Below are 575,000 nucleotides of genomic sequence, written 5' to 3'. Positions count from 1 at the left end.
AATTGTTATTTAATGTATTCATTTTTCGCTGTTCATGTAACTAAAGGTGTGGCAGCGTGTGTTGTTTGCCTACCTACTTTGTGCTATAAGATGTGCCTTTCTGCCCTTTTGGAAATTTGGTATGCATGCAATCTACATTGCAGCTATAAATATCAGTTGTTGCCAGTGATAAAATAGTATGGCTGATTTAAAGCCTAATTCCAGAATTTTTTATTTTACTTTTGTATCGAGTAGGGAAGAGTTGAAATCTGTTGTTTTTTTATTATTGTTGTCTGTGATCCCATTAAGGTGATTTTTTTTTACTCACTGTAATGGCCAAACAAGAAATGGGAAATGCTGTCTACACTAAAACAGTGAGACAAAGACAAAAAAAGCCACTGTCATAAGTTATAAACCTTCTTTACCCTATTAAAAATGTATCTTTGTTTTTGTCTGCCTCCTCACTAGAGAAGTTTTCCATCACTTCCTGTCCTGACAAGATGTTAGGGGAAATGTCTCCACTGGTGAAACAGAAAAGAAGCAGTGACCCTTCTCTACCCTATTCATAACTAAGCAAAACATTTTAATTGGAATTGGGCAATAAAGGGACTGATAATTAAAATAAGTGTACCTTATGCCTTTGGTCATATCACTATGTTGACTGCACTTCAACAATCAACTGTGTACATGCTGTATTGTGTTTGGACTATATGCTGACTATGTACTAAATTGAGACAGTGATACACTCACTTTCATATTAGCAAAATTATGTTTTATGCTTAAGCCTAAAAAAATCAGCGGCTGCCAGTACATAGTTACATAGTTAGTCTGGCTGTAAAAAAACAAGTCCATCTAGTTCAGCAAATAGACGGAATTCAACCAATAGATGGAAAAAAAAAATAATTTTATATATATATATATATATATATATATATATATATATATATATATATATATATACACATACATACATATACATATATACACACACACACACATACAATCCTATATACAGTATATATACAATCCTTTACCCACAGTTGATCCAGAGGGAGGCAAAAAACAGGACAATAAAGCATAATCCAATTTGCTCCAGCAGGGGAGAAATTCCTTCTTGATCCCCCAGGAGGCAATTGGATATTCCCTGGATCAACTAAAAAAATCAAGCCTAAAACATCTGCTGCCAGTAGTAACATAATAAAAATGAATTAAATGGAGGGCTTCTCTTTTTGTTAAAGAATCTCAAGAAATATACCTGGTCTAAATACTTTTAATATAATGGACGATATCCAGTTAACATTAACAAACCATATTAATTATTAATATAGAACCACAGAGAACAAACGGAACTGGTTTGAACCTATAGTACATCTGTAATAGAAAATAGGATCTGGCTTGAACAGTCTTGTTTGAAGTTAAAGTGGGAGTCCGGCGACCAATCTTTTTTTTTTTTTTAGGTCACTGAGAGACTTTGCTAACCCCAAAATAATACTCACAGTTTGGGTGTAATATTTCCGCTTCTGTCTGTTTTCGTACTGAAGAATAACTTAAAAAATATGATGCTGGCTGTTTCCATCTTGCTTGTGGGCATGTGAAGCCCACAAGCATGGATTTCCTGGATGCGGTGAATGCTGTTCATTCACAGCTTGTTCACACGCATGATCATTGTTCCCGCACTGAATCTTGGGAAGCCTGACACTAAGCTCCCAGGAGACAGTGCGGCACCGGGGAAAGGCAGTAAACACACCTACTCCCATGGGAGGAGAGACAGGAAGTGCCACAATAAAGTACAATATAAAGGTAATTACAGCGATAAAAATTTTTTTCATGTGGCATTTGAACATCTATGCAATTAACTGAAGAGGGTAAAATTAAGTTAAAAATTTGAGTGGAACCCCGCTTTAAAAAGCCTCATATATGCTCCAGGCTGTGGGGCCCAGTAATGGCTATTAGCAAGTAACAGAGCTGACTGAAGGCAAGCTGTAGATTACATGGGTTTATTCATACTGTCACCACATGGAGCCATAACAAGTAATTTTAGAGGAAGATATTTAGTAAAAGATATCACCTACAGAGGAGCAGATCACCCTGTTTACATAAACATTATACATATTGTATGACATAAATGATCTTCCTAAAATGATCCTGAACTTTGCAATACTAGGCTTCAGTTGATCACATGGACCAGAAAGAGTTAAAACGCACCCTACCTGCACTGACATAAGCTCAATGCACCCCTGCAACTCAAAAACCTTGTGCTTCAGGGGTACAATAATACAAGGCACTAACCCTGCTTCCCAAAAGTTTGTCCTTGGTGCCAGAGTGGTAAGGATGAGCTGAACTGACCTTCATTCAGCAAAGGTTCCGAAAACATTACTGAAGTTCGGATGCCAAATCCAAATACTATTGAAGTCACTGGGAGCCAAATGCTAAAAAACAGTAATTTCTATTTTCTAATCTAATGGACAAGGTATTGTCAAACAAATGGCAGGAGGGCCTGGACACAGTCCTGGGAAACATTTACAAATAGCAGAAACATTTTTTTAAATTCTGTTTGGCAGAGTACAGTAATTTTAGCAATGATTTAAGGTCAGCATTAAAAAATGTGAAATTCCTTTAACCCCTTCATGACAAGGGTAAAACAAATCCTAACACCTGAACACAGTTTTTGCAACTTTGACATGTGTTAGTATAACTGTACATATCAGCACACCTGCTTAGTATAACCAGGTGAATTATAACTTGCTTTCAGGACAATTGGGCTTTCATTTGGTGGTAAATGGTAATGGATACTTCCTGGTTTTTTTTATTATCTAAGGAATGCTGGCATACAAAAAAAAAAAAATGTCTGTATGCTTCTTCTCCATAGCCTAGCAGCAATACCATATATTTGTATGTTATTTGTTGTTTATACCTGTAGTGGTACCTAAAATACAATGATCCTGACCTTTGACCTAAACCATACCCCAACACCACTAACTGATTCTTCTACTGGCACACCCTATTCTAAGCAAGTGCAGATTGATGAGGAGTCATGAAAAATATAGTTTGGACAGGCTTCCTGGAGAGTGAGAGAAAGTGCTGGATAACCCCAACCACTATTCAGTTTAGCTGAGGGTAGAGGGAGCATGGATCACAACTCTTGGATGGTTTTTGCAGATTTTTCAAGGTGATCCACATACAGTATATCAGATCTACTGTAATTACACAATTCTGACAGGTTACAACATTTTAGCAGGGACACCACAAGCCTTAGGCCCTTTTCACACGTACTTTCCAACCGGCCCCCCTGTCACTTTTTCAGGCAGACCCGACTGGACGGTCCATGGAGCCTACTGGCAGATGTAAATATACTTGTGTCCATTTACACCTGCCTACCTCCAGGCTGACCAGATCTGTTTTTGCAGACTGGATTGGAGAAAGTCTGATCTTAACGGACAGTGGAGTCCATTTATACACAGTTGCCCATAGAGCTCAGCAGAGTCCACTCTGCAGAAATGGAATGGACTCAGATTTGACATCTGTCCCGTTTGGCTCTGATGAGCAGGGGGTCTGCTCACAGAGGAGCTTTAGTTGTACTTTAACACCTTCTGGTACATGCGGATAAGTAAAACTGTCACTTTGCCTAGCCCGAGCAAAGTAGAAGTTCACTTTACACAACAAAGAACTTGAAATAAAAAATATATAAATCCAGTAAATTGTATGTACTGAGTGCTACCGTGAAAGAGCTCAGGCGATGCAGTGGCTAGTGGATTTGAAGTCTAGTAAGAGAGACTGGGAGCTCGTTGAGTGAAGACCCACAGTGAGTGAGTGTGGGGTAAAGAGAACTGTTCGTATTGCAGAAAGTTGAATACCTTTATCGTTAGTTATCGATACAAGATTATTACCATGGGAGACAGTGGTCCTACCTATACAGAAGTGGTGTCCGGTTAGAGGCCTTCACCTGTATAGCTGTCTACCTATAGAAGTCTCAGAGTCTGCCAATTAACATTGCATCTACCTAAGGGTGTCCTGGCCCTAATCCTCTCTCTCACTGTTCTGTTTAGGAGACAATAAATCTCTTTGCATTCAAAAAGTGTCTGGCGCCCACCTGTGCATCTTGCATTACACCCACACTGGCCTCGTAACCCCTTCTACACTGAAGGATGTCAGCTGCCCTTAACTCTGGAGGTCACCATTGGGCTTCAGGGGCCCCGGGACATTGCTACATGTATGTAGTAGTGGTTGATCCCATTTAACTGGGCCTGTTCTGCAATGTTGTGACAGGTTTTGACATTCACCCAAGTAAATTCTTCAGTAAAGCTACTTGGATAGGTAGCAATCTTCAAGATTACAGAACACCTACAGTTGAATGTGACTGGCTGCTACTAGGTAGGTTCTGGGATAAATGACAACATTCACAGACAAAGTAAACTGTATAATTTTCAAAAAAATAGCATATCCTCATGTAGAATTATAGATAGGTGCGGTGGTAAAACATAAAGCAAGCAAATATATATAAATTAGAACATATACTATATATTTATTTATTTACAAACCTGTTCAGCAACTCCAGCCTCATTCATAGTGGATCCAACATCAATCACTACATCAGTTCTTAGATTCTGTAGAGAAATCATAGTCATTTAAGAGGTCAGCTGAGGACATGAAGAGGCACCAAAGACTATAGTTATGTACTATAACACTTGTACAGAAGCACAAGGCTTCAATTAGAAGAGGTGCTATGGCAGCAGTGTTTGTCTTAACCTACTACCTACTTACTATCTAGAATACTAGAAAGATACATTGTCATTTCATAACTTACCCCAAGCATTCAGGGATTGGCAGCAGAATGTTGTACAATAAGCTCTTTTGACGGGTTAATGATAGGAGAATGATGGAATATTGGAATAAAATTTCTCTATCCTCTATTTTTAATAAAATATGTTTTCTTATATTTTAATATAAAATGTGTGTATTCCTGAAAAGGTTGAAATGTGGGGAATGTATATATATATATATATATATATATATATATATATATATATATATATATATATATATATATGTAGGGGGCACCTACTTTTAAGTATGTGACCTTTTTGCTAGGTTAAAGCTTCAGGTAAATTTAGGCAGGCTTGTACCATTACAACAGGCCTGTTTGTTCATTTGGGATTTGAGTGGCAGGTGGTTTGTATGCGAGTCTATGCCAATCATTAATTTGTTTGACAACTCCCCGGGACTCTCTTATAAAAGCCTGGTCACATGGTCAGTCAGGGAGTTTCCTGTTTGATCTTGGAGAAGCCAGCCTGGTTCCCGGAGGGTAGACGTTCCCCCTCCGGGGAGCCAACGGAGCCCCCCCTGCGAGGAGGGGGGGAACCGGCATCCATAGAGGAGTAGATGGCACCGTACAGCATGTAGTCGCTGGTGTCACTGGCCGCCCTTGCGGGGAAGGAAGCGTGCCAGAAGAGAAGGAAAGGGAACAAAGAATCGATGCGGAAGAAGTAGCAACAAAGCGGAAGTAAACTGGGCGATCGATCGTTTATGAGTGGCACATGGACTATTGATCACGTGTGTGAAAGCCCAAGGGAAGGGTACTGCCAGAGGCTGAGGGATGTTGGTACGCAAGTCAGTGAGACAAGCGGTGATGGCCTGTGACTTTGGGTTCAGCAATGCCCCAGGGATTCCAATAAGTCAAGCGGGAGAAGTTATTCAGAGTGACTTTTCTTTAGCTCAACTTGGAAGTACCATGCAGATGGGAAGTAGTGGTAAAAAGGTAGCGGTAAAGCTGCAAGCAGACATATAGAGATACAGACTGTTCTTGAAAAGTTCTGCAGATGAAGAAGTTATTCAGAGTGACTCTTTATCGATTATTCTCTATCAAATCTACTTCCATCTTCCCTGATTGAAGAAATCGCACAACGTGATTTCATATTATCCGAAATGATTCTAGGTCCTTGTATGAGAGGCAGTGAAAAGATGATAAGCAACAAAAGAGCATCTCAAAAGAAACCCTTCTCCTATCCCAGTTCATGTTACTTAATAAAGCAAGAGAAAAATGCAATATGGACTGTTTTTGGATTTTATGGTCTGCGATGGGTCAGGTGGTAAACGTGAATTACGGATATAATAATTAATCAGCCGCTCCTTCGGGGGTAAGCGCTACATATAAATATAAAAATTATAATTATTTAAAAACCTCTGGAAAGCGCAACTTTTGTAGAGATATGCACCAGTGCCATGTTGGGGGGCATGCAAGTGGTGTAAGAAAATAAATTTCCACGCAGACATAATCATTGTTTTAGTGCCAAAAATCAAGTTTTTCCCACTCATACCTAGTACGCATACTTCAGTAAAGGACAAATAAAAGCCCCAAGCACCATTAAGGCCTCATTCACACCTCAGCTAGCATCTTTGGTAATTTTTCAGGTGTTCTTTGAGTGTATAGTTGCTTTCGAGGATTTTTGTATGCCTTTCAGGCTTGAGCTTTTTTTTTTTAAATTTTCAACCAATAGAATTCTAGTGACCAGACAAGAAAATAGGCAAAACACATGTTTTCATGCACTCCCATTCACGTTTATTGGGGCCAAAACGAGTGACTTTGCCCCAAAAGGGGTGAACAGGTCCAAATGCTGCAAAGATTTTTACCTTGTGGTTTCCTGTACGGCAATCTAACTCCACTTCAGAGCATGCTGCTCCAAATATAAAATCTGGACTTTGTGTACCTGTCTTCAGTTCCCAATCAGAAACTTGGTCAGGGGTCCTGTAAAGAAAAACTCAGTCACAAGATAACAAAATAACAGAGGGGCCAACAAAATTTTGACTTGCATCATCTTTATAGGATCTATAGTGCCTCTTGTATGGCAAACACATACAAGGTGTAAACAGTAAAATAAATTTCCTAATTCATGTTTCTCAGTACTGGGTGAGTTCCATAAATCTACAATGACAAATGTGTACACTGCTGTAAACTTTTTTGTTATAATTTATCAGAAAATCTGCTATTCTATGGAAGATATTTAAAGATAAGCTCCATTGCTGTGCAGATCTGGGGTCCAAAAATTGTCATATTGCTCAGCACTAGCTACAAAAACTGAGCATAGATTGTTATATGTGTTTATTTAATGTATTTGTTGACTGACTTAATTTTGTAGCACTAGCTAGTGTGCTAGATGTAAATAAGTTCAGCTGTTAGTGTAGGTTAATGGATTTGGCTGAGAGCCATGCCTGGGTTGTGAATTTGGGTCAGGGTTGAATGACTCAGGGAGGCTGGATGACTCAGCAAGCAGATTTTTTGGTGCCTCCCCTTGCCTTCTGGAACCTTGGAGAAGTTTCCAGATATAGTGGGCAGAAGCTAGGAGGAGCTGCTTGGCATATTTATGAGGGCCCTAGCCAATTCCCAACAAAAGGGCTGGCAGGGCCCTTCATAAATAGGCATGAGTCAGGTGGAAGATGGAGACGGAGTGCTAAGGAGGCTGTCGTGGCCCTTGAGGGTGCCCCCTAGTCTGGGGGGGGGGGTGCTGGAGGGACTCACTACAACACACTGAGGAATTCTTCCTGAAGGCACGGAGAGGAAGGAGATGGAGAGGATAGCGGAAGCAGGCCAGCACATCTAGGTGGTCTCCTGAGAAGTCAGCTGGGTGGGCTGGTGAGTGATCAGTCTGGGAGGACTGGAGAGAGAGAGCGTCAGTCTCCGAGGACTGTGAAGGATTAGCCAGGAGGGCTAGTAAAAGGGGCCGCTGCAGCAAGGTGGGCTGGCGGTGCCTGAAAAGTGGTGCTGGGATCAATAGCCACATGAGGAATGTAAGCTGGATACTGGAATTTGCTACACAACCAAGTGGCCTGGGGTCCCTGCCTGTAAAGGGCGTTTGCTTTGATCTGGCTGAGTGTCTGGTCAGATTCACTAAAAGTGTTCCAGTTGACTTTTTCTGCAAGCAAGTATGCTGGAGGAAGTGAGGAGTGTATATAGACTGTATATAGGAGAAGTTGTCCCTGAAGTTGTTTAAAGTCAAGTGGGCACCCCATATTACCCCTATCCCCATCCAAGTTCTAATCCCTCAATAAAATAACAAAACAAAGTACTGGACTGTTTTCTGACTCTGGGAGACTGTGACAAATTGGTGTGCCTTGTATAAATAAAATAGGTGATACGGCGCCAGCTAATACAATTCAGTATGCCAGTGCTGCTCCTAAATTAGTGTATACTAATAAATCATGAAAAATATATATAAAAGGGCGCTAACTAGACAGTGAAATAGTGGACCTAAAATAATTAAGTGGATAAATGAATAGTAAGTAAAATAATTACATGAATTAATAAATCAAAAAGTAAATTAAACAAATTGTTATGTGATCAAATATATACAATTAAATTGTGCACAATAATCAAATATATAATAAAAAAATCATAAAAGTTCATGAATTTTTGTGTTTCATCAATCCTCAATTAATTTTCCAACACCGTGATCTTGAAATTATAAGTATTCCAATGGTTCAAACCAACAGTGCTCCACCCGAAGTGAATTTTGAATGCGCTCACCAGATTTACTCGGCCAGAAAGTGACCATTAAGCATGAATATCAGAAATGCCACTCCGCTCAATTTATAGGTCAATCTCCATCATCATCAGATTCACCATCTGCCTCTCTCCTCCATATATGAATGGAGAGGCTTCAAAGAGAGGCTTGACACGCAAACAGACAAGAGCCCTTCACTTCCGCTGGGTCGCTAGAACGCATGCTGCACAGCACTAGTCACACAGCGGTGCAGGAATGATTCTACATACCCTTGAGCTGCTATTGTGCCGATTTTGACTGTATTGGACATATGTAAGTGCAGCTTTTTTTAATAAGTACAATACTACACTATACCTGCCTTCTGTGGCTCTTTTTGGGGGAGCCAATTTCACAGTCTTGTGATGGGAGAAGGAGACAGATGCTGAATACTGTGGAGGATACAGGATATTGGAGATCTTTTGTTTTATATACCCCTGCTTTTCTGATTGTGGTCATACACATTTATATATGGAGGAGAGAGACAGATGGTGAATCTGATGATGATGGAGATTGATCTATTAATTGAGCGGAGTGGCATTTCTGATATTAATGCTTAATGGTCACATGCTGGTCGGGTAAATCTGGTGAGCGCATTCAAAATTCACTTTGGGTGGAGCACTGTTGGTTTGAAGCATTGGAGCACTTATAATTTCAGGATCACAGTGTTGGAGAATTAATTGAGGATTGATTCGGTGTGCCTGGCTGTGCAGGGTGGGGGATCCCATTTTATCTGTGGCTCCTTAGGGGTGCGCTACAATTTAATTAAAACTTAGGGAGGCAGTTATAAAGAGAAGGGGAATCCAGTCATATTTCAATTCCATGGCTAGGAAAGTAGGAAATAATCAGCAAATTTTGGTGAGATTGTGGTGAAAAAGAGAATGTTCACATGTTTTGATGCAGAACTAAAAGCACAAGCATGGGATGTACAATAAGGTGCTTGCTTTTTGCAATGCTTTAAAAAAGAATACATTTAAGCAAATCTGCACTTTTCTCAAACTAGGAAAAGCACTATATTTTCTGGATATCAGACATGGTAAAGAGCCTATATTTAGCTGCCAAATGCCCACAGGTGCCCCCCCCCCCACATCACTGTGTAAATCAATATCAAATTTTCTCCCACAATCAAACTTGGTGGTGAAGTATATGGCTGGTATGCTCAGGTTCCTTAACAAACATTGATTCAGTAGACTCTCCCTTTAATATTTGCGTGCAGAGCAGTTTACAATAGGAAAAGCAGCAGATGCCCATAGCTCCCAACTATCCCTCATCTGGAAGGACTGCAACTGTTTTGAGGCCAAATCCCTTTTTCCCTTGTGCAGCCTCAGTAGTCTCTTTTTGGCCTGATGTATACATCTCTATACACAATTTACTACTTTTCTACCAAAAGTGTTATGCTTTTTATCTGACCTCTTTACTACTGCAGTTGTTATTTTGAAAGCCAATATAAAGGAAAAATAGAGGTCAAAAAGTTGTTCAGCCAATCATTTTCTGCATATTAGATCTTTGTGGTCCCTGTAATGAAGGCCATGGCAGGAATGTGTCCTTTGCCTATATATTGTGTGCTAAAAGGTATCCTTCTTTATCACTTTAGAAAGGTGGGGGTATGGATGTCTTGAAGTTTAGTGTTTCTGTTTCTCTCACTTCCTGTCTGGTGTACTCGTTGTCATCAAACAGCAAGTGAAGGAAAATCTTTCTAATGGAGCCCCAGATAGCTGTAAAAAAAGATAGCAGTAAAAAACCCAACTGGGAAACCCAATCCTTCCCCACTTTATCCATAACTTAAAAGGGCTGTAAAGGCTAAAGGTTTTTTTTTTTTTTTTTTTTTTACCTTAATGCATTCTGTGCATTAGGGTATAAAAACCTTTAAGGTACAGCTCCCCTGCCCTCCCTAAATACTTACCTGAGTCAGATCTCAAACCAGCGCTGTGCCTGAGAGCAGCAGCACTGCTTTCTCTCTCCCTCCCTCACTGGACTCATTGAGCGCAGCAAGAGCCATTGGCAAGAGAGCAGGGAGAGGGGCCGAGTCGCGCTGTGTGTGTCAATAGATGTACACAGTGCAGCTTGGAATCGAGCCCGCACTAGTGCACCCCTAACAATCTAGGGGTGTACTTGGAAGGCAGGAGGAGCCAAGAGCACCGGCGGAGGGCCCCTGAAGAGGTGGATTGGGGCTGCTCTGTGCAAAACCATTGCACAGAGCAAGCAAGTATAACATGTTTGTTATTTTATGATCCTTTATAATCAATGTAAAAAACTCTGAGATATCACTGTGTGTCAAGAGGTGCTTGGCAGTCATTTCTTAGTAAATTAGTTTATTTATTAGTAAATTAGTTTGTATACCAGGGACGTGCAGTCAGGGGAGGCAGAGCCTCACCTGCCACTAACATAACAAATAAATAGAAAATAATTAAAACAAAAAAAAAACAAAAAAATGATTGCGTTTCGAGGGTCGTAGCTCGGCGACCTGGTTCCAGAGATATGAGACTCCTTGCGCTGCCTGTCAGAAGTTACATACAGAGCGGCCAGTTTAAATACAAGCTGGCACGCTCTGTTTGCAGAAGACTGAGAGGTTGAGCTCACAGTGCCTCTCCTCACTTCTTGTCAGAGGCACTGAGCTCGATGGACAGCTTGGAGCCTTGGGCTAATGGTAAAGCACTATTAATCCAAGCTGTCTAGTAAAAATGCTGCAGTGAAGGCTGTCCTCTCACTGCAGTGTCATAGAAGGGGCATGTGTATAAAAGACACATGCTCCTTTCCAGCCCAGCCCTCTTAACTACAAGAAAAAACATGGGTTGATGGGTATAAGATTTACCCACAATCCCATGTTTTTCTCACACAGTTAAGACGGAGAATGAGAATCTGTAGCTGCTGAAAATGTACTGTTTTAATCAAGCTAAATTACATATTATTATGCTATATGTTATAACATAATAATGTATTATTTATCTGTTTGCTGTGAAATTACTGGTTGAAAGTTATAACTTCAAACTGCAGTAATTTGTCCGTTATGCCACCTGCTTGAGTACAGTTTTTGAAAATATAGTAAATTACCTTAAAAACAATATATAATGATTATTTGTATATTATTTAGTTATGGTAATTAACCACTTGCCACCCAGGCCAATTCTGACACTTCTCTCCTACATGTAAAAATCATATTTTTTTTTTGCTAGAAAGTTATTCAGAACCCTCAAACATATATTTGTTTTTAACAGACACCCTAGGAAATAAAATGGTGGTCGTTGCAACTTTTTATGTCACATGGTATTAGCGCAGCAATTTTTTAAACACATTTTTTTTTTGAAAGAAACTGTTTCATGAATAAAAAAAAACAAAACAAAACACTAAAGTTTGCCTGATTTTTTTTTTGTATAATGTGAAAGATGATGTTACACAAGTAAATAGATACCTAACATGTCATGCTTTAAAATTGCGCACACTTGTGGAATGGCTGTAATTTTTTTACAGATTACATGTTTAGAGTTACAAAGGAGGCCTAGTGCAAGAATTATTGCTCTCGCTCTTACGTTTGCGGCGTATGTAACCTGTGTGTATCTGGCTCTGATACTAGCCAGTGCCTCACCAGCCACTGACCTCACCACACGTCCCTGTTGTATACATTGACATTTTTGGCCTGGATTTCAGCTGAGAATGTGTACTAAAATGTGTCAAATCCACTCGCCAATCAGAATGCCATAGAAAAAAAATGAAAAGGTTCAGTCATTCAGTTCATCTATATCTATTCCAAAGGAAGATGTAATTACCTGTAGTGAGCAGCTGCTGAGAGACAAATTTTGAGCCGGAAAGCTTCTTGGATCTTCGAGAAGTAAAAAACAGAGAAATCATGACCGAGGACATATTCAGAATGAGTTTATTCATCTCCCTCACCATCACAGCTCCATCATCTTAAATATATAACACTTACACATTCCTTCCAAGTGGCATTTGGATGCAGACAGATGATTGGTTGCAGACGCTTCAGAAGGGTGTGACATGCTTCCTGCCAGGGGTGCACAAGAAAAATATTCATCATTATCAGAAAAGTGTTAGGTAGAAAGCTAAAGAGGAAATACAGCTTGATGGATTTATTTATATTTTAAAATATTTCCAAAGAACAGCCATGCCGGTGTAGTAAACATTTATACTATGCAAAACTGAGGCTCTGGGCTCAAATTGCAAAAAGATTCTATCTGCATGGAGTTTGTCTTTTTTTTTCTCCATGATTGTGCCTGTGTCCTCCAGTTAGGAGATCTGTTAGGGTACTTTATATACAAATATTTGTTCTGGTTCAATGATGCTTGTCAGCAATGGGAGCTCCCGTGTTTGTGTCCTGAACCTTTTACATAGCGCTCCCAACTGTCCCTGATTTCGAGGGACTGTCCCTGATTTCGAGGGACTGTCCCTGATTTGGAGCAATGTCCCTCTGTCCCTCTTTCCCCCTCATTTGTCCCTCATTTTGGTCTGATCCATATAGTTGTATGTAAAATGCACTTTCTATCTTTCAAAAAGTGTTTCCCAGTGCTAAACCTTTCATCTGATTTCTAAATTGCTGCATTTGTACATTTTAAAAGCCAATATAAAGGAATAGTAGTGGCAAAAAAAAGCCCTTGTGGATTTAATTCACTTTTTTTTGGTTAATTTTCCTTTAAGGGGTGTGGCAGGGGGGTGTCCTATGCCTACATATGTTTCTTAGTAGGTGTCCCTCATTCCTATCTCAAAATGTTGGGAGGTATGCTTTTATATAAAATTGTCAGAGACAGCCAAATGATATACAGATAAGGATGTCTAACTTATGCTGGCTTTCTTTATCTGCATACCTGTTCCAGGTTAAGTCCAAAAGTATTAAAGATAATAGGTCAGCTTAACAGCTAGACACCTGCCATTTTTAATTAGGAAAACATTAGTGCCAGCCCGCGTGTTCCTTGCATTTCTGATTTACTTAAAAATTAATATATTGTGATTTTGTACATTTAACTAAATTATATTTTTAGTATTAACCAGAATAAATACAAAAAGTTTATTTTATGTCAGGTACATATGAAATTTTGCATAATAATATATTTTTTCCCTTTTGAGCCAGCGGTTACAATTTTAAACTCTTTTTTAACGTGTTTATCTATTTTCACCCTGCTATTGATAAAAGCCTTTTTATAGAAATCTGTATCTCAGATGACTGATTCATGGCAATGACCCATCCTTTATCAGACAGATAGGTTTGGGTCTCAGTCCTAGTCCTAGGTTTCAGTGAGAGACAGCATGTGTGAAAGGAGATTATTATTGCTTTGCTGTCTTTTCAGCTAACCTGAAGTGCTCCTATGTCATGAATTATATCAAAAATGATATAAATATAGTCAAAACAGATATACAACAACAGTCTACAAATATAAAATTAAATTAAAAATAAAAATGAACCAAAAACATTATAAATACACTTTAAGAAATAAAGAATTTTAGTTTCCCAGTAAGCAATTGAACTATGTCCTGTATTGCATCTCTGAAGTGCCCTCTATTGGTTGTATGTGTTAATACAAAATAAATAAAAAACAAAACAAAACTCAGGTGATTTACTGTTGTGTACATACAGTAAAGCCCAGTACACACTAGTAGTGTTTTTTTTTTTTTTGTTTAACCCAGCAGGGCTGAAAAAAAACAAAAAAAACTGACAGCTCCGGAGGAGCCCCTGTACTAACCATGCAATGTTAATACAGTGATCTCCCCTGCAATTGTGTTCTGAAAGGAGGTGCCCCCCCCCCCCCCCCGCCAGAGCACTCTGGTCAGCACTCTCAGCCATGGACTAAGAGCACTGATCAGGGGCCAATTGGCAGACCTTTTTTGGTCACGCCCCATCGACAGAAGCCAGCTGAATGGCCAGCTTCTGTCTGACCGGCTGCAGTACACACAGGCTGAATGTCAGCTGGTTTCTATTGAAATGGCCGATGCCGCCCGACATTCTGCCTGTGTGTACTAGGCTTAAGCATATAACATAATTGTTAGGTTCTAGGTTGGTTATTCTAATTAGCCTACTCCTAAAAACCAAATCTGATTAATTATACCTAGATTTCTTAGTTATATGTTAAAGGCAATGATGTATTGAGTGAAATATGTACAGTATATATGGATGTTTAGGATATTGTTATCAATAGTATAAGGACTACCTGTACTGCCATTAGGTGAACTTGAACATTATATGGTGACAGTTGGACATCTTTTTCTGTTGCTAAGGATACACTGTTTTCACCGATGCGGATGCAAGACATTGAGACTCGGAACTCTCTACTCACAACCTGCAAATGTAAAACAGAGTTGCTAAATGATATCTTCTTTCCTATATGATTCATTCTGCATTAAAATGCCATACAGCAAAACAATCCATGCATGTTGCAGGGTGTTCGGCCACTTTAGTTAAAGCAGTTGTAAATGCTTACATATATCCAGTGAAGTTACTGGCCTCAGATGATATACAGAGATGAAACAAATCCTCCTACATAAGTTGTACCTGTTTATGTGCAAACTTTTCTTCATTCAAACTCCAGAATTTATACAGCCTGTCTGAAAGCAGGGGGCAGGGAGCTGACGTTACACTGAGAGCTGATTGTAGGGAAGGGACCCCCCCCCCCCCTCTTTAAACAGCATGCGGACAAGGCTGTCATTTACAGGCTGTGTGCTGGAGCTCCCTCCCCTGTCACTTTTTACCTCTTGGTGTCAGGAAAACCTGTCAGAAATAAGTTATGCAGATAGCAGAGGAACAAGGCAGCGGACAGAATAGAGTGTTCTGGACTGAGACAAGTACACACCATAGAGGGATATGCTTTGTTTATATTTCATGTCATAGGATTACAGAGTGCAGAGTATTTAATACCACATTTTTAGCCTAAAGCAATTTGATGAAACATTTTAGTAGTACTAGCATAGTAGTTTTGGTATGATACTACTTTTTTAATTGTGATAATATTCTTTCCTCCCCATCTTCACATACTTTCTCTTTAACTTTGCCCTGCATGGACACAGACAAACACTTCTTCAGGGCCACAGCAGTATTTACATTCTTCAAAACCATGTGATATAGTCATGCATACAGAATAATGGCAAATCTAGGTACATGTATCAAACTGGGTTTAGAGACTTCAATTGTCCTTTAGGGGGGTCTGGCACATATGCAACTGATTCACACATGCTGAAGGTGATTTTGCTTTGGAAGTAAACTTTCAGCACATCTGAGATAAGGACAAATACTGTGAAATTTGATGATGAGATGAGAGGGAGGGTGGTCGATGTGGTTTTTGCTAAAAAGTGAAGTTATTTGTTTTCTTAAAAGAGTCACCTGCATTATTTTGGTCAGTGTCTCTTCTGTCAAGTCACTTCCCGAAGGTGTCACCAGTACCCATCCATCTGCACATATATGAACCAGTACAGAAGCCTAAAAAGAAAAGGTATAATAATTATAGTAGAAGGCTGCCTTCATTTTAGACAGATTGCTATCTTGATATATCATATATTATACCAGTGGTCTCCAAACTGTGGCCCTGGGGTCAGATGCGGCCCTTTCCTTGCCTTTATCTGGCCCTTGAGGCATTCCTGCCACTGACACCAACAATGGGGCAGTATTCCATCCACTGACACCAACATGGGGCATAATTCCTTTCACCGACAATCAAAATGCGTCACTATTCCTCCCAACAACTCCAACTATTTCTTTCCCTGATACCCAAGATCGGGCATTGTTTACTCCCACTGGGCACAATCCAGCCCCCCTAAAGTCTGAAGGACAGTAAACTACCCCTTTCTTTAGAAAGTTTGGAGACCCCTATTAGGCCCTAAGCTGAATTATGCAATTCCATATCCTTCCTTTAGTTTCTGTCTCAGATTATTTGACTAATTTCATAATGAGAGGAGCCCTTTGATGTATTGTTTTGTCACAGCTCAGGTATGACTGGTGTAGGTTGACTAAGCCTTTTTATATTTTTACTGCAATAAGCATGTTTATCTATGATTTGTTGCAGTGGCTCCAAAAATGATTTGATTAAAAGATGGGTAAATGGATTTTTGCTGTTTTTGTTTGCAACTTTTTAAAGCTAGCTAAACTTTTTAGTAAAGTTTATTAGTTGTTTTTAGTTTTGGACAGAGTGCGGAAACTTTTGCCACATTTTTATTGCTGGTATATGAGTAACCAAAATGCTGGATTCAGCTTCTTGATGGATCGTGACTGGAGAAGATCAAGTTTATATGTGGCGCAATGAACAGGTAAGGCTACCTTTAAATACAAACAGGTTGTCTCTATAAATGAGGGAACTCAAGTTTGGAAACTACATATACAAAGTCCAAAGAAAGAGCAAAAAATAAGAGCTGCCCAATGAGCTGAGAGTCCAAAAACATTTAATATTATTGTTTGTTTACCAAGATAATATAAAATAGCCAGCGCCTTTCGGGGTTCAAAAGAACCCCACCTTCCTGAGGGCTAAGATATTGCATGAACTTGGAAAAACTCAATATAGCTGATGCACCACAATTAATTGTTTGAAAGAAAGTGACAATTCTCCGGGAACAAAATAGCAGCTACAATTATGCTCCTAGGTACTTTCTTTCCAAGTTTATGCAAGCCCTGAAGATAGGGGATACCTTTGAACACCCAACACACGATGGCTGTTTTATATTCACTTGCTAAACAAATACCAATATTAGAAGTGTTTGAACTCTCTGTGTATTAGTCTGGTTTGGACTTTGCATACAAACATTTATTACTTTATTGTTTATAGTAAACATTGTCGCCCAGACTGAAATATCCGAAATGTTGAATTGTCAGCCTAAAGCTTAGTTCACACTCATGGTTGTGGGCGGTAAAAATAGGAGGTTGAACTGCATTCTTTAACCCCCCCTTTAAGCTGCAAAAGTAGTACTGCAGTGGAGCGCAACCCATTCAAGTCAACTGGGCCACGCCAAATGCTTGGATTGCAGTATTCCCATTGAAAAAAGTAATTCAGCTGAAAAAAAAAAACAGGTATTCAGGAGGTGGCAGTATCACCTCCTGAATGCTTGTCAGTTGCATCTGCTCCACTCTGTGAAAAGTGATCCACCGCAGATCATTTTTCATAGATTGACACAGGTGTAAACAAGCCTGAACAGTAATGAGGAAACTCTTCCCATGGTACTTGTTCAGGTGAGAACTGTCTAGGAGAGGAATTCCCCTCACTTTGCAGATATTTCCCATTGCTTCCTGCTACAAGTCATTTCTATCCTTCCTTGACAATGAAATGGAACAAGCATATTTGTTAGGCACCTTAATTCCATACCGGTTACAGGTTAGTGGCTCAAAAAATACTGAAGACAGAGGATCGGTATTACAGCCTTATTTATTTATATACGTGCCAGTTCCTTAGAGGCAATAGCCATTTTAAGAAAGTAGCTCAGCAGGTCTGAATTCTGTTTTAGTTACAATTTAGATAAAACAGGTAGGAACCTTTACTGACTTTTATGGGATTCACCTTTTCTGTAGTCACATTAATTATTTGTAACTAAGCAGTAGGGATGAGCTTCGAGTTCGAGTCGAACTCATGTTGACTCGAACATTGACTCGAACACAAGAGAAGAAGATGAAGAAGAAGATGGAGAAGAGAAGAAGATTAAGAGAAGAGCGGGAGCCTCCCCCCATGCCATGGGTGCGGAGCGGCCCGAGGAGAAGAAGATAGAAGACTCCGCGGAGGAGATGCTGGATGAGAACACCGGAGGAAGAACCAGAAGAGCCAGAAGAACCAGAAGAAGAAGATGAAGGAAGATAGAAGAAAGAAGAAAGAAGAAGCATTTAAATAAAGGAATTGTCAAAAACTGTCTCTTGTCATTTTTAACATTTTTGACAGTTTTTTAGTGAAATGGTAGGGGTACTTTTGTACCCCCTTACCATTTCACACAGGGGGGAGCGGGATCTGGGGGTCCCCTTGTTAAAGGAGGCTTCCAGATTCCAATAAGCCCCCCGCCCGCAGACCCCCACAACCACCGGCCAGGGTTGTGGTGATGAGGCCCTTGTCCTCATCAATATGGGGACAAGGTGTTTTGGGGGGCTACCCCAAAGCACCCTCCCAATGTTGAGGGCATGTGGCCTGGTACGGTTCAGGAGGGGGGGGCGCTCTCTTGTCCCCCCTCTTTTCTGCAGCCTGCCAGGTTGCGTGCTCGGATAAGGTCTGGTATGGATTTTTATGGAATTTAGGGGGACCCCCACTTAATTTTTTTTTTTAATTTTGGTTCGGGGAATTCCCATGCCGTTTTTATCAATGAACTTTTATGTGTATTGTCGGACCGGCAATGCAATAGCCGCGAGTAGTTTTAAATGACTTTTTTCCTTTGAAATGTCATTTTGCTGTCAGACTGTTCTAAACACGGGAAACATGTGCCCCTTTACAGGCATACTATAGACACCCCCAGCTATGAAATTTAAAGGGATATTACACTTTTATTGTTTGACTTTAAGCATTATTAAAATCACTGCTCCTGAAAAAACGGCCGTTTTTTAAAACTTTTTTTTGCATTGATCCGTGTCCCCTGGGGCAGGACCCAGGTCCCCAAACACTTTTTATGACAATAACTTGCATATAAGCCTTTACAATTAGCACTTTTGATTATTCATGTTCATGTCCCATAGACTTTAACGGTGTTCGCGTGTTCAAACGAACTTTTTTCCTGTTCGCATGTTCTGGTGCGAACCGAACAGGGGGTGTTCGGCTCATCCCTACTAAGCAGTATGCTAAAAGTCTACCATTTGACATGAATCTTTCCTAAAAAATAGTGATTTGTTTGCTAAGGTAAATGTGCATAGACACTCCTGTTTCTGTAGCCTTGCAGTTGCTTATCTGCAGTGTGAGATCATCTAAGGTACATCCCACCCCTTTTCCTTCTGATGACTGCTATTCTTATGAGATTTGGAGTGAGTTTTACTAAAGTCTGTACTGTGCTTCTTATTCATCTGAGGTCCTGCTAGAGAATAAGCTGTGCCTGAGGACCTACAGTGCACAGATCTCCCTGCTTCTCCTACAAATATTCTGTGATCTATGCTTTCTTACATAGTTACATAGGTTGAAAAAAGGCACACGTCCATCTATTTCAACCAATTAAAAAAAAAATAAGAAAAATCATACAATCCCATATTCACAATTGTATACCCACAGTACCTGTCTCCTCAACCTCCTGCTGATTCTTGATGGTTATCTTAACAGGCCATCGTTAGTTCTTCAGATAAATAGTGATCTGGGGATGGGTCTGACATGAAAAAGCAAAGCCCTGCTCTTCTATCAAGATTACCATCTCAACACAAAAACATCATGATAAGTAGTTCCTGAGTAAAAAGGCCATCTGCAGGAAGCCTACAGGCAATGTTAGCAACTGTTTTTCCCTCATTTTGGCTGACAATAAAAACAAGTAAACAGTGAAAATGCCTTTCTTAAATAATTCTACAGTCACAGTGAGTCATATGTTTTACACCTGGGTGCAGGGAGGAGTTGAGGATTGAATGCAACTATCCTCTATGGAGGATCAGTATTTTGGATGAATTATGTGCCCAGACTGCATGTGGCCCATTATTCTTCTGGGTTCCCAGAGTAGCTGTATGGGTTGTTGTGGCAGGAGCTACATTTTTAATACAGTTACATAGTTTTTATTAGGGTTACACCGATACTGATACTGGTATTGGTGCCGATACTAAGAATTTGCACGTGTATCGGTACCCGTGCAAATGTTCCGATACCTAAAACCGATACTTTCAGGTTCGGCTCTTTCATCTGTCCGCGGGATTCCCCCACTGACAGATGAAATGTATATAAAAGTATGCAGGCAATCATAGTCTGTTAGGGAGCAGGGCTGCTGCGTCCTTAACAACCGATGAAATTTCAGCTGTAAGAGGGATTTCCCTTCCCCACAGTGGACCCGCCCCTTCCCGTACTGGCCCGCCCCCTCTCGTGTCGGTTTTGCCCCCTCCCGCTTAGCTCCGTTTTTTGTGTCCTCCAGACGATGTGCTACTTCTCCTTGGGCTCCTCTGCGGGTGGCTACCGGGTGACAGATTTGCCTGGTGAGTAGTGTGTCCTGCACTGAGCCAGGCTTTGCTTCCCCCACCTCTGATGACTTTCCCTAAGTATCTCAACTGCTGCAGAACTTCTTGGAGGGGGAGGGCAGGTCTGCTGGGTGTTGTACTGCAGTGATTGGTAGTGTGTGGGTTCCCAAACACCCCCCTTCCCCTCTCCCCTCCCTTCCTACACATACAAACAATAACCCCCTCCCTGCCTCTCCACCCTAAACAATAACAACCTTCCCCACCTCTCCACCCTAAACAATAATGCCCCTCCCCACCTCTTCACACTAAACAGCAGCCCACTCCCCGACTCTGCACCCTAAACAATAAACCCCTCCCCACCACTCCACCCTAAACTATAACCCCCTCCCCACCTCTCCATCCTAAACAATAACCACCCTCCCCTCCTCTCTACCCTAAACTATAACCCCCTCCCTGGATCTCCACTCTAAACAATAATGCACCTCTCCACCCTAAACAATAACTCCCTCCCTACCTCTCCACCCTAAACAATAACTCCCTCCCCACCTCTCCACCTAAACAATAACACCCCTCCCCACCTCTCCACCTTAAACAATAACTCCCCTCCCCTCCTCTCCACCTTAAACAATAACTCCCCTCCCCACCTCTCCACCTTAAACAATAACACCCCTCCCCACCTCTCCACCCTAAACAATAACTCCCCTCCCCACCTCTCCACCTTAAACAACAATTCCCCTCACCACCTCTTCACCATAAACAATATCACCCCTCACCATCTATAAAAACAGTGATATATTTTGCGCTTACTCTGAATGAGCAGCTAACACAACAAAAAGAATGTTTGTTAAATAAAACCTGTGAAACAAAGTGTAGCGCTAAAAAGTGAGAAGTGATAAATATGAAATAATATACATATGTGAAAAAAACCCCACAAATTTTAACGTGTGAGATTGAAAATTGCCGTCACCACAATGAGCGGAAAGATTCTAAGTTGTCTTATGTTCCGAGATAGCATAAATGGAAGTAGTGTGGTGATGGTTGTTGATCAATCCATTAAAGACAAGGGTTCTCGGAGATCCAACAGAAATAAGCACAATCCACCTCAGTGTCCTCTATAAGAACGTGTGAAGTTCCCACAACCAGTGAAACTGGAGGCTTACCGGAGGGTTTGAACCCGAAACAGCATATACTGTAAGGGTCAAACCAGCTTGTATTGCCCACCGGCAATAGGGGGGATCTTGGCGACCTGGGGAGATAGGGGTCCCAACTGTTTTCATGGAAATATCCTCTCCACACAGGTGGTCACATATCCCAGAATGCGGCCCATATAGAATAAAAAAGGGGCCACATAGTGTAATTCCATAAACAACAAGTGAATTTATTATAAAAGAAATGCACTTACATTTAAAAAGTTTAAAAAAGCGCTTGTGTAATAAAGAAGGCGGCAGTGGAGTCCTCCCGACGCGTTTTGTCTACCAAGACTTCGTCTAGGGGTGTCTTTCCACTGCTGCCTGACTCCCTAATATAGGGGCTGTGATCCCCTTGATGAGAATCCAGCCCATCCAATTTACTTCTATGGCACTTCCGGGTTGCCAAAATGGCAGACCCGCGTGCGTTCCAAGCCTCGGCATCGTGAACGTGTGTTGCGTTCCAACCTCACATACTTCCCACATTATACCTAGAATTTCGATGGAGCTAAACATGACTTGCTTCATGCCAAAAAGGGACCAAAACTACAAAGGTCCATGGCTAAAAAACATCCATGATCGTATGCTAATTCTATTTGCGGGACGGTGTTACATCGAACACCAAATCCCGCGATATTACGGCATGTCGCTGGAGATGTAAACAAACGTCATGTCGTCATGACGCCAGACTGGGGGCATGATCTAACACGCCGCCTTCCGGAATAGCGTGCGTTCCAACTAAGCCTCGCTTTCAAGGTCAGTACTGAACCTCACGCTCAGGTCAGTGCTGAACCTCACGCTCAAACACACCCACGACATCACGTCGCATGCGCATGTGCATCAACGATATGTGTAGAACTAATGGATTATAGTATGGTTAAACGAGGTGGGACACAAAGAACAATGAAGTAAATCTCAATGCCTACCACCCAGGGGAACGGGGCATATAAATTCACCATTGGATAGATAAGATACATCCGTGGGTATTATTACTAAAGTTAAAATTAAAATTAAGAAGTGCCCAAATCATTTGTTCTAATAAAAATAGAAATATGTGATCACATATATATAAAAAATTTATATATATATAAAGTAATAAAATATAGGTAAATATCCGACTGTAGTGATTATACTGTACTCACAAGAAATTGAATGACTTGGATTCTCATGAAACACGTTACCCACAATATATCATAGTCAGAATTAATATATAGGTCAAATACAAAATATGATACTCATACAGAAGACTTTATGTATTAAGATTGGTCTATAAATGCGTTAACATCCACTTCGACATTCATACCATGAGGGGCAAAGGACTGTAACTCATGTATCCAGAACATTTCCAGACGGGATACACCCCTAGTTTTTGCACCACCTCTCCATGGGGGTGTATATTTGTCTATAATGACAAATTGCGATCCCTCAGGATTTCCATTATGGAATTCCTTATAGTGTCTGGGGACGGTATGTTTTGGATCTCTGCTTTTAATAAGGGCAATATGCTCACCAACTCTAATGGAAAATGTCCTGGTGGTACGGCCTATATATTGTTTATGACGGGGCATGTGATGAGGTACACCACATAACCTGTACTGCATGTGCAGAATGGCTTTATGGTGTATCTCATGCCGGTGACCGTAGAGGTGAATTCTGTCACTTTGCGTGTTGTTAGAGTATTGTGTTGACATACAACACACCTCCTACAGGGAAAATAACCAGTCCAATCATGGAAGAATGAAGGACGAGTAGGGGGATTGATAACATTGGGGGCCACTTTATTTTGTAATGATGGTGCCCCTTTAAAAATGATTTTGGCTTCTTCTGGAATGATTGGTCCTAGGATGTTGTCTTGTTTGAGGACGTCCTCAATCCCCCTACTCGTCCTTCATTCTTCCATGATTGGACTGGTTATTTTCCCTGTAGGAGGTGTGTTGTTCCATTTATGCTATCTCGGAACATAAGACAACTTAGAATCTTTCCGCTCATTGTGGTGACGGCAATTTTCAATCTCACGGTTGAAGACCATTATGGTCCTATTCACTTATAGACTACAATGATGGACTTTTTTTGTTAATTTAGACACGTTAAAATTAGTGTTTTTTTTTCACATATGTATTTTATTTCATATTTATCACTTCTCACTTTTTAGCGCTACACTTTGTTTCACAGGTTTTATTTAACAAACACCCCTCACCATCTCTCCACCCTAAACAATAACATAGTTCAACAAGTAGCTGCGCTAAAATATTATGCTTATTATATGGTGAAACAGTATATATACCTCTCAGTGTGGAGGTTATGCACCCGTGAGGTAGGTGACAATAAGTGCTATTAAGAAAAACTTAATAATACCCTATCCAGCAAAAACAATATGTAAAATAATGGGTACATTTAGTCCATTCCAATAAATGCCGGGGAAGGAAAAAGTTCACTGGCAGAATGGGTTAAGAATGGGTTAAGACAAGAATCCATGCGGTGTAAGTGCCACAGTAATACCACCAAGAAGGATGTGAAGACAGAAGGGTTCCTCCACCAATATAAATACTGCCCCTTACCAGCTCCTTTGATCTCCTGTTACAGAGATCATGCAGGCATGTGGCTGTCAACCCCAGCCACGGGTCTTGGCAAGGAAAGGTCCCACTGTATCTCTCCACCACAGGTCTTCTAGATATTACGTTAAACGCTATCCCCCATACGGATAAACAAAAAGAGGCTCCCATAGTGTAATAAGTTTGACACAGTTTAATTAGGATAAAAAAAATACACTTACAGTTATGCTGTACAATAATCGCTTCGTAAAAACACAGGCCGGCCGGCTACAATGCGCTGCCCGTCGCTTCCGGGATCAGCGTAGTAATGTGTGGTGACATCAGCACGCCGCTCCTCCCTACGCCGTTTCATCACAACTGACGTCTTCCAGTGGCAGGGGGTAAACAATAACACCCCTCCCCACCTCTCCACCCTAAATAATAACACCCCTCCCCACCTCTCCACCCTAAACAATAACCCCCTCCCCACCTCTCCACCTTAAACAATAACACCCCTCCCCACCCTAAACAATAACGTCCCTCCCCACCTCTCCACCCTTAACAATAACTCCCCTCACCACCTCTTCACCCTAAACAATATCACCCCTCCCCATCTCTCCACCCTAAACAATAACTACCCTCCCCACCTCTCCACTCTAAACAATAACCCCCTCCCCACCTCTCCACCTTAAACAATAACAGCCCTCCCCACCCTAAACAATAACGTCCCTCCCCACCTCTCCACCCTAAACAATAACTCCCCTCCCCACCTCTCCACCCTAAACAACTCCACTCACCACCTCTTCACCCTAAACAATATCACCCCTCCCCACCTCTCCACCCTAAACAATAACCCCCTCCCCACCTCTCCACCTTAAACAATAACACCCCTCCCCACCCTAAACAATAACGTCCCTCCCCACCTCTCCACCCTAAACAATAACTCTCCTCACCACCTCTTCACCCTAAACAATATCGCCCCTCCCCATCTCTCCACCCTAAACAATAACACCCCTCCCCACCTCTCCACCCTAAACAATAACCCCCTCCCCACCTCTCCACCTTAAACAATAACACCCCTCCCCACCCTAAACAATAACGTCCCTCCCCACCTCTCCACCCTAAACAATAACTCCCCTCCCCACCTCTCCATCCTAAACAATATTGCCCCTCCCCACCCTAAAAAAATAACCCCCTCCCTGCCTCTCCACCCTAAACTATAACCCCCACCCTAAACAATAACCCCCTCCCCACCTCTCCACCTTAAACAATAACACCCCTCCCCACCCTAAACAATAACGTCCCTCCCCACCTCTCCACCCTAAACAATAACTCTCCTCACCACCTCTTCACCCTAAACAATATCGCCCCTCCCCATCTCTCCACCCTAAACAATAACACCCCTCCCCACCTCTCCACCCTAAACAATAACCCCCTCCCCACCTCTCCACCTTAAACAATAACACCCCTCCCCACCCTAAACAATAACGTCCCTCCCCACCTCTCCACCCTAAACAATAACTCCCCTCCCCACCTCTCCATCCTAAACAATATTGCCCCTCCCCACCCTAAAAAAATAACCCCCTCCCTGCCTCTCCACCCTAAACTATAACCCCCACCCTAAACAATAACCCCCTCCCCACCTCTCCACCTTAAACAATAACACCCCTCCCCACCCTAAACAATAAGTCCCTCCCCACCTCTCCACCCTAAACAATAACTCCCCTCCCCACCTCTCCACCCTAAACAACTCCCCTCACCACCTCTTCACCCTAAATAATATCACCCCTCCCCATCTCTCCACCTTAAACAATAACACCCCTCCCCACCTCTCCACCCTAAACAATAACCCCCTTCCCACCTCTCCACCTTGAACAATAACACCCCTCCTCACCCTAAACAATAATGTCCCTCCCCACCTCTCCATCCTAAACAATAGTGCCCCTCCCCACCTCTGCACCCTAAACAATAACCCCCTCCCTGCCTCTCCACCCTAAACTATAACCCCCTCCCCGCCTCTCCACCCTAAACAATAACCCCCTCCCTGCCATTCCACCCTAAACAATAACCCCCTTCCTCTCCACCCTAAACAATAACCCCCTGCCTTCCACTCCACCCTAAAAAATAAGGCCCCTCCCCACCTCTCCACCCTAAACAATAACTCCCTCCCCGCCTCTCTACCCTAACAATAACTCCCCACCTCTCCACCCTATACAATAACACCCCTCCCCACCTCTCTACCTTAAACAATAACTCCCCCCCCACCTCTCCACTCCAAACAATAACTCCCCTCCCCACCTCTTCACCCTAAACAAAACCACCCCTGCCCACCTCTCCACCCTCAACAATAACACCCCTCCCCACCTCTCCACCCTAAACAATAACTCCCTCCCCACCAAAAAAAAGTTATAAAAATGTAAAAAAAAAAAAAAAAAAAAAAGAATGTAAAAATAGGTATCGGTAATTGGTATCGGCTAGTACTTGACGAAAAGTATTGGTACTCGTACTCGGTGTTTAAAAACTGGTATCGGTGCAACCCTAGTTTTCATAAACAGGCTCGTCGGTTCTTGAGATCTGAAAGTATGCAAACCTGACTAAAGAAGTTGGTGATGAGTCCAGCAGGAAACATGACAGGAATAATGGAGAAACCTCTTTTCTTCCATGTATACTCTTTGTTACTTTCCACTGCTGCAGCTCTCCTCTGATGGTAAGATGACTTCTGCAAGCACTCATTCCAGCAATCCAATATACTGATTGCATCAAACTCTCCTTTAAATGGCATCTCACTATGTTCCTTATGCAAATTTAATTGTCGGACCTGGTATAAAAATATTTAATTGAATGTATCCTCAGATGATATACAGAATATGAATGGTTACATTTTAACATTGCAGATTAGTAGAGTGTTGTGCCATTGATTAATGCAGAAAGTTTGAAACTTAAAGGATAAGTTCACCTTTTATAAAAAATAATAAGTGCAAATCTTTTAGCAGGTTAAAAAAATGTTCAATTATTTTATTTTTTTACACTGGAGCCTGTAAAGCATTACACTCCTGATCAGCAGATTGCAGGTGCACGGTCAGGATCCTGCAGACTTTCAGTACACAGTCTGCCCATTCCTCTGATATAGGCAGGCAGTTACTGAATTGTAGGAAGAATCAATGAACTACAAAAGCTCTCACCAGCACACTCGTTCACAAAACTCTGTGAATGAATGATGCTGCCATGTGGGCAGAGTACCACAAGGCCGCACTATTTTTAAATTGTGACAGCGGGTGCCATAGAGAAGATCCCCTGCCCACTATCATAGGGAGGGGGGGATTCGTGGAGTGGAGGCAGGAGCGTGTTACATTTTCCATCCTAAATACGGGTGGAACCTGTAACATGTTCCAAAGGTGTACTTAGCCTTTAAGTGATATCCTTTATTGGCTAACCCGAAAGCTAGCATCTTTAATAACTTAAGTTTGCCAATAAAACAATGTAGACAATATTCATGAAAATGACACCTACTAACAATCAACTTACCTACCAATTTTCTAATAAAGTCATCTAAATTAAAGCGTTTGTATAGTCAATTTTTTAACTTTTACCTACAGGTAAGCCTATAATAAGCATGAGCACAGGGGATTCTCGGCTGAAGGCCCGGCACATGCCGGACCTTGCCGGAAAGAAATCTCCCGTGCGCATGCGCGGGAGTGACGACATCGCAGCTCCAGCCGCTGCGATACCCGGAAGACACGCCGAGGCAACATGTCAGCTACCTCGGCGTGGACCAGGTAAGATACCGATGCCTCATTCTAAGGTAAGTATTTCATAATGAGCTAGTATGCGGTGCATACTAGCTCATTATGCCTTTTGCCTTACAGGGGTATATAAAAAAAAAAAGTGTCAGCGGGTATACAACCGCTTTAACATGAAAAAGTGATGCCACTAGGTCCTCCCCCTGGATTCAAAGTTATTATCCTAGGGACTAGACTAATCACTACTGTCCCTCTGACTATCTTATCTACCTAGTTTAGCCATCCTGTGTGGTCAATGAGCGACTCATATCCACCCTCAGTGAACCCCGAACCCCTTACCTACCTTGTCTTCCCAGTCTGTCATCCTTCTCTCTTACTTCTCTTTTTATTCTTTACCCTCCTAGTTGATCACAACAGCACAATTACGATATTTTTTTTTATTTTTCATTAAGGACTCTATGTGGATCACATTTGTGGCTTTCTCAGCCCCATACTATTATTGTTTTGTACACTGATTTTTTGTATGCAGCCTCCTTGACTGGAATTGTGCTTGCTGTCATGCATGTCTGTAAATCCTTTATCACAACTTTATTGAAACAGAAAAGAAATGCCACTAGATTCTTTTAACGTGTATGTATAGTGAGTCCAGGACCACCAATCCAATCCTGCATTGTACATGGGGAAGGCAGGGGCCTACTCTCTTCCCGGTGCGCCAGAGAACATGGGGAGCAAAAAATAAGGCAAGTATAGCTATTAATTCCTATACCCCTCAACAAAAAGAACATTTAACTCTTGCAGTGCAGAGGGCCTCCTGCAAGAGTAATTATTTCACTTATTTATTACCTAAAGCTCAGTTTTAAAAATTGTAGTCACGTGGCTAAAGTAAATATCCTTATCATTGTGAAAAAACTTTGTGAATTGATCTAAAAAAGTTCTGGAGGGTACCATCAGAACAAAAAATACATTTCTATTTGTTCTTTATTATAAACTTTCATGTACCATGAGTTTTATCTAACATTGTGAGTAAAATTGTTATGCCCTGTACACACGGTCGGATTTTCCAACAGGAAATGTGTGATAGGACCTTGTTGTCAGTAATTCCGACCGTGTGTAGGCTCCATCACACATTTTCCATTGGAATTTCCAACACACAAAGTTTGAGAGCTTGCTATAAAATTGTCCAACAACAAAATTTGTTGTCGGAAATTCGGATCGTATGTATACAAATCCGACGCACAAAGTGCTACGTATGCTCAGAATAAATTAAGAGACGAAAACTATTGGCTACTGCCCCGTTTATAGTCCCGACGTACGTGTTTTACATCACCGCATTCAGAACGATCAGATTTTTCCAACAACTTTGTGTGACCGTGAGTATGCAAGACAAGTTTGAGCCAACATCCGTCGGAAAAAATCCATGGATTTTGTTGTCGGAATGTCCGATCAATGTCCGACCCTGTGTACAGGGCATTAGAGTTGTTAGCCAAATCAGTGGTTCTCAACCCTATCCTCAAGTACCCCCAACAGGCCATGTTTGCAGGTTTTCCTTTATCTTCCATAGGTGCTTTAATTCAGAGTTAATGGCTTGGTATTTTGGACAGCTATTTTATCAAAGAGAAATTCCCAAAACATGGTCTGTTGGGGGTACTTGAGGGCAGGGTTGAGAACCACTGAGCTAAATGACCCAACTTTCCAAAACAAAATGGCAAAAAATTATAGGAAAATGTATACCTTCAAATGACCCAAATCAGACATGGTTAAATGAGAAGGTGGCCTGTAAAAAAAGTGAAAAGTACCTTTTCATGTGGCACTCCACATCTGTCTGCTACTGTATCAATCCAAATTTCTGTTAGCATTGCTGCCAGTGCAAATCCATATCCAGAGTAGAATTTTTTGGATGGGAGATTTGTTTTGCATGGAACAACAGTACATCTGCTATTAGGAATATTATAAGCATTTTGTGCACTCAGTAAAGACGTGGTAAGCACCTGAATCACAAAACAAATGTATATAATTAATATTAATGTTAACAATAAAAAAAATTAAAAAACAACAACAATATCAAATCCTTTCCAGCATGAACTGAACATTGCCAATTGCAGACCTGTTGCGTTGCAGTAACGCATGCATTATTGATACACGGTAAGACAAGTTACATTTGTTACTGTGCTGCTGCGGTGCCATTCGTTGTGAATTTTCATATGTCTTATGGTGCATTCCAGCTCATTCATTTTGAATGGGCCATATAACATACCAAAATGCGTATCAACAAATAACAACGTGTGCTTTGCAGTGCACAGTGTTGTGATGTGAATGGATACTTGGAGTCAAATGATACAGTTGATCTGAAAATGTTTTGAAACAAGATATGTTAGATTGTAAAGATATATTACCTGAAAGGATTCATCAGGTCTATGCCCAGCATTACAGTAATATGTCACGTCTATTGCTACAATCCTCCCATCATCCATATACCCAACCTGTGGTGAAGATAACAAGATAATAATATGGTAAGCACAACAATATTCATGAACACATTATTATTAATCTGTTAAAAATACAGGGGCAAGTTATGGAAAAGGGAAAAGATCATGCACTAACTATGTGTGTAAGGAAAGAAACAAAAGCACTTTTTGAACAAGGCATTGTTGGGATGTGCTCCAAAGCATTGGCATTATGACCCCTTTCACACTGGGGTGCTTTGCAGGCGCTACAGCGCTAAAAATAGCGCCTGCAAGGCGCCCTTAAAGAGCCACTCCTGTCTCTCCAATGTGAAAGCCCGAGGGCTCCATATACCACTCCTCCACCGCTCCTGCCCATTGAAATCAATGGGCAGCACGGCTAAGCGCTTTGCGGGTGGTTTTAACGCTTTCTCGGCTGGTTTTAACCCTTTCTCGGCAGCTAGTGGGGTGTAAAAGCACCCCGCTAGCGGCCAAATAGCATCACGAAATTGACAACGCACCCACCGCCCCAGTGTGGAAGGGGCCTATGAGTGTCCTGACACCAGGGCTGAGAGTATATCGCTGCGATTATATGGAGACAACATGGGATAATTTTGTTAAGGATATACAAGCTTTTGAACTCCAGAAATTACTCAAAACACACTCTTGCAGTACCTCCCATTGCAAGGGTTAAATGGTCTTTAAGGTATAACTAAAGGCAAATCTTTTTTTTTCATTTTGGATAGAGTTGAGAGGGATTAAAATGTTTGTCAGTTTTTATTGCTGTCTGTGTCCCCATTAGGGAGATTCACTCTCTCTATTTGGCCTGTTTGTTTACCAGTAAAAGTGATAGTAAATGAAAATCCCATATTTTGGGTTGTCCCCAGAAAAGTAATGAGGGGAAATCCTCCAATGGAGACACTAGTTCTGGAGATCTGGGGGTTCCCAAGGAATTCCCTTAATTTGCAGGGATTTCCTCTCACTTCCTGTTTTGGCTATGCGACAGGACGTGAAGGGAAATTTCTGCAATGGGATACAGATGGCGAAAATAAAATGACAGGCATTATAACCCTCCCTTGTGCTATCTAAAATGAAAAAAAAAGTTTGCCCATAATTCTACTTTAAGGTTAGTGGTAGATGAATAAGCTGTAATACTTATGTTAGTTCTCGCTCCAGCAGATTTCCTTCATGCTGTGCATCCAGTCTCCCAAAGGCTTTTCTCCAAGACGCTCCAATTAGAGCAGTGGTTATTACATTTTTTTGAGTCATGGTCCCCCTCCCCAGAAATGTTCACATAAACACAACTTGAATTTGAATACACTGTATATACTTTATTTTTTTGAAATTCGATTGCCTATACATAAATTACATACAAAAAGTCTGAATACAGTAAACAATCTTGGCCAAAACTACTACTACTACCACCACTACCATTGCTACTTGAGAACTAGCACTTGCTATTATGTAATGGCACAATCTGGCGGTTGTGCAGAGAACAATGATTCAAACTTATATGGTAAACATGGGCCAACAACAAAACAAGTCGAGAGATGCTTAGCGGTTTATGCTATAAGCAGTGGCAGGGTGCATTTTTTTCATTTCTATCAATGGGAAACCATTAATTGGAACAAGGGGGTGGAGGGGTGGCTGTATAGTGAAAATAAATGTCATTTTTTAACTGACCCAAAGGGACCCCTTAAAACCCATCCATGAGCCACTTTGAGGTCCATGGACCCCAGGTTAAGAAACTCTTGACTTGAGGTTGCACTCTGACATTATTAGGTACAATGCAGGACTAATAGCCCTGCATTGCATGTGAGGAAGGCACGGGCCCACCCACATCCCTGAGTATCAGAGAGAAGAGAAGAGCACCCAGAGCCTGCTGGAGTGAGAAGTAAGCTAAGTTCTACAGCTTATACCTCTACCCATTGACTTGACTAGAATTTATTCTTGTAGTTCAGATTGGGGGGCAATCGCTCATTGTAAAGGTTTTTTTGTGTAATTTCTGGAGTACAGCCTAAACATAATTTCCAAAGTAATTTTAATAGCTCTAAAAAGAAATCATGCTGCAGAGCCTGAAGAGCAGCTGGCACAACAACTGATAAAAATTGTGTAACAGAATAAAATCAAAAGGTGCCGCTCTTAGCTGTAAAACATCGGTCCCGGGAGTAAGACGGACCACTACCTAGTTATGTCACATGATGACAGATTAGTGCTTATGTTTTTTTCGCACCATTTCTCATCATGTGAACGGTTAGTACTTTTAAATAGATTTCAGTTTATGGTTTTACACTATGTGGGCTTCCTGATTCTTTTCCCATGTTATGTCTGAATCTCGTATTGTGGATGAGACGCACATGAGGATGTAGCCGAGTATCCAGAAACGGCATAATTTTCCATATGGGAAACCATATTTTACCATGCAAATACCCATGAGCTATTGACTCTTGTTATACCTAACAGAGTCTACTAGCTTTGGGAAGAATTATATTATACAAGGTGGTGGAAGACTTGTGGTGTTTTGGAATACCGGATCACTGGAGCACTTGCGGTTTGGTGGAATTCCTTATTGATGGTGCAAGATTAGGTTTCCTTTTTCAGATTATATTGGACTATTTTGCTTTTGATTTATTTTCTGGGGACTATTATTTTATTTTATTACGATTGCTATTATCATTCACGCACTTGTAGAAAGATTCACGTTTTTTTTTTCATTTTATTTATTTTCTTTTTTAGATTTATGCTTTTGTTCACATTAGGGCGGCACTCTTTGAAGTATTTTAAAATCATGCAGCTTTTATTTAATTAATATCTGATAATCCTGCCAGGAGGGTCCTGGTTCAGGCACTTCTTATTTTAGGGTGACAACTCTCTGTCCCTCAGTTCTGCTTCTGTTTTGTAACTATATTTTCCAATTGAGGAAACAAGTGGCCATTTTACCAAACATCATATAGACATGGTCGACTGTTAACACTACCAGCATATCCTCCCTGGGAAACTACATTCAGCAGTTTCTGGAATCCTGGCATGTAGGCAGTATGTGGTTGCAAAGAGGCTGCATGAGATGCAAAACAGATGCAACAAAAGATGAAATAAAAGTAGTATTTTAGTTAAAAAATGTCAATTGCTTATCTAGTAGTGTATGTTACTGTACAGTGCTTTAGCAAATTAAATGTCATTCAGTAAGGCCCTTATTTAGAGGGCAGAAAAAATGTGCGATTGAGCCGCATTTTTGCTGCCTACCAATCGCCCTCCCTTAAGCTGCAACAGGCAGTGAACAGGGATGATTACATGCAACAATGCTTTGTGCCCATGGCAAAGTAGACCCGACTTGTAGCGATTGCAGGGCGGCAAGCCCACCATACTCTACACATTCAAGTCAATGGGGAAGTACCGCAAATGCCTGGTGACCCTTTTGCCTGCAAAAATTACATTAAAACAGGCGGTGATGTGGCACTGAGGAGGTGGTTAATTCAAGGCATTATCTGATTGGACAAGGGTAGACTGTAATGTTATCTGCCCCTCTTTGCCACGTCCAATCAGACAATGCCTGGTATTCATGGAACTGGAAACAGGGCAGCTCTGGCTGCATGTGGCAAGGACTACTATTTCAGTATTCACAGAGGTCCTCCAGATGTGACCTATCTAGAATTACATATAACCAACAGTGTAAGTTTTAAAAATAGATTCCTCCTGGCGTTCAGCTATAGAAAAAAATGTTTTAATTGTTGTCTATTCATTTCTCCTCACTTCCTGTCCCAAGTGAACCCTCATCAAGTAGTAAGGGTAAAATCTCCTCAACAGGACATATAGACAGCAAGCAAATCCTGACAGGGGTGGAGGAATAAGGAGTAGGAGCAGGAAAGGATTGTGCATGGAGACAAAGTAATGAGGTGTATTGATACCATGAGCGGTATACTGTGTCCCCAGGAGTGATATAATCAGTACCACAGAATTCACCTTGTACTTTCCGAAGAATGGAGGTTGATGCCTGAGGATAAGTGATTTTTCCCTATGTTGAATAACAGATGTAACTGCTTGACCGATCCTGAAAAAGAAACATATCCATGCAATAAAAATAGTTATTGATTCTGGACCATTTCATTTTTTTGTTGAACTTCAATTAGAAAAATATATAGGGAACTCCACATCTCACTGCACTAAAGTAACCCTAATTCAAGTAAAGATTTTCTATGTTATAGGGAACATTTAGCAATGTTAAATATAAAATAAAGAAATTAAGTGACGCAACGTGTCGGAAAAAAGCCGGTGACGTCACGTCTGAGTGTTCGTGTTTACCAAACACGTTGGATGTTCAGTGAGGAGGAAAGCTACATTCTTTATACTGATCTTGACTACTGCAACTCACTCCTCATTGGCTTACCTTTAAATAGGCTATCCCCCCTTCAGTCCATCATGAATGCTGCTGCCAGACTCATCCACCTTACAAACCGCTCAGTGTCTGCTACCCCTCTCTGCCAATCCCTCCATTGGCTACCACTCGCCCAACGAATTAAATTCAAAATACTAACAATAAGTTACAAAGCCATCCACAACTCTGCCCTCAGCTACATCACTAACCTAGTCTCAAAATACCAACCTAAACGCCATCTCCGTTCCTCCCAAGATCTTGTGCTCTCTAGCTCCCTCATCACCTCCTCCCATATCCGCCTCCAGGACTTCTCCCGAGCCTCGCCCATCCTCTGGAATTCGCTACCCCAATCTGTCAGACTGTCTTCAAATTTATCCACTTTTAGGCGATCCCTGGAAACTTTCCTCTTCAGAGAAGCCTATCCTGCCTCCATCTAACAACTGCACTATTTTCTCCATTAGCTCATCCCCCACAGCTATTACCCTTTTGTATAACTTGACCCTCCCTCCTAGATTGTAAGCTCTAACGAGCAGGGCCCTCTGATTCCTCCTGTATTGAATTGTATTGTACTTGTACTGTCTGCCCTAATGTTGTAAAGCGCTGCGTAAACTGTCGGCGCTATATAAATCCTGTATAATAATAATAATAATAATCTTTCAATATGCGGCATACATTGAGGCAAATGTGAGTGTATATATTTTGTATTAAGAGGAGGAAATCACTGTATTAGCAATCTTGTGCAATGATGATTTATTAAATTGTTTTGAGAAATCAACTCATCTTGGAGAAGCTGGATTGCTCTTGAAGATATTAAGAAAAACGGCTTGCACTGTGTCCCAGGATCAGAACACACACAGGATAATTATCATAAGGATCGCTTGTGTCTGAAAAACTTCTGGAAGGTGAGTAGGCAGTTCACACTGAGGTGGTGGTGACTTTCTGTCTGCACTTTTTTCATTTTTTCATTATTTTATCTATATATTTTTTGGCTTTCTATGATCACAGCCTAAGGACTTTTTATTACAGTTGTATTATCACAGTATTTTGTGGAAATTAGACATCACGGACAATTGATCAGATGTGTATATATATATATATATATATATATATATATATATATATATATATATATATATATTTATCACTGTGGATTATCTTTATAGGTTCTAGCACACTATTAATCAATTAATCAAATTTAGCAATGTTAATTGGCAATTTAAATGTTAAAGTACAGTGAAAATTAACCATTTGTCTGTAATTGCTTTTAAAAGTAGCAGTGCACTTCCTGGTATGTAACCTACTCACTCCTGTGTCTACAGCCCCATGTGAGCTTGAAGGCACTGCAGCCTCTGATATCTGGTATTGTGAGATTTGGTGATACTCAGTGGCGTCTCCAGCTTTCATATTTAGGGGGGGCACATGGGGGGACAGGGACGAAAGCAGGGGGGCCAACTATAAAAATGTGTGTATATGTATATATATATATATATATATATATATATATACACACACACACATCATACAGTGCCTTGAATAAGTATTCATACCCCTTGAAATGTCCCACATTTTGTCATGTTACAACCAAAAATGTAAATGTATTTTATTGGGATTTTATGTGATAGACCAACACAAAGTGGCACATAATTGTGAAGTGGAAGGAAAATAATAAATTGTTTTCAAAATTGGCACCTGGGGCGGATCCTATATCTGGCATCCCTCCCCCCAGGTGGACAGGCAGCGCACCGTATGACGACGTCAAGTAATGTTAGGGTAGTATACTGGCAGATTGGGGTGACATAGTGCCAGGTTAGGGTGATATACAATAGTGCCAGGTTAGGTGATAGTGTCAAGTTAGGTGATATATAATAGTGCCAGGTTAGGTGGTAGTGTTAGGTTAGGTGATATACAATAGTGCCAGGTTAAGTGGTAGTGGCAGGCTAGGTGGCAGTGCCAAGTTAGGTGGTAGTGCCAGGTTAAGTGATAGTGCCACGTAGGGCGGTAGTGCCAGGTTAGGTAATAGTGCCAGGTTAGGGTGGTAGTGTCCGGTTAGGGTAGTAGTGCCAGGTTGGGTGGTAATGCCAGGTTAGGTAATAGTGGCAGGTAGGGTGGTACTGCCAGGTTAGGTAATAGTGCCAGGTTAGGGTGGTAGTGCCAGGTTAGGTAATAGTGCCAGGTTAGGGTGGTAGTGCCAGGTTAGGTAATAGTGCCAGGTTAGGGTGCTACTGCCAGGTTAGGTAATAGTGCCAGGTTAGGGTGCTACTGCCAGGTTAGGTAATAGTGCCAGGTTAGGGTGGTAGTGCCAGGTTAGGTGGTAGTGCCAGGTTAGGTAAAAGTGCCAGGTTAGGTAATAGTGCCAGGTTAGGTAATAGTGCCAGGTAAGGTAATAGTGCCAGGTTAGGTGGTAGTGCCAGGTTAGGTGATATACAATAGTGCCAGGTAGGGATGAGCTTCGTGTTCGAGTCGAACTCATGTTCGACTCGAACATTAGCTGTTCGCAAGTTCGCCGAACAGCGAACAATTTGGGGTGTTCGTGGCAAATTCGAATGCCGCAGAACACCCTTTAAAAGTCTATGGGAGAAATCAAAAGTGCTAATTTTAAAGGCTTATATGCAAGTTATTGTCATAAAAAGTGTTTGGGGACCCGGGTCCTGCCCCAGGGGACATGGATCAATGCAAAAAAAAAGTTTTAAAAATGGACGTTTTTTCAGGAGCAGTGATTTTAATAATGCTTAAAGTCAATCAATAAAAGTGTAATATCCCTTTAAATTTCGTACCTGGGGGGTGTCTATAGTATGCCTGTAAAGGGGCGCATGTTTCCCGTGTTTAGAACAGTCTGACAGCAAAATGACATTTGGAAGGAAAAAACCCATTTAAAACTACCCGCGGCTATTGCATTGCCGACAATGCACATAAAAGTTCATTGATAAAAACGGCATGGGAATTCCCTACAGGGAAACCCCGAACCAAAATTTAAAAAAAAAATGACGTGGGAGTCCCCCTAAATTCCATACCAGGCCCTTCAGGTCTGGTATGGATATTAAGGGGAACCCCGGACAAAATTAAAAAAAAAAATGAGGTGGGGTTCCCCCTAAATTCCATACCAGACCCTTAAGGTCTGGTATTGATTTTAAGGGGAACGTCGCGCCAAAAAAAAAAAAAAAAAAAAAACGGCGTGGGGTCCCCCCAAAAATCCATACCAGACCCTTATCCGAGCACGCAACCTGGCAGGCCGCAGGAAAAGAGGGGGAGACGAGAGTGCGGCCCCCCCCTCCTGAACCGTACCAGGCCACATGCCCTCAACATTGGGAGGGTGCTTTGGGGTAGCCCCTCAAAACACCTTGTCCCCATGTTGATGAGGACAAGGGCCTCATCCCCACAATCCTGGCCGGTGGTTGTGGGGGTCTGCGGGCGGGGGGCTTATTGGAATCTGGAAGCCCTTTTTAACAAGGGGACCCCCAGATCCCGCCCTCCCCCCTGTGTGAAATGGTAAGGGGGTACTTACCCCTACCATTTGACTAAAAAACTGTCAAAAATGTTAAAAATGACAAGAGACAGTTTTTGACAATTCCTTTATTTAAATGCTTCTTCTTTCTTCTACCTTCCTTCATCTTCTTCTTCTGGTTCTTCCTCCGGCGTTCTCGTCCAGCATCTCCTCCGCGGCGTCTTCTATCTTCTTCTCCTCGGGCCGCTCCGCACCCATGGCATGGGGGGAGGCTCCCGCTCTTCTCTTCATCTTCTTCTTCATCCTCTTCTCTTCTTCCTTCCTCTTTTCTTCTCTTCTTCATTTTCTTCTCCGGGCCGCTCCGCATCCATGCTGGCATGGAGGGAGGCTCCCGCTGTGTGACGGCGTCTCTTTGTCTGACGGTTCTTAAATAACGGGGGGCGGGGTCTGACGCACAGTGACTTGACGGGACTTCCCTGTGACGTCACGGGGAATGCCACAGGGAAGTCCCGTCATATCCCGTGCGTCAGAGGGGGCGGGGTCACCGGGTGGCCCCGCCCCCCGTTATTTAAGAACCGTCAGACAAGGAGACGTCGTCACACAGCGGGAGCCTCCCTCCATGCCAGCATGGATGCGGAGCGGCCCGGAGAAGAAAATGAAGAAGAGAAGAAGAGAAGAAGGAAGAAGAGAAGAGGATGAAGAAGAAGATGAAGAGAATAGCGGGAGCCTCCCCCCATGCCATGGGTGCGGAGCGGCCCGCGGAGAAGAAGATAGAAGACGCCGCGGAGGAGATGCTGGACGAGAACGCCGGAGGAAGAACCAGAAGAGCCAGAAGAACCAGAAGAAGAAGATGAAGGAAGATAGAAGAAAGAAGAAGCATTTAAATAAAGGAATTGTCAAAAACTGTCTCTTGTCATTTTTAACATTTTTGACAGTTTTTTAGTGAAATGGTAGGGGTAAGTACCCCCTTACCATTTCACACAGGGGGGGGCCGGGATCTGGGGGTCCCCTTGTTAAAGGGGGCTTCCAGATTTCGATAAGCCCCCCGCCCGCAGACCCCCACAACCACCGGCCAGGGTTGTGGGGATGAGGCCCTTGTCCTCATCAACATGGGGACAAGGTGTTTTGGGGGGCTACCCCAAAGCACCCTCCCAATGTTGAGGGCATGTGGCCTGGTACGGTTCAGGAGGGGGGGGCCGCACTCTCGCCCCCCCCTCTTTTCCTGCGGCCTGCCAGGTTGCGTGCTCGGATAAGGGTCTGGTATGGATTTTTGGGGGGACCCCACGCCGTTTTTTTTTTGGCGCGGGGTTCCCCTTAAAATCCATACCAGACCAGAAGGAACCCCACCTCATTTTTTTTTTAAAATTTTGGCCGGGGTTCCCCTTAATATCCATACCAGACCTGAAGGGCCTGGTATTGAATTTAGGGGGACTCCCACGTCATTTTTTTTTTAAATTTTGGTTCGGGGTTTCCCTGTAGGGAATTCCCATGCCGTTTTTATCAATGAACTTCTATGTGTATTGTCGGCAATGCAATAGCCGCGGGTAGTTTTAAATGGGTTTTTTCCTTCCAAATGTCATTTTGCTGTCAGACTGTTCTAAACACGGGAAACATGCGCCCCTTTACAGGCATACTATAGACACCCCCCAGGTACGAAATTTAAAGGGATATTACACTTTTATTGTTTGACTTTAAGCATTATTAAAATCACTGCTCCTGAAAAAACGGACATTTTTAAACCTTTTTTTGCATTGATCCATGTCCCCTGGGGCAGGACCCAGGTCCCCAAACACTTTTTATGACAATAACTTGCATATAAGCCTTTAAAATTAGCACTTTTGCAGTGCGCAGGCGCGGGACTCCCAAGATGGCCACGTAAGCCGGGAGCTCCGCTCTACCCAGCCCAGCAAGCCACCCAAGCGCCGGTGTCAGGCCACCTAGACACCCACCACTAGCTCCGGGAACTCCTGCAGCCTCGATCCATGCCAAACAACTCGGTCCGCAGGGACCTGGGACCGCAGTTTACAGCAGAGGATTCCCGGGCCTTATCCAAGATGGCGGCCGCAGCACAGCACAAGGAGCCATATACAGGGGGACATGCGGAAACAAGGCAAGTGATAGCTCCTGCCACTTTAGCCTACACACCCCTACCCACTCTTCACAACCAACCTATGGGGACCCCATCTCCAGCCTCTACAGTATCCCTCTTAGAGCGCACCTTTGAGAACTACTCTCTGTCCCCACTGAACACCACACCACCTCATCAGGGTGCTGGGACCTCCACAGGAGACCCGGAGAATGCTATACCCCTCAATGCAGGAGATTTATTCCTCAAACTGTCGGATCTACTAGATAGAGGTTTAGCAAACACAGCCACAAGAATCACAAACAAGATAAGAGCTGACTTTCAAAACTTGGGAGCAAGGATGGAAGCTATAGAACACAAATTAGACATCACAGTGTCCAGAGCTAACCAGAACACTGAGCACATTCATGTTGTTCAAGAGCAACTAGAGGTGGCACTGAATAGAATCGATGACTTGGAGAACAGGTCGAGAAGGGACAATTTCAGAGTCAGAGGTGTCCCTGAATCAATTACAGACGTCCCCAAAGAAATCCAGGATTTAATCAAATCCCTTATCCCTCAGCTGCCCCCCATCAAATTGGAGCTGGACAGAGCACACAGATCCCTGGTCCCCCCAGAAAAGACGGATCTCCCAGAGATGTGGTCGTGAAGCCACACTTCTATAGTGTGAAGGAAGCAATAATGAAAATATCGCGCCAGCAATCCCGCATCCTTTTTCAAGGACAGGAAGTGCAAATTTTCGCGGACATTTCTCCCACGACCATCCAGAAACGCAGAGCCCTGAAGCCCCTTCTGCTGGTCCTCTCCCAGAAGGAGATCAAATATTGGTGGGCATTCCCTTTCGCCTTGAAATTTACCCTTAATGGCAGAACCCACTCATTCACCAGAAGGCGAACGAGTCCTCCTATCACTTAAGCTCATATCCCTAGACTCGGAAATGGACATTTCCAACACTCAAGCGGGCTCTTCGAAACGTCAAACTCCCAACAGCCCTATCTCTCCTGCCTGGAAATCCAACAAAAGCAGACGTCTGAAGGAACAATTGCCAACCTGAAGATGCCAATTACAAGAACCCGGCGACACCCCTCTTCCTCTTTGTGATCCACTGACCCCTGTCTTTTTCATACCAGATGACCTCTACCTCACTCGGATCCTTCACAAAGAGGCCTCGTCCCCTCTAGGGGACATTTTCCCAATTATCCCAAGTCTCAGGCTTCCACTTCAACACCCCAGTGGCCCTACGCATCCAGTTCCCTAAGACTTACTACTGCCCTTATCACTCACCCACACCTCAGGGGTGATCAAAGGCTCAACTCATCGATCTTCACAAGAATGGCCTTCCCGGATTGTGACATCGCATCCCCATCGTCCTCTCTGGTACCCCCAGCGTTAGCAGGGTGTTTCGGCCCTTCCCCACTATTCTATACCCTCACGACAGACTGTCTAAGTCCACAGCAGGATTCGGATATCCCATATCCCCTTTTATCTACACCTCCACTGAGGAATCCATGATGTCTACCAGGAAGACTCTTTCTGCATCTTTGGCCAGCACGGCTCCTAGTTAAAATCATCTCAGTTTTTTCAGAATTTGAAAATGATATGTTCTCCTTTTGCATGTTTTTATTTTTACACAGCTTAATACTGTATGCAAGGTATCAAGGGTGGCTTGGGCTGCGGTAGCTGCCCTGCGACTCCTTCCATCCAACAAAAATGGAATTCCCATCCTCGTTCGATGGACTGGTGGTTCGTTTTCAGGACCACCTACTTCTGTTATTGGAGTTCGGAAAGGGGAAAACTCCCCCCCCCCTCCGTCTCCGGCCTATTTTAGGTCACCTTGTTCATTCTCTCTTTCTCCTTCTGTCTCTATGTTTTAACCCATCTGTGATTTTCTCTCCCTTCCCCCCTCCTGCCAGGGTTGACGGATCGTCTGCAGCACCTTCTCATCCAGCATCTCCAGGTCCCGAGCTCCACTCCTCACTCGCCATCTGCCCATCTCTCATCAATATGGTCAGGGTAAGTCTTCCACCATCAGAAGCACACTCTTTACTCAAAAATCATGCCTAACACCACTCTATCCTCCTCCCAGATAAAAATTATTTCTCATAATGTCCAAGGCCTCAACTCCCCAACCAAAAGGAGGAAAATCTTCCAATCATACCATAAACAAAAGGCTTCAATAGTGATGCTCCAGGAAACGCATTTTCCCTCTAGATTCTCCCCCTCATTCCTACATGCGCGCTTCCCCTCGTTTTATCTAGCAAACGCAGAGGATAAGACCAGGGGGGTCGCGATTCTATTTGCTAAAGACTGCCGATTTAAAGTAAGCCGGACTCTTAGTGACCCTGAAGGCAGGTACTTACTAGTGAAAGGCCAGATCGCAGACCAAACTTTTTCTCTCATATCCTATTATGCCCCGAATAAGGGACAGAACGCATTCTTCACATCACTTTTCCAAACACTAGGACCCCTCCTGAAAGGAACTTGATAAATCTAAACCCCCAGCTAAACAGCTCTCCAGGCCAACAAAAATCAGCTCTAAAATTGCTAAACTAATTCACCAGCAGGGCCTCACAGATATCTGGAGAGAACTCAACCCCACATCAAGGGATTACTCCCATTTCTCAATACCCCATCAAGTATACTCCAGAATCGACCATATTCTAATCTCCTCCATGAACATCCCCGCTGCTATCTCAGCTAAAATTAAGGATACTCCCCTCTCTGACCACTCCATGATCTCTCTATCCAACCAAGGCCTGCTCCTCAGACCCTCGTCCCCCATATGGCGCATTAAAGAACACATCATTAAAGACCCCATTCAGATCACGGTTCTCTCCAAGTCACTAAAAGAGTATTTCGCCCTGAACAACGTAGACGATATCTCGGCCGAGACCCTCTGGGCAGCTCACAAAGCCGTGATACGAGGTAAACTTATCCAAATCTCCTCCCAACTTAAAAAGGAGAGAACCATGGACATCTCAAAACTGGAGAGAGATTTTCTCCTCCTGCGCAAAAATCATAAAGCTAACCCGTCCATGGTTCTAGTCGACCAGCTTGACGCTGCTCGGATTAAACTAAACCTGGCGCTCACAGTTAAAGCTGAGAGTTCTCTGCGTTGGAATGGAGCGAAATTCTACCTGAATCAGGACAAAATGAGCACGATGCTGGCTTCCAAGTTATCCCCTAGGACCCATCTCTTCGCTCTCCCCAAAATAAAACTTCAGGATGGTTCGTCTTCCCAAAATCCCCATAGAATCTTGGAATCTTTCCAATCCTTTTACTCACAACTATATAGAGCAAATTATTCCCACGATACACAAGCTATAGAAGCATTCTTGGAGCATCTGCCTATCCCCACTATACATAAGTCCCACAAAGATATTATGGAAGCACATATCACAGTAGAGGAAACTTTGGAGGTCATTAAAAATCTGAAAGGGGGCTCAGCCCCAGGCCCAGATGGCCTTTCCAATCTTTATTATAAGACTTTTGCCGAGACTCTAGCGCCACAATTAACTAAAATGTTCAACTCCAAACGAAAGGGAGACCCCATGGACCCCCAGATGAATGCAGCATTCATTACTGTCATCACTAAACCCGACAAAAATCCGGATCAGGTAGAAAACTACAGACCAATATCACTTATAAATAATGATTTAAAAATCCTGACAAAAATTTACGCCAATAGATTAAACACATTAATCAACACTTATATCCACAAGGATCAGGTGGGTTTTATCCCCGGCAGGCAGGGTCCAGACCAGGTCAGAAGGGCCATAGACATAGCTTCAATTTTGCATTCGGGATGGGATGGAGGCCCAAAGCAGGAGGGTCTCTTCCTTTCCCTAGACCTACAAAAGGCCTTCGATTCTGTGACTTGGCCCTTCATATTCGCCTCCCTTAAATTGTGGGGGTTCGGTGAACACTTCATCGGAATCCTCAAATCACTTTACTCTGAACCGGAAGCGAAAGTTAAATTACAGGGCTTCCTCTCATCCCCAGTCAAAATTGCCAGGGGCACAAGACAGGGCTGCCCCCTATCCCCACTTGTGTTCGCTCTAACAATAGAAACACTAGCCATAGCAATCAGGTCAAATCCAAACATTAAAGGTGTCAACTGTGGCTTGAATACCCATAAATGCGCCCTCTTCGCAGACGACCTTCTGCTATTTATCACCTCTCCAATTACCTCACTTCCCAACATTAACAAACTGCTTCAGACATTTGGCGAGGTCTCAGGCCTACGAGTCAACATGACCAAATCACAGGCATTAAACATCTCCCTCAATCCAGCCCTAGCTGAGAGATTAAAACTGGCCTTTAATTTCAATTGGAGTGATTCCTCAATTCGATACCTAGGTATAAACCTTACACCCAGAATAGACTCCCTCTATCAAGCCAATTTCCCTCCTATGTATCGTAGATTGGAAGAGGACATACGAATTTGGTCATCCCACAAACTATCATGGCTGGGGAGAATCCATGCCATCAAAATGACCCTGTTTCCTAGAATTCTGTACCTATTTAGAGCCCTTCCGATCGCGATCAACAAAAAGCACCTCAAAAACTTTCATGGAAAGATTATAAAATTTATATGGGGAGGGAAAGGATATAGATTCACGCGAAACACCCTTTATGCCCCGAAATCTAAGGGAGGGCTAGGCCTCCCAGAACTAGCCAAGTATTACCAAGCAGCTAGACTGGCCCAATTCTCCACCATATATTTAAGGGGCGAAAAACCCGACTGGATACAAATAGAACGCCAAGCAGTCCCTTCCCACACACTAGACTTTCTACTCTGGATTCCCAGTAAATCTAGACCTCCCATCATGGCACCCACACTTTCACACTCCTTAAAACTATGGGATAACCTGATCCAACTTCCCGCTTTGACCTCACAGCTCCACCCCCTTTCACACATATTCCACAATCCCCTCTTCAAGCCGGGGTTAGACATCAAATCCTTTCAATGGTGGCTTGATAAGGGAATGTACCGTATTGGACATTACCTTGTCGCCTCCGGACCAATCTCCATGAAACACTGCATTGAAAAACTAGAGCTCCCCGATTCCGAAAAATTTAGATTTCTTCAAATCTCCCATTTTCTTCACACTACTTGGAAAGACAAATCAAATCCCCCAGAGTGCACATCCTATGAACAATGGTGTGGACAAGCAACAGAGCAAAAAGGAGGTATATCCCTGATTTACGGAGCTCTCTCAACTCCCCTTTCCAAACTTACATACATGACAGAGTGGGAGAGGGACGTGGGCGAGACTTGGGACCTGGAGATCTGGAATAGAATGAGCACAAGAGCCTACAAAGGTATAATTAATATTGCATTAATAGAAGCTAACATGAAAGTTCTTACGAGATGGTATCTGGTTCCTTCCAAACTTGCACAGATGTTCCCTTCCTCGTCTCCTTTATGTTTCAGAAACTGCCAAGCCCAGGGCTCCATGATACACATTTGGTGGGAATGCCCGAAAATCAGGGGCTTCTGGAACAGGATTTTTTATCTGATCAGAAAAATTACGGACACTCCCATTCCTAAATCTCCCCAGATAGCTCTATTAAATGGTCATATTCCCAAAACCCCCAAAACAACTGCTAAACTTATTTCATTCATCCTGACTGGCGCCAAGCTCTCCATAGCAAAGGCTTGGAAACAACCAGGAGTCTCCCTGGCGGCTGCCAAGAGAAAGATCTCATGGATCATGTCCCAGGAAAAATTAGTCAGTGTCTTAGCAGACTCAAATAAAGCATTTTTGGCTGTCTGGGAACCCTGGGCAAGGCACGTAGGCATCTCTCTCATACCGGGAGTTGAAGCATGATCTGTTTCTATTGTTATATTGTAGTCTGTCAACCCACCCCACCCCCCATTCTTTCTCCCCCTCCGTCTTCTTTTCCACCTTTATTTCTCTCTTTCTTCTTATTCTCAGGAAGTTGTTAATTTATTTTTACAGAAAGTACTTGGTTCCAAACGGTTTGCTCCAGTTTTCTATGCACTTGACTGCGATTAGTTGGTACCTCGACTTATTTCTCGTGAGTCGACCTCCCAGCCGGAACCTTCAGGATATTTTTATGACACCCCTGGTTCCTTTGGCTTCTGGCCTTAGAGGACTGGGGAAGGCTTCCTCACGCAGTCTGGGACCTTTATTCTCCCGGAAGGCGCGATGGGCCCTAACAGGTTAGTTACACACCTAATGATTAACTACGGCTGCTCTACGGTGTTCGACACAGTATGTTCCCGATAGGGGTGTCAAGCCTACCTGCAGCACTAGGTGTCTCCTTATTATGCCTGAGGGCTCTTCTCTCTGTTTATTCGAATAAGCTTAGATATTTGGTCAACCTCTCTGTTATTGTTCAATATTTGAGTATTGTCACAGAGGTGGGCTGCGCCCCACCAGCAATTCCGTGCTATGAAGTGTAATGTACTGCTCTTCAATAAAACTTCTTTAAAATAAAAAATAAAAAAAAATTAGCACTTTTGATTATTCATGTTCGTGTCCCATAGACTTTAACGGTGTTCGCGTGTTTGAGCGAACTTTTTTCCTGTTCGCATGTTCTGGTGCGAACCGAACAGGGGGGTGTTCGGCTCATCCCTAGTGCCAGGTTAGGTGGTAGTGCCAGTTTAGATGATATAAAATAGTGCCAGGTTAGGTGGTAGTGGCAGGTTACTTGTCAGTGCCAGGTCAGATGGCAGTGCCAGGTTAGGTAATAGTGCAAGGTTAGGTAATAGTGCCAGGTTAGGGTGGTAGTGCCAGGTTAGGTAATAGTGTCAGGTAGGGTGGTAGTGCCAGGTTAGGTAATAGTGCCAGGTTAGGGTGGTAGTGCCAGGTTAGGTAATAGTGTCAGGTAGGGTGGTAGTGCCAGGTTAGGGTGGTAGTGCCAGGTTAGATAATAGTGCCAGGTTAGGATAGTAGTACCAGGTTAGGTAATAGTGTCAGGTAGGGTGGTAGTGCCAGGTTAGGGTGGTAGTGCCAGGTTAGGTAATAGTGCCAGGTTAGGGTGGTAGTACCAGGTTGGGTAATAGTGCCAGGTTATGTTGTAGTATCAGGTTAGGGTGGTAGTGCCAGGTTAAGTAATAGTGCCAGGTTAGGTTGTAGTGCCAGGTTAGGTAATAGTGCCAGGGTATGTTGTAGTGCCGGTTTAGGGTGGTAGTGCCAGGTTAGGTTGTCGTGCCAGGTTAGGTAATAGTGCCAGGTTAGGGTGGTAGTGCCAGGTTAGGTAATAGTGCCAGGTTAGGTTGTAGTACCAGGTTAGGTAATAGTGCCAGGTTATGTAGTGGTGCCAGGTTAGGTAATAGTGCCAGGTTAGGTAGAGGTGCCAGGTTAGGTAATAGTGCCAGGTTAGGGTGGTAGTGCCAGGTTAGGTAATAGTGCCAGGTTAGGCAATAGTGCCAGGTTAGGTAATAGTGCCAGGTTAGGTGGTAGTGCCAGGTTAGGTAATATACAATAGTGCCAGGTTAGGTGATTACTAACTCTGAGGTGGAGGATCTTATTACTGTTGTGTGGGTGGGATGTGTACTGCACCAATCGTATGGGATGAATAGAGGAGGAGAGTAAGCAGGGATTGGTGCAGTACACATCCCACCCACACAAGCAACAGCAATAATACGATGCTCCACCTCGGGGTTCTTCCTTAAGCCCTGAAAAAAATGGGGGGGCGGGTGGGAGAGATGGGAATGAGAACCATGGGGTGGGGGAGGAGGAGGAAGGGGGGGAAGTGGAGGTGGGTATGAGATGGGGGATGGGTAGAGGAGAACTGGAATGAAAGAGGAAGATCCTGGTCTATATTGGGATAAAAAAGGAGGAGGATTTGTGCTGGCATGAGGGAAGGGTGTGGGGGGGGGGCAAATAGATGGGTGTCAAGGGGACTGGGGAGGGATGGGCATAGGGAATACTGTTGGCTGGCGAGGAATAGTCACAGTATAATAAAAGTAAATGGGCTGTCTGGCTGGGAGGGGGAGAGGGACAGATTTCCATTAACTAGTAAAGAGTGTAGGGGGTGTACACAGGGCCGGATTTCCCACAAGGCCACCGAGGCCAGGCCTCGGGGCGGCAGTGGTACAGGGGCGGCGCCGCCACCCCCCACACTAACATCAGCATGCAGTGCACCCGGGCGCCAGAGAGGTGGGGGCGCTGAAGCGCTAGAGTGCTCCTCTCCCTCCTCCTCCTCTCTGTGTCCAGACTGAGGCGGCTCCCTCCGCAGGTCACCGCTGCCACCGCTGTGTTTTCGCTGCTCAAGCCCGTCCCCCCTCCCTCCTCCTGTCAGAGAAGGAGAGCAGCCGCCGAAGATCGGAGCGGCTGGTCTCTGTGCGGCGGCGGGGGGGACGTGTTCTCCTCTCACTCCCGCCCAAGCCTGTCCCTGTCTCCATCTGTTCTGTTGTACACACTTGGAGGGGAGGTTGTCCTGGGGGTCTGTACTAGTGAAGGGGGGGCTGTCCTGGGGGGTCTGTACCAGTGAAGGGGGGTTGTCCTGGGGGGTTTGTACTAGTGAAGAGGGGGTTGTCCTGGGGGGTCTGTACCAGTGAAGGGGGGGTTGTCCTGGGGGGTCTGTACTAGTGAAGGGGGGGGTTGTCCTGGGGGGTCTGTACTAGTGAAGGGGGGGTTGTCCTGGGGGTCTGTACCAGTGAAGGGGGGGTTGTCCTGGGGGGTCTGTACCAGTGAAGGGGGGGTTGTCCTGGGGGGTCTGTACTAGTGAAGGGGGGGTTGTCCTGGGGGGTCTGTACCAGTGAAGGGGGGGTTGTCCTGGGGTACTAGTGAAGGGGGGGTTGTCCTAGGGGGTCTGTACTAGTGAAGGTGGGGTTGTCCTGGGGGTCTGTACCAGTGAAGGGGGGGTTGTCCTGGGGGGTCTGTACCAGTGAAGGGGGGGTTGTCCTGGGGGGTCTGTACTAGTGAAGGGGGGGTTGTCCTGGGGGGTCTGTACTAGTGAAGGGGGGTTGTCCTGGGGGGTCTGTACCAGTGAAGGGGGGGTTGTCCTGGGGGGTTTGTACTAGTGAAGGGGGGGTTGTCCTGGGGGGTCTGTACCAGTGAAGGGGGGGTTGTCCTGGGGGTCTGTACTAGTGAAGGGGGGGTTGTCCTGGGGGGCCTGTACTAGTGAAGGGGGGGTTGTCCTGGGGGGTCTGTACCAGTGAAGGGGGGGTTGTCCTGGGGGGTTTGTACTAGTGAAGGGGGGGTTGTCCTGGGGGGTCTGTACTAGTGAAGGGGGGGTTGTCCTGGGGGGTCTGTACCAGTGAAGGGGGGTGTCCTGGGGGGTCTGTACTAGTGAAGGGGGGGTTGTCCTGGGGGGTCTGTACTAGTGAAGGGGGGGTTGTCCTGGGGGGTCTGTACCAGTGAAGGGGGGTTGTCCTGGGGGGTCTGTACTAGTGAAGGGGGGGTTGTCCTGGGGGGTCTGTACTAGTGAAGGGGGGGTTGTCCTGGGGGGTCTGTACCAGTGAAGGGGGGGTTGTCCTGGGGGGTTTGTACTAGTGAAGGGGGGTTGTCCTGGGGGGTCTGTACTAGTGAAGGGGGGGTTGTCCTGGGGGGTCTGTACTAGTGAAGGGGGGGTTGTCCTGGGGGGTCTGTACCAGTGAAGGGGGGGTTGTCCTGGGGGGTTTGTACTAGTGAAGGGGGGGTTGTCCTGGGGATCTGTACTAGTGAAGGGGGGGTTGTCCTGGGGGGTCTGTACCAGTGAAGGGGGGGTTGTCCTGGGGGGTCTGTACTAGTGAAGGGGGGGTTGTCCTGGGGGGTTTGTACTAATGGAGGGGGAGTTGTCCTGGGATGTCTGTACTAGTGAAGGGGGGGTTTGTCCTGGTGGGGGTCTGTACTAATGGAGGGGGGGTTGTCCTGCAAAGTCTGTCCGGGGGGGGTTTGTACTAATGGAGGGGGTTTGTCCTGGGGGGTTTGTACTAATGGAGGGGGGTTGTCCTGGGGGGTTTGTACTAATGAAGGGAGGGGCGGTTTGTCCTTGGGGAGTCTGTGCTAATGGAGGGGGTGGGGGTTGACCTGGGGGGGGTTTGTACTAATGGAGGGGGGTTTGTCCTAGGGGGGGTCTGTACTAATGAAGGGAGGGGTGGTTTGTCCTGGGGGGGTTTGTACTAATGGAGGGGGGTTGTCCTGGGGGGGTTTGTACTAATGGAGGGGGGTAGACCTGGGGGGGTTTGTACTAATGGAGGGGGGTTGTCCTGGGGGGGGTTGTACTAATAGAGGGGCGTTTGTCCTGGGGGGTCTGTACTAATGAAGGGAGGTGGGTTTGTCCTGGGGGGTCTGTACTAATGAAGGGAGGTGGGTTTGTCCTGGGGGGGTCTGTACTAAGGGAGGGGGGTGGGTTTGTCCTGGGGGGTCTGTACTAAGGGAGGGGGGTTTGTCCTGGGGGGGTCTGTACTAAGGGAGGGGGGTGGGTTTGTCCTGGGGGGTCTGTACTAAGGGAGGGGGGTTTGTCCTGGGGGGGGTCTGTACTAAGGAAGGGGGGTGGGTTTGTCCTGGGGGGGTCTGTACTAAGGGAGGGGGGTTTGTCCTGGGGGGTCAGTACTAATGAAGGGAGGGGGGTTTGTCCTGGGGGGGGGTCTGTACTAATGGTGGGGGGTTTGTCCTGGGGGGAGGGTCTGTACTAATGGAAGGGGGTGGTTTGTCCTGGGGGGGTCTACACCCAGGAAAGTACACCCAGGGCTCCAGAGGGAGAGGGCAGTGCAGAGGGAACACCATCAGAGAGAGAATCCCGCTGCCCTGCACCACCAGAGGGAAAGCCACACAGCCTGGCGCCATCCCTGGCGGAGAAAGGAATGGAGTCATTGCAGGAATACAGATCTGGGTGCTACCCAGTGGAGTCGCCACGGGCAATTCAGAGTGAGCTGACTCCTGATCAGGGGAACCATTGCTGTATCGCTGGGTCAGGTGAGAGGGCCGATCGGCCATTATCTACTAATGTCCATAGGAACTGCAGTCTTTGACCATCTCCTGTATCATGTCTGCCGTCTCTGACCATCTCCTGTACTATGTCTGCAGTCTCTGACCATCTCCTGTATCATGTCTGCCGTCTCTGACCATCTCCTGTACTATGATTGCAGTCTCTGACCATCTCTTGTATCATGTCTGCAGTCTTTGACCGTATTATGTCTGGGGGCTCTTTCTGGTGGTGTGGTGGGGGGGGGCGGCATTGAAGGGCCCGGCCTTGGGGCGGCAAAGGGAGTAAATCCGGGCTTGGGTGTACAGGGTGGGGGATTCCTGCCATTTGCAGTGTTTGTAGATCCTAGGACACACACCTGCATGAAGGTGAAGTGTCTGCAGAGGAGAAGACAGGGGAAAGAAGGGGGAGGGGAGTGAGGGAAAGTGTCTGGAAAAGAATTTGGCCGGCCGGCTGGGGAAGAGGCTGTAAATCAGCAGGGCTGCGAGATGTCGGCAAACCGGCTGGGAGAAGGGAGCAAGGGTTAACAACGATCTGAGAGCAGTATGACAGGCAGAGATAGATCTGTGTGAGGATGGAAGGGAGCAGAATGGGATAGTAGTGGCTGAGGTGGGGAGGGAGAAGGCACTGAAGACAGCTGAGAGACAGGTAACAGAACTCACCTGTAGTGTAGCAAGAGATGGTCAAAGTGAGGGGAATACTGCTGGGAGGAAACTTCTAGGGCCCTCCATGCCCCAAGGACCCCTGGGCAGTTTGCAGAAGAGCCTGTGCATTAAGATAGCCCTAAGAAGGGGCTCCTTCCCCCACTCTGTGTCCTGACAGATCCATCTGTTTTGTGGCAGAAGAAAACAGGCAGTGCTGTGGGGATGCCCGGACAGGGAGGCAGATCGGTGCACTGTGACAGTCACAGAAAGATGCTGTGTGTGTCTCTCCCTCCTGTCGGCTTTCAGCTGCTGGATTAATTGGGGGGGCACATGGGGGGGGCCCAGTAGGATGTTGGGGGGGTCAGGGGCCCCAGGCTTGTGAGGCCTCTGGTGATACTACTAATGAATTGTTCTTGTTGGAAGTTCTGCCATAATCAATTAAAGTCCTCCCTCTACCATGATGGGAACCTACAGAGGCGGGACCAGGTTTGTGCTTGGGGGGGGGGGTGCTATAGCCCCTAAATATTGCTAGCACCCCCATAGCACTCCCAACACTTTGACCATGGCCACCCATAGGCTTTAGGCAGTGCTCCACCCTATCGGGTTGCAAAGGGGACTGGCAAGCGCTGCCTCTGACTTTGTCTCCGGCTGCAGTGCCTGGCAATTAGCCTCCTAGGGCTGGCAACCAGTAAATACTATCATGTCTGTATAAAAGTAGTTTCTCCCAGGACAATTAAGTTGGTGGGTGGTGCAGGCAGGCAGTGGTGTGGCTGATCCATGTCTTTATGGACCTTGCTTGTGCACTGGTGCGCAGTCATGTTGGAACAGGAAGGGGCCATCCCCAAATATATATATATATATATAATTCTATTGCATAATAGAGAAATCCAAACATTTTATAACTAAGTGACACGATCTATTATAGCAACCAATGTCTTGTTTATTTTTTTGGACTAACCATAATACATTGTGAGAAACTGTACATTGCACATTTTATCACCTAGAAAAATATATGTATGCAGTTGGTATTAGGCATAATTAGCCTACACTGCCTCTTGGCAGCATACATGACCTCTCTTTCAACCATAAACTGATAGGTAGCTAAGCCCACAATAAAATGTTGTGGTTGAATATGAATATGGGTGTCATAATCCTAATAAAGTAGAGTTCATGTAAGATACAAATGTTAAAAGAAACTAATTCCTGTGCCATAGACATCCAAATTGAGCACTGGTGAGACTAATGCCCAGTACACACGATCGGACATTGATCGGACATTCCGACAACCAAATCCATGGATTTTTTCCGACGGATGTTGGCTCAAACTTGTCTTGCATACACACAGTCACGCAAATCTTGTCGGAACACAAACATCTTCCCTCAAAACTTTCTGATCAAAGTTGTCTTTAATGAAGAATCCTGTTATTCATGTATAAATCCATTCAACTTTCTAAACAAAAGGGCCAGTTTACTGTCCTTCAGACTTTAGAGGGGCCAGTCTGTGGCCAGTGGGAGTAGAAAATGTCCTGATGTTGGTGGGAGTAAATGATGCCCCAACTCTGCTATTAGGAGAGGAATAGTGCCCCATCTTTGCTGTGAGTGTAAGGAATTGTGCCCCAGTGTTGCTGTCAGTGGGAGGAATTGTACCCATTGATTTCATTTGCAGGAATTGTGCCCTCTTGTTGTTGTCAGTGGGTGGAATAACACCTCATCATTGGTGTCAGTGGGAGGAATCACTGTGCCCATCATATGCAGCCACTGTGCCCATCATATGCAGCCACTGTGCCCATCATACGCAGTCACTTGTGTCCATCAAATGCAGTCACTGTGCCCATCAAATGCAGATGCAGCCACTTGTGCCTGTCAAATGCAGCTACTTGTGCCCATCATATGCAGCCACTTGTGCCCAAATGCAGCCACTTGTGCCCATCATATGCAGCCACTTGTGCCCATCATATGCAGCCACTTGTGCCCATCATATGCAGCCACTTGTGCCTATCATATGCAGCCACTTGTGCCCATAAAATGCAGCCACTTGTGCCCATCATATGCAGCCACTTGTGCCCATCATATGCAGCTACTTGTGCCCATCATATGCAGCCACTTGTGCCCATAAAATGCAGCCACTTGTGCCCGACAAATGAAGCTACTTGTGCCCATCAAATGCAGCCACTGTGCCCCATCATATGCAGTCACTTGTGCCCCCCATATGCAGCCACTTGTGCCCATCAAATGCAGCCACTTGTGCCCGTCAAATGCAGCCACTTGTGCCCGTCTTATGCAGACACTAGTGCCCATCAAATGCAGCCACTTGTGCCCGTCAAATTCAGCCACCTGTGCCCATCAAATCCAGCCACTTGTGCCTGTCAAATGCAGCCACTTGTGCCCATCAAATGCCGTCACTGTGGCCCCCGCCCACTGTCTGCCCAACATTTACCCCATCTTAGTGGAGGGTCAGGCAGTCGGTGACGAGCTGTGGGACAGCTCCTGTGTCCTCCATGTTTTCCCCTTCTCTCTTCTTACATTTTGATTTGACGTTTTGGCGTCCAATCGGAGCGATTCTGCCTTCGGCCAATCAGGTAACGGGTATTAGACCCGCGCTACCTGATTGGCTAAGAGCTGGTTTGCTTTTTTGAAGCCCATTAGAGCCTATGGCTCTAATGGGCTTCAAAAAAGCATTGCGCTCGGAGCACCACCCAGGTGTGTTAGAAAAGCGAATGATTAGAGCCTATGGCTCTAATCAGGTGCTTCAAAAAAACACCCCCTGCCTCTGGAATTCAGGCGCCCAATGTCCAAAAAGGGACCAGACGCCTAAATAGGGGGTGGCAGCGGCGGCTATGGATAGATTCATGCAATGCATGAACCTATCCATTAGTCATAGAGGTGGTGGTTGGAGAGAGGGGGCTGCGCCGTGAGCCCTTAATGGACGGGCTGCCCCTGGTCCTAGGTTTTCCCTTTGCTTGCATGGATGTGCTCTGGTTTTCTTCCACAGTTCAAAGACATGCTGGTAAGATAATTGGCTTTAAGTATAATTAAAGGCAACATTTTTTTTAGTTTTGGATAGAGTGCAGCAGGATTAGAGCACTAGCCAGTTTTATTGCTGTCTGTGCCCCCCACTTAAGGAGCTTCACCCTCGTTATTTGTCCTGTTTATCACTACCATTGAAAGTGAAAGCAAAGAAAATCACAAATTTTGGGTTGTCCCCAAAACAGTAATAGAGGGTCCAATCTTCCAATGTGGATACTCGCTCTGGTGGCCTGGGGGTCCCCAAGGAATGCTCTTAATTTGCAGGGATATCCCCTTACTTTTTGTTTGGTTATGGGACAGGAAGTAAAGGGAAATCTCGGCAATGACAAAAAAAATGTTGCCTATAGTTCTACTTTAATTCTAAATTAACTCTAGTATGTGTAAACTGTATTTGTACAGTATGCTAGTGAGATGGGGACTTTAGATGGTAAGCTCCACGAGGGAGTTGTGAAAATTGTCAGTGCTATATAAATGCCTATATTAAATAAATAAATATATATATATATATATATGTTGTTTTGCATGACTTATACTTTGCTTTGTTGTTCAGTCTTGTACAATCTTTGTACTCACTACAGCAGTGAACATAACAATTATCGTGTTGCTTAATGGAAAACAAGTTAAGCTACCCTGGTGCTGATTCATTGAATTCAGGCATGAAACCCAAATGTAGGTCATGTTACAACTGCCAAACATCTTTCTATAAGCAACCAAAAGAAGTTGCCATATTTCCAGAAACAAAATAATCTAGCCGCCATTAGTTTTTATGTGTCCACCAGTGACCCTCTGTCTAAGCATTCACATATAACATTATGGTATCACATTCCACTGTTAACCACGCACACAGTCTACACTTCATCCATCCATGGTCCGCATTTTGTCTGCCCACTTTCCGGGTAGGTATTAACATTTAACACTCACTGTATAGGTTGGTCACACCCTGACCCTGCCTATAAATATGTGGGGACCACCCCTCATACCCACTTTATTAGTTGGTCCCACCCAGACCCCATCTCCAAATATAGTATGTGGGAGCCGCCCACTCATAACTCAGATCCTTGCAAATAAATGTAATCTCGAGTTCCTGTGCATGTGGGGTCATTTAAATAAGGTTGATGTTGTGATCCTCGGACATGTGGAAGTCCCAGCACAGGTTTAACCTGCTAGTTACACCAGCCCAGGCTTTAGGGTACTGGGACTGCAGAAGAACGCTTCTCAGGGTGTATAATATGCCTGAACTGTAGTCTTGGGGCCTGTCATGGTTATCTGGGTAACTGACATGGCACTGATTGCTTTAATGTGATTTAGTGGCCTCACTGGCCAAAAGGGAGGCTTGGAAAGCTGAACCCAGCTTTAAAAAAACAAAACTCCTATTTACATATAAAAGGAGGGGGTTTGGGACTTTATATGAAACAAGACACTTGGGTAGATTAAATCAATCAATATAGTAAAAAATATTATTTTAATGGCAGCATGGAAGGAGACAGTACAGTGGATAACATTAATGGTATAACAATATATAGTAAGCACGATAAAAAGGCATGATAGAATCATAACAATAAAATTCATAGTACAGTAGCATAGTTGCATATATTTGATAATGAACCATCAGTACACTCCAACGTAACTATACACTAGTAGCCAATAAAATTTAATTGATGATTTAAACAAATCAAACCCATGGTAGAATCATGATTAATCTGGCATAGCATCCAAAGGTAAAAATCTCGACGCGTTTCGTGGATCGTTTCCACTCATCAGGAGCAGCTATACATATGGGGTACCTATGATAGACAATGAATTAATAATCAATGGTAATTGATTATAATAGGAAGAGAGGGAACATGTGTCAATGGTCCTACCAACTCTTACGTATAGTTGACATGAAGGTAAATAATAATGTTGAAGGTATATAGCAGAAGGCATATGGAAGTGAGAAATCATCCCCCCGGGAGCTGAGGTAGCGCACAAGACCGGTAACAGGCCAGGTGGAAAGATAGATGGCACGTGTTGGATGGGGGTCACCTTACCAGAACTGAGGTAATGGGGGTGAGCCCAGGAAACTGGTGAAAAATAAAACAAAAACGAAATAATAGTTGAGGTGATATTGATGGGGTCTAACATAGAACAGAGCTAAATGGTGGAGGAAATAAAGAAAGGAAAAATAAATATGTGAGGACCTAGAGTACCACTTACTTTGTTTAAATCATCAATCAAATTTTATTGGCTACTAGTGTATAGTTACGTTGGAGTGTACTGATGGTTCATTATCAAATATATGCAAATATGCTACTGTACTATGAATTTTATTGTTATGATTCTATCATGCCTTTTTATCGTGCTTACTATATATTGTTATACCATTAATGTTATCCACTGTACTGTCTCCTTCCATGCTGTCATTAAAATAATATTTTTTACTATATTGATTGATTTAATCTACCCAAGTGTCTTGTTTCATATAAAGTCCCAAAACCCCTCCTTTTATATGTAATAATTAGGGATGGAGTCCTGTGCACTGGATGGTCACGGCTCATATAAAGTCCTACTTCTATTTTATTCCTCTTAAAACTCCTATTTAATTTTGGGTCCCTCAGTTCATTTTAATGTGTATTTGTCAATGAAGGTAGTCTCTACGTACGTATTTTTCATCATAGACTTAGTCTGAATTGCCCAATTTAGCCATTTGCGTTTTCTTGAACAGTTATTGTTTAGATTGTCTAATTCAGGTGTATTCTAGGTATGTATACAGCATATACACAATATAAACATATCATACATTCTCTTATATACTTACTTGTGAGCAGCCACAGCAGTGATAGCAGCTTGAGAGGCTGTGTGTGAGAGGTCTGTGTGCTGCTTTTTCTCCACACAGCAAAGGATGAAATCAGAGGGGATGTTTAAAGCAGATGCCACTGCAGCCTGTCAGAAGAACCCAGCAATGTAAGACATGCAGCTCCTTGCTGATACCATGGTAATATGGCATGTGCATTTTTACATGTAAATTATAAAAGCTTATTATTAATTCTTGAATAAACCGTAAAAACCTTTCCAAAATGGGAACCACACAAACTCATGCATACATAAAGTAAATCTTTCAAGAAAGAAATGTGGAGGCTACCATTGGTGACCTCTCATTCTGCAAATGCTAGTTGCATTGCAGTCATTCTGATCCTTTAAGTGGTTGTAAACCTCTGAAACGAAAAAACAAAACATATTCTTCTATAGTGTCTACATGCCTCAATCCAAAGCACCAAGTGTAATTTTTTATTTTTCTCTCCTCCCTCTATCTACATGAGTCACTTCTGATCATTTATTCCCTGACATCAGGGAATCCCCGGAGACAGCCTGTCCCCCTCCAGCATTCAGCAGGTGATTGACAGTGTCAGCTGTGCATATTTCCCTATGAGACTGTGTAGAGGGGGGCGTGTCCATTCTTTCCACACAGCTCTCAAACTACACTCAGCTCTCCTCTCTGTGCTGTGCAGTGTGCAACATCAGATCCCTGCCCCCATGACTTCTGAAGCTCAGAAATTCTGTGCAAACCATGCATTTGAGTGGCTGTAGAGGTGAAATTGATGCAGATAAACAGGTACAACTTATCCAATAGGATTTGTTTCATCTTTGTGTATCACTTGAGGCTAATCACTTCACTGGGTATATGTAAACGTTTACAACCACTTGTAAGTGTTACTAAAGTAAGAAAAAAAGTTTTTGATTAAAATAACAAGCATATTATACTCACCTGCTCTGTGCAGTGATATTGCACAAAGCAGCCCCAATCTGCTTTTCTCGGGTACCCCGGTGGTGGTCCTGGCTCCTCTTCTTCTTCCTGTGTCCCCATAGCAAGCCATTTGCTATAGAGGCACACAGTGTCTGCGCGCTCCTGAGCTGTGTGTCTATAGAGCCATGCTCCATAGACTTACACAGCGGGACCTAGTCCCGTTCCCCAATTCCTCCTCACTGCATTTGATTGACAGCAACAGGAGCCAGTGGCTAGTGCTGTGTAAAGATGAAGAGAGGGGAGAAGAGATGTAGCACAGAGGGGCAGAGAAATAGAAAAAGTTTTTTACCTTAATGCAAAGAATGCATTAAGGTAAAAAAACATTTTTAGCTTTAGGGTCACTTTAAGCTTCAATACATTGAGTCACAAACTCAGAACAAATATTCAGATAGGGACTTCTGACATTATCTTTTACTTTCCTGATTGGTGATGACAGCCCCCATATTTCTCTTATGGACAGTTTATTTTAACTTTAGGCAATTAACCAAACTCAAAACCACTGCACAGAACAGGTAAGTATAACATGGTTGTTATTAAAAAAAAAAAAAGTCTGCCTTTAATACTACTTTCAATCTAATGCATTAATAAAGAGTGTTCTTCCAGGACCCAAATGTGATATTGCTATTGTTCCTTGATCCCAAAATATATCTGGTAAGTAGTACATCAATAATCTCTAAAGCTGGTTCAGCAGGGAACGGCTGAATATTGATCAGTTTTTGGCCATGCTTTGTTCAACTTCTTTTGAACAAAGAACAAACAAAACATTACTTGATTAGCAGCCAATAGGCTGCAGATGCCGATCAGTGTATTGACAGCAGTGGGAACTGTTGTTAGAATACAATTCCCTGGTTGCGGGAGTCTTCCTCCCACCTCGTTTGTGTAGATGAAGGAATCTGACTGAACCAAAAAAAAAACAAAGCCACTTATAGCGAGCTTTAATCTCTTCCCCTGAACTAAATAAAAAAAAATTAACACACAGTTAACTCAGTAGGGAACAAAACTAATGATCACAGGGAGCCCAAAAAATTGATCATGGGTCCCCAGATAAAACCTTCTTCTAACAGGTTGCACGGGAAGCACTCAAGAAGATTAGAGTACAGTGTTGGAAGAGCAACAGCATGTAATGTAAAGTACTGTGAACTAAATACTGTATGCATTATACCTATCTATCCAGCAGATGGCACTGTAGTGTGTATCTATGGTGTGGTAATCACAGGAAGTACCATTCTTATTGTGTTATATGAGCTTGTTTGTGTTCTCTTCCTGTTCTATGATAAAAGGCATGTATTATATTTCTCCATAAAAGTAAAGCTGTTTGCTATATCCAAGAAGTTTCCAGTGCTTAATTGCAATACTCTGCACAACATACAGGACACTGTACCTGTATTGATGTCGGATCTTGAGTTGATATAAACACCTCTATTTCACTTTCTTCTATTCTAGGTATGACCCGCACAGTCTGGGAATGCAGAAGATTATTCTGTCCTTCTATATAATCCTCACCTGTTCTTTGAAAAGTAAAAACAAAGGCAGAACTCCAGACACGTATTCATCATATAGCATGCAACATCAAGCCTTATGTTCTTACGGCTAGCATAAATCTTATGCCCTCTAAGCAGAAGAGAATATGAGGGATGCAGACTCATATCAGTTAAAGAAGTGGATTCAGTACTGTTCCTCTTACCACTATTTTCCACAAGTGGGTACATGCTGTGCAAAGTGTTCCTAGAATCTCCATTTTTTAATTTAAAGTTACAAGCACAGTGCTCCTTTTGTAAAGCCTACTATGCATTCATGTTTCAATATAAGCAAGCTTTAGGTCACATCCCACAGGCTTGAAGTGTATGTAGCGCTTTTCCCCAGAGCACTAAGTCCCGTAGCTTTGTCCTGCTTCGTTCTTCTGTTATCTGCCTGATAACTTCTGACAAGCTCTCTGAGACAGGAAACAGAAGTGTATGTCGGGGAAGTTACTACATCCACATGTGTGGGGAGGGGTGTGTGCCTTTCCTCCAATCAGCTGTCTCACAGTGTATAGCAATAATCCACTCCTACAGATGAATGAGGAAGAGAAAATTCTAACAGGACGTGCACTTTCTAAACAGTATATAAAGGTGAAAACAGCAGATATGCATGTAAAACTTATGTAGGGAGATTTGTTTAATCCCCTTGTATCATCTGAGGCTGTTCACTTCACCGTGTATAAGGAGAGAAAAACAGGCGCCTCTGAGTGAAGACTGTAAACATTTAATGGTACATGAGTGCAATATAAACACACATTGAGGTATAGGTAAACAGGCACATTTTGGTCCAGTAAGACGCTGGCATCTGTCCCTGCTGCATGCATGGCTCACACAACCTGTCGTGATAGCTGTACTGACCTGCAGGATGCTTGGCGATCAAGTGGGATCGAGAACAAGGCATGGAGAGCAGCTGGAGCTTGATGGAGGGGGCTGGAACGCAACGTTGGGCATGATGGCGTCAATGGTGTGCTCACAACGAGTTTTGCAGCATGCGCACTAGACACAGTGTACACAGTGCACGCTCCTTTGTCAAGCTAATGTAACATAGGCTAAAGACAGCCTTATAAGTGCCTTGGTGTACTGCCATCTTGTGGTGGAGAGAGTTCTAATCTCTCTCCAACATGTAGAAACTAAACACCCTGCATCAATACTGATATAGGTACTGATACAGAATATACACACACATCAAATGATGTATATATATAAAAATATTCATATAAACATTATATATAAAAAATGAAAAAATATGCAGTAAACACATCTAATACATTCATAGACCTCTATTGCATGACAATTATGAATTAATAATGCTTAAAATTTTATATATATAGTAAAAAAGGGGAGAAAGATATACAATTAATGTAATTTAAAAACGGGTGCATGTACCCAGCTATAGTGAATAGACCTAGTTATACCTAAATGGGGAAAAGAAAAGAAAAATAATAAACAAAATAAATATAAATTTATAAATTAAAATATTAAATAAATAAAAATGGAAATAGAAATTAAAATAAATCTAAACATAAATAAATAGATATAAAAATAACAAATAAAAATATAAAAATAAATTTAAATATAAAGAAAAAATAATAATAATAATAATGAGTTAAATGTAAATGTTATTAGCATTAGAGAATTAGGTATAGACCTATATTGATTGGTTTAATTAGGAAAGAGCACAACTTAGTTTATTGAATCTGATGAAACAAAGAAAATGTATTAATTGAACAACTATCATTATAGTTATCCTATAAAGTAGTCAGGGGCAATGATTCGAAAACTCATGATTCCAATTGTTATATAACGGGCTTTTTTGAGTAAATCTTGTTTGGATATTTTTAGAAGAATAAATTGCACATAACAAATTATATTGTGCACTCTTGTGTTATAGCTAATAAGCAATATGTTTATAGTACGTAATTTATTTAATGGGGCCAAAAACACTATGGACCCTCAAGTACAGTTACAATATAATGGTTACTTACTATTAGGAGGAGCCGCCCACCACCCCAGCTATCTTATAATGCCATCAAAGCAAACTGATAACCCCTAGAGGAAAAAAGGAACAAAAAGGATATTGTAAAATAATGTCATAGTATAGTGGACACCTCCAGTTCCTCATTTATCCCTCCAGGGAACAAGGGTATTAAAGCGGGGTTCCACTCAAATTTTTAACTTAATCTTACCCCCTTCAGTTAATTGCATGGATGTTTAAATGCCGCACGAATTTTTTTTTATCGCTGTAATTACCTTTATATTGTACTTTATTGTGGCACTTCCTGTCTCTCCTCCCATGGGAGTAGGCGTGTTTATTGCCTTTCCCCGGCGCCGCACTGTCTCCTGGGAGCTTAGTGTCAGGCTTCCCAAGATTCAGTGTGAACAAGCTATGAATGAACAGCATTCATCGTATCCAGGAAATCAATGCTTGTGGGCTTCACATGCAAGATGGAAACAGCCAGCATCACATTTTTTAAGTTATTCTTCAGTACGAAAACAGACAGAGGCGTAAATATTACACCCAAACTGTGAGTATTATTTTGGGGTTAGCAAAGTGTCTCAATGACCTAAAAAAAAAAAAAAAGATTGGTCGCCGGACTCCCACTTTAAGGGAATATAAATCCAGTTGGTTTCACATTCACAGAGCCTCAGAGATTTTTGGGCATCTGTTCAATGATCCAAACCTCTAGACCTCCGGTGGACTTATTGTGATGTTCGGAAAAATGACGAGGAGCACTATACTTGTCCTTGCCTTCCTTGACCTTTTGAATTCTATGCAAAAAGGAAAGCTTATTTTTGATACCCAAAGCACCTAGGACCCCAACAATCTATTATTTGCCCAAGATCCTACAGCTCTTGTCCGCCAAATGCCTTCGTTTGTCAAAGACTCTAGGCATGTGCTGAATATTTTGTCTGGTATAAACATGAAGTCAGGGATATTGCTGGCAACAGCTGATGTTACGTCCCTATATACTGTAATACCACACGATTTGGGTTTAGATGCTGTGTCTGGTTTTCTGGTCCATGACTCAGGTTTACGTTCTGATCAGATCTCCTTTTTGATGGATTTATTAGAGTTTGCAGCAACCCATAATTATTTTTGGTTTAGTAATCAATTTACAAACAGAGTATGGGGGCTAAATATGCCCCTAGCCTGGCCAATTTATTTATGGCCGGGTGGGAGGAGGATGTCATCTATGCCCAGCACATACCTCAAATGGTCCTGTGAATTTGTTACATAGATGACATCCTCCTCCTATGGGAGGGAGATGCCCAGTCCCTTCAGTCATTTATGTCCTTTCTTAACAATAATCAGAGAGGTATTGAGCTGAAATATGAAATGAGTCCAACTGAAATAAACATCTTGGACTTGGTAATTAGGGTGGAGGGAGATAAACTCAATACTCTAACTTATTTCAAGCCCACGGACAGGAACTCATTTATTCCCACTAGTAGTTGCCACCATAGGCCTTGGCTTGGTTCAGTTCAAAAGAGCCAATATATGAGGCTCAAGAGGAACTGCTCCAAGGAGGAGGTCTTTTTAGAACAAGCTGAGATTCTTACCCAGAGGTTTTTAGAAAAGGGCTATACTAGAGATGATTTAATGACTGGTCTAGACTCTGTAAAAAAATTAAATAGGGCGGATCTCCTTGTGGAAAAGCCACCTCAGAATTTGGATAGATCATCACCAACAGTCCCTTTCCTGACTACGTATTCATTACAACACAGGAATATTAAGCAAATAGTGTCCAGGCATTGGCATATTGTCTGTAACGACCGTGTGCTTCGTAATATTCTACCAGAAAAACCTCAGGTGGTCTTTAGAGGGGCATCTTCGTTGAGAAATAGGGTGGCTCCCAATATTCTTGACCCACCCATAAAAAATGTGAGTTTTTTTGATCAACTAACAGGCTACTATCAATGTCGCAGATGTAGAGTTTGCTCACTTAACAGTTGCATCCACAGGAGAACTACCAGTAGTCCACTAGTACTCAGACACGGTTTGACATTAAACCTTTCATCACCTGTTCCTCAAATGGTGTGGTGTATCTACTCCAGTGTCCATGTGGATTACAGTATATAGGGAGGACTAAACGCCCCCTACAGGTCAGGTTAAATGAACACATTACGAATATTAAATCAGGATTTAAGAATCATTCAGTATCCAAACATTACGTGTTAGTACATAAGAAGAACCCTTCTAACACCCTTTTTATGGGTATGGATAAATTTAGCCAGAATTGGCATGTTAGTTCTCTCGTGAGAGAGGTTTCTAAACTCGAAATGTCATGGATATATAAGGTTAGAACCTATGCGCCCTATGGGCTCAACATTGATGTGGACGTGAATGCCTTTATTGACAGTTCTTAGGTGAGATTCATTGTAAACTCGGTCTGAGACACTTATGTGGTGTTCTGCATATATGCCTTCCAATCTATGATTATATGCTGACAATATTAATGTCATTGGGGTGTTAGATATAATTATTTATATTTGTTATTCATTTTTAATTTTATTTTTTATAATTATAACTTTTCCTCAATTTTTACATTTTTGTAATATTTTAATAATATTTTTATATTTATAAAATTTCCCATAGATTCATATATTTACATAGAAATTTTCCTTATTATCTTTTTCCTTCTATGAGTCTTTCAACACTCGAATATCAATATATATATATATATATATATATATATATATATATATATATATGTATATATATATACACATTCACGACACAAGGGTCTGTTACCTTTGTGTTCATAATTAACAATAGATTACGTTTTTTATATTCACTCTATTGAGGTAATGGTTGGGCTTACATACTCTCCCAATACATTTATTGATAAGGTTATTTATGTTTTGTTTTTGGAATTTTTCATTTTCGAATTTCTTGTGGTCTCATTTTTAAATCTAGTATTGTAGTAAGGGCTGCCCATGACTAAGATGGCGGCTATTGATTCACATCCGTGACTCAGACCGAGGTGTGGTTCTATAAGAGGTGGTGACTCAGCACGCTGCCCGTTCCCCATTGAGAATGTTAGCTATGACGAAACGCGTCTGAGCAGGTACGTGCTGACGTCACCACGCTTGTCTCGTCGAAGAGGACGGGAGCTTTTGAATATTGCTGGCCGGCTTACATTTCATGCATGCATTTTATCGCTTTTTGTAAGTGTATTTCCCTTTTTAATAAAATCAGTGTTGATGGTATTACACTATAGTGTGTTATTTCTTCCCTTGGGTCATTTACCATTGGCATCTATGGTCGGACGGTCCTTGTGGTTCCACGCTGTAAGTGCCATTAGCGTCTATCATCCAAGTGAATGTTTGGCTACAGCTAACATCTTGCCTTCCTAAAGGAGACATCTGCTTGTTTTTTTCCAGTGTCTGGTAAGGAGGCCCTCTATGTGGTGACGGGTCACTTAAAGTTGCTCTTTTCACTAAGGTAGCGTTTGTTCTTTCCTGGTCACGATGTTAGGGCTTTCTGTATCCACTGTGCACAATTCATAGTTTTTACAGTATCACGCTATGATGTATTTTTATTGTTTGATTTATATTGATACCTGTTTTGAGAGGATTCCAAGCGTGTGGGTTCATTTCACAAGATCTACAACCCAGGCTGGGGTTACGGCCATCTGCACGTTTTGGCTTACAATCTGGTAAGCTTGTATTTCACATGGTGTTAATTTTATGCTGACCCATAGGGATGAGCTGAACACCCCCCTGTTCGGTTCGCACCAGAACATGCGAACAGGAAAAAAGTTCGCTCGAACACGCGAACACCGTTAAAGTCTATGGGACACGAACATGAATAATCAAAACTGCTAATTTTAAAGGCTTATATGCAAGTTATTGTCATAAAAAGTGTTTGGGGACCCGGGTCCTGCCCCAGGGGACATGGATCAATGCAAAAAAAAGTTTAAAAAATGGACGTTTTTTCAGGAGCAGTGATTTTAATAATGCTTAAAGTCAAACAATAAAAGTGTAATATCCTTTTAAATTTCGTACCTGGGGGGTGTCTATAGTATGCCTGTAAAGGGGCGCATGTTTCCCGTGTTTAGAACAGTCTGACAGCAAAATTACATTTCGAAGAAAAAAACCCATTTAAAACTACCCGCGGCTATTGCATTGCCGACAATACACATAGAAGTTCATTGATAAAAACGGCATGGGAATTCCCCACAGGGAAACCCCGAACCAAAATAAAAAAAAAAAATGACGTGGGAGTCCCCCTAAATTCCATACCAGGCCCTTCAGGTCTGGTATGGATATTAAGGGGAACCCTGGCCAAAATTTTAAAAAAAAAATGACGTGGGGTTCCCCCTAAATTCCATACCAGACCCTTCAGGTCTGGTATGGATTTTAAGGGGAACCCCGCACAAAAAAAAAAAAAAAAACGGCGTGGGGTCCCCCCAAAAATCCATACCAGACCCTTATCCGAGCACGCAACCTGGCAGGCCGCAGGAAAAGAGGGGGGGACGAGAGTGCGCCCCCCCTTCCTGAACCGTACCAGGCCACATGCCCTCAACATTGGGAGGGTGCTTTGGGGTAGCCCCCCAAAACACCTTGTCCCCATGTTGATGAGGACAAGGGCCTCATCCCCACAACCCTGGCCGGTGTTTGTGGGGGTCTGCGGGCAGGGGGCTTATCGGAATCTGGAAGCCCCCTTTAACAAGGGGACCCCCAGATCCCGGCCCCCCTGTGGGAAATGGTAAGGGGGTACTTACCCCTACCATTTCACTAAAAAACTGTCAAAAATGTTAAAAATGACAAGAGACAGTTTTTGACAATTCCTTTATTTAAATGCTTCTTCTTTCTTCCTTCATCTTCTTCTTCTTCTGGTTCTGCTGGCTCTTCTGGTTCTTCCTCCGGCGTTCTCGTCCAGCATCTCCTCCACGGCGTCTTCTATCTTCTTCTCCTCGGGCCGCTCCGCACCCATGGCATGGGGGAGGCTCCCGCTCTTCTCTTCATCTTCTTCTTCATCCTCTTCTCTTCTTCCTTCTTCTCTTCTTCATTTTCTTCTCCGGGCCGCTCCGCACCCATGCTGGCATGGAGGGAGGCTCCCGCTGTGTGACGGCGTCTCCTCGTCTGACGGTTCTTAAATAACGGGGGACGGGGCCACCCGGTGACCCCGCCCCCCTCTGACGCACGGTGACTTGACGGGACTTCCCTGTGACGTCACGGGGAATGCCACAGGGAAGTCCCGTCATGTCCCGTGCGTCAGAGGGGGCGGGGTCACCGGGTGGCCCCGCCCCCGTTATTTAAGAACCGTCAGACGAGGAGACACCGTCACACAGCGGGAGCCTCCCTCCATGCCAGCATGCGGAGCGGCCCGGAGAAGAAAATGAAGAAGAGAAGAAGAGAAGAAGGAAGAAGAGAAGAGGATGAAGAAGAAGATGAAGAGAAGAGCGTGAGCCTCCCCCCATGCCATGGGTGCGGAGCGGCCCAAGGAGAAGAAGATAGAAGACGCCGCGGAGGAGATGCTGGACGAGAACGCCGGAGGAAGAACCAGAAGAAGATGAAGGAAGATAGAAGAAAGAAGAAGCATTTAAATAAAGGAATTATCAAAAACTGTCTCTTGTCATTTTTAACATTTTTGACAGTTTTTTAGTGAAATGGTAGAGGTAAGTACCCCTTACCATTTCACACAGGGGGGGGCAGGATCTGGGGGTCCCCTTGTTAAAGGGGGCTTCCAGATTCCGATAAGCCCCCCACCCGCAGACCCCCACAACCACCGGCCAGGGTTGTGGGGATGAGGCCCTTGTCCTAATCAACATGGGGACAAGGTGTTTTGGGGGGCTACCCAAAAGCACCCTCCCAATGTTGAGGGCATGTGGCCTGGTACGGTTCAGGAGGGGGGGCGCACTCTCGTCCCCCCCCTCTTTTCCTGCGGCCTGCCAGGTTGCGTGCTCGGATAAGGGTCTGGTATGGATTTTTGGGGGGACCCCACACCGTTTTTTTTTTTTAATTTTGGCCAGGGTTCCCCTTAATATCCATACCAGACCTGAAGGGCCTGGTATGGAATTTAGGGGGACTCCCACGTCATTTTTTTTTTTTTAATTTTGGTTCGGGGTTTCCCTGTGGGGAATTCCCATGCCGTTTTTATCAATGAACTTCTATGTGTATTGTCGGCAATGCAATAGCCGCGGGTAGTTTTAAATGGGTTTTTTCCTTCCAAATGTCATTTTGTTGTCAGACTGTTCTAAACACAGGAAACATGCGCCCCTTTACAGGCATACTATAGACACCCCCCAGGTACGGAATTTAAAGGGATATTACACTTTTATTGTTTGACTTTAACCACTTGCCGACCGCCTAACGTAGATATACGTCGGCAGAGTGGCACGGGCAGGCAGAATCACGTATATATACGTGATCTGCCTCCCGCGGGCGGGGGGTCCGATCGGACCCCCCCCCGGTGCCAGCGGCGGTCGGCATCTGACTGGGAGCGTCGGGAGGCGAGGGGGAGACCATCCGATCGTGGCCCCCCCCTCGCGATCGCTCCCAGCCAATGGGAATCCTCCTCTGCCTGTGTGTAGTTTCACACAGGCAGAGGATGTGATGTCATCTCTCCTCGGTCTGGCAGTTTCCGTCCAGCGCCGAGGAGAGAAGACATGTAAGTGCACATAACACAAACACACACAGTAGAACATGCCAGGCATACCTTACACCCCCGATCCCCCCCCGATCGCCCCCCGATCCCCCCCCAATCACCCCCCCCCCTGTCACAAACTGACATTAGCAGTATTTTTTTTTTTTTTTTTTTTTTTTTTCTGATTACTGCATAGTGTCAGTTTGTGACAGTTACAGTGTTAGGGCAGTGAGTGTTAGGCCCCCTTTAGGTCTAGGGTACCCCCCTAACCCCCCCTAATAAAGTTTTAACCCCTTGATCACCCCCTGTCACCAGTGTCACTAAGCGATCATTTTTCTGATCGCTGTATTAGTGTCGCTGGTGACGATAGTTAGTGAGGTAAATATTTAGGTTCGCCGTCAGCGTTTTATAGCGACAGGGACCCCCATATACTACCTAATAAATGTTTTAACCCCTTGATTGCCCCCTAGTTAACCCTTTCACCACTGATCACTGTATAACTGTTACGGGTGACGCTGGTTAGTTCGTTTATTTTTTATAGTGTCAGGGCACCCGCCGTTTATTACCGAATAAAAGTTTAGCCCCCTGATCGCCCGGCGGTGATATGCGTCGCCCCAGGCAGCGTCAGATTAGCGCCAGTACCGCTAACACCCACGCACGCAGCATACGCCTCCCTTAGTGGTATAGTATCTGTACGGATCAATATCTGATCCGATCAGATCTATACTAGTGTCCCCAGCAGTTTAGGGTTCCCAAAAACGCAGTGTTAGCGGGATCAGCCCAGATACCCGCTAGCACCTGCGTTTTGCCCCTCTGCCCGGCCCACCCAAGTGCAGTATCGATCGATCACTGTCACTTACAAAACACTAAACGCATAACTGCAGCGTTCGCAGAGTCAGGCCTGATCCCTGCGATCGCTAACAGTTTTTTTGGTAGCGTTTTGGTGAACTGGCAAGCACCAGCCCCAAGCAGTGTCAGGTTAGCGCCAGTACCGCTAACACCCACGCACGCACCGTACACCTCCCTTAGTGGTATAGTATCTGATCGGATCAATATCTGATCCGATCAGATCTATACTAGCGTCCCCAGCAGTTTAGGGTTCCCACAAAAGCAGTGTTAGCGGGATCAGCCCAGATACCTGCTAGCACCTGCGTTTTGCCCCTCCGCCCGGCCCAGCCCAGCCCACCCAAGTGCAGTATCGATCGATCACTGTCACTTACAAAACACTAAACACATAACTGCAGCGTTCGCAGAGTCAGGCCTGATCCCTGCGATCGCTAACAGTTTTTTTGGTAGCGTTTTGGTGAACTGGCAAGCACCAGCGGCCTAGTACACCCCGGTCGTAGTCAAACCAGCACTGCAGTAACACTTGGTGACGTGGCGAGTCCCATAAGTGCAGTTCAAGCTGGTGAGGTGGCAAGCACAAGTAGTGTCCCGCTGCCACCAAAAAGACAAACACAGGCCCGTCGTGCCCATAATGCCCTTCCTGCTGCATTCGCCAATCCTAATTGGGAACCCATCACTTCTGCAGCGCCCGTACTTCCCCCATTCACATCCCCAACCAAATGCAGTCGGCTGCATGACAGGCATTTTCTTTATGTCCTCCCGAGTACCCCTACCCAACGAACCCCCCCAAAAAAGATGTTGTGTCTGCAGCAAACGCGGATATAGGCGTGACACCCGCTATTATTGTCCCTCCTGTCCTGACAATCCTGGTCTTTGCATTGGTGAATGTTTTGAACGCTACCATTCACTAGTTGAGTATTAGCGTAGGGTACAGCATTGCACAGACTAGGCACACTTTCACAGGGTCTCCCAAGATGCCATCGCATTTTGAGAGACCCGAACCTGGAACCGGTTACAGTTATAAAAGTTAGTTACAAAAAAAAGTGTAAAAAAAAAAAAAAAAAAAAAACACATACAAAAATATAAAATAAAAAAAAATAGTTGTCGTTTTATTGTTCTCTCTCTCTCTATTCTCTCTCTATTGTTCTGCTCTTTTTTACTGTATTCTATTCTGCAATGTTTTATTGTTATTATGTTTTATCATGTTTGCTTTTCAGGTATGCAATTTTTTATACCTTACCGTTTACTGTGCTTTATTGTTAACCATTTTTTTGTCTTCAGGTACGCCATTCACGACTTTGAGTGGTTATACCAGAATGATGCCTGCAGGTTTAGGTATCATCTTGGTATCATTCTTTTCAGCCAGCGGTCGGCTTTCATGTAAAAGCAATCCTAGCGGCTAATTAGCCTCTAGACTGCTTTTACAAGCAGTGGGAGGGAATGCCCCTCCCCCCCCAACGTCTTCCGTGTTTTTCTCTGGCTCTCCTGTCTCAACAGGGAACCTGAAAATGCAGCCGGTGATTCAGCCAGCTGACCATAGAGCTGATCAGAGACCAGAGTGGCTCCAAACATCTCTACGGCCTAAGAAACCGGAAGCTACGAGCATTTTATGACTTAGATTTCGCCGGATGTAAACAGCGCCATTGGGAAATTGGGAAAGCATTTTATCACACCGATCTTGGTGTGGTCAGATGCTTTGAGGGCAGAGGAGAAATCTAGGGTCTAATAGACCCCAATTTTTGCAAAAAAGAGTACCTGTCACTACCTATTGCTATGATAGGGGATATTTACATTCCCTGAGATAACAATAAAAATGATTAAAAAAAAAAAAATGAAAGGAACAGTTTAAAAATAAGATAAAAAAATAATAATAATAAAGAAAAAAAAAAAAAAAAAAAAAAAAAGCACCCCTGTCCCCCCTGCTCTCGCGCTAAGGCGAACGCAAGCATCGGTCTGGCGTCAAATGTAAACAGCAATTGCACCATGCATGTGAGGTATCGCCGCGAAGGTCAGATCGAGGGCAGTAAGTTTAGCAGTAGACCTCCTCTGTAAATCTAAAGTGGTAACCTGTAAAGGCTTTTAAAGGCTTTTAAAAATGTATTTAGTTTGTCGCCACTGCACGTTTGTGCGCAATTTTAAAGCATGTCATGTTTGGTATCCATGTACTCGGCCCAAGATCATCTTTTTTATTTCATCAAACATTTGGGCAATATAGTGTGTTTTAGTGCATTAAAATGTAAAAAAGTGTGTTTTTTCCCCAAAAAATGCGTTTGAAAAATCGCTGCGCAAATACTGTGTGAAAAAAAAAAATGAAACACCCACCATTTTAATCTGTAGGGCATTTGCTTTAAAAAAAATATATAATGTTTGGGGGTTCAAAGTAATTTTCTTGCAAAAAAAAATTATTTTTTTATGTAAACAATAAGTGTCAGAAAGGGCTTTGTCTTCAAGTGGTTAGAAGTGTGGGTGATGTGTGACATAAGCTTCTAGATGTTGTGCATAAAATGCCAGGACAGTTCAAAACCCCCCCAAATGACCCCATTTTGGAAAGTAGACACCCCAAGCTATTTGCTGAGAGTCATGTTGAGTCCATGGAATAATTTATATTGTGACACAAGTTGCGGGAAAGAGACAATTTTTTATTTTTTTTATTTTTTTTTGCGCAAAGTTGTCACTAAATGATATATTGCTCAAACATGCCATGGGAATATGTGAAATTACACCCCAAAATACATTCTGCTGCTTCTCCTGAGTATGGGGATACCACATGTGTGAGACTTTTTGGGAGCCTAGCCGCGTACGGGACCCCGAAAACCAAGCACCGCCTTCAGGCTTTCTAAGGCCGTAAATTTTTGATTTCACTCTTCACTGCCTATCACAGTTTCGGAGGCCATGGAATGCCCAGGTGGCAAAAAAACCCCCCAAATGACCCCATTTTGGAAAGTAGACACCCCAAGCTATTTGATGAGAGGTATAGTGAGTATTTTGCAGACCTCACTTTTTGTCACAAAGTTTTGAAAATTGAAAAAAGAAAAAAAAAAAATTTTTTTTCTCGTCTTTCTTTATTTTCAAAAACAAATGAGAGCTGCAAAATACTCACCATGCCTCTCAGCAAATAGCTTGGGGTGTCTACTTTCCAAAATGGGGTCATTTGGGGGGGGTTTGTGCCACCTGGGCATTCCATGGCCTCCGAAACTGTGATAGGCAGTGAGGAGTAAAATCAAAAATGTACGCCCTTAGAAATCCTGAAGGCAGTGCTTGGTTTTCGGGGCCCCGTACGCGGCTAGGCTCCCAAAAAGTCCCACACATGTGGTATCCCCATACTCAGGAGAAGCAGCTAAATGTATTTTGGGGTGCAATTCCACATATGCCCATGGCCTGTGTGAGCAATATATCATTTAGTGACAACTTTGTGCAAAAAAAAAAAAAAAAAAAAAAAAATTTGTCACTTTCCCGCAACTTGTGTCAAAATATAAAACATTCCATGGACTCAACATGCCTCAAAGCAAATAGCTTGGGGTGTCTACTTTCCAAAATGGGGTCATTTGGGGGGGTTTTATGTCATCTGGGCATTTTATGGCCTTCAAAACTGTGATAGGTAGTGAGGAGTAAAATCAAAAATGTACGCCCTTAGAAATCCTGAAGGCAGTGATTGGTTTTCGGGGCCCCGTACGCGGCTAGGCTCCCAAAAAGTCCCACACATGTGGTATCCCCATACTCAGGAGAAGCAGCTAAATGTATTTTGGGGTGCAATTCCACATATGCCCATGGCCTGTGTGAGCAATATATCATTTAGTGACAACTTTTTGTAATTTTTTTTTTTTTTTTTTTTTTTTGTCATTGTTCAATCACTTGGGACAAAAAAAATGAATATTCAATGGGCTCAACATGCCTCTCAGCAAATTCCTTGGGGTGTCTACTTTCCAAAATGGGGTCATTTGTGGGGGTTTTGTACTGCCCTGCCATTTTAGCACCTCAAGAAACGACATAGGCAGTCATAAATTAAAGGCTGTGTAAATTCCAGAAAATGTACCCTAGTTTGTAGACGCTATAACTTTTGCGCAAACCAATAAATATACACTTATTGACATTTTTTTTACCAAAGACATGTGGCCGAATACATTTTGGCCTAAATGTATGACTAAAATTGAGTTTATTGGATTTTTTTTAGAACAAAAAGTAGAAAATATCATTTTTTTTCAAAATTTTCGGTCTTTTTCCGTGTATAGCGCAAAAAATAAAAACGGCAGAGGTGATCAAATACTATCAAAAGAAAGCTCTATTTGTGGGAAGAAAAGGACGCAAATTTCGTTTGGGTACAGCATTGCATGACCGCGCAATTAGCAGTTAAAGCGACGCAGTGCCGAATTGTAAAAAGTGCTCTGGTCAGGAAGGGGGTAAAACCTTCCGGGGCTGAAGTGGTTAAGCATTATTAAAATCACTGCTCCTGAAAAAACGTCCGGTTTTAAAACTTTTTTTTGCATTGATCCATGTCCCCTGGGGCAGGACCCAGGTCCCCAAACACTTTTTATGACAATAACTTGCATATAAGCCTTTAAAATTAGCACTTTTGATTTCTCCCATAGACTTTTAAAGGGTGTTCTGCGGCATTCGAATTTGCCGCGAACACCCCAAATTGTTCGCTGTTCGGCGAACTTGCGAACAGCCAATGTTCGAGTCGAACATGAGTTTGACTCGAACTCGAAGCTCATCCCTACTGACCCATTTGACTGGTGAACAAATATCTGCATCATCTGTTCAACAATTGGGACTTTTCTTTAATTATTCATTTAATTTTATTCATTTATTTTCACTGTGGACTTTATTTAGCGCAAATTTTTTTCTTTTTTATTTATGTTTGTGTTTATCTCACATTAATTGCAGCTTTTTTGGGACTTTGTCCACCCTTAATGTTCATTGGACTAGCACAGTTTTTTTCCCTCCAATAATAATAATAAGTTGGCAAATTGTCCTTTTGGAATATTTTTTGTCCACTTATGGTAATGACAGCTCTTATAATGTAGCAGAGAATTATCAGCTGTGAGTTTGTAATAGTTCTTGGCATGAATTTAATCATTTGTGTGGTGTAGTTCTGAATCAAGAAAAGCTAACTTATTAGGATTTGTGACATAAGTGAAAGATAGACCATGTGGGATGTCATTGCAGTGTTTTACAAAATCTTGGATGCTATCACTGGAGCCATCCCAAATGATAATGATATCATCTATATATCTGCTGTAGAACGTCAGATATTTAGAATAGGGGTTGTTGTGCCATATCGACTGAGACTCCCATAGACCCATAGCTAAATTTGCATAAGAAGGTGCAAGATTAGCGCCCATAGTGGTTCCTTGTACCTGCAAATAATATTGGTCATCAAAACTAAAATAATTGTGGGTCAGGCAGAATCTGGTACATTCTAAAATAAACTCAGCTTGTCCATGACTCATATATAGGTCATTGGATAAAAAATGGTCCAAGGCTGCCAGTCCAAAGTTATGAGGGATGGATGTATATACATCTAACAACATCCAGATGCAATTACTATCCTATTTGTATGGTGTCAATTGTTGTAATAAATGAGCACCATCTCTGATGTAGGACTGCAGACCCTGGAACAGAGGCTGTAGGTAATGATCAATATACTTGGACAGACCAGAAGTGATACTGTCCATTGCTGCTATAATTGACCTGCCTGGAGGATTGGTCTGACTTTTGTGGATTTTCGGGATATGATAAAAGTAGGGTGTGCGATAGAAATCTCTACTTAAAAAGAAGGCTTCCACTTTATAATATTATGTTGTGTGGCATGATCGATTAGATTGTTGATATCTACTTTATATTCGGGAAATGGGTCTCTGCTTAATTTGCAGTAAGTGGATCGATCGGCAAGTCAACGATTGGCTTCTTGAATGTAATTGGCACAATCCTGAATAACAATCCCCCCATCTTTGTCAGCAGTTTTGATGATTAAGTCATCACTTTTCATTAAAAATTTAAGCGCTACATTTTCTTGAGGTGGCCAAGGTCTGATTGGTGTGATACTGGTTGTGAACATCATTTTTTCAAATTATAAAAAGTTGTAAGGTGTGAACCCTTGGATTGGCAAGGGTAAATTCACTATAGCTTGGTACATGCACCCGTTTTTTAATTACATTCATTTTTATATCTTTCTCCCCTTTTTTTAAATATATACATAATTTTAAGAATTATTAATTCATAATTGTCATGCAATATCGGTCTATGAATGTATTAAATGCGTTTACTGCATATTTTTTTATATACAATGTTTATATGAATATTTTTATATATATATTTCATTTAAAGTGTATGTATATTCTGTTTATATATATTACCTATATCAGTATTGATGCAGAGTGTTTAGTTTCTACATGTTGGAGAGAGATTAGCACTCTCTCCACAAGATTGCAATACACCAAGGCACTTTTAGGGCTGTCTTTAGCCTTACATCAGCTTGACAAAGGAGCACGCACCGTGTACACCTTTCTAGTGTGCATGCTCCAAAACACGCAGTGAGCACGCCAGTGACACCATCATGCCCAACGTTGCGTTCCAGCCCTCTCCATCGAGCTCCAGCTGCTCTCCAAGCCTCATTCTCTATCCCACTCAATCGTCAAGCATCCTGTGGATCAGGACAGCTATCACGACAGGCTGTGTGAGCCGCGGAAACAGCATCCAGCTGGACCAACATGTGATTGTTCACCTTTATCTCAATGTGAGTTTATATTGCACCATTAAATGTTTGCAGTCTTCACTCAGAGGCGCCTGATTTTCTCTCCTTATTCGAATGTTTGGAGTTTGCTTCCGCTTCACTTACAAGGCTGGCTCTGATACAGTGGACGGATTACTAGATCCGAGACACTCCCATTACACTGAGCTGTTTGCTCAAAAGACTACTCTGATGGACTTATGTATTTATTTTCACATTAATCTGGCTGCCCCACTACCCAATCTTTTTAAATTCACTGGGTCTACGGGATGTCTGTTTAGTTTTTATTGCTAAAGAACTTAAACAGGAGAGGGGTTTAGGGTCTCAGGATACTCCAAAATGATCAGTAACAGCAGTAGGAGGACAAAATTCTCTCTAATCTTCCAAAAGCAGCTTTTCTGGAGGTAGCAGGGAATGGCCAATATGTCTAGGACCTTAACGCAGCAGTCCATAAAGCAACCTCTGGCTCATAGTTCCCTTTTGGCACTTGCACAACTATCAGTCCTCAACAAGGTCTTTACTCACAATGTCCCAGGAGCTGTCTGCCACCCAGCATCCGCAGGTAGATCCTTAGTGAGGGAGATCCTTCTTCAGAACCAGGACTTCAGCGCAGTGTCCTCCAGCACATGTAATGCTTAGACAATCTTACCTAGGCCCTCAGCCCAGCAGTTGCTGAGACCCAGACTGCAGCATCTTGTCTTTAGTAACTCTCTCCAAGGGGCAACAGCCCCCAGGAGACTAGAACCCTCCCTGAAGAGGAAAAAACAATCTGTTCAGGCCTTCTTTACATTTATCACCTCCCCAGTCACCTTCTGGAAACCTCCTTCCAGGAATTGGCTGGAGCGTGATAAATATTTAACTGATCATTTGAATCTCCCTGCCCTATGCTCTGGAAACTTCTTTCAGAGGCAGGTGGAAGGAATAAAACAATCTGCTCAGATTACAGTTAACAAAATTTACCTATCAGCCTAACTAGAGGAAGGCGCTATATGTTTTTAAAACCCAAATAATAAACTTCCTTTAACTGGTCAAAAAATGTGCCATTAAAAGAATTTTGCTAGATCTGTTTCAGAAGTTCAAAAAAATTACCTGTTATCATTGTGAGCTCATAGGATACCCCCCTTATACTTACCTGAGCCCTATCTCAAACAGGTACCTATCAGACGTTTGCTATTTTATTTTTAAAAATTAAAGCTTTTCAATCATTTTAAGCCCATGCTGAGTGTTTTCAAATGCATTGCTCTGAGCTACTTCTGGGGACTACAGAACAATGTCCCTCTATGTTATTGATGATAGGAGAGAAAAGGGGTTCTGTAGTCCTATCTTCTTTCTGTTGTACTGATAGAGAAGAATGAGTGAGCATTGCCATCCCAGGACTGGACGTTTTTTTTACTGACAAGGATCACCAGGTTAAAATGAAGGAAAAAGCCCCCTGAAAAGATGCTAATAAGCTAACTAGTTAAACTAGTTAGTGCAGCCACCACATCAAAGGACTGGTAAGCTGAAATATATCACACTTTTGTTCTTGGGTTTAGATACATTTGAATCAAGTGTCCTTGAAGGCTGTAGGATGTGTATATTACAACATGAATAAATAATAAGCATATAAAAAAGGACCGCTACAGTTGTATGTTTAAAGATTCATATTGGTGGTCATGGCAAGTTCACACTCAGGGGTCGGCAATCCATGGCCCGCACCCTGCCCGCCGTTGCTAAATGTCCGGCCAGTCAGTGCACATGACATTTTAACCCTGGTCGGCTTTCTTAAGATAACAACAGATGCAGCCAAGAAGCCGCTCGGCTGTTATCCCAAGCAGCAGGAGGGGACGTCCCCCCTCTCCCACCGCCTACCACGGCTCGCCCCGTCTCTCCCGTCTAATCAGGAGGCCCGAGCGACTAGCCCGCACATCCGTTGGCTGGCCGGAGACCTGAACAAAGCCAGAATCAGCTTAGATCGGTTCTTGGATCTAGTAATCCGTAAGTGATGTCATGACATCACTTCCAGTTTACAGAAGATTAAAAAATTACAGCGTTTAAACCAGCCAAACTTGCCGTTTGAATGCTCTCAGGTGCAAAGGAGGGATTTGGGGTCTTATAGACCCCAGATCCCTCCATAAAGAGTACCTGTCACTGCCTATTAGTGTTACAAGGGATGTTTACATTTCTTCTGACAGCAATGAAAGTGATCAGAATTTTTTTTTTAAAAGGGACAATGTAAAAAAAAAAAAAAAAATGAAATAAAATAAATAGTAAAAAAAAAGGATTTAAAGCGCCCCATCCCTCCATATACATGTGAGGTATCACCGCGATCGATAGAGCGAGAGCAAAAATTCTAGCACAAGACCTCCTGTAACTCTAAACTGGTAGCCTGTGTGCGCAATTTTAAAACATAACATAGGCAGGGGGCTGTTTAGCATGTGGGGGGGTTGTGTAATGTAAAGGGGTCCAGAGGTACGGGGGCTGGTTAAAGTAAAGGGGTCCAGAAGTACCGGGACTGTGTAATGTAAAGGGGTCCAGATTATTATCTTCATTTATTAGCAAGTGAATGCAGCCCTCCATGCATTCACATACATTGAATCCGGCCATTAAGTGGAATTAGGTTGCTGACCCCTGACATACATGCTGGTTTCCAAAAACTGAAAACTGGTAATGATATCTACTCCTCAGGATCTCATGCCTCTTCACCTTCATCACTTAGGCTGCATTCACACTTTTTGCGTAGAGGGAACAAGCGGTCCTGCTCGCGATTTTGGTTGAGTAATTCCCACGCAATTTTGTGTGTCACATAGGGCCAGCCCATTCATTTCAATGGGTTGCCCTATGTGCACTTGTAACTTGAAAAGAAACTCCTGCTCCTTTTCAGATGACAGGCTTCATGTGATTTTTAAAGGCGCAGTTTGTCACAATTGCAGCGCCAATTACAGCAGAATCACATAATGCTTGGGGTGCCATTAAAGGATAGTAGCACCCAAACACGTGTCACGTGTTGTGCAGCAATTGCCACACAATTTGAAATATTTTCCCAGCATCACCATGATTCTGCCCCAATTCCAAATCGCGAAGTGTGAATGGAGCCTTAGAGAATAAAGCAGTGGTACTGGCCCACTGACCTAACTAGACATGTCATGTACTGAAATGTCAAGGTCTACCAAAAACTATGCAATCAAGCTAGTGTATTTTTACAATTTATTTTTCAATATAGAATCTACCAGAATGCTCAACATTAACATGATTTATGTTTCTGAAAATGAGATTCTTATGCCAAAATATAGCACATTACATAAAAAAAAAAGATTTCTGTTTTACTGAAACACACCCTAGTGTTCCCATCTAAATATATTTGTTTAGCTATGCCTCATACAATACCTCAGCAGCAAAAAAAAAAAAAAAATGCAAGCATGTATTTTTACAGTAACAATGCAAAAATGTATTTTTTTCTTAACTGTCTGAATTACAGGTATTTTAACAACATGCAACATACCTATATTGTATGAATGTCTATGGATATTTACCTTCTAGAATATGATGCACACTACCAAAAGCTTCATCTATGTTCCCATACTCTAATTTTCTAAGTGGTTCAAAGAAGGAATTGTGCTTTATGGAATCCTAAAAACAGCAAAACATGTCTGCAAATTATTTTTATGGCATTGTGAACATTTATATTTTAGTACTGTATGTGTTCCAATATTTACTGTAAATTCATATATACAATCTAACATACAACAAAAACCTGTATCGCACATTTTTCTAGGATCAGGTGCGTGACCTCCCACCCTCCCTCCCTGGCCACTGCTCCTATCATACTGACAGGTGCATGACCGATGATTTTTATAATAGAGGTGGGCAGAGCCTGATGAGGAGGTGAGAGACTAGTTCTCCATTAGGTCTGCTTCACTTTTTATTAACTTTACATGGCAGTGGACAGAGCCATAGCCGCTATTCAAATAGTGACTTTCAAAACCACTCACTGCTGTGCACTGCTACTCAAAAGTGAAGTGGACCTGATGGGGAAAAAGTCTCTCATATCCCCAATAGGCTCGCCCACCCAGTAACAAGTAATTTTCCAAATATTTGGGTAATGACTTCAGCTGTTAAGCCTCGTACACACGATTGGATTTTCTGCAGACAAAACCTCGGACTTTTGTCCGAAGGGAGCCGGCCAGGAACTTGTCTTGCATACAAACGGCAAGGAATTGTTGGCCAATAAACACAAACGTAGTGACATACTACGTGTTTTTTCAGCTCTTTAGCACACCCTTTTGGCTCTTTCTGCTAATTTTGTGTTGGTAGAAGTTTGGTGAGTGTTGATTCGTACTCTTCATTTTGCGTTTTTCATTTCGCGCTTTTCATTTTGTTTCTGAGCGGTCGTTCGTCAACCAGCCATGTTGCGGAATCGGAGGAGATAACATGTTATTTATTATTGGCCTTAGTTATTGTTTTGACCCAAGTCCAGTCCAGGAACAGGAGGAGGAGGATTTCTTGGACCAAAAATTGGTTGCTTTATTTATCATGACCAATTATGGCATATGCCTTCGCTGCGGGAGCTCCAGGAGAATAAGCCAGATGATTTTTGGAATTATCTCTGGATGACGGACCCCTGCTTTCACCAACCCTTGGCATTGTTGACCTCCTATATTAAGAAGCAGGACACATGCATGAGGCTTTTATTTTATTTTTTGGTTGAAAATGAATTTAATTTGGTATATTTTCTATATTTTTGGATGCATAGAATGCACTTTTTGGTTAAGTTCTATTGGCAGATAGCATGTCTAATTTTATTTGTTTTCTTTTTTTAATGCACAATAAAGAAAAATGTGTAGAATAATACTTGGCTATGTGTTTTACTTCAAATGACAGTTTGGGAGTAGGCAGTTAAATTACAATACAATGTAAAATTAACAAGGGACATCAACATAGTTGTATCTTTGATCTTAAAAACGACAGGATAATGGTGTTGTTGTAACTTGCACCAAGAAGAAAAAAAAAAAACCAAAATAATATTATTCTTGATATCACTAGAAAAAAAAATCCTTTGAAAATTAGTTTGCAATAACTCCATCAGTATCACCAGCAAAGCAGCTTCATTATTATCCCATTAAAGAAGAGATTGTGCGCTGCAACTAGATTTCATAATTTGCCACGTCACGAATGTTAATTCTCCATTACGAACGCTAGTTTACAAGACCGACCGCTTCTGGCTCGTCCTTGCTTCCAAGCATGCGTGTTTGTACTTTGGACTTTTTCTTCGACGGACTTATGTACACATGCTAGAAAAATCCGACAACAGACATTTGTCCGTGGAAAATTTTAAAGCCTGCCATCCAACAGTTGTCCGTGGAAAATCCGACAACAATTGTCCGATGGAGCGTACAAACGGTTGGATTTTCCGGCAACAGCCTGTCATCACACAATTCCCGTTGGAAAATCAGATTGTGTGTACGAGGCTTTACTCTGGTTCTACCTGTATTGCCCAACAGCTAAGTGAGGCCGGGGGTACAGTGCTGTCACAGGCATAGCCACTCTGAACACTAGCATACCTCCTGTACACCAGATCTGAGTTGGTCTTAATTACCACCAGTTTCCTAAACGGAGAACTGTCATTAAAATTGTGTTGCTGCAATAAAAACAGATTCCTAAATTGGTGGTAGTAGTAAGAACGACTGAATTTGATGCATGTGTCAGTTATTTTACCAACACTGGCACAAATGCTTGTCTGAATTAGGCACAGGTAGTTCGTAAAAAAACTACCGCCAGAAAATTGACATTAGTGCCAATTGGAATTCCCCTGATAGGTTACAACATTCGTTATTTTGGAAAGGCATGTCACCTGAACAGAGAGTATAACAGGTTCCAGATCTTCATATTCTACTCGAACTCGTTGAGCTCCTATATTAGCACGGTCCTGAGTGTTCGCTACCACGGCACATATCGCCTGTCCGATGTAGGTTGCCTAGAGAAGACAGAAATACATTTTACTGATCTGGGGTGTACTGCAAACTGCATAAATGAATATGTAGAGTTTTTCCTCAACTGTACCTCGTTCCCTGCAAATAAATTTGAGTTGCTTATTCCAGGAACATCAGCAGAAGTTATCACATCAACCACTCCTGGAAGTTTTAATGCATGTTCTGTAGTTATGGATCTGACAACACAATCAATGAAAAATGCAGGTGACTAGAATTCTTTGTAATGTCAAGTCTTGTGCTAATGTGCAAAACTTATAAGAAAGAACTTGAAAGAACTAGAACTAATATTTTAGACAGCAGGCAAATTACATGATTTTAGCATGATGTCTGTTGCTTGTAACTAAAGTCAAAAATAGTTCTCCTTCCACAATATATGTATCTTCATCATCAAATTCCTCCTCCGTAATGGTTTGCAGAACATGAGGTGGGAAATTTACTGGTTCTTTATCTTCATACAGATGATTCATATGTTCAGCCTAAAAGGTAAAAATAATAATAATACCACTTTTTCTGACTGTAAGATATTGACGCAAAGTCATTATAGCAGAATCCTAGAGCTCCTGCTTTGTCTGATTTATATTTTTACTGTCCCAATGCTTTACTATATAGTTACATAAGCTGAAATTCATTTAGTGTATTCAAGTGTTCAAACTGAACATTTAATGTTGGTTTAAATGAATGACCCATTCAGTATAAACATTCGTACATTTAACCTTGCACTTCCTCAAAAAGTTAAGTGTATGCTGTTCACAATAGCTGCTGAGGTTAGTTCATTCTGCATCAATTAGAACTTAAAATTAAGCTGCCACCAAAACTTTAATTTTTTGAATTGTGAATAGAGTGGGAAGTGTTACACTTCAGCCACGTATTGCAATTTGTGTTCCCGTTTTAGCTTTAAGGGTGAACACTGGTCTGGGCATTGGGAGCAACCTCATGTATACAGCACACTAATTTAAGCCGCGTGCACACGAGCGGAATGTCTGACAGAAAAAGTCAGATGGAAGCTTTTGATCGTATATTCTGATCGTGTGTAGGCCTCATCTGACTTTTTTTTTTTTCGAAAATTCTGACGGACCTAGAAATAGAACATATTTTAAATATTTTCAACGGAACCAATTCCTATCGGGACCGTTCCAATGGACCAAAAACAACGCATGCTCTGAAGCAAGTACGAGACAGAAGCTATTGGCTACTGGCTATTGAACTTCCTTTTTCTAGTCCCGTTGTACGTGCTGTACGTCACTGCGTTCTGGACGGTCGGACTTTGGTTTGACCGTGTGTAGGCATGACCGCTTGAATGAAATTCCATCGGAGAAACCTTCGGAGTTTATTCCGACGGCAAAACCGGTCATGTGTACAGGGCATAACAGTCACTGGTCACTTTATTAGGTACATCTGTTCAATTGCTTGGTAACACAAATTGCTAATCAGCCAATAACATGGCAGCAACTCAGTGCATTTAGGCATCTAGACGTGGTGAAGATTACTTGCTGAAGTTCAAATCTGAGCATCAAAATTGGGAAGAAAGGGGATTTAGGTGACTTCGAGGCTGAGTTCACACTATTGCGAATTTGAAAACAAGTTATTTTCAATGGGAATGGTTCATATATGTTCATTGCATCCGCACTCAACATTGCACAAAGATTGTGTGTGTTTTCTAGGAAGTGCGGTGTGAATTGCAATAATCTTTAATAATTAATCTTCAATGGGAACGCATCTGATTCGCAAATGTGTTCTGTTGTGAACAGGAATGCTCTTCCCCCTCCTCCTACACCTCCCCCCTCTCCCAGGTCAGCTGATCCACAGCTACAAAGGAGAGGAACCGCTGAATGAATCATTTTTATCTTTGCACAGAAAACGGAGCTGCAATTCGTATCGGACTAGTGTGAGCCCAGCCTAAATGTGGTATGGTTGTTGGTGCCAGATGGGCTGGTCTGAGTATTTCTAAAAACTGCTGATCTACTGGGATTTTCAATCACAACCATATCTAGGGTTTATAGAGAATAGTCCGAAAAAGAGAAAATATCCAGTGATATGTGGGTGAAAATACCTTGTGGATGTCAGAGTAGAATGGGCAAACTGGTTTGAGATGATAGAAAGGCATCAGTAACTCAAATAACCACTCATTACAACTAAGGTATGCGGAATACCATCTCTGAACGCACAACACATCGAACCTTGAAGCAGATGGGCTACAGCAGCAGAAGACCACACCGAGTGCCACTCCTGCCAGCTAAGAACAGGAAACTGAGGCTACAATTCGCACGGGATCACCAAAATTGGACAATAGAAGACTGGAAAAACTTTGCCTGGTCTGATGAGTCTCGATTTCAGCTGAGACATTCAGATGGTAGGGAAAACAACATGAAAGCATTGATCCATCCTGCCTTGTATTAACGGTTCAGGCTGGTGGTAGTGGTGTAATGGTGTGGGGGATATTTTCTTGGCACACTTTGGGCCTCTTAGTACCAACTGAGCATCGTTTAAAGTGGTTGTAAACCCTTACAATCCACTTTTTGCTACAGGTAAGCCTATAATAAAGCTTACCTGTAGCTACCCCGGATATCTCCTAAACCTGCACGGTTTAGGAGATATCCCCTGTATCTGCATGTCCCGACATCATCGGCACATGCGCACTGAAGCAATGGCACGTACGTGCCGTTTGCTTCAGTGAGTGTGCCGTTACCGGTGGCTCCCGCGCGCATTCACGGGAGTGACATCATCGCTGTTCTAGCCAATCACAATGCCGGAGCCGCCATACCTGGAAGTAACTCTGGGGAGAAATGTCGCCGGCCGGTGCTGTGTATGGGCACCGCAGCGGAGGCTTCAGTCTCAGGTGAGTATTACATAATGAGCTATGCCTTTGCCTTTTGCATTATGCCTTTGTCTTGCAGGGTTTTGTTTTTGTTTTTCATGTGGGTTTACAACCACTTTAAATGCCACAGCCTACCTGAGGATTGTTGCTGACCACGTCCATCTCTTTATGACTAAAGTGAACCCATCTTCTGATGGCTACTTCCAGCAGGATAATGCACCATGTCACAAAGCTCAAATCATCTCACCACTGGGTTTCTTGAATATGACAATGAGTTCACAGTACTTCAATGGCCTCCACAGTCACCAGATCTAAATCCAATAGAGCACCTTTGGGATGTGATGGAATAGGAGATTTGCATCATGGGTGAGCAGCCAGCAAATCTGCAGCAACTGCGTGATATTATTATGTCAATATGGACCAAAATCTCTGAAGAATGTTTCCAATATCTTGTTGAATCTATGCCACAAAGAATTAAGGCAGTTCGAAGGGCAAAAGGGAGTCCAACCCGGTACTAGCAAGATGTACCTAATAAAGTGGCCGGTGAGTGTATATTTGTGTACATGGACAAACTAGAATCATTCCTAGTATGAACAATTTATAACATCTTTGCAAACCTAGGAACGGCTCAAGTGAACTTTTTGTTTTTTTCAAATGAATGTGATTGAGGTTCTACCACCCATATGAGCCCACAATAGCTTACCTATACTTCCAAAAAGACCTACCTAAATTCTAGATTTACCAGTCATGGTCTGTAATCACTCTCTTTGTAGTCAGAAAATGCACATGGGTTAGGTGAGAAAGTAACAGTAGGGCATAAGCTTTCTGATTCTTCAGGGTTTGATTGTTCTGGCGATTTCACTGCCTATACACTCCACATAAAACCTTCCAAATAAACTGTTCACTTGCATATGCCAACTTACATTGTTAGTGACAAAGCCATTGGAAGTTCTCGGTTTGAACTCTGTAACTGACTTGCTGGAATATGTTGTGTCCTGCACAAAGGATAACGTTTTAAATATGGCTTACAAGACTATAGTGTTCATAGAGATACAATGCTCTAAGCTCTGGAAACAAAAATTACTACAAAGCTACTTGTCTAAGATTTTATGATAGTTATACAGTTAAGAAGTTAGGTTGAAAAACTTCATCTAATTCAACCAATAGAAAAATAAATAAATAGAAATCCAGATCTAGAAAAAGGTGAAAAAACCCTATAATTTATAGTTGCTGTTTGCTACCCACTGGCAAAAGTTAATCTAATAATGCTAACATTTAATTTAAAACAATTTATGTACAAGCAGACATAGACACATGCTCAACATATGTATATAGAAAAGAATGCCTAAATGGCTCCTAGATTAACCACTTCCTGACCGGCTCCTGTACATATACGTCGGCAGTTTGAAGATGGATATCTCGGTAACGGCAGCAGCTGCTGCCACAACTGAGGTATCCATCTTTAGAGCCGGCGGTCCAGTTTACGATAATGGTGGTCTCTGCGGAGGATTGTGCCACCCCCCCTCCCACCGCTCTCTAGTGCCCTCCGCCGCTTACCAGAGCCGTCGGCAGCGGTGGAGGCAATCGGGACCTGTCCATGGCTGTATATGGAGACGAGTGAGGGGAAGATGACCCCCACCCATCTCCATACTATAGCAGGGCGGAAGCAAAGTCAAAACGTCACTTCCGCCCATATGTATTAAAGGCACATTTTTCTGTTGTCATTTTTTCAAATGACAATTTTTTGTCATTTGTCCAAATATGAGATCTGAGGTCTTTTTGACCCCAGATCTCATATTTAAGAGGTCCTGTTATGCTTTTTTTCTATTACAAGGGATGGTTACATTCCTTGTAATAGGAATAAAAATAACCCAATTTTTTATTAAACAGTGAAAAAATAAATAAAATCAAGTAAAATAAATAAGAAAATATTTTTTTTTTTAAAGTGCCCCATCCCGATGAGCTCGCACGCAGAAGCGAATGCATACGTGAGTAGCGCCCGCATATAAAAACAGTGGTCAAACCACACATGTGAGGTATCACGGCGATCGTTAGAGCGAGAGCAATAATTCTAACCCTAGACCCCCTCTGTAACACAAAACATGGAACCTGTAGAATTTTTTAAACGTCGCCTATGGAGATTTTTAAGGGTAAAAGTTTGACGCCATTCCACGAGCGGGCGCAATTTTAAAGCGTGACTTGTTGGGTATCAATTTACTCGGCGTAACATTAACTTTCACAATATAAAAAATTGAGCTAACTTTTTTGACCGCCATTTTATTCTCTAGGGTGTTAGAAAAAAAACAATATATAATGTTTGGGGGTTCTAAGTAATTTTCTAGCAAAAAAAAACTGTTTTAATCTTGTAAAGACCAAAATCTCAAAACGAGGCTAGTCCTTAAGTGGTAGATAAGAGAACAGTCAAAGGCACACCGCCACTCAAATTAGAAAAGAAAAAAAAACATATAAAAAAATTTATTTGAAGCAATTCCTGTTCTGAGCGTTTAATCCACTATTATGCACAAGCTGAAGTTGGGCAGTAAGAGTTTTCCAAGGCTTGGCCATGTGAAATGATAGTCATCCTAAGGCAGATCCCACAAACCTAAATATACATGCTGACTTTAACTAGTTAAGATCAGTAGTGCTGGAGGCTGTAAACCAGGTACAGATCACACAATAGTACTAAGGGATTGTTTGGAAAAAGAATGGAAGTTTACCTAAATTTGCTTTCTCTTTTTTTTATCATTTAATGTTAATAAGGAGAGATATATCATGTATGAATTTTTCTCAAGAGCTATAATACTGTAGACAGCTAAATAAAATGTTTTTCTCTTAATTGTGTATGAAATAACAAATGTATTTACTATGGCCAAGCCAATGCATTGATTTAATAGGGGCCTCTCAGGACAGATATGTAGACTCTACCATTGGTGAGTTATTTTCTTAAAGGTGTATGCTCTTATAAAACGAGAGCCAAGCAATGTTTTATTATTTTTTTTTTATTTGGAATACAGCACATATTTCATATTTTAGAATATAAATTTTCTCAGTAAAATTTATTTTGTGAGAAATTAGAAATATATTCTTCCCCCATGACATCATACTCAAAAGTGCCTACTCTGGACACCAATCCCTAATTACTTATATGTCCACATTACTTAATGCCTTCTGCTGTGGTACCGGGGAGGGAGGGAGCGAGTGTGCATGTGGTGAATGTAGTATGGATGGTGTTAGTTTCTGTTTTTATCTTTTTATCTTCTTTTAGAATGACCCACATCTCATGTTACCGGATTTGATATGTCAACTTTTGATTTGCTGAACTATGTTTACCATAACAGGTTCGATGTTAAACAAATCTCACCTATCTCTTACTTCAGTCTATATTGCTAGGCACATACAATATGCTTAGAAAAATATGTCAGCAACATATAGGTGGGTACTCAAATTTTTTAATTTTTTTAAATCACAGAAAGGGAAACAAACTGTGACTTACAGTTTCGTCATAGTGTGGAAAATTCATAGTCGTCTTTAATTCTTTAGACACTTGGAGGTAGAACTGAAAGAGGAAGCTGATCGCCAGTGTTCGCTCATACTCCACCATGCCAAAAAAGGCAGATTCATGTAGAGGGATCTCTTCTAAGAATAATTTACAAGCTTCATCCAGCATTGCCTCACCCCATCGTCTGTAATGCAATATGTATATACTGGGTAAATGCACTGAGAAAGATCTGCCTTACTTTTAACAGAGGAATAAGCATTTTAGGGTAAATGCTAAAAATTAGGACATAGATAAAAGGGCACCAAGGGTGTATGTGATGATGTAAGAGGACACAAGGACCCAGAGGAAGCAGGGGTAGCATTGTATTTTACAACATATTTCTTAGACAAAGAGACTATTTAATGCATTTCTTATTAGCAAACAATTATATGGGTTACTTACCTTTCAAAGAACAATCAATTCCAAACATTAATACGACAGAAAGATTTCACAGCAATGCTTCTTAGGGGCTTATCCTCAGTATAATGTGCATGAACACACATCGAGGTTGATTTACTAAAGGCAAATAGACTGTGCACTTTACAAATGCAGTCGCACTCTGCAAGGGCATTTGCTCCATAGCTTAGTAATTTTGATACAGCTTCAATCTGTAAAGAATACCCAATCACATGCAAGGCATTTTTGCTTGCACATGATTGGCTGATGGAAGTCAGCAGTCATTTATTAAGCTCTAGATCAAATGCCTAGATCAAATGCCCCTGCAGAGGGCAATTACAAAGCACACAGTCTATTTGACTTTACTAAATCAATCCCACAGAAATGCATTTGTGATATATAAATGTATTTATCAATGATTTTACAAAATATTTTGCCAATAATTCATCAGAATTCGTTGACCCTTTGGGATTTATTTACTAAAGCTAGAGAGGGCAAAATTACTCCCAATTTTGCATAGAAACCAATTAGCTTCCAGGTTTTATTTCAAAATTTAATTGAAAAAGCTGAGGTTAGAAGCTGACTGGTTTCTCTGCAGAAATGTGACAAATTTTGCCCTATTTAACTTTAGTAAATAAACACCAATACATCAAGTCAAATTAGCATTTTCTGACATTTAAGAACAAATGCTCTTCAGCAGCAAAGGGTCTTTACTGCAGCATTTCCTTATGTAAAAAAAGGTGAATGCTTCCTTCCTGCACAGGAACCCTTTATCACAGGGTCATTTGCACACAATTACATACCTGTACAATGCTTGTCTTTCCAGCAATCCATATGTTAAAACCCTGTCACTTCACTGCTCCCCAGTTTCATCGGGTGGGTCAAGTAGCTGTTACTCCCACTGCTTTCTGTGGTTCTTACCACCGGCTCATACGTCATGTAGTGGTGTACAAGCCAGAGGGAGGAACCAAATAAAGCAGTGGTGGAGCAGATATTTCACACATTCAGTGGAGTATATTGCCTCTTTAGTATTTAACTGTATGCAAGAGACCCTGTGCTGACAAGGTAAACTTAACCTATTCTTTACCAATTTTGCCTGGTTTAGTTGTAAATCATTGGACTTTCTACAGAAAAATGAAATTATTATCTATTGAAGGCACCAAACCTGTGTATTAACCTCCCTGGCGGTATGATTATGTCAGATTTTTGATGCTCAAAAGCGGTATAATGTTTTGCATGGAAATTTGGCGTTTTATGTTGTAGGCCTGTAATTCTTAGAAACAACACACTTAAATTTGTCCAAACAAGAGTCTAGTAGTCATCCCGGATATGATAAAGTTTGAAACACTAAATCATAAATTATAATATAATAAATAACTACAAATAATTATAACAAATAATAATATAATAATAATAAAAATTATTCAATAATGTAATCAAATCAAAAACACTGAAATTTACTCAGTTGCAGACTTGTCGCTGTCATTACTTTCAGTGTTCGATGACTGATTTCCCCACGAATCACTAACGCTCAATTCTACAAGTGATTCTAATTTATCATCGCTGTTTTCTAGCTGGTCTAAAACCGCTTTTGATGTAAAGGGACGCTTTTTGGTTGCTATGGACAATCTCCAGTTTCCAGGCAGAAAGAACAGTATTTATAAAATAAAACTAATTATATATATATATATATATATATATATATATATATATATATATATATATATATATATAATATAGCTATAATATAAAACTGCATGCAGGGCACTAGACAAACCACTAGGGACAAAAGGGATGTGAAATAATTTGATACAGTAATGTAATCTGTAAGATTACAGTGTACTGTACATGTATTGTGTTTTTAACTTTTTGAATTTGGCGCCGTGCTCCATCCCTGTGCGTCGCAGCGCTTGTAGGGAACAGAGCCCGGCACTGTGATGAATCGAGCAGAGACACACAGCGGGGAGACACCGCAGGGTCCTGGGGACAAGGTAAGTTACTTTGCCTGGATCCTGAGATGCGATCCCGAGTGTGGCTCAGGGTTACCGCTTTTGGTACTGAAAATTCACCCCGACCCACACTCGGGAATACCGCTAAGGAGGTTAATACAGGTTCGACACTTTAATGATTAAAATTTTAAAATAAACAATGTGCCCCCCCCCCCCCCGAGCAAGCAGTCCAGTATGCTAGTTAAAATCAACAGCAAAGGAGAGGAGATACAGTGCTTTGAAAAGGTGTTCATACTCCTTGATATCTTCCACATTTTGTCATGTTACAACCAAAAACGTAAATGTATTTTGTTGGGATTTTATGTGATAGACCAACACAAAGTGGCACATAATTGTGAAGTGGAAGGAAAATGATAAATGGTTTTCAATTTTTTTTACTAATATCTACTAATATCTAAAAAGCGGGGCATGCATTTGTATTCAGCCCCTTTACTCTGATACCCCTAACTAAAATCTAGTGGAACCAATTGCCTTCAGAAGTCACCTAATTAGTAAATAGAGTCCCCCTGTGTGTAATTTAATCTCAGTATAAATACAGCTGTTCTGTGAAGCCCTCAGAGGTTTGTTAGGGAACCTTAGTAAACAAACAGCATCATGAAGGCCAAGGAACACACCAGACAGGCCAGGGATAAAGTTGTGGAGAAGTTTAACCGGTTCCCAACCAGCTCACATACTTTTACTGCGGCACATTGGCACCAATGCGCGAATACCCCATACGATTATGGGGTTCCCTTTAAGAGCCGCCAGAAGGTGCGGTTGTTCCCGTCACGTGCATGAGAGCCAGCATGGGGACTTGTGTGTGTAAACACACAAATCCTTGTTCTGTCAGGGGAGAGGAGACATATCGTTTGTTCCTACTAAGTACTAAGATATGTCTCCTCCCCCAGTCAGTCCTATCCTCTCACCGTTAGACCACATATAGGGAACACACATTTAACCCCTTGATCACCCCCTAGTGTTAACCCCTTCCCTACCAGTGACATTTACACAGTAATCAGTGCATATGTATATCACTGATCGCTGTATGAATGTCAATGGTCCCAAAAATGTGTCAAAAGTGTCCAACCTGTCCGCTACAATGTCGCAGTACCTCTAAAAATCACAGATCACCACCATTACTAGTAAAAAAAAAAAAATAATAATAATAAAAATGCCATAAAAATGCCATAAATCTTCCCCATAGTTTGTAGACACTATAACTTTTGCGCAAACCAATCAATATACCCTTATTGTGATTTTTTTTTTCCCAAAAATATGTAGAAGACTGTGTATTGGCCTAAACTGATGAAGAAATTTGTTTCTGTTTTTTTAATTTTGTGGAAATTTATTATAGCAAAAAGTAAAAAATATTGTTTTTTTTTTTTCAAAATTGATGCTTTTTTTTGTTTATAGCGCAAAAAATAAAAACCGCAAAGGTGATCAAGTACCACCAAAGGAAAGCTCTATTTGTGGGGAAAAAAGGACACAAATTTCGTTTGGATACAGCATTGCATGACCGCGCAATTGTCAGTTAAAATGACGCAGTGCCAAATTGTAAAAAGTGATCTGGCTCAGGAAGGGGGCAAATTCTTCTGGGGCTGAAGTGTTTAAAGCAGGGTTAGGTTATAAAAAAATATCCCAAGCTTTTAACATCTCACAGAGCACTGTTCAATCCATCATTCAAAAATGGAAAGAGTTTGGCATAACTGCAAACCTACCAAAACATGGCTATCCACCTAAACTGACAGGCCAGGCAAGGAGAGCATTAATCAGAGAAGCAGCCAAGAGGCCCATGGTAACTCTGGAGGAGGTGCAGAGATCCACAGCTCAGGTGGGAGAGTCTGTCCACAGGATAACTATTAGTCGTGACTACTCCACATATCTGGCCTTTATGGAAGAGTGGCAAGAAGAAAGCCATTGTTGAAAGAAAGCTATAAGAAGTCCCGTTTTCAGTTTGCAAGAAGCCATGAGGGGGACACAGCAAACATGTGGAAGATGGTGCTCTGGTCAGGTGAGACCAAAATTGAACTTTTTGGCCTAAAAGCAAAACGCTATGTGTGGTAGAAAACTAACACTGCACATCACCCTGAACACACCATCCCACCGTGAAACATGGTGGTGGCAGCATCATGTAGTGGGGATGATTTTCTTCAGCAGGGACAGGGAAGCTAGTCAGAGTTGATGGGAAGATGGATAGAGACAAATACAGGGCACTCTTAGAAGAAAACCTGTTAGAGTCTGCAAAAGTTTTGGGGCGGAAGTTCGCCCTCCAGCAGGACAATGACCCTAAACATGCAACCAGAGCTACAATGGAATGGTTTGCATCAAAGCATATTCATGTGTTAGAATGGCCCAGTCAAAGTCCAGACCTAAATCCAATTGAGAATCTGTGGCAAGACTTTAAAATTGCTGTTCACAGACGCTCTCCATCCAATCTGACAGAGCTTGAGTTATTTAGTAAAGAAGAATGGGCAAAAAATTCACTTTCTAGATGTGCAAAGCTGGTAGAGACATACCCAAAAACACTTGCAGCTGTAATTGCAGCAAAAGGTGGTTCTACAAAGTATTGACTCAGGGCTGAATACAAATGCACGCCACACTTTTCAGATATTTATTTGTAAAAAATGTTGAAAAACATTTATCATTTTCCTTCCACTACTTCACAATTATGTGCCACTTTGTGTTGATCTATCACATAAAATCCCAATGAAAATACCTTTATGTTTTTGGTTGTAACATAAAACAAAAATGTGGAAAATTTCAAGGGGTATAAATACTTTTTCAAGGGACTGTATGTATTGATATGAATGGCAAAATGCTGGTGAACACACTCAAAATGCAGCATGCAGCACATCAGTGTGAACAGGTCCTACTGAATACTATGGATTTCTCTTGTCCTTGTATTTTCTGTACTGATGCAATACATACCTTCCAACAAGCATTTCACTGACATGCTTTGCAAACATACAAGCTGATTCAGAGCCACCGTAATAAATGTTCATAGACATGATGAGGTCTGAATCTTCTTTCAGCACGACTCTCATTGCAGCAACGTCGGCAGGTGCTGTGCTTCCCCATCTCTGCACCTGTCTGAATGCTGAGACAAATTCCCACTGTAAGTATGTAAATTAAACAGAGAGAAGAAATGTGAGACTAATATGTTCTGACAGAGAATGGGAAAAAAATAATATATCAACAGCATTCTTCAATAACAAGATTGTGAAAAGACTGCAACTATACATCATGTTTTTCTAACATAAAAATGAAAATTTATAAACAGATAAATCTATTTCTACAATATGCTGAAATAAAAAGAAGTGTTCAATGGGAACAGATCTGCTTAACCTAAAGAGAAATGCTTACTTAAAGCGGAGTTCCACCCAAAAGTGGAACTTCCGCTTTAAGCACCCCTCATCTCCTTACATGACACATTTGGCATGTCATTTTTTTGAGGAGGGAGCGGGTATCTAGTTTTGATAGGTGCCCAGCTCCCAATTCCGCTGGGCCGCCTAGGCGACGCCTCCTCTCTCCCTTACTCTCTGCAATCTCTTGGGACACATCACAGGTCCCAGAAGATTGCCTGGCCACTGAGAAGGCGCAGCGTGACTCGCGCATGTGCAGTGCACATCTGGCTGTAAATCTGCAAGTTGTCACAGCTAAGTGCCCACACTTGCAATGCCGGCACCATGGAGAGGAGGAGGAGAGGACCGAGGCTTCAGGCACCCGCATCGCTGGACCATGGGACAGATGAGTGTCTGTTTATTAAAAGTAGGGATGAGCCGAACACCCCCCAGTTTGGATCACAGCAGAATATGCAAACAGGCAAAAAATTTGTGCGAACACCGTTAAAGTCTATGGGATGCGAACAAGAAAAATCAAAAGTGCTAATTTTAAAGGCTTATATGCATTGCCATAAAAAGTGTTTGGGGACCTGGGTCCTGCCCCAGGGGACATGTATCAATGCAAAAAAAAGTTTTAAAAACTCACGTTTTTTTCTGGAGCAGTGATTTTAATAATGCTTATACTGATACAATAAAAATGAAATATTCCTTTAAATATCGTGCCTGGGGGGTGTCCCTAGTATGCCTGTAAAGTAGCGCATCTTTCCCATATTTATAACAGTACCACAGCAAAATGACATTTCTAAAGGAAAAAATGTAATTTAAAACTGGCGTGAGGGTCCCCTAGGCCCTATATACTCTGTAAAGCAGTATATATACTATATGGCCTGCACTATATGCTCTGCAGTAATTTGGGCCTTAGGTGTTAGTGGTACCAGAACACTGTAAGCCCTCACAGTTACTCTTGTTTGGCGCAGGAACAGGCTCTGCTGTGAAATATTATATCAAAAATTGTAATTACGTGCCCCTGTTAAACAGGGGCAGAAAAATCGGTCCTTGGGTGGTGGTGGTGGTGCCCTAAACCAAAAATATTGTTGGAAGCTAGCATCATCAAGATTGAGGAGGAACTGCATAGGCAGTCTTTAAGGGATCCTAGATCCATAGCAAATTCAACCAGTTACATCAGCATCAGGTGCTTGATAGCTGCTGATCCAAGACTGATTAATTTTTATGAATGTGAGCCTCTCAATAGAGTCTGTGGACAGGCGCACTCTTTGATCCGTTACAAACCCTCCAGCAGCACTGAATGTATGTTCAGAAAGCATGCTGGATGCAGGACAGGCCAGTAGCTCAATTACATATTGAGCAAGTTCTGGCCTGTGGTCCATCCTCAAGACCCAGTAACCCAGTGGATGCTCTGTTGTAAAAGTCTCCAAGTCTGCTCTTGCCCCTAGATATTCCTGCACTATGTAATGCAGACACTGGCGATGGTTGCCTGAACCAATCAGACCTTGGTGCTGAGGACTGAAAAATTGTTTAAAGGCTTCGGTCAGCTGGCCACCTTCTCCACCTCTCTTCCTCTGACTGAACGAAGCCTCGGCAACATGTTGTCCAGCACCAGGAAATTATAACCTCCCAGGGTCTGGAAATGCGTTGCACAAACCTTTCTTTAAGGCCTCCTGAAGATGTTTCATTCTCTGCTCCCTCCGCAAAGGCAGGATGAGTTCTGCAACCTTACCCTTGTAATGTGGATCAAGAAGGGTTGCCAGCCAGTAATGATCCCTCTTCTTGATACCACAAATCCTAGAGTCCTTTCGCAGGCTTTGCAGATTCAGAGAGGCCATGCAGCGTAAGTTTGCAGAGGCATTTGATTCTGAGTCTTCTGGGTCACTATGGATCACATGATCCGTAACTACCTACTCCAAGCCACGTACAACTCCTTGGGTTTCTGGGGACTTAAAACCATCCCTTGAAGACTGCTGCATGTTATCCTCTACATCCATGCTGACACAATCCGCCTCCTCCTCTTCTTCCTGTGTGTTTGGTGGGCCCGCAGGAATGCTGTCTGGATAAAGGGGACCTTGAGAGGAAAGGAAGTCCTCCTCTTCCTCCCTCTGTTCTGCCTCAAGTGTCCTGTCCATGATTCCACAAAGCGTGTGCTCCAGCAGGAAGACTAGAAGGACAGTGTCACTAATGCATGCATTGTCACTGCTCACCATCCTTGTGGCCTCCTCAAATGGTGACAGGACAGTGCATGCATCCTTGATCAGTAGCCACTGGCATGGTGAAAAGAAGCCAAGCTCCCCTGACCCTGTCCTGGTGCCATACTCGCACAGGTACTCATTGATGGCCCTCTGCTGTATGTGCAGCCACTGCAGCATTGCCAGAGTTCCAACTGGTGGGCATGTCACAAATGAGGTGATTGATTGGCAGGTTGCATTCCCTTTGAATGTCAGCCAGCTGAGCACTGGCATTGTATGACCGGCGGAAATAACCACAGACTCTTCTGGCCTGCCTCAGGAGATCCTGTAAGCCTGGGTACCTGCACAAGAACCACTGCACCACCAAATTCAGGATGTGTGCCAAACATGGAACATGGGTCAAGTCTCCCTGCCGGAGGGTGGAGAGAAGGTTGGTGCCATTGTCACATACAACCATTCCTGGCTGAAGCTGGCCTGGCGTCAACCACCTCTGAGCCTGCCCCTGAAGAGCTAACAGAATCTCTGCCCCAGTGTGGCTCCTGTCCCCTAGGCAGACCAACTCAAGCACCGCATGGCATCTTTTAGCCTGACTGCTTGCGTAGCCCCTTGAACGCTTACAGAGCACCGCTGGTTCAGAGGACAAATCTGCAGAAGAGGCCATAGAGGAAGAAGAAGAGGAGGGGTGGAGGAGAGAGCTGTGGCAGAATCACCACTAGCATTTTGGAGGCATGGTGACGGAACAAGCTCCAACAACACTGAACCCTATCCTGCATCCTTCCCAGCTGCCAGCAGAGTTTCCCAGTGTGCCGTGAAGGAAAGGTAACGACCCTGCCCATGCCTGCTGGACCATGAGTCAGCGGTAATATGAACCTTACTGCTGACCGCCCTGTTCAACGAGGCCAAAACATTGCCTTCCACATGCCGGTAGAGAGCTGGAATGGTCTTCCCTGAAAATAAATGGCATTTTGGAACCTGCCACTGAGGTACAGCACATTCCACAAATTCACGAAAGGGGGCAGGGTCTACCAGCTGAAAACGCAGCAGTTGCAGTGCTAGCAATTTGGCCAAGCTAGCATTTAGACGCTGAGCATGTGGTTGGCTGGGACTGAATTTCTTTTTACGATTCAGCAACGGGGTAGGGAAATTTGCCTGCTAAAATCAATTGGTAGTGTGCTGCTAGCAGATTGGCTGCAAGTACTTGGGACACCTATTGCTATACCTTCATTCCTCTCAGTGCAGGTTTTTGAGAGGACTGGAGGTATAGTAGGGTTGGAGATCCCAGATGAGGCGCAGGGAGAGGTCTGCCTTTTTCTTTCATGTGGGTCTTTCAAGTGCTGTTGTCAACGGACTCCATGGCAGGTCGGCATATGTCTGGTCAAGCATGTGGCGCCCAAGTGGCTTCTGTTCTGGTCACGCTTGATCCGCTTCAGAAATAGGTTGCAAACAGCAACGGTGTGATCTTCTGCACATGTGTTCAAAAAGGCCCACACCAAGGAACTTTTAAAAGTCAGTGGGGAGTCAGCAGCACCCTGCACCTGTGAAACTCTGCAATGTAATGCAATTGGGTGGCTGCCCTTAAGCTGACCCCCAGAGGACATCCTGCCTTGGAGTTGTGCCTCCTCCTCACTTTCCTCCTCTCTTCTCTAAGGCACCCAAGTACAGTCAGTGACCCCCTCCTTCCCCGTCCCTGGAGCAAACTTGGCAGTATGCTGCAGCTGGGGGAACTTGACTGCCAGTTTCTTGTCCTTCTATGGCACCCACTTTCTCTAGGCTCACGTTACTCCCTTCCTCAACCTGGGAACCAACATTGGAGCCTTCAAATCGCTATGCATCCTCCAGCAGCATATAACCGATACTGTGGTCGAATAATTCTGGGGACTCCTCCGTGCACGATGGTGGGGCTACAGAAGGAGTGACTGTGGACAAGGAGCCGGTGGAACAGGATGAGGACGGCTTTGTTATCCACTCCATCCACTCTTCTGCATGTTGTGGCTCAATAACACAGCCAGGAGCAGCAAAAAAGAACAAGCGTGCCCCACAACCACCTACAGAGGATGCTCCATGTCCACGACCAGCACTGTTGACTGTAGACACAGAGGCTGCTTGCCCTCTTTTAGTGGCCTGTGAGCATCTGCCTCTCCTTGGTGGCCTTGAGGACACGATGTATTATTTGTTTTGCAACACCACATTACACTGTATTAGATACTGTGTACACCGCCTGCACTGTATTAGCAACTGTACAATGGCTGCACTGTATACACCACCAGAAGTGTAGTAGAAACTGTACACGCTGTATTAGATACTGTGTACACTGCCTGCCCGGTATTAGCAACTGTACACATGGTATTAGATACTGTGTACACCGCCTGCACTGTATTAGCAACTGTACAATGGCTGCTCTGTATTATATACTGTGTACACCACCAGGAATGTGTTAGAAACTGTACACACTGTATTAGATACTGTGTACACCACCTGCACTGTATTAGCAACTGTACACCACAGAATGCACAGATATAGGCTACACTGAATGCAGTATATATATATATATATATATATATATATATATATAGACACACACACACACATGCTAGACTGTATATATATATATATATATATATATATATAGTGAAGTGTATTAGAAACCCTACACCACCGAATGCACTGTAGATATAGGCTACAATGGATGTAGACTGTATGTATATATATATATATATATATATATATATATATATATATATATATATATATTTTAATACACCGCCTGAAGTGTATTAGAAACTGTACACCACAGAATGCACTGTAGATATAGGCTACACTGGGTGCAGGAGGCTTTGTATAGCTCCATACCACATGATAAAGACATGGCTTGCATCAAACATATAATTTCCCAGAACAGCAATTTTGAAAGAAAGACAAATGATTTCCTTGCGGATGCATTGCAGTTTTTTACTTCATCACAATTATTTCACCTTTAATGGTTCCCACTTCCTCCAGGTGCAGGGAGTTGCGATGGGGACCTCTTGTGCCCCATCGTACACCAACCTGTACCTGGGGGAGTGGGAATGTATGATCAATCAGTCAGAGGACATGGCCCCCTTCATGAGCATTATTGGCGTATGGTATAGATATATCAACAGTGTTTTTCTCATATGGGATGGGCCCACTGACCTATTACAACCTTTTCTCCATCAACTCAATCAGAACAATTTCAATCTAACATTTACCATGACATGGGACCAGTCCTCTATTACTTTTCTTGATGGGACCATCCACAAGGATGAAAATGGTCTACTGACTAGTATCTTATACAGGAAATGGCTGGTAATTCCATATTACATGCCAGTAGCTTTCACCCCCAGTTATTCATTTCTTCTATTCCCTATAGTCAATACTTGAGGATTAGGAGAAATTGCTCAGACAATGAAACATTCAAGAGGGAGGCCCTTCTACCCAAAGGAAGGCTCTTAGCACGTAGTTACGCAAAAACATGCTTGAAGAAGGCCTTCAACAGGGGCATGTATCAGGACACGGAGTGATTTGTTATATGATCCCTCCTCCAAAACAAACAAAAAAAAAACAATTTCCATCATAACAAAATTTTCCAACCAGCATAAATCTATTAGGCGTATTGTAGACAAATACTGGCATGTTGACTCTGGACACCACTATAGGTCCGTTTGCACCTGACACACCCTCCTTTACCTCTAGACAGGCTAGATCTCTAAGAGACCAATTTTGCCAAGGACCAGGGGGAATGTAGTCCCAGGGTTGACAGGGAATTCAGCGGTGGGGGTGATTTGTCGGGTGAATGGCTGGTGCTAGCACTGAAAGCATCCCGACACCATGCTTAATATGGTGTCAGGATGATCAAATCACATTATTTCTATTACTACATTGTAATATACAGTATCTCACAAAAGTGAGTACACCCCTCACATTTTTGTAAATATTTTATTATATCTTTTCATGTGAGAACACTGAAGAAATGACACTTTGCTACAATGTAAAGTAGTGAGTATATAGCTTGTATAACAGTGTAAATTTGCTGTCCCCTCAAAATAACTCAACGCACAGCCATTAATGTCTAAACCACTGGCAACAAAAGTGAGTACACCCCTAAATGAAAATTTCCAAATTGGGCCCAAGTAGCCATTTTCCCTCCCTGATGTCAGGTCTCAGGTGTGAATGGGAAGCAAGTGTGTTAAATTTGGTGTTTTCGCTCTCACTCTCTCATACTGGTCACTGGAAGTTCAACATGGCACCTCATGGCAAAGAACTCTCTGAGGATCTGCAAAAAAAAAAATGTTTCTCTACATAAAGATGGCCTAGGCTATAAGAAAATTGCCAAGACCCTGAAATTGAGCTGCAGCACGGTGGCCAAGACAACACAGCGGTTTAACTCAGGTTCCACTCAGAACAGGCCTCGCCATGGACGACCAAAGAAGTTGAGTGCACATGCTCAGCGTCATATCCAGAGGTTGTCTTTGGGAAATAGACATATGAGTGTTGCCAGCATTGCTGCAGAGGTTGAAGGGATGTGAGTTCAGCCTCTTAGTGCTCAGACCATACGCTGCATCAAATTGGTCTGCTTGGCTGTCGTCCCAGAAGGAAGCCTCTTCTAAAGATGATGCACAAGAAAGCCTGCAAACAGTTTGCTGAAGACAAGCAGACTAAGGACATGGATTACTGGAACAATGTCCTGTGGTCTGATGAGACCAAGATAAACTTATTTGGATCAGATGGTGTCAAGCGTGTGTGGTAGCAAACAGGTGAGGAGTACAAAGACAAATGTGTCTTGCCTACAGTCAAGCATGGTGGTGGGAGTGTCACGGTCTGGGGCTGCATGAGTGCTGCCGGCAATGGAGAGCTAAAGTTCATTGAGGGAACCATGAATACCAACATGTACTTTGACATACTGAAGCAGAGCACGATCCCCTCCCTTCAGAAACTGGGCCGCAGGGCAGTATTCCAACATGATAACGACCCTAAACACACCTCCAAGATGACCATTGCCTTGTTAAAGAATCTGAGGGTAAAGGTGATGGACTGGCCAAGCTTGTCTCCAAACCTAAACCCTATTGAGCATCTGTGGGGCATTCTCAAATGGAAGATGGAGGAGCGCAAGGTCTCTAACATCCACCTGCTCCGTGAAGTCGTCGTCATGGAGGAGTGGAAGAGGACTCCAGTGGCAACCTGTGAAGCTCTGGTGAACTCCATGCCCAAGAGGGTTAAGGCAGTGCTGGAAAATAATGGTGGCCACACAAAATATTGACACTTTGGGCCCAATTTGGACATTTTCACTTAGGGATGGCCTCACTTTTGTTGCCAGTGGTTTAGACATTAATGGCTATGTGTGTTGAGTTATTTTGAGGGGTATCAGGAACCATGAATCAGACCGAGACAGAAGTATAGTTAAATCAGACTTGTTTAATAATAATAATATTAAGGTAAACAGAGTAAGCATAGTCAAAACAAGACAGAGTTCGGTAACCTGGATCGGGTAGTCAGCCAAGAAAATGTCCGAGAGCCAGAGATAAACGTAGTAGTACAGCAAGCAGGATCATGAGCCAGAAGGAACGTCAGCTGAGCAAGTCTTCAACAGGAACGCAGGAGAAAGTCTCTGTGATGTTGACAGAGGCGAAGGCAGGAATCAAGTGAGCTGGACGACTTTAAGTAGGCAGGACTGACGAGCAGAATCAACAACAGCTGGGTAACTGTGGAGAAAGATGGGAGCTGGCAATTAGCCGACAGCTGAGTGGCCAGCTCAGAGAAGGAAGGGCTGAGCTCAGCCCTGACAGTACCTCCTCCTCAACGACCCCTCCCCCTCGGAGGACCACCAGGCTTGAGGGGAAAAGGTCTATGGAAATCACGGAGGAGGACAAGGGAATGTATGTCTGAGGATGAGACCCAAGAGCGCTCCTCCGGACCGTACCCCTTCCAATGCACCAGGTACTGTATGCGCCCACGAAACCTACAGGAGTCGACAATGGATTGTACTTCATACTCCTCATGGTTCTCATCCTGTATAGGGTGAGGACGTGGCACCAAGGTGGTAAAACGATTGCAGACCAAAGGTTTCAATAAGGAGACATGAAACACATTTGAGATGCGCATACTAGGAGGAAGGTCCAAGGCGTAAGCCACTGGGTTAATCCTGCGAAGGATACGGAAAGGCCTAATAAAACGAGGTGCGAACTTCAAAGAAGGAACACGAAGTCGGAGGTTGTGAGATGACAGCCAGACTCTGTCTCCAACCTGGTAGGAAGGTGCAGGCAGGTGTCTGTGGTCAGCATGGAGTCTGTACCTATCGTTAGCATGCTGCAAAGCCTCCTGAACTTGTGCCCAAGTGGAATGAAGACCACAGAGATGCTCATCTAACGCAGGAATACTCTGCGGAACAAACGAGTCAGGCAACATGGCAGGTTGGAAACCATAATTTGGAATAAATGGGGACAATCGGGAAGCAGAATTCAAGGCACTGTTGTGAGCAAACTGTGCCCACAGTAATAGGTCTGACCAGTTGTTATGATGGTCAGAAATATAGCAACGTAAGAATTGCTTCAAGGACTGATTGGCTGGTTCTGCGGTCCCATTAGACTGTGGGTGATACGCAGAGGAGAAAGCAAGCTGAATTCCCAACAGTGTACAAAAGGCTCGCCAGAACCGGGAGACAAACTGACTACCCCTGCCCGAGACAATCACCTTGGGTAGCCCATGTAAGCGAAAGATCTCCCAAGCAAAAATGGAAGCTAGTTCCTTAGAAGTGGGCAGCTTCTTAAGTGGAATACAACGACACATCTTTGAGAACCGGTCAGCCACCATAAGGATAACAGTGTTACCTTGGGATTTGGGTAACTCCACAATGAAATCCATAGACAGGTGGGTCCAGGCCTTCTCTCCATTGGGTATGGGTTGTAGGAGGCCCACTGGAAGTTGTCGTGGAGTCTTACTCTGAGCACACATGGAACAGGCAACGAAGGCAGTTACATCAGCCCATAGACTAGGCCACCAGAATTGTTGGGAAATGGCCCAAACAAGTTGATTCTTCTCAGGGTGGCCAGCTGCCTTGGGAGAATGGTAAGTCTGGAGCATGGCAGTACGGAGACTCTCTGGGACAAATCAGCTGTCACAAGGTTTCTCAGGAGGAGCATGGACCTGAGCAGCAAGAATTTTGTCACCCAAAGGAGAAGTAAGACTCGTGCGAACCAAATACGATCAGGAGGAATCACAGGAACCGGAACCGACTCCAACTTGGAAGTGGAGGAAAATTGTCATGACAAGGCGTCAGCCCTTACATTCTTAGTAACGGGTAAGAATGAGACAATGTAATTAAAACTCAACAAGAAAAGAGCCCATCGCGCCCTTCTGGGAGAGAGGCGCTTAGTCTCAGACAAGAATGTGAGATTCTTATGGTCAGTAAGAATGAGAACTGGCACAGTAGTACCTTCAAGGAGATGTCTCCATTCTTTCAGGGCTAAAATGATCACCAAACAGCTCTCTGTCACCAATCTCGTAATTGCACTCTGCGGGTGACAATTTCTTGGAAAATTAGCCACACGGATGCATAGCGCTCTCAGAGTTTGGACGTTGAGACAGAAGTGCGCCAACTCCAGTCTCAGAAGCATCAACTTCTAGGATAAAAGGCAACATAGGATCAGGATGTGCCAACACAGGAGCAGAAACAAAGGCAGCCTTGAGACTCTCAAAGGCCTTAATGGACTCCGGAGACCAACTCTGTGGGTTATCGTCCTTTCTGGTCATATCAGTCAGGGGCTTGACAAGAGACAAGAAGTTACGAATAAACTTCCGATAATAGTTGGCAAAGCCCAGGAAACGCTGCAGAGGAGGTAAACCCATGGGTCAGGGCCACTGTAAGACTGCCAAAAGTTTTTCTGGGTCCATCGAAAAACCAGCAGTGGAAATGACATAGCTGTTTCTGAAGCACACGACAGACATCTGTGTGGTGGCTCTCCAGGGACTTGAAAAATATGAGGATATCATTGAGATAAATAACCACACATAACTGCAACAAATCTCGGAGGACATCGTTAATAAATTCCTGGAAAACTGCCGGGGCGTTACAAAGGCCAAAGGGCATTACGAGGTACTCATAATGGCCTGTTCTAGTATTAAAACGCAGTTTTCCACTCCTCACCCTCCTTAATCCACACAAGATTGTATGCCCCTCTCAAATCAAGCTTCGTGAAAACTGTTGCTCCCTTGAGGCGGTCAAATAACTCTGTAATCAACGGATTGGGTAGGCATTCTTAATTGTTAAATGATTTAGACCCCTATAATCCATACAAGGCCTCAGTTCACCGCTCTTCTTCTTCACAATGAAGAAACCAGCACCAGCAGGAGACGAGGATTTGCGGAGTAAACCTCAAGAAAGTGCGTCTGCAACATACTCCTCCATGGCTTTATCCTCCAAGACCGACAAAGGGTAAACCCAGTCACGAGGGGGTATGGCACCAGGTTGAAGGTCAATTGCCCAATCATAAGGCCAGTGTGAAGGCAAACTACCGCCTTGACCTTTGTCAAAGACATCGCTAAAATCACGGTACTCCTCCGGCAGGGAGGAGAGTGAAGAGGTGCACAGGACCTTCACTACCTTCTGGAAGCATGTCTCACTGCATTGTGGTGACCAGGAGAGAACCTCAGCATGGAGCCAATCAAAAGAGGGGTTGTGCCTCTGTAACCAAGGATAACCAATAACCAGCGGAAACCTAGGTGAGGAAATAACTTGGAATTGGATTATCTCATGGTGAAGAGCCCCTAGGGCCATGTACAATGGAACCGTCTCATGAGTCACATGGGCAGGCTGTAGAGGTCTCCTGTCAAGAGCCTCAATGGCAAGTGGAGTGTCACGCAGCTGCAGCGGAATCCAGTGCTGCGATACAAAGGCAGCATCAATGAACAGGCCTGCAGCCCCAGAGTCGATTAGAGCCTGTATCTCGATGGACGACTCAAGCCAAGAAAGGATGACTGAAATCAGGGGCTTATCCTTCTGGATAACTGGGGACAAAACAACGCCTCGTAAGGTCTGTCCATGACAGGACCTCAAGGTTCGGGCGTTCCCTGGACGGGTAGGACAAGATACAAAAAGTGACCAGCCTGGCCACAATAAAAGCACAATCTCTCCCTCCTCCTAAAGGCTCTCTCATCCGCAGAGAGATGCGTGAAGCCCAAGTGCATGGGTTCATCTTCACTGACAGACTCGGTACCAGGAGGCATGGGAAGTGAGAGAGGCATGGGTGGGACTGCAAAGCTCAGAGGCGAATGTACAGGAGGCTTCCACAAGTACTTCTTAAAAGAGAGTCTTTCTCTGAGTCTGGGGTCAATGAGGATGTCAAACGTGATCAACCTCTCCAGCTCAGTGGGTATATCTCGGGCTGCGATCTCATCCTTGATGGAGTCTGAGAGACCATGAGAAAAAGCAGCCACGAGGGCCTCATTGTTCCAAGCAACCTCTGCTGCCAGAGTATGGAATTCAATGGCGTAGTCGGCAACAGTTCTCATACTCTGTTTGATGGACACGAGGCACTTGGCAGCAGAAGCGGAGCATGTGGGAACATCAAATACCCTTTTTAAAGGAGGCCACAAAGTCAGGGTACCTCAAGACAATAGGTCAGGACAAAAGGCTTTCTCAGAAAGCAAATATATCACAAAACCTACTTTGCTTCTGTCCATGAGAAACGCCTGGGGCAGCATCTCAAAGTAAATCTCAACCTGGTTGAAAAACCCTCTGCATTGAACTGGATCAACCCCAAATCGCTGGGGAAGTGGAGCGGAAACAGACATACCTCTTATAGAGGTAATACTCAAGGCGGGTGCCTGCACAGAGACTGACGCAGCAGCAGGGACGGTCTGCAACTCAGGTTGTATCGGAGCAGCCACAGTGAGTGTTTCCAGGTGAGCCGTGCGACTCAGGAGCATTTGTAATGCTATGGCAAACTGATCCATGCGGTGATCTTGCTCATCCAATCTGGAAAAAATGTTACCAACAAGTGGATTGACTGTATCTTCTGAATTCATGGACTTCGCCTACGATCAGGAACCATGAATCAGACCGAGACAGAAGTATAGTTAAATCACACTTGTTTAAAAATAATAATAAGGTAAACAGAGTAAGCGTAGTCAAAACAAGCCAGAGTTCAGTAAACGGATCGGGTAGTCAGCCAAGCAAATGTCAGAGGGCCAGAGATAAACGTAGTAGTACAGCAAGCAGGATCAGGAGCCAGAAGGAACATCAGCCAAGCAAGTCTTCAAAAGGAACACAGGAGAAAGTCTCTGTGATGTTGACAAAGGCGAAGGCAGGAATCAAGTGAGCCGGACGACTTTAAGTAGGCAGGACTGACGAGCAGAATCAACAACAGCTGGGTGACTGTGGAGAGAGATGGGAGCTGACAATTAGCCAACAACTGAACGGTCAGCTCAGAGAAGGAAGGGCTGAGCCCAGCCCTGACAAGGGGACTTTTTTTAATTAAAAAAAAAGATTCTTTCATATAACTTTACATTTTAGGAGTGCACAGGATCTAGAATACTAATAGGTAAACTTAAGCATTTAAAATTTTTCCAGGACTCCCTGCTGTCTAAAGTTCATTTACCCTCATTCATGAAGCTGTTAACAGCTTCAGGCAATATCAGTTAGCAGCTGTAAAAGTGTAAAAATAAAAATGTAAAGCTGAGAAATCATTTTGACAAGTAAATCCATGTACTTAAAATGATAATTTTGCTGATGGGGTGCTAAATTATTTTTTTTTTAAAGATTCTGTTTTAACAAAAAGATCAATAACAAAGCACTAATTGATAATATTTTAATGATAAAATAGTTATTATCCGTTTAGTATTTCTTCCATTATTATTATTACTGTTTGGACATCTACATTATACGTTGTTTTACAGTATGAAGTTTGCTTTTTTTAATAAAATTCCTGAAGTTACTTGTCTTAATCTGGTAGACATTTTCTTTTGAATTATATTTCCTCAATTAATGCTCTTTCCAAGTTTAATAAATAAAGATAACTTGTATAAATTATTTATTGATTTTGAGAAGACCGAATACCAGAGCCATCTTAGGGCATTGCATTCAGGACTCAATGATTTAAAAAAAAAATATTAATATACACAACAAACATAATAATTCCCAATGAATGGTAAATTGATATTCTAAAAAGCTATTCCAAGCCTGATAAATGTGCCCCGGCAAATATATTATGACTTACTATACAAAGGCAATAAAACAGAGGCATTTGTAAATGTAGCACATGCTGGAAACTGGTAATTTCCAAACTGTAAGTCATTTCTTTTAAAGTTAGTATGATTTATAATTTACAGTTCTGTCCTTTTTACAATACCTATAGTTAACATCTCACCCACACTGTCCTCATTTCCGTACAAACAACATATATAATATTGCTACAAAGCCGCAGACCAAATGGAGTAATTGTTGTAACCATCACCATGTGTTAATATAGTTTACTCTACAGTACCTTCAAAATGTAGTAATGCTTTAGTAACTGAGGACAAGTAAAGGTGCAAACACTTGAAATGACTTTCCCTACAGATGTATCAATGAGTCCATCAAAGTCTATAAACTAATGGGGGTTAACAAAAGGTCCAAACTCAAAGGGCTGCCACCATATGGGAACATCAAGCAAGGCTGTAAGAAACAAGGAGAGAGGCGCCTCTAGGTGTAGGATTTTAGACAATTTAATAGCACATTAAATTGGCAACTCACATGTGTGAAGTTAAAAGCAGGCAACTCACATGTGAGAAGTTAAAAACAAGCACATCATAGAGTATGGTCCCCGAAAGGGGATCATCGGCAGACTGTCAAATACTTCAGTCCCATCGCTGTGTAGCGCTGTGCAGCGCTGTGCTCCCTGTTCATCACCACTGAATAGGAAGCCAGCTGTGCGGTGGTAAAGATCAGAGTGAGGCTTGAGGCGCAGATGATGAGGTGGCGTGGAAGGATGGCATCCCAGGGATGTGAATTGCCAATTTTGTGTGCTAATAAATTGTCTAAAATTCTACACCTAGAGGCGCCTCTCTCCTTGTTTCTTATAGCCATGTTTTAGTAACTGCTTCATACTTTTGTTCAGTAGGATACTTTATAATATAAATGAAATATATAATATACCTTCTTGGAGAAAGGCACATTGATGAAGATTAGAATCTCTTCCGGCCTCAAAGCTGATGCGCCAGTTTCATCAAACACTAATTGTCTCAAAGTAACCTGGCGTTTCCCCTCTGTAAATTACAAAGATCAGTTAGAAATTAAGCAATATTATGTAGAAGAGTACTGGAAGGTAAAGTGCATGTTTACAAGAAAATAAAGCAGGGAGGTGCCTTATACGAGGAATAGATTTACATGCTATTGCTTACTCGTAAATCTAAAAACATGATTTATGGCTCATTTAGGGATAGCGAGAGAAACAGCATAAATCCTTCTATGTATTTGTGGCTAATGGGTTATTACTTCAACCCATAAGCTGTGTTTCTACACACAGCTCACCACCCTGCCTTTCTCTCTTTATGGTTGTTAAAAGGAGAGCATAGTATATTTGCAGTAGCATATAATTTGAGTTTTATTGCAGCATTTACAGCAAAGTAATTTTGATACGTGACCTTTTAACGCTAACCTACACAAGGGCTGCTGAGAGCTGCTAAGTGTCCCAGGTTCTCCTCCCACTTGTGCAGCGGCAGCCAGGCAAACAGCAACATTTACTCCTGTGACTCAATAAACAGTCTAGGGTTTGCCTTTTAAAAATTTGCAGATTAACTTGGATGGGGCTTAGGGAAGCTGTGGGATACTCCAGAACACTCAACGGGAATGTGAGGACACTCTTCTCTTTCCAGCTAATTCTTAACACAGTCCTTTGAGCAGTAGGACATACGGTGGACAGCATTGGGACACCATAGGTAGTGTTCCAAGCCAGGCAAGCCTTAAAATTAGTTTGCCAGGGGTTAACAGCAACAACAGCCCTCTCTCAGGTCTGTACTCACAGTGTCCCTGGGATTTGGATGTCTCCCTCCAGTCTCAGGCAGACAGTTTCCTCAGTTGAGCCTCCAGACTGGATCCTCAGTAAAACTCCTCTCCAAGAATTAGCAGCAGAATAGGCCGCCCCAGCTTTGCATACCTGAGACCTTGATGAAACAGGCAGGATCTTCAGCTGGACTGCCAGGAAGGGCAGCAGCCCTTCTGACTGGGAACCTCTCCTCCTGGGGAACAACACTGCTCTCTAAGGCTCCAAACTATTTATGCTATCCACAATCATCATTTGGGCACACCTCCCCAGGGATTGACTGGGGGTGCATATATATTCAGGCGGCTCATTTGACTCTCCCACCCAGTACATTCTGGAAGCCTCCAGAAGACAGGGAGAAGCAATCAAACTCGCAGCCTGCAGAGCCCAGAGCAGCCCAAAGTAATCACATGCTGCTCTGCTAATTACCGGAGAGCCACAGAACTAATTTTGCCTAATAAAACCTAGCAGCCTATCTGGGAGGGTGCTACACAGTTTTAAATACCTTTCCCTTCATATTTGTATTGCACTTGTAAATTAACCACTAGCGGGACCACTGCATTTGACATAGTTACAACATTACCACCCTTCTGAACAACCGTTGACGCACATCTGTGTTAATGCAGTTATGGACATTGGAAGCCTGAAATGTATAGGAATGCGTCCCTAAATGTGTGCCTGCATGTAGGTCTACTCCTTTCATCCACAGGGATATCAAAAGTTATTAAAAGCCTATCTACAAAGAATGGTGTGAATAGTGACCTTCATCTACAGATGCAGCTCACCAGCAAATGAGTGGGAGATCTAACTGCTTATCCATCAATTTATAGCACCAAGGAAGTCTAAATACAGCCATTTGTCCAAACAGCATACTACTGCTTCCAGCTATATACTATCATCACTGCAAGATATTGAAATCATGGCTATATTATGGTAGAAGCAGTACGATAAAACAAACAATAATGATACATGGTGGTGGGAAAAACGAACCAACATACTCTCCACTTCAAACCATAATGACAACCTTGGGGGACTTACCTTCAGAAGCAAGATTGAATGTGCAGTTCCCAACAGCCAAAATAGGGTTCAGGTCCCAGGTAGAACTTCCGCTAAGAATGCTCCCTCCGAGGGACTAAAGAAACAAGTAATAACTTTCAAAACATTTCTGAATTTAACTTGTCATTAGATCTTACATGAAATTTTCTCCATCACAGCACACACACACACAGTGTAAATCCTTGCATAGGTACATCTCTATTTACTGAATGTATTCATATATTCGTATTTGATTACTCATCTGTATATTCTCCAAAATCTTACAGAAAATATTAAGCATTCACTTCAGTCTCTGCCAATAGAGGAGGTCACAATATACTCTAATGTCCTTTTAAAAGCCATAAGCTATTAAATGACTGTCACATTTTCCCGATGATGTAAGCATGTCACCTGAACAAACACTGAGAACTATCCAAGCAGCTAATTACCTTGGTGAAGCCAATATAAACATCTGATTCATGGTTGTAAAGCTTTAGTCAATTAGGCTTCCTTTTTTCTAGTACATTTAAAGCAGATGTAAACTCAATAATTAAAACTGCATATAAGATTAAAGCATTATTAACCACTTCAATACTGGGCACTTTCACCCCCTTCCTGCCCAAGCCAATTTTCAGCTTTTAGCATTGTCACACTTTAAATGACAATTGCGTGGCCATACAACACTGTACTCATATGCAATTTTTTTTTTTTTTTTTGAGACAGATAGAGCTTTCTTTTGATGGGTTTTTATTTTTTGCTAAACAAACGAAAAAAGACCAAACATTTTGAAAAAAATATGTTTTTCTTCTTCACTGATGTGCGCTGATGAGGCTGCACTGATGAACACTAATGAGACGGCACTGATGGGCACTAAAGAGGCGCCAGAACTGGATGACTGCGCTGTAGTGTATTTTGGCCTATAGCGTGGTCGGGAAGTGATTAAACCCAAAAAGCAAAATTATTATATTGTAGCTTACCAATTCTTAAATGTAATGGCTATATTATGTTTCTCTTTTAGACATTCTTTCTTTTATTTTCACCAGGGAATCCTGACAGTAAATCTGTACTTTTTAACAGAACAAGCTGTTCTGTAGATGTAGCAGTGTAGTTTGGTTTCAATGTGTTAGTGTATCTAAATCTGCTAGTGCATCTAACACTCCCCTCCCCTAAAGACTGAATGCTGAATGCTGTTGTCCAAGGGTGTCTCTGCGCTTATTCATACAGAGTTTAGGTACTCTAATACAGGAGGTTTGTTACTGGCCAGATCACCAGATGAAAACAGAAGGAAAAAGCTTAAAAAAATAAAACTAGTGCAGCCACCACATCTAATGATTGCTCAGCTGCAATATATTACATTGTTGGGTTTGGGATTAATACTACGTTAACATATTAATGTGATTTCAAAAAGTAGTTTTCAGTATTATTTAAATCTGCAACTTTGATTTAAATAATACCTTATGATCCTGCTGATAAAGTTCTTTTTTCAGGCCCTTCTTGTCATGTACAAGCAAATGTTCATCCACTACAAGTGATCATTAAACACACATTGCAGAAGCTTGACCCATTGTTGTCACCACTGGGAAACCTTCTTAAATGCAATGTAGCCATCAATGGAGGACGTGTATGCAGAAAAGAACTGGTTTCATGAGAGCAGCAGCAGTGAGATGCAAAACATTTTTGGAAAAGGGTAAAAAAAAAAGTATTTAAAATTGTTAATAATACACAACACTTTGCATGCTAAAGTTAGGGTTTTACATCCACGTTAATTTTATTGTCATCAGAATGAAAGGTTCTCTTTGCACAGATAAATAAGTAGCCTGCTATTGTTGACCTGTCCTATTTGGCTATGCTATTTGCATGACTGTCACATTGATCCAATAGCTTAAAAACTTTGGCAAGAAAAAGAACCGCTGCTCCAGGGCTGCCCGCCTCCGTGGGAAACTTGGAAAGAAGAAAGAAATGGCTGCACATCTGGGTACCACAGTTTGGTGTCTTTGGTGTTATCTTTGTGAAACAAAATAAAAGGCAATCGGAAGTTCTGGATGTGCAGCCATTTCTTTCTTCTTTGCAAGCTTAAAAACTTTGAAGTCCTTGATATCAAGTCTGCAATCAGGAATTCTGACTTAGCTTTCTGCCTGTGTGTGTTCTAGGTCAGTGAGTCAAAAAATAGGAGGTCAGCAATGATAGCTTTCTATCGCTACATATTGGCTAGGCTTCACAATGTAGGAGACATACAATTATGCCACCGCCCTACTATAGGATGTTTTATATTTTCACCTATAGTTTGTTCTTTTTTGATCTCTTTGTCAAATTCCAATCCAGCAGTCACCATTCTAATGTCTACATATAAAAGTTGGACAGCTAAAGATAAGTACAGTGAGGAAAAAAAGTATTTGATCCCCTGATGATTTTGTACGTCTGTCCACTGACAAAGAATTGATCAGTCTATAATTTTAATGGTAGGTTTATTTTAACAGTGAGAAACACAATAACAACAAAAATATATATATAAATTGATTTGTATTTTAGCAATTGAAATAAGTATTTGACCCCTTTGCATAATATGACTTAGTACTTGGTGGCAAAACCCTTGTTGGCAATCAGAGGTCAGACGTTTCTTGTAGTTGGCCACCAGGTTTGCACTCATCTCAGGAGGGATTTTGTCCCACTCCTCTCTGCAGATTCTCTCCAAGTCATTAAGGTTTTGAGGTTGACGTATGGTAACTCGAACTTTCAGCTCCCTCCACATATTTTCCATGGGATTAAGGTCTGGAGACTGGCTAGGCCACTCCAGGACCTTAATGTGCTTCTTGAGCCACTTCTTTGTTGCCTTGGCCATGTGTTTTGGGTCATTGTCATGCTAGAATACCCATCCATGACCCATTTTCAATGCCCTGGCTGAGGGAAGGAGGTTCTCACCCAAGATTTGATGATGCATGGCCCCGTCCATCATCCCGGTGAAGTTGTCCTGTCCCCTTAGCAGAAAAACACCCCCAAACATAATGTTTCCACCTCCATGTTTGATGGTGGGGATGGTGTTCTTGGGGTCATAGGCAGCATTCCTCCTACTCCAAACACGGCATATTGAGTTGATGCCAAAGAGCTTAATTTTGGTCTCATCTGGCCACAATACTTTCACCCAGTTCTCCTCGGAATCATTCAGATATTCATTAGCAAACTTCAGACGAGTATGTAGATGTGCTTTCTTGAGCAGGGGGAACTTACGGGCGCTGCAGGATTTCAGTCCTTCACGGCATAGTGTGTTACCAATTGTTTTCCTTGGTTACTACATAGATTATTAGAAATGCTGATTTGCCCCACTTTTTAAGGTAAAACAGATAAATGAGCAATAACACTGCAAAAGTGCAATAACTTAGAGCAGCCAATCAGATTTCAGTGTATTGAAAATTTGTAAAGATTGCCTAGCTGAAAAAAATCTTAAAATACATTTCTCTGCTATCAGAAATGTTTATTATTGAGAGTGCACTGAGCAGTGATGATAGTTCAATAACTCATAGCTACAGATAACATTACTGTTGCCATATAATTGCTGAGTTTGAATTGCTCTGCATAATGTGCTCTTCACAATGCTCTTTGTAATACCTTACTAAAAAAAATTCTAAGAGACAGCATGTGTTCAATAATTAAAACAAGTTCGTTTTTCTTTTTCTGTTTGTAGCGCTGCCCCCACAGGAGCTGCTTGGTAATTTGTGTTCTCTGTTCTGCACCTAGATTTCAAGAACAACCTCAGCCCTCTGACAAACCTGGTTGAATGAAAATTACTGCAAGCACTTATAAGAATGTGAGTATAGATACCTTTATCTCAGCTGTGAATTAGCACCAGGAAATATACACAAAACTGTTCAGTGGTGATTAATTCAGTGTATTGGTAAGGGTTAGAATAAATGGTGGTTTGAGAATAAATGAACACACAGAAGGTAGATTTGCAATAAACAGTGCATATAAGCATTTACTGTAATGCGAATAATAATACTATAAGAAGTCTACTCCAGGAGAATGGTTGGGATATAGTGCAATGTCCCCTGAGAGGTACCTTTTAGCATAAGCAATAGGTGAAGGTCTCTGGTGAAGGTGTAGCAACTGTAAAGGGACAGTCTTTTTTTTTTTTATACATACATCTTTTTATTTATTTTCTTAATAAACAGACAAAACAAGACAAAAATAAAAAACATCATACACATTGAATCAAAATAATAAAGCAGCTTCAAAATCCAATCACATTGCATAGTATAGTAGCCATCAATTCAAAATAGCAAATTAGAACAAAAAAATAGTTAACGAAAAAGAAAAATATTTTGACTCGAATGAGATCTAAACCATACCGTTTACCAAATTAACTATCAACCCATATGCAATAAACTTAAGTCCGCCCATAAGTATTAGATGCCGCATATGGCTTATCCAGCCACTTTGCCCAGACTTTGCCAAACTTCCTGGGACAACCCCTATTCGTGTAGGTATCTCTATACAGTGGAAGATTATTATTTACCAATTGTTTCCAGTATAAAAGCGTGGGAGAAGAGGATTTCTTCCAATACAAAGCAATAGCTTTTCTTGCATAGAATAATGTAGTATTAGCAAACACTCACTCTGACACTGTAGGAAGAGTAACCTTGACCAGACCCAACAGACATAGAAACCGGCAAGGGAGCAGAGGTAACAGAATTCAACAGATCTATCACTTCTTCCCAAAAAATAGCTACATGTGGACAGGTCCAGAAGATGTGTGAGAAATCCCCCTGAACTGCTCCACACCGCCAACACTCAGAAGAGCACTCAGGATTTATATTTCCGAAGTCTGTATGGTGTAAGATATGCTCTATGTACCAATTTAAATTGGATCATACGGTCTCTCAAAGACACCAAGGATCGCAAAGGGAAATCCCACACACTCCTCCAGTCTTCCATGTACAGATCCGGTATGTCTCGCACCCATCCTAGCCCTAAGACCCTCCAATGGCAGTAGGGAAATTAGGTTAAGATTGGAATATAACCTCGAGGTGGACCTCTCTGTACATTCAGACCTAAGCACTGATTCTAGAGTGGATTGTGTAATCATTAAACTATCTTGTGGAAACTGGGCATGAAATGTATGGGAAAGCTGTAACTATCTAAATAAATGAGAACCAGGCAAGCTAACAACGAGTTACTAACATAGTAGTAAAATTATTAATCATAAGCTTTTACAGGAATGATATGCAGTATAATGAGTTACGAGTATAAAGGGTTATAGAAATATAGGGTAATATCACATTGAAATTTTTAAGTTGGAATCCAATAAGACCTTTTTCTTTTGTGAATATGGATTGTATCATTAAGAGTGTGATATATCCATTCAGAGAGTTTAAGTAATTCCATTCTGTTAATTACTTGTTGCCAGGGTAAATTGTTGGATTTCCAGTTATAGGCTATCATCCAATGTATGGAGCTGCACAAGGAGTGAAATAATCTCATACAAGGAGAGGGAATGTTTGGTATGTTAGCGTACAGCAAACATATCTGAGGGGTGGGAGTAATTTTTTGTTTGGAGGAGTTTTCTATTATCTCAATGGCTTGGAGCCAAATTTGATTAAGGTGGTTGCAACTCCAAAATGTGTGTATGAGAGTACCAGGAACCGAGCATCCCCTAAAACAATTTGGAGAAATGGATGGGTAGTATGTGTGAAGTTTTGAAGGGGTTAGGTACCATCTGGAAAATATTTTTATCGGGGTTTCTCTAAAGGAGATAGCCTTATTACTTTTGCGGAGGTTGTCCGACATGGAGGTCCACTCATCAATACTGAATGAGACATCCATGTCTGCTTCCCAATGAAGCTTCTGTGTAGTTTTATATGGCACTCCAAAGTTGTTAAGGTAATTATATAGTCTTGAGATGAGGCCTCTGTCTCTGGAAGACGAGACGCATATTTGTTCAAATGTAGTGTAAGAAGGATGTGTTGTGAGAGCAAAATATTTTGCGTAAAAGTTTTTAATTAGATGGTAGTGATGGAGTTCAACAGAAGATAGACCATGTGTAGCTTGTAATGTAGAGAATGGAGTAAATTCCCACTTTGATTGAAGGGATCTATGTGTGGTAAGATTTTTATTGATCCAAAGGGAGAAGGATTGTCTGTTGTTGTAGGCATATATAAATATAGGATCTCCCAAAAAGGAGGCTAAAGGGCGAGTGTCTGAGGAGAGTTTGAATATATCTTTATACTTATTCCATAGTTGATAAAATTGTGCAATGATATTATTGTATTTAATAAGTTTATTATAGGAAGTGGTATTGGACCATAATATTCCTTGCAGGTGTAGTGGGAAAATGGAAATGGTTTCGAATTGTTTCCATGGAGTTTCATGGGTGGGGGTAAACCACTGGGTGAGTTGCGTTAATCTGGCTGCAAGGTAATAGAGCCACAGATTAGGAAGGCCTAGGCCGCCTGTGGATTAAGGTCTATGCATAAGGGCATAGCTAAATCTGGGGTTTATTTCCGCCCATATAAATTTGTTAATTTCTCTTTGAAGGGAAGTCAATTTAGATTTTGGGACATTAATTGGTAGGGCACGGAAATAGTATAGGAGTTTAGGGAGGATCGTCATTTTAATGGCACATATTCTACCCAGGAAGCATATATGGAAGGATGACCAGGATTTTAAAAGGGATATGATATGAGAAAATAATGGGATATAGTTGGTTTTCAGTTTCTCTTTATTAAATTTTAAAAAATGAAACAATCCATACATTGTCATTTATACAACATTTCATATTCTTAACACTCAATTAAAAATATCTTTAATACAATTATTAATCTCTTATCATTCCCCTCTTTTCTTACTTTTAATTCCTACTATTCATCCTAACCCCCATACTCACAAAAAAAAAAAAAAAAAAATTTTTTTTTCTGGCAGTTTATTTGTTATATACCCTTCTTCTCTTATCTGTTTTTCCATATACTGGATTTCGTTCATTTCACATATCCATTCTGCATTTGTAGGTACATCTTCTCCTTTCCATTTTCATGCTATTATTGTTCTAGCCGCAGATGTCATGTAATGCAAGATGTCTTTTCTAATTTTCTTTATTGGATCCCTTGTCAGCAAGAATATTGAGATTTCTATACTTGGTTTTACTACTTCACCTGACACTTTCTGGTAGATCTCAAAAATCTTATTCCAAAATTCCTTCACTCTCTGGCAGCCAAACCAGATGTGATCCATTAGCTATTGTTGTTTTGTGTATTATTTCAAAAAATTTTCCCCATTCTTCTTCTATAATTATGTCTCCCATTTCTTTTTCCCATTTTTTCATTCCTGTTAATTCTCTAAATGGACCAGAAGGGAGTAATAAATCATATATCTTTGATAGTTTCTTAGTTGGATCCTTCTTCTCTATTAATATTTTTTTCAAATTTAGTTATTGGTCTATTTATCTTCAGTATTTTACCTTCTATAAATTATTTTAACTGCTGGTATTGTAGCCATTTATTTTTATCTTCAAATCCTATATTCTGTAATTTTGGCATTTTCCCATCCTCTAGTATCTGTACCAGCCTTATGTTCTCATTTCTATGCCACTTAAGGTATTTAATAACCCCCAGAGTTGGCGGGAATTCAGGGTTCCAAAACAGCGCTGTCATGGGTCCATCTATTGTAGAAAGTTTCTCCCCCTTTATTATAATGTCCCAGATTTTTAATGTAGCATTAACAAAAATTGTTAGTTCTTTTTTTTTGGTCTTAGTTGGGGATTTATCCATGGGAGAAACCTCATTTGTGGACCTATTATTTCTTCTTGTAATTTGACCCATTGTTTGGCTTCTTTATTATGATACCAATCTATGATACTAGTCAGTGATGCTGCCTGTAGATATTTTACAAAGTCTGGTAATGCCATTCCTCCATTTTTTTTTCCTAATTAATATTTCCCTCTTAATACAGGGATTTTTATGAACCCATATAAAACTCGCTACAGCTTTCTTTAAATCCATTAATAGCTTTTTAGGAGGAACAAGAGGGATTGTTTGAAAAACATGTAATAGCTTTGGAAGTATATCCATTTTAACTATATTAATTCTTGCAGTCCAGGAGTGTGTTATTTTATCATATTTTTGTAATAACTTAATTAGTTTATAGATTGTCGCGTCATAGTTCAAAACCTGTAGTGAGTCCAAATCTTTCAGAATCATTATACCTAAATATTTAATTGCTTCTTGTTTCCATTTAAATGGAAAATCATTCTGCAGAAGTGAGTATGTTTGTTCTGTCAATGATATGTTCAGCATCTCAGATTTATCGTAATTAACTTTAAAATTACTAATTTCCCCAAATCTCTTAAATTCTTTCATTAAATTTGGTATTGTTATGATAGGATTAGTTATATATATTAACAGGTCATCTGCATATACGGCCGTCTTGTATTCTTTATCTCTCACTTTTATACCTTTAATATCTTTATTTTTCCTTATAGCCGTAATTAAATGTTCCATTACTATTATGTATAGTAATGGAGAAAGGGGACATCCTTGTCGAGTTCCATTTGATATTTGTATATATTCTGATAGTATTCCATTTGTTCTCACTTTAGCTCTTGAGTTGGAATATAATGCGACAATTCTATTATACATTTTTGGGCCCAAATAATGGGATATAGTTGGATTTATATAAGAGATTGTGTGTTGAGGGGATTGTGACACCAAGATATTTAAATGATTGGGGACACCACACAAATGGGAAGTTATTTGATAATAGGGATTGAGTATCTTGGGTATAATTAATTGGTAGAGCAGAACATTTATTGGTGTTAATTTTAAGGCCTGAAATGGTGTGGAAGAATTTGAGTTCTTTAAGGAGAGATGGGATAGAAGTAAGGGGATCTGTAAGAAATATAAGTGCATCGTCAGCGTATAAGCTGAGTTTGAAGACACTCTTTCCTTTAGTATATCCTTTTATATCAATGCTATTTCTGATCTTGTGGGCTAATGGTTCAATTGCAAGGGCAAACAAAAGTGGTGATAAGGGGCAACCTTGTCTAGTTCCTCTACTGAGGGGGAAGAAATCAGAATTATGTCCAGGGATTTTGATTCTGGTTTGAGGGGTGTGATAGAGTGTGTTAAATCATTGCAGGAATTTATCTGAGATTCCATATTTGGGCAGAAGAAAGTTGAGATATGACCAGCTAATGCTGTCAAACACTTTATGGATATCTAAACTAAGGAGACATAGTTGGCGGGAGTGTATATTTGCGTTTTGTATAATATTAGTGACTAGTCTAACATTATCAACAATCTGTCGTCCGGGGATGAAGCCAGTTTGATCAATATTGATTAAATTTGTAATGACCGCTGCCAATCTATCAGAAAGCAGTCTCCCAAAGATTTTAAGGTCATTATTAAGGACTGATATAGGGTGATAGTTTTGGGGAAGAGAGTGGTCTTTGAGTGGTTTGGGGATAAGGGAGAGGTTAGATAGGAGCGTCTCATCTGGGAAGTGATTGCCATTAAGAATATGATTAAAGAGTTTGGTCAGGTAGGGGGTTAAAAGAGAAGCAGATTTTTTATAGTATGAAGATGAGAAGCCATCTGGGGCAGGGGCGGTAGAAGTCTTGAGAGATCCAATTATTTTGATTATTTCTGCTTCTGTACAGGGAGCATTAAGGGATTCTATTTGTTGTGAGTTAAGAGTAGGTAATTGGATATCATCTAGCCATGTTTTTGAGGAGTGATTGAGAGAAGGTTGTGGACTAGAAAGTAGATCCTTATAGAAGGAGGAGAATATGTTTAGAACGTCTTGTGGATGGGTGATCATGTTTCCAGACTGATCTCTAAGTTTATATATGTGAGGGAGTTTGTGTTCATGGTTAATTTTTTTGGCGAACATGGCTGAAGGAGAATTACTGTGTAGTAAAAATTTGGCTTTTGAAAATCTAAGGGATTTTTCTGTATTTGCTGATAAAATAAGATCCAAAGCCTTGCGTTTGTCTTGAATCTGTTTTGTGATTTCTTGAGTAGGGTTATGTTGTAATTTGTTGTATAGAAAGTTTAGATCTCTAGTAAGACTTTTGATATTGTGAGTCTTTCTTTACTTCTGTTTGCGGCTAGACTAATTAGATGACCACGTAAAACAGCTTTATGAGCTACCCAGAGTGTTGTAGGAGGAGTGTCATCAATAGCTTTTTCTGTAAAGTAGTTTTCAATGTGTGATGTAATAGATTGTGTTATTGATGAGTCAGTTAAAATTGAGTTATTTAGTCGCCAATTGTAAGGGGAGGGTAAGAGTCCTATATGTGATGTTACAAATGAGGTAATATCATGATCTGACCAAGGGCAAGGGTGGATAAGGGCTTTAGAGGAGTTAGCTAACAAAATGGGGGTGCAGAATATATAATCAAGTCTGGCATAGACATCATGAGGATGTGAATAATGTGTATAAGCCCTAATTCCAACATTGTGAGCCCTCCAAGAATCAATGAGTTGGCATTTGTTTATGGAACGGTTCAGTGATTTAGAGAAAGCTTTGGAAGATAATGATATTTTATTTCTATCAAGGGCCGGGTGTGAGGTCAGATTAAAATGCCCTGCCTAAAATTATGTGGGGAGAGCTATATCGATCAAGGATTTCGAAAAAATAATAATATAGCGGCTATCTACATCCTTGTATATGTTTTGTATGTCTACAACAATGGTATTGCGGATAAAAATGTCTACCTCTCGAGTTTTGTTATGGAAAGTAGTATAATAATATTGGTTATAGGTCTTGTTAAAATATTTAGGGTGATTAGTGGAAGAAAAGTGCGTTTCTTGCATGAGTATGACATCCGCCCCCAGTCTCTTATAATGTTGGAAGGCTTTTTTCCGTTTATGGGGTGAATTAAAACCCTGTACGTTATGTGATAGGATTTTAAGAACCATTGGTCATGGGTAAGAAATAATGTTTATGAAAAAAATCTATCATGTATACATGAAGTAATATAAATAGAGAGAGCTCTTGTGTGTGTTCAGAAAATTCAGTGTCTATAATTTTTAAAAGTTGGGGAGAATTATGCGAAAAAAATTGAAGGAACAACCTGGGTTGCATACCATACCTTAAGAATACCATATCGTAACAAAGGAAAATATAACATTGTTTTATCTGTTTAACTGAAAATTATTACGATAACTTCCGATTATCAAGATAAATTTGTCGTTGGCCTTAAGGGCAAGATTAACATGTAAAAAAAGAAAGTAAAACAGGAACAATGGGACAAGAATTATCTTGTCACTGAAATGTTAAATAAATTTCAAAGGACAAATCACGTGCAAGCACAGCCAGGTGCAACATCCCTACGAGTAAGGGTGCTGCAGTTAACCGTGAAAGCAGGAGGGGGGACAATCCAGCGGCAGCGGACATAACAGGCTATTTGATTAAGCTAGCTTAAAACATCAAGAAATAATAACCAGGGGGTGGATGGATGGGGAGGAGGAGGAGGGGGGGAAGGGGAGGAGGGGGGAAGGGGATGAGGGGAGAGGGAGAAGGGGAAAAATCATTTCTTTCTCTGACGTTAGGACTTATGGCAGACAGTGAAAACAAGTCTCTATCAATAAGAATAGACACAAAGGTGGAAGTTCGTAGAGACAAGGTGCAAGAACAACGATGGTTTTGTCTTTTTCAAAGAAAAAAAAAATGGAAGAGGGCTACAGGTACAAAAGTTCTGTCCATTTTCAAATGGAAGGGTGCACCAGAGGTGGAGAAGGGCATCATGTGTATCCGCTCGGGAAAGCGGCTGAACTTGGCACCAGACAGTCAATGTTGGCTGTAAAAATTGCCAGTACAATCTTGTTAAAGAAAAAGGAAAAAAAAAACTTAGAACATGAACAGATAATTCCAATATCTAGAGGAGCTTAGTGTGTGTTCAAGAGGCTTGATCTTGAAATGGTTGACGTCATCTTCTTTGGTCGTTTGTATTGCGTCTAGAGGACAGAGTAGATCAAATTGGGGAGGGTCTTGGGGTTGAAGGGAAATGGTTAGGAGGTTCTGGTTCCAGCAGGCCCAGTTTTACAAGCAATTCCTTGCCCTCAATAATGTTGTACACTGTATATGTGGAACCGCTGTATGGAATAGTGAGTTTAAATGGAAAACCCCATCTATATTTTATTCTTGCTGCTTGTAGAATATTGGTGACCTCTTTCATCCTGTGTCTTCCGTCTAAGGTAGCAGGAGAGAAATCAGGGGAAATCTGCAGCTTTTTACCATCCAGGGCAATATTGGGCGAGTTCCTCGCAGCACGCATGATGTCTTTAACCAAGAAATCTTTCATGCACATAATAATGTCTCCAGGTGGTTTATCTGATGTGGGTTTAGGGCATAATGCTCTGTGTATTCTATCGCATGTAAATGCTGATAATGGTTTATCTGGTAGGAGGTTATGAAAAATCTTGGAGACTGTGGGCATAAGATCTGTGACCGATTCTGGGACGCCACGTAGTCTGATGTTGTGGCATCTATTTCTGTTATCTAAATCTTCAACTTGAGCTTGCATAAAGGCAAAGCTGTCAGCTAGTGATTCATAATCTTTCCTTAGATCATTATGAGCAAGTGATAGTTCATCATGTTTAGTTTCCAAGATGTCTGTGCGGCTGCCAATACTAGCAATCTCTTGAGACAGGGCCGCAGTGGATTTATGTACCTCACTTTTAATCTTGTCTGCCAGTTTATCAAAAATGGTAGTTAGATTGGCATCTAAATCGGCCTTAGAAAGGGGAGAGGTGTACTCACAGTTCCCAGTGTTAGATGAGGGGTTGGATGGATGTTTCCCAGAGACCGCCTGAGAGCTGGCGCCATCTTGGGACATCCTCCTGCTTTGCCTGGCTGCAGCGTCAAGGAGAAAGTTAGTGAGGTTGTGCTGTGAACGATTAAAATGCCCAGATCTCCTTGCAGGCATGAATGGAGGTGTTCCCCAGGTATCGGTGTTGTTTTTGCCGGGGTATGAGCTATGTAGCCCTGGTATTTAAGCCTGCAATGACCGGGTCCGACGGAGCTGTAGCTACTCGCCTCCTTCCCGCATCGCGCCACGCATGCGCCCCCCATTGGGCTGTTTTTTCATCCACTGTAGCCTGCAAAAGATCACTATTTGCTCGTTGGGCCCTATTAACCGCCTAATAATGGATATATGTTATCCTCTGGTATAGGCCTTAAAAGCATCCCACGTTATTGCTGGAGTGGAAGACCCTGCATTAAGTTCCCAGTACTCTGTTAGAAGGGGTGGAATTTTATTAAACACATCTAAATGTAAAATCCAGTGGGTTCCCAATCTCCACTGGGCAGCATCCCGAAAATAATAAAGACAAAGTGTGAGCATTAACGGAGCATGATCAGATAACCCACTAGGCAAATATTTAACATCTACCGTATCTGCTAATATAGCCGAATTAGCAAAAGCTAGATCTATACGGGAGGCAGTCTTAAGATTGAAAAACAAGAATATGATCTAGTTAATGGGTTTTTTCCATCGCCAAGCCTCTATCAGGCCTATGATCTAGGCCCAATTAAAAAGATCTCCGGAGAAATATTTGGGGGGAATTAGTCTATCCAAACCAGGGTCAAGTATAGCGTTGAAGTCTCCCATTATCAGTAACTTAGCTGGACCACACAAAGAGATTTTTTCTGAGAGACTATATAATAGAGACCCTGAGAAAGGAGGTGGGACATACACACTGACAACTATAAGGACAGTCTTTAGTCCTAAGGCTTTAGCTTTGGGGCCCAGTTGAACTGTTGGTGCACATGAGAATAGACCCAGTCAAGCCTGCAGATAGCAATAAGGCTACTAGATAGCTTAATGGTCAGTTCCTCAAAGCTCAGTCTCTTTAACAGCAGATAGTAATTCCCCACAGCAGCAGCTCACCAGTCCCAATGATATTGCAGCTCATGATCTAGACACACACAGAGATTTGTCCACTCTTTGTTTTGCACCCAGGTGACTCTGACTGTCAGCACCAAGAACGCAGCACTCTGGATCCAATGCAGCAGTGGCAGTGCACACGCATAGGACATGGCCAACTGTGTCCTATAGAGCCTGAGAAAATGCAGCTCTTTCCCCTCATCCTGGCAATCTCCTGTGGGGAAATGCAGTTCAAAAGCTTTTGTTTTTAGTATAGTCTCTTTCTCCTGGACTACAATTCCTAGAGTGCAGTGCTGCCTGACTCAGTCTATTAAACTCTTCCTGCTCAGCAGCTCCCTCCTCTTGCTGACACAGCTGTTAACAAGTTCAGTGCCGCAGGGAAGCAGCTACAGAGAGCAGCTGCAGCCAGTGTTTCTCTCACTCTCAATTCTTAGCCAAGCACCGGACTACATGGAACTCTGTATTTTATTAAAATAGAATGGCAATTTGGTGCTACCAATGTACTGTACATTTGACTGAATCATACACCTAACAGGTTAGCATATGTGATCATTCATTTGTATAAATCAGATGACCTAATCCCCAAAGAAAATATTTTGAATGGACCCATTCCTAGGTTTAAATTTGATAATTTGCAGGGCTTTTTTTCTGCCGGAACGTGGCGGAACGCTGAGCCCTATGACAGCCCTCTCTGCTCCAACCTGTCATGACACACTAATGCTGCGCAGCCATCGAATTCTTCGGGTCTTTGCACAGCAACATACAGCTGCCTGTGTTAATTCAGGAGGCAGCTTCCATCCCCACCTCTACTCACATTTTAGCACGGAGAGCGGAGGAGCCCTGAAACTCCGTCCCAGCTACAATTCCTCGATCAGCTGAAAAAAAAGCCTGCGCATACCATATGGATTGGGGCACTGGCGGTGGAAAAGGTGAGGGAGTTGGGAATGAAAAATGGGGGGAGGGAGAGAGAGCTCTCCAGGGAGTGAGTTTGCGGAGAGAGAACTGTGAAAGAAAGGGGGAGGGGGGATTGTGCAGAGAGAACTGTGAAAGTGCGTGGGGGGATTTGAGCATGGAGGAGAACTGGGGGAAAACTTTTTAGAGAGGAAAACTGGAAAAAAAATGTGTGGAAAGTGGGGGGGAATTTGTGCGGAGAGGAGGGCTGGAAAAGTGGAGGAGATTTGTGCAGAGGAGAGCTGGGAAAGTGGGGTGGTGTGCGGAGAGGAGGGCTGGGAAAGTGGGGGGGTGTGTGTGCGGAGAGGAGGGCTGGGAAAGTGGGGGGGAGGTTTACAGATAGGAGGGCTGGGAAAGTGGGGGCGATTTGTGCAGAGAAGAGCTGGGAAAGTGGGGGGGGGGAATTTGTGTGGAGAAGAGAGCTGGGAAAGTGGGGGGGAATTTGTGTGGAGAGGAGGAGAGCTAGGAAAGTGGGGGGGATGTGTGCGGAGAGGAGGGCTGGGAAAGTGGGGGGGGGGTTGCAGATAGGGGGGCTAGGAAAGTGTGAGGATTTGAGAGGAGGGCTGGGAAGGTGGGGGGATTTGAGAGGAGGGCTGGGAAAGTGGGGGGGTTTGTGCAGAGAGGAGAGGGGGAATTTTAGCAGAGAGGACAGCTTGGGGGTGGAAATGTGTCCAGAGAGGAGAACTGGGAAGGAGGGAGCTTTGTACAGAGGTAAGAGCGGCAGAAGGCAGGTTGTGCAAAGTGAGAGATGTGGAGGGGGGAGGGCAGGTTGTGCAAAATGAGAGCTGTGGAGAATGGGGCAGGCTGTGCAGAGGTGAGAGCTGTAGGGGAAGCTGGAGGTGCAGAGGTGAAACATGGGAGGTGACAAAGGTGAGAGCTGTGGATTGGGGTGAGCTTTATATGGGGGTGCGAAGGGGAGAAGAGATAATATGGATGGGGGTGCAGAGGTGAGTTGTGGACTAGGGGTGTAAGCTGTAGTTAGAGGGGTGCAGAGGTGAGATGTTGACGGTGGAGGGAGCAAAGGTGAGTTGTGGATAGGGGTGCAGAGTGGCACTGTGGACAGGGGAAAGAAGAGGTGAGCTGTGGATGAGGGTTGCAGAGGTTAGGTGTGGATGGGAGACACAGAGGTAAGCAAAGAGATAAGCAGAATTGAGTATTTGATGGTTGCTTTTGGGGGGATACTTGAGGGGGAAGACCAGGGATATTTACTGGGGGACAGTAAAGCATACAGGTTTAGTGACCAAGAGTATATAATGTATGGCACAGCCTGCAGGGTCCAGTGGTGCGAATTTTGTAACATCTTGCACATTACATACTCAGAACTGCTATACTCTGTATGCTATGCTGTACGTTACATAATAAAGGCTTCTCGAAGGTACTCCTTATTATTGCTATACTCTGTACAATGGGTTTTGCGTTACATACTCCTGAGCCCTGCACTCTGTATGCTGGACTGCATATTACATATGCTTTACCACTGCTCTCTTTGTGCTGGGCTCTGTGTTTACATATTGCTGACCCCTGCCCCCTGCCCTCTGTACACAGGCCTATATGCTCCATATTTCTGAGAACAAGGGATGCTTCGCATTAAATGTAAGTACTATCCTGCTGGCTGATTTTTTTTTTCTGCGCCTTATGTGATATGCACTGCTCAATTACACACTCCTGACTACTGTGTGTTATGAAGTTTTGAGTCCTGTACTTTGTGTGTTACATATTCCTGAGCCATGTGCTTGTAGTTCTAAGCCTTTACTTATTACAATTATTTGGCACCGCTGTACTTCTCTCCTCTAAGGAAGGTGCATCGGGGTGGGGTTTGGGCGTGGTTGGGGGCAGGGATTTGTGCGGGGAGAGTGAATTTCTGCAACTATTTTCTGAGAAAAAAAGCCCTGATCATTTGTAATATGAGTGATACTTACAGCTTCACTTCGTATGTGAGGTCTTGCCAGCTGCTGGAGAATGACATGGAAGATCTTGCTTTTCTCTGCTGGTAGCTGAGACACGGCTTCACAGAGGATGGATCGTACTAAGGCCAGACTGCAAGCAGCTCCAATAGTGATACCTTCACAGACAAAATTTCTCACATTCATTTTTGAACTATTAACTGTATTTCAAACATAAGAAATCAACCTCTATCATGTATCCTATGCTTATAAAATTACAGTACGATACATTAGGTGATTTATAAATGTGTGAAGACAACTTTAAAAAAAAAATTCACTGACTACTGACATCACAAATGATTAAAAACAATAAGACCCCTTTCACACTGGAGCGGTTTTCAGGCACTTTAGTGCTAGAAATAGCCTCTGCAGAGCACCTGAAAATCACCTCCCATTCATTCTAGTGTATCTTTTCACACTGAGGTGGTGCACTTGCGGAACATTCTGAAAAGCCCTGCAAGCAGCATCTTTGGGGTGGATTGGAAGTGCTGTATTTAGTGCTCCCAAAACGCCCTGCCCATTGGAATGAATGGGCAGCACTTTCAAAGTGATTTTAAAGCGCTGCAAAATGGGAGTTTGTAACCCTTTTTTTTGGGTTAAAAGCACCCCACTAGAGGCCGAAAAGTGTCGCAAAGGTGCCGCTTAAACAGCGCTAAAGCCCCGCTAAAACGAGTTGCGGCTCAGTGTGAAAGTAGCCTAATGGTTCTCATTGAAATTGTCAGCTTATAACTTTATTGCATCAATACTGAATAATAAGTTTCCCAGTTTATCACAAAACCTTGCTCAAAGTGCTTTTTTTTATACTTGTGGCAGGGAGGTTAAAATAGGTGTTTGAGCCACCAAGAGGGAGAATTAAAATGGATAGGAGACATCTGTGATTTGTGATCCGACTACAGGTAACATTTTGGGCTGCCACACCTGAATACATAATCAAGCTGCATTTTAATTTGAAAGTAGGCTACATTGGTGGCATACATAGCTAATAATAGATACAGAATGTAAATATATGTACCCTCATGAGGGCCGCTGATAGAATCTGTACCCCACTGGTTGCCCTGACGCTGCAAGACCTCTGACACCCTGGGTTCAGTCACTATTACCCATTGATACCAGTAATAAAAATCTTACACAATACTGATGAAACAGTTTAGTTTTGTTTACTTGTGGCAAGATTGACACAAAGGAGTAAATAACATAAGACTGTATGTCATAAAGATATCTTAGCTGAAGGCAACAAAGCACCAGTAATAAATGCAATTATACAATCTAAGGGTTTTTGTTAGTAAAGTAGTATGCAAAGAAACACAATGTGGTTAAATACAATCAAGACAGCAGAAAGGTAGGGGACCGGCACTTTGTTGACTATGTCAGACCACTCCTTTCTGTCTCCTCAGCCCACAGGCACTTAACATCAAAGCAACTGGCAAAACATTCAGCAAATTGTTGTATCCAACTTGGCTGGCACCTTTAAGCATAGTTCCAGATAAATGAGAGCAGTGCCCTTATGTTAAACAACACTAGTCACTTGTGAAGATTGAGAAGGGATAAAAGGGGTTAGAGGTAGGAATGAGCCATACACCCCCCCGGTTCAATTCACACCAGAACCTGCGAACAGACCGAAAATTCACACGAACGTTAGAACCCCATTGACGTCTATGGAACTCGAACGTTCATAATCCAAAGTGCTAATTTTAAAGGCTAATTTGCATGGTATTGTCCTAAAAAGGGTTTGGGGACCCGGGTCCTGCCCCAGGGGACATATATCAATGCAAAAAAAAAGTTTTAAAAACGGCCGTTTTTTCGGGAGCAGTTATTTTAATGATGCTTAAAGTAAAAAAAAAAAAGTGAAATATTCCTTACCAGGCCAATTCTGACATTTCTCTCCTACATGTAAAAATCATCATTTTTTTGCTAGAAAATTACATAGAACCCCCAAATATTATATATGTTTTTTTAGCAAAGACCCTAGAGAATACAATGGCGGTTGTTGCAACTTTTTATCTTACACGGTATTTGCGCAGGAATTTTTCGAACGCGTTTTTTTTGGGAAAAAACAGTTTTGTGTTTAAAAAAAAAAACAAAACAGTAAAGTTAGCCCAATGTTTTTGCATATTGTGAAAGATGAAGTTATGCCGAGTAAATAGATACCTAACATGTCACGCTTCAAAATTGCACACGTTCGTAGAATGGTGCCATTGTTCGGTACTTAAAAATCCCCATAGGCGACGCTTGAAATTTTTTTACTGGTTACATGTTTTGAGTTACAGAGGAGGTCTAGGGTCAAAATGATTGCTCTCGCTCCAACGTTCGCGGCGATACCTCACATGGATACCTCATATGGTTTGAACACCGTTTTCATATGTGGGCGGGACTTATGTATGCGTTTGCTTCTGCGTGCAAACACACGGGGATAGCGGCGCTTTAAATTTTATTTATTTTTTTTTTTTATTGATAATTATATTATGTTTTTTTTTTATTTTGACACTTTTTTGAAAAAAATACATTTTTGATCACTTTTATTCCTATTACAAGGAATGTAAACATCCCTTGTAATAGGAATATAACATGACAGGTCCTCTTAATAGTGAGATATGGGGTCAATAAGACCCCATATCTCACCACTAGGCTGGGAAGCCTGAAATAAAAAAAAAATAAAACGATCACCGCTTCCCAGCCGAAGCGGCGCCGTTTTTTTGAATGGAGAGGCCGGGCGTGATGTCATAACATCGCGCTCAGCCTCTGATGATCAGAGAGACTCCGGCAACCATCTGGTCCACCAGAAATCCCTATGATCTACATCCGGCGCCGGCGGATCCGCTCTCCGCCTCACCGATCATAACAGTGAGTCGGAGCAAGCACCGGAGGGTGGCGGGAGGGGGGGGGCGTCCCCTCTCGCCTCCCATAGGAACGATCAGTCGATTGAATGGCGGCTATGATTGTTCCTATGGTGTAGAGATTCGCCGGCTGAAACCGGCAATATCTGAATGATGTCTGTAACTACAGGCATCATTCAGATATACCCGCCCAAAACCCAGGACGTCATATGACGTGGGCGGGCGGGAAGTGGTTAAATATCGTACCTGCGGGGTGTCTATAGTATGCCTGTAAAGTGGCGTGTGTTTCCCGTGCTTAGAACAGTCCCTGCACAAAATGACATTTTTAAAGGAATAAAAGTCATTTAAAACTGCTTACGGCTTTAATGTAATGTCGGGTCCTGGCAATATGGATGAAAATCAGTGAGACAAACGACATGGGTACCCCCCAGTCCATTACCAGGCCCTTTGGGTCTTGTATGGATATTAAGGGGAACCCCGCACCCAAATTAAAAAAAGGAAACAGCAGTATACAGGTGGTGCAAACAAGACATGGACTGTAGGTTTGTTGTTAAGTAGAATCTGTTTGTAATTTTGAACTGGTACATTTTTAACGAGTTTAGCTCCAGCAAAAAAATCTATTTTAAGGTTTTTGGAAAACATAGGGAAGGGGTATCACCCCTGTGACATTTGTTTTGCTGTCTGTGCTTCCTCTTTCACCTCACTTTTTGTCCCAATGACAAATGTTTTTTGAAAATTTGGGGGTTTTAGTGAAACAAGGATTGGTGATAAAGCATCAGTGGAAAGGAGAAACGTTTTTCCCATATTAACTCTTACAGGAGAGAATTTCCCTTCCTAGGGGTAGATTTAATCTCACTTCCTGTTGTCTCCTTCCGTTTGCAAGTAGGAGTCGTTTGTAAGTTGGATGTTTGAAAGTAGGGGCCTGCACTATATACTCAACAGAAATTTGAGTCTTAGGTATTGGTGTTGCCACAACACTGTAAGCCCTCACAAGGCCCTGCTGTGAAATATTAGATCAAGAATTGTAATTGCAGGATCAGGGAGGCTATGCAGCGTAGGTTTGCTGAGGCATTCGGTCCAGAGTCCTCTGGGTCACTAAGGACGACATGATACGCAGCCACCTCCTCCCAGCCACGTACAAGTCCATGGGTTTCTTGGGACTGTAAATGATCCGTTAAAGACTGCTGCTGATGCTGAGTGCCAGGCTCCACCTCCATGCTGACACAATCCTCCTCCTCTTCCTGTGTGATCGGCGGGCACGCAGGAACACTGTCTGGATAAAGGGGGCCTTGAGAGCTAAGGAAGTCCTCCTCTTCCTGCCTCTGTTCTGCCCTGTTCTTCCTGCCCTGTCCATTATTTCATGCAGCGTGTGCTCCAACAGGTGGACAAGGGGGACAGTGTCACTGATGCATGCACTGTCACTGCTCACCATCCTCGCGGCCTCCTCAAACGGTGACAGGACAGTGCATGCATCCCTGATCATGGCCCATTGGCATGGGGAAAAAAAAACAAGCTCCCCTGACCCTGTCCTGGTGCCATAGTCGCACACGTACTCATTGATGGCCCTCTGCTGCGTGTGCAGACGCTGCAGCATGGCCAACATTGAGTTCCTCCTGGTGGGCATCTCACAGATTAGGCGGTTCTTGGGCAGGTTAAATTCTTTTTGGAGGTCTGCCAGCTGAGCACTGGCATTATATGATCGGCGGAAATGCATACAGACTTTCCTGGCCTGCCTCAGGACATCCTGTAAGCCCGGGTATCTGCCCAAGAACCACTGCACCACCAAGTTAAGGACGTGAGCCAAACAGGGCACATGGGTCATTTGTCCCTGTCGGAGGGCGGAGAGGAGGTTGGTGCCATTGTCGTAAACCACCATTCCTGCCTTAAGTTGGCGTGGCATCAACCACCTCTGAACCTGCCCCTGCAGAGCTGACAGAACCTCTGCCCCAGTGTGGCTCCTGTCTCCCAAGCACACTAGCTCAAGCACCGCATTACATCTTTTGGCCGGCGTACCTGCGTAGCCCCTTGAATGCTTACGGAGCACCGCTGGTTCCGAGGACAAAGCACAGGAAGAGGCCATGGAGGAAGAAGAAGAGGAGGGGGTGGAGGAGAGAGGTGTGTCAGAATCACCAGTAGTGGCATTTTGGAGGCGTGGTGGCGGAACAACCTCCAACACTACTGCATCTTGTCCTGCATCCTTCCCAGCTGCCAGCAGAGTCACCCCTGAAACTTAGGTAACGTCCCTGTCCATGCCTGCTGGACCATGAGTCAGCGGTAATATGCACCTTACCGCTGACCGCCCTGTCCAGCGAGGCCAAGACATTGCCTTCCACATGCCGGTAGAGAGCCGGAATCGCCTTCCGTGAGAAAAAGTGGTATTTGGGAACCTGCCACTGAGGAACCGCACATTCCACAAACTCACAGAAGGGGGCAGAGTCTACCAACTGAAAAGGTAGCAGTTGAAGTGCTAGCAATTTTGCCAAGCTAGCATTCAACCGCTGGGCATGTGGATGGATGGGAGCGAACTTCTTTATGAGGTGCAGCAGCTGGGGCAGGGAAATTTGCCTTGTACAATCTGATGTTGGTGTACCGATAGCAGATTACCTGCAAGTACTTGGCTGTGACACACCTAATTCTACACCTTCGTTCCTCTCAGTGCAGGTCTCAGAGAGGGCTGAAGGTATAGTGGGGTTGGAGATCTCAGCTGATGAAGAGCAAGGAGAGGTCCTCTTTGTTCTTTGGTGTGGGTCTTTTAGGTACGCTTGCCAACGAACTGCATGGCAGGTCAACATATGTCTGGTCAAGCATGTGGTGCCCAAGTGGGAGATGTTTTGGCCACGCGAGATACGCTTGAGACATATGTTGCAAGTAGCAGTGGTGCGATCTGATGCACTCGTCTCAAAAAAGGCCCACGGCTTGGTCATCCACTCGACCAAGTCTTCTGCATGTTGCAGCTCAACACGGCCAGCTGCCGAAAAAAAAAGGCCAAGCGTGTCCCATGGCCATGTACTGATGAGGATGCACCGTGTCCATGACCAGCACTGTTGCCTCTAGACATAGAGCCTGCTTGCCCTCTTTTATTGGCTTGTGACTGTCTGCCTCTGCTTGTTGGCCTCCCAGACATACTATTGGCCTGCAGCGAGCTGCACAAAACTGGGATATATATATAATATATATATATATATATATATATTATATATATACCGATTATACTGTAGCTAGCAAAATCAGTATTAGTATGATAACCCCTGCACTTGTCTTCAGGTAGCTATACTGTAGGTGCAACTGTGCAGGGTACACAGTACAGTAACTGGAAATACATCAAGAGCCTACACAAGCACGTGGCTGCAGGTAGCTATACTGTAGGTGAGACTGTGCGGGGTACACATTACAGTAACTGGAAAAACTTCAATGAGCCTACACAAGCACCTGGCTGGAGGTAGCTTTACTGGAGGTGAGACTGTCCAGGGTACACAGTACAGTAGCTGGAAATACTTCAATGAGCCTACACAAGCACCTGGCTGCAGGTTGCTATACTATAGGTGAGACTGTGCAGGGTACATAGTACAGTAGCTGGAAATACTTCAATGAGCCTACACAAGCACCTGGCTGCAGGTTGCTATACTCTAGGCGAGGCTGTGCAGCGTACACAGTACAGTAGCTGGAAATACTTCAATGAGCCTACACAAACACCTGGCTGCAGGTTGCTATACTGTAGGCGAGACTGTGCAGGGTACATAGTACAGTAGCTGGAAATACTTCAATGAGCCTACACAAGCACCTGGCTGAAGGTTGCTATACTGTAGGCGAGACTGTGCAGGGTACACAGTACAGTAGCTGGAAATACTTTAATGAGCCTACACAAGCACCTGGCTGCAGGTTGCTATACTGTAGGTGAGACTGTGCAGGGTACACAGTACAGTAGCTGGAAATACTTCAATGAGCCTACACAAGCACCTGGATGCAGGTAGCTATACTGTAGGTGAGACTGTGCAGGGTACACAGTACAGTAGCTGGAAATACTTCAATGAGCCTACACAAGCACCTGGCTGCAGGTTGCTATACTGTAGGTGAGACTGTGCAGGGTACACAGTACAGAAGCTGGAAATACTTCAACGATCCTACACAAGCACCTGGCTGCAGGTTGCAATACTGTAGGTGAGACTGTGCACGGTAGACAGTACAGTAGCTGGAAATACTTCAACAAGCCTACACAAACACCTGGCTGCAGGTAGCTGTACTGTAGGTGAGACTGTGCAGGGTACACAGTCCAGTAGCTGGAAATACTTCAATGAGCCTACACAAGCACCTGGCTGCAGGTTGCTATACTGTAGGTTAGACTGTGCGGGGTACACAGTACAGTAGCTGGAAATACTTCAATGAGCCTACACAAGCACCTGGCTGCAGGTTGCTATACTGTAGGTGAGACTGTGCAGGGTACACAGTACAGTAGCTGGAAATACTTCAATGAGCCTACACAAGCACCTGGCTGCAGGTAGCTATACTGTAGGTGATACTGTGCAGGGTACACAGTACAGTAGCTGGAAATACTTCAATGAGCCTACACAAGCACCTGGCTGCAGGTTGCTATACTGTAGGTGAGACTGTGCAGGGTACACAGTACAGTAGCTGGAAATACTTCAACGATCCTACACAAGCACCTGGCTGCAGGTTGCTATACTGTAGGTGAGACTGTGCACGGTACACAGTACAGTAGCTGGAAATACTGTTAAAACAGCTGCCTGCCAGTATATTAGGAAGAGAAGAACAGGATCTAGCTAAACTGAATACAGTGTGTGTATATATATATATATATATATATATATATATATACACACACACACACACACACACACACACACACACACACACACACAACACCTGGGATGCATATATATATATATATATACACAATACACTGTAACTGCAGCTAACTGATTCGACCTGCCTACTCTATCTAACTTAAATCAAATGACACTGTATGTCTCTCTCTCTCTATCTGAACGCCGGAACACACTACACAGGGCCGCCGTGCAGGCGGCCTTATATAGTGTGGGGCGTGTACTAAACTTCCTGAGCCATAATTGGCCAAAGCCTCCTTGGCTTTGGCCAATTAAGGACTTTCTGTTCAGACGGTGCTGTGATTGGCCAAGCATGGGGGTCATAGTGCATGCTTGGCCAATCATCAGCCAGCAATGCACTGCGATGCAGCAGTGAATTATGGGCCGTGACACGCCACTCGAATTTGGTGCAAACAGCCCATATCGTTTGTAATTCGGCAAACGACCGAACACACGAAGTTCGAGTTGAACATGGGTTCGACTCGAACACGATGCTCATCCCTAGTTAGAGGTAACTCTGTGGAATCTGGTAGATCTTCAGCTAGCTCTTAACGAGTGGTAGATGAAATATTCCTGGATGGTAGAGCAGAGCAAATGTAGCTGGTATGTGGTTAACCAATAGAGGATGCAGACTTTTCCTGTATAGCCTAAGCACAAGTGATCACAGTGCAGGTTTGTTTCATGGTATTGTATCCTGTAGGACTACAGATGCCAGAGATGTGAGCAAAAGCCCTGGTGTCTGTATACAGTGTCTATGGGATCAAATGTACTTGCATCCGGTGGCACTACAAGTATCAGAGATATGGACAAAGACAATGGTGTCTGTATACAGTGTCTATAGGATTAAATGGGCAGGTGCCCGTTCACTGACATTGTAGAGCTGCACGATTCTGGCTAAAATGAGAATTACAATTTTTTTGCTTAGAAGATAGATCACAATTCTTTCAAGATTCTCGCGGCGTAACATCATCTTTCACATTAAAACAAAAATAATGGGCTAACTTTACTGTTTAGTTTTTTTTTTTATTATTATTCATTGAAGTGTATTTTTTCCCCAAAAATTACGTTTGAAAGACCGCTGGGCAAATACAGTGTGACAAAAATATTGCAGCGATTGACATTTTATCCCCTAGGGTCTTTGCTAAAATATATATAATGTTTGGGGATTCCAAGTAATTTTCTAGCAAAAAATATTGATCTTAACTTAAGAAACAAGTGTCAGAAAAAGATTTAGACTTTGGTTAAACTTCCTGTATTTACAGGTTGTTAAAAACTTTTCAGACTGCCTGGATTTTTTCTTTACTTATAGAAGTTTATCCCTTTGATCTAAGAAGGAAGAGCTAGTTACAATGTTTCATGTTAAAAACTTGGCAGACTGCCCGGATGTTTTCTTTTGACAGCTGAGTGAGCAGATAAGTCTCCCCACTTGTTATATGAAAGAATCGGCAAACTTTGCAATAGAGATCGTCAGGGGGTTGAATCGAGATCATGAGTTTTTAACGATTGATTGTGCAGCTCTATGACATTGTGACTGAAGTTCAGTGGTGGCTCATCCATAGGGGGTGCCTGGGCGCCGCTCCCCCTCCAGGCAGCCACAAAAAAAAGTCAAAATAATTTTTTTTTTTTAATGCTGGCCCTTTAAAAAAAAAATGAAAAAAAAAGGTCCTTAAGTGCACTGTGTTCGGACACCGGACACAGTGCGACGCCCGACACAGTGCACTTATGGGAAGCGCCACATCTTTGCAATCACGAGATTGCAGACAAGGCGCTGCATTTGCGGGCGTTTAGCCCGCCTTGCTGCATTTTCTGAAGCACCGAGTAGCTTCCGCCCGGCCATAGTAATATATACTACAGGCGACGGGTGGAAGCTACTCGGCACTTCAGATTTGATCGACATCTGACCTGAGTTAGATGTCACTTCCTGTTTCTTTCTCCCATTGCGCCCGAGAGAGGAAACAGGAAGAATGCCGTTCCATCGCCGCTGCCAGTGTGAAGGAGACACCGCAGGAGAGGAGACAGCAAGGTAAGTACCGCTGTGGGGAGAACGGGGGGGTTTGAAGTGACAGAGGCTGCATTTAATGGGACACAGGCAGGCTGCATTTGGCGGGGCAGAGGCTACATTTGGGGGGGGGGACAGAGGCTGCATTTGGGGGGACAGAGGCTGCATTTGGGGGAACAGAGGCTGCACTTTGGGGGGGACAGAGGCTGCACTTTGGGGGGGGACAGAGGCTGCATTTGGGGGGGACAGAGGCTGCATTTGGGGGGGACAGAGGCTGCATTTTGGGAAACAGAGGCTGCATTTGGGGGAACAGAGGCTGCATTTGGGGGGGCAGAGGCTGCATTTGGGGGACAGAGGCTACATTTGGGGGAACAGAGGCTGCATTTGGGGGGGGCAGAGGCTGCATTTGGAGGAACAGAGGCTGCATTGGGGGGGACAGAGGCTGCATTTGGGGGGGGGGGGACAGAGGCTGCATTTGGGGGGGGGGACAGAGGCTGCATTTAATGAGACACAGGCATGCTGCATTTAATGGGACACAGGCATGTTGCATTTAATGGGACACAGGCATGCTGAATTTGGGGGGACAGAGGCTGCATTTGGGGGGACAGAGGCTGCATTTGGGGGGGCAGAGGCTGCATTTGGGGGAGGGGACAGAGGCTGCATTTGGGGGAGGGGGCAGAGGCTGCATTTGGGGCAGCAGAGGCTGCATTTGGGGGGGCGGCAGAGGCTGCATTTGGGGGAACAGAAGCTGCATTTGGGGGGGGGGGGGCAGAGGCTGCATTTAATGGGACACAGGCATGCTGCATTTAATGGGACACAGGCATGCTACATTTGGGGGGACAGAGGCTGCATTTGGGGGGGGACAGAGGCTGCATTTTAGGAGACAGAGGCTGCATTTGGGGAGACAGAGGCTGCATTTGGGGAGACAGAGGCTGCATTTGGGGGGACAGAGGCTGCATTTGATGTGACACAGGCTGCATGTAAGGAGGGACTCCGCTGGGGGCACCTGATGTAAGGACGGACTGCTGGGGATGCCTGATGGCATCTGGTTGTAGGCGACATGGCTAGTGACACGCTCAGGGCTCCCACTGATTCTGCATTATGGTGAGTTGAAAGATTTAATTTTATATTACAATGTAATAATAGAAATAATGCGCTTCAATCATCCTGACACCATAACAACCATGGTGCCGGGATGATTGAAGTGTTAACACCAGGTGTTTGGAGTATCATTATCTGCTGATTGTTAAACTTTCTAGAATACACATATTTCTATTGTTGTGTAGGATCTGGGCCTGCTGTCCCTCTCTCCCTCTCCCTCCATCCCTCGTTCATCTCAGACGCTAACCACTCCACCTTAGAGCCACGCCCACTATTTCACTGAAACCACATCCATTTTCACCAAGTGGGTGGGATCAAAAAGGAAGGGCAGGGTCTGGCACCCCCCCATCCTAAAACTTCACCAGTCGCCACTGCTGAAGTTGCTGGTAGCAATCAAGATGGTGATGGCTTTTCAGGATCTCTCTCCAGGTCCTGGGAATGGCGCCCGACCTCTGTTGCACCATGCTGTGGCCCAGCCAGATCTGAAATGCAGGTAGCGTGGAAGGAGCAGGAACAGCCTCCAGACCGCTGCAAGATAGGGAGGCAATGCTGTCCACAGATGTCCTTCTGGACGCCGCTTGGTAACTCTTTCTCATGCATGCTGCTACTCGGCCCCAGTGCACACAGGCACAGATTTCCTGCTGGCAGATCCAGGCCAGGGTCCCAAGAGAGCAATCTAGGCCTAGACCTACCCCTTTATATCCTCCCCCAGCAGTCTGTTCTTCTCCCCCAGCCGTCTGTTAGTTGCAGTTCAGGCCAGTCCTGTGGAAATTGAAAAACCAGCATTCTGAACTACACATCTCACAATGCTTTGCTTCGCTCTATGCTCTATCCTCTTGGAAATGACAACATGGAGTGCAAGCCAACATTAGAGGAACACAGCTCCACATTAACAGCACTGCACACTGTCCCTGAATTGCAGGCAACAATAGCCGGATCCGGGCTACATATATGTCTTTGATATCTGCAGAATAATGCCCCGTACACACGGTCGGACTTTGTTCGGACATTCCGACAACAAAATCCTAGGATTTTTTCCGACGGATGTTGGCTCAAACTTGTCTTGCATACACACGGTCACACAAAGTTGTCGGAAAATCCAATCATTCTGAACGCGGTGACGTAAAACACGTACGTCGGGACCATAAACGGGGCAGTGGCCAATAGCTTTCATCTCTTTATTTATTCTGAGCATGCGTGGCACTTTGTCCGTCGGATTTGTGTACACACGATCGGAATTTCCGACAACGGATTTTGTTGTCGGAAAATTTTATATCCTGCTCTCAAACTTTGTGTGTTGGAAAATCCGATGGAAAATGTGTTATGGAGCCTACACACGGTCGGAATTTTCGACAACAAGGTCCTATCACACATTTTCCGTCGGAAAATCCGACCGTGTGTACGGGGCATTATGCATTTACCATTACTGAACTCTTCAAACTAACCCATAAACTGTCAGGTAAGAAACAAAGTAGCTGTTATTGCTGGTGGTCTGGAACAAGCACACAGCTAGTGAAGTCTGAAATTTCTGAATTCTCATCCAGCATACTTCTTACAGGTCAGTGACTTCTTACAGGTCAGCAAATGCAGCTCCTATATATCTTGCTCCTATATATCTTGCGCTACCCGTGAATTGGGGCCCCGATGACAGCTTTACAGAGCGCACAGAGGACACGGGAGGACACGGGAGGTATTCCCGCACTAGCCAGCTGAGAGGGGGTGGGTCCGGGAGCTCCACTGATGCTCTGACCCCGCCTACGTGCAGCCTGTATACTTGGAACAGAGCGTCTGTAGTGAGAGCCAGTGGTCGGAGTGGGAGCGTCAGTGGAGCTCCCGGCCCTGTTCCGAGTATACAGGCTGCACGTGGGCGGGGTCAGAGCGTCAGTGGTGCTCCCGGCCCCGCCCCCCTCAGCTGGCTAGCGCAGAAATACATCCTCCTGTGTCCTCTGTGTGCTCTGCAAAGCTGTCATCGGGGCCCCAATTCACGGCTCCCCCAACAAAGCGTCAGTGGAGCTCCCGGCTGTTGTAGAGAGCAGAGAGTGAAAGCCCCGCCCACAGACCTGAATGTATGTAGTGAGTTTGGCTGGCCAGGTATGTCCTTACACCCATAAAATGCCTGACTGCTTAAACCCTGAGCTGTGTTATTCAACTGTAAAGCTGTGCGTTGCTGAAAGTTCTCTGACCATTACTTGTATAATGTCTGCAGTCTCTGATTGTCTCCTGATTTTCTGATTGTCTCCTGCAGTATGTCCGCAGTCTCTAGTAATCTCCTGCAGTATGTCCGCAGTCTCTGGTAATCTCCTGCAGTATGTCCGCAGTCTCTAGTAATCTCCTGCAGTATGTCCGTAGTCTCTAGTAATCTCCTGCAGTATGTCTTCAGTCTCTGGTAATCTCCTGCAGTATGTCTGCAGTCTCTATTAATCTCCTGCAGTATGTCCGCAGTCTCTGGTAATCTCCTGCAGTATGTCCGCAGTCTCTGGTAATCTCCTGCAGTATGTCTGTAGTCTCTGGTAATCTCCTGCATTATGTGCGCAGTCTCTGGTAATCTCCTCCAGTATGTCTGCAATCTCTGGTAATCTCCTGCAGTATGTCTGCAGTCTCTGGTAATCTCTTGCAGTATGTCCGCAGTCTCTGATTGTCTCCTGCAGTATGTCCGCAGTCTCTGAACCTCTCCTGTAGTATGTCTGTACTCTCTGACACTCTCCTGTAGTATGTGTATTAATGTGCCCCTTTACTTGCTCAATTATTTGGGATTGCTCCACTGCTCAGTGGGAGGTAATGATGTGCATTAACCTCTAGCAACCAATCAGCGAACAGTAGTGATCTGCTTTCATCTCTAGCAACCAATCAGTAAGTGGTAATGATGTGCTGTAACCCCTAGCAACCAATTAGTGCGCGCTAATAATGTACATCAACCTCTAGCAACCAATCGACAAGCAGAAATTATGTGTTGTAACCTCTAGAAACCAGCCAGTGAGCAGTAAGGATAGGCTGTAACCTCTGGCAAACAATTGCAATCGCTGCGTGATCTGCTGCAGTAAACTGATTTTGAGTCTACCTGCTATTTTTTGTATGTCTCAGAATGGAGGAGAGGGGGGCCCAAGAAAATGTTTGCCCAGGGCCCAATCAAAATTAACCACTTGCCGACCGCCTAACGCAGATATACTGTGGCAGAATGGCACGGGCAGGCAAAATCACGTACCTGGTACGTGGTCTGCTTCCCACGGGCGGAGGACGCATCGCGCCCCCCCGGTGCCCAAGGCGGTCGGCATCGTTAGGGGGGGGGTGATCAATACTGAGGGGGAGGCCACTCATTCATGGCCACCCCCTCGCGATCGCTCCCAACTAATAAAAATCTTCCTCTGCTGTAATGTAAACAGCGGTAGAGGAAGTGATGTCACCTCTCCTCGCGCCGGTCTTTTTAGTTTCGGCGCTGAGGAGAGAAGACATCCAAGTAAGTGCACCAACACTACACTAACAGTAAAACACACTAGGCACACTTTTCACCCCCGATCACCCCCCCTGTACCCCCTGTCACAGTGACACCAATAGCAGTTTTTAATTTTTTTTACTGATTATTGCATTGGTGTCAGTTTGTGACAGTTATAAGTGGTAAGGCAGTTAGTGTTAGGCCCCCTTTAGGTCTAGGGTACCCCCTAACCCCCCCAATAAAGTTTTAACCCCGTGATCACCCCCCGTCGCCAGTGTCACAATGCGATCGCTTTTCTGATCGCTGTATTAGTGTCACTGGTGACGCTAGTTAGGGAGGTAAGTATTTAGGTTCGCCGTCAGCGTTTAATAGCGTCAGGGACCCCTATGTACTACCTAGTAAAGGTTTTAACCCCTTGATTGCCCCCTAGTTAACCCTTTTACCAGTGATCACCGTATAACTGTTACGGGTGACGCTGGTTAGTTAGTTTATTTTTCATAGTGTCAGGGCACCCGCCGTTTATTAGCTAATAAAGGTTTAACCCCCTAATCGCCCGGCGGGTGATATAAGTTAAGTTTTAGGGTCAGATAGGGTCTGCGTCGCCCCAGGCAGCGTCAGGTTAGTGCCAGTAGCACTAACACCCACGCACGCAGCATACACCTCCTTTAGTGGTATAGTATCTGAATGGATCAATATCTTGTCCAATCAGATCTATACTAGCGTCCCCAGCAGTTTAGGGTTCCCAAAAACGCAGTGTTAGTGGGATCAGCCCAGATACCTGCTAGCACCTGCGTTTTGCCCCTCCGCCTGGCCCAGCCCAGTGCAAGTGCAGTATCGATCGATCACTGTCACTTACAAAACACTAAACACATAACTGCAGCGTTCGCAGAGTCAGGCCTGATCCCTGTGATCACTAACAGTTTTTTTGGTAGCGTTTGAATCAGTTGCTAACAGTCAGGAGCTTTTTTACCTGTGAGTCTCACTACTGTACCACTAAATTTAGAGCCCAAAATGGCAAATCGAAGGTACAGTAGTGAAGAGGCCTACACGTTTCTGAGAATGACAGATAGTGAAGAGGAAGTCACTCATCTGACAGATTCAGGCTCTGAATACGATCCTGTAGAAGACAGCGGCTCCATGACAGATAGCTCTGACGAAGAAGTTGTGGTCCCTCCCAAGGTCAGGCGTACCTGACCCCAATCTTCTGCTGTTGTTGAGGTGCAAGAATCACAGGTCCCTCGTATGGAGCAGAGCAGTACTAGCGCCGCTATTCCTTCTGGTGAACTGGCAAGCACCAGCGGCCTAGTACACCCCGATCGTAGTCAAACCAGCACTGTAATAACACTTGGTGACGTGGCGAGTCCCATAAGTGCAGTTCAAGCTGGTGAGGTGGCAAGCACAAGTAGTGTCCTGCTGCCACCAAGAAGAAGACAAACACAGGCCCGTCATGCCCATAGTGCCCTGCTGCATTCGCCAATCCTAATTGGGAACCCACCACTTCTGCAGCACCTGTACTTCCCCCATTCACATCCCCAACCAAATGCAGTCGGCTGCATGAGAGGCATTTTCTTTATGTCCTCCCGAGTACCCCTACCCAACGAACCCACCAAAAAAGATTTAGTGTCTGCAGCAAGCGTGCATATAGGCGTGACACCCGCTATTATTGTCCCTCCTGTCCTGACAATCCTGGTCTTTGCATTGGTGAATGTTTTGAACGCTACCATACACTAGTTGAGTATTAGCGTAGGGTACAACATTGCACAGACTAGGCACACTTTCACAGGGTCTCCCAAGATGCCATCGCATTTTGAGAGACCCGAACCTGGAACTGGTTACAGTTATAAAAGTTACAGTTACAAAAAAAAGTGAAAAAAAAAAGTAAAAAAACAAAAAATATATAAAAAAAAACAAAAATAGTTGTCGTTTTATTGTTCTCTCTCTCTCTATTCTCTCTCTATTGTTCTGCTCTTTTTATTGTATTCTATTCTGCAATGTTTTATTGTTATCATGTTTTATCCTGTTTGCTTTTCAGGTATGTAAATTTTTTATACTTTACTGTTTACTGTGTTTTATTGTTAACCATTTTTTCAAAAAGTAATTTTCTTTCAAAAAAAATTATTTTTTCATGTAAACAAATAGTGTCAGAAAGGGCTTTGTCTTCAAGTGGTTAGAAGAGTGGGTGATGTGTGACATAAGCTTCTAAATGTTGTGCATAAAATGCCAGGATAGATCAAAAAGTAGACACCCCAAGCTATTTGCTGAGAGGCATGTCGAGTCCATGGAATATTTTATATTGTGACACAAGTTCCGAAAAGTCCCACACATGTGGTATCCCCATACTCAGGAGAAGCAGCAGAATGTATTTTTTGGGATGTAATTTCACATATGTCCATGGAATATGGCCTTCAAAACTGTGATAGGTAGTGAGGCGTGAAATCAAAAATTTACGCCCTTAGAAATCCTGATGGCGGGGCTTGGTTTTCGGGACTCCGTATGCAGCTAGGCTCCCAAAAAGTCCCACACATGTGGTATCCCCGTACAGAATGTATTTTGAGGTGCAATTCCACATATGCCCATGGCCTGTGTGAACAATATATCATTTAGTGACAACTTTTTGTAAATTTTTTTTTTTGTCATTATTCAATCACTTGGGACAAAAAAAAAATTATATTCAATGGGCTCAACATGCCTCTCAGCAATTTCCTTGGGGTGTCTACTTTCCAAAATGGGGTCATTTGGGGGGGGGTTTGTACTGCCCTGCCATTTTAGCACCTCAAGAAATGAGATAGGCTGTCATAAACTAAAAGCTGTGTAAATTCCAGAAAATGTACCCTAGTTTGTAGACGCTATAACTTTTGCACAAACCAAAAAATATACGCTTATTGACATTTTTTTTTACCAAAGACATGTGGCTGAATACATTTTGGACTAAATGTATGACTAAAATTGAGTTTATTGGATTTTTTTTATAACAAAAAGTAGAAAATATCATTTTTTTTCAAAATTTTCGGTCTTCTTCCGTTTATAGCACAAAACCTAAAAACCGCAGAGGTGATCAAATACCATCAAAAGAAAGCTCTATTTGTGGGAAGAAAAGGACGCAAATTTCGTTTGGGTACAGCATTGCATGACCGCGCAATTAGCAGTTAAAGCGACGCAGTGCCAAATTGTAAAAAGTGCTCTGGTCAGGAAGGGGGTAAATCCTTCCGGGGCTGAAGTAATTAAAAACGGCCCTGTTTGGAGCGAACAAGAGAAGGTGGCTATGTTTCCGCATACTGTAGATGAAGAACAAAAATAGACACCCTCTAACAGGAAGTCAAATCACTGAAGCTAAAAAAAGGAATTTAGAAATTTGGGGGAGGCTGAGAGCAATATATTGTGTCTCCACAATGCAGACAGACTGTTAACAGGTCACCATCTTTATTAATCACACAAATGTCCTGCTTCAGCTCCTTCTACTTCTTAAAGCAGAAATGCCATAACATTTTCTTAACCCCTTCCAGCCACCACCTCTTGGCACTCCCGACTTCTAAATGCCGGGAGGCGGAGATGGGCATTCGGGTCATGTGACTGCTGTGATTGGCTGTCACAGCGGTTACATGATCGGAAAGCTACTGATCCCATGTCTGCATCATGAGCTTCTGGGTCCCTGCTGCAGAGCGTGCAGGGCGCGTGCATATATGCACCACGTTGGTGGGAGCAGGTTAAAAAGCTATACACAATATCCCCCCCCCCACCCCAGTTACCCTTTAGAACTTGGTAACATTACAATGGGGCCTAGGTAAAATTTTTATGTTTTATGAACTCCATCAAGTTCCACACCCCAGTTCATGAGAGTGGGAGTTGTTGTCTGGGCTTCTGGATGTTTGTGGCCATGTGGTAGGGCTAGATGCCTCATTCCAAGTGAGCCAATTAGGAGTAGCACCCTGCCCAAGCAAAGAATCTTGAACAAATGCTAATCTTTGTATATTCTCTTTTTATTGGTATAAGTTAATCAGGTTAAACAGCCTTGTTAATTATTACATTTTTACAAAAGTTGGTATCTCCGCCTTACATTTTCAATACATTAATCTATATTAGACATACCATCCCTCATCACATAACCTGAAAAGAAAATTTCAAAGTTTAGTAGATAATTAAATAAATCCCATACCCACCCCTCCCTCCCCCTTCTCTCTCTCTCTCTCCCTCTCACCCCCCCACCCCCCATGCATCCACCCTCATCATATATTCTGATGATTTTTTAAACTCTAGCCACCTCTCCCATACACTGTTATATGTTTCCATGGAGACTTCACTTCTCTGTATTGTTTCTTCTATTGATCTCAACCAATCTATTTTTACTATCCATTCTTTCATTGAGGGGGGATCAGGAGTTCTCCACACTCTTGGGATCAGGCTTTTGGCTGCATTCAGAAGTTGGGGTACCAAGGTATTCTTGTATTGAGCTACTGTTTTATCCAAATCATGGAACAGACATATCCACGGCTCTTTCCGAACATGCTCTCCTGTAATTTGGTAAATTTTATCTATGATCCTTTCCCAATAAGGCTGGATCTTCACACAGTCCCACCATAGGTGTGCAAAGGTCCCCAGGGAGCCACATCCCCCCAAGCATGTTGGTGAGGTCGATACACTATACTTCTGTACTATTTGCGGGACAACATACCATCTCACCATTAGTTTATAACACATTTCTATATTTAATATCCCTAGAGGTAGAGCACACTACCCTAAGAATCTTACACCTATGTTCCTCATCCCGCAGGTCACCTATTTCCTCTTCCCATTTCCCCAAATAGGGTGGGTATTTAGGTTATGTTTCTTCTACCAATATTTTATATATTTTAGATATACTGTGGCCCAAACACCCCGGGGAAGAGAGTAGCCTCTCCATAGGCCTTATATTACCTCTTCCCCGTAGTGGCTGGGGGAGTGTCTGTGAAAAGTGCAGTATTTGTGCATATCTCCATCTATCTAGTGGTCTGTTTCCCCATTTTTGTGTTAATTCAGAGAAAGTGCATAATCTATTTCCCGTCATTACATCTTGTAAAGTTATGTCATCCTTCTTTGCCCATCTAATAAAATAAATGTGCTCATCTTTCCCAGGTTTAAAATAATTTGTGTCTAGTAAAGAAATTAAAGGGGAGTTATATTGTCAGTGATATAATCTACTCAAACCATCCCATATCCTAAAAGTGTTTTTTGTTAGTGGATTTGTGCTATTTGATAATTTGCGAGTTTGATGTGGGATCCATACCCTTTTCCCTAAGTCTATTTTTGCTTTGGGCTTTTTCAATATTCACCCACCCTTTCCCGTCTTTATCATGTATCCAACCTGTTATCCGTGAGATAATAATTGACTGATAATATTTTTTAAAATATGGTGCTGATAATCCCCCTAATTGTTTCCCCTTTACAAGTGTTGCATATGAGATTCTAGGGTGTTTGTGCCTCCATATATATTTTATTACTAGAGTTCTTAATTTCGCGAAGAAATCTTGTGGGACTCTTATTGGAATCATTTGGAATATGTATGTTAATTTTGGCAGGATGAACATTTGTAAAGCATTGATCCTCCTTAACCACGAGAGGGGTTTGTGTCTCAGATAGTTTAGTTGGTCTTTGACCTTATTCAGTATAGGGATATAGTTAGCCACATAGAGAGTTGACAATGATGCTGTAAGTTTTACGCCTAAGTAGCCAAGCTCTTCTCTACACCAAACGAAGGGAAATGTAGGTTGAATTGCCTGCTGTTCTTCTCTTGATGTAGTTATGTTTAGAATCTCTGACTTTGATGTATTTATTTTAAAATTTGTCATCTTCCCGTATCTACTCAGTTCCTTTATTACGATTGGTATTGTTGTCCTGGGGTTTGTGATATAAAATAGTATATCATCTGCGTATGCAGCTACCTTATATTCCTTATCACCTACTCTTACTCCTCTTATGTCGGTATTTTCCCGGATCGCGGCTAGCAGGGGTTCCAATGCCAGTACAAATAGCACTGGTGAAAGGGGGCAGCCATGTCTTGTACCGTTAAATAGTTCCAGGGAGGGAGAGAGACTTCCATTTATTTTTATTTTAGCTGTTGGGTGATAGTAAAATGCGGATATCCATCGCATCATCCTTTCCTTTATTCCCAAATGCCTCAGTGTTCCCATCATGAAGCCCCAGTCGACTCTGTCGAAGGCCTTTTCGGCATCTATTGACAGTAGTATGACCGGGTCCCCACTCTCTCTAGCCTCATGTATTAGGCACAGGGATTTAAGACTGTTGTCTTTCCCTTCCCTCCCTGTTACAAACCCCACCTGATCACTGTGAACCCATCAAGGCAGAAGTGGTTTTAATATTCCTGCTATTATTTTTGCAAAGATCTTTATGTCAGTGTTTAGCAATGATATTGGTCTATAGCTCTCCGGGGCCATTGGGTCCTTGCCCTCTTTTAAAATCAGAGTAATATAGGCCATCAATGCCTCTTCCCGAAGATTTTCCCCTTCTGCCAGAGCGTTCAAGTAATCACATAGTTTAGGGGCCAGTAGCTTTTGGAACCTCTTATAGTACATAATAGAATACCCATCGGGGCCAGGACTCTTCTCTGTTGCCATATCCTTAATTGCTCTTAGGACTTCTTCCTATGTTATTGGGGCATCTAGCAGCTCCAATTCCTCTTCAGGGACCGCTGGAAGGTCAAGCCCCTGCAGGTACTCTAGGATTCCTTCCTTACTCCCTCTGTTTTCTTCTGTCTGTCTCACATTATACAGCTGACTATAATAATAATGGAAAACCCCTGCTATTTCAGGAGATGAATGCACTATTTCCCCTTTCATATTTTGGATTTTAGCTATAAAAGATGCGTTTTTTTCTCCTTTACTGCCCTTGTTAACCATTTCTCAGGTTTATTGCCCCACTGGTGTTTCTCTTTATCCACTATATGAAAGGCCCGTTTCTTCTCCTGCTCTATTAGTACTACCAGTTCTTCTTTTTTGTTCTTAAGTTCTACCCTCTCTGAGATGCCCTTGGGTCTCGTCTGTTGTTCTAATTCATGTATCTCTTTACGGAGCTTATTGATCTTTTTTCCCCCTTTTCCTTTTTTTTCCCTGCCCCAATGCTTATTAGAATACCCCTTATATAGACTTTGTGGGTCTCCCACAGGGTGCCCTTAGAGATTTCTGATGTGTCGTTTATAAGAAAAAATTCCTCCAACTCCTGTCCTATTCGCCTATTCACCTCAGAGTCTTGGATCAAGGAATCATTCAGTTTCCACATCCTACCAGTGGGAGGCCCTGATGTTACCTCCAGTCGTACTATTACTGGTGCATGGTCGGAAAAAGAGATGGTTTTTATTTCCGTTTCTTTGAGTGAGGGAAGCAGTTGATGCTCTATCAGTACATAGTCTATTCTAGAGAATGGCCCATGTACTGATGAATAGAATGTGTAGTCATGGGCCTCTGGATGTCTAATTCTCCAGACATCCACAAGCTGATGCTCTAATAGTAGCTTCCTTATTCTATTCTGTCTCGGAGCTAACAATCGGGGAAGGCTTCCCGTGGTATCTACCCGTGGGTCTATGCACATATTGAGATCTCCTGTGACTATCAGTTTCCCCTCCTTAAATTCTGACAGTTTTCTCAAGGTTTTCCTCAAAAACCTATATGGGTCTCTATTTGGAGAATAGATATTTGCCAGAGTACACTCCATGTTAAACAGTTTCCCCTTTATGAAAAGAAATCTCCCTTCTGGCCAACTGCTCCCTTATTACAAACAGTGTATTCCTGTTGAAACCTATTGCCTCTGGGTCAGCCAACTGCGCCCTTATTACAAACAGTGTATTCCTGTCAAAACCTATTGCCACCCCCCGTGAGTAACTTGATGTTGAGTCCCCATAGAACCATGAAGGGAAGAGCCGTGAAGATAGCCTACTCCCCGAGGAATGTGAGATATGTGTCTCCTGAAGGCAAGCCACATTCGCCCCATAATACTGTAGTTCCTTATTTACTTTTTCCTTGGGGTACTTAAGCCTCTCACATTATATGTTACTAAATTCAGTGTAGTCATAGTTCATATTGGAAAGGCTACCTCCCCTTCCCCCCGCGGGGATCCAAGTGTCCAAAAAAAAAAACCACATTGCTTAATTCATCATTTTTATATTTCTCTGCTATTCCTCTTATCCTCAGGTTTTTTCTTCGGCTTTTATTTTCCTGGTCCTCGATTTTATATAGGAGCAACCTATTCGTTTTTTGGAGGGATTCCATTTGCATATTTATTTCCACCAGTTTTTGGTCATATTTATCTATTCTCTCCTCTATTTCTTCTACTCGACCGAGAACCTGCCCAATATCTGCTCTAATATCTGCTGCTATATCCGCGCTCAATGATATTTCGACTTTAGATAGTGTATCGGTCAGCATCTCTTTAATTTGGCTCAGGTTTGCTTGGGCCACGTCTGGCCCTAGGTCCTCTTCAATCCCAGGGGACGCCCCTCCTTTCCTCTTCTGGTCCCCATTAGGTGTCTTAGCGCCTCCTTGGGAGCTTTCCCCCGCATTTCTTGCCCGTGTGACAGACGTGTCATTAGTTTTACCCACTTTAGTCTCTTCAGCTGTCACTTTGGGTTTACCAGCCCCGGCCCGTGTTGCAGTTGTCTGCCTAGGGCTACTGTGCCCATTCTCCACCAGGCTCGTGTCTACAGTTATAAACCGCTGAATACCCCCTGGGATAACAGCAGATGGGCCCCCTTTTACTGTTTTGTTTGGTTTGGTTTCCCCCTCATTGTGATTAGCTCTACCTTGACAAAATTCCTGTTAAGATAGGGGTTAGGATTTCTCCGCCGAGGTCCCTTCACTGAATAATTACCGGTAGGTGGTGTTTGTCCACATATATTATCCGTGGTCCATTATGCTTTTAAGATCCTTGGTGGAATTTGCAGAATATGTAGCAATAATTATTCATAAAGAATAACAATACATATTACCCCCACCAAACTTCGGACCCAGTAAAGAGTAGAAGAAGTAGGTAATCCTTCGGTTCTCAGCCCCAGTTATACTTAACATGTAGCCATATTTCTCGTCCACCTTCTAGTAATATTACTCCCCCCAGAAAAAAGGGAAGGAAGCTGTGTTTGTCATTAAATGATGGCACTCTTCAAAGAAAAAAAAAAAAAAGACCACCACATCCTTTTATAGCAGGTAAAGCAGGTAGGTGTCCGCAATCCTCCACTCACACAAAGCTAAATTGAGTGACAAATTGATTGGCAAAAATAATGGTGGTTATTCGCAGCCAGCAATAGCTTTGCTAGGGAAAATAAAAAAGTCAACAGAGAATCGCAGCGCATATCAGTCAATGGTTTTCACAATAGAATGACTGCCGGAGGTACTCCTCAATCATTGCTGGTAATAGTTATTAATGAGAGTTTCCAGCGATTAGAAGCGCTTTATCTGTAATAGGCAGAGACTGGAGCAGCAATTTAACAGGTAAGATCAGATCCCTCAGCACCTTTATAATCAGTCATTTAAGAAACCACAGGGATTTTCCAGAAATAGGGGCATTTAGCCTCTTGCTAAAGAATACAAAGCAGCAATTTGTGAAAAACAGGACCAGATAGCCCAGCAATAGTTAGCGATTAGCAAGCAGATAAGCAGGTAGCAGCAATTTTTTGAAGTTCTAGGCACATAAATCTTTCACTGTGTAAGCGAAAGTACTTATCTGCAGCAGGTAATAGTAGGAGCAGCAACTTGCAAAAGAAAATCAGGTCGCTCAGTAGTATTTAATCACAGTTATTTAAACAGTCATTTAAGAATCCATGAAGATTTCCAATGGTTAAAGGCACTTAGGCATTTAGCCATAGCAGGTAATGTCAGAAGCAACAGATTTCAGATAGCTCAGCAGCATTTAGCAAGCAGACAATCAGATGTCAGGTGTCAGTTATTTTCCCATGCAGTTTTAAGCAGACAGACGCTCAGTATGTTATTTGTATTTCAGCTTTTACATTACCGCATCCTCTCAGCCGATGGGGAGGTGAAGGGAGGGCAGCCGCCCAGCATCCATGTCCTTTCTGGGTCTGTACCTGTGTCCCATGCCCTCAGTTTTCCTTCATACAAGGAGAGGTACTGTGCTGCCAGTTCCTGCAATGGATTGTCCTCCACAGAGCTCCAGGTGTCCACAGGTCCTCCATTCCTCTCAGTGCAGCGGGGCAGAAAGCAGGTGGGAAGCCGTGGAGGGGGGGGCGCCGTGCCGACAGACAGATCAGGTAGCTATCCCCTGCAAAGAGCCATTCAGACTTCCCAGCGCCTTACTCCTCCATACCTCCGGCACTGCTGACACTTCAGCTGGATGGGTGGTCGGGTGGAGACAGGGCTCAGGTGCTCAGAGTGAGCCTGCTACATACCAGAACTCCTCCCCTTCCTCTCTTGGGCTGAGTGAGCCCCCTGTGACCGAACAAATGCTAACCTGATAACATGCCAAGTTGATCCATCCTCCGGCTTATAGGTTAGGGGTTCCAAATGGAAAAAAAATAAACCGCTCCATCTCACACCATATGCTCGATAGCCTCGGAACCTTCTGAGGGTTCAAACAGCCACAAATTTCTTCACTGGACATGCAACCTAACACAGGTCCAATGGTGTCTTACAAACACATTGGATTTTTCTGGATTAAGGACAACACAGGACAAATAATCTGCTACTTAACTTTACTGGCCTATAGCCAACATCAAAGTTGTACTGAAACAGCCTGTCTGCCCATCAATGTATATGAAGCAAGGAAGTCAGGCTTAGTGATCTGTTCTCAAAGTAAACTTTCTACCATAGAGAAAGTGATGCCACCGTTCACATATCCATATACAGGCCAATGTCTCACACTCTCTGTAGCCTGTGAGAGTGGTCAGTGTCTCAAGGAGTAGGTAATGATGGAAATGGGTACAGGCATACCCCACTTTTAAGTACACAATGGGATTTATTTACTAAAGCTGGAAAGTGCAAAATTAGGCTCACTTCTGCATAGAAACCAATGAGCTTCTAACCCCAGCTTGTTCAATTAAGCTTTGGTAATAAAACATGGAAGCTCATTGGTTTCTGTGCAGAAGTGAGCCTGATTTTGCACTTTCCAGCTTTAGTAAATAAACCCCATTGCGTACTTAAAAGTGGGGTATGCCTGTATTGTAAGTTTCTGAATTCAAAATGAAAACCTTTGCTTCTATGACTAACAGAAGCAGAACTTTGACATTAGCAATTACAAAGTTTAAACCTGTGTGATCCTTATGATTGCATAAATCTCTAGGTCATCAGGCTCTTGATCTGCCTGCTTTAAGTTATGAACAGAATTACTAGGGGTGGAATGGCAATGTTTAGCAAAGAGGTTCAGTTTGTTACAGTGCCCGCATCACTTGGCTTGTACAGGGCACAGCTTCATGCCTTACTTGTAGTGGTTACCTCCATAGTTGTGTTTGGTGTGCTGTCAGTCAGTTTTTGTGGTTGAACAGGAGCTTCATTACCATGTGTGGGGCACAATATATTACTGGTGTAGTGCTACCCACTGAGGAGTTGCTGAAGTGATTTGTGATTTCTATACACACCTGAATATGACACACCTCACTCACCTGAGCTTACCAATAGGCCCAGTTCACCTTGCTTCGACATACACTCCGACTTTGGGAGCACATGTCGCATGACGTGTACAAATCAATGGTTCCCTATGAGAGCCATCTTAACTGGTCCGACCACAAGTAGGTCCGACTTTGAAAAAGGTTTCTGTACTACTTTGGTCCATTTTCAGCCCATTCAATATGATTGAAGTCCGATCAAAGTTGGATCCTTGTCCTAACCATCTGACATCCTGAATGGTGATTACAGCAGCAGGAAAAGGAATTTATGTCACGCTGGGATTGTTTTTATTGGTCAAAGGACAAGTCGGACTATCTCAAAGTCAGAGCAAAATCATATCCTGTTTCTTCAAGTCGGGTGGAAGTAGGACCAATGTCGCAGGGCAAAGTCCCTGCTGTATGGTTACAGCATATCATTACCAGTTACTGACTGGTTGCTAGAGGCTACAGCACACATTACAGCTCACTGATTAGTTGCTAGAGGTTAAAGCACATCGTTTCTACGTGTTGATTGGTTGCTAGAGGTTACTGCACATCATAATCACTCATTCATTGGTTGCTAGAAGTTACTGCACATTATTACCGCTCAACCATTGGTTGCTAGAACTTACTGCACATCATTACCGCTCACCCATTGATTGCTAGATGTTACTGCACATTATTACTACTCACTGATTGGTTGCTGGAGCTTACTGCTCTTCATTACCACTCACTGATTAATTGCTAGAGCTTACTGCATATCATTACCGCTCACCCATTGGTTGCTAGAGGTTACCGCACATTATTACTGCTCACTGATTGGTCGCTAGAGGTTATTTCACATCCTTGCTGCACATTGTTTGGTTGCTAGAGGTTACTGCACATCATTACCGCTCACTGATTGGTTGCTAGAGGTTACTGTACATCATTACTGCTCATTGCATAGTTGCTAGAGATTACTGCACAACATTACTGCTAACTGATTGGTTGCTAGAGGTTACTGCACGTCATTACTGCTCACTGATTGGTTGCTAGATTATAGATAGATTATGCTACAAATGCAAAGCAGTCCCATTGCCAGATTAAAAGTGTTGTTTTGCATTGCAGCAGAATTTGGGCAGAAAAATATGGGGTTAATGAAGTCGACCAGGATTACATTCAAAAACAGTACTGTCAATGATCATAGCAAGCAGAGATCAGTGATCGTTTAGCTGCTAAAGAAGTGAAAGTTCAACTAAGCAGGCCAGGGCAAATGAGCTAATTCAGATTGTAAATCACACAACATACCAGCTGCCCGCACATCCATGCCAACCAGTTTTATATACAGGCAGTGCTGTTAATGTTGTTAAAAAGCAGAGCGGTAAAGAAGAACGATAACAGACTAACGGCTCAAACAGCCATGCACATGTCCTCATTCAGATCGTAACTCTCACCGCCCACCGGCTTTTCTCATCCATGCTGCCTTAGGACTGTCATTGCCTCCTCTCTGCGATCCTCTCTTACTCCTCCGACCCCTGCCACTCCTCATTAGTGTGTTTCTCCACTCGGCCAGTTCTGCTGTCAGGCAAGGACACCGCCGCTTACTGTTTTACTTTCCCTGCAGCTGCACTATGTGACAGGGAGCAATTGTGAGGATGTTGGGCCCCTCAACAATGACAGGACCCAAGGCAAGTGCCCTGTTTGCCCCGCCTTAAAGACGGCCCTGATGACAATGTGAAAGTAGTTTGTTGTTTGAAATCTTTGCAAATTTATTAAAAATTAAAAAAACAAAAAAATAATCACATGTACAGAAGTATTTACAGCCTTTGCCATGGCGCTTAAAATTGAGCTCAGGTTCATCCTGTTTCCACTGATCATCCTTGAGATGTTTCTAAAACTTGAATGGAGTCCACCTGTGGTAAATTCAGTCGATTGGATATGATTTGGAAAGGCACACACCTGTCTATATAAGGTCCCACAGTTAACAGTACATGTCAGAGCGCAAACCAAGCCATCAAGTCCAAGGAATTGTCTGTAGACCACCGAGACAGGATTGTATGGAGGTACAGATCTGGGGAAGGGTACAGAAACATTTCTGCAGCATTGAAGATCCCAATGAGTACAGTGGCCTCCATCATCTGTAACTGGAAGAAGTTTGGAACCACCAGGACTCTTCCTAGAGCGGGCCGCCTGGTCAAACTGAGCGATCGAAGGGAAGGGCCTTAGCCAGGGAGGTGACCAAGAACCCGATGGTCGCTCTGACAGAGCTCCAGCATTTCTCTGTTGAGAGAGGAGAACCTTCCAGAAGAACAACCATCTGTGCAGCACTCCAACAATTAGGCCTGTATGATAGACTGGTCAAACAGAAGCCACTCCTCAGTAAAAGGCACATGAAGGACTGGAGTTTGCCAAAAGGCACCTGAAGGACTCTCAGACCATAATAGATGAAATTTTATGATCTGTTCATCACCTGACCAATACCATCCCTACAGTGAAGCATGGTGATGTCAGCATCATGCTGTGGGAATGTTTTTCAGCGGCAGGAACCGGGGGACTAGTCAGGATTGAGAGAAAGTTAAATGCAGCAATGTACAGAGACATCCTTGATGAAAACCTGCTCCAGAGCGCTCTGGACCTCAGACTGGGGTAAAGGTTCATTTTCCAACATGACAATGACCCTAAGCACACAGCCAAGATAACAAAGGAGTGGCTACGGTACAACTCTGTGAATGTCCTGAGTGGCCCAGCCAGAGCCCAGACTTGGACCTGATTGAACATCTCTGGAGAGATCTGAAAATGGCTGTGCATCGACGCTGCCCATCCAACCTGATGGAGCTTGAGAGGTCCTGCAAAGAGGAATGGGAGAAACTGCTCAAAAATAGGTATGCCAAGCTTGTGGCATCATACTCAAAAAGACTTGAGGCTGTAATTGGTGCCAAAGGTGCATCAACAAAGTTTTGAGCTGGGGATACTTATGTACATTTGATTTTGTTTTTATTTTTAATAAATTGGCAAATATTTCAAACAAACTTCTTTCACATTGTCATTAAGGGGTATTGTTTGTGGAATTTTGAGAGAAATAATGAATGTATTCCATTTTGGAACAAGGCTATAATATGAAAAAATGTGGAAAAAGCGAAGCGCTGTGAATACTTTCCAGATGCACTGTAGGTTTTGCAAAAGGGTCCTCCCTCGCAAGCTATTGCTCAGCAGTAGTAGCCAGTGATCCTCTCCTAATGGTCAGGGGTCTGCTGACAGTCACTGTCATTTGCCACATCCAGCAAGTGAAACACTGACCTCTAGTGCAGGCTCTCAGGATCCAGGTACCCTCACATGTAGCATTGCACAGGGTATAATGCCAGCAGTCGTCTCTGATCAGCACTCTTCTCCTGGCCAGCACAGCTTCCGATAGCTTCAACAAACTCTGGCCACATACCACTGTTCCCCCATTTACTATAACCTTGTGGTGCTCTCTCTCAGTTGCTCAGCACAGGAAATAGTTGAAGCAGCACATGGTCCCCACAGAGGCTTCCTCCCTGCCTTCTCCAGACTAATGGCACAACAGAGCTCCCTTTTCCAGCAGCCCAGTTCCTCGTCCCCTTGCTCTGTTGCATCAGCCAATCGCTTGATCCAGACCAAGCCAAGATGCTGCCTCCTGCATTAGAGACACTCCACAGATGAGCATTGCAATGTGATTCCCTAAAAGATGGCTACAATAATGAATATTCAGTTCAACCCTGTCCACACTGTAGAAGGATAATACAACAGCAACAAAGGAAGAAGTTCCTGCAGAGCCATTTCAATCTGGCACCAGAAATCCACAGCTCTTAGCAAAGTAAGTGTATCTCACTCCATTAACAGCCATTCCCTCAGTTTTTTTTTCATTTGTAGTCTTTTCATTAAGCTGGTTTCTAATCATTTCATCATGTAAGGGTGCTGCTAAATGTTCAGCTTGTTCAGAAACGTTTAGATACTCTCTCTCCCTGGCAGATTCTGTGAAAATGAACTCTGGCCATTAAAGTATTTGTGGCTGGTTTAAAATACTGTTCCACAGTAGTTAAAATACTGTCACAGGGTAGTTATTATAGGAGTAAGAAGGGAGTTAGAGCCATTTTAAGCTTAGATTGTGCAAGCCTGTATATCCATCTTAACAAATACACAACACAATAGGAGGTGTTTTTTGAGTTAAAAATATGTATTTTTTTAAACCAGAGTTTAGTGTCACTTTAAGTTCAGTTTGTGATACAAATAATCCATTGTCACCTCACCCATAGCCCATTGACCTTCTCAGGCAAACAACTGTTCAAAATGGACAGTTGGCAATAGTACCTCTGGATGGAGCCAACTGAAGCCTCCCTGGCGGTTTTCCGGAGTGTGGCTTGGGGTTAAATTTCAGCACCATTATCGGTAACCCCGTGCCACACTCAGGATTACATTTCAGGACCCTGGTGCAGTGTACTTACCTTGTCCCCAGGATCCAGTGATGTCCCCCCACTGTTTCTGCGGGCTCTGTCCTCTACCCCGATGTCCTGTGTGCCGGGCTCCGCACCGTGCGAGCGCTGCGACACACGGGGGCGGAGCCTGGCGGCAAATTAAAAAAAGTGAAAATTCAAAACACATACAGTACACTGTAATCTTACAGATTACATTACTGTATAAACTTATTTCACATCCCTTTTGTCCCCAGTGCTTTGACCAATGCTCTGCATGCAGTTTTATATGATATATACTGTTCTTTCTGCCTGGAAACTGGAGATTGTCCATAGCAACTAAAAAGTGTCCCTTTACGTCAAAAGTGGTTTTAGACCAGCTAAAAAACAGCAATAGTAAATTAGAACACTTGCAGAATTGAGCGATAGTGAATCGTGGGGAAATTTATTTTATTATTATTATATTATTATTTTTATAATTATTTATATCTATTTATTATATTATAATTTATGATTTTGTGTTTCAAACTTCATCATACCCAGGATACAGTATCTACTAGATTCTTGGTGGACAGATTTAAGTGTGTTATTGCTAAGAATTACAGGCCTACAATATAAAACGCAAAATTTCTATGCAAAACAATTGTATTGCTTTGAGACGCAAAAATCTGAAATAATCATACCGCTAGGGAGGTTAAGCCTAGGGATGAGCGTCATGTTCGAGTCGAAGCCACATTCGACTCAAACGTCGTCTGTTCGCCCGTACGCTGAATTGCGAACGATATGGGCCATTCGCGCCAAATTCGTGTGGCGCGTCACGGCCCATAATTCACTGCGGCGTCGCAGTGCATTGCTGGCTGATGATTGGCCAAGCATGCACTATGATCCGCATGCTTGGCCAATCACAGCGCTGTCTGTAGAGAGAGCTGTAATTGGCCAAAGCCAGGGTGGCTTTGGCCAATTATGGCTCAGGGTGTTTAGTACACGACCCACACTATATAAGGCCGCCTGCACGGCGGCCCTGTGTAGTGTGTGTTCCGGCGTTGAGAGACAGAGACAGAGAGACAGTGTCATTTGATTTAATTTAGATAGATTAGGCAGGACAGTCAGTGAGTTAGCTGCCCTTTCAGTGTATTGTGTATATATATATGCATCCCAGGTGTTGTGTATATATATATATATATATATATATAGATATACATACACTGTATTCAGTTTAGCTAGATCCGTTGCTGTTATTATCTTCCTACTGACAGGCAGGCTTGTGTTGTTACAGTATTTACAGCTACCTGAAGAAAATTGCTGGTGTTCTTCTGATCCTATTAGTACCACAGTCAGGCAGCTAGTCTATTTACAGTTAGTGTAGTGCGTCCTCCTCACAGTGTTCAGCTAAAGCTACAAGTTAGTGTAGTGCGACCTCTGCACAGTGTTCAGCTAAAGCTACAAGTTAGTGTGTCCTCCTCACAGTGTTCAGCTAAAGCTACAAGTTAGTGTAGTGCACAGTGTTCAGCTAAAGCTACAAGTTAGTGTAGTGCGTCCTCCTCACAGTGTTCAGCTAAAGCTACAAGTTAGTGTAGTGCGTCCTCCTTACAGTGTTCAGCTAAAGCTACAAATTAGTACAGTGTGTCCTCCTCATAGTATTCAGCTAAAGCTACAAGTTAGTGTAGTGCGTCCTCTGAACAGTGTTCAGCTAAAGCTACAAGTTAGTGTAGTGCGTCCTCCTCACAGTGTTCAGCTAAAGCTACAAGTTGCGCTTTATGACCCGTTCCATAAAACACAATTTTGCACAGGTCTCTGCTTTATGATCTATATTTTTTATATGTATTCTGCAATTTTTGAACCATTCTTGCTCGATATGCCCCTTTACTATCACTATTACATAGAAATGCTACACTATCGCCTATTCATATATGCTGTCTGTATGTTTAGAATCCTTAGTGATTATTTGCACAATATGTAACTCATATAATTTTGCACTGAGATAGTATTTGAGGATTCCTGGGATGTGGACTGTGTCACACGGAATTAGATCTAAAAAAGACATTAATTTTATGGACCGCCGCTATGCTTGCGTTCCATGTCTCAGACTGGTAAGCTCCCACTTCCTATCTCCTATGATACGCAAGCTGAGAGCGGCCTGTCGTCACTCCTTAGGATACATATCACGTGACCGGCATGTGACTACCAAGACGAATAGGAGTGACGCTCTGTTGATTGGAGAACAGAAGTGAGGCTTGGCTCCCGACCAGTTCTTTGGAGATGTGATTGGCCACAGAAACATCATGTGACTACCTGTCATCTGTGACGCCGCCGAACCCGGAAGTCAATCAGTGTAACAGCGCTAATCAGCTGTTACACTCCATTTGAATTAGAATATATAAAGCGCAGTTGTTTGGGGGGCTTATTCATACCCCAGCAGAAGCCTTTGGAGGCGAAACGCGTCGGGTTTCTATGACTACACCCCACCACTACTCACTGCGCTGTTTTTATACTACTTTTTATGCTTTTTTATAGTATTTTGTTATTTTGAGCCGAGTTTTTACTGCCCTCGCTTGTAACTTTTCGGAGTGTACTCCTTAATAAAGTGCTATAATGCTTTTTACAAATAAGGATTTACACTATGTGGAAGTTTTTTCTTTTCCTTGTTTACTCGTTCATGTGATGGGTCACTGAGGAAACGATCACTCGGTGACCGAAGCCGAATCCTGGAGGCTCCTGATCCCAATTTGGTATACCATCTGATGACTTCTGACGAGATTCTACACAAGATCTCCTTATAGATCGTCACCCCATACCGCTTGACGGTACAAGCTTGTTTGACTCACCGCCAAGGGCCTGTGAGTCAACCCTATCTGGTAAGGGCATCCTTTTGCTTTTCTTTCTCTATGTTGAGACCATCCACATGAGTGAAAAATCCACCTGTATTTAAGGATTCCTTTAAAACAGTCTTTAATCACTTCACATGAAGACGGCCTACGCCCAGATGACTGTGGAGTTAATTAGGAGTACCCCATCTACCTAATAACAGACTTTCAGTATCCATATATGTTTACCCTTCTTTAGGGACTTTGACGTCCTTTCTCTTGGCTTTTGCCCAGACGAACACTATTTTTGCTGAGCTACACACTCAGTATACTGTGACACTTTGTATAATTATTTTGTTGTATTGCTTTTTTTTGAATATGGTACCTTATGCACAATTGTTCCTCAATTAACCTATAGGTTGTTATTGATTATTCACTCTTTCACACACCCAAGCACTCATTGCTACTATATATTCTTTATTATGTTTTTTTTGGGATGTTTTACAAAACAATTACCACTCACTTAATAAGTATACACTTCAAGTTTTAACACTCCTCTATAGAGATCACTGTTATTTGACTATTAACATGTGTCCCACCATTCATTAGCGCCACACTTTATTATCACTTTTACATTTACAACGGTCAGATTGTTGTGTCGGCTGCTTCACTTTGTTTACCTTAGGAGCTGGTGCAATTTCTACACCTTTTTTGTCTACAAGTTAGTGTAGTGCGTCCTCCTCACAGTGTTCAGCTAAAGCTACAAGTTAGTGTAGTGCATCCTCCACACAGTGTTCAGCTAAAGCTACAAGTTAGTGTAGTGCAACCTCTGCACAGTGTTCAGCTAAAGCTACAAGTTAGTGTAGTGCATCCTCTGAACAGTGTTCAGCTAAAGCTACCTGTAGAAGGTTGGTGGTGTTTTCCTGATCCTATCACTACCGCAGGAAGCTACATTATTTTAAGGTTAGTGTAGTGCGTCCTCTGCACAGTGTTCAGCTAAAGCTACCTGTAGAAGGTTGGTGGTGTTTTCCTGATCCTATCACTACCGCATGCAGCTACATTATTTACACGTTAGTCTAGTGCGACCTCTGCAAAGTGTTCAGCTAAAGCTACCTGTAGAAGGTTGGTGGTGTTTTCCTGATCCTATCACTACCGCAGGCAGCTACATTATTTACACGTTAGTCTTGTGCGACCTCTGCACAGTGTTCAGCTAAAGCTATCTGTAGAAGGTTGGTGGTGTTTTCCTGATCCTATCACTACCGCAGGAAGCTACATTATTTTAACGTTAGTGTAGTGCGTCCTCTGCACAGTGTTCAGCTAAAGCTACCTGTAGAAGGTTGGTGGTGTTTTCCTGATCCTATCACTACCGCATGCAGCTACATTATTTTAACGTTAGTCTAGTGCGACCTCTGCACAGTGTTCAGCTAAAGCTACCTGTAGAAGGTTGGTGGTATTTTCCTGATCCTATCACTACCGCAGGCAGCTACATTATTTTAACGTTAGTGTAGTGCGTCCTCTGCACAGTGTTAAGCTAAAGCTATCTGTAGAAGGTTGGTGGTGTTTTCCTGATCCTATCACTACCGCAGGCAGCTACATTATTTTAACGTTAGTGTAGTGCGTCCTCTGCACAGTGTTAAGCTAAAGCTATCTGTAGAAGGTTGGTGGTGTTTTCCTGATCCTATCACTACTGCAGGCAGCTACATTACTTACACGTTAGTCTAGGGCGACCTCTGCAAAGTGTTCAGCTAAAGCTACCTGTAGAAGGTTGGTGGTGTTTTCCTGATCCTATCACTACCGCAGGCAGCTACATTATTTACACGTTAGTCTTGTGCGACCTCTGCACAGTATTCAGCTAAAGCTACCTGTAGAAGGTTGGTGGTGTTTTCCTGATCCTATCACTACCGCAGGCAGCTACATTACTTACACGTTAGTCTAGGGCGACCTCTGCAAAGTGTTCAGCTAAAGCTACCTGTAGAAGGTTGGTGGTGTTTTCCTGATTCCTATCACTACCGCAGGCAGCTACATTATTTACACGTTAGTCTTGTGCGACCTCTGCACAGTATTCAGCTAAAGCTACCTGTAGAAGGTTGGTGGTGTTTTCCTGATCCTATCACTACCGCAGGCAGCTACATTATTTTAACGTTAGTGTAGTGCGTCCTCTTCACAGTGTCCAGCTAAAGCTATCTGTAGAAGGTTGGTGGTGTTTTCCTGATCCTATCACTACCGCAGGAAGCTACATTATTTTAACGTTGGTGTAGTGCGTCCTCTGCACAGTGTTCAGCTAAAGCTACCTGTAGAAGGTTGGTGGTGTTTTCCTGATCCTATCACTACCGCAGGCAGCTACATTATTTTAACGTTAGTGTAGTGCGTCCTCTGCACAGTGTTCAGCTAAAGATATCTGTAGAAGGTTGGTGGTGTTTTCCTGATCCTATCACTACCCCAGGCAGCTACATTATTTTAACGTTAGTGTAGTGCGTCCTCTTCACAGTGTTCAGCTAAAGCTATCTGTAGAAGGTTGGTGGTGTTTTCCTGATCCTATCACTACCGCAGGCAGCTACATTATTTTAACGTTGGTGTAGTGCGTCCTCTGCACAGTGTTCAGCTAAAGCTACAAGTTAGTGTAGTGCGACCGATGAACACAGTGTGTCATACTACAGGCAGGCAGTTGATTTTGCTAGCTACAGTATCACTATATATATATATCACAGCTTAGTGCAGCTACATCTCACTGCAGGCCATTAGTATGTCTGGAAGGGCAACAAGGAGAGGCAGACAGTCACAAGCCAATAAAAGAGGGCAAGCAGGCTCTGTGTCTAGAGGCAACAGTGCTGGTCGTGGAGACGGTGCATTCTCATCAGCACGTGGCCGTGGGACACACTTGGCCTTTTTTTCGGCAGCTGGCCGTGTTGAGCCGCAACATGCGGAAGACTTGGTCGAGTGGATGACCAATCCGTCCTCATCCTCCTCATCCTCTCTCACCCATGCTCAGGATACTTTGTCTGGCAAAGCAGCTGCCAACGCTGCCTCTTCCCTTGGCTCAATGGCATCAGTGACTCCTTCCCTAGCCCCACCATGTCCTCCTGAGGAGTCCCTCGAACTGTTTGACCACAGTGTTGGGTACATGCTCCAGGAGGATGCCCAGCGTTTAGAAGGCTCTGATGATGATACTGAGCTAGATGAAGGCAGTAACGTGAGCAAGGACAGAGGGGGTGCCCAAGAAGGACAGCAATCTGGCAGTCATGCTCCCCCTGCTGCAGCATACTGCCAGGTTTGCTCCAGTGATGAGGAGGGAGGGGATGATGAGGTCACTGACTCAACGTGGGTGCCTAATAGGAGAGAGGAGGAGGAGGCACAATGAGGCAGGATGCCCTCCAGGGGCCAGCCTAAGGGCAGCACACTGACTGCATCACACCGCAAAGCTCCGCATGTGCAGGGCGCTGCTGTCTTTGCCCCTTATTCCAAAAGTTCTTTGGTGTGGGCCTTTTTTGAGACGAGTGCATCAGATCGCACTGCTGCTATTTGCAACATATGTCTCAAGCGTATCTCGCATGGCCAAAACATCTCCCGCTTGGGAACCACATGCTTGACCAGACATATGTTGACCTGCCATGCAGTTCATTGGCAAGCATATCTAAAAGACCCACACCAAGGAACAAAGAGGACCTCTCCTTGCTCCTCATCAGCTGAGATCTCCAACCTCACTATACTTTCAGTCCTCTCTGAGACCTGCACTGAGAGGAATGAAGGTGTAGAATTAGGTGTGTCATAGCCAAGTACTTGTGGGCAATCTGCTTTCGGTACACCGACGTCAGATTGTACCAGGCGAATTTCCCTGCCCCAGCTGCTGCACCGCCGAAAGAAGTTCGCTCCCAGCCATCCACATGCCCAGCGGTTGAATGCTAGCTTGGCAAAATTGCTAGCACTTCAACTGCTACCTTTTCAGTTGGTAGACTCTGCTCCCTTCTGTGAGTTTGTGGAATGTGCGGTTCCTCAGTGGCAGGTACCCAAACACCACTTTTTCTCATGGAAGGCGATTCTGGCTCTCTACCGGCATGTGGAAGGCAATGTCCATGCCTCGCTGGACAGGGCGGTGAGCAGTAAGGTGCATATTACCGCTGACTCATGGTCCAGCAGGCATGGACAGGGACGTTACCTAAGTTTCACCGCGCATTGGGTGATTCTGCTGGCAGCTGGGAAGGATGCAGGACAAGGTGCAGTAGTGTTGGAGGTTGTTCCGCCACCACGCCTCCAAAATGCCACTACTAATGATTCTGACACACCTCTCTCCTCCACCCCCTCCTCTTCTTCTTCCTCCATGGCCTCTTCCTGTGCTTTGTCCTCGGAACCAGCGGTGCTTCGTAGGCATTCAAGGGGCTACGCAAGTATGCAGGTCAAAAGATGCCATGCGGTGCTGGAGCTGGTGTGCTTGGGGGACAGGAGCCACACTGGGGCAGAGGTTCTGTCAGCTCTGCAGGGGCAGGTTCAGAGGTGGTTGACGCCATGCCAACTTAAGGCAGCAATGGTGGTTTGCGACAATGGCACCAACCTCCTCTCTGCCCTCCGAAAGGGACAACTGACCTATGTGCCCTGTTTGGCTCACGTCCTTAACTTGGTGGTGCAGTGGTTCTTGGGCAGGTACCCGCTTACAGGATGTCCTGAGGCAGGCCAAGAAAGTCTGTGTGCATTTTTGCCGGTCATATAATGCCAGTGCTCGGCTGGCAGACCTCCAAAAGGAATTTAACCTGCCCAAGAACCGCCTAATCTGTGACATGCCCACCAGGTGGAACTCAATGTTGGCCATGCTGCAGCGGCTGCACACGCAGCATAGGGCCATCAATGAGTACCTGTGTGACTATGGCACCAGGACAGGGTCAGGGGAGCTTGTTTTTTTTTCCCCACGCCAGTGGGCCATGAACAGGGATGCATGCACTGTCCTGTCACCATTTGAGGAGGCCACAAGGATGGCGAGCAGTGACAGTGCATGCATCAGTGACATTGTCCCCCTTGTCCACCTGTTGGAGCACACGCTGCGTGGAATAATGGACAGGGCACTTGAGGCAGAACAGAGGCAGGAAGAGGAAAACTTCCTTAGCTCTCAAGGCCCCCTTTATCCAGACAGTGTTCCTGCGTGCCCGCCGATCACACAGGAAGAGGACGAGAAGGAGGAGGATTGTGTCAGTATGGAGGTGGAGCCTGGCACTCAGCATCAGCAGCAGTCTTTAAGGGATCATTTACAGTCCCAAGAAACACATGGACTTGTACGTGGCTGGGAGGAGGTGGCTGCGGATCATGTCGTCCTTAGTGACCCAGAGGACTCCGGACCAAATGCCTCAGCAAACCTACGCTGCATGGCCTCCCTGATCCAGCAAAGCCTGCGGAAGGATCCTCGTATTCGTGGTATTAAGGGGAGGGATCAATACTGGCTGGCAACCCTCCTTGATCCACATTACAAGGATAAGGTTGCGGACCTTATCTTGCCGTCGCAGAGGGAGCAGAAGATGAAACATCTTCGGGAGGCCTTGCAGAAAGGTCTGCGCAACGCGTTCCCAGAGACTGGGAGGTTACAAACTCCTGTTTCTGGACAACGTGTTGCTGGGGCTTCGGTCAGTCAAAGAAGGAGCGGTGGAGAAGGCGGCCGTCTGACCGATGCGTTCAGACAATTTTTTAGTCCGCAGCCCCAAGGTATGATCGGTTCCAGCAACCATCGCAAGCGTCTGTTTTACATGGTGCAGGAATACCTAGGGGCAAGATCTGACTTGGACACCTTTCCCACTGAAAATCCTCTGGGTTACTGGGTCTTGAGGATGGATCACTGGCCAGAGCTTGCACAGTATGCAATTGAGCTACTGGCCTGTCCTGCAGCCAGCGTTCTTTCGGAACGCACATTCAGTGCTGCTGGAGGCTTTGTAATCGATTACAGGGTGCGTCTGTCCACCGACCGATCGACTGACTTTCATAAAAATGAATCAGTCTTGGATCACCACCAGCTACCAAGCACCTGATGCTGATGTAACCGAATACATTTTTTTGAAATGTCAGATCCCTTCAAAGACTGCCTATGCTGATGCTGAGTGACTATCCTGTTATACTGAGTAATTATCCTCTTCCTCATTAATGATCATGATGATAGCTTGTAAGAACATTTTTGGTTCTGGGCGCCGCCAGTCCGCCACCAGTGCCTAAGGCCCAATTTTTCAGCCCCTGTTTAACAGGGTCATGTAATTACAACTTTTCATGCAATTCTTTGCAGCAGGGCTAGTTCCTGCGCTCCAATTAGAGTATCTGTGAGGGGTTGCAGTGTTGTGGCACCAGCACCAGTGCCTAAGGCCCAATTTTTCACAGCAGGGCCCGTTTCTGCGCCCACCAAGAGTATCTGTGAGGACTTACACTGTTGTGGCACCAGCACCACCACCAATTTTTCTGCCCCTGTTCAACAGGGGCATGTAATTACAATTCTTGATCTAATATTTCACAGCAGGGCCCATTTCTGCGCCCACCAAGAGTATCTGTGAGGACTTACAGTGTTGTGGCACCAGCACCACCAAAGGCCCAATTTTTCTGCCCCTGTTCAACAGGGGCATGTAATTACAATTCTTGATCTAATATTTCACAGCAGGGCCTGTTTCTGCGCCCACCAAGAGTATCTGTGAGGACTTACAGTGTTGTGGCACCAGCACCACCACCACCACCAAAGGCCCAATTTTTCTGCCCCTGTTCAACAGGGGCATGTAATTACAATTCTTGTGGCCACCACAACACCTAAGGCCCAAATTTCTGCTGAGTATATAGGGCAGGCTCCTACTTTCAAACATCCAACTTACAAACGACTCCTACTTGCAAACGGAAGGAGACAACAAGAAGTGAGATGAAATCTACCCCTAGGAAGGGAAATTCTCTCCTGTAAGAGTTAATATGGGAAAAACTTTTCTCCTTTCCACTGATGCTTTATCATCAATCCTTGTTTCACAAAAAACCCCGAATTTTCAAAAAACATTTGTCATTGGGACAAAAAGTGAGGTGAAATCTTCTGAAGAGGAGCACACAGCAAAACAAATGTCACAGGGGTGATAACCCTTCCCTAGGTTTTCCAAAAAACTTAAAATAGATTTTTTGGCTGGAGCTAAACACGTTAAAAATGTACCAGTTCAAAATTACAAACAGATTCTACTTAACAACAAACCTACAGTCCCTGTCTTGTTTGCACCGCCCGTATACTGCTGTTCAGAGTATATAGGGCCTGGGGGCCCCACACCTTTCCTTTTTTAATTTGGGTGCGGGGTTCCCCTTAATATCCATACAAGACCCAAAGGGCCTGGTAATGGACTTGGGGGTACCCATGCCGTTTGTCTCACTGATTTTCATCCATATTGCCAGGACCCGACATTACATTAAAGTCGCAAGCAGTTTTAAATGACTTTTTTCCTTTAAAAATGACATTTTGTGCAGGGACTGTTCTAAGCACGGAAACATGCGCCACTTTACAGGCATACTATAGATACCCCCCAGGTACGATATTTAAAGGAATATTTCACTTTTTTTTTTTTTTACTTTAAGCATCATTAAAATCACTGCTCCCGAAAAAACGGCCGTTTTTAAAATTTTTTTTACATTGATACATGTCCCCTGGGGCAGGACCCGGGTCCCCAAACCCTTTTTAGGACAATACTATGCAAATTAGCCTTTAAAATGAGCACTTTTGATTTCGAACATTCGAGTCCCATAGACGTCAATGGGGTTCTAACGTTCGTGCGAATTTTCGGTCCGTTCGCAGGTTCTGGTGCGAACCGAACCGGGGGGTGTTCGGCTCATCCCTAGTTAAGCCAGGAAAACCCAAATGACAGTGTTACATCTATACAAACAGTATGTGCAACATCAGAATTTGCAGTGCGTACAGATGTATTTTACCTTAGTGCATTATTGTATACAACAGTTTAGCTATGAAACTGACTTGAATCTTCGCTGTTCATCCAGAGAAATCTGAAATGACTAAACCGTTGCTGCTGGTAATATTTTATATTTGACATGTGTCATTCTCTACTTTTTTAAATAGTAAGGGTTTATTGAACATTTCAGTACAAAACAAAGTACAGGGACGGTACAGGGAATTGAACTATACAACAGGAATGCTGTAGAAGATGTATATAAATCCCTATAGAAGACACAGAGTCAACCTGGGTATGAATAGATGGGGGAGATATTTAAATATCCTGAGTACTAAGACCCCTTTCACGCTGGGGCCGCGGCCGCATTAGTGTTAAAGCGCCGCTCGTTTTAGTGGTGCTTTAGTGCTGTTTAAGTGGCGTTTTTCAGCTGCTATCAGGGTGCTTTTAACCCCAAAGGAGGGTTTAAAAGTGCCCGTGTTGCGGCGCTTCCGAATCGCTTTTCAGGCGCTTTAGAAGCACTGTCCATTTATTTCAATGGGCAGGGCGTTTTGGGAGCGCTACATACATTGCTTCCAAACAGCCACAAAGATGCTGCTTGCAGGACTTTTCCTAATGTCCCGCAAGTGCACCATCCCAGTGTAAAAAGTCACACTGAAATGAATGGTAGGTGGTTTTCAGGTGCCATTTCTAGCTCTAAAACACCTGAAAACCGCCTCAGTGTGAAAGGCATAGCTCCCAACTGTCCCTGATTTTGGGGGACTGTCCCTGATTTGGAGCAATGTCCCTCTGTCCCTCATTCCTCCTCATTTGTCTCTCATTTTGGTCTGATCTATACAGATGTATATAAAATGCATTTTTTATCTATCAAAAAGTGTTTTCCAGCGCTAAACCTTTCATCTGATTTCTAAATTGCTGCATTTTTAAATTCCAAAAGCCAATATAAAGGAATAGTAGTGGTAAAAAAAGCACTTGTGGGTTTTACCAATCTTGTTTTTTTGTACAATTCTCCTTTAAGGGGGTGTGGCAAGGGGTGTGTCCTATGCCTGCATACTTTTGCTGATGGGTGTCCCTCATTCCCATCTCAAAAAGTCGGGAGGTATGGAAAGGGGTCTGGTGGGGAACAGAGAAGAAATGAGATACAAAGCATAGGGAAAATATGTAGGCAGATAGAACAGAGAGGGATAAGAGAGGGTAGAGAGGGTGTAGGGGTAGCCCCTTAGAGGGATATCCCCTGAGCTCAGTCCATGGGAAAATAGTCATCAATGTTACAAAAGACTTCTGAAGTGGCCATTGCTCACATAATCAATCCAAATACTCCAGGTACATACAATAATCTTACACTTGACAGCAGTTTTCATGTGTGCCTCCATTTTACATGTACCTAAAGGAAAAGCTTTTTTGATTTTGGATAGAGTAAGGGAGGGTTACAGTGGATATAAAAAGTCTACACACCCCTGTTAAAATGTCAGGCTTCTGTGATGTAAAAAAATGAGACATAAGAAGATAAATTATTTCAGAACTTTTTCCACCTTTAATGTGACCTAAAAATTGTAAAAGTCAGTTGAACAATAAACTAAAATCTTTTGGGGGGAGGGAGGTAAAAATAAAAAACTAAAATAATCTGGTTGCATAAGTGTGCACACCCTTAAACTAATACTTTGTTGAAGCACCTTTTTATTTTATAACAGCACTCAGTCTTTTTGGGTATGAGTCTATCAGCATGGCACTTCCTGACTTGGCAATATTTGCCCACTCTTCTTTGCAAAAACCCCTTCAAAATCTGACAGATTGCGAGGGCATCTCCTGTGTACAGCCCTCTTCAGATCACCCCACAGATTTTGAATCGGATTCAGGTCTGGGCTCTGACTGGGCCATTCCAAAACTTTAATCCTCTTCTGGGGAAGCCATTCCTTTGTTGATTTTGATGTATGATTTGGGCCGCTGTCATGCTGAAAGATGAAGTTCCTCTTCATGTTCAGCTTTCTAGCAGAAGCCTGAAGGTTTTGTGCCAATATTGACTGGTATTTGGAACTGTACATATTTCCCTCTACCTTGACTAAGGCCCCTGTTCCAGCTGAAGAAAAACAGCCCCAAAGCATGATGCTGCCACCACCATGCTTCACTGTGGGTATGGTGTTCTTTTGGTGATGTGCAGTGTTGTTTTTTTCCAAAATATCTTTTGGAAATATAGCCAAAAAGTTCAACCTTGGTTTCATCAGACCATAACACATTTTCCCACATGCTTTTGGGAGACGTCATGTGTTTTTGCAAAATTTAGCTAGGCTTGGATGTTTTTCTTTGTAAGAAAATGCTTCCATCTTGCCACTCTACCCTTTAGCCCAGACATATGGAGAATACGGGAGATTGTTGTCACATGTAGCACACAGCCAGTGCTTGCCAGATATTCCTGCAGCTCCTTTAATGTTGCCGTAGGCCTCTTGACAGCCTCCCTGACCAGTTTTCTTCTTATCTTTTCATCAATTTTTGAGGGACGTCCAGTTCTTGGTAATGTCACTGTTGTGCTATATTTTCTCAACTTGATGATGACTGTCTTCACTGTGTTCCATGGTATATCTAATGCCTTGGAAATTCTTTTGCACCCTTCTCCTGACTGATACCTTTTAAAAATGAGATCCCTCTGATGCTTTGGAAGCTCTCTGCAGACCATGGCTTTTGCTGTAGGATGCAGCTAAGGAAAGGTCAAGAAAGACCTACTAGAACAGCTGAACGTTATTTGGGGGTTAATCCAAGGCACTTTAAATGATGGCAGGTGAGTACTGACTACTATTTAACATGAGTTTGAATATGATTGCCTAATTATGAACACAGCTACATCCCCAGTTATAAGAGGCTGTGCACACTTATGCAACCACATTATTTTATTATTACTCCCCCCCCTCTAAAACATTTTAGTTTGTTTTTCAATTGAGTTGTACAATATATAGATCACATTAAAGGTGGAAAAAGTTCTGAAATGATTTATCTTTGTCTCATTTTTTTACATCATAGAAACCTGACATTTGAACAGGAGTGTGTGGACTTTTTATATCCACTGTATAACCCCTGTTAGTTTTCTTTTGCCATCTAGGTCTCATGGAGGATTTTTCATTTTACTTCCTGTCCCATAGTCAAAACAGGTACCTTTTGTACCTCCTACACCTCTAGTCCCCCTACCCTGAATTAATAATCAGTGGGATAAGGTAATAAGGGATCCCTATAGATAAGATAGTAATAAGGGGGGGGGAATGTAGTAGATTACCTGGGGGTAGAGAGATAGAGGGATGCATGTTAAGGTATTTTTGGGTAAAGGTTTGGGCTACCCATTAGGTCAGGTCCGATATAAGGGACTTAAGATCCTGCAGTATAGCAGGAAGACGAAGTGACTGATGGGTGAGGGTGCCCCCCACACTCGGATTTATCTCCCGATTAGTATGTATTCCTTGGGGTGGAATACTGAGGTGAGGGTGGAATACTGAGGTGAGGGTGGGGTGGGTGGGGGGCGGGAGAGGGGAGGGTTTCATGATTTCCCTTTTTTTTTTTTGTTTTTTTTCCCTCTCCTTCCTCCCAGGGGCGTCGGCAGAGAGCAAAGAAAGACAGCGGATACCAGAGGAATAGAGTAGGTAGTATGTCTATGTCTAAGTAATGGCAGGCCCAATAAAAGTGATATTGTATAATATAAGAGGTTTATGTTCACCCCAGAAAAGGGGTCGCCTATGGCAGGAGCTGCGCCATCATAGGGTGGACGTGGCTTTCCTGCGAGAGACGCATTTTGTAAAGGGGTCAGTTCCAAATATGCCATTACATCTGTTTAATCAGTGGTACCATGCACCATCCCCCATTTCAAGGGCAAGGGGGGTGACAATGGCCTTTGGAAGGACATGCCCGATGGTTTTAATAGCCTCACAAATGGACCAGAAGGCCGTTTTCTTTTTGTAAAGGGAAGACTGCATGGCTATTGTTATACATTTGCCTCAATGTACGCGCCAAATACAGGAACGGTCAATTTTCTTGTAAGAACTCTGAAGCTTTTGGAGAAGTTCAAAGAGGGATTTTTGATCCTGGGAGGGGATTTTAATCTTACCTTAGACCCAGGTAAAGATACGTCAACGGGTAAAATCCCTATATCTTTTAAAGCTTTAAAACATCTAAAACAACTTTTGCGCTCCTTGCATCTGGTGGATGGATGGCGTGCGACACATAATGGGAGTAAGGACTATAGCTATTATTTTAAAGTACATGGCACCTATTCTTGTCTGGACCTTTTCCTAGTGGACCAGTTTTACCTGGAAAGGACTCGCTCATTCACTATAGAATCCATAACAATTTCAGACCATGCTCCTATAACTGTGACCTTTTTACCAGTTTCTGCAGGTCAACTAGAAAGGACTTGGCAGCTAAATGAATCATTGCTGGATGATAACAGAGTAGTGGAGGCATTGTCTCTTAAGATTAAAACATATTTTGAAATGAATGTGCCGGAGAAGGATCTGAGCAGGCTGTGTGGGAAGCCTATAAATCAGTGATTAGGGGTGAACTGATAGCGCATGGGTCAGGGATCAAAAAAGAAAAACAAAAAGAGATAGTAGGTCTGCTGGAAGAGATTAATGAGTTGGAAATTAAACATAAAAGACACCTAGATCCAGCAGATGTTCAGCAATTGGAGACCTTGCGGTGCAAGTTGGTGCAGTGTATGATCAGAAAACTAAAATAAGTATAGATTTTTTTGCTCATCAGTCCTACGAACAAGGAAATAAAAGTGGTCGGTTATTAGCCAGACAGCAGTCCACAATAAAAAGATAATGGAAACTCAGGCCATAGCGGCAGAGTTCCATAAATTTTATGAGGTTCTATACAACATTCAAAAAAAAAATTTTTTTTTAACACAATTTATAAAGTAAAAAAATAAATAAAATAAATAAAAAAAAAATAAATTTTTAAAGTGCCCCTGTCCCCACGAGCTCGCGCAGCGAAGAAAACGCATACGGAAGTCGCGCCCGCATATGTAAACGGTGTACAAATCACACATGTGAGGTATCGCCGCGATTGTCAGAGCGAGAGCAATAATTCTAGCCCTAGACCTCCTCTGTAACTCAAACCTGGTAACCGTAAAAAAAATTTAAAGCGTCGCCTATGGAAATTCATAGGTACCGTAGTTTGTCGCTATTCCACGAGTGCGTGCAATTATAAAGGGTGACAGGTTTGGTATCTATTTACTCGGCGTAACATCATCTTTCACATTATACAAAAAAATTGGGGTAACTTTACTGTTTGGATTTTTTTAAATTCATGAAAGTGTCCCTTTTCCAAAAATTTGCGTTTAAAACACCGCTGCACAAATACCGTGTGATAAAAAATATTGCAACAATCGCCATTTTATTCTCTAGATTCTCTGCTAAAAAAATATATATAATGTTTGGGAACTCTAAGTAATTTTCTAGCAAAAAATACGGATTTTAACTTGTAAATACCAAATTTCAAAAATAGGCTTAGTCATGAAAGGGTTAATATAAGGTATTTGGAGGAGGTAGGAGGGGTGGAGGGAGGGGGGAGAAGGGAGAGTTTTCCCTTTTTTTGGGGGGGGGGGCGGGGGAATTTAGGAAATGGATAAAGATGTGTTGACCCTTTGTGATAAATATAAATATGTTATGAAGGTGGTTTTAATGGATATGTCAAATTTAATAAAAATGTAATAATTGATGGGCACAGGTGGCAGCATTTGATGGGCACAAATGGCAGCATATGATGGGCACAAGTGGCAGCATATGATGGGCACAAGTGGCTGCATATGATGGGCACAATGGCTGCGTTTGATGGGCACAATGGATGCATTTGATGGGCACAATGGATGCGTTTGATGGTCAAACGTGGCTGCGTTTGATGGGCACAGTGAGGCTGCAATTGATTGGGGGGTTCAGTATTTTTCAGTTTGTTTGCGCCCCCCCCCAAAATTTTGAGCACCAGCTGCCACTGGTACCAGGATTACCAGAGTTAGTGTCTCATTGGAAGATTCCCCATCTATTACTGTTCTAATATCACCCCAAAATGTGGGATTTTATTTTACTTTCAATTTAGATGATAACAGGACAAATAGAGAGGGTAAATCTCCCTAATGGAGACTGACAGGTGTTCTAATACCTCTCCACTCTATCCCAAATTTAAAAGGTTTTCCCTTGAGTTACACTTTCACGTAAAATTCCAGTCAAATCCTAACTATTCTTCAGTGAAGAGGACAGCTTCACTGCCTGGGCCATGGCGTCACCGTCCGTTAGGCTTACTGTGGGTCATCAGTTGTTAGCTGTCCCTCCTGTAACCTGAAGCCGGCACAGGGAACCGATCATGTGACTTGACCAGAGTGCCCTCAGCACTGGTAAGTATAGACATCTTTCTCTTACAGGGTAGTTAGAATAGATAGGTTTAGAATGGAGGTGGAAGTAGGTTTAAGTATAGTTAGGATTTGACTGGAATTCTACAAAACATGATAATAAATATACCTAAGTATGTTTTGTGTACAGTCCAGCTACTTCAGGAAAGAACTGTCACTATTCAGTTATGACACTTACCTTTCTCAGCAAAATTTACAATACTGAGCTCTGGGACTCTGGCTGGGGAGATGATAATTGGGTAAAATGATCCAGTTAGATTGACGGGGGGTCCTGTAAAAAGATGATGCACCAGTAAAATGATCATGTCAACACAGAACTGGCCTATGAATATGTACATATAAACACCAAGGAACTTATCAACCTCTTCTTTTAAAAATCTGTCAGTTTCAGCTCAGCTTTATGTAGTTTCTGTAGTTTACTATATACTGTAACACAACACATCTTTCACCTGATCTGAACTGGTATACATGTGTCTCCATAGACACATAAGTGCCATAGGTGTGTGCAGCCTATTGCATTAGGGTGTGCACCCCAAAGCTCAAACATGCATGCCTTTCTCTGCAGCCTCAGCTGCACTGAGCAGTGAATGGCTAGTGCTCTGTGCTGAGCAGCTTCTTGTTCATTCACAAACTGAAGCATAGCAAACCGTGAGTGAGTGTGTTCACTGTGCTCATTTAGAAAAAGGAAGAGACCAGTAAATTACATATTTACTAGCCCCTTCCCCTGCTTTCCATCCTGAAATATCCCCTGCAGCAACCGGAGGGAGAGGAGAGGAGGGAAGCCAGCAGCACTGTGGGGCAGGGGGGACAACACGGGGGGGGGGGCTGGGCAGTAGGGGGAATCGGTACCACACATAGTGATTAGGGTGTACCCAGACACACCTGGCACACCCCCTGCACACACCTATGGTAAGCACATTATTGTATGACAGTTTATTCATGTCTGCACCACTGCACAGCTGTTCTACTATAGATGCTGGCTGCTAGACTTCTAAACACATATGAAATGTCTGGCAACAATTCCTTTATTTTATTCATAACTCCAACTTCTGGAGATAAGTAACGCTGCCCTGATGTGCTTTGGATAGTGAAAAAATTTACCTTTACCACACACTGCAGAAGGGAGCATAGGAACCATCATTCCAGTCTACTGGAGGGACGAACAACACTTTGTGCATTGCAATCATTTGAGTGAAGCATATGAAAACCTTATTACATAAACCATTATATTACTCTAGTATGGTGCCCATAATCCAGCATATCTACGTACAAACAGAACTCTGAAAGATCTGCCCGCTTTCAATCTTAAGGCGATATCAAACCCAAAAACAAAAAATTATGATCCAGCTAGTTACTATTACTATTTACTATTATTCAAGGTCCTTAAACAGACCAAGCTGTCAAGCAAATGCAAGAGAGTGTTAAAGCAAACCAAGTAAAATAAAGCTAAAGTATAAAAAGCTTTTCAGTGCTTCAAAGGTCCAAAGCCCACAAGGTCCTTCACGGGTGCCAGCATCTTCTTTGGCCATCTTGATGGCGGTCATCCCAGCATACAGGCACTGTGCTGGAACGTAAACTAAGCTGAACATGCACAGCTTTGTGTACATTTCTAACCACTTGCTGACCGCCCTATAGCAGTTTTACTGCTACAGGGCAGCAGCTGTGCACAGGATCACATATATACAGTATCTCACAAAAGTGAGTACACCTCTCATACTTTTGTAAATAATTCATTATATCTTTTCATGTGACAACACTGAAGAAATGACACTTTGCTACAATGTAAAGTAGTGAGTGTACAGCTTATATAACAGAGTAAATTTGCTGTCCTCTTAAAATAACTCAACCCACATCCATTAATGTCCAAACCACTGGCAACAAAAGTGATTACACCCCTAAATAAAAATGTTCAAATTGGGCCCAATTAGCCCCCCCCCCAGGTGTCATGTGACCGGTTAGTGTTACAAGGTCTCAGGTGTGAATGGGGAGCAGGTGTGTTAAATTTGGTGTTATCACTCTCACTCTCTCATACTGGTCACTGGAAGTTCAACATGGCACTTCATGGTAAAGAACTCTCTGAGGATCTGAAAAACGAATTGTTGCTCTACATAAAGATGGCCTAGGCTATAAGAAGATTGCCAAGACTCTGAAACCGAGCTGCAGCACGGTAGCCAAGACCATACAACAGTTTAATAGGACAGGTTCCACTCAGAACAGACCTCGCCATGGTCAACCAAAGAAGTTGAGTACACGTGCCCAGCATCATATCCAGAGGTTGTCTTTGGGAAATAGACGTATGAGTGCTGCCAGCATTTTTGCAGAGGTTGAAGGAGTGGGGGGGTCAGCCTGTCAGTGCTCAGACCATACACTGCATGCTGCATCAAATTGGTCTGCGTGGCTGTTGTCCCAGAAGGAAGCCTCTTCTAAAGATGATGCACAAGAAAGCCCGCAAACAGTTTGCTGAAGACAAGCAGACTAAGGACATGGATTACTGGAACCATGTCCTGTGGTCTGATGAGACCAAGATAAACTTACTTGGTTCAGATGGTGTCAAGAGTGTGTGGTGGCAACCAGGTGAGGAGTACAAAGACAAGTGTGTCTTGCCTACAATGAAGCATGGTGGTGGGAGTGTCATGGTCTGGGGCTGCCGGCACTGGGGAGCTACAGTTCATTGAGGGAACCATGAATGCCAACATGTACTGTGACATACTGAAGCAGAGCATGATCCCCTCCCTTCGGAGACTGGGCTGCAGGGCAGTATTTCAACATGATAACGACCCCAATCACACCTCCAAGACGACCACTGCCTTGCTAAAGAAGCTGAGGGTAAAGGTGATGGACTGGCCAAGCATGTCTCCAGACCTAAACCCTATTGAGCATCTGTGGGGCATACTCAAACAGAAGGTGGAGGAGCGCAAGGTCTCTAACATCCACCAGCTCCGTGATGTCGTCATGGAGGAGTGGTAGAGGACTCCAGTGGCAACCTGTGAAGCTCTGGTGAACTCCATGCCCAAGAGGGTTAAGGCAGTGCTGAAAAATAATGGTGACCACACAAAATATTGACACTTTGGGCCCAATTTGGACATTTTCACTTAGTGGTGTACTCACTTTTGTTGCCAGCGGTTTAGACATTAATGGATGTGTATTGAGTTATTTTCAGGGGACAGCAAATTTACACTGTTATACAAGCTGTACACTCACTACTTTACATTGTAGCAAAGTGTCATTTCTTCAGTGTTGTCACATGAAAAGATAGCTTAAAATATTTACAAAAATTTGAGGGGTCTACTCACTTTTGTGAGATACTGTATACGTGATCCTGCACGTTCGGGTAGCAGGAGCAAAATGTGCGCCGTCGCCAGTTTGCTACCACTGTGATTATACACAGCAGGATCCCATCAGCAGGTACCGCTGACTTGATGTCCACCGGCACCCACCGATCATCCTGCAGACAGACAGAACAGCAGTCTACCTATGTAAACAAGGCAGATCACCATTCTGACAGGTGGGAAGGCATCGATTCTATGTCACTGCAAAGCAGGGACAAGGATCCATGTCTTCCCCTAGTAAAAATACTTTCCACACTGTAGAAAACACAGGCTAGGCATACAGTTAACCCTTTGACCACCCCTGATGTTAACCCCTTTCCAGCCAGTGTCATTAGTACAGTGACTACATATTTTTTAGCACTGATCATTGTATTAGTGTCACTGGTCCCCAAAAAGTTTAAAAAATGTCAGTGTCTGACTGTCTCCTGCAATATCGCAGTCCTGCTATAAGTCGCTGACTGCCGCCATTACTTGTAAAAAAAAACCAAGTAAATAAAAATGAATAAAAATATCCCATATTTGTCGACGCTATAACTTTTGCGCAAACCAATCAATATACGCTTATTGGGATTTTTTTACTAAAAATATGTAGCAGGATACATATTGGCCTAAATTGATGAAGAAATTAGATTTTTTTCACTTTTTTTTCTGGATATGTTTTATAGCAGAAAGTAAAAAATATTGTTTTTTTTTTTTTTTTTTTTAAATTGTCAGTCTTTTTTTGTTTATAGTGCAAAAAATAAAAAATTCAAAGGTGATCAAATACCACCAAAATAAAGCTCTATTTGTGGGAAAAATAGGTCATAAATTTTATTTAGGTACAGTGTCACACGACCGCGCAATTGTCGGTTAGAGTAACACTGTGTCGTATCACAAAAAATGGCCTGTTCATGAAGGGGGTAAATCCTCCGGAGGTCAAGTGGTTAGGAAATCTGCAAGCAGGCAGCTATGTTTTTATAATGAAAAAGAGAGAGGGAGCTCTGGCCTAGTGCATTATCCAACAAATTTATAAAAAATATCTGATAAAACCAAACAGATGTCTACTCACTAACATAGACTTGTAAACGGGCTCATCAAGCCACATGGGTGGCTAGTCTCTCTCAAATTGCTTGGACTTTACAAGTCTATGTTTGTGAGTAGACATCTTTTTGGTTTTGGTGATAGATAGAGGGCTCTGGTATAGTGATAATGACAATAGTGGGAAAAAAAAAAAACTAATAGTGCATAAGGTGTAATTTAGAAAAATATGTATAATGAACACCACTAAATTACGCCTTATGCACTATTTTTTTTTTTTTCCACTATTGTCATTATCTCTAGTCAATATACCAGCGCCCTCTATTTATCACCAACCACAATTGATCATTTTGTTCAATCAGGGGAGAAGCTTAATTTTTTTAGTTTTTTTACTATTAAATTTTGTTTTTTTGGCGTGGAGGTTTTTATTATTACATCTTTTTGCTTTTATCAGATATTTTTAATAAATTTGTTGGTTATAACATGGATAATAACTAGAAATAAAGTGATAGGTGTTTGATGTGATATATGTAAAGAGACAGCACAAGCCATTACTTTACAGAAGCCATGTTTACTGAATGAACCAGCAGGAACAGAAAACGCCACACAGGAAGAAGTACAACAGAGATGCACCATAGAGTTGCATTTAAAGAAACATATCATCCATAACATCTCCCCCTTTTAGTGTTAATAAACGAACATTGTGAAAAGAAACACAGCAATAAGACATTCTATAGGTTAAGTCTCACTAGTGGTTTTGAACATCTACCACTACGGGTGAAAAATGGCCCTTGTGCAAGGATTCCTTTAGCCCTCTCTGAAGTTACTGGGCTCCTCTCATCACGTACTGGCATGCTCTGCGCTTGATAGCTGTCGGGTATACTTGCTTGCCCAGAACTGTCATTGCCATTGGTATGAGGCATTGCATTGGTATGAGGCATTGCCTCTGTACATGCCTCACTGTCAATGTGTGAGTATGTCCTTGTGATACTGGGTGAGTCTGATCTATCAATGGGATACTGAGATTCAGACTGCTCTGCCACTCTTAAATCCACTCAATTGCGGCAATAGAGAGTTTCTTCAACGTCCACAAGATAGGAGCGTGGTGCAACCTTTTGCAGACAAGTACCTATTCTCCAACGGCCTGTTCGATCTCCAGTTAATGGTTTCATACGGATTTGTTCCCCAATATTCAATTCTGGCAAATCTCTGGCCGATGTGTCATATCGTGCCTTTGACACTTGTCTCTTAATCCTTAACTTTTCTGTAACACCTTGTATGACAGAGGGTTCAAGCAGCCTATTTGCTACTCGTAAGGAGGTCTTTAATCTCCTTGACATCAGTCTTTGTGCCGGACTACTATGCATGCCTTCAGTCGGAGTGGTTTTCCAATGTAAAATGTCCTTCCATGGGTCTTTACCATCACTTTGTGCTTTCTTGCATACATTTTTAACAATCTTTGCAGCTGATTCAGCTTTGCCATTAGCCTGTGGATGACGTGGTGAGGAAGTAACATGCTCAAACTCCCATTCAGTGGCAAATTTTCTGAATTGTAGGCTTGCAAACTGAGGGCCATTGTCGGAGATCATTGTATCTGGTTGGCCATGACGTGCAAACTGAGCCTTGCACCTCTTGTAGCTTCAGTGGATAAGTCGGGAAAAAGGTCTATTTCCCAGAAGACTGAATAATGATCGACTTGCCTGTGTAGTTGAATAAGTCCATACTGATAATCTGCCACGGACGTGTAGGTATCTCATGTGACATGGTTTCTTTCTTGTAAATGGGCATATTCATTGCAGGTGGGACAATTACTGACAAAGTCTTTGATTTCACCATGCATATTGGGCCAGTAAAGAGTATCACAAGTTTGTCTGTAGCATGCTTCACCACCAATATGGCTGGAGTATATGCGTAATAACATCTCTGCTCTCAGTGACTTTGGCACAATGACCCTTGGACCTGTGTACAAGATACCATTTTGTATGCTGATCTCATCTCTAAAGGACCAATATTCCCTTACAATTCCAGGTACTGCCTCTTTTTCATCTGGCCACCCACTTAAAACAATAGACTTCAAAGCTTGTAAAGTTGCATCACTGTCAGTGTGCTGTATGAGTTGATGTAGTCGCTGATCTGTGACATTAAGATAGTCCGCTTGATTGATATCAGCAGGGAAATGTTGTTCCTGTTGCAGCAGACAAATTGTGCGATGCTCATGCTCACCTCCAGGTGCCACATTATCTGACGTAGCTCTGCTCAGGGTTTCGCTGATATACATTTCACATGCTGGCTTGTAGACAACATTGAGGTTGTAATGCTGCAATGTAAACATCATGCTCTGTAAACGCTTGGGAACATACAAAAGGGGCTTTTTGAATATGGCTATCAGAGGTTTGTGATCAGTTTCAGCTGTAATTGAATCCCTTCCATAAAGATAATGATGGAAACGCTGGCAAGCAAATACAATGCCTAAACATTCCTTCTCAATTTGAGCATAAATTTTCTCAGCTGAGGAAAGAGCTCTGGACGCATATGCAACTGGCTGACCTTTCTGCAAAAGGCAACAACCTAGACCATTTTTACTGGAGTCACTTTGCATCGTAACAGGCTTTGCAACATCATAGTATTTCAACATTGGGGCAGAGGTGACTAAGCCTTTTATATCCTCTACTGCCCGGTCATGCTTGGGAAGCCAGTGCCAAACTGCATCTTTGTCCAGAAGTCGCCTTAATGGCTCACACACCTTAGATAAGTGCGGAAGGAATTTTGCTAGTTATGTAACAAAACCAGTACATCTTTGTACCACTTTGTCATCAGTAGGCTGTGGCATATCCACAATGGCTTTAATCTTATCCGGGTCAGCTTTTAAGCCTTGTGAAGACAGGATATGTCCATGGAAACGGACTTCTTCCACCTTGAACTGCAATTTCTTTACACTAAGCCTCAGCATCACCTGCCTACAACGATCCAGTAGTGCTATTAACTTTTCATCATGGTCATGCTCAGCCTCCTGATCTGTATTACCGCAGCCAACTATAAGAATGTCATCAGCTATTGGCTCAATTCCATGAAGACCACCTAATAGTTCATGCTGCTTTCGCTGGTATACCTCAGTTGCTACAGAGACTCCAAATGGTAGTTTGAGCCATCTCTTTCTGCTCCAAGGAGTCCAGAACGTGGTCATGTAGCTACTCTTTTCATCCAGTTTGCAATGTAAAAAGACATCTCTAGCATCAACAAGTGTGAAGACACGTGCTTTAGGTAGTTTGTGCAAAATATTATCGAGTGTTGGCATTAAGTAGTGTGGCCATTTCAGGGCCATATTCAGAAACTTGGGATCAATGCATAGTCTGATCTTCTCAGGCTTTCTGATAACAACCATGTTACTGATCCAATCTGTAAGCTCTGATACTGAAGTTAGATGTCCTTCAGCTTCATATTTATCTAGTTGAGCTTTAACCGGAGGCTTAATGGCGATAGGCACACTGCATGGGGCATATTGTACAGGTTGAATGGTAGGATCATGTTCAAAACAAACCTCTCCTGGAACAAAGACTATCGGGCCCTCAAACACATCACTGTATGTGTGAATAATTTGCTGTTTTGTCAGTGGCCTAGTCAGAGATTGTGCAGGCTGATTATCAACATTATGTAGCTCAGCTGGAATGGTGAACAGCATCAGTCCAAAGTGCTCACATGTTGAACCCGATAATAGTAGTTTCTGATTGGCATCAACAATCTCAAACTTCAGTTTGTGTATACAATCACGTTTGCTGCATTCTGTTTGGAATAGCCCCAATGATTCCATTAGTTCCCCTGAATACAACTTTAGTTTGGTGCTACTAGGCTGAAGGGGTGCTCTGGGTGCCAGTTTTATTTTGTCCTTTATACTCATAAAATCACACGTTGCATCCGAGTCCAGCTGGCAGGGTTGGATTATATTGTTTAATCTGAGGTTTACAAACCATTTTTTGCCCTTTGTGTTTACAGCACTAATGCATTCTGAGGAATAAAATATATCAGTGCTAAGCAGTTGTGCGTCCTCCGGATCTGACATTTGCTCAATTGTGTGCAGCTTCCTTGCTTCTATTTTACTAGAGAGACACACTATTGCAAAGTGATTTGGTTTACCACATGCAGTACAGATTTTCCCATATGCAGGACACTTTTCTTTCGCTCGTACATGCACATTGCCACAATACTTGCATGATGCAAGCTTTCTCCCAGGTGAGTTGTGTAGGTGACCCTTGTGCTGAAATTTATGCTGGTTGTTTAGAGGCTGCATTGATATTGTCAATCAGTTTATCCTGCTCCATTGCTTTCATATGTTTGTCAGTAAGTTCTGCAATACAACATATCTTAATTTCTGTTTGTAGATCTAAATCATGTTTCCTCAATAGGTGCTGGCGTGTGCTTTCACTGGTGATACCCAAAACTATTTTATCACAAATAAGTTCATCTCTCAGAGAGCCATACTCACAGCTTGCAGCTTTTTCTCTTAGCCATGTGACAAACCTGTCTATTAAGTCACAGTCTTCTTGCTTACAGCAGCCAAATATATATCTTTCATATATGACATTTTTAGTAGATATGAAGAAAGCCTCTAATGCATCCAGAATGGTTTTGGTGTCACTCTTTTGCTCCTCTGTGAGGTTCAGATTATGCTTGTAAACATGGAGGCATTCACTGTCCATCACCCTTCTCAGCGTGGCTGCTTGCACTGCTGCAGGCTTCTCATTTAACCCTGTGACTAGGAAGTAGTCTTCAAACTCTGCCCTGAAATTGTCCCAGTTACTGCTGACATCTCCACTCACCCTTATTGCCTCAGGCAGTGGAATGCTGTTAGCTGCCATGATGCTGTTTTTCTTGCTGCAAATACTCAGCATCCAGGACAGGCCTGCAATTGTCAGGAGGCACAAACAGTTCCAAGAACACTCACATCAAGGATAGCAGGCTCTCAGCATCAAGTGTGTAGAAAGAGCATAGATCCAGAAATCTTCTGACATCATGTTTGATGTGATATATGTAAAGAGACAGCACAAGCCATTACTGTACAGAAGCCATGTTTACTGAATGAACCAGCAGGAACAGGAAACACCACACAGGAAGAAGTACAACAGAGATGCACCATAGAGTTGCATTGGTTACATTTAATGAAGGTACAACATTTAGCAACTCACATGGTTGATGATTAAAAGAGGCACATATAAGTATGCAGGCATAGATGTGCCTGTTTTTATCATCAACCATATGACTTGATAAATGTTGTACCTTCATTAAATGTAACCATATTGCTACACTTAGAGGTGCCTTTGTTCTGTTTTATACTCAGTTGTGACATGACACTACTTGTATATCAAGACATTGCTTGTATATCAAGTCAAAATGTATTTAAAGATTTTGCTTGTCTTGCAAAACTCTCTCAAACCAAGCTAATCTCAAACCAAGGTTTTACTGTATATGTAATAAATTTCCATAATTTTTATTGGCTGTGTTATACCTCATTCAACGTCCCACGGGCAAAATGCTGTGCTTTGTTTGTTTCATTTGTAGCTATGTTTTTATTGCAGAGGAGACATAGCATATCCCTTTTGCAATAAAGAGCCTGCCTGCATGCAGTATGTTAATTTAGAACACTTTAGTTCTGCTTTAATTCTGAAAGGGTTCATTGATCAGCTTTTATTTATTTATGTAAATCCTTTTTTCCCAAACTGTTGCTGTAGCTGCTTAATAAATGTTATTTGGATTCCCACTTCAAGTTGTTAGTCAAGTCCATCTAATTCTAATGCCCTGTACACACGATAGAATTTTCTGACAACAAAATCCATGTTTTTTTTCCGATGGATGTTGGCTCAAACTTGTCTTGCATACACACGGTCACACAAATCTTGTTGAAAATTCCGAACATCAAGAATGCGGTGACATACAACACGTACGATAAGCCAAGAAAAATTAAGTTCAATAGCCAGTGCGGCTCTTCTGCTTGATTCCGAGCATGCGTGGAACTTTGTGCATCGGAATTGTGTACGCACGATCGGAATTTACAACAACGGATTTTGTTGGAAAATTTGAGATCCAGATCTCAAATTTTGTGTGACGGAAATTCCGATGGAAAATGTCCGATGGAGCCTACACATGGTCGGAATTTCCGACAGCAAACTCCCATCGAACATTTTCCGTCGGAAAATCCTAACGTGTGTACGGGGCATTACACTACTCTCTAACCAGGTTACCAATGCTGCTGTCGCAGGGTAGCTCTGTTGTTCTTCCATCCAGAGTGGAGCCACCCAGGAGGTGTGTTACTGGCCAGATCACCAGGTGAAACCAGGGGGGGGGGGAAAGCCTAAAAAGGAAAACTATTGCAGCTACTGCATCTAAGGGTTGGTAAGCTGTAATATATTACATTTTTGCTTTTGGGTTTAAAGTAGAACTAGAGGCAATTTTTTTCTTCTTGATAGGGTTAAGGAGGGTATTAACCCTTGTAGGGTTCATTTTTGTCATCTGTGTCCCATTGGGGATATTTCTCTTCATTTCCTGTCTCATAGCTAAAACAGGGAGTGGGAGGGAATCCCTGGTTGTCACCAGGGTCAGCAGAACTAGTGTCCGCATTGAAAGATTTCCTCTATATTACGGTTCTGGAGACAATCCGAAAGCTGTGATTAATTTCACTTTCAATGGTAAAAGAAAGCAGAAATAGTGTGTCCCTAATAGACACACAGACAGCAATAAAACTGACAGGTATTCTAATCCCTCTTCACTCTATCCACTAAAAAAAAAAGAAAAAAAGTTTTTCCATTAGTTGTTTTTTTAATACTACTTTAATGTAGCAAGGTCTCTGGCATTGTCCAGTGTAATGAGGAACTCCAAGGCCAAAGATAGCTGACATCCTTCAATATGTAGTGGGTTGTGAGGCATAGTGGGTGCAAAGATGGTGCCAGACACTTCTTGGATGTAAAAGAGGTTTTATTTCTTTTGACAGTCATTTCTGTATTTTTGGGGGAAAGAGGGTTAGGGCCAGGACACCCTTAAGTAGTTGCAGATTAAATTGGCAGACTCCGAGACTTCAATACGCAGACAGTCGTGCAGGGAAAGGCCCTAGCAAGGTGCCACTTCTGCACATGCAGGAATGCTGTCTCCTATGGCAACAGTTTTTAACAGTTCCTAGCTTAAACGTAACAGTCCTTTCAGCTTCACTACAACTGCCTCTTGTAGTTCTTTAACACTGAGTTTTCTGTCTCTCACTAGACCCTCTGATTCGCTGACTCTGAATCCCTTGAGCTACACCAAGGTTTGCGGTGGTATCACCCTCAAGCGTCACCCACGCTTCCCTGCTGGGTCCCTAGCTTGGCACTCCAGATACTTCTCAAGCTTCACCCCTGCTAACTGGCGAGGTCCCTGGCCTGACTCACAAGGCTGCTCTGCAAGCATCTCCTCTGCGGGTTGGGTCCCTGACTTGATCACTGCCTGAAGTTTCCAGATTCTCCACCGTGCCCTTTTGGTGAGAATGTGGTTCTGGTACTTGCTTCAGTTACTCACTGTGGTCCCTTTGTGGCAACAGCTTTCCTTCTACCTCCGACCACTGACAGGTTCTCCGGCCGGCAGGACCTTCACTTCTGGTTGGACTGCAAGCCGCAATCCCAACCCTGCGCTGCTCTCTTTACTTCTGGATAGGCCCTCACACAGCCTAGCATCCAGATGCCCCTAGGATCGGCCCAATCTCTGGCCTAGCAGCCCGGGGCGTACGACACACATCCACCCAGACAGCTGTCCAGGTGGCACAGAACACTGATCACCTGACTCCACCCAAATATATAGGTGCTCCCAGCAGGCCAAGGAATTCAAGAAAACCCATGCCAATTGGCTGAGATACCCCATATACCCATAACCTGACCTTGAGTTGTCCTTCTCATATCTAGTACCACCAAGTACCTGGCCACCTAGTGGTAGAAGAGAAAAGTGCAACAAGGCCAAACTTAGGGAGAAATCAATCAACCAGGATAACTACTCCTGGCAAGTAAATTTGTGAGAGGCTCCCTGCCCAAACTACAGTTTGCTACCAGATATCCAGATTTTTAGATGCAATAATACAAACCCTTGATGTTAATTGTGCCCTGGGTTGTTTGATAACGATTGTTGCAAGATATACCAGTAGTAGCTTGGTTGCCACATTAGATCAAAATTAGATTGATGTTCTTTTCTTTTGACATGTCCCTGTGTATAGGCAATTTTGAATTTTGAATTAAACACATCAATTAAATATTGTGTAAGGTGACTCCCTCTCTAGTGCCTACTTAATGCTCAGTTTGTATGTTATAATTTCTAAATAATGGGAGGGTAAAAGTTACAATAAAAAATGATATCTTAATTTTTTTTTCCACAATTGGTTTTATTGCAATAGTTATTATAACACATACAGAAAAATAAAATAGTGTGTATGGTATAATACAAGGATAAAAATGACAAAGGATAAATTATATACTTCCTATTCAAGAGGCTAATAAGGAAGTACAATTATTTTTATTCAGTTCTATATTTGTTGAAGAAGCATATTTTTGTCAGTGTAATAATTTGTTATGTTGTCATGGGGAGAACTTTAAGGTAACAAAATCGTACACAGATTGTAAAGACCAGTAAAATGCATTTCAAGCTAAATCTTCTTCTAGTCCGAAAGATGGTAACAATTCTAAACTCAAAGTAGGACTAAAGGCACATTTTTTTCCATTTTGGATAGCGTAAGGCAGGGATCTAACCCCTCTAAGGTTTATTTTTTCCATCTGTGTCCCATTGGTGAGGTCGTCACCAGTATCAACAGAAATAATGTCTCCATTGGAGATATCTTCACGATTTCTGTTTTGGGGAAAAGCCAAGAATTTACGATTTTCATTTACTTTCACTTTTGGTGATAATGGTAAGCAGGCCTAATAAAGAGGGTGAATCTCCCTAATGGGGGGGGGGGGGGGGGGGCACAGACAACAGCAGAAACTTGACAGGTATTCAAATCCCTCTCCACTCTATAAAAAATGCTGTTAGTTATACTTTAACCTATTTATATTCCTCAGTTTTTTCTGAAGCTGGAAGGGTTGCTAATACAAAAATCAAATAGACGTTGCTTTGCGGTGACCTAAGTCCTCCACTATGTAATTGATCAGATTTTCTTATCTTTTACCCACCCTAGCATTTATCAAAGCTAATGACATCATGTCTCATAGATAAGAATGTCAAACATGTTACTGGTTCAATCACCATAGCCACTCAGTGCACGTTATGCAGTTAGTGGGCTATAAGGAGAGACCTTTTGTGGTGGCCAAGGACTCTAAGGACCACTAGCCAGGAGCTGATAATGATGCATTGCTCTTACAACAGTAAAATAAATGTTATTACTGACCCTTGAAAATGGGGTTATAACCTCATCTACACTTTGAATACAAGAAATGGTAACCACACTCAGTAGGCACAGTATCAAGAAAGCATTGTGTAGAATAATATGCAAACAAAACTGTAATTTCCATCATTAAAATTCACATTTTAAACAACTCTATAAGGTTACAAAAAATCATAAGTTCCCAGCAAAAGAGGCATATAACTCACCTCTCTGGCAACCCATGTCTCCTGCATTTAGGACAGCCCATTAATTTCAATAAACTGCCCTATACGAGAGAAATACGCAAAAGAAGCAATTTTAAAATCACATGGACCTGCAAGATGTATGGCACCATTAGGAATTAATGCCACAGTTGCGCGTCTGCAAAAGAGCAGCACATTTTTGTGCATTATGGGGAAGCGCGCAATTTTGTGCACATTCCCACAATGCACAAGTGTGAACAAAGTGTGAACAAAACAATGGGAATGTATCTAGTATATTATATTCTTTTACTAGCAACACTCCACTGCTTACCAATAAAAGTATTCCCGACCACCAGGGGAGCAAGGGGATAGTGTGATTTCAGTTGGAGGAGCTCTGTAAGACAAGATGGAGTAATCCATTTACTCTTATCACCCTGCAGAACCAATGTCCTCCTTCTCTGTTCTTCCGTCATTATCTGGACAGAAACAGAAATAAAAGTTTTAATATTACGTAGCATTAATAGGATGTGCTGTTTTCATAGGAATAAAATTGTTCAGTATGCTATGTTGTTAGCAGAAATGGGCAGGTATGCGGATAGATCATAAAATTAATCATTGGCTTACATGGCACAGTTTCAGCTATGATAAACTGTGAATAATAGACATAACGTGAAAATCATTGTTTTCATATGTTGAAACAGGAAGACTAATGATGAACAAATATTTTTGAGATACAGTATATTTACAGTATACTAGATAGATTATACACTCGCTGACTATTTAGGTACATCTGTTGAATTGCTTGGTAACACAAATTGCTAACCAGCTGATCACATTGCAGCAACTTAATGCATTTAGCCATCTAGACGCTAGACGTGATGAAGACGACTTGCTGAAGTTCAAGCTGAGCATCAGAATGGGGAAGAAAGGAGATTTAAAGAGGAAGTAAAAAGCGGAAAAAAAAAAACCTGCAGGACAATAGCATAATGTGCTAGTATGCATCTCATACTAGCACATTATGAAATACTTACCCTAGAACGAAGCTCCTGCAGCACGCCCAATCACCGCTGTGGAAGCTGACATGTTCCCTCTTCGTTTCTTCTGGGATCGCTTGCTCTGGCGCTGTAAGTCACAGGAGCCACGATGACGTCACTCCCATGCATGCGCGCGGGAGCCCTCTGTTCCATCAAGTTCCATCAGGATACACCGGACCTGCCAAGCACATGCGCCCCTGATGTCAGCGGCTGCATGTAGGGTCAATATCTCCTAAACTGTGCAGGTTTAGGAGATAATCATGTATTACCTGTAGGGCAGCCTTGGCAGATTGGTTTGAGATGATAAAAAAGCAACAGTAACTCAAATAACCACTCGTTACAACCAAGGTATGCAGAATATCATCTCTGAATGCACAACACATCGAACCTGGAAGCAGATCAGCTACAGCACCAGAAGACCAGACTGGGTGCCACTCCTGTCAACTATGAACAGGAAACTAAGGGTACAATTCGCACAATATTTGGAAAATAACAGATTGGAAAAACAATGCCTGGTCTAAAAAATCTCAATTTCAGCTGTGACATTCAGATGGTAGGGTCAGAATTTGGCATAAACAACATGAAAGTATGAATCCATCACTCCTTCCTTCCTATCAACGGTTTAGGCTGGTGGTGGTGGTGTAATGGTGTGGGGGATACTTCCTCGGCGCACTTTGGGCCCCCTTAGTACCAATTGAGCATTGTTTAAATGTCACAGCCTACCTGAGTATTGTTGCTGACCATGTCGATCCCTTTATGACTACAGTGTACCCATCTTCTGATGGCTACTTCCAGCAGGATAATGCACCATGTCACAAAGCTCAGATCATCTCAAACTGGTTTCTTCAACATGGCAATGAGTTCACTGTACTCCAATGGCCTCCACAGTCATCAGATCTCAATCCAATAGAGTACTTTTGGGATGTGGTAGAACGGGAGATTTGCATCATGGGCTGCCAACAAATCTACAGCAACTGCGTGATGCTATCATGTCAATATAGACCAAAATCTCTGAGGAATGTTTCTAACACCTTGTTGTATCTATGCCAAGAAGAATTTAGGCAGTTCGGATGGCAAAAGGGGTCCAACCCGGTACTAGCAAGGTGTACTTAATAAAGTGGCCGGTAGGTGTATATTTTACAGAGAGACAGAGAGTGGGGAAAGTTGACACCAGGGGTATGCAACCTTTGAGAGGTGGAGATCTAACTGGACAACATGGAAGATATCAAAGATCACTAGGTTGCAATGCCCCCCCCCCTTTTTTTTTAAAGAAGTTCCCTAGCAAGCCCCCAATAAAACAAATGGACGGATAAAGAAAACTTTAAAAAGTCTAATAAAACTAATGTCACTGTAAAAATACAAACTTAGCCTACCTTAAATGCTAGCTTCAGCAAGAAACTCAGCATTCACTTTCATTCACAATTGTTTCATGTCTGCGGAATAATTAGTCACCACCACAAGACTGATACAGGAGTTTATCATGAAGGCAAAACATCTGGTACAGCAGGCTGCGCTAGTTTCTGGCCTGGCTGGCTTCAATGCTAGCCTGGCTGTCTGCTTTAAGTTCTGGCCAGGGTAAGTAGTATGTAGGGTACTGCCCAGGGGTCAGTAGAAAACGAGGCAGTGTACAGAGGTCAGTAATATGTACATCAGTGTACAGAGGTCAATAGAGGTTAGTAGTAGGTAGAGCAGTGTACAGAGGTCAGTAGAGGCTAGTAGTAGGTAGAGCAGTGTACAGAGGTCAGTATTATGTAAGGCAGTGTCCAGGGGTCAGTAGTAGGTAGTGTGGTGTCCAGGGGTCAGTAGTAGATAGGGCAGTGCCCAAGGATCAGTAATAGGTAGGGCAGTGTAAGCACAGTACAGGGGGCTCAGGAATGCCTAGTATAGCTGGGTCAGGACAGAACAGTCAGGAGGGCATGGTGCTAGGGGGGGTCAGAAGGGCAGGGTGCATTGGGGTCAGAAGGGTTTACTACAGGGAGGGGTCAGAAAGACATACCACAGGGGGCATCAGGGGGGCACACCACTGTGAAGGGGGGCATCAGGAGGGCAAACCACAGGGGGGCCTCAGGAGGGCACAGAAGTGGTTTCCTGATGCAGAGCAGCACAAGGAAGCTGCTGTAGCAGATCTACTTGTTATGGTGAGCTGATCCCTGCCAGCCCTCCTCTCTTGTCTACCCCACATGATGTCACCCACAAGTCCATCAGTGAAGTACACTCAGGGGATGAGCTCAGGCATGCGTGGAAAAAAAGCCCGAACCTGCCCGAGCTATTCTGTCTGAAAAATAATAAAACAATATACACTTGCGCCAAAAATAATACAAATAATAAAAATAATAATAATGAGTGAACCCCTGAAGAAATTATACTGTAAGTGCAGCAGCTGTGACAAATCAACAAAGGGTTGCAAATTAAACAAAACCAATAAAAACAGCATTCACACCAAAATATATGTATTAAAAGTCCATAAGAAATCCATACATAACATCCAAATTGTATATAGTGCTCCATATCCCACATGCGTGACAAACTGATGATAAAAGTGCTTCACTTCACCACATGTCAATATAGACAGCACTCACCAGAAATAATTGACTCCGTGTTTGCACAAGAAAGTCAAAATGCACCTTTTTTGTATGATACTGTATGCACCTCCAGGAGTACCGCCAGTATCACTCTGCTGCAGGGACTATATGCTCAATCAGATACTGTAAACAGCATCTGCGATCCGCCACGGACCACCCAGTGTTTGGAAAATGAGAACCTGTAAGCTTTTTTTCCTGTGTCAGCGTTTTCAGAAGCTATTTCTCCACAAATCACATTTCCAGCGCATAGCATGCTTCTTCAGCAGTGCCCTGATGAACAAGGTTTGGAGTGTGAGTATGGTATGTGCATTTAGCGCACTGGTGTGAGCTGGAGCAATTGAATATGCATTTGGACTGCACTGGGCAATGCTGCCCTGCCCAATGCAGCCCTATGGAGCTGTGTAGACAACCTTAATACTGAATTAGTATCAATAAAACTACAAAACGTCCCTGATGTCCTCTCCTTGGGCATCAAGGAACCTGTTTCATTTTGGCCATTTGGTAGACCCTGGGTCTCGCAAATTACTGCTATTTGCTGAACGTCAGGATAAATTTGGTTTGCCACACCAGGTGTTTTATGGATACATGCAGGTTTGCAATTATGCCCAGACCATAACTCCAAATTTGCAATTCCCCTCTCCATCCTCCTTTAAACATATAATTTTGGAAGGCTGTGCACAGAAGGGACTGATTTACAACATTTACCAGATATTGAATGCTTATTCCATTCAAGCTCAAGGTAAACACACTTGGGAGAGGGTGCTAGGTGAGGAAATTCATTTGGAGGCATGGCAGGCAATCTGGTCTCAGGCAGCTGAAAGTTCCCTTTGTACTCTTTATAAAAAATGTGTATAAAATTCTCTACTTTTGGAACCTGACACTGGATGTGCTTCATGCTATCTACCCTACATGCTCTGATCGTTGTTGGCAGTGCCACGGGGATAAAGGTACCCTTCTCGATATATATTGGAGTTTCCCATTGATTACCATATTTTGGCACTCAACCCAACAGTTGTCGGGTCGTCTTTTTAAGGTATCTATCCCTATGACACTGAAATTCTTCTTGCTGGGCCTTTCCCCACTAAAAATGTCTAAACCCTATAAGAAGCTTCTCCATCATATTCTTACAGCTGCGTGCTCTCTCATAACTCTTAATTGGAAACAGTGTTCCCCTCCCTCCCCAGATGCTTTGTATGCTAGGATTAAGGATGTGGAGTTGATGGAGAAAATGACCACTAGAATGCAGGAGAGAATGGAGGCTCACAATCATGTTTGGGAACTATGGCATCCCCAGGAGCCCATAATCCGTAAATAAGCTGTTACGATGACCCCTCACTCTCATCTCTTTTCTTTCTGATCCTTATCTTTTCATGTTCTGATCTGATCTTTTCATGTTTTATTTTATGTCGTATTATTTATTTATTTTTCTTCTAAGGAAGATATTTTGTGCTACAATGTTCCAGCAGTATTTTAGCTTCATTTGATATCGTGCCATTTGTGGTTGTTATGGGCATGGTTATTTCGAAATGTCTTTACTGTATAATAAGTGCTTTTTAAGAATATTGTGCTCATATTCTTGAATGTCTTTTTCCTTTGTTTTTCTTAGTAAAATCAATAAAAACGATTAATTTATTAAAAAAAAAATAAATAAATAAATAAAAAACGACACTATTTTGCTTGTTTTGTGTACCTTTTTAAAAAAATCCAAAAACAGATTGTGTTGTATGTTTAAAATAAGTGTAGCTCTACCCCCAGAGGAGCTGATGAATTGTTTTGATTTCTCTGCGCACCTGAAGATGAAACATCTCGCTCACCAACACTTACTGACACACCTTGAGATACTTTAAAAAATGTATTAGACCAAGCATAGCCTAAAAGAAGAGAGGTTTAGCAAGTGAACTGTTGCAAACAATCAATAAGACAACAACATTACTCTGAGAGACATGGTTAAACACCTGCAGTATTCTAACAGTAGTTACCAGAACTGAACTACATTTACCTAACAACAGTATATAAAGACATTCCTAAAAACAGGAATATATTGAGGCACAATATTATAGTCACTTCACCTAATAACCATCTGTGTATGTGTGGTCCAGTGTAAAAGTAAGGAACATGGAGCCAAACTATAAATCATATGGGAGAGCAGTACATTCAAAAAGGCAGATCATGAGAGTGTGGAAATGTCAGTAGCTCGGGGCAGGCCTCTTGATGGGAGTGGAGGCAATCTCCAAGGAAGAGAACCGAGATGTGCCTCTAAGAGTAGACCGTATGACATTTATTAGAAGAAAGATGCTAGAACAACTCACATTTGGTCTGGTAAAAACAGACACATCAAACATAGTCCTTTTTAGGTTAGTCTGCACTCATGCTGGCTTGTGTGGGCACTGGTGCTCTACTGGGACTAACATTGCACTCGCCTTCCATGTGCGTTCCAGCCCTCACTTATGGTTTCCATCCATACACAGAGCCGGCATCTAGTCCCAGCAGAGTGGCAGTGCCCACACAAGCCAGCGCGAGTGCAGACAAAGAACTATGGTTGATGTGTCTGTTTTACCTGACCAAATGTGAGTTGATCTAACATCTTTTTTCTAATAAATGCCATACAGTCTTCTCTTAGAGGCACCTCTCTGTTCTCTTCTTATAAAAGACAGTCATAACTTTGCTAATAATAATTCCCATTTTGTCACACTGGCCAATGTAGTTTATACTCCCATAGGAGCTGCTGGAATTTTGCCCATGTTCTTCCCCAGTGGCTTGCCTCCCAGCCAGGCACACAATCTCAGCCACACTTTTCCTCAATAACTAGTCTAGGGGGGTTGTTTTTGTTGTTTTTATGTTTGGAGAACTTGTATAGGGTTGAGGCAATTGAGTAGGATACTTCAAAACAGAAATTAGGTACAGCTTTAAGGCAATGAACTGCTTTCTGTAAAGCTGAAGCAGAGATCCTTGCATATAGAAAACTGTGGACTTGGCTTTGGGATAGAAGCAGTTAAATGCAGACTTCCTTTTTTATAGCACCGAGAGTGAGTCTCTTCACAAAGAACTAGATAGACTGAGCTTCTCTGTAGCATAGCTCCCAACTGTCTCTGATTTCGAAGGACTGTCCCTGATTTGGAGCAATGTGCCTCTGTCTCTCTTTCCTCCTCATTTGTCCCTCATTTTGGTCCGATATACATAGTTGTATATAAAATGCACTTTTTATCTTTCAAATAGTGTTTCCCAGTGCTAAACCTTTCATCCAGTTTCTAAATTGCTGTATTTGTAAATTTTAAAAGCCAATTTAAGGAAATAGCAGTGGTAAAAAAAGCACTTGAAGATTTAATTAACCTTTTTTTGGGAGTTAATTCTCCTTTGAGGGGGCATGGTAGGGGCGTGTCCTATGCCTACATACGTTTGCTAGTAGGTGTCCCTCATTCCCATCTCAAAATGTTAGGAGGTATGCTGTATAGGGATAAGCTTTATGTCCGGGTCGAACATGAGTTGGTAATATTTTTTCCAGATTGGATGAGCAGGATCACCCCATGCATCAGTTTGCCATGGCGTTACAAATGCTCCTGAGTCGCATGGCTCACCTGGAATCTTCCACTGTGGCTGCTCCAGTACAACCTGTGTTGCAAGCTGTCCTTGCTGCTGCTCCAGTCTCTGTGCAGGCACCCTGTTTTGAGTATTACCTCTATAAGAGGTATGTCTGGTTCCGCTCCGCTTTCCCAGCGATTTGGGGGTGATCCAGTCCAATGCAGAGGGTATCTCAACCAGGTTGATATATACTTTGAGAAGCTGCCCCAGGCATTTCCCACGGACAGAAGCAAAGTAGGTTTTGTGATATCTTTGCTTTCTGAGAGAGCCTTGGCCTTGGCAAACCCTCTATGGAAGACGCAAAAAAGGAAGTTGATCAAGTTTGCCATCCTCATTGACTCCAGACTCAGAGAAAAACTCTCTTTTAAGGAGTGCTTGCGGAGACCTCCTGTACATTTGTCTCCAAGCTTTGCAGTCCCACCCTTGCCTCCCTCACTTCCCATGCCTCCTTGTACCGAGTCGGTCAGTGAAGGTGAACCCATGCACTTGGGTTTCACGCATCTCTCTGCGGATGAGAGAACCTTTAGGAGGAGGGAGAGATTGTGCCTTTATTGTGGCCTGGCAGGTCACTTTTTGTCCTACCCGTCCAGGGAATGCCCAAACCTTGAGGTCCTGTCACAGACAGACCTTAGGTGGCATTGTTTCGTCCCCAGTTATCCAGAAGGATAAGCCCCTGGTTTTGGTTACCCTTTCTTGGGCTGAGTCGTCCGTCCAGATACAGGCTCTAATGGACCCTGGGGCTGCAGGCCTGTTCATTGATGCTGCCTTTGTATCGAAGCACTCGATTCCGCTGCAGCTGCCTGAAACTCCACTTGCCATTGAGGCTCTTGACGGGAGACCTCTACAGCCTGCCCATGTGACTCATAAGACTGTTCCGTTGTCAATGGCCATAGGGCTCTTCAGCATGAGATAATCCCATTCCAAGTTATTTCCTATTTCCGCTGGTTATCTTTGGTTACCGAGGCACAACCCCTCTTGATTGGCTCCGTGCTGAGGTTCTCTCCTGATTGCCACAATGCAGTAAGACATGCTTCCAGAAGGTAGCCAAGGTCCTGTGCACCTCTTCACTCTCCTCCCTGCTGGAGGAGTACCGCGATTTTAGCAATGTCTTTGACAAAGGTCAAGCCGGTAGTTTGCCACCACACCGGTTGTATGATTGCGCAATTGACCTTCAACCTGGTGCCATACCCCCTTGTGGCTGGGTTTACCCTTTGTCGGTCTTGGAGGATTGGGCCATGGAGAAGTATGTTGCAGACACACTTTCTCGAGGTTTCATCCGCAAATCCTCGTCTCCTGCTGGTGCTGGTTTCTTCATTGTGAAGAAGAAGAGTGGTGAACTGAGACCTTGTCAGGTCTCAGGTCTCAGAGGTCTCAATCGTTTCAAGATTAAGAATGCCTATCCAATTCCATTGATTACGTAGTTATTTGACCGCCTCAAGGGAGCAATGGTTTTCATAACGCTTAAGTTGAGAGGGGCATACAATCTCGTGAGCATTAAGGAGGGCGATGAGTGGAAAACTGAATTTAATACCAGAACAGGCCATTATGAGTACCCCGTAATGCCTTTTGGCCTTTGTAACGTCCTGACAGTTTTCCATGAATTTATTAACAATGTCCTCCGAGATTTGTTGCAGTTATGTGTGGTGGCTTATCCCGACAATATCCTCATATTTTCCAAGTCCCTGGAAAACCACCACACAAATGTCTGTCGTGTGCTTCAGAAACTAAGAGAGAATAATCTCTATTGTAAATTGGAGAAGTGCAAATTCCATCGTGAACAGGTTGAATTCCTGGGTTATGTAATTTCTACTGCTGGTTTTTCAATGGACCCAGAGAATCTTTCAGCAGCCCCGACCCGTGGATTTATGTCCTCTGCAACATTTTCTTGGCTTTGTCAACTATTATCGGAAGTTTATTTGTAACTTCTCGTCTCTGGTCAAGCCCCTGACTGATATCACCAGAAAGGATGGTAACCCACAGTGTTGGTCTCCAGAGTCCATTAAGGCCTTTGAGAGTCTCAAGGCTGCCTTTGTTTCTGCTCCTGTGTTGGCCCATCCTGATCCTAAGTTACCTTTTATCCTTGAGGTTGATGCTTCTGAGACTGGAGTTGGCGCCCTTCTGTCTCAACGTCCTACCTCTGAGAGCTCTGTGCATCCTTGTGGCTACTTTTCCAAGAAATTGTCACCTGCAGAGTGCAATTACAAGATTGGTGACAGAGAGCTGTTAGCGATCATTTTAGCCCTGAAAGGATGAAGACATCTCCTCGAAGGTACCACTGTGTTGGTTCTCATTCTTACTGACCATAAGAATCTCACATTCTTATCTGAGGCTAAACGCCTCTCTCCCAGAAGTGCGCGATGGGCTCTTTTCTTGTCTAGTTTCAATTACATTGTCTCATTCTTACCCGGTACTAAGAATGTAAGGGCTGACGCTTTGTCACAACAATTTTCCTCCACTTCCAAGATGGAGTCAGTTCCGGTTCCTGTGATTCCTCCTGATCGTATTCTGGCTACGGTTCGCACCAGTCTCACTTCTCCTTTGGGTGACAAAATTCTTGCTGCTCAAGTCCATGCTCCTTCTGAGAAACCTTGTGACTGCTGCTTTGTCCCAGAGAGTCTCCGTACTTCCGTGCTCCAGACTTACCATTCTCCCAAGGCTGCTGTCCACCCTGGGAAGAATCCACTCCTTTGGGCCATCTCCCATTAATTCTGGTGGCTTAGTCTATGTGCTGATGTAACCGCCTTCGTAGCTGCCTGTTCCGTTTGTGCTCAGAGTAAGACTCCACGACACCTTCCTGTGGGTCTCCTACAACTCATACCCAATGGAGAGAGGCCCTGGACCCACCTGTCTATGGATTTCCTTGTGGAGTTACCCAACTCCCAGGGCAACACAGTTATCCTTATGGTGGTTGACCGGTTCTCGAAAATGTCTCATTGTATTCCACCGGCTTCCGTTTTTGCTCAGGAGATCTTTCCCTTGGTCTACCCAAGGTGATTGTCTCGTACAAGGGTAGTCAGTTTGTGTCCCTGTTCTGGCGACCCTTTTGTGCACAGTTGGGAATTCAGCTTGCTTTCTCCTCTGCATATCTCCCGCAGTCTAATGGGGCCACAGAGCGAGCCAATCAGTCCTTGGAGCAATTCCTACGTTGCTATATTTCTGACCATCAAAACAACTGGTCAGACCTCTGACCGTGGGCAGAGTTTGCTCACAATAGTGCCTTGAATTCTGCTTCCCAATTGTCCCTGTTTATGGCGAACTATGGTTTCCAACCTTCCAGATTGCCTGACTCTTCTGTTCCGCAGAGTATTCCTGTGTTAGAGGAGCATCTCCGCGGTCTTTGTTCCACTTAGGCACAAGTCCAGGAGGCTTTGCGACATGCTAATGATAGGTACAGACTCCATGCTGACTGCAGATGCCTGCCTGCGCTTTCCTACCAGAATGGGGACAGGGTCTGGCTGTCATCTGGCAACCTCCAACTTTGTGTTCCCTCTCTGAAGTTCGCACATCGGTTTATTGGGCCTTTCCGTATTCTTCGCAGGATTAACCCAGTGGCTTACGCATTAGACCTTCCTTCTAATATGCATATGTCAAATGTAATACATGTCTCCTTATTAAAACCTTTGGTCTGCAACCACTTTACTAGCTCAGTGCCACGTCCTCACCCTGTTCAGGTTGAGAACCATGAGGAGTATAAAGTACAGTCCATTGTTGACTCCCGTAGGTTCTGTGGGCGCGTATAGTACCTGGTGCATTGGAAAGGGTACGGTCCAGAGGAACGCTCTTGGGTCCCATCCTCGGAGGCACATGCCCCTGTCCTCCTCTGTGATTTCTATAGACATTTTCCCCTCAAGCCTGGTGATCCTCCAAGGGGGAGGGGTCATTGAGGAGGGGGTACTGTCAGGGCTGGGCCCAGCCCTTCCTTCCCTGAGCTGGCCGCTCAGCTGTCGGTTAATTGCCAGCTCCTATCTCTCCACAGCGACTCACCTGTTGATGATCCTGCTTTTCGGTCCTGCCTACTTAAGCCATCCAGTCCAGATGATCTCTGCCTTCGCCTTGGTCACATCTCTAGAGACACTCTCCTGTGTTCCTGTTAAAGACTTGCTTGGCTGACATTCCTTCTGGCTCCCTGACGTTTTGGCTTGTCTGACTATCTGTTCTGGTTCCTGAACTCTGGCTATGTTTTGACTAAGTTTACTCTGTTTACCTTTTTATTATTATTATTATTATTAATAATAAACAAGTGTAATTTAACTGTACTTCTGTCTTAGTCTGATTCATGGTTTCTGACAATACCAGAATAGATCCTCAGCAGACAGCCCTTCAGTCAGCTCTCAGCAGCTTCAGCATCCAGGCCCTCAGGTTGCCCACCTGAGGCCTCCCAAACAGCAAGCACATGCCAGCTCTGCCCTGGGCTGCTGGACTGATCCTCTCCAGGAAAAGACCCAGAGCTCAGTGTGCTCAGTGCATTTATACAGCCTCCCAGCATGCCTTTAGCGTCCTGCTCCCTGGGATTGGACAGGGCTGCATAAATATCCATACTGCCATCTGCATATGATTCAGAGAGTTCTCACAGCTTTCTGGAAAGCAGAGGGACTGGCAGCAGCTGGGAACACTGAACTGACCTAATTCATCAGCAGCACTGGCTACAGTGAGCAGAACTAACGTTGCCTAACACACCATACCCAGCTCCACTGAACACAGTGAGCCACCATTAAATCTAAATAATACTAGCACCTACCTAGGAGGATGCTGCACCAGTAAATGATGAAACAAAAAAAGGCAAGCAAATTTGACGCCCTTGAAGAAATGTATAACAGTTCCCAGCAGACAACAGAATAACTTGTATGAAGTTGTTCTCTTACTAGAAACAGAAAAGTGACAAATCCATAAATGGCACCTCTACCATGTAGTTAAATTAGTACAAATCAGGTGCCATTCAGCCAAGGAATGTGTTGCTGCCATAGCCCAGCATACTAAGCAAAAAGAAAAATTGGGCGAACCTACAGATGGGAACGTCCCAGAGAAAAAAGCGGCTACCAAGGCAGCAAAAAGGCAATACTGGAATCTGAAAGATTCAGATTCCAGTATTTATTGCCTTTTTGCTGCCTTGGTAGCTGCTTTTTTCTCCCGCAACGTTCTCAACTTTAGGTTCGCTCACTTTTTGTTTTTGTTCTCTTACTAGACCCAGGGCATCCACTTCAGACACGTGCTATAAATCAGTAAAGTCAAATTCAAGTCAGAAACGCATTGAAGTTATTGTGATCTCTTTCTATTTAATCCTGCTGAGCCTCTCTTTTCTTTCCTTACGCTAGGAGTGTCTGTAATCTAACGAATAGGGATGGGCGAACGGTTCGGCCTGAGCATAAGCTCGGGCCAAACTTTCATTGTTTATATATAGTAAAGTGAACCACCGAAGGTCAATTATATTGCCTTCAAAATGTTGCCAACATCCCAAGTCGGTGCATAGGAAAAGACCCTAAAGATAGGGAACTTATGTACCCCCCAATACAGTGGGACTTTATTACTTAAATGTAATCGTTCTGTTCGCCTATAAAGTCCCACTGTATTGGGGGGTACATAAGTTCCCTATCTTTAGGGTCTTTTCCTATGCAAACTTTCATTGTTCAGCCGTTCGGCGAATAGCCAAACAAACGGGTCATTCGACCTTTTGTTCAGCCCCCAAACAAACCACAATGCATTGCGGCCCTGAACAGTGCATTGCAAGTCCTGATTGGCTAAAGCAGTGAAAACTTCAGCCAATCAAGGCACAGAGCACTGTCAGAGTCATGATTGGACACTGTCATCATGACTTTATCCAATCATGGTTCATTCTCGCCCCACAGTATAAAAGTATTTTTTCAATGGCAGCCATTTTCAGTGTTATTTTGGCATGGAGAGAGAAAGAACAGGGCTGTGTTCGGTGCTATTAGTTAGTTTAGTTAGCTTTAGTTAGTTAGCTTAGTGTCAGTCTAGGGTTAGTGTGAGTGTAGTGAGGAGGACCATAATTCAGCTTTGCATAGTGTGCAGCTAGAGTAGGGAAAGCTCAGATAGTTTCACTGTAGTGTAGTGAGACCGTGTCATTCATACATACATTAGTGTAGAGTAGGGACAGGTCAGATAGTTTCAGTGTAGTGTAGTGAGACCGTGTCAGTAATCTTGACATTAGTGTATAGCTAGAGCAGGGACAGTTCAGATAGTGTCAGTGTAGTGATGGTTGAACACCGTCTATTTTGATTGCGTTACTGCCGGTTTCACGCCCTTTACTTCTGTGTTCATTACTGTCAGTTTAAAGCCATATAGTTTTGTGTGCGTTACTGCCAGTTTAACGCCATATAGTTCTGTGTGCGTTACTGACAGTTTAACACCATATAGTTTTGCGTGCGTTACTGCCAGTTTAACGCCATATAGTTTTTTTGCGTTACTGCAAGTTTAACGCCATTTACTTCTGTGTGAGTTACTGCAAGTTTAACGCCATCTACTTCTGTTTGCGTTACTGCAAGTTTAATGCCATTTACTTCTGTGTGCGTTACTGCAAGTTTAACGCTGTTTACTTCTGTGTGCATTACTGCAAGTTTAATGCCATATAGTTATGTGCGTTTGGCGCATTATATTGCAGTATATTATAGTGTATCTGTGGAGCAGGCATGTACTAGCCATCAGGACTAGTGGGAGTGCTCTGTGTGTCTCTTACTCTCTCTCCTGTAGGCTCTCAGCTGCTGGAGGGAAAGACACACAGGGCATCATTCTGTAATTGCCATGCCGATCATCCTCCCTGTCCTGTTACAAGTTTGCAGTCCGGGTCTCCTGCGTGTCATAATGACAAGCAGGCAGAGCCAGATGGAGCAGCAGCAACAGCGCTTCCACCCCTGAGCCCACCTCTGTGTGTGCAAAATAAATCTCCAACCTGTAATGTGTGGAGAAGGGCACACAACACTAAGATGCAGGGCTGGATGATGTTATTTCAGTGTCCCGACTTCCAACCATCAAAGGCAGGGAGGAAAGGAGATATTTACATCTCATCTCAGTGTTAGCCAATAATGCTTTGTCCATGCTGCAGCCCTTCCCGACATATTTTGACTTCAGTTCCAGGAAGAAGAAGCTGAAATCAGTCCTCAGCATGCTAACTTGCATGTGAGTTTTTTTCTTTGTGTTTACTTCAGGGAGGGGGAGAAGGAGGTTCTGCAGCAGCAGGGACAGCCATTTGTTCAGGTGCCCCTGGACAGTCAGCCACCCAAAAAAGAGGAGTTTGTTGGCAGTTCAACGAGGGGTCATGCCGCTTTGGCACGGCCTGTAGTTTCCACCATGAGTGCTCTGGTTGGGGGGCTTCCCACAGTTATGCCAAATGTTTTAAGAAAGGGAAGTCCCAACACGGGAAGTCTGCTTCAAAAAGGGAGGACAAGCCTTCCCACAATGGTGCCGTATCTAGGTAGATATCCACGGAGGGAGGCAGCGAGTTTCTTGGCTGATGGTTTTACACATGGTCTTCGTATTCCGTGTTCTGGGCCGGTGGCCCCATCTCCACGACCTTGGAATCTGAAATCAACACGGCAATTTCCCCAGGTTGTTTCTGACAAGTTGGATAAAGAGGTGGAACTTGGGAGGATGGCTGGACCATTCGACCATCCGCCCATTCTGTCTTTGCATGTGTCTCCCTTGGGGGGTGTCCCCAAAAAGGAACCCAACAAATTTCAGCTAATACAACATTTGTCGTATCCGAAGGGTGCGTTGGTGAATCATACAATTTCTCCGGACCTGGCTTCGGTGTCTTATACCTCCTTTAATGCTGAAGTCGGTTGGGTGCAACTTCATGGAATGGGTGGTATGGGAGGAGACCCAGTTGAGATCTGTGCTACACTGTCTCGACGATTTCCTTTGCATTGGCCCCCCAGATTCCTCAGTTTGTTCTGTAGTGTTACACACTGTTAGGTACCTGGTGTTGAGCCTGTCTAGTGGGAGAAGACCTCTCTTACGACTCTGGTTCAGGGACCACTGGAGTGGAGACAGTGGTTCCGTGAGCACAGCGGGGTAGGAGTGTCTTAGCAGGTTGCAGCGGCAGATGTGATGCTGGATGAGAACTCCCAGGAAGGTAGAACTGCAGCAGATGACTGGAAGGCAGCAGACCAGCGACCACAGGACCGGTGGTAGCCGAAGCACAAGACCTGGACAGGACACAGCACACTTGGAACAAGGCAGAAGGTTAGTCAGGCAGGCCAGGACAGCATGGGTAGACAAGCAGGCTGGAGCAGCAGGCTGGAGCAAGGTCAGAAGGCAGGCAAGGTTCGGCAACAGAGTTCAGACAGAAGTTCAAAAGCAGGGTCAAACAAGCCGGGGTCGGAACTGGAGAGGTCAGGGAGGTCAGACAAAAGCTGGGTCGGTAATCACCGGAACAACTAGCAGAATCAGGAACTTGGGTATAGAGCTGCAGACGAACAGCGCCGCACAAGTGCAGCTGAGCTCCTCTTATAGGGCCACTGGCGCCAAACAGCATTAGCACGCGCCCGTGCGCACCTGTCGTGCGCGCACCCGTACTCGTTGCGCACGTGCACGCCCGTGGCGTGCGGCGAGTGAACACACATGCCAATACTCAGATTGACCAGCAGCGTGCGTGCGCATGCGCACACGCCTGTTCGGACTTCCCGTGCTGGTGGATCCCTGACACACACTTTGGAATCTATTGCAGCACGGTTCGGAATTCCTCTGGCGCCTGAAAAAACTGAAGGTCCTGCCAAGGTCATACAATTCTTAGGAATTGTCATTGACATGCGTCTCATGGAATGTCGCTTGCCAATTGACAAACTAGAAGATTACGTCGGAGGGTTGCCGAGGTCAAGGTGTCAAAAAAGGTTAGGTTTAAACAATTGCAGTCTTTATTGAGTAAGCTTAATTTTGCCTGCTGCATCATGCCCATGGGACGCATCTTTAGTCGTCGCCTCTGCGCCGCCACTTCAGGGGTACTACTGCCGCATCACTTCATCATGGTCTCGCGTGAGCATAAGGCCGATCTGGGGGTTTGGGGTGAGTTTCTTGCCTCCTATAATGTAAGGTCATTATGGATGACTCTGGTCGTGTCAGCTTCCGACCTTGACCTTTACACTGATGCTTCTGGTTTGGGCTCTCAGGTGGTGAGACAGATAGAGAGGTGGGAGTCAGATCATTTCAAGATTTATGTTTGCCCCCATTTGCTTTGAAGTTACATTGAGTATTTGCATGTGGTTCTATATTTTACTTTGTTTTTCTCTTTCAGATCTTCCTCCTGGTCTGGTCTGGATCTTGGGGGACTCATATGTTTTTTGGGGGCTGTGAGGGCTGACGCTCGGCTCGAGGGTAGGCAACTTGGCATTCCACGGAGTGAAGCTATTATTAAATGGCTGGGGATTCAAGGCATGATGTGGGCCCGGGTTCTCCCCAAATTTCACTACTATTCTAGAATCAACAGGCCCCCAGATGTTTTAGTGCTGCAGGTTGGAGGTAATGATTTGGGGGTCCGGGCCGCAGGGACCTGGCAAGTGGTGTCAAATTTGACATTTTGCACTTCATGCGCGATTTTCCCAGATGCATCATTGTATGATCGGATATCGTGGCTATAAAGGTTTGGCATTTTGCTCGCTCCATTGGTCGCTTGAACAAGGCAAGAATTAAGTTGAACAGGGAGGTTGGCAGGTTTGTGGCCCGGCTCGGGGGCATAGTGATTCGGCAACGGGAACTAGAGGATCAGTCTGTCCGCTATTGGCGGGACGATGGTGTTCACCTGAATGCGGTGGGCATCAACATCTGGTCTTTGGGCCTTTAGGAGGGGGTATTGAGGGCACTGCAGGTGTGGAGGGATTCGCTTGAATGAGGTTTTCAATCAAGCTCATGTGGCGGGTCAAGGGGTCTTTGAGGGGTCAGTGAGAAATTACATGGTTACAGGATTAGTGGGGCCCATCTAAGGTATAGCGCTTCCACTTGGCTAGTGGTGGTTCTCCCAGGAGCTAGGTCCCCTGGGGGAGGGGAATATGGAAGTATGTCTGATGTCGGAACGTCTTCGAGCCGTTTGGGGTGTGGCTGAGGACATAGACCATTCAAGTTAAAATTGTGCCTTAAAGACACCCAAAGACCTCTTGTTGTTGGGCATTACTTTGTTGAATTTGCACTTACGGGTATGTTTTACATGATGTTATTTTAGTCTTTGGATAATAAAAATTTGGCTGCTATTGCCATATAAAACCCATGTCACTCAGTTTGTGTCTTTATTTTAATTGTAAGGACCAAGGTTGACGAATCTTTTAGTCAAGTGAGACCTGGAAGAGAAAATGGACGGAGGGGCTGCATGACTAAGGGAGGAACAGAGTCAGAGGATGGTCAGCTAGGTCAGTGTGGAGAGTAGGGGTGGAGACCTTACCTGATTGGAGGCAGATGTTGAAAGGGGCAGGGTACAGAGGCGAGGGTCTTGCAGAGGGGTGTTTTCTGTAGCATTCCAAGGAGTCAGGAGAAATGGCAACTTCCCACCCTCCCGCGCTAGTGTTAGGGGTTACCGCATTGGACAGGTAGTGGTGGTATTTGTGTCTCTAGTGTTGATTGAGTTTTTTTTTTTTTAATATTATAAAATATATATATATATAAAAAGAGAAAACTAAATACATAAATAAATGATAAAAATGTATAGGTGTATAATTTCTTGACTGGTGTATATTGCTCAATTTTGTCACAGCAGTTGACAGGTCAAGGGGTCTTTGGGGAGTCAGTGAGGAATTACATGGTTACAGGATGTCTGATGTCGGAACGTCTTCGAGCTGTTTGGGGCGCGGCTGAGGACATAGACCATTCCAGTTAAAATTGTGCCTTAAAGACACCCAAAGACCTCTTGTTGTTGGGCATTACTTTGCACTTACGGGTATGTTTTACGTGATGTTATGTTATTCTTTGGTCAATAAAAATTTGGCTGCTGTGCATATAAAACCCATGTCACTCCGTGTCTTTATTTTAATTGTAAGGACCAAGGTTGATGAATCCTTTAGTCAAGTATATGCAGCTTAAGGGAAAATGTACATGCATAGACAAGGAGGTCATGTTCACACAGCTGCTGAAACAATCAGTTTTCACCAAGAATGTCATGAATCCAATAAACAAGGAATTAATTTTACTACATAAACAAACCTAGAGCAAAGCAGTCCAGAGAAACTATGCATCAACCTCAGACATACAGTACAATGACTGCATTGCATTATGTTGTCAACATAAGCAATATTCTGTTACAGATTAACCATGTCAATACAGTGCATTTTAATCCCCTTCCTGCCCAAGCCATTTTTTAGCTTTCAGCGCTGTCACACTTTGAATGACAATTGCGCGGTCATACAACACTGTACCCAAATGAAATTTTTATTATTTTTTACCCACAAATAGAGCATTATTTTGGTGGTATTTGATCACATCTGCGTTTTTTTTTTTTTGCACTATAAACAAAAGAGGAGGGACAAGTTTGAAAAAAACACAATATTTTTTACTTTTTGTTATAATAAATATCCATTTTTTTTTTAAACAAATTTTTTCCTCAGTTTAGGCCGATACTTATTCTTCTACATATTTATGGTAAAAAAAAATTGCAATAAGCGTATATTGATTGGTTTGCGCAAAAGTTATAGCATCTACAAAATAGGGGATAGATTTATAGCATTTTTATTATTTTTTTTTTTTACTAGTCATGGCGGCGATCTGCGATTTTTATTGTGACTGCGATATTGTGGCGGACACATCGGACACTTTTGACACATTTTTGGGACCATTCACATTTATACAGCGATCCGTGCTATAAAAATGCACTGATTACTTTATAAATGTGACTGGCAGGGAAGGGGTTAACACTAGGTGGTGATCGAGGGGTTAACTGTGTTCCTAGGGAATGTTTCTAACTGAAGGGGGAGGGGACTCACAAGGGGAGGAGACCGATCTGTGTTGCTCTGTACTGAGAACACAGATCGGTCATCTCTCCTCTCTGACAGGACGTGGATCTGTGTGTTTACATACACAGATCGACGTCCTGCCGTGTTACCGGGCAATCGCGTGTGCCCAGCGCACATCGCGGCCGCCTGGCACGTGCATCGGGTGCCCAGTGACACAGCGGGCGCGCGCCCTGGTTTTTATTCTTTAACCGCTTGCCGCCCGCCTGCTGTCATATGACGGCGAGGCGGCGCGGCTCTCGTTCTGGGAGGGCGTCGTATGACGCCCTCGCCTTCCCTACCCACCAGGGGCGCACGCGCCGCCGACGGCAATCGCGCGCGCCCCCTGGTGGGTAGGGAAGGCGAGGGCGTCATGCGACGCCCTCCCAGAATGAGAGCCGCGCCGCCTCGCCGTCATATGACAGCAGGCGGGCGGCAAGCGGTTAAAGAATAAAAAGAAAAAAAGAAAAAGCAAGAAAGTCATTCTGTCTGACTATATTTGCAACAAAATCTACAAATGGTATGATTACCCCATGTAGGTCATGAAACAAAACAACAAAGAGTAAAATGAAGAGCTAGAATGATGAGTGGAGCAATTTACAGAACAAGCTCAATAGCATCTATTCATCTATTGCAGTTGATGATATATATAAAATGGCCAGGATTATTTGTGCCATAGTTTTGTACTGAGAAGAAATACATATAGTATTGTAAGCAAGGAGCATTCTCCATAATGTAAGCCAGTATTTCTCAACTTCAGTCCTCAAGGCACCCCAAAAGGTCATGTTTTCACGCCCTCCATTATTTTGCACAGGCGATTTGATCAGTTTCACTGCCTTAGTAATTACCACAGCTGTTTCATCTGAGGGAAATCCTGAAAACATGACCTGTTGGGGCACCTTGAGGGCTGGAGTTGAGAAACACTGGTGTAAGCAGGGATACATTTTGACCTTGGACAAATTAAGCCTAGTTAAAGAGTGCCTGTCAGATCCCAAACATTGTCTAAGCCAGCCATTCTCAAGCAGGGTTCCATAGAACCATGAGGTTCCTCCAGAGCTTGCTAGGGGTTTCCTGAGCAGTAAACAATGGCAGAATGATTTCTCTACTAATGGTTCCTGCATAATTTCTGGATCACTAACAGTGCAGGGCAGAGCCAGTAATGTGGGACCAATGGGGAGCTTCTCCCTTTGCCCTTAGAGAGCAGTCAAAGGTGTATACCAAAAAGCAAAGCTAGGTGACCTTTAAAAATTGCATGTATCATTATATTCGTGGTATAAGGCAGAGAGCAAAAGAGAAGTTAATTTTGTTAAGCGCTGCACAAACTGTTGGCGCTATATAAATCCTGTATAATAATAATAAAAATAATAATAAGTGTAGCAAGCTTAAAGAAAGGGAAAGAGGGAACATAGAAATAGAGGGAAAAAAGAATACTGGAGACGAGTTCACTCTGTGTATAAAACTACAGAGCGTACAAGAGGGAAAGAAGTAGAACTATTGACGAATTCTACTCCTCAGTTTCTCCAAAGAGGAATTATGCATCCATATGTACCAAGTGTTGGTAAATTTCTCCTACTTATCAAGCTCTTTAGCTTGCATCTCCTCCATAAGCATAATATTATTAATTTTGTTTACCCAGGAAGATAGGTGGGGTGGCATTATTCTTCCAATATTTAGATATTATTAAAAGACGGAAGATTATTTGCGCTAACCAAAAAAAAAATATATGTATATATATATATATATGTATTAATGTAACTGAATACAGCAGCTCCAATAGCTTAAATACTGAAAGCTTGCAACAAATGGAAAAAAGGAAAAGAGTGCGCAAACAGAAACTCCTGTATATAAATATACAAATAATTATGTGCTTACTAAATAATAAGAACTTAGTAATGCATGTGTAAAATTACATTAAAAAATGTGTATATATCAAAAGCGTCATGCAATGTGAAAAATTGGGAAAATATGTATAAAAAATATATTTAAACATAGGTGAGGAAGTCCATATAATAATATATGAAAAATTATTAAGTGATAAAAACAAAACAAAAAGTCCATATGTTATTCTTTAAATATCAAAAGAAACATCAAATCTTCAATCCGACATTCTGATGTGAAATGTGATAACACAAACTGCTTACCAGATTTGTAGGATCTCATGTAATAGAGATCAAAAATGCCTGTGCATTAGCCTGCCGGCAGAACGGCAATCCACTTGTAGTGTTCTCACGCAAAGGAGATATCCACCTGCTGCAAAGAAACCATCGGAGGGAAACCTCACTCCCGGGATCGCTCTTCACAATGGCAAGGATCTAGAAAGTCTCATTTAGTAGGGAACAGAGGAGGGCTTCATGGTGTAGTATGTTCCAAAAAAATCTTTATTCTTAAACGGACGATACAAGCTTTACATCCACGGAAGCACAGCGATAAGAAACAGATTTGAAATAGCCGCGGTGCAAACCAGCCTGTTGTTCAGTGTGATGACGTCACAGGATTATGCTCCACCCGACGCGTTTCCCCATAGAAGGCATCAACTGGGAATGGAGATCATCAGATTGTCTAGATGCGGAGAGGAAGAATTTTAGTAAGCTGGATTTTTGGGATTTAATCATGCCCGGGAGAATGGACAATAAATCTATAGAGGGGGAGAGGGTGAGAGGTTTATCGTAGATCTCCACATAGATCTGGAAGATCTGTGACCAGAAGGGGTGGATAGTGTCACACTCCCACCATATGTGTCCATATGTTCCTCTCACCCTATGGCATCATCAACATGTGTCCACAGATGATGGAAAGATCCGATTGATGGTGACCGAATCCCGGTACCATCTAGATATTAGTTTGTAATTTCTCTGTCACGTACCTGGTAGGTGGAGCCCGGAATGCAGGGACCGGCCTCTCGTATACCTCCGACTCGGGAACCCCTGGTAGTGATGACAGGGGCTCGGGAGTGCGAAGGGGCACAAGTGCCTGACTGGAAGGCTGGAGCAGAGAGCTGAATCAGGTAGTCATCTGGGAGGTGTCCTGTAGTCCGGCAGCAGGATGTAGACAGCAGGGAAGTGTCTTGTAGTCCAGCAGCAGGATGCAGACAGCAGGGAGGTGTCTTGTAGTCCAGCAGCAGGATGTAGACAGCTGGGAGGTGTCTTGTAGTCCAGCAGCAGGATGTAGACAGCAGGGAGGTGTCTTGTAGTCCAGCAGCAGGATGCAGACAGCAGGGAGGTGTCTTGTAGTCCAGCAGCAGGATGTAAACAGCTGGGAGGTGTCTTGTAGTCCAGCAGCAGGATGTAGACAGCAGGGTGCAGGCAAGCCGGGTCAAACACAGACAGGCAGGTCAGGTACAGAAGGTAAATCCGGGAGAATAGTCAAAGTCCAAAAGCTGAGATCAGGGCAGGCAGAAACAGAGTAGTCAAAGTCCAAAAGCCGGGATCAGGGCAGGCAGCAAACAGAGTAGTCAGGAACAGTCCAACAGGTATCAGGTAGCAAATGCAAGTAACAGGGCACAAGGGGTCTTCAGGAACGCTGTAGACCGGACAGCAAGGCAGCAGTGGAACAGTCCTCTTTAAATAGCCCCTTTGGCGCCAAGTGCTGTCACAGGGCGCCGCTATTGCGCATGCGCATACGCACGTTCGCGTTATTGGCGCTATTGCGCATGCGCGTATGCACGTTAGCACTATTGGCGCTATTGCGCGCGCGCGAGCTCCGGGTGGCGCTTCTGTGCACAGGCATTCCTTTAAACTTTAGTTTGCTGGGATATTTGCAAGAGGGCTTTTCCTGACATTCTCTTTTGAGTGTAATCTGAAATAGAAGATTTGTGGGTAAAGAGGAATGCCTTGTACCAATCCTCTGTGGGGACCTCAAATCCCAGCTCCCTGGACCATAGTTTAGTGAAGGTGGGAAGTGTATTGTGGCTGTGAGCCAGTATGAGTTAGTATATCGCTGATAGAGTGTGGTGGGGGACCTCAGGTAAAAGACACAAACGTTCAAATTATAACAGAGGTCTATGAATGTGACTCGAGATAAATAAAGTTTTACAATAAGTAGAAAGTGGAATTTCATCAGCCAATTTCTTGCAGAGGATGTAGCTGCAGGGTGGGCTATGTAGGACCAAAGGGACGTATGTACAAATGAGCGTATTATGGGCCAGGTGGATCTGTCGTAGGATCCAAAATTCAACGTCCCTCTACTTTCAGGAAGGGCTATATTGTCCAATTGCGGCATTAATGGACTTGGGTCGGTGGAAAGCAAGTAACTACCTCTCTTAACTTAAATTTAAATGTAACTTTATTGGTGGCAATGGATCCATTTCAATGGAAACCTGTGGTGGGAGCAATATAAGTGCAAAATAAGACCTTCTTACTAAAAATATATATTGGCTCATTACACATTTATTTTAAATTAGTTTCTATGTCCCTATGTAGCCCAGACAGTATACAGGGCTTTAACATCTGCCTAGGTACAGTGTTGAATCCCACCTCTTCTATCCCATCTCTGTACTATAGTTTTCATGAATAAAAAGTGCTCTATGAATGAAGAAGGTGATCTTTTCATTTATCCGCCTGTCCTTCATTCATAGATTGATTTTCATTTATAGAATGTATAGTGCAGGTTCTATGAATGGAGGAGGGGGTGGAAAAGGTGGGTATAGTCGGCACTCTTGGTGAGTGCATATGACAGATCCCTCATCTCTATTAATTCCTGCTGCACCTAAAGATTACTGAGGTGGGGATGGGGGGGGGGGGGGTGAGGGGGTCAGAGGAGGAAGATTTTAACTAAAGCAGAAACCAGCAGCACAAAGGACACATTACATTGATAGTAAGTAGGGATGAGCTGAACACCCCCCGGTTCGGTTTGCAGCAGAACATGTGAACAGGCAAAAAATGTGTTCAATCACGCGAACACTGTTAAAGTCTATATGACACGAACGTGAAAAATCAACAGTTCTAATTTTAAAGCTTATATGCAAGTTATTGCCATAAAAAGTGTTTGGGGACCCGGGTCCTGCCCCAGGGGACATATATCAATACAAAAAAGTTTTAAAAATTGCTGTTTTTTCGGGAGCAGTGATTTTAATAATGCTTAAAGTGAAGCAATAAAATTCCTTTAAATATCGTGCCTGGGGGGGTTCTTTGTATGCCTGTAAAGTAGCGCATCTTTCCCATGTTTATAACAGTGCCACAGCAAAATGACATTTCTAAAGGAAAAAAAATGTCATTTAAAACTGCTCACAGCTGTAATGTATAGGCCCTTCGGGTCTGGTATGGATATTAAGGGGAACTCCGCACCCAAATTTAATTAAAAATGGTGTGGGGGTCCCCTAGGCACTATATACTCTGAACAGCAGTATATATACTATACGGCCTGCCCTATATACTCTGCAGAAAATTGGGCCTTAGGTGTTGGTGGTACCAGAACACTGTAAGCCCTCACAGTTACTCTTGTTGGGCGCAGGAACGGGCTCTGCATTGAAATATTATATCAAAAATTGTAATTACATGCCCCTGTTAAACAGGGGCAGAAAAACTGGGTCTTGGGCAGTGGTGCCACAACACTATAACCCCTCATAGATACTCTTATTGGGCACAGGAACGGGCCCTGCATTGAAATATTATATCAAAAATTGTAATTACATGCCCCTGTTGGACGGGGCAAAAAAATTGGGCCTTGGGTGTTGCTGGTGGTGCCACAACACTGTAACCCCTCACAGTTACTCTTGTTGGGAGCAGGAACGGGCCCTGCATTGAAATATTATATCAAAAATTTTAATTACATAATCCTGTTAAACAGGGGCAGAAAAATTGGGCCTTGGGTGGTGGTGTCACAACACTGTAAGCCCACACATATACCCTTGTTGGGCGCAGGAACAGGCACTGCATTGAAATATTATATAAAAAATTGTAATTACATGCCCCTGTTAAACAGGAGCAGAAACATAGGGCCTTGGGCAGTAGTGGTGGTGCCACAACACTGTAACCCTTCACAGTTACTCTTGTTGGGAGCAGGAACGGGCCCTGCATTGTAATATTATATCAAACATTTTAATTACATGCCCCTGTTAAACAGGGGCAGAAAAATTGGGCCTTGGGTGGTGGTACCCTAAACCAAAAATATTGTTGGAAGCTAGCATCATCAAGATTGAAGATGTTTTATCCTCTGCTCCCTCTGTGAAAGCAGGATGAGTTCTACAACCTTACCTTTGTAACGTGGATCAAGAAGGGTTGCCAGCCAGTAATGGTCCCTCTCCTTGATACCACGAATCCTAGGGTTCTTTCACAGGCTTTGCAAAATCAGGGAGGCCATGAGGCATAAGCTTGCAGAGGCATTCGATTCTGAGTCCTCTGGGTCACTAAGGATCACATGATCCGTAACTACCTCCTCCCAGCCACGTACAACTCCTTGGGTTTCTGGGGACTGAAAACCATCCCTTGAAGACTGCTGCTGAGTGTTTTCCTCTACATCCATGCTGACACAACCCTCCTCCTCCTCTTCTTCCTGTGTGTTTTGCGGGCCCGCAGGAAAGCTATTTGGATAAAGGGGGCCTTGAGAGGTAAGGAAGTACTCCTCTTCCTCCCGCTGTTCAGCCTGAAGTGCCCTGTCCATGATTCCACGATGCATGTGCTTCAACAGAAGACTAGAGGGACAGTGACACTGATGCATGCATTGTCACTGCTCACCATCCTTGTGACAGGATGACAAAGGTGACAGGACAGTGCATGCAACCTTGATCAGTAGCCACTGGCGTGGTGAAAAGAAGCCAAGTTCCCCTGACCCTGTCTTGGAGTCATACTCACACAGGTACTCATTGATGGCCCTCTGCTGTGTGTGCAGCCACTGCAGCATTGCCAACATTGAGTTCTCCCTTGTGGGCATGTCACAAATGAGGCGGTTAGTGGGCAGGTTGCATTCCCTTTAAATGTCAGCCAGCCGAGCACTGGCATTGTATGACCGGCAGAAATGACCACAGACTTTTCTGGCCTGCCTCAGGAGATCCTGTAAGCCTCGGTTCTTGCTCAAGAACCACTGCACCACCAAATTCATGACATGTGCCAAACATGGAATATGGGTCAAGTGTCCCTATCGGAGGGCGGAGAGAAGGTTGGTGCCATTGTCGCATATAACCATTCCTGGCTGAAGCTGGCATGGCGTCAACCACCTCTGAGCCTACCCCTGAAGAGCTGACAGAATCTCTGCCCCAGTGTGGTTCCTGTCCCCTAGGCAGACCAACTCAAGCACCGCATGGCATCTTTTAGCCTAACTGTTTGCGTAGCACCTTGAATGCTTACAGAGCACTGCTGGTTCCAAGGACAAATCTGCAGAAGAGGCCATAGAGGAAGAAGAAGAGGAGGGGGTAGAGGATAGAGCTGTGGTAGAATCACCACTAGCATTTTGGAGGTGTGGTGGTGGAACAAGCTCCAACAAAACTGAACCCTGTCCTGCATCCTTCCCAGCTGCCAGCAGAGTTACCCAGTGCACTGTGAAGGAAAGGTAACGTCCATGCCCATGCCTGCTGGACCATGAGTCAGCGGTAATATGAACCTTACTGCTGACTGCCCTGTCCAACGAGGCCAAAACATTGCCTTCCACATGCTGGTAGAGAGCCGGAATGGCCTTCTGTGAAAAGAAATGGCGTTTTGGAACCTGCCACTGAGGTACAGCACATTCCACAAATTCATGAAAGGGGGCAGAGTCTACCAGTTGAAAAGGGAGCAGTTGCAGTGCTAGCAATTTGGCCAAGCTAGCATTTAGACACTGACCATGTGGATGGCTGGGACCGAATTTCTTTTTACGGTTTAGCAACTGGGGTAGGGAAATTTGCCTGTTAAAATCAGATGGTGGTGTACTGCTAGCAGATTGGCTGAAAGTACTTTGGACACCTATTGCTATAACTTTATTCCTCTCAGTGCAGGTTTTTGAGAGGGCTGGAGGTGTAGTAGGGAAATCCCAGATGAGGAGCAAGGAGAAGTCTGCCTTTTTCTTTGATGTGGGTCTTTCAAGTGCTATTGCCAACGGACTTGCCAGGTCGTCATATGTCTGGTCAAGCATGTGGTGCCCAAGCGGCTGCTGTTTTGGCCACACTTGATCTGCTTCAGACATAGGTTTCAAACAGCAACGGTGCGTTCTGCTGCACACGTGTCGAAAAAGGCCCACAGCAAGGAACTTTTAAAAGTCAGTGGGGAGTCAGCAGCACCCTGCACCTGTGGAGCTCTGTGGTGTGATCCAATAGGGTGGCTGCCCTTAAGCTGCCCCCTAGAGGACATCCAGCCTCGTTGGAGTTGTGCCTTCTCCTCTCTTCTCTCATGCACCCAAGTACAGTCAGTGACCTCATCATCCCCTCCCTCCTCATCATTGGAGCAAACTTGGCAGTATGCTGCAGCTGGGGGAACATGACTTGTCCTTCTTGGGCACCCCCTCTCTCTAGGCTCATGTTACTCCCTTCCTCAACCTGGGAAGCAACATCAGAGCCTTCAAAAGCAGCATGTACCCGGCAATGTGGTTGAATAATTCTGGGGACTCCTCTGTGCATGATGGTGGGGCTACGGAAGAAGTGACTGTGGACAAGGAGCCAGTGAGCCTGGGTGACAGAGGATGAGCAGGATTTGTTATCCACTCCACCAACTCTTCTGCATGATCTGGCAATAACACAGCCAGCAGCAGAAAAAAAATGACAAGCTTCCCCCGCGGCCACCTGCAGAGGATGCACCATGTCTAGCCTTATATAGTGTGGGGCATGGACTTAGTCCCCCTGAGTCATGATTGGCCAAAGGCACCCTGCCCTTGGCCAATTATGGCTCTCATAGCAGATCACACTGTGATCGGCCAAAGCATGCAGGTCAGGTGCAAGCTTTGGCCAATCATCATACAGCAATCCACTGCGATCTCGCAGTGCATTATGGGGAGTTCCGCGGCACTCAAATTTTCCGCGAACGCCTCATAATGTTCGCTCTTCGGCGAATGGGTGAACACCCGATGTTCGAGACGAACTTATGTTCGACCCGAACATCGAGCTAATCCCTCCCTTACATCCCTAATAGTAAGTAATGTCCCTCGTGCGGATTTTTTTAAATATAATTTATGTTAATAAACATAGACTTTAAACATAAGGCACTGAAACAACAAATTTCCCACTGCTGATTGTCTACAATAACAACATGACTGTAGACAGTAAAAAACTAAACAAAAAAATACCTCCAAAATGTTCTAAAAAGTTGTGATTTATTTTTGCAAGTAACAGAACAAGTTTAAGGATTGAGCTACTAGAGAAATATAGTTGCATTACCTGTTTGTAGTGACCTAGATTTCTTGTGAGATAACTACACTCATTCAATAATTAGAATATTCATGGTTGTCCCTATTTTTTAAAAAGGAATATAAATTGATAAATATATTTCCACTGGATCCATGATGAGTCTACCAGACACCTGCAGCTATAACATTTAAAAAAATGCTTGCTTCAGGAGCACTTTGGCAAATTTGGAAAACAGTGCAGTTGTCAGCAATTGTTGACAAATGGTTTAATGGTAAAAAAAAATGCTGAGTAATAAAAAATCATGGTTAATGAAATGTTTAAGCCCAACTCCAGGATTGATGCACTGAACTGCCAACATGCCTTTGAAATTAGGTCACATGTCCTCTAGATGTGGCCACCAAGAACTGCATCCCCCCCCCCCCCCCCCCATCATGTAACAAGGGTAAATTTCAATGCCTTTGACTTGGCAGCCTTAACTGCTTGCGGCAGCTTATATGTGGCAGGTTGGCACAGCTGCGCGCATCGCTATAGGTGTACGTCAGCCACTTTAAGAGCTATAGGGGCGCACGCGCCCATGGTGCGATGCCAGAGCCAATACGCATAGCTGACAGCCGTGATCGCTCCTCAGAGAGCCAGTACGGGTATCTGTCTGTGTAAACCATACCAGGCCCTTCAGGTCTGGTATGGATATTAAGGGGAACCCCGGCCAAAATTTTTTTAAAAAACGGCGTGGGGTCCCCCCAAAGATCCATACCAGACCCTTATCCGAGCACGCAACCTGGCAGGCTGCAGGAAAGAGGGGGTCGTTGGAAGAGCTGCCCACCCTCCCACCCCTCTTTTCTTTTGTTATGTTATGTACCAGGACCAGGCCACATGCCCTCAACATTGGGAGGGTGCTTTGGGGTAGCCCCCTAAAACACCTTGTCCCCATGTTGATGAGGACAAGGGCCTCATCCCCACAACCCTGGCCGGTGGTTGTGGGGGTCTGCGGGCGGAATCTGGAAGCCCCCTTTAACAAGGGGACCCCCAGATCCCAGCCCCCCCTGTGTGAAATGGTAAGGGGGTACAAAAGTACCCCTACCATTTCACTAAAAAACTGTCAAAATGTTAAAAATGACAAGAGACAGTTTTTGACAATTCCTTTATTTAAATGCTTCTTATTTCTTCTTTCTTCTATCTTCCTTCATCTTCTTCTTCTGATTCTTCTGGTTCTTCTGGTTCTTCCTCCGGTGTTCTCGTCCAGCATCTCCTCCGCGGTGTCTTCTTCCCTTCTTCTCCTCGGGCCGCTCTGCATCCATGATGGCATGGAGGGAGGCTCCCGCTCTTCTCTTCATCTTCTTCTCTTCTTAATCTTCTTTTCTTCTTCTCTTCTTCATCTTCTTCTCTTCATCTTCTTCTCTGGGACGCTCCGCATCCATGCTGGCATGGTGGGAGGCTCCCGCTGTGTGACGCATCTCCTCTTCTGATGATTCTTAAATAACGGGGGAGGGGCCACCCGGTGCCCCCACCCCGCTCTGACGCATGGTGACTTGACGGGACTTCCCTGTCACGTCACAGGGAATGCCACAGGGAAGTCCCGTCATGTCCCATGCGTCAGAGGGGGGCGGGGTCACCAGGTGGCCCCGCCCCCCATTATTTAAGAACCATCAGAAGAGGAGACGCGTCACACAGCGGGAGCCTCCCTCCATGCCAGCATGGATGCGGAGCGGCCCGGAGAAGAAGATGAAGGAGATGAAGAAGAGAAGAAGATGAAGAAGAGAAGAAGATGAAGAGAAGAGCGGGAGCCTCCCTCCATGCCATCATGGATGCAGAGCGGCCCGAGGAGAAGAAGGGAAGAAGACGCCGTGGAGTAGATGCCGGACGAGAACACCGGAGGAAGAACCAGAAGAACCAGAAGAACCAGAAGAAGATGAAGATGAAGGAAGATAGAAGAAAGAAGAAGCATTTAAATAAAGGAATTGTCAAAAACTGTCTCTTGTAATTTTTTACATTTTTGACAGTTTTTTAGTTAAATGGTAGGGGTACTTTTGTACCCCCTTACCATTTCACACAGGAGGAAGGGCCGTGATCTGGGTGTCCCCTTATTAAAGGGGGCTTCCAGATTCCGATAAGCCCCCCGCCCGCAGACCCCCACAACCACCGGCCAGGGGTGTGGGGATGAGGCCCTTGTCCTCATCAACATGGGGACAAGGTGTTTTGGGGGGCTACCCCAAAGCACCCTCCCAATTTTGAGGGCATGTGGCCTGGTACGGTTCAGGAGGGGGGGCGCTCTCTCGTCCCCCCCTCTTTTCCTGCGGCCTGCCAGGTTGTGTGCTCAGATAAGGGTCTGGTATGGATTTTTGGGGGGACCCCACGCCTTTTTTTAAAAAATTTTGGCGCGGGGTTCCCCTTAATATCCATACCAGACCTGAAGGGTCTGGTATGGAATTTAGGGGGACCCCCATGTCATTTTTTTTTTTTACATTTTGGCTGGGGTTCCCCTTAAAATCCATACCAGACCTGAAGGGCCTGGTATGGAATTTAGGGGGAACCCCCACGTCATTTCTTTTTTTAAATTTTGGCCGGGGTTCCCCTTAATATCCATACCAGACCTGAAGGACCTGGTATGGAATTTAGGGGGACCCCCACGTCATTTTGGTTCGGGGTTCCCCTGTGGGGAATTCCCATGCCGTTTTTATCAATGAACTTCTATGTGTATTGTCGGACCGGCAATGCAATAGCCGCGAGTAGTTTTAAATGACTTTTTTTCCTTTGAAATGTCATTTTGCTGTCAGACTGTTCTAAACACGGGAAACATGCACCCCTTTACAGGCATACTATAGACTCCCCCCAGCTACGAAATTTAAAGGGATATTACACTTTTATTGTTTGACTTTAAGCATTATTAAAATCACTGCTCCTGAAAAAACTTCCGTTTTTAAAACTTTTTTTTGCATTGATCCATGTCCCCTGGGGCAGGACCCAGGTTCTCAAACACTTTTTATGAAAATAACTTGCATATAAGCCTTTAAAATTAGCACTTTTGATTTCTCCCATAGACATTTAAAGGGTGTTCCGCGGCATTCGAATTTGCCGCGAACACCCCAAATTGTTCGCTGTTCGGCGAACTTGCGAACAGCCGATGTTCGAGTCGAACATGAGTTAGACTCGAACTCGAAGCTCATCCCTACTCAGCAGGCTATATTAATGACACTAGTGCCATGATGACCACAAAGCCTGTAGTGCTGTGGGCTATAAAGGCCTTGTTATTGGCATCTGGGCCTCCTATGATAAACCCAAATTGACAAATGGATTAACACTCAGGGTAGAACTCAGATACAGTATATTGTCTACATATGTGATGATGGGACTTATTGGAGGAGCGTGGGAAAAACTGAGGGAAAAAAGAGAGAAGGGGATGGGACAACACAAAATAAAGTAAACAAGCAGCAAAGTAATGAATGAAGCTGCAAAAGCTTAGAGAAACAGCTTTTGGCAGCCAGGCCTGGCATGTCAAAGTTTATGTGTTCATGAAGAGATTGAATCAACTGAATAAACAAGATATTTTGTATGAATATGAAATCTGAGTGCTTAGGTGTTTGTATGTAATGGTTATAGCATAAGATTAGAGCATAAGATTAGAATTCAATCATACAAGATAAAGAACCGAAAGGGTATACAATAAGGTAGGTTTATAGCATGGTAAAAAGGTTATAAATTGGGCTGTTATAACGTGAAATTCCAGACAAATACTTGATTCTTTTAGTTTTTGGCTAGCTTTTAGTGAGTGGGAAAAATTGGAATCACTGTCAGTTTTTTTTTTGTTATAGTTGTCTGTTGGAGAGGCTGACAATGTTTTCACCATCGCAGAAAGGTAAAGAAATCTAATAGGGAAACACCAGCAATAAAAACTCTTTATTAGAGTAGGGGGAGGGATGAATACCCATCACATTTGCTTTTTACAAGTGTTTTATTAGAGTAGAACTGGGCAAAACTTGTTTATTTTCATTTAGATAGAGTAGCGGGAAGGTTATAACCCCTGTAAGGTTTATTTTTGCCATCTGTTCCCATTAGAGGAGATTTATGTTGACTTCCTGTCCCATATTCAAAACAGGAATCTCTTGGGGACCCCCAGGTCACCAGAACTAGTGTACCTATTTGAAGATTTCCTCTCTATTACTTTTCTGGTGACAACCCAAAATTTGGGATTTTCTTTTACCTTCTCTTTCAATGATAATGGTAAACAGGACAAACAGAGGGGGTGAATCTCCCTAATGGGGGCACAGACAGCAATATAGACTGACAGATGTTCTAATCCCTCTCCACTCTATCCAAAAAAAAAAGTTTTGCCTTTAGGTATACTTTAAAGCGGAGTTCCGCCGTAAAAAATAAAATAAAAGTCAGCAGCTACAAATACTGCAGCTGCTGACTTTTAAAATAAGGACACTTACCTGTCCAGGGCGCCCGCGATGTCCTCACCAGAAGCCGAATGTCTCTCGGCTCCCGGGTGGAGGTGCCGCCATTTTCAATAAGGGAGTTGGGAAGCGAAGCCTTGTGGCTTCACAGCCTGGTCCCCTTCTGCGCATGCACGAGTCACGCTACACTTCCTGACTGGTTCCTGCTGCCTGCTGTCTTCTGGGACCTGTGTGTCTCCCAGAAGACAGTGGGGGGGAAGGAGGAGGGGCCGGACATGGCATAGATCACCGCAGATTCTGCGGCGATCTATTGCCGGAAGTTCCCCTTCCCCCATGAAAGGTGCCAAATGTGACACCGGAGGGGGGAGGAACCGGATAAGTGGAAGTTCCATTTTTTTGGTGAAACTCCGCTTTAAGTTTGTGATACATAACTGTTAATGACAGTCAGGTAACACGGTTCATTATGTAACCATATAAGCAATACAAACATACAACAATCCATTACATGTTTATTTCTTTCTGCGTGCTTGTTGGACATCTCTATTCTTTTCCATTGCCAGTAACAATATTTTTCCTTGGACAGGAAGTAAGGGGAGACTTACCAACATGGCAACAGACAGCAATAAATACTTTTACAGAGGTTCTAACCTTTTATTATTCTTTACAGAACTAAAAAGTTACATTTTAAGAGAAGAGTAACAAGAGTCCTTTCCAGAAGGGAAGAATTCTATCATTTACATTTCTTTCTCTGCACATTAAAATTACTAGTTAAAGAGAAGCTCCAGTCTCCCAAAAAACCCCCCAAAAATTAAAAGTCAGCAGCTACAAATACTGTAGCTGCTGACTTTTAATATAAGGACACTTACCTGTCCAGGGATCCAGCAATGTTGACACCCGAGCGGATTCTTCAATCGGCTTTGGTGCAGGTGTCGACATTGTAAGTAAGAGAAACTGGCTGTGAAGCCTTCCTGCTTCACAGCCAGTTTTCTTTGTGAATGGTCCTGCAGTCTCCTGGGACCTGTGTGTGTCCCAGAAGGCTGCGGGGGCAAGGAGGAGGGGCTGAACATAATAGTAGATCAACACGGTGATCTGAGCCGGAAATGGGAGTGGGTACCTGTCAAAACCAGGTACCCGCTCCCTCCCACCACTAAAAATTGCCAAATGTGGCAGTGGAGGTCGGGGTGCGAACAACTGGAGCCTCCCTTTTGGGTGGAGCTACGCTTTAACTAATTCAATACTTGCAGCATAAGTGGCAGGCAAAAAGTCCCTTTTCAGGTAGTATGAAATGCAACAAACATGACATATGGGATTTGGCTTGTGAACCAAGCTGACTAGTACTAGCTCCTTAGGGCATGAACGCACACCATAATTATAGCTGAGCTGTTAAAATGACAAAAATGTGATTTTTTTTTTCTCTTTTGATAACATAGTGCAGGTGTCCAGCTTGTGTGTGTTACATACAACCATTAGGTCTGGTTCACACTAACTCGTATGACAACCTGAAACCAAAACCACGTACTACACAATATAGTTTGGACACAAGACGGTAGCCATAAAATCTACAAATAAAAAAAACGTTTTCAAGCACCATAACTGTGGAAAGCTTCAGATTGCCTCTCTCCCGTATTAAAGCTAGTATAAATGTATCCCTAATTGTTTTTAATTCCATAGTAAAAAAAGTGGATTCCTGCTGGTACTGGTAGGAGCATATTCCCCCTCAGTCTCATCAGGAACAATGCTGTCCTAAAGGATTTAGGTTTGCATCTACGACCCTCCCACACTGCCCACCCTGGCAAATCATTATTTCTTGACAGGTCCTGCTGTGGAAGCTTCTAAAATAAGAAGTAAACCTTAAAGTGTATCAAAATCCCAAAACAAACATTTTTTTGTACGTTGCAGCCTACATGAGGTACCTGCATTCGTTTTCTTTTTTTTAGACTTGGTTCGCTATATTTTCACTTTGTAATCCTGCAGATAACACACTTCCTGTCACTGGATGGCTACATTTTATTCTCTATTGAATCTATGGAGGAAGCCATGGTTGTGAGTGTCTCCCCCTCCTCATTACCTCTTATTTAGTGGCCACCAGTGTTTAGGATGTATCCCCTTCAGTTCTCCCACATAGAGGAGTTCAGCTCCCATGGTTGAGACAAAGGATCTTCCATTCTATTACTAGAGTAAGATCCACTAATTCGGGGTACTTTGTCGCAGTAAGTGGGCTTAGCACTATATGACCATATAGTGTGACCAAACCCCCGTATTTTTTGAATATGTTCAGGTGTTTTTAACTAGCCCTGCAGGAAATGTCATTCTTGTATGTGTGCGCTGTAAAATATTTTGTACTGTTTGTAGGTCTTATAGCAGCACCATCTTGAATTTAAACGCATTGTATGGTGTGCCCCCCAAATATGTTCTTGTATGTTGTAATAGGCCCTGACCAGGTCTTTTGGGCTGGAGCACCCCTCCTCCTCCTCATTACCTCCTATTTAGTGGCCACCAGTGTTTAGGATGTATCCCCTTCAGTTCTCCCACATAGAGGAGTTCAGCTCCCATGGTTGAGACAAAGGATCTTCCATTCTATTACTAGAGTAAGATCCACTAATTCGGGGTACTTTGTCGCAGTAAGTGGGCTTAGCACTATATGACCATATAGTGTGACCAAACCCCCGTATTTTTTGAATATGTTCAGGTGTTTTTAACTAGCCCTGCAGGAAATGTCATTCTTGTATGTGTGCGCTGTAAAATATTTTGTACTGTTTGTAGGTCTTATATCAGCACCATCTTGAATTTAAACGCATTGTATGGTGTGCCCCCCAAATATGTTCTTGTATGTTGTAATAGGCCCTGACCAGATCTTTTGGGCTGGAGCACCCCTCCTCCTCCTCATTACCTCCTATTTAGTGACCACCAGTGTTTAGGATGTATCCCCTTCAGTTCTCCCACATAGAGGAGTTCAGCTCCCATGGTTGAGACAAAGGATCTTCCATTCTATTACTAGTGTAGGACCCACTAATTCGGGGTACTTTGTCGCAGTAAGTGGGCTTAGCACTATATGACCATATAGTGTGACCAAACCCCCCTATTTTTTTGAATATGTTCAGGTGTTTTTAACTAGCCCTGCAGGAAATGTCATTCTTGTATGTGTGCGCTGTAATATATTTTGTAATGGTTGTGAGTGTGACCCATGGTAGATTTTAAAAATGCCTGCCTTTGTTCACTTCCATTACACAGTATAGGGGCTGATCATGGAATTAGTAGTTTTACAGAAGAAAAATAAGGCTGTTTAGGCTTTCTCTTAAGCTCTCAGGAAATGAAAAGAACACTGCATTTGAAGTTCGATTGAGTATTTTTCTGTACTTGCCGAAACGTTCTTTGAATAATGAATCCCAAGGCAACCATCATATCATGTAAGAACTGGTAAGCTGCGATATATGAAAATGTTTGGGTTTTTCTACACTTTCAGCAAAAGTTTTCTGCAAAAATGTGTAAGTATATATCCATTTCATATACCTAGTCAGTGCAAGCCAGTTGGAGAAGTAGAGAAGGGGGAGAATCTAGATGGCAAAAAAGAGTTTACTGTTTACTGGAAGCTACCTCACATTTTATTTTGGAAAAATATTGGGGATTAAATTGTGTTTGTGTGAAATAATGTTCATGTCTGTGTTTTCTTACTGAAAATAAAGATTTCACAAATAAAAAAATTGACAATAAAGATTATAGAATACAGAGAAAAACAAGATTGACAAATATTGTGCAACATAAAAAATTGCAACTACCATCTTTTTATTCTACAGGGCCTCTGCGTTCAGAAAATATATAATGCTTTGGGGTTTTGAAGTAATTTTATAGCCAAAAATTCAGATTTTAATATGTGTGTGAAAAATGAAAAATTGCTCCTGAAGGAACTTGTTAAAAATGATGTTAAGCCAATATTTCCTATTACATGCCTGCTGTACCATATACTTGTAAAAAGAAAAAAAAAATTCTGTTCTCTTTGACCCCCCCCCGCACAGCCATTTTCTGGGAAGATCAGTGTTCTGCTGTTTCTCCTCCCCCACCTTTCTAAGCTCCTTATGCAGGTAAGAAAAGAAGGTATGTGATTGCTTATTAAAAAAAAAAAAAAAAAAAGGAAAAATAATGTACTTATAATATTTTATGTACACAAATGTTTTGGATTTCATTTCTATTTTAAACTGAATGGGTTGTTTTACAAGATGAGGGTTTACATAAACTTTAAACACAATTTTTATGCAGTCTTAAAAATGTCACATTTGCACATAAAATAGAGAGTGGAAGGTATGACCATTTTTCTGGAAGAATTTAAAATTAACATATTTAATAATGCAACTGCTAACTTTTTTGACATGTGGTTAGCTTCATTTTTATATTATTACATGTACAGTTACTTATTAAAGGAGATGTACAGCCAAAGCTCGTTTGGCTGTACTTCTCCTATGGATCACAGGAGTGCAGTTCGTTCTCCACTTCTGTGACCCATTTGCAGCAGACAGCGGGCTGAAGCCTGCTGTCAGCTAAAGTCACAGAGCGGGTCCAGACTGGGGGAAAGATTGCAACCACATGGTCGCCATTCAGCCAGATGCCTGGACCGAAACGCGGCTCAGCCTCCCAGCAAGCTGCAGAGAGACTGAGCCAGCCGCTCCCACAACCTCCACAGCTCAGCGCTCCAGTGAGCGCAGGGGGGCAGAGTAGAGAGCCGGTGAATGATAGTCACCAGCTCTCTGCTCATGGTGCACTGAGAACCGAGCAAACAAACACCGCTTAAAGCCGGAGGACAGATGTAGCATCAGACCGATGCTGCATCCACTTAGATAATTATGATTCCAAAATAAACCCCTCAACTTCTCTTTTAAATCTACAAAACTGTAATATCAGATTGTGCCAGCAGAGTTTATATGGGATCATAGTTCCTGCCCTCTCTAATCCTTAAAATGTCTTTCCTATTATTTCAAATTGCAACTTTTACTGTGTGAGGGAAAAAGCTATGAAAGTCTACTGAAAGGTGTGGTAGTAGCTGTGAGTTAAATAGTTCTCTCCACCCAAACAAAATAGAACTAAATGAGATAGGCCCATCTTCTTCACATTTTACTGCAGCTTGGGTGTGTTTCCGTTTGGTACGGTATTCCAAGGATATCTTTTTTGCTGTACTGCAGGAATGAGTGATGCATGTAGAGACAGATGCTTTAGCCTCACGCATGCTTAATTATATAAAATAAAATAAATCAAAGCTGAATACAGTGGGGAGGAATGAATGGCACGCAGTATTTATTTTTCTCTTTAAGCCTTGTAATTAGGTTAAAAGAAGAAGAGCTTGAAATTTTATGGGGTTCACATAGGCATTGTGCTCCTGGAACCCATAAAGGATACAATTGCTACAGCATTATATGGCCCAAGGTACAGCCCATATTCGGTTTAAAACCACAAAATGAAAATATATAGGAGCCATCATTGATGATGTGTATATAAAAATGCCAGCTTGTTTATAGAAGGTGCAAGCTGTCTTCATACTCGTTTTACTGGTCGTCCTTAACTCACAAAGTGAAAATTTGCCATAGGCAACATCTACAAAGGTGATTTGTGACTAGGCAATACTTTGAAAATTAATTCTCAAAATGAATTAACTGTCATTTCCTATGAAGGAGAGAATATCTAGATAAAAGCTATTCAATTTTACAGTCTATGTGATATTTTTTACAAAGACTATAAAATTGCACCGTTGTTGTTACCTAGATTTTTGTTCGTAGTTAGGAAATTACAGTTCATAATTTTTTCAGGACCAGTTTGCTGTTTTACTTTTTTGTTAATAAATAGGTTCACCTTTCATAACATGTTACATGTTACACCCATATTTAGGGTATAACATGTTACTAACGGATCGCTCCCGCAACCCCCCGATCCCCCACTCTGCAAAATCTTTTTAAAACGTGGCCATGCGGGGCTCCGTCACTCATTCACAGTGCTCTGGGATTGGAAAACTACTCGTCCCAACAGCCTTTTGCGGCTTAGTTCATTTTCAATGAACTATTGTGGCACTGTGTGCACTGTGGTAGTTCACAGATTCTTCCTGTCAGAAAGTATCGGCTTCATCATACGAGGTACGAGCAAGCCAACAGATCTGCAGGAGACCTGCATTGCATCAGTGATCTGCTGATAGCTGATTCAATGCTTTACAGGCTCCCAAAACAGAAAATAATAAATGCACATTTTTTTACCTGCAAAAAAATGTGCATTTAGACCCCTTTCACACTGGAAGCGTTTTTCAGGCGCTACAGCGCTAAAAATAGCGCCTGAAAAAAGCAGCTCCTTTCACTCCAGTGTGAAAGCCCAAGGGCTTTCACACTGGAGCGGTGCACTGGCAGGGCGTCAAAAAAAGTCCCACCAGCAGCTTCTTTGGAGCGGTGAAGGATCCGTGAACTCACCGCTCCTCCCCATTGAAATCAATGGGGCAGTGCTGCTATACCGTTGGCAAAACGTCGCTGCGGCTGCATTTTGCAGGCGAATCTAACCCTTTTTCAGCCACTAGTGGGGGATTTAAACCGTCCCGCTAGCGGCCAAATAGCGCCACTAAAACAACGGTAAAGCGGCGCTAAAAATAGCTCCGCTTTACTGCTGACGCCCTAGGCGGCACAGTGTGAAAGGGCTCTTAGCATTTTTTATCAAAAGGTGAAATTATCCTTTAAGAACCAGGCTGGCTCTTTATTGCAGAAGAGCCATATAACTTACCTGACTGCTTGCAGTCTTCCTTAGAATGTACACTGGGCTACACAAGCACCATTCACATCAGTCCCTGCCCTCAAGAAGCTTAAATTCTAAGGTGCCTAACTCACATGCATATATTAGGTCCAATTTAGAACGGAGCCCACAAACCTACCTGCATGTCTAAGGAGTGAGGGAGGAAACCAGCACAGGCACCGGGAGAACATGCAAACTCTGTGCAGGTATTTGAACTGATGACCCTAATGCTGCTAGGTGGAAGTGCTAACCACTTAGCCACCATGCTGCTTTCTGCTTTGAAGTGAACCTGTGGCCAGGCTATGGGCAGTCAAGAATTTACATATACTTAACATGCAGTAAATCAGCTTTAAACCAGACTAAATTTACGGGTGCTGCTCAAGAATCCACCGGGTCCTCTTATGCAGCATCCGCTTGGAGTGCAGACAAGGACAGAGCTCGTCCCACCTCTAGACATCTAATGGAAATGGAAAACGTCCTGGAAGTTGCCAGTGGTGTCGGGAGGGGGGGCTGACAGGGGCTGGACCCCCGAGTGTGCCCCCAAAAAGCCCCAGGTCTCAAAATCATTAAATACATTATTAGCCCTGAGCCGTGGCAACAGGAAAAGATCTCCCACCAGCGCGGCCGAGTGACGTACAAAAACTCCCGCCTCCGGACCCGGCTCCTATGACGGATGTCACACTCATCCAATGCCGAGACCGTGGGACGTGTGACGTCCATCATAGACACTGCCGGGTCCAGGAGGAGGCGGGAATGACACTACGGCCATGCTGGGCACTGGGAGATCCCCGCTGAGCTGCTCGCTCTGTGTAAATGGGCGAGCGGCTCTTCTATCCTGATTCCTGGCTCTGGCTGCCTTGTGCCTGCAGGGCTGTCTGGTGAATGCCGGGGCCCGAGATGAGTGTACTCCGACTTAGGTAAGACTGAGCAGCAACAATCTGTGTATGTCAGATAGGTCAGTCATGTATGTCAGGTAGGTCAGTCATGTAGGTCATGTATGTCAGGTAGGCCAGTCATGTATGTCAGGTAGGTCAGTCATCTCAGTCATGTATGTCAGGTAGGTCAGTCATGTGAGTCATGTATGTCAGTCAGGTCAGTCATGTATGTCAGTCAGGTCAGTCATGTATGTCAGGTAGGTCAGTCATGTATGTCAGTCATGTATGTCAGGTAGGTCAGTCATGTATGTCAGTCATGTATGTCAGTCAGGTCTGCCATGTATGTCAGTCATGTATGTCAGGTAGGTCAGTCATGTATGTCAGTCATGTGTATATGTCAGGTAGGTCAGTGTATATGTCAACTAGGTCAGTCATGTATGTCAGTCAGGTGAATCATGTGTGTCAGTCAGGTCAGTCATGTGTCAGGTAGGCCAGTGTATGTCAGATAGGTCAGTGTATGTGTCAGATAGGCTCACTTGCTTAACACTGACCTATCACCCTCCCCGAGCCTGCCCCCCGACCACCCCACCTCACTCCCCCCCCAGTCTACCTCCGGGCTGAAGCCCCTGGTCTTTTTCCCACCTAGCAACACCCCCGGAAGTCGCACATGTCTGTAAAGCCTCATAAGAAGGTGTATAATAGCCCCGGCCTGGGCTCCAACCAGGTTTTTCACTCTGCTCACTGAGCTTAGTCAGGGGACTCCATGGGTGGAGTGAAATGCATTAGGGTGTGGCCTGGTTGGAGCCCTGACAGAGGCTTTCATACACCTTCTTACTGGGTTTTGCAGAGATGTGTGACTTTCAGCACTTTTTCCTTTTCCATTAGCTTTAAAACCAGTGCTCACTTACCATTTCCAAATTTCACAAGCAAAGCAAAAAGATTAGAAAGCTGGGGTGGATTCCAACACAATGCTCAATGAGGTGACAGCTTGGTGAGCTGAGCTTTTAAGAGAAGTTAAATGTGCTTCTGCCTTGTGGATGTAGTTTTCCACAGTGTCTACAACTATAGGGTACTTTTAAGAATATGTAAATACTTGAATATGTATAGCCTGGCAACAGGCTCACTTGAAAACTGAACTCTGGGCAGAAGAAAAAGAATTAGGTTGCACAGAACTTACTGTCTGGTCCTATTAACTATTTTGTCAGGTAATTGATATTCTTCACTCAGTCTGTTTCAAGGACCCCCATAGCCTTAGTTGCACCAAGTCCACTGAATGGAGAACACAGATCTTTTTCTTGTAGTCTTTGAATTAGGATCCATCATAGTAGTCCCCAAAGGCCATACAACTACCATTGTACAAAAAGTGCCAGGAGTTGTAGTATTATGATATTAGTCTACAATATGTTACCATCTATTGACATACCGTATCACCACCATCTTGGTTTGCCCATCAGGTTGCTTATAACAAAGGATTGGATGGATTGCACTTCTTGTGACCCACACTCTCTATCTCTTTGCATGTACATTGGGCCATTTCTGCTTAAGTCACAATGAAGGTGAGTTGTCAGATTATGTTTTATATTCCTATAATTCAACTTTTATTTCATTTTTAAACCAGACACTGACATTTTCAACATTATCTCTTTTTAATATACATTGGAGGCTTCCATATATTATCCATACACAATGGGAGATATTTGAAGACTCTTATTCACCTCAAGGTTCATCAAAACTTCCCATTCACAGGAATAGCAAGATGAGTCCTTAAACATTCATAACTCTAGGTGCTATAGACAACAACCCATCCAGAAACAAGTTCCAGCATCAGCTTTACTCTCTTTACTGAGATTAGCAACAAAATCTCTGTTATGGCGAGGTCTACATACCACACTTTGGTGCACTTGGATATTGGTACACAACACTGACATGCAGACAGAATAGTCACAGCGTGCAAAGGAGTATGATTAGGTTCAGAACTATTCAAGCTGTTATAAGTTCTACTGTGCCATCCACTCACAAAGTCCTGATGTCAGCAATTCCAAAAACTTTGCATTGTTTTACTACAATACTATGTATGCAAGTAATTTACCCATGTGATGTTACCTATAGTACTCTTGTGCATATATCTGGCACAGAATATTGATTTCAAATAAAGCAAACAATAGATTCATTACTTATGTACATAATCAACATGTCTATTTTTATCTGGTCATGCATATCTGATAATCATTGCATAATATTAGTAGCAATATTCACACTTATCTCAGTTCCAATTTGAAGAAATATAACTTTCCAAATTAGATTGTTTTCTGCTGACACATACATAAGTAAAGCAAAACTTGTTTGCGAAATAATGGGGACACATGTTATAAGGGCAAAAATACAATCACTTCTTTTTAGTAGAGATGGGCTATAACGTCTGTCTCCTTTGTATTGCTTACTGTTTTCCCATTGGGGAGAACCCATTCATTATTAGTCCCAGAGACAATAGGCTCCAGACAGGAAAGGAAGGAAAATTTCCCCAGTGGGAACAGCAATAAAAAGAGGACCTATCTGTTCTCTGTCTAAATCTAAAAGAAAAGGTTTTAGATGGGGTTACGCTTTAATAGATGGGCTAGTCTGCAGAGTAGATATAAACAGACATGGGGATAGCCTGAGAGGTTTGCCAAAGGCTGAATACAGAAATGATTACATGATCATGACATGTACGACTGTTTAGCGCAAACAGTCACCACCAAAAAAAAAATCTAAAATATTGCAGACTTCAGCACATTTTAAAATACAAGTTCTTCTATTTTCTGCCACTCAGTCTCCTACAACAGAGGCTGGTGGATTTGTATTTAGAGTTTATTTGTATGCAATCTTGTATAGCAGTAGCAGATTTATTGAATACTATTTATGGAAAACACTGGTAAGTTTGTAAGTTGATAGGTAACCTAAAGTATATTTAAAACGTAAACTTTTTTTCTTGTGTTTTAAATATAGTAGGGAAGGATTAAAACCCCAGTCAGTTTTACTTAATTTATTTTTTCAATCCTTTTTGGGAGATTTGTCTTTACTTCCTGTCTTAAGATACAACAGGAAATGTGAGTAGATCTCTCCAGTAGAAGGGAAATTCCCTCTAGCTTGTCACTGTAACATGTGTCCTCTATCTTTTAGGAGATCTAAACTTTGTATTTTCCTTTACTTTCAATCCCATATCAGCCACCAGAACAAATTGCAAGAACCTTACAACTTTAATGTTTTGTTGTAAATCACGCCAAGCTGATACCTTTATGTGCAGCATAATATGCTAATTATCACTGGTACTTAAGGGGTACATATATTACACAAGCAATTAACAGGCCCAATTCATCTTGCTCTACCAAGCAATGTATATCAGTTACAGCTTCAAAGACAAGCTGAGTATCCAGGTATTGCTAACAAGAAAGTGCCAAGCTCCACGCCCAGGTTCCAGTTTTTCGACTTACTTTCTATTTTGTGTTGAATGAGCTTGCTGTAGAGTCCTCAGAGTGTACAAAGTCCCATTAGATCAGCTTCCATCACGCTCTGCAATGCCTGACACACGTCTGTCTTTCCTTTGGACTTTTTCCGAGCAGAAAGCAATCTCGCTCTTGTGTGAGCTGGCCAGACTTGTTCTTTCCACACCTACAATCACCTACAATGATTCCCCGCCCTAGTCATCATCACCGTGCACAGCCTGCATACATCTAAGCCAAACTGTCATATCCTAGAGGCTGGGCTTGTATTTCTGACCTTGTCACTCAACTCACAAACCAGTTCTGTAATAATGATTCCACTTTATCTCTCTGGGAATAATGTGGGATGCAGAGCTGTAGGATGTGATGTAATGTGTGGTTCACTGGCATGCACCTAGACCTGCCTTTTAACTATTCACCTTTCTTTTTTATTATTGAGCTAAAGAATAAACATTGGAAACTCCGGCTAGTTTCATTCCTGGCATGTAAACTCTTTTCATCAAAGAGTTTGACAATAATGGAGAAGCAATTCTAAAAGTGTAATTTAGAGCTATTACAACTCCAAGAGTTACTGTGCCAATAAAAATATTTTATTCAATTGATGATTCAGTTTAAATAATTTAAGGGCCATTTACACTGTTGCATTTTAACACAAGTATTCCGACTAAAACATGTGAAATGGTTTTCTATAATAAAAATGTTCCCACCTTAGCTTTGCAGTGCTCAACACTTTAAAAAAAAATATGACATATTCATTTATTCAGAATTTTTGTGCATTGAGAGGTCAATAGAAGTCAAAAGCAACCCATCAAAACACCTGTTACGTGAATTTTTATGTGCTGGCAGCAGATATTACAAAGCCTCAGTTAATACTGTAGCTGTTAACTCCACTCTCTCCATTTACTAATGTAAAAAACAAATGGAATCTTCCATAGTTCCCAGCTGTCCATCAGTTTGGAGGGATTGTCCCTCTTTTGAGACCAATACCTTCAGTCTCTTATGCAGCTTAACCACTTCAATACAGGGCATTTATACACCTTCCTGCCCAGACCAATTTTCAGCTTTCAGCGCTGTCGCAGTTTGAATGACAATTGCGCGGTCATACAACACTGTACCCAAACTAAATTTTTATCATTTTGTTCCCACAAATAGAGCTTTCTTTTGGTGGTATTTGATCACCTCTGCGGTTTTTATTTTTTGCTAAACAAATAAAAAAAGACTGAAAATTTAGAAAAAAATAAAAGTTTTGTTTTTGTTTCTGTTAAATTTTTTTGTAAATAAGTAAGTTTTCTCTTTCACTGATGGGCACTGATAAGGCAGCACTGACAGGCACTGATAAGGTGGCACCAATGAGGTGGCACCAATGAACGGGCACTGATGGGCATTGACGAAGGGCACTGATATGCGGCACTGATGGGCACTGGTAGGCGGCACTGATGGGTGGCACTGATATGCAGCACTGATGGGCATTGATAGGCAGGACTGATGGGCACTCATGGGTGGCACTGGGTGGCACTGGTGGGCACTGATAGGTGACACTGATGGGCACTGAAAGGCTGCAAAGATGGGTTCTTATGGGTGGCACTGATAGGCGGCACTGATAGGCGGCACTGCTGGGCACTGATGGGCACTGATAGGCAGCACTGCTGGGCACTGATACGTGGCACTGATGGGCACTGATACGTGGCACTGATAGGCATCCTTGGTGGCACTGGCAGTGGTAGGCATTGTGAGTGGGCACTGATTGGCAGCGGTCTGGGCATTGATTGGCAGCTGCCTGGGCACAGATTTGTATTTCCCTTGGGGTCTAGGGGGCATACCTGGTGGTCCAGTGTGGATGGCCACCCTGGTGGTCCTGGGCGGCTTCCCTGGTGGTCCTGGTGGTCCTGGGCGGGATCCGATCACTGGCTCTTCCTATTTACATCGTGATCAGCCATGATTGGACACGGCTGATCACGTGGTAAAGAGTCTCCGTCAGAGACCCTTTACCTAGATTGGAGTTGCGGTGTGTCAAACTGACACACCGCAACAATGATCGCCACGATGCGCACCCCCGGGGGCACGCAGTGGCTTAATATCCTGAGGACATCATATGACGCCTAGTCAGGGTATTGAAACCACTTTGCAGCCATCATTTTGCTATATGGCGGGCGGCAAGTGGTTAAAGAGGAACTGCAGTCTTGTCACATAATCTGTAATAAAAACATCTTTGTCATTCTGAAGCTTCACCCCAACCACTTTGCATATTATTTTATATATACTGTTATTCAGTACTTGCCAAATATGCTGCAGCAATCTCCCTTCACTGAGTCTGGCTGCATCCATTTTAACTGTGGGCAGCTGAAGTTGCTGCCTGTTCACCTGGATTTACGCAGACACACAGAGGCACACCTCCAGCTTTGTAGCTCTCATTGGCCCTCTTATGACTCATCCCTCCTCCCTTCCTGGCAAACCCTCATGAGAGTGAGAGAGAGAGCTGTGCATGATGTCATAAGCCTAGGCTTTTTACCAGACAAGAAACAGGAAGTGTGCTGTATAAGGTATTTAAGGTATAAGGTATTTACTGGCAGAAAAAAAATGTTTTACTATACAAAGTTAAAACAACAAGGGCAGAAGATTTAATAGATGGAAAGATGAAAAAATGACTGAAGGTCCACTTTAGGTTGCCCCGCTTTTTGGTCTAATATGTACATCTCTATACAAAATTTACTATTTTACTAACAAAAGTGTTATGCTGCTCTAAATTTTTATTCCATTTCTATATGACTGCATTTGTTATTTTGGAAAGCCAATATAAATGAAAAATAGAGGGGGAAAAAAAGGTGTGTTTTAGCATATTAGATCTTAGATCTTTGTGATCTGTATATTAGATCTTTGTGATCTGTGTAACTGGGGCAGTGGCAGGGATGTGTCTTTTGCCCATATACCATGTGTCCCTCTTTATCATTTAACCGCTTACCAACCAGCCGCCGCAGTTTTACTGCGGCAGAATGGTACGGCTGGGCGAAACGGCATTACCTTACGTCGCTTCGCCTTTTGGCCACTAGGGGCAGGTGCACGCACCCGCAGCGTGTGCCCAGAGCCGATTCAAGTACCCGACGGGTGCGATGACCGCGGGGCACCCGTGATTGCTTGTGACAGAGCGAGAACCGGGATCTATGGCAGAAAATAGAAAAAGGACGGCCGCACTTGAAAATAATGCCTTTATTGAATAAAGCTTAATCCATACATCAGAGACACAGGTCAAGATGAAAACTGACTTTTTTCGCACCCTTAAAGGCGCTTAATCATAGCTGTAAACACACAGATCCCGGTTCTTTCAGGGGAGTAGAGACAGATCGTGTGTTCATACTAAGTATGAACATAGATCTCTCTCTCCTCCTAGACAGTCCCATCCCCCCTACAGTTAGAACACACCTAGGGAACACAGTTAACCCCTTGATCGCCCCCTAGTGTTAACCCCTTCCCTGCCACTGACATTTATATAGTAATCAGTGCATTTTTATAGCACTGATCACTGTATAATTGTCAATGATCCCAAAAATGTGTCAAAAGTGTCCAATTTGTCCGCCGCAATATCGCAGTCCTGATAAAAATTGCAGATCACCGCCATTACTATTAAAAAAAAAAAATAATAATAAAAATGCCATAAATCTATCCCCTATTTTGTAGACACTTTAACTTTTGCGCAAACCAATCAATATACACTTATTGCGATTTTTTTTTCACCAAAAATATGTAGAAGAATATATTTTGGCCTAAAATGAGGAAAAAATTTGTTTTTTTGATTAAAAATGTAGGTTATTTATTATAGCAAAATGTTAAAGATATTGTAATTTTTTCAAAATAGTCGCTCTTCTTTTGTTTATAGCGCAAAAAATAAAAACCGCAGAGGCGATCAAATACCGCCAAAAGAAAGCTCTATTTGTGAGAAAAAAAGGACGTCAATTTTGTTTGGGTACAGTGTCGTACAATCGCGCAATTGTCCGTTAAAGCGACGCAGTGCCGTATCGCAAAAAATGGCCTGGTCATTGAGCAGCCAATTCTTCCAGGGCTGAAGTGGTTAAGAAAGTTGGAAAGTATAGATACGTCAATAATGCATTTCAAAGCACAAAGCAAAAGCAGTTTGATGCATGACAATGCACCTGCCCAACACTACAAAAAATGCAAACGCGTAGATTTAGATGGGCCTAAGATCTAATAAAAAACAATGCGATGAGCAATAACAGAAATCAGTGGCCCATGAGAACTTACTCCACTTATTTTCAAACCTGCAGAAATGTTTTAAATAAATAGGGCTCATGAGCAATCCCTTGAATTCTCTGAACATTGGAGCATATTTACAAAGCAATAAATGTGACACTTGCTGGGCATTTATCTGTACATTAACTAATGAATCATTCACTGTAGTTATAAGATATTTACTTGGAATATTCACCTGCACATTCATCAGATCAAGCAACATTAACAGATCTTCATTTGTACTTCAGTTGGAAAAGGTGCTTATTGTACTATTCATCCTATTTATAACCCTGGGAATGTGACATTCCCAACAAAATTACAGAAAATCTTTCCTTTGAGCCTTTATCATTTTAGCACAGCATAGTGATGCTTTACATTAGAGTTATGCCGCATACACACGATCGAAAATTCCGCCAGCAAAAGTCTGATGTGAGCTTCTGGTCGGAAATTTCGACCGTGTGTATGCTCCATCGGATTGAGAGCAGGTTTTCTATTTTTTCCGTCGGAAAAAGTTCCTATCCAAAATTCCGTTCGTCTGTATGCAATTCTGACGTGCAAAAAACCACGCATGCTTGGAATCAAGTAGGAGACGGAAGCGCTCGGTCTGGTAAAACTAGCGTTCGTAATGGAGATAGCACATTCGTCACGCTGTAAATTTTTGGATCTTTTAATGTAGCGCATTCTTTTGTTCTTTATAATGCTAGAAGAATGATGTTGTTTTGCTGCTGATATTCACACAGAGCTCTGACAAACTTATTTCTTTATTATTTCTTGTGATCTCCCTATTAATATTTTTAGTTTTTAAAGCCAGATTTCCATAATAATGTTTAGAATTATTTTTTATAGTGATTTTTTCCTTTTTTTATTTAAATCAAGATCTCCTTTTTTTTTATTATATTAAATTTTTTTTCAAGTGATCTCCATATTTTTTTTGTGTGTGTCAAGTTACCACAACAACATTATTTTCTTGTATTTTTTAACCTCAAGGAGGATGGTGTACCTTGTTAATTTGACATTGTATTTTTGAAATGTACCTGCCTACTCACAAACAAACTGTCCTTATTTAATAAAAACACATAGGCAAGTATTTGTTGAAACAAAATTACCATTTATTCTGGGTCGTAACAAAAGAAAGAGGGAAGGCAACGCTGGAGAAACTGCAGAAATTTGCGAAGCCTTTGGACCCCAGGGCACACATCAACTATTTGAAAAGGAAAATTGGTAGCCTGAGGAGTCCATACAATAGGGAGCACAATCTGGTCCTGGACTCCAAGAGATCAGGAACAGCAGCAGATCCCATATATGTCCCCAGGCTGTGGTACTACAACAGCCTGCGTCTTCTGTCAGACCAGACTAAACCCAGGCCATCAATCTCTTGTCTTACTTGCACGCTTGCCTGCACGTTGTGGCTTTGTTCGTTGAGTTGTGGCAGGAGGTGGAGGAGGTGGAGGAGGAGGAGGAGGATGGACAAAATTTAGAAAGGTCTGTATTTTCTGTCAGTTGGCCACTCAAACCCTTATTTAGGGTCTGTAAAATGATGTTCTCACAGATGAGGCCTTGGCCTTCCTCCATTTCCTGCATTTTCGCTGCTACGATGCAGCCATAGCCCTCTTGAATGCTGGGGTGTCTCTCATGGTCGCATGAGCATCCCGAATGAGATCAAGTGCTGCCTCCTCCATGTTCCTCCCCTTCCCGGGCCTTTTGGGTGGAAGATGAAGGGGAGAGACCTGGGATTGGGCAAGTACACTGGGCCCGGCCACCTCCTGGCTGCCACTTCCCCCTGCCACCTCCTGGCTGCCACATTCTAGACCCTCATCCTGGCTGAGGCTTTCCCGTGTATAAAAAAGGGACATAGTTTTAGTTTTTGCTTCATCAATCACACACAATTTTCAGCTCATGACTGTTGCAAATTGAATGTTAATAAATAGAAAAGACTATCATTCTGACCCGAGTATTTTTCATTCTTGTCCCAATCATTTTTGGACACTACTGTCTATTGATATGTAAAACACTTTTTGTTTAATCATTAATTTCTTATCAATAATAACATCTAGTTAACATCATTAATTTTAGGACAAGAAATATGTATACCTGCCTCAAGCTGGGCTCTTCCACTTCTTCCTGGATGGAAGGCCCAGGTTGGTCCTCGGAAGCCTCAGCTGGGGGGGAAGGAAGTGTGGAAAGTGATGACCTCACTTCAGTCTGGTCTTGTCAAGCATTTTGTTGTAGTACCACAGACTGGGTACATACACGTCCTCTGCTGCTGCTCCTGACCTCTGGGATGCCAGGACCTTATTACGCTCTTTCTTGTATGCTCCTCAAGCTACCAATTTTCCTGTCCAAAAAATCACTGTCTGCATTGGGGACCTCCTTCTTCACAAATTCCAACAGTTTCTCCAGCGCTGCCTTCCTTGCTGGTCTGTTATGATATAAATTATGTTTGACTTGCCACAAACTGGGCAGCTCCCTGTACCTATCGATAAACTGGCTCATAAACCAGGCCTTCTGAACGGATTCATTATTTCTGCAAGACAAAAAACAAGTGAAAAACCATAATGTCAGGCTAAACTCTCATAATCTTATCACAATATAGGCCTCAATCTAGAAGCAGTAGAGGCCACTGATGCCCCAAGTTAAAATGTTACCTTCGTTCTCACGATCGGCACTTCCTTCACTCCTCACAGATCGTACGTCTGACGCACGCGCGTTACGCTTTATATACACTGCGCATGCATGAAACTTCACCCGCGTCGCCCGCCCCTGACGTTCTGTCTGGAATATTCCCCGCCCCTTCTCTTTTGGCGCAGTGGGAGAAGACATGGTAATTCCAGTAACAACGAGGAAAGCTTGGAGCCAGAAACGTCATGATCCTGGAGGAGATATAAGGCCTCAAATATGTCCTTTGTAGATATGGTGGAGATGGTGGACATCTTGAAGAGGGCCGACTATGACGGGAAGTATGTACCTTAGCTAAACCCAAAGGGAGATAGGCCAAGATCATGTCTAAAGTTGTGAAAAGTCTGCACAGGAATTTTGGAGTATGACGATCCAAGGAGCAATTGAGGAAACGCTGGTCAGACCTGATATTGAGAGAGTAGGATCAGTACAGAAGGATCAAGAAACTGCTTCTAAAAAGTAAGTATTTGTCCTTTTGTTCCTATTATTATTATTACTTGCATGCTGCTCCATGTGCTTTTCTTTACTATTGTACAGGTTTAAATGGCAACTTTCAGGCTCGTGGCAACAGTAATCGGTCGTAGTAAACATCGTTTGTTCGCCCACTAATGATACAATGTTTTTTACAGATACAGGGTTAACTACATTTGGTCATGCCTATTTGTATTAAAATAAGTTTAGTACATTGTTGTCTAGATGTGTTTGTATCTAGAATGAAATGAAAACTTGATTCAGTGTAATGTAAGGAGTGGACACTCAGCAGCTGTTTACACATCTGGACTCAGGAGCACTAGTGTGGGACACCAGAACAAACTTTTTAAGGTGTCCCACACAGGTACTCCAGGGGATACTAGGGGTGTCTCCATGTGTGAATATTGTCCAAAAAAGTAAGTATTCCAGCTTTGGTAAGGGAAAAAATCATGTATTCAGCTTGGAACTCTGCCAAAACAGACAATTGTACCACATTTCCAAGCAATGTTTCATATTCCTATTTCTGGCCTCTATATGTGTGCTAAGTATACCTTTTGTTCAATTCTCATAGGGGAGAAAAGACTCGGGATGTCTGAGGACACCAGGAACCCCCCACCTCCTAAAGAAGGGGAACTCAGCATACCACAACCTGAGGATGTGGAGGAAGGAGAGGTGGATGACATGGTTGAAATAGTGACCACAACAGGTGAGTGTCTGAGACCACGGCTTCAGGTAATAGATGTATGCCTGCATATTTATAATACATGGTGTGTTTTTTTATTTTAGGTGATGTGCATGTTGTGGAAGAACAATCTCCTCATTTCACCAGTGCAAGTGCACAAATGCTAATCCAGGACATAATGGTGTGTAGTTGGGATTTAGACATCATAAAGCAAAACACCAATGATGTTGAACAAAAAATGAAGAACATGATTGATGTATTAGGGAGAATCTAAATAACAACAAAATGACACCGTTTTAGAAATTTCCTAAAGTTTTAATACATTTTAAAAGCCAAATTTTGAAGATGCACACAGTGTGTCAACATGTGCTAGCTGCCATCATGGGATATCAATGTACGCGTTTTGTGGGTGCAATCCCTCCCTCACAACTCTAGTAGGTGAGAGGAAGGGGTTGCACCCCCAAAACACGTCCATTGATCCCCCATGAGGGGAGCTAGCTCATGTTGACATTAGGCATGGGATCAGGAGGGAAATCCCCATTTTGAATCCCAATTTTTGTGCCTCTTCAAAATTTGGCTTTTACAGGGGTGACATCATCCCATCTGATGAAGGCAAGATCAACACAGTTTTGACATACTCATGCCTTCACTTTTTGTACGTTGAACTTTGTTAGTTCCAGAGTTGTGTATGTTATGGTTTGAAACATGCCTGTTAAAGCAAAATATAAAACTAAAAATGTCAAACTTAATTAAACAAAGATGTATTTTTGGTGGAAAAATGTTTTATGCACATGTGAATGTGCACGGAGTAAAAGTTTTTATACTCAACAATGTTTGGCTTCTTCTTTCAATGCTCAATACCAGTTTTTGTATTAAGTTGGTGTTTACAGTGACAATGGGGGTTATTTAATAAATCAAAAGCCACTTGGCACTACAAGTGCTCTAGGAGAACCTAGGAGACAGCTAAAAGAAACACAAGCAGTACATCAAATTCAAGATGATTTCAGATCAAAATAATTTTTAACCTTAGAAAAGAATCAACAATTTGCTGGCATAGCAATGGCCCCCCTACCCGTAAAATAGTCCAGATACTTTTGTCGCACATCACGGGTGCTTTGGGGGGGGCAAGCCAGGATGGCCAGCTTCCAGGGCTGTCATTTATGTCCTGAATTGCGGCCTCAGGCCCAACCGAGGCCACATAATTTGGAGCATTTCTCCTTAAATAATTATGTAGAATACAGCATGCTAGCACTATGTGATTCAGTTTATACTCCGCCATGTTGATTGCCGTAAGGAATAGACGGAACTGGCTGGCCATTATACCAAACGCATTCTCCACCACTCTTCTGGCTCTGGCCAGCCGGTAATTAAAAACCCTCTTCTCCAGGGTGAGGGTCCTCTGGTGAAATGGACTCATCAGATGTTCACCCAGACCAAATGCTTCATCTGCAACAAACAAAAATGGGAGTCCTTCCATGATCTCTTCAGCAGGTGGCAATCCCAAGCCACCACTCTGGAGACATTGGTAGAACTCGGTCTGGGAAAAGACTCCACCATTCGACATCCGGCCATTCTTCCCCACGTCCACATATAAAAACTCATATGTCGCCGACACCACCGCCATCAGCATGATACTATGAAACCCTTTATAGTTAAAATATTATGACCCTGAGTGGGGTGGTGGGATGATGTGGACATGTTTCCCATCGATTGCTCCTCCGCAGTTGGGAAAGTCCCACCACTCGGCAAACTGAGAGGCCACAGTCTGCCATTCCTGTGGCGTTGAAGGAAACTGTGGAGTCAAACCAGAAAAAATAAAATTAGTACTTTTGCACATAACATTGCAAGCAGATAAGACACAAACATTCTTGGCCAACATAAGTTTAACATTTATTTTAAGGAGTATTTAAAGACAAAAAGATAAGGGACACTTATCAGATTCCTCACCCCCTCTGATGGCCCATTTAAAATTTTTTAGTGGGGGGGTTCTAGATGAGTTTGGGACCCCAAAAAAAAGATTATGGCACTCTGCCTGAACAACAATAACATTTGTACACATTTTGGGGGGTGTTTAGGGTAAAGCACTGCTATGGAACTGACAAAATACAATGTTAAGTGACTAGGCTAGGTGTGTATGGGCCCAGGATAGCATGCTGGAGAGGTTAGTGAAGGCAAATATGCATGAAGGACAAAAAAAGGAGCATTAAAAGCTTCCAGCATTCATGAGGATAAAGAGGACATTCACAGCATATTACAATCATGGTAATTAGGGAATGATGAAAGAAAAACAATACATTAGCAAACATTAAATACATAGAATGTGATGTTAAAAGAGAAAACTTAATATAGTCCTTCTGCAGGACCTGTATAATGGCAGAACAGGTCTCTGGAATAATGATCCCCAGAGCCTGGGCGGAGATGCCTGTTGAGAACTCGAGGTCCTGCAGACTTCTCCCTGTCACCAAGTACCGCATTGTGGTGACTAGCCTCTGTTCAGGAGTGATGGCTTGCCGCATGCAGGTGTCCTGCCTGCTAATATAAAGGGACATCAAAGCCAACAGACAGTGAAAAACGGGGTCCGTAAGAACCCCAACACCAAGCCTCCGCACAGCACGTACTCTACAACAAGTACGTAACCGCAACATGGCTTCAAAACGGTCGGCTGGTCAGAACAAACTCACATTATGCACTGGGAAACAGAAAGGCTTGAGAAGAGCGAGCTGAAAATCAGAAACAAGCGGACAAGAACGCACTGGAAAACAAATACGTACTATAATAATACTCACTGAAACACAGATGCGAACTGACTACACTCACTGAAAAACAGATACACACCCACAAGCACAAACTGAAGAGCAGTAACGATCTCAAAACCACGAGGCTGAAAAGCACGAATCGTCTCTCACCAAACTTCTGCTAACACGAGATAAACACGAGATTAGCAGAAGAAGCCCAAAGGGTGGCGCGCTTCGTATGGAACTTCCCTTTTCTAGTGCCGTCGTACTTGTACGCCACCACGTTCTTGACAGTCGAAAGTTCAGAGAACTTTTGTGTGACCATGTGTATGCAAGCCAAGCTTGAGAGGAATTCCGTCGGAAAAACCTTGGATTCCGATAGTGTGTACGCAGCATTAGACTTTTGAGGTGTGTTATTTTCCAAGTTAATGTGTGTTGCATTAAAGCAGCCCATGCATTGATTCCCCGCTTTTACACATAAATGCTGGGCTGTTTTGACAGACAAAGCTTCGGCACTACTTTACAGCTTGCCCATCCCTACTGGACTCATGCACATTTCTGTTAGTCATAGCGTTGGACCAATAGGTATGTGAGGGACAAGAGCTAGAGGCACTCACCAACACTGCATGCTGTAGATATGTTTGAGCTTTATCTGCCCAAAGGATATGCACGTTTTACTAAATGTTTGTAGGGAGTATGTTGCCCCCTAGGAGCACCATATTGCACTTACAGGGTCACGCCTTTACAGAAGGGCCGCATTTGCTTCATCCTTCCATCTGTTGACACGGTCTGTCCCTACTAGGGATGAGCCGAACACCCCCTTGTTCGGTTCGCAGCAGAACATGCGAACAGGCAAAAAATTTGTCAGAACACACGAACACCATTAAAGTCTATGGGACAGGAACATGAATAATCAAAAGTGCTCATTTTAAAGGCTTATATGCAAGTTATTGTCATAAAAGTGTTTGGGGACCTGGGTCCTGCCCCAGGGGACATGTATCAAGGCAAATTTTTTTTTAAAATCTGATGTTTTTTCGGGAGCAGTGATTTTTTTAATGCTTAAAGTGAAACAATAAAAATGAAATATTCATTTAAATATTGTGCCTGGGGGGTGTCTATAGTATGCCTGTAAAGTGGCACATTTTTCCCGTGTTTAGAACAGTACCACAGCAAAATGACATTTCTAAATGAAAAATTGTCATTTAAAACTGATCGTGGCTGTAATGAATTGTTGGGTCTCGGCAATATAGATAAAACTCATTGAAAAAATAGCATGGGATCCCCCCCCCAGTTCATTACCAGGCCCTTTGGGTCTGGTATGAATATTAAGGGGAACCCCAAACCAAAATTTAAAAAAAAAAATTGCGTGGAGGTCCCCCTAAAATCCATAACAGGCCCTTCGGGTCTGATATGGAAATTAAGGGGAACCCTGCACCAAGTTTTTTTTAAAAATGGCATGGGGGTCAACCCCAAAATCCATACCAGATCCTTCAGGTCTGGTATGGATTTTAAGGGGAACCCTGTGCCAAAATTTAAAAAAAATGGCGTAGGGGTCCCCCCAAAATCCATACCAGACCCTTATCCGAGCACGCAACCTGGCAGGCCGCAGGAAAAAGGGGGGATGAGAGCACCTCACCCCCTCCTGAACCGTACCAGGCCACATGCCCTCAACATGGGGGGGTGCTTTGGGGTAGCCCCCCAAAGCACCTTGTCCCCATGTTGATGGGGACAAGGGCCTCATCCCAACAACCCTTGCCCAGTGGTTGTGGGGGTCTGCGGACGGTGGGGGTCTGCGGATGGGGGGCTTATTGGAATCTGTAAGCCCCCTTTAAAAAGGGAACCCCCAGATCCCGGCCTCCTTCCTTGTGTGAAATGGTAACGGGATACAAATGTACCCCTACCATTTCACAAAAAAAGTGTCCAAAAAAACAAGACACAGCTTGGGACAAGTGCTTTATTAAAAAATAATAATGTCCCATGATGTCCATTTATATTCTTATAGCGCACCGCCGACGGAGTGAAAATAGGAAAAAAAAAAATCTGTGACCGACCCGCCACCATGGGAGGCTCCCGCCGTGTGATGCTTCATCGCCTTTGACAGTTCTTATATAACTGAGGGCAGGGTCACCCGTGTATGTTACGTAAATGGGTGACACCGCCCCCCTCTCACGCCACAGGGAAGCCATGGGAAAGTCCCCGTGGCATCAGAGGGGGCGGTGTCACCCGTGTACATCACAGGGTGGCCCCGCGCTCAGTTATATAAGAACTGTCAAAGGCGATGAAGCATCACGCGGAGGGAGCCTCCCATGGAGGCGGATCGGTGGCGGATTTTTTTGTTATTTTTCGGTCTATTGGCGGAGCGATATAAGAAGATGAATTGACATCGTGGGACATTTTCATTTTTTTTAATAAAGGACTTGTCCCAAGCTGTGTCTTGTTTTTTTTAACATTTTGACACTTTTTTTGTGAAATGGTAGGGTTACATTTGTACCCCGTTACCATTTCACACGGGGGGGAGGCTGGGATCTGGGGGTCTCCTTGTTAAAGGGGGCTTCCATATCCTGTTAAGCCCCCCGCCCGCAGACCCCCACAACTACCGGGCAAGGGTTGTGGGGATGAGGCCCTTGTCCCCATCAACTATTGTTATAGGATCCTCAATTTCTTTTAATGGACAGAAAACTGGAATCAGTATTGTGTTGCTTACTTATTTTGCTCTACACCCTTTCTTTTCTTGTATGAGAATTCAAACTGTACATCTGCAACCTATTTCTTGATATTGCCTAAAATGTTCAATACAAGTTATTTGACTTAAAAACTTAAGAGGAAGGGGGACGGGGGCATAAAGCAGAACTTCCCCTTTAGAGTGAAAGTCAACTTAAATTAAACTGCTCTCTTCTATGTATAGTTTACATGTATGCTTTTTATCTGAACATTTTAACTATATATATATATATATATATATATATATATATATATATATATATATATATATATTGTGACGGTATGCGAGGTGAGTTCATCGATAATCAATATATTTCACCTCGCATTTGTTCTATTGTCAGAGACTGAACTGGAATCCGGCCCGGATTTTTCCAGCCTCTGTGGAAGGCTTGCTTCCGGTCCGGGTCTTCTGGTCCACTTGAGTCCATGCTCAAGTGGACTTTAAATGACCAGTAAGAGAGCACAGCAGTGCTCTGGCTTGAGACTTAAAAGGAAATCTGAGAGAGAGGAGCCCTGTTTGTTAGGATTGAAAACAAAGGCTGGATGTTTTGGGACCGCACCTCCCTTAATGCGCAACTACTCCATAGAGCAGTGGTCATCAACCCTGTCCTCAGGGCCCACTAACAGGCCAGGTTTGTTGTATTACCTTGGGGAGATGCAGACTAGAATACTGCAATCACTGAGCAGCAAATGATATCACCTGTGATGTATTTCAGTTATCTTGCAAACCTGGCCTGTTAGTGGGTCCTGAGGGCAGGGTTGATGACCACTGCTGTAGAGTGCGGGGGTGGTGGGGGAGTGTGGCTGGGACATCTGGGGTTCCGGGTCCGCCATCACGGGTCTGGAGTATCACCATGGGTTATCTTTCACTTGTTTATTGTATTTTATTTTTTTCTCTTGTTTCAGAGACCCCTGTTGGTATATGTTTATGTTTTATGTTTTATATATTATTATAATGTGGTATGTTCTTCATTGGCACCTATTGGATAAGATTAATGTTTGTCTTTCCTTTTTTTCTTTTTTTTGTTATGTAAATTTAATTTTTTTTCAATAAAATCAGAATTGAAACAAAATGTCCTGTGAATGTTGCTAAAAAAAAAAAAAAAGGAAAAAGGAAAACAAAGGTTTGCTTTACCTCATGTTTTGTGGGTGAGGGAGACCAGCCCCACACCCTATAGAGAGCAGTGTACTGTTTAGATTAGCACCAAATGGCAAGGATTTGTTTTACTGTTTTGTTTATTTTTATGACTTTGCAAACCACCAGTAAATAAACAAATAAATAACCGCCAGATTTTAAAGAAACTGCCTGTACGCTGACCTTCATTTCAAGAAAAGGTGATCCCCATGAGCTAATTTCCCTACTTATATATATATATATATATATATATATATATATATATATATATATATATATATACTTCTATGAAAATTATTGGAAGACTAAAACAAACTAAGATTACTTGAGGTTTACAGACACAGTGGGGGTCATTTACTATAGCCCCGCTAAATGATCCTGTAGTCCTGGAAAATAGTGCCCAATTAAGGCCAATTAAGACTTCAACTCTCAGAAACTGGGCGCTAATGCAAATGGAAAGCAGCGCTATTGCCGGCAAACATGCCTGTCAGATCACATATGCGGGAATAGTGGAATTCAATGGGGCTCGAACCTGCAAAAACCAAAGTTCTCACTGAAGACCTATATGCAAGTTCTTTGCCATAAATAGTGTATGGGGACCTGGGTCCTGCCTCAGGGGACATCAATTGGAAAAAATGTTTTTAAAATGGCCGTTTTTTCAGGAGCAGTGATTTTAATAATGCTTAAAGTGAAACAATAAAAATTAAAAATTCCTTTAAATATCGTGCCTGGTTGGTGTCCTTAGTATGCCTGTAAAGTAGCGTATCTTTCCCGTGTTTATTACTGTACCGCAGGAAAATGACATTTCTAAAGGAAAAAATGTCATTTAAAGAGGCTCGCGGCTGTAATGAATTGCCGGTTCCCGGCAATATAGAGTAAAAAATAAAAGAAAAAAATTACGTAGGTTCCATTCTAGTCCATACCAGGTCCTTCGAGTCTGGTATGGATATTAGGGGAACTCCACGCCAAAAAAAAAAGGCTTAGGGGACCCCCAAAGCAACCCTCCCCATGTTGAGGGCATGTGGCCTGGTATGGTTCAGGAGGGGGGGCACTCGCCCGTCCCCCCCCTTACCTGACCTGCCAGGTTGCGTGTTTGGATAAGGGTCTGGTATGGATTTTGGCGGGGACCCCTACGCCATTTTTTTTTTATTTTGGCACAGGGTTCCCCTTAACATCCATACCAGACCTGAAGGGCCTGGTATGGATTTTGGGGGGACCCCATGTCAACTTTTTTTTATTTTTCCGTGGGGTTCCCCTAAAGTCCATACCTGGGGGGGGGGGGACCCTACGCAGTTTTTTTCCCTGATTTTTGAATAGCTGGATTTTTGGAATTCCACACCATAATATTTTTGAATAATTACATACCATTGCATGCATTTGAAGAGTTAAAATTATGGAATAAACCGAACTGATGTGCATTCGCTAATTATGCTGCTGAGTACAATGTATGTTTTCAGGAGGTGATACCATTGGTGGGATTCAAACCCCTGGCTTGTACCTTTAGAAGGTAGCAGGGCATACCACTACACTATGGAGCTGAGCACAACCATACGTAGAAAAATACTATTACTTATGTTTGATTCTTTTCATTGTATACAATAATGTTTTGCATTTGAGGCATTATTATTATGGCAACAACCATGCTTGGTTTGGTTCGCACCAGAACTTGCGAACAGGCAAAAAATTTGTGCGAACAACGTTAAAGTCTATGGGACACGGACATGAAAAGTGCTCATTTTAAAGGCTTATATGCAAGTTATTGCCAAAAAAAAAAAGTGTATGGGGACCCGGGTCCTGCCCCAGGGGACATATATCAATGCAATAAAAAGATTTAAAAAGGCCATTTTTTCAGGAGCAGTGATTTTAATAATGCTTAAAGTGAAACAATAAAAATGAAATATTCCTTTAAATATCGTACCTGGGGTGTCCTTAGTATGCATGTAAAGTAGCGCATCATTCCCATGTTTAAAACAGTACCGCAGCAAAATGACATTTCTAAAAGAAATATATTGTAATATATTGCCAAATCCCAGCAATATAGATTTATTAAATAAAATTATTGAAAAAAAAAACGGCATGAGTCCCCCCTCCCAGTCCATTACCAGGCCCTTTGGGTCTGGTATGAATATTAAGGGGAACCCTGTGCCAAAATTTGAAAAAAAAAGTGCCATGGGAGCCCCCCAAAATCCATACCAGACCCTTATCCAAGCACGCAACATGGCAGGCCGCAGGAAAAGAGGGGGGACGAGAGAGCGCCCCCCCTCCTGAATCATACCAGATGATTGAATTACTTATTTAACCATCACATGTGTCCTCCACCCCTTCCCCCTCTGAGGGTTCCCATGTGTGACTCCTTGAAAGCCCCCTTTTGGTTGGTTCCCGCCCGGGGGGGGGGGTACTGCATGAGGACTCCGGATCAATGTACTTACATCCACACTCTCTGGCTATGCGTCATTTCCCCTCTTTTGAGTGGTAAATATATTTCCATTTATATATATAGCAAATATTGGTACCTTGTTAGAGTGTCAGAATTACACTATATTCTGATATGTCTCACCAGAGTACAAATTCCCCTTAAGAAGATCGTGATTGGTCGAAACCCGTCAGGGTACTCACATGGATGACAACTCACCTATTGTAATACAATGTATCTTATTATTGACCATTTATTCATTATTTATGGTATATGTCATTACTGCCTGTAACCAGAGTGTATACAATTTTTTGATATATTATATTTTATATATTGTCTATAACCAGAGATTATAAATTTATATAATTTTAGAAATTAATCTGATCGTATATTCATTGTATAATTAAAAACAAGAATTGATTTTATTACACTGTCATTGTTTTGACTTACACACTCTGTGGCTAACCGCCCCCCCCCCCCCCCCCCCCCCCGGGAGAACAATTCAATTTTTCTGCCTGTGTAATATTGCGCCTTATGTACCTCAAGTCACATGAAAGTCACACCAAAGTAGTACAGGGACTACTTTGAAGTTGTTGCAACTTGAAGTAGCACAGATATGAATGGTTATCATTGAGAATCATGGGGCACAACTTGTCATACAACTCGGAGGTCCAAATTTACTGGAAAAGTCACCCAACTGTGAAACAAGTCATATATATTTTAATAGAAGCGAGCTCTCGTTTATATTTGCATAGTCCTTACTGATTTAGATCAGCAGAACAAATGCAGGAAGTGATGTGTGCACATGGGCTAGAAGCAAATGTGTGGTGATGCCAAACAAATCAAGCACCCCCACATTGAGTAAGCACAAGTACATATCCTACACTTACCTGGCAAATGAGCAGCACCTCCTCTTTGTTAAAGAGGAGTTCCACCCAGGGGGGCCGTCAAAAAAAAAAAAAAAATTAAAAGTCAGCAGCTACAAATACTGCAGCTGCTGACTTTTAATTGGACAATTACCTGTCCCTGGGTCCAGCGATGCGGGGGATCGAAGCCCCGCACGTCCCCCCCCTTCGCTCGTCGGCGCCGGCATTTCAACTGTGGGCGCCAGGCTGTGGCTTCACAGCCTGGCACCCACTGCGCATGCGCGAGCGGCGCCGCGCGCTGTGATTGGCCGCTCAATCACCTGGGACCTGTAATGGGTCCCAGATGATTGACAGGAGGGAGGGAGCAGAGCGGAGCCCTTCCTGTGCCTGGGGGGAAGTGATGTCACCAGCCCAGGCAGAGGAACAGGCAGACTACGAGGGACCACCTAGCAACAGGCATTTAGAGGTAAGTAAAAAAAATATCCAAATGTTTTTTTGGTTTTTTTTTAAGAATTTTTCCAGGTATTTTTGTTTTTTGGGTGGAACCCCACTTTAAAGAGGGACCTCGCCATGTCCACATAGATGGAGATCCTGACCAGCACAGGAACTTCCGGGTGTTTACAATGACTCATTTCCGGGTCAGAAAGTGAAATCGCACTCTTTTTGATCACAGCTGTGAATATTTGATCGCAACCACGATTCAAATTTTTTCTTTTCGTTTATTTGCAGATATGCGAATCTGTATTTCTACATATGATATTTGAAGGTAAACTTAAGGGAGTTCGATAAGAAATGGTGTCCCTTGGATAGCAGCACATGAATTACAAAGACAAAGGTCCAGTTTAAGCCCTGGTTCACACTGACAGCGGGAGGAAATTGTGCGAGTTCAGCTAAACTCACGCAATTTCGTTTCTGCATGTCAGTCCCAACTACGGGGGAATTTCAGAGACTTCTGTGCAGGTTTCTGCACTGATGTCAATAAAAAAATTGCACCCAGAAGTTGCCAAAAAGTAGTACAGAAACTACTTTTGGAAATTGCGGCGCTGCACCAAAAAGAACGGTGCAATTGCCGCCAATTTGACATGTCAAATCGCATAAATGTGAACCAGGGCTGACACAAACAACACTGCCTATCCACCATCTGAATTCATTACCTGCAATTCTCCACAGCTGTTACATATAAAGATTCCACCTTTATCATTTTTTTTGCAGGTGTGCTGAAGAGATTCATTTTTTGGTGCACAAATATATGGAAATTAACAGGTATAGAAGAAATTGCACTTCCCTAGAACCACCACCCCCAAAACTAATTGAAAAGAAAAAAAAAAAACAAAACAAAAAAAGACACAACAAACAAGCTCAATAAATGTACTTTTATTTTGCCAGCAGAAACAAAATTATGTACATTCATTTACTAGCTTCAAAAATTTTTTTTTACAGGATATATGGTGCTACATTCAGAAAAACAGTTAGCAATTGGGTTTTAAGGGCCCTGCTCACAGGAGCTTGCAATCTAAAATTTGTCTAAACCTTAGAGTGGACACAGCTTTACTTTCAGTGTATAATGGGTAACATTTCATACTACAACTTACCCACCAGCCCACATCATTTTAACCTGCAAGATTATAGAAACATACTTAACTGTCATTATTATACACTTGGAAGTGCAGTCACTGTAGATCTGAGGGGGCATGCAAGGAAAATAAAAAACAGCATTTTTGCTTGCACATCATTGGAGAATAAAATCAGCAGAGCTTCCCCTCAGATCTACACTTCCAAGTGCAGAGTGAATTTGCCTTATTAAATCAACCCCACTAAACCTTGTGGACAGCCTTCCCAGGAGCTGTTCTAGCTGCAAAGGGTGGGCCAAATCAATTTTTAACCCTACGGACTAAGACTGGGCTGCCATTAAAGTTCATGTGTGTGTAGAGGAAGGTATCCCAATACTTTTGGCTAGGTAGTGTATCTGGCAAGATTTACAATGGTGGTGGAACCTCTTACACATAAATACTACATTTAGACATATTTTTAGGACCTGGGAGATGAGACAACCTCTCTACATGAAGCAGCATGTTTGGGATTTGAACCCAGATGCTCATCAGAATTTCTAACCTCTAAGCCACAGAGCTGCCACATGTGAGAACCTCCTACACATAAATACACATAAATCCTGCTTTCTTTGGACATACAGGTGATGAAATTACATTACTCAAGAGTTATTCTTCTTGATTTATTCTGTGATATTTGGTGATTCTTGGTGGGTGAGTGTAAAATAGTGATATTACCCTCAAATTTTTGGGAATTACATTTTGATTTCTGATGTTGGTACACATATCACATTTTTGGGCTCAAATTATGATTATTTGGAAATAATAAAAAGCACAAAAAATTGTGACTCATTTTAAATTTGCATCAGCAATGGTATTGTTTGTGGTTTGTAAAGACACCTGTGTCAGTTTGGATAAAGGTTGTTGTGAGATGGAGAGTAAGTGAAAGTGACAGAGAAAAGTATATTTTATCAAAACATTCCACATTCTAGCATTCTTAAAAACAAAATAGATTAAGCAGAAGCAACAATGTTGCAAAGGAAAAATACATTTCATCTCAACATTAAAGGGATTTATTTGGGGAAGTTACAATTGTACCATTAGAATCAATGGCTAAAACTTGCATTGGACTATAATAGGGCCGATTTTCACTCCCAAAAAATGCTCTTTAACACAGCGCTCATTCTAGTATTTACTATAGCACCCTGTAAAAAACACATTGTAGCTAAAATGAGAGCTATTTGCGGGTCTGAGCATGATCAGTTGTATTGGCACCTAGTTGTACAAAAACGGGGAATTTATCTCTTCTCAGACTTTTAAAGATATTTCAGTGTAGAAATCACTTTTTCACACAGTTTAAAAACAAATTATCTTTAAATAATATACCATATATTTCAGTACCATTTAGGCAATTATATCATGCTCTAATCATTATTTCCATGTGCACTACTCCAGGTTTTAGTAAGGGTTTGGGCACTATTTGGTTTCAGGGAACTATAGTAGATTCAATTTTGGGAATTTTTTAACAGCGCTATAGTGAACACCATTTTAGCACTAATTAGCACGATTAGCACTAATTTGCGGTAATTAGCGCTAATTAGCGCTGCGGCGCTATAGTAAATGACCCCCAATATTACCCAAAAATTTTAAAAAGCTGCATAAATGTGTAGATTTTAAAAGTAGGTTTACACAGATTGTTGCCTTGCTGATCTTTTCTTAGCCTCACCTAAGATAAGCAAATCCTGTAATTATGTGGATTAATATAACACATAGGAACGCCTCTCTGACATAGCTTCCTGTGCACTGCAGCTTGAGTTTAATGACTAATCAAAAAGGAAAAATCTTACACACGCTTTTTTGTTTTGCTTGCCAGAGAAATTTGTGTCAGGTAATAAAATGGATATTTTAATTCATGCTGCAGCCAAGCCACGACTAAGGTATGGTTGTATTTGCTCCATCAAATGAAATTTCAACCTTTGCTGAACTTCCCCTAAATCATCCATATGTAAATAATATAGGCAGGAATCAACCTCTCTCTTATGTTCTATAAAACTGGCAGAACCTCTAAAAATAATGACATGGATGTCAAAACATGTTTAATCTTTGTTTTCAAAAATGCATGTGTTTCTTTAGGCTCGATTCACACAGGGGCAACACGACTTCAACGCGACTTTTCAACGCGACTTCAACGCGACTTGTGGATCCGACTTTGCCCTGCGACATGTGTCCGACTTTCAATGAACGGGGATCCGACTTGGATCCCCGCCACTGTGTTTGGTATGAATCTTTAGGGGGAACTCTGCGCCAAATTTTAAATAAAAAACCGGCATGGGTTCCCCCTCCAGGAGCATACCAGGCCCTTGGGTCTGGTATGGACCTTGAGGGGAACCCCCTACGCCGAAAAAACGGCGTGGGGGGTCCCCCCAATCCATACCAGACCCTTATCCGAGCACGCAGCCCGGCCGGACAGGAATGGGAGTGGGGACGAGCGAGCGCCCCCCCCTCCTGAACCGTACCAGGCCGCATGCCCTCAACATGGGGGGTTGGTGCCTTGGGGGAGGGGGCGCATTGCGGCCCCCCCCCCAAAGCACCTTGTCCCCATGTTGATGAGGACAAGGGCCTCTTCCCGACAACCCTGGCCGTTGGTTGTCGGGGTCTGCGGGCGGAGGGCTTATCAGAATCCGGGAGCCCCCTTTAATAAGGGGGCCCCCAGATCCCGGCCCCCCACCCTATGTGAATGAGTATGGGGTACATCGTACCCCTACCCATTCACCTAGGGAAAAAGTGTCAATTTAAAAAAAAACACTACATAGATTTTTAAAGTATTTTATTAGACAGCTCCGGGGGTCTTCTTCCGACTTTGGGGGTCTCTCCGGTTCTTCTCCACGCTCTCCGGATCTTCCTCCGGGCTCCTCCGCTCTCTTCTGCCGCTCTTTTGCTAAAGCGGAGGAGCCCGGTCTTCCGTCTTCTGCCCTCTCCTCTTCTTCTGATGTTGACACAACGCTCTCTCCGGCTAGAATGCTCTCTGTGCGCTCCGCTCTGACTTATATAGGCGGTGACCCCGCCCCCTTATGCCGTCACAGTCCCTGGGCATGCTGGGACTATGACTGCATAAGCATGCCCAGGGACTGTGACGGCATAAGGGGGCGTGGTCACCACCTATATAAGTCAGAGCGGAGCGCTCAGAGTGCATTCCAGCCCCAGAGAGCGTCGTGTCAACATCAGGAGAAGAGGGCAGAAGGCAGAAGATTGAAGACCGGGCTCCTTCGCTATAGCAAAAGAGCGGCAAAAGAGCAGAAAATAGCGGAGGAGCCCGGCAGAAGATCCGGAGAGCGTGGAGAAGAACCGGAGAGACCCCCGAAGAGAAGAAGGCAGCAGACCGGGCTCCTCCGCTATAGCAAAAGAGCAGAAAATAGCGGAGGAGCCCGGCAGAAGACCCGGAGAGCGCGGAGAAGAACCGGAGAGACCCCGAAGTCGGAAGAAGACCCCCGGAGCTGTCTAATAAATTACTTTAAAAATCTGTGTAGTGTTTTTTTTTAAATTGACACTTTCCCTAGGTGAATGGGTAGGGGTTCGATGTACCCCATACTCATTCACATAGGGTGGGGGGCCGGGATCTGGGGGCCCTCTTATTAAAGGGGGCTCCCGGATTCCGATAAGCCCACAGACCCCGACAACCAACGGCCAGGGTTGTCAGGAAGAGGCCCTTGTCCTCATCAACATGGGGACAAGGTGCTTTGGGGTGGGGGGGGCCGCAGCGGGCCCCCCTTCCCCAAGGCACCAACCCCCCCATGTTGAGGGCATGCGGCCTGGTACGGTTCAGAATGGGGGGGGCGCTGGCTCGTCCCCCACCCCCATTCCTGTCCGGCCGGGCTGCGTGCTCGGATAAGGGTTCGGCGTAGGGCCTGGTATGCCCTTGGAGGGGGAACCCATGCCGGATTTTTATTTAAAATTTGGCGCGGAGTTCCCCCTTAAGATCATCTGAGCACAAGTCGCATGCCGAAGTCGGATCATGCGAGACGGCGATCCGACTTCAATGATAGTCAATAGGCTGAAGTCGGATCAAAGTCGGATCAAAGTAGTACAGGGAGTACGCTCTGAAGTCGGAGCGACTTCAGTAGTGTCTATTAAGACGCTCCCATTCACTTAAATGTGAATCTCTTTCTGGGGCGACTTGAGGGCGTACAAGTCGGATCCCAAGTCGTCCCAGTGTGAACCGACCCTAGGGTTTCAGTTAGGCTAGTATTAAAGGATAAACAAAGTATCCAAAGTTTACAGGAGTTAGTTAAAAATTGTTACATTTTATTAAAAAACAAATGTCCACACTTACATGCCAGTTAGAGGTGCAGCTTGGACGAGGAAAGTATGTGTAAACCATGAAGGATGGAAAGTAAAGCCACTGTGTAAGCTTCAGTCAGCATGAGAAGCCAGACCTGTCAGAAGACTCCCAATGGCAGCATTCTTGGTTGTCCTCAACATCCAGGTCAAGCACCGAGGGTTGGAGTAGGTGGGCACAACACGTTTCAGAATTTCCGCCTCCTTTTTCAAGTTGTATGGATGCAGGTTCAGTGAGCTTTTTTCAATCATTATATAGTCATTCTTCTATAGGCCACTGTGGTTTTTCTAGCGCTGAGTATATGTGTTTTAGATAAGGCCAGTATTAAAATATTTTTGTTTTGTTTTAGATAGGGAAAGGTTGCATTCTTTCAGGCTTTATTGCTGCCCTGTGGTCCTATTGGCATGTTTTTTCTTTTCACTTCTTTTGGAGTCATTATGACATGAAGTGAGGCAAATATGGTGAATATATTTCTAACAGGGGCATGTCACCAATGATGCAAACTGAGACGACCGCCTCAGGCAGAAGGGGGCATGGCCTGTTCGGAATCCGGGCTGAGGTTGCCACTCCATCCATTCACTACAGCAGGACACCATAGATGTTCTAGGGGTCACCCGTCCTTTCTTGTACGTTTGCAGGAGCCAGGATGGGCTCCATCCCGTCAGCACTCTAGCAGCAGCTGGGGATGCACTGTCTACATACCACCTCCCCAGTAGCGGAACTACCAGGGTCGTACCAATTGCACTTGTGACTGGGCCCGGGAATTCTGCCACTGTGGGGGGCCCAGGACGGCAAGAAGGACAGCATGGACGCTGAGTGAAAAGCCCACCCGGGGCGCTCCTAATCTGTGAGGTGAGAGTGAGGGATGCACACAGAGCTTCTGTATCTTCTCCTGCCTGACAGCAGAAATTGTTATTCTCACTCGTTTGCACGATGTGCCGATTCCCCAACACTGCAGTTCCAGTCACTCGAACTTTGCCTTATCTCTCTTTCTTCCTGCAACTAGTAATCACTCCCCTCCAGCCCTCAGCATGTTCTCTTCGTGTCATTTCACCTTCTTCTTTGGTCCCATTTGATTCGCTCATCTTCTCCAGCACTCTGCATCTCTCTCTACCTTGTCTGCACAATCATGCAGTAAGTTATCAACAATCCTCCTGAACTTTTTTCCTGTTACCTTTATCCCTTCTCTTACCTATCCGCTTAACCCCCCATAAATCTGCACTACAAACTTCCCTGCAGCACCTCCCCCCCCCAGCTCTGGACATTCCACACTCCCATATATCTGACACCCTTTCCATCCCAGTTTACTCCTCTAACTGTACTATCCCTATACTGTAGCCATAGCATGTTCTCTGCACTCCTTCATTACCACATACTCTTGCTACTTAGACCCCCACCTATTCACTATTTTCTAATTGCTAAGGCCCCCTTTCCATGGGGCAGGCTCTGCCAGAAGTCCACCTGCTCAGCGGGTGATCTCTCCTCTGATCCTGAGCAGGCAGATGGCTGGTCTGTGGCCAATCTGCTTATGCAGATTGGCCACAGACACAGGCATCACTTTTCGATAGGCAGTCGTATGTAAATGGACCGCCTGTCCGTTTATACCCAACTGCCATGTAATCCCATCCCCCAGACGAATAAGGAACTGATTTGGTCTCTGAAGAGCAATCCACATTCAGATTGCTTTTCATAGATCATTTGACAGGCAGAAAGGAGGTGTTGTATTGCCTCTGCACTGTCTGCTTTAACCCTTCCAACTCTGCACTAGCATGCCATAATCAATGTGCATTGCACGCAGTTGTGGGGCGCTTGCAGAGCAGCACCATTCACTTGAATGGGTCAAGTTCAGCAGGGGGTATAATTCATACTGCATGCCACTGGGATCAGTGGGAAGTGCCCTGGGTCCAGAGGGAAGAGCCCCTGGACTGATGAAAAGGGAGGGGGGGTCAGGGGGGCCCTTCATGGTTTCTTGCACCAGGGCCCTGAAGGTTCTAGTTATGCCTCTGCCCCTCCCTATCAAGTCTGAGCAGCCCACACACTTTTCCTAGGTCTCAGGTAGAACTTGATGGGAAGAGGCACTGACACTGGATGTGCATATCAGACACGTCATCCTCACTGCAGCTCAATAATGTTGCCTTGTAGACACAGGAAGCATTACTGAGATGATTGCTAGGATTTTGGTGCCATCTGCACCATAAAAACCCATGACACTGTGGAGGCCCAGCTGCCAGTGTCCAATAAACCAATGACACACAGCCGCACAGCATCATTGGTTAATTGGATGCTGGTGGTCAAGCCACAGCATCATTGGTTGCATAGCAACCAAAGGATGGGGGGGGGGGCAAAAATGGGATAGCATCTGGAGTATCCATGGGGCAAAGTATAGCCAGATCACTGAAAACATTCAGAACTATTTTCTGGCTTCTTGTTTGGTAGATTGTGGGTAATTGGGATGCTTGCTGGAGATCTTACTGGCTTTTGAATGTTTCTGTTCTTGTTTGGTGGGTTATGGGTGGGTTACTATGGTAATGGAAATGCTCACCAGAGATTGTACATCTTTCTGGGATTTGGTGCCAAAAATGGACACTTCAGTCATTCCTCTAACATTGTATTGCTAACTGCTGTTTCATTGGGGAGATCCCTGTCATTTGTAGCCCCAGAGACAGTGGACACCAGACAGGAAGGGAGGGCAGTGATGACAGTGCTACAAAAGACTTTTTGATTGCAAAGGAAAATAATTTAAATCTAAGCTATCTATTGTAAAAGAGATGATTGCTTGACAGTTCAATTATTGATGCACATTTTTCCATTTATAGCTTCAGTCAGCAAAACAGAGTTTTTGACTCACCGCAGAATCCTTTTTTTGGAGTACAATATGGGATACTGGATGAGCGTTCAGATACATTGGGTTATGCTGCTGCCTTCAGGAGTTTGGTCCCTGGCAAAAAAGCCAGTGACTAAGCTGAAAGGACAGCCTAGTATAACTCCTCCCACTCCCAGCAAAAAATAATAGGAGTGGATCATTAAAACAGAGGTAAGGGACCTGTGTCCCATAATGTACTCCAAGAAAAGGATTTTATGGTCAAAAATCATATTTTCATATTTTATTAACCGTACATTACAGAACACAATGAGTATTCAGGTACATTAGGACATCTAAAAGCAGTTTAACTGAGAGGTGGGTAACAAAGCAAAAAAAAGCATCCACCTAGTAAAATGTGTGAACAGAAGACCAGGCAGGCAGCCCTGCAAATCTGAGAAACAGATACCTGATGCTGAAAAGTCAATGAAACACAACCTGATTTAGTAGAGTGTGCTTTGACCAGGAAAGGGGTAACCTTGCTTTTGAGGGGCCAGAATGATAAGTGGTCAAATTCAACTAGCAATAGTGGAACTAAAAGCAGGCTGTCCCCTATGGGGACCTTCAGAAATGACAAACAGACTGCCGGACTGTCGAAAGGAAGCTGTAGCTGGGAGATAATCTTGAATAGCGTTTCTTCCAGACATTAGAAGAAAATCTCCTTAGGATGTTTAGGAGCCGGTTAGAGAGATGGTAGAACAATATCCTAGTAAAGATGAAGGAACAAACCACCTTGGGAGGAAAACGATAAAACAATTGCATACACCCTATACAAAGGCCTTGACTTAGGAGTGATAGGTAAACAGTCTCTGAAAAAAACATTAAGGTCGAGATTAGACCCCTGAAGGTACTTAACCTCTTGGTGCTAAGCACATGCAAATGTATAACCTCTCGTTGGGTGGTCCTTTGCGCATGAATTATTGCAAATAGAGCTGTGCCGAGAGCATGCACCCTGCACGCAGTCAATCCACTTGTTGGTAATATTTTTTCCAGATTGGATGAGCAGGATCACCGCATGGATCAGTTTGCCATGGCATTACAAACGCTCCTGAGTCACACGGCTCACCTGGAATCTCCCTCTGTGGCTGCTCCGGTACAACCTGTGTTGATGGCCGTCCCTGCTGCTGCTCCAGTCTCTGTGCAGGCAGTATTACCTCTATAAGAGGTATGTCTGGTTCTGCTCTGCTTCCCAAGTGATTTGGGGGTGATCCAGTCCAATGCAGAGGGTTTCTCAACCAGGTTGAGATATACTTTGAGATGCTGCCCCAGGCGTTTCCCACGGACAGAAGCAAAGTAGGTTTCATGATATCTTTGCTTTCTGAGAGAACCTTGGCCTGGGCAAACCCTCTATGGGAGATGCAAAAACCTGTTGTCTTGAGTTACCCAGAGTTTGTGGCTTCTTTTAAACGGGTATTTGATGTTTCTGCTTCTGCTGCCAAGTGCCTCGTGTACATCAAACAGAGTATGAGAACTGTTGCCAATTGAATTCCTTACTCTATAAATTATACAAGTAAAAAGCGCAAAAAATCTAAGACAATATATATCCTATGAATATTTTGTGCTAGAGGACATTTCATAAAGTCCACAGTCACTGTAGTGATTAGAGGTGAAAAGTCCACAGAGATCTTCAAAAAGACCAATTAGTTTGTATTTTGGGAGGTGGTGGGGGGGGGGGGAGAGGGGAGGAGAAGAGAGAAAGGTGGGGATAATCCACTCTCAGGGCTGCCATTGTTGGGGAACAGAGACCATGTTCCCAAAAAACTGAAATGAAAAAAGAGGGAGAAAAGGCGCCTCTGGGTGCAGATTTTTAACAAGTTTATTATGCAGTAAAGTTTTCTTGTAATGAACTCACATTTCTGTAGTTAAAAGAAGGCATTTAATAATATTCCATAGATTTGGGGCTGTCCTCAGTGGAGTCGATCCCTTTCAACCATCTGTGTGTGTCCTGCGGTGTTTCTCGTGTGCAGCTGGATGATATTCTGCCGGCTGTACTGGAGTCAGCTGAGAGACTTTTAACTACAGAAATGTGAGTTCATTCTAAGAAAACTTTACTGCATAATAAACTTGTTAAAAATCTGCACCCAGAGGCGCCTCTTCTCCCTCTTTTTTCTTTTGAATTCCGTACTCTGGCAACAGAGGTTGCGTGGAACAATGAGGCCCTTATGGCTGATTTTTCTCATGGTCTCTCAGATACCATCAAGGATGAGATAACAGCCCGAGATATATCCACTGAGCTGGAGAAGTTGATCACATTTGCCATCCTCATTGACTCCAGACTCAGAGAAAGACTTCCTTTTAAGGAGCGCTTGTGGAAGCCTCCTGTACATTTGTCTCCGAACTTTGCAGTCCCACCCTTGCCTCCCTCACCCCCCATGCCTCCTGGTACCGAGTCGGTCTGTGAAGATGAACCCATGCACCCGGGCTTCACGGGTCTCTCTGCGGATGAGAGAATCCTTAGGAGGTGGGAGAGATTGTGCCTTTATTGTTACCAGGCAGGTCACTTTTCAAAGTCCTGTCCTACCCGCCCAGGGAACGCCCAAACCTTGAGGTCCTGTCATGGACAGACCTTAGGTGGCATTGTTTCGTCCCCAGTTATCCAGAAGGATAAGCCCCTGATTTTGGTTACCCTTTCTTGGGCTGAGTCGTCCCTCGAGATACAGGCTCTAATCGACTCTGGGGCTGCAGGCCTGTTCATTGATGCTGCCTTTGTATTGAAGCACTCGATTCCATTGCAGCTGTATGACACTCCACTTGCCATTGAGGCTCTTTTTTTTTTTTTTTTTTTTTAAATAGATTTTTATAGGTGTAAAAAATGTCATACAGGTTATAATTTCAACAGTGTTCATTTTTTTTACATAGCGATAGTCGTATCAAAATTAACCAGATACCTAGCATTGAAAGTGTGTCGCTAAACCGAGGGGATGCGTGGAAGGGTCCCTGGTATGGGATAACAAAATGTATGAGGTATTAGCTCGTACAACAGTTACAAATGTATAAAAAGGCGAGGTAACTGGATGGATCTATTGAGAAAGGGTTACTGGGAGGAACAAATGAAGAATCCCAGAAAAAAGGCAGGGGGTAGGGGTGAGGGGGAAGGGGGGGAAGGGGGGGAGGGGGGGTGAAATACCAAGTTCTTGGTATGGAGGTAGTGGGGATGTAGACAACGGAGTTGCGGCTGAGGTACAAAGGGTGTTGTTCTCCGTCGATTTGATGGTAGGAGGGATTGAGGTCGATGGTCGGTAAGTGTTCTTGTCGGATTCTTTGTGTCCTGTTAAAAGTCGGGTTCCATCGGTAGTGGGTCTTTCAGTAGGAGAGAGTGGTTCTACTAGGGGTGTTGAGAGAGGCCCAAAGTATTAGAATGTGAATTTTTCGAAATTCGCCAGGTCAGGCAGAGTGTAAGTTGAGACCATGAAAGCTTTCCGTCTGCAGTAGAAATGTGCTTTGGCCTTAGCGAGCAAGAAATCTGTGTTGAGTCTGTGTTGAGTCTATGTTGAGTCTGTCCTTAAAAAGTAGAAACAGGAGGTCTTTCTTGACTTGTGAAATTTTCGGTGAAAAGTCAGAGGTCCAGTTTTTCAAGATGGATCTTCTGGCGAGTAGGAGACAGATCAGAGACCAGTCCTTATAAGGAGGGATCGTATTTGGGGACCAGGGTAGTAGCTGAGGGTCCCAATGGCCAAATATGAGGAGCAGGGGATCTTTGGGAAGTTTCAGCAGGGTTACCTCGAAGATGTAGGAGAAGACTTGATCCCAGAAAAAGGAGATGTAGGAGCACTTCCAGAAGCGGTGTGTCAGAGAAGGCCTGGGGTGATGGCAGAGAGGGCAGGTGGAGGTGTTTAGGTCTTGTTTGTTTGAGAGAAAGGGTATATGGGCCCAGTGTACGATTTTCAGTTGGGTTTCCCTCCAAGTTTCATTGGGGATCAATTTTTGGACAGCATTAAGTCCTTGTAAGATTTTGTGGACCAGTTCGGTGTCAGGAAAGTCCTTGGCCCAGTTGGCCGCTGATGATGATGATGCACGAGGAGGGGTGGTTTTTAGTAGAATGTTGCTTGACTCGTTTGTTCCGCAGAGTATTCCTGCATTAGAGGAGCATTTCAGTGGTCTTTGTTCCACTTGGGCACAAGTCCAGGAGGCTTTGCGACATGCTAATGATAGGTACAGACTCCATGCTGACTGCAGACCCCTGCCTGCGCCTTCCTACCAGGTTGGGGACAGGGTCTGGCTATCATCTTGCAACCTCCAACTTCGTGTTACCTCTCTGAAGTTCGCACCTCGATTTATTGGGCCTTTCCATATTCTTTGCAGGATTAACCCAGTGGCTTACGCATTAGACCTTCCTTCTAGTATGCATATCTCAAATGTATTTCATGTCTCCTTTATAAAACCTTTGGTCTGAAACCACTTTACCACCTCGTGCCTCATCCTCACCCTGTACAGGTTGAGAACCATGAGGAGTATGAAGTACAGTCTATTGTTGACTCCCATAGGTTCCATTAGCGCATACAGTACCTGGTGCATTGGAAAGGGTACGGTCCGGAGGAACGCTCTTGGGTCTCACCCTCGGACGTACATGCCCCTGTCCTCTGTGACGTGGCGTGACGTGACATAGACGTTTTCCCCTCAAGCCTGGTGGTCCTCCAAGGGGGAGGGGTCATTGAGGAGGGGGTACTGTCAGGGCTGGGCTAAGTCCTTCCTTCTCAAAGCTGGCTGCTCAACAGTCGCCTAATTGCCAGCTCCTTTCTCTCCACAGTGACTCACCTGTTGATGATATCCTGCTTGTCAGTCCTGCCTACTTACTCTGTTTACCTTTTTATTATTATTATTAACCAGTTAATGACCACGCCATAGCTGAATAACCGCTACAGTGCCGCTCGATAACTCTGGGAGGGAGTACATTGACGCCCCCAGGAATATCCGTGACCACCGGCGTATCACGGATCATGGTAAATGGCCGCTGACAACGGCCGTTTACCACTTGATCGCTCCGTCAAATTATGGAGCGATCACTTGTAAACAAACCAGCGTCATGTCCTGTTCCTCTCTCCCCTCTCTGTACCGATCAGTACAGTGTGAGCGAAGAAGGGAGAAGGCGGGTGCAGCAGAGCTGTGGGCTGGATCTGTAGTGCACACAGCGCTGATCTGTGCCCACTGCAGCCTCATCCAGGCATCCATCCATGACTCATCCAGCAATCCATCCATACTCAGCAATACTCATCCATCCATCCATCCATTCTCATCCATCCATCCTCAGCCATACTCATCCATCCACCCATACTCAGCAATACTCATCCATCCATCCATCCTCAGCAATACTCATCCATCCTCAGCCAAACCATCCACTCCCATCCATACTCAACCATACCCAGTCATACTCAGCCGTACCCAGCCGTACTCAGCCATACTCAGCCGTACCCAGCTGTAGCCAGCCGTACCCAGCCTCACCCAGCCATCCCATCCATACCCAGCTATACTCAGCCGTACCCAGCTATACTCAGCCGTACCCATCCGTAGCCAGCCATCCCATCCATACCCAGCCGTAGCCAGCCATCCCATCCATACCCAGCCATACTCAGCCATACCCAGCCGTACTCAGCCATCCCATCCATACCCAGCTGTACTCAGCCGTACCCAGCCTTACTTAGCCATACCCATCCATTCCATCCATACCCAGCTGTACTCAGTTGTACTCAGCCGTACTCAGCCGTACTCGGCCGTACCCAGCCGTACTCAGTTGTACTCAGTTGTACTCAGTTGTACTCAGTCGTACCCAGCCGTACTCGACCGTACCCAGCCGTACTCAGTTGTACTCAGTTGTACTTAGCAGTACTTAGTCATACTCAGCCATACTCATTCATGCTTAGTCATCCCATCTATACTCAGCAATCTCCATCCACGGCTCATCCATCCACATTCATGTTCATCCATGCCACATCAGTTCTTATCCATGCCACATCCATACCACTACAGTGCCTCACAAAAGTGTAATAGGTAGTGTAAAGTTTGGGGAACCAGCTAGATCGCAGGACACAGGCTTTTCAGTCAAAAGGAGGTTTATTAAACTTAAATAGCTTCACAGCAGCAAAAACAAAAGAAAGAGCTTTCAGCCTCACCGACTTGCAGAGTCCAGAACTGCTATCACAGTTAAACAGTCCTTGTATTTTGTCGCAGGTAACTTCCCCTGCCAGGATGCTTCCAGGCAGGACACTGCCGTTGACTTTTATCGCTGTACACAAAGTCACCATCCACAGTCTCCTCTACACTCCTCCACACTCACCTACAACTTCCTGTCTTGTTTTAAACCCACTTCCTCTGACAGGTGAGTTAACCCTTTTTGTTCCCTTAAAGGGACCACAGTCCAAACAGAGGGGAAATATAGCGTCTTTCCAGGACCCAGCCACAGCGTCCTGTACATATCCGCCCCCCCCCCACCCCGTGCCCCAACACCAAGGAGGTGGAGGCAACAGTGGAGCTAAAACAATGGACTCAGGAGAGGGCATCTGCATTTTGATGCAGTCTCCCGGGCCTATGCTCCACTACAAGTTTAAATGAACCACCGAGTAATCCTGGCATTAGTCCCTTTACCTTGTCTCATCCATGTTAAAGGGGCATGGTCAGAAATCAGCCTAAACTTATTCCCCAAGAGGTAATATCTGGGGGATTCCAGAGCCCACTTAATGGCCAGACACTCTCGTTCAATTATAGCGTAGTTTTTCTCCGCTGGTGTAAACTTCTTACTGAGGAAGACTACCGGGTGCTCCTCGCCATGAACAACCTATGACAACACCGCTCCCAATCCTACATCGGAAGCATCAGTCTGGACAACAAACTCTTTTGAAAAATCGGGTGCTACCAGGACAGGGTGTTGGCACAGTGCTGACTTGAGCTCCAAAAAAGCTTTCTCAGCATCTGCATTCCACTCCACCATGACTGATTTCCGACCCTTAGTCAGATCAGTCAATGGAGCCGCCAACATGGCAAAGTTGGGTACAAACCTCCTGTAGTATCCCACCATGCCCAGGAATGCACGTACCTGTTTTTTTGTGAGGGGACAGGGCCAATTCTGTATAGCCTCTACCTTGCTAACCTGAGGTTTCACCACCCCTCTACCCACGATATAGCCCTGGTATTTCACCTCCTCCATTCCCAAAGCACATTTTTCAGAGTTTATTGTAAACCCCTCCTTCCAAAGAGAGTCCAGCACTGCCTGGACTTTGGGCAAGTGTGATTCCCGGTCTCTGCTAAAAATGACTATGTCGTCCAAGTACACTGAGGCATAGTCCCAGTGAGGTCGTAAAACCCTATCCCTTGCTCGCTGGAACATGGCTGGAGCAGTTTGCAATCCAAAAGGCACTCTTTTGTACTGAAAACTTCCCTCTGAGGTAGAAAAAGCAGTTTTCTCTCTAGCAGCCTTAGTCAATGGGATTTGCCAATACCCCTTGGTAAGGTCTAATGTAGTGATATACCTGGCTGGACCTAGTCTCTCAATAAGCTCATCTACCTGGGGTATGGGGTAGGCATCAAACCATGAAACTTCATTAAGTTTCTGGAAATCATTGCAGAATCGCAGAGTCCCGTTGGGCTTCGGTACCAACACAATCGGGCTCGACCACTCACTCTGCGATTCTTCAATAATCTCCAGGTCTAACATTTTCTTCACTTCCTCTGAAACGGCTTTCCTTTGAGCCTCTGGGATACGGTAGGGCCGGACAAAAACTTTGACTCCTGGTTCTGTGATAATATCATGCTCTATGACACTAGTGAGCCCTGGTAAGTCTGAAATTTTTTCTTGGGAAAACCAGTCCGTGTAAACAACTGGAATAATTCCCGGGTAATAGCCTTAGAGGAAGTATTCCGCAGGGGTAGCGCCTCAGGATATCCGGTGGCATAGTCGAGGATCACCAGTATGTAGGAGTGACCTTGAGCCGACTTTACCAAGGGACCAACTATAGCCATGGCTATCCTCTAGAATGGGACCTCAATTATGGACAGGGGGACCAAAGGGATCCGGAAGTGGGTCACTAGAGCGTTCAACTGACAGGTGCGACAAGAGGTACAGTATCTCCTTACCTCTGCTTTCAGACCTGGCCAGTAAAACCGGTCGGTGATCTGTGCCTCAGTTTTTTCAACTCCCAGGTGTCCCCCTAAAACATCGTCATGGGCCAGGTCCAGGGCCTTGTGTCTATACTGCTGGGGTACCAATAATTGTTCTACCACATTTTCTCTCACTTTGGTAACCCGATAAAGCAACTAATTAAATATTGCAAAGTGTGGCCACCACTCATTCGCACCTGGCTCTTGGGGAACCCCATTTACTACTACAACCTGTTCCTGTGCACGGGCCAAAGTGGGGTCCTGCATCTGGGCAGTACCAAATGCCCCCTGGGGAACACCCAAATCTGCCAGGGCAGGGGTAGAGGCCACTTTCTCATCCTCTTCCCCCAGCATTACCTGAAGTGGGGAAGGTCCCCCCCTTAGTGTTCAGGTAGGTCTATGAACCACACATCTTGACATCCTTAACAGTATCAGCAATACTTTCATCACCATTAATCAAATCATTAGCATTTTCATCATCTTGATCCACATTAAGAACATTTGGCATTTCAGGGTTATTCCCCTCAACAGCAGGAACAGATGGACTAGTTTCTCCCCGTCTCTGGACCGTTCAGGTAGTTCTCCTTGTCCCCAGAGTTTTGCAAATAATGGACAGTCTCGTCTTATTATCACATCATGTACCAAGTTCTTTACCACCCCCACCTCTTGAGTACCAGTGCCACATGCTGTGGAGATGGACACTGAGATGAGAGGGTACTCTCTAGTGTCCCCATGAATGCACACAACCCGTAAAGTTTTGCTTACCGGACCGATCTTCCCAAATACTCTAGGATGAACCAGGGTTACCATGCTTCCAGAGTCCAACAAAGCACGGGCAGGGAGGTGGTTCACTTGGACTTCACTCTCAAATTTCCCCTCTCCAAGGTCAAGATGTGTTGTACATGCTTTATGGGCATAAAAATACCCCCTCCGAAGAACCCATGGGCTCCTCTTGCAGTGGGCATTAGGCCCGGGTATGGCCCCAGGAATGACATTGCCAACATTGTTCATCCCCTCCTTTCCGAACAGGAACAGAATGCTGAGGAGGTACCGGGAGTGACTCTTGGCCTTCCGGGGTGTTGGTTCCAGGGCTCCGTGGGATGTCCTTTGGAAGGGCGCCATCGATCAAATAGGCCGTGGCAGACTGGGCCCTTGGCGCTTGGTAGGGCCAAGCAGATCCTCCACCACTGTATATTGTTTCACCATCTCGACAAGGTGGTTCACTGTTTTGGGGTCACCATGGCTGACCCACCGTTGAAGGTCGTCTGGCAGTGACCTTAAGTATCGGTCCAGCACGACTCGCTCCACGTCATTTTTTTTACCAGTTGCACCAGGTCAAGCATTTGAGACCGGAGTGGCCAATCTGGACGATACTTCCATTGGTGCACTTGTTGGGCCCAAATGGCCGGAGTCACCCCCAGACGAGCCATTATTTCTACCTTTACTTTTTGATAATCTTTAGCGTCATCCGGGGGCAGGTCGAAGTAGGCTTTTTGAGGATCTCCGGTGAGGAAAGGAGCAATTAGGCCGGCCCACTGGTCCTGGGGCCACCCTTCTCTCTCTGTCGTCCTCTCAAATGTAGCAAGAAATGCCTCTACATCATGACTCAGGGACAACTTCTGCAAAAAATGGCTTGCCCTCACGGTCACCTGGTTGCCAGGGGCAACAGTCGCTTGCTCACGGCCCTGAGAAAGCTGCTGCACTACTTCTTTTAAGGCAGTCACCTGAGCCTGCATAACCCCTTGCTGGGGCGCTTGCTGGGCTGCCAACTGGACCACCAACAGGCGATTATTTTCTTGCTGTACCTCCAGCTGGGTTGCTAAGCGCTGATTAGCTTCATCATGGCGAGTCTGCGCTTGCACATTAGCCAGGGACAGTTGTTTAATTAGCTCCTCCATTGCTTCAGCTTTCAGGGTTTGTGCAGCTTTAACCCAGGACATAAATCCAATGTACTGTCTCCTTAATTGTCAGTTTAAGTCCAAATGCCAAAACAGCAAGAAAAATGCCTGTTACTCTGTCCTGCCCCACACCCTGCACCAGTTGTAAAGTTGGGAGAACTAGCTAGATCGCAGGACACAGGCTTTTCAGTCAAAAGGAGGTTTATTAAACTTAAATAGCGTCACAGCAGCAAAAACGAAAGAAAGAGGTTTCAGTCACACCGACTTGCACAGTCCAGAACTGCTATCGCAGTTAAACAGTTCTTGGATTTTGTCACAGGTAACTTCCCCTGCCAGGAGGCTTCCAGGCAGGACACTGCCGTTTAGGGTTGCCACCTCATCCCTTTAAACCCGAACACATATTAATTACACAGGTTCTGTGGCTGATTAAGGTGGTAATTAAACTCACTTGGTGCCTTATCTGTATTTAATTAGCCTCAGAACCTGTGTAATTCAATGGTGTTCGGGTTTAAAGGGATGAGGTGGCAACTCTACTGCCGTTGACTTTTATCGCTGTACACAAAATCACCATCCACAGTCTCCTCTATACTCCTCCACACTCACCTACAATTTCCTGTCTTGTTTTAAACCCACTTCCTCTGACAGGTGAGTTAACCCTTTTTGTTCCCTTAAAGGGACCACAGTCCAAACAGAGGGGAAATATAGCATCCTTCCAGGACCCAGCCACGGTGTCCCGTACAGTAGTCAAATTAGATTTGAAACTTATGCCCCTAGAACACCTGATGTGTGTGCTCCCTGCATGTTGGGCCTCTTTATGTGGCCAGGCTGTGTAAAAGTCTCCCACATGTGGCTTCGCCATCCTCAGGAGTAGGAGAATCTATTTTGGGGTGTCATTTTTGGTATGTAGATGCTATGTGTTCGAAATATTGTATAAAAAGACAACTTTGTGTAAAAAAAAAAAAAAAAAAATGCGTTTTCATTTTCTTTACACATTTTCCAAAATCTTGTAGGAAAAAATGACATGTTCAAAAGACTCATTATGCCTCATAGATTATACGTTGGGCTGTTTTATTTCCAAAATGGGGTCATTTTTGGGGCGTTTTCATTGTTCTGGTGCTTCAGGGCCTTCAAAAGTGTAAGAGGTAGTCAAGAAATTATATGTGTAATTTATGCTCCAAGAACGCCTAATGGCGCTCCCTGCATGTTGGGCCTCTGTATGTGGCCACGTTGTGTAAAAGTCTCACACATGTGGTATCGCCATACTCAGGAGGAGTAGTAGAATGTATTTTGGGGTGTAATTTGTGCTATGCTTATGCTGTGTGTGAGAAATAACCTGCTAATATAACAATTTTGTGAAAAAAAATAAAAATAAAAAAAATCTTGATGTTGCAAAGAATTGCGGGAAAAAATTACAACTTCAAAAAACTCACAATGCCTCTTACTAAATACCTTGGAATGTCTACTTTCCAAAAAGGGGTCATTTGGGGGGTATTTGTACTTTCCTGGCTGTTAGGCTCGGTTCACACAGGGGCAACCCAACTTACAGTGCGACTTTGTAAGGCGATTTGGAGGCGACTTCAGCGCGACTTTAAGCAACTTACAACACGACTTAAAGTTGCCTGCAGGACAGGCTACTTTGGCTGTGGCCAATCACAGAATAATCAGCTCTCTGGGAGGGAGGGGTTTGCCTGGGTAAACTAATTTCTTTTCCTGTAAAGTCGCTTCAATATAGATGGAGATCTGACTTAGAGGCAACTTTCATTGAAATCTATGGGTACAAGTTGCCTAGAAGTCGCCTTGAAGTAGTACAGGAACCTTTTCTGAAGTCGGAGCAATTTCAGTAGTGTACATTAAGACAGCTCTCATTCACTTCAATGGAATTTTTTATGTCCCGCGACTTGGGGCAACTTGAGGTCTGGCAAGTCGGATCCCAAATCGTTGTAGTGTGAACCAGCACTTAGGGTCTCAACAAATGAGACACCGTCAGTGCATCAGGTGTGATCAATTTTCTCTCTATAACTTTCACAGAGACCAAATAATATACATGCCTGCTGGACCATGAGTCAGCGGTAATATGCACCTTACCGCTGACCGCCCTGTCCAGAGAGGCCAAGACATTGCCTTCCACATGCCGGTAGAGAGCCGGAATTGACTTCCGTGAGAAAAAGTGCCGTTTGGGAACCTGCCACTGAGGAACTGCACATTTCACAAACTCACTGAAGGGGGCAGAGTCTACCAAGTGAAAAGGCAGCAGTTGACGTGCTAGCAATTTAGCCAAGCTAGCATTCAACTGCTGGGCATGTGGATGGCTGGGAGCGAACTTCTTTCAGCGGTGCAGCAGCTGGGGCAGGGAAATTTGCCTGGTACAATCTGATGTCAGTGTACCGATAGCAGATTGCCCGCAAGTACTTGGCTGTGACACACCTAATTCTACACCTTCATTCCTCTCAGTGCAGGTTTTAGAGAGGACTGAAGGTATAGTGGGGTTGGAGATCCCAGCTGATGAGGAGCAAGGAGAGGTCCGCTTTGTTCTTTGGTGTGGGTCTTTTAGGTATGCTTGCCAACGAACTGCATGGCAGGTCGACATATGTCTGGTCAAGCATGTGGTGCCCAAGCGGGTGATGTTTTGGCCACGCGAGATACGCTAGAGACGTATGTTGCAAATAGCAGCGGTGGGATCTGATGCACTCATCTCAAAAAAGGCCCACACCAAAGAACTTTTGGAATAACGCGCAGAGACAGCAGCGCCCTGCACATGAGGAGCTCTGCGGTGTGATGCAGTCGGTGTGCTGCCCTTAAGCTGGCCCCTGGAGGGCATCCTGCCTCATTGGAGATGTGCCTCCTCCTCCTCCTCCTCTCTCCTATCAGGCACCCATGTGGAGTCAGTGACCTCATCATCCCCTCCCTCCTCATCACTGGAGCAAAGCTGGCAGTATGCTGCAGCTGGGGGAACATGACTGCCAGATTGCTGTCCTTCTTGGGCACCCCCTCTCTCTGGGCTCACGTTACTGCCTTCCTCTAGCTGGGTACCATCATTGGAGCCTTCAAAACGCTGGGCATCCTCCTTGAGCATGTACCCAACACTGTGGCCAAACAGTTCAGTTCAGGGGACTCCTCAGGAGGACATGGGGCTAGCAAAGGAGTGACTGATGCCATTGAGCTGAGGGAAGAGGCCGCGTTGGCAGCTGCTTTGCCAGACAAAGTACCCTGAGCCTGGGTGAGAGAGGATGAGGAGGATGAGGATGGCTTGGTCAGCCACTCTACCATGTCTTCCGCATGTTGCGGCTCAACACAGCCAGCTGCCAAAAAAAAGGACAAGCGTGTCCCACGGCCACGTGCTGATGAAGATGCACCGTCTCCACGACTAGCACTGTTGCCTCTAGACACAGAGCCTGCTTGCCCTCTTTTATTGGCTTGTGACTGTCTGCCTCTCCTTGTTGGCCTTCCAGACATACTAATGGCCTGCAGTGAGATGTAGCTACACAAAGCTGGGATGTATATATATACTGATACTGCAGCTAGCAGATTCAACTGCCTGCCTGCAGTATTTTTAGTATGAGAACCAGCAATTATCTTCAGGTAGCTTTAGGTGCACACTATGCAGAGGACACAATACACTAACTGTAAATACTGCAGCTGCCTGTCTGTGGTATTAATAGGATCAGAACAACAGCAATTGTCTTCAGGTAGCTTTAGGTGCACACTGTGCAGAGGAAGCAGTACACTAACTGTAAATACTGCAGCTGCCTGCCTGTGGTACTAATAGGATCAGAAGAACACCACCAATTTTCTTCAGGTAGCTTTAGGTGCACACTGTGCAGAGAACACAGTACACTAACTGTAAATACTGCAGCTGCCTGCCTGTGGTATTAATAGGATCAGAACAACAGCAATTGTGTTCAGGTAGCTTTAGGTTCACACTGTGCAGAGGAAGCAATACACTAACTGTAAATACTGCAGCTGCCTGCCTGTGGTACTAATAGGATCAGAAGAACACCACCAATTTTCTTCAGGTAGCTTTAGGTGCACATTGTGCAGAGAACACAGTACACTAACTGTAAATACTGCAGCTGCCTGCCTGTGGTATTAATAGGATCAGAACAACAGCAATTGTCTTCAGGTAGCTTTAGGTGCACACTGTGCAGAGGACGCACTACACTAACTGTAAATACTGCAGCTGCTTGCTGTGGTACTAATAGGATCAGAACAACAGCAATTGTCTTCAGGTAGCTGTAAATACTGTAAAAACACCTGCCTGCCTGTCAGTAGGAAGAGAATAACAGGGACGGATCTAGCTAAACTGAATGCAGTGTGTGTATATATATATATGTATATATATATATATATATATATATATATATTATACACACACAACACCTAGGATGCATATATATATATATATACACAATACACTGTAAGTGCAGCTAACTGACTCGCCTGCCTACTCTATCTAACTTAAATCAAATGACACTGTCTCTCTGTCTATCTCTCCGCCGCTGCAACACACTACACAAGGCCGCCACGCAGGCGGCCTTATATAGTGTGGGGCATGTGCTAAACCCCCTGAGGCATAATTGGCCAAAGCCACCCTTGGCCAATTACGGGTCTCTGCACAGACGGCGCTGTGATTGGCCAAGCATGTGGGTCATAGTGCATGCTTGGCCAATCATCAGCCAGCAATGCACTGCGATGCCGCAGTGAATTATGGGCCATGACGCGCCACTTCGACGAACGGTCGAACATGCGATGTTCGAGTCGAACATGGGTTCGACTAGAACTCAAAGCTCATCCCTACTAAGGAGTATTTATATACAGATTGTGGGTGGGAAGGGCTTAACCCCTGCGTATGTAATATGTTCTGAAGTTAATTCCATGACTACTTATCCTCTTCTCCACTTCCTACAGCAAAATTTGGCAAATACTGAAAAGCCTTAGAAAAAAAAGGATTATAACACTTTGGGATAACATTTTGTAGGTAGCAGTTATTATTATAATTCGAATACCCAAAGAAAGAAGTCATAAAAGATTTCCTAAAGTATAAAGCTGCAAAATTATGTTAGATTAGTGTTACCTTTATCACTTGGAAAACAGCTGGGGTTTAGTTACTTTAAAAATACCTATTGCTAGTAAAAAGTTTACTAAAATACTAATTTGAAAAATACAGTTCTAATGCTTCCAATTAGCACCTCCATTGACTCCACGCTTTACCTGTAAGCAGGTTGGAAAGTGCTAGCTAGGGAGGGAAAGGGTTAACTTATTTCCCAGGCCTATGTTTTCGGCGGGCTTCTGATGGGTTCTGACCCCTTTTCCTGTGGATATAAATTAGGTGGGAGCTTTGCCCGGACAAAGTCCAGCCATATGGGAAAAGACAGGCTGGCATTGCTATGTAACACAATCCTCCAGCACACCATCTGCCCGGATGGGCTCTGCTCATCTCTTCCTTCAGCCACCTTTTACTTCTTCTGTCATCACTGGAGATCACCTGCAGAGAGGAGTCTGCCAACATGCCTGGGGCTGCTGAGACCTGTAGTCACACAACACACAGCCTACTGCATTGAAAGGAAAGACAGACAGTCAGCAAAGAGTGGGAGAGTGTTTCTGTCCTGATTACAGCAAAGCTGCTATAATCCTGTGTCCTGGAGCCTTCCACATGTATGGGGATTGCTGGGACTTGTAGTCCTCCTGAAGACACCAGCACGGACTCTACCTTTGCAGTTATGCCAAGCAGCACACAAGTCTGAGTTAGAAATTAGGGAGCCTGTCAGTAGCGTGTACCTGTACAGATGGGACAGCCTTTTACAAAGAGGGAGATGTTGTCGGTACTCCTTCTGTAGCGGTATGTCTCCCATAGCAATGGGAGCGGATCGGCACAGCCGAGGTCCCCATCCTGTACAGAGGTACAGAAGATCAAGAAAGAGTTGAGTGTACATAAGCTCAACATGTCCTCCTAAATGCAATCTACAGTGAGAGGTGTACATTTACATAGGGACCCGAGGGTTAACTGGAGAACAGTTAGATCTCTATCAAACTGAGGCGCTTTGCAGTCGCTACAGCGCTAAAAATAGCACCTGTATAGCGCCTGTAATGAGCCTCTCCTGTCTCTCGGGGCACTCGGGCTTTCACACTGGAGAGGTGCGCTGGCAGGACGCTAAAAAAAGTCCTGCAAGCAGCATCTTTGGAGCGGTGTATACACCGCTCATAAACCGCTCCTGCCCATTGAACTAAATGGGCACCGCTGCCCAACCACTGGCAAAGCGCCGCAGCTTTGCAGGTCGTTATAACCCTTTTTCGGCTGCTAGCAGGGGTTAAAAGGGCCCAAAACCCCCCGCAAAAACGGCTGTAAACCGCTGCTAAAAATAGCGGCGCTTTACCGCCGCCAACCCTCCAGTGTGAAAGGGGCCTTACAGTGCAAGTATACACAGTGTACGTTCATCTCTGAGAGTGGAGGCCCACCTTAAGGTCAAGTATTCCCCCACGACGGCCTCAGACTTATCCCAGGGCATTGATGGAACGTGACTCAAGTAAATGTACCCCATGTGTGAGAAGAGTGATCCTGTTGCAGGTGTCTAGCATAGCCCAGCAGAACCCACCCCAGGGGAAGTCCTTTTATGTGACCCACACTTGGCACCCAATGAGTTAATGGGGAACATGAAGGAAGGTGCGCCATAACCCACCTACCCCCTCCCTTACATACTCTTTTGCAGAGCTAAAGGAGCTGTTGGAATCTTCGCTATATGACATTTTCAGATAATCTGGAAGCCTTTGTCTCCCTACTGCCCAACATAGCTACTCCCTGGTTGCTATCTCATTAGTGTGTCTCTAAGATCTGCATTGACACCCTAGTGATGTAGCTGCAAAAGGGAAAGAGTCACAGCAGTCACAGTCATCTGACACACCCAAAAGTATTGGATACTGCTCTGCAACCAATTTTGGAGTCAACAAAGATGCTAATGGCATTAGAAGTGTATTTTTCAAAGCCCTATTTTATACAATATTTTAAATCTATTGACAGTGTCTCTATAAGTTTCTAAAATGGCTGGGGCCACAGAGACAGCCCAAAAAACACACATGTTAACATGCCTGCTATGCAGCTAAAAAATATCATATCTGTGTTTGACTTCTCATTTAGCTATTCTGTTTTGTGACAGATTTCCTTTCCTTCAAATCCCTTATTCTTGTTGAAATTATTGAGGTACCCTATGTGGCAATCTCCTTCTTTGGTTGACGTTCAGAGTTGCAAAAATCAAACTTGACGGACATGGATTCAGATTTGTGGAATCCACTGTGCTAAGTGTTTCCATGAAGTGTAATGACAAAAAAACTCTTGTATTATTTGGACCAAGCTCATTTTCATCTTTATACATGACTTTTATTTACATATAAAGCAATAAACCTTATCTAAAGTTCTGCTGAAAGACACCTGCTGAAATCATTACATTTAGCCAAGAGCCAGAATTATTTATTAGATGCATGCTAATGCCATGTATGTTTATTCATCGATAGTGTTATAGTTACAGGTTACATACAATAAACAACGTTTATTAATTATGATTTATTAGAGCCTTAAGATCTTTTGTTCTTTATTAATTACAATAAAACAGCAATCAATATCAAGTGCACAAAAAGACACTTTTAAATATGACTATCAACTGTTTTTGGAGAGTGGAGTCATATAGAAATGTATTTAAAGCAAATGTGTCACACATGTGGTCAATCTGATGAGAAATGCAAGGACAGACGTTATGTTCAGCGAAAGCTGCAATTCAAAGCTTGGTTAGATTCATAAATGTGGACAGCTAAAATTATATTGAATTTCCAACTTTTGCTTTAACAATCAAGCTTGATCTCTGTCCATTCTGCCTTCTATACCTCCCATTTGCTCAGTGATTCCACTTCTCACAGTTATTTTAAATGGCCTGGTAGTATACTTTAAGGCTGGGTTCATACATATGCCAATTGGATGCAGCTTACACCACATCCAATTTGCAGAACGTTTGAAAATATGTTCTTTTCAACGGGTCTGGTTCACATATGTGCGTTGCATCCGCAGTCCATATTGCACAAAAAACGTGTCTGTTTTCTAGGCAGTGTGGTGCGAATTGCAGGCACATAATCTTCCATGGGAATGCATCTGATTTGCAGATGTGTTCTGTTCTGAACAAGAATTCTCTCCCCCTCCTCACTACACCTCCCCCCCCCCCCAGTCAGCTGATCCGCAGCTACAGTGGAGAGGAACCTCTGAATGAATCATTTTTATCTGCGCAAGCTGCAATTCCGCACATGTGTAAACCTAGCCTTAAGCAGCCTTTCTCAACATTTTTACTACAGAGGAACCTCAAATTAATTTTCAGGTCTCGGTGAATCCCTGTTAGAATTAATTAATAAAGTATGAGAAGAATGCCCCTTTTACAGTGTTGGCTTTGCTAAGTGGTGTTGGTCCCAGAATTATTTAGGCGCCATCAGATGAGAGGTTAATCAGCCACAGCTCAAGGAATCCCTGACAACCTCTGAAAAAAAAAAAACCCCAATAAAAACATAGAAAAACTGCAAGCTTATCATAGAAATTTCTCATTTCTGAAGGTCCAATGCACAGTGCAGTCAATCTGCTTTACTAGATGTTTTCTTGACAGCTGGTTCATTAACAAACCAGTGCATGAATACCTTTATGGTTCTTATGCCCCGTACACACGGTCGGATTTTCCGACTGAGCTTTTGGGAGCTTTTTGTCGGAAATTCCGACTGTGTGTAGGCTCCATCGGACATTTTCCATCGAACTTTCCGTCACACAAAATTTGAGGTCTGGATCTCAAATTTTCCGACAACAAAATCCGTTGTCGGAAATTCCGATCGTGTGTGCACAATGTTCCACGCATGCTCGGAATCAAGCAGAAGTGCTGCACTGGCTATTGAACTTCATTTTTCTCGGCTCATCATACATGTTGTACGTCACCGCGTTCTTGCCAACCAACTTTGTGTGACCGTGTGTATCCCTTTCATGACTAATGCCGCGTACACACGAGCGGACTTTACGGAAGATTTTGCCCTGCGGACGGGATTTCGTCGGACAATTCGATTGTGTGTGGGCTCCAGCGGACTTTGTTTTCTCAAAAGTTGGATGAACTTAGATTTGAAACATGTTTTAAATCAATCCGTCGAAATCAAGTCCGAAAAGTCCGCTCGTCTGTATGCTAGTTCGACGGACAAAAAGCCACGCTAGGGCAGCTATTGGCTACTGGCTATGAACTTCCTTGTTTTAGTCCGGTCGTACGTCAGCACGTACGAATTCGACGGACTTTGGTGGATTGTGTGTAGGCAAGTCCGTTCATTCAGAAAGTCCATCGTAAAGTCCGTCGAGAAGTCCGCCGGGCAAAGTCTGCCGTAAAGTCCGACCATGTGTACGCAGCATTAGCCTATTTCTGACATTTGGTGTTTACAAGTTAAATCCATAATTTTTGCTAAAATTACTTAGAACCCCCAAACATTATATTTTTTTTAGCAGAGAATCTAGAGAATAAAATGGCGATTGTTGCAATATTTTATGTCACACGGTATTTGTGCAGCGGTGTTTTAAACGCAACTTTTTGGGAAAAGGGACACTTTCATGAATTTTAAAAAAAGGAAACAGTAAAGTTAGCCCAATTTTTTTGTATAATGTGAAAGATGATGTTACGATCGAGTAAATAGATACCAAACATGTCACGCTTTATAATTGCACGCACTCGTGGAATGGCGACAAACTACGGTACCTAAAAATCTCCATAGGCGATGATTTAAATTTTTTTTACGGTTACCAGGTTAGAGTTACAGAGGAGGTCTAGTGCTAGAATTATTGCTCTCGCTCCGAAGATCTTGGCGATACCTCACATGTGTGATTTTAACACCGTTTACATATGCGGGCGCGACTTCCGTATGCGTTTTCTTATTTATTTTATTTATTTTTATATTATTAAATTGTGTTTAAAAAAAAAATAAAAATTTGATCACTGTAAACATCCCTTGTGACAGTAATAGGTGGTGACAGGTACTCTTTATGGAGGGATCGGGGGTTTAAAAGACCTCCAATCCCTCCTTTGCACTTCAGGGTATTCATATCTCCATTTTCGGCTTCGTGCCAGTCTGTCCCTAGCCGCCGGAATTGGCGGATCGTGGATCGGTTCTCCCGGTGGGACGGGAGGCCCGATCAGAGCGGCGGGAGGTGTCAGGAGGGGGGGGGGGGAGTCCTCTCCCGCTCCTCCGGGATAACAATTGAGCGGCTTTCAGCCGCATTGGTTGCTATCCCTGGAAAGCTGATTGCCCGCTCTAAAAAACGGTACCGGGATGATGCCTGCAGCTGCGGGCATCATCCTGGTATAACCCCTGAAAGCCGAGGCCACACATCTGCGTACGCTTGGCGGGAAGGGGGTATGCAAGACAAGTTTGAGCCAACATCCGTCAGAAAAAATCCATGGATTTTGTTGTCGGAATGTCTGATCAATGTCCGATCGTGTGTACGGGGCATAAGTGTAGGCTGTAATGCATATATTTTTTTAGTGCAGTTTTGTGTGGCAACGCTCCTTCTCCTGGTTGTTCCCATAGATTAAAGTGTATTTAGTTTTAAATAGTAATGAATGGTTAAAATCTCTGTAAGGTATGTATTTCCATTTGTGTTCCACTACTTTCTACTAAGGCTGTGGCTGTTTGATAAAAAAAAAAAAGAAGATAACCTATAAGAAATGGCACACCTTTATTTTTTGGTACACCTGAAAAATGTATTTAGCTGATTTAAACTGAAATTCCCTTATTCACTGTATTTTATATAAAACAGTAAAAAAAAGCAGAAGGAACTAAAAAGCTTTGATTATGCTAGCTGGCCTTAAGAAAAACAATTCTCACTATACAGAATGGTGATGTCAGCATTCATTATCATGCTAAAATTTATAAAATGAAGATTATTTTTCATCAACAGAAATCCACACAGAATTTTTGCAGATCTAGTGATTTCTGACTGTTGTACAGGTAACGCTAATATTCTAATTTTATGAGCAATTCATTTGAGCAAAAAAGCTGTAAATATGTTTATGTCTGCACTGCCCTTCAGTAATGACAGCTTTGTCCCCTTCATGTAAAGACAGACATTTGGAATTCCCATCCACTTCTTCTTAGGATAATCTGTTAATGGGATGCTTAAGTTCATGAGGTCTTAAAGGAAAACATCTTCTCTCTATAAAACTAAACTGAAAAATAACAAAAGTGCTAATAAAATATACAAAACATGGATAGATTAGTGGTTAACCTTCACACAAGTGTTTTCATGATTAAATGTCAAAAATAGCTTTAATATTATAAAGGCTAAGCATTACAAGGAACCCAAGGTATCAGCATTCTCAGTGAACAAGAACTATCCTCCCTTACCACACTTATCAATGAATCTTACTATACTTAAAGATACATGTTGCTCTACTTTTATAGTATACTAATGTTACTGAAACAATGAGACAGAAGATTTTGTGCAGCAGATGAATAATAGAGTTCCTTTAGTGGAGATCAGTGTTCATATATTGATAGCCCAGGGAATATAGGTACCAGGCTCATCTCGTGGAATCTGTAAGAAATCATAAGCACTTTTTATTTTATGTTCTGTAACAGATGTAACAGATACTGCAGGCAAGTTATCCATTAAATGGGATGGGGCCGACATTGAGCTACCGTAATTTACTAAAACTGGGGAGTGCAAAATCTGGTGCAGCTCTGCATAGAAATCAGCCAGCTTCCAGGTTTTTTTTGTTGTCAAAGTTTAATTGAACAAGCTGAAGTTAGAAGCTGATTGACTACCACACACGATCAGAAAATCGGACGAAAAATAGCGCTTTTGACATGATCATACAATAATTGGATCGTTAGTACAGAGCCGATCACGACAGTTCATCCGATATTATCCGATTGGACAAACACAACATTTTTTTCGTACAATACCAGATCGTACGATTTTCGTTTAATTGGTACTGTTGTCGTCCGAAAATACAATACAAATACACTACAACACATGACATTACGTACGAGAATTTTCATTACTTTAGTAAACGCTTCAGGTTCGATATATGACTAGCATGCAAAAAAAAAAACGTACGATCTAGCGTCTGATTTCCGGATCGTGTGTACGGAGAATTACACCGCCTAACTGACTGTATAAACAGAAAGTGGGCATTTAGAGATACTTGTTCATACTTACAGCTTTCTTTCTGATTACCCTGTATCTCACATAAATTAGCCAATTTATGCAAATATTGAATTTGGGAATGTCAAGCCTAGCCCTGCTGAATGCTTCCTCCTGTGCATCTAAATGTAACCATGTTCTGTAACTGCTTAAAATGTGTCAGCTGAAGTTTAATTTTTTGGTCACCTGTATAAAGTCCATCTAAATCTACTAGTCCATCCAAAAGTGTTTGTTATTGCTCCTCTATAGATAGCCACCGTAAGACAGGAAGGGTGTTACCGGCTGGAACACCAGGTGAAAATAAATAAAAATAAAAACAGAAAAAAATGTAGCCTACAAATCTAATTATTAGTAATCTGCAATATATAAATTTGTTTTTCTTGGGTTTAAATACGCTTTAACTTTAAAGCGGAGTTCCACACAAAAATGGAACTTCTGCTTTTCGGAACCCTCCCCCCCTCCGGTGTCACATTTGGCACCTTTCAGGGGGGAGGGGGGTGCAGATACCTGTCTAAGACAGGTATTTGCACCCACTTCCGGCATAGACTCCCATGGGAGTCTATGCCTCTTCCCGTCCCCACCGCACTGTCTGCTGGGAATACAAAGCTCCCAGGAGAGAGCGGGGACCACTTGGGACGCCGCAACGCTTCACTTCCTGATTCCCTCACCTAGGATGGCGGCGGCAGCTGCCGAGAACCGAGCGGGTTCTCGGCGTTCCCTGCCGACATCGCTGGACCCTGGGACAGGTAAGTGGCCATGTATTAAAAGTCAGCAGCTGCAGTATTTGTAGCTGCTGGCTTTTAATATTTTTTTTTTTGGCGGTGTGGGTGAACCCCTGCTTTAAATTGGTATTAAACCCCATTATGTCTGATGTCAAATGACCAAGCACAGAGGTGCATGTGAAGCACCACTGTATCTTTTCTACACAGTTCAGACATGGAAGTTCCTGGATAAAAGATACATAATTTTTTTGACATAGAATTTCCAGTAGGGATTAAACCAGCAGATTTAAATATTATCAATAAACAAGTTAATCCTGATGTCCAAATTCTAGTTTTGGACTGATGTATATTTTGATATAATATATCAAACATCAGGTGCATCTACAGTATGGTGCCACAATAAATCTGGTGAAAGACTTTGGTAAAATGATGATTTTGGTATTTTTGGGCATTTTTTGTTACCTATTCAGGTAAAAAGTGCATTCAAAGTAAAAATTAAAAAATTGCCCATTTCCTCCTGCCTAAGGGAGTAAAGCTAAAACCATGCTTTGGGGTTTTGGACTATAGAAGTGGTATAACTCCTGCAAGGTTTTAATTGCTGGCTGCACCCTGATGGAACAGGTTCACATCTGTTTGTCCTTGTGACCATTGTTCCAGGGTTGTCATCTAAGCAACCCTGGAACTTCTGTACTTCTTCTACTGGGAACACTCAAAGAGGATTAGTCCTTGCTTTGAATAGAGATTTCCTCACTTCTTGTTGTGTCTCCAGGTCAAGAAGCAAAATGGAATCTTCATGGAACAGAGAGAGTAAAAAATGATAGGGGGTTTAAATGTTTCCTAACCTATCACAAACTAAAAAAAGTTTTTGCTGACTGAAAATGAAGAGTCACTAAAATCCACGGAGGTCTAAATAAAAATATGGCGACTGAAATATGGTGACCATTAACTAGCTAAATAAATGTTAAACCTCTCATGTTTACATAGATTGCTTGAAATGGGTCATACCATGTTAGTGAATTTGTCACCACACGCCATTCGTATCTTTTCTGGGCTTGCAGGACTGTTTAAGGTAAAAAGTTCAGACATTCCTCTTTCTTTTCTGGCATACGTTAAAGCATCCTTTATGGCAAAATAAATAGAGGAGCCCAGGAAGAGAGCTGGTTCACCAACACCCTGTAGGAAAAAACACAAACATACAGAATGGTCAAGATATCAGGTTGAAGGTGTGCTCGTATATATAAAGGTCACAAACAAAATGTCCAGTGCCAAGACAGGGTAAAGTTTCATCTCAGAGTTGAGTAACCCAATTTGAAGGTGTGGTGTGGAGGTCTGGAGGAAGAACTACATGAGCAGAAGTCATCTGACACTTGTATTTAAGATTATACTCCTTTGTTGAATTTCATAAAAATTAAAAATAATTTAAAAAAAGAAGAAATGAGAGGCAGCTGGTCATTCTTCCAATAATTTTCCATACTTAGTACAAGTTTTATGTTGCTGTGTATTCACACATTCAGTTGTAAATTTACTTACAAGCTAGCACATGAGCAGCTAAGCTCAATGGCATGGCTTCCCTTAGAGAAAAAACTATAACAGAATCATGCATGAATTTTATTGTGCCTTTAATTTCAGATTTCAGAATATTTATTTACATGCATCTAGAACATACAATCAGGAAGAAATATTTTTATAGTCAAAAGTTTAATTCCAATCCCCCCTGGTGTTTTAAGCCATTTGCAAGGTTTTTCAAAAAAAAGCTTTGTTGTAGATTTCTACCTTTTTTTCCTCACCAAAACTGAAATTTCTATTGCATGGGATGACTAAAATTTGATTTGTGCAGACTTCTGAGAAAATCAGTTAGCCAATCACACAAGTGGGAAATGACATTTCTGGTGTACAACGGTGTACAGAATGCGAGAGAAAAAAGGAGGTATACACACACACATATTGCAGTGTATGTTAACATCAGCTCGAAGGTCAACCTTGTTTTCCTCTACACTTCTCTGGGATGCCTTGCACCATATTTTGGAACATGGATACACTATGCAATATTAGACCCTCCCTGGGATTGTTGACAATGTTACCACTGACCACTTTTTAAAATTTTAATATTGTCCAAATGTTTGATGAAATAAAAAAGATGATCTTAGGCCGAGTACATGGATACCAAACATGACATGCTTTAAAATTGTGCACAAACGTGCAGTGGCGACAAACTAAATACATTTTTAAAAGCCTTTAAAGCCTTTACAGAGTACCACTTTAGATTTACAGAGGAGGTCTACTGCTAAAATTACTGCGCTCGATCTGACCTTCGCAGTGATACCTCACATGCATGGTGCAATTGCTGTTTACATTTGACGCCAGACCGGTGCTTGCATTCGCCTTTGCGCGAGAGCAGGGGGGGACAGGGGTGCTTTTTTTTTTTCTTTATTTTTTTTTGCTTTTTTATCTTATTTTTAAACTGTTCCTTTCATTTTTTTAAAAATGATTTTTATTGTTATCTCAGGGAATGTAGATATCCCCTATGATAGCAATAGGTAGTGACAGGTACTCTTTTTTGAAAAAATTGGGGTCTATTAGACCCTAGATCTCTCCTCTGCCCTCAAAGCATCTGACCACACCAAGATCGGTGTGATAAAATGCTTTCCCAATTTCCCAATGGCGCTGTTTACATCCGGCAAAATCTAAGTCATGAAATGCTCGTAGCTTCCGGTTTCTTAGGCCATAGAGCTGTTTGGAGCCATTCTGGTCACTGATCAGCTCTATGGTCAGCTGGCTGAATCACCGGCTGCATTCTCAGGTTCCCTGTTGGGACAGGAGAGCCAGAGAAAAACATGGAAGACGGTGGGGGGGCATTCCCTCCCACTGCTTGTAAAAGCAGTCTAGAGGCTAATTAGCCGCTAGGATTGCTTTTACATGAAAGCCGACCGCTGGCTGAAAAGAATGATACCAAGATGATACCTAAACCTGCAGGCATCATTCTGGTATAACCACTCAAAGTCCAGCAACATACCAGTACGTTGCTGGTCCTTGTTGGGCATATATTGTAAACTTTTTTTTCATGCAGCCTGTGGGCTGAACAAAAAAAAGATATTGATCGGTGGGTATGCCCACCATTAGAATACCTCCCTTCATCCACCCACTTCTAATGATGGGCATACATGCACCGTATATATATGCCGAAGCATGGGGGCATCCTCCCGCAAAAGTTAGGAGCAAATCGCTCCTCCGCCCACTGCTGCCCCCACGCTTCGGCATATATGCTGAAGTATGTAACTGTGGTGGTGAAATCACCTCCGACAGCGCTGGAGTCACGGCTTTATGTATCGTGGGAGCAAACGCTGTTGCTGTCAAGATAAATAAATCCGCGCTGCAACTGAATGGCGTACCTGCTAAGCAAATGATGGTTAACAATAAAACAAAGTAACATTACAGTATAACAGTAAGACTTACCATACCTGCAAAGCAAATACAAAAAAAAATAGTAAAAAATAAAACATTTAACGCAACCTGTGCCTAAAATATATATATGCTGAAGCATGGGGGCATCCTCCCGCAAAAGGTAGGAGCAAATCGCTCCTCCACCCACTGCTGCCCCCACGCTTCGGCATATATCCTGAAGTATGTAACTGTGATGGTGAAATCACCTCCGACAGCGCTGGAGTCACGGCTTTATGTATCGTGGGAGCAAACGCTGTTGCTGTCAAGATAAATAAATCCGCTCTGCAGCTGAATGGCGTACCTGAAAACAAAAAAATGGTTAACAATAAAACACAGTAAACAGTAAAGTATAAAAAAATTGCATACCTATAAAGCAAACATGATAAAAACATAATAACAATAAAACATTGCAGAATAGGATACAGTAAAAAAGAGCAGAACAATAGAGAGAGAATAGAGAGAGAACAATAAAACGACAACTTTTTTTTTTTTTTTTTTATATATTTTTTGTGTTTTTGTTTTTTTTTACACTTATTTTTGTAACTTTAACTTTTGTAACTGGTACCAGGTTTGGGTCTCTCAAAATGCGATGGCATCTTGGGAGACTCTGTGAAAGTATGTCCTAGTCTGTGCAGTACTGTACCCTACGCTAATACTCAACTAGTGTATGGTAGCGTTCAAAACATTCACCAATGCAAAGACCAGGATTGTCAGGACAGGAGGGACAATAATAGCGGGTGTCACGCCTACAGTCAGGTCCATAAATATCGGGACATCAACTCGGGAGGTCATAAAGAAAATGCCTCTCATGCAGCCAGCTTACTGCATTTGGTTGGGGAAGGTGAGGCGGAGCACCGTCTGGAAAGAGAAGGGCTCTGGCGATCTCTTCCTGGAATTTAAGGAAGGATCCAGTCCGTCCTGAAGCTCTGTATAGCACATAAGCGTTCAGCAAAGCCAATTGAAATAAATAAACAGACACTTTTTTGTACCAGCGCCTGGCCTTACAGGCAACGAGGTACGGCGCCAACAACTGGTTGTTGAGGTCCACCCTCCCATGTTAAGGTTATATTCGTGGACACAGAGGGGTTTCTCCACAACACCAGTTGCCGTAGTAATTTGGACCGTCGTGTCTGCATGATGGGAGGTAAGAACGAAAACATTCTTATTATCCCTCCACTTCATAGCGAGCAAATTATTACACTGCAAGCAGGCTCTCTCCCCCAGCCTAAGATGGGAATCTACAAGCCGCTGGGGAAAGCCCCGGCGATTAAGTCGCACATTGCCACATGCTCCAATCTGATGATCAAAAAGGTGACCGAAAAGTGGCACGCTCGTGTAATAACTGTCCACGTACAAGTGGTACCCCTTTCTGAATAAGGGTGACACCAAGTTCCACACAATCTTGAAAAACATATGTGTAGATGCGGCGCTAGAAATACTGTGAAAAAAGAGGACCCAAATTGTAAATTTGTGTCATATATTCAGAAGTGGTGAAAACTTCATAAAAAAAGAAAACTAAAGCAGTGTTCCATAAGTGAATATATGGTATTATATTAGGGTTGAATATATCATAAGTAGTGAATAATAAATTGTTAATTAATATATCCAGTGATCTAGCTGGTGATTATCAATCCACAAACATGATCAAATATAAATTAAATTAAGTTAATAAATAAAATAAAATAAAATAAAGTAACAAGTGTCCATAGAGCAAAATCAACAAGTGTCCAAAGACATCACAAAAAGTGGGGATTACAACACAACCAAGAAGTGATGTGCATATGAATATATAGCTTCTTTAGAATTCCAGTGTATTAAGGCATCCATGCAAATGTAACTGAAAGGTTTACAAAGAAGATTCCAATCGCCAAGGAATGATGTTCCCCCAATGTGAGTAAGTGATCTCCTTACCAGATATAAAGACCGCTACGGCGGTCACACCAAACACAGGGATTAAAGTCTCCCAAAACTCAAAGATATATATATCCAGCCTCTTGATCCTTAATGTATGCTGCTCGTAGCTAAATTCTTCAGGAAACGTTTCTGCAGAAGATGCATCACCTTTCCTTTTCAATCTGCAGCCACTGTAAATTTCTGAGAATGCATTGCAATATGGCTACCTGGAGTTGTTCTGTACAGTGTGTACTGACCACTCCCCATAAACATAATTTCCTGCTTTGTGTGATTGGCTCCCCCACATAATCTTGCCAGCGCTTCCTATGTAGTCAGGGCAGTTTGTCGGCTCTATGTGACTATCTTTGCCCTCGTAAACCATAAAACTACATGTATAGCCTGTGGCCCTGTCACAGAGCTTATACATCTTGACCCTGTATCTGGCACGCTTGCTGGGAAGGTACTGTTTGAATGACAAGCGGCCAGAAAACTTAATCAGGGACTCATCAACGCAGACAACTTGATGGGGAGTAAACAAGTCTGCAAAACATTGGTTGAAGTGGTTTACGAGGGGCCGAATTTTGTAGAGCCGATCGTATTCAGGGTCTCCACGAGGACGACAGAGTTCATTGTTGTTGAAGTGCATGAACCGCAAAATCTGCTTGTATCGTGCCCTGGCCATGGAAGCAGAGAACACGGGCATATGGTGAATTGGGTTAGTGGACCAATATGACCGCAACTCACTCTTTTAGGTTATGCCCATGAGGAGGGAAAGGCCCAGAAAGATCTTAAATTCGGAAACCGTAATTGGTTTCCAATCTCTGGCAAGGGAGGTCTGGGGAATAGTGGCGATGTGTTGACCAGCGTACAAATTGCTTTGGTCTATAGGGATCTCCGGTGAAAAACAGCGAATAAAAATCCAGTGATGTAAAATCAACTGTTTCCACCTGAATGCCAGGTTGGCCAGTGAATGGGGGAAGTACGGGTGCTGCAGAAGTGGTGGGTTCCCAATTAGGATTGGCGAATGCAGCAGGAAGGGCACTATGGGCACGACGGCCTGTGTTCGTCTTCTTGGTGGCAGCGGGACACTACTTGTGCTTGCCACCTCGCCAGCTTGAACTGCACTTATGGGATTTGCCACGTCACCAACTGTTACTGCAGTGCTGGATGTACAACCAGGGTGTACTAGGCCGCTGGTGCTTGCCAGTTCACCAGAAGGAATATCGGTGCTAGTACTTCTCTGCTCCATATGAGGGAGCTGCGGTTCTTGCACATCAAGGACAGAAGAAGAAGTTCGGGGACTGGTACGCCTGACCTTGGCAGGGACCACAACTCCGTCGTCAGAGCTATCTGTCATGGAGCCGCTGTCGTCTACAGGATCGTATTCTGAGCCTGAATCTGACAGATGAGTGACTTCCTCTTCACTATCTGTCATGCTCAGAAACGTGTAGGCCTCTTCACTAGTGTACCTACGATTTGCCATTTTGGGCTCTAAATTTAGTGGTACACTAGTGAGACTCACAGGCAAAAAACCTCCTGACTGTTAGCGACTGTATCAAAACACTACCAACAAAAACTGTTAGCGATCACAGGGATCAGGCCTGACTCTGCGTACGCTGCAGTTATGCGTGTTTAGTGTTTTGTAAGTGACAGTGGTCGATCGATACTGCACTTGGGTGGGCTGGGCAGGGCTGGGCCGAGGGGCAAAACACAGGTGCTAGCAGGTATCTGGGCTGATCCCGCTAACACTGTGTTTTTGGGAACCCTAAACTGCTGGGGACGCTAGTGTAGATCTGATCGGATACTGATACTATACCACTAAGGGAGGTGTATGCTGCGTGCGTGGGTGTTAGCGGTACTGGCGCTAACCTGACACTGCCTGGGGTGACGCAGACCTTATCTGATCCTAAAACTTAACTTATATCACCGACTGGCGATTAGGGGGTTAAACCTTTATAAGGTAATAAACGGCGGGTGCCCTGAAACTATAATAAACAAACTAACTAACCAGTGTCACCCGTAACAGTTATACGGTGATCACTGGTGAAAGGGTTAACTAGGGGGCAATCAGGGGGTTAAAACCTTTATTAGGTAGTATATGGGGGTCCCTGTCGCTATAAAACACTGACGGCGAACCTATATACTTACCTCCCTAACTAGCGTCACCTGTGACACTAATGCCCCGTACACACGGTCGGACTTTGTTTGGACATTCCGACAACAAAATCCTAGGATTTTTTCCGACGGATGTTGGCTCAAACTTGTCTTGCATACACACGGTCACACAAAGTTGTCGGAAAATCCGATCGTTCTAAACGCGGTGACGTAAAACACGTACGTCGGGACTATAAACGGGGCAGTGGCCAATAGCATTCATCTCTTTATTTATTCTGAGCATGCGTGGCACTTTGTCTGTTGGATTTGTGTACACACGATCGGAAATTCCGACAACGGATTTTGTTGTCGGAAAATTTTATAGCCTGCTCTCAAACTTTGTGTGTCGGAAAATCCGATGGAAAATGTGTGATGGAGCCCACACACGGTCGGAATTTCCGACAACAAGGTCCTATCACACATTTTCCGTCGGAAAATCCGACCGTGTGTACGGGGCATAATACAGCGATCAGAAAAACTTTATTAGGGGGCGTTAGGGGGGTACCCTAGACATAAAGGGGGCTAACCCTAACTGCCCTACCACTTATAACTGTCACAAACTGACACCAATGCAAAAAAAAAAAAAAACTGCTATTGGTGTCACTGTGACAGGGGGTACAGGGGGGTGATGGGGGGTGAAAAGTGTGCCTAGTATGTTCTACTGTTAGTGTAGTGTTGGTGCAACTCACATTGATGTCTTCTCTCCTCGCGCCCGAACGAAAAGACCGGCTCGAGGAGAGATGACATCACTTCCTCTGCCGCTGTTTACATTACAGCAGCAGAGGAAGATTTTCATTCGTTGGGAGCGATCGCGAGGGGGTGCCCACGAATGAGTGGCCTCCCCCTCAGCCTGGATCGCTCCCCTAACGAAGCTAGGTACGTGATTTTGCCTGCCCGTGCCATTCTGCCGCAGTATATCTGCGTTAGGCAGTCGGTAAGTGGTTAAAGCGCCCCCGTCCCTGTGTGCTCGTGCACAGAAGCGAACACACACACAAGTCATGCCGTTCAAACCACACATGTGAGGTATGCGTTAGAGCAAGAGCACCAATTATAGCACTAGACCTCCTCTGTAACTCTAAACTGGTAACCTGTAAAAAAAATTAAAGCGTCGCCTATGGAGATTTTTAAGTACCAAAGTTTAGCGCCATTCCACAAGTGTGTGTAATTTTAAAGCATGACATGTTGGATATCTATTTTCTCGGTGAAAAATCATCTTTCACATTATACAAAAAAATTGGGAAAACGTTACTGTTTTGTTATTGTTTCATTCATAAAACAGTATTTTTTTCCCCAAAAAAGTGTTTGAAATTGTTCCGCAAATACCGTGTGACATAAAAAGTTGCAACAACTGCCATTTTATTCCCTAGGGTGTCTGCTAAAAAACATCTATAATGTTTGGGGGTTCTGAGTAATTTTCTAGCAAAAAAAATTATGATTTTTACATGTAGTAGTGCCAGAATAGGCCCGGTATGGAAGTGGAAGTCCCAAAACCCTTCTTTTTTAATGACTTTTCAGTGTACAGAATGCCTCCAGGTTGCCATATTGTATTGAATTTTATAGAATATTTTAGTATCTGCAGATTGAAAAGGAAAAGTAATTTTTAATAACATTAAATCACAATACTGTTTGTCCAGAAATTGTATGTGCTATATTATTATTATTATATTTATTTTTTACTTACTTAATTTTTTTCCCCACAAAAGCAGAGTTATATTTCAAAGCCCAGCTTCAGGCTAATTAAATTTTTTGTCTTTTGTTACCCAAGAATTGTAAAAAAAAAAAAAAAACAGTTCAGATTACAATACTCACCTAAAACCTGAAGCTGTACCTACAGTCTCCCTTTGGCCACAAGATGTACTATCAGTGCTCACAGTGTATGGATACTAAGAACAGCACTGATGTCATGTCAGTGCTGTTCTCTGCATCATCCAGGACCAGCTACTATCGGGAGAAGATTGAGGAAAAAAAACAACCTACTCATCAATGACCATCCTGAAGACATCAGAAAAAGGTAAGGGGTCGTGGCCTGGACATGGCTGTGTCTTCTGTGAGCTCCCCTGCCTATCTCGACATATTATTGGAAATAACCGTCTGTTCTAGTGGCATGCTAGCTGCAAAAAGATACAGAACCAGGTCATCAGCTAGAGCGACCCGCTCTCGCGCACCCCAGGGGGAGATTCACCACTTCTTCCAGAGCGCTCATCGTACCTCTCCAGGCGGCACCTCGTGGCTCAGGCCTAGGACCTTCTCTAATGCCGGACTCACCTGCATCTTCCTCTGTACCAGACCTACCAGAGACTCTTGCACTCTTCTGCATGAACATGTGAGGGATGACAAACTCCCTGCTCCGTTTCCGGAGTTTCTGCAGACACTACCTACTAAACAAGATATTGAGGCCCTGATTCTTCGGGTGGAGGAGACACACCGCCGGGACATCCAAGCGGTGAGGGCGGAGGTCCATTCACTCTCGGAGCAAGTAGACGCCGGAGAGACCTAGTTATCATCCCTTGAACGCCGTATGGTGGCTCTGGAGCGCTCCCACATCTCAGAAACAGATGCTACAGTGGACCTTCAACTCCATTTGGAGGACCTGGAAAACAGAAGCCGCAGGAATAACCTGCAGCTGCATGTCTCTTGGAGGCAACGGGCACTGAAGATCTGTCAGCCACGGTAAGTGCCATTTTCCAAAAAGTCGTAAATTCCCCTCAAGCGGACGTGGCATTGGACAGGGTTCATAGGGCCCTTGGCCCCAGATCTACTGCCCCCGATAGGCCCCGAGATGTGGTGTGTTGATCATCCGCAAAGCATGGGAAAGCGGAGATGTGGACTTTGACGGTGCTTCTTCCGGATCTCTCGAGGGCGACTCTTCACCGCAGGGCTCGTCTGCATCCGGTCCTGGCCAGAGAGCAGGGCGCTACATACCAATGGGTCTACCCGCTGGCAGTCACCTTTAGGGAAGTAAATGGGTATAAGAAGGAATATTGCACTAAGAGATAAAAAAATTAGGCTGCAACTACAAAGTGTTATACAACACCAATCTGAAATACAAAGCAGAAAAGTCGCGCTAATAAGTGAGATAATGATGACTAAGGCTCCTAATGATAGGTGCCAGAGATCACGAGATCATGTGACGCTAAATAAAAATAGATCAAAAACACTCCTAAAGTGCACACTTAAGTGCAACAAACTAAACATAAACCAAAATAAGATGCATCAAGGGACAAATACAATTAAGTAATAGTATGCAAATGTGAAGAAAAAAACAAAAAAAAAAATTTTCCGTTAACTTGGTGAAGTGAAAAAACAAAACAAAAATAAAAATCAATCCATAAAAGGTGGCAATGGGTCCATATCACAAAATATAAATGAATAGCCATAAAAAATCCAATATGAATGTAAACCCCAAGGTGATGCGTTGTGAAATTCCACACTATAGTGACAAGTGCAAAAATATATCCTCCACCACGGAAAAATACTGCCGCTTACCAGAAAAAGTTGGTCCCTTATTACAGGGGACCACACTGAGCAGGTGGCTGTTACCCCAGCCCGGGATCTCACAGGCAAGCACTGGACTCCTCAGCGTCAATGGGGATCATCAGTGGAAGACTCAGCAGGGCAGTGATATCACCAAAAAAACAACAGAGAGCTCCACATGGCGTAAATCCTTTAACATTTATTGAAATATAAAAAGGACAAATGGACACTTACATATCGATGAATATAAATAGGCAAGATACAACAAGAATGAGCCAGCCGGCTTCCAAACAGCTCGTAGCCTCCAGGACTGAACGCACAGCGGTGACGTCAGAACGTAGCTCCTCCTCCCTACGTCGTTTCGTCACTAGTGGACGTGGTCTATCACATGACTAATTCAACAGCGAAGTCACGAGGAGTGTCTATCCTTTTTTCGAGTAACGCTCCCTGGACTTGCCTAGACACAATCATAGATCCAGAAGGTCGTTTCCTGTTTTTAAATAGCATGGTTGGCGGTGCCAAGGTCACCTTGGCGAATCTTTATGTCCCTAATAGCCACCAAGACGTCTTCCTAAGCAAGACACTAGAACGCCTAGTAGATGTCACTGAGGAGCAGCTGATTGAAGGCGGTGACTTTAATGCTCCCCTGATCCCCTTGGAAGACATGTCTACGGGTCTGTCCTCCGTTCCTCCTGGCTCCGGTAAACGCATTACCAAGTCTCTGCATAAGGCCCAATTAGTAGATGTTTGGCGCCTTTTGCACCCCTCCGAGAAGGACTATACTTTTTATTCTGTACCTCATAAGGTATATTTGCGAATGGACTACTTTTTAGTACCCCACGCACAACTACATTCAGTGCGAACTTCCACCATAGGCTCCATTACGTGATCCGACCACTCCCCAGTGTTTCTGTCCTATGCCCTCACTGATGCCCTCACTTCTAAGACCAAATGTTGGAGACTGAATGAAAGCCTTCTACAAGACAAAGAGGTGCTTAGTGATGTCAGAGAACTAAAGTTCTACTTCCGCACTAACGACACTTCTGACAGTGACCCCAGCATTAGGGATGAGCTTCGAGTTCGAGTCGAACCCATGTTCGTCGAATTGCGAACGTTATGGGCCGTTTGCGCCAACTTCGAGTGGCGCGTCACGGCCCATAATTCACTGTGGCATTGCAGTGCATTGCTGGCTGATGATTGGCCAAGCATGCACTATGACCCGCATGCTTGGCCAATCACAGCGCCGTCTGTACAGAGAGCTGTAATTGGCCAAAGCCAGGGTGGCTTTGGCCAATTATGGCTCAGGGGGTTTAGTAGATGCCCCACACTATATAAGGCCGCCTGCGTGGCAGCCTTGTGTAGTGTGTTGCGGCGGCGGAGAGAGATCGACAGAGAGACAGTGTCATTTGATTTAAGTTAGATAGAGTAGGCAGGCGAGTCAGTTAGCTGCACTTACAGTGTATTGTGTATATATATATATATATATATATATATATATATGCATCCCAGGTGTTATATATATATATATATACACACTGTATTCAGTTCAGCTAGATCCGTTCCTGTTATTCTCTTCCTAATATATATATTACTTTTTCATGTTGTTCTGATCCTATTAATACCACAGGCAGGTAGCTGCAGTATTTACAGTTAGTGTACCGTGTCCTCTGCAGAGTGTGCACCTAAAGCTACCTGAAGACAATTGCTGTTGTTCTGATCCTATTAATACCACAGGCAGGCAGCTGCAGTATTTACAGTTAGTGTACTGTGTCCTCTGCACAGTGTGCACCTAAAGCTACCTGAAGACAATTGCTGTTGTTCTGATCCTATTAATACCACAGGCAGGCAGCTGCAGTATTTACATTTAGTGTACTGTGTCCTCTGCACAGTGTGCACCTAAAGCTACCTGAAGACAATTGCTGGTGTTCTGATCCTATTAATACCACAGGCAGGCAGCTGCAGTATTTACATTTAGTGTACTGTGTCCTCTGCACAGTGTGCACTTAAAGCTACCTGAAGACAATTGCTGGTGTTCTGATCCTATTAATACCACAGGCAGGCAGTTGCAGTATTTACAGTTAGTGTACTGTGTCCTCTGCACAGTGTGCACCTAAAGCTACCTGAAGACAATTGCTGGTGTTCTGATCCTATTCATACCACAGGCAGGCAGCTGCAGTATTTACATTTAGTGTACTATGTCCTCTGCACAGTGTGCACCTAAAGCTACCTGAAGACAATTGCTGGTGTTCTGATCCTATTAATACCACAGGCAGGCAGTTGCAGAATTTACAGTTAGTGTACTATGTCCTCTGCACAGTGTGCACCTAAAGCTACCTGAAGACAATTGCTGTTGTTCTGATCCTATTAATACTACAGGCAGGCAGCTTCAGTATTTACATTTAGTGTACTGTGTCCTCTGCACAGTGTGCAGCTAAAGCTACCTGAAGACAATTGCTGGTGTTCTTCTGATCCTATTAATACCACAGGCAGGCAGTTGCAGTATTTACAGTTAGTGTACTGTGTCCTCTGCACAGTGTGCACCTAAAGCTACCTGAAGACCATTGCTGGTGTTCTGATCCTATTCATACCACAGGCAGGCAGCTTCAGTATTTACATTTAGTGTACTGTGTCCTCTGCACAGTGTGCAGCTAAAGCTACCTGAAGACAATTGCTGGTGTTCTTCTGATCCTATTAATACCACAGGCAGGCAGCTGCAGTAATTACAGTTAGTGTACTGTGTCCTCTGCACAGTGTGCACCTAAAGCTACCCGAAGACAATTGCTGGTGTTCTCATACTAATAATACTACAGCAGGCAGTTGATTCTGCTAGCTGCAGTATAATCAGTATATATATACATCCCAGCTTTGTGCACCTAGCTGGGACCTCTCAATGCAGGCCATTAGTATGTCTGGAAGGCCAACAAGGAGAGGCAGACAGTCACAAGCCAATAAAAGAGGGCAAGCAGGCTCTGTGTCTAGAGGCAACGCTGCTGGTCGTAGAGACGGTGCACCCTTATCAGCACGTGGCCGTGGGACACGCTTGTCCTTTTTTTCGGCAGCTGGCCGTGTTGAGCCGCAACATGCCGAAGACTTGGTGGAGTGGATGACCAAGCCGTCCTCATCCTCCTCATCCTCTCTCACCCAGGCTCAGGGTACTTTGTCTGGCAAAGCAGCTGCCAACGCGGCCTCTTCCCTCGGCTCAATGGCATCAGTCACTCCTTCCCTTGCCCCACCATGTCCTCCTGAGGAGTCCCCCGAACTGTTTGACCACAGTGTTGGGTACATGCTCCAGGAGGATGCCCGGCGTTTTGAAGGCTCCGATAATGGTACCCAGCTAGAGGAAGGAAGTAACGTGAGCCCAGAGAGAGGGGGTGCCCAAGAAGGACAGCAATCTGGCAGTCATGTTCCCCCAGCAGCAGCATACTGCCAGCTTTGCTCCAGTGATGAGGAGGGAGGGGATGATGAGGAAGTCGCGGACTCCACGTGGGTGCCTGATAGGAGAGGGGAGGAAGAGGAGGAGGCACATCTTCAATGAGGTAGGATGCTCTCCAGGGGCAAGCTTAAGGGCAGCACACCAACTGCATAACACCACAGAGCTCCGCATGTGCAAGGCGCTGCTGTCTCTGCGCGTTATTCCAAAAGTTCTTTGGTGTGGGCTTTTTTGAGACAAGTGCATCAGATCGCACCGCTGCTATTTGCAACATATGTCTCAAGCGTATCTCGCGTGGCCAAAACATCACCCGCTATGGCACCACATGCTTGACCAGACATATGTCGACCTGCCATGCAGTTCGTTGGCAATCGTACCTAAAAGACCCACACCAAAGAACAAAGCTGACCTCTCCTTGCTCCTCATCAGCTGGGATCTCCAACCCCACTATACCTTCATTCCTCTCTGAAACCTGCACTGAGAGGAATGAAGGTGTAGAATTAGGTGTGTCACAGCAAAGTTCTGGCAGGCAATCTGCTATTAGTACACTGACGTCAGAATGTACCAGGCAAATTTCCCTGCCCCAGCTGCTGCACCGCCAAAAGAAGTTCGCTCCCAGCCATCCACATGCCCAGTGGTTGAATGCTAGCTTGGCTAAATTGCTAGCACTTCAACTGCTGCCTTTTCAGTTGGTAGACTCTGCCCCCTTCCATGAGTTTGTGGAATGTGCGGTTCCTCAGTGGCAGGTTCCCAAACACCACTTTTTCTCACGGAAGGCGATTTCGGCTCTCTACCGGCATGTGGAAGGCAATGTCTTAGCCTTGCTGGACAGGGCGGTCAGCGGTAAGGTGCATATTACCGCTGACTCATGGTCCAGCAGGCATGGACAGGGACGTTACTCTGGGTGACTCTTCTGGCAGCTGGGAAGGATGCAGGACAGGGTGCAGTAGTGTTGGAGGTTGTTCCGCCACCACGCCTCCAAAATTCTACTAGTGGAGATTCTGCCACACCTCTCTCCTCCACCCCCTCCTCTTCTTCTTCCTCCATGGCCTCTTCCTGTGCCGATTTGTCCTCGGAAACCAATGGTGCTCTGTAGGCGTTCAAGGGGCTACGCAAGCATGCAGGCAAAAAGATGCCATGCGGTGCTTGAGCTGGTGTGCTTGGGGGACAGGAGCCACACTGGGGCAGAGATTCTGTCAGCTCTGCAGGGGCAGGTTCAGAGGTGGCTGGCCAGCTTAAACCAGGAATGGTGGTTTGCGACAATGGCACCAACCTCCTCTCCGCCCTCCGACAGGGACAACTGACCCATGTGCCCTGTTTGGCTCACATCCTTAACTTGGTGGTGCAGTGGTTCTTGGGCAGGTACCCGGGCTTACAAGATGTCCTGAAGTAGGCCAGGAAAGTCTGTGTGCATTTCCGCAGGTCATATAATGCCAGTGCTCGGCTGGATGACCTCCAAAAGGAATTTAACCTGCCCAAGAACCGCCTAATCTGTGGCATGCCCACCAGGTGGAACTCAACGTTGGCCATGCTGCAGCGGCTGCACATGCAGCAGAGGGCCATCAATGAGTACCTATGTAACTATGGCACCAGGACAGGGTCAGGGGAGCTTGTTTTTTTTCCCCACGCCAGTGGGCTATGATCGGGGATGCATGTCACCATTTAAGGCGGCCAGGAGGATGGTGAGCAGTGACAATGCATGCATCAGTGGCACTGTCCCTCTTGTCCACCTGTTGGAGCACACACTGTGTGGAATAATGGACAAGGCACTTGAGGCAGAACAGAGGGAGGAAGAGGAGGACTTCCTTACCTCTCAAGGCCCCCTTTATCCAGACAGTGTTCCTGTGTGCCCGCCGATCACACAGGAAGAGGACGAGGAGGAGGAGGATTGTGTCAGCATGGAGGTGGAGCCTGGCACTCAGCATCAGCAGCAGTCTTCAAGGGATCATTTACAGTCCGAAGAAACCCATGGACTTGTACGTGGCTGGGAGGAGGTGGCTGCGGATCATGTCGTCCTTAGTGACCCAGAGGACTCTGGACCGACTGCCTCAGCAAACCTACGCTGCATGGCCTCCCTGATCCTGCAAAGCCTGCAGAAGGATCCTCGTATTCGCGGTATCAAGGGGAGGGATCATTACTGGCTGACAACCCTCCTTAATCCACGTTACAAGGGTAAGGTTGCGGACCTTATCTTGCAATCGCAGAGGGAGCAGAGGATGAAACATCTTCGGGAGGCCTTGCAGAAAGGTTTGTGCAACACGTTTCCAGAGCCTGGGAGGTTACAATTTCCTGGTCCTCCTGGACAACGTGTTGCTGAGGCTTCGGTCAGTCAAAGAAGGAGCGGTGGAGAAGGTGGCCGTCTGACCGATGCATTCAGACAATTTTTTAGTCCGCAGCCCCAAGGTATAATCGGTTCCAGCAACCATTGCAAGCGTCTGATTCACATGGTGCAGGAATACCTAGGGGCAAGATCAGACTTGGACACCTTTCCCACCGAACATCCTCTGGGTTACTGGGTCTTAAGGATGGATCACTGGCCAGAGCTTGCACAGTATGCAATTGAGCTACTGGCCTGTCCTGCATCCAGCATTCTTTCGGGAACGCACATTCAGTGCTGCTGGAGGCTTGCAACCGATCACAGGGTGCGCCTGTCCACTGAATCGGTCGATCGGCTGACCTTCATAAAAATGAATCAGTCTTGGATCATCAGCTATCAAGCACCTGATGCTGATGTAACCAAATAATTTTTTTTTTTAATGTGAGATCCCTTCAAGACTGCCTATGCTGATGCTGAGTGACTATCCTGTTATGCTGAGTGACAATCCTCTTCCTCCTCAATTTTCATGCTGATAGCTTGTAAGAACATTTTTGGTTCTGGGCACCGCCACCAGTGGCTAAGGCCCAATTTTTCTGCCCCTGTTTAACAGGGGAGTGTAATTACAATTTTTGATGCAGTATTTTGCAGCAGGGCTCATTCCTGCGCTCCAACTAGAGTATCTGTGAGGGGTTGCAGTGTTGTTTCACCAGCACCAGTGCCCAAGGCCCAATTTTTCAGCCCCTGTTTAACAGGGGCGTGTAATTACAATTTTTGATGCAATACTTTGCAGCAGGGCTCATTCCTGCACTCCAACTATAGCATCTGTGAGGGGTTGCAGTGTTGTGGCACCAGTGCCTAAGGCCCAATTTTTCTACCACTGTTCAACAATGGCATGTAATTACAATCCTTGATCTAATATTTCACAGCAGGGCCCGTTCCTGCGCCCACCAAGAGTAACTGTGAGGTCTTACAGTGTTGTGGCAACACCAACACCTAAGGCCCCAATTTCTGCAGAGTATATATGGCAGGCCCCTACTTTCAGACATCCAACTTACAAACGACTCCTACTTGCAAACGGAAGGAGACAACAGGAAGTGAGATGAAATCTACCCCTAGGAAGGGAAATTCTCTCCTGTAAGAGTTAATATGGGAAAAAACATGCCTCCTCTCCACTGATGCTTTATCACCAATCCTTGTTTCACTACAAACCCCAAATTTTCAAAAAACATTTGTCATTGGGACAGAAAGTGAGGTGAAATCTTCTGAAGAGGTGCACAGACAGCAAAACAAATGTTACAGGGGTGATAACCCTTCCCTATGTTTTCCAAAAAGCTTAAAAATGTACCAGTTCAAAATTACAAACAGATTCTACTTAACAACAAACCTACAGTCCCTGTCTTGTTTGCACCACCTGTATATTGCTGTTCAGAGTATATAGGGCCTGGGGGCCCCACGCCTTTCCTTTTTTTCATTTGGGTGCGGGGTTCCCCTTAATATCCATTCAAGACCCAAAGGGCCTGGTAATGGACTGGGGGGGGGGTACCCATGCCGTTTGTCTCACTGATTTTCATCCATATTGCCGGGACCCGACATTACATTAAAGCCGCAAGCAGTTTTAAATGACTTTTATTCCTTTACAAATGTCATTTTGTGTAGGGACAGTTCTAAACACTGGAAACGTGCCACTTTACACGCTTACTATAGACACCCCCCAGGTACGATATTTAAAGGAATATTTCACTTTTTTTTTCACTTTAAGCATCATTAAAATCACTGCTCCCGAAAAAACAGACGTTTTTAAAACTTATTTTTGCATTGATACATGTCCCCTGGTGCAGGACCCGGGTCCCCAAACCCTTTTCAGGACAATAACTTGCATATTAGCCTTTAAAATTAGCACTTTTGATTTAGAACGTTCGAGTACCATAGACTTTAACGGGGTTCTAAAGTTCGCGCAAACTTTTGGTCCATTCACAGGTACTGGTGCGAACCGAACCGGGGGGGGGGGGGGGGGTTTGGCTCATCCCTACCCAGCATTGTTTGGGAGACACACAAGGCGGTGATTAGCGGTCTGCTAATCAAACACGGGTCAAGACTCAAGAAACATCGTACTAAACAGTTGACGTCCCTACTGGAGGTCTTACGGGCCTTAAGAGGCCCAACATAAACATGCACCAACACCTTCCCTGGTGAAAAAGCTGCAAATTACGGACCTGTTGCAATTTAAAGCTAAAGCAGCCTTATAGATTTGCCGGGAAATATCTTATGAATCCGGTAACAAATGTGGTAAAACGCTAGCTAGATACCTTAGGGAGCAGAAATTGGCGACATACATACCACATTTAGGTCAGCCTAAAGGGCCCAAACTCTCATTGCCGCACAACTTCGTTCAGGAATTTCAGGGATTTTATGAATCCATGTACAATCTGAAAACCTTGTCTCCATCGCAGGAATGCATGGATTCCTATATATCTTCGTCCCTCATGCCCCACTTATCAAATGATGCTAGTGAAGCTTTAGAAGACCCCATTACATTGGAGGAAGTTCATGGGGCCATAGGGACAACTAAATCGGGGAAGGCACCAAGTCCGGATGGTTTCACCATTCAATATTATAAAACACGGTTACCCTCTCTAGGCCCATTCATGGTCAAACTGTCCAACAATGTGGGATCCGCCTCACCCTTTGCGGTAGACACTTTGCAAGCTCATAGTTCAGTGATCCCAAAAGAAGGAAAAGACCCAGCCTCATGTGCGAGTTATCGACCAATCTCACTGCTCAACCTGGATCCCAAATTATTCACGAAAATCTTGGCAACTAGAATTCAGCAACATCTGTCACATCTGATCCACTTAGACCAAGTAGGTTTCGTCCCAACCCAAGAATCTGGGGATAATACCACCAAGGTCCTAAACTTACTACATACAGCCAACAAATCCCACGCCCAATATGTGTTTCTGGGTACGGATGCTGAGAAGGCCTTTGACAGGGTGAATTGGAGGTACATGCTATCAGTTTTTCGGTATGCAGGTTTCGGTATCAATATGCTCCGGTGGATTTCTACCATCTACTCACACTCCACAGCTAGGGTCCGAGCCAATGGGGTCCTGTCGGACCCTTTCAAAATTATGAATGGGACACGACAGGGCTGTGCACTGTCACCCCTCCTCTTCGTCCTGTCACTGGAACCCTTTTTATGTACTGTACGTCTTCACCCAGATATTACTGGCATAAATGTGGGAGACACACAACAGAAGGTCTCGGCCTATGTCAACGACATGCTATTCTCCCTGACTAAGCCCCTGATCTCACTCCCGAACCTCCTTAAGGAATTTGAGAAATATGGAGCCCTCTCCAATCTCAAAATCAATTTTATGAAATCCGAAGCAATGGGAATAAACCTTCCGCAGCCACTTGTCTCACAACTCCAGACGAATTTTGGACTAGTTCTGCGCTGACATACTTGGGCACACTCATCCCTTACAACATATCCAAAATATTTGAATTAAACTTCCCTCCATTACTGAAAAGAGTTCGTGCTCTGCTGGATAAATGGAATTTGGGACTCCATTCATGGTTTGGCAGTTGCAATATGCTCAAAATGAGTATCCTACCTACATTCTCCTTTATCTCCTACAGGCTCTACCAATTTCTATCCCGTCTAACTATTTCAAACAGGTTCAGATTTTTTTACTTTATATGGGCCCATAAATGCCCATGTTTGAAAAGAGGTGAACTTACATTGCCCAAACGATATGGGGGACTGGCGGTGCCAGATATACGGAAATACTATCAGGCAATTCACCTGAGTAGGCTAATTGACTGGAATAGACATTGAGATATCAAGTTATGGGTTCAAATGGAACAGGCTCAGTGTGCCATATCTCGACCTCGCCACTCTTCCCGATCTTGGGAAACCCGCTCTTTACCCCAGGATACCAAGATACAGCCTTTTGGAATCTTGGAGCATCTAGTTGTCACCAGGTCTCTCATTCTGTGGAGGATAGGGGTTGGCCATCGCTTTCTGATCTCACTAACCCTTCAGGATCCTTTCGTCTGGAGTTTTGGAGGGCTCTCCAACTCACTAATTTCTTCAGATCCCTCCCTCCCCCGAGCAAATTTTGCCAACATCTTACAACTCTGGAGGAGTATTGTTCGGAGTAGGGGGTGATGCCACATACATTATCGGCCACCTATAATCTATTGATCACACCCCCAGAGACCTACTCCCTATGCTGCCTTGGGGAGTGGGAACGGGATCTTAGCCTCACTTTTAGTCTGCAACAAAGGCAACATATCCTTATATTTGGATATAAACCTTCCATTTGCACGAGAGTGCAGGAAACTAATTTTAAAATCTTCACCAGATAGTACAGAACACCGGTGAGGCTGCAAAAAAAAATTCCCGCGACTTCAGATTGATACTGGCGGCACCATGAGGAGCGGGGCACAGTTCTACATATTTTCTGGACCTGCCCCAAGATAACACACTTCCGTGAATTTTTGAACGATGCGCCCAACTTCTTTCCAGAACGGCCGATTCCGGATGACCCAGCCTTTTTTCTTCTCCATGCCTCCAACACCCCCGGGAGAGTATATGGGAAATCAGTCATTCACCATCTCCTTGAAAACGCCAAGACATGCATCCCTCTTAAATAGAAATCCTCACACTCCCTGACCATCGGAATGTGGCTCACAAAAGTGGAGGAAATTAACAAAATTAGAGGATCTCGTCCTCTCGGCACGTCATCAGCAGGAACGATACTCCAAAACTTGGTCGTTGTGGAATAAGTTAGTCTTCTCTGATGGGGGCCGAACCCTTTAACCCTTTTTGAAAGCGATTCTGTAGACTAAAATGAGCCTGTTAAGACTCTGACCACATTTGGTTCATACATTCCGATTATCTCTTGTGCGGTTCGCGATTTCACATGTTACACCCCCCCCCTTCTCTCTCCTCCTTTCTTCCTCTCCGTCGTATTACTTCTCACTTTTCTTTATCATCTTTCTCTTTTCCATTTCTTACATTATACCATTTTTTTCCTATTCTTGTTTCTTAGTTCAGTGCCTCTAGGACTCTAGGGTACTTTTCTTTTTATAAAAAGTTTGGAAAATGTTTTGGGCTGGTTCCGTAGGCTCACCCTGCCAAGCAATTTATCCCTTGGCTATGGTCTGCTCTAGTCTTGTCCAGTTTTGGGACTATGCCTTCTGTACGACTAACCAGAGATACAAATGACGCCTTGGACGTTTCCTAGGCATAATGTCCTTTTCTGTTTCTAGCAATTGGAGATTTTGTAATGACAATGAGTTGTGCTGTACTGTATGCCAATGTGTCTATGCAATGTTGTATGTCCTTGAACCATGTGCTTTGCTTAAATAAAAGATTTGTAAAAAAAAAGAAAAAAAAAAAAGAAGAAAAAGATAAGTAAGAACACTAAAAGCTTAAAATACCGTTTGCAGGCGTCTGCTTCTGGTAAAAATCAAAGCTGCCAAATTGCCAAATACTGTCCTTATAACTTTTGATGCTATATGGGTTAACAGCAGCTGCTGCAACAGAGGAATGTTGCACCGCCTGCCCGCCCTCTTCTGCCTTCTCTGCCATTCACAAAACTTGTACTATTATTGTCCCACAATACATTGCATAAAGCATATACTAATCTTTCCCATTAACTATTCAGCACAACAGTAACACAATTCACAATTAGTGAAAAAAAAAAACACCTCTGTTTACCTTATCCCCTGAGACTCTTATTCTATTACTGAGTGCTGCAATCTTGCCACAGAGCAGGTGAAAACCACAGCCTGCATGTAAAAGATATCTCATCCTGTAACTGAGCCTAAGGCAGGCCATACACGGGGGAAAAAAACTTTCCTTGCTTAGCTTGATTACCCCATCAACACAGACAGTGTTGACAATGGAATCCCTCCCACTGAGCCCATGTATTTTTCCCCGCCCAGAGAAGACAGTGATTATTGCTAGCGGCTTTACCAGCCACTAGTGATAATTGTATGTAAAATCCGGCAGGCTGGTTGTACCTAAGTTAATCGATCGCTCAACTTGGTACATGCAGCCTGCCCATACATAGTTCAAACTTTGGCCAGTTTCTGCTGAACCGCCCGGGATTCAGACTATCTATGGCCGGCCTAATATTCACCTGGATTATAAAGGTTTGGTAAAAAAACATTCTCAGCTACATATACAGTATACAAGGTTTACAGAACCTAAAGTATACATTTATCAATGGAACCTAAAGGATAAGTCCAACTAATAAAGCATATTTTACAGAAGAATTCTGTATGACACAAAACGTGTCTATGTGTGTATAACCCTGCAAGGCATACCTTTTGCATGGATGAGTTATATTCTCCTATACTTTATTTTTATGTGTTTTTTTATCAATCACGTTTAAAAACCTAAAGGTGAAAGGTTTAGTGGTTTTGGCAATCATTGGCACTCCAGCGACAAGTGGTTAACATGCACAAGGCATCAATGTAAAGTTTTGAAGATAAACAGCTGTGTAGGTGCAGGGAGTGTATAATGACAGGGAATCCAGTGTTCTTTTACCTTGGAAGAATATATAGCGTGTGGGTTGGGAGCATTGGCGAGCAAGGACACGTAGAACTGCTCAGGGACATCACACACTGCTGGAATTTTATACTGAGCTGGCCCACGGGTGTACAGCACTCCTTGAGGAGAGAATCTCAGTTCTTCTATTGTAAATAACCCCAGTCCTTGAACAAAGGCACCTTCAATCTAGAAACATAAACATAACTGAATGTGAACAGTTAAAACAGCAAATATTAGAAACAATCAATGCTTCTAATGGTATATGAATTTGATTTCCAAAATAAAACATACTCTTAAAGTTGAATTATTCTATACTTATAATTTGTTTAGTTTAGCAAACTAAAGATGAAGTTTAATTATGGCTTTTTTGCATAGTGTAATTGGTCCAGCTTGGACCAATTTAAATATGCATGTGCGATACCTGTCTGATCCCTGTGGAAGCTGGAGATCACTGTTGTAGGCACCACTACTAGATTGATTGTGGCTAGCTTCCAGGTCCTGTGACAAAAAGCTGCCCCACTGCTTAGTGAACAAGAAGGTTGCTTGCTTGGCATGGGTTCATTCAGAGAACACTTTGCATATTCTCAGTGGATGCAGAGCGTTCTCTGATTGGATGAGGTGGAGAGGGCAGTGATGTCACAATCTCTACCTCGTCCAATCAGAAAACATTTTGCATGAATTGAGAAAATGCAAGCATGTGCTGAACAAGGGATGCCTTGTTTTCACCAAACAAAAGGGCTGCTGCCTATCACAGGTCTCAGAAGCTAGCAGAGATCAAAGTAGTAAGCATGACTACTACAGTGATTTCCAGCTTCCACAGAGATTGAGCAGGTTTGAGACATGCCTGCTTATGTTGGTCCAAGCTAGACCAATGTACATGTGCAAAAAAGCCAAATCTAAACTTTAGCTTCAAAGCTGAACTTCAGGCATAACATTTTCTAATAAACCATATCCCTCAATAGCCACAAAGGATAAATCCACTTTGTATGCATCAAATGCCTTTGCAAACACAATTAGTATCCTGGAAAAATAGCAGTAATATTGTTACTGTGCTGCCTGTGCAGAAAACAGAGATGTGGGAGGGGCCTAGCAGACTCCATCCACTACACGCAGCCTGCCAAAAACTATAGGAGGGGGCGGCGGGCGGAGATAAGACCAGTTATCCTGTACAAGGTACGATAGCAGCAGTAACTGGTCTTCATCACAGGAAGCTCCTGCTCAGGGACAAAGTTTCACACTGGATTACTGCACAGATCTGGAAGAATTACACAAAGCACACCAAGATTTGAGGAAGAATACACATGACTCTTGTATTTTAGACAATATTTGATTATCTTAGAGTTTAGCTTTAAGTTATAACCTATATAATATAAACATATGTCATGCATCAATGCTGGCTATAAATGGTTGGGAAAATAGCGGGGTTGATTGAACTGGGGGAGTGCAAAATCTGGTGCAGCTCTGCATAGAAACCAATCAGCTTCCAGGTTTTCTTGTCAAAGCTTAATTGAACAACCTGAAGTTAGGCCGGGTTCACACTACTCTGACATGGAAGTCGGACAACTTCCGTTCCCACTTTGCCCTTTGACTGCATGTCCGACTTCAATGCGACTTCTATAAACGGGATCCAACTTTGATCCAACCATGCCAGGCCCTTTGAGTCATGTATGAATCTTGAGAGGGGAACCCCATGCCAAAATAAAAAAAAAATAAAAAACTGTGTAGGGCCCCCATAGAATCCATACTAGACCCTTATCTGAGCAGGCAGCCTTGGAGGTCAGGAAAGGGGGGGAGCAAGCGGCCACATGCCCTCAAAATGGGGGGGTGGGCTCTTTGGGCAGGGGGCGATTGTAACATCGCTGCCCAATCATGCCACGGGTGGCGACATCACAAATGGGTGGGGTCTCCGGATGATATCACTGGATGGCCATGTCCCATGGCTATATAAGAAAGAGCAGACAGTGGGAGCCAACACAACAGAGGGAGCAAGCGTTGGAGGAAGACATCAGCAGAGGCAGAAGAACCGTCAGAAGAACCAGAAGAAGAAGACATCAGTGGAGGGAGAAGAACCAGAGGGAGAAGAACCGGAGAAAGAGACACGTTAGATCTACAACGGGGGGCATTCTTCATTTTTAATAAAGGACTTTGTCAAAAACCTGTGTACTGTTTTTATTTATTTTTGACACTTTTTTGGGTGAATGAGTAGGGGTACAATGTACCCCATACTAATTCACATATGGGGGAACGGGATCTGGTGCCCCCCTTGTTTAAGGGGGCTGTCCAGATTCAGATAAGCCCCTGCCTGCAGACCCCCACAACCACGGCCCAGGGTTGTCGGGAAGAGGCCCTTGTCCTCATCAACATGGGGACAAGGTGCTTTGGGGTGGGGGGGTGCAGAGCAAAGCACCCACCCCCCATGTTGAGGGAATATGGCCTGGTCTGGTCCAGGAGGGGGGGCTCGCTCACCCCCTCCCCTTCCCTGACCTGCCGGGCTGCGTGCTCCGATAAAAGTCTGGTATGGATTTGAGTGAACCCCACGCCATTTTTTTGGGTTGTGGGGGTTCCCCTTAAAATCCATACCAGACCAAAGGGTCTGGCATGGTCATGGGGGAGGTCCCCACACCATTTTTTTAAAAATGTTGGCATGTGGTTCCCCTTCAAGATCCTCAGAGCACAAATTGCATGCCACAGGTCGGATCAGTTAAGATGAGGATAAGACTTGGATGCAATTTACATTCAAATCAATGAGCTTAAAATGGACCAAAGTAGTGCAGGAACCTTCTTCAAAGTCGGACTGAGTTAAGATGGCTCTCATAGGGAACCACTGATTTATACACGTCATGCGACATGGGCTCCCAAAGTCGGAGAGTATTTTGCACCAGTGTGAACCGGGCCTTAGAAACGGATTAGACACAAAAGAAGAGAGCACAAAGCCGCACTAGTGTAACTCGGCTTTTTATATGGTAAAGTTAAAAACACTACAATGGTCAAACTCACATTGTGTGACGATAGATACAGGATAAGGATTCCACTGTGGCCGCACTCCTATAACCACCTCAAGATCCCAACGGGAAGGGCGACCTGTGGATGTTCAACCTAGCTGCCTGGATCCTGGCAGCACATCCGAGGCTATCCACCACCATGCTCGACGTGCAGATCCTAATGCACTTGCGTCCGGTCCAGCCGACGCTGCTCTTCCAGGACACACAAACCCACACTAGCAGAATACAGGGGGGGAGAGAGCGAGGATGACACACAGTTGCCATGACAACATGTTTCGGAGGCATCGCCTCCTTCCTCAGGTAAATGACGTGTCGTATGGGTTCATGTGTCCTCGAAGAAATCCTTATGCTGTATCTATCTTCACACAATGTGAGTTTAAACATTGTAGTGTTTTTAACTTTACCATATTAAAGCCGAGTTACACTAGGGCGGCTTTGCGCTCTCTTTTGTGTTTTGTCTAGATGTGTTCCTGCCACCCAGAGGATCCACAGGGAGTAGCAGCACCCTTTGACTTGTCTAATTATCACCAATAGCCAGTTGGAGGGCTATAGCAAACTGTTGATCAGCGCAGCTGCTAGTTTTTTCTTTTGTGTGTATTTTTGTCTTAGAAGCTGATTGGCTACCATGCACAGCTGCACCAGGTTTTGCACACTCTAGTTTTAGTAAATCAATCCCAATATATTTAAAGATTGTTATAATTGTTTTGGTTGTTTTTTTTATATGCATAGCTGTTTAATTCTTCCTAATTTCAACTATGGTGCTGGTCAAATAGCTTTGTATGCACCATATTTAACTCTACAGATTATAATGGATAATTTTGACAGTATTTGTACAGTTGGCATGTAAACTGGCATGTATCAAAAAAGAAATGGCAAAATATGTTAAAAATAAAATCAGATTTTTAAAAACAAGGAGAGGCCTATGGCCTCCCTGAGACGTTTGCTGCCACAAGATATGTTCTGTGTGGCATTTCCCACAATCTAGACCTTAATACAGTTTCTGTCAGTGGTGGCTGGTGTTTTTGTTTTTTTTGGGATCGGACTCCATGCGTTCGGCGTCCTGCATGTAGATCAGGGGGCCGAATGTATGGATGAGGGGGCGACGCCCGTGCGCCCCCTATGAATGGGTCGCCACTGGTTTCTGTATAGTGAATATGTGGAAGAACCCACTGGCACCCCTGGCTCAGCAAGAAAAAGCTAAATGATTGCCCCTTGCCTCATTGTATGGATACCTGTACTCTTAACTGAACCAAACCTCCAAGTATTTTATTGATAGATATTTTCACTTTACAGCACCAATACTGAAATAGTACCTACAACGAATGTAACATGCCTAATAGGTTATTGAATAACATACCTGCCCTATGTCCACAGCCGGATTAATGCTACAGCCAACATCCATGACAATGTCTGTTCGGAGATTCTGATAGTTTGTAAAAAAAAAGTTATAGAAAGGATTAATTGTACAATGCGCTATCTTTACAATTCATTAAAGTGATTTAAAGCAAATTTTCCTGCTACAAAAATGTAAAGCTGTAGTAGGAACATCAAGCAATCAGCCTGTGGTACCTCGCAATGTCTTATCTTGCCTTGCTATTAGTTACTTAGCCTGCTCATCACATTAAAGTATTTTTCTCTGCAATTTTGAAGAGTAAGGAACAGTTAAAATCCCTGTCTGTTTTTTTTTGTCTGTGTCCCTTTCAAGAGAATTCCAAATACTTTGTGTCAAAGTGAAGTATATCTCCCCTTATATAGATGTCACCGAAGCAATTGTCCCTAATGGAAGATTTCCCTTCAATTCCTGTTCTGGTGGCAACTCAAATGTTTATTTATTCCCTCTCCTTTAATCCCAGTGATTAGTACTGATTGTTTGGCCAGTGAGCTGTGGCCATGAGATTCCCCACCCAGCAACTGGTGTACAGAAAGGGGTAGGGTTGCTCATGACATTGACCTAATGTGGGCACGTAACCATATTGCATTTAATGTCATTGATCTAATATGGCCAGGTGGTCATAATTAGGTAAATGATTCAATGATGTCACAAGAATCCCTTTCCCTTTGTAGCTGCCATTGCTGGGCCAATGAGCTGCTAACTTGCAGGTTCAGATGAAACCCAAGCTCAGCTCTACTCACAAGAACAAAACAAAAGTGTGCATCTAACTGGTGGAGAAACAGCAAGAAAAACCCAACAAGGATTCTAATCTATCAAAAACAAAAAACAGGCTATGTTTTTGGCTATACTTTGAGAACTAATTTTAGGGTGAGAAAGGCAGGATGTATTGAACCAACTATTTATTTTGTATACCATTTAAGTCAAATTTTGTAAGAATACCGAAGGACCCCCAAAACCTGAAAAGATCCAGACATACACACAGGCAAGAGAGGGTGTCTGTTTTATATTCCTGCTGCACATGTACAGATTTAATGTATGGAAAATGTTGTGTTAAAGTAGAAATAGAGGCAAAGCTTTTTGTTTTACATTTTGGATAAAGCAAGGGAGGGTTATAACCTGTCAGTTTATTCCCTCTGTGTCCCTTTGGAGAGATTTCCATTCACTTCCAACCCCATAGCCAAAACATGAAGTAAGAGAAAACTTCTCCAAAGTGAGGGAATCTTTTGTTTCATCAGACTCACTGGATTTAGTGTCCCCTTTGGAAGATTACCCCAGTACTGGTGACAACTGAAAATTTGGGATTTTCTGTTACTATAAGTAATAAAGGTCAACAAGACAAACAGAGAGGGTGAATTTCTATAACGGGCACAAGCAGCAATAAAACTGACAGGTGTTCTAATACCACTTCATCCAAATCTAAAAAAAAACTTTGTCTTTATTTATACCTTAGGAAAAATTAAACCTGTTATTTTTGCTTTGTTGTGATAGTTGTACCTTATGATCTCCAGTGAGACAGTCTATTTCCACTTCAGAACAAGCAACTCCAAACACAAAGTATTGGGCTGGATTCCCTTCTCCTTTGTCCCAGTCCATTTCTCTGGAAAATCCTCTGTAAAAAAGAAACAAAGGCATAAAGATCTTGTAACATTGGTGTATCAATTCAGTAGTATAATTTTACCAAGGCTGAAAGGCCACAGCCTGACAACAAACACGCTAAATATTGTAAGGGACACCACAGGACAGGGCTAAGTGTAGCCACCCTTCCTTGAGCAGGAGTATCTAAGTTTAGTTCAGCATGGCTGTAGTCACCCAATCCTAATCTGTAGTCTTGTTCAATCCCCCCCCAAGTCCACCATAGCTGTCAGTTCTCCCGTCTGTCAGTAGGTGGTGCTGTTATCTCTGGTATTAGTGAGAGATCACATAGGTCTGGATTATGAATATTCATATTTATACACACAGAAGGCTTTTTATCTTAATGCAAAAAGATAAAAAACCTTCTGCCTTTACAACCCTTTAAAGGCTGTTTTCCCTGTGATGTGATATATAGAGTACCAGAGTTCTGCTGTAGTTCCGAGTGTCTGCAAACCTCACCCTCTCTCCCATTGACTGTGGATACGAAAAATTCCTTTTTGTTTCACCGTAAAGTGACTGGTGCTCATCTGTCTACATCTCCCACTATATAGAATATATATAATTAACCCCTGACGTGAAATGTTAGCCCACCCTGTCTCTGGGGGTAACACCATGCCTCCGGGTTTCAGTGGGGTGCTTTAAATATATATATATATATATATATATATATATGTAATGGTACCCCCGTAGGGGCTGCTAAGTGATGTGGCCCACCTGTCACCCTGCCCACCAGTGCCCGCTCCTGCTGTTCAGACAACCAAGTCAGGGTTGGGAGTTGACGTCCACCCTCCGCCATCTTGCTCCGTTGCCTCGTGGTGTCTACTGCTAGCAGGGATTGCTGGGTCTCCTCCAGGGCGTGACACCGCCCCCTCGCTTCCAGACAGGCTAGCATCTGTGAAACTAATAGGCAGACCCCTCCCAGGGCATGCTTTGGTAACCCCTTGTTAGACGAACTGAAGTTAGTAGGCAGTACAGAATGTCCAGCATTTGCAGAGCTCTGTGCATGTTTGTAATCCAGTGTGACATGTCCAGTATTAGCAGAACGCTGGACATATTTGTAATCCATGGGCGTGATCGCCCACCGTGGTTGCCACGGGTGACAGCACATGAAAAGTCATTGAATTGTAGGACTAAGCACAAGTGTCCATCCCAGCGCTGGTTGGGGCAACTGGGCAGCAGCAATTGTTAACTGCTCCTGCTGGTTGCTATGGGCAACGGCACTTATTTTGCAGTACTGGATAGCAGGCAGAGCACACAAGTGGGGTTCAATTCCTCAATGGTGGATCCAAGCACAGTTCCCCAGCTTGCTCAACCTCGGTTGCTAGGGGCAGCGTCTGGCAGGTCACACGTGATCAGGTGGTCCCAGAACAAGTCCCCAAATGTACCCCCGTAGTGGCCGCTAAGTGATTTGGCCCACCTGTCACCCTGCCCTAGCCCGGCGTTCACTCCTCAGTCACTCTCAGGCAGAAAACAGTCCATATGCTTGTTTTTGTTGTTTTTATTGAGAGAATAGAACTTGGATGGGTAAAGGAATATATGGGATGCCCAGTGGAATTTTGGAACAAACAATTGGTAGATTGTATAGCAATAAAATTGGTGGATTGCATAGCAGTCAATTGGTGAATTGTATAGCAATCAATTGGTGGACTGTATAGCATTCAATTGGTGGATTGTATAGCAATCAATTCGTGGATTGTATAGCAATCAATGGGGACAACTATGTACACCCTCTGTACACAACACTTCTCCAGACTTCTCCTGCACAACTCTGACTATTGCTCTATCTGCATCTTCCTCCTGCACAACTCTTAACTCCCAGAAACAGCTAGCACATGTTTAGGCCTGACACTTGCTCAGCCAGGCCCAAGTAACTTGCCCTTTGTAGGCAGGGACCGTGGGCCCCAATGGTGTAGCAGAAAATAGAAAGTCTATTTGTGCTAGCTGTCCTATAGGTAGACTACTGCTCCCAATCAGTCCTCTTCAGGCCCTGCCAACCCTCCTGGATGCAGCTGCCTGACTTCACTGCCCGTGACATTGCAATCCTCCCTACTGGCTCCACACCCAGCTCTGAATGTTTCCTCTCAGTCCTCTTTGGCATGCCTCTCCAGTCCTCCTGACTGCACATGTCACTCACCAGTCCTCCTGGCTGCAACTGGTGGTTCCCTCCTGAAGACTTGCACATCAGTACTAGCTCCTGCTGTCCTCTCTTGCTCCTCCTGTGCCTCCTGTTCAGAGCCTCCACGATTTTCTGGAATACTCCAACCAGCACCCCCCCAGACTGGGGAGCAACCTTAAAGGCCCCGACAGCCTATCCTCAGTTCTTCCACCCGACAACTCCACCCCAGCTGGGCTGACTCTGGGTATTTAAGAAGGCCTGCCCCCTGCCAATCCAGGTTGGGGATTGGTCACGGCTCTTTATCACAACCCAGCCAGCTCCACCTTCCCTCTCATTCTCACTTTCTAGTACCTTCCAGAAGGCTCTAGAAAGAAGAGGGAGGTCTCAGTGACGCTGCCTGTGAGTAATCACACGCTAACTCTGAGCCACTCCCATCCCACACAAATCAAAACAAACAGGCCTTCCAGCTAGGCCTGCCTAAATTTGCCTGCACTACCAAAAAATCCTAACCTCTAGCACCTACCTATGTAGAGGGTGCTACACACACACACACATATATATATATATATATATATATATATATGGGTTTGGATAGAATGTGTAAGGGTTAGAACTTACACAAGGTTTTCATTGCTATCTGTGTTAGGGTGATTCAATTAAATTACCCTAAATGTTATTATTTTTCACAGGTACTTATAGGTCAGTTTATACAACACTTTACATATTTATTATACTTTCACATCAGTCCCTGCCCTCAAGGAGCTTACAATCTAACTCTCATTCATACATACTTGGTTTGATTTATTAAAACTGTAGAGTGCAAAATCTGGTACAGCTGTGCATGGCAACCAATTAGCTGTTAACTTCAGCTTGTTCAATGAAGCTTTGCCAAAATAAAGACTGGAAGCCGATTGGTTTTATGCAGAGCTGCACCAGATTTTTCACTTTCCAATCCTACAGTATACTAAGGCAAAATTAGAAAGGAGCCATTTAACCTCCTAGTATGTCTTTGGAGACACAGGTACAGGGAGAACATGTAGACTCCAAGCAGGTAGTTTGGTGGCTGGGATCTGAATCAACAACCTTAAAGCCATTTACACACGGGCGGACTCTTCAGCCTCAAACGTCCAACGGTCTTTCCGACGGACTTTCCGACGGACTTTCGACGGAGTTACGACAGACTTTCGGACGACCGGACTTGCCCACACACGAACAGACTAAATCCGTTTGAAAGTCCATTGGTATGAACGTGATGACTAGAATAAGGAAGTTCATAGCCAGTAGCCAATAGCTGCCCTTGCGTCCTTTTTTGTCCGTCGGACTATCATACAGATGAACAGATTTTTTGACTGGACTTGAGTCCGTCGGAAAGATTTAAAACATGTTCCAAACCTAAAGTCGGTCTGATTTTCGACAGAAAAAGTCCGCTGAAGGTCCGATGAAGGCCACACATGGTCGGATTGTCCGACGGATTTGTTCTGTTGGACTTGGACCAGTCCGATCGAAAAATCCGCCCGTGTGTACATGGCATAACACTGCTTGTTGGAAGTGCTTACCACTTTGCTGAATAGTCAGAGGGGGTAAAAGTACATTTTGCAATAGGGAAACCTATTCTAAAGACAAATGTCTAGAAAGGGAGATTTTCTCAATATTCCTGCTGTGTCACTGGGACAAGAAGTGAAGGGAAATCTCCATGACAGGACAAAGACAAAACTTAGCAGTGATTTTATCATTTCCTACTCTATCCAAAACTAACGTAAAAAGTTTTGGCTTTCCGCGCCATACATTTGGTACTGTTTCCTTATTGCCCGGTCAGCAGGTGAAAGAGAAAAGAAAAGAGCAGAATCTACCCTTAAGCCCTGGTACACACTGATGCTACTCTGAAATTGTGCTACTTCAATTGAAGTAGCACGATTTCAAAGTAGCAGGTCAGTGTGATTGCAGGTGCTACTTGGCTGACATCTGTGCCACTTCATGCACAGATGTCTATAAAAGTCGCACCTGAATTTGCAAAAAATAGTGCAGGAACCGTTTTTCCAACCGGTGCGGTACCGCAAAGTCGGACTTGCACCGATTTGAACAGTTCCATTGCTGACAATAGGGTGCGACTTGTCATGCGATTTGGAACTGTCAAATCACATGACAAGTTGCACCTGTGTGAACGGAGGCTAAAAGGAAGCTTAACTGCAGTTTTGGAGGAAACAGATACAGGTCATCTTTTTATGATATTGCTTTATTTGAATGCTGCTTTCCCTAACCAGAAATTACAGGTTAGCTGTCATGATGACACATCAAAGTCAAACAGAAATTAATTTTGTAAATGTTGTGTACATATCCAGTGGTTAACAAAACCAAACCATCACGTCACCACATCTTTTACTAGATGGATTTTAAAAATACCCTGAGTTTATAATTACCTAAAATATCCAGTGGCCGACAAGCTAATTGACTGCAAAAATGCGTCTTTTACCTGAAACACAAAAATAAAACTATAATTAAACTGGCATAAAATAAATATCCATCTACTGGTGGCAGATATTGCATGAAACCAACACTTAAAATCAGATGTCATTTAGCTGAAAAGCACACAGCCTTTGTTAGTCTGTTTTTGCACCAAAGAAGTACATGCACTTTTTTTTTTTAAACATGCCACTCTAAAGCACCTGGTACTTTGCCACCATGTGCTTTGGTGCACAATTTCACAGATGTGTTAGCAAGGTGCGTTGGATTGCCATTAACAAACTATTGTTACAGCTATGTGCCTGCAAAAAAAAAAAATTGCACATTTTGAGTTGTGAACAAAATGTGAACCTTCTTACACTTTACCCTTCTCACAAGGAATACTTAGAAACGTTGCTACTATTTTCATATAGTTGCTTATGTTGTCTTTTGGTCAGTCTTTTATATTATAAAGTTATTTAACATTTTTTAAATTTCAAAATAATTTTACATTTATAAAATGTAGATGATAGAATATGTACTTTAACAACTATAAGAATGGTCTGTGCACTTTTACATATTCCTCCTTTAAGACTGAGATAAGATTCTAAAGACAGCTCAGTAGCTTGCCTTCTACCCAGTACCCTCTAGTGGTGCTGCAGAGTACTAACATTGTAGACTGAGTTGTGCAGTTTATATTCTGTACTGTAACTTTCTTCCAATATACAAAATATTGAAACAGAGTGTTTAAAAAAAAAATACTCTTGTGGTACCTGTGAATACAATGTTGTGTTGCCTAGTGCAGCTAATTAGTAAAAGTAAAAAGTAAACACTACATCAGCTTTGCTCAACAAATCACTAATGTCTACATTTAATAAGAGGCTTGCATACAAATTTTTTTCCAGCATCCATCAGTTTTTGTACAAGCAAAAAAAAGAATGAAAAGCCCAAATTTTATCCTGCTACCTTCATATCTTCTCCATATTACTACTCAGAGAAAATAAAGTAGTATTATTTAACCATGTGGTCTGTGTAGGATGTTCTTTTTTATAGTTTCTTTTTTTATTTTTAATGATAGCAAGGAAGTACATGTTGCATTGTCTTATCACGGACAGTTATTCTCATTACAGTATTTTAGTTGCATTACATATACTGTGTGGTTCCAATCAGCTTCTAACTCTGAGGTCTAAGCCCAGGCTCACACTGACTGCGGGTTTGAAATTGTGTGAGTTCAGCTGAACTTGCACGATTTCAATCCAGCAATGCAGTCCGACTTCAGTGGGGCGATTTGACAGACATCTGTGCGGGTTCCTGCACAGATGTCTATTCGCATCGCACCCGAAGTCGCTAAAAGTAGTTCAGGAACTACTTTTGGGAATCGGCGCCGCAAAGTCAGTGTTGCACTGATCGGATGGTGTCATTGCCGGCAATAGCTGCTGATCTGGCATGCGATTTGGCATATCAAATCACATGCCAAATCGGCCCGATGTGAATGTGGGCTAAAGTTGCAGGGCACCTGGGGTTGATCTAAGGTCAGTAAGTGCAGAAACTGAGGCTGATATAATGTCTGAAGAGACGGAACCTGGGGCTGATCTGAGTTCATAAGGTGCAGGAGGTGGGGCTAATCTGAGGTCTGATAATGCAGAATTTGGGGCTACACTGAGGTTTAGCCTAGGTTCACACTGAATGCGGGTTTGAAATTGTGCGAGTTCAGCTGAACTCGCACAATTTCAAACCGGCATTTCAGTCAGAATCTGAGGGCGATTTGAGAGACATTTGTGTGGGTTCATGCACAGATGTCTATTGAAATCGTCCCCGAAGTCGCCAAAAGTAGAGCAGGAACTACTTTTGTAAGATCAGTGGTTGGATGGCTGTCACTCTGGTACTTACTGTGGCTTAACTTTTGGATCTCCCTTGTTTATTTGCCATCTGCTTTGACTTCAGCTTGATGCTTGTTTCTGAAGATTTAGCCCACGTTCACATTGGGCCGATTTGGCATGCGATTTGACATGTCAAATTGCATGCCAAATCAGCGGCTACTGTCGGCAATGGCACCGTCTGACTTTGTGGCACCGCACAGATTCCCAAAAGTAGTTCCTGTACTACTCTTGGCAACTTCAGAGGCAATTTAAATAGACATCTATGTCTCTGAAATCGCTCCCGAAGTCGGACTGACATGCGGGTTTGAAATCGTGCAAGTTCAGCTGAACACCCACGATTTCTAACCTAAAGCAATGTGAACCTAGGCTTACTGCCAATCCAGAACTTTGCTAGTACCATAATGCCGCATACAACGATCGGAAATCCTGCCAGCAAAAGTCCGATGAGAGCTTTTGGTTGGAAAATGCGACCGTGTGTATGCTCCATCGGACTTTTGCTGGTGGAATTCCCGCCAGCAAAAGATTGAGAGCAGGCTCTCTATTTTTCGATCGGAAAAAGTTCCTATCTGAAAATGCATTTGTCTGTAACAATTCCGACACACAAAATTCCTACACATGCTCGGAAACAATTCGACGCATGTTCGGAAGCATTGAACTTAATTTTCTTGGCTCGTCATAGTGTTGTATGTCACCGCGTTCTTGATGGTCGAAAGTTCAGAGAACTTTTGTGTGACCGTGTGTATTCAAGCCAAGCTTGAGCGGAATTCCGTCGGAAAAACCATTCAAGATTTTTCCGATGGAAATTCTGCTCGTGTGTACGGGGCTTTAGGCCTTGTTCACACCATGGTGGAGAGACGTCATTTTTTCTGCACACGTTCTTCACAAAACTGACATGCATGAAAACTGATGTAAAATGATGTGAAACTAATGCCTTTGCCAGCGAAATCTGTGTGTCTTTTCCCTTCAGTTCCCATCAGTTTTCATGCACATATGCTATGAACGAGCCCTTACCCTAGGTTCACACCTATACATTTTTTTAGTGCATTTTGCAGTTTTCAGAAATGCACTACAGTCCATTTAACATGGTTTCCTATGGTACAGGTTCCATCTATGCATTTTGCGGCCGGTGCATTTTTGGAAAGGGTCGAGGACTCTTTCCGCGTTTTGCGTGTAATAGACTTCAATGGAATCGCACCAGAAACTCAAGTGTTGTGTTTGTGATGAGATTTTTGATGTGTTTAGTGGTTTTTATTTTTCTGTTTAAAACACTGTATATAGCTGGTTGTTAGGGAGTGGGCCAGGAAGCCGGCCGCCGCATCCATAACAACCGATGAGTCATCAGCTGTCAGCAGGGTTCCCCTGCTGACAGCTGAACGTAAAAAAAAAATTGCCGGCAAAAAAAGAAGAGAAGAAAACAGTGTGGGGTCCCCCCAAAATCCATACCAGACCCTTATCTGAGCATGCAGCCCGGCAGGTAAGGAAAGGGAGGAGACAAATTAGGCCCCACCCCAAACCATACCAGGCCGCATGCCCTCAACATGGGCCCTAAACATGGGGTGGGTGCATTGGGGCAGAGGGGACTCTGCACCCCCCACCCCAAAGCACCTTGCCCCCATGTTGATGGGTACAAGGGCCTCTTCCCTGGGTTGTGGTTGTCGACTTCTGTGGGCAGGGGCCTTATCGGAATCTGGAAGCTTCCTTTAACAAGGGGGCCCCAGATCACTGCCCCCCCTCATGTGAATGGGTATAGGGTATCCAAGTATCGGGGCACGACATGTGACGTCACAAGAGGCAGGCTCTCTGGGTGACGTCATCAGATGGCCACGCCCAATGGTTATATAAGAGGTGCCAGACAGAGGGTGACAACACAACGGAGGAAGACAGCCTCAGTTGAAGAGCGGCCTTTTTTTGTTTTTAGTGGGCAACTCAGTTGAAGAGCGGCCTTTTTTTGTTTTTAGTGGGCAACTGGCAGTGAGGAAGAAGACATCACTGGGAGAAGACAGCACAAGAAGAAGACAGTACCGGAAGAAGACGGCTCTGGGAGAAGAGAGCTCGGGGCTTCTTTTTTTTATCTAAAACCGGCTCTTGTTTTTTTAACATTTCACTGCTTTTTGGGGTGAATAGGTAGGTACCCGATACCCATTCACATGGGGGGAGACCTGGGGGCCCCCTTTTTAAAGGGGGCTTCCAGATCCCAATAAGCCCGCACCGGCAGACCCTGACAACTACAGTCCAGGGTTGTCGGGAAGAGGCCCTTGTCCCAATAAACATCGGGCAAGGTGCTTTGGGGTGGGGGGCCCTCCCCTGCCCCAAAGCACCTACCCCCCCCATGTTGAGGGCAAGTGGCCTGGTATGGTTCAGGAGGGGGGGCGCTAATTTGTCCCCTCTTTCCTGAGCTGCCGGGCTGCATGCTGTTATGGATTTTGGGGGGGACCCCACACCGTTTTTTTTTCTCAAATTTTTTTTTCTGGCATATTTTTTTACATTCAGCTGTCAGCGGGAATCCCGCTGACAGCTGATGATTCATTGGTTGTTAAGGACACAGCAGCTGGCTTCCCAGCCCCCTCCTTAGCAACCAGCTTTATACAGTGTGTTTAAAGAGGAAAAAAAAACTTAAAACGCAAAATACAATGAAAACTGCAAGCAAAATGCATAAAAAACATGGGTTTAAAAATGCAAAATGCACTGCAAAACGTGCCTGAAAAACGCATCAAGCGCAGCCGCATAGATGTGAACCTAGACTTACTGCCAACATGCAGAAGCAGCGCCACATATTTTTTCTTATCTTCTGATCTCTAATGCCCCGTACACACGGTCGGACTTTGTTCGGACATTCCGACAACAAAATCCATGGATTTTTTCCGACGGATGTTGGCTCAAACTTGTCTTGCATACACACGGTCACACAAAGTTGTCGGAAAATCCGATCGTTTTAAACGCGGTGACGTAAAACATGTACGTCGGGACTATAAACGGGGCAGTGGCCAATAGCTTTCATCTCTTTATTTATTCTGAGCATGCGTGGCACTTTGTCCGTCGGATTTGTGTACACACGATCGGAATTCCCGACAACGGATTTTGTTGTCGGAAAATTTTATCTCCTGCTCTCCAACTTTGTGTGTCGGAAAATCCGATGGAAAATGTCCGATGGAGCCCACACACGGTCGGAATTTCCGACAACACGCTCCGATCGGACATTTTCCATCGGAAAATCCGACCGTGTGTACGGGGCATTAGAATGCTGGTTCAATACGTGAGGTGGCTCAGGTCAGAAACTGCATTACAACAAGAATACTGAAATGTTACTCTATATTACCATTTAGACTGTAACAATGCCATCTAAAGAATTACAATTTTTTTTTAGAAAATTATCACATATGAAAAGGTATACAGGAAATAACAGCTAATCAGTTCAACTAGGTTTGCAGGAAAATATAAACCACAAACAATGCCCCTTGCTTATTGCAAATTCTAAATGATCCAAAAAACCACGAGGACAGTTTTGAAAGACTTAAAAGGGGTTCTAAAGGTTCGTGTTTTTTCACCTTAATGCATCCTATGCATTAAGGTGAAAAAACAACTGTCAGTGACCAGCCCCCCAGCCCCCCATTTTACTTACCTGAACCCTGGAAGTTGACCCACTGGGACGTGCTGTTCCTCTGCCCGGGGTTCTCGGCTCTTGATTGGATAGATTGATAGCAGCGCAGCCATTGGCTCCCGCTGCTGTCAATCAAATACAATGATGTGAGCACCGGGGCCGAGTCCTGCATTCAGCCTCTATGGACGCCGAATGCTGGACTCGGGAGCGAGCACGCAAGGTAACCCCCTCGGGGAAGCGCTTCTTCAAGGGGATTATCAGATGTGGGGAGGAGCCGTGAGAGCCGCCGGGGACCCAGAAGAGCAGGTTCGGGGCCACTCTGTGCAAAATGAGCTACACAGTGGAGGTAAGTATGATATGTTTGTTATTTTATTTTTATTTTTTTTTATATTACCTTTACAATCACTTTAAAGCATTTGTTAACCCAAAAAAAAACAGATCCCATTCCCTTAAAGCATGTTATACAGCACAGTGCTTGTGCTGTGTCATTTGGTCCCACGTATGACCTAAAAAACCTGGCTGACCCTGCTTGGCTATGCCCTCCCCTCTGTACGCTGACCATGATATACTGTATCAGGGCTGCTGAGCCCTGACACAGTGGTCAGTTTACGTGCCTTCGTCACCCGCAGCCCTGCTCTCCTGTGTCGGTGTCTCCTCTGTCCTCCTCCCCTCTCTCCTCCCTGCCTGTCTGCTGGTACCAGCGCCCGACCCCCCCACCACCACCACCACCACCACTCATGCTGCTCTCATATCTGCTATTAAATCCTGTAATTCCCTCTGTACCATAATAATAATTGTCCCTGTGCCTGTGTTATGTAAAAAATCTGCCGGATTGTACCTATATGAGCGCGGCTCCCGGCGCTCAGCTGACTGACGGCTCTCTCTCTCCCCTCTTCCCCTCCTCCCTGGCTGATGTCAGCCCAGTAGAGCTGTGAGCCCGAGAGAAAAGAGACCCGACTGTCAGCTGAGCACCAGGAGCCGCGCTCATATGGGTACAATCCGTCAGATTTTTTACATAACACAGGCACAGGGACACTTATTATTATGGTACAGAGGGGATAGGAGGATCTAGTAGAAGTGGGTTAACAACCATTTTAACCACTAGCCGACCAGCTCACACAGTTGTACTACAGCAGGTGGGCTCTTCTGCGTGAATCAACGTATCTGTACGTTGGTCCGTGCAGAAAAAATAGCGGGCGTATGCGATGTCCGCCAGCGACTTGCGATCATGGTGAGGAAAGGCAGAACGGGGAACTGCCTATGTAAACAAAGCGATTCCCTGTTCTGCCCAGTGACATGACAGAGATCTACTGTTCCCAGTGATTGGGAACATCTGTCATGTTCCAGTAAGCCCATCCCCCAGTAGGTTAGAACACACCCAGGGAACACACTTAACCCCTTGATCGCCCCCTAGTGTTAACCCCTTCCCTGCCAGTGTCATTTTTACATTGATCAGTGCATTTTTATAGCACTGATCAATGTAATAATGTCACTGGTCCCCAAAAAGTGTCATTTGGGGTCAGATTTGTCCGCCACAATGTTGCAGTCCTGCTAAAAATCGCAGATCTCCACCATTACCAGTAAAAACAATAAAAAATTAATAAAAATCCCTAAATCTATCACACAGTTTGTTGACGTGATAACTTTTGCGCAAACCAATCAATATACGCATATTGTGTTTTTTTTACCAAAAATATGTAGAAGAATATATATCGGCCTAAACTAATGAATAAATTAGTTTTTTTATATATTTTTTTTTGGATATGTATTATAGAAGATATAAAAATATTTTTTGGCATGCAATTTTACATGTCAAAACGCCCTTATGTGAACGAGGGCTCATTGTCAAAGCTTAATTGAACAAGCAGAAGTTAGAAGCTGATTGGTTACTATTAGGGATGAGCTGAACACCCCCCCGGTTTGGTTCACACCAGAACATGTGAGCAGACAAAAAATTTGTGCGAACATACGAACACTGCTAACATACGAACACTGTGAAAAATCAAAAGTGTTAATTTTAAAGGCTTATATGCAAGTTATTGCCATGAAAAGTGTTTGGGGACCCGGGTACTGCCCCAGGGGACATGTATCAATGCAAAAAAAAAGTTTTTAAAACGGACGTTTTTTCAGGAGCAGTGATTTTAATAATGCTTAAAGTGAAACAATAGAAAATGAAATATTCCTTTAAATATTATGCCTGGGGGTCCCCTTAGTCTGCCTGTAAAGTGGCGCATCTGTCTCATGTGTTTTACTGCACCGCAGCAAAATTACATTTCTAAAGGAAAAAAATGTCATGTAAAATTGCTCGCGGCTGTAATGTATTGCCTGATCCTGGCAATATAGATAAAAAAATTGAGCAAAAAGTCAGCATGGGTTCCCCCCAGTCCATACCAGACCCAAAGGTATGGATTTAAATTTTTTTTTTTTTTAATGGCGTGGGGCCCCTCCCAAAATCCATACCAGTCCCTTAGCAAACAGGATAGGAGGGGACGAGCGAGTGCCCCCCCCCCATGAACCACACCAGGCCGCTTGCCCTCAACATGGGGAGGGTGCTTAGGCTTCCCCCCAAAGCACCGTGTCCCCATGTTGATGGGGACAAGGGCCTCATCCCCATAGCCCTGGCCCGGTGGTTGTGGGGGTCTGCGGGCAGGGGGCTTATCAGAATCTGGAAGCCCCCTTTGACACTTTTTGTTTACATAAAAAATATATTTTTTTGCTATAAAATTTATTTGAACCCCCAAACAGTATATATATATATATATTTTTTAAAGCCGAGGCCTTATGGAATAAAATGGTGGGTGTTGCAATTTTTTTTTCACACAGTATTTGCTCAGAGATTTTCCAAATGCAATTTTGTGGGAAAAAAAACACTTTTTTGTAATGCACAAAAACACACTATATTGCCCAAATGTTTGATAAAATATGAAAGATGATCTTATGCCGAGCACATAGATACCAATCACAACATGCTTTAAAATTGGGCATGCCCGTGCAGCGGTGACAAACTACATACGTTTTTAAAAGCTTTACGGGTTACCACTTTAGATTTACAGAGGAGGTCTACTGCTAGAATTACTGCCTCGATCTGACATTCATGGTGATACCTCACATGCATGGTGCAATTGCTGTTTATATACAAAATGAGACCAATGCTTGCGTTACCCTTTTCCCGGGAACACAGAGGGGGACAGGGGTGCTTTATTTTTTTCTTTTATTTATTTACTTTGCTTCTTAATTTTATTTTTACACTGTCCCTTTAATGTATTTATTTTTTAACCACTTTGATTGTTATCACAGGGAATGTAAATATCCCCTATGATAGCAATAGGTAGTGACAGGTACTCTTTTTTTGAAAAATTTGGGGTCTATATTTGGAATCTCTAGATCTCTCCTCTGCCCTTAAAGAATCTGACCACACCAAAATCAGTGTGATGAGATGCTTTCCCAATTTATATCCGGCGAAACCAAAGTGATAAAATGCTTGTAGCTTCAGCTTTCTTAGGCCATAGAGATGATTGGAGCCGTTCTGGTCTCTGATCAGCTCTATAGTTAGCTGGCGGAAACCACCGGCTGGGACAGGAGAGCCTGAGAAAACCATGGAGGATGGCGGGAGGGGGGGGGGGGGGAACGTTCCCTGCCACTGCCACAGCGGCTAATTACCCATTAGGATTGCTTTTACATGAAAGCCGACTGCCGGCTGAAACAAACAACACCAAGATGATGCCTAAACCTGCAGGTATCATTCCGGTATAACCACTCAAAGTCCAGCAACATACCAGTATGTTGCTTGTCCTTGTTGGGCATATATTGTAATGTTCTTTTTTTCATTCAGCCTGTGGGCTGAAGAAAAGAAGAGAACCTAATGCCCCGTACACACGGTCGGATTTTCCGATGGAAAATGTCCGATCGGAGCGTGTTGTCGGACATTCCGACCGTGTGTGGGCTCCATCGGACATTTTCCATCGCATTTTCCGACACACAAAGTTTGAGAGCAGGCTATAAAATTTTCCGACAACAAAATCCGATAGCGTCAATTCCGACCGTGTGTGGCCTTTTCCGACGCACAAAGTGCCACGCATGCTCAGAAGAAATTCCGACACGGAACAGCTCGGTCTGGTAAACTTAGCGTTCGCAATGGATACAGCACTTTCGTCACGCTGCAATGTTAAAAATGGTTTAATACAGCGCACTCTCTTCTTCCTTATAATGTGAGAAGAATGAAGTAGTTTTGCTGCTCATATTCACACAGACTTCTCACAAACTTCTTTCTTTACTATTTATCGGGATTCCCTCAATATATTTTGATTTGTCACATCTGACAACATTATTTTGGTGTTGTTTTTTTTTTTTTTGGTTTTAAGGCAGATTAGTTATTTTTGGTTTGTATTTTTTTCAAGGCTGATCTTTGTTTTATTGGATTTTTATTTGGACTCCAGAATATTTTTGTGTGTGTTTTTTGTGTCAAGTTACCACAACACCATTGATATGTTGTTATATTTAATCTGTAGGAGATTGTTTGGTGTTGTTGTCCCTTGTTAATTTCACATTGTATTTGAGAAATGTACCTGAATCGTCACCAACAAACTGTCCTTTTTGAATGAAAACACACATAGGAGAGTATAATTTTCCAAAAAAAAACATTTATTAAGGGCTCACAACTAAACAAAGAGGGAGGCAACGCTGGAGAAACAGCAGAAATTGGCGAAGCCTTGGACCCCCAGGGCACACATCAACTATTTTGAAGCAAAATTGGTGGCCTGAGGAGTCCATATCTAAGGGAGTGCAGTCTGGTCCAGAAGTCCCAGAGATCCTGAAAGCAGCAGATGACATCTGTGTCCCCAGGCTGTGGTCATACGAGAGATTGCAGCTTTTGTCAGACCAGACTGAACCCAGGGCCATCACTCTCTGGTCTTCCTTCCACGCTTCCTTCCACGCGGTGGCTCTGGTGGTGGAGTTGTGGCAGCAGGAGGAGGAGGATGAGGATGGTCCAACTCAATCACGTCGGTCTTGGGTGTGATTTCGCCACTCACCCCCTTAGTTAGGACTTTATAAATAAGTTGCTCACACATGAGGCGTTGACCCTCCTGCATGCCCTGCAGTTTGGTGGCAGCCATGCAGGCAAAGGCCTCTTCAGGAGTGGGTAAGGCTCGGAGGGACGCCGAAGCCTCCTGAATTAGCCTGAGTGCAGAATCCTGCATGTGAGTCGCCTTCCTCTCCCTTTTGTATGGAAGGCGGAGGGGAAGAACCTGCAATTCAGTCAGGCTGCGACTGGTCCCAGGCTTCTCTTGGCTGACACTTAGCCCCGCCTCCTCCTGGCTGCCACATTCCACAGCCTCCTCCTGGCTGAGGTCTTCCTGTGTATGAAAAAGGGACATAGTTTTAGTATTTTTTTCAGCAATCACACACAATTTTCATCTCCTCACTGTTGCAAATTGAATTTTAACAAATATAACAGACTATCATTGTGAGCCCAGCATTTTCCCAATTTTGAGTGCCCACTACTGTCTATTGATATGTAAAACACTTTTTTCAATCAGCAATTAGTGATCAATAATAACATCTAATAAACATCATTTATTTATTGACCAGAAATCTGTAGAAGAATTCTATACCTGACTCCAGCTGGGCTCCTCCACTTCTTCCTGGCTGGAAGGCCCAGGTTGGACATCGGAAGCCTCAGCTGGGGTGGAAGGAAGAGTGGAAGGAAGAGTGGAGAGGGATTCCCTGACTTCAGTGTGGTCTGACAGAAATCGCAGTCTCTCATAGTACCACAGCCTGGGGACATAAACGTCATCTGCTGCAGCTCCTGATCTCTGGGAATCCGTGACCTTCTTGAGCTCCCTTAGATAAGTGCTCCTCAGGCCACCAATTTTGGCTTTTAAATAGGGGATGGTTACTGTGGGGACCACCGGCTTCACCAACTCCAGCAGTTTCTCCAGCGCTGCCTGCCTCTTTTGTTTATTATTGTATTGGGGGTGTCTGACCTGCCACAGACAGGGCAGCTCCCTGTATTTGTCTATGAACAGGGGGAGGAAATTGTGGTCGTTGAACCCATCCATTTTCTCTGCAAGACACAACACAAGACAAACCCTAATGTCAGGCCAAACTCTCTGAATTTTGTTATAATATAGACTTCCATTTCGAAGCAGTATAGGCCCAAGTTTAGATCTTACCTTCGTTATCACGATCGGCGCCTCCGATGCTCCTTCCTCCGCTCACAGATCATACGTAATACGCACGCGTGTTACGCTTTATACACACTGCGCATGCGTGTAACTCCGCCCGCCCCTGACATTCTTTCTAGTCTATTCCCCGCCCCTTTTCGTTCTGCGCAGTGGGGGAAGAGCACATGGCGGATACACAGCAGGTGCGTGCTAATTACAGGAATGAGGTGGAGGAGGAGGAAAGCCCGGAGCCTGAAACGTCTCGATCCAGAAGGAGATTTAAGGCCTCAAATATGTCCTTTGTGGAGATGTTGGAGATGGTGGACATCCTGAAGAGGGCCGACTATGATGGGAAGTATGGACCTTACCCCAACCCCAATGTCAGAAAGGCCAAGATCATGGCGAAAGTGGTCAAGAGTCTGCACCGGAATTTTGGGGTACGACGATCGAAAGATCAGCTCAGGAAGCGGTGGTCGGACCTCAAATTACGAGAACATGAGCAGTACAGAAAGATCCGGAGAGTGCTGCAAAAAAGTAAGTAGTTGTGCTGTGTTCCTATTCTTTTTCTGTTTATTACGTTCATGCTGCTCCATGTGCTTTTCTTAAAAGTGTCCATTTTAAAATGGCAACTTTCATGTTCATGGGCACATTATTCGTTAGTATCAAACATTTTTCTTTCGGCCTAGAAAACACCATTGTTTTGGCCATATGCATTTTGCCACATTTTTAACGCCCTACTTGTATGAAACTAATTTGGTTGTGTAGATGGCTTTGTTACTAGAATGAAATGCAAACTAGATTCTGTGTAAGGAGAGGACCCTCAGCAGCAGTTTTCACATCTGGACGCTGGAGCACTAGTGTGGGACACAAGAACACCATTTTTATTAGGGGGCCACACAGGTGCTCCAGTGTATACTATAGGGGGGGTCTCCATCTGTGAAGCTTGTACCAAACAGGTAAAGTATTGAGGCTTGACAAAAGGACACTGAAAATGCTACATCTTGGAACTCTACCAAAATAGACAATTGTACCCCACTTCCAAGCAATGTTTCATATTTATAGTTCTGCCATCAAATATCTGTGTGCTAAGTATACCATTTTTGGTTTACATAGGGAAGAAAAGACTCGGAGGACACCCCTCATCTGAGGAGACCACAGACCCCCCACCTCTGGAAGAAGGGGAAATACCCCCAACCCAAGAAGAGCAGGAGGAAGAAGACGTGGTGGAATTAGTCACCACAACAGGTGCGTGTCTGCGACCACAGGCTCAGGTAAGAGATGGATGCCGACATATATTTTATACCTGTTTTTGTTTGTTTTCTCTCTTTTAGGTGATCGTGACGTTGTGGATCCAGATCCTTTCACATCAGAAAGTGCACAGATCCTGATCGGGGAGATCATGGGGTGTAATTTAGCTTTGGAAAAACTCAAGAAAAACATCAATGATGTTATTCAAAAAAATAAGAACATCATTGATGTTTTGGGCTGAGTTTAAAACCCCTCCAAATCCCTTTTTTTTGTCAGCTACAAAGTTCTAAATGTTTTAGCGATTTTTAGAAAAGCCAAATTTGGAAGATGCACACAGTGTGCCAACATGTGCTATCTGCCATCACGGGAGATCAATGGATGCGTTTTGGGGGTGCAACCCCTTCCTCAATAATAAAGTAGCTGAGAGGAAGGGGTTTCTCCCCCAAAACACATCCCTTGATCCCCCGTGATGGCATGTCGCACATGTTGACATTGGGAAATTTGTGTGCATCTTCCAAATTTGGCTTTTCCTGGGGTGGCTTCACCCCATCTGAACGCAATATCAAACACAGTTCCTAAATACTCATGTCTGATATTGCCTTCAAGTTCTACCTAATGTGAACTTTGTAAGTTCAAGATTTGTGTCTTTCTTGTTGGTTTTACACATGCCTGTTTTATCTTAAATGGACATTTCTATTTTTGAGAATGCCACCCCAACAACAAACATGTTGGTTTGTTTTAAAAACCTTTTCTAAATGCACATGTGATTATGCAGGTATTAAAATGTTTGTTAATCAAGAATGTGTGGATTATTGTCTCAACGCTACAATACTTTTGTGGTGATGTAATTGCAGCTTTCATTGCAAATGGAGGTTATTTCCTAAGGGCAAATCCTCTTTGCACTACAAGTGCAGTTTCAGTGCAGTTTCAAGTGCACTTGTAGTGCAAAGTGTCTTTGCCTTTAGTAAATAAAACCCAACAGTGCTTTGTATAAGGTTACACAATCAAGCCATATACAGGACTCCCCACATTTCTGTCAGGGTCAGCTAAAACAAACACAAGCAGTAAATGTCACCAAAGATTATCTTTTTTTTGGATTTAATTTGATCAAGGCTTCACAAATGGTCTGGCATATTGATGGCCCCCCTACCCGCAAAGAACTCAAGGTATCATAACCGGACATCACGGGCACTCAGGGAGGGCAAGCCAGGACGGCCACTTTCAAGCGCCGTCAGGGTTGTTTCATTTATCATTCCAGCCTCAGGCCCAACTAAGCCATCATAGTTGGCAGAATGTTGGCGTCAAAAGTTATGTAGAACACAGCACGCCAGGATTATATGATTAAGTTTATACTCCGCCATATGGATGGGTGGCAGAAATAGGCGGAACCGGCTGGCCATGATTCCAAACGTGTTCTCCACCACTCTTCTGGCTCTGGCCAGCCGGTAATTAAAAACCCTCTGTTCCGGGGTGAGGGTCCTCATCGGGAATGACCGCATAAGATGGTCCCCCAGCGCAAAGGCTTCATCCGCAACGAAGACAAATGGGAGTCCTTCCACATTCTCTTCTGGAGGTGGCAAGTCCAAGCTGCCATTCTGGAGACACCTGTAAAACTCCGTCTGGGTGATGACTCCACCATCGGACATCCGGCCATTCTTCCCCACGTCCACATACAAGAAGTCGTAATTAGCCGACACCACCGCCAACATCACAACACTATTGAACCCCTTCTAATTATAATAGTACGACCCCGAGTTGGGTGGTGGGACGATGTGGACGTGTTTCCCATCAATTGCACCTCCGCAGTTAGGAAAGTCCCACCGCTGGGCAAAGTGGGAGGCCACAGTCTGCCATTCCTGTTTCGTGGAAGGAAACTGTTGAGGAAAACCAAAAAAAAATTGTATTTTGGCACATAAACATGGAAAGCAGATTAGACACAAACATTCTTGGCCAACATCCAGATAAAACATTTATTAAGGGGAATTTTACAACACCAAAGTATAAGGTACACCTATCATATCCCCCCCCCCTCTCATGGGCCATTTCTAACATTATAGGGGGGGGATCTTGGACAGGTAACCCTATTCACTTCATTGAGAGATGAATGCCTAAATACAGGGTATTACTTTGAACAGCCCCTCCTTAGTTACACTATTGGCAGCCCACTGGACAGGTAAGAAGTGTCATAATACAAAGATATAAATACACACTGTACACATTTGAGCACATTTGGACATTCTGCTATTACCTATCAAGATAATAATAGGATACAAAAACTTTAAACAGTGCCATTTGCAAGTATACAGGCAGGCCCTACTACATGCTTTGGGGAATTCATCCATAAATCTCACCACTAAAGAGATGGGTATAGTGTGTATGGGTTTGGCCAAGTCAGCAGATAGAGGATTGAGGATAGATAGATAATTGGTATCAGCTGACTTAGCAGTTGGGGGGAGGGAGGGTTAATAAAAATGATTTGGGCACACTACAAAAAAATGCCTCTGGCACTTTGCCTGAATTTAAAGCACAAATCACATGTAAAAACATTTTAGGGGGTGTTTGGGGTAAAGCACTACTATGGAGCTGATAAAATACATTGTTAAGTGACTACATGAGGTGAATATAGGGGCAGGAGAGCATGCTGGGGAGGTAAGTGAAGGCAAATATGTATGAAGGACAAAAAAATAATGACATAAAAATCCAGCATGCATGAGAACAAAGGGGACATTCACAGCATATTACAATCATGGTAATTAGGGAATGAGGAAAGAAATACAATATATTATCAAACATTCTATACAATAAAATGTGATATTAAAGGATAAAAATCGTACCTTCATATACTCCTTCTGCAGGACCTGGATGATGGCAGAACAGGTCTCTGGGATAATGATACCCAGAGCCTGGGGGGAGATGCCTGTTGAGAACTTGAGGTCCTGCAGGCTTCTCCCTGTCTCCAAGTACCGCAGGGTAGCGACCAGCCTCTGCTCCGGAGTGATGGCTTGCCTCATGCAGGTATCCTGCCTGCTGATATAGGGGGTCAGCGAAGCCAACAAACGGTGAAATACAGGGTCCGTCATCCTGAGAAAGTTCCTGAAAATCATCAGGATTATTCTCACGGATCTCACGGAGCAAAGGCATATGAGAGAACTGGTCACGCTGAAGCAACCAATTCTTGGTCCATGAACTCCTCCCCACCCTGTTCATGGACTGGACCTGTGTCAAGGTCAGGACCCCAACACTAAGCCCCCACACAGCACGAACTCTACGAGGAGTACGTATACGCAACATGGCTAGAAAACAGTCGGCTGCTCAGAACGAAGTAACAGAACACACTGAAGAACAGCAAGGCCTGTGAAGAGCGACCTGAAAAACAGTAACGAACGAACAAGAACACAATGACTAAGTCACGCAGAACTTGCTTGCACGCACTGAAGAGCAGATACAAACCCACAAGCACAAACTGAACCACAGAAAACGATCTGAAAGCCAGTCTGAAAAAGCGTGAATCGTCTCTCACCAAACTTTTACTAACACGAGATTAGCAAAAGGAGCCCAAAGGGTGCCGCGCTTGGTTCTGAACTGGCCTTTTCTAGTCTCATTGTACGTGGTTGACGTCACCGCATTCTTGGCGATCAGAAATTCCGATAACTTTGTGCGACCATGTGTACGCAAAACAAGTTTGAGCCAACATCCGTCGGAAAAAATCCTAGGATTTTGTTGTCGGAATGTCCGATCAATGTCCGACCGTGTGTACGGGGCATAACAGATTCCTCCATTCACATCGATTGATGTGAAATTGAAAAAGTGTGTAGTATGCTCACCATTAGATAACCACCATGCATCCACCTACTTCTAATTATGGGCATACATGCACAGATACCGCTATTCACATCGATCAATGTGGATGAAGAAATCTCTGCCAAGAAAAGTGAGGAAAAAAAAATATACTGAAGCATAGGGGAGATCCAACCTATGTCCACCCCAGCCCCTATGCTTCAGCACATATACTTTTTTTTTTTCTTTTTTTAACTACGGTGGTAAAATCACCTCCTGCAGCGCCAGAGTCACTGATTTATGTATTGTGAGAGCAAACCCTGTTGCTGTCAAAATAAACAAATCAGTGCTGCAGCTGAATGTCGTACCTGCAAAGCAAACAACAGTTAACAATAAAACAACTTTATATTGTAATCTGTGGCAAGAAAAAAAAAGAGTAAAAAATATATGCCGAAGCATAGGGGTGATCAGCCCTCTGTGCAACCTAGCCCCTATGCTTCGGTATTAATGCCAACTGCGGTGGTGAAATCACCTCCTACAGCGCTGGAGTCACTGATTTACGTATTGTGAGCTCAAGCCCTGTTGCTGTCAAAATAAACAAATCAGTGCCAGCGCCATCTTTAATATTGATTGGACCCTGAGCAAAAATTTTCTTGGGCCCCCTCCTCCATGCAGTTTCGTTCTCCACCTGCTCTGAGACATACAATAAATAGCAGCTAGACTGATGATATACATATGAATACCACCTCTATTTACATATGAATGCCGCCGTTTGCAGCTGTTTACATATGAATGCCACCACTATTTACATATCAATGCCAGTATTTTCATGTAATAGGGACTGCAGGTGAGTCATCTGTACACAACAATAGGGCAGAGCTGGGCAGCATTAGTAATAGAACACACTGGGATATCAGGACACAGCACAGAACTAAAACCTTAATGGACGAGGGAATTTAAACTGGAATAGTTGGCAAGTATGAGGCAGCTGTTTTGGGCCCCAACAATGACAGGGCCCAGGGCAGCTGCCCTATTTGCCCTGCCTTAAAGACGGCCCTGATCAGTGTTGTAGCAGAATTGTGTACCTGCAAAGCAAACAATGGTTAACAATAAAATACAGTAATACAGTAAAACAGTAAGAACAATAAAACAACAACTATTTTTGGATTTTTTTATTTATTTATTTTTTATGGGTTTTTTTTACAATTTTGTTGTAACTGTAAAAAAACTTTGAATGTTCCAGGCTAGGGTCTCAAAATGTAATAGCATCTAACATCTTTAGAGACCCTGTGTGAAAGTGTGCCCTAGACTGTGCCGTGCTGTACCCTATACTAATAATCCACTAGTGTGTGGTAGCGACAGAAACAGTCCCCAATGCAAAGACCAGGTTCGCCAGGACCGGAGGGACAAAAATAGCGGTGGGAGTCACGCCTGTAGCCGTGTTTTCGACAGACACAACATCTTCTTTGGAGTGCTCTTTGGGTAGGGGTACCAGGGAAGAAAACCCGGAAATTGCCTTTCATGCAGCCGGCTCACTGCATCCAGATTGGGAAATTGGGCCACAGCACCTTCTGGATACAAAAGGGCTGTGATGATCTCTTCCTGGGATTTTAGGAAGGATCCATTTTTTCCTGATGCTTTGTATAGTACATAAGCGTTAAACAGAGCCAATTGGATTAAGTATACAGACACTTTTTTGTAACAGCGCCTGGCCTTACAGGCAAGTACGGCCCCATCATCTGGATGTTAAAGTCCACCCCTCCCATATTAAGGTTGTAGTTGTGGACACAGAGGTGCTTATCAACAACATCAGTCGCCGTTGCAGTTTGGACTACCCTGTCTGCGTGAATGGAAGACCGAAAACTTTCTGTTTGTCCTTCCACATCACTGTAAACAATTCATTGCACCTCATTCATTGCACCTGCAGGCGCTCTCTCCCAGTCTAAGTGGGGCAGTTACAAGCCGTTGGAAGCCCCGGCGATTAATCGCATGGTGCCATATGCGCCAATTCCAAATTGAAAGGTGTCTAAAAAGTGGTACACTTGTATAAAAATTGTCTACGTATAAATTGTACTCCTTTCCGAATAAGGGTGACACCGAGTCCCAAACAATCTTCCCGCTGCTCCCTATGTAGTCTGGGCAGTTGGGGGACTGCATGTGACTGACTATCTTTTTCCTCGTAAATCTGGAAAGTCCATGTAAAGCCTGTTGTCCTGTCACAGAGCCTCTACATTGTGACCCCATATCTGGCGCGCTTGCTGGGGAGAAACTTTTTGAAAACAAGGCAGCTAGAAAATGTAATCAAGGACTCATCTATGCAGACAGCTTGTTCGGGGATATACAAGGCTGCACATTTTTGGTTCACATGAGTTACAAGGGGCTGAATTTTGTGGCGCTGATCATACCCAGGGTCACCCCGAGGACGACAGAGTTCATTGTTGTTAAAGTGCATAAACCGCAAGATTTGCTCGTATCTAGTCCTGGCCATGGCAGCAGAGAACACAGGCATATGATAAAAAATGTGGACCAATATAACTGCAACTCCCTCTTTTTTAGTAATGCCCATGACGAGGGATAGGCCCAGAAAGAAAAAAGGGGGAAAAAAGGTTGAGAAACAACCCTGGGACTTTTAAGGTGCTTATATTTATAAGTAAATAGGGTAGAGAAGCATATACAATTTATTCATAAAAATATAATCTTTATTAATTACAATTAAAACAAAGTACATAATATAGTTTTTCTTAAAAACAGTGTGTATATCTCAATATCCACATCTAGTAACGGGCAGGCAGTAGGAAAAATACCACTTGATTAAATACCACTCAACATGTTTCGCTCATTTGGAGCTTCCTCAGGAGTTTTGGCATAAATTGTGGTATACTATAAATAATAAAAAGAACATGGATGAGATAATTTATTATTACATAGTTACATAGTAGAATTTGCAATAATACAATAACAAAATATATAAAAATATATAAGTATGTATATGGATAATGATTCATGCATAAGCGGGAAACAACTGAAGAAAAATCAATCAAAAATGAATAACAATCAAGGAGATAATACGTCAATTGTGATCTTACCAGGCTGCCACAGATTGAAGGCAACTTGTATTTGATAAAAATTGCCGATAAATAACATCAGCAGTATAAACACATCAACATAGGTCTCCCACTTGTTGCTGTAGCCACGTTTTTGCGAACGCGACCGCAGCAACTTAGCCTCCCTTTCAAAGTTAGAATCTGCACTGCAATTTCGTTTGATTCTCAAATATTGCCATAAGGCACTTTGGTTATAAGAGTTCTCCAGAGTATACTAACTCACTATTGCCTTCTAAATATGCAGTGAGGTAGTTCTACCTCCAGCAAAAGATTTTTGATTCTATTTGAAGGTAACTTCTATACCAATAGAATGGTCAGTTTGGATGCCCTTTTTAATATAAATTTGTAATATATCCTAGTTTATTCCTCACACTTCCTTTTCCTTTTCAATCAGGGATACACAAATTCTATATCCTTATGTGGCCATTAATGTGTCTATACCACTGGTGTTATTTATCGGCAATTTTTATCAAATACGATCTGCCTTCAATCTGTGGCAGCCTGGTAAGATCACAATTGACGTATTATCTCCTTGACTGTTATTATTTATTGTATTAATGCAAATTCTACTATGCAATAATAAATTATCCCATCCATGTTCTTTTTATTATTTATAGTATACCACAATTTATGCCAACACTCCTGAGGAAGCTCCAAATAAGCGAAACATGTTGAGTGGTATTTAATCAAGTGGTATTTTTCCTACTGCCTGTCCATTACTAGATGTGGATATTGAGATATACACACTGTTTTTAAGAAAAACTATGTTATGTAATTTGTTTTAATTGTAATTAATAAAGATTATATTTTTATTGATAAATTATATATGATTCTCTACCCTATTTACTTATAAATATAAGCACCTTTAAAGTCCCAGGGTTGTTTCTCAACCTTTTTTCCCCCTTTTTTCTTTTGATATAAAGCAAGGGATGTGGTGCTAGTTGTTGATTATGTCTGCCCTCATTATTGTTATAGGCCCAGAAAGGTGAGAAAGGTTTCCATATGAATTGTCTGGCAAAGGGTCAAATTTAGGCTTGCGGCAATAAATTGATCTGCATATAAATTGCTTAGTGCACAGATCTCTTCAGATCCTTCATAAAAAAAACAGCTCATAAAAACCAAGGGGAGATAAATTAGCTGTTTCCACCTGAATTACGGGTTGGCCGATGAATGGGGGAAGTACGGGCACTGCAGAAGTAGTGGGCATGCCAATCAAGATTTGCAAACACATCAAGAAGGGCACTATGGGCTCTACAGGCCTGCGTTTGAATTCTTGGTGGCTGCGGGACACTACTTGTGCTAGCCACCGCACCAGCTTGAACTGCACTTATGGGACTTGCCACCTCACCAAGTGTTACTGCAGTGCTGGTTTGTCTACAACCAAAATGTATTGTACTAGGCCGCTGGTGCTCACCAGTTCACCAGAAGCTAGAGCAGCACTAGTACTGGCACTCTGCTGCATATGAGAACCATGCGATTGCTGCACCTCAGCAATAGGGGAATGGGGTCGGGTACACCTGACCTTAGCAGGGACCTCTACTTTTTTGTCAGAGCTATCTGTCAGGGTGCCACTGCTCTCTACAGGTTCATATAATGAGCCCAATTTTGACAGTGAGGACTCCCCATCGCTCTCATCTATCATGCTCAGTATCCTGTAGGCCTCTTCACTAATGTACCTTTCAATCAACATTTTGGCCACTAAATTTATGTACCTATTGTGACTCACAGGTAAAAAAGTACCTGGTTGTCGAGGACTGTTTGAACCGCTACAAAAAGTGTAACTGCTAGTGCTAGAAGTGATCAGGCCTGACTCTGCTGACAGTGAGGTTTTGTGTGCTGTGTATTGGAAGTGACAGTAATCTACTGATACTGCACTTGTTTGGGTGGGGCGGAGGGGCTAAATGTAGGTGCTGGCAGGTGTCAGGGCTGATCCTGCTAATGCTAAGTCCTGCTAAGTGGATATGTGGCGGGACGCTGATGTGGCGTGAACCGATGTACAGGTACGTCGGTTCACGTAGCCAGGCCGCCTTGCCACAATAAATTTGCAGAAGGCAGTCCGAAACTTGTTACAGAGTTATTTTTAAGGGACACTTATTTTGTTTAAGCAATGTTCTAGATATATATTTTTGTATTATTCATATTTTTGGGTTGCACGGATGTACTTTATACTTATGGACTTGATCACATATTAATTTATTCAATTTTTGGGAAAAGTATATATTTTGATATTCTTGCGCATATATACTGTATTTTATGTTTTGGTTAGTAGTAAAGTACGACATGTTTTTAATTGTTTTATTTATAGCAAGCGGCTTGCTATGGGGGCACTCGGCAGGGGGGGGGAGCCTGGAGCATTGGCAGGGGATCCAAGAAGATCGGGGCTGCTCTGTGCAAAACCATTGCACAGAAGAGGTACGTATATCATGTTTGTTATTTAAAAAAAATAAAAACATTGCCTTTACAATCACTTTAAAAGGCAGTAGAACCCTATATTTAGCACTTCCAAACGTTAACAAAAGAAAAAAACTAAACATCATAGCAATACTTACCCAGTCCTTCCACGAACCTTTGGGATTAGCCTCTTTAATGGGTTCCAGGCGTTTCATAAGAGTTTGACAAGCAATCTGTAAAAGAAGAAGAAGAGACTGAGAAAATTAAGAGACTGGAGTTAATTTATCCATCTTAAGCCGGCCCTAGATCGATCGAATCTTGGGTGCTCCAGCAGGGATAGCCAAGATTCGATCCATCCATGGATAGGCTGATTGTACTGAGGTGGATCCATCAATCAACTTCAGCACAACCAGCCTGTCTGATTTTTTTCATGTGATCACTGCCGCTGACTATAGCCATCAGAAGTGACCATTGTATTCTGTTGACAGGGAAGTCTCCCCGCCAGCAGAACACAACAGCGTTGTGGGAAGGATTTGCCCATCAACACTGACTGTGCTGATGGAGGAGTAGAGCAATTTTCTTTCCTTCCACCTGCAGTGGAAGGAAAGAAATTGCACAATCAAGGGGCTGCTTTAGGCAAGTCTACTTCACTCTACTTAAGAAGTTTTTGCAAATGCCTCGCTAAAGCTGTCCATACACTGATCAAAATTCCTCCTGTCCAGCAGGACCAGCCAAATTCCAATCAGTGTGTTTGTGCCCCATTCAAGAGAAGTCAATCATTTGATTGACTTCTGTCAAAGGGACATGCAGTAAAATCTACTGTCAGAATACAATGTCCAAGCCTCCATCCACTTCATTTGTGTGGGTGGAGGAATCTGTTAGTGTTATAATGTTATTACAACATGAAATATCCAATTATGCAAAAGTAAATGAATGTGTCATATTACTGTAAGTTATCAATGAAAATGTGTACCTTCACTGCCATTCCATTGACGTCAGTCCCTAGAGAGCCACCAGATACCAATGTGTTGGGAACAGAATCTGTGCTGGTCTCACAAACATGCACTTCTGAAACAGGAATCTCCAATTCTCTGCTTGCAATCTGGAAGACATGGGGCGTGACAAAATCATTGTATTTTTCTACATGAAAGCTTATTCTGCCTGTATGTAAAATAAATGTATGTACTGGTTTCAGTGTTGCTCACTTCATGACTCATAACGTGAAGTGAGACAAAGTGATATGTTCAAAGTACAGACCACCTAAAACTGATATTTTAGATTTTGGCCCATTCCCAGTTTTTTTTCTATCTTTTTTGGAGGGGTACAGAAGTGAGAGCTTCTTCTTTGCATGATCAACTTTGTATATTAAGAAATAATTTGTAGGATATCATAGATGCCCTTGTTAACTTGCTTGACACTGTGGATCAATAAAGTTTAACTTGCTGCAGGTACGTTCAGACTAACCAGTTACTTGAGGTCCTGCATAGTTGTAGCACTGACATCACTTGGCAAAGGCAAAAGCATTTGGCACACAGTATCTCTTCTCATCTCTTAGTAGTTAGTTACCCAACACCAATTGCTGGGGCATTCCCACTCACAATGACACTAATGTAAGGAGCAGTCATCTTATAATTTTAGAGGAGATTTTTCTTTTTCACGCGTTTTTATAAATTTTCAAAAAGGTAGAAAGAGTACAATAATAGTGCTTCATGATACATTTAGACTAGGAGTAAACAAAGCTGAATACAAGTCACCTCACAGGCTCAATAATTCAATAGTACAGAATATATCAGTGGGACTAAAACCATAAACACGAAAGTCGAGTATACTGTGGTAAATCAAACCATTAAAATAATATCTTGTAATAACTGAAGGGGAAATAAGCATACAAAAATGTCAAGAAAGAGACAAATCTGACCAAATTACATTACAATGCCTTAAAAAAGTATTAATACGCCATTAAATTTTCCAGATTTTGTCATGTTACAAGCAAAAACATAAATGTATTTTACAGACGCTCTCCATCCAATCTGACAGAGCTTGAGCTATTTTGCAAAGAAGAATGGGCAAAAATGTCACTCTAGATGTGCAAAGCTGGTAGAGACATCCCCAAAAAGACTTGAAGCTGTAATTGCAGTGAAAGATGATTCTACAGAGTATTGACACGGGGGGGCCTGAATACAAATGCATGCTACACTTTCCATATATTTATTTGTAAAACATTTTGAAAACCATTTATCATTTTCCTTTCACTTCACAATTATGTGCCACTTTGTGTTGGTCTATCACATAAAATCCCAATAAAATACAAAGAACAAACTCTTTGGGTATCATAGTTCACAGGGATCTCCTTGGCACTTTGCGCATGCGCTGGCGTTTGTCTCGTCTGCATCGAGCCGGTGACGTCAGACGCCGGCTCGATGAAGGGTAGATATAGACCGGCTTGTCTGGCTGTCTCATTCAGCCAGAGCCGGAGGATTAGACTCCATCGAGCGGTGTCTACATTGCAGGTATGCTTCCAAACTGCTGGCTACACTCATCCATCTCTTTATTGATCATTTACTATGAACTTTTCTTTCCAAGTTTTCTTAAAATATATGCAGCAATTTAACCAGCCCGAGCTTTTTAATTTGAAGCGTCTTTTTTTCCTTATGCCTTGGTTGCTTTGGAGACATAGTCCCTAGCATTAAACCTCCAAATTAATGGTCTGCCTTTTTTGTATACTCATTGTCAACAATTCACTCACACATCCTGTATATCACTTTTACTATAACTCCTACCTCTTAAAAACTAGGTTTTAATTTATTTTTCTTTTTTGTTTATAGCATCATCTCTAGCACCTAACAATGTATAGGTAGCTTATAGCTGCTTCAAAATCGCTTTTATTTTCATTCACTCCAATACAAATCAATATATCCTCTAAAGTAAGTAACACTATAGGAGACATGTGTCCCTCTTTTTTGGCTAAAATCATTTATTCCTTATATCATCCTCTAATATTTTAAATATATTTTGTTTCGCAGTCTGACCCTTCTGCCCTCTATGACCACAACTTTGTCCATCTCCTTTGCTTTGGGGGTATTTGAGAGGGAATCTCTGATCTGGCATTCGTTTGCTCTGGTGGCGATTTTGTGTGGGGTGAGTGACTACGTCAATGCGTCTTGTAGTGGAGATTCTGCTCATTTATAATATATCAGTCTATGTCATTAAATTTAACAACAATGATACTTGTTCTAATACCTTTCTCTCTTTGCATTGTCTAGTTTGTAATACCAACCTTTCTTTCAATTGCACATCCCCCGAAGAAGCAATCAGTGAAACATGTTGGGCTAGTGTGCAATTTTCTTCTTTTTGGTTCAAACCTTCATATTTTATAACCACCTTGCTATTGTTAACTGTGAAAATCTTTATGTTCTTTGTAAACAAATCTGTTTTAAACTCTTTTTGTACAAATAAAAATTAATTTTTTAACTCTAAATTTTCTTATAAGTTTTGTTGGCACCGTAAAAGTCCCCTTAACTTTGTTCCTTTCATCCCAATAAAATAAATTTACGTTTTTGGTTGTAACATGGCAAATGTGGAAAATTTCAAGGGGTGTGAATACTTTTTTAAGGCACTGCATGTAAAACTATTACCACCTGAGAAGTAAATTTTCTCTCATTAACGCCAATGTATGAGGAAGTCTTCCTTCCACTGACACCAATTTTAGGGTCAGTCTTCTGCCAACTGGAAAAAACAAAAAGCAATAATAGGGGCCCCAATATATGGTGTTATTACCACCAACGCTTGTTAAACACATCTGACCACCATACTCTATTTTGAGCTGTACATTACATTCTTCTCACCTCGGCAGATGGTGTTTATATTCTATACTCCTGATTGATGCATTCTGTGTACCTTGCTTTTTGTAACAAATGTACTGTATGACCACTGTACTTTCTACATTGTGCTGTACACTACATATTCTTGAGAGCTGCATTCTATACTTTGTTACACTCCTAACTTTTGCACTCTGTAATAAAATTATAAACACCTTTGATGCTTCCCTATGTGCTTAGGATGTGTTTAGCGAAGAAAACTCCTCCTCCCCTCCTGAAGACTCCTTGGATGTATGACATAATTTGCCTAGGCCTGGGAACCAGGAAGTAACCAAAGACATTTTAAAAAGTTTAAAACATGTAAATATGATATACTTTCCTATCTTTTTATTAATGGTAGGAACATAAGGATTAAAACTAGTCAATTTTGATTGAGGGAGTGAAGTGTTGCTTTAACATGTTATTGCTTATATGAGACATTAGTGATTGAGGTTACATATTAGACATGTGCACTGACAAAAAATTTGTTCGTTTTCGTTTAATTCGTTTTTTCGTTTTTTTTTCAGAAATTGGAAAATTCGAATTTTCGAATTTCGAATTTTTGAATTCCAAAATTCAAAAATTCTATAATCCAAAAATTCTAAAAAAGAAAGAAAATCAGTCCACATCCACGCACATTGCGGGATGACACCGGTCTGAACAGCCAGAGATTTTTCTACTCCTGAATTGTGTAGTTACCAACTACATACCAGTAACGCCATTCGCTGAGCTACTAAACAACTTCTAGAACTTGCCGCTCGGCCTCAGTGGAGCCTCAAAATACATACCCTGTTAATATGCCCCCTACTGGCCTTTCTCCCTTTGGAAGGCCAAGGGAGGGTTCCTTCTCTCCCTTTCCTCCACTATCATTAGACAAAAAAACATATATATACTTCTGTGAATGAAGTCCTACTTTCATCTGGGTATGGATATAAAATAATCTTTCAAAATAGTCAAATTATTGTCTCCCTTTGGAATCAAGAACCTATCTGGTAGACAGACCGTGTCATTGCTGTTGTTTTTAATTAGAGCTATATGGAATGCCAAGTCAGCAATACATTATTAACAATAGAAATGTCTCTAGCTCACATCCACCCTTGAAGAAGGAAGTACACATACTCCGAAACGCGTTGGGTGCAAGAGTACTTTTTTAACATTGTATATGCATCGATGTAAAAATGCCTAATTTGCATTCCGAATAATAATTGTTACACTACTGCTGTGTTTTTATTGTTTCAACCCAATAAATTATATTTGTATTATATATATTTATATATTTTCTTATGTGCCTTAAAAGTCCACCATTAGGGGATCTCTCTTGTTGTCTAACTATTACATTATAGGTATTGGAATTTCCTTTCAAATTTGGCTGTTTGTGAACGTAACGAATACAAATATATCTGAAGTTACGAATTATCCGAAATAACGAATGCCGCATATAAACAGATGGAATGGAACAAATATAATAATAGATAATAATAATGAAAGGGTTTTATTATTATTATTGGTATTTATTACTATTAGATCGTTACATTCCATTCGTCTAGATACGGCATTCGTTATTTCAGATAATTTGTAACTTCGGATTAATTCGTACTCGTTATGTTCACTAACAGCCAAATTTGAAAGGAAATTCCAATACCTATAATTTAATATTTTTTGTTAATTAGTTATTATTTCAGATTTTCGAATTTTCACTTTTTTGAATTTTCAGATTTTCAAATTTTCGAATTTTCGAAATTTGAAAATTCGGAAATTTGAAATTCGGAAATTCGAAATTTCAGAAATAACTAATTTGCTGTTGTTTTTAATTAGAGCTATATGGAATGCCAAGTCAGCAATACATTATTAACAATAGAAATGTCTCTAGCTCACATCCACCCTTGAAGAAGGAAGTACACATACTCCGAAACGCGTTGGGTGCAAGAGTACTTTTTTAACATTGTATATGCATCGATGTAAAAATGCCTAATTTGCATTCCGAATAATAATTGTTACACTACTGCTGTGTTTTTATTGTTTCAACTCAATAAATTATATTTGTATTAGATATATTTTTATATTTTCTTATGTGCCTTAAAAGTCCACCATTAGGGGATCTCTCTTGTTGTCTAACTATTACATTATAGGTATTGGAATTTCCTTTCAAATTTGGCTGTTTGTGAACGTAACGAATACAAATATATCTGAAGTTACGAATTATCCGAAATAACGAATGCCGCATATAAACAAATGGAATGGAACAAATATAATAATAGATAATAATAATGAAAGGGTTTATTATTATTATTGGTATTTATTACTATTAGATCATTGCATTCCATTCGTCTAGATACGGCATTCGTTATTTCAGATAATTTGTAACTTCGGATTAATTCGTACTCGTTATGTTCACTAACAGCCAAATTTGAAAGGAAATTCCAATACCTATAATTTAATATTTTTTGTTAATTAGTTATTATTTCAGATTTTCGAATTTTCACTTTTTTGAATTTTCAGATTTTCAAATTTTCGAATTTTCGAAATTTGAAAATTCGGAAATTTGAAATTCGGAAATTCGAAATTTCAGAAATAACTAATTTGTCAAAATTAGTTAAAAAATGAATTCGCAACTAAACTAATTGCACATGTCTATTACATATACTTTAAAAGTAAAAATAAAAATATTACCACGCATTGCGCATGCGCGTCTTGTTTTTCGATACTAGCAGAGCTGTTTTATCCTATGTCCTTGCAAGGATCGTTTTTGTGATGAATATTTTAAATAAACTATTGAAGAAGTTCTACACCATTGGAGTCTCCTTTTTTCTCCCTTCTTATGCCGGACCTATGGAAACGTTTGTGATATAGGGATGGTCTCCTGGGAATGCGCCGTTTAGGTGCTTTTCATTCATGCTGACCGGCTATCTTGGAGGGAAGCCAAAGAGATCCTAACAGTGTTCCTGTGTTTCCTGATTGATCTACTAAGCCTGTTTTGACCCCCCTGAATAATTGCGGTCGCAGGCTTTCTGGTAAGCCTCCACTTTTTTACTCTCAGGTGACGGGCAGCACTGGTGGAAAAAAGTTTAAATCCAGAATCTCTTATTGGATATTTCCCATCTGGATATCTTTACTCACAAACTATTTTTTTACACAATTTTTCATGGTTTTATTTGCCCTAATGGACGTTTAATTATCACTTGCACTTGATTAGCATAATTGCACTTATTGTTATTATTGTATTTGATTAGTACATTCACACTTATTACTATTATACACTATTTCATTATTTGTGGTACCTATCTAGTGCTGCACTTATACTTTTATTTTTATTCTTTGTGCTCTTATGTTGGGGTTATAGTGTTCAGCTGCAGGATATTTTTCAAAATTTTTTTTTGTCATTTTTCACTAATATATGTTCACTTCACATTTTTTTTTGCACCTAGTGCAATTCTTTTCTTTTTTACATTCTTCATGCATTGTTTGCCTTCACTTACCTCCTCCACATGCTCTCCTGGGCCTATATCCACCTCGTCTAGTCACTTAGCAATGTATTTTGTCAGCTCCATAGTAGTGCTTTACCCTAAACATCCCCTAAAATGTGTAAAAATGTTATTTGTGCTTTAGATTCAGGCAGAGTGCCAGAAGCTTTTTTTTTTGGGTCCCAAAATCATTTGGAACCCACCCTCCCCCCAAACTGCTAAGTCAGCTGATACCAATTCTCTATCTGCTGACTTTGCCAAACCCATACACACTATACCCACCTCTTTTGTGGCCAGATTTATGGATGAATTCCCCAAAGCATGTAGTGCAAGGGCCTGCCTGAACACTTTCAAATGGTACTGTTTAAAGTTTTTGTATCCTATTATCTTGATAGGTAATAGCAGAATGTAAAAATGTGATAAAATGTGTACAGTGTGTATTTATATCTTTGTATTATGACACTTCTTACCTGTCCAGTGGGCTGCCAATAGTGTAAGTAAGCAGGGGCTGGCCAAAGTAATACACATTATTTAGGCATTCATCTCTCAATGAAGTGGAGAGGGTTACCTGTCCAAAACATCTCTCCCCCCCTAAAATTTTAACAATGGGCCATCAGAGGGGGTGAGGTATCTCATAGGTGGACCTTATACTGTTGTCTTTAAATACTCCCTAAAATAAATGTTATACTGATGTTGGCCAAGAATGTTTGTGTCTAATCTGCTTTCAATGTTTATGCAAAATGACTAATTTTTCTATTCTTGTTTGACTCCACAGTTTCCTTCCAACCCACAGGAATGGCAGACTGTGGCCTCCCACTTTGCCCGGCGGTGGGACTTTCCCAACTGTGTAGGGGCAATTGATGGGAAACACATCCACATAGTCCCACCCCCCAACTCGGGGTCATACTATTATAATTACAAGGGGTTCAATAGTATTGTGATGTTGGCGGTGGTGACTCCTATTCGTCTTTGTTGCAGATGAAGCGTTTGTGCTGGGGGACCATCTTATGCGGCATTCCCTATGGGGACCCTCACCCCGGACCAGAGGGTTTTAATTACCGGCTGGCCAGAGCCATAAGAGTGGTGGAGAACACGTTTGGAATAATGGCCAGCCGGTTCTGCCTATTTCTTACATCGATAAACATAGCGGAATATAAACTCAATCACATCATCCTGTCTTGCTGTGTTCTCCACAACTTTTTAAAGGAGAAATTCTTTGAACTATGCTGGCTCAGTTGGGCCTGAGGCCGGAATTAATATTAATGAACCAACCCTGACGGCGCTTGAAACTGGCCGTCCTAGCTTGCCCCCCCAGAGTGCCCGCGAGGTTCGTGTAAGATACATGAAATACTTTGCGGGTAGGGGGGCCATCGATATGCCAGACAATGTCTGTGACATTTTTTAAATAAAAATATATTTGAAACTGAACAAATATTTGCTTTGATTTACTGCTTGGCTTTCTTTTAGCTGTCTCCTCGGTTATCTTTTATTAAATCAAAGCAAAACATACTCTCTTAAAAAAGATAGTATTAACAGCGCTTGATATAATTTAAACATAGATGAACAAAAGTTCATATGTTGCTAAAATAATCAGACAAACTGCAGGCATGCAAAAGCTTCATACGCTGCTAATATGATCTATCAAACTGAAGACATGTAGTAGCAGTAATTTCTCAAATGGATTTACCTTTAGTAAATAACCCCCATTGCCACTGAAAACAACAACTTTACTCCAAAAACTGCTTTTGAGCATTGAAAGAAGAAGCCACACATTGTTGATTATCAATCTTTTTAATCAAAGCACAATCACATTTTTTAACAAACCAACATGTTTGTTGTATAACATTTTTTTAGGTCACATTAATAAGTAGAAATTGCCTTTTAAGGCAAAACAGGCATGTTTAAAACCATAAAAAAAAAACAAAACTCTGGAACTTACAAAGTTCAACTTATAGAAAGTGAAGGCAATATCAGACATGAGTATGTACAAACTGTGTTTGATAATGCGTTCAGCAGATGGGGTGATGTCACCCCTGGAAAAGCCAAATTTTGAAGATGCACACAAATTGTCTAATGTCAACATGTGCTAGCTGCCATCATGGGGGATCAAGGGATGTGTTTTGGGGGTGCAACCCCTTCCTCTCAGCTACTTTATTATTGAGGAAGGGGTTGCACCCACGAAGCGCGTACATTGATCTCCCTTGATGGCAGATAGCACATGTTGACACACTGTGTGCATCTTCAAAATTTGGCTTTTCTATAATATGTCAAAAATTAGTCATAAAAACAAAAATAATTCTGCAATAAGTTAGGGATTTCTCTGTGTTTTATATTCTCCCTAAAACATCAGTGATGTTCTTCACTTTGTTTCGAACATCACTGAAATTTTTCTTTAGGGTTTCTAAATCCCTATTACACCCCATGATCTCCCCTATGAGGATCTGGGCACTTTAACTTGTGAAATGACATTCCTCTTCCACAACATCACGATAACCTAAAACAAAAAAAAACAAAAAAACACCATGTATTATAAATATGCAGGCATCCATCTCTTACCTGATGCTGTGGTCGCAGACACTCACCTGTTGTGGTGACAATTTCTACAACGTCTCCCTCTTCCTCCTCTGGTTGGGTTTGGGGGATTTCCCCTTCTTTCTGAGGTGGGGGGTCCCTGGTCTCCTTCTAAGATGTTCTGTTCCTCCGAGTCTTTTCTCTCTTATGTGAAAAAAAAATAGGCATACTTAGCACACAGATATTTGTGGCCAGAAATAGGAATATGAAACATTGCTTGGAAGTAGGGTACAATTGCCTCTTTTGGCAGAGTGCCAAGATGAAGAAATATTTTTGTCCTTTGTCAAGCTTGAATACTTACCTGCTTTTGTGCAAGCTTCACAGATGAAGACACCCCTATAGTATAAACTGGAGCACCTGCGTGGACCCCCTAAGAAAAAGTTTGTTCTGGTGTCCCACACTAGTGCTCCTGTGTCCAGATGTATAAACAGCTGCTGAGTGTCCTCTCCTTACACAGAATCTAGTTTGCATTTCATTCTAGTTACAAACCCATATAGACAACCAACTTATTTTATAAGAGAAGTAGACCAGAAAAAATGTATTGAACTGCATCTGGCCAAAACATGGTGTTTTAGTGGCCGAACGAACAATGTTTTCTACGAACGAATAATGTGTCCATGAACATGAAAGTTACCATTTTAAACTGTACAACAGTAAAGAAAAGCACATGGAGCAGCACGAACGTAATAAAAAGAAAGCATAGGAACACAGGACAACTACTTACTTTTTTGCAGCACTCTCCTGATCCTTCTATATTGATCGTGCTCCCTTAATTTGAGGTCCGACCAGGTCCCGAGTTGATCCTTGGATCGCCGTACCCCAAAATTCCTGTGCAGACTCTTCACAACTTTCGCCATGATCGTGGCCTTTCTGACATTTGGGTTTGGGTAAAGTCCATACTTCCTTTCATAGTCGGCCCTCTTCAATATGTCCACCATCTCCACCATCTCAACAAAGGACATATTTGATGCCTTAAATCTTCTCTGGGATCGTGACGTTTCTGGCTCCAGGCTTTCCTCCCCCTCCTCGTTGCTGCTATTATCATGCACCTGCTCTGTCTCCGCCATGTGCTCTTCCCCACTGCGCCGAACGAGACGGGGTGGGGAATAGACTAGAAAGAACGTCAGGGGCGGGCGGAGTTTCACGCATGCGCAGTGTATATAAAGCGTAACACACGTGCGTCGTACGTACGATCTGTGAGCGGAGGAAGGAGTATCGGAAGCGCCGATTGTGATAACGAAGGTACCATTTTAACTTGGGCCTATACTGCTTATAGATTGAGGCCTATATTGGGCCAAGATTAGGAGACTTTAGCCTGACATTAGGGTTTGTCTTGTGTTGTGTCTTGCAGAGAAAATGGATCTAGTCAATGATCATGACTTTATGCCAATATTCCTTGATATGTTCAGGGAGCTGCCCTGTCTGTGGCAGGTAAACCACCCACATTATAACAAAAAACCAAAGAGGAAGGCAGCGTTGGATCAATTGCTGGAATTTGTGAAGCTGGTGTTCCCTACGGCAGACATCCCCTATTTGAAGGCCCTAATAGCATGAGCATGAGGAGCACTTATCTAAGGGAGCGCAAGAAGGTCCAGGATTTCCAGAGATCATGAGCTGCAGATGACATTTATGTACCCAGGCTGTGGTACTATGACAGACTGCATTTTCTGGCAGACCAGAGAGAACCCAGGCCAGCACTCTCCACTCTTCCTTCCACACTTCCTTCCCCCCCAGCTGAGGCTTATGATGTCCAACCTAGGCCTTCCAGGCAGCAACATGTGGAGGAGCCCAGCTTGAGCCAGGTATAGCATTCTTCAAAATATTTCTGTTTGTCAAATTAATGATGTTAAATATATGTTAGTTTGGATTATTAATTTCTGATTTCACAAAGTGTTTTACATATCAATAGACAGTAGTGGCCACAAATGATTGGGACAAGAATGAAAAATGCTGGGCTCAGAATGATAGTCTTTTCTATTTATTAACATTCAATTTGCAACAGTCATGAGATGAAAATTGTGTGTGATTGATGAACCAAAAACTAAAACGATGTCCCTTTTTCACACACAGGAAAGTCTCAGCCAGGGGGTGGCGGGGGTAAGTGGCAGCCAGGAGGTGGCTGGGCCCAGTAGCCTGCCCGATACCCAGGTCCCTCCCCTCCGCCTTCAACCAAAAAGTGACAGGAAGAGGAGTAATGTGATGGAGGCAGCAATTGGCCTATTTATAAAGGCTACTGCGGCCCTCAGAACCACCCACAATGTTCAAGAGGACTTTGCCTATATTACAGCCTGCAAAATGCTGTAAATGGAGGAGGGCCAACCCCTAATATGTGAGTATCTCATCTTACAAGCCCAGCTTACAAGCCCTAAATAAGGGGCCATCTCAAAAGCCAAAGCCATGTTTGTGAGTTCAACCATGGTCCTCCTCCTCCTCCAGGTCCTCCTCCTCTTTCTGCCACACCTCCAACACCAGAGCCACAGCCTGAAAGGAAGCATCTAAGGAAGACCAGAGAGTGATGGCCTGGGTTTAGTCTGGTCTGACAAAAGATGCAGGCTCTTGTATGAAAACAGCCTGGGGACATGTATGTCATCTGCTGCTGTTCATGATCTCTTGGACTTCTGGACCAGATTGTACTCCCTTATATATGGACTCCTCAGGCCACCAATTTTGCATTAAAATAGTTGATGTGTGCCCTGGGGGACAAAGGCTTCGCCAATTTCAGCAGTTTCTCCAGCGTTGCCTTCCCTCTTTCTTTGGTTATGACCCCTTAATAAAGGTATTTTTTTTTTCAATTATACTCACCTATGTGTTTTCCTTCAAAAAGGACAGTTTGTTTGTGAGGAGGCAGGTACATTTCAAAAATACAATGTGAAATTAACAAGAGACACCAACATCAAACAATCTCCTTGAGATTAAATAATACAAGATAATAATGGTGTTGTGGTAACTTGACACACAAAACACACCTAAAACTATTCTGGAGTTTAAAAAAAAAATAGTAAAAAAAATAACAGGAGATCAGGATTTAAACAACTAAAACAAAAAATACAAAATCTAAAAACAGAAAAAAACAAAATTCAGGAGATGTGACAAATAAAACTATTATATTCATTAAATCACGATAAATAATAAAGAAAGAAGTTTGTGAGAAGTCTGTGTGAATATGAGCAGCAAAACAACTTCATTCTTCTAGCATTATAAAGAAGAAGAGAGTGCGCTGCATTAAACAATTTAAAACATTGCAGCGTGACGAAAGTGCTATATCCATTACGAACGCTAATTTAAACAGACTGAGCAGTTCCGTCTTGGGATTTATTCTGAGCAAGCGTGGCACTTTGTGCGTCGGAATTGGCCACACATGGTCGGAATTTACGCGAACGGATTTTGTCGTCGGAAAATTTTATAGCCTGCTCTTAAACTTTGTGTGTCGTAAATTCCGATGGAAAAAGTCCGATGGACTCCACACACGGTCGGAATTTCTGACAACAAGCTCCGATCGCACATTTTCTGTCGGAAAATCTGACCGTGTGTACAGGGCATAAGACTGAAGCCTGAAAAAATGCAGGACAGATCCCAACGGCTTATGCCTCACCACCTTCCTGATTTCACTCCTATGTACCCTAAAGACAAAGAAGATTATACCGTACATGAAAAAGTTAGAGGGCAAAAGGATGCTATACTTAGTGAGACATCTGATGAATTTGACTAATCTGACTGCATCACATTTTACAAAGCTCAAATTAAAGTGGACTTTATCTGACTGTTTCTTGAAAACATTAGCAATTCACTGACTGACTTTATGCAAAGTCTGGAATTGTTTTTTTAACCCTTTTGCTACCAGACCAATTTTTATTTTTTTATTTTTTTACACACATGCTAAAGCCTTGGTGATGCATGAAATTGTAGACATAATCCTATTGTGGAAAAAAAATTAATTGTGGCCAAACATCAACAAACTATCGACTAGCTTTAGTAATACATGAAGTTGTGGCCAGATATTGACTGACTGCATCTTTTCTCATTGTGCTAGAACTGCAAGCACTTATTTAGTGATGACATTTAACCTCAGAACTGTCACAGTCATTTTCAAAGCAGATAATGAACTATGCCAGCCGTGAAGGGAAAACAATTCTGTCCCTAATATAGCATAACAAAAAAATAAGTGAAAGATTAGTAAACGCAAACAATAAGATTGTTTGTGAAATCAGAGGACCTGTTGAATAAAAATGAAATGGTAGCTAAAAATTTTAGAACAATATTTGTAAAAAAAAAAAAAAAAAATATTTTCAGCAAAAAATAAACTAAAACTAATTTTAGTGCACAAAAACACAGTATACTTTCCTTTTTTTTTGTAAAACATAAAATGTAAGATTGTGTTAATTAACGAGACACTGGATATACTTCAAGCCTTAACATGTGAGCCCCATTTGGGTTTTTAATTTGCTTCTGATTCTCATCTTTTTAAAATGTATTTTATTATACTTTAGTTTCAATCTTATAAACAGCTTTTATTTATTTATATATTTTTTTATTTACTTAAAATGATTCTAAAGTCAAAGTTTGTTTTAATTAAAATAATAAACATGTTATACTTGTATGCTCTGTGCTATGTTATTGCATAGAGCAGCCCTGAACCTCCTCTTCTGGGTTCTCCCTCAGGCGCTGTCCGCTCCTCCTCTTCTGTGTCTGCCCCCGTAGCAAGCACTTGGCAGACATGCAGGCTCAATCCCAAGTCGGGCTGTGTACATCCACTGACACACACAGCATGGTTTGGCCCTGCCTCCAGGTCCCACCTCACAGGATTTGATTGACAGCAGCAGGAGCCTATGGCTCCCGCTGCTCTCAAAGTGTCCTCTAACGAGGGAGTGCAGCACTGCTGTTCTCTAGCTAAGAGATCAGAGAATGCATTTAGGTAAAAAACTGTTTGTCTTTACCACCACTGTAACTTTATTGCTATTACACAGGGGCCAACAAGCTCCCTATGTGATATCTTTGGACCAGTTTATAGGTACTCTCTATGCAGACCTATCTATTAGACCTCTGGGGCCTCCCCCTTACGCTGCCCATGCAAATCAAGAACAACAGCATTTCCTGATCTGCTGTTTTACCAGCCAAAGGTACCAGGGTTTGAGAGCTAGACCACAAAACTGCCCAGGTTCATTCTGTGCAGAATGGAGGGAAGAATGGATGTTCCTCTAATTTCCTGCTCACTAATCTGAAGATTTTCTTGTAGTGCCCAGGAACCATGAATGGTGGGGCATCTTATGCTGGCTTCAAAAACGATCGGTCATCCAGGTCACTTTTACCTGAAGGACAGCTGAATAAAAAGAGAAACAAACTCCAAGAATGATTGCATGGAACACCTTTCTTGATGTTGTTGATGTAAATTACAAGACCCATTTCTGCAAAACAACCCTGACTATGAAATCTCTGAAAAAAAGAAGTTATGCCAAAAGAGAAGTACAGGTGATTCAGCATTTCAGCTTGCTGACACAGGCAGTATCAATCAACAACTAATTATGAAAATATACCTGCATGATCTTTGTGTGGACTCCCTGTCCCATCTCTACCCCACCATGACTAATCAACACCGTTCCATCCAGATAGATGTGGATAAGAGCTGCAGCCTACAACCAAACAGAATCATGTACAATATGTTATACTTTTATACACTTTGAATCTAGGTCCAATTTCTGTAATATAAATGAGCACAGCATACACAAAAACATGGTAATGTCTAGAGATAACTTTTCCAGAAATTCTGAAGCAAAAAAAAGTTTTTCCCCTGTTTTTGGAAAAATTGAAAAAAAAATTTCAACGTGGAGTAGTTTTACAAATTGAAAGTCATTTTGTTACACTGTGAAGGTTGAAATCTAGTGTATATAATTGCATTATGCTTGAAATAAAAGTACAGCTTATTCAGTAAATAAACTAAACTTGCTTTCTATTTTTTTTTTTTTTTTTTTTAGAAATGGAACAAGGACTGCATCAACTATACATGAGAATAGGTAATCACCCCCCTTTCCTTCGTAATAATGTAAAAGCTTCCTGCCAATATGCATTTTCAGTTATTGACAATGCTGATCCAGAAACATATATTACTCTAAAAGAATGTTCTTCTGATTTTCAGGTGTCATTTTATCTATAAATTAAGATATTATGTATTTTTGGGAGGGCGTGGTTTGTAACACTTCCTTACTTGAAGATGCTGCTGGTGAAGAAACACTCTGTGATGATACAGAAGCAGTGTTTCTGGAATAAAGAGGGAAAAGCTACTTGCACTTTAATTATGGTCATAATCATTTAAAGCGGAGTCCCACCCTCAAAAAAGTTTTTTTTAAAAAGTCAGCAGCTACAAACATTGTAGCTGCTGACTTTTAATAGGGACACTAACCTGTTCAGGAAGCCCACAATGTCGGCCCACAGGGGCCGATTCGTCCATCAGATCGGGTGCAGGCACCACTATTGTAACTAAGGAAAACCGGCAGTGGAACCTTCAGGCTTCACAGCCAGTTTCCCATTGCATATGCGAGAGTCGTGCAGCGTTTTCTGAATGGCCCTGTTGTCTTCTGGGAGAAGGGGCAAAATCAGAAGAGGAAATGAGGTACCTCGCCATGGCGAGGCTGGGACGGAAGTTCACCTTTTTACTACTAAGGTAAGGGGAAAAAAATTGGATATCCAAAAACAAGGGGTGGAATGGTGGTCTTTCGTTTAAGACCAAGTACTAAAGTTGGGTGGAACTCCGCTTTAAATATTTTGTATGTTTTTAGGGCACCTTTGGCATGCCAGGATGTGTTTTGTCATCCTTGTAGCATTTGGAAAATAAATTTTTTCTCACAATATTTGCAAATTTAAGCTTTGTCTCAGCAGAAAGTGAACTGTGGAAATGTTTCCAAACTCTAGATGTTAGCCCCACCATTTTAGTGAGAGAAGGAAAAGAAAAAAAAATTACTAACAAGACAATAGGTAAACATTATGCTGCAATATTGGAGAACATTAATAGGAATCATTTAGGAGTTTAAAAAGATAAACTAATTTGTCAAATTCACCCTCTTGCCTGTCAAGGCCAGAAAATCATCTACTGTATCCCAAAAATCACCCAACTTTAGAAGGTACAAGATGGAGCCCACAAGCAAACTAAACTGGAGCCTTTCCCTTGCAGTGCCCCCTAGTGGCAAACATGCATATTTCTCTTGTTTGAGAACTGCACTGAGAAGTACAGTGTTACTTGAATTGTATTCCAGGATTTGCTTGAGCTGAGAGAACTTGCAAAAATGTAAGACTTTACATAAAGTCTCAGACATCTTTCATTAAGGTCATCAGGTTATATCATGTGAATATATTATCTATAACTATAAAAAAACATATTCCATACCATTTGTTTTTTAGTTTTAAGGAAACCTAAAAACAATGGGTTTTTTACTGGCCTTCCTATCTCTAGTAAAACTGACTGACAAAAACACACCGACTCACTGAAATCTGAAAATTACATGATGAAAGGTAAACCTACCTGTCCAAAAAATTTTGCAGCGGTAGCAATGGGAAATTTCATGGGGATGATGGCCAGTCCTTTCTTCTTCCAGTAATTCTGCTTATTAAATTCCTCAATGGCCAGTCGTCTGTTATGGTAAGAAGACTTCTCTATGCACTCATTCCAGCACATTATCAAGGTTCTGGCATCGATTTCCTGTTTCAGGTGTGTTTGGCCAATCCCTCTATGCAAATTGATCTCCCTAACCTGAAAAAATAGTTAAATTTATTTGATAAATAAAATTACAGTGCGATAAAGTAGTTCTTAAAAACTGAGGCAGCCTCATCTACAAGGTCAGCCATACCATTATATATGTACGATATATATATATATATATATATATATATATATATATATATATATATATATATATATATATATATATACACAGTGGGGAAAATATTCAGACCCCCTTAAATTTTTCACTCTTTGTTATACTGCAGCCATTTGCTAAAATCATTTAAGTTAATTTTTTTCCTCATTAATGTACACACAGCACCCCATATTGACAGAAAAACACAGAATTGTTGACATTTTTGCAGATTTATTAAAAAAGAAAAACTGAAATATCACATGGTCCTAAGAATTCAGACCCTTTGCTGGGACACTCATATATTTAACTCAGGTGCTGTCCATTTCTTCTGATCATCCTTGAGATGGTTCTACACCTTCATCTGAGTCCAGCTGTGTTTGATTATACTGACTGGACTTGATTAGGAAAGCCACACACCTGTCTATATAAGACCTTACAGCTCACAGTGCATGTCAGAGCAAATGAGAATCATGAGGTCAAAGGAACTGCCTGAAGAGCTCAGAGACAGAATTGTGGCAAGCCACAGATCTGGCCAAGGTTACAAAAAAATTCTGCTGCGCTTAAGGTTCCTAAGAGCACAGTGGCCTCCATAATCCTTAAATGGAAGATGTTTGGGACGACCAGAACCCTTCCTAGAGCTGGCCGTCCGGCCAAACTGAGCTATTGGGGGAGAAGAGCCTTGGTGAGAGAGGTAAAGAAGAACCCAAAGATCACTGTGGCTGAGCTCCAGAGATGCAGTCAGGAGATGGGAGAAAGTTGTAGAAAGTCATCCATCACTGCAGCCCTCCACCAGTCGGGGCTTTATGGCAGAGTGGCCCAACAGAAGCCTCTCCTCAGTGCAAGACACATGAAAGCCCGCATGGAGTTTGCTAAAAAACACCTGAAGGACTCCAAGATGGTGAGAAATAAGATTCTTTGGTCTAATTAAACCAAGATAGAACTTTTTAGCCTTAATTCTAAGTGGTATGTGTGGAGATAACCAGGCACTGCTCATCACCTGTCCAATACAGTCCCAACAGTGAAGCGTGGTGGTGGCAGCATCATGCTGTGGGGGTGTTTTTTTTCAGCTGTCCACCAACGTTTACCATCCAACCTGACAGAACTGGAGAGGATCTGCAAGGAGGAATGGCAGAGGATCCCCAAATCCAGGTGTGAAAAACTTGTTGCATCTTTCCCAAAAAGACTCATGGCTGTATTAGATCAAAAGGGTACTTCTACTAAATACTGAACAAAGGGTCTGAATACTTAGGACCATGTGATATTTCAGTTTTTCTTTTTTAATAAATCTGCAAAAATGTCAACAATTCTGTGTTTTTCTGTCAATATGGGGTGCTGTGTGTACATTAATGAGGAAAAAAATGAACTTAAATGATTTTAGCAAATGGCTGCAATATAACAAAGAGTGAAAAATGTAAGGGGGTCTGAATACTTTCTGTCCCCACTGTATTATATATATATATATATATATATATATATATATATATATATATATATATACACACACACACACACACACACACACACACACACACACACACACACACACACAGTATATATATATATATTTTTATATTTTGTCACCACACAAATGAGACTGCAGATTGATCTATTCTTCGCCATCTAAATCACATTCATTCAAAATAAGCGTACATGTAGGAGTGACCCATAGCGCAGTGCAATTTGCATTAAACAGGAATATTTTAGTTGGCTGGTTGTGTTCAAGCTGATTTTCCATTTTTTTAACCATCAATCAACTATTATCTGAATTTATGAAAATCTCAAGCATTGGGAAATAGATTGTTCAATATCTAGAGGAACATTAAGGTAAAACCTATTATCTTATACTAGCTAAACTGATGTTATTAACGAACGCTAGGCTTATAGACATACCTACACAATCTGCAGCTATCTTAAAATGGTATTAAACCCAATAGCAAACATTTATTATATTGCAGCTTATAAAATCTTAAATGTGATGGCTTTGTTACTTTTCTTTTTTAGTCTTGTATTCCTTTTATTCTAACCTGGTGATCCGGCTGAGTAAAGCTGGCCATACACCTATAGATTATCTGCAGATTTTCTATGGTTAGATGGAAAAGGTGCAACAGATTTCTCCATGTTCGCTAAACTGTGTGGACGGAGGAATCTCCCACTTTTTCCACCTAACCATAGAAAATCTGCAGATAATCTATAGGTGTATGGCCAGCTTTAGTCTGTTGGTTTTTAATAGAACAAGCTTGCAGAGGGTTGAGACAAACCATTTAAACACTGACAGGGGTGTTTACAGCTTTTATTTGCATAGCCAGGTGCTTGGCTGGAATGGAGATTAAAGCGTTTGTAAACCCAACATTTCATATTTCTGATATGTGGCTGCTGTACAATGTACTTGTTTGAGAAAGTATCCTGTTCTCTTTGTATTGCTTCCTTTATGTGAAATCCCTGCTGTTCCTGCTAGTCCCCTTGCTCTCCTAATAGAAACTGACTACACTAAGCAGGAGATGACATTGTGGTCAGTTCTCTAGCTATTGCTCTCCTCCAATGATCAGATTTGTCCTGACACGCACCAGCTGCACAGCCTTTCACTGGGAAGCTCAGTGTACTGCTGCTTCTCCTCCCCCAGCTCTTATGCAGCTGAGAACATAGGGAATGTAATCACTTATAACAAAAGGGAAAAAAATTATTTATAATTTTTTTTTAATCTATATAAAAATGTTTTGCCTTTCATTTCTATTTTAAACTGAATGGGTTGTTTTACAAGGTGATCATTTACAAATCACTTTAAGGCTACTTTCACACTGGGCAGAGGGGGTGCGTTAGCGGTACAGCACCACTAATTAGCAGCGCTTTATCTCTGTAATAGCATCGCTTTTCGGCCGCTAGCGGGTCACTTTTATACCCCGCTAGTGGCCGAATAAAGGTTTAAAAGCGCCCGCAAAGTGCCGCTGCCGAAGTGCTTTGCAGGAGCTTTGGCAGCGGTGCCCATTGATTTTAATGTCAGGGGCGGTGGAGGAGCGGGGTATACAGCGCTCCCGCACCGCGGAAAAAAAATGCTGCTTGCAGGACTTTTTCTAATGTCCTGCAAGCACACCGCCCCAGTGTGAAAGCCCTCCGGCTCTCACACTGGGGCTGCAGGGGAGGCGTTTTTCAGGCGCTTTACAGGAGCTATTTTTAGCCCAAAAGCGCCTGAAAAAAGGCCTCAGTGTGAAAGTGGCCTAAGGGAAACACTGTCTGCAGCTGCTCTTTGTGGCTGCTGCTCTGTGGTGCTGAACTGATTAACTATATCAGCAAGAGGAGGGAACAGTTCTATAGAATGAGTCAGGCAGCACTGCACTGTTGGAACTGTAGTCCAGAGGAGAGAAGCTCTACTGTAATTAAGAGCTTTTGAACTGAATTTCCCAGAGGGAGATTACTAGGAGGAGGGGAGAGCACTGCATTTTCTCAGGCTGTATAGGACACAGCTTCTTCTTGCCATGAGGGAGACCGGATAATGCACATCGCTGTCCGGTGTGCATCATTACTGCTGCATACTGGCAGCCCGAATGAGATCTGGAGCGCTGAGTTTGAGGGTGTCAACAGCTAAAGTCACCTCAGTGCAGAGCAGAGAGTGGACTAATCTGTGTGACCAGATGGTGAGCTACAATATCAGTGGGACTGCTGCTGTGGGTTTTCACTATCTGCTGCAATAGAGACTGAGCCCTTTGGGAACTGACATAAAGCCATCTAGTAGCCTCACTGCTGCCTGCAGGCTTGACTGGGACTATTCTCAAGTACACCAATGCTACACATGTCAGCTTATACTAATTCATAGTCAAGCAAAAGGTATATACACTTGTGTTCCTATAAGTGTGTGCAGTAACTTTCACTCAACCAAGTGTGCCATTGCTGAGGTTGTTCTTTGAGACGAGGCACAGAACAGAGGACCCAAATTACCAAGCAGCACCTTCAGGGACTAGCACTACAAGAATTTATGTAAACCTTTATCCTAAATGAACAAAACTGTTGCTGTAACTGCTTATAAAGTATGAGCTGGGATTTTGTTTTACCAGAAGTATGTAAAAGAATACATATTGGCCTAAATTGATGAAGAAATTCATTTTTTTACAATTTTTTTGGGATATTATAGCAGAAAGTAAACAATATTGTTTTTTTTTTCAAAATTGTCGGTCTTTTTTTTGCTTATAGGGCAAAAAATAAAAACTGCAGAGGTGATCAAATACCACCAACAGAAAGCTCTATTTGTGGAAAAAAAGGACATCAATTTTATTTGGGTACAGCATCGCATGCCCGTGCAATTGTCAGTTAAATTAACGCAGTGCCGTATTGCAAAAAATGGTCTGGTCATGCAGGGGGTAAATCCTTCCAGGGCTGAAGTGGTTAAACAACCCATTCAGTTTAAAATAGGAATGAAAGGCAAACCATTTGTATATACATATAAAAAAACATTATTGATACCTTGTTTCCCCTTTCTAATAAGTGATTACGTACCCTCTGTTCTCACCCGCATGAAGATCTTAGTGAGCTAGGGGAGGAGAAGCAGCAGATCTTCCCAGTGAATAGCTGTGCAAGGGGGGAGGGGGTGTCAGGCTCCCACCACAGCAAGAAAACTGACCACGCTGTGCTTTCATGCATAGTGTGGTCAGTTTTTAATAGGAAAGAGAGACTGGCAGGAATACCAGATATTTCACACAAAGGAAGCAATACAAAGGGAACAGGATACTTTTTCAAGTATTGTACCGCAGTAAGTACCTGGTACCGCAGGCAAATATCAGGAACATAAAAAGTTAGGTTTACATATTGTTTAACACCCTAAAGCAGGGAGTGTGTTACTGGCCAAATCACTAGATGAAAACAGAGGGAAAAATCTTAAAAAAGAAAATGAATGCAGCCACCACATCTAAGGATTGGTAAGCTGCAATATGTTACTTTTTTGGGTTTGGTTTAATACCGCTTTAAGTGTCCCAGAAGTCTTGAATCCTGGAATACTTATGTATACCACTTTTGACAAGTCTCTTCTAGGCTGACCCATTTTACCTCCTTCAACTTTCTAACATATTGATGTGATTTTCATCATCGTAGACCAACAGAGGGGTATGGAAGAAATGAAGGAACAAGGGAAGCGTCAGTAAAAGCCACAATCTTCATTAATGAGCACCCAGGATTCTCAACTACCCGGGTGCCCAGAAAGAAAGCTGTGGATATGTGCAGGCACTTTTAAAGTGGTATTTAACCCAAAATTATAAATGTAATATATTTAAACTTGCTTACAAATTAGATGTGGTGGCTGCATTTGTTTTCTTTTAGGTTATTTGCACCCGATGACCTGGCCAGTAACACACCTCCTGAAATAGGGTGCCTACACTCCAGATGTAGAAGTAACAGAGACACCTTTGGACATCAGCATTGTCAGTCTGGAGGAGGGGAGTATTAGGTGTACAAGCAGATTTAGATACACTAACAAACTGAAGCCAAACTCCAGCTAATACTTTATAAGCAGTTACAGCAACAGTTTTGTTCCTTTTGAGATAAAAGTTTTACATAAATTAACTGGAAAAAAAGACTAAAATAGAAAACAAATGCAGCAGCCACATTTAAGAATTGGTACACTGCAATATAATAAATGTTTGATTTTGGGTTTCATACTGCTTTAAGTAATTGCATTGTATTTCCACCATCAATTTAGACAAAATAAGACAATAGCAGGTTTACTTTAAGACCTCCTGTCTTAGTGATAATGTCCTTGTTTTCTTTAAAATTTTGGTTTGAATAAAAATTAATTCTACAGATATTTTAAATAGGATATACGATGGATTTGCAAGAAATATACAATTTTCATGTCATAAAGTGGAACCATGTGACAGTGACAGCATCCCATACTTCCAACGTAGCCCAGTGTGACAGAAAATCAGTGAACTCTCAGTCTCAGTTTTACTCACCTTCTCTGCTGGAAGGCCAGTCTTAATAGCAATTTCACTCATCCACGTTTCAGTTACAAATGCAGCTTGTGGATATCCAAATCCCCGGAAAGCAGTGTTTGATGGCAGATTAGTCTTGCAGGCAGTTCCTTTACATCTCAGATTAGGTATTTTGTAAGCACTGTCCATGTCCATTAGACCAACTTCAACTACCTAAAAAATTTTGTGTATAAATCTAATATTTAAATATTAAATACACACATGCATATCGATAAACAGACCTGCTGCAAGGCAACGTAAGATGTATCGTATTTATTTATTACAGGTATTTATATATAGCCATCAATTTACGCAGCACTTTACATATACATTGCACATTCACGTCAGTCTCTGCCCCCAAGGAGCTTACAATCTAAGGCCCCTAACTCACTTTCATACATACACATACGATGGCCAATTTAGACAGGAGCCAGTAAACCTACCAGCATGTCTTTGGAGTGTGGGAGGAAACTTACAAATAAGCATTAATGCAACACATAATCTTAACCACTTAAGGACCGCCTAACGCCGATTTACGTCGGCAAGGCGGCACGGGCAGGCAAAATCACGTACATGTACGTGATTTGCCTCTCGCGGGTGGGGGGTCCGATCGGACCCCCCCCCGGTGCCCGAAGCGGTCCCGTTCTGTTCCCCGGCGATCCGAGATGAGGGGGAGGCCATCCGTTCGTGGCCCCCCCCTCGCGATCGCCGCCGGCCAATGGGAACACTCCTTTGCTGCTGTATGCTAAACAGCAGCAAAGGAAATGATGTCATCTCCCCTCGGCTCGGTAGTTTCCGTTCCAGCGCCGAGGGGAGAAGACATCAATGTGAGTGCACAACACACACACACACAGTAGAACATGCCAGGCATACAAAACACCCCGATCCCCCCCCCGATCGCCCCCCGATCCCCCCCCAATCACCCCCCCCCCGTCACAAACTGACACCAGCAGGTTTTTTTTTTTTTTTTTTTTTTTTTTTCTGATTACTGCATAGTGTCAGTTTGTGACAGTTACAGTGTTGGGACAGTGAGTATTACCCCCCTTTAGGTCTAGGGTACCCCCCTAACCCCCCCTAATAAAGTTTTAACCCCTTGATCACCCCCCGTCACCAGTGTTGCTAAGCGATCATTTTTCTGATCGCTGTATTAGTGTCGCTGGTGACGCTAGTTAGTGAGGTAAATATTTAGGTTCGCCGTCAGCGTTTTATAGTGACAGGGACCCCCATATACTACCTAATAAATGTTTTAACCCCTTGATTGCCCCCTAGTTAACCCTTTCACCACTGATCACCGTATAACCGTTACGGGTGACGCAGGTTAGTTCGTTTATTTTTTATAGTGTCAGGGCACCCGCCGTTTATTACCTAATAAAGGTTTAGCCCCCTGATCGCCCGGCGGTGATATGCGTCGCCCCAGGCAGCGTCAGATTAGCGCCAGTACCGCTAACACCCACGCACGCAGCATGCGCCTCCCTTAGTGGTATAGTATCTGATCGGATCAATATCTGATCTGATCAGATCTATACTAGCGTCCCCAGCAGTTTAGGGTTCCCAAAAACACAGTGTTAGCGGGATCAGCCCAGATACCCGCTAGCACCTGCGTTTTGCCCCTCCGCCCAGCCCACCCAAGTGCAGTATCGATCGATCACTGTCACTTACAAAACACTAAACGCATAACTGCAGCGTTCGCAGAGTCAGGCCTGATCCCTGCAATCGCTAACAGTTTTTTTGGTAGCATTTTGGTGAACTAGCAAGCACCGGCCCCAGGCAGCGTCAGGTTAGCGCCAGTACCACTAACACCCACGCACGCAGCGTACACCTCCCTTAGTGGTATAGTATCTGATCGGATCAATATCTGATCCGATCAGATCAGATCTATACTAGCGTCCCCAGCAGTTTAGGGTTCCCAAAAATGCAGTGTTAGCGGGATCAACCCAGATACCTGCTAGCACCTGCGTTTTGCCCCTCCGCCCGGCCCAGTCCAGCCCACCCAAGTGCAGTATTGATCGATCACTGTCACTTACAAAACACTAAACGCATAACTGCAGCGTTCGCAGAGTCAGGCCTGATCCCTGCGATCGCTAACAGTTTTTTTGGAAGCTTTTTATTGAACTGGCAAGCACCAGCGGCCTAGTACACCCCGGTCGTAGTCAAACCAGCACTGCAGTAACACTTGGTGACGTGGCGAGTCCCATAAGTGCAGTTCAAGCTGGTGAGGTGGCAAGCACAAGTAGTGTCCCGCTGCCACCAAAAAGACAAACACAGGCCCGTCGTGCCCATAGTGCCCTTCCTGCTGCATTCGCCAATCCTAATTGGGAACCCACCACTTCTGCAGCGCCCGTACTTCCCCCATTCACATCCCCCAACGAAATGCAGTCGGCTGCATGAGAGGCATTTTTATGTGCTCCCGAGTACCCCTACCCAACGAACCCCCCCCAAAAAGATGTTGTGTCTGCAGCAAACGCGGATATAGGCGTGACACCCGCTATTATTGTCCCTCCTGTCCTGACAATCCTGGTCTTTGCATTGGTGAATGTTTTGAACGCTACCATACACTAGTTGAGTATTAGCGTAGGGTACAGCATTGCACAGACTAGGCACACTTTCACAGGGTCTCCCAAGATGCCATCGCATTTTGAGAGACCCGAACCTGGAACCGGTTACAGTTATAAAAGTTAGTTACAAAAAAAGTGTAAAAAAAAAAAAAATATATATAAAATAAAAAAAAATAGTTGTCGTTTTATTGTTCTCTCTCTCTATTCTCTCTCTCTATTGTTCTGCTCTTTTTTTACTGTATTCTATTCTGCAGTGTTTTATTGTTATTGTTATTGTTATTGTTATTGTTATTATGTTTTATCATGTTTGTTTTTCAGGTATGTAATTATTTATACTTTATTGTTTACTGTGCTTTATTGTTAACCATTTTTTTGTCTTCAGGTACGCCATTCACAACTTTGAGTGGTTATACCAGAATGATGCCTGCAGGTTTAGGTATCATCTTGGTATCATTCTTTTCAGCCAGCGGTCGGCTTTCATGTAAAAGCAATCCTAGCGGCTAATTAGCCTCTAGACTGCCTTTACAAGCCGTGGGAGGGAATGCCCCCCCCCCCCACCGTCTTCCGTGTTTTTCTCTGGCTCTCCTGTCTCAACAGGGAACCTGAGAATGCAGCCGGTGATTCAGCCAGCTGACCATAGAGCTGATCAGAGACAAGAGTGGCTCCAAACATCTCTATGGCCTAAGAAACCGGAAGCTACGAGCATTTTATGACTTAGATTTCGCCGGATGTAAATAGCGCCATTGGGAAATTGGGGAAGCATTTTATCACACCGATCTTGGTGTCATCAGATGCTTTGAGGGCAGAGGAGAGATCTAGGGTCTAATAGACCCCAATTTTTTCAAAAAAGAGTACCTGTCACTACCTATTGCTATCATAGGGGATATTTACATTCCCCGAGATAACAATAAAAATGATTTAAAAAAAAAAAAAATGAAAGGAACAGTTTAAAAATAAGATAAAAAAGCAAAAAAATAATAAAGAAAAAAAAAAAAAAAAAAAAAAAGCACCCCTGTCGCCCCCTGCTCTTGCGCTAAGGCGAATGCAAGCGGCGGTCTGTCGTCAAACGTAAACAGCAATTGCACCATGCATGTGAGGTATCGCCGCGAAGGTCAGATCGAGGGCAGTAATTTTTGCAGTAGACCTCCTCTGTAGATCTAAAGTGGTAACCTGTAAAGGCTTTTAAAGGCTTTTAAAAATGTATTTATTTTGTTGCCACTGCACGTTTGTGCGCAATTGTAAAGCATGTCATGTTTGGTATCCATGTACTCGGTCTAAGATCATCTTTTTTATTTCATCAAACATTTGGGCAATATAGTGTGTTTTAGTGCATTAAAATTTAAAAAAGTGTGTTTTTTCCCCAAAAAATGCGTTTGAAAAATCGCTGCGCAAATACTGTGTGAAAAAAAAAAATGAAACACCCACCATTTTAATCTGTAGGGCATTTGCTTTAAAAAAATATATAATGTTTGGGGGTTCAAAGTAATTTTCTTGCAAAAAAAAAAAAACTTTTTCATGTAAAAAATAAGTGTCAGAAAGGGCTTTGTCTTCAAGTGGTTAGAAGAGTGGGTGATGTGTGACATAAGCTTCTAAATGTTGTGCATAAAATGCCAGGACAGTTCAAAACCCCCCCAAATGACCCCATTTTGGAAAGTAGACACCCCAAGCTATTTGCTGAGAGGCATGTCGAGTCCATGGAATATTTTATATTGCGACACAAGTTGCGGGAAAGAGACAAATTTTTTTTTTTTTTTTTTTTTTTTTGCACAAAGTTGTCACTAAATGATATATTGCTCAAACATGCCATGGGAATATGTGAAATTACACCCCAAAATACATTCTGCTGCTTCTCCTGAGTACGGGGATACCATATGTGTGAGACTTTTTGGGAGCCTAGCCGTGTACGGGACCCCGAAAACCAAGCACCGCCTTCAGGCTTTCTAAGGGGCGTGAATTTTTGATTTCACTCTTCACTGCCTATCACAGTTTCGGAGGCCATGGAATGCCCAGGTGGCACAAAACCCCCCCAAATGACCCCATTTTGGAAAGTAGACACCCCAAGCTATTTGCTGAGAGGTATAGTGAGTATTTTGCAGACCTCACTTTTTGTCACAAAGTTTTGAAATTTGAAAAAAGAAAAAAAAAAAAAGTTTTTTCTTGTCTTTCTTCATTTTCAAAAACAAATGAGAGCTGCAAAATACTCACCATGCCTCTCAGCAAATAGCTTGGGGTGTCTACTTTCCAAAATGGGGTCATTTGGGGGGGTTTTGTGCCACCTGGGCATTCCATGGCCTCCGAAACGGTGTTAGGCAGTGAAGAGTAAAATCAAAAATTCACGCCCTTAAAAACGCTGAAGGCGGTGATTGGTTTTCGGGGCCCCGTACGCGGCTAGGCTCCCAAAAAGTCCCACACATGTGGTATCCCCATACTCAGGAGAAGCAGCTAAATGTATTTTGGGGTGCAATTCCACATAGGCCCATGGCCTGTGTGAGCAATATATCATTTAGTGACAACTTTGTGCAAAAAAAAAAAAAAAAAAAAAAAAAAGTGTCACTTTCCCGCAACTTGTGTCAAAATATAAAATATTCCATGGACTCAATATGCCTCTCAGCAAATAGCTTGGGGTGTCTACTTTCCAAAATGGGGTCATTTGGGGGGGGGTTGTGCCACCTGGGCATTCCATGGCCTCCGAAACTGTGATAGGCAGTGAAGAGTGAAATCAAAAAGTTACACCCTTAGAAATCCTGAAGGCGGTGATTGGTTTTCGGGGTCCCATACGCGGCTAGGCTCCCAAAAAGTCCCACACATGTGGTATCCCCGTACTCAAGAGAAGTAGCTGAATATATTTTGGGGTGCAATTCCACATAGGCCCATGGCCTGTGTGAGCAATATATCATTTAGTGACAACTTTTTGTAAATATTTTTTTTTTTTTTGTCATTATTCAATCACTTGGGACAAAAAAAATAAATATTCAATGGGTTCAACATGCCTATCAGCAATTTCCTTGGGGTGTCTACTTTCCAAAATGGGGTCATTTGGGGGGGTTTTGTACTGCCCTGCCATTTTAGCACCTCAAGAAATGACATAGGCAGTCATAAAATAAAAGCTGTGTAAATTCCAGAAAATGTACCCTAGTTTGTAGACGCTATAACTTTTGCGCAAACCAATAAATATACGCTTATTGACATTTTTTTTACCAAAGACATGTGGCCGAATACATTTTGGCCTAAATGTATGACTAAAATTGAGTTTATTGGATTTTTTTTATAACAAAAAGTAGAAAATATCATTTTTTTTCAAAATTTTCGGTCTTTTTCCGTTTATAGCGCAAAAAATAAAAACTGCAGAAGTGATCAAATACCATCAAAAGAAAGCTCTATTTGTGGGAAGAAAAGGACGCAAATTTCGTTTGGGTACAGCATTGCATAACCGCGCAATTAGCAGTTAAAGCGACGCAGTGCCAAATTGGAAAAAGACCTCTGGTCCTTAGGCAGCATAATGGTCCGGGGCTCAAGTGGTTAAAGTACTGTATAACTAAAGGCAAAACTTTTTTTGTGAATAGAGTGGAGAGGGATTAAAACTCCTGTCAGTTTTTATTGCTGTCTATATGCCTGTTAACAAGATTCACCCTCTCTATTTGTCCTGTTTACCATTATCATTGAAAGTGAAAGTAAAAGAAAATCCCACATTTTGGGTTGTTCCCAGAAAAGTAATGGGGGGGGGGGGGGGGATCTTTCAAATTGGATACTAGTTCTGGTGACCTGGGGGGGTCCTCCTTTAATTTGCAGGGATTTCCTCTCACTTCCTGTATGTCTATGGGACAGTAAGTGATGTTAAATCTCCAAAAAAAAACCTGACAGGGGTTATAACCCTCCATTGCTCTATCCAAAAAAAAAAGCTTTGCCCATAGTTCCACTTTATGGTAAATTAAATGAGACAAGAGGAATGCTTTAAGTAAAATAACTTACCAGGACCGAGTCATCAGAAGTAGATCCAGCATTATTGTAATAGGACACATCTACACCACTGACCCGACCATCATTCATGAACCCAACCTGAATGAGAGAAGATTATATCCACAATTGGTCATGGCAGATTTGAACTATATATTGTCCTTATACTTTTTCTACACTTTTGCCATTGTGATTACAATATAATAAGAAATAAGCATAGGATAAACCTATGAGTACCATGTAAGATGACAATGATCAAAGTATTTTAATATGAACAAGATGGAATACAATTCACATTTTTAAGAATGTTTGAGATGAATAAGCTTACTGTTATTTTATACATTTATCCAGAGTGCTGACTTTAAAGTTCTGCCAAATATCTTTTGACAGACTTCTACAGTATTTACTTACTTTATATTTTCCAAGGTATGGATGGCGTCCTCCTGTTATTAACATGTCATCCCCTCGTTCTAGAACACAGCGCACTGCACGCTTTGTCCTTAAAAAAAAACAACAAAGACGATATATCTCAGCCATTGCAAGAAACTTGAAAATCATTTCATGATGCAGAAACACAGCCATAATCAGAAAGGAACCCTAGGTCAGGGTAAGTTTTCAATTAAATTTGAAAATCCCTACAATCAAACACAAACTTTTATACTTTTTCTTAAAGTGAAACTTCAGCCATCATTTCTGATCATCCTCTGCTCTCCCAGCTGACACCTGCAATGGATGGGGCAGTATAGGGAGTTACCTTCCACATGCTGTACCAGTGATTGAGAAGCTTTATAGCTGCCTGAATCACTCCTAATAGAAAGGCATATAAACTTCTGGATGCAATAGTTAAGTATATTTTCTGAATGTACAGAAAAAAAAACCTTTGATTTCAGCAGAAAACCGGTGTCCTTGTAACTTTCTGTACAATTAACTGAAATATCAAACAATCTTCTCATCCTTCCTGGATATCTTTTCTGAACTACAAGACACACACCCTATGTGATGGACATTACTAGAGGAGGAGATTTATGTAATCCAAGCCAGGAGAACAGCCTAGGAGGACAATGCTACATCTCCATAGATACATTGAACACAGCAAAGTGAGTGAGGGATGTTACCCAAGGATGACACGTGTGTTACTGCCAGCTGGTAGGAATAAAGAAACAAAAAGACTAAAAAAAGATAGCAGCTGGCACCTATAGGCATGTAAGCTGCAATATTTTAAATGTTTTGTGGGGTTTAGATTTACACTTTAATAGATACTGTATTTATTAACAGTATAATGCATGTTTCATCCTAAGAAGCTGGATCAGGCAAACTCACCAAACCAACCATATAAAATACCATTGCATAAGCAATAGAAGAAGGCTACTTTTTCATTGGTATTTTTCTACAAATTCTATTTTCTGTTTTACGGTAAATGAGGTTAAATTGGGCAACTAGTCAACCAGCACGGTCACATCAGAGGAAGGTAAGTGAGTAACATGAATAACTACCTAAACCAAAACCAAATATAGGTGAACAGCGGCACTCAAATATACAAAGTATGATGTACTTGTGAATGGACCTGTATAAAACAAAAAATCACTGATAAAGTAACAATGTTAACTAAAGTGCATCAACTATATCAATACAAAGTGATAAACACATGCACTAGTGACAATCATTGAACTCACCCAAGTGAAGAAAAAATATCTAAATCCCTGGACGAAGTCGTGATGACGAAACGCATCGGAACGTAGCTGTATGGCAACCAGAAGGGCATGCTCGGATTACCGCAAGTGATGTTCGGACGAGGTACCACTGTGTGGTGAGACATTACCTGCTGATGTTTGACCGATCGCTGGTCATTTCTTGGAAGTTTATATCCCATGCTTGAGTTTAATGTGTTTAATGTAAGCGCAATGATTGTTTAATTTAAGCGCAATGATTGAGGTTTTTAATAAATTTTGTACAGTTTTGAAAACATACTTCACTAGTGGAGTTTTCCTTTTTTCTCCCCATATAGGAGCTATCTAACTCACCACTACAGAGGCTGGGACCGCATTGCTGGAGTCCATTAACCCTGTGTGGTTACACTGTGTGTTTGCCAAACACGAGAGTGTGATGTATAACGTTTTGGTGAGTTTACAACTTATGGGGAGAGGTGAGTGAAGCACTAACGGTGTGGTGTGAAGATCTCTGCAATCGTGAAGGACTTTATTTGTGTTTCACAGCACACTCTTTATTCTGCCCATGGACTTTATTTTACTTGATTTAGATATTTTTTCTTCACTTGGGTGATTTCAATGATTTTCATTAGTGCATGTGTTTATCACTTCATATCTATATACAGTATCTCATAAAAGTGAGTACACCCCTCACATTTTTTGTAAATATTTTATTATATCTTTTCATGTGACAACACTGAAGAAATGACACTTTGCTACAATGTAAAGTAGTGAGTGTACAGCTTGTATAACAGTGTAAATTTGCTGTCCCCTCAAAATAACTCAACACACAGCCATTATTGTCCAAACCGCTGGCAACAAAAGTAAGTCCACCCCTAAGTGAAAATGTCCAAACTGGGCCCAAAGTGCCAATATTTTGTGTGGCCACAGTTATTTTCCAGCACTGTCTTAACCCTCTTAGGCATGGAGTTCACCAGAGCTTCACAGGTTGCCACTGGAGTCCTCTTCCACTCCATGAAGACATTATGGGCCATTCACCTCTGCCCATAAGTTGTAAACTCACAAAAACATTATGCATCACACTTTCGTGTTTGGCAAACAAGCAGTGTAACCACACAGGGTTAATAGATTCCAGCAATGCGGTCCCAGCCTCTGTAGTAGTGAGTTAGATAGCTCATATATGGGGAGAAAAAGGGAAAACTCCACTAGTGAAGTATGTCTCCAAAACCGTACAAAATTTATTAAAAGCCTCAATCATTGCGCTTACATTAAACACATTCGAATCAAGCATGGGATATAAACTTCCAAGAAACGACCAGCGATCAGTCAAACATCAGCAGGTAATGTCTCACCACACTGTGACGGGTGTACTCACTTTTGTGAGATACTGTAGTTGATGCACTTTAGTTAACATTGTTACTTTATCAGTGATTTATTGTTTTATACAGGTCCGTTCACAAGTACATCATATTTTGTATATTTGAGCGCTGCTGTTCACCTATATTTGGCTTTGGTTTAGGTGGTTATTCACATTTTTGGTAATTTGAAAGTGGCAGAAAGACACTTTGTGCTTCTAATATCATCAACACCATTATTTATTTTTATTTTCACATGACATATTTGTTTTCTGTTGCGCAGTGGCGGATCAGTGTGTTTAACATATTTTAGATTACTCTTTTACAGTCCGTGTAAGTGAGTAACATGCTCACTACACTCAGAATTACCTGCTATTTCTCTTCACTCTTGGTGGGAAAAAAAAGCAGGGGGGAGGTTATTATAATTTGCTGCTAGGGGGCATGGGCAACTCTCAGGTTCACTGCAAGCAAGCCTTGCACAGGCAATTAGTATATCTAGCTAAATATTACAGAAGTTTGTCATTTGTTATCTTTTCAGGAATACATTGTAGACTTCCAAGTAAGGTTTGTGGCTACTCACATACAAAGGTCACTGTATAAAGGGTAACTTACTTGTTGGCAGCAACTGCAGTGATTGCTGCAAGATAACCTGTTTTTGTTGCTTTTCCACCAAAAGCTCCTCCAACTCGTTTTACATGACATACAATACGATTCGAAGGCACATTGAGCGCTGCAGCTACAAGCCCCTAAAGAAAAAAAAAATTAGATTGCTAATATTTTTATAGTTTAATTCCAAATCAAGTCTAGGCATCTAGCACATAAAAATGGCATCCTTCCAAGTCCAAGCTTATGTCCAAATACCATTGCATAAGCAATAGAATTAGGTTACTTTTTCATTGGTATTTTTTTACCAATTCTATTTTTCGTTTTACGGTAAATGAGGTTACATTGCTTGAATAATACTTTTATTTAATTTGTAATTAAACCTTTATTACAGGATACATTCATAACTGAATTTCTGGGGGGAAAAAGTGCTAGACTTTCTATCAAGAAAGTTCCACACTAGTTTTGAACTTCTTGGTAGACTGGAATAACTCCCTAAAAAAGAAATTGCCATCTTTGCTAGCAAAGGGGAGTGGTTGTACTTTTCCTCTTAAAGGAGTTGTAGTACCTCCTCTGTGCAAGGGTTTTGCACAGAGTGGCCCCGATCCTCCTCTTCTGGGGTCCCCCCGTGGCACTCCTGGCTCCTCCTCTTCTAGAAAAACACTGACCTCATTTAAAAGGGAGATGCACTGATGTGATCTCATTGTAATAGTGTTCTGTGACTTAAAGGATATGTAGGGTCAAAGCTCTTTTGGCCCCACTTCTGCTGTCGATCACAGAAGTGCACTTCGTTCTACTCTCCTGTGACCCGAGCAAAGGAACGCTGCCAGCTGACGTCACTCAGCGGGACCAGGCTCTGGAGAGATTTGGACTTTATTGTTGGGATCCACCCATATGCCTGAGGAGGAGTTGCCTCAGCCTCTCAGCAGGTCTCTGAGAGCATGAGCCAGCTGCCTGCGCCCCCTCCACAGCCCCGTGCCCCAGTAAGCACTGGAAGGGCAGAGCAGGAAACCAGTGACTGACAGTCACCAGCTCTCTGCTCACTGAAGTCCGAGAGCTGAGTGATCTGTGGTTATGCTCGTTCTCAGTCTTAGAACCAGTGGGGGACAGATGCAGCATGCTGCATCCACATAGACGAGTCTAAATGTGTATACTGTTTATGTTTTTCTTTTTTTGAAAATACTTTTTATTGTGTTTTTGTGGAAAGAAAAGAAAAAGGGAAGAGAAAAACAAAAACAAAAAGAAAAAAAAAAATATAGGAAATTACGGAATAAAGCCTTTGGGCATTCCCCGGCTTAAACAACACACAGTATAACATTCCTATAGGTTCTAATATAGCTAATGCAACTACTACAACTTAAACTGCTGAAGGGATATTGGAAGGATAATGGGTCATGTACTGTAAGTGACCACTTCGAGGAGGGTTGTTTAGGCTGGGAGAGACGCACCTAGGCGTACCATCATATCGGCAAAATTAGGCCATCAGCGCTACAAGGCATTTGGTCAGAGTGAACAAACAAAGGGATCTAGATCTTATTGTGCAACGTTTGAGATGTCTGAATCTAACCACACTTGCCAAATTTTGTCAAACTTGGCTGGGCAGCATCTAGTGAGATGAGCCGCTTTGTATAGTGGCACCGCTGAGTTGATAAACGATTTCCATGAATTCAAGGTGGGTACCTCTGGTTGTTTCCATTTTATGAGTAAAGCCTTCCTAGCATAAAATAATAGGAGTCCTATTAAGGTTCTGGTGGCTCAGTGGCGGGCCAGGGGGCCGATCAGACCCAGCAGGCAGGACGACACCTTCAGGGGAACATGGATCATGAGCAGAGTTTCTATGAATTTTGTGACCTCCGTCCAAAAGGACTGGATCTTGGGACAGGACCATAACATATAGTTGAAGTCAGCTTCAGCTATACCTCACTTCCAACAGTTGGAGGAGGAATTTGGATAAATTTTGGATAGCCTTTGGGGTGACAAGTAAACCCTGTGGATCAATTTAAATTGCATCAGACGATCTCTTACGGAGATAAGTTGTAGGATACTCCCAGACATCTTCCCAGTCCTCCGAGTCAAGATCAGGGATTACGCTCTCCTATTTAGAGAACAAATCCTCCAGACCAAAGTTGACTGAGGATAATAAGGCCTTGTAAATGGTAGAGGTGGGTTTAAGCAGAGGGACTTCCCCCAGTGTGGACTCGAGGTTGGACTGTAGGAGAAGCACTGGGGTGGATCCAAATTGGGTAGTGAAGGCATGGCGAATTTAAAGAAATCAAAAGAAATGTCGATTAGTAAGCCCAAATTTCTCCTTAAAAGGTATCAAGGGATAGCAGGGAGCCGCTAGTACAGATATGCTCCAGTTTTGTTGATACCTCTGGCAGCCCAGAACCCTGGATCCGGGACAGATTGAAACTCTGACAAATGTGGGTTGAGCCACAGGGGGGTGTCCGGAAATCTAGTGTGGGGGTCTCCTTGTAGTTTACATACCACTAGTTGCCAAGTCCTGATCACCACCTTCATGGAGAGTGTGAGAGGAGAGGGAGCCCTAACACCTCTATGTAGAGCATTTCTCAGCGCCTCGAATGAACCGAGGTGTGCGGCTTCAAGGACTACAGCAGCATTGCTGTCGTCTGAGGCTAACCAGTTATGGGTGTGGGATAGTAGTGCAGCAAAGAAATATTTCTGCAGATCCAGACAGGCTAGACCACCCTCCATCCAGGGCCTTTTGAGTATAGATTTATTAATTCTGGGGGGGCTAGACTGCCACAAAAAAGGAGGTTATAGTGGAGTCAAAGTCTTGAAAGAAAGATTTGGGGATCCAGATTGGGGAGTGCCTCAGAGCATAAAGAAAAACTGTGAGGAATTTCATTTTGAGTAGGTTTATCCTGCCTATAAGGGATAATGGCTGATTACTCCAGGTACAAAGTTTTAGTCTGAGTTGGGTGAGTAAGGGGTATAGATTTAATTTAGCAAAGTCGGAGACTCTAGGGGTAATGTCAATGCCCAAATATCGGACAGAGGAGGATCAGGTCACGGAGACAGAGGGGTCTGCATGAAGATTTGCCTGAGGGTCAATAGGGAGTGATTGAGATTTGTTTCAATTGACTCTCAGCCCAGACAATTCGGAAAATTCAGAAATAATGTTCAGAGCAGCACGGAGGGAGGGTCCCAGGTCATTGAGAAAAAGCATGAGGTCGCGAGTTTTTCAGTGATAGAGCCGACCTTGATGCCTTTTACTAAGTCTGAGTTCCTGAGGGCATTAGCCAGGGGTTCCATAACTAGGGCAAACAAAAATGGTGAGAGGAGACACCCCTGCCTAGTAACTCTCTCTACTGGGAAGGGATCGGACAGCAGGCCCCCTAATTTGACTTGCACTATTGAGGATTTGTATAATATGTTTATCCACTTGCAAAAGGAGGGACCGAATCCAAATATCTGTAGGACTGATTTCATGTATTGCCAGATTACTGTATCGAAGGCCTTTTCAATATCTAATGCAACCATTGCACGGGTTTGAGAATGAGAATTTAGGAGCTGCAGATGAGTGAAAAATCTTCGGGCAAAATAATGTCAGTGGATTTTCCTGGCATGAACCCGGTTTGATCGGTGTCAATCAGTTCAGGCAGAACTCTGACCTACCTAGTGGCGAGGACCTTGGCCAGAATTTTCAGGTCGTAGTTTAATAGAGAAATGGGCCTGTAGGAGGCACAGTGTTTGAGATCTTTGCCCGGTTTAGGGATGAGTATAATGTGGGCACCGTACATAGTGGGCGGTAAGGAGTTAACCTCTAAGCTGTGGGAGAAAAATAGCTGAAGCTTGGGGGTTATAAGCTTGGTGTATCTTTTGTACCAGTCACCTAGGAGGCCATCTGGTCCAGGGGTTTTGGAGGGGGGGAGTAAGGCAATGGCCAACTCTATCTCATGGGTTGTTATTGGGGCCTCTAGGGCCTCGATCTCTGCGGTTGGCAGGCTGGGGAGCTGTAATTTTTGTAGTGCTGAGTCAATAGTCTCAGGAGCAGGGCATATGGGTTTGTGATATAAGTTTCTAAAGAAGGCAAGAAATTCATGGAGGATTGCATCAGGGTCAGTGACACTGGTCCCGGTCTCCGACAACAATTTGGGGATTATAGTTTGGAGATGCAGGTCGGCCACCAAACTGGCTAGCAGGCGACCAGTTTTATCGCCCGATTCAAATATTTTACCGGACAGTAAGGGGACATCAGTTTGGGTTAGAGAGGTATAATGTAGAGCTATATTCCTCCTGGCTTGGGCTAGCTGTAAATAATTGGATGGTGTGGGATGCTCAGCAAAGGAAGCAGAGGCGTCTGTCTCCAGATCCTCTAATCTAGAGGTTTCATCAGCACAATCAGATCTGGTAGCTTTAATGGCTGAAATGTAAGAGCCTCGGGCAGTGGCATTAAAAGGCATCCCACACTACCCCAGGGGAAGCTATGTACGTGTTGTGAGACCAGTAGTCTTCTAGTTGTGGGGATATGAGTTCAGCTACACTGCCATTGTTAATCCATCTGGGAGCTAGCCTCCAGGTGCCTGGATCTTTCACTGTTTATGTTTTTAATTATCTTACTTCTCTCTTAAGGTCTAGAAGCTGCATCATCATGTACTGTTGATGACATCATCTCCTGACAATCCTATGCTCACAGATTAACAGGCTCCCATTGAATTTCAAGTGTCAACAAACGCCAATATGTTTTCGTCTGTTCCTGTGCCACTAAACAGTCAGGAGGTTGGCGAAGGCCCTCTGAAACAGAGATCTCAGAGCTCACAGGCTCCGGAAGAAGCCTGCACAAGTTCAGATACTTTATTCCCTTAAGGCCTGTGTTAATGGGTGTCTGCAAATGCAATGTACTCTTGGCATTAGTTTGATATGCTTCTGAGATCATTCAGATTTAATTTCAGGTGCATTTGGCCTTCAGATTACCTCCTTCAAGCTATTTTTGCATCCCCACAGAGTTGTATGGGAAGAGAAGCTGCTGCGAAAAAAAGCTATTAAGATATTAAAGATATTAAGATAAGATATTAAAAGAGTTTTAATATCTAAAATAATGAGTAGTTAGTAAAATATTATTACTTAAATTGAATGATAATTTTGTTAGGATGACACTCTAATAAAGACAAAACACTGATCTGGCAGCCTTTACTTCAAAAAAGTAGAAGAGTCTAACAAACATTTGTGTGCTTATGAACAACTGAAGTTCCTTCCTCCTAAGCCATGAATCAGCATCAGGTTTTCCATTAATGTGTGCATTTTAGTGGTGGCTGTGGGAAAATAACTTAATTCATAGTAATTACATGTTGATACATAAGGCCAAAAGTAAGAAACCGTACTGCAGGCTGTGCTCAAAAACACACTCCTCACAAAACCAATATTGGTACATGCAATTCATGAAGCACAAAGTAATAGGAAAAGATTATTCTTTATATTACCTGTGTAGATGTTGGATCCTGACTTGCCAGGTAGACATCCATCTCTCTATCTTCTCCCTTGGGTACCACCCGAATGCTTTGCGTTTCCATGTAGAAATGTTCCTGCCCACCAATGTGGACTTCACCTGCAATGGACACACAAATGTACATATATGTAAAATCACCACTTTTTTTCTTTATTGGTGGAGAGAATCTAATCAGATGTGCAGAAATCTATAGTTCCCTCCAACCACATGTACAGAGCATTGGAGTTGATTTACTAAAGACAAATAGACTGTGCACTTTGCAGTTGCACTCTGCAAGAGCAGTTGATCCAGAGCTTAGTAAATGAGGGAGAGCTCTGCTGACTTCCATCATTTAATTTTCCTTGCATGTGATTGGCTATTCTTTGCAAAGTGAAGCTTTACCTCATTTACTAAGCTCTGGAGCAACTGCACTTTGCAAGGTGCACAGTCTGTTTGCCTTTAGTAAATCAACCCCATAGTCTTCTGCTGCCTACATAGTCTCCACACTCAAATCATTGTAAAATGTTCCTATTCTATCGAGAAATTCTTCTGATACTCTCACAGTTAGAACTATCAGGCTGTGGAAATACTCTAGCAGGATTTTCATTAGTGTAAATAATGAATGCCTTTTCTTTTGGTCTGCATCTAATCTCCTTTAAAAAAAAGTATATAATAGAGTTCAAGGTGTGTACACGATCTTGATTGTATGTAAACCTGAAACCTAACTGGTTTGACCTTAAAGCTGATCTAAACCCCCAAAAAAACAAAAATGGATTAAATGGCCGCTTACCAATATTTGGATATGGTGTCTGCATTCGTTTTCTGGCTTTTTTCATTTTTTATTTTCATCTGGTGATCCAGCCAGTAACACATTTCTTGCCTTAGGGTGGCTTCTCTTACTGACGGAGAAGCAACAATGACACTCTTGAAGGGCAACATTGTCTGGAGAGGGTACTGTTGGATGGACTAGTAGATTTAAAGTGATAATAAAGCTGATGCTCCTGTCCCCTCCCTTCTGCTGGGTGCCCCCACAGCAAGCAGCTTGCTATGTTGGCACCCGAGCCAAGCCACTTCTCTGTGTGTCCATTCAGACATGAAGCCGCTGCTTGGCCCCATCCCCTCTCTCCTCATTGGCTCACTGATGCCCCCCAATGGCACCCACCATTGGGGGGCTGCTGCACACATAAGGCTTTTTATCTTAATGCATAGACTGCATTAGGAGCCCTTTCACACTGGGGCGGTGTGGGCGGTAGCGGTAAAGCTTTAGCGGCGCATTACCGCTGCTATAGTGGCGCTTTTTGGCCGCTAGCGGGACACTTTTAACCCCCGCTATCGGCCGAGGAAAGGATTAAAAGCGCCCGTGCTGCGGTGCTGCTGAAGCACTTTGCAGGCGCTTCGGCAGCGCTAGCCAATCATTTCAATGGGCAGGGCGGTGGAGAAACGGTGTATACACTGCTCCCCCACCTCCCCAAAGATGCTGCTTGCAGGACTTTTTTTCCCGTCCTGCAAGCACACTGCCCCAGTGTGAAAGCATTCTGACTTTCACATTGGGGTGGCTTGAGAGGCACTTTACAGGTACTATTTTTAGCGCTAAATACACCTGAAAAGCGCCCCAGTGTGAAAGGGGGTCTAAGATTAAAAAAAAACTTCTGACTTTAGGACCACTTTAAGCCTGGTATATACTAATAGTTTTGTTCAACCGCTGGGCTGAACAAAAAAAAACTGACCTGGACTTTACATAGGTGACTAACAATTAAAAGCTTCAGTTAACACTTTTTAAGCAGTTACAGCAATAGTGTGTTTCTGTTTTGGGATAAAGACTTTACATACTGTAAATTAATAAAAGCTGACCACTGTAGGCACTCCTGTGAGTGTTAAATGGTTTGTCTCAACCCTCTAACTGCCATCCTTTCCTGGACAGCTTGGTCAGTTTAACCCCTTGGTGCCGACCGCATGCAAAAATGGGGCCTCTCAGCGCCTGGTCCTTGGCACCGAGGGGCTGCATATTTGCGTGGAACGCTGTCCAAACAGCTGAGCCCAGAGCGTGTGCGGTGCATGCTCCTAACACAGTTACCAGCGCCGAACTGAAAGCAGCAATCAGAAGCTTTTGGATCACATGACATATAATCACACACATAGGTTGGACTTGATGGACTTGTGTCTTTTTTCAACTTCACCTACTATGTAACATGATCACCTGATAATAAACTATGTTACAGGATAACAGAAAATGTATGACTGTTGTGATAATGCTAGTGACAGACTGTATTGTATATGTAATTTACCACTTTAAGACTCACTGTATACAGTTTTCTGTATAATTTTTTTTTGTGTATCTAATGCTACATTACTGTGACTATCACACACAGTAATGTAGCATTAGATATGCAGAAATAGATTCAATTTGCAAAGTTTCTTACCTGGAGATCCTGCCAGTAAGAGTTGTCCCTGTTCAAAACTTACAACACTAAGCCATGTCCTCATAATTAGCAACAGCATTGTCAGCTTGATGTGTGCTCCTTCAGTTGTTTGTTGGGGTGCCTATCTGATAGACCTGACATGCATCCCAATGGCCAACTGAAGCAGTGTAAACAGCAGGCTGACATTGTTGCTGATAATTACAAGACAGTGGACTAGCTTTCTCAGCCTGCAACAGTAAGTGCTGTTACAGACAGGATCTCCAGGTAAATCACTTTGCAATAGATTCACAATTATTACCTTGAGAAAATTGTATGCAGTGAGTCATGATGCAAAACATACTAAAAAATATATTTTAGGTTTACACTTTAAAGCAAAAATCCCATATAACAAGATAATGTGACAGACAGTATTGTAGCAGGTATTGTGCTCAGTATAACAGAATTAATTTATTACATATGAGTCGTGAAGTATTTGAGGAATGGTTGCAGCAAGATGTACTCTACCTTCATGCACCTGATCAGCTTTCTGAAATGCCTCTTCTAAATTCCCCACCTCCAGCTGTCTTTGTGGCATGTAAAATGAGTTGTGATTAATGGCCTCCTGAAATGAAAAAAAAAAAGTTATTGCTATTCATGCAAAAACTATCTTGTATAAAATGTCATAAAATGTACAGTATATAAACATTTGTAGCATTTTAACTTATAGTAATACACCATTATCTATGAACAGACAAAAGGGCTATGCAACCACCATCAACATAACACTAACACACTCAGAATGTGTGTAATGAATGGCTTCTGCGGACCTCTATTGTGAAAATGACCGGCTCCAAATCCTCATAGACGATCTTCACTTTGGCAGCTGCCTTCTTTGCTTGCTCAGGGGTGTCAGCCAACACTGCACAGATCATTTGTCCCACACAGAAAACCTGCAAAACAGATATACTTTGGTATCAATAAGAAGTTCCAATTACATCACTGTAATAATTAAATATGTTTCCCCAAAGGAACTCTGAGAGACTATGAGCAGAATCAAACTGAAATTCTCCTGCATAAAAAGAACTCCTGTGCTCACCTCTCTGACAATCCGTGTTATCTAACTTCCCTACATTCCAGTGCTCCAGATTCTGCGGTTATGCTACATGATTGTAGAGCATAAAGAGAGAGCAAGTAAACATAACTATATTCATATCTATGACTTTTAAAAACTTGAACTCTTTTATACCTCGCCCTGTGCCAGTAAAGGTGTTGATCCACCATGATGAGAACACTCATTGGTGCCAGGAACATCAGCCGCTGTTATAACAGTAGCTACTCCTGGCATGGCGAGAACTTCCGAAAAATCCATAGATCTAAAGTAAAAGAGACCCAAACATTACATAAAGTATCTTATAAAGAACAAGAATATGAAAAAACTGAACTTTTTCATATTCCTATTCTACTATTATCTTATAATATTAGGTAGTTCATTCAGCTAAAATAAAAAATGATATCAGAAGCAAGATGAAAAAAGTGGAAGAATTAATTATTAAATGTGATAACAACCACATTAATTGTATTAATCATTTTTTATACAGCTAAATTTAAGACACATGAGATGCACAAGATATTCAATACTTTGTTTTTTTCTAAATATTAGCAGTCATTTTATAATTATGTCTATTGTCTTCTGACTTACATGATTTTAGCATGTGGCCTGGAGCTGGTGACAAATCTCAGAAAGAGCTCTCCATCCACACATGGCATGTCATCTGTGTAAATTGCCTCTCCTGTGGCCTGCTTGATTCCTGAACGATGAACAAGGGGTCTTCCAACAGGGTCCTGGGAAGGCTGATCTTCAGGGACATTCTAGTAGAATGAATTCATGTGTCATTTTACCGAATGCTTAAAGCTCAACTGAACCTTTGCTATTCATTACGGCAATGCAGTAAGGCTCCAAATACAGGAATACCCTGGCTGACAGCACATAGGTAAGTCAGACCATGGCTCTCTCACACAAGGCAGCAGCCTCTAGTGCTCTCCAATGGTCCAACAAACCTCCCAAACACTGCTCTCATCAATAGCGCTCTCGCTCCCTGAACAACTTCTTGTCCGACTGCAGACATTCTCTAGCACCCTACAAGTTTCATTAGTGGGATTTGATGAATCATGTGGCAAACAAGTAGTGTCTGTATTTTTCTAATTTAAATAGCTTTGTATATACATTTAGTAGGCCATGCTGCAGTGGAAAAAAAATGTCAACACATTGTCAAAGTTTGAACTTATTTTGTAACAGAAACCTAGTGTGTTGCGCTAACACCAATCCAGTAAATAAACAAAAGTCCACGTGTATAATACTAAATAAAGTCTCTTAGGAAGTGATGAACATATGATCCCTCTTGTATCCCAGTGATCAGACAAACTTCCTTCACCTTGAACCCATGTGTAGATTCACTACCACCACATAAAATGGATCCTCCAGCTGTTTTCACAGATAAGGGGTCACACTGGTCAGCACCTTACCAAAAATCAGTTCTGAGCACTGTGGAGTGATTTTTGGGAAGGTGCTGACCAGTGTAACCCCTTTTCTGTGAAAACAGCTGGTGGATCCTGATAGACCTATAGACGGAACAATGGGAGAGCCTAGGAGGAAGCCTATCCATGACCACCCACATATGCCTATTACCCCTGTAGGGATGACAACATTTGGTGAGTGGGGACACAACGGGGGGAGCACCACAAGTCACCCAATTTGCTGAGCACCGAAGTCATCCGAAAGGATCATAACCGGTCACTCTGGAATTACACTCCTGTGATATATACTTTACACCTTGGGACTCTATATTTATTTTTATTATTTCTTATATTTTATTTTTTATTTTTATCCTAATTTGATTTTTCACGCACAATTTGTATGGGACTTGGTTTATATATATTTTTTATATATATCTCTCACATATATATTTGTTATACTTTTTACATACTCCTGTCATTGGGATCTCACATAAGAAACTGATTTTTTGCTTGCTAAATATATATATATTTTTTGTTATGTCATTTTGGAGGTTTCATATATATGTATGGTTTTAGTTCACATTATTGGCTTGGTAAACATAGATATATATTATATTTTCCCACATTTTTGTGCACAGCTATGCCTAGGACAAATTTTTGTCTGACCAACTATACATATCTGCCTTTATAAGTACACAGGAATCCATTTTCTCATCTAGCAGGGTTTCTGCTATATCACACTTTTATATCCACCACTGACTGATATATTTATACACACCCAGCCCCAACAGGATAGGTATTTCCTTCCTCCCCTGGAGGCAGGGCATTCACTTATAATTTGCTTACACTATACGGTTTAATAGGGTAGCGCCACTTACCCCACTTTTTTCTTTTTTGTAAGAAGAAAAATACATATACAGTATATGAGTAGTTTTATCTGCTATAGAAATTCTGTTCTGGCAGATTACCACACAAAAAGATAAAAAAAAAAACCCACAACCCATCACAACCCCTACAAGTCCTAGAATACCTTTAAAATATACAGTATACAGCAAACAATTCCTCTCTCCATCCTCTCTCCAGTCTCAAAGCATTACATGTAAGGAAAGTAGCCAGAAAAGAAAGGAGACCGCAAAAAGAAACACTGCCAAGACTTACCCACATCTAATTAAATACATAAAATGGAGCCATTTAGCTGTACATGACATGCTGGGTTCAGCAGCAATGGACCTGTATCCACTGGTTTCCTATTCATGACCAGGATGATCTCACGGTGATCAGTATAATAACCTCTGTTTGGGACTAATACCCATGTACACGCATCAGTATTAGGAGGTGAGTGATCAGCTACGCGGATTTCACATATTTTGCACGGCAGGCTAAATTTAATGACATTTCTTTTTCCTCACCATTTCTTTTTCCCCTACTCTTAGGTTTAGTTGGTGCAATAATATAATTAATTATAATTTTATTACCTGATAGGTCTGAGTGTGTTCCACAGGAGAAGACTGTAACTGCATTAAAGCACTGATATCTGGATTACTAGGATCCTGGAAAAGAAGGTAATGATGATCTAAGTACAGGTATTTTACAGTGAAAATTAATCTCTTTAGGGGTTCTTTATAAACCTACCAGCTGGTCCAGGGCCTGCAGCACCTCCAGGTAGAATTTGAAAAAGAAGCTGATGGTCAATGTTCTCTTGTATTCAACCATCCCACCAGGAGCTGAAGGTGGCAGAGAAACCTCATCAAGAATTAGCTTGCAGGCCTCACCTAGTATTTCCTCATTCCAGTGCCTAAAAAGTAAATAAGGTATTTATTACTTACATTAGCATTACTAAGCTATGAGATAACATCTAGCTTCAACCACATCGTTCACTCAAACATGAACCTGTTACTTGACAGATCAGATATTTTTGGACCTAAACACAACATTCCTAAACCCTTCTAAAGGTTGATATATGTATATGTAACAATGTTAACTCAGTATCCATGCAATATGTTGTATCAATAGAGGTGGATGAAAGATGCAGGCACAGGGAGAAGGAATCTATCTATATATGGTCACTTTGCCACCACTTCAATTGTCAGCACACCATACACATAATCATATGTACAATCAAATCTACTGAACATCAAGACACCCAAATTCAAGCACTAGTTGAGCTGGATGGCTAAATAAAAATGATTTGGTTATCCTTGCATCTATTTTCACTAAGGACCCTAGTGCTGCATGTCAGAAGTGCAAGCCACTGTGCTGCCTTTCATTAAATGAAAAAAAATAGATTTTCAATATTTTTATTATTGGCTTACTTTCCAATTAGTGCTTTACTGGTGGCTTTTGCACACACTGTGCTGGCTCCAACTCCCCCATAGAATATACGAATGTCTTTGATAATGTCTGTGCCTTCTCCAAATTGAACTTTCATTCCAGCTGTGACAATGGGCAGTGCATTCTGCCTACGCTGGGCTTGTCTCAGTGCCGATAAATGATCTCCCTGTGAACATGAACAAGAATCAGAATAAAATAATTTATACCATGTATTTCATTCATCATCATTGGCAATGGATAGGTATAATGGCTAATCTGAGCTACTTCTGTTTCACACCAATGAATGTAAAGATTAAAGGACCATAAGAGCATTAACTTCACACAAACAATCGTTTTGCTATGACTCATATACCCAACTGAATTTAGCTTATTATAGTTTGCTGAAAAACATTGCTTTCTCATGAGCTGCATGCTACCTGGGGTATTAAAACCTACTAAATCTATAGTAGTCTGCTTCATTTATGCAAGTGTATTTAAACATTGTTTATACTTACTTGAAATCACTAAGACTTATATTTAAATATGGGTAATTAGCTTGTAAGGGCTAGGCGGGGGGTTGTTTTGTCAGAGCCTCAATGTTGGGCGCCAAGCAAGGGTCACATGAGAGGCCTCCCCTAGGGTGGGTTCTTCTAAGCTACGCTAGTCACTACTGTATACTACACATGGGGTACCTTTACTGTGTGCCATCTTCATTAATGCCCTGGGACAAGGCTGAGGCTGCCGTGGGGCAATACTCAACCTTTAGGCGGACCTCTACTGTTAGAGATGAACGTACACCATGTACATGCGCACTGCAACTGTTTTCCAGTTAACTCTTGGTTTCCCGTGTCAGTGTACACCTTCTTTGTAATATGCATTTAGGGGGGACATGCTGCGCTCTGACCACATCCACCTGTCCAGTGTTTTCCACTACTACTCCCCAGTAGTGGAGTGGGCCTAGCCTTGCACTCTGCGTGGACTCCACAAGTGCACTTAACTTAACCATTGAACTTCTGTACCTCTGTACAAGTTGGAAAACTCTGCGGCTCAGATCTGCTCCTGTTTCTCTGAGGAACAGATCACTGGTGGAAGGAGTGCCAACAGGCTGCTTGTTAAACTTTCGTTACCATGGGTAACTACTTATGTCTTCACATTACTCCACTCCACACCAAAATCTTCATACCTCAAAGTGTTAAGAGCCACTTAAAGTGTGTACTGGTTACTTGCGATACACCACTTTTGGTAACTTCAGACCAGGCAAGGACAACGTTTCTATACTTTACTTTCGAAAAGTAAAAAATGTCCAACATACAAGTGCAAGGTTTTTCCTACATTCCTACTCCTAACTAAAGGCATGTGCTGCCCCAGCATACCCGAAAAAGGTGAAGTCCAAGCAATTACAGCCCTTCAGAGGCACTTTCATGCACATGTAAGTATTTCAGAGGCATACTCCAGTGCTGGCGTCTTTAGGGTGAAATCCAGGTTCAGATGACTTTACATCCCGATGGTGATAGATGACCTCCTTCTCCTCCTTGCAGGTATCATTCTCTGTCTCTCTCCCTTACAGGCCCTATCTCTCTCACTTTTGGGCTCTCCACAGGTGAACTCCCCAAACTCTCTATACTTGGACGAAACTCTATCTCGAGGGTTGAACTCTCATACCAGACCACTGTCTCATATTTATATACCACAGGGTTAGTGGGCTGGACCCTGAGCAGAACCCACCAAAAGATCAAAGAACTGGGAAAGGCATTAACTCCTATACACCTGGCCCAGGACAGCACCTATCTGGCTATTTCAACCTGCTTACCAGCTGAAAAAGATTGGGGGTTTCCTTTTTTGATTAAAAAAGTCAAACTCCAGGAAAAAATTAATTAAAATGTTGCATTGTGCATTAATTACCTTACTCCCCGTCTTTATTCCAAACACCCCTTCCTAAACCATTCTGCATTGTAATGGATCAAAGTTACTGTTTCCTCTATGAGCAAAATGAATAACCTGCCCTGGCATCAAGCTTTTTCCCTGCTCATTATCTTTTTGTGAATGGTCCCCTCATCACTAGGGATGAGCCGAACACCCCCTGGTTCGGTTCACACCAGAACCTGCGAACGGACCAAAAGTTTGCGCGAACTTTAGAACCCTATTAAAGTCTATGGGACTCGAAAGTTCAAAATCAAAAGTGCTAATTTTAAAGGCTAATATGCAAGTTATTGTCCTAAAAAGGGTTTGGGGACCCGGGTCCTGCCCCAGGGGACATGTATCAATGCAAAAAAAAAGTTTTAAAAACGTCCATTTTTTTGGGAGCAGTGATTTTAATGATGCCTAAAGTGAAAAAAAAAGTGAAATATTCCTTTAAATATCGTACCTGGGCGGATGTCTATAGTATGCCTGTAAAGTGGCGCGTTTCCTGTGCTTAGAACAGTCCCTGCACAAAATGACATTTTTAAAGGAATAAAAGTCATTTAAAACTGCTTGCGGCTTTAAAGTAATGTCGGGTCCCGGCAATATGGATGAAAATCAGTGAGACAAAACGGCATGAGTACCCCACACCCCCCAGTCCATTACCAGGCCCTTTGGGTCTTGTATGGATATTAAGGGGAACCCCGCACCCAAATTAAAAAAAGGAAAGGCGTGGGGCCCCCAGGCTCTATATACTATGAACAGCAGTATACAGGCGGTGCAAACAAGACAGGGACTGTAGGTTTGTTGTTAAGTAGAATCTGTAATTTTGAACTGGTACATTTTTAAAGTGTAGCTCCAGCCAAAAAAATCTATTTTTAAGCTTTTTGGAAAACATAGGGAAGGTTTATCACCCCTGTAACATTTGTTTTGCTGTCTGTGCACCTCTTCAGAAGATTTCACATCACTTTCTGTCCCAATTTCAAATGTTTTTTGAAAATTTGGGGTTTTTAGTAAAACAAGGATTGGTGATAAAGCATTACTGAAGAGGAGACACGTTTTTCCCATAGTAACTCTTACAGGAAAGAATTTCCCTTGCTAGGGGGAGATTTCATCTCACTTACTGTTGACTCTTTCCGTTTGCAAGTAGGAGTCGTTTGTAAGTTGGATGTTTGAAAGTAGGGGCCTGCCCTATATACTCTGCAGAAATTGGGGCCTTAGGTGTTGGTGTTGCCACAACACTGTAAGCCCTCACAGTTACTCCTGGTGGGCGCAGGAACAGGCCCTGATGTGAAATTTTAGATCAAGAATTGTAATTACATGCACCTGTTGAACAGGGGCAGACAAATTGGGCCTTTGGTGGTGGTGTTGCCACAACACTGTAAGCCCTCATAGTTACTCTTGGTGGGCGCAGAAATGGGCCCTGCTGTGAAATATTAGATCAAGAATTGTAATTACATGTCCCTGTTGAACAGGGGCAGAATAATTGGGCCTTAGGCACTGGTGCCACAACACTGCAACCCCTCACAGATGCTATAGTTGGAGCGCAGGAATGAGCCCTGCTGCAAAGTATTGCATCAAAAATTGTAATTATACACCGCTGTTGAACAGGGGCTGACAATTTGGGCCTTGGGCACTGGTGCTGGTGCCACAACACTGCAACCCCTCACAGATACTCTAGTTGGAGCGCAGGAATGAGCCCTGCTGCAAAGTATTGCATCAAAAATTGTAATTACACACCCCTGTTAAACAGGGGCTGAAAAATTGGGCCTTGGGCACTGGTGCTGGTGCCACAACACTGCAACCCCTCACAGATACTCTAGTTGGAGCGCAGGAATGAGCCCTGCTGCAAAGTATTGCATCAAAAATTGTAATTATACGTCCCTGTTAAACAGGGGCTGAAAAATTGGGCCTTGGCCACTGGTGGCGGTCCCCAGAACCAAAATGTTCTTACAAGCTATCAGCATGAAAATTGAGTAGGAAGAGGATTGTCACTCAGCATAACAGGATAGTCACTCAGCATCAGCATAGGCAGTCTTGAAGGGATCTCACATAAAAAAAAATCAATCGGTTACATCAGCATCAGGTGCTTGGTAGCTGGTGATCCAAGACTGATTCATTTTTATGAAGATCAGCCGATCGACCGATTCAGTGGACAGGCGCACCCTGTGATCAGTTACAAAGCCTCTAGCAGCACTGAATGTGCATTCCGAAAGAACGCTGGATGCAGGACCGGCCAGTAGCTCAATTGCATACTGTGCAAGCTCTGGCCAGTGATCTATCCTCAAGACCCAGTAACCCAGAGGATTTTCGGTGGGAAAGGTGTCCAAGTCTGATCTTGCCCCTAGGTAATCCTGCACCATGTGAATCAGACGCTGGCGATGGTTGTTGGAACCGATCAGACCTTGAGGCTGCGGACTAAAAAATTGTCTGAACGCATCGGTCAGACGGCCACCTTCTCCACCGCTCCTTCTGTGACTGACCGAAGCCTCAGCAACACGTTGTCCAGGAGGACCAGGAAATTGTTACCTCCCAGGCTCTGGAAACGCGTTACACAAACCTTTCTGCAAGGCCTCCCTAAGATGTTTCATCCTCTTCTCCCTCTGCGACGGCAAGATAAGGTCCGCAACCTTACCCTTGTAACGTGGATCAAGGAGGGTTGCCAGCCAGTAATCATCCCTCCCCTTGATACCACGAATACGAGGATCCTTCCGCAGGCTTTGCAGGATCAGGGAGGCCATGCAGCGTAGGTTTGCTGATGCATTCGGTCCAGAGTCCTCTGGGTCACTAAGGACGACATGATCCGCAGCCACCTCCTCCCAGCCACGTACAAGTCAATGGGTTTCTTCAGACTGTAAATGATCCCTTAAAGACGGCTGCTAATGCTGAGTGCCAGGCTCCACCTCCATGCTTACACAATCCTCCTCTTCCTGTGTGATCGGCGGGCACGCAGGAACACTGTCTGGATAAAGGGGGTCTTAAGAGGTAAGGAAGTCCTCCTTTTCCTCCCTCTGTTCTGCCTCAAGTGCCCTGTCCATTATTCCACACAGCGTGTGCTCCAACAGGTGGACAAGAGGGACAGTGTCACTGATGCATGCACTGTCACTGCTCACCATCCTCGTGGCCTCCTCAAATGATGGCAGGACAGTGCATGCATCCCTAATCATAGCTCACTGGCATGGGGAAAAACAACAAGGTCCCCTGACCCTGTCCTGGTGCCATAGTCACATAGGTACTCATTGATGGCCCTCTGCTGCGTGTGCAGGCGCTGCCACATGTCCAACATTGAGTTCCACCTGGTGGGCATGTCACAGATTAGGTGGTTCTTGGGCAGGTTAAATTCCTTTTGGAGGTCAGCCAGCCGAACACTGGCATTATATGACCTGCGGAAATGCACACAAACTTTCCTGGCCTGTCTCGGGACATCCTGTAAGCCCAGGTACCTGCCCAAGAACCGCTGCACCGCAAAGTTAAGGACATGAGCCAAACAGGGCACATGGGTCAGTTGTCCCTGTCGGAGGGCGGAGAGGAGGTTGGTGCCATTGTCGCAAACCGCCATACCTGCCTTAAACTGGCGTGGCGTCAACCACCTCTGAACCTGCCCCTGCAGAGCTGACAGAATCTCAGTGTGGCTCCTGTCCCCCAAGCACACCAGCTCAAGCACCGCATGGCATCTTTTTGCCTACGTGCTTGCGTAGCCCCTTGAATGCCTACGCAGCACCGCTGGTTTTGAGGACAAATCAGCACAGGAAGAGGCCATGGAGGAAGAAGAAGAGGAGGGGGTGGAGGGGAGAGGTGTGGCAGAATCGCCACTAGTAGAATTTTGGAGGCGTGGTGGCGGAACAACCTCCAACACTACTGCACCCTGTCCTGCATCCTTCCCAGCTGCCTGAAGAGTCACCCAGTGCGAGGTGAAAGATAGGTAACGTCCCTGTCCATGCCTGCTGGACCAAGAGTCAGCGGTAATATGCACCTTACCGCTGACGGCCCTGTCCAGCGAGGCCAAGACATTGCCTTCCACATGCCGTTAGAGAGCCAGAATCGCCTTCCGTGAGAAAAAGTGGCATTTGGGAACCTGCCACTGAGGAACCGCACATTCCACAAACTCACGGAAGGGGGCAGAGTCTACCAACTGAAAAAGCAGCAGTTGAAGTGCTAGCATTCATCCGCTGGGCATGTGGATGGCTGGGAGTGAACTTCTTTCGGCGGTGCAGCAGCTGGGGCAGGGAAAGTTGCCTGGCACAATCTGACGTCGGTGTATCGATAGCAGATTAAATTATAACATTTGAAGCACTTCACAATGTGAAAAAAAGATGAATAAATATAAATGCTCAAATAAATCCAGCAGTGAGTAAGAATTCCTAAAGGAAAGTCCAGCAATAAAAATGTGTAAAATTATAATGAATTAGTGACACCAAATGTATAAAAATCCACATAAAGAATAAATAGGAATGTATTCAAAAAGGTTCAATATGTAAAATGTATAATCCGGTTGACATAGAGCTTTGATCAGGTTCCACTAGCAAAGCTGTTTAGAAAAAACACACACTTGCTTAATTAAGGTGCTCATTGATACTTATGGCAACAATGTTTCTTTTGCTTCTGTTCACATCAGATGTGACAATCACAACCAGATCTCATTGACAGAGCAGATAAGAGAAAAAAACGATCATTGTGCAATAGTTTTGATACCAAGGTACACAGGCAAACTTCAATCAACTCACGTGCGCCTTATAATGATAAGGCATATGCAGGTTTCACTATAGCAGTCAGCCGCCTCAGACAGGAGCAGAATCGCTGCAGTACACTGTGTGATACTGCCAGTCTGCACAGAGCGTCCTTGGCTCCTCCCACGCATTGCGTCACGGTCACGTGACTTTTTCAAGGATCCTTGGGGGAACATGACTGCCAGATTGATGTCCTTCTTGGGCACCCCCTCTCTCTGGGCTCAAGTTACTGCCTTCCTCTAGCTGGGTACCATCATCGGAGCCTTCAAAACGCTGGGCATCCTCCTGGAGCATGTACCCAACACTGTGGTCAAACAGTTCGGGGGAATCCTCAGGAGGACATGGTGGGGCTAGGGAAGGAGTGACTGATGCCATTGAGCCGAGGAAAGAGGCCGCGTTGGCAGCTGCTTTGCCAGACCAAGTACCCTGAGCCTGGGTGAGAGAGGATGAGGACGGCTTGGTCATCCACTCTACCAAGTCTTCCGCATGTTGCTGCTCAACATGGCCAGCTGCTGAAAAAAGAAGACAAGCGTGTCCCACAGCCACGTGCTGATGAGGATGCACCGTCTCCACGACTAGCACTGTTGCCTCTAGACACACAGCCTGCTTGCCCTCTTTTATTGGCTTGTGACTGTCTGCCTTTCCTTGTTGACCTTCAAGACATACTAATGGCTTGCAGTGAGATGTAGCTGCACAAAGCTTGGATGTATATATATATATACTGATACTGCAGTAGTATTATTAGTATGAGAACACCAGCAATTGTCTTCAGGTAGCTTTAGGTGCACACTGTGCAGAGGACACAGTACACTAACTGTAAATACTGTAGCTGCCTGCCTAAGGTATTAATAGGATCAGAACAACAGCAATTGTCTTCAGGTAGCTTTAGGTGCACACTGTGCAGAGGATGCAGTACACTAACTGTAAATACTGCAGCTGCCTGCCTGTGGTACTAATAGGATCAGAAGAACACCACCAATTTTCTTCAGGTAGCTTTAGGTGCACACTGTTCAGAGGAAGCACTACACTAACTGTAAATACTGCAGCTGCCTGCAGTACTAATAGAATCAGAAGAACACCACCAATTTTCTTCAGTTAGCTTTAGGTGCACACTGTGCAGAGGACGCACTACACTAACTGTAAATACTGCAGCTGCCTGTGGTACTAATAGGATCAGAAGAACACCACCAATTTTCTTCAGGTAGCTTTAGGAGCACACTGTGCAGAGGACGCACTGCACTGACTGTAAATACTGCAGCTGCCTGCGGTACTAATAGGATCAGAAGAACACCGCCTTTTTTCTTTAGGTAGCTTTAAGTGCACACTGTGCAGAGGACGCACTACACGAACTGTAAATACTGCAGCTAATAGGATCAGAAGAACACCAGCAATTTTTTTCAGGTAGCTGTAAATATTGTAAAAACACCTGCCTGCCTGTCAGTAGGAAGAGAATAACAGGAACGGATCTAGCTAAACTGAATACAGTGTGTGTGTGTGTGTGTGTATGTATATATATATATATATACATACATACACACACACACACACACAACACCTAGGATGCATGGATGTATATATATATATATATATATATATATATATATATATATATATATATACACACACACACAATACACTGTAAGTTCAGGTTCAGCTAACTGACTCGCCTGCCTACTCTATCCAACTTAAATCAAATTACACTGTCTCTCTGTGTAGCAACACACTACACAAGGCCGCCATGCAGGCGGCCTTATATAGTGTGGGGTGTGTACTAAACCCCCTGAGCCATAATTGGCCAAAGCCACCCTGGCTTTGGCCAATTACAGCTCTCTGTACAGACGGTGCTGTGATTGGCCAAGCATGCGTGTCATAGTGCATGCTTGGCCAATCATCAGCCAGCAATGCACTGCGATGTCGCAGTGAATTATGGGCCGTGACGCGCCACTCGGATTTGGCACAAACGGCCCATAACGTTCGAAATTCGGCGAATGATCGAACATGGGTTCGACTCGAACTCATAGCTCATCCCTACTCATCACCCCAGTGAGTTCTCCTGCCTCTGGAGCCTATGAGAAAGCACCTGGCCACTTAAAATGTTACCTCCAGGAAACAGAAGTGTCCACATCAAGCAGGCAGTAATATGGACATCAGTTGACAGCCCCCAGAAAGAAACCTAAAGAAGAGAGGGGGGTCATCATGTGACCGTTGTTTCAGTTAAGGTGGAACTAAATCTAACTTGCCAAAAACTTCAAGCAGTAAGCTCTTTATTGTAGAAGAAACATGTTATGTCTCTTCTTTAATAACACACAATTACTTGCCCACTTGTAGTAATTTATTGAATGTACACTGAGCTGCGCATATGCAGCTCAGCAAACATTCCCTGCACACTCTGGCTGACCTCATACCGCACTGGCCAATCAAGAGTCTGAAATTCTGGGATCCAGGAGTAGCCCAGAGAGAGGATAAGAGTGGGTGACAAAGGATGTAACTGCCACACTTTTGGAAGGTGGAGGTGAGTATTTTTGGGGAGGTTAGTTCCAATTTATGTAAAATGGGCATTTTGATAGCTTTTTTATTCATACCAGCTGTTAGATGAGCATGAGGGGGATAGTAAGAGGTGGGTTGCTTATATCCCGGAGTTGAGCTTTAACTGATTAAACCTGGTATTTAAATGTTTGCCAAGATTGTCTGAAGAATAATTACTTTTAAGCATATATTAAAAAATGGCACTTTTTTGTCCTGTTTATTTTGGAATATCAGCTTGGGTCATGTGACTAAAATATGACACTTTTTGCGATAGAAGCCAAAATATTAAGATAAATTATGCGCTAGAAATCAATATTTTAGGATACAGTGCATGTCAGTTTCTGACTAACAGGGTGGCTTTTAATTGGTTCCCCAAAAAACAGGCCGCATGTGTACCTTTTTAGTGTTCTTCCAGAAGGTAGCCTATTCACCTAGCAACAAGTTCTCACTACAGAGAGAGTGATGGAACTCTGAGCATAAGTCAGTTGACATATACAGTTTGAAGGTCTGGAGACAGCTGAGACTTATAAATTAGGTCTTGCTACCAGGTAAGATGTGAACCTAGGAATGGATCTTTTCTCACTCAAAACTCTACAGAGCCTCCAGGATCTGGAAACAGAACTTAACAAGATCTAAGAAAACAAAACGTTTGCTAGTGGGATTCTAGGTGCATTCTCCAGGCGCAACTGTACAGACGGTGTGAAGTGTTCTGGTTGTGGGGTAGCCAGGTGTGCAACCCAAAGAGCCTGCCTGTTGCAGGACACCTCCCTTGGGCTTTGGTTGCAGGATCAGTGAATGGGCACTTGCCCATCTTACAGAGACACTGCATGCAGACAACTTTGCCTATTTTTGCCTACACAAATAGAACACTGTGCTGCACTCATCCTCTGCCAGGCAGTAAGAGTGTTCTTTCTGCTTCAGGAGTTCCGCAGTACACTTTGCATCACTCCTGCCAAACAAGACACCTACATGCACTAAACTAAAGTAGCTAGCTGAAGATTCAAGACCTTCTTTCCAGGGACTACAACCCATTTCCCCTCAAAGGATTAAAGTCACTGGTAACATACGGGCCCATACATACACCCCAGGGCTCAGGGCTAGGTACAGTGTTTGCGGTTCTTTGGGACTGTGGTGTCAGGGGACAGAAGGGAAAGGTCTGATATAAGAAAGGGTCATTCCTCTGCCCTTCTCTTGCCTGGATTCATAGAACCCAACTTAAAGTGGTTGTAAACCCCACTGAGACATTTTTACATATATCGGCCGTTTCTTCCCCAGCGTGTGCTCAAGTGATGTCACCTGGCTCCGGCTCTGGCCCGTCACAGAGCCGGAGTCCGGGGCCCCAGAAGGAAGAGAGGCGAAGATAGATGCTTCCACCAGCAGGGACATTGCGGCATTGCAGACATTGCGGGCTTTCGTTTGCTTACTAGCCAATTATGCTTTTACTTTGCAGGGGAATAAAGAGGAAGTAAAACCCATCAGGGTTTACTTCCTCTTTAAGTAGGGCTGGCGATTATCCTGTTGAAGTGTTATTGTTCATACTGCAATTTGTCATTTGTGTGTAGTTACCTCTGCTTCTGGGGTTATTCACCTTGAGAATTCTCCTAGAAGCAGCCAGATAACATTGTTGAGTTCTATCGCTCTTAACCGTCAGTCATTATTACACAGTTGATTTACTTGAGTTGTATTTGTCTTTTATTCAGTTATATTATTATTATACAGGATTTATATAGCGCCAACAGTTTATGCAGCGCTTTACAATAAAAAAGGGGAAACTACAGTTATAATGCAATAAAATACAAGAGGATTAAGAGGGCCCTGTTCAGAAGAGCTTACAATCTAATAGGGTGGGGCTGGTATTACAAAAGGTTGTAACTGTGGGGAATGAGCTGATGGAAGTGGTCAAAGATTAGTTGGAGACGTGATAGGCTTTCCTGAAGAGATTCGTTTTTAGGGAAGATTGCAAAAGTAGGGGATAGCCGGACAGGTGGAGGTAGCGAGTTCCAGAGGATGGGAGAGGCTCTGGAGAAATCCTGGAGACGAGCATGGTAGGAGGAGACGAGAGAGCTTGAGAGTAGGAGGTCTTGAGAAGAGCGGAGAGGACGATTTGGGTGATATTTGGAGATAAGATTGGTGATGTAGCTTGGGGCAGAGTTGTGAATGGCTTTGTAGGTTGTGGTTAGTATTTTGAATTTAATTCACTGGGTGATTGGGAGCCAGTGTAGGGATTGGAGGAGAGGGTTGGCAGACACTGAGCGGTTGGTAAGGTGGATAAGTCTGGCAGCAGCATTCATGATAGACTGAAGAGGGGATAGCCTATGGAGAGGCAGGCCAATGAGAAGGGAGTTGGAATAGTCAAGGCGAGAGATAAGAAGGGAGTGAATGAGGAGCTTTGTGGTTTCATTTGTTAAAAAGGGACGAATTTTAGAGATGTTACAGAGGTGAATTCAACAAACTTTTGACAACGATTGGACTTGGGGCTGAAATGATAAGTCAGAGTCTAGGATTACACCTAGTACCTTGGTGTGAGGGGAGGGACTGATAGTTGCATTGTTGATTTTGATGGAAAAGTCATGGAGGGGGGCACGCGCAGGGGGTAATATTAATAGCTCAGTTTAATGCCGCGTACACACGAGCGGACTTGCCAACGAGCTAAACTCCATCGGCATTTCCGACAGAAAGATTTAGAACATGTTCTATATCTGAGTCGTCATAAATGCCAATAGAAAAAGTCCAATGGGGCATACACACGGTCGGAATGTCCGACCAAAAGCTCCCATCTGACTTTTTCTGTCGGGAAGTCCGTGTGTACATGGCATTAGAGAGATTTTGTTTAAGGAAGTGGTGCGACATCTACTATACTGCTACTCTTTGTTCCATTCCTAAGCAATTTCACAGTTAAGATATTTTCTGTGTTTACTACAATTTGTGTAATTTTACTGTGGTGTTCACACTAACATTATTGCCAGCTGTGCCAGAGGGGCTGAGACTGTTCTTGGGGTTAAGAGGCAGAGTACAGAACCAAATATACTTAAGCAGCTCCTTCGGGGTAGCACTATATTTGTTTAATCCAAAACTGACACAAATCCTGGATCTCCTCGCCATGTGTATGTGAGAATTCTAGCTGACACATATACACTATTCACTGCCCTGTGTCAGGGCCGGGACCTGAACCTGGTGTTCTGTCAGATTAGCAAACTCGTCTAAACGAGCAGGGCCCTCTGATACCTCCAATATTGATTTGTATTTTAAGTGTACTGTCTGCCCTTATGTTGTAAAGTGCTGCGCAAACTGTTGGCGCTATATAAATCCTGTATAATAATAATAATCAGCGAACGTGACAATCTGTCAACTGACTGACCAAAAATACTCACTGTGCATGCGTTCCACTGGTAGCAGGTTTGCTAATCTGACAGAACACCTGCAGTCAGAAGGCGGCATCTGACATTTTGTTACACCCAGCCAAGTCTTGAATTTCACACTCATTATAGCAGTAAAGTGAGCATACAGGTTTGCTAATCTGACAGAACACTGCGACTGAGGGAGGGTGTACAAAAATGTCCGTTGGCGCCTTATGACTATAAGTTTGGCGTGGAGCAGTGCGGGGTGTACCAAGATGGCCGTCGCCACCTTCTGACTGCAGGCTTTCAAAATTTAACATCAAAACAGTCTCACAGGTTTCAAAATACTGTTTATAAGCCTATATGCTCGCTTTATTGCTATAATGAATGTGAAATTCAAAACTTTGCTGGGTGTAACAAGATGTCTGCTGCCGCCTTCTGTCTGCAGGTGTTCTGTCAGATTAGCAAACCTACTAGCGGTGGAATTCATGCTTAGTGAGTATTTTTGGTCAGTCAGCTGACGGAACGTCACTTCTGTTCGCTGATCTGAAGGGTTCGCTAATCTGACAGGACACCGGGACCTCTGCTGTGTCTAGCAGCAACTGCTCTCACTAAGCCGCCTGAGATGCTGGACACAGCCACTTGAGATGCTGGACAGCTCTCTGGACAATTCCTTGAATGATCCTACCTAATGGCCCGTACACACGATCTGAAAATCAGATGAAAAATACTGCTTTCAAAGCAATCGTACAATAATCTGATCGTTAGTACACAGCTTTCGAGAGCCGATCATGACAGTTCATCCAATATTATCCGATCAGATAAACTTAAAAAAGTTACTCATACGATGCCAGAACGTATGATTTTCGTTTGATCAGTACAGTTGTCCTCTGAAAATACAATAGAAATACACTACAACACATGACATTACTTCCGATTTTTTATTCTGTCATACGAGAATTTTTGGAACTTTAGTAAACTCTCCGTTTTCGATATGAGACTAGCATGCAAAAAAAAATGGACGTTCTGTCGCTGTTTTTCAGATCGTGTGTACGGGGCAATAAACCTTGCTTCATTTGAACTTTTAACCCTTTACTCCTCCCATGAACTTCCTGATTTAAGCCATGTCTCTTTAAGCCATGTCTCCATTTCATTCTTGTCACTCTTGCTGCCACCCGTATCTTCGCTACCACTCGTTACGGAACTTTGGCTTGTTCCTCAGCTATGCTTCTGCTATCTCTAATGTAATTATTTCATTTTAAACATTTATACTGCATTAGGCTTATTCAAAGTGCAGGATCTAAGTAAGCAACGTTGGTTTATTTTTTAACCAGTCTAAATACAGAAAACCATTATTTGATTATCTGCACTTTCTCATCATAATTTATTTTTGAACTACTTTATAAAATACACCGAACATCTGCAATCATCTGTAAGAATACTAAAGAGTTTAATTATCATACCTTCTTTGAGTATGGTATATGTACAGATATCAAGACTTCTTCAGCTTTAAGAAAGGAGCGTCCAGATGCTGAAAAGAAGGAATCATCCAAAGGAACTTGTCTGGTACCATCTGAAGGAAAAGAAGTCAATTAAAGTGTTCACCTCCAAAAATATGGGACGTCACTTCCTATTATTATTATTAGATTGTAAGCTAAATGAGAAGGCCCTCCTATTCCTTCTGTATTGAACTATTATCTGATTGACTTTAAAGTGGAGTTCCACACATTTTATACATGTCCAATATCTATATATATATAATTAGTAAATACTTTTTTGCTCTTTTGCTCTTGGGAGGTGCATGCTGGGTAGCCAGCTGCACCGAATCCCGGAAAGAAATACAAGAGGGCTTTAGATGACCACAGCTGAGATAGACTCTGCCTGCTTCCGAGATCAGGTTAGGTTTCAAAGATTTAAAGATTACCTAAAAGGACTACATTAATGTCATTATCTAAATGTTAGATTTGAATTGGAGACAATTATGGTGGAGTATTTAAAAAAATATCTCATGCACATCACTGGATGAGAGCGGCCTTAAGTATAAGGGAGTCTGAGGGGGGAGCTGCACACTGAAGATTTTTTACCTTCATGCATAGAATGCATAAAAGTAAAAAACCTTCAGCCTTTAGAATCACTTTAAATTCAACATTTCTTTTTTCTTCTAGTTGTATTTGCTCATTTATCCAAATCCTTCACCTTCAAGTGATGATGTATTTTACTGCTTCTCCATCATCCTTTAGTGTAATCCACAGAAATGCTAACCTTTAGCCCCTGCCCTGGAGGTCTTCACTGTATGATACTTTGACTGGCATAAAATGGAGTACCACAAGTGGATGCCTGACAGTATTGTTGGACTGGGGAGCCATATGTAATCAGGGCAACAGTACTTATTTTTTATTGGCTAAAATAGTGCATGCACTGATTTACTGGGGCATTGCATAAGATAAGGGATCGGGCCATGATATACAATTCAAATACAGATAAAATGGAAAATTGTATTGGAAACTGCATCATTTTACTGTTCCCCCTCCCCCAGCTGGCATCTTTTAATACAGTCACATGAGAGGCATATAAATCTCGATGGCAGACCCAACTACAAAACAATGGCTTTTCACATATCATTGTTTATTCACCAAAATGTGTCCATTCCCTGCCTGATTCCTAATATTCTAATGCCTTTAGGCCTTGTGTACCCTAGGACCCACATTTAGTTATGACTGTCCTACACACTGTTAAGGCTACTAATAGGGTAACTAGAAAAAATATGTTAAATTTAATAATGAGTTAAAAATTCAATGAACTCCCCAATGGGTGGTAGTAGTTGAGACACAAAAACAAGACATGTAACCGAAGGTCACTATGTCAAATAGTCACCGGATGTGGCAACACACAGCACAAGACAAAAAAACACAACAAAAAAACATGTCCCTCGGTATAAGTGCTAAACAGTGCATACTGTATGTCTCCTCCAGCGTTCCGCAATCTTCACACTGTGTTGCAGCTATCTGACCTCCCTAGCTTGCCATAGGCTCATTTCAGGGACATGGTGGGAAGGAAAGGTGTCACGTGACGCTGATGACGTCAACACGTTTTGCAACGTGAATCACGTAGCTTCCTCAAGACGAAATCATTTTAGGCTGTTCATCAGTCTATCCCCTCCCCTTTTTCCATCTGCACCTTGCAGGCTCGAGCCCCCAGGGACCTCTGCACAGATGTTCATGCCATATTTTCTACATTCTTTATAAAATAATCTTTCAAACAACGCATTAGTCGTGGCATGGACATCGGCGCATAGATCTGGTATCTGGACGATCATTTATATGTTTTATTTCTTGTGTTTTTTGTTTTTTGTCTTGTGCTGTGTGTTGCCACCAGGGAGCAGCCGAACACCCCTCTGTTCGGTTCACACCAGAAGTTGCGAACAGGCAAAAAATTTGTTTGAACACGCGAACACCGTTAAAGTCTATGGGACACAAACATGAATAATCAAAAGTGCTAATTTTAAAGGCTTATATGCAAGTTATTGTCATAAAAAGTGTTTTGAGACCTGGGTCCTGCCCCAGGGGACATGGATCAATGCAAAAAATGCAAAAAAAAAGGTTTTAAAAACGGACGTGTTTTCGGAAGCAGTGATTTTAATAATGCTTAAAGTGAAACAATAAAAGTGTAATATTTCTTTAAATTTCATACCTGGGGGTGTCTATAGTATGCCTGTAAAGGGGCGCATGTTTCCCGTGTTTAGAACAGTCTGACAGCAAATGACATTTCAAAGGAAAAAAAGTCATTTAAAAATACTCGCGGCTATTAATGAATTGCCGGTCCGACAATACACATATAAGTTCATTGATAAAAACGGCATGGGAATTCCCCACAGGGGAACCCCGAACCACAATTCTATACCAGGCCCTTCAGGTTTGGTATAGATATTAAGGGGAACCCCGGCCAAAATTTTTTTTATAAATGGCGTGGGGTCCCCCTCAAAATCTATGCCAGACCCTTCAGGTCTAGTATGGATTTTAAGGGGAACCCCGCGCCAAAATTTTTAAAAAATGGCGTGGGGTCCCCCCAAAAATCCATACCAGACCCTTATCCGAGCACACAATCTGGCAGGCCGCAGGAAAAGAGGGGGGACGAGAGAGCGCCCCCCCTCCTGAACCGTACCAGGCCACATGCCCTCAACATTGGGAGGGTGCTTTGGGGTAGCCCCCCAAAACACCGTGTCCCCATGTTGATGGGGACAAGGGCCTCATCCCCACAGCCCTTGCCGGTGGTTGTGGGGGTCTGCAGGCGGGGGGCTTATCGGAATCTGGAAGCCCCCTTTAACAAGGGGACCCCCAGATCCCAGCCCTCCCCCCTGTGTGAAATGGTAAGGTTTGTACCCCTACCATTTCACAAAAAAACTGTCAAAAATGTTAAAAATGACAAGTTTTTGAAATTCCTTTATTTAAATGCTTCTTCTTTCTTCTATCTTTTATCTTCCTTCGGTTTCTTCCTCCATCTTCTTCTTCTTCTGGTTCTTCTGGTTCTTCCTCTGGTGTTCTCATCCGGCATCTTCCTCCTCGGGCCGCCCTGCATCCATGATGGCATGGAGGGAGGCTCCCGCTATGTGACGCTTCTCCTCTTCTGACGGTTCTTAAATAACGGGGGCGGGGCCACCCGGTGACCCCGCCCCCCTCTGATGCACGGCGACTTGACGGGGACTTCCCTGTGGCATTCCCTGTGACGTCAGAGGGGGGCGGGGTCACCCGTTACATAGCCCCACCCCCTTTCGTCTTTAAAACTTTTTTTGCATTGATCCTTGTCCCCTGGGGCAGGACCCAGGTCCCCAAACACTTTTTATGACAATAACTTGCATATAAGCCTTTAAAATTAGCACTTTTGATTTTTCCCATAGACTTTTAAAGGGTGTTCCGCGGCTTTTGAATTTGCCACAAATACCCCAAATTGTTCGCTGTTCGGCGAACGGGCGAACAGCCAATGTTCGAGTCGAACATGAGTTTGACTCGAACTCGAAGCCCATCCCTAGTTGCCACATCGGGTGACTCTTTAACGCAGTGGCCTTCAGATATAGGTCATGTTTTTGTGTCTCAACTACTACCTCCCATTGGGGAGTTCATTGAATTTTTAACTCATTAATAAATTTAACATTTTTTCTACTTGTCCCTACATTGTATGCTGTGTCACTCATTTGGTCCTCTGGTTCCTTACAGTCTTGGTAAGGACAAAACCCATTCTTTTTTTATACATATGCAGTTTTTTGACTAGAGTGACTCTACCTGCACTTGGTAAACAATGTTTGAGGACATTCTAGTGTCTCATCACACATAATTTCATGCCCTTTTTTTCTTTTTTGGTTTGTATGATAGGGTAACTACACTTTGCAAAAATCTGGCTACATTGTCATATGTTCATCCTGAAAATATTTATTTATACAGTAACTAAAATTGATTTTTGGTAACATCTATTTTATTTTGGAATATCAGAATAAAAGACCATATTTTTTTTAGGGTTTTAGCTCCAGTACCTGTTGAGGCTAAATTGAGGATGCAGCCTCCTGCTGCAAGAACCGGGTTCAAATCAGAGGTTGTAGCACGGCTAATGATGTTTCCCCCTAAAGACTGGAAGAGATTGAAATTATTAATGACAAAGCTTGTAATGGCTGGCATTGCATATAATAATGTGGTGGACATCAACCACTCCATTCCATCCCAACCATATCTAATCTGATACTTGGAAAGGAATTGAGCTGTTTTGAGGTGTCATGGTAAGTGATATATTTCTGACAATTGGAAGCTCTGATCATCACAATCTGCTGGAAAATCTTTCTTCAACTTCACAGAAAAGGAAAGTGTTAACTGATCGCACTGCCCAACAGTAGTGGGTACCATTGACAAATACGGTTTCTTCTTGCCTGTTGTCCACATCTGCCCATCTATGGTCGGGTTTAGTATATTTAAACACAATGATTGTAATACTAGCGAGGAAAAGTACATTGGACATACTTACAGCTGTGTTTCTGATCTGGGCACCTCCTAGAGAGGAAAGCTGCTGCAGAAGGGCTCTGAACAACTTGGTTTTGTCTTCAGAAATGGCAGAGACAGCTTTGGCTAAGATTGCTTTTAGTGTTGTCAGGCTGCAAGCTGCTCCCACTGTAATTCCTATGAGAAAGAACTCTGGGTTAGACAATCTTTGTAAAGTCTGATGCCTGCAATGCTTGTGAATTCAACTCAAAGTAGTAGCTTAACACAGACCTATCATTGAAATTCACACTTTACAAAACTCTGCATATCATCACTGCCGCATCACTTCATTATTTTGGGTAAAAAAGTACCTACTTCTTGCCAAAAAACAGAACCCTTTGGTTCCCTAGGTCTTAGCCTGAATAGCACAAGTCACATGGTCTCCATGGCATCCAATCATTGCTGCAGAGACTCTATTGTCTTCATTTAGCAACAAGATAAAACATTTTTAAAAATGCTGCTCCAACATGCAGGGATAATTTAAAACTATACATGTAAATACAGAGTTTTCAATGTTAAATAAGATATATCATTATAATAAGTAGCTATATTCCAGCTTTAAAATTAGAATAAAACATATAGAAAATGTTTTCCATGATTCTAGCTGCTATAGAAGCTGAGATCTACACATTGAGAGTTTATAGTTCCCATTTCCGACAACTCGAAATTAAAGATTTTTTTTTTAACAGGAATTCAGAGGGAGAAGCCACGCCACTCATTATCAAACACAGACACACTTTCCCAGCCATTCTGCTTTTCGGCTTCACGCATGCACTGTCCGACACAGACTGTGGCTCAAAAGCAAGTGATTACATTTATATTATATTTCAGCTACACAAAGGGGCAATGCAAACTATGTTCTGCCATATCCTAAATTAGTAATGCCCACAATATGGGAAACTAAACAGAGAGGAGCATTCAGAAGGAAAAAGTGGATCTAATAAGCAATTTAAAAAAAAATACATTCTTTCAAAAATGTATACTTACAATGTATTTGCAATAACATTTTTATGGCCTACAAAAGTACCTAAAGTAACTACAGTATTGAAGCATGAACTTTTTGAGGGCCTTCATGTTTCTGCATTAGACTTTAAAATGATCTCAGAATCAAACTTCAAACTGTGCGCAGAGCTTCAACCTACCACCAAGTTCAAATTAAGACCTTCCCCCTACTGGTGCTAGCTCTTGCCTCTTGTCATTTTTTTTTCAAAACACCAGACTTAGTAGGTTTAAGCGAAGGGTTTTAAACTCAACTTGATGAAAAGTCAAGACCCTGTGTGCAGTCTAATTCAAGATATCACCATTACACAATGATGGTGACTTCTGCCTGAGGAAGAGGCCCATAGTGGCCTTAAAATGTCCCTGCTTTTTGTTGGTGACATTAAAGTGTATTTCCACTTTTGCAGTCAAATTTGAGAAAACCCCACTATATATTTGTTATGCGTTCCATTCACACAGCATGCCTTGTTTTTTTGGGTTTTTTTTTTTTTTGTACCTTTCAGATATTACTCAGGAGAAGGTGTTATGGCTGACTGCAAGTTTTTTGAACAATGTTAGAGTGAGTCTGTCCTAAGTATGTACTCCAGTGGTGGTGCGTCCATAAAGTGCGCAGGAGTGCCGCCCCCTCTCTCCTGGCACCACTCTATCACCATAGATAGATTCATGCATTGCATTAATCTATCTATGGTCGCCGCCGACACCCCCTATTCAGGTGTTCCCTTTTCGCGCACCGGGCACCTGAATTACAGCAGTGGGGGTGTTTTTTGTAAGCACCCGATTAGGGCCGTAAGCTCTAATAGGCGCCCAAAAAGGTGAACAGCAGGTGCAATGCTGTGCGTTCGCTGTTCACTCAGCTGTGTGTTAGCAAAGCGAAGGAATTCGCTTTGCTAACAATGAACCGCCTCTCAGCCAATCAGGTGCTTGGGTCTGTTACCTGTGTTACCTGTTACCTGTGACCTGATTGGCTGAAATGTCAGGCGCTGTGATTGGACGCCTGATAGAGAGGACAGAAGAAGACATCGAGGAGCGTGCAGGACACCGCCGCTGACCTGCTGCGAGGCAGGTAAGTGCCGGGCAATCCACACTGGCAGAATTTGATGGTGCACAGTAGTGGCAATTGATGGGCACACTGGCAGCAATTGATGGGCACAGTGGCTGCGTTTGATGGGCACAGTGGCTGCGTTTGATGGGCACAGTGGCTGCATTTGATGGGCACAGTGGCTGCGTTTGATGGCACAGTGGCTGCGTTTGATGGCACAGTGGCTGTGTTTGATGGCACAGTAGCTGCAATTGATGGTTTTTTTTTCAGTTTGTTTGCGCTCCCCCAAAAATTTTGAGAACCAGCCTCCACTCATGTACTCATCAACATGCAATGCAAGAAGCTCAGCCTCTACACCTTTAACTAAATGTTTGGACAGACAGTGTACAAATCTAGTCACAATTAATAATGAAAATGTGCATGCACAGTACAGACAGGGTTAATTATGGCAAATACAGCTGCCCAACCCCTCATAAAAAAAGAGAGCTAGAAGAATTTTTCCTTTCTGGAGGGTTCAGAAGAGAACATCTAAAAAAAGGTAAGCTGCAATTTTTAAGTTATGCTATGTGAATTGGGACATGCAACAAACGTAACATAGGTGTTATCCCAATTTGACTGCAAACATGGAAATCAATTTAATGTATGCTGTCTGCTTATCTAAACAAATAGTGCTGGTGATATCTTTGGATTGGATTTACATACTGGAGGTGCCATCCACCATTTCAAAACATCACCTTATATGACTTGGTCTCATTGCTGTATAGACTTCACTTGACTCTTTGAACTTAGAATGGACACGGGTCCATTCTGAGTCTAGAATCCAAAAGACTCCACAGGGTTGCAAGGGTTTTAAGACCACCACAGACCACAGGAGCCACAGGACACCTGTATTTCATTGCTGTCTTAGGCCCTTTTTAAGCCATGTCATGTTCACTAATTATGCCCCTCTTTTACACATATATATATAAAAAACATTAAAGCTGGACTCTGGGCACAAAAACTTTTCTTTAAATATACAGTAATCCTTAATAGTCACAAAGGATATAAATCCACTTTTTGTGCACCAAATGGCTTAGCAAACCAAAGTATTATGCCGCGTACACACGGTCGGACTTTCCGGCATACTTGGTCCGGCGGACCAGAGTGTGCCGGACAATCCGCCCGTGTGTGGGCGCCGGCGGACTTTTCCGATAAGCCCCCGCCCGCAGACCCCGACAACCAACGGCCAGGGTTGTCGGGAAGAGGCCCTTGTCCTCATCAACATGGGGACAAGGTGCTTTGGGGTGGGGGGGGCCCGCAGGGCGGCCCCCCTCCCCCAAAGCACCCACCCCCCCATGTTGAGGGCATGTGGCCTGGTACGGTTCAGGAGGGGGGGGGCGCTCGCTCGTCCCCACCCCTTTCCTGACCGGCCAGGCTGCGTGCTCGGATCGGGGTCTGGTATGGATTTTAGGGGGGACCCCACGCCGTTTTTTCGGCGTAGGGGGTTCCCTTTATAATCCATACCAGACCTAAGGGCCTGGTATGCCCCGCGACGGGGCTCGCAAGGTGTCAATCTCGCCGATAAAAGCGGCAAGATTGACTTCCTTTTCTAGTCCCGTCGCACCTGAGTCACGTTCAAAATGAACGGACTTGTCCGTGTGTGGGCAAGTCCGTTCATTCTGAAAGTCCGCCGGAACTCCGGCGAAAGTCCGTCGGAAAGACGGGCGGACTTAGCCCGCCGGAAAGTCCGGGCGTGTGTGGGCAAGTCCGTCCGTTTTAAAGTCCGGCGCACCTGGCGGACAAAGTCCGTCGGAAAGTGTGCCGGACCAAGTAGGATAGAAAGTCCGACCGTGTGTACGCGGCATTACTCTATAGAATTAACAGAATATTATCACTATAGCCTGTGAAGAGAGCAGAGTTGTGGATGGGGCCCTACAGGTCCACCCACTACAGGCTGCCTGCAGAAAACAACACAAAGTGGCGGATCCAAGACCACTCACCCTACACAAAGGGAGGGGGCAGCAGAGACAAGTTTTTATTACAGGTAAGTTTCTGCACAGAGACAAAGTGTAGAGTTGTTTTATGCAGAATTAAAGCACAGATCTAGAAAAAATGAGCAAAGGACACCACTAATCAAGTAGGAAATTAATATGTCATTTATATCTAGACAATATTTGTTCAGCCCAAAATAAAGCCTTAAAAAGAGCATAGGGTGCATTTAACCTGATTCCTCCTTAGTGACAACATGGAGATCAGCTATTCTTCCAGGGAAGATGATGATCGGATGAAACACTCCTCTAAATTTCATCTCCGGACCTAAGAAAAAAAAAAATAGGAAAAAGAAAACGTTAATAGCCAATACAGTACAGTATCTGAAATAATGTACCTTCATAAAAAAAAAAAATAAAAAAAAAATACAAGAATATTAGAATTCACCAAAGAAAATCAGTGGCAAGATAGATGCATGGCATCACAGCACAAGTGCATTTATTAAGCTCAATAAATCTCCTGTTAAATTATAACATCCTATATATTGAATTTGAGCATATAGGTTATTCTTTTTAATACACACACAACTGATGCTCTAGAACAGTGGTTCTCAACCCTGTCCTCAGGTACCCACAACAGGCCATGTTTACAGGTTTTCCTTTATCTTGCACAGGCACTTTAAAGTGGAGGGTCACCCTGAAAAAAAATTGCACCAAAAGTCCTAAAAAAAAAAAAAAAATTTGAAAAAAAAAATTTTTTAAACGTATCTGAACCCTTGTTGCTAGGCAGTCTTCCTAATCTGCCTATTCCATGGCGTGTCCTGTTCCTTGGTGAGCGGCCTCGTTGCCTTCTGGGAACTGTGTGTTCCCAGAAACCCACGAGGCCATTTACAGAGCGCCGCGTCGCTTGCGCGTGCGCAGTAGGAAACTGGCAGTGAAGCCGCAGGGCTCCACTGCCTGTTTCCCTTAGTTAGGATGGCGGTGCCGGGACCCGAGAGCCGAGGGACAGGTCGGCCTCGGGCGGCTGACATCGCGGGCACCCAGGACATGTAAGTGTACTTATTTAAAGTCAGCAGCTACAGTGTGATTAAAGTGGACACAGAGGGGTTGATTTACTAAAGGCAAATAGACTGTGCACTTTCCAAAGCGCAGTTGCACTCTACAAGACCAGAAGCTCCAGAGCTTAGTAAATGAGCAGAAGCTCCGCTGAATTCCATCATCCAATCACGTGCAAGCAAAAACAGTTTTTTTTTTATTTTTCTTGCACATGATTGGGTGTTCTTTGTAAAGTGAAGCTTTACCTCAGTCTCTTGCCTTTAGTAAATCAACCCCTATGTGTGCCATAGGTGCTGCAGGTTTAGGGTTACAAACAAAAAATCTTGTTGATGTGAATTATGAAGTGTGTTGATGTGCAATGTATGTTATATTGCAACACATGCTAAAATGCATTGCAAAGTATGTAGACATGAGTTTTGATGCATTTCCTTTGTTTTTTTGTAAAGGATGCACAAAGCAACAACTGCACTGAAATGTAAACATGCATATGGGTGCTTACTACTAGAAAACAGATGATAGGCTCTAAGGCGTATTGGAGGTTATTTACGAAAGGCAAATCCACTTTGCACTACAAGTGCACTTGGAAGTGCAGTCGCTGTAGATCTGAAGGGGACATGCAAGGAAAATAAAAAAAACAGCATTTTAGCTTGTACATGATTGGATGATAGAATCAGATGAGCTTCCCCTTGTTTCAGATCTTCCCCTCAGATCTACAGAGACTGCACTTCCAAGTGCACTTGCAGTGCACTTGTAGTGCAAAGTGGATTTGCCTTTCGTAAATAACCCCCAGAGTCTGCATATTGGCTGAGTGCAGAGCTACAGAGCGTAAATTTGAAACAGAACTGCTCTGGCAATTTTCTCCAAGTTTTGCTAGGGGCTCTGTAATTTGGAGATCCTTCAGAGTCTTGGGTGGGACAGGATCTCCAACCCTGTGTCCGGGTCTTGTGGACAGCCAGCCCAGGTGCACACAGCCCATATAACGAGGGGCTGGTGAGAGCAGAAAGGGAGTGGAGGAAGGTGAAGTTGGTGCAGTGGCTGCTAGTAAGTGTCTCTGTGTGAGAATAGAAGCTGTGTGCGTTGAAGGGCTTCAAAGCTGTGTGCGTCCAAGGAGCCAGAAGCTGTGTGCGGCCAAGGAGCCTAAGACTGTGCGCATCCAAGTAGCTCGTTTGAGGGGCCTGTACTTATAGCAGCATTACTGCTGAAGAGTAGCCAGGTGGACTAGCATTTTCATTTGGATTTTGTGGATTTCATTGAAGCTTGGACCCCTGCGTGGAATTCATGGATGGACTTTTTTTGTTTTGTTTTTTTTGTTTGTTTTTTTTCCTTTTAATAAACGTGGGCTACCAGGCCTTTAACTATAAATGCCTCTCTGATGTGGACTCACTGTACCAAAACGCATCTATCCACTTGAGCTGAACAATCCCCAATGTCCCAACATGTTTTGAATAGGTAATTACTGAAAGTGATGTGCAAACTTAAGAGTTAAAAAGGGGTTGGGACTGTCATAAACAGGTGTGACCAGAACTGTGTGGACTGCAAACAAAGTGAACCAAAACGTATGTAAGGTGAAAAAGTAATGTAGTTAAGATAAGTGAACACGGATATAAACGCACCTCCAATACCAAACGGTGTAAAACAAAAACGACAACCAAACAGTGACCCACAAAGAACAACAATCTAGACTATTATATACAGCAGATAGGGAATACCAGAATCTTAATCGTAGCCAGGCCAGGATCATAAACGGGAGATCAGCAGATGGGGGGGCAAGGAGCAAGGCAGGACAGGGAGAAGGTGGAAGGGATTGGGCAGCAGGGCAGGGGTATAGGATAACAGGATCACAGAAGGGACAGGAACAGGTTCAAATACAGGTTCAGGATCACAGGTACAGGTCAGGGCTCAAGGACAATACCAAGGCAAGTGTGTGAGTGCTAGCTGGGTATAAATGCACATCTCCTGCAACCAGTCTCAGGTGACGCCTGATTGCAGGAGATGATGTCGGCTCCAGATTGCTAGGGGACACCCGCCAACTAGCCGCAGCTGTAAAAATTCCATGGCATTAAGCCGGGCAATGGGCGGAGGCACATCAAGCTGGGTAGGTAAGAAGTCCATGGCATCAAGCTGGGCAACGGCACATCAAGCTGGGTAGCAGGCAGTGGCACATCAAGCTGGGCACAGGCACAACAAGCTGGACATCAGCAAACGATTCAGCAATCACCGTATCAGCAGACTGGGTAACGGACACCGGATCTTCAGGCTGGACCGTGGGCACCGGAACTTCAGGCTGGACCATGGGGACCGGAACATCAGGCTGGACAGCGAGTACTGAAACATCAGGTTGGACAGCAGGCAGAAAGTTGGCAGGGTTAGGTGGGTCTTCAGGTTCAGAATCATCAGAGGCTAGCCTGGCAATCATGCACAGACTGACTGGAGTGGATCAGCTGGCATGGAAACAGACCGGATCAGCTTGGCTGGCATGGAGGCAGACTGGTGTAGCTCGGTTGGCATTGAGGAAGACTGGAGCAAATCGGCTGGTGTGGAGGCAGGTTGGGATAATGGCAGGATTGTATGGGTCGGGAAAAACTTCAGTTTTTTTTTCTTCGGTTTAGCCACCGAAGTTCTGTAGGTGACTGCAGAACTGTAAGTAAAGGGTGTAGCAGATTGAAGAGAAGGGCTAGAATACCTTAAGGAAGAGGGAACAGTGGCTAGGTCTTTGTGGGGTTGTTGCAGGCAGCAGAGAAGAGGCAGTTGGATTAAGGGCAGGATAGGTGCAGCAAGTGGAAACTGGGTACTGATGGTGTTTTTTTTTTTGTTTTTTTTCAAAATTTTATTGCGCACATAAATGTTGTTCATACAATACATCAAAAAGAAATTACATCCAAATCAATGAAGAGATCAACATCCAATATTAGAACAATAATGTACATATTAATGCTCTTTTATCTGAGCTAGTCAGGTCTCCATCTCCATCTTACATTAAAGTACATGTGCTTTTCTTTTTTTTTTTTTTCTTTTTTTTTTTTAAACTTTAACCAGAACAAACAACCCTGGATAGTCCAACTAATACCCTCCCTCCCCAATTGAAGTCTGTTTTTGGTATTACACTCGGCAGGATACAATTTTTTTTTTTTGTCCAGATCAAGAAAAAGGACTCACTATCTGCTCTGTCAGCGTCTTTTTTTTTATTAAAATATAGGAAGTAAATGACCTCAAGCAGTCAAATGGTCTATTACCCCTCCCCCTCCAGGGTATTACCAGAGTCTACCCATCAAAACCATACCTTCCTAAACTACTTAGGGGCCCCTCTAGCTTCATAGGTCATTTTATACATCAGCATTTATTATTTTCATCCACATCCCCAGTGTCAGCAGTTCGTCATGTATCCATCGTCTGGCAATAAGTTTCCTCACACCAAATAATAGAATCCTAAGGAATAGTTTTGTGTATGCATTAATTTCTTCTTGGTCAAACACCTCAAGGAGACAGCGTAGGGGGGAGCAAATGTTAGGTAGGTCAAACAGCTCTGAAATTCAGTCACCTGTGACCATAATGGTCTTACTTTTTCACATTCCCAGACCATATGTAGGAAAGTACCCTCTGCCCCTTTGCATTTATGGCAAACTGCCGATTCCCGCCTCTGCATTTGGTAAAGTCTAGTAGGTGTATAATACTGCTGGTGGAGGAAACGGAACTGGATCATTTTTATCCGTAGAGAAGACAACAGACACCAAATGTGTCCAGTACCTCCTGCCACAGTTCTTCCGACAATTCCGGGACAATCGCGACCCAACACTCCATGGGCTTAGAAGCTGTAGTCACTACCCCCAGACCCACTGCCCCATAATATCTAGAGATTCGCTTAGCTGGATCCGGGTCAATCAGAACCTTCTCCAAATCGGTGTTCTGCACCATAGTTTCACCCTCCCCAAACTGTGCAAACGCTGCATGGCGCAGCTGCGCATATCGAAAGAACCAGCTCCTGGGTACTCCAAATTTTTCTCTTAGTTGTGCAAATGTACAGAGATGGTTACCCTGATAAATGTGATGTAGGTATTTTATGCCATGTCTAGCCCAAGCGCTATACCCATCCGGTAGTCTAAAAAACTCTGCAAGGATCTTATTACACCACAGGGTACTATTTGGGGATAACCAGGGATCATCTTTCCTCCGCTTAGAGCATAAGTGAAACACTTTCCCTGGTAGCGCCATAACGGATCCCACCTCTCTCCCTGGAATCCCCTTCCTGTACAACATAATTTGAAGCGTTTCCTGTGAGGTGGCAACTGCAGCCTCCAGCAGGGTAGTAGCATTAGGTGTTAGCAGAAAGAGTCGCCAGTGCAGAAAGAAAAGCTGTGAAGCCATAAAGTAAGACTGCAGGTCAGGAAGGGCCATCCCGCCCACTGTAATTGGTAACTTTAAAACTGTCAAAAACCCTGGGTGCCTTGGAACCCCACAATAATGGAGTCTATATTCCTAAAGACCCGTAATGTCACAAAAACCAGGGAATTTGAGAGAATGTACAGAAACTTAGGAAGAAGAATCATTTTAAATAGATTTATCTGTCCCATCAAGGTGATCTGTAAATTCTGCCACTTCCGTACCTTCTCCCGAAAGTTTAGTACAACCGGCATCAGGTTTGTCTCCAGAAACTTAGAGATGGGAAGCTGAACCTCAATCCCCAAATACCTAAAAGAGGTGGACATCTTCATCTATAGGGAAGAGGGAGGACTTCTTCCAATTAATCCAGAGTAGTCCCCGAACTCTTGAATCAATTGGAATGCTTCTGATAGCGAAAGCTCAGGATTCTGTAGATATAGCAACATGTCGTCAGCATAAAGTGAAACTTGCTCCTCAAACCCCCCCAGTCGCAGTCCCGTTAGGTGTGGCGTAGCTCTAAGTTTGACCGCTAGTGGCTCTATTGCCAGAGCAAACAGGAGGGGTGAAAGTGGGCACCCCTGCCTGGTGCCCCTAAAAATGGGAAAGAAGTCAAAAATTTTGCCATTAACCCACAGTCTTACCAACGGATCTGTATACAAGAGCCTTACCCAAGAGATGAACACAGGACCAAAACCATACGACTCCAGGAGGTGGAACAAATATGTCCACTCCACGGAGTCAAAGGCCTTTTTTGTATCTAGGGAGGCCACTATTCGAGTCCCGGAGTTGTCATGATCGGTTTGGAGATTTACAAAAAGTCTCCTAATGTTCATCTGTGCGCAACGACCCTGAATAAAACCTGTTTGATCCACATCCACCAATTTTGGGATAACTAATTGTAATCTACCTGCCAGTATTTTTACCAATATTTTTGTGTTCACATTCATCAGCGAGATTGAACGAAGGGAGTCACACTCTCGAGGGTCCTTCCCTCCCTTAGGTATCAGTACAACCAAGGCTTCCCTCATTGAAGGAGGTAATCTGCCATCCAATCTAGCTGCATTAAAGACTTTAAGTAGGCGTGGGGCCATACCATACCGAAAAGTATTATACCATTCTGGGGGAATGCCTTCTAGTCCAGGAGACTTCCTAGGCGGAAAGGAGGCAATCGCCTCCTCCACCGTAATGCCAGTTTCTAAAGCGGTACTATCCTCCTCCGTCAACCTAGGTAAATCAATGTCTGCCATGCAAGTCAGCAATCTCTCCATCCCCAGAGGAGCACAAGAGCTATATAATTTTTCATAGAATTGGGCAAAGATTTTCAGGATATTAGTTGAGTCTCAAATTTCAATTTTAGAGCTGTCATACACGGACTTAAAATAAACCAGAGCATATTCTGGCCTCGCCAAGTATGCCAGGAGCCTGCCATTCTTGTCGCCAAATTCAAATATGCGTCTACGTTGTGCAAGGTTAAATTTTGTGGTATGTCTCTTTAAGTTTAACTGCTGAAGCTAATTGTTTCTTGAACCCCTGGAACTCTGCTATAAACGCCCCTCACAGCGTGGCCTTAAAAGCCTCCCATTGGAGAAGTGTGGATGCAGAACCATCATTGTCAGCCCAGAAGTGTTTGATAGCCTCTGTACATTTAATTTTAATATATTCCTCCTGGAGCCAACTAGCCTCCATTCGCCATATTCGTAAACCTGGCTTCAGTCCCAAATTAAGTTCCAGTAGCATAGGTGAATGATCAGATAGGGCTCTGGGAAAATAGGAAACTCCCTGGACCAATTCCATACCGTCCCCCTCAGTCAGGATAGTGTCTATTCTGGCGAGCGTCTTATGCGTTTCCGAATAACAGGAATATTCCCTTATATCCTATAAGCACTTTCGCTATCATAGATCTGGGGGGGCTCCCTTCGAGGGGGGCCCGGCCTGGGATACGGTGTGCCCTTTCAATGGCCTTGGTGAAGGTATCAGGCGCCATGTTAGCACTCAGCCAGTTCTCTAGAAATTCTTTTGGGTGCTTCCTCTCCACTCCCTCTGGGAACCCCACCAGCCTTATATTGTTCCTTCTCATGCGGTCTTCCATGTTGGCCATCTTTAATGTGTGTTCAGACAAAGTCTTTTTGGTCATCTGTGCAGCAGTATCTAAGGGCCTGACAGTATCTTCCAGGGCAGTAACACGGCGATCAGTGGTCTATGCCTTCTCCCTTACCTTCTGCATGTCATGTTTCATAAAGGAGAACTCCATTCTGAGCTTCTCAAAGTGGTCAATTAGCTTGTTCTGGCACCCCTGTATGGCCGCCATAATCTGGGTCAGGGATGGATTATCTCCACCCTCCTGTCAGCTCTGGCCCAGCGATCTCTTAATCTGTGCAGCGATCTCCCCCTTCTTATCACTGCCTCCCTCTGGGGCTTAGGACTCACCCTGTCTTGTAGGGGAGATGCCTGGAGCGGTGCCTCCACGGATCTCTGGAGCGGCAGCCATTCCTCCTCCTGTGTTCCGGTGCCATTTTGAGAGCCCCAGGTGAATTGTGCCAGCCGTTCTCAGGTCGTTTTTGAGCAAGGGGGGCGTATTTTACCATCCCCGAAGGTGCCCGAGGGGTCCCAGCACACATCCCCAGCAGTGGAGCACAAAATTTGGGTGCCGCTGACCCAGGATTGTCAGTCTGCAGACGGAGCTCCGGTCCCGCACTCCTCACATGCCATGCGCTAGCTCCGCCTCGGGGTATTGATATTTGGTTGGAAGCAGGGTATATTGGGCTGAGACTGGGGTTGTCGTGGGTGATGGGGAGAGACATTTGGGCAGGCAGGTGTCTGGTAGCAGGAATGGGTTGTTGTGAGCTGACTGAGGCTGAGTGCAATATATCAGACCATGCTTGGAATAATGGCTGAACAAAATTCGGTTTATATGCTGCCTGTCTGAAAAGGGAGTGCACCGAGTTAACACACTCCACTAGCACCAGTTGGGAACATGCTGAATAGTGCTTGAAGTATGCAGAGTCATCCTCCAAAAGCCACACTACAGACTCAATCTGATCAACACTGAAGGAGGGAGAGAAATCATCACTGCCCTTTAGAGTACTGAACAAGGCTAGCTCTGCACACACCTAAATCACAGGCTGAACGTTTTCAAACATACCGCCCTGATCAACCAGAGAATGAGCCAGACAGATACATTCTAAAAGTTGATCCCTGGCCCACTCCACTACCAGACGGCAATAATTATCCTCCGTTACCAGTGAAGCAAGATGAACAACTATTTCTGACTGTATTTTAGCAAAAGCAACATTATCCTCCGTTACCAGTGAAGCAAGATGAACAACTATTTCTGACTGTATTTTAGCAAAAGCAACAGTACCACGATGGCTCTTCTGTGCAGCCACTTCTGGTCAGGAATGGCCTTAGTATCCTGTCATAAACAGATGTGACCAGAACTGTGTGGACTGCAGAGTGAACCAAAAGTATGCAAGGTGAAAAAGTAATGTAGTTTATTAAGACAAGTGAACACAGATATAAATGCACCTCCGATACCAAAAGGTGTAAAACAAAACAAAGATAGGGAATGCCAGAATCGTAATCATAGCCAGGCCAGGGTCATATACGGGAGATCAGCAGATGGGGGGGAAAGGAGCAAGGCAGGACAGGGAGAAGGTGGAAGGGATCAGGCTGTGCGATAGGGGTATAGGATAACAGGATCACAGGAGGGACAGGAACAGGTTCAAATACAGGTCCAGGATCACAGGTACAGGTCAGGGCTCAGGGCAAGTGTGTGAGTGCTTGCCGGGTATAAATACACATCTCCTGCAACCAGTCTCAGATGATGCTTGATTGCAGGAGACAATGTCGGCTCCAGATTGCTAGGAGACACCTGCTCGTGGACACCAGTACTGCAGCCCAAAGATCTGACAGTGCCACCAGCAAGTGAAACCTTTCCTGACAGGGACTTTGATCTAGGTGCATAGTATACAGTCAGTAATAGTTAAATACAAAAACACATCAACAATCCATATAGATATAGATATATACATTGTAACATTATTTAACATATTAAACGGTGTTTGTTTTTTTGCTTTTTTTCCTTCCCCTATGTGGTTTAACTATTAGACTTCAACATTGTTCATATACTTTTTGCAGATTTGTATCTGCTTCTGAGGAAGGGGAGGTGTTCTCCACAAAATGCATCGAGACATATTAATTATTAGGGTGGGCAACTACATGGCAAAATGAGGTTTAATGTGGAAAACTGTAAAATAATGCATTTGGGTGACAAAAATATGAATGCAATCTACTCACTGGGGGGAGAACCTCTGGGGAAATCGAGGATGGAAAAGGACCTGGGGGTCCTAGTAGATAGGCTCAGCAATGGCATGCAATGCCAAGCTGCTGCTAACAAAGCAAACAGCATATTGATATGCATTAAAAAGGGATTAACTCTAGAGATAGAACGATAATTCTCCCACTCTACAAGACTCTGGTCCGGCCTCACCTATATTGAACTACAGTATTCTGTCCAGTTCTGGGCACCAGTCCTCAGGAAGGATGTGCTGGAAATGGGATAGAACTTTTCCGTGGAAGGGAGTTTAATAAGACACATGGCCTCTCATTAAGATTAGAAGAAAAGCGGTTTAACCTTAGACTGCGTAGAGGGTTCTTTACTGTAAGAGCAGAAAGGATGTGGAATTCCCTTCCACGGGCGGTGGTTTTAGCGGGGAGCATCGATAGTTTCAAAAAACTATTATGCCGCAGACTTTTTGACCAGACTGGTCCGACGGACTTTCGGCGGACTTTCCGAACAAACGGACTTGCCTACACACGATCACACCAAAGTCCGCCGGATTCGTACGTGATGACGTACGACCGGACTAAAATAAGGAAGTTGATAGCCAGTAGCCAATAGCTGCCCTAGCGTTGGTTTTCGTCCATTGGACTAGCATACAGACGAGCGGACTTTGATAGGAACTGGGTCCGGCGGAGTTCCGGCGTAAAGATTTGAAACATGTTCCAAATCTAAAGTTTGTCAGATTTTCGACCGAAAAAGTCTGCTGCAGGTCCGATGAAGCCCACACACGGTCGAATTGTCCGCCGGACTAGATCTGTCAGACCAGTCCAGTCAAAGTCCGCTCGTGTGTACGCGGCATAAGATAAGCACCTGAACAACCACAACATGCAAGGATATGCAACGTAATACTGACATATAATCACACACATAGGTTGGACTTGTGTCTTGTTTCAACCTCACCTACTATGTAACTATGTAACATATGGATACATTTTCTTTATTACATCATGCTCTTGTATACTTGACCTCATACATGATTTTGCCAACCATGAATCAAAGTTCTACACAATCAACTCTTAAACCTATGTCAATATATTTTTTGTTTTGTGTTATGATTCAACAATCATAATGAATATGTTAATATTAATTAATTAAACCTTTAATACAATGTTTTTATACCATAATTGTTGAGACTCTTTAAACAATAAATCCTGCTCTCAACATTGTTTAATAGTGCACTATGTTACAATCCTTAGTATGTCCATATATAAATTATTATTGCTGTGTTTTTGTATTTATCTATTACTGACTGTATACTATGCACCTCATTCAAAGTAAGTCCCAACGCCTTTTTAACTCAACTGAACAGGGATGGAGGCACTTGGTTGTGTATACTTTGTGCTTCCATTTTAAAGTCCAAAAACTTCCCCCTTTCGATATACAAACTTAATTAACCACTTCCCGACCGCCGCACGACGATGTACGTCCTAAGTTTGAACGGGGATATCGTTGTTATGGCAGCAGCTAGCTGCCATAACCCCGGTATCCCCGTTTTCGTGCGGCGGCCGGCTTTCAGATAAAAGTTGTCCCTGCGGCGGATTCGCCGCGATCCGGTGCCCTCCGCCGCTTACCGGAGCCGTCGGTAGCGGCGGAGGCGATCGCGTCCTGTGCCGTGGTGTGTCTGGAGATGAGTGAGGCCAAGATGGCGCTCACTCGTCTCCATGACACTGCTGGGCGGAAGCGACGTCAAAAGGTCACTTCCATCCACGCCTCTTAAAGGCATATTTTTTCAAATGTCATTTTTCTAAATGACTTTTTTTTTTTTTTTTTATTGCATTTTAGTGTAAATATGAGATCTGAGGTCTTTTTGACCCCAGATCTCATATTTAAGAGGTCCTGCCATGCTTTTTTCTATTACAAGGGATGTTTACATTCCTTGTAATAGGAATAAAAGTGACACAATTTTATTTTTTTTTTTAAACAGTGTAAAAATAAATAAAATATTGTAAAATAAATAATAAAAATAAAAAAAAAATTTTTTAAAACCCCCCTGTCCCGACGAGCTCGCGTGCAGAAGCGAACGCATACGCGAGGAGCGCCCGCATATGAAAATGGTGGTCAAACCACACATATGAGGTATCACCGCGACCGGTAGAGCGAGAGCAATAGTTCTAGCCATAGACCTCCTCTGTAGCGCAAAATATGCAACCTGTAGAATTTTTTAAACGTCTCCTATGGAGATTTTTGAGGGTAAAAGTTTGACGCCATTCCACGAGCGGGCGCAATTTTCAAGCATGACATGTTAGGTATCAATTTACTTGGCGTAACATTATATTTCACAATATAAAAAAAAATTGGGATAACTTTACTGTTGTTTTATTTTTTTATTCAAAAAAGTGAATTTTTTCCAAAAAAAGTGCGCTTATAAGACCGCTGCGCAAATACGGTGCAAAAAAAAGTATTGCAATGACCGCCATTGTATTCTCTAGGGTGTTAGAAGAAAAACCATATATAATGTTTGGGGGTTCTAAGTAATTTTCTAGCAGAAAAACCTGTTTTAAACATGTAAACACCTAAAATCCAAAATGAGGCTGGTCCTTAAGTGGTTAAAAAAAAAAAAAGGCATCTGCAAATCCTGTTGATGTCACAACCACACTGAAGATTTCTACTTTACATCCATACAATTTTATATACCATTTAACATTTAACCCTAACGGTATCTTCCTTTGCAGCATTTAAATCTAATCCTTTCTCCTTTTTTTTTTTTTTTTTTTTTGATGTGAAACACTTTTTATAATAAACATAGCACAAGTAAGTATTTTTCATTGGTCTTTATCAGTCCTATGGTGTTGAGGAGAAGGATATTGTATCCCTGGTGTCCTGGACCATGGAGGCAGAGGAGTAGTGGGGTTTATTTTGTATAGAATGCGCACAGTGACCTGCTTATTTCATAAGAGGTCATGGTCATCTGGTGAGTGATCAATTTTTACTTGAGTCACCTGACTGGTTATTGGGCATGGCATATTGGTGGAGTAATATGAAGGAAAATTGAAGGAGCAGTTAATGAAAATCACTGGACTTTTGATTTTAACACAGTACTTATAGTGGGGCATTTATTATCATATGAGCGAAAGAGTTGCTATATTTGTCTTTTTAGTAAAGGATTTGATGCTAATAAAGTGCCACCTTTTTGATTTACATAAAAATATAATATAGCATATAAACAAGCCATTTTGTAATTTAATGTAATTAAGAAATACATTTCCATTTACTAGAAACATAGAAAACTGACAGCAGAAAAAAGACTGAGGAGTCCATTGAGGGGTTGTTTTGTTTGTTGTTTTTTTTTGTTTTTTGTTTTTTTTGTCTGAGTATAGATCTGTTTGTCCCAAGCATGCCTGAAGCCATATACTGTTGTACTGTTCATTACCTCTGTTGGAAATTTTTCAAAGCATCAACTACCATTTCAGTAAAATAATACTTTCTAAAATTAATTTTCCTCCAGTTTGAGGTCATGCCCCCGTGTTCTTGATTTTTCCCTCCTGAACCTCATTCACCCCCTTGATATATTTAAAAGTTTTTTTGCCCAATTATACTTAGGTGGCTGCAGCATCTGTCTTATGATGCATCTGTCCCCCACGGCCTCTGCACTGAGAACCGAGCAATCGAACATGGGGTGAGAACCGAGCAATCGAACATGGGGGGGCCCCCCCACCCCCGGGAGAGGAGAGCTGCTGTCAATCAGCAGCTCTCCTCTCTGCTCCTCCACGCTCACTGGAGTGCTGAGCTGTGAAGGGGCGGGGAGCTCCGTCTCAGGCTCTCAGCGGCTCGCTGAGATAGGGTGAAGAAAGGAAGCGCCACCTGAGTGCAGTATTAGTAGGTACTTTTTAATGACACATATATATATATATATATTTACTATATGGAGAGTGAAAAATATATGAATATAGAATTGTGGTAAGCGGAGGGAGGGTAGGGCTGTATTTGTGGGGGGGGGGGGTGTATTTATATGCGTGTGCCTCCGTACAATGTGGTGTGTGCATATGTAAGAATGTACAAAATTAGAAGATGGAGGATAGACAGGGACGTGGGCTTGTAGGGGGGGGGGGGGGCGAGGGGATAAGGGCAAAAAAAGGGGGGGGGGAGAAGAGAGGTAGTATGGGGGGGGGAGGGGAGAGAGAGGAAAAAGAAAAAAGGGGAGAAGGAGGGGAAGTGGGGGAAGCTGGATGATGTGGCGGGAGGGCGAGGTGGCTCATAACAGTGTGTGAACCTCGATTTCCTCGTTTAGCCCACCGGGTGTGAGGATGCCCAAGGAATAGATCCAGTAGGTCTCTTGTTGGCACAGACGTTTGAAGCGTTTGCTGAGATAGGCATAAGTCCTGGCGGATCCAGACTCCATTGTCATGATGACGAGGTGCCTGGACTTATTCCATTGACTTCAGCAGTGAGTGGACTTCAGACCACTCTCTGTTGAAAACGGGTCACAGGACTGCAAAACTAATTGCACTCCTGTGAACCATAGGAGAAGCCCAGCAAAACAAGCTGAGGCTGGACTTCTACTTTAAAGGTTTCAGTCATGTCTCCCTTTTCCCTTCTTTCCTCCAGACTGCACATTTTAAGTTCCTGAAGCTGCTCTTGATAGGTTTTACCCCCAGACCTTTCACCATTTTCGTTACCCATCTCTGGACTCGTTCTATTTTTATCAATATCTTTCTGTAAGTGAGGTCTCCAGAACTGGACACAGTATTCTAAATGAAGTCTAACTTCTATATCAGAACCATCTTCCTCCTTTATGGTGATCGCTCTAGTGATGCATCCTAGAATTCTATTCCCTTGTCCCACTGCCTCATCACACTGTTTGCTCATTTTGCAATCATCTAAAATAAGTACCCCCAAATCTTTTTTCCTCTGTAGTGCTGGTCAACAATGTACTCCAAATGTTATACTCTCTCAAGGAATTATTTTTTCCTAGGTGCATTATTTTAGATTTAGAAACATTGAACTGCAATCTCCACTGTTTTGACCAATCTTCCAGCAATGCCAAATCTTATTCCATATTACAGACACCTCCAGGGATATCAACCCTATTACACACCTTTGTATCATCAGCAAAAAGACATACCTTGCCCAACAAACCTTTAGTTATATTACTTACATATAGATTAAATAGAACAGGACCCAGTACAGAGCCTTGTAGTACCCCACTATTGGCTGGTCTCTGTTCCAAGTGAACCCCATTTAAAATCACATTCTGGTGTCTATCATTTAGCCAACTGCATATCCACTGAACCACCCATGGGTTAAGTCCTAGCTTGTACAACTTTTGTATTAGATCATTATGTGGAACTGTATCAAATGCCTTGCTGAAATCAAGATATGCTATGTCCACAGCACCACCCTGGTCCAAAACATTGGTATTATAGTCAAAAAATTCAGTCCGATTAGTCTGACATGATCTTCCCTCAATAAAGATGCTTTGGGCCCAGAAGGTTGTATATTTTAAGTGATCAACGATCCTTCTTTTCAGGAATGATTCTAATAACTTGAATACAACCTACGCTAGACTCCCTGGCCTGTAATTTTCAGCTTCTACTTTGCTGCCCTTCTTGTGGACAGGTACAATATTAGCTGTCTGCCAGCCATGGGGAACTTCTCCTGCTAGAAGAGATTGATTAAAACAATCTGTCAATGCTCCAACAACTATACCACCTCAAAGTTCTCTTAGAACTCTGGGATGAATACCTTCAGGACCCATTGCTTTATTAAAGGGGTTGTAAAGGCAGAAAGTTTTTTTCCCCAGTTGTCTTCCAGGACAGCCCTTGAGATGAAGTCCCTCCCATCGACCCAGGAAACACATTGCCAACAGTTCAAAAGGTGGTCCCTCATGTCCCTGGTCAGTCATTTGTGTTTCCTCCGTCGAAGGAACATGTTGCCAGGAACCAGGAGAAGGACTCTATCTCTCAGGGGCTGCCTGAGGGGAGCGGAGCCGCACAGGGGGACCAGGTCCTATCCAGCGGCTCCAGGTTAGTCCTACCTTTAATCTTTTGGGCTCAGGTACCGTCCGGCTGAAAAGCCCCCTTTCCAGTGCCGAGGTGGCCAGTGGCAGGTTGGTGCAGGTTCCCCCCAGGAGCAGTGGGGGTTGGAGACGCCGAGCGTCATTTCCAGCGGAACCGCGTCATCCTGTGTGCCGAGACTTCCGGTTCCGGGTCTCTAGAGGCACAAGGAGGAGGGGAAAGCCCACGCTGGGCCTACAAATCCCGACCAGCGTCCAGCTATACCGGACTAGCGGCGGGATCCGGAGCTCGTGAGGGAGACCATGGAGGCTACTTCCCAGAACACTCCGGTGGATGCAGGCACCAGCCAAACCCAGGTAGGCTGCTGGGCAAGCCCTTACTGTGGTTTTTTTCTGGGGTTTTGTTGTAAGGCTGGGATTTGTAGTACCCCGTGGTGGTTACCTCACAGTCCCAGGTTTATGCAGTGGTGGTTGCAGCACAGGTGTTTTTAATGAGAGTTAAAAAGGTTCTCTGATGCTAAGATAGTTTATTCTTTATTTCAGGGTAAGGAAGCTCCAAGGGAAGACAAGTCAGGCCGCAAAAAATGCCCTAATTGTGGAAATAAGTTGTCTCAGGCTCTAACAAAGCCTTATTCAGACAGTGTATTGCAGTCTTACTTAAAACAAAGGCAGACTCTCCCTTGGCAAAATTCTTTAGCTCCTTTAAAGATGAAATGGCATCAACCTTTAAATCTCTCCAGGAGTTAATCGCAGATGTAAACACGTCTGCTTCCACCAGTAAAGCAGCTGCGATTCCCTCCTCACCATGCCTTACAACACCCAGTTCTGGGGAGCCCCGTATAGTCAGAGAGCATAGCCCCGTGTTAGTTAGCCCTGAATCCTCTGACGCAGACTCAGATCAGGATGAGGATCAGGCTGTAGCTAACAAAGCAGCAAAATACAAGCTGTCTCTGGAGGATGTAGACGAGCTGTTGAGCGCTATTTATGATACGTTGGAAATTGATGAGGAAAAAACTCAATTGACCAGACATGATAAAATGTATGAGGCTCTGGGGAAAAAGAAAGCTAAGGTATTCCCTATACATAATGTGCTTTCTGACCTTGTCCGCAAGGAGTGGGCCGAGCCGGACAAAAGTCTTCTTTCCTAATTCCCTCAAAAAAAGATTCCCCTTTGATGAGAGCCCAGAGGCGGTCTGGAATAAGAATCCTAAACTAGACGCCCCTCTGTCCAAAGTCTCAAAACAGTCTGACCTTGCTTTTGAGGATATGGGTCATTTAAAGGACCCAATAGACAGAAAAACAGACATAATCTTAAAAAGGGCCTGGGATGGTTCTATGGCAGGCCTAAAACCAGCTCTAGCCACTTCTTGTGTAGCTAGGAATCTGGAGTTCTGGTTGTCTCAACTAGAGGAACACTTAAAAGCAGGCACGCCTAGGGGGGAGCTCTTGAAAACCTTCCCTATGCTTTTCAAGGCAACAAGTTTCATTTCTGACACTTCCACCGACTCCGTAAAATTTACGGCCAAAACCGCGGCGCTTTCTGTCGCAGCCAGGAGGTCAGTATGGATGAAAACTTGGGGGGGGGGGGGAGACACGGCATCCAAAACACGCCTGTGTAGTGTCCCCTTTACAGGAGACCTAGTCTTCGGGCCTGAATTAGATACCGCTTTAGAAAGAACGGTGGATAAAAAGAAAACCTTTCCCATTAAAAAGAAACATTTTCAAAGAAAATTTTTTCGTCCCGCAAAGGAACCCTCCAAATCAGAGAAGGAGTTCAAACCCTAAAAGCACTGGACAGGACAAAAAGGGAAAGGAAAAGGGGGCATACTTTTTAGCCGCCCCAATTCAAACCCTAAACCCCAGTGACATCAGGGTTCCCGTGGGAGGAAGGTTAGTGAATTTTCTCCCACAGTGGGAAAAGATAACCTCAAACGAGTTTGTCTTAAACATTATAAAAAGAGGGTATGCGCTGGAATTTCACAGCGATCCACCCTCAAAGTTTCTTGTGACAAGGCTTCCAAGACACTCAGAGAAGGCCAAGGCCTTACCTCTGTTAATAGGGGAAATGGTGGATCAAGAGGTATTGACACCAGTCCCTATTCAGGAACAGGGGGATGGTTTTTACTCGCACATTTTTGTGGTAAAAAAGCCGTCCGGGAAGTTCAGACTAATCATGAACCTCCGACCTCTGAACCGCTCCATCCGATACAAAAAATTCCAGATGGAGTCCATTTACTCTATAAGGAATCTTCTCCAAAAAGAGGTGTTCATGGCTACCCTGGATTTAAGGGACGCCTATCTGCATATCCTGATAAGGAAGGAATGCTACAAATTTCTTCAGATGGCGATCCAGATAGACACCAAAATTTATCATTTCCAGTGCAGAGCACTTCCATTCGGACTGTCGTCCTCCCCGAGAATCTTTACCAAGGTTCTCGGGGAGGCATTAGTTCCGTTAAGACTACAGTCAGTCTCGATTATTCCGTATCTAGACGACTTACTCACAGCCCATTTGGAGAAACAACTTCGTCGGGACCTAGAATTGACACAGCTCAGCTTGAGTCAGTTGGGGTGGATAATCAGTCTGGAAAAGTCCAAGACTACCCCAACACAGGAAATTCTGTACGTGGGGTACAAGATCCTGTCAGTAGAGCAGAGGATAGTCCTGCCGGAAGAAAAGATATTAAATCTGCGACAGAGAATGTCTTTTCTTCAAAGCAGCGCCAAATGTACAGTGAGGGAGGTGATGTCGGTCTTAGGACTTATGACAGCAGCCATTCCAGCTGTACAATGGGCCAGGTTCCACCAAAGAGACCTTCAGAGGTTTCTGTTGGAACAATTAAAAGACAAGGATCTGGAAGAAGAGATTTCAATCCCCACCAGAGTGAAGCGTTCCCTCTGGTGGTGGAAGGAAACAGAGAATTTAAACAAAGGGGTTCTCTGGATCTCTCCGGTCACATCCATACTAACTACGGATGCGAGCAGCTGGGGCTGGGGAGCCCACCTCAACTCAGACTGGGCACAAGGCAGGTGGATGTCAGAGGAGAAACTTCTCTCGTCCAATTGGAAGGAGCTAACAGCTGTCCTCAGGGCTCTGTTATTCTTTCAGAATACAATACAAGGTCATCATCTACAGGTCCGCTCAGACAATATGACAGCTGTAGTTTATATAAACAAGCAAGGAGGCACCAGAAGTCATCGACTAATGTTGGTGGCCAGTCGCATTTTTCAGTGGGCAGAATCCAATCTAGCATCCATCTCTGCAATTCACCTGAAAGGGGAGGTGAACAACACTGCAGATTTCTTGAGTCGACAACAAGTGTCGAATCAAGAATGGTCTCTACACCCGGAAGTGTTCAACTACATAGCAGCTTACTGGGGAAAACCAGTAGTGGACCTGTTTGCAAACAAGGAGAATGCAAAAGTTCCAAATTTTTGCTCGCTACACCCAGGAGATCAGCCCTGGGAAGTAGACGCCTTACAGACCCCATGGACCTTCAGCTTAGCGTATGCGTTTCCTCCGCTTCACCTCATACCGAGGGTTTTAGCAAAGTTTCTAGTGGAGGAAACGTGTTTAATCTTAGTGGAAGCGTTTTGGCCCAAGAGACCATGGTTCACAACGTTGCTACGGTTGACAGACCAACCTCCTCTGAGGCTTCCCTGCAGACCAGACCTTCTGTCTCAGGGACCTCTCTTTCATCCACAAGTATCCATGCTGAACCTCTCAGCATGGTTACTGAGGAGGAGATATTGAGGAGCAAGGGCCTGACTGATAGAGTGATTCAGACCCTGCTACAGAGTAGAAAACCTGTCACTCAAGCCATTTACAGGAAGGTATGGAGAAAATTTAACAGCTGTTTGAACAGCCGAGGTGAGGTAAACATGGATACAGCAAATATCCTACAGTTTCTCCAGGAGGGGATAGACAAAGGGCTAACTCCTAGTACTATTAAGGTCCAGATAGCGGCCTTAAGTGTGTACTTAGAGAAAAGGTTGCAAGAAGATCCTTTCATTGCTAGGTTCTGTAAAGCAATCTCCAGACGCAAACCAGTTAGAGTTAACATCGCCCCATCCTGGGATCTATCAGTCGTTCTAAAGGCATTTTTGGGGTCACCTTTTGAACCTATCTCAGAGGCCTCTCTAAGACTGGTCACTTTCAAGACAGTACTACTTGTGGCAATCACTTCAGCACGCAGAGTTAGTGAAATCCAAGCTCTCTCTGTCAGAGAGCCATTCCTCCAAATTCTAGAAGACAGTCATCCTAAAGACAGACCCTGAGTTCTTACCAAAGGTGGCATCTAATTTCCATAGGTCACAAGATATTGTCCTCCCTTTATTCTGTCAGAAGGCTTCAAACGAGAAAGAAAAGCGTTTTCATTTATTAGATGTGAGGAGGTGTATCCTAGAGTATCTTAGGGTAACCAATCCATTCAGAATCTCAGATTCACTTTTTGTTCTTTTTTCCGGACAATGTAAGGGGCAAAAAGCTTCTAAAGTCACCATAGCTAGGCGGATTAGGCTAGCTATAGCAGAGGGTTATAAGACGGTAAACAAAGATCCTCCTGGGGGTATTAAAGCCCACTCCACAAGGGCATTATCAGCATCCTGGGCAGAAAGAGCTGGTGCCACCCCGGAGCAAATATGTAAAGCAGCCACGTGGTCAAGCTTTTCCACCTTTACAAGGCATTATCGACTAGACTTAATGTCCAGTCAGGATCAGGCTTTTGGGAGAAAAGTTCTTCAAGTCGTGGTCCCCCCCCTAATCTGGTAAGTACTTGGGGATCCTCTCAAGGGCTGTCCTGGAAGACAACTGGGGAAAACTGGAGTTAGACTTACCGGTAACTCCTTTTCCAGTGGTCGTCCAGGACAGCACGATCCCACCCTTTTTTGTTTATGTTAATGTACTAACATTATTATCTGTTATGGTTTTGTTTTTACAGTTCCATCCTTCGGTTCTTGGTAAATGACTGACCAGGGACATGAGGGACCGCCTTTTGAACTGTTGGCAATGTGTTTCCTGGGTGGATAGGAGGGACTCCATCTCAAGGGCTGTCCTGGAAGACCACTGGAAAAGGAGTTACCGGTAAGTCTAACTCCAGTTTTTATCTTAATGCATTCTATGCATTAAGAAAAAAAACCTGTGTGCAGCATCCCCCCCCTAATACTTATCTGAAGTCCCTCTGTCCAGCAATCTCCACGAGTGTCTCAGCCATCAGATATTCTCCCCCCCTGATTAACTGAGACACAGCAGTGGCGCCATTGGCTCCCGCGGCTGTCAATCAGCTAGCCAATCAGGGGAAAGAGGGGGGGGGTTCCGTGTCTGAATGGACACAGGAAGCTGTGACTCAGCTCGGGTGCCCCCATAGCAATCTGCTTGCTGTGGGGGCACTGAACAGGAGGGAGGAGCCAGGAGCACAGAAGAGGGACCCGAGAAGAGGAGGATCCAGGCTGCTCTGTGCAAATCCACTGCAACAGAGTGGACCAGTATAATATGTTTATTATTTTTATAGGAAAAAAAAACAAGCCTTTACAATCACTTTAAGCTTTAATCAAGCCAGTTCCTTTGCTACATCTGTTTCCAGAAATCCTGAAAATTGAACTGTCATTACTATAACCAATATGATTACCCAACTTGTTGTTGTTGTTAGTACAACTTATTTCTGAGACTAAGTAGTTGTTTAAATGGTTTGATACATCCAGGTCTCCCTCATCAACATATGTATTTTGCCCAGTTTTCATTTTAGTGATCCCATTACATTTATTACTTCTATCACAAATGTACCAAAAAAAAAAGCTTTATCTCCTTTCTTAATAGTTTTGGCAGACTTCAGTCTGAGGCCTTTGTTTTTTCTAAAACTGTCAAAAAATGAAATGCAATATGGCAACTTGGATGGGGAGCCATCTATGGCTAAACATTGTAATTATTTTTGTGATCTGTGCTTGTAAACACAGAAAGGAGTGCAGAAGAAAGATATAGCATAGGTTCCAACATTCAGGAAGGTAATACAAAAAAACCTGGGCAAGACCAAAGGGTAATATGACACAGTAAACCTTGTGACATGATTGATGTAAGTTTGGGAAACCTTTGCATCTAAGTCAATGTTAGAAAATCAACATCAAAGACATGTAGTTGAGGGATGGGGAAAGTATTTATCTTGTGTAGAAACGTGCCAAATTTTTTTCAGGACAAGCCCAGTGGACAAACACACACCTTTGTTAATAATTTAACCACTTTTCACAAAGAGCAAAAGTGAAAATATAAATACATCATGTTGACATATTCACAAAAAATATGATGGCATGCAGAATTATAATACTTGCATTGTGCTGTGTAAACATGTGCCCTGCAGTATTACACAGGTAGTTGGTTTAAAAAACAAGAATTTGTCCCTATACTGTATGTGTTTCCATTTTGTATTTATCTGACAATGTAATATTTAGCGACAAAGAACTAGCCATATCAAAAATCTGCACATGCAAGGATTTATTTCAATATATTTTTACACTAGGTTCAAACATCACCTGGGTTTCACACATTTTCCCAATTAAACCAAAATTAGAAAATGTTTTATTTTGGGTGAAAAGTTTTGTGACTCTTATATGAAACAAAATATAAATAGACATCTGTTTCTGGTATAGAATAAATAAAACATTAAAATTGAAAGAATTGAAAAGAGAAAATATTGAAAAGAAAAACAATATTTCTATTGATTACCTCTATATCCATCTTTTTTACCTCAATATACTTGTTTTGCTAAGGATGTTACAATTTTTGCCAGATTCTTTTTTAGTTTTGAGAGTTATACTAGGACATTTGTAAAAAGATAAATGTGAAATCATTCCGGTGATGTAAACCACTACACCTAATAGAACTGCAGGTTTGCTGCAAAATCCCACTTTCTAGCAACAGCTAAGTGGTCTGGTCAGCAAGGGAGCCTTTTCCTAGACAAAAGTAAGTGTTTTTTTTTTTTTTTTTAGTGATCCTATAACTGGCAAGTTGTTGCCAAAGCTCTACCTATTTATTTATATACAACAATCAGCCATACATTTAGGACCACTGACATTGTAAGTGAATATCATTGATTATCTCATTACAATGGCATGTGAAAGTTGGTGGGATATTTAGGCCTAAAGTAAACATGTTGTCCCTGAACTTGATGCGTTGAAAGAAGAAAAATTGGCATTTCAGTTTGTTGTGTATGGGAATGTATAGCTGCAGATCAGTCAGGGTGCCTATGCTTACCTGTGTCCACAGCAAAATGCACCTACAATGAGCATGTGAGCATCAGAACTGGACCATGGGGCAAAGGTAGAAGCTGACCTGATCTGATAAAAATTTCCTTTACAACAACATGTGCAACCAGGTGCTTGTGTGTCACTGGTGAAGAGATGGCACCAGGATGCAGTATGGGAAGAAGGCAAGCCGACGGAGGCAGTGTAATACTTTGGGTAATGTTCTGCTGGGAGTCCTGCCATTCATGTATATGATACCTGACCATGTACCACCTACCTAAACATTGTTGCTAATCAATGGAAATGGTATTCCCAGATAACAGTGGAAAGGTTTGTGGACCACAACAAGTTCAAGGTGTTGACTTGGCCCCCTCCTTGATTGGCCAAGAGGAGAAACAGGAAGACATTAGCAAATTTTAATTTGCTAATGTCACACAAGTGGGTGGGCTCAGGGTGCAGTGCGATTTACCCTTTTTTAATCCAATTAGTCGCAGACTCTAATCACGTGCTTCAAAAAAAAAAACTCACATTGAAATCCATGGGTCCGGCACCCTGCATGTAGATTAGGTGCCGGGCGCACGGATTAGGGAGGCGTCGCCCCTGCGCCCCTAATGGGGGGGGGGGGGGCACCACTGGTACACATACTCGGTACCCATCATATTAGGAAACCTGTTCAATAAATAAAGCAGTGAATAATATGTATGTTCAGATCCAGATAGGGTGGGGAAGAATTAGAATGTCTGTTGGATTTGCTGTCTGTGGAGCCCTTGGAAGAGTTAGTAAAATTCTTTCTAAGAGGAACACATAAACACTTGATCTCCCAGATTAACAAGGTAGAAACAAAAAGGGAAATAATAATATTATTAGTGTGCAAGAAGATGGGATTTACCCTGCGTGTGGTTGCAAGTGTGGGAATTGCAGCGATTGCCGCACCTGCAACCACCCAAAGTTAAAACGCACTGCTGTTCACTCTGAATGACTCCCTCATGCATCTAAAATCACAGTGTGTGTGTGGGAACCGCTGGGAAATTGCATGGTCAAAAAGACCATGCGATTTCCCTGCGGCTGCGTTTTTGAAAAAGTGCATGCGCTTTTTTTTTTTTTTTTTGCTGAAACCCAGGCATGGCAGCCAACACAGAACGTAGAGATGTGAACTTAGGGTAATACAGAAGGAGGCAGAAGTCTACTGGAAAACTGGTGAACTTTGTTCATTCTCAGGAGACCTGCAATGGCAGCCCCCATATCACAAGCAATTGTATTTGTGCAGAGCATCTCTTTGATAAACCAGCTGAATTTCTGGCAAATGTTCAGTTAATGTTGTATATCAAAGTTAAGTCCAGGACTAAACCCAAAAAGTAGAAAACTGAGCAATGTCAAAGGGCTATTGCTGCTTTTAATAAATTGTTGGACACTGGGCAGCCAATACACCAACCATCAAACATTCCGTTTGTATAAAAATGAATATTTAATTGCATGAATGTTGTTCAGTTAATTAGTATAAAAGTACTGACAACAGTTAAAGTGACCCTAAACTAAATTTTTAAAATAAATGCAATACTTTTAAATAAAAGTAGAAATCTAACATTCAGCGTTCGGGTGAATCCCAATAACTTCTCATTTATAAATCATATATTTACAATAACTCCAGCAGCTGAAGGGGCCCTGTCCCCATGGGCAGTTATTTTATATAGTCCATGTGTCCATAAATTAGTACTCATAAACAAAATGTTCGAAATTCCATACAGCAATTTCTTCTCACCATTACATATCACCAGTGGCAGGACAAGGTCGTCTAGAGCCCAGGGAAAACATGCCAGACTGAGCCCCCCCCCCAAGATGTATGAGTAGTATGCGTTAGCAAAAATCCCCCCCCCCCCCCCAAAAAAAGGGCACTAATCTTCGTTTACCCCTTAAGCATAAACACCCCTTCCTCCCAGAACAAATCTGCCCCCCCTGTTGAAATCCCCCCAGAACAAATCCCCCCCCCCCAACAAATTTCCCCTCCTAGCACAAATGCCCTCTAATCATCCTAGCACCACACACACACACACACACACACACACAAATACAAAAATCCCCCATTTGTACCAATCCCCTTCCCCCACTACCAAATCACCTCTGCTAGCACAAATCCTCCCCCCCACCCCCCCTCCCAACATCAATCACACCAAATAACCTTTCCTAGCCCCCTTCCCCCAATCCCCCCCTCGATCTCCTTGTGGTGCCTCGCACCTCACATGAAACCACACATTGCCCAGGGCAGCCGCTCCTTCTGCCCATCCCTTGTCCCGGCCCTGCATATCACCTCAGTGCAGTACACAACATAAAAATTTGACTCTCCTCAGGTAATAAGACCCTAACAAATCAGTGGGTCATATAACGCGTGATGGAAGTAAAAATATGGCCACTAGAAGTTATTTCCCTTCTCTCAGATTGTCATTCTAAACATCCATCCGTGTCCCAGGTCCAAACCAAATCAATGTATTAATTAAAAATATGCTTACAGGAGTTAGAAATTTCAGTAGTTTTATCAGTATATCAAATTGGTAACATCAAATATGGTGGATACTCAATTTCCTGTAGATTTCTGCTACACATTGCGGGTTTACAGCCCCTAGCTGCCCTCAATAATTCTAATATTACAGCCTGACAGGGCTGTACACATGCCGTGGCAGTGATGCTTTACTGTGGTACTTTTAATTTGGCGTGCAGAGTTTGACAAACTCGCCCATTGAGATCAATGGGGCCACACCAAACATTTGTCTCATATTTGCAGTGTGGTCTTACAATATAAAATTGCAATCTGGCACCAAAAAAAAAAAAAAGTTAAAAATGCAAAAAAATAGACATCAGGAGGCGGCAGTAGCGTCTCCTGAACGCCTGGCGGCTACTGCTATTTTGCTCTCTGAAAAGCGGTCCATTACTGACCACTTTTCAGAGGTCTATAAGCATTACTGCCAGTGTGAAGGGGCCATTCTAAATTATGTGTGAACCTCACAGCAGGATGAGGAAGGCCTCAAGTGATTGTATTCAGTCATCGTATGTGCCAGGTTATATCCCAGTGCACACTTGAAGATAATAGTGCAAAGTGATTCAAAGAAGGTAAGATCCAGAATTAATCACGCCATCCAGCTAAAAAAGGCTAAAAACAATCAAAAGTTCATCCAGCTAACGACTGTATGCAGTGTGCTTAATTAAAGAGGAACTGCAGTCTGCTCACTTAATTTGTAATAAAAACATCTTTGCCATTCTGAAGCTTCCCTCCAACCACTTTGCATATTTTATATATACTGGGATTCTGTACTTGCCAAATATGCTACAGAAATCTCCCTCCACTGAGTCTGGCTGCAGCCATTTTAACTGTGGGCAGCTGAATCTGCTGCCTGTTCACTTCCTGGATTTAAACAGACACACAGAAGCATACCTCCAGCTCTGCAGCTCTCATTGGCCCTCTTATAACTCATCCCCCTTCCCTTCCTGGCAAACTCTCACCAGAGTGAGAGAGGGCTGTGCATGATTTCATAAACCTAGGCTTTTTACCAGACAAGAAATAGGAATTGGGTTGTAAAGGTATTTACTGGCAGAAAAAACATGTTTTACTATCCAAAGTTAAAACAAAAAGGGCAGAAGATTTATTATATAATACATTTTTCACTTTTGATACATATATATACCAGGTTTTTGCTCTTCTGTTAGCCCCGCTTTTATCTAACCCCTCCTGTTTGGGATACTTTTTGCAGAAGATTTATTAGATGGAAAGTTGAAAAAATGACTGAAGGTCCGCTTTTAAGGTGTTTGGATATTTTAAAATGAATCTATTAGGAGACAAATAATGTACGTGAGCTGCCATGGCTGGCCTGTTTGTTAAGCTGTATGCTCTGGGTTTCATTCTTAACCCTGTTTAAATTTCTTGCCGATTCCCTGAGAACAGGTGTATAGGGTGTATGAGCAATCCGGACATTGGATATGCACAAGTCGAGTAGTAAAGGAAGAATAATAATAATGACAAACATGAAGCATGCACCTTCAAAAATGAGTCAGCCTAGGCAGCATTTATGTTTCTGTCCTGACAGGCTCCATTGTTAAAACAAATCTCTGTTCTCTTATATTATATCTAAAACATTCTGGCTTTTACATATGTGAATACATTCATATGAATTGAAACTTCCTTAGTGTTTCTGCAGCCAACTGATGATCAGCCAAGTTAAAACAAATATTTGCTATGTGCTCAAACAAGGCCATTTGTCTAGTAGTAGATTATTCGTTACCAATTATTAAAAGTTCTAACAAAACAAACCTCAAAGATAAGGTTAACTAATGCACAGTGGAATTTTAACATCATTTCACTTCAAATTACGTTTCTTTCTTTATTGCTTTTAGGATGCTATGAAAATTGTACCTGTATGGTTGATTTATAACCTGGATAACAGCTTTAACTTGGTTGATTTTTTTTTTTTACATATTTTGCTGCAAAGGAACAACCTATATTAAGTTACAGTAGATAGTTTTAAGATGAAAAAAACAGCAGTAGCTAAATAGACGAAAGCGGAGTGGTTAATAGGTTGCAGATTTAACCATTGAAAAAGTTCTTAACGCGGTGCCGAAGTCCCCTTATTTATTCCATTGTGTATTATACTTCAAGAACACTCAGTGAAAGACTGATACAGTGGAACCTTGGACTACGAGCATAATCCGTTCCAGGAGAATGCTTGTAATCCAAAGCACTTGCATATCAAAGCGTGTTTCCCCATAGAAGTCAATGGAAACTAAGATAATTTGTTCCGCATTGACTTCTATTACATGCAATACCACATGTGGCCAGAGGTGGGGGGCGCCAGAGAGCCTCGGAAATACATGAGGATAGCTCGGCTGAACTCTAAGCCTCTGAAAGGCTCGGAAACACTCGGGAATGGAGTATTTCCAAACAGCTCCGAACCTTTCCGAGTGTCCACGGTGCCCCCGCACCTCTGGCTAAATGTGGTACTGCATGTCCCATTAGCTTGAATTCTGTTCATTTTGCGAGACAACCAGCTCCTTAACCACATTTTTTGCAAATCAATGTTTCACTGTATATCTATCTTCATATATTTTTCTAGATAACTCCTCACTTACCTACAGTAGTGTTCCCAACTACAAGTGGTGCTTTTGGATATGCAACCTTCAGCTGCAGTAATTCCTGGAGATTGACCGGAGAAAACCACGTGATTTGTTCTCCCTGAAATTTCAGACTTGTCTTGTCTTCTTTGTCCATTAGCTGACAAGTAGAAAAAAAGCAATGTATAAAACACAGGCAAGAGCTCCTGTCATTAGGGAACAAGGAGGATTATGTAAAGTTGGGAAAGTGGGCTAACAACCACTTTAACAGTGCATGTCAGAGCACAAATCAAGCCATGAAGTCCAAGGAATGGTCTGTAGACCTCCGGGACAGGATTGTATCGTGGCACAGATTCGGGGAAGGGTACAGAAAAATTTCTGCACCATTCAGCCTAGGTTCACACTGACAGCGGGAAAGAAATCGTGCAAGTTCAGCTGAACTCTCACGATTTCACTCCTGCATGTCAGTTCCAACTTCGGGTGCAATTTCAGTGACATCTGTGCTGGTTTCTGCACAGATGTCTATTAAAATCGCACCCAGAAGTTGCCAAAAGTAGTACAGAAACTACCTTTGGGAATCGGTGTGGCGCATGCCAAATCGCTGCAATGTGAACCAGGGCTGAAGGTCCCAATGAGCACAGTGGCCTTCATCATGCGTAAATGGAAGAAGTTTGGAACCACCAGGACTCTTCCTAGAGCGGGCCGCATCAACAAACTGAGTGATCAGGGTAGAAAGGTCTTAGTCAGGGAGGTGACCAAGAACCTGATGGTCACTCTGACAGAGCTCCAGTGTTTCTCTGTGGAGAGAGGAGAACTTTCCAGAAGAAAAATCATCTCTGCAGCACTCCACCAATCAGGCATGTATGGTAGAATGGCCAGATGAAAGCCACTCATTAAAAGGACAGCCCGCCTGGAGTTTGCCAAAAGACACCTGAAGGACTTTCAGACCATGAGAAACAAAATTCTCTGGTCTGATGAAACAAGGATTGAAGGTTCATCTTCTAACAAGATAACGACCCTAAGCACACAGCCAAGATAACAAAGGGAGTGGCTACAATACAACTCTGTGAATGTCCTTGAGTGGCCCAGCCAGAGCCAAGACTTGAACCCGATTGAACATCACTGGGCAGATCTGAAAATTGCTGTGTGCCGACACTCCCCATCCAATCTGATGGAGCTGATGGAGAGGTCCTGCAAAGAAGAATGGGAGAAACTGTCCAAAAATAGGTGTGCCAAGCTTGTAGCATCATACTCAAAAAGACTTGCGGCTGTAATTTGTGCCAAAGGTGCATCAAAGTATTGAGCAAAGGCTGTGAACACTTATGTAACATGGGATTTTTTTTCTTTTTAATAAATTTGCAAAGATTTCAAACAAACTTCTTTCACGTTGTCATTATGGGGTATTGTTTGTTGAATTTTTGAGGACAATAATTTAATCTATTTTGGAATAAGGCTGTAGCATAACAAAATGTGAAAAGTGAAGCATTCTGAATAATTTCCAGATGCACCATAAATGTAAACGGTAGACAACTCCTGGATTCTTAATCCCTCCCCCCCCCCTTTTTTTTTTTTTTTTCCTTTTTTCTTTGCTTCCCTTCCTCCATTCTACACTCCCTTTTTTTTTTTCCCCCTTATGGGATCTCTGACCCTCTCCCCTTATATTCGTCTGCCTCCTTAAACCCCCCCCCCCCACACTTCTGATCATTGCACATTCGATTTTTACACTTTGTAGTTATATATTACTGTTTATTGAATATGTGCCAGATTATTTTTTTTTTTATTCATTTATGCAGTGTGAGAGCACCTTCTGATGTTGGCAGCTATTCACTTAGAGTAGATTTATCCCCTTTTTTATTGGTTTTGCGCATTGGTATTATTACTTTGTTTATGTGTATTTTCAATTTTGCACTTTAGGCCGCATAAACAGAACCTCCTCTTGCTGAACAATTTTTTTTTTGCATTGGTGCATGTCCCCCTCATGGTAGTGCCCAGCTCGCTATGCCATTTCTATGCCAAAAAAAAACAAAAAACAGATTGCCCATTAGCCCTGCTAATGGGCAGAAAAAAAATAGCAAGATTCATCTTGCACAGACTCTATAAGGGTTTCGCTGCTAAGGTCGGGGTTCAGGAACCCTTATGAGTTGAATCTTCCAACAACAGAATCCTGTGTTAGGAGCGTCTTGCACACTCCTGCACCACTGGTGCCTGCCTCCCCGCAGCCCACTCAGCTGCTGCATCAATTGCCTGGTAGCAGACCCTGCTCTGCCAGCAACACCCCCTCCTCTGATTGGCCAGCAGTAGCACGCCCTCAGACAGCACATTGCTAGGCAGTGGTCATGTCAGATTGTGCTGCTTTTTCTGCCCTGATAGAACCATTTTAAATGCTGCAGCCTAAGGGCAATTTTTTTTTTTTTTTTTTTACCTTAATGCATTCTCTGTCACCCGCCCCTAAACTCTTACCTGACACCATTATCTATCCAGTGTCCAGGCTGCTATAGGGGAAGTTACACTCACCAGCTATAGTATCCCACCTTGCATAGTTCATTCATCCCTATTGCCTAGTAAGAAAGGTGGGGGTGACCGGTGTGTCTAGGAAGGAGGATGATGTGCCCAATAAGGAAGTAGAGGGGTAACCCATAAGGAGGATAGGTAGCGTTTCCCAGTAAGGGAAAAGGGGGGGGGGATGCGCTAAGGTGTGTACATATATGTGATACACAAATATATATATTAAACCCCTAAAAATAGGCAAATTGTGAAAAAGCAGCAATTCTCTTATATAGCGTGTGTATGTGTATGTGATAAAGTAAATTTAGAAACATAAGAATCGCGCTAACCTGTGAATATAGATCAACCATAAATGAATAAGTAAAATATTAAATCATTAACAGTACAATATGAATAAGTGAAACATAAAAAAATATTTCATACATCCCATAAACACCCAATCACAATGACTATGAATGGGAGAACAAATAGCTAAGGTGATAAAATGGGAAATCAAACTTAGATATGCATAAGAGTTCAAATAGAACTAAATTAGTCTCTGTAGGTGACTAAAACAAACATCGTCCACCCGTGCACAAATGGGAATCAAGTTCCTCCACATGAAAAATTCTTCATCTGCTATATGTCACAAACTTGTGATCCACCACCTCTATAGAAGTTACTTCTTACCAAACGGCCATGATATCCCACTACAGAGGATCATGGTAAGCATAAAAGGCTGTAACTCTGGATACACCACATGTGCTGATCAGCTGCTGGGCCCTCGGATCACCTCATTAGATAAACTGGCTCATAGGAAATGCACAGCCGGTGAAAGACTTTGATCTGTATATACTATTCCTGTGCGTTTCTCCAGTAAAGCTGGCTACTTGACATGGGAATTACACTGTTTCCGGAGTATTCCGCTTCTGTCTGCAGTAATCTTCTCAGCTGTCTGCAGAAATTCAGCGCTCGCTCCAGATAGACTTCACGTTATAGGAGCCTAGCAAAGCATGGATTCACACACCCTAGTAAGGATCCATCCATGGAAAGCAAAGATGGCATTGAAATCAGCCTTGCTGGTTTTTCCTTGTTCTTTCATGCAAGTGATCTGGCTTGGTAAGTGGTAAAACTTACCAACTTAAAGTAAACTTACCAACTTACCAAGCCAGATCACTTGCATGAGAGAACAAGAAACAGGAAAAACCAGCAAGGCTGACTTCAATGCCATCTTTGCTTTCCATGGATGGATCCTTACTAGGGTGTGTGAATCCATGCTTTGCTAGGCTCCTATAACGTGAAGTCTATCTGGAGCGAGCGCTGAATTTCTGCAGACAGAAGATTACTGCAGACAGAAGCGGAATACTCCGGAAACAGTGTAATTCCCATGTCAAGTAGCCAGCTTTACTGGAGAAACGCACAGGAATAGTATATACAGATCAAAGTCTTTCACCGGCTGTGCATTTCCTATGAGCCAGTTTATCTAATGAGGTGATCCGAGGGCCCAGCAGCTGATCAGCACATGTGGTGTATCCAGAGTTACAGCCTTTTATGCTTACCCTGATCCTCTGTAGTGGGATATCATGGCCGTTTGGTAAGAAGTAACTTCTTCTATAGCGGTGGTGGATCACAAGTTTGTGTCATATAGCAGATGAAGAATTTTTCATGTGGAGGAACTTGATTCCCATTTGTGCACGGGTGGACGATGTTTGTTTTGGTCACCTACAGAGACTAATTTAGTTCTATTTTGAACTCTTATGCCCCGTACACACGGTCGGACATTGATCGGACATTCCGACAACAAAATCCTAGGATTTTCTCCAACGGATGTTGGCTCAAACTTGTTTTGCGTACACACAGTCGCACAAAGTTGTCGGAATTTCCGATCGCCAAGAACGCGGTGACGTACACCACGTACGACGAGACTAGAAAAGGCCAGTTCAGAACCAAGCGCAGCACCCTTTGGGCTCCTTTTGCTAATCTCGTGTTAGTAAAAGTTTGAGAGACGATTTGCGCTTTTTCAGACTCCTGGTTTTCAGATCGTTTTCTGCTGTTCAGTTTGTGCTTGTGGGTTTGTATCTGCTCTTCAGTGCAAGCAAGTTACGTGTGACTTTGTCATTGTGTTCTCGTTCGTTCGTTACTGTTTTTCAGGTCGATCTTCACAGGCCTTGCTGTTCTTCCGTGCATTCTGTTACTTCGTTCTGAGCAGCCGACCGTTTTCTAGCCATGTTGCGTATACGTACTCCTCATAGAGTTCGTGCTGTGCGGGGGCTTGGTGTTGGGGTCCTGACCTTGACACAAGTCCAGTCCATGAACAGGGTGGGGAGGAGTTCATGGACCAAGAATTGGTTGCTTCAGCGTGACCAGTTCTGTCACATGCCTTTGCTCCGTGAGATCCGTGAGAATAATCCTGATGATTTCAGGAACTTTTTCCGGATGACGGACCCCGTATTTCACCGTTTGTTGGCTTTGCTGACCCCCTATATTAGCAGGCAGGATACCTGCATGAGGCAAGCCACCACTCCGGAGCAGAGGCTCGTCACCACCCTGCGGTACTTGGCGACGAGGAGAAGCCTGCAGGACCTCAAGTTCTCAACAGGCATCTCCCCCCAGGCTCTGGGGATTATTATCCCAGATACCTGTTCTGCCATCATCCAGGTCCTGCAGAAGGAGTATATTAAGGTAAGATTTTTATCCTTTAATATCACATTTTATTGTATTTAATGTTTGCTAAAATATTGTATTTGATTCCTCATTCCCTAATTACCATGATTGTAATATACTGTGAATGTCCCCTTTGTCCTTATGCAAGCTGGATTTTTCTGTAATTATTTTTGTTGTCCTTCATACATATTTGCCTTCACTTACCTCCCCACCATGGTCTCCTGGGCCTATATTCACCTCATGTAGGCACTTAATGTATTTTGTCAGCTCCATAGTAGTGCTTTACCCCAAACACCCCCTAAAATGTGTTGAAATGTGATTTGTGCGTTAAATTCAGGCCAGAGGCTTTTTTTTTTTTTTTGGGGGGTCCCCAAATCATTTGGAACCCTCCCTCCCCCCAACTGCTAAGTCAGCTGATACCAATTCTCTATCTATCCTCAATCATCTATCTGCTGACTTTGCCAAACCCATACACACTATACCCATCTCTTTTGTGGTCAGATTTATGGATGAATTCCCCAAAGCATGTAGTGCAAGGGCCTGCCTGTATACTATATATTCAAATGGTACTGTTTAAAGTTTTTGTATACTATGATTATCTTGATAGGTAATAGCAGAATGTCCAAATGTGTACAGTGTGTATTTATATCTTTGTATTATGACACTTCTTACCTGTCCAGTGGGCTGCTAATAGTGTAACTAAGTAGGGGCTGTTCAAAGTAATACCCATTATTTATGCATTCATCTCTCAATGAAGTGGAGAGGGTTACCTGTCCAAGAGCGCCCCGCCCCCCCCCCCCCATAATGTTAGAAATGGCCCATGAGAGGGGGGGAGGGGGAATATGATAGGTGTACCTTATACTTTGGTCTTTAAAAATTCCCTCAAATGTTATCTTGATGTTGGCCAAGAATGTTTGTGTCTAATCTGCTTTCCATGTTTATGTGCAAAAAGACTTTTTTTTTTTTTTGTTTTGTTTTCCTCCCAGTTTCCTTCCACGCCACAGGAATGGCAGACTGTGGCCTCCCACTTTGCCCAGCGGTGGGACTTTCCTAACTGCGGAGGGGCAATTGATGGGGAAGCACGTCCACATCATCCCACCACCCAACTCGGGGTCGTACTATTATAATTATAAGGGGTTCAATAGTATTGTGATGTTGGTGGTGTCGGCTACTTATGAGTTCCTGTATGTGGACGTGGGGAAGAATGGCCGGATGTCTGATGGTAAAGTCATCGCCCAGACGGAGTTCTACAGGCATCTCCAGAATGGCAGCTTGGACTTGCCACCTCCAGAAGACAATGTGGAAGGACTCCCATTCGTCTTCATTGCGGATTAAGCCTTAGCGCTGGGTGACCATCTTATGCGGCCATTCCCGATGAGGGCCTTCACCCCAGACCAGAGGGTTTTTAATTATCGGCTGGCCCGAGCCAGAAGAGTGGTGGAGAACACGTTTGGAATCAAGGCCAGCCGGTTGCGCCTATTTCTTACACCCATATATATGGCAGAGTATAAACTGAATCATATTATCCTGGCTTGCTGTTTTCTACACAACTTTTTACGGCAACATTCTGCCAACTATGCTAGCTCAGTTGGTCCTGAGGCCGGAATTCAAAATGAACCAACCCTGACGGTGCTTGAAAGTGGCCATCCTGGCTTGCCCTCCCTGAGTGCCCGTGATGTCCGGCTAAGATACCTGGAATTCTTTGCGGGTAGGGGGGGCTATCAATATGCCAATGTGTGAAACCTTTATCAAATAAAAAAAAAAAAATTAAGCAAATCTTTGGTGACATTTACTGCTTAGCTGACCCTGACAGAAATGTGTTGAGTCCTGAAAACGGTGTGATTGTGTAACCTTATCCACTTGCTGACTGCCTAACGCAGATATACTGCGGCAGAATGGCACGGGCAGGCAAAATCACGTACCTGGTACGTGATTGCCTTCCCGCGGGCGGGGGGTCCGATCGGACCCCCCCCGGTGCCAGAGGCTGTCGGCTCGAGTTCGCGGGCGGTGAGGGGGAGGCCATCCATTGTTGGCCACCCCCTCCCGATCGCTCCCGGCGAATGAAAATGCTTCCTCTCCCTCTGTAATGTAAACAGAGGGAGAGGAAGTGATGTCATCCCTCCTCGAGCTGGTCTTTTCGATCCGGTGCCGAGGAGAGTAGACATCAAGTAAGTCTGCACAACACTACACTTTCAGTAGAACACGCCAGGCACACTTTTCACCCCCCAATCACCCCCCTGTACCCCCTGTCACACTGACACCAATAGCAGTTTTTTTTTTTTTTTGCATTGGTGTCAGTTTGTGACAGTTATAAGTGTTAGGGCAGTTAGGTTAGCCCCCTTTAGGTCTGGGGTACCCCCTTTAGGTCCAGGGTACCCCACTAACCCCCCCCAATAATCACCCCCCATCGCCAGTGTCGCTAAGCGATCGTTTTTCTGATCGCTGTATTAGTGACACAGGTGACGCTAGTTAGGGAGGTAAGTATATAGGTTCGCTGTCAGTGTTTTATAGCGACAGGGACCCCCATATACTACCTACTAAAGGTTTTAACCCCTTGATTGCCCCCTAGTTAACCCTTTCACCAGCGATCACCGTATAAGTGTTACGGGTGACGCTGGTTAGTTGGTTTGTTTTTTATAGTTTATTATAGTTTTAGGGCACCCGCCGTTATTACCTTATAAAGGTTTAACCCCCTAATTGCCCGGCGGTGATATAAGTTACGTTTTTAGGATCAGATAAGGTCTGCATCGCCCCAGCGTCAGGTTAGCGCCAGTACCGCTAACACCCACGCACGCAGCATACACCTCCCTTAGTGCTATAGTATCTGAACGGATCAATATCTGATCCGATCAGATCTATACTCCCCAGCAGTTTAGGGTTCCCAAAAACGCAGTGTTAGCGGGATCAGCCCAGATACCTGCTAGCACCTGTGTTTTGCTCCTTGGCCCAGCCCAGCCCACCCAAGTGCAGTATCGATCGATAACTGTCACTTACAAAACACTAAGCACACATAACTGCAGCGTTCGCAGAGTCAGGCCTGATCCCTGCGATCGCTAACAGTTTTTTGGTAGCGTTTTGAATCAGTCGCTAACAGTCAGGAGCTTTTTTGTCTGTGAGTATCACTAGTGTACCCCTAAATTTAGAGCCCAAAATGGCAAATCGGAGGTACACTAGTGAAGAGGCCTACACGTTTCTGAGCATGACAGATAGTGAAGAGGAAGTCACTCATCTGTCAGATTCAGGCTCAGAATACGATCCTGTAGAGGACAGCGGCTCCATGACAGATAGCTCTGATGACGGAGTTGTGGTCCCTGCTAAGGTCAGGCGTACCAGACCCCAAACTTCTGTCCTTGAAGTGCAAGAACCGCAGGGCTCTCGTATGGAGCAGAGAAGTACTAGTGCCGCTATTCCTTCTGGTGAACTGGCAAGCACCAGCGGCCTAGTACACCCTGGTCGTACATCCAGCACTGCAGTAACACTTGGTGACGTGGTAAGTCCCATAAGTGCAATTCAAGCTGGCCAGGTGGCAAGCACAAGTAGTGTCCCGCTGCCACCAAGAAGACGAACACAGGCCCGTCGTGCCCATAGTGCCCTTCCTGCTGCATTCGCCAATCCGAATTGGGTACCCACCACTTCTGCAGCACCCGTACTTCCCCCTTTCACTGGCCAACCCTGAATTCAGGTGGAAACAGTTTATTTTACGCCACTGGATCTTTATTCGCTGTTTTTCACCGAAGATCTCTTTGGATCTATTGTGGACCAAAGCAATTTGTACGCTGGTCAACACATCGCCACTATTCCCCAGTCCTCCCTTGCCAGAGATTGGAAACCAATTACGGTTTCCGAATTTAAGATCTTTCTGGGCCTTTCCCTCAACATGGGCATAAATAAAAAGAGTGAGTTGCGGTCATATTGGTCCACTGACCCAATTTACCATATGCCCGTGTTCTCTGCCTCCATGGCCAGGGCACGATACGAGCAGATTTTGCGGGTCATGCACTTCAACGACAATGAACTCTGTCGTCCTCGTGGAGACCCTGTATACGATCGGCTCTACAAAATTCAGCCCCTTGTAAACCACTTCAACCAACGTTTTGCAGACTTGTTTACCCCCCATCAAGTTGTCTGCATTGATGAGTCCCTGATTAAATTTTCTGGCTGCTTGTCATTCAAACAGTACCTTCCCAGCAAGCGTGCCAGATACGGGGTCAAGATGTATAAGCTCTGTGAAAGGGCCACAGGCTATACGTGTAGTTTTATGGTTTACGAGGGCAAAGATAGTCACGTAGAGCTGACAAACTGCCCTGACTACATAGGAAGCGCTGGCAAGATTGTATGGGACTTGGTGTCACCCTTATTCGGAAAGGGGTACCACTTGTACGTGGACAATTACACGAGCGTGCCACTTTTTAGCCACCTTTTTGATCATCAGATTGGAGCATGTGGCACCGTGCGACCTAATCGCCAGGGCTTTCCCCAGCGGCTTGTAGATTCCCGTCTTAGGCTGGGGGAGAGAGCCTGCTTGAAGTGTAATAACTTGCTCGCTATGAAGTGGAGGGATAATAAGAATGTTTTCGTTCTTACCTCCCTTCATGCAGACACGACGGTCCAAATTCCTACGGCGACTGGTGTTGTGGAGAAACCCCTCTGTGTCCACGAATAAAACCTTAATATGGGAGGGGTGGACCTCAATGATCAGTTGTTGGCACCGTACCTAATTGCCCGTAAGGCCAGACGCTGGTACAAAAAAGTGTCTGTTTATTTATTTCAATTGGCTTTGCTGAACGCTCATGTGCTATACAGAGCTTCAGGACGGACTGGATCCTTCCTTAAATTCCAGGAAGAGATCGTCAGAGCCCTTCTGTTTCCAGACGGTGCTCCACCTCACCTTCCCCAACCAAATGCAGTAAGCCGGCTGCATGAGAGGCATTTTCAATATGTCCTCCCGAGTACCCCTACCCAACGAGCCCCCCAAAAAAGATGTTGTGTCTGCAGCAAGCGCGGATTTAGGCGTGACACCCGGTATCATTGTCCCTTCTGTCCTGACAATCCTGGTCTTGGCATGGGTGAATGTTTTGAACGCTACCATATACTAGCTGAGTATTAGCGTAGGGTACAGCACTGCACAGACTAGGACACACTTTCACAGGGTCTCCCAAGATTCCATCGCATTTTGAGAGACCCAAACCTGGTACCAGTTAAAGTTAAAGTTACAAAAAAAAGTGTAGTAAAAAAAAAAAAAAAAAAAAAAAGAAAAAAACAAAAGAAGAAAAAAAACATATAAAATAAAAAAAACAAAAATAGTTGTCGTTTTATTGTTCTCTCTCTATTGTTCTGCATTCTGTACTGCAATGTATTGTTATGTTTTTATCATGTTTGCTTTATAGGTATGCAATTTTTTTATACTTTTTTTTTTTTTTTTATTGTTAACCACTTTTTTGTTTTCAGGAACGCCATTCAGCTGCAGAGCGGATTTATTTATCTTGACAGCAACAACATTTGCTCCCACGATACATAAAGCCGTGACTCCAGCGCTGTCGGAGGTGATTTCACCACCACAGTTACATACTTCAGCATATATGCCAAAGCGTGGGGGCAGCAGTGGGTGGAGGAGCGATTTGCTCCTGCCTTTTGCGGGAGGATGCCCCCATGCTTCGGCATATATATATTTTAGGTAGGCACAGGTTGCATTAAAGGTTTTATTTTTTACTATTTTTTTTTTTTTTGTATTTGCTTTGCAGGTATGGTAAGTATTACTGTTATACTGTAATGTTACTTTGTTTTTTTCTTAACCATCATTTGCTTAGCAGGTACGCCATTCAGTTGCAGCGCGGATTTATTTATCTTGACAGCAACAGCGTTTGCTCCCACGATACATAAAGCCGTGACCCCAGCGCTGTCGGAGGTGATTTCACCACCACAGTTACATACTTCAGCATATATGCCGAAGCGTGGGGGCAGCAGAGGGCGGAGGAGCGATTTGCTCCTAACTTTTGCGGGAGGATGCCCCCATGCTTCGGCATATATATACGGTGCATGTATGCCCATCATTAGAAGTGGGTGGATGAAGGGAGGTATTCTAATGGTGGGCATACCCACCGATCAATATCTTTTTTTTCGTTCAGCCCACAGGCTGCATGGAAAAAAAGTTTACAATATATGCCCAACAAGGACCAGCAATGTACTGGTATGTTGCTAGACTTTGAGTGGTTATACCAGAATGATGCCTGCAGGTTTAGGTATTATCTTGGTATCATTCTTTTCAGCCAGCGGTCGGCTTTCATGTAAAAGCAATCCTAGCAGCTAATTAGTCTCTAGACTGCTTTTACAAGCAGTGGGAGGGAATGACCCCCCCCCCCCCGTCTTCCTTGTTTTTCTCTGGCTCTCCGGTCCCAACAGGGAACCTGAGAATGCAGCCGATGGTTCCCCCAGCTGACCACAGAGCTGATCAGAGACCAGAGTGGCTCCAAACATCTCTATGGCCTAAGAAACCGGAAGCTACGAGCATTTCATGACTTAGATTTCGCCGGATGTAAACAGCGCCATTGGGAAAGCATTTTATCACACCGATCTTGGTGTGGTCAGATGCTTTGAGGGCAGAGGAGAGATCTAGGGTCTAATAGACCCCAATTTCAAAAAAGAGTACCTGTCACTACCTATTGCTATCATAGGGGATATTTACATTCCCTGAGATAACAATAAAAATGATTAAAAAAAAATAAAAATGAAAGGAACAGTTTAAAAATAAGATAAGAAAGCAAAAAAATAATAAAAAAAAAAAAGCACCCCTGTCCCCCCCCTGCTCTCGCGCAAAGGCAAACGCAAGCGTCGGTCTGGCGTCAAATGTAAACAGCAATTGTACCATGCATGTGAGGTATCACCGCGAAGGTCAGATCGAGGGCAGTAATTTTAGCAGTAGACCTCCTCTGTAAATCTAAAGTGGTAACCTGTAAAAGCTTTTAAAGGCTTTTAAAAATGTACTTAGTTTGTCGCCACTGCATGTTTGTGCGCAATTTTAAAGCATGTCATGTTTGGTATCCATGTACTCGGCCTAAGATCATCTTTTTTATTTCATCAAACATTTGGGCAATATAGTGTGTTTTAGTGCATTAAAATTGAAAAAAGTGTGTTTTTTTCCCCAAAAAATGCGTTTGAAAAATCGCTGCGCAAATACTGTGTGGAGAAAAAAAAAAAAAAAAATGAAACACCCACCATTTTAATCTGTAGGGCATTTGCTTTAAAAAAAATATATATGTTTGGGGGTTCAAAGTAATTTTCTTGCAAAAAAAATAATTTTTTCATGTAAACAAAGTGTCAGAAAGGGCTTTGTCTTCAAGTGGTTAGAAGAGTGGGTGATGTGTGACATAAGCTTCTAAATGTTGTGCATAAAATGCCAGGACAGTTCAAAATCCCCCCAAATTACCCCATTTTAGAAAGTAGACACCCCAAGCTATTTGCTGAGAGGCATGTCGAGTCCATGGAATATTTTATGTTGTGACACAAGTTGCGGGAAAAAGACAAATTTTTTTTTTTTGCACAAAGTTGTCACTAAATGATATATTGCTCAAACATGCCATGGGAATATATGAAATTACACCCCAAAATAAATTCTGTTGCTTCTCCTGAGTATGGGGATACCACATGTGTGAGACTTTTTGGGAGCCTAGCCGCGTACGGGACCCCGAAAACCAAGCACCTCCTTCAGGCTTTCTAAGGGCGTAAATTTTTTATTTCACTCTTCACTGCCTATCACAGTTTCAGAGGCCATGGAATGCCCAGATGGCACCCCCCCCCCCAAATGACCCCATTTTGGAAAATAGACACCCAAAGCTATTTGCTGAGAGGTATAGTGAGTATTTTGCAGACCTCACTTTTTGTCACAAACTTTTGAAAATTGAAAAAAGAAAAAAAAAAATACATTTTTCTTGTCTTTCTTCATTTTCAAAAACAAATGAGAGCTGCAAAATACTCACCATGCCTCTCAGCAAATAGCTTGGGGTGTCTACTTTCCAAAATGGGGTCATTTGGGGGGGTTTTGTGCCATCTTGGCATTTTATGGCCTTCAAAACTGTGATAGGTAGTGAGGAGTGAAATCAAAAATGTATGCCCTTAGAAATCCTGAAGGCGGTGCTTGGTTTTCGGGGCCCCGTACGCGGCTAGGCTACCAAAAAGTCCCACACATGTGGTATCCCCATACTCAGGAGAAGCAGCTAAATGTATTTTGAGGTGCAATTCCACATATGCCCATGGCCTGCGTGAGCAATATATCATTTTAGTGACAACTTTTTGTAAATTATTTATTTATTTTTATTTTTTTTCATTATTCAATCACTTGGGACAAAAAAAATAAATATTCAATGGGCTCAACATGCCTCTCAGCAATTTCCTTGGGGTGTCGACTTTCCAAAATGGGGTCATTTGGGGGGGTTTGTACTGCCCTGCCATTTTAGTACCTCAAGAAATGACATAGGCAGTCATAACCTAACGCTGTGTAAATTCCAGAAAATGTACCCTAGTTTGTAGACGCTATAACTTTTGCGCAAACCAATAAATATACGCTTACTGACATTTTTTTTACCAAAGACATGTGGCCGAATACATTTTGGCCTAAATGTATGACTAAAATTGAGTCTATTGGATTTTTTTTATAACAAAAAGTAGAAAATATCATTTTTTTTTCAAAATTTTCGTTTTTTCCATTTTTATAGCGCAAAAAATAAAAACCGCAGAGGTGATCAAATACCATCAAAAGAAAGCTCTATTTGTGGGAAGAAAAGGACGCAAATTTCGTTTGGGTACAGCATTGCATGACCACGCAATTAGCAGTTAAAGCGACACAGTGCCAAATTGTAAAATGAGCTCTGGTCAGGAAGGGGGTAAATCCTTCCGGGGCTGAAGTGGTTATACAAAGCACTGTTGGGTGTTATTTACTAAAGGCAAAGACACTTTGCACTACAAGTGCACTTGAAACTGCACTTGGAGTGCAAAGTGGATTTGCCCTTAGGAAATAACACCCATTGTCAGTGAAAACACCAATTAGAGCATCCCAAATGTGTTGTAGCGTTGAGACAATAATCCACACATTCTTGATTAACAATCTTTTTAATACCTGCACAATCACATGTGCATTTAGAAAAGGTTTTTAAAACAAACCAACATGTTTGTTGTATAACAATTTTTGGGGTCACATTAGAAAAAGTAGAAATGTCCATTTAAGATAAAACAGGCATGTTTAAAACCCACAAGAGACACAAATCTTGAACTTACAAAGTTCACATTTGGTAGAACTTGAAGGCAATATCAGACATGAGTATTTAGGAACTGTGTTTGATATTGCGTTCAGATGGGGTGAAGTCACCCCCGGAAAAGCCAAATTATGAAGATGCACACAAATAGCCGAATGTCAACATATGCTAGCTGCCATCATGGGGGATCAAGGGACGTGTTTTGGGGGAGCAACCCCTTCCTCACAGCTACTTTATTATTGAGGAAGGGGTTGCACCCCCAAAACGCGTCCATTGATCTCCCGTGATGGCAGATAGCACATGTTGACACACTGTGTGCATCCTCAAAATTTGGCTTTTCTCCAATTAGACAAAAAATGTTAAAATTTTAGCACACCATAAAGGGATTTGGAGGGGTTTTAAACTCTCCCCAAAACATCAATGATCTTATTTTTTTGAAGAACATCACTGATGCTTTTCTTGAGGTTTTCCAAGTCCCTATTACACCCCATGATCTCCCCAATCAGGATCTGTGCACTTTCCGAGGTGAAATGCCCTGGATCCACAACATCACGATCACCTAAAAAGATATAAACCAAAAAAAAAAACCTGTATTACAAATATGCCGGCATCCATCTCTTACCTGAGCCTGTGGTCGCAGACACTCACTTGTTGTGGTGCCAATTTCCACCACGTCTTCCTCCTCCTGCTCTTCTTGTCTTTGGGGGATTTCCCCTTCTTCCAGAGGTGGGGGGGTCTCTGGTCTACTCGGATGAGGGGTGTCCTCCGAGTCTTTTCTCCCCTATGTATAAAAAAAAAAAAAAAAAAGGTATACTTGGCACACATATATTTAAGGGAAGAACTATAAATATGAAACATTGCTTGGAAGTGGGGTACAATTGTCTATTAAGCTTCAATACTTTACCTGTTTAGTACAGGCTTCACAGATGGAGACACCCCTATAGTATACACTGGAGCACCTGTGTGGGCCCCCTAATAAAAAAGGTGTTCTAGTGCTCCAGCGTCTAGATGTCTAAACAGCTGCTGAGTGTCCTCTCCTTACACAGAATCTAGTTTGCATTTCATTCTATTAACAAACACATCTACACAACCAAATTATTTTCAGACAAGTAGGCCCTAAAAAATGTTGGCAGATGCATATGGCCCAAACAATGGTGTTTTATAGGCCGAAAGAAAAATGTTTGATACGAACGAATAATGTGCCCATGAACATGAAAGTTGACATTTTAAACTGGATTAACAGTTAAGAAAAGCACATGGAGCAGCACGAACGTAATAAAGACAAAAAGAATAGGAACACAGTACAACTACTTACTTTTTTGCAGCACTCTCCGGATTTTTCTGTACTGCTCGTGTTCTCGTAATTTCAGGTCCGACCACAACTTCCTGAGCTATTCTTTCGATCGACGTACCCCGAAATTCCGGTGCAGACTTTTGACCACTTTCGCCATGATCTTGGCCTTACGGACATTGGGGTTGGGGTAAGGTCCATACTTTTCATCATAGTCGACCCTCTTCATTATGTCGACCATCTCCAACATCTCCGTAAAGGACATATTTGATGCCTTATATCGTCTCCTTCTGAATCGGGACGTTTCAGGCTCCGGGCTTTCCTCCTCCTCCTCCTTGGTGTAAATATCAGACACCTGCTCTGACTCTGCCATGTGCTCTTCCCCACTGCGCCGAACGAAAAGTGGCAGGGAATAGACTAGAAAGAACGTCAGGAGCGGGCAGAGTTCCACGCATGCGCAGTGTCTATAAAGCGTAACACACGTGCGTAGTACTTACGATCTGTGAGCGGAGGAAGGAGTAACGGAGGCGCCGATCGTGATAACGAAGGTAAGATTTAACATTGGGCCTATACTGCTTCTAGATTGAGGCCTGTATTTGCACAAGTTTAGAAGACTTTAGGCTGACATTAGGGTTTGTCTTGTGTTGTGTGTTGCAGTGAAAATGGATATCTTGAAAGATAAGGACTTTATGCCAATCTTCATTGATATGTTCAGGGAGCTGCCTTGTCTGTGGGAGATAAACCACCCTGAATATAAGAACCAAACAAAGAGGAAGGCAGCGCTGGATCAATTGCTGGAATTTGTGAAGACGTGACCCCCACGGCAGACATCACCTATTTGAAGATCCTAATTGGTGGCCTGAGGAGTACATATCTAAGGGAGCACAAGAAGGTCCAGGATTCCCAGAGATCAGGAGCTGCAGATGACATTTATGTCCCCAGGCTGTGGTACTATGACAGACTGCATTTTCTGGCAGGTCAGACTGAACCCAGGCCAGCACTCTTCACTCTTCCTTCCACGCTTCCTTCCCCCCCAGCTGAGGCTTATGACGCCCAACCTGGGCCTTCCAGGCAGCAACATGTGGAGGATCCCAGCTTGAGCCAGGTATAGCATTCCTCTAAATATTTCTGCTTGTCCAATCAATGATGTTAACTAGATGTTAGTTTGGAGTACTAATTTAGGATTGTGATTGATGATGCAAAAACTAAAACCATGTCCCTTTTTTCATACACAGGGAAGTCTCAGCCAGGAGTTGGCCGGGCCAAGCAGGCTGCATGATATCCAGGTCACTCCCCTCCACCTTCAAAGACAAAGTGGCAGGAAGAGGAGTAACCTGGAGGAGGCTGCCATAGGCCTCTTTTGGAAGGCTACAGAGGCCCTGAGAAGCCCCCACAGTGTGCAGGAGGACTTTGCTGGCATAACTGCCTGCAAAATGCTGCAGATGGAGGAGGGCCAACGACTCCTGTGTGAGTCCTTAATTTTGGAAGCTCTCAATAAGGGGTTGTGGGTAGCAGATGTTGTTTGGCCCCTCATTTGTGACCTCACACATAGTCCTCCTCCTCCATGTCCTACTCCTCCTCCTCCTCCTCCAGGTCCTACTCCTCCTCCTGCCACATCTCCAACACCAGAGCCACAGCCAGCAAGGAAGCGTGGAAAGAAGACCAGAATGTGATGACCCTGGGTCCAGTCTGGTCTGGCAAAAGATGCAGCCTCTTGTAGTAGCATAGCCTGGGGACACAGATGTCATCTGCTGCTTTCCGGATCTCTGGGACTTCTGGACCAGACTGCACTCCCTTAGATATGGACTCCTCAGGCCACCAATTTTGATGTTAAATAATTGATGTGTGCCCTGGGGGTCCAAGGCTTCGCCAATTTCTGATGTTTCTCCAGCGTTGCCTCCCTCTTTGTTTGGTTCTGAGCCCTTAATAAAGGATTTTTTGTTTCAATTATACTCGCCTATGTGTGTTTTCCTTCAAAAAGGACAGTTTGTTTGTGAGGATTCAGGTACATTTCAAAAATACAATGTGAAATTAACAAGGGACACCAAGCAACCTTCTTGAGATTAAAGAATATAAGATATCAATGGTGTTGTGGTAACTTGACACACAAAAATATTAGGGAGTAAAACTAAAAAAAAAAAATAAAACAAAGATCAGCCTTGAAAAAAATACAAACCAAAAAAAACAAAAAACAGCCTTTGAAAAAAAAACAAAAAAAAAAAAACAAAAAAAAAAAAATTGTCAGATGTGACCAATAAAAATATATTGAGGGAATCACGATAAATAATAAAGAAATAAAGAGAAGTTTGAGAGAAGTCTGTATGAATATGAGCAGCAAAACTACTTAATTCTTCTCACATTATAAAGAAGAAGAGAGTGCGCTGTATTAAACCATTTTTTACATTGCAGCGTGACGAAAGTGCTGTATCCATTGCGAACGCTAATTTTACCAGACCGAGCTGTTCCGTCTCGGAATTTTTTTGAGCATGCGTGGCACTTTGTGCGTCGAAACAGGCCACACACGATCGGAATTGACGCGATCGGATTTTATTGTCGGAAAATTTTATAGCCTGCTCTCAAACTTTGTGTGTCGGAAAATCCGATGGAAAATGTCCGATGGAGCCCACACACGGTCGGAATGTCCGACAACACGCTCTGATCGGACATTGCATATCTAAGTTTTGATTTTTTTTTTTTCTCCCCATTTTATCACCTTAGCTATTTGTTCTCCCATTCATAGTCCTTGTGATTGGGCGTTTATGGGATCTATGAAATATTATTTGTTTCACTTATTCATATTGTACTATTAATAATTTAATATTTCACTTATTTATTCATTTATGGTTGATATATATTCACAGGTTAGCGCCATTCTTGCGTTTCTAAATTTCCCAGTAAGGGAATTGTTGATACATTAGTGAATTTTGATACATTAGTGAATCTCTGATTGGCTTCATAATAAAGGGAAATTGCAAAACTATCACCTAATGACAAGAACCTAAAATTAAGCCAAAATGTAGCTGCATTCACCAGACGCATGGATTCCAATGGTTTTTTTTTTTTTTTTTTTTTTAAGCATGTAATTAGAGCCAGAGGCTCTAATAGGCTTCAAAAAAGGGTGGGCTCGGAGCACACCCACTTGTGTAACAATAACGAATGAATATTCGCTATTGGCACAGTGATTCTCCTCCCGGCCACTCAGGAAACGGGTCCAGAGACCCGTAACCCGATTGGCTGAAAGGACAGGCGATCCTATTGGAGGAGGGAGGAGACGCATAGCGGAAGCCACCGTGATGCAGAGGAGGAGACATGATGGAAGCCGCACACAAAGGAGCACTGCCTGCCCGCCGCCTGTAGGAGTGCTGCCCGCCTACGACCTAGATGCGGGCAGAAGTGTGGGGCTGGATGACCGATGGACTGGGGGGGGGGGGGACTGCGGGCCAACCGGGGAGGTGGTTGTTTGCCGTTCCCCCCCAACAAAAAAAACCACCAGCCATCACTCTCATCTAGAAATCTTCTCTTTTTAGCTGTTCATGTTTTAATTGACTGAATATCTGCTTAAATATCTCTTGAAAAACATGCAGAACCAAAATTCATAGAAAACAAAGTAAAAGCTTACTATGAGTGCTGGTGGAAATATAAGCTCCTGGGTTGGATCCAGAGGCACAAAATTATCATCTTTGAATAACCCTGTGCACATCTAAAACACAAAACATTGGAATTACAAATAAGAAAATGTCAAGACACAATAGCTCCTATGTGTGAAGTGGCATTCTTACCTGAGATCTTACAACTTCGGAAGTGATGTATTGTATTGCAGGGCCAGGACAAGAGATGTGGGCAGGAAGGGCAGCTGCCCTGGGTACTGTTATCATGTGGGGGGGGGACACAGGGAGATTGGGGGGGTTGTGTTGTTCTAGGAGGTGAAATTTGGGGTGGTGCTATAAGTGGTTTGGGGGGGGGGGGATTTGTGTTGGGAGGGGGGACAGGATTCAAAATGGGGAGAAGATGTGTACGAGGAGAGGAAATTTTAGGGTTGAAGGGTGAATTTTTTTTATTTTTTTTTTGGGGGGGTTGGCATTTAACCTGGGGGGATTTGAGGGATGGGGGGGGGGCAAAGATTTGTGCTGAAAAGGGGGTTTTCAGCAGGGGGGGGTGAAATTGTACTGAGGAGGGTGGGTTATGCTTAGGCAGTAAGCATGCAGATTAGTGCTCAGTGTTTATGGGTTGGGGGGGGGGATTTTTGCTGATACATAATGCTCATACATCTTGGGGGGGGGGGGGGTGCAGTTTGGCATGTTTGCCCTGGGCTATAGATGACCTTGTCCTGGCACTGTTTTAATGTATTCTGTGGTTTCTGAGCATGCGTGGTCTTAGTCTTCCGAATTTCTTTGGACAAATACTGTACATTCTGGTATCGTGCGAGATACCACTGTCATAGTCGGCTTTTGAAAGCTGTGTACTAATGATCAGATTATCGTACTATCGGTTCAAAAGTGTGTTTTTTTTTTGTTTTGTTTTTTTTTTGTTTTCGTCCGATTTTCAGATCATGTGTGCTAGGCATAATTCATGTCAGCTCTTCAGAATAATTATACATTTTAGTGATCTTGCTGGTGTGAATGACAATGTTTATCCTCTATAGTAGCACTTGTCTATCACAGATATTATGTAGAGGTATTCGTGTTTCTATTAATAACATGTATACAACCACAAATAACACTTAGGGGTCGATGTATAAAAAATTTAATTAAACGAATGTGAGACAAACAGCGTGGTGAATGAATGTGACACACAGCTCCAACAAAACTTGCCAAATTTTGTCATGTAACTATCTCATATGATCGTAAGTGCCATCTAGTTGCCAAAATTCCTGTTTTTTTTTTCTGAATTATGGTATTAAAAAAAAAACAAATGCTGCATTATGGCCACTAGGTGGCATTTAAAACCATAAAAGGTACTTATATAACAAAGAATATGGCAAGTTTTGCTGGAGCTGTGCGGATGTTTGTCAAATTCGCTCAGCAAACTTTTTATGCGTAGACCCCATTGTTTGTTATGCATAATATTATGCCCTATTCTACGAAAGCTCATTACTTATGAAAGCACTTAGTCAAAAGATTAATAAATGTGATTTCAGAAGAGAACAATTTCCTAAATATTTGAGTTAAAGTGGATGTAAACCCAATGTCATCCTTTCTAAACTACTGCCATAGGGGTTACCTATAAGAATATATATGCCTCCTGCATGTACCTTTACCTGTCAAATGTCTCCCCTCTGTCTGTTATGAGACCCAAAAAACTGCAGATTCTGTGGGTGGGTCTGTTGTCTGGAGCTCGGTGGGTGGAGTCTTGATGTCAGACTCCCCGCCCACCTCTACACTCCCCTTGTCAATATGCATTTTCTCCTGTGTATTTCTAACACTGAACTTCTGCTATGATCTCTAATATCCAGTGAAAAGACAGGAAAGTAACCACATGACTTCAGCATGCCAAATCATGGTGAGGTGTGGAACAGCCAATCCTTGCAGAGCTACTGAAGAAAGGAGTGGGGGGTGGGAATTAAAAAACAATGCATGTCTTAGGCTAGTGCACGAGATATGTAAATCACCTGTCACTCACAGCAAGGGGGAGGATTTGACAAAATGTTTCTGTTTGTCAAGGTTTATCTCACTGAACAATAAAAGAGGATTGCTCAGAGCTGGATTAACTCTTTGTGGCAAGACTGGGCTCAAATGATAGTAAATCTTATACTCTACATTAATATAAATCAAGGTTATTAATCAAGAATATCTTCTTGTTTTATCGACCATTAAATAATTAGGGGGAAGGGAAGAACATGGGAACAAGACTTCTAAATTTCTAGTCCACCTCTATTCTATATTCTCATTCCTTTTTAGAGATTCTGTCACTATTTAAAAAAAAAAAAAAAAAAAAAAAAAAAAACTATAACAAAGTCCTCCCTGCAATTAAAACAACTTATAACATGTCTTGCTGCCCATGACTACATTCTTCATTATCTTCCAGAACTAGGCTTGCTAAGGAATAAACATTTGAGACTTCCTAGAGTGTTGGATGCCTAGTCCCCCTCTGCATTCTATGGTTTCCGCTACTGGATCCTACATTACTTTTGTTTCCTGTAGTGAGGTGGGGGGCAGAGGAAGGAGCCCTATAGCACAGAAGGAGACCAGGTATCCACCACTCTAAAAAGTGTCAAATGCTGAAGAGTCTTGGGTCTTTAACTAACCACTTGAGGTCCGGGCCATAGCCGAATGACGGCTACAGCGCGGACCTCAATCTCCGGGAGGACCCTGCAGGACCCTGCAGGGCGCGCGGTGTGCGCGCTGTGATCACCGAGTCACGGAGACTCGGATGATCACAGATCCGAGTAAGGGGCCGGTCCCGGCCCCTTACCATGTGATCAGCTGTCAGCCAATGACAGCTGGTCACATGATGTAAACAAAAGCTCGGTGATCGGTTTCATTTTCTCCTCACGCTAACAGCGTGAGGAGGAAAAAAAAGCCGATCACCGGCTTATGTCAAAGGGACGTCGGTCCCGAAGAGGAAGGAGGCACAGATGCCTCATCTGTGCCTCCAAGTGCCATCTGCCAGTGCCCACAGTGCCCACAAGTGCCACCTATTAAAGCCCACAAGTGCCACCTATCAATGCCCACAAGTGCCACCTATCAATGCCCACAAGTGCCACCTATCAATGCCCAAAAGTGCCACCTATTAGTGCCACCTAGCAGTGCTGCCAATCAGTGCCCAATCAGTGCCCAACACTGCCACCCATCAGTGCCCATAACCGCCACCCATCAGTGCCCATCACTGCCACCTATCGGTGCCCATCAGTGCCGCCTCATCAGCGTACATCAACGAAGGAGAAAAATTAACTGTTTGCAAAAATTGATAACAAAATATAAAAAAAATATAATTTTTTTTTTTAAATTCTGTCTTTTTCAATTTTTTTAACAAAAAATAAAAACCATAGAGGTGATCAAATACCATCAAAAGAAAGCTCTATTTGTGGGAAAAAAATGATAAAAATTTCATTTGGGTACCGTGTTGTATGACCGCGCAATTGTCATTCAAAGTGCGACAGCGCTGAAAGCTGAAAATTGGTCTGGACAGGAGGGGGGTTTAAGTGCCCAGTAAGCAAGTGGTTAAAAAAGCAAAGATTGGCAGCACAGGACATGTATCAATTGTTATCCCTGCAGAGTTGACCTTCTTTTAGTGGTGTGTGTTTGTTTTTTTTGTTTTTTTCTTTTTCAAATGGTGACAGAGTAGCTTTAAAAAAACTTTTTAGCCAAGCAGATTCCTTCCAGAAATATCTGCAATGTTGTTTTGGGCTGAAGCCACCAGATGGCAAATGCCTGCATCTTAGACAAAGATTGGGAGCCATCAGCACCAGGCTTTCCAAGGAAATATAATTTTGCACACACAATTGTTAAATATCACAGAGGGTACATAGGTTCAGGGGTCACTGTGACCCAACTATTACTTTTTTTTTTTTCAAGAGAAATAGATGGAGAGTAGCGCCATTTTATTATGAACAGTAAGGGAAAGTTCTGACAAATCCTGTACAGATTAAGCTGTCAATACCTTGATATCATCATTAATTTCAGAGAATGGTGCTACTTTTATCTAGAAGCAATATATGCATGCAGCTTGGTGGACAAACAATTAAAACCAAATAAATTATGTGTTTCTATGGATAAGAGAAAACCATGAATTGTCTTACATTTCCAGACACATAAGGAACAGAGTTGTTCATTTCTTGTAGACCATTTACTTCATTAGCATTGTTTATATCTTCATTCACACAAGAAGTCTGATTTTTCTGCAGCTGACAGCAATCTTTCTTCTAAAAAAATAAATAAAAATAAAAAAATAAAACATTAATCTTATCCTATTAGATTGTAAGCTCTTCTGAGCAGGGCCCTCTTAATCCTCTTGTATTTTATTTGTATTATACCTGTATTGTCTCCCTTTTATACTGTAAACTGTTGGCGATTATCTTAAATCCTGTATAATAGTATTCTAAGGTTTAAATGTAGTGGTTTTCTGTTACACTGAGTACTTGGTGTAAGACATGCAGTCTTTAAAATAAAAGGCAATTAGACTTGTAGATTGGCCTTGATAACCTTCGAATTAAAATACCATCCATTTGTTTTAGTTTAGGACAGCGTAAGACAGAGTTAAAATGAAAACTTTTGTGGTTTAATTGCTATATGTGAACCCTTTGGGGAGGTTTCTCCATGCTTCCTATTTGTTTTTTTTCGAATAGCCAAATCACTGGCTATTTGGTAAAATTATTGTGGACACCATATTGCTCAATCACCAAAGGAGATTTTATTACTGGCAAAATTGTGCAATATATAAATGTGCCCATACAAGACAAAATTACAATGTCTCTGAAAAGGTGTATCCTCAGACTAAGGCGTTTTGCACATGGGAGTAAGAAATGCCATGTTTTTTACTGATCTGGATATACAGTAGATGCATTGTTATCTAAGGAGCCATACACACAGCTGCGTAAACATCAGTAACAGAGCAAGAGATGAGTACAAAGCCGTAAAGCAAAAATAGAAAAATTTACATTTGAGTCCAGTAAGTTACGTGCATACATGTGTTTATTGCAACACTTACAATGAAGAAAAATCTTACTCCTGTACTGTATACGCTTGCTCACATTTACTCTTCTTTACGCAACATTACTCAAGGTCTTTACAGTTTTTTTTTTGTTTTTTTTTTTACTCAGGAACTTTCTGTCAACAAGTTCCTGAGTAAATCTCAGTAAAGTATGATGCCTGTGTGCAAGGGGCCTAACTCTCTAGTCATGAATTGTATTATAACTTTACTGTTTCCTTTTTATATTGTAAGCAATGTGCAAATTGTGGTCCCTGTATAATGCTGGGTATTCTCTCTGGCTGCAGAGGAGCAAAGGTGCATAAGTGTATACAAGTGTAAAATTTTTCTTCGGCAATATTGCAATTTATGCATAAACATGAGTATAGGCGTGCAAACACACGTAAATTACTGCACTCAAGCGTAAAATTTTCTATTTTTGTTTTACGGCTCAGTACTCATTGCTCTATTAATCATCTTTATGCAATTATCTGTATGGTTCCATAGACAACAATGCATAGATAGCCAGATCAGGAAAAAAGTGGCTTTTTTTTTTTTTTTTTGTGAAAGGGGTCTATGGGAGTTGGGGGATGACCTTTGCAGAAACACGGTCACTTTGCCCTGCACAGGTAAGGTGACAATAAATGTACCAAATGTGCATGTTGCATACAAGCTTTTCTGTATGTTTTCCATAAATGTTCTTCCAACACCCCAACAAAAACGTTTCTTATGTATTGCTATAAATGCCTAATTGGAGGACACAGAAAAAGGGCAGGTAAATAAGTTATATTTGGTATTAGTAAATTCTGTAGCTACATAATTGTTTGCCATCACAGTAAGTTTTCTAATACGGGAAGTACATTTCAAGGAATTGATTCTTTCCACATTGCTTACACTGCAGAAGGTCATGCAGCCATCCAGGATTGGCCTGTATCCAGTACAGCGACACAGATTACCTGGAAAAAAGGCAGGAGTAATTATAGTTTTGTGAAATAAAGTTAAGCCATTTTTTTTTTTTGCTGTTAAGTCATGTATTCAAGTACAAAATGTTTTAAGCAAGACTTAAAGATGTTGATGTGCCTTAAATCGGAAGTAAACCCATCCATAAAACAGTTTTTCATTTCCAGCACGTAACACTCCCATTGGTTGTGCTCTCAAGCAAACTGTCAAACCATCCAATGGCTGGTGTCATAACTGATCACATGTGCAGCATCATGGCAGTTGTAGATTAAACGGAGGCAAGGATGGCAGCTTCCTTGGCTGAAAACGATAAGGGGGTTTACTTACACTCTAGGTAGCATTTATCTGAATGAACCATCATTCACCAATGTCTGCAGCTTAACTGACAATTTAAAGAAAACCTACCTTGAAAGAAATCAGCAAGCATTTATTGCTGACTTTTCCTTCTGGAAATGCTAGTTGTATGGATATGATGCTGACACTCTGGTTTCGCTTGTCAGTGACATGGCTTTATTTATCAACAAAGTCATGTGATCACCATGTCATGTCTGACAAGTTGATCAGTGGTGTGCTCAAAAAGCAAAGTTATGCCACTATTTCTTTCTAGGTGCACTCAATATGAGAAAAGAACCCAATAATCAGCATAGAAAAAAACACCAATTTAAGAAATCCTAAGCAAGTTGTAAGTAAGAATACATAAATTAATAAATTGTATTTTTTTTTGTATACCTAGAGTATCATTTTAAAGATTATTTTGGAGCAGAAGCCACATTTTTTTCCAAAATAACTGAAGTAGAAAAAAACCTGAACACCATGTAACAGTAGAAACTCTAATCAGTATGGGTATTTAACGAATGTTTTGATACTAGGTGGTTCTCATATGCCAGAAACCTATATTGCTGTGTTATGAAAACGGTGGCCTGCTTCCATTGTGATTGGCTTAGCCACATCCCTGTCTCGTGCTTTTACACTGATTAAAGTAACACTGGTGTGCTTACTGTAAAGTACAAGGGGTGGTGGAGACCAAGGTGACTGCCAGATTAAATATTTGCTGGTGGCCACAGGTTTGCATTGGTTCACCTTTACAATACAACAGTTTCTGCAGTCCTGCTCATGGAACTGTTTCTTTTTTTCTTATCTTCAAGCACTAAAAATAGGGGCAGTTCTCATACCTCCCAGGGCTTCATGAATCAGCTCCATGGTGGGTTCAGGGTGGTTTCTCAGTAAGCTGTACATGGACATCACCATTCCAGGGGTGCAGAACCCGCACTGAGATCCATGGGCTTTTGCTATTCTCTCCTGCAAAAAAAAAGTCTCCTTCAACATGATGTATATGTATGAATGTGTGAGTGAACTAAAGGGACATAAGAAATAATTATTTAATAGTAAAATTTTTTTCTTTTTTTTTTTTTTTCTTTATCTGAGTATCGTTGTTGGTTACTTTAAGTTTTGTTTAAAGTGAACTGCTTGCTTTGGTCTACATAGGTAAACCCCAAAGTGCTTTTTAAGTGGCGACCGCTCCATTAGGGGCGCAGGAGAGCTGCTCCCCTAATCCATGCACCCAGCCCCTAATCTACATGCAGGGTGCCGGATGTATGGATTTCAATGTTTTTTTTGTAGCACATAATTAGAGCTCTAATTGGCTTAAAAAAAAAAAAATATTTGCTATGGTCTTCCTGCTTCTCCTCCCAGCCAATCAGGGAGCCGGTCTTAAGACCCGATTGGCTGGGAGGAGAAGCGATCATATTGGCCAGGAGCAGAGAGGGAGCCGAGGAGGAAACGCAGGGGGAAGCAGCTCGGATTGGGTAAGTGCCGGGGCTGATGGACGGGCGATCGACGGGGGGTTTGTCCGCCGATCGACCAACCGAACGATGGGGGGGAGAAGGGTTTAGAGGAATAAAAAGGGGGGGTCGTGTGGTTTGTTTGCTGCCCCTCTCCAAAAAAAAATGAGCGTACCAGCTGCCACTCTTATGTAGGTTCTTCTGCTCATTTCCCCCTTCCTGCTTACAATGTATATTAATGTGCCAGAAATAAGATGCAAGTTAAAGAAAGATACCTGGGCTAGTTCAGATAGTCATTGTTGATATGCATACCCCACCCCCAATGTCCCAGATTCCATTAGTCTGTCCCAGGATTTAACAAAATCCCACATTCTGTGGCCAGTGTCCCAGAAGGGAGCTCCAGAACACTCAGACACCCATCTCCAATGCTTTGCACAAACGGACCGACAGAGTGATTTCCTACCCTGCAGTAATTGCATAGTCTCTGGAGAAAAAGCACTCACTAGAGTGCACGGTAAATCAGCAGTTCATAAAACTCCTCACCAATGTCTCGCCCACCCCCCATGCCCCCCCATGACACTAGCATTTTCCTTTTTACCCCACTGATATGAATTGGTTCTTTTTTTTTTTTTCCTCCACCCTACTAACACTAGTTATTCCTACATGGACACTGATGCCAGGATTTTTTTTTCTTTTCTAGTAACCACTGACACTTGTCTTTTTTCCTTCCATTCATCACCGCCATCAGGTATTCATAGACACCAGCCAACTTGTTTAATTTTATTGTTAGAAAAAGCAGTAAAGCATTAGCTGCTGTTTAACAATGCAATACAGGAAGCAGAACCTGCATAAGTAACATAATATTTATAGTTAAAACAAAAACTTTTAGAACATTAACATACATTGATAACATTATCAAGATCATGCTTTTCTATTTTACATGTACTGTATATCTAAAAAAACATTGAAAAAAAAAATCACACTCTTTATTTTGAAGTCATCAACAACTATAGTACTAGATGAGCTAATCTTACTTTAACTTGGTTCACTTTAAATCCTCTTAATCTATTTATGAGTTTGATTGTATTTTCTCCTCCTTCTACCTGATCCTCTGAACCCTATATACTGCAGATTCTTTTGTGGTCTGTACTGTAAGGTAAAACTAATAATTTAGCATACTAATATGTTTCTGTGCTACAGAACATTCTGCATCCAGTAATGATTAACAGGTTTCAGAGCATGTATAGAGTGATTAACATCTCACTTTGTATAAAGGTTGCAGGGAAAATATTAAAGTTGGAGAAAGTGTGTGCATATGTGTGTGTATGAAATGTGTGGTTGAACTCCAGAGAAAAATAAACACAATTATTATTTTTTAGTATTCTTTTGAGAGTCAATATCAAATTTTTTTCAGGCAAATGTCTAAGATTAAAATCATAGTTTTAAAAATAGCCAAAATGTTGTTTCAACTTTTAAAAAGAACTTCCAGAAATCTTTATGAGCAGTAAAATTGGGGGATAGGTGTAAAGTGCAAGAAATAGCCTTTACTGGAAACATCGGTGCAAAATGTCTGCCATAATGCCAGTTCACCTCAGTATTCAAGCCTTGTCCCTTGGCTTTGCATGAAATTCAATTCTTAAAGCTAATTCTCCAGCATAAGGATTCTTCTTTTTAGCTGAGTACAATGAGAAATTAATATTACAGCCACATGGAGGGAAATAAAGACCTTTATCTTTGTGGTAAAGTTTTGTGAATTAAGCCTATTTCCTGAACAGAAGCATTTTTCTTGATCAGCCAAGACTGATCAAAAGAAAACTGAACGTATTCTCCCATGCACACAAGTAAGGTGGATGGAGAAATAATCCCCACTGTATTATTGCATTCTGAAAGCAGGACACCACTGCTGTCAGAATACACTGATCAGTACTGCAGCAGACTTTCATAGGAAATTTTTCTCATCAAGCCGGTTCTAGAGAAGTTGACCTTAAAGCTGGCCATATACCTATAGATTATCTGCAGATTTTCTATGGTTAGATGGAAAAAGTGCAACAGATTTCTCCATGTTCACTAAACTGTGTAGTCTATAGGTGTATGGCCAGCTTAAGATGGACTTTTCTGGCACAGAAATGGCTATAGATGGATTGTAATTCGGCTGATCTTTGCTGAACCGGTCAAATCTAGATCCATCTATGGCCAGCTTAAAAGACTTCAATGGGGATGTCTACTTAAATTGAAACAATGGTTTAGACTAGACGTGTTTGGAGATTGAGTGAACTGAATTTTGCATCAAAATTTCAATATTATCACGTAGTTGCAGAATTTGTAAATTACACAATTTCCCTCAGCACTGTTCTAAAACATTTCTTTGTGTGCATATTTGGAATTCTTTTTATTTAAATTTTACAAGTGTTTTCAATTAAAGAAAATAAAATATACTTTAGTTCCACTGTAATAGGCAAAGTGACAGATTAACATTATAGTGTAGTAATAATCTCATCCTGGGTGCTGTCATGCTGAATTTGCTAGTGTCAAGAGGTCTGACTCCATTCAACTTTAATGCAGATAATAGGCTGCTGTCTGTGAAAAATTTGTTAAAATGTTTGCTAAAACAAGTGATTTTCCACTGATGATTTAGGCTGGGTTCACACTATGGCGAATTGGCTGTGGGTGTGCCGCATCCAATTCGCAATAGCAGGAGATTTTGACCGCCTCTCTATGGAGCCAGTTCACATATGCAAATTTGCACAGGAGCTCTGTGTGTCATTTGGTCCATTTCAGGTCCAAATTCAGCCAAGAATTCGGGGTGAAATCGGACCTGAAATGGTGAACGGGGACACATCAGGGACCCCTACTGTAAGCCGCATGCAAAGATAGTGTGAACCCAGCCTTACAGCCCGTGACAGCAAAAAAGAAAAAGGGCATGTGGTCTCAGAAATGCCAGCCTAGAGAGAAGGAACCAGGGGGATTCAGTAGAATCGTGCTTTGCAAGACATGGAAAAATGTAGATGACTAATTTATTTAGGGGTGTGGCTAGTTTGATTAAAGCATCTCACCTCACCTTTCACAAGCTCCTATCCCCATATAAAAATGGGCTCCTGTAGAAATACATAATAATTATTTGCATCTCTGAAAGTACAGGGCTTTCCGAATCCCCTTTTTCACAGAATAAACACTCTAGCCTCCACCTTCACCAACATAATGATGCCATACTGATCCGATGACTTTAGTATAGTTTATGACCCAGAACTAGAATACAGGTTAGATGTTCAAACTTCACTTTGGCTTGCATGCTTGTTATGGGTCACTTTATCAAAGTGTATCAAAAACAGACAACAGGCAACTGCCGTTTTCAGAAAGAAAGAAGCCAGAAATTACAGCCTTTGGGTTTCTTTTAATAACAGTTTTCATTTAAAATGTTATACTTGCCTACAAATGGTCTTTTAGCTTGTAGAATGAACTGATTCTCTGATGAATTCTATATTCATTTGTCTTGATTTATGCATGCATTCCTTTTTGTACTGCCAGTCTGGTCTATAGCTTCCTCTGTATTCAGGGAACTGGAGAAGTTTCTGGATGATAGGTGTGAAGCTATGCAGATGGCAGCATGAATATTGATACAGCCTAATCTACTATTGCTATAATTAATGTTTTACCACAGAATTTTAGTGTGTTTATCAATGGACTAATTGTCAATACATTAGTCAGAGGAGCGCTGGATGATATGTGTAATTTTTACACGTTTCTTTGTTTTATGTTTACTTTTATCCAAGTTTCATTATCCAGTCCTGGTATATTTTAACAGATATATTGATATATTACCTGTACGGGATGCAGTCTGGTGGTTGTACTTCCAATTCCTTCTACAGTGGTTACTGCAGCTCCTTGTAGCATACATATTGGCAGCAGGCAGGCATTGGCTGAATAATGGCTTGAATGAGTTAAGAATGGTGCTGAAATGCGATACTCTGGTATAAACTCACAATGCCTGAAAATGCACACTTGTCATCACATGCCAAAAAGTGAACTGAAAAGTTATGTAATACATCCCTTGTAAAACAAACTCAATGTAAAACCTTGTTTTTCCTGTTGTATAACAAATGCATTATTCTGGAAACAAACCCTCTTGTTCACAGTCACGCATGCCTCCCAAATATATTTTTAGTCTAAGAAGTATAAGGATAGTTAGAGCAGCAAAACAACTGTGTAAATTGTTCAAATCTTTAGTTAGTGCGACAAGTGGTCACAAAAGCAAGCCAACACATTTCAGGAGCCTAAACTTCCCCCTTTATCAGCCCTTTATCAAAAATCTCTGAGTATTGAAATATTTTAATACAAAACATAGATTTATTATTGTATAGAAAGATCATATTAAAATTTTAAGCTTTAAGGAGCAGGGCCCTCTGATTCCTCCTGTATTGAATTGTAACTGGCCTCATGTTGTAAAGCGCTGCGCAAACTGTTGGAGATATTATTATTATACAGAGTTTATATAATATACTCTTTATATACAATAATCATTATGTAATATAAAATTAAAATAAAATCAAAACAACTTCTCTATTAAAAAAAAAAAAAAAAAAAACAACATACTATTGGTTTACATTTCACAAAGAGTGATACAAATTGACACAATCAAATAAGATGTGGTAGAGTAATGGTTATGAAATAGTATATATTTAAGAAATTATTGTAAATAGAATAGTAAATTCTAACAATAATCAATGAAAAGTGTAAAATAATGTAGTCAAATGGTTGTATGGTTGAACCCAATTGTAAAGAGTGATAAACAGGGTAATCTCAATGAACAAAATTATATAATTAAAAATCAGATACATACATATATATCTGACAATGATAGTCAATGGAACATATACAGGATCTCACAAAAGTGAGTACACCCTCACATTTTTGTAAATATTTTATTATATCTTTTCGTGTGATAACACTGAAGAAATGACACTTTGCTACAATGTAAAGTAGTGATTATACAGCTTGTATAACAGTGTAAATTTGCTGTCACCTCAAAATACCTTAACACACAGCCATTAATGTCTAAACCGCTGGCAACAAAAGTGAGTACACCCCTAAGTGCAAATGTCCAAATTGGGCCCAATTAACCATTTTCCCTCCCCAATGTCATGTGACTCGTTAGTGTTACAAGGTCTCAGGTGTGACTGGGGAGCAGGTGTGTTAAATTTGGTGTTATCGTTCTCACTCTCTCATACTGGTCACTGGAAGTTCAACATGGCACCTCATGGCAAAGAACTCTCTGAAAAAAAGAATTGTTGCTCTACATAAAGATGGCCTGGGCTATAAGAGGATTGCCAAGACCCTAAAACTGAGCTGCAGCACAGTGGACAAGACCATTTAGCGGTTTAACAGGGCAGGTGTCAGGCCTGGGCTCAGCCCTTCTTTCTCAAAGCTGGCCACTCAGCTGTTGGCTAATTGCCAGCTCCTTTCTCTCCACAGTGACTCACCTGCTGATGATATCCTGCTCATCAGTCCTGCCTACTTAAGCCGTCCAGCCCAGATGATCTCTGCCTTCGCCTTGGTCACATCTCTAGAGGGTTCTCCTGTGTTCATGTTAAAGACTTGTTTGGCTGACATTCCTTCTGGCTCCAGATCCTGCTTGCTGTTCTACTACGCTCATCTCTGGCTCCTTGACGTTTTGGCTTGTCTGACTATCCATTCCAGGTTCCTGAACTCTGGCTATGTTTTGACTACGTTTACTCTGTTTACCTTTTTATTATTAATTATTATTATTATACTAGTGTGATTTACCTGTACTTCTCTCTCAGCCTGATTCATGGTTTCTGACAACAGGTTCCACTCAGAACAGGCTTCACCATGGTCGACCAAAGAACTTGAGTGCACGTGCTCAGCATCATATCCAGAGGTTGTCAATGGGAAATAGACGTATAAGTGCTGCCAGCATTGCTGCAGAGGTTGAAGGGGTGGGGGGTCAGCCTGTCAGTGCTCAGACCATACACCGCACACTGCATCAAATTGGCCTGCATGGCTGTCATCACAGAAGGAAGCCTCTTCTAAATATGATGCACAAGAAAGCCTGCAAACCGTTTGCTAAAGACAAGCAGACTAAGGACATGTATTACTGGAACCATGTCCTGTGGTCTGATGAGACCAAGATAAACTTAATTGGTTCAGATGTTGTCAAGCCTGTGTGGCGGCAACCAGGTGATGAGTACAAAAACAAGTGTGCCTTGCCTACAATAAGCAGGGTGGTGGGAGCGTCATGGTCTGGGGCTGCATTAGTGCTGCAGGCACTAGGGAGCTACAGTTTATTGAGGGAACCATGAATGGCAACATGTACTGTGACATAATGAAGCAGAGAATGATCCCCTCCCTTCAGAGACTGGGCCGCAGGGCAGTATTCCAACATGAAACGACCCCAAACACACCTCCAACATGAACACTGCCTTGCTAAAGAAGCTGAGGGTAAAGGTAATGGACTGGCCAAGCATGTCTCCAGACCTAAACACTATTGAGCATCTGCGGGGCATCCTCAAAATGGAAGGTGGAGGAGCGCAAGGTCTCTAACATCCACCAGCCCAGTGATGTCATCATAGAGGAGTGGAAGAGGACTGTGAAGCTCTGGCGAACTCCATGCCCAAGAAGGTGAAGGAAGTGCTGGAAAATCATGGTGGCCACACAAAATATTGACACTTTGAGCCCAATTTGGACATTTTCACTTATGGGTGTACTCACTTTTGTTGCCAGCGGTTTAGACATTAATGGTTGTGTGTTGAGTTATTTTGAAGAGACAGCACATTTACACTGATATACAAGCTGTACACTCACTACATTACATTGTAGCTCTATACCTATTCCTGGGCCAGTTGATAACCTCCCATGGGCTTCCAATACCACCTCCTATGCCGACGACACCCAGATCTATCTCTCCATGCCTCAACTCACCCCCTCGAACTCCTCACAGATCTCAAACTTACTGAATGACATATTGATATGGATGTCAAACCATGTCCTCAAACTCAGTCTTTCTAAAACTGAGATTGTTATATTTCCTCCTTCCCGGCCCCCCCCAAATGACTTTACTATTAAGATCAACAGCACAACCATTGGTCCCTTGGTCCCTCCACACATGCCAGGGTCCTGGGTGTAATTCTTGACTCTGACCTCTCCCTCAGCCCCCATATCCAATCACTGGCTAAATCCTGCTGCCTTAACCTCCGCAACATCTCCAGAATTTGCCCCTTCCTGACTAATGACACCACAAAGCAACTTATTCACTCCTTGATTATTTCCTGCCTTGACTACTGTAACCCTCTCCTTAATGGCCTACCCTTAAGCAGGCTATCCCCCCTTCAGTCTATTATGAATTCTGCTGCTAGACTAATACACCTCACTAACCGATCCATGACTGCTACTCCTCTCTGCCAATCCCTTCACTGGCTTCCCCTACCCCACCGTGTAAAATTCAAAATGCTAACCATAACATACAAGGCCATTCACCACATCTCCCCCATCTACATCGACAACCTCATCTACAGATATCGCCCAAATCGTCCCCTCCGCTCCTCCCAGGACCTCCTGCTCTCTAGCTCCTTTGTTACCTCCTCCCATGCTCGCCTTCAGGACTTCTCCAGAGCCTCTCCCATCCTCTGGAACTCCCTGCCCCAGTATGTCCGATCAGCCCCTACCGTGTCCACCTTTAGGAGATCCCTAAAAACTAATTTATTCAGGGAAGCCTATCCCACACCCAACTAACAACTGTCCCCGTGGCACCCCCATCAAATCATTCTCTGCAGCTATTACCTTTTGTACCACCACCCCCTCCCTTTAGAATGTAGACTCTACAAGCAGGGCCCTCCTGTACCTTTTGTATTGAACTGTACTGTAATTGTGTTGACCCCCTATACATTGTAAAGCGCTGCGTAAACTGTTGGCGCTATATAAATCATGAATAACAATAATAATAATAATTGTAGCAAAGTGTCATTTCTTCAGTATTGATCAGATGAAAAGATATAATAAAATATTTACAAAAAATGTGAGGGGTGTACTCACTTTTGTGAGATAGATATAATCATTCATTTATACAACCTATTTGCTATCACTCCTTCTGATGACTTGTCATATAGCATATGAACCATGGTTATCCTATATAGTATAATACAATCCTTGTATACAATAATGCATCTATGTGTTGTATTAAGACATTTTACGTAGTTTTTATTTTACATTATTATTTTTCTAAGCCCTGATGGAGAGCGGAGCCTCCGAATTTTGTTGGCTTATTCTTGTGATCAATTGTCATGGTAAATAAAGATTTTCCTGGACTTACACAATTTGTTTGGCATTTTTGCTTTCCTTACACTGCATGGACTATTCCAGTGCTTTCCAACGATACCCCAACTGACAGAGAGCTGCCTCAGATCATTCAGATCATTAGCTTTATTCCTCCAGCTTCGGATCCAGCGCTCTACCAACATATCTATAGTGGATATGTTATTAGTAAAAGAATTTCGTATTTCCCAAAGTGTAGGAAGCATATCTTGGCTCCCACCGGATGTGATTCAGGTGCGATGCAGGAACCCGCATCGCACAAGTGTGAACCCAGCCTGAGTGTCTCAGAATTAAAGATGGGCAGAGGTTCACCAATCTGTGAAAACCTGCTTCAAAAATTGTTGAACAATTTAAGAATAATGCTCTTCAACAAAAAACTGGAAAGACTTTGAATACGTCATCACCTACAGTACATAAAATCATAAATGATTCCAAATCTCAGTGCGCTGAAATTAAATGCAATAATGGATGCCTGTGATCTTCGGGCCCTCAGAGGGCACTGCATTAAAAAAAAGGAGTGATTCTGTGATGGACATCACTGTATGGGCTCAGGAATACTTAAAAAAAATCATTGTCTGTGAACACAGTTCACTGTGCCATCCAAAAATGCAAGGTAAAGCTCCATCATGCAAAGAAGAATCTCTGGGCCAAAGCTCATTTAAAATGGTCTGTTGCAATGTGGAAAATTGTTCTGATGTCAGACAAGTCAAAAGTTGACATTCTTTTTGGCAACCATGGGATCCGCGTCCTTTGGACTAAAAAGGAGAGGGACCTTCCAGCTTGTTAGCGGCACTTAGTTCAATAGCCTGCATCTCTTATGGTATGGAGGTGCATTAGTGTGTATGGAATGGGCAGCTTGCACAACTGGAAAGGCACCATCATTGCTGAAAGATATATCCAGGCTTTAGAGCAGCAAATGCTCGGGCAAGAATGGGGCCATAGAACCCATGTATATACATCCACACATTCTCCATGTTAATAAACATGTGATTTTCAAATGCATCTCCACCGTGTCTTGAACCTCAATCAAAGTCCCAACCTTTCTTTTTTGTCACTTTGTACCAGGGATGGAGGCACACCTATGTGCGCCTCATTTAAAGTCCCACCTGTGTTATCACACAGCCCCCTCTCTCCTCTTTTGTTGCCTATAGGGATGGAGGTTCTTTGACAGAGTTGACAGCATTCCCCTGTCGCTCAGGTGGAGGCTGTTTGGCTCCACACGGTTATGCACTACCTTGGGGCCCTGCCTTACTTGGAACATGTTTCCCATGTCCAGGTAGTCATGCGGCAATTTACTGTGTTTGGCTGATTGGTTCCCATGGAGCCTAGGCATCCCTTTGTTGTTCCATCCCGGAAACTGTGATGCACTCCGTGTGCTTCCCTCTTCCCCCTCCCTCCAGCCCATTGAGGTGGGGGTTTGGGGATCTGGGGCGGCACCCACAGCGCATCGACGCCACACCACGTGCCTCACGCGTGACGTCACTATGTGCGTCACCACGTGGGGCGTGGCCGTCACAAGCTGGGAGGGTCATCCCCTGCCGGGGGGCGGTGCTCTTCCACCGAAGCCCCTCCCCACACGTGCCGAGCCGGCGTGACATCGGTAGGAGCCAATGTGCGGCATGTTTATAACATGCCATTTGCACACAGTCACTAATTTCACAGCATGGTACATACCACACTGCAGAAGGACTCTTCATTTCTCTATGCATATCAAGGTAATTTTAATGGTAGTTACCATATCACTGAATTTATTCAGTGTTATATCAATACCTAATACAGATTTTCATTCATTTATGCAGATCCTATGGCAGTTTTTTCCACCCTCCCCCTGTACCATGGCTTATGATACAGAGTGATCCACCTGTTATGAGGTAGCTCTGTGCTATATGCCCCAGCTACACGCGGCCCCAATATACCCCAGCTTCCGGGACGGACACCTTTTTGTTTGCTTTGGCCTCATATCCACTACACCCCTACCACATACTACTCTTCACATGTAAGTACTTTGGATGGGCTCAATTGCCGTTTCCTTTTTATATATATATATATATTTTAGATGTTTGGGAGCGTCCACCCCTAATGTGTGTAAACACGAAACGCGTCAGACAATATAGGATGCTGACCTACACCACTTCTAGCAACCTACTTCATCAACTGTTCCCCCTACCCATTGTGCTTCCATGCATCCATACTATGCCACTTTTATGCAATCATGCCGCATTTAGATATGTGTTTACATATATGGACTCATGGGAATTGCTCAATAAATATCACTGTCATGTGTTCTTAAATTGACACTATTTCGCATCCTTGATGTACCATGTTATATATATGTGTATGTATGTATGTATGTATGTATGTATTGTCATGAGTTTCCAAGTTGATGTGAATTATGTGCTGCTTGTGTCCATGTTGTATAGGTACATTATGCGCTATCCCATGACCCATGTATATACATCCACACATTCTCCATGTTAATAAACATGTGATTTTCAAACGCATCTCCACCATGTCTTGAACCTCAATCAAAGTCCCAACCTTCCTTTTTTGTCATAGAATGGGTTAAAAGAAGTGCGGATGCTACACCATGGTGAACATGGCCCTGTTCCAACTTTTATTGGAACTGGGGTTGTACTTTGCCAGCTTTTTGTTGCCCTGTCCCAACTTTTTTGAGATGCATTGCTGCCATCAGTTTCAAAATTACCTTATTTTTTTCCTAATTTATTTTTCTCTTAAACATTTGATATTTTGCTATTTTCTATTGTGAATAAAATATGGGTTTATGAGATTTGCAAATCGTTGCATTCTGTTTTTTATGTAGATTTTACACAGCGTCCCAACCTTTTTTTTTGGAATTGGGGTTGTAATTACAAACTATACATAGAATAACAAACATTGATAATGTATTATCAAACAGATCTCTTTAGCATCTATAGCTAAGAAATAGTTGCAACAATTATACACTTCCTTTAAAATTCTTAATGCATGCTGTCGAGTTATCAGCAATGAGACACTATATATTTTTTAACATCTTTTATTTACAGCTCCAACACAGAGCAGCCTATTATCTGTACAGAAAATACATGTAGGTAGAGTACTCTGTGCCTGGATGCTGGAGAATATGGGGTCGATTTACTAAAGGCAAATAGACTGTGCACTTTGTAAAGTGTAGTTGCACTCTGCAAGTGCAGCTGCTCCAGAGCTTTGTTAATAATATTATCCAATCATGTGCAAGCAACTTCTATTATCCAATCATGTGCAAGCAAAAATGCTGTTTAATTTTCCTTTCACGTAATTGGGTATTCTTCGCGAAATGAAGCTTTACCTCTTTTACTAAGCTCTGGAGCAACTGCACTTGCAGAGTTTGGGGGTTATTTACTAAAACTGGATAGCGCAAACTCTGGTGCAACTCTGCATAGAAACCAATCAGCTTCCAGATGTTATTGCCAAAGCTTAATTGAACAAGCTGAAGTTAGAAGTGGATTGGCTACCATGCACAGCTGCACCAGATTCCAAGTGCAGCAGTTTTAGTAAATCCTCCTGTTTGTTTGCCTTTAATAAAGCAACCCCCATGTGACATATCTGTGCCCATGATGAATTTTATATTGTAAAACATTAATACACTAACTTAGACATTAAAGGACCCAGCAGAAATATCACTTTATCAGATTAGTGAAGAGCTGCATGGCAATTCTATGTCCCTGTTTTGTTGCGCATTATATATGACAAATTCCCTTTAAAAAGCTCACAGTTGCAACATAAAAAATACAAAGCTGTGCCAGCTGAAATTCTTACAAATCCGTCCCTCTTAATGATGTAAAAATCAGAATATCATGTCACAAATGTTATTCATGCTGGAGATATACATTACAAAGATTGTAATAGCCATAAAGGTATTGAAGGATACTGAATCTTCTTGGTGACTGGATGAATCACAGACACCATCACAGTGCAGGCACCACATCCACCCCCTCCACATCCATATTTTGTACCAGGTAGTAGAACTGTTAATAAATCAGTTAAGGTAATACAAAACTTGGCAGTGTATTCTTAGTTTTGTTTTACATGGATGATTAAAAGTCTGGTATGTTGGACTGGAGAAAAGGTTACAGAAGAGTAACTCCACTATTGTTGCGAAAAAAACATTCCCCTCAGGATGATCTACTGTATGTATAATGCAAGGATTTTAACAAATTGTGTTGCTGATTCCTACCTTTTTGTTATTCTGAAGAAATCCCTGTGTTTGTCTGTATCCATTTGCTGAGCGAGTCAAATTATCAACCAGCTGCTGCAGAATCAGGGCTCTAATGGGGACAATTGCAGGGTCTGCATTGCTTTAGATGTTATTTCCTATTGAGAGTATCTTACCAAAAATGATATTTTTGTTGCAGGGGATGGCAAAAATCTGACTTGTATCTTAGTGTGGACTTCTGGGAAAATCAGTGAGCCAATCACACAAGCAGGAAATTGTGTTTCTGGGGGGGGGCGTTTTGTACACATTCCGTGTACAGAACACCTTCAGTTAGCTATATTGCATTGCACTTTACAGAAAAATACAGAGCTGTAGATTGAAAAAGAAAGGTAATTTTTAATAACATTTAATTACAATATGACTTGTGCCCCAATTGTATATGCTATATATTTTTTTTTTTTATATTTTTTTTCCCCATGAAAGTTGAGTTACCCTTTAAAAGGGGGCAATTTACTAAAACTGGAGCATACAGAATCTGATGAAGCTTATTCAATTAAGCTTTGCCAATTAAACCTAGAAGATGATTGGTTACTATGCACAGCTACACCCATTTTATTCAATCTCAAGCATATCTAAAGCCAACGTTTTTTTTTCTTTTTAGTTCTCTATAGAGTAGAGAAAGATTGGAGCCACTTTCAGATTTTCCATTTCAATCATATTTATTAGGTTGTAAATAAAAGTACAAACATGACAGACAAAGACAGTGGGACTCCTCCACTGTCAGAATGCAGTGATTGGCGTCTGCGGCTGGCTGAACGAGAAGTTTTCCAACAGAAGTTTTCAATAGAAGTCGACTGTGAACATATATGGATCGACATACGGCCAGTTCCTGCTGAACCGGTCGAATTTCAATCCCTCTTTTGCCAGCTTCAGGGATAGCTATCTAAGTCATGTATTATCTAAAGCCTCCCTACCTTGCACATCTTATCACTGAGGCAATATTACTTTCTAGGCTAGAGAAAACCTTTGCTCAGCCAAGCCAAGATTTAGAGATGATGTGATGCATGGCACCATATGGTAATGTTATTGTACAGCTTTGGTAATGGCAAAAGCCTACCTGAATTTGTTCCTGATACTCTGCAAACTTTTAATGATTTTTGCTTAAAGCCCAGCTTAGGGCCAGAGCTTGCAGTGCCCCCCTCCCACACACACACACAGGAAGGTTTAAAGTGGAGTTCCACCCAAAAGTGGAACTTCTGCTTTAAGCACTCCTTGCCCCCTGACATGCCACATTTGGCATGTCATTTTTTGTCGGGGGGGGGAGAGTGTGTACCTTTTTTTTTTCATGGGACTTCCTGCTTCCTATCTTCGGCCGAATAGGCGACTCCTCTCGCCCTAGACGGCCCCTCCTTGCCAGCAATCGTCTGGGACGTTACTCAGGTCCCAGAAGTTCGGCTGGCCAATAGGAGAGAGCAGCGCGACTCGCGCATGCGCAGTGCGCGCCCGGCCGTGAAGCTGTAAGCTGTCACAGCCGGGTGCCCACAGTTACCATGACGGCGCCGAGGAGAGGTGGGGGAGAGGAGCTATCACTGGCCATGCGGCAGGTAAGTGTCTGTTTATTAAAAGTCAGCAGCTATGCTTTTTGTAGCTGCTGATTTTTAATAAACTAAAAAACGGGTGGAATTCCACTTTATATGTTCTTTATGTCTAGGGGAGCATTGCTTACCTCACCACCACTTTTACTGACTCTGATGCCAGCACTCTGAGCTGCGGGATGTCTTATGGGGCAGTTATTAACACTGCACTGTACGTGAATGAGTGCGACCTCAGCCAGGAAAGCCTTAGAGAGGAGGCTTTGCGTGACCAGTTGCAGCACTGGAGGGACCCTACTGGAGCAAGGAATAAGGTAAGTAGTACACCTTACTACTTATTCCCTAGGCAAAAAAAAAAGAATTTAACCCTTGCAATGTGGGGGAAGGGAATTCAACCTCAGATTTTCTTGTGCTAAAAGGAACATTGCCAGGTAAAGGATAAGTGGACATATTCTTGCTGTCACTACTGTATCGCAGCATATTTGTTAGATTAGTACCCATCCAACTTTAAGGCTGGGTTCACACTTCCGTGAATTGAATGCGGGGGTCACACTGCATCCAATTGGGATGACAGGAGACTGTGACTGGCTCTTAATGGTGCAGGTTTACACAGCCCTGGGGTGGTCACAGTCCACACCGGAAAAGAGTCCTGTGTGTCTTTGGCTCCATTTCAGGTCCGAATTCTGGCAAAAAAATTTGGACCCGATTCACCCCTGAAATGGAGAACAGGGACACACTGGACCCCTGCTGCGACCCGCGACCACAGCTAGTATGAACCCAGGCACAGTGTTTTGTTACCCTAGCATTTCATATTCCTGATATGTGGCTGCTGTACCATGTACTTATATGAAAAAAGTATCCTATTCTCTTTGTTATGCTTCCTTTGTGTGAAATCCATGATTTTCCTGCCAGTCCCTCTGACCACACTAGACAGACGAACACACCATGGTCAGTTCTCTATCTCTGCTCTCCTCCAATGATCAGACTTGTACTGACATACCCCCTCTGCATAGCCTCTCACAGGAGGAATGTGATCATTTATTTAACCGCTTGCCGACCGCCAGCCGTCAATTGACGGGCAGGCGGCGCGGCTCTTGTTGCGGGAGGGCGTCACATGACGGCCTCCCATTTAAACAGGGAATGCGCGCGATCGTGCGCGCGCATCCCTGTTCCTTCGGTGGCGGCGTGTCACGGAGACACCGCTCGCCACCGAGGGAGGTGAACAGCCATTGGACATGGCTGTTTACCACGTGATCAGCCGTGATGAAGTCACGGCCGATCACAGATAGGTCCACCCCATTGTGCACGGCGCATGCGCACGAGCACGCTGCGCGTGCACGTCGGTGGCGGAGTGTTCCCGGGAACACTACTCGTCACCGACGCTGGTAAACAGCCATTGGCTGGCTGTTTACCCACGTGATCGGCTGTGATCCATTCACAGCCGAACATAAATGTAAACACAGAGTGGTAACTAGCTGTTACCAGCTCTTCTCTCCTCACACACCGTTTCCAGTGTGAGGAAAGAAGAGCCAGAAGCAGTGAGTTACCGATCTGTGTTCTGTAGTGTCTGCACCAACACCACACCTGTCCCATCGCCCCCCCAATTGTCATCTGTCACCCAACAGTCACCACAGTCACCCAATAAAGTGCACCTGTCACATAAGGGACTGCCATCAGTGACCGTCAGCGGTGCACCTGTCACCCGTCACAAATCAGTGACCATCAGCGGTGCACCTGTCACCCGTCACAAATCAGTGACCATCAGCGGTGCACCTGTCACCCGTCACAAATCAGTGACCATCAGCAGTGCACCTGTCAGCCATCACCCGTCACCCATCAGTGACCGCCAGCCATCACCCGTCACCCACCAGTGACCGCCAGCCGTCACCCGTCACCCATCAGTGACCGCCAGCCGTCACCCATCAGTGACCGCCAGCCGTCACCCATCAGTGACTGTCACCCGTCACCTATCAGTGACCGCCAGCCATCACCCGTCACCCATCAGTGACCGCCAGCCTTCACCCGTCACCCATCAGTGACCGCTAGCCGTCACCCATCAGTGACCGCCAGCCATCACCCGTCACCCATCAGTGACCGCCAGCTATCACCCGTCACCCATCAGTGACCGCCAGCCATCACCCGTCACCCATCAGTGACCGCCAGCCATCACCCTTTACCCATCACCTGTCACCCATCAGTGACCGTCAGCCATCACCGATTACCTGTCACCTTTTAGTGACCGTCACCCATCACCAGTAACTGTCCGTGGCCTGTCACCCATCAGTGACCATCGCCTGTCACACCGTCATCACCGATCAGTGAACGTCAGCTGCCACCCATCACACAGCCCATCAGTGACCGTCACCTGCCACCTGTCACACCGCGTCATGTCCAAAAGAGTATACAGCAGTGAGGAGGCGTTCCTGATCCTCTCCATGACCGATGAGAGCAACGGGGAGTTCTCATCAGATTCCAATTCGGATTCTGATTCAAGTTCGGCATTTGAACCAAGTAGTGAATCGGCAAATGATTCGGAGGAAGAATGGGTCCCTCCAAAAAGGGCACGGCACTCTGGAAACCAGGATTATATTCCCAGGCCCAGTACCAGCGCTGCCACCACCAATAGGCCCCAGGAACAAATTCCCAGGCCCAGTACCAGCGCTGTCGCCAGCGTTAGGCCCCGGGAACAAATGTCCAGTACCAGCGCTGCTGCCGGCGATAGGCCCCAGGAACATATGCCCAGACCCAGTACCAGTCCTGCCACATCACGCCTGAGTACCAGCACAGGAAATTCCAATCCAACTACTGGAGTGTCACACCCCCCAAGAGCCAGGGCCTCTACATACATGCCAGATGGTCTTGCCAACCCAATATGGCTGCCTTCCAACTCGGCATCACCAATTATTCCCCCGTTCACAGCACTGCCAGGTGTGCAGACCAACACCCGAAATTTCTCAGAGATTGATTTCTTTCATATGTTTTTGCCCAACACTATGCTGCAATTTATTGTGGACCAGACAAATTTGTATGCCCAGCAATATATTGCCAACAACCCCCAATCATCCTATGCCCGTCCTTTTGAGTGGAGAGATCTGAATTTGGAGGAGTTCAAAGTGTTTATGGGCCTCACCCTAAACATGGGGATTACAAAAAAAAATGAAGGACATGCCTATTGGTCCGCCAACCCTATCCACAATATGCCCATTTATTCTGCCCTAATGTCCAGGTCCCGATACAAGATGATAATGCGCTTTCTTCACTTCAGCGACAACACCCAGTGCCCTCCCCACAATCATCCAAATTACGACAAGTTATACAAGATTCGCCCACTGATAAATTTCTTTTCTCAACAATTTGCAGAACTCTATGTCCCCAATCAGAATATTTGCATCGATGAGTCCCTGGTACCCTTTTCAGGCCGGCTAGGAATAAAGCAGTATATTCCTAGCAAAAGGGCGAGATACGGAGTAAAGTTATACAAGCTATGTGAGAGAGCCACGGGATATTTCTATGCGTTCCGCATATATGAAGGAAAAGATTCCCAGCTCCAGCCCCCTGAGTGCCCGGCCTACATGGGCACAACTGGAAAGATTGTATGGGACCTGGCATACCCACTTCTAAACAAAGGATATCACATTTACGTTGACAACTTTTACACCAGCCTGCCCCTTTTCAAACACTTATACACTGCAAAAACCCTGGCCTGTGGAACCTCTAGAAAAAATAGAAAGGGCTTCCCACAATCTTTAGCGAACAAAAAGCTGCGAAGGGGGGAAAGAGCATCATTGAGATGCAACGAAGTGCTGGCCTTGAGGTGGAAGGATAAGAGGGACATGCACATGATGTCCACCATCCATGAAGACACTGCAATTGAGGTACAAAGAAGACAAGGTCCCATTGAAAAGCCAACATGTGTCCAAGATTATAATCTCTACATGGGGGGGTAGATTTTAATGATCAAATGATTCAGCCCTATTTGTCAATAAGGAGGTCCCGATTCTGGTATAAGAAGGTAGCAATTTATCTCATCCATTTGGCCATTTACAATTCCTACGTAGTCTACACCAAATCCATTGAAAGCCCCGCCCCCTTCCTAAAATTCATAGAAGAAGTTGTCACGTCCCTCATCTATCACCAAAGACCCCCCCCCCAGAAGACCTTCGCTCTGAGGCTGTTTGCCGACTCCATGAGCGCCACTTCCCCTTCAGCATTCCACCATCTGAAGCAGGCCGAAGACGGCAAAAAAAATGTCGCGTGTGCACCAAAAGAGGATTTAGAAAAGATACCAGCTACCATTGTCCCCAGTGTCCCTCCCAACCTGGCCTTTGCATTGGTGAATGCTTCCAACTTTATCATACATCCATAAAATATTAGCCCATATTTTTAACCATTTCCCCATTTTCATCATCTGTGCTGACCATTTTCCATTCTTTCCCAAATAACCATGCCACTGCCTTCCATGTGAACTGACCCTGGCCTGTTTTTTGACTATGCCTCTGCCTACCGTTTGGACTGCTTTCATGTGAACTGACCCTGGCCTGTTTTGTGACTATGCCTCTGCCTACCGTTTGGACTGCCTCCACGTGAACTGACCCTGGCCTGTTTTATCAACTACTCTACTGCCTACCGCTTGGACTGCTTACATGTGAACCGACCCTGGCCTGTTTTATGGACTATGCTTTTGCCTACTGCTTGGACTGATCTGTTGCCCTGCTACTGTAGTACACAGGGGTCTCACATATGTGAGGGGCTCCAGAATTGTTTTTCCGGTTGGAGAAAACAATTATTTTTGTTTTCTCCGGGTTTCAGAATTAGGGTCTGGAGTCCGGAGGCTTCATAGAGATTTGGGTGGGTCGAAGCCTCTACCCCTGTGCACAGGTCTTACCTGATTGTGGCCCTCAGCCTGCTGCTGACTTACTGCCACCATGCCCATGCCTGTCGCATGAATGGACCACACTGCTACCTGGACTATGCAAATAATTAGCTGTAGCAGGAGGCAGTATGTTTATGAAGGGCTGGAGAGCGGTACAATAATGAGTGTCTGCAGTTAATAGTGTACCAGGACCAATATTATGGCTGTGCTGGCTGTCTCTGCCTGGACAATTTCTAGAGACTGTGCTGTGCCGACTATAGACAATATTCCTGCTTGCTGCCTGGATAGTTAATATTGCTGTCGCTAAGCACCTCCCTGCCTGCTGCCTGGACCAGTGCTCTCCTCTGTGGATACTACTAAAAGCACAGGTAATGCTTTTTTTTTTACCCTTTCTGCAATAGAATTTATTTTGGATTGTAATTCTTGGTATGTGCATGCTATGTGTTAGAAATATGAAGGGTTTTCAAAAATGATAGGTTGCCAGGAAATTATATATGTCATTTATGCTCCTAGAAAGCCTGATGGTGCTACTTGGATGTTGGGCCTCTGTATGTGGCCAGGCTGTGTAAAAAAGTCTCACACATGTGGTATCGCCATACTCAGGAGGAGTAGCAGAATGTATTTTGGGGTGTTATCTTTGCTACGTACATGCTATGTGTTGGAAATATCTGATAAATAGACAACTTTGTGTAAAAAAAAAATGCGTTTTCATTTTTTTCCACATTTTCCAAAAACTTCTGGAAAAAAATGAACCGTTCAAAAGACTCATTATGCCTCATAGATTATACGTTGGGGTGTTTGCTTTCCAAAATGGGGTCATTTTGGGGGCAATTCCATTGTCCTGGTGCTCCAGGGCCTTCAAAAGTGTAATAGGTGGTTGAGAACTGAGATGTGTCATTTATGCTCGTAGAACGCATGGAGATGCTACTTCAATGTTGGGCCTTTGTAAGTGGCCAGGCTGTGTAAAAGTCTCACACATGTGGTATCGTTATACTCAGGAGGAGTAGCAGAATGTATTTTGGGGTAACATCTTTGCTACGTACATGCTATGTGTTGGAAATATCTGATAAATAGACAACTTTGTGTAAAAAAAAATGCGTTTTCATTTTTTTCCACATTTTCCAAAAACTTCTGGGAAAAAATGAACCGTTCAAAAGACTCATTATGCCTCATAGATTATATGTTGGGGTGTTTGCTTTCCAAAATGGGGTCATTTTGGGGGCAATTCCATTGTCCTGGTGCTCCAGGGCCTTCAAAAATGCAATAGGTGGTTGAGAAATGAGATGTGTCATTTATGCTCGTAGATCGCCTGATGGTGCTACTTCAATGTTGGGCCTTTGTATGTGGCCAGGCTGTGTAAAAGTCTCACACATGTGGTATCGCCATACTCAGGAGGAGTAGCAGAATGTATTTTGGGGTGTCATCTTTGCTACATACATGCTATGTGTTGGAAATATCTGATAAATGGACAACTTTGTGTAAAAAAAAATGCGTTTTCATTTTTTTCCACATTTTCCAAAAACTTCTGGAAAAAAATGAACCATTCAAAAGACTCATTATGCCTCATAGATTATAGGTTGGGGTGTTTGCTTTCCAAAATGGGGTCAGTTTGGGGGCAATTCTATTGTCCTGGTGCTCCAGGGCCTTCAAAAGTAAATGGTGGTTGAGAAATGAGATGTGTCATTTAGGCTCGTAGAACGCATGAAGATGCTACTTCAATGTTCGGCCTTTGTATGTGGCCAGGCTGTGTAAAAGTCTCACACATGTGGTATTGCCATACTCAGGAAGAGTAGCAGAATGTATTTTGGGGTGTAATTTGTTGTATGCATATGCTCTGAGAGAGAAATAACCTGTTAATATGACAATTTTGTAAAAAAAAAAAAAAAAAAAAAATCTTCATTTTGCAAAGAATTGTGGGAAAAAATTACAACTTAAAAAAATTCACCATGCTACTTACTTAATACCTTGGAATGTCTACTTTCTAAAAAGGGGTCATTTAGGGGGTATTTGTACTTTTCTGACTTGTTAGTGTCCCAAGAAATGAGATAGACCATCAGTACATCTGTGTGATCAGATGTGATCAATTTTCAGTGATTGGCACCATAGTTTGTAGACTTTATAACTTTCACAAAGATCAAATAATTTACACTAATTTGGGTTATTTTTACCAAAGATATGTAGCAGTATAAATTTTGGCCAAAATTTATGAAGAAAAATTACTAATTTGCAAAATTTTATGACAGAAACAAAGAAAAAGGCATTTTTTTCACAAAATTTACGGTCTTTTTTATTTATAGCACAAAAAATAAAAAACCCACTAGTGATTAAATACCACCAAAAGAAAGCTCTATTTGTGTGAAAAAAAGGACGCAAATTTCATATGGGTACAGTGTTGCATGACTGAGTAATTGTCATTCAAAGTGTGAGCGCTGAAAGCTGAAAATTGGTCTGGGCAGGAAGGGGGTGTAAGTGCACTGTATTGAGGTGGTTAAAAGAAACGGGTATTTATAATGTTTTCTTACATCTATGACACAAATGTTTTGCCTTTCATTTCAGTTTTAAACTGAATGGATTGTTTTACAAGATGATTGTTTACAATCACTTTAACTAGGCTAGAAGTACTGGACTGGTGGTTTGCCTTGCTACTAATAGCATGAGAGAGGATTCTCACCTCTCCTTTAGTTTATTACTACCTTTGGCTACTTGACATATGTAATAATGTGTATACAGGAGTTCACATGGCTACAGGGGAGAGGTGAAGGGCTAAGAGCCAGTTTCAGAGACAACTATAGTGGTGCTTACTCAAGCAGCATTAAAACTTGGAGTCTGGGGGGCGTGACCGGAAGCCGAGCTGAATGGCAGCCTAAGCTCTCAGCTCTCTAAGCCCACAGCATAAACGGCGATTTTAGGGGTATCTCTCTCGCACCCACATGGGCAAATCTAGGACCACTCGATCCTCCAGATCTAGAGGATCATCTTTACCCCCTCCAGGGGCTTCCACGGACCTCCGCACCTACTTTACCCAGCCCGGAATGTCCCAGGACGAAGAGGCCAATATGGCGCCGGACACTCCAGCCAGTATGCAGAGGAGTCCCGCCCAGCCTCCACAGCCAGCGTACACTGAGCAACGGCTCCCAGAAGGAGCGCAGCGGGACACGGCGATCCACCAAGCAGTGGGCACCGGCATGGAAAGGGTGAGTCCCCATCTACACCCAGACATCCCCAGAGAGCAGACACATGGGACACTCAGTGCTCGGCGGCCTTCCCGCAGCTGCTGAGAGCCGCTCCCACAAGACATGGAGCCTGTGTCCACAGATTCCTCGGATTTATCCAGGGACTTTCCCCCCCTGCCGAGCCCTGCAGGCCCACAAGTTGGCACCTACAGGTCCCCTGATGACCTGACTGAGGGACCCTGGGCAGGGGTAATTGCCTCCCCCCCTCCCAAAGCACAGAGAATGTCCCGCTCCAGGGATCCCAGCACATCAAGGCAGCACACTACCTGCATGCCATCTTATGCACAGAAAGCCAGCGCCTTATTCTCCCCCCCAGCAGAGGACTTTAACACCAGACCCCTGCCACAGCAGCAACAAATAGGGGAATGCATGGACTCATGGGACCCCCCAGCAACTGCAGTACAGATCAACCAAGAAGCAGGTGTTGTACCACCACACTCTCCGCCACGTGTAATATCCCCTTCTCCTCATTACTACAACCCAGCACGGGATCCATACATGCCCCCACACATACCTCAACCATGGCAGACCTATCTGCAAGCCATGCCTACCAAGGAGGACTTTAGACAACTAATCGAGGACGTCAAAACCACATGTCGCACAGAAATTCAAGTACTTCAAACAGGCCTCAAACACCTGGCGGACAGGGTGGAAATGGCCGAAGAAGAAATACAAGAAACAAAACTAGCGGTCCATAGAACACAACTCCAAGGCGCAGACCACAGAGCAATGCTAAGAGATATGCAGAGGCACGTAGAAGATTTGGACAACAGGGGGCGCCGTAATATCATACGGGTGGGAGACATCCCGGAATCAGAAAACACGGAAGATCTGCAAACAATCCTGCAGTCTATCTTCAACAATCTCACTGGGGACCCCCCCTCCAAACATATAGAAATGGACAGAGCCCACCGAGCGCTTAGGCCCAAAGGCACTACCTCCAAACCTAGAGACGTTATATGTAGAATCAGCTCCTATCCTCTTAAAGAGGAAATTATGCGGCAGGCGCGCTTGGCGCGCAAAGTAATTTATGCGGACACTCAGATACAACTGTACCCGGACCTTTCGTGGATAACCCTGCAGAAACGTAGGCTCCTTCAACCGCTCCTACAACTATTGCAGAAAGAAGCCATTATCTACCGATGGGGCTTTCCTTTTAGCCTCACAGCAAAACATCAAGGGAAATCCGCAGTATTGCGATACCCAGAAGATCTTCGCACATTCTGTGACACTCTTGAGATAGCAGCCCCACAACTACCAGAATGGGACATTGTTGCTACACCTCCACCACCACCTGCTACCTGGCAAAAGGTGCCCGAATCCAACCGGCCTAGGAACTCTGATACTCAACGTAAACCCGCCAAGCAAAAGGACCGCTGAACTACGTTTACTACAACAGCATACAGCTCAGAGACTCGAGTACCTAGACTCAGTAAACAGAAATGTTTAGTTAGCATATGGTTTGATAGCCCCCTAGAACATCTTACGTAATTATACCCCTACGCCCAACTATAGTTTACTACTAAGGGCTAGTTTTAGATGAGCCCCGAGAGGAAAGGCATTGAAGCCATTGTTTATCACCCTCCCCCCCTATTTCTTAGTTTGTCTGTCTCTAATCTATGTTGGTTGGATACTGGTGCACAGTACTAGGCTGTGCACAGTTCGAGAACTTATTGTTGACAGAACACGGGCTCCTGGGTGTGCCTCTATGTCCGCCCTATTCGGGGTGGGGGTGGGGGCTCACGCTGGAGTCCGCTCTAGTCTAGGCCTGAAGGCCGTTTATAGATGGATAACAAGGTTGACTATGTGTTATTATTGTGCATTAACTGTACCTCTATCCCCTCCCCAATCCCCTCTTTCTTTCCTTCTCTTTAGCCATCTTATTTCGCACATGGATATGTGCGTGAAGATTCCTGGTCTCCTCCCGGAGAGTGCCTACCCTGAATCTGGGGTCTCGACAGCTGACAGTCCACTACTAGGTAAGCGTACACTTCCACACATCTATCTATCACCACCATGACTAAGGTACTATCATTAAATGTACACGGACTGAACTCCGATAGGAAAAGACATCTGGCACTGAGGGAGTTTAGACAATCAGGAGCTGATATTGTTATGGTCCAGGAGACACATTATAATAAGGAAGGCTCATTTGCATTCGCATCCAGATATTACTCTCAAATATATATCGCATCGGGTAGTCGTAAAAAAGCTGAAGTAGCCATACTTTTTAAGCGAGGGGCTCCCTTTACCTGCGTGACCCAATATCGTGATCCCAACGGCCACTTTATTATTCTGAAAGGACTCTGGCAAACACAAGAAGTGACGTTGTGTGCACTATACGCCCCCAATGTTAAACAACATAGCTTCATGTCCAAGGTACTCTCACGAATCTTTAAATCCACTCCCAGGGTTCTTATTTTGGGAGGTGATTTCAACCTCACTCAGTCGATCGCTGCAGACCGCCAGACGATAACCCCCCAAGCTTCATCACCTAGGGTCCATAGAGACTCAAGATTATTCAGGCAAATTACTAGACGGTATGCGCTCTTTGACGCCTGGAGGGCTTTACACCCACAAGGCCGACAATATACGTTCTACTCAGCTCCCCATCGCACACACACCCGCATTGATTATTTTTTTGTCAATAATTACACCCTAAAACTGACACGTGAGACGCAAATATGCCCTATCTCATGGTCGGACCATGCACCCATCTTAATTACATTAGACCTAGGCACCCCTGTTCGTAGACCATATAACTGGAGATTAAACACATTCCTCCTACAACACCAACCAACCCTAGCAGATTTAACCTTAACACTCAAGCACTATTTCCAGGAAAATTCCAACCAGGAAGTTTCACTCCCTATACTTTGGGAGGCCCACAAGGCGGTCCTTAGAGGTAAATGCATAGCGACCTCATCAGCACTAAAAAGAGACGCCATAGCGGCCAAAGTAAAAGCAGAACGGGAACTCAGAACTCTCGAAAATCAGCTTCAGACAAACCCCACAATATCTAACCTAAGGAAAATAACTAACCTTCGCACAACTCTTCGTGATCTAGCTATGGGACAGGTAGAGAAAGCTCTAACTAGGCTAAAACAAAGGTTCTACGACAAGGGGAATAAGGCACACTCTCTTTTAGCTAACAAATTACGGGAGAGGTCCCATATGCAATCCCCGAACCAAATTAAAAACAAAATGGGACAAACCCTAACACACCCCGAAGACATAGCACGCACATTCGCGGACTTTTACAAAAAACTCTACAACAACCCGGACATACCCAACAACCCTCCCTCTACTGACCTGACCCATACGATGAAACAATACCTAGAACAAAGTGGAATTCCTCATCTCCAGTCAACTGATCTGTTAGCACTTAATGCTCAGATTACTGACGAGGAAATAGAGCTCACTATTAAAAATCTGCCGTCTCATAAGGCCCCGGGCCCGGACGGTTTCCTGTACGAATACTATAAAACATTTCTCCCTATACTGCTCCCCTACCTTGGCAGACTGTTCAATGCTTTCCTCCAAGACACCCAAATTCCCCTGGAAATGCAGAAATCCTTCATTACCCTGATTCTAAACCGAATAAAGATCCTTCTATATGCGCAAACTACAGACCCATTGCGTTGTTAAATTCTGACTTAAAAATTTTCACTAAACTCCTATCCAATCGCCTGAATATGATTTTACCATCATTAATTCATAAAGACCAGGTAGGATTTGTACATTGCGGCAAGCGGGTGACAACACTAGAAAAGTGATAGACCTGGTGGAGGTGGCGAACAGGTATGGCGCCCCCTCAATGCTACTAAGTCTAGACGCTGAGAAAGCTTTTGATCGTCTGGGGTGGCCGTTCCTGTTCGCCACGTTGACCCACATGGGCTTCCGGGGACCTTTCTTGCGGGCAATAAAACACCTATATTCTAACCCCTCTTCACAGGTCAGGACTCCGTTTGCACTTTCAACATCATTCACAGTATCAAACGGCACAAGGCAGGGATGCCCGTTGTCACCCCTGTTGTTCGCGCTATGTGTGGAACTATTAGCGGCCTCTATTAGGAATAACTTAAACATACGGGGAATAACGGTCAGAGATAAGGAGTTTAAGATCTCCCTCTTTGCAGATGATATAATACTCACCTTGACCCAACCCCACATATCCCTCCCGAACCTACACGCTGAGTTGGACCGATTCCGCACCTCTCAGGTTACAAAATAAATGCCTCAAAGTCAGAAGCTTTACCCATTAACATCCCTGAAGCTGAGCTGGCACTTTTAAAATCCAATTATAATTACCACTGGCAAACAACCGCCCTGAAATATCTAGGGATACACATCACCCCAAAATTTAACACCCTGTACCAAGAGAATTTTCCTCCCCTCTTTAGCACTATTAGATCCCTTTTACTTTAATGGAAAAAACACCATATATCTCTATTAGGGCGAATCGCATCAATAAAAATGACCATTCTCCCGAAGCTATTATATTTATTCCAAACACTCCCCATACCCATACCACTCAAACATCTGAAAAAACTTCAAACAGATTTACTTCACTATGTATGGAACTACAAAAGACATAGGATCTCAAAAACGGTTTTGATGGCGTCACGCAGTGAGGGGGGTCTTGCTTTCCCGAATATAATCAAATACTACCAAGCGACACAGCTGAGAGCTGTGGCATCATGGTTCACACAAAAATCATACAATAAGTGGACAGAGATCGAAAAATTATGGCTAGCCCCAATACACCCGAACAACCTACTATGGAATGCGGATGCGGACGTAGCTCCGGAGCGCCTCCTGGGCCCCAAGTCCATGTTAAAGAGGACTTGGCGCACATTGGCTCATTCTAATAAGCTAATCTCGGAGAAATCGACTCTGACTTCCTTTGTGTGTAACCCTAAGGTGCCAGATAGTCTCACACATCAGATGTCACACCCCTGGTCCTCTAGGAGTCTGTTCCATTTTGGAAGTATAGTAGATCCTAGATCTCGCAGGCTCCTGTCCTTCTCAGACCTGCAGACCAAACATAATTTACCAAGACAAGCATTCTACGGATATTTACAAAGACATTATGCACTAACTATAGCCCCGAACCTACAATTTTCACCTCCATCCCCGTTTGAAACCATTATTCTAGAAGGTAATACGCAGAGGGGACTTATATCAGGAATCTATAAGATCCTGAATGCCATCTCCCTAGAGGAGCAAGGTAAACATTATTACATGCTTAAGTGGGAGAAGATCTTAGGGGAAGAACTTACATTAGCACAATGGCAGGTAATATGGAACCAAGCAGCGAAGAGTTCAATGTGTACGCTATATAAAGAAAACTCATACAAAATCCTATACTTCTGGTACATGACTCCAGATGTGCTACACACAATCTTCCCGAATAGCTCAGATAAATGTTGGCGCTGCCAAGAAGCCAAAGGCACTCTTATACATGTGTATTGGACCTGCCCACTGCTGGCTAAGTACTGGGAGATGGTCAGTCACCTCCTTGCTCGCCTCTTAGAAACCGAAGTCCAAGCGACTCCAAAATTTTTCCTTCTGGGCCTATCACCACTAAAAATTTGCAGACCATACAAGAAATTAATACGACACATACTCACGGCAGCACGCTGCCTGGTAGCCCTAAATTGGAAACGCATTACTCCACCCTCTGCTGAAGATCTATACGCTAGAATCAAGGATGTAGAATTGATGGAAAAAATGAGAGCTAGAATCCATGATAAATTAGAAGTACACAATAAGGTTTGGGAGCTGTGGCACCTCTGGGAGGACCCACCATGACCAGGTAATAAAATCAACTAGAAGGCTCTTACTCTCTTTCCTCTTCTTTCTTTTTCTCCCCCCTACCCTACTCCTCATCCCCATATATCACAGGTTTATACAACTTTGTTTTTTTCTTTTTTACAAATAGTTGTATTATCTTTGAGTGTTTTTTTTTTGTTTTCTCCCAGTCAAGTAGACTGGGACTCAACCCAGCATCAGCATGAACGTTTACATTTGCTTTCCTGTTTATCATAGGAACTATTACCAGCTAAGTCATACAGAATACATGCTTAATATTACATATGGATACACTGAACAAAACTTGTGATTTTCTATGTTCCTTTATTCTGTACCACTAGTATCTATAATAAAAATTGCTATTTGGAAAAAAAAGAAAAACTTGGAGTATATATATATATATATATATATATATATATATATATATATATATATATATATATTTGAGACACACTTGCTACTTGTTACTTATTACTTGTAATCTTGAACGCATGATTTCCACATCAAAGATGTGGATCCCAATATTCCGCCAAAATCATATATAGAAAGAAGGAGATGCAATATCCAAACTGATGCAAAAATGATTTCTTCTTGATCAATAAATAATCACAATATTAGCATTTTAGCAACTGTACAGTTTTGAGCAATCATGCTCTTCCTCAAGCCACACATCCACACATGGCTTGGGGAAGAGTATGGTTGCTTGAAATTGTACAGTTGCTAAAATGCTAATATTGTAATGGTGTACCAATCAAGAAGTATATATTTTTTTCCAATTTGGATACTGCACTTTCTTCTGTCTTTTTATATATACTGTATATGCCTAGAACTCTGAATATGTGTCCACATTTTAAAGGATAAGTTCACCTTTCTGAACACGTTACACCCATATTTAGGGTGTAACATAATAGAAATGGCTAATGGTGCGCTGTTCCTTTTTAAATAGTGAACTGATTAATAAACAAAATAAAGTGAAAAAAAAACAAAATATCTACCTAAGTGTTCAAACATAGAGTACGTGTGTGTGTGTGTAGACAATGTTATAGCAATTTAGTGATGCGAATAACAGATATCATTACAAATGTACTATTCAAAATGTCAATGTGCAAAAAAAATTGCAAAAAATTCCAGTGTGTAAAAAAAAAAAAAAAAAAAAAAAAAAAAGTTGAATTGAAAAAGTTCAAGCTTTTTCAAATTAACATAAAAAAGTATGTTAAATTGAAAAAGCTTGAACTTTTTCAATTTAACATAAATTTTTTTTACACACTGGAATTTTTTGCATTTTTTTGCACATTGACATTTTGAATAATGCATTTGTAATATCTGTTATTCGCATCACTAAATTGCTATAACATTGTCTACACACACACATATACTCTATGTTTGAACACTTGGGTAGATATTTTGTTTATTCACTTTATTTTGTTCATTATTACATCAGTTCACTATTTAAAGGAACAGCGCACCATTAGGCATTTATTTTACTTTATCCCTTCCAAGATTTGAGTTGCAGCAGTTCCATACTAGTCTAGCGCAGAGATATTTTTACTGATTGTAACATGCTGAGCATCTGCCTGCTCTTTTCCCGTCCCTTCACCTCCCTGTGACAGCGGGCCAAGGATTTTCTTCCTGCACCCGCTGTCACAATTCAAAAAGAGCGCGGCCGTGTGGGGCTCCACCCACATGGCTGCGTCATTCATTTACAGATCCCTGTGGATTGATGCACTACAACTATCGTCAGCCTTTGCGGCTGACAGCTTTTAGTTCTCAATGAACTACCAGGGTGCTAATGACCGTTCTAGGTAGTTCATTGAACTTCCTGCCAATATCAGAGGTACAGTCAGATAGCTACACAGGCAGTCTGCAGGAGCCTGCATTACAACCACAATGTGCTGATCGTGGGTGCAATGCTTTACAGGCTCCTGCAAAAAAAATTACATGCACATTTTTTTTTACCGGAAAAAAAAAATGTGCATTTATTGTTTTCTTTTGTAAAGGTGAACTTATCCTTTACAAGTACCTAAACCAAAAAATTGGCTTGGAAACGTTAAACCGTGCATACATCACAAACCTAATTACACCTTGACAAAAATGGAAATTTTCACTGTCTTTATTCAAAGGATACGCTTCCTTCGCAGATATGGTAATAGCATGACCTCTGGATCTGCATTTTTCTCAACAATCTACATAGAAAGAGAAAAACATTTAATTAGCTTCTTCTGACTAAATTCAACAAAAGTGTATTTGGAGCAACAAAAAAGTAAAGCAGGTGCTCATCTAAAAGGCTGCCTGAACCCTGCTGGCATTGCACTCATCACAGCTATAGAGACTCCCCTTTAAATGTTTAGAAAGGCACAGATCTCTATAAAATGGTTTTCTTTACATGTAGAACAACAAGAAAATGCTACGATTTCAATAATTTAACCAAAATCATTAGAATTTAATAATAAAGAGTAGCAATCTAAACATGTAATACTGTATATTGCAGCTTACCAATCATTTGACGTGGTGGCTGCATTTGTTTGCGATTACCTGATAATCTGGCCAGTAACAAACCTCATGTGCCCCCGCTCTAGATGAAGGAGCACAGGGGGCACATTTGGACAGTAGCAGTGTCAGTCTGGGGGAGGGGAGTGTTGGATGTAAAAGTAGATTTAGATACACTAAGCAGACTGAAGCCAGATTTTAGCTCACACTGCAGTTACACAAGCATTAACAGCACTAGTTTTTTTTTTCCTTTTGGGATAAAGGTTTTACATAAATAAAAGCTATTCATTGTAAGCACCCCTGTCAGTGGTAAATGGTTTGTCTCAACGCAATGATACATTTACAGGAGAGCTTGCTTTGTTGAAAAACAACAGGCTTACTGGCTGGATTACCAAATGAAAATAAAAGAAAGAAAACCTAAAAAAGAAAAATGAATGCAGCCATCTCGTCTAAGAATTGGTAAGCTACAATGTAATAAATGTTTACTTTTGAGTTCAATACTGCTTCAAATCGCATGATAGATCAATGTAATATTTGCAAATAAATGTGTAGGGCACACCTGTCTGTGTCCAACTCTTTAGCTTGAGTAGGGGATCATGTGTAAGTCAAAGTCATAATGATTTAAGGTGCAATATTCATATTTGTATAACAGCCCATTTGTGTCTAGATTCCTTTAAAGGGGAATTTCACTCTTCATTGTCTTTAGGGTAATGCAATTTGCAAAATACATTCAATAACTTAATATGGTTGTAAACCTCAGTCATGAAATCTGAGCAAAGCACATATATCTGCAGTGTTTACTTATCTTTCCCCAAAGCTCTAAGTGTGGTTTCTCTCTGGTGCTTCGTTCCTTTGTTATCAGCATGAATCACTTCTGGGAGATTTTCCCGACACATGAGATAAATTTGTGTCAGGGAGGGAGCTCAGAACGGAGCTTGTCTATTCACAACACAGTTCATCTGCTGTGTAGAGGGGGGTTGTGTGCCTTTCCTCCAATCAGCTCTCACACATTTAAGGCCCCTTTCACACTGGAGCGGTTTGCAGGCGCTATTGCGCTAAAAATAGCGCCTGCAAACCGACCTGAAACTGCCGCTGCTGTTTCTCCGCCACCGGGGCGGTTTTAACCCCTGCTAGCGGCCGAAAAAGGGTTTAAAACCGCCCGCAAAGCGCTGCTACAGCGCCGCTATGCTGGCGGTATAGCCACGCTGCCCCATTGATTTCAATGGGCAGGAGCGGTGAATACACCGCTCCTTCACTGCTCCAGAGATGCTGTTTGCAGTTTTTTTTCTCTCCTGCCAGCGCACCGCACTACCCCAGTGTGAAAGGGGCCTAACTGCAGCCTCTCCGCCTCCTCCTCTGTGCTCCTCACATTTGAAGAAAGATTTTAGCACTTTTCTGCCCTTTTGAAGGGGTGAAGGGAACAGAGGGCTGCAGATAAACAAGTAAAACCTATATAGGAGGATTTGTTTAATCTGTGTGTATCATCTGAGGCAGTTCACTTCACTGGGTATTTGAGAGGGTTTACATCCACTTTAAAATTAATTATACAACAATTACTGCATTATTTATGTCTTTCATGTTTGCCTAAAGTTCAGATTTGAACACATTTTGTGCTTGTTTCGGTGTATGCATGGGTTTGTGTGCACAGATATAAAAGTTTGTTTTTCCTGCCCAAGCATATTTATGTAGGTGCAGTGCAGGGTTGCCAACTCCTGCAGCATTTTTTACTGACAAAACATGGCAAATTTACTGACGGCACACTTTTTTTACTGGCAACCTGAGAAATTACAGAACTCCTATTGAAAACTAACACAGTGAATATTTGAACAGTATAAACATAATATGGAAACACTGACAATTCCTATAACAAAGTAATTTGCTTGATTTACCCTTAAAAGTCAACACAGCATGAAATTATCAGCCCCTAATATTTACTGGCAGTTGTAAAAAAAATCATTGATTTTTACAAACTGACAGTAATTTTACTGGCAGTTGGCAACCCTGGTGCAGTGTCAGCTCAGGAATTTAATATGGAATCAACCGAATGAAACTCAGACTGAAAATAGACTAGCAAATTCCGGCTATGTCAGTAATAGCAAAGTAGTATTATCCAAGGGTATCAGAAGGTGGCAGGTGAAGCCCATTGTAACTGCCTGAAGAGGGGCTCAGTACACAGAAAAGTTTAGCAGCAATGCTGTTTCCAGACAGTAAGAACAGTGTCTGCAACCCGTGGCTGGTTTTGATACAGTAGCTCAGAATACATTCAGTGATCCCCCCCCCCCAGCAGGCCCCATTACTGCAGAGAATATAATGGAGAAGGCCAGCAGTAAAGACAAGAAATCACAAGCACTGGTTGCACTGTGCATCTAGTTATCACATGTACAGTGGATATAAAAAGGCAAACTGTCAGGTTTCTGTGATGCAAAAAACGGAGACAAAGATAAATCATTTCAGAACTTTTTCCACCTTTAATGTGACCTATAAAATGTACAATTCAATTGAAAAACAAACAGAAATCTTTTAGGGAGGGGAAGTAAAAATAAAGAACAAAAATAATATGGTTGTATAACTGTGCACACCCTCTTATAACTGGGGATGTAGCTGTGTTCAGAATTAAGCAATCACATTCAAACTGATGTTAAATAGGAGTCAGTAAACACCTGCCATCGTTTAAAGTGCCTCTGATTAACCCCAAATAAAGTTCAGCTGTTCTAGTAGGTTTTTCCTGGCATTTTCTTAGTCGCATCATATAGCAAAAGCCATGGTCCACAGAGAGCTTCCAAAGCATCAGAGTGATCTCATTGTTAAAGGGTATCACTCAGGAGAAGGGTACAAAAGAATTTCCAAGTCATTAGATATACCATGGAACACAGTGAAGACAGTCATCATGAAGTGAAGAAAATATGGCACAACAGTGACATTACCAAGAACTGAATTTCCCTCCAAAACTGATGAAAAGATGAGAAGAAAACTGGTCAGGGAGGCTGCCAAGAAGCTTACAGCAACATTAAAGGAGCTGAAGGAATATCTGGCAAGTACTGGCTGTGTGGTACATTTGACAACAATTTCCCGTATTCTTATGTCTGGCTATGGGGTAGAGTGGCAACACGGAAGAATTTCTTAAGAAAAACCATCCAAGCCTGGCTAAATTTTGCAAAAACACATCTGAAGTCTCTCAAAAGCATGTGGGAAACTGTGTTCTGGTCTAATGAAACCAAGGTTGAACTTTTTGGCCATAATTCCAAAAGATATGTTTGGCCCAAAAACAACACTGCACATCACCAAAAGAACACAATACCCACTGTGAAGCATGGTGGTGGCAGCATCATGCTTTGGGGCTGTTTTTCTTCATCTGGAACAGGGGCCTTAGTCAAGGTAGAGGGAATTATGAACAGTTCCAAATACCAGTCAATACTGGCACAAAACCTTCAGGCTTCAAGCATACATCCAAATCAACAAAGGAATGGCTTCACCAGAAGAAGATTAAAGAGATTTGGAATGGCCCAGCCAGAGCCTAGACCTGAAACCCATTGAAAATCTGTGGGGTGATCTGAAAAGGGCTTTGTAGAGGAGATGCCCTCGCAATCTGACAGATTTGGAATGTTTTTGCAAAGAACAGCGGGCAAATATTGCCAAGTCAAGATGTGCCTTGCTGATAGACTCATACCCCAAAAGACTGAGTGCTGTAATAAAATCAAAAGGTGCTTCAACAAAGTATTAGTGTACGGGTGTGCACACTTATACAACCAGATTATTTTATTTTTTTATTTTTACTTCCCTCCACCTTAAAGATTTCAGTTTTTTGTTCAACTGAGTTGTATAGTTTATAGGTCACATTAAAAGGTGGAAAAAGTTCTGAAATGATTTATCTTTGTCTCTTTTTTTTACATCACAGAAACCTGACATTTTAACAGGGGTGTGTAGACTTTTTATATCCACTGTACGTATGAGACCTATGCATACCTCCCAACAGTCCCGGATTGGACAGGACTTTCCTGCATTTCAATCTTTGTCCCTCAGTCCCGCTGTATAGGGACTTTGTCCCGCATCACTCCATTGCTGACTACCAGGGTTGCCAACTGTACAGGATTGACAGTCCGGGTTTCACAACTTGTGCCAGGATTTCTGTCCACCTGAAACCCGGGCACAACATATCTCCAGTCCCCTCCAGGTAAATCTGTCCATCCTTTTGAGCCAGCAACTCAGACCCTGTCGGCGGATTCCTTACAGCTGCGCCTTTGTATCCCTCTGCCTTCTCTTCTGCCGGGCGCCTGCTGCCCCCCACCGCCTGCATGATCTGCCCACATGATCTGCTTTGAAGTTATTGGCTGCTGGGACCGCCAGTATCCTAGCAACCAATAACGCTTTTGCAGATTTTCACACGTGGAGTTTTTACAGCCCTAGAGCCTGTGTTCTAGCTGCACCCCCAACTCCGACTCCCTCTCTGCAAGCAGAGCATGGCGGCGGCCACCTTCCGATGCCAGCTGTGCTAAGACAGCCCAAAGGAGGCCACCGCGGTGTGTAGGCTGTGTGATCTCTTCTGATGTGCCTCCGCTGCCATCCCACTGTCCTAGGGGCCGCTGGCCAAACACCACCTGCTACCGCCTGGTACACAAGGTAAGGAGGGAGAGGAGGCTGCACAACATGAGAGGAGTACACAAGTTTTGGGGGGGTGGGGGCTGCAAAATGTTAGGGGGGCAAGAGGACATGAGGGGGATTGAGAAGCTGCAAAAGATGAAGTGGGAGAGGAGAACAAGGTGGGGGGTATCATGGGGTGCACAAGATGAGTGGGGGGAAGCTGCACAAGGTGAGGGGAAGATGGAGAAACTGTGGGGGGTGGGGGGGGGCTGCAGGGGGGATAGGGAAGCTGTACAAGGAGAGTGGAGGGGGGCGTTGGGGGAGTTGCACAAGGGGGTTAATATGACACTTGTTTTCAGGGTCATTGTGGTAGATGCACAAGGTGAGTGAGATTGTGAAGTCCTGCCTGCCCCTAATCCGCCTCCACCCTTGGCTCAGGGTGAGCCTTGATCATCCCCCTCCTCTGCAGCTTTCCCTTTGGCTTTGCTCATTCCTGTCCCGCAGTGGCTCTAAAGTTCTGCAGTGGTGGCTCCTGTACCTGGGTAAAACCCCTGGACCCAGAAAGCAGGGGTGCAGCCAGCCCAAGTGAGCAGCCACTGAAAGCTAGGTGGATCAAGAGGATGGTGAGACTGGAAGCTGGCTGCTGAGCTACTGCTTCTCCTGGGACTTCTACTACTGACCCTCCACATCACTGTGCTCCGGGGGGCTCCGCCAGTCCATCCAATGTCCATCCAATTGGGACCCATCAAAAATGTCTGTATTACATGGCCTGCCTGTGTGCTTCCTTTGGCTCCTGCACTCTGTACAACACACTTCTGAACCTTGCACTCTGTACACATTGCATTCCTGAACTTGCACTAAGTATGAAACGCACTCCTGAACCTTGAACCTAACAGATTCCTGAACTTGCACTACGCGCGCTGCAGATCACTTCCTACCTCAAGTGTCCTTCATTCTGAAATTCAAAAGTTGTGAGGTATGCCTATGTTTGACTTGGATTCAACCTGTACCTTTTTTAAAGCTGGTCATGCAGAAACAAGGTGGATGGAGGAATCGGCAGCTGTCAGAAAACACTGATTGAGAAAGAAAGTTCTCATGTCTCAAAAGTTTTTCAACATGTACCTTTGACAGAAGTCAATCAAGTGATCAACCTCTATTGAGTGAGGACTGCCACACAATGATTGAAATTTAGCTGCCTGGTACCAGCTAAACTGGCCAAATTTTGATCGATGACCAGCTTTATACATAACAGTTCTCAGTGATGCTGTACTCACAGAATACTGAATCAAGTGTTCAGCCCAGAATGCTGTTTTTTTGTCATTCTTGTGCTCATCATTTGCTTTGGTGTCCCGATAATATGCAGGGAACAGCAAATTTTAACCACTTGCCGACCACTGCACGCCAATATACGTCAGCACAATGGCAGTGGTGGGCAAATGGGGGTACCTGTACGTCCCCTTTAAGAGCCGGGGATAGCAAGCGCGCACCCGCCACGTACAGCGTGACTGTGCCCGCGGGACCGGCGGACTTGATGTTTGCCGGTCTCCCGGCGATCGTGTCACGGAGCCTCAGAATGGGGAAGTGCAAACAAGGCATTTCCCTGTTCTGGCTTGTGTCATGATAGAGATCACCACTCCCTGTCATCGGGAGCGGTGATCGCTGTCATGTGACTTGAAGCCCATCCCCCCCACAGTTAGAATCACTCCCTAGGACACGCTTAACCCCTTCATCGCACCCTAGTGGTTAACCCCTTCACTGCCAGTGTCATTTACACAGTAATCTGATCGCTGTATAAATGACAATGTCCCAAAATAGTGTCAAAATTGTCCGATGTGTCAGCCATAATGTCGCAGTCCCAATATAAATCGTAGAACGCCATTACTAATAAAAAAAATAAAAATGCCATAAAACTCTCCCCTATTTTGTAGATGCTATAACTTTTGCGTAAACCAATCAATATACGCTTATTGCGTTTTTTTTTTTTTTTTTTTTTTTACCAAAAATATGTAGAAGAATACATATTGGCCTAAACTGAGGAAAAAAAATTGTTTTTTTATATATTTTGGGGGGATATTATAGCAAAAAGTAAAAAATATGTTTTTTTTCAAAGTTGTTGCTCTTTTTTTGTTTATAGTGCAAAAACTAAAACTGCAGAAGTGATCAAATACCACCAAAAGAAAGCTCTATTTGTGGGAAAAAAGTACGTCAATTTTGTTTTGGTGCAACGTCGCACGACCACGCAATTGTCAGTTAAAACGACGCAGTGCCGAATCGCAAAAAGTGCTCTGGTCAGGAAGGGGGTAAAATCTTCCGGGACTGAAGCAGTTAAAGTAGTAACACTATGATCCTCATCTGCTTACAATCATCTCAAACACATTGGCTAAAAGCTGCCATAAACAGCTCAGATTATGGCCAATTCATGCGAAATCAGTCATAATTCAACTGACTTTTGTTGAAGGAGCTGGGTGGAAAATTGTCAGCTGAACAGTAACTGTATCCAGTCAGATGAAGTCACAAGTATTTTGACAGCCACAGTGGCTAGCAATCAGAATACCGTAGCCAGCAGGGGAACTTTGTCTATCCAGGCGGTCTAGTGTAGATGAACGCATCTATTACATTTCTTTCATGTAACAGCTTGAATGAAAGAAATCTAGTGCATGGCCAGCTTAAAGTTTTTATTACCCCAACATAGTTCTGATATACAGTATCTCACAAAAGTGAGTACACCCCTCACATTTCTGTAAATATTTCATTATACCTTTTCATGTGACAACACTGAAGAAATTACACTTTGCTACAAAGTAGTGAGTGTACAGCTTGTATAACAGTGTAAATTTGCTGTCCCCTCAGAATAACTCAACACACAGCCATTAATGTCTAAACCGCTGGCAAAAAAAAGTAAGTACACCCCTAAGTGAAAAATGTCCAAATTGGGCCCAAAGTGTCAATATTTTGTGTGGCCACCATTATTATCCAGCACTACCTTAACCCTCTTGGGCATGGAGTTCACCAGAGCTTCACAGGTTGCCACTGGAGTCCTCTTCCACTCCTCCATGATGACATCACGGAGCTGGTGGATGTTAGAGACCTTGCGCTCCTCCACCTTCCTTTGAGGATGCCCCACAGATACTCAATAGGGTTTAGGTCTGGAGACATGTTTGGCCATTGCATCACCTTTACCCTCAGCTTCTTTAGCAAGGCAGTGGTCATCTTGGAGGTGTGTCTGTGGTCATTATCATGTTGGAATACTGCCCTGCAGCCCAGTCTCCAAAGGGAGGGGATCATTCTCTGCTTCAGTATACAGTATACAGCTTCAGGATACAGTACATGTTGACATTCATGGTTCCCTCAATAATCTGTAGCTCCCCAGCACTCATGCAGCTCCAGACCATGACACTCCCACCACCATGCTTGACTGTAGGCACAACACACTTGTCTTTGTACTCCTCATCTGGTTGTCGCCACACACGCTTGACGCCATGTGAACCAAATACGTTTATCTTGATCTCATCAGACCACAGGACATGGTTCTAGTAATCCATGTCCTTAGTCTGCTTGTCTTCAGAAAACTGTTTGCAGGCTTTCTTGTGCATCATCTTTAGAAGAGGCTTCCTTCTGGGATGACAGCCATGCAGACCAATTTGATGCAGTGTGCAGAATATGGTCTGAGCACTGAAAGACTGAACCCCCACCCCTTCAACCTCTGCAGCAATGCTGGCAGCACTCATACGTCTATTTCCCCAAATACAACCTCTGGACATGACGCTAAGCACGTGCACTCAACCTCTTTGGTCGACCATGACGAGGCCTGTTCTGAGTGGAACCTGTCCTGCTAAACCGCTGTATGGTCTTGGCCACCGTGCTGCAGCTCAGTTTTAGGGCCTTGGCAATCTTCTTATAGCCTAGGTCATCTTTATGTAAAGCAACAATTCTTTTTGTCAGATCCTCAAAGAGTTTTTTGCCAACCATGGTACCATGTTGAACTTCCAGTGACCAGTATGAGAGAGTGAGAGCGATAACAACAAATTTAACACACCTGCTCCCCATTCACACCTGAAACCTTGTAACACTGATGAGTCACATGACACTGGGGAGGGAAAATGGCTAATTGGCATTTTCACTTAGGGGTGTACTAACTTTTCTTGCTAACGGTTTAGACATTAACGACTGTGTGTTGAGTTATTCTGAGGGGACAGCAAATTTACACTGTTATACAAGCTGTACACTCACAACTTTACATTGTAGCAAAGTGTAATTTCTTCAGCGTTGTCACATGAAAAGATATAATAAAATATTTACAAAAATGCGAGGGGTGTACTCACTTTTGTAAGATACTGTATGTCTGTTGTACTATATACTTGTATTAGGAAGTATTCTGTTCTCTTTGCATTGCTTATTGTTTATAAAACACTTGTTGATCCTGCCAGTCCTCCTGCTTTTCCATTTTAAACTGACACGCTAGGTATTTCCATATCATCCCAACATGGTCAGTTTTCTTCTTTGCATTCTACTTGGGAGCTTTGCCTGCCTGTAATCCAATCCAAGACTTGTGCAGACAAGCTCCTCTCTACACAGCTTTCACAGCTTTTATACCTAGTCTCTGCACAGTGAGCAGAGACGGGCCTGTCATCCGCCGACTCAGCGGGGATCAACGGATCGATCCCTGCTGAGCAAACGGATCCGCATGTGTGAAAGGGGCCTGAGGCAGTTTTCAGGCATTTTAGAGCAAGAAATTTCAGGCGCTTTACAGGTGTGCCATTTTAAAATGCCTGAAAACTGCCTCCCATGCTGCCCTAATGTGAAAGCCTGAATGCTTTTACACTGGGGCGGTTTGATTGCGGGACGTTAGAAAAAGCCCTGCAAGCAGCATCTTTGGGGCTGCCTATTGAAATCAATAGGCAGCTCTTCCCCAGCACCTGAAAAGCACTGAAGCTGTCTAGAGCAGCGGTTCTCAACCTGGGGGTTGATTGCCGATTCGCCAGGGGGTCGCGAATGCTGGCCGAGACGGACAGACTCTGGCAGTAACTTCGGGTCCGTCTTGGCCAGCATTCGCGACCCCCTGGCGAATCGGCAATCAACCCCCAGGTTGAGAACCGCTGCTCTGGACGGCTTCAGCTGCATAAAGTTAATCTGTAAAAATGAGCCCTAACAGGCTTTTTAATATAAAAGTAAAAAATGCATTAGCTAATAAACACTGATGATAAATCAGGTACTGCAAATCTGACCACAATAACGTGACTTATTTTAGCTATATATTACTGTACTACACACTTCACAGTTGAACTTTGCCCTGACTGATTATGTTAAAGTATATGTGAACCTTTACCTTTTTATGTGAACCCATTCAGTATAAAATAGAAATGCAAGACAAAAAAATGTGTATATACAGTGTATTTGTAGTCAGAATCTTCACTTGGAAATGCGATACCCTAACTACCAAGTCCTGAGGTGTGCCTTGGCCTAGCTGGTCAGTATGCCTAAAAGGAGGGCATACTCGGAACGTATGGATATGAAAAATGTACGATGTGTATAAGTATATATGATGGTTTGGGGGAACCAGTGGGTGGGTGGGAACCAGTGGCGGCTGCTCAAAATTTTTGGGGGGGCGCAAACAAACTGAAAAAAACTGAACCCCCCCAGCGAGATGTCACTTCCTGGAGAGGAGAGACCGCACGGAAGTGACGTTCCGTCGCCGCCATCTTGGTACTCTCGTCCGCAGTAAGGCTACACTTAGAAGTCGGCAAACGGACATCTTTTTACACCCACTGAAGTCCGCTTGCTGAGGACGAGTGTACCAAGAGTGCGGCGACGAAACGTCACTTGCAGAAGCTGAAGAACACCTGTGATTTTTGGTAAGTCAGACACAGTAATTAAAAAAGCATTTTGCACTGTGTGTCAGCAGGGCAATCAAGACATAGATTTTTTAAAAGTAAATGCTGACATGACAACATTTTTTTTATTATGGAACAATACATATCATTACTATATAAACGCCCCAGTTGGTTCCTCAAAAGTGGTTATTCTGTGCCAGTGCTAGATATATGTTTGGGTGCTATACACTTTGTATCTAGCACTGGAACAGAATAACCACTTTTGAGGAACCAACCGGGACGTTTATATATAAATCAGTGGTGGGGGCGCAAACAAACTGAAAATAATCTGAAAAAAAAACGCATTAAAACGCCGCCATTGTACCATCAAACGCCGCCACTGTGCCCATCAATTGTTGCCACTGTGCCAGCAAAGCCGCCACTGTGCCATCAAATGCAGCCACTGTGCCCATCAATTGTCGCCACTGTGCCGGCAAACGCCGCCACTGTGCCATCAAATGCAGCCACTGTGCCCATCAATTGTTGCCACTGTGCCAGCAAACGCCGCCACTGTGCCATTAAACGCAGCCACTGTGCCCTTTAATTGTTGCCACTGTGCCAAACGCAGCCACTGTGCCCATCAATTGTCCCACTGTGCCAGCAAACATCGCCACTGTGCCCATCAATTGTCAACACTGTGCCCATCAATTGTCGCCACTGTGCCAGCAAACGCCGCCACTGTGCCAGCAAACGCCGCCACTGTGCCAGCAAACGCCGCCACTGTGCCCTTTAATTGCTGCCACTGTGCCAAACGCAGCCACTGTGCCCATCAATTGTCCCACTGTGCCAGCAAACGTCGCCACTGTGCCCATCAATTGTTACCACTGTGCCCATCAATTGTCGCCACTGTGCCATCAAACGCGACCAGCAAAAATGATTTTACTGTTAGGGGTCCCCACAACTTGGGAAATTTTATCAAGGGGTCACGGCACTAGTAAGGTTGAGAACCACTGGTCTAGAGGTAGGCAAGCAGCTCATATTTCTCAATGGGGATGGAAAAGCAGTACGGTCAATTGTCCTAATGTGACAGGCGTGCAGGGGCAGGTGATATGTGCTCAACACAGACAAGTGTGTATACCCACATTAGAATATGTGACAGTGTTCGTACAGCCACTGCATCTTCATACAGAAACATGGGCTGCCTGCACATAGCTCCAGTCACATAAACAAGGCTAAAGCCGTGTACACACGACTGGACTGATCCGACAGAAAGAATCCGTCGGACAATCTGACAGTGTGTGGGCTTCAACTGACCTTCAGCTGACTTTTTCTGTCGAAAATCAGACAGACTTTAGATTTGGAACATGTGTCAAATCTTTCCGACCGGACTCGAGTCCAGACGAAAAATCTGTTCGTCTGTATGCTAGTCCGACGGACAAGAAAGGACGCTAGGGCAGCTATTGGCTACTGGCTATGAACTTCCTTATTCTAGTCCCTTCGTACGTCACCACGTTCAAACCAAGGGACTTTCGAACAGACTTTAGTGTGTGGGCAAGTCCGGTCATTCGAAAGTCCATCGTAACTCCGTTGAAAGTCCATCGGAAAGACCGTCGGACCTTTGATGCTGAAAAGTCCGCTCGTGTGTACGCGGCATTAGTGTTTTAGGCTGGGTTCGCAATGGAACACGCAGATGCTCACAGCAGGAGTCCAGTGCGTCTCCGTCTACCGCTTCAGGTGCAATTTCAGCCCAAATTTTTGGCTGAACTCGGACCTAAAACGGACCAAAAGTCGCACAGGGCTCCTGTGCAATTCGCACTGGAGCCGCTGCGGACATGTGTGAACCAGCATTCAATTTGCATAGCTGTGAACCCAGCCTCATGTAAGATTTGTATACATGGGCAACACTAGCTTGCAATAAAGATCCTTCAAAGTTGCTGCAAATTGCTTTTGCAAGCATACTGACATGAAAGGAAGTAAAGCAAGCCCATGTACAGTATACAATCCATTTTCAACGTGCTGTAGATGAAGAAAATGTAACACAAATAGCTTTCGCTGACTTCATGTCTTGGATTGTACAGGAACAGAACATCATTTCTTCTTACATGATGATTATTATTAAATAGTTACATAGTTAATCTGGATGAAAAAAGACACGTTCAACCAGTTCAACCCACAGGAAAAAACAAAATACACACAAATCAAAAACCTTCATATATCCTATACTGACAGTTGATCCAGAGGAAGGCAAAAACGGTGAATGGAGATGCTCTGGACCCCTGCTGTGAGCCAGAGTGTGAACCCAGCCTAAGCCTGACAAGTCGCAGCTAATTGGAGGCAATGGCACTGTTCCAATCGGTGCAACACCGATTTTGCGGCCCCACACAGATTTGCAGAAGTAGTTCCTGCACTACTTTTGCTGATTTTAGGTGCAAATTCAATAGACATCTGTGCATGAAGCCACACAGACGTCTATCAAGTAGCACCTGAAATTGCGCTGACCTTGCTACTTTGAAATCATACTACTTCAAGTGAAGTGGGCGTGATTTCAAAGTAGCATCAATGTGAACCAGGGCTAAAGGATAAGTTCACCCTTGGGAACATGTTCCACTCATTTTTAGGGTGGAACGTGTAACATGTTCCTACTCCTGTGGCCACTGCTGGATCTAGTGACAGCAAGGGGGGCGGGATCTTCTCCCCCTGCTCGCTGTCACTATTTTTTTTTTTAAAGTTCTGTCAATGAGAAACTACAAGTACTGACAGCCATTGTAACTGTCAGCTTGTAGTTCTCAATGAACTACCATGGCACTGTTGAGCTCTCTGGTAGTTATTTGTCATTTCCTGTCAGTGTGTATCTGCCTTGCCATACGAGGTACGAGCAGACAAATACACTGACAAGTCTGCAGGAGTCCTGCATGGCACCTGTGATCTACTGATCGCCTGTGCAATGCTTTCCAGTACCTATAAAAAAAATAATAAATGTACTCTTTTTAAACTGCAAAAAAAAAAAAAAGGGTCAAATTATCCTTTAAGACATTTTTCTTATACTAGGCCTCTATTTTGCTATATGAAATTAGTTATTACCTTCAAAAGAGTAACAAAAGTAGAGAAAACACATAAAGGGGTTGTAAACCATTGTGTTTTTTCACCTTAATGCATCTGGTGCATTAAGGTGAAAAAAAAAAAACACCTGGCAGTCACCAGTTCCCCAGCCCCCCGGTTTTACTTACCTGACCCCCTTCATCTCCTTGGCGGGGAAGCGCTGTCCCTCTCTCCACGGGGTCCCGGCTCTTGATTGGATAGATTGATAGCAGCACAGCCATTGGGTCCAGCTGCTGTCAATCAAGTCCAATGAAGCCGGAACCGGCCGGCGGGGCCGATTCCGGCATTCATGTCTGTACCCGCAAGGTAACCGGAAGAGGATGTTCAGGGCCACTCTGTGCAAAGCAAGCTGCACAGTGGAGGTAAGTATGATAGGTTTGTTATTTAAAAAAAAAATAAAAAACGATCCTTTACAATCACTTTCATGCTCTTTAACATTCCGTTATGCTTTATTCTTTCTTGGTAATGGTGAATTTAACATCAGCTCATACTCATATTGTAATGCTATTGCCTTAGCAGGGATAAAAAAAGCCTCAACACCCCCCCCCCCCCCGCCTCATTCCTGTCTCTGATAACAGGCAATGGGATCTGTGTGAGCACAGCTGTGATTTTACAGTCCTAACCCCCTTTGAGAATATGTGTACACTTCTAAACTACTCACAGACTGTCGGAGCTAGTAGTAAAGGCTTGCAATCAATATCTTACCTTCTTTCCATTCACAAAAAACAGCAACTCACTGGAATCAGTTGGACTTGTCATGTTTAGTGTTCGTTTTAAGTGTGCGTGTTTGTGTGTAGCTTGACAAATAGTTTCAGGAACTGAGCCAACATACGAAAAGAATCCTCCTCCGTGTTTCCATTGGCAGAAGAATTGTGGGAAGTGCACAAACACAATCGTGCCTCCTTCTAGGTCACATAATAAGGCAACAATATTAAACAATGTTAGATAAGCCAGTTGGAGCAGCTGTGCATAGTAACCAATCAGCTTCTAACTTTAAATTGTTCAATTAAGCTTTGGGAATTAGGCTGGCCATACACTATACAATTTTATTATTCAATTTTCTTTAGATTTACCTTCAACTATGTAATGCAAGGGCCTGCCTGATTGCCTACACCTCATGTTATACAGTTTTGGTATATCTAAGGGAAAATTAAATAAGAAAATTGTATAATGTATGGCCAGCCTAATGCTGGCTATACACTATACTAAAAATCGTCTGAACCCATTTTCGAAAAAACGAACATTCGGTCGTGAGCGCAAACGATAGTGCCATCATGTAATGACTGATAAATCGTTCAGTGGACATAACTGAATGCATTTTTTGTTCGTTTTTTTACATATACCTAGTGCAAACAGTTTAGATGGGAAACACATTAACCTTTCAATTTATCGTTCGTTCAGCAGAAAATTTCCAAACTTGGCCTTCGTTTTTTTCGCTCGAAAACGTACTGATGATTATCAGTTTTGTGCCTATTAACTGGCCGAAAAACTAACGAACTGTCTAAATGACCGAATTTCGGACAAATTTTCGAATAGTGTATGGCCAGCATTAGCCCTCGGTCACACCGCTACGACTTCAGGCACAACATACGATTTACAAATCGTACCTGAAGTAGCATCTAATGTATTTCTTTGGCAGTGTCTTAATAGATATGATTTCAAGTAGTACAATTTGAGAAGTTGTTCATGTATTACTTTTTCAGGACTTCAGCACGATTTCACTGCCATAGACTATAAATTGTGCTGCAAACCCTGCCAGTGTCCTTATCAGCACTACTTGAGCCTGAAAGAAGTGAAAGATTAACCCTTTGCTAATTAAACTTTTGTATATAACATCACTGTTTCTCCCTGTTACATGGACAACAACTCTCATAAAGTAGTACTGAAGTCGTATCAAATCGTTACAAATCTTAACCACTTAGGGACCGGAAGGATTTTCCCCCCTTAAAGCGGAGTTCCACCCAAAAATTGAACTTCCGCTTTAAGTAAAGGTGACCCACTGACATGCCACATTTGGCATGTCATTTTTTTGGGGGGGTGGGGGGGCGAATACCCTCTTTTTAGGGGCATCCAGCTCCCACTTCCTCCCGGGGCTCCGTGGAGCCAGAAGGAAGTTCACCTCTCCCTCCGTGCACTCTTCTGGGACACGTCACAGGTCCCAGAAGATTGCACGGCCACTCACAGCATGCAGCGCGGCTCACGCATGCACAGTGCGTGCCCTGCGGTGAAGCCACAGCCGGGCGCCCACAGTCAGAATGCCGGCGCCGAGGAGAGGAGGGGGAGATAAGCAGGGCTTCGTTTGCCCACATCGCTGGACCGTGAGACAGGTGAGTGTCCGATTATTAAAAGTCAGCAGCTACACTTTTTGTAGCTGCTGACTTTTATATGGGTGGAACTGCGCTTTAACGACCAGGCCATTTTTTTGCGATAAGGCACTGCGCCGCTTTAACTGACAATTGCGCGGTTGTGCAACACTGTACCCAAACAAAATTGACGTCCTTTTTTCCCCACAAATAGAGCTTTCTTTTGGTGGTATTTGATCACCTATACGGTTTTTATTTTTGCGCTATAAACAAAATAAGAGCGACAATTAAAAAAAAAAAAAAAACAATATTTTTTACTTTTTGCTATAACTATCCCAAAAAAAATGTCTTCATCAGTTTAGGCTGATATATATTCTTCTACATATTTTTGGTAAAAAAATTGCAATAAGCGTATACTGATTGGTTTGCGCAAAAGTTATAGCGTCTTCAAAATAGGGCATAGATTTATGGCATTTTTATTTATTTTTATTTTTTTACTAGTAATGATGGCAATCAGCGAATTTTTAGTGGGACTGCGACATTGCAGCGGACAGATCGGACACCTTTGACACTTTTTTGGGACCAGTGACATTTATACAGCGATCAGAGCGAAAAATAGCCACTGTATAAACGTCACTGACAGGGAAAGGGTTAACACTAGGGTGTGATTAAGAGGTTAAATGTGTTCCCTCATGTGTGTTCTAACTGTGGGGGGATGGGGCTGCCTGGAGGAGGAGACCGATCGCTGTTCCTAATCTTTAGGAGCAGCAGATCTGTCTCCCCTCCCCTGACAGAACGGAGATCTGTCTGTTTACATTGACAGATCTCCGTTCTGTCTCTGTCAGGAGCGATCGCGGGTGGCAGGCATTGCGATCGCCAGGCACGTGCATCGGCGTCGCGCCACGGGCGCGTGCGCGCCCCCTAGAGCTCCTAAAGGGGCAGACATACCATGACGGCAATTCCCCCAGGGGAGCCAGGGAGATTTTCAGGTGCCTCTTCTGTGATCCTGGCCCCTCCCTCCTGTTCAGTGCCCCCACAGCAAGTAGTTTGGGAGCACCCGAGCTGAGTCACAGCTACCTGTGTTCATTCAGACACGGAGCCCTGACCCGCCCCCCTCTCTCCCCTGATTGGATAGCTGGATTTGATTGACAGCAGCAGCCAATGTCGCCACTGCTGTGTCTCAGCCAATCAGGAGGGAGAATCTCAGATGGCTGAGACACTCGTGGACATCGCTGGACAGAGAGGGACCTCAGGTAAGTAGGGGGGGGGGGGGCTGCTGCACTCAGAAGGCTTTTTATCCTAATGCATTTAGATAAAAAAAACTTTCTGATTTTACAACCACTTTAAATCGTACCCGGTGCGACTGCAGGCTAAAACCTGGAAGCTGATAAGCACAGCTGGACCAGATTCTGTGTGCACCAGTTTTAGTAAATCTCCCCCCCACTGTGTTCCATAAAGGATTTAATTTCAGCTGCAGACATACAGTGGGGAAAATAATTATTTGATTCCCTGCAGATTTTGTAAGTTTGCCCACTTACAAAGAAATGAATGGTCTATAATTGTTATCATAGGTGTATTTTAAATGATAGAGGCAGAATATCAACCAAAAATCCAGAAAAAACACATGTTACAAATGTTATAAATTGAGTTGCATTTCATTGAGAAACATAAGTATTGCTAACTCGACTCGCCGTATTTGAAAGAAGAAAAATGTTGACTATGACCCTAAGAACACCTTTCCTACAGTCAAGCACGGAGGTGAAAACTTGATGCTTTGGGGCTGTTTCTCTGCTAAAGTTACAAGCCGACTTTGCCCCATTGCGGTGCCAATAGACGGGACCATGTATTGTAAAATCTTGGATGAGAACCTTCTTCCTTCAGCCAGAACACTGAAGATGGGTCATGGATGGGTCTTTCAGCATGACAATGACCCAAAACATACTGCCAAGGCAACAAAGGAGTGGCTCAAAAAGAAGCACATTAAGGTCATGGAGTGGCGTAGTCAGTCTCCAGACCTTAATCCTATAGAAACTTTATGGAAGGAGCTGAAACTTCAAGTTGCCAAGCGACAGCCAAGAAACCTTAAGGCCCCTTTCACACTGCTGTGACTTAAAAGTCGATGCAATTTTGCTGCGATTTTACTGCGTCTTTGCAGCCGCGATTTTGATGCGATTTTGACGCAATTTCAGGGAATGCCTGTGTAAACTTGAGGTCTATGGACCTGAACTCGCATCAAAGTCGGACCAAAGTAGTACAGGGACTACTTTGAAGTCTGTGCGATATGAATGCTACTCATTGGGAATCATGGGGTACGACTTGTCATGCGACTTTGCAGTCCTAAGCCGCAGAACAAGTCGCACAAGCGTGAAAGGGGCCTAAGGCTGCATTCACATCTGAGCATACCATTTTAGGTGGAATGTTGCCCGATTTTACAGCGATTTTTGCCGCAATTTTGCACAGGTAAAAAGGTCACCAATGTAAAAAGCAGAAAAACGCCTGTAATCTGCCCAAAAAGAAGCTCGTGTACTTTTTTGAGCTTCAGGGCCCATTCACACCTGAGCATTTTCAGCTTGTAAAACGCTCATCTCAAAAGTTACAAAACGCCCAACAAGCAAAATCACATTCATTTAAATGGCCCCTGTTCACCTGAGCGTTCTATCACCTGAAGCAAAACGCCTGAAGCTCAAAAAAGTACATGAGCTTCTTTTTGGGCATGTTACAGGCGTTTTTCTGCTTTTTACATTGGTAACCTTTTGACCTGTACAAAAACACTGCAAAATTGCGTCAAAAAACGCTGCAAAAAAAGGTGGTAAAAATCGCTGCAAAATTGCTGTAAAAATGCGTGACTTTCCGCCTGAAAACGATATGCTCAGGTGTGAATACAGCCTCAGGCGTTTTGCTTCAGGTGATAGAATGCTCTAATGTGAACAGGGGCCATTTAAATGAATGTTATTTTGCTTGTTGGGCGTTTTGGAACTTTTGAGATGAGGACAAGGGCCTCTTCCCAACAACCCTTGCCTGTGGTTGTCGGGGTCTGCGGGTGGGTGGCTTATCGGAATCTGGAAGCCCCCTTTAACAAGGGGGCCCCCGTCTCCTGCCCCCCACCCCCAACTTATGTGAATGAGTATGGGGTATCATACCCATACCCATTCACCTAGAAAAAAAAGTGGCAAAAAAAAACACAGTACACATGTTTTTAAAGTAATTTATTAAGGCAGCTCCGGCGTCTCTTCCGACTTCTTCTCCCCTCTCCGACTCTTCTCCCTCTTCTGGTGATGTCTGCTCCCTCTTCTGCACACGGTGGACCCAGCATTACACCAGGAGATCACGTAGAGTTAACATCAGAAGTAGAACAGAGGGAGAAGACCCGGCAAAAGAGCGAGAAGACAGCGGAGAGAGGAGACCCGGCAGAAGAGGGAGAAGTCAGCACAGAGAGGAGGAGAACCGGCAGAGGGAAAAGACGTCGCCAGAAGAGGGAGAAAAGCTGGAGGGGGGAGAAGAAGTCAAAGAGACGCCGGAGCTGCCTTAATAAATGACTTTAAAAACCTGTGTACTGTGTTTATTTTTGACATTTTTTTTTTAGGTGAATGGGTAGGGGTACGATGTACCCCATACTCATTTTCATAGGGTGGGGGGCCGGGATCTGGGGGCCCCCCCTGTTAAAGGGGGCTTCCAGATTCCAATAAGCCACCTACCCGCAGTCCCTGACAACCACAAGCAAGGGTTGTTGGGAAGAGGCCCTTGTCCTCATAAACATGGGGACAAGGTGCTTTGGGGTGAGGGATGCAAGGCTCCCCTGCCCCAAAGCACCCACCTCCTCATGTTGAGGGCATGCGGCCGGGTATGGTTCAGGACGGGGGGGCGCACTTTTGGGGGGACCCCACGCTGTTTTTTTCAGGCGTGGGGGATTCCCCTTAAAATCCATAACAGACCGAAGGGCCTGGTATGCTCTTGGAGGGTGAACCCCACACCGTTTCTTTAAAAAAAATTGGCGTGGAGTTCCCCCTAAAGGTTCATACCAGACGCAGTGCCAGGTATTGTCGGGGATCAATCGGATCCCTGTTTATTGAAGTCGGATGGATGTCGGACTTCAAGTCGCAGTGCAAAGTCGGATCCACAGTCGTACAACTGTCATGTGTGAACCCGGCCTTAGGCTGCATTCACACCTGGGCGTTTCATTTTTAGGCAGAAAGTCGCAATATTTTTGCCGCGATTTTGCACAGGTCAAAAGGTCACCAATGTAAAAAACAGAAAAATGCCTGTAATCTGCCCAAAAAGAAACTCATGTACTTTTTTGAGCTTCAGGCGCTTTGCTGTAGGGTACAAAATGCTCAGATGTGAACAGGGGCCATTTAAATAAATGGGGTTTTGCTTGTTGAGCGTTTTTCGGGCTTTTTTTGGACATCTTAGGAGAGTATTACGAACACGCTGAAAACGCTCAGGTGTGAATGCAGCCTTAAAAAAAAAAATATATATATATATATATATATAAAAAACAATATAACATGTCTATACTTACCTGCTCTGTGCAATGGAATTGCACAGAGCACCCACGAACCTCCTCTTTTTAGGGTCCCTGCATCGAATGAGGGCTTAGATAAGTAAAACGGGGGAGTGAGTGGGAATGCTGACACCTAAACAAGGAATGCATTAAGGTAAAAAATGTTTAGGCTTTACAACCACTTTAAGGATTTAGAGAAGATCTGTAAAAAGTAGAGTGGACCAAAATCCCTCCTAAGATGTGTGCAAACCTGGTAACCAACTACAAGAAAAATCTTACCACTGTGTTTGCCAACAAGGGTTTCTCCACCAAGTACTAAGTCATATTTTGCTTGGGGATCGAATACTTATTTTACTCACTGAACTGCAACTTAATTTATAACATTTATATAGTGTGTTTTTTTCTGGAGTTTTGGTTGATATTCTATCTCTATAATTTAAAATAAACCTATGATAAAAAAATTATAGACCCTTCATTTCTTTGTAGTGGGCAAACTTACAAAATATCCTGGGGATCAAATAATTACAGTATCTCACAAAAGTGAGTATACCCCTCGCATTTCTGTAAATATTTTATTCTATCTTTTCATGTGACAATACTGAAGAAGTGACACTTTGCTACAATGTAAAGTAGTGAGTGTACAGCTTGTATAACAGTGTAAATTTGCTGTCCCCACAAAATAACTCAGCACACAGCCATTAATGTCTTAACTGCTGGCAACAAAAGTGAGTACACCCCTAAGTAAAAATGTCCAAATTGGGCCCAACGTGTCAATATTTTGTGTGGCCACCATTATTTTCCAGCACTGCCTTAACCCTCTTGGGCATGGAGTTTACCAGAGCTTCACAGGTTGCAACTGAAGTCCTCTTCCACTCTCCATGACAACATCACGGAGCTAGTGGATGTTAGAGACCTTGTGCTTCTCCACCTTCCGTTTGAGGATGCCCCACAGATGCTCAATAGGGTTTAGGTCTGGAGACATGCTTGGCCAGTTCATCATCTTTACCCTCAGCTTCTTTAGCAAGGCAGTGGTCATCTTGGAGGTGTGTTTGGGGTCATTATCATGTTGGAATACTGCCCTGCGGCCCAGTCTCTGAAAGAAGGGGAATCATGCTCTGCTTCAGTATGTCACAGTACATGTTGGCATTCATGGTTCCCTCAATGAACTGTAGCTCCCCAGTGCCCGCAGCACTCATGCAGCCCCAGACCATGACACTCCCACCACCATGCTTGACTGTAGGCAAGACACACTTGTCTTTGTACTCCTCACCTGGTTGCCACCACACACGCTTGACACCATCTGAACCAAATAAGTTTATCTTGGTCTCATCAGACAACAGGGCATGGTTCCAGTAATCCATGTCCTTAGTCTGCTTGTCTTCAGCAAACTGTTTGCCAGCTTTCTTGTGCGTCATCTTTAGAAGAGGCTTCCTTCTGGGATGACAGCCATGCAGTGTGTGGCGTATGATCTGAGCACTGACAGGTTGACCCCCCACCCCTTCAACCTCTGCAGCAATGCTGGCAGCACTCATACATCTATTTCCCAAAGACAACCTCTGGGTATGAAGCGGAGCACGTGCACTCAACTCCTTTGGTCGACCATGGCGAGGCCTGTTCACACCTGAGACCTTGTAACACTAACGAGTCACATGACACCGGGGAGGGAAAATGGCTAATTGGGCCCAATTCGGACATTTTCACTTAGGAGTGTAGTCACTTTTGTTGCCAGCGGTTTAGACATTAATGGCTGTGTGCTGAGTTATTTTGAGGGGACAGCAAATTTACACTGTTATACAAGCGCTATTTCTTCAGTGTTGTCACATGAAAAGATAGAAGAAAATATTTACAAAAATGTGAGGGGTGTACTCACTTTGGTGAGATACTGTATTTTCCCCACTGTAAGTGCAGTATGCATCTGACAATCGCAATTTCCACCATCCATTTTATTATTAAAGGAATGTGTTATGCCCTGTACACACGGTCGGACATTGATCGGACATTCCGACAGCAAAATCCATGGATTTTTTCCGACGGATGTTGGCTCAAACTTGTCTTGCATACACACGGTCACACAAAGTTGTCGGAAAATCCGATCATTCTGAACGGGGTGACGTAAAACACGTACGTCAGGACTATAAACGGGGCAGTAGCCAATAGCTTTCGTCTCTTAATTTATTCTGAGCATGCGTGGCACTTTGTGTGTCGGATTTGTGTACACCTAATCGGAATTTAACCGATCGGATTTTGTTGTCGGAAAATTTTATAGCCTGCTCTCAAACTTTGTGTGTCGGAAATTCCTATGGAAAATGTGTGATGGAGTCTACACATGGTCGGAATTTCCGACAACAAGGTCCTATCACACATTTTCCATCGGAAAATCCTATCGTGTGTACAGGGCATTACAGTCACAAATTCTGTCACATACTGCCAGAAATGAACCTCCTGAGTTAAAAGAATGAAAGCAGAACTTCACCATTGCCTTCACCCAGGGCCGTCTTTAATATTGACTGGACCCTGAGCAAACATTTTCTTGGGCCCCCTCTTCCATGCAATCTCGCTCTCCACATGCTTTAAGACATACAATAAATAGCAGCTAGACTCAAAATGAGTTTACTGAATCAGATCAGGCAGCGGTTGTGATTGGTTGCCAGAGGTTACAGTGTATCATTACCGCTCACTGACTGGCTGCTAGAGGTTACAGCACACATTATGGCTCACTGTCTATTTTCTAGCCACTTGCTCACTGAGCACTTAACCACTTCGCGCCCGCGCTATAGCCGAAAGACGGCTACAGCGCAGACGCCAATTGCCGGGAGGGCGTCCCCGGATGTCCTCCTGTTTACCCGCGGACACACATCGGGGAAATTCTGTGCTGGCCGTGTCCCTTGGACACAGCCAGTCACAGATCGCTGTAAACGGCCAATCACAGCAGCTGTTTACAGCGCGATCGGAGCTTCCAATGAAAGATCATCTGTCATTGCCAGCTCTCCCTCCTTACACAGAGACAGCGTGTGAGGAGGGAGAGCTAACGGCTGCAGCGTGTGTCAGAAAAAAAAAAACGGAAAAAAAAGTGACGTCAGTGCCATCTGTCCCCACTGTCATCAGTCCCCACTGCCATCTGTCACTGCCATCTGTCCCCACTGCCATCTGTCCCCACTGCCATCTGTATCTGTCCCCACTGCCATCTGTCCCCATTGCCACCTGTCAGTGCCATCTGTCCCCAGTGCCATGTATAAGTGCCATCTGTCATCAGTGCCACATATTAGTGCCATCTGTCATCAGTGCTACATATTAGTGCCATCTGTCATCAGTGCCACGTATCAGTGCCATCTGTTATCAATGCCACCTGTCAGTGTCACGTGTCATCTGTTATCAGTGTCACATGTCATCAGTGCCACGTATCACTGGCATCTGTCATCAGTGTCACGTGTCATCAGTGCCACATATCAGTGCCATCTGTCATCAGTGTCACATGTCATCAGCGCCACGTATTAGTGCCATCTGTCATCAGTGCCACGTATTAGTGCCATCTGTCATCAGTGCCACGTATTAGTGCCATCTGTCATCAGTGCCACGTGTCACCAGTGCCACATATTAGTTCCATCTGTCATCAGTGTCACGTGTCATCAGTGCCACGTATTAGTGCCATCTGTCATCAGTGCCACGTATTAGTGCCTTCTGTCATCAGTGCCATGTCAGTGTCATTAGTGCCACGTATCAGTGCCATCTGTCATCAGTGCCACGTCAGGGTCACGTGTCATTGTCCTGGTGCTCCAGGGCCTTCAAAAATGTAATAGGTAGTCAACAAGTTAGATGTGTAATTTATGCTCCTAGAACACCTGATGTTGCTCCCTGCATGTTGGGCCTCTCTATGTGGCTAGGCTGTGAAAAAGTCCCACACATGTGGTATCATAATACTCAGGAGGAGTAGCAGAATGTATTTTGGGGTGTTATTTGTGGTATATACATGCCATGTGAGAGAAATAACCTATTACTAAGACAATTTTGTCAAGTGTGATCATTTTTTGATGATTTGCACCACAGCTTGTAGACTCTCTAACTTTTACAAAGACCAAATAATATCCACTAATTTGGGTTATTTTTACCAAAGATATGTAGCAGTATAAATTGTGACCAAAATTTATGAAGAAGAATTAATAATTTGCAAAATTTTATCACAGAAACTAAGAAAAATGCATTTTTTTTTCAAAAGTTTCAGTCTTTTTTCATTTATAGCGCAAAAAATAAAAAACCCAGAGGTGATCAAATACCACCAAAAGAAAGCTCTATTTGTATGAAAAAAAGGACAAAAAATTCATTTGGATACAGTATTACATGACTGAGTAACTGTCATTCAAAGTGTGAGAGCGCTGAAAGCTGAAAATTGGTCTGGGCAGGAGGGGGGTATAAGTGCCCAGTTGTCAAGTGGTTAAACCCCCCTCCTGTCCAGACCAATTTTCAGCTTTCAGCGCTGATGCACTTTGAATAACAATTGTGCGGTCATACAACACTGTACCCAAATGTAATTTTTATCATTTCTTTCCCACAAATAGAGCTTTCTTTTGGTGGTATTTGATCACCTCTGCGGTTTTTATTTTTTGTTAAAAAAGTTTTAAAAGACCAAATTTAAAAAAAAAAATATTTTTTTTTATATATTTTGTTATAAAATTTTGCAAACAGGTAATTTTTCTCCTTCATTGATGTATGCTGATAAGGCTGCACTGATGGGCACCAATAGGCTGCACTGATGGGCTGCACTGATGGGCAACGATAAGGCGGTACTGGTGGGCACTGATGGGCACTGATAGGCGGTACTGGTGGGCACTGATAGGCGGCACTGGTGTGCACTGAGAGGTGACACTGAGAGGTGGCACTGAAGGGCATTGATAGGTGGCACTGGTGGGCACTGAGAAGTGGCACTGATAGGTGGCACTGATAGCTGGTAATAATGGGCACTGATAGGTGGCAGTGATGGGCACTGATGGGTGGCAGTGATGGGCACTGATGGGTGGCAATAATGGGCACTGATTGGCACTGGTAGGTTACAATGATAGGCAGCACTGCTAGGTGGCACTGATGAGGCACTGATTGGCACCACTGGTGGGCATTGATAGGTGGCACTTGTGGGCATTGATAGGTGGCACTCATGGGCACTGATAGGTGGCACTGGTGGGCACTGTGGGCACTGGCAGGTGGCAGTGGCAGGCGGTAATTGTGGGCACAGATGAGGCAGACGATTACCGAGCTTTTGTTTACATCACGTAATCAGCTGTCATTGGCTGACAGCTGATCACGTGGTAAGGGACCGGGATCAGCCCCTTACTCGGATCTGTGATCACCCGAGTCCCAGTGACTCGGTGATCACAGTACACGCCGCGTGCTCCCTGCAGGGGGGAGCGCGGGGATAGTGAAAAGGGGAGGACGTCATATGACGGCCTCCCGGAAATTCAAGTCCGCGCTGTGGCCGTCATTTGGCTATAGCGTGGACGCCAAGTGGTTAAAGATTACAGCACATGACTTCTGCTTGTTGATTGCTAGAGATTACTGTACATCAATACTGCGAACTGATTGATTGCTAGAGGTTACTGGACATCTATACCACTCACTAATTGGTTGCTAGAGGATACTGCATATTATTACTGCTTACTGATTGCTTCCTAGAGGTTACTGCATAACCTTACCGCTCAATGATTGGTTGCAAGAGGTTAGTGTACAGCATTACTGCTCACTGATTGGTTGCTAAAGGTTAAAGCATGACATCTCCTCATTGCCTGCACACCGTGGACTGGGGAGGTGAGGGGACCAAATCAATAGACAGAAAACTCTTAGGAATCCTAGGACTCCTGAGATCAGTGGCAATGCTGGGGGGGGTATGGGTTGTGATCAGTGGCAATGCTGGGGGGGTTGATGGTGTCAGTAACAGTGGTGAAGGGATGGGATTAGGTAGGAGGCAGTACACTATGACAAATTCTAAATCATGTAGAGCAAAGCTGGAAATCTTTGGCAAGTATATAGTGGGGGATTCTACCAATGTAATGGGGAATTTACAATGACCACCAATGTGAGGGGGGGGGTTTACACTGACCATAAATGTGAGGGGGAATTTGCACTTACCACCATGTAATGGGATTTTACATCACCCACCAATAGAAAAGAGGGATTTCTACACTGACACTAGGGATGGGCCGAACACCCCCTTGTTCCGTTCGCATCCAGAACATGCGAACAAGCAAAAAATTTGTTTGAACACGCGAACACTGTTAAAGTCTATGGGACACGAACATGAAAAATCAAAAGTGCTAATTTTAAAGGTTAATATGCAAGTTATTGTTATAAAAAAGTGTTTGGGGACCCGGGTCCTGCCCCAGGGGACATGTATCAATGCAAAAAAAGTTTTAAAAACTGGCCGTTTTTTCAGGAGCAGTGATTTTAATAATGCTTAAAGTGAAACAATAAAAGTGAAATATTCCTTTAAATTTCCTACCTGGGGGGTGTCTATAGTATGCCTGTAAAGTAGCGTATGTTTCCCGTCTTTAACAGTCTGAGAGCAAAATTACATCTCTAAAGGAAAAAAAAGTCATTTAAAAGTAATAGCGTGGGGTTCCCTCATAAATCCACATCAGACCCTTATCCGAGCATGCAACCTGGCAGGCTGCAGGAAAAGAGGAGGGGATAAGAGAGAGCACCCCCCCCCTCCTGAACCATACCAGGCCACATGCCCTCAACATGGGGAGGATGTTCCCATGTTGATGGGGACAAGGACCTCATCCTCACAACCATTGCCCGGTGGTTGTGGGGGTCTGCGGGCGGGGGGCTTATCTGAATCTGGAAACCCCTTTAACAAAGGGGACACCCAGACCCCGGCCCCCCCTCTATGTGAATTGGTAAGGGGTATATTGTACTCCTACCATTTCACAAAAATAAATTGTCAAAATGTTAAAAAAACACAGGAGACGGCTTGGGACAAGTCCATCATTAAAAATAAAAGATAAAAAAATAAAACAGTTCCACCGATGTAATCAAATAAATCCATGCTCCTACTTCAGCAATGTAATCCAGTTCTCGATCTCCAGCAATGGATGATCTCCAGCACCTCCAGCGAGGAACATGCACAGGATCCTGCCTCCACCGGAGGCACCCAGCCAGTGCCAGCTTGACAGCTCTTATGTAGCTGAGGGCGGGGCCACCCGTCACATGACCCCGTCCCCCTCTGACAAGGGGAAACGCCTGGGTTTCCCAGTGACGTGTACGGGTGACCCCGCTCCCCTCTGATGCAACGAGGATCCCCTCTCTTGGAGCCCCTCTCTTGTAAAGACCCTTTCCTAAGAATTTTAGATGACAGAGTAGGGATTAGTCCTGATCCTTTGTATTTACCCAAAGTTTTGTTCAAGTTTCACAGATCCCAGGAAGTAGTTCTTCCTAGTTGTTGTTTCTCCCCCAGGAATTCAGAGGAGGAAAGATTTTCTTTTCTAGATGTGAAGAGATGTCTTCGGCATTAATTAGAAGTGTCTAGTGAGTTTAGGAAATCTTCCCAACTACTAATTTTATTTAGTGGCACCAAAAAGGGGACCAAAGCATCCAGGGATTCCATTGCCAGATAATAAGAGAAGCTATTTGTAAAGCTTACAGGTCGTCAGGTCGGACCCCTCCTACCAGAGTTAGAGCTCACTCTAGTAGATCTCTGGCCGCATCATGGGCAGAAAAAGTGGGAGCATCATGGGAAGAAAAATCCAAAGCTGCTGTCTGGTCCACCCCACATGCAGTCATTAAGCATTATAGAGTCCAGATGCTCTCCATCCAGGACCTCTCCTTTGGAAGGAAAGTGCTTCAGGCTGTCGTCCCTCCCTAGGGGATAGAATCTTGCTTATTCTCTCAAGTAGCTGTCCTAGAAGGTGAGGTGGAGAAAAACCCCCATTAGACTTACCAGTAACGGTATTTCCATGAATCTTCCAGGACAGCGTTCATATTCCCACCCTATTCTTTATTCACTGGTCTCCTTATATAACCTGGTGGTGGTGTTTTAGTGAGATTATGTTATTATATAGATTATGTTATTCCTCTGCCTGGTGGAGGTTTTCTTGATCTTCAAACAACTGAGGGTCAGAGGCAAGGAAGGGGCCTTTTAAATTGTGTCTGATTTGTGTTTCCTGTAGAGGGTGGAGCCAATCATTTCTCAAGTAGCTGACATGGAAGATTCATGAAAATACCATTACCGGTAAGTCTAACGGGGGATTTTATAGGGCCGCGGGAGAGGTGCCCCCCCAACCCCACCACTTCCAGGTGTTTCCAGAGCTTACTGGACCCGTCAGTAACCTGGGAAACCATCCGGTGTGGCCGAGTGAGGGCAAGATAGCCCCCACTCGGCTCTATGCCTTTGGAGGACCGGAGCAACGTCTGACGTCACTTCAGCCTCTCAGCCTTAAAGGGATGGTTTTTTTCCATTCTTAAAGTCAAAATGTCATTTTTTATTTTTCTTTGCTTTTAAAGGTAAATTAGAGATCTGAGGTCTTTGTGACCCCAGATTTCTCAATAAAGAGGACCTGTCATGCTTATTTCTATTACAAGGGATGTTTACATTCCTTGTAATAGGAAAAAAGTGATAAAAAAAAATAAAGGGACAGTGTAAAAAAAAAAAAAAAAGAAAAAAAAAGTTTAAGGCGCCCCGTCCCTCCGAGCTCACGTGCAGAAGCGAACACATACGTAAGTCGGGCCCACATATGTAAACGGTGTTCAAACCACACATGTGAGGTATCGCTGCAATTGTTAGATCCTCTGTAACTCCAAACAGGTGACCTGTAAACATGTTTAAAACATCACCTTCAAATTTTTTTTCAAGTACCGTAGTTTGTCGCCATTCCACGAGCGTACGCAATTTTAAGGCATGACATGTTAGGTATCTATTTACTCGGCATAACATCATCTTTCATATTATAGAAGAAAAATGACTGTTCGTTTCTTCTTTAATTCATTAAAATGTTTATTTTTTTTAAAAAAATTGCATTTAAAAAACTGCTGCGCAAAGACAGTGTGACATAAAATATTGCAACGACTGCCATTTTATTCTCTAGGGTCTCTGCAAAAAAATATATATAAAATGTTTGGGGGTTCTAGCAAAAAATACAGATTTTTACTTGTGAGCAAAAAAATGTAAGAAAAGGGTCTGGTCTTTATGTGGCTGAAGAAATTATTAAATAATGCATTACAATTTAACTAAACCCACAAGATTTGACTGAAATGTACGGGAAATTTTAGTCGACTAAAATATATGACTAAAACTAACACAATTCAGATGACTACAATACGACTAAAAATAAAATGGCATTTTAGTCAAAAGACTATGACTAAACTAAATCGAAATTTGCCACCAAAATTAATACTGGAAAGGAGCCTCTCCACTTTTGCTGCACAGCTTGGTCTTCTAAAAGAAGTTGAAAATTAACAGCAGGATCAACAGGTAAAACACTAAATTATAAGAGGATGAACTGTAGCAAAGTCTGCTTTATTAATGCTAGTGACAGACTGCATCAATGTCATTTTTGATTTTGCCTTTAGTACCACTCTAAGGCCAAGTTCACATTTAAACCCTTAGTCCACCTTCCCAAGCCCCTCAACTAATCTACCTAATGTGACCCCCTCCCCATCTGGATGCTTACACGCCTCTTCCAAGGGAGATGACCTTTCTTACTGTTTGCATCCTGGCCAGCAAGTCTATGGGATATTATTGTGCAGGTATGGCAGGGTTGTCGACCTCCCCAAAGTGAAATTTACTGACACAACACAAAAAATGTACTGACAGAGCCAGTTTTTTACTTACCTAACACAAAAAAATTACTGGCAGACAAATTTTTACTGACAGTTTAAAAAGTTAACCACAATGACCGCATTAAGTGTAAATATCAATATTTAAGCTACAAACATGTAGCTAGTGTGATTAGCAATGTGCTTAAGGTATAACAAACATATTTCTCCTCTTGCATGAAGGTCAGGTTAATATAACCCAGTAAAGTTCCACCTTACATCACAGTCTGCAGTGTTCCCATTTACAGTGCCAGAGGGACTCTGTGGACTCTGATGTTAAAGGGAACACTGTGGACTCTGATGTAAAGGAGAACTCTGAGGACTCTAGTGTGAAAACAAATACAAATCTAAACCAGTCGCTTATGTGAGTAAAAATTGGGCAACAGGCAAGTGGTATTACCATAGATACTGGCTGTTCACACTGACTGCTGACTGCTTCCCATTTGAACAGTATGAGGTAAAGAACACATAACTACACTGAAGCGCCTGCAGTATTGGAGAACCATTGCCACTTGTTGAGAATACAGTGTTGGTAGAGCTCAAGGAGGAGGGACGAAAGCCAGGCAGTAGATACTAATAGTCAAGCATATGAATTTATTAAAAAATGTGTGCAGTAATCCAGTTTATCCATAAAAATCCACAAAAACAGATGGCTTACATAAGGCTTGGCAGAAACATTAGAGCCAGAAGGGATGGTGGATGCCTCATTAACCCTGTCCCCTATAGGGATCGTGGTGTCGTATTAGTTCCGGCAGCCGCCGGAACCCAAGGGATGAGACTGCCCATGGACCCAAGATGACACGGCTGTTGGGCCGGAGATAACGTCATGGACTCTGGTGTGAAACTCTGATGTAAGAGGGTCTCTGGTCACCAGAATCTTCCCTTACAAAAGAGTCCACAGAGCTCCCCTTTACAACACAGTCCCTGGAGTTCCTTCTTACATCAGACTCCACAGAGTTCCCTATTACATCGCAGTCCACAAAGTTCTCCTTTATATCAGAGTACACAGAGTTCTCCTTTACATCAGAGCCCGCAGAGTTCCCCCTTACAGTGTACAGGGGAACTGTGCAGACTTTGACGTAAAGGGGTAGCTGCTTGCTATAATGGTTGATGTTTGGGCGCAAACCCGAGCTGGGTTGTGCATCCATAAACACGCACAGTATGGTCCCCTGCTCCCTCCTCACAGGGTCTGATTGACAGCAGCAGGAGCCAATAGCTCCTACTGCTGCCTCTGTGTCCTATGAGAATAGGAACAGACACCAGTGCTGCTGCTGATAGGCACAGCTCTGGTTCGAAAGAGGGCACAGGTGTGGAGAGTGGTGGGTGTAAGGGACAGATAGCGGGGCATTTTTTTTAGGGCATTTTTTACCTTAATGCTGAGAATGCATTAAGGTAAAACTGGATAGAATTTATTACCACTTTAAAATGCCTGTAACGGTTCAGGGTTTTTTTTTTACATAAAAATGTCATACTTACCTGCTCTGTGCAAAGGTTTTGCACAGAGCAGCACCGATCCTCCTCTTCTTGGGTTCCCCTTTGGCACTCCTAGATCCTCTCCCCTGTCAAGTGCCCTCATAGCAAGCTGCTTGCAGTGAGGGCACTTGTGCATGCTCGCTTCCAAGCTGGCTTTCTATGTCCATTGACACACAGAGCCGACTCGGCCCCGCCTTTAGAACCACCAAAAAAGATATTATTACTTCTGTCTGTCATGTTGTTGGGGAGATTTCTTCATCTCCCGCCTGGAGATAAGCATGTTCCTGGGAAAGAATCCTCACCAGGAGTTCTAATCCTTCTCTGCTGACCCCCTTCTAAACATGCTAGATAGTTGGCACAATACTCTGAGCAACTATTTTTTTTTCACAAAAGAGGTCAACAAAGACAGCATGCATACTTCATCAATTTTAGTCTAAGGGCCCATTCATAATATCTGCTTAGGGCCCTGCTTTGCTCAGTGTAGTCCCAATGCAAAGACAAGGCAATTTGCCTTATTTTCTATGGAGCCATTTGGACCACTGCATTGTGGTGGTGCACAGGAAAAATTTAAAAAAATAGGATTTTTATGTCTTACTTACCTGTAAAATCCTTTTCTTTGAGTACATCATAGGACACAGAGTCAGGCTAATATTCATTACCTACTGGGTTATACTTCATATACTTCCTATTTAACCCCTCCCATACAGGAAGTACTTTAGTTTTGTAGCAAGCACTAAATCCTCAAAAAAGAGGGGAGGGATCTCTGTGTCCCATGATGTACTCAAAGATAAGGATTTTACAGGTAAGTATGACATAAAAATCCTATTTTCTTTTTCATACATCATAGGACACAGAGTCAGGCTAATATTCATTACCTGCTGAGATGTCTCAGAGCAATAGCCTTGAGGGGAGGGAAACATTTGTAACATTTCAATACATTTCTAACAAAAATAAGTAAACTATGCGCCGGTAGTAAACATGCGCAGACACTCTTGCTCCCAGCACACACCAGCGGTCCAACCATTCAACGTGGCTTGCTGGTGTGAACAAGTGTAGCGGTGTAATTGCCACTAGTAACAAACAATCCACCAATTCACCCCGCTGCCAGACTCCATACATCACTTGCAGAGACAATGAACAGTCTTTTGCTGGTTTTGTTTTTGTTTTATTGGGGGGGTACAACTTGGTTAGGGAAAAGGGTATATGGGATGCCCATAGGATGTTTCAATTGCCATCATATTTTAAAGATTATACACACTAGCACATATTTACAGCAAGAAGATATGATGTGCATCTGTAACTGTTATGTTTCTCCTCCTGCATCTCCATGCAGACTGTTGCTCCTTCTCTGCTCAATTCCCACAGACTATTTGCTTCTAAGAATTCCCCATTCAATAATATGTAGAGAATGAGGATATCACTCCTGACCGTGTAGAAATGATGTTCCCAGAAACTTCTTTCCTCCTGCACAAAGCTTCTCCTGTTGTTCCACCTCCTGCACAAACTTATCCTGAACTAAAGTAATGTCACATCTTCTTCTATTGAGCAAGAAGGACCCACTCTGAATAAGTCCCCAAGCAGGCTCTGGTTGCTTCTCTGCTATTAAGCCTGAGGCCTGCAGCACCTCTCCCCGAAGGCCTAATGGTTTAGAAACATTTCTTTGAATGGTGGACTACTGTTCCCAGCCAGCCCAGTTTGTAAATCCCGTGCCCTTAAGCCACATCAATTTGACACAGGTCCCCACAGTCTCTTCCTCTGATCCTGGACCCCCCATCATTCACCGTGTAAATGATGAAGACTTTGCTAATGACCGCTTAGAAGCAATGTTCGCCTCACAGACTTCCTGGCACATCCAGCCCTCCACTGTGGTAACACTCACCAACCTTTCACTGCCCTGAGTCCTTGTTGGAGAACTTGACCGGACCATACATTCTGACAGCTTCACCCGTCCCTCTGCTCCAGGAGTTCTTTATCAACAACCGTGTGATGATAAAGACATTGCCAATGACCGTGTAGAGGCAAAGTTCCTTCACAGCTCTCCTCGGGCCTCCTCCTGCGATCGATGGGGGTGCCCTCCTGCTGCTACCTAGTATTCCATTCTCCACTTCACTCAGCCAACCTCTCTCCCCAGTGGCACGTTACCTCAGCTTATATAGGAGGCCCGCCCCCTGCCAATTCCAGCTGGGGATTGGTCAGGGCTCCCACAATGCGATTCCAGGCCCTGCCCCTCTTCCAGAACATTCTCCCTGGAAGCAGGGGAGGCACCTCAGAACTAGAGCACAGGTGGTCACACCCACTGCTACTCTGACCACTGCCAGCCCCCAGATCAAAACAGACAGGCCTAGCTTGCAGCATAGGCCTGCCTAAATTTGCCTGTGCTGACTGTTAATAGTAAAAAAAAATCTATTACTAGCACCTATCTATTGGTAGAGGGTGCTACACAAGCACTGAGTTGCATAAAGTGAGTTGTGGTATGGTAGGGCAGTGGTCATCAAGCCTGTCCTCAGGGCCCACTAACAGGCCGGGTTGGCAAGATAACTTAAATACATCACAGATGATATCATTTGCTGCTCAGTGATTGCAGCATTCTAGTCTGCATCTCCCCAAGGTAATACATAAAACCTGGCCTGTTAGTGGGCCCTGAGGACAGGGTTGATGACCACTGTGGTAGGGAATCTTTGTTGCCATACTCATTTGAGTATCCTACTTACTGTAATATTGGTCATCCCCAAATAATTACTAAGGCTGAATAAAGTGAAAATCCATGTGATTCTTGGAAAAAAAAATCTTACAGAGGAAAAAGTATTCCCACGGAATTACAGAATATGTTCCAGACATAACTCTGTATTATTTTTAAGTTTACAGCTATAATGGGGATAACTGTGGTCTTGAAAATATAAAATGATCACATTTTGCTTCTTTCAGATGCTCTCTGCCAAATGTGTTACATAAAAAATATATTGATACCAGATAGCCAACTGGTTTGTGTGCAAGCTCATTCACAATACTGTTACATACTTGTAAATAGCTACACATCTTATTAATTTGGGTAGTCAACAAAAGGGTTATTTTTGGGTTCTCTGGGTATGAAAACCCTTAATGTAGTATTAAAGTTTTTTTTTATTTGATTGTTTTTTTGTTTTTTTTTAGATTAACACATTGAGTACAAAGAAAAAAAATATTCCTCTGTAAACTAGTTCAAATTATTACCCTAGCACAAATGTCAATGCTACTGGCTCCTGCTGTATCAGTGCTGCTTCCCTGAATGTCCAGTCTTTACAGGAAAGAGTAAACAGTGAACAGTACAGTGTCCAGTGTCTGTTAGCTTGGAAGAAGGAGTAGGGTATTGTCTTGCCATTCTAGGCTATGTGTTTCTGTTGATACACACAATGAAAGGAGACACAACTCCAGTCACTGCATGCAAGGGTGGCCTAAACAGGAACACAGGCAAGGATAAAATGCTAAAGAAGCTGCATACTCAGTAAGTGATTACAGTGGTTGAAGATGTAGCCAGGTGCCTGGCTAAGAGTGGAGAGTGAGAACACTGGCTGCAGCTGATCAGAAAGAGTTAAATATACTGAGTCATGCAGCAATGCTCTGTGGGAACTGTAGTCCAGAGAAGAGAGGCTCTACTGTAAGCTGTATTTCCCAGAGGGAGATTGCCAGGAGGAAGGGAAAGAGCTGCATTTTCTCAGTGTATACAGGATACAGCTTCCTTTTGCCATAAGGCAAACTGGAGAGTGCACATTGCTGTCCAGTGTGCACCACCGCTGCTGAATGTTGGAGCCCTAAGCGTAATCCAGGGTGCTGAGTTTGGTAGTACCGACAGCCAGAGTCACCTCAGTAAAGAGCAGAGAGTGGACTAATCACTATGTGTGACCAGATGCTGAGCTGCAATATCACTGGGACTGGTGATTTGCTGCTGTGGGGATTTTCTATCTGCTGCTACAACGCTAGCAGGCTGAAGAGTTAGGACTAAAGACTGCCCTTTACAGCTGCTACAGAGACGTTTTCTTATTGCCTATGCTAAGAGTTACCTCTCAGGTGACTTTGAGTGATAAAGGTAATGGAATCATTGGATGCAAAATTAACCAATCCTAGTGAAAACAAACTCATGTCAGTTGGTCTAGCAGATGGCTAGTGGGAACTAATTGTTTAAAAATGTTAGAAAAGTTGTTCCAGTGACTATTCCTTATGCATTTAATTCCACGTTAAGCCTTTAAAATTAAAGATAGGAACTGATTGAATGCAATGCACAGCTGTTCCAGATTCTGCCTGCTCCAGTCTTAGGCCTCATGCCCACCAGCGTTATAAAAAATGAGCTGTAAAGCTAGTACCGACGCCAGGAAAAAATCGGCATTAAAAACTAGATTTTATCAGCGTTTTGCATTGGCGTCAATGCGCATTTAGCCACGCTATCTTTTAGCCACGTTTCTCTGTCTCCCCTATAAGAGCCCATTGATTTGAATAAAAGTCGCACCAGAAGTTGGATCATGATGATGCGACTTGCGGATCTTGAAGGGGTTCCCCCTAGGACGATACCAGACCCTTCGGTCTGGTATGGATTTTAGGGGAACCCCCACACCAAAAAAAATGTCGTGGGGTCCCCCCAAAATCCATACCAGACACTTATCCAAGCACGCAGCCCAGCAGGTCAGGAAAAGGGGTAAACGAGCGATCACCCCCCCCCCTCCTGGACCATACCAGTCCACATGCCCTCAACATGGGGGGTGGTTGCTTTGGGGTAGGGGGGGCCCTGCACCCCCCCTACCCCAAAGCACCTTGTCCCCACATTGATGAGGACAAGGGCCTCTTCCCGACAACCCTGGGTGGTTGTCGGGGTCTGCAGGCGGGGGCTTATCAGAATCTGAAAGCCCCCTTTAACAAGGGGGCCAAGATCCTGCCCCCCCCTATGTGACTGAGTATTGGGTACAGTGTACCCCTACCCGTTCCCCAAAAAAGTGTCAAAAATAAACACAGTACACTGGTTTCTAAAGTATTATATTAAGGCAGCTTCGGCGTCTCTTGCGATTTCTACTCCCCTCTCCGGCTTTTCTCCCTCTTCTGGCGACGTCTTCTCCCTCTGCCGGTTCTTCTCCTCTATGCCCTGTCTTTGCTCTCCGCTGTCTTCTCACTCTTTTGCCGAGTCTTCTCCCTCTGTTCTTGTTCTGATGTTGACTCGACGTGATCTCCCCGTGTAATGCTGGGTCCGCCAGGTGCAGTGACTTATATAGGCATGGGGCAAGGTCACCCGCTGATGTAATATGGAGGCCCCGCCCTCTTGTGATGTCATCGCCCCATCATGCCCCGGCAGTGATGTCACAAATGGGCGGGGCCTCCGGATGACGACAGTGTCACCCCCCCATGTTGAGGGCATGTGGCCTGGTATGGTCCGGGGGGGGCGGTCGCTCCCCCCCCCCCCTTTCCTGACCTGCCGGGCTGCATGCTCGGATAAGGGTCTGGTATGGATTTTGGGGGGGACCCCACACCACTTTTTTTGGTGTGGGGGTTCCCCTTAAAATCCACACTAGACAGAAGGGTCTGTATCATCCTGGGGGGGAACTCCACTTCAATTTTTTTATTATTTTGGTTGGGTTCCCCTTCAAGATCCTCAGCACACAAGTCGTGCCGCTAGCGTGGCTAAATGCGCATTGACGCCAATGCAAAACACTGATAAAATTGCGTTTTAATGCTGCTTTTTCCTGACGTCAGTACTAGCTTTAAAGCTCGTTTTTTATAATGCCTGTGGGCAAGAGGCCTAATTGTGATCACATTGTTTATCAGATTATTTAACCCAGCCCATATTGTTATGATATATGTGTAGTCATATCATGGGTGTCCTTGCTAGTTATCACTAATGTCTCATCCAGCATATTCTTATTAATGAGAAAGAGAAAAGAGAGGGGGGTCAGTCATGCCTCCACAGAGCTAACAGGAAACCCATGATATGACTACTACAGTAGGGAACAGTTATTTGGAAGGATGCTGAGTGTAAATTCCCTAAGAATCTGAAACGAGGAGCTTGAGGCGATCTGGTAATTTCTGATAATCAGCCCTTTGCTTACATTTAAGTTATCAGACTTCCTCGGTTGGTAATGCATTTTTTTGGGACAAAGGGTACCTATTTTACTCCAATTGAACTGTATCAATTGGTGGTAATATGTTATGTCATCACTGTCTACTGTCCATCGGAGTGTTATGGACAGAAGAATGAAGAATAGTGCTGTTAACAGGTTATATGAAGCACACAGATGCTGTCATTGTAGTTTACAGGTAAGAGGGTATACTGTAGGCACAAGTAGAAAAGAGAAAAAAACTGGCCAGTCATTATGGGCATTAAATTAAGTAAGGAAATGAAGGGTAAGAGACCCTCAAAAATGCCCAGCGCAAGAGGAGTGCTGGAAAATATATGAACCGAAGGTGCGGTTCCACCTATACTGAGCCTCTAGTTAAATGGTTAAAGTGATCCACAATGGGTAACAGGGTTACCAAGTCCACAGGGACTAAGAGTCATGCAGAATAAACCTACCACTTTCTGTATGCCCTCTCTAAACAGACCACGATAACCTGGGCAGCTCCGCCCTGATTACCGTGGTCTAAAAGCCTCTTTCTGTGATAAGCTGCCTGCTATCTGCTCTCCTCTCTCCCCCCCTCACCCCCCTCCTTCCTTCCTGTCAGCGCCCTCTCTGTCTGTCTCCAGCCCGGCCCCGCCCCTGCTTCCCGACCAACTGCCGCAGTTATACTGCGGCAGGTTGGCTCCCCTGCGCGAGCCATCGTAGCTATACGTCGGCGTGTGGAGTCAGGATAGCAGGCGCGTGCCCGCTGCACAGCTGGGGTGCTGATGCTCGTGGCCGATGGTCGCGATGACCGCTGGCCATGAGCGATCGTGAGCAGGAGACACAGAACAGGGACAAGTGTGTGTAAACACACACTTCCCTGTTCTGAGAGGAGTGACAGATCGTGTGTTCCTATTAGCTAGGAACCACGTCCGTCACTTCCTCTAGTCAGTCCCCTCCCCCTTCAGTTAGAATCACCTCCCAGGGAACACAGTTAACCCCTTGATCGCCCCCTAGTGTTAACCCCTTCACTGCCAGTGACATTTTTACAGTAATCAATGCATTTTTATAGCATTGATCGCTGTATTAATGCCAATGGTCCCAAAAATGGTCAAAATTGTCTGATGTGTCTGCCATAATGTCGCAGTCACAATAAAAATTGCAGATCGCCGCCATTACTAGTAAAAAAAAAAAATAATAATAAAAATTCTATAAATCTATCCCCTATTTTGTAGATGCTATAACTTTTGCGCAAACCAATCAATATACTCTTATTGCGATTTTTTTATCGAAAATATGTAGAAGAATACATATCGGCCTAAACTGAGAAATAATTAGCTTTTTAAAAAAAAATGGGGATATTTAATATAGCAAAAAGTACAAAATATTGTGTTTTTTTTCCAAATTGTTGCTCTTTTTTTGTTTATAACGCAAAAAAAAAAAAAAACCGCAGAGGCGATCAAATACCACCAGAAGAAAGCTCTATTTGTGGGAAAAAAAGGACGTCAATTTTGTTTGGGTTCAACGTTGCACCGCCACGCAATTGTCAGTTAAAGTGACGCAGTGCCGAATTGCAAAAAGTGCTCTGGTAAGGAAGGGGGTAAATTCTTCTGGGACTGAAGTGATTAATATTAAAATATAAAATTTGTCACCGCCAGCCTCTCTATTAGAGGCTGGCTGGCATAGCACAATGTGTAAGTTGTATTTAGAAACGAGAGCTGTAAATACTGAATATCAGCTGTCTTCAGGCCGGTCACGTGACTCGCGGCCACTTTCCAGCTCCGATGGGTGGCTTCTGTGGAGGAGACGAGTGGCCACATGATCTCCCTCTGGCGTCAGAGGGAGATCACGGCCCCTCCCGCAGAAGACATCTATCAGAGCTGAAAAGCATCCGCAAGTGATGTGACCGGCCTGAAGACAGCTGATATTCAGTATTTAGAAAGCTTGTTTTTAAATACAACTTACACATCGTGCTATGCCAGCCTCTAATAGAGGGGCTGGCATAGACTTATAATAATGCCTTAACAAACACTTTTAGGAGATATCTGTGTAATTGGAATTAGGTTGTGATATTGAAATTATTACTCGAGTATTCATTTCTGATATGATATGATCATTTTTTTAATGATATAGATATTTTTAACTGGTTTAGACAAGATGTGGTTGGAAATAAAAAAACAGGTTATTGTGAAAATTTGTAATATGGGGTTACTTAAGATTAAGATGAGGTGGTTAGCCTAGATGGACGGGATACATAAGAACTTTTTCTACAAAAATGAAATCTAAAGGTCTGATAATAACTTGATGTGTGGTCTATGATGTAAGAGTAATAAATAAAATTAAAATATAACCCATCATGCCTAGTCCACACACCCTGTTAAAAGAGATGCCACACCTACAGCCAGCTGTTTTATAATTTTTCATCTGGCTGATGGTTTTTTGGATTTACAGGCATCTCTGCATGACCGCATGGTATTGTTATAATATATTATGTTGTGACATAGAGAAAATAATGTAAGATAGAAACTAAGGACTTTGTGCTAAAACTAAAAAGAGCAACAGAACAAGCAAAGAGAAATTATAATATTACCAGGAAAAGGTTGTCTTTTTGAAATATGAAACTGGAGTTCTTACACAAAAGGTCATGATACAAAAAACAAGCTATTGTAATATATTTCTTGCAAGCTGGACACAGTAATGAAGGGTTCACCCAGTTATATCACAGCAGTAGCTGTATGCAAGGTGCTACTAGACAAAGTTACAGACATAATTTTGGTCAATTATTTAACTCTAATGATCCCATTTTCTGTGCAGCAAATATGGCAAACAGCCAAACGAAATATTTCTCTAATAAAAGGTTCACAAGATATGAATTTGTATTGTAGTTTGTGTACAAATCTAACAATGAAAAAGTTGTACCATTGAACTCAGCCACCTTATTGTCTGTATTGGAGGAGGCTAGAGACGAAGAAAAACCACATGTGTTAAATTGATGATGTACGAATTAGTGCAGGACACTCCTTGAAGACCCAGATATTTGATTCTTTTTGTAGATTTGATCCCTGTTTTATACCGAGGATGGCAATACTCCTACTGAATATGTAGTTATCACCCAGAAGGGCACTCTTTATTCAGTGTCATCAGATGATCTTTTTCCCCAGCTCAAGTAGCAGAGCTCCATGCTATAGCAAATCAAAATCAAAAGAGTGTACATTTGTATTGATAGTAGAGATTTTGAGAGCTTTTGAGGCGGTGCATGATTTTGGTTCCATTTGAAGGGCTAAAAAGTTTTTATCTTGGCAGGTAAACCAATTAAGCATGCTAAGTAAACTGATTGGCTGTCTTCAGCCTTCTAGTTTCTTGCTGAGGTAGCCATACTATAATTACAGTACCTTGAAAAAGTATTTATACCCCTTGAAATTGTCCACATTTTGTCATGTTATAACCAAAAACATAAATGTATTTTATTGGGATTTTATGTGATGGACCAACACAAAGTGGCACATAATTGTGAAGTGGAAGGAAAATGATAAATGGTTCTCCAATTTTTTTACAAATAAATATGTGAAAAATGTGGCGTGCATTTGTATTCAGGCCCCCTGAGACAATTCTTTGTAGAACCACTTTTTACTGCAATTACAGCTGCAAGTCTTTTTGGGGATGTCTCTGCCAGCTTTGCACATCTAGAGAGTCACATTTTTTTCCCATTCTTCTTTGCAAAATAGCTCAAGCTCTGTCAGATTGGATGGAAAGCGTCAGTGAACAGCAATTTTCAAGTCTTGCCACAGATTCTCAATTGGATTTAGGTCTGGATATTGAGTGGGCCACTCTAACACATGAATATGCTTTGATCTAAACCATTCCATTGTAACTCTGGCTGCATGTTTAGGGTCGTTGTCCTACTGGAAGGTGAACCTCCACCCCAGTCTCAGGTCTTTTGCAGACTCTAATGCCGCGTACACACGGTCAGACTTTTCGTCTACAAAAGTCTGACAGCCTGTCCGACAGACTTTCGACGGACTTTTGGCGGACTTTTGGCGGACTTGCGGCAGACTTTCTTACGAACGGATTTGCCTACATACGATCACACAAAAGTCCGATGGATTCGTACGTGATGACGCACACCGGACTAAAATAAGGAAGTTGATAGCCAGTAGCCAATAGCTGCCATAGCGTGGGTTTTTGTCCGTCGGACTAGCACACAGACGAGCGGATTTCTGGGTCCGGCGTAGTTACGACGTAAAGATTTGAAGCATGTTTCAAATCTAAAGTACGTCGGATTTGAGGCTAAAAAAGTACGTTGAAAGTCCGGAGAAGCCCACACACGATCGGATTACCAGCCAGCTTTAGTCCGTCAGCGTCCGTTGGACTTTTGTAGCTGAAAAGTCCGACCGTGTGTACGCGGCATAACAGGTTTTTTTCTAAGATTGCCCTGTATTTGGCTCCATCCATCTTCCCATCAACTCTGATAAGCTTCCCTGCTGAAGAAAAGCATCCCTACAATGTGATGCTGCCACCACCATGTTTCACGGTGGGGATGGTGTGTTCAGGGTGATGTGCAGTGTTAGTTTTCCACCACACATAACATTTTGCTTTTAGGCCAAAAGTTCAATTTTGGTCTCATCTGACTAGAGCACCTTCTTCTGCAAGTTTGCTGTGACTTCTCACAAACTGCAAACAGGACTTCTTATGGCTTTCTTTCAACAATAGCTTTCTTCTTGTCACTCTTCCATAAAGGCCAGATTTGTGGAGTGCACGACTAATAGTTGTCCTGTGGACAGATTCTCCCACCTGAGCTGTGGATCTCTGCAGCTCCTCCAGAATTACCATGGGCCTCTTGGCTGCTTCTGTGATTAATGCTCTTCTTGCCCAGCCTGTCAATTTTGGTGGACGGCCATGTCTTGGTAGGTTTGCAGTTGTGCCATACTCTTTCCATTTTTCAGATGATGGATTGAACAGTGCTTCATGAGATGTTCAAAGCTTGGAATATTTTTTTATAACCTAACCCTGCTTTTAACTTCTCCACAACTTTATCTCTGACCTGTCTGGTGTATACCTTGGCCTTCATGATGCTGTTTGTTCACTAAGGTTCTCTAAGAAACCTCTGAGGATTTCACAGAACAGCTGTATTTATACTGAGATTAAATTACACACAGGTGGACTCTATTTACTAGTTAGGTGCCTTCTGAAGGCAATTGGTTCCACTAGATTTTAGTTAGGGTATCAGAGTAAAGGGGGCTGAATACAAATGCACGTCACACCTTTCAGATATTTATTTGTAAGAAATTTTTCCTTTCACTTCACAGTTATGTGCTACTTTGTATTGGTCTATCACATAAAATCCCAATATAATACATTTACGTTTTTGGTTGTAATATAACATAATGTGAAAAATTTCAAGGTGTGTGAATACTTTTTCAATGCACTGTAAAATTCACATATGAAAGCAGACCAGGCGACTAGGGATGCTGCATTACAGCCCCGGACACTTGCGCAGGACTTTGGAAAAAGGTGATCTTTTATGTCAACCAGCCACTCATTTGCCTCCAGCTTGATAGATGGACCGCGTCATCAGTCAAAAGCAGTTATGGTTATCTTAGTAAATGAGCATGGGATAGTGCCAGGGTTCACTACAGCTGTTTTTATAATATACCGCTTCTTGTTTTACCTGTTACCAAAGGTATTACCAAAATCTGAACATCCCTTCCAGAGATTACTAAAAGATATATCCAGATGTCCAAGTCAGGATCTTATGAGTATGCATTCTGTCTGTATGGATGTGTTTTCTGGATAGCCAGATGTTTGGCAAATGTAAAAAGTGTTTTCAGAAGTACAGTGCCTTGCAAAAGTATTCACCCCCTTTTTATCTGCATTTTTATCGTGTTTTGTTGCCTCACAACCTGGAATTAACATGGATTGTTTGAGGATTTGCATCATTTAATTTACAGAACATGCCCACAAATTTTGAAGATTTTTTTTTTTTATTGTGAAGCAAACAACAAATAGGACAAAATAACAGAAAAAGTCAATGTGCATAACTATTCACAACTCCTAAAGTCAATAGTTTGTAGAGCCACCTTTTGTGGCTATCACAGCTCCAAGTTGTTTTGGATCTCTATGAGGTTGCCACATCTTACCACTGGGATTTTTGCCCATTCCTCCTTGCAAAACTGCCCCAGCTCCTTCAAGTTGGATGGTTTGCACTTGTGAACAGCAATCTTTAAGTCTGACCACAGATTTTCTATTGGATTGAGGTCTGGGCTTTGACTAGCCAGTTCCAACATATTTACGTTTCTCCTTAAACCACTCAAGTGTTGCTTTAGCAGTGTGTTTGGGGTCATTGTCCTGCTGGAAGGTGAACCTCCATCCTAGCCTCAAATCACACAAAGAGTGGTACAGGTTATGTTCAAGAATATCCCTGTATTTAGCACCATCCATATTTCCCTCAACTCTGACCAGTTTCCCTGTCCCAACTGCTGAAAAACATCCCCACAGCATATTGCTGCCACCACCATGTTTCACTGTGGGGTTGGTGTTTTTTTGGTGATGTGTTGGGTTTGCACCAGACATAGCGTTTTCTTTGATGGCCAAAAAGTTAAATTTTAGTCTCATCAGACCAGAGCACCTTCCTACACACAATTTGGGACTCAAAAGGTGCCATTTTGTTTTTTGCTGAAAGTAATGGCTTTCTTCTGGCAACTCTGCCATAAAGCCCAACTCTATGGCTTACTGCTTATTATAGCCTATGTACAGATACTCCAGTCTCTGCTGTGGAACTCAGCAGCTCCTCCAGGGTTACCTTAGGTCTCTGTGCTGCCTCTCTGAATAATCCACTCCTTGCCCGGTCCGTGAGTTTTGGTGTGCGGACGTCTCTTGGCAGGTTTGCTATTGTGCCATGTTCTTTCCATTTGGTTATGATACATTTGATGGTGCTCCTAGAGATCATCAAAGATTTGGATATTTTTTTTAAACCTATCTCTGACTTGTACTTCTCAACAATATTGTCCCTTACTTGTTTGGAGGGTTCCTTGGTCTTCATGGCAGTGTTTAGTTAGTGTTGCCTCTTGCTTAGGTGTTGCAGCCTCTGGAGCCTTTCAAAAAGGTGTATATATGTAATGACAGATCATGTGACACTTAGATTGCACACAGGTGGACATCATTTTACTAATTATGTGACTTCTGAAGGTAATTGGTTGCACAAGAGCTTTTATGGGCTTCATAACAAAGGGGGTGAATACATACGCACATGCCAATTATCAGTTTTTTATTTCTGAAAAATAGTTTTATGTATATATTTTTCTAATTTTAGTAAACCAACTTAGACTATTGTGTTCTGATCCATTAGATATAATTCAGATTAAAAAACATTGAACTAAAGGCTGTAATGTAACAAAATAGGTAAAAAGCCAAGGGGGGTGAATACTTTTGCAAGGTACTGTAGTTTGTGAGTACAGAGTCCCAAAAGCTACCTAGAGTTACCAAGGAAATCATTTTATGGGTTCTTACTAGAAGTTTTGTGGTTTTATTTTACACCCCCTACTGTCCACACAGTAGTGGAAAAAGTAGAGTAACTAAGGGGATTGTTAGAAACTAGAGAACTATGGCCTGAATGTCTTCACATATTTTTTAAGCCCCTAAGGGGATATTGGACTCTCTCCTTAAAGCCTCGTACACACAATCAGATTTTCTGACGGGAATTGTGTGATGACATGCTGTTGGCAGAAAATCTGACCATTTTTACGCTCCATTGGACAATTGTCGGATTTTCCGCAGACAGATGTTGGATGGCAGGCTTTTAAATTTTCCGCGGACAAGTCCGTTGGACAAAAGTCCAAAGTACAAGCACACATGCTTGGAAGCAAGGACGAGCCGGAAGCAGCTGGTCTTGTAAAACTAGCATTCGTAATGGAGAATTCACATTCGTGACGCGGCAAATTATGAAATCTCAAAATGCAGTGCACATTCTTCTTTATAATGGGATAATAATGATGCTGCTTGTCAGGGCTGGCTCAGCCCTTCCTTCTCTGAGCTGGCTGCTCAGCTGTCGGCTAATTGCCAGCTCTCATCTCTCTCCAGTTAACCAGCTGTTGTGGATCTGCTTGTCAGTCCCACCTACGTAAAGATCTCCAGCTCACTTCATTCCTGCCTTCGCCTTGGTCACATCACAAGAAACCATCTCCTGCTTTCCTGTTTAAAGACTGGCTTTGCTGACATCCCTTCTGGCTCCTTATCCTGCTTGCTGTTCCTCTACTTGGATCCCTGACTTCTGGCCTGGCTGATTACCCAATCTGGTTACTGAACTTTGGCTTGGCTGATTACCCGATCTGGTTACTGAACTCTTGCTTGGCTGATTACCCGATCTGGTTACTGAACTCTGGCTTGGCTGACTACCCGATCTGGTTACTGGACTCTGGCTATGCTTTGACTACGCTTACTCTATTTATTTACCTTTTTATTTTTATTAATAAACAAGTGTGATTTTACTGTACTTCTGTCTCGGTCTGGTTCATGGTTTCTGACAGTAGGCGAAGGACATGAATTCAGAAGATACAGTCAATCCACTTGTTGGTAATATTTTTTCCAGATTGGATGAGCAAGAACTCTGCATGGATCAGTTTGCCATGGCGTTACAAACGCCCCTGAGTCGCATGACTCACCTGAAATCCCCCACTGTGGTTGCTCCGGTACAATCTGAGTTGCAGGCCGTCCCTGCTGCTGCGACAGTCTCTGTGCAGGCACCTGCCTTGAGTATTACCTCTATAAGAGGTATGTCTGGTTCTGCCCCACTTCCCCAGTGATTTGGGGGCGATCCAGTTCAATGCAGAGGGTTTCTCAACCAAGTTGAGATATACTTTGAGATGCTGCCCCAGGCGTTTCCCACAGACAGAAGCAAAGTAGGGTACGTGATATCTTTGCTTTTTGAGAGAGCCTTGGCCTGGGCTAACCCTCTATGGGAGACGCAAAAACCTGTTGTCTTGAGTTACCCAGAGTTTGTGGCCTCTTTTAAAAGGGTATTTGACATTTCCGCATGCTCTGCTTCTGCTGCCAAGTGCCTCATGTCCATCAAACAGAGAACTGTTGTCAACTACGTCATTGAGTTCTGTACTCTGGCAGCAGAGGTTGCTTGGAACAATGAGGCCCTCGTGGCTGCTTTTTCTCATGGTCTCTCGGATTCCATCAAGGATGAAATAGCAGCCCAAGATATACCCACTGAGCTGGAGAGCTTGATCTCGTTTGCCATCCTCATTGACTCCAGACTCAGAGAAAGACTTTCTTTTAAGGAGTGCTTGCAGAAGCATCCTGTACGTTTGCCTCCGAGCTTTACAGTCTCACCCGTGCCTCCCTCACCTCCCATGCCTCCTGGTACTGAGTCTGACAGTGAAGATGAACCCATGCACTTGGGCTTCACGCCTCTCTCTGCAGATGAGCCTTTAGGAGAAGAGAGATTGTGCCTTCATTGTGGCCAGGCAGGTCACTTTTTGAAGTCTTGTCCTACCCGTCCTGGGAACACCCGAAACTTGAGGTCCTGTCATGGACAGACTTTAGGTGGTGTTGTGTCGTCCCCAGTTATCCAGAAGGATAAGCCCCTGGTTTTGGTCACCCTTTCTTGGGCTAAGTCGTCTATCGATATACAGGCTCTAATCGACTCTGGGGCTGCAGGCCTGTTCATTGATGCTGCCTTTGTATCAAAGCACTTGATTCCACTGCAGCTGCGTGACACTCTATTTGCCATTGAGGCTCTTGATGGGAGACCTCTACAGCCTGCCAATGTGACTCATGAGCGGTTCCGTTGTCCATGGCCGTAGGGGCTCTTCACCATGAGATAATCCAATTCCAAGTGATTTCCTCTCCTAAGTTTCCGCTGGTTATTGGTTATCCTTGGTTACAGAGGCACAACCTCTCTTTTGATTGGCTCCGTGCTGAGGTTCTCTCCTGGTCACCACAATGCAGTGAAACATGCTTCCGGAAGGTAGCCAAGGTCCTGTCTACCTCTTCACTCTCCTCCCTGCCAGAGGAGTACCCTGATTTTAGCGATGTCTTTGACAAAGGTCAAGCCGGTAATTTGCCTCCACACCGGCCGTATGATTGCGCATTTGACCTTCTACCTGGTGCCTCTCCCCCTCGTGGCCAGGTTTACCCTTTGTCGGTCTTGGAGGATAAAGCCACGGAGGAGTATGTTGCAGACGCACTTTCTCGGGGTTTCATCCGCAAATCCTCATCGCCTGCTGGTGCTGGTTTCTTCTTTGTGAAAAAGAGGAGCGGTGAACTGAGACCTTATATTGATTTATAGGGGTCTCAATCATTTCACGATTAAGAATGCCTACCTGATCCCGTTGGTTACAGAGTTATTTGACCGCCTCAAGGGAGCAACGGTTTTCACTAAGCTTGATCTGAGAGGGGCTTACAATCTCATGAGGATTAAGGAGGGCGACGAGTGGAAAACTGCATTTAATACCAGAACGGGCCATTATGAGTATCTCGTAATGCCTTTTGGCATTTGTAACGCCCCAGCAGTTTTCCAGGAATTTATTAACGATGTCCTCTGAGATTCCTTGCAGTTATGTGTGGTGGTTTATCTCAATGATATCCTCATATTTTCCAAGTCCCTGGAGAGCCACCACACAGATGTCTGTCGTGTGCTTCAGAAATTAAGAGAGAACAATCTCTGTTGTAAATTGGAGAAGTGTGAGTTCCATCGGGAACAGGTTAAATTCCTGGGCTATGTCATTTCCGCTGCTGGTTTTTCGATGGACCCAGAGAAACTTTCGGCAGTCCTACAGTGGTCTCGACCCATGGGGTTACATCCTCTGCAGCGTTTCCTGGGTTTTGCCAACTATTATCGGAAGTTTATTCGTAACTTCTCGTCTCTGGTCAAGCCCCTGACCAATATGACCAGAAAGAACGGTAACCCACAAAGTTGGTCTCCGGAGTCCATTAAGGCCTTTGAAAGTCTCAAGGCTGCCTTTGTTTCTGCTCCTGTGTTGGCACATCCTGATCCTACATTACCTTTTATCCTTGAGGTTGATGCTTCTGAGACTGGGGTTGGTGCCCTTCTGTCTCAACGTTCTACCTCTGAGAGTGCTATGCATCCTTGTGGCTACTTTTCCAAGAAATTGTCACCGGCTGAGTGCAATTACGAGATTGGTGACCGAGAGCTGTTGGTAATAATTTTAGCCCTGAAAGAATGGAGACATCTCCTCGAAGGTACCACTGTGCTGGTTCTCATTCTTACTGACCATAACAATCTCACATTTTTGTCTGAGGCTAAACGCCTCTCTCCCAGAAGGGCGCGATGGGCTCTTTTCTTGTCAAGTTTCAATTACATTCTCTCATTCTTACCCGGTACTAAGAAAGTAAGGGCTGACGCTTTGTCACGACAAATTTCCCCCACTTCCAAGTTGGAGTAGGTTCCGGTTCCTATGATTCCTCCTGATTGTATTCTGGCTACGGTTCGCACTAGTCTTACTTCTCCTTTGGGTGACAAAATTCTTGCTGCTCAGGTCGATGCTTCTCCTGAGAAACCTTGTGACGGCTGCTTTGTCCCAGAGTGTTTCCATACTGCCGTGCTCCAGACTTACCATTCTCCCAAGGCAGCTGACCACCCTGGTAAGAATCAACTCGTTTGGGCCATTTCCCAACAATTCTGGTGGCCTAGTCTACGTGCTGATGTAATAGCTGCCTGTTCCATGTTTGCTCAGAGTAAGACTCCACGACACCTTCCAGTGGGCCTCCTACAACCCATACTCAATGGAGAGAGGCCCTGGACCCACCTGTCTATGGATTTCATTTGTGGAGTTGCCCAACCCCCAAGGCAACACAGTTATCCTTATGGTGGTTGACCGGTTACATAGTTAGTCAGGTTGAAAAAAGACACAAGTTCATCCAGTTCAACCTTAAAAACAATATATAAAATAAAAAATATCGTACAATCCAATATGCCCAATTTTATACCCACAGTTGATCCAGAGGAAGGCAAAAAACCCCAGCAGAGCATGCTCCAATTTGCTACAGCAGGGGAAAAAATTCCTTCCTGATCCCCCAAGAGGCAATCGGATTTTCCCTGGATCAACTTCACCTATAAATGTTAGTACCCAGTTATATTATGTACATTTAGGAAAGTATCCAGGCCTTTCTTAAAGCAATCTACTGAGCTGGCCAGAACCACCTCTGGCGGGAGTCTATTCCATAATTTCACAGCTCTTATGCCGTGTACACACGGGCGGACTTTCCGACCGGGCTGGTCTGACGGACCGAATCCGGCGGACAATCCGACCATGTGTGGTCTGCATCGGACTTCCGACAGACCGTTTCGGTTGGAAATCTGACGGACTTTAGATTTGAAACCTGCTTCAAATCGTTACGTCGTAACTCCGCCGGACTCAGTTCCTAACGGAAAGCCCATTCGTCTGTATGCTGGTCCGACGGACCAGATACAACGCAAGGGCAGGGTACTGCATCTCGTTGTAGTAGGAAAAAAAATGTTTCCTATTGCGGCGAGCACGAGGGGGAGGCGACGTTGTCCCTTAGGTCTGGTATGGATTTTAAGGGGAACCCCCTACGCCGAAAAAACGGCATGGGGTCCCCCCAAAATCCATACCAGACCCCTATCCGAGCACACAGCCCGGCCGGTCAGGAAAGGGGGTGTGGATGAGCGAGCGCCCCCACCCTCCTGAATTGTACCAGGCCGCATGCCCTCAACATGGGGGGTAGGTGCTTTGGGGAGGGGTGGCCCTGCGGCCCCCCACCCCAAAGCACCTTGTCTCCATGTTGATGAGGACAAGGGCCTCTTCCCGACAACCCTGGCCATTGGTTGTCAGGGTCTGCGGGCGGGGGGCTTATCGGAATCCGGGAGCCCCCTTTATTAAGGGGGCCCCCGGATCCCAGCCCCCCACCCTATGTGAATGAGTATGGGGTACATCGTACCTCTACCCATTCACCTAGGGAAAAAGTGTCAATAAAAAAAACACACTAGACAGGTTTTGAAAGTAATTTATTAGACAGCTCCGGGGGTCTTCTTCCGACTTCGGGGGTCTTCTTGCGACTTCGCCGCTCTCTCCGGCCTCTTCTCCCGGTGTCTGGTTCTTCTCCCGCTCTGTGGACTCTTCTCCCGGTGTTCGACCTCTTCTCCCGGTGTCCGGTTCTTCTGCCGGCTCCTCCGCTATCTTTTGCCACTCTTTTGCTAGCGGTGGCCCGGACTTCTGCGTGGTCTTCTTCCCTCTTCTCTTCTTCAGATGTTGACATGACGCTCTCTCCCGCTGTAATGCTGTGTGAGCGGTGTGTGACGAGTTATATAGGCGTGACCTCGCCCCCTTATAACGTCACAGTCCCTGGGCATGCTGGGACTGTGATGTCATAACGGGCGATAAAAGCGGCAAGATTGACTTCCTTTCTAGTAGTTCTGTCGTACCCGAGTCACATTCAAAATGAATGGACTTGTTCGTGTGTGGGCAAGTCCGTTCATTTGGAAAGTCCGCCGTAACTCCGTCCAGAACTAGGTCCGCCGGAAAGTCAGGTCATGTGTAGGCAAGTCCGTCTGTAGTCCGGTCGTGTGTAGGCAAGTCCGTTCGTAAAAAAAAAGTCAGTCGGAAGTCTGTCAAAAGTTAGTCGGAAAGTCCGTCGGACCAGTCTGGTCGGAAAGTCAGCCAGTGTGTACGCTGCATTACTGTGAAGAAACCTTTCCGTATTTGGAGATGAAATCTGTTTTCCTCTAGACGTAAAGAGTGCCCCTGTGTCCTCTGGGTTGACCGTAAAGAGAATAACTCAACACCAAGTTCGCTATATGGACCCCTTATATATTTGAACACGTTGATCATATTCCCCCTTATTCTCCTCTTCTCAAGAGTGAATAAATTCAGTTCCTCTAATCTTTCCTCATAGCTGAGCTCCTCCATGCCTCTTATTAGTTTGGTTGCCCTTCTCTGCACTTTCTCCAGTTCCCTGATATCCTTTTTGAGAACTGGTGCCCAAAACTGAACTGCATATTCCAGACGAGGTCTTACTAATGATTTGAACAGGGGCAAAATTATATCTCTCTCTCTGGAGTCCATACCTCTCTTAATACAAGAAAGGACTTTGCTCGCTTTGGAAACCGCAGCTTGGCATTGCATGCAATTATTGAGCTTATGATCTACCAAAACCCCCAGATCCTTCTCCACCACGGATTCCCCCAGTTGTACTCCCCCTAGCATGTATGATGCATGCATATTCTAAGCCCCCAAGTGCATAACTTTACATTTCTCAATATTAAACCTCATCTGCCACATAGTCGCCCAATTAGACAGTGCATTGAGGTCGGCTTGTAAATTGGAGACATCCTGTAAGGACGTTATTCCACTGCATAGCTTGGTGTCATCTGCAAAGACATAAATGTTACTTTTGATCCCAGACCCAATATCATTTATAAAGATATTAAAAAGTAAGGGTCCCAGCACTGAACCTTGGGGTACACCACTGATAACCTTAGACCATTCAGAGTAAGAATCATTAACCACTACTCTCTGAATTCTGTCTTTTAGCCAGTTTTCTATCCATTTACAAACTGATATTTCCAGGCCTGTCAACTTTACCTTACACATGAGCCGCGTGTGGGGAACTGTGTTGAACGCTTTTGCAAAATCCAAGTATACCACTTCCACAGCCACCCCTCTGTCCAAGGTTTTACTTACCTCTTCATAAAAAGAAATCAGGTTTGTCTGACAACTTCTGTCTTTCATGAATCCATGCTGTCCGTTACTTAAAACGCTTTTTTCCAGCAAGAACTCGTCTATGTGGTCTTTTATTAAACGCTCCAGTATCTTCCCGACTATAGAAGTTAAACTAACAGGTCTATAGTTACTTGGTAAAGACTTTGATCCCTTTTTAAATATAGGCACCACGTTCGCCCTGCGCCAATCCAGTGGTACTATTCCCGTCATTATTGAGTCCCTAAAAATTAGATACAATGGCTTTGAAATTACAGAGCTCAATTCTTTTAGGATCCGTGGGTTGATGCCATCAGGTCCAGGTGCTTTATCCACCTTTATTCTGTCTAAATATTTCTGGACCATATCACTTTTGAGCCATTGTGGATCATTCGGGGCTGTGTCAATACCATCCCCATTATGGACATGAGCTCCCCCATGCTCTTTTGTATACACAGAGCTGAAGAAAGTATTTAATAAATTAGCCTTATCTTTGTCCCCAGTCACCCACTCTAGATTTTGTAAAGGGCCTACATGCTCAGACCTGACCTTTTTACTATAAATATATTTGAAGAATTTTTTGGGGTTTGTCCTACTATCTTTTGCAATCTGTCGTTCGTTTTGAATTTTTGCTTCCTTGATTTCCTTTTTACATAATCTGTTAAATTCTTTGTAACATTTAAATGACACTAGTGTTCCTATATTTTTATATTTTTTAAAAGCTCTTTTCTTATTGTTTATAGTTTTTTAAACTTTGGCCGTGAGCCACATAGGTTTTGTTTTTAGCCTTTTAAAATTATTGCCCATGGGAATATACTTTGCAGTGAGGTCCCAAACAGTCTTTTTAAAGAATTCCCATTTCTGTTCTGTGTTTATCAATGCAAATATTCCCTCCCAGTCTAAATCCTGGAGAGCAGCTCTCATCCTTGGAAAATTTGCTCTCTTGAAGTTAAGTGTTTTTATCTTTCCCGCATGTATTTCTTGTTTACAGCTAACATCAAATGAAATCATGTTATGATCACTGCTACCCAGGTGTTCCTTTATCTGGACATTAGTAATAAGCTCTGCATGGTTTGGGATTACCAGGTCAAACAGAGCTTCATTCCTAGTTGGGGCCTCAATAAACTGGACCATAAAATTGTCGTGTAATAGGATTATAAATTTTTGCCCTTTAACTGTCCCAGCAGTGCCATTACTCCAGTCAATTTCTGTGTAGTTAAAATCCCCCATTATTATCACTGTCACAGCCCTTTCAGCCCTTTCCATCTGTGCAAGGAGCTGAGTCTCCACCTCCTCGTTAACAGTGGGTGGTCTATAACATTGTCCAATGATTAACTTTGAACTACGCCCATCTATATGCAGTTCCACCCATAATGCTTCAGACTTATCACACTCTCCATCAACTGGGTCCTCTTTCAGACTTGCTTTGAAATCACTTTTTACATAGAGACAGACCCCGCCACCTTTCCTTTTTACCCTGTCTATCCGAAAGAGTGCATAGCCAAGAATATTAATAGCCCAGTCATGTGAGGATTGAAGCCAAGTTTCAGCAATACCGATTACATCATAGCTCTCCTTATGCACCAGAGCTTCCAACTCACCTATTTTGCTTGGCAGACTTCTGGCATCGATATACAAACACTTTAATGCAGGGGTCAGGAACCTTTTTGGTTGAGAGAGCCATGAACGCCACATATTTTAAAATGTAATTCTTTTTTTTTTTTTTTTTTTTTTTTTTTTTAGCTACTTCAACAAGTTCTTTTGGGATACTTAATTCACCATTAAAGTTCATTCTTATCCCATCGCATGTCACATCATAGTAGCTTTTTTTTTTTTTTTTTTTATTTAAATCCTTTTTTTATTGAGAAACAAAGATAAAAACAACAAACAAAAAAAGTTTCATTAAATATAAGCGAACAGGCAAGGATTGTTACAGCCAACATCTGTTCAGTCCTTATATTAACCCCATTGTTACAAAAATCCATAGCATAGTAGAAAAAAATAAAGCATACATAGACCACACTCCAACAGAAGATGTTTCCAGGTTTTCTCATTTTTTCCCCTCTTTTCCCCCTTCCCCTTTCCTTCCTTACCCCTACCAATAAACCCCCCCTAACCTTCCCATATCACCCCACTCACGCACTCATACTATGCTCCTCCCACATCATCCATAACTTCCATATTTTAACAAATTTTTGATAGTTACTCCTTTTCTTATATATATACTTCTCTCTACTGACTTCCTCCTTTACTTCTTTCACCCATTCTTCAATCGTCGGGGGTTTTTTCCTCTGCCAGTTTTTAGCTATAATCTTTTTCCCTTGAAACAGGCACCTAACTATTGCGGTCTGTGTGTGCCTAGCGATCTGTTGTTCCTCCATCAGGCCCAATAGGCAGGTCTTAACATCTATGCCCAGCGATGTCTTAAATATGGTGTTTATTTTATCCACTATGTCTTTCCAATATCTATACAACTTGGGGCATCGCCAGAACATATGCAGCAGATCTCCTCTCTCTCCTCCACATCTTGGGCACCCTGCATCCGACCTTTTACCAATCCTGAACAGTTTTAGTGGTGTTAGATACGCCCTATATATCAAATATAGATGAGAGACTGCCTGTGATGGAGAGAGGGAGATCTTGGGGCCAGAAGCCAAAACACCCTCCCATTGGCTATCCGATAGTGGCCCAACCTCCCTCTCCCATTTTATCCTATTTTTGTCTTCCCCCCTGTCACCCTGGCCTAGTACTCTCAACTTATTGTATATATCAGAAATTAAACCCTTCGTAGATTCTGCGTCAACCAGTTTTCTCAAAGAGGCCATATCACTCCATATTGGCTCCTTTCCACTAAATTGTGCGTCTAGGGCATGCCTAATTTGCAAATACCTATAAAATGATCGGTTGGGGATCGCATATTCATTCACTAGCTCCTGGAATGTTTTCAGTCTCCCTGCCTTATACAGCTGCGGCAGATAATGGATGCCCTGGCAGTCCCACTCCTCAATTCTCCCCATTATTTTAAGTTCATTGAGCTTGTTATTTTCCCATATTGGGGAGAACTCAGAAAAGTCTGCATACCCCATTATTTTTTTAACCTTAACCCAGCTCTTAACCATCATCCGAGTAGTGGGGCATCTAGTAACAAAGGAATCCGCCTCCAGCGCTTCTACTATGGTATCGTGATTGGTGTCATTTAGTAGTACATTATTTCCTGCTGCCCAGTTCCCGGGCCTATTACTCCCTCCTACATGCTGGATTTGAGACGCCAAGAAATAGCACCCCGGATCCGGCACTCCCAACCCACCTTTCTCACCCGGTCTCCGAAGCACCTGCAGGCCAATCCTTGCTACCCCACCCTTCCAAATTAGTTCTCTAAAAATACTATCCATTTTATTGAACCAGCGTTTGGAGATCCAAACTGGTGAGTTGTGTAAGATATATAAGATCTGTGGCATCCAAACCATTTTTATCAGGTTGCAGCGCCCTGCGACCGAGAGAGGAAGCCGTCCCCATTCCCGGCATTTCTGTTTAAGTTTTTTCATAAGTGGAACTAAGTTTTCTGTGATATATTGCTCCGGGTTCCTTGAAATATTAATCCCCAAATATTTCAATTGATTCACTACTTTAATCTGGGGAATTTGGTGATGAAGGGGCTCCGTCAGCGGATCTATTGGCAATAATGCTGACTTTTCCCAATTAATTTTTAACCCGGAAAAGTATCCAAAATCTTCAATTAACCCCATGGCCGTCCTCAAAGAGTCCTGTGTGTCCCCCAGGAATAACAAGATATCGTCCGCGTACATTGCTATTTTCTCCTCTCCCCTCTTTCTTTTAAACCCCTGTACCCCCTGAGATGCCCTTATGGCAACGGCCAGCGGCTCCATTGCTAGGGCAAATAGGAGGGGCGACAAAGGACACCCCTGCCTAGTGCCCCTACTTAATTGGAACCATTCTGAGCACTCCCCATTAACTCTGATCTTAGCTCTTGGCTTATCGTATAGTAACCTCAGCCAATGGACAAAACCGGGGCCAAATTGGAGTTCTGCAAGTACCTTCCAGATATATTGCCATTCCAGGCAATCAAATGCCTTGGTTGCATCTAGTGAGAGAAAAGCTCTCTTACCACTATTTACTATGGGGATCTGCATATTTAAATAAACTCGCCTTATGTTCGTACAAGTTTCAGCAATACCGATTACATCATAGCTCTCCTTATGCACCAGAGCTTCCAACTCACCTATTTTGCTTGGCAGACTTCTGGCATCGATATACAAACACTTTAATGCAGGGGTCAGGAACCTTTTTGGTTGAGAGAGCCATGAACGCCACATATTTTAAAATGTAATTCAGTGAGAGCCATATAATATGTTTAAAACTAAATACATGTAAATGTGTGCATTTTATGTAAGACCAACACGTTTAAAGTACAATAAGTCTCTGAATTCTTTTTAATAACGTTGTTATGCTGTTGCTAACCTATGATGAATAAACTACTTCTTACCATTAATGCGAATTTTCATGTTCGATTAATCGATTTTTTTTTTAATCAATTGACTGATTTTGATTAATTATAACTGTAATGTCGTCATCTCCCCCACTGTAATATCTACGTCATCTCCCCCACTGTAATATCCACATCTCCCCACATCTCCTCCACTGTAATATCCACATCTCCCCACTGTAATATCCACATCTCCCCCACTGTAATATCCACATTTCCCCCCACTGTAATGTCCACATTTCCCCCCACTGTAATATCCACATCTCCCCCACTGTAATATTCACATCTCCTCCACTGTAATATCCACATCTCCCCACTGTAATATTCATATCTCCCCCACTGTAATATCCACATCTCCCCACTGTAATATCCACATCTCCCCACATCTCCTCCACTGTAATATCCACATCTCCCCACATTTCCTCCACTGTAATATCCCGATCTTCCCCACTGTCATATCCACATCTCCCCCACTGTCATATCCACATCTCCCCCCCACTGTAATATCCACATCTCCCCCCACTGTAATATCCACATCTCCCCTACTGTAATATCCACATCTCCCCACATCTCCTCCACTGTAATATCCACATCTCCCCACATCTCCTCCACTGTAATATCCACATCTCCTCCACTGTAATATCCACATCTTCCCTACGATTGTCTGCTTGCTTACCACTACACAAGAAGGCAGATTCAGGCGGGTGATGATGACGTCAGCGCGCCGCTCACCTAGGGTTCCGCCGGGTGTACCAAGATGGCCGCCACACCGGTGCTAGGCCAAAGCCGCGGCCTTTCCCATGGGCTCAATCTGCGGATTGAGAGGCGAGAGCCAGATGCAGCCATCAAAAGTGCCATATCTGGCTCGCGAGCCATAGGTTCCTGACCCATGCTTTAATGCATTATTACATTTTGCTCTGGTGTTTTTCATATCATTTTTAGTAATGCAAATGGCACTATAGTTTCCAATGGCTGTTTCTCAAAGATGTGTCATTGTATTCCACTTAAGAAGTTGCCCAATGGCGGTTCTCAAAGATGTGTCATTGTATTCCACTTAAGAAGTTGCCCACTTCTAAGGAACTGGCTTCCATTTTTGCTCAGGAGATCTTTCGCTTATATGGGCTACCCAAGGTGATTGTCTCAGACAGGGGTAGTCAGTGTGTGTCCCGGTTCTGGCGAGCCTTTTGTGCACAGCTGGGAATTCAGCTTTCTTTCTCCTCTGCATATCACCCGCAGTCTAATGGGGCCTCAGAACGAGCCAATCAGTCCTTGGAGCAATTCCTACGTTGCTATTTTTCTGACCATCACAACAACTTGTCAGATCTATTACCATGGGCAGAGTTTGTTCACAACAGTGCCTTGAATTCTGCTTCCCAATTATCTCCGTTTATGATGAAGTATGGTTTCCAACCTTCCATGTTGCCTGACTCGTTTGTTTCGTAGAGTATTCCTGCGCTAGAGGAGCATCTCTGTGGTCTTCGTTCCACTTGGGCACAAGTCCAGGAGGCTTTGCGTCATGCTAATGATAGGTCCATGATGACCGCAGACGCCTGCCTGCACCTTCCTACCAGGTTGGGGAGAGGGTCTGGCTTTCATCTCGCAACCCCCGACTTCGTATTCCCTCACTGAAGTTCGCACCTCGGTTTATTGGGTCTTTCCGTATCCTTCGCAGGATTAACCAGTGGCTTACGCATTGGACCTTCCTCCTAGTATGCGCATCTCAAATGTGTTTCATGTCTCCTTATTGAAATCGTTGGTCTGCAACCACTTTACCACCTCAGTGCCATGTCCTCACCCTATACAGGTTGAGAACCATGAGGAGTATGAGGTACAATCCATTGTTGACTCCCGTAGGTTCCGTGGGCGCATAATTAGCTGGTGCATTGGAAGGGGCATGGTCCGGAGGAACGCTCCTGGGTCTCATCCTCGGACGTACATGCTCCGGCCCCCCCTACGTGATTTCCATAGACGTTTTGCCCTCAAGCCTGTTGGTCCTCCAAGTGGGAAGGGTCGTTGAGGAGGGGGGGTACTGTCAGGGTTGGCTCAGCCCTTCCTTCTCTGAGCTGGTTGCTCAGCTGTCGGCTAATTTCCAGCTCTCATTGTGGATCTGCTCGTTAGTCCCACCTACTTAAAGATCTCCAGCTCACGCCATTCCTGCCTTCGCCTTGGTCACATCACAAGAAACCATCTCCTGAGTTCCTGTTTAAAGACTGGCTTTACTGACATCCCTTCTGGCTCCCTATCCTGCTTGCTGTTCCTCTACTTGGATCCCTGACTTCTGGCCTGGCTGATTACCCGATCTGGTTACTGAACTCTGGCTTGGCTGATTACCCGATCTGGTTACTGAACTCTGGCTTGGCTGACTACCCGATCCGGTTACTGGACTCTGGCTATGCTTTGACTATGCTTACCCTATTTACCTTTTTATTTTTATTAACTACTTCAATACCAGGCACTTAGACACTTTCCTGCCCAAGCCAATTTTCACCTTTCAGCGCTGTCGCAATTTGAATGACAATTGCGCGGTCATGCTTCACTGTACCCAAATGATATTTTTTATCATTTTGTTCCCACAAATAGAGCTTTCTTTTGGTGGTATTTGATCACCTCTGGGATTTTTATTTTTTGCACAACAAATAAAAAAAGACTGAAAAGTTTGAAAAAAAAAACAAGTTTTTCTTTTTCTGTTAAAAATTTTTGTAAATAAGTACCCTGATTACCCGATCTGGTTACTGAACTCTGGCTTGGCTGATTACCAGATCTGGTTACTAAACTCTAGCTTGGCTGATTACCCGATCTGGTTACTGAACTCTGACTTGGCTGCTTACCCGATCCGGTTACTGGACTCTGGCTATGCTTTGACTACGCTTACTCTATTTACCTTTTTATTTTTATTAATAAACAAGTGTGATTTTACCGTACTTCTGTCTCGTTCTGGTTCATGGTTTCTGACACTGCTTTGCTGGTGATACTGACGGAGTTCTGCCAAACGTATTTAAAAAGGGTTTTTTTTCCTAGTGATATCAAGAATAATCTTTTTTTTTTTTTTTTTTTTTTTTTTGGGGTCAAGTTACCACAACACCATTATCCCATAGATTTTAAGATCAAAGATACAACTATGTTGGTGTCCCTTGTTAATTTTACATTGTATTTTTTAAATGTACCTGCCTACTCCCAAATTGTCATTTTAAGTAAAACACATAGCCAAGTATTTTTCGAATTAAATTTTTTTTATTTAATAGGGAGCACAAGAATGCCCTGGACTCCAAGAGATCAGGAGCAGCAGCAGATGACCGGTATGTCCCCAGGCTGTAGTATTACCCCAGCCTGCGGTTTTTGACAGACCAGATCGAACCCAGGCCATTGCTGTCAACACTCCCTTCCACATCGGCTGAGGCCATTTTATTTCTTGAGCATTATTCAAAAAAATTAAATAATATAAATTAGACATGTTATCTGCCATTCAGATCAAAATTAAATAACTTAACCAAAAAGTGCATTCTCTGCATACAAAAAGAAATAAAGTATAACAACTAAAAACAAAAAAAAGCAAATTAGTAATTGTAAATCCCCAGCCCAGTGGGCTTGTTGGGGGTCTTCGGGCTGGAATTGCCAATGTCCGCCATGCTGCTGTGGTGGGTGGGGTTGCTGTGGTGGCTGTGCAGGTGGTGGAGGTGGGACATCCAAATCCGAGCTATGGGTTTTGGAGTTAATTTGTCCCCTCCCCCTTGTTGAGAAGCTGCATGATTAGTTCTTCACTCAACTCCTTTGCACCACATCCATATCTTGTAACTTATTGGCTCCCAGACAATGCCTCAGCTGTATCTGGGTCCGTCCTGATGACAGTAGTGGCCTGGCTGGGGAAGGCAGCTGTGGCCTCGTCCAGGTTCCTGCTCTTTCTGGCCCTTTTAGCAGGAGGGCGTAGGGGATGGATCTGGGACTTCATGTGGCTGTTGGTCACGGTCTCCTCCTGACTGATACTTTCCTGTGTATGAAAATGGAACATAATTAGTATTTTTTTTTGGTCATCAATCACACACAATTTTGAGCTCCTGACTGTTGCAAATTAATTGTGGAAAAATAGAAAAGACTATCATTCTGACCCCAGCATTTTTCATTCTTGTCCCAATCATTTTTGGCCACTATTGTCTATTGATATGGAAACCACTTTGTTAAGGCAGAAATTTTTGAAAAATAACATCTAGTTATCATCATTGTATTTTTGGATACAAATATGGTTCAACAATGCTATACCTGGTTCAAGCTGGGCTCCTCCACATCTTCATTCTGTGTCGAAGGACCAGGGTGAACCTCAGGAGCTGTGGCCTCATCCAATGTGCAAGGAAGTGTTGAAAGTGATTGCCTGGGTTGGGTTTGGTAGGACAAAAAACACAGGCTGTGGTAGTACCACAGCCTGGGGACATAGATATCATCAACTGATGCTCCAGATCTCTGGGAGTCCAGGACCTTCTTGTGCTCCCTATTAAATGTAATCCTCGGGTTCCCAATTTTACTCTTCACAAAACTGAGGTCTGCCCTGGGGTACAGAGGCTTCACCAATTCCAGAAGTTTTTCCATCACTGCCATCCTCTTGAGTGATCCCTACTTTTCACCTTCCAGAGACAGGCAGCTCCCGGTACTGGTCTATAAATTGAGGCGAAAAGTCGGCGCAGTGAATTTATCCACCATGATAAATTATCAGATGCCTGCAAGACAGAACACAAGACAAACCATAATGTCAGGCTTAACTCATAATCTGGTCCCAATATAAGGCTTAATCTAAGCAGTATAGGCCACTGACCACCGATGCCCCAAATTACAATTATACCTTCGTTTTAGGGCTCCTTTCACGTGTTGGTGATGTGGATTGTTCGTCCTCCACTCCCAGATCGTTCCTACGGCTGTTCCATCGACCGTCTGTTATGGCTTTATATATACTGCGCATGCGTGAAACTCCGTTCTCAGTGCGTCATGACGCTGGGGCGTGACCATCTCTCTTCTGCATGCGACACACACGGTGGAACATTCGGGAGTGACAACATGGTGGATTCTGTGAATTCTAGGCAGGCCCACGGTGGTGGAGCTTATAGGAGGTACAAAGCAACCCCCATGAGCAAGGGTGAGATGGTGGAGTGCGCATCCTCGAGAAGTACGACTACGACTGCAAGCTGCACAAATATGAAAGGCCGAACAGCTGAAAGGACCTCATTTTGGAGAAGGTCATCTCCATTTGGAGGGAAAATTTTCGGTGCATCGAATGAAGGACCAAATCCGAAAGCGATGGTCTGATCTAAAGCACCGTGAGCAAGAACAGATGGAGTCCATCCATCACATAATCAAAAAACTTAAGCAATATTTGTATCTAACCAATTTGTATATGTGTAAATTAGCTGTCTGTATATGTGCTTTCTCCAAGTAGGTCTTGAAAAATTGAGTTAATGTTTTCTATAATCTTTATCTGAATTTTAAAGATGAAGTTAAATATAAAGCAGATATGAACATTCCTTTTTTGGGGGGTTATGGCATTTATTTATTTTTGAAACTTTTTTTTTCTGTTCTTTCAACAGGGAGGCACAGAAAAATGAGGCTACAGACAAGCCATCAGAGGGGATGAAGGGAGGCTACCCTTGCATCTTCCCCTCAAAATCGTAAGTGCCAACTTCAAACACACTCATTTAGCCACTGACAGTGATTCTAGGTGGGCCAAAGGCCATGGGCTTAGTGCAGAACTTATGGGGTAAAGAACACTTTCTGGTTGCTGCCTGGCTCATCAGTGCCCATTAATGCAGCCTTGCCAGGGTAGACATGGGTAGAGGAGAGGCCCCGGGGATCACAGTCACACAGAGTCACGCCTGTTAGAATGATCCATTCCTCATATATCCCCTATCCCATAGGAGACAAGAGGGGTGGGGGCAACTCCATGAGTTTTTCAATGTTGGCACTTGTCCAGTGTTTGCCCACTGTAAAATGACACCAACTTCCCTTTTCGATGCATTTTTCTTGGGGAAAAAAAACACAGTGCAGCATGGTGGAGTCCACTAGTCAGAGCAAACATTGTCCCAAGTGCAAGGTTGGTCAACTAATGCAGCAAAATGGATGCTAGAAACAGATGTGACTTGGGGTGGCTTAATGAATGGTGTATTGTTTCTTTTTAGAGGAAAGTGAATGTGGTCAGCTGAACCAGGATGTTGGTTTTGAGGCATGGGATCTGACACCTGGACCCAGCACAGACCTTCGACTTGTTGATGTAACATCCCCTGACGCAAGTCAAACAGAGGGCCAAAGAGACCCAGAAGTTGAAGAAACTATTTGTGAGCCTCTTGTTTGTGCAAGTAAGTATTCTTTGAATATGGCTTCAAATGTGTATACACGTCAAGTGTTTAGATGTCCAAACCACTCCACGCATTAGCAAAGTATGTACTGCCTTAACATTAGCATGGAGAAGGAAGAGGTGGAAGGAGCTGGCAGTGTTGGTAGATACCTGAGTTTTGTAGACCCAGGCACCAGGGCCAAGATTACATAGTAGTTGCAGTGTGTACATTCCTAGTAGTGTAGGTGTCTGAAGGGCAAGCAGGTTGCAAGCAAAAATAGATTGGGTAGGTAAGTATTTACACAATTTGACTAGTAACTTGACCATAATTCACTATGTAGGGCCTCAGCCACATGACCATCATTCCCTTAATACTTTTTTCTCTTCTTACAAGGTCACGAACTTCCAAGATGCACAATTGGCCGAATGAGTGCAGATATGATGCAGTGTTTAAATGATCTTGAGCAAATAAAGGAGGCTGCCACTGCTTTACAGAGAAGAATACGTGATTATGTCGACATGCTTGCTCAATTTTAAGTTCATCTGGCCTGGGCTGAAGTTTTGTTCCACATGTTGGCTCATGTTTGCACTTTTCATATTTCACATATTTTGCTGACTTTTAAGCCCAGGTGCATATTGATGCTACTTGGAAATCGTGCTACTTCACTTGAAGTTGTGCAATTTCTAAGTAGCAAAGTCAGTGCGATTTCAGGTGCTACTTGATAGACATTTGTGTGGCTTCATGCCCAGATGTCTATTGAAGTTGCACCTGAAATTGGCAAAAGTAGTGCAGGAACTACTTTTGCAAATTGGTGCGGCACCGCTAATTCGGTGTCGTACTGATTGGAACAGTGCCATTGCCTCCAATAGACTGCGGCTCGTCATGCAATTTTATCTCTCAAATCGCATGACAAATCGCTCCAATGTGAACCTAGGCTTTAGTGTCCGAGGTCAGTGTTTCTCCACTCCACGTCTCTAGGTGCACCACCAGGTACTCTTTTCTGTATTTTCCTTAGTATAAAAATGACTGTGTGAATTACTAACCTTGAAATTGACATCATCACCTGTGACAAAAGCAAAAAATATAGAAAACATGACCTGGGAATGCATCTGGAGAAGGAGAGTTGGGAAACACTGCCCTAAGTAATATTAATTGTAATCTTTATGTGTTTTTAAGAATCGCAAAGCCAAAATTTAAAGATGCCCACAAATTGTGCCAAAAGATTCTTATTTCCCTCATGATCCCATGATTAAAATGTGTGTCTTTCCCTACATCTAATTTGCTAAAGCCACAAAACACACAGTGAGTCAACATGTGCTAGCTACCATCATGGGGTATCAATGGATGTGTTCCAAGGGTGCAACCCCTTCCTCTTACCTACTTTAGTTATGAGGAAGTTGTTGCACTCCCAAAATGCGTACATTTATACCCCCTGATGGGAGATAGCACATGTGTGTTTTGGGGCTTTAGAAACTAACCTGTTTGTACCTACACACATTTTAGGCAGGGGCACATAAGGGACATTTAACAGTTATGCCTCTACGTGTACGTGGTTTCAAATTTTGGCTTTTAGAGGGGTGAGATCACTCCATCTGAGGAAGGCAACATCAACACAGTCTTGGGATACTAATGTCTCATATGGCTGTCACTTTACCAGACTCGAACTTTGTAAGTTCCTGAGTTGGGGATGTGTATCTTATGTTTTCAAACATGCCTGTTTAGCCCCAAAAAAGGCAAAATAATGGCAAACATACATATTTATACACCAAAATGTTGGTTTGTTATAAAACCTTAAAACACACATGTTAATGTGCTTTGAGTAAAATGTTTTTTACTAAACAATGTGTGGCTTATTATTTCAATGCTCAATACCAGTGTATTTGTTAAGTTTGTGTAGTTACAGCAACAATGTGCGCTAAAATGTGGCCAACTCAGGCAATTTTATGGCCTCAAGGAAATTAAAAGAGTTGAAAGGGCATAATGTTTTCGAACTTAATTAGATACATTAAGAACAAAAACATTGTGTGTGTGTGTGTGTGTGTGTGTGTAGCAGACCCACAGCACAACATAATAGTTAGCTGAAGAAGAGATTGTCACCCCATGTAGCAAATAAGGTACGTTTGCACTATTTTATAAAATGGCCAAAATAAAGGCCATTTGAGAACCTATTATACAGATAAGAAACAGACAACAGTAGTTCAAATGAAATAGGAGTTTATGATCAAATAAAAATATTATTCTGGATCAGCTACAGTTTGCTGCCAAGCCACTGCCCCTCTACCCACAAAATAATCCATGTATTTTTGCCAGGTATCTTGGGCATTTTGGGAGGGCAACCCAGCACGACCAGTTTCGAGAGCCGTCATCACGCCCACTGTGGGAAGAGCTGCAGCCTCTTCAGCTGGGCCTGACACCGCGGGGTCCACATTAGTTGGCACTGAGGCAAGGTAGCTGCTAGCCTTCCTCCGTAAAAAATTGTGGAGGATACAACAGCACAATACAACATGGTTTATTTTATATTGTGTCAGGTTAATAGGTGTTATAAACAGCCTGAAGTGACTGGAGAGGATGCCAAAGGTGTTTTCAACCACCCTTCTGGCACGAGAGAGCCTATAATTAAAGATTCTCTGCTCTGGGGTGAGGTTGCTCATAGGAAAGGGCTTCATAAGATGTTCCCCCAGAGCAAAGGCCTCATCTGCCACAAAAAATAAAAATTGAGGCCCTCAACATTGTCCTCAACAGGTGGCAAATTTAAGGTGCCATTCTGGAGCCGATGGTAGAACTCTGTCTGTATAATGACACCTCCATCCGAGTTGCGGCCGTTCTTCCCAACATCCAAAAACAGGAACTCATATGTTGCAGACACTACAGCTAGCAGGACTATGCTGAAAAAGCCCTTGTAGTTAAAATAATATGAGCCCAAGTTGGGTGGTGGGACAATCCTGACATGTTTGCCATCAATAGCACCACCACAGTTGGGAAAATCTCACTGATGCTGGAACTGGGCTGCAACATCCTGCCATTGCTGTGGGTTGGAAGGAAACTGTGGAGTAAAAAAAGGAAAAAAGAATTTACTACTTCTGCACATAACATTGCAAGCAGATTTGACAAACATTCTTGATCAACATAAGTATAACATTTTAATGAGTATTTAAAGACAAAAGTGTAAGCCAACTTCTCAGATTCCTCACCCCCTCTGGTGGCCCATTCTAAAAATGTTATGATGGGGGAGGGAACGGGTAGATGTTTTTGGACAGGTAACCCTCTCCAATTCCATGAGAGCTGAATGCATAAATAATGTGTGATAATTTGACTAGCCCCTCCTTACTTACACTATTGGCAGCCCAGTGAACAGGTAAGAAGTATCATAATCCAAACATATGGATACACACTGTACAAATTGAAGAACATTTTGACATTCATAAATTACCTATCAAGATAATAAGAGACGTTAGCCTAGTACTTTATGAGAAAGTCCAAGATATGGCATAAGGTTTATTAATTTTAAGGCGGAGAGGGGTACGTCTGGGGTCCTACCATCCACAGTGAGATCCCAAAGGGGGTGGCTGGGCGGGACCCTGGCCCTTTACCTTCTCTCCAATAAGTATATAAGTGATGTGGAGATTATTCTAGGAACAACGAATATATATAGATGGACAGCTATATCTCCGAATGTATGACACCTTATATTTGACGTAAATCTGTATGTGAGTGGAAATGGTCCGAATCGGAAGAGAGTAACCAGACAGCCTTGTCCACCTCATGCAGAGATAGTGGAAAAGATATCATCTATTTGTATAATTCCCGCAGGCCATGTTGGCCGAGATATGTTTCTATTTCTTAAAACTTATGGAATGTATACTGTATTTTTCTATCTGATAATTTCAATAAACATTATTGGAAAAGATAATAAGAGACAAAAACTTTCTACGTTACAATTTGAAGGTAATCAGGCAGGCCCTTGCACTACATGCTTTGGTGAATTCATCCAGAAATATGACCACAAAAGAGGTATAGTGTGTATGGATTTTGCTTAGCATTTTGGGGGGGAGAGAGGGTTCCAAATGAGTTTGTGCCCCAAAAAAATGGCCTCTTGCACTCTGCCTGAATCTGAGGACAACAATAACATTTGGACACATTTTAGGGGGTGTTTAGGGTAAGCACAAAAATGTAGCTGAAAAAATACTTTAAGTTACTAGGCTAGGTGTGTTTGGGCTCAGGATAGCACGCTGGGGAGGTTAGTGAAGGAAAACCTGCATGAAGGACAAAAAAGGAGCATAAAAAGATTACAGTATGAATGAGGACAAAGAGGACATTCACAGCATATTACAATAATGGTAATTATGGAATCAAGAAATTATGGAATCAAGAAATTAATACAATACATTAGCAAACATTAAATACATAGAATGTGATGTTATAGGCTAAAACTTACCCGAATATAGTCCTTCTGCGGGACTTGAATAATGGCAGAACAGGTCTCTGGAATAATGAGTCCCAGGGACTGGGGGGAGATCTCAGTCGTAAACTTGAGGTCCTGGAGACTTCTCCCCGTCGCCAAGTACCGCAAGATGGCTATGAGCCTTTGCTCGGGAGTAATGGCAAGCCTCATGCATGTGTCCTGCTTCCTAATATAGGGGGTCAACAATGCCAAGAGACAGTGAAAGCAGGGGTCCGTCATCCGGAAATAATTCCTAAAATCATCAGGATTATTCTCCTGGAGCTCCCGCAGCAAAGGCATATGACATAAATGGTCACGATTAGAGCCTCCTCCTGTTCCTGGACTGGACTTGGGTCAAAGCAATAACTCCAAGTACAATGATAGCACGTTCTCTCCTCCGATTCCGCACCATGGCTGGTTGCAAGATCTGAAAAGCGCAAATCAACACTCACCAAACTTCTACTAAAATGAAATTAGCAGAAGGAGCCCAAAGGGTGGCGCATGACAATTGAAATTCCTCTTTATTGCCTCGTAGTACGTCTAGTACGTCACTACGTTCGTGTTTGTGTGCCTTTTGTATGCAAGACAAGTCTTGGGACAACGCACTTTGGACAAAAGTCCAAGGCTTTGTCTGTGGAAAATCTGATCATATGTACGAGGCTTTAGAGATTTTGTTTGGGAGTGTGTTGCTCATTTGATTATATTTTTTTTCTCACCAGCTGAAGGCCTCCAATTGGTTCTCACAGACAATATTGCTGATCTCCCAAGGTGTTTGACAAACTCATTTATGTGTTTTATCCCTAAATTCAGATCCTAACAGTTTGGAAGGATTATAAACTCATCATAAACTAAAGCCAGGTGACTTGTGGATTGTTAAGAGACATTTATAAACAGTACAGCGTCTATTTCATGAACAGTTTACAAAACTTGAAGGAAAAGTCACCTGGATCTACACCAGACAATGCAAAAATGACTAAATGTGTTTGATTTGTTTTCCTCTTGGAATCACAGTCTGGGGGGGGCAGGAGGCGGAGCCTAGCGGAGCAGACATGCATTGTTAGAGCTCCACACCGCTGAGGAGAGAAGAGAAGGACAAAGCGGAGCCTGCAGGCTCAAAAGGTATCCATTTGAACCTTTTTGCCCCAGGGAACAAACTGTGAAAGTTTGGGCAGGAAATATGGTACTGGGAGGAAACCGTGGCAGAAATAAAAATCACCTCACAAAGAGCTCACAGGCACTCACTGCAGCTGAAGCAGCTCCAGTCACCTCACAAGATACAGCATCAGGGCGCTCTCACAGACAGAAAATGTCACAGCAAGACTATCCATTTGAGTCAGATACAGAACAAATCCTCTCACAAACTTCTCCACAAGCCTCCTCAGTATCCCCAGTAATATTATTACAATTTGAAAAGATGCTTCATAAAGCTTTAAAACAAACCTCAGACCAAATAACAAAAAGCCTAACCAAAGAAATAAGAGAGCTGGGAAACCGCACCGCAGCCTTAGAAATAAAAATGGATGAAATTGAAATTACAACCCAAGAAAATATAACAGAATTGGAACAATTAAAAAAAGAGAATTTAATACTTCAAACTAAGCTCGAAGATTACGAAAATAGAGCCAGATGTTCAAACTTGCGCATAAGGGGAATACCTGAAACTGTGACAGACCTGCAATCTACTATTACTGCTCTATTACAAGAACTAAAGCCAGATATCCCTATTGAACGTTTAGAACTGGACAGAGTACACAGAGCCCTCACAGCCAAAAAGAAAGATGGACCCCCACGTGATATAATCACAAAATTTCATTATTACAGAACGAAAGAACAAATACTAATTGCTGCAAGAGAAAAAAAGGAACTTAATTTTCAAGGACACAATTATCAAATTTTTGCTGACCTATCCCAACTTACTATTACTAAAAGACGATCCATGAAACCCCAACTAATGGAACTGCAACGCCACAACATTATGTATCAATGGGGCTTCCCCTTTTCAGTCAGATTTAACTACCAAGGTACAATTTACAGAAGCAGATCATCAGATGAACTACAACAAACCCTTTTAAAATTAAATCTGACAGAACCCACAAGCAGCAACACTCCCACACGCAGAAGAATGGCATCATCTTCACCTTCAGGCAGCACCCAGAAAATTTCAGAACAAAATGGGAATCATCATTCTCACAAAAGAGGCCGTTATGTCACATCATCCATGGACCAAGAAAATTCAATGGACTGACATCCTAATTCCTGATATCTCTTTATTTATTATACTAAGAGATGGTTCTCTATAAAAAACCTATATTTATAACTGAATGTAACTGCATTCTGATAGTCACACACTGTGTGGTATCATGTTACATTCCAGTTATATTTCTTATTACTTCTGATTCATATAGCCTTAGAATATATAAGTGAAATAAGGAAATTCTTGTTCAGTTATATATTATCAGGTAATAACAATAGATTTATTACTTTTTAGGACAAATATGTTCAATAATCCAGAAGTAATGGAAGCTTTTTCTTTCTTTTCTTAAAACAAATATATTATTACCTAACTAGTTCCTAGAATTATGTTCTGAAGCAATACAACCTCAATTTTATGAGTTAACATATCTAAACAGTTACATATGAATAAAATATGTAATTGTTTACTCTAAAAGGGTTAAAATCCCAAAATAATTCAAACTATCTTCATCAATACCAAAGATATTAACAGTACCTTTCTAACTGAATTATTTAGCCTAGGGCAAAACTAACCATATACAACCACCCTGGAATAAATAATTTCAACAAAAACTATATTCTGCACTCCAATTAATGAAACATTCATTTTGATGTCTTTTGACATAGCACTTCTCTCCTGTAAGCGGAAGATCTGTGTACCCCCATTAGCCCTCCTCATTCTCCCAACCATATTATGTGGGAGTGTGACGAAGGCACTTATTCCCCTGAGAGAGATATTTATTCTCTTTCACAGGTAAATTGTGATTACTTGCAAAAAATAATTTATACAATGTATCATCTAATCTCATGTTTTTTGTTTACTCTTTACTTCCTTTATCCTGGATAGGGAAGATTAATGCAATCAAAATGACTATTCTACCCAAATTGCTTTATCTATTCAGAGTCCTCCCTATTCCAATTCCTTCCTATTTTTTGAGAATAGTACAAAAAAGAGCAACTTCATTTATATGGGGCTCTTCTAAACCACGTATACCTATACACACACTACATCTTCCCAAAAATAAAGGAGGCCTGGGATACCCTAATTTTACTAACTACTACAGAGCAGCACATTTGGCCAGTCTGATCAAATACCATGCAAAACAGGAAATCCCATTATGGGTATTTATAGAGGCTTCAGAAAATGACCCTCTATTAATATCAAATTTATTATGGCTTGATCCTAAAGACTGCTTTAAAATTCATAATCCCATAACTAAACACTTCTTATCTCTCTGGGATAAACTAAAAACCAAATATCAGTTACAATCTCCACACAATCCTCTCCTTTCTTTTATCAGAAATCCGGCCTTTTATCCGGCATGGATCTACCCAAATTCTTTTAAAGCTTGGACAACATCAGGCATTCAGACACAAAATGACTTCATAGCATCTAAATCATTCCTTTCATTCCCATCGCTTAGAGAAAAATATGATCTACCAAACTCTGAGATATTCAGATATCTCCAAATCAAAAATTTCTATACACCATTCCTAAAGGGGGATACACCATTATCCCAATTATCCATTTTTGAATCAATCTGTACAAAAGATCCATTTGCTAAAGGTACAATTTCATCACTTTATAATCAATTATATGGAGTAGCAAATCTTAATAGACCCTCTTACGTTCAGAGGTGGGAGGAGGACCTGGGACGAACTTTAGAAGACACGGACTGGTCTAACATATGGCTCACATCTAAGTCATCTTCACTCAACATCTTAGCACTGGAGACAAATTATAAAGTCCTAACTCGCTGGTACCTTGTACCCGCTAGAGTGGCAAAATATTCACCTAATACCTCAGCTCTTTGTTTTCGAGGATGCCCAGAAATAGGCACATATTTACACATATGGTGGACGTGCCCAGTAATCCAAACCTTCTGGAAGGAAGTCTTCGTGATTGCATCTAAAATATTTAAAAAAATAATACAACCAGATCCATATTTAACTTTACTTAATCTAAAACCGGTATGGTTAACACTCTCTCAATTCAAACTTATGATCCAACTAATAACGGCTGCAAAACAAACAGTGGCCAAGGTATGGAAATCTCCTACATTGGTGCTAGCAGAAACAATTCACAGAATGAATAATACAATGTCCCATGCTAAGATGGTAGCCATCGATCAAAATCAAATTCCAAAATTTGAAAAACTTTGGCATCCTTGGATAAAACAACAGTTCCTGTCAAACTTCAATGACTCTGTCCTGTTGCCATGGTAACAGATTAAATGACTTACAGAGACACCCATTCTAAGGCTTCAAAGAGAACTAAAAAGAATAATAAACTGACGAGCGGGACAACCTTGTGGACCATACCTCTACCTTTCAACCCTTTTTCTTCTTTCTCTTTCCTTTTCTCCACCTTACGATCAAAGCTCATTATCAGAATTTATTTGACCTATATACACTCTACTTGTAAACAATATGTATAGTAGGTATAAACCATATAAATACCTACAAAAGTAACTAAGGAAATGATATATATCTTTAATTTAGGTTTACATGAACCCAATGTTTAATATTTGAAATTTCATGATATTTACCTATATAAACCCTACTGTAAAACAATGAGCTTACTTTATAGATCCTTGTAAACTTACTTTATGTATCTTTATAACATTGTATACTCAATAAACTTCTTTTGACAAGGAATCACAGTCTGGGGTACTATTTATTCAAATGCTTTAACCCTTTCACTGCCAGAGCTGTTTTTGCGTTTTTTTGCACACATGTTTAAAAAAATATTTTCTATTAGCAATGCTTCAAATGCTCCCTATAGGTATCAGTTTAGTGTTACAGAGGAGGTCCTGTGTTAGAATTATTGCTCTCACTCCGGCTTGCGCGGCAATAAGTACCATGTGTATCGCAATCGATCTTTTCACGCGTAGGCACCCCCAATGCATGCGTTTACGTTCGTGCATGTGTATATGTGGGGGTGGGGTCTTAAAAAAAATTTGGGGGGGGGTTTGTGCGTGGGTCTATCTTTATTTTTTTGCAAAAAAAATGAAAACATTTTTTCACTTAACTTTTTTTCATCACAGAGGAAACAAACAGTCCCTTCTGTGATGATTTTTTAGGGTACAGGTGCTCTTTATTGAAATATGCAGGGTCTAAAAAAACCCCCCAATGTCTCCCCTGTGCTCCACTAAATGTTTTGCACTGCAGATGCGCCGGTTTTGGGGGTGTGCGAGAGTAATCGGGCAGCAGCGGAGCCGCCCGAATGCTCTTACCTGATAGGCAAAAGTCAGTGTGTAATACCCCCCACCATTAGGTCGGTACCTGGTGGCAAAAGGGTTAATTGTAAGGGTTACAAATATATATATTTAATGTGATTTGAAAAGTAGCTCAGACATGTTGAAGTCATATTGTCTTTTATACGTACGGGGGAGGGAAGAAAAGGGAAAAGAAAAGAGAGAGGTGAAAGAAAAAGGGGGGTAGGGAAGAGAGGGGAGGGGGAAAGGCAGGAAAAAAGGGTAAGGAAAGGAAGGGGGAGGGAAAGGGAAATGGGGAACGGAGTGAAACAGGGAAAAGGTAGGATGATGAAGGTATGAAAAAAAAAAGAGAAGGGGGGTGGGGTGGGAGAGGTGAATGATGAGGGAATGTGTTAGGAGACCTTACCGTAAAAAACATGGATATCAATGCAAACACCCCAAACTTTTGGAGGAAAGGACATGGGATAGTGGATAAAACCACTTAGAAAAATTCACACTGACTGAAGTCAGGATGGAGCGCCCTCTGCCTGTATATAGTGATATCTCCTCACATCCTCCTCAGATCAGCATATGCTGTGGGTGCGTCCCAGGAGAACCTATGGTTGTAGATATGTTAATCCAAGGCCCGAAATCTTTATTTTTCGGTAACAAACTGGTCAGATCTAGTATTGGGTTATGAGCTCACTATGCCCCTAGTAGTTGGCTCTGGTATTGGCAGACAAATTATCTACTCATATATGACAAAGGCTGATCCCCATCCTGTAAACTGACCTCCCTATGCCTCTAGTGATCAGGTCCAATATTGGTATAGGACCTCACTATACTTGTAGTGGCAAAGTCTTGTGTTGGGATAGGTCTAGGTCTCTAGGAGCTCACTATGCCCCAGTGGTCAGGTCGGTATTGGGACAGAACCTTACTATGTCCCTAGTCAGTGGCAAAACTAAACAGACATTCTTTTACCCAGGGCAAAGACTCAGGGCAAGACTTCTCTCGGGCACCACCCCATGCTCTAGGGCTGTGCTCCTCCAATGTAGTGCTCCCATTCTCCTCATGCCACCAGGACACTTGACAAATGGTGCAGAGGAAACCAGGTAAACTTCCCATCTCTTTGCACAAGTGACTTCCTGGTGACCAATGGCAGCCCCGAGCTGGGGTTCTAAAAGGGACGTGACTTATGTTGTGAGGCGGGCTGGGGACATTGCTGACAGTCCACTGTGCGTTCAGTAATCTGCACTTTATGTCTGTGAAAGAAAAACATGGCTCCAATGTCCCCAGGCACCCAATCTCAACAATACAAGCGTTACGCCACTACATTAATCTTTGCTGCAGTTCTAGTGCTTGTGATGTGGAGATTGGATGCCAGGGAAGCTGCAGGGGGGAAGATTGGTTGAGCCTGGTGGTGCATGCTCCCGCTAGGTTCGGCCCTGTCCCTAGTGGTTAGGTCTAGTACTGGGAAAAGAGGACCTCATTTTACCCCTACTGGTTTAGCATTTTTAAACATGCATTTTTTTTTGCTAATTGGAAAGTATGACAGTTTTGTTCATGTAAATTAATGAATGAATATATGTTTTTTATGTATATATTTTTTATGTATATATATTTTTTATATTTTTCACACAGGCTCTTACCGTGAATGAGATTTTTGTTTGGTGATACATAGATATTATTTACCGTGAATGAGTTTTTTGTTTGATGATGCATAGATATTATTTTCATTTTCGCCCCCTATATACATTCCTGGGCATAAATTATCTTTAATATATATTTTTAGTTTCCCACATATTGATTTTTTGATGATTTTTTGATGACTTTTTAAACTTAATATTTTATATATTTTTTATTTTTATTTTTATATATAATTTTTTTCCCCATTTTCGTAAAAAAAATTTTTTCGGCATATAGTTTTACTAGGATATGTAATAATAATTGCATTTGTCGTTACATTCTTTAGTTTGGGGTTATTCCTTGTTTGTTACCCCCTTTAGGATTTATCATACATGCTATCTATGTTACGTTGTGGTTTTTGGTAAATGGAGGCGCCCAATAATGCTATGAGGGATTAACTCCACATGATGGCGCTTGACCACTAGCAGGGACACTATGAGTTCTTCATTCTGGCCTCACATCAGAGATCACGAGGGCGGGTTCCGAGGATTCGATTGGCTCTAGCGGCGCCTCTATTCCCCTATTTAGACGTGTGGAGTACCAAGATGGCCAGGCCTCAGATGACGAAACGCGTAAGGCGTGGCCTCGTGATACACACACGTTAGCACCTCTCTGTTCCAGCCTGTGTTACTTCCGGTTCTCGCTGTCGGGCGGTGGAACGCACGCTATACCACGCTGCCCCGCAGCTGTGAACCAGCTGTTTGGATTGCTATTGGAGCATTGTCAGCTCCAACGTTTTTACAGATTGTTTTTAATCAGTTTTTTACTATGGATTCTTATCAATAAACTCTAATATCTACAGATTCACGCTCTGAAGTGTTTTCTTTCCTCACTTCATATGGATGCCTTGTACTGGGGACTACATCACGCCAGAACAGGATAAAGCACCCCTGGACGGAGGATCACTTCCTGGTTCCGATATCACAGGATTGTCTACATATGCCCTTTACCCCTGCAGGAGTTAGGGAGTCCGGTGAGTGCAAACACAAGTGGGGATGCAGGGAAGGACGGGATAAACGCTGCCACCACTTTTTTCTTTAACAGGAGGACACTTTTTAGGACTTTTTTGCGGACATTTATCTTTTGATTTTTATGCACATAAGCTGAAAAATAACTTTTTTCACATTTTCTCCTTTAAGTATTGCTTTGATTGTCATATTTGTATTTTTTAAGCACACATGCTGGGGTTTTTTTATATATATTTTTATATATAAATTTTTTATATATAACTTTTATTTGTTTCATTCTTTTCCACACCATTGTTCGCTTTGAATATTATTATTGGGTTTACATCTTGTTTTTTACCATTTTATAAGATACAGGTACTTTTTCTACACATATATAACCATTGAAAAGAAAAAAATTTTTTTTTTTTTTTTTTTGCATGCACTTTTTATGAGCACGCTGCACTTTATCGTAGTGCATCGCATAGGTGGATTTTGTATGTTTGATACACTTCAGTTTTTGCACACATTTTGTTATATGCACAACAATATTTAAATTCTCTGACACGAATACTTGGGATATATAGGTTGAGTAAACACTTTCTCACTTATAATTTTCATCTATAATTTAATCATTACAGTTGGACAGCGCCAATCCCCTACTTATAAGAATTTTTCAGGTTTTGTTCATGTAGTGAGACTTTGATGCAACTTTACACTCTCTGGCACTCAAGTAGCATCAAAGTAGTACAGGAACCAATGTCTGTCCAAAGTAGCATGTTAAGGTTAAGGGCTAGGGTTAGGGTTAAATATTAGGGTTAAGGGCTAACCCTAGCATTTAACCCTAATCCTAAAGCCTAGTGCTTAACCCTAACCTTAGCCCTTAAACCTTAACCCTATCCTTTGACTCTAACCATTAACCCTAGTTCTTAACCCTAACAGTTAACCCTTACCCTTAAACCTAACATGCGACTTTGGGCACATAACGGTTCCTGCACTACTTTGATGTATACATATGACCTCGGTGGTGTGGATGTGTCATTGCCGTCATCCTATATAACAATTTTGAATTTTTGAAACCTCTAAGGGGATTTTTAAGGCAATGAAATATAGATTGAAAATTAGATTAAAAAGTAAATTTATTAATATAAGTCAAAATTTTTTTAAAAAAGATACAAAATCATTACAGTAGTAACACATAGGTAAATAATAACAATTCAAATTTTTAATCAAAATATTATCTGTACTGAGTAACAATGATTCCATAGAAGAGAAGTGTAGGAGAAAAGGTGATGTATCTCACTACCCATTGGGGTCACCAGAGGTGACAACCGTAGTGTGGAGTAGTGGAATTCCAACGCGTTTCAACATACATATTTCACAAGTCTTCTTCAGGGAAATACATCACAGTCTAGGAAACCAAGAATCATAGTGTTACAATCAATAAAAATAAATGTAAATGTGTATATCCTCCATCTAAGTGAGAATATTACAAACACTCACGTCCTCCCAGGGCATCTCAAAAATTTAGTGCGATCACTCATGTCAAGATAGGGGGTCCCACGCCTCAGGGTGTTGATACTGTCCTATAACTCTACAAGACGACTGGATACTGAAAAGATCCCCGTGTTGGGCGTTTTGCAGCATGAAATAGCTGTCTAGAAAAATAGGGCAAATTAATGTCCGAGAGCGAGTGGAGCAGAGAGAGAGAGAGAAAGAGAGAGGGAGAAAGAGAGAGAGAGAGAAGGAGAGAGAGAGAGAGAGAGAGAGAAGGAGAGAGAGAGAAAGAGAGAGGGAGAGAGAGAGAGAGAGAAGGAGAGAGAGAGAGAAGGAAGAGAGAGAGAGAGAGAAGGAGAGAGAGAGAGAAGGAGAGAGAGAGAGAGAGAGAAGGAGAAAGAGAGAGAGAGAGAGAGAGAGAGAGAGAGAGAGAAGAGAGAGAGAGAGGGGAGAGAGAGAGAGAGAGAGAGAGAGAGAGAGAGAGAAGGAGAAAGAGAGAGAGAGAGAGAGAGAGAGAGAGAGAAGGAGAAGGAGAGAGAGAGAGAGAGAGAGAGAGAGAAGGAGAGAGAGAGAGAGAGAGAGAGAGAGAGAGAGAGAGAGAGAGAAGGAGAAGGAGAGAGAGAGAGAGAGAGAGAGAGAGAGAGAAGGAGAAGGAGAAGGAGGAGAGAGAGAGAGAGGAGAGAGAGAGAGAGAGAGAAGAGAAGGAGAAGGAGAAGGAGAGAGACGAGAGAGAGAGAGAGAGGAGAGAGAGAGAGAGAGAGAGAGAGAGAGAGAGAAGGAGAAAGAGAGAGAGAGAGAGGAGAGAGAGAGAGAGAGAGAGAGGAGAGAGAGAGAGAGAGAGAGAAGGAGAAAGAGAGAGAGAGAGAGAGAGAGAGAGAGAGAGAGAGAGAGAGAGAGAGAGAGAGAAGGAGAGAGAGAGAAGGAGAGAGAGAGAAGGAGAGAGAGAGAAGGAGAGAGAAAGAAAAAGAATGGCAGAGATCTCACATCCAAGCCCCCCATAGCGCCCATAAGCCAAGTAAATAAGCAACCAATATATGTCTCCCTATTGGGAGCAACACACATTCAGCAAGAAACTTACATTTTTGAAGGCATAAGTTGCATGTCCTGGAGCCCAAAGTCCATATGCAGCCCAGCCGGGTAAGCCCTAAAAAGCCTTGGCACATGCGAGGAAAGAATGGCGCCATTGTGCCGTCCTGGCGTCCTATATGTGGTCATGGCTCAGGTGTGGGCGGGATACACCGCCGCATCAGCCAATTGGTGCGATGTGTATACAGGAGCCGCCGCCAGGTGCGCTCGGCATAAGCATCCGGCGTCACCTAGGCAACGGCCTCTGCCACACACATCACGCATGCGCGTTGTGACGACGTGCGTCTCATTGCGCGCGCATCCAACGTGTGGTGTGTATCAACATGGGCCGGCGGCCATGTTGGAAAAGGGCCGTGCCCGTACTGCAAAAAAACACGGAACTAACCGCGCAGCCAGCCACAGCTGGAATAGAGTAGACATTAATTACTTAGCAATGGGTCCAACTTGAGAGGTTCCCTCGCCAATTCTCCTCCAGGTACACCCCCCTCATTCCAGATCCCCGCATAAAGAATGCGGGAGAGAGATGGAATAGAGAGGGAAGGAGAAAAACCGGGGGGAGGGGGGAAAGGAAAGGGGGAAGGAGAAGGGGAATCAAGTTGGACTACATTGGACTGAGTTGTTGTATAATATAAAATAAGCCACATATGGTCCCCTGTCCCCACTGAGTGGGGGAAGGGGAGATTTTTTGGACTAGTGACCACCGACACAGAGATCCCTGCCTGATGAAAGGCCAGGGAGAAGGGGTGGCCCCACCGTACATGTTACAGTGGGGCCCTCCTGTGTCGGGTAGGTATAGGACACTATCAGAAAACTGCCTGAAGGATTCCGAGGGACTATTCCAATCTGCATGGTAGATCACACGGAGATGCCACGGGAGGACATAAGAAGCAATACTAAAAAATTTTTGTAAAGATAATCTGAAAAACAAGGGGGTGAAATTAAATTACATCACATAATTAGATCCTGAAGGGACCTCAAATACTGGCCCAAGCTGGAGGATCAAAATTATCAAATTTACAAATTTTGCTTGACAAATCATAATTATCAAAAGTATAAATAAACGATACTGATACATTTGAAACCCCCCAGGGTGAAACAATCTCAATCTTTTGCCTGGATATGCATAAGGGGTGAGTAAAGGATTCCCCACGGGGAGAATGAGAAAAGTCCCGCCCATGATGCTGCATGAAAGAATGGTATGTCTAACCAAGGGAGTGAAAGGAGTACCCTAGTCAGTTTTACCGGATCCAAAGCCCTCCAAAAAGGGCCTAAAACTCTCTACTTCATTTAGACCAGGGGGGGTGGTGGCCCTGAGACGCCTGATCCAACGCATTTCGCACTGGAGCAGGATCTTGTTCCAATCTCCCCCCCGGTGGGTATATGAAGTCTGTCTAACACTGTGAAGTTGACCCTTGGCATTCTGTAATTATGTTGTTTGGCTACATGTCTGCCTAATGGTAAATATAAATTGCCAATACTCATACTATGTATATGTTTTTCTACTCTCTTGGTAAATTCCTGTCAGGTCTTCCCGACATAGAAGGCTCCACATTGGCATTGCATTAGATAGATGACTCCCCGTGTTCTGCAATTTGCAAAATGTCGAAGCTGAAAGTCTTCTCCACTAGGTAAAGTAATTCTGGTTCTCTGGCCTATAACTCCACACTGTGAACATGTTCCGCATGGATATGTACCCCAGATCTTACAGGGATCTCCTCTTGTACTGCCTTTATACTCACTTTGAGTGAGCATATTTCCTATGGCACCCGATTTTTTGTAAATAATTTGGGGTCTAGAAGTAACTAGACTCCCTAAAATCGGATCTTCTGTAAGAATTGACCAGTGTTTGGAGATGATCTTTCTTATTTCTTGATGTTCGTTTGAGAACCTCATAATGATTCTGGTCGTGTTGTCTTCTTTCTTATGGGCTTTCTTCCTGAAGATTATTTTCTGTCTATCCATGTTTTTTACGCGATTGAACGCTTTCTTGAGGGTTGTTTTGGTATATCCTCTCTCCATCAGTCTGGCTGTCAATTCATTGGATTCCTGTTGGAAGTCCTCGTGAGTACTGCAATTCCTTTTAAGTCTTAGGAATTGACTGAAAGAGATGGATTTTTTTAGGGGGTCCGGATGAAAACTGTCTGCATGTAGCAGAGTATTCCCCGTTGTCTCTTTCCTATAAAGTTTACTCGAGAGTCCTCCAGTCAGATTTTTGAGAATGGTGATATCCAAGAAATTAACCTCCTTAGAGTCATAGGTCATGGTGAAGAAAAGGTTAAAGCTGTTTCGGTTCATAGCACTTAGGCAATCCCTGAGTGCATCTACAGAACCGTCCCAGACAATAAAAATATCGTCTATGTACCTCTGCCACATACAGATGTGGTCAGAGTACACAGACGATCCCTCTCCCAGTAGAAAGTCCTTCTCCCACTCCCCCAGGTACAGGTTTGCGTATGAGAGTGCACAGCACGTCCCCATAGCCACCCCCTGCACCTGGAGGTAGTGGGAGCCTTTGAACATGAAGGTATTATGCTTCAAAATAAATTCCAGCATTTGGAGTATGAAGGCATTGAACTTCCAATCAGTGGTTGCTCGTTGCCTCAACACCCGTTCAACAGCTGCTACTCCTGCACCGTGTGGAATGCTGTTATAAAGAGACTCCACATCGATGGTGACCAGCAAAGCGGAATCAGGGATAACCAAGTTGTCTAAGATCTGCAATAGATGGATCGTGTCTCTGGTGTAGGAAGGCAAGTCCATCACGTGGGGTCTAAGATGGTAATCTATTATTTGGCTAATGCCTTCCGAAATGGAGCCATTACCAGAGATGATTGGCCTGCCTGGTGGATGATCTAATCTCTTATGCACCTTTGGCAGGGCATAAAATGTGGGTGAGCGGGGGTGCTGCGTTCTAATAAATTCCCACATCTCCCTGTTGATGGCACCTTCGTTGAACGATGCATCCACCAGGTGAAAAAATTCCTGGTTAAATCCCTCCACTACTGCTGGAGAGATTTTTTTGTAACATTTGGTGTTATTAAGGATGTCAAGGCACATTTTTTCATAATCCTCATTGTCCATAAGGACAATGTTTCCCCCTTTGTCTGATGCCTTTATTGTGATACTCATATCATTCTTAAGAGTGTTGAGAGCATGTCGGAGTTCTGGACTAAGATTATTTTTAGTTGTTTTCATACCTAGTTTTTCAATTTCTTTGGTTGTCTGCTTTACAAATAATGCTATTGCTGGATTGAGGTTTAGCGGTGGGAATTTATGTGATTTCTTTTTAAATTGTTTTGTGTATAGCTTCGATTGGGTGTTGTCTTCTTCAAATTCCTCCTCATCGCTTCCCCCACTTCCTAGTTCTTTCTCCCACAGATCCTCACTGATGTTATTCTCCTGTAGTAGAAGATTCAAGTCTCTCAAGGCTTTAAAGTCCGCAGTTTTAAGATTCGGTGCTACTTCCGATTTGGTAATTTTTGTTTAGTATATAGACTCTTCAGTAGCAATTTTCTAGCGAAGAGGTGGATGTCCTTGGTAGTCTCAAAGCCATTCATACCTCGATTGGGGCAAAAGGAGAGCCCCAGAGATAGTACTCTTTTTTCATCTTTGGTTAATTGGTGTGAGGAAAGATTAATCATGTTTAGTTCTCCTTTTGGCTTAGAGGTGTCGTGGGTATCATTGTCAATTGCGTGGGGGGTAACAGGTTGGGTGATAGTATGGTGTTTTTGTCTAAAAAACTGTCGAGTTGTGTTTGTTGGGTCTTTGGGTAGGCCCCCTGATCTTTTGGAATTCCTCTTCCTGAATTTGAAGGGGGATTTCTTGTATTCCCCTGAGTTGTATTTTTGCTCATATTGGGTTTAACAATCCGTTGTGGTACCATTGTTTCATAATCTATAGTGCGTTTTTTGTTGGTTTGTTTTATTTCTCCCTCTGTTTCCTGCTGTCTTCCCAACGGCCCCTTTCTTTTCCCTCGAAATTGGCCGGTGTGTGAGGATGCTGATGAAGAGGAATTGGACGGCATGTCCGAGGAATAATCGTTTGATCCATTCACACTCTCATGATGAGGAATTCTTGGATTTCTTTTTTTAGTTTT

At 43.2% G+C, this 575,000-nt stretch overlaps 2 protein-coding genes across 3 annotated transcripts in view; both read right to left on the bottom strand.

The window, feature by feature from the left end:
- LOC141146727 (aldehyde oxidase 1-like) overlaps window positions 1–232,693 on the bottom strand; it is a 238,943-nt gene extending 6,250 nt beyond the window's left edge. Inside the window, exons 1-25 of one of the 2 annotated variants that reach the window (XM_073633236.1) lie at window positions 232,470–232,692; window positions 188,955–189,099; window positions 174,892–174,984; window positions 127,432–127,574; window positions 110,689–110,782; window positions 108,765–108,874; window positions 94,006–94,190; window positions 88,649–88,838; window positions 86,079–86,150; window positions 82,650–82,816; window positions 82,411–82,516; window positions 82,202–82,324; window positions 79,884–79,980; window positions 60,064–60,185; window positions 57,696–57,820; window positions 34,401–34,488; window positions 30,393–30,479; window positions 29,796–29,987; window positions 26,850–27,077; window positions 15,832–15,927; window positions 14,666–14,794; window positions 12,436–12,510; window positions 12,275–12,327; window positions 6,607–6,721; window positions 4,518–4,583 (exon numbers count right to left, since the gene is read on the bottom strand). In XM_073633236.1, the coding sequence (XP_073489337.1) occupies window positions 4,518–4,583; window positions 6,607–6,721; window positions 12,275–12,327; window positions 12,436–12,510; window positions 14,666–14,794; window positions 15,832–15,927; window positions 26,850–27,077; window positions 29,796–29,987; window positions 30,393–30,479; window positions 34,401–34,488; window positions 57,696–57,820; window positions 60,064–60,185; window positions 79,884–79,980; window positions 82,202–82,324; window positions 82,411–82,516; window positions 82,650–82,816; window positions 86,079–86,150; window positions 88,649–88,838; window positions 94,006–94,190; window positions 108,765–108,874; window positions 110,689–110,782; window positions 127,432–127,574; window positions 174,892–174,984; window positions 188,955–189,096 (2,898 nt within the window). In that variant the 5' untranslated portion in view covers window positions 189,097–189,099; window positions 232,470–232,692. Of the gene's footprint in view, window positions 1–4,517; window positions 4,584–6,606; window positions 6,722–12,274; window positions 12,328–12,435; window positions 12,511–14,665; window positions 14,795–15,831; window positions 15,928–26,849; window positions 27,078–29,795; window positions 29,988–30,392; window positions 30,480–34,400; window positions 34,489–57,695; window positions 57,821–60,063; window positions 60,186–79,883; window positions 79,981–82,201; window positions 82,325–82,410; window positions 82,517–82,649; window positions 82,817–86,078; window positions 86,151–88,648; window positions 88,839–94,005; window positions 94,191–108,764; window positions 108,875–110,688; window positions 110,783–127,431; window positions 127,575–174,891; window positions 174,985–188,954; window positions 189,100–232,469 lie in introns of both variants that reach the window. The other variant, XM_073633237.1, reaches the window with a different exon arrangement.
- Window positions 232,694–276,591: 43,898 nt separating this feature from the next.
- Window positions 276,592–507,045, bottom strand: LOC141146726 (aldehyde oxidase-like). Its single transcript, XM_073633234.1, has 35 exons — window positions 506,900–507,045; window positions 492,346–492,403; window positions 474,424–474,520; window positions 466,011–466,119; window positions 461,583–461,709; window positions 460,345–460,406; window positions 458,564–458,686; window positions 454,445–454,525; window positions 435,160–435,301; window positions 407,322–407,414; window positions 403,068–403,219; window positions 402,586–402,679; window positions 398,525–398,634; window positions 384,574–384,758; window positions 383,894–384,056; window positions 383,737–383,811; window positions 381,447–381,616; window positions 380,994–381,120; window positions 380,575–380,697; window positions 380,273–380,369; window positions 377,344–377,468; window positions 371,909–372,042; window positions 368,686–368,773; window positions 368,290–368,376; window positions 361,748–361,939; window positions 355,481–355,708; window positions 353,502–353,597; window positions 339,055–339,183; window positions 338,240–338,314; window positions 315,898–315,950; window positions 311,227–311,341; window positions 309,697–309,762; window positions 305,335–305,523; window positions 283,069–283,236; window positions 276,592–280,729 (listed from the first exon to the last, which is right to left on the bottom strand). Exons 1-35 carry the CDS (start codon window positions 506,951–506,953, stop codon window positions 280,679–280,681), a joined length of 4,038 nt encoding a protein of 1,345 aa, XP_073489335.1. The 5' UTR covers window positions 506,954–507,045; the 3' UTR covers window positions 276,592–280,678.
- Window positions 507,046–575,000: the final 67,955 nt, after the last annotated feature.

Source organism: Aquarana catesbeiana, linkage group LG06 (assembly GCF_042186555.1).
Source record: "Aquarana catesbeiana isolate 2022-GZ linkage group LG06, ASM4218655v1, whole genome shotgun sequence".
Classification (NCBI taxonomy): Eukaryota; Metazoa; Chordata; class Amphibia; order Anura; family Ranidae; genus Aquarana; species Aquarana catesbeiana.
Note: the sequence above shows the minus strand (reverse complement) of the source record. Positions and strands in the feature narration are given on the sequence as shown.

Excerpts from the sequence above, each read along its gene's own strand:
- LOC141146726 (XM_073633234.1), bottom strand. The coding sequence starts at position 506,953 with ATGACAAGTCCAACTGATTCCAGTGAGTTGCTGTTTTTTGTGAATGGA. Across the intron at positions 403,220-407,321 it reads TGTCACTAAGGAGGAATCAG|GAATTACAGTGGGAGCAGCT; the intron begins GTTAAATGCACC and ends TCTTTCTCATAG. Across the intron at positions 368,377-368,685 it reads CATACCTTGGAAAATATAAA|GTTGGGTTCATGAATGATGG; the intron begins GTAAGTAAATAC and ends TCTCTCATTCAG.